This window comes from Leptopilina boulardi, unplaced genomic scaffold (assembly GCF_019393585.1).
Source record: "Leptopilina boulardi isolate dan_hultmark-lab unplaced genomic scaffold, ZJU_Lbou_2.1 LbouV2_325, whole genome shotgun sequence".
Taxonomy (NCBI): domain Eukaryota; kingdom Metazoa; phylum Arthropoda; class Insecta; order Hymenoptera; family Figitidae; genus Leptopilina; species Leptopilina boulardi.
In genome coordinates this window covers 2,241,350-2,737,484 of record NW_026137891.1, presented here as the reverse complement: position 1 = coordinate 2,737,484, position 496,135 = coordinate 2,241,350, and the positions used below count along the sequence as shown (strand labels likewise).

Below are 496,135 nucleotides of genomic sequence, written 5' to 3'. Positions count from 1 at the left end.
ACGCGACTTGATTTGGAAGCAGAGATTCAGACAGATCTTCCAAATTTTTCTGAGATAATTAACATTGACTTATTTGCCTTTGAAAATTGGAAAAATAAAGCAACAGAAGAAATTCCAATATTAAACTCACAAATAGTTGTTGCTGACACAAAAACAAAAAACATTCTTCAACAAAAGCAGTCTGAAAATTCGATGTTAAAAACTGTAGAAGAAATTCCAACATCAAACTCCCAACTAGTTATTACTGACACAAAAGCAATAAATATTCTGCAACAAAAGCAGTCTGAAAAACCGATGTTAAAAACTACAGAAAAAATACAATCTGAATTACCAAAAAAAAGTTGTGTAATAGATAAGAATTTAAAAATATCGAAAATAATAGAACAAAAAATATGTAAAAAAAGGAAACTGCAATTTACAGAACGAAAACCCTCAAAATTTTTCAAAAAATGTCCCAACATTTTGACGACACAAGATGCAGCTATAGCTGCTGCAAAAGTTAATATAAAAGACCCATTATTACTTAATGGTAATAAATTTTCTCAACCCATCAAGATCAATGGGCAAATGTTCATGTTAACAAATTCATGTCCATTTGATTCAATTGCCCAAATTTTACTGACTCTTACAATCGATAGTCCCAAATATCTACTTCACGTTGAAGAGTCGACTAATGAGACTTTAGGGTTTATTTTAGTTTTTTTGGAGCATGGAGCAGTAAACCATGTTTATGGATTACGATGTTTATTATTAAAAGACTTTAACAAAAATTCAAGATGTGAAAATAAATCACTTCTAAAGTTAAAAGATTCTCCATACATGCTTCAAACTGTTGACACTTATTGTAACGTCACAGAAATGTGGGAATTTCTTATGATATCAGAACCGAGTCTTTATATAACATTAGTATATCCATGTGGTAACTGCAAGGTAGAAGGCGAAATCCCTTCTATTTTTGTTAATCACAAAATTATTGAAACTGAAGGATTTCAAAATCTACAAAATGCTATAATTACACAGTTAGAATCAAATCTTGTTCTGTGCAATAGAGATAAGTGCGGATTCAGCATTTCGACGAAAATTATTGTTAATCGTCATCTTTTTATTGAACTAGATATCAGAGAAACAAAAAATATAAAAAAATCATTAACATGCAAAGTGGAAGATTTGCCTTTGCACATAAACTTACATGGCGAAAAATTAAGGTTTGTATTCACCTTATTTAAATAAAATTAATAATTACACCAAAATTAAAATATACTGAGACTCAAATAAAAAAAATTATAATATTTAAATCAATAATTATATTCCATTTTAGATTGGCTGGCGTAATCACTTTCCACGGTAACCATTATATGGCGAGGTGCAGAAGATTAAACGGTCAATGGGAACTGTATAATGACTGCAGTCAAAAAGTTACAGTATGTAACAAAAAAGAAATAATAACACCAGCAGCAGCAATTTACGTTAAGTGCGACTAATAATTTCCAAATTATTAATTGATAATTTAGGTTTAAATTGACAAAAGTATTTTTATACAGTATTATTGTTCCAAAGTTACTGATAGTTAAATTATTAAAGAAGTTAATGATAGTTGAATATCATTGCCAACACGTAACTATGCGTTTCAAATATTTAAATTAAAAAATTTATTCGAAGTGTTAATGTGTTAATTTTAACATCATAAATATATTATTTTTCATTTTTAGTTAATTAACAATTTCATTTTTTAATACCAAACAATGAATAAAATGCAATACCAAACGTCTGTGTCAGTCAGGGATTGTAGAGAAAAAAGAAATTTTGAAAAACGATAATTTCTCTTGCAGCACTCAAAGAAAAAATAATTTTTTTTAATACTTAATTAATTAACAATTTCATTATTTAATACCAAACGATGAAAATGCAATACCAAACGTCTGTGTCAGTCAGGGATTGTAGGGAAAAAAGAAATTTTGAAAAACGATAATTTCTCTTGCAGCACTCAAAGAAAAAAAATTTTTTTTAATAGTTAATTAATTAACAATTTAATTTTTTAATACCAAACGATGAAATTGCAATACCAAACGTCTGTGTCAGTCAGGGATTGTAGGGAAAAAAGAAATTTTGAAAACCGATAATTTCTCTTGCAGCACTCAAAGAAAAAAAATTTTTTTTAATAGTTAATTAATTAACAATTTAATTTTTTAATATCAAACGATGAAATTGCAATACCAAACGTCTGTGTCAGTCAGGGATTGTAGGGAAAAAAGAAATTTTGAAAACCGATAATTTCTCTTGCAGCACTCAAAGAAAAAAAAATTTTTCTCATTTTTAGTTAATTAACAATTTAATTTTTTAATACCAAACGATGAAAATGCAATACCAAACGTCTGTGTCAGTCAGGGATTGTAGGGAAAAAAGAAATTTTGAAAAACGATAATTTCTCTTGCAGCACTCAAAGAAAAAAAAAATTTTTTTAATAGTTAATTAATTAACAATTTAATTTTTTAATACCAAACGATGAAAAAGCAATACCAAACGTCTGTGTCAGTCAGGGATTGTAGGGAAAAAAGAAATTTTGAAAACCGATAATTTCTCTTGCAGCACTCAAAGAAAAAAAAATTTTTCTCATTTTTAGTTAATTAACAATTTAATTTTTTAATACCAAACGATGAAAAAGCAATACCAAACGTCTGTGTCAGTCAGGGATTGTAGGGAAAAAAGAAATTTTGAAAAACGATAATTTCTCTTGCAGAACTCAAAGAAAAAAAAAATTTTTTTAATAGTTAATTAATTAACAATTTCATTTTTTAATACCAAACGATGAAAAAGCAATACCAAACGTCTGTGTCAGTCAGGGATTGTAGGGAAAAAAGAAATTTTGAAAAACGATAATTTCTCTTGCAGCACTCAAAGAAAAAAAAATTTTTCTCATTTTTAGTTAATTAACAATTTAATTTTTTAATACCAAACGATGAAAATGCAATACCAAACGTCTGTGTCAGTCAAGGATTGTAGGGAAAAAAGAAATTTTGAAAAACGATAATTTCTCTTGCAGCACTCAAAGAAAAAAAATTTTTTTTAATAGTTAATTAATTAACAATTTAATTTTTTAATATCAAACGATGAAATTGCAATACCAAACGTCTGTGTCAGTCAGGGATTGTAGGGAAAAAAGAAATTTTGAAAACCGATAATTTCTCTTGCAGCACTCAAAGAAAAAAAAATTTTTCTCATTTTTAGTTAATTAACAATTTAATTTTTTAATACCAAACGATGAAAATGCAATACCAAACGTCTGTGTCAGTCAGGGATTGTAGGGAAAAAAGAAATTTTGAAAACCGATAATTTCTCTTGCAGCACTCAAAGAAAAAAAAATTTTTCTCATTTTTAGTTAATTAACAATTTAATTTTTTAATACCAAACGATGAAAAAGCAATACCAAACGTCTGTGTCAGTCAGGGATTGTAGGGAAAAAAGAAATTTTGAAAAACGATAATTTCTCTTGCAGCACTCAAAGAAAAAAAAAATTTTTTTAATAGTTAATTAATTAACAATTTAATTTTTTAATACCAAACGATGAAAAAGCAATACCAAACGTCTGTGTCAGTCAGGGATTGTAGGGAAAAAAGAAATTTTGAAAAACGATAATTTCTCTTGCAGCACTCAAAGAAAAAAAAATTTTTTTTAATAGTTAATTAATTAACAATTTAATTTTTTAATAACAAACGATGAAATTGCAATACCAAACGTCTGTGTCAGTCAGGGATTTTAGGGAAAAAAGAAATTTTGAAAACCGATAATTTCTCTTGCAGCACTCAAAGAAAAAAAAATTTTTCTCATTTTTAGTTAATTAACAATTTAATTTTTTAATACCAAACGATGAAAATGCAATACCAAACGTCTGTGTCAGTCAGGGATTGTAGGGAAAAAAGAAATTTTGAAAAACGATAATTTCTCTTGCAGCACTCAAAGAAAAAAAATTTTTTTTAATAGTTAATTAATTAACAATTTAATTTTTTAATATCAAACGATGAAATTGCAATACCAAACGTCTGTGTCAGTCAGGGATTGTAGGGAAAAAAGAAATTTTGAAAACCGATAATTTCTCTTGCAGCACTCAAAGAAAAAAAAATTTTTCTCATTTTTAGTTAATTAACAATTTAATTTTTTAATACCAAACGATGAAAATGCAATACCAAACGTCTGTGTCAGTCAGGGATTGTAGGGAAAAAAGAAATTTTGAAAACCGATAATTTCTCTTGCAGCACTCAAAGAAAAAAAAATTTTTCTCATTTTTAGTTAATTAACAATTTAATTTTTTAATACCAAACGATGAAAAAGCAATACCAAACGTCTGTGTCAGTCAGGGATTGTAGGGAAAAAAGAAATTTTGAAAAACGATAATTTCTCTTGCAGCACTCAAAGAAAAAAAAAATTTTTTTAATAGTTAATTAATTAACAATTTAATTTTTTAATACCAAACGATGAAAAAGCAATACCAAACGTCTGTGTCAGTCAGGGATTGTAGGGAAAAAAGAAATTTTGAAAAACGATAATTTCTCTTGCAGCACTCAAAGAAAAAAAAATTTTTTTTAATAGTTAATTAATTAACAATTTAATTTTTTAATAACAAACGATGAAATTGCAATACCAAACGTCTGTGTCAGTCAGGGATTTTAGGGAAAAAAGAAATTTTGAAAACCGATAATTTCTCTTGCAGCACTCAAAGAAAAAAAAATTTTTCTCATTTTTAGTTAATTAACAATTTAATTTTTTAATACCAAACGATGAAAATGCAATACCAAACGTCTGTGTCAGTCAGGGATTGTAGGGAAAAAAGAAATTTTGAAAAACGATAATTTCTCTTGCAGCACTCAAAGAAAAAAAATTTTTTTTAATAGTTAATTAATTAACAATTTAATTTTTTAATATCAAACGATGAAATTGCAATACCAAACGTCTGTGTCAGTCAGGGATTGTAGGGAAAAAAGAAATTTTGAAAACCGATAATTTCTCTTGCAGCACTCAAAGAAAAAAAAATTTTTCTCATTTTTAGTTAATTAACAATTTAATTTTTTAATACCAAACGATGAAAATGCAATACCAAACGTCTGTGTCAGTCAGGGATTGTAGGGAAAAAAGAAATTTTGAAAACCGATAATTTCTCTTGCAGCACTCAAAGAAAAAAAAATTTTTCTCATTTTTAGTTAATTAACAATTTAATTTTTTAATACCAAACGATGAAAAAGCAATACCAAACGTCTGTGTCAGTCAGGGATTGTAGGGAAAAAAGAAATTTTGAAAAACGATAATTTCTCTTGCAGCACTCAAAGAAAAAAAAAATTTTTTTAATAGTTAATTAATTAACAATTTAATTTTTTAATACCAAACGATGAAAAAGCAATACCAAACGTCTGTGTCAGTCAGGGATTGTAGGGAAAAAAGAAATTTTGAAAAACGATAATTTCTCTTGCAGCACTCAAAGAAAAAAAAATTTTTTTTAATAGTTAATTAATTAACAATTTAATTTTTTAATAACAAACGATGAAATTGCAATACCAAACGTCTGTGTCAGTCAGGGATTTTAGGGAAAAAAGAAATTTTGAAAACCGATAATTTCTCTTGCAGCACTCAAAGAAAAAAAAATTTTTCTCATTTTTAGTTAATTAACAATTTAATTTTTTAATACCAAACGATGAAAATGCAATACCAAACGTCTGTGTCAGTCAGGGATTGTAGGGAAAAAAGAAATTTTGAAAAACGATAATTTCTCTTGCAGCACTCAAAGAAAAAAAATTTTTTTTAATAGTTAATTAATTAACAATTTAATTTTTTAATATCAAACGATGAAATTGCAATACCAAACGTCTGTGTCAGTCAGGGATTGTAGGGAAAAAAGAAATTTTGAAAACCGATAATTTCTCTTGCAGCACTCAAAGAAAAAAAAATTTTTCTCATTTTTAGTTAATTAACAATTTAATTTTTTAATACCAAACGATGAAAATGCAATACCAAACGTCTGTGTCAGTCAGGGATTGTAGGGAAAAAAGAAATTTTGAAAACCGATAATTTCTCTTGCAGCACTCAAAGAAAAAAAAATTTTTCTCATTTTTAGTTAATTAACAATTTAATTTTTTAATACCAAACGATGAAAAAGCAATACCAAACGTCTGTGTCAGTCAGGGATTGTAGGGAAAAAAGAAATTTTGAAAAACGATAATTTCTCTTGCAGCACTCAAAGAAAAAAAAATTTTTTTTAATAGTTAATTAATTAACAATTTAATTTTTTAATACCAAACGATGAAAATTCAATACCAAACGTCTGTGTCAGTCAGGGATTGTAGGGAAAAAAGAAATTTTGAAAAACGATAATTTCTCTTGCAGCACTCAAAGAAAAAAAAAATTTTTTTACTAGTTAATTAATTAACAATTTCATTTTTTAATACCAAACGATGAAAAAGCAATACCAAACGTCTATGTCAGTCAGGGATTGTAGGGAAAAAAGAAATTTTGAAAAACGATAATTTCTCTTGCAGCACTCAAAGAAAAAAAATTTTTTTTTAATATTTAATTAATTGACAATTTCATTATTTAATACCAAACGATGAAAAAGCAATACCAAACGTCTGTGTCAGTCAGGGATTGTAGGGAAAAAAGAAATTTTGAAAACCGATAATTTCTCTTGCAGCACTCAAAGAAAAAAATTTTTTTCTCATTTTTAGTTAATTAACAATTTAATTTTTTAATACCAAACGATGAAAATGCAATACCAAACGTCTGTGTCAGTCAGGGATTGTAGGGAAAAAAGAAATTTTGAAAAACGATAATTTCTCTTGCAGCACTCAAAGAAAAAAAAAATTTTTTTAATAGTTAATTAATTAACAATTTAATTTTTTAATACCAAACGATGAAAAAGCAATACCAAACGTCTGTGTCAGTCAGGGATTGTAGGGAAAAAAGAAATTTTGAAAAACGATAATTTCTCTTGCAGCACTCAAAGAAAAAAAAATTTTTTTTAATAGTTAATTAATTAACAATTTAATTTTTTAATACCAAACGATGAAAAAGCAATACCAAACGTCTGTGTCAGTCAGGGATTGTAGGGAAAAAAGAAATTTTGAAAAACGATAATTTCTCTTGCAGCACTTAAAGAAAATATTTTTATTTTTTTAAGAACTTAATGTGACGAATTATACAAAATATTTTTTTTTTATTAAGAGAATTGAATTTATTTAATTTTTATCTTTATACATGTATTTGATTTAACCAAAGTGGTGTTAAACAAATTGTTCTGCATTTAAATTTTGCCGGCAATTCATAATGGCTGACCGTCATGCGCATGCGTAATGTTGAATAGCATGACAGTCCTGTTCATCATTGTACATTTATTTTTATGTTATATTTTAGTTTTTTTTTACTACCAAACATCAGAAAGTAGATACCAATCACTACCAAACAACTACCAAACGTTACCACTTTGAATTATCTTAAAAAATTGTATAGTGTAGTGCTACCGTGAAGTTAGCACTTTGAACTTAAAATTTAAATAACTTTTTTAATATTTACTACCAAACAATTAAAACTGATTACCATACACTACCATACGATTACCAAACGATTTGATATAGTTTAATAATGATTTAATGAGTTTGCGGTGCCAACTTCACGTCGCTTATTAAATTGATTTTTTAATTTTAAACATAGTTTCAAACTATTTCGATTAAAAGGTAACGTAAATATCAACGAAATTATTATAAATATACAGAATATTATATATATATATATATATATATAATGATTAATGTTTTGTTTTTTGTCATAAATTTGTTGTCGGAGAAACTTCGGGCTGTTTGTTGTTGATAACATAACCACAAATTTTGACAGCACATGTTTTGCACATTTTTCATCTAGATTTTAATAAATATATAATATGTTTATTACACGACTAAAGAATAGAAAATGATAAGAAAGAATATTAAAAACATAATGTTGGAACAGAAAAGATTTTTTTATCAAAGGACACGAATAAGGATCAAATGATTGACTGATTTCTGACAATAGCCAAAAAAAAAAAAAAAATGTTTTTATTTCATTATGGAAAATCGTGTTTGGTAAGTTCTATTTTCTTTTGAATAATAAATTAATTTAAATAAATTTCTCAATTAATAGCAGTAATTAATTACCCAATTAAAACTATTTGAAAATTTTAATTATTCTACATTGATAAAAAGTTTCGCGTAAGTAGTAATAACTAATTTCTGTCAGACATTGATCTATACATTTTCAGTAGTATAAATCTTTTAAGTTAGACAGGAAGCGAAAATGAGCCAAAAGTTCTGAACTTTCAAATGAAGGAAATATTTTTTTCAATTTATAAATTATTAAAAATTCTGATGACAATATAAAATAAAACAATAAATTAAACAATTGTTAAATTAATAACTTTTTTTAGATAATTAAAACAAATATTTTGTAATAAAATTAATACTTAAAGAAGTTGCAAAAAAAAATTTCGTTCATTTGAACGTTCAAAACTATTGTCTCATAAGCTAAAGCAAACGATACGAATTAATTTCAAATTAATCTGATTAATAAAAAAAAAAGAAAAAAAAAGAATTCATTATCCAAATAAAAGGGAAATTGTAATTTAGAGAATCTTAAGAATACCTCTCAAGTGAAGAATACTTGTTAAAATAACAGAAGTTAAGAGAACTTATTCAAATGCCCGGAGGGTTGGTTTTATATCTAAAGGGATGGTTTTCCTCCCTTTACATTTTTACTCATTTTTTTTTTTAATTCTTGTTTTATTCGGATTATTTTATTTCACTGCAATAAGTACAAAAAATATCATCCGTTTATAAAAGGAAAATTTCGAGAAGTTTATCTTTACTTTAATTGAAATTTATTTTAATAATTAATGTTAAAACATTCTATAATAAGAATTTTTAAATTTTTAATTTGAAAAATGATCTGATTTTAGATGTTGATTTAAAAAAAAAAGTGGTGTATCGAGTGCGCATGTAGGTTGTTATATATGAATTTATTTGAGGAATGAAAAGTCAATAGGATGTGTCCTTAAGATCCGGATATTGAATTTGAAGCGACAATTGAGAAAGGATTCTATTATCCTGACTCCTGATATCCTTATGGCAGGAGATGGCGCTTCAAAAGACCATTTTCCGTGGGTTTTGGTCACAGTTCCAAGTTTCCACTCTAGATCTCATTCATTCCCATGATAGGGGGTGGTTGAAGGTAAAGCGATCGAAAAGCTAGTTCCAGTTGTAGCGCCGACTCGGCACGGAGTTGTGTAGTTTAAAGGCACACACACTGTATAAAATAGTCGCACATTTTTATTAAAAAAAAATAATAAAATAAATAATAATTAAATTACGTAGTTTCAACTATATATCTATCATATTAAATTGTCAATTCAAAGAAAATATTTAGTGATAATGCCGCGTCAACAAGCCAATTGGAAACAATTCCTCTTCATATTCTATATTTTACTGTTATTTTCATGTAAGTCTCGATCTCCCTTTTTCCGCAGATTATAACATATATATGCAATTTCAGACAGTCTCTCTATAATCTCGCCCACACGTATATACATATATACAGGCACATATATATATACATATAATTTGAATCACTCCCTCTCGTTTCTCGTTTTACGTCCGAAACACCCACATGAGTAACGGAAATGCAGCTAGATGGATTGCAAAGCATAGTTTGTGATACGCTCATATACTCCCACCCCTTTTTCACTTATTGTTACCGAGAAGCTGAATGAAATTCTAGAGTACGTGTTAATAGTGATGAGTAGGGAAATAAAAAAATAAAAAAAAACAATTAAATTCAATTTTATCAAAAATATTTTCATACAGAAAATTTTTTTCCATAGGTTTTAAATTTTATCATAATTTAATTGTACGTTGTAAAAAAAAATTTATTTTATTCAAATAATATTATTCATTATCAATATTAAAATAAAATTCAATAATAGTTGAATTAAATAATTTATATTTGAACTAAATAAACTGTATCAAAGAAAAATTTAATATTTAATTAAATAGTTAATTAAAAATTTTAATTAAGAGAATTTTTTTTAATCAAAAAATTTTGGTAACAATCAATTTTTCATTAATTTAAAAAAGCTTTTATTGATATTTATTTTTATTAAACTATTTTATAAAAAACATTTTTTTAACTTAAAAATATGTCCTCGAAGTACTTGTTTAAATTTTAATAATTATTTTTTATTTTATTTAAATAAATTTATGTCCGAGAACATGTTTTTTAAATAAACAAAGAGAAAAAAAATATGGGTTAAGATATTTTTACTTAAACAATAGATTCATTGTCTGTATTATTGTAGCCGTGAAAGAAAATTTCTCCCTTATAGAACAATAATAGAAAAGCGTGAATTTATTCAGTATACTCTATTTGAAAGTTTCAGGATTTTTTTTATCTTATTCACTAATGTATTATTATTTGACAGTTTAATTGTTTCTATAATAATTTATCCTTTTCAGTGAAACTATAATAAAAAAAAAAAAAAAAAAATGATTTAATTCAAATAATTTCTATTATTTATTCGAATATAGTTTACTTTGAAATATAAATTTTTTTTTGTTGAATTAAATATTAATTTCTTAACAATTAAGTGACTTATTTAAAATTAAATTATTAAATGAAAAAAAATTAATTTTTAAATGAAATAGAATTTTATTTATTTGAAACTTATATTATAGATGGATTAAATATTAATTTCTTTAAAATAAGAAGAGGATGTGAAAAACTTAATTCAAAAAATAAATATTTTATTTTAACTTATTTTTAAAAATATCTTTAATCAATACACTCTCTGTCTCATCATATCGATACAAAATAAAAGGATGATGACAAAGGAATGATAATAATATATTATTATATTTTATGTAAAATAAATATATTTAATCTATAATCATATTATTTTTTTCCATATTTATATTATTTATTATATATAGTTTTTCTAATTGTTTGTTGTTTTATTTTTTGTAATTTATGTGAAACTTCAAATATTGTAATATATTTTCTACCTTTTTAAGATATAAGTCGGCCTATAAAAAAAGATTTTTTTTATAGAGTTATATCAATATTTATGACCAAGTAACACGATTTCTGTAATCGATACATAGTAACGCCTCCGAGCAACAGGGTAGCTCACATCATTTACTGATAAAGGACTCTTCACACCTGTAATTTATTAACAACCCTTGATGGGTTCGTTCACTTTGTCTCATTTTTTTCTTCAATTCTTAATTTAATTCTTAAAACAACAAAATATAACACTTGTACTATAAATAAAATTTTTTTTTTACTTTCATTTACATTTGAAAAGGAAAACTATTATTTTATTCAATGAAATATTCGTTTACATTTATTTTTTTTTAATTTCCTTTTAATAGAAGAAATTAATGAATTTTTTAGTATTTTGTGTCTGAGAATAAAATTATATTTAAAATTTTCAGACATCAAAAAGATTATTTTTTTTTTTTGTACTTTTCAAAAATGTTTTAAAATGAAAATTCTTAGCTAACAAAATATTCTTTGTTAATTTAATAAAAATAAAGGAAATAGATTAAAAATTAATTTAAATAACGTGCAATAAAGTATGGAATAATTTTTTAACATGATTATATATCGTAAGTCTAGACGTGTAGTCTAGATTCATAATTTTTTCTTGCGTGACTTAGTTAATTCTCTCAACATATAATGATGACAGATAAACAGGAAAAAAAATACCACTAATTTATAATATTGATAAAACTGAGTTTTCAAAATATTTAATCATTTAAATTATTTGCCTTTGAAAAACAACTTTTGAATAAATATTTATTTTATTCTATATATTTTGAATATGATAGAAAATAATTTATATTTTCAATTGAAATTAAAAATTCTGAAAAAATATTTGGGTCATATTTTTTTTTCTTAATATTTGAAATCGATGATTTCATTAGAAGAAAAAAAACTGAGAGATTCATCTCTTCACAAGAGTAACTGAATTACGAATGGAAATATTCAATTTATTTTTATTTGAATATTTGATAGCAAATTTAAAAAAATTAATATTTAAATAAATCACGTTTCTATTTTATTTCTATTTTAATTAATGAACTTTTTTTCTTCCTATTTTATTACTTATTAATTTTTACAATTTTCAAAAATATAATATTTAATGTGGAATTTATTAAAATATTTTTCTTTATATTTAAATTGCTCAGAGAAAATTGATTTATTTAAAATCTATAATGTGTCATATGTGTAAATTTTAACAGATGTAAATAAATAATGAATGCAAAATGCACTTAATTTCTATATTAAATTTAATATTTTTCGATTTTGATTTACAGATGCAACTTGTACGCTGCACGTACAGCTTGTTGCGCCGCATTATGTAGAATATCACACTGATGCAACTTTGATCTGTACTCACAATGTCTCTGATGAAAGCAATCTTCGTAAGGTGGAATTTTATAAGGATAATAAAAAAATATTTCAATATATAAGCGATCGAAGTCCACCGTTTAATATTCCGAATAAAAATTCCAATCTTGAGGTACGTTAAATTTTTTTTTTTACTTTTTCCTTTATATTAATTCAAATTTTAAAAATATTTTCAACTTTGATTTTATCTTCTCTTAAATTATATTTTTTGAAATTTAATTTATTTAAAAAATAAAAATTTGACATTTTATTTTTAATTTTTTGTTATATGATCTAAAAATAAAAAAATACTCAACAACTTTTGTAAAACTTAAACAAACAATATTGAAATAACAATTTAGATGAAATGGTAAAAGAATAATATGTCGTTTTAAGTAAACTGAGTTAAAGTTTTATTAAAGTTTCTTTTATTCTCATTTGGAAAAAAGAGTAAGTAGGTCTGTGGAAAATAAAGGGTGACTATTTTTATAACAGTTTCACTAGTTTAGTGAAGTGTAATCTAAACTTTTCTTCGTGACATTTCAGTCCAGGTGTTTCTGATTTAATCAATGCCTATATTAATTGTACATGTGTTCCAGTTTGAAAATCTTTTTAATTTATTTTATTCTGTTAAAATGTAACATGACAAGAGTATTTTAATGAATACTTTATATTTTTAATGGAATTTAAAATTATTATTATTATTGAAAATTAAAAAAAAAACTGTTTTTTTCTACATTGTCAAATATTCAATACATTGATTTTTTAAATAATTTTCGTTTTATCGATTTACACTTTAGCATTCGTCGGATGGCAAGACAATCACATTAAAAAAGGTCACATTCTCGGATAGAGGAATGTATTCCTGCGAAGTTTCTACTTTATCTCCAATTTTTGAAACAGAATCTAAACAAGAGAAATTAGAAGTAATAGGTGAGTGTTTTTTTTCCTGATAATGCAATTATATAGTAATTTAAGTAATGACAAATTTTGTTAATGAAACTAATTAATTTGAATTATAAAAGTTAATCACGATTTACAAAACTAGTGATTCAAAATTTTTAATATCTTTTAGTACCACAAACTGGACCACCAGTAATAACTTTAGATAAGTCAATTTATGTCGTGGGAGAATTTTTAGAAGGAAATTGTTCTTCCTCACCTACAGCTCCAGCCCCTTCTTTAACGTGGTATATCAATGAAAAAAGGGTAATTGCATTAAATATTTGCATTACATTAAATTGCATTTAAATAATGTAAATAATGTAATTTTGTTTTAAATAAAACAAAATTGTCATTAATATTTGTAAATAAAATTTCAGGTACCATATAATGATATAATTATGCATCCACACCAAAAACACAATAATAATTTAATGTCATCCAGTATATATTTGAAGACAAAAATAACCGAATTATTAATTAATGAAAATAATGAATTAGAGATAAACTGTCGTGGTACTATTCCAGAATTCAATCAGTATGGAAAATTTGCCGATGAAAGGTTCGCTACTGAAATCGGTAAGTTAATCCATTTTTATTAAACTATTTATTTAACATTTTTAATTATTATTTTTATTATTTTTTTTTTAATTTTAATTATTAAATTAAATTATTTTTATTTTAATGTTTTAGTGCAAGTAATTCCAGCCCCGACAATTCATTCTTCGTCAAAAAGACTTACTGAAAAACTGTCGTTAATAATAATAACTTCAGTGCTCTGTGCTGTGCAAAAAATGATTCCTCTATAAAGTCAATTGCTCTAGGCTAATTAATGTGTAATTTTAAGCAAAAAAAAAAAAAAAACAAAAAAAAACAAAAAAAAATAAGCAAGGAAGAAAAAAATAAGAAAGGAACAATCATTCATACATTTTTTCCAAAAGCATCAATTTTCAACAAAAAAAAAGAGAAAAAAGGAGAAAAAAAAAGGTGAAAAAAAACAATCGAATCAAAAAAAAGTTTGCAAATTTATTATTGTGTGTCTTCCCTTTTAGTTTCGTCACAACATTTTCGAAACATCAAATCACGACTTTTTCATCCGACGAACAATAAATCATCGAAAAAAATAATATATAAAAGCCAAAATAAAACAAAAAAAAGAGAAAAACAAATTATGAAAGATGGAAAATGATGAATAGACAAAATGAAACATGCAGTTTATTGCCAGATAATATTTTTGGCATATAGAAATTTTGCCTCGATGTCTAGGCGCTATACAAATATTAGAAAAAAGCAAAACTTTAAACGAAGAATAGAAAATTTTATTGTGTCAAAAAAGTTCTACGGATAGTAGAAAAATACAGGGAATAAGAGTAGACTGACTTAAATAAAAAAAAAAACAGCGTGGATTCGAAAAATAAAACTTAATTCTCAACTTGTAAAAAAATGGAGAAAAAATATTTTTAAAATCTACTTTTTTTATTTTTATGAATTTTAAGAATTCAATTTCTTACATATCGACTTTATAATAAAAAAAAATTTAATTTAATTTTTCAAAATGTGGATTTTAAATTTATTTTGCAAATTATATTTATAAAAAAAGCGAAATATTTTATTTAATGAGAAAAATTTATATAATACATCCACCGCTGTTTCCCTGTGAAGACACATTCCGCGATTAAACGAGTCGTTCGATAAGAAAATGATTATTATGCTTCCGAAGATCTATATTAATATTCAATTGAGTTGTGCAGATTTTTAATATACATAATATGCTGTGTATATAATATATATAACATTATTTGCTGTTTACAAGATAAAATGTGTTTATATTGCGTTTAATCGTTAAGTTTTAATAATAAGTGACAAATTACTTATTTTAAATAAAAGATAATAAATTGTTTACAAAATACTCTTCTAATTTTACTTAATTCTTTAGTTAAAATAAAATTACAATATTTTTGCACATTTTTTAATATGTCAATTTATTTTTCTTGATATTTTAAAATTACGCGGTAATAATTAAAATTTCCTTAACTATTGCGCTCATTGGCTACTTATTTTCCGCAAATTTTTAAAAAGAGCTAATGAGCTTTTTCTTTTTTTAAAGGCGGACAAAACTGGAACTATATTTTATATTGGCAACACTGTCAATATTCGACCAACAACAAATAACAAAAACAAAACATGGCTGCGATGTTGAATTTTTAAACAAAAAAAGTCATTTTTCTGCAATAAATAAAGAAGAAAAAATAAATACTAACAGAAAAATGTATCTCGGTGCCAATTTACGAATACGTAAACTCGGTCTTTGTGTAATTGGAGGACTTTTAATTTTAGTTTATCTTTATTCTGTTCGTACGTCAACAAATACAATATCAATGAAAACACTTCTTGCTGGTGCAATAAAAGCAGCAGAAATTGGAGGTTTGGAAATAATTGATGTTCATAATAATAGACGATTGAATATTGAGAGCAAAGGAAAAACAAATGAAGGTAAATTTCTTTCATTGTTAATTATGTATCTTTAAACTGGGATAGAATTTCTTTGACTCAAAATTTGTAAGTTATAATTTATTCATTTTTTATTGTAATTTATTATTTTCTAAAGGTGTAAATGATCCAGTAACAGCAGCTGATTATAAATCACACTGTGCAATGTATAATGCACTTAAAGCAGCATTTCCCAAAATAACAGTTATATCTGAAGAAAAATCGAAAGAATGCGACAAAGTTAATGTTTTTGATTTAACAGATTCATTCAAAAATATTGATGATTGGAAATTTGATGATTTTTTTGTTAATGTAAATGATGTTACCATTTGGATTGATCCTCTAGATGCAACTAAAGAATTTACAGGTTATTTAAAATTATTATATAGCGATTGACTGATATTTCAATAATAAAATACAAATCATAGAAAATTATAATTTTCTATTTTATATTAATATATTATATACTTCTTTTCTATTTTCTAGAAAATTTATTACAATATGTTACAACAATGGTTTGTATATCAATTAAAAAAGAACCAATTATTGGAGTGATACACAAACCTTTTGAATCAAAATCAACATATTGGGCTTGGGTTGATCATGGATCTTCAGATAATTTTAAAATTCATCTGGTAAAAATAATAAAAATCAAAAATTATTTTTATTTTGTTCACTTTATATATATTTAATTTTTAATTTTTAATTTTCAATAAACAGCCAGAAGATAATAAAGTTCCAGTACTGATTGTTTCGAGATCTCATGCTGGAACGATACAAAATGCTTCTAGATTAGCTTTTGGAGACAATGTACAAATTATTTCAGCAGCTGGAGCTGGTATTTTTTTTTTAATTTAATATATAATTATTACAATAATTCTTTATTAATTAACTAATAACTAAAATAATTAATTTATTAATTAATTCGTAGGTTATAAAACTTTGGAAGTTGTCGCTGGTAATGCAACAGCGTACGTTCATATGACTGCAATTAAAAAATGGGATATTTGTGCGTGTTCTGCTATTATCAGGTAAAAATTATTTAGTTTTGAAAAATTACAAAATTTTATTTAAAAATAATTTAATTTATATTTCATTCATTCATTCTTTATTATTAGGACACTAGGTGGAAGAATGACACCTTTAACCAGCTCTGGACGAATTTCATTTGGTGCAAATGATCCAACTGTATTAAATTCCGGTGTATTAGCTACAATGAAAGATCATAATTGGTATTTAGACAAATTTAATAACGTTTAAAGAATTTAATCATATCGATTCAAAAAAAAAATGTATAGAATCACGTTTAGTGAATCGGAAATTTCAAATATTTTGGGGCCCAAATAATTACTGATTTAAGATTTCAATTTCAATTTAGAATGAAAATTCTTGAAATATAAGAGAATCATTAGAAATTGTTCTTCCAATATACTAGTTTCTTTTTTAGACAATTTCTTTTAAATTTCTATGATATAAAGGAACAAATTTTTCTAATCTTTTTATTATATGTAAAGTAAAATTTTTGTCTTTTCTTAAAATATACAAACAAATAATTAGTTATTTTCAGCTAGTCATTAGTGGGCAGTTTTATATTTTATTGATTAAAAAGTTCATTAACAAATATTCATTTGAATGTAGATTATGTACAATTGGATAGATTTTAGATTATTATATCTATAATTTACATGATTTTATAGAATAGAATTTTTATATAATATATATTTATGAAAAAAAATCACATTTAGGAGAATTTAAGATTTCTTTTGACTTCTGTATGAAAAGTTTTTCTTTTAGAAATATATTTTTACTGTGTAAATATAGTTCTTTAAAATCTTTTATAAACAATTTTCAAGGGATAATATATTTATTATTATATGTATATATATATATGTAAAAATATATTTACATAATTAATTCCAGCGCTTCTATAGTGTAATAGGTTGTAAAATATACAAAATTTAAAAGAACTATAATAAATTATCAGAACAGTTTGTTTATTGTCATATTAGTTAAATATTTCTATTATTAACTTTTTAAACATAAAACTATATATTTATATAAATACGTATATATAATTTGTTTTTTACATTTTTCAATATATTTCTACTTTTAATGAGTTTTATATTAAATATTTTATCGCACTCAGATTTAAAATTATCTCTGTCGTCATGTCTAAAATAATATATGTATATGTAATTGATGTTGGTTCTAGGGGAAATATTTATAAGTTTAGTGCTGTATAACCTCAAAATTAAAATATACAAACTGTTTCTTATATTTTTTGTTTACATTTTGTGATATTCAATTTCAATTGTTATTATGAATAATGAATACATTTTTGCCAACTTTATCTAATTTTATTGATTTTGCAAATGTTTATATAGTTGAAATTTCAATAACTGTTTTTACAATTATATTTGCAGTATTTTTTAATTTACGACTTTACAAGCGAGTAAGTTCAAACATTTTTTCTATTTACAAAATAAAGTAACAATTTTTACTATATTTTTCGGAATTTAGTACAATTTTATCGATCATTAAAACTTTTTTTCAAATAGGTTATGAATATTTTGATTTTGCAATAAAGAAAACAAATTTATTATTTTAAAAAACAAAATTAAACTATTAATTTTAATTGTATAGTAATAATTTCTATAATAGTTAAGTAAATATTAATCATTAGCAATAATTATACAATATTAACTATTATGAAATATTTTTTTTATATATAAATAGAAACAAAAAGCGGTTATTAAAATAGAAAAAAATGATGAAATTATTCGTCAAGGTTTACAAGCAAGTTTCAAGCAAGCAAAACAAAAAGTAATGGAACAAAAATTTATTACTTCGCAAAATAAAGATAAAGAAAAAGAGTGAGTAAATAATTAAGAACATAATACATTTAATTTGCGTATATTCAACATGCTTTTTTTTGTTTTTATATAAAATATTTCACAGGAAAGAATCACAAACATTAATGCAGGTCATGAAATTAATTCAGGATCGTCAAGATTTATTTCCAGAATCATCAATGGATGACATAAAACAACAGCTAAACTTATACAGAATTGAGTGAATTCTCTCTCTATATATATATATATTATTATATATTCACCTAATACTTAAAAAACTAATCTTAAATATAAATCGAACGTTTTTATACATTAACTAAAATTTTTCTAAAAAAAAATTTAAATAAAAAATAACAAAACTGAGATCTGTGCATTTCTTGTTTAAACATTTTTTTTTCTTCAATTAATTAAAAAGTTGAGTAAAAAAAGTTTTGTAACATTTTCTGAGTAATATACTCATTCATATTCTTGGATAATTTAATTATATTTGTAATTTATTAATCACTTTTTAATTAATATTAATTAGTAATTTTTTTTTGAGTAAATACATTAGTAATTGAGTAATTATCTATATAACAATGTTATGAAGTATAAAAATAAACAAATTAGTTATACAAACGTAATTAATTCATTTAAATTGAAATTATAGATAAAGAAAAGAAATTTTTTCATTTTCTACAATTTAATGATCAAATGTTTACACTGTGCGTGATACTGAAATATAATTTAAATAAATTAAAAAAGTTTCAGTAATAATTTAATTAAGATACCAAACATGTGATTTATATTATTAATTAAAATAAATTCGAACATTCATCAAATTAATTGCTACTTACAATAATAACTGAAAAGTATTTTCATTTTAAAAAAATCATAAAATGTACATAATTTACAACGAGCAGTGATATAAAAAATGGTTGAAAGATACCGAGATATTTATTTTAACAAGAAATTTTATAGACACTAGAAAAACGGTACAAAATTCCATTATAAGCTTTTTTTACTCCGATTATTTTTTTTTTTACTACCAGCACATTAATTACATCTAAGAAAGTAAGTCATCAAAAAAAAATTTCATTTTAACAACTCGATATCCTTTAACAAATCGCCGATTTTCTCGAAATAAAAGAAAAAGAGAGACACACATCCATTCTTAAAATTTAAAACGACGAAACATTTCTCAATTATTTTCACAACATTTTTTGTGCATTTTTTTTTTTTTTAAATGCAATTTCATATCACTGTTATTTGTATCTATAGTTTAAAAAAAACACTCACAATTTTTTTTTTAAACAAATAACACAGAAAGGAAAATTTCCAAAGTGATTTACATTTTGTTGTCAGTGAATAAAAAATTTTAGATTTTTAAATTAAGAGTAGTGTCATTTTAAAAAAATTGAATTTCTGAGAATAAAATATTTTTTTCGTCTTTTTAAAAGAATAATAATATTAGTTTACCTGTGAAAATTTTTTAAACTTTTTATAGACTAAGCAATCAAAATTTCAATCAATTTTGGAATTAAATTTTCCCATTTAAAAAAAAATTAAACAACTTTGCAATTGACACAATAATTCTTATTGAGGTCTGAGAAAAATAGGGGAAAAATATTGATAAAAAATACGAGTAGGGAAGCAACTTGGCACTAATAATTTATGGACCTTTATATGTGACGTAGAAAAAGTAAATTTTTTGAAATCGTAGACGGTTATTTTTTTTTTTTTTTTTTTTTGTTACCCCCATTGAACACGTTAAACTCGTCTACAATATTTTTCTTTTTTTTTCATTTTTTTTTGTTAACAAATAACGTTATTCGTTTTGAAGACAACAATATTATTTACAATTTTATATAGACCTTGTCAATTCATTTGGTTGGCTATCGATGTAATAACTTACGGAGTATAAAATCCTCCTCGAGATGAAAAATTCCTCTCGTTGATCTAATTATAGATCCGCGAAATCTATTGTTATATACGGTAAAATTACGCGAGCAAAAGAAAAACAAACAAATAAAAATAATACTTTAGAGCAAAAATCTTAGGTGGGGGTTTTTTTTCTGTCGAGTCTACAAAAAAAGTCTCGTTTGCTTTCGTTGAAACGAGTTTTTAAGAAATCATTTTTTTTTTATTTCAGTAAGCTCATTTAAGCGGTTCGTAAATAAGCTTTTTCAGTCTCCTTGAGGATTTGATTCGTAGGCAATCGATTTTTTTTTATTATTCGAACTGTAATCTTGCGCTCAATTATTAATCAAATATAATTACGCGCCTATAATCTCTCTACAATTAAAGCACAATTTCAGCCCCCTGTTTTCTCTTCTAAATTAAATAATAAAATAGAGCAATCTTTGACTGTATTATTTGAGGAATATTCTGGATCATCAAGGAAGCCATAAATATTTAATTGATTTTTGTTCATGGGGCTAAATTTTAATTATTTTTCTTTAATATTTGCCAAAAAAATGGCAAAAAATTTTCTAATTTCATAATTTAAGGCTACATTCTCATGTTTAATAATCAAAATTAAAGGAGTAAAATTTATTTATTGCTAAATTAAAAAAAAAATGAATTTATATTAGTATTTATTTATTTAAATTTCTTTTAGTATTTATATGAGAATGTACCTTTAAGAATTAATATTTTCTTTTTTTTTGCCTAGAGTTAAGTGCCTTGAAACGAAGGCGCTTGAAACTCTCAAAATTTTATTTTTATATTTAGCTTTAATTATGCATACTAAAAATGTTCTAAATATATGAATGTTATATTAATAATATTCTTTGTACGCATGCTGTGTAAATTTTCTAGAAGGTATAACTTCTACGGCATTTAAAAACCTTATATTCATCATCGTCATCTTGATAATTTTCGTGCGCGTTACTCAATAAATGTTACAAAGAAGTATCAGATGGTGGTGTACTGTCGTTGTGACTGACCTGACTAATCGAATGTTGAAGAGCGACAGGTGTCAGCCACTCCTTTCGAAGGCAGCGCTGAAGAAATGGAACACAGGAACTGATATACGCCAAACGATTTACCCAACCAGGAATTTCTTGATCGCACAAAATCTTCAATTTGAAAAATAGATCATTAGAAACAAATTCAAATTTTTTCTTTTTAAAATTAAAATTTAATGTACCTGTGTAAATTGACTGCTGAAATGATTGCAATTTTTATTCATTAAATGATATCGATCACCTCGAAAATCTTTTCCCAATTCAGAGACAATTCTTGGTACATCTTCTTCTGTAAAATCTGTATAACCAATATGCACAGACTGTCTGCAAATTTAATACATTGAAAATATAATTTAAATTTAAAATAAATATAATTCTATTTCTTTTGAACTAATTAAAATACCTGAATCTAAATTGTTCCCCTAATTCAGAAGCATCACGTGGCGAAATTTCGAAAATTCCCGTCATTGGATATGCATGACCACCGTATGCATATTCTATTAAAAATAAAAATAATACACAATTCGTAAGTTTTTATAATAAAAATCAATTCTCACTGATATAAAAATTTCGCAATTTACTCACCTACGCCGTAAATTTCAACACCGGAATGATAAACTCCCAAACCAATAGGAGTCGTGTATTCATTAATCCAGTACTGTAAGAAAAATAAAATAAATTCAATTAGATAATAAAATTTGGTAAATTTGGCAATTATATTTTTTTACAGTAATAATAATATGAAAAAATAATTTTTCTTCTTCTTGAAGAATTCATAAAAAATTAACTCACCATATCATAAACGTTGAGAGTTATCGGTTCACGTGCCATCCTTGGAATAAGTTCTTCACTCTCTTGTGGATAACCCAAACAACTAGGAAACGAGAGATTGCATCCAAGACCTGACGAAAACATCATAGACACTTTGTACTTGAAGCACTCAGCACTATCTATGTATCCAGAACACCTAACAAGCAAAGACTGCCATAATACTATATGCGAATAGAGAGAGATGAGATATGCTAATTGTTAAGAGAAAAAGAATGATATAAAATAGCTTCAATTCATTTCTAAAAACACTATTTTTAAAAACATTAAAAAAAATGTAATATTTCCCAGAATAATAATTCTCATAAGCATACATATAAAGCAACGAAAAACTAGAAATAATTTTTTTTATTTAAATCAAAAATGCAATTTCATGCTCTCAATTTGCAAAATGCAGAAAAATTATTAAATTCTCTTAGTAGTATATCATTAAAAAGCGTTGAATTGTTTCTTCAAAAAAAGAAATCTTTATTAATTTCTTTAGTATAATAACACTTTCAAGATATTCAAATATGATTAATGAAACATTCAAGCAAAAAAAAAGCAATATATTTAAAAAAAAATTTACCTTACGAATTCAAAATTTCTGCATTCCTCTTCAAAATGAAATTTGTATCTGATTTTTTCTTTGTTTCTAATATCCTAAAATTAGTTTTTTTTTCTCAAAACCCCGTAGTGAAGATTCTAACACAATTTCAATAAAATAAAAATAAACAAAAGATAACCTAAAAAGTTTCAAAATTTTCAGAATTTTTTTTAACACTAAATTGTTATTTTAAATAAAATACATCTATATTATCATAATTTTTTAAATGACAACTTTTCCACTTTAACAAAACAATAAGAAACGAAAATAAAAAAAAAATTATCATATAAAGTTGACGTCAATCTTCAAAAAAGATGAATCATACCTTTAAATTGAAAATGAAAAATTAAATCACTTTTTCTCTTATATATACAGTAGAATGTAGTACTATATTTTTAAGTATAAAATTTAATTTACATCAGTTTTGTTTTAATTGAAAATAGAAAGAAATGTCAATGAATGTCAATTTTCCCTTCAAACACGAGTAAAACAACAACGAAGATGAGTCATCGATGGTAAGAAAAAGAAACATTCTTTTTTTTTTTTTTTTTAAAGGGACATTCACATTTTCTCCACTATTTATTTACATCTATCACCTCATTATTTATTTAATATAAAGAATTTTCATCTCGTTTTGTTCAGTCTATTAAAGTGATTTAATTTTTTCTTTTTATACACAAAAATCAATATTTTGACAATTTTTCCAAAATATAGAGGGCGCAATGCACATTGAATTTGTAAAATGACGTAAATTGTAAATTTTAACGAGATAGAAAAGGATGGAGGATAGTTATGTCCTTTTCTCTCTACATAGACATGTGAACATGGCCTTAAAATTTAAGACCTTCCCATCCTTGGTTTGACATTTTGGCGACACTGCTGCCAACCTTGGCTAAATTCGCAGGATCAACTTCCTTATCTTTTATCAGCTCTTTTAACAATAAAAAATTTAACTTATAAAAAAAACACAATGCTGACGCTCTTTGTTCACTGTTCCAGTAATTCACTTTTGTCTTCTGGTCTAATGTGTCGGATCCGTTTATATGAAGAGTTAAACGCTGAATGATTGAAAAAAATGTAAATATAAAAATAAGTTTATTACCCTTTTCTCTGTGTATGTGTTCTTGACATTTATTGCTTTGTGAATCTTGTGAATTATATATTAAAAAAGGGATTTTAAATTCGCTGTTATTAAACTTATCTATTTTGAATCAATTATTAGTTATATTTTCAAAAATCTGTGTTTGTTTTTTTTACTTTATATTATAAGGAGGGTTTGTTGCTGGGCGCTTTTTTTTGCTCTCTCTTTCTCTCACTCTCTCACTTCAATTATATGTCACTTTTTTTTCTAATCGAAGATATAATATCAGATAAAACTAATATTATTTTATAAATATAATATTATTTTATTTTAATAAATTAGTTTAGCTTGTAATTTTATAATTTTAATTAAATACTATTTGTTATTTATATGGAAATTTTGTTTTTTATTTTGAATTATTTTTCAGATGTAAGGAATTTCTTTCAAATGTTGAAAAATTGAATGTAAAAAAAAAATAAATAGTGATTTTAAAGTGTTAATTTACAAAAATGTCGGGAGGAGAAAGAAAAAAGCGAAGTGATCGCGGACATGGATGGGAGGAAGCTGGAGCTGAATTTTATCAGGAAAGTTATCCTGCTGCAATGGAAGCTGATTTACAACAAGCTTTACAGAGAGATCCTTCACATATTGCTACATTGCTTCCTAGTAAAAAATCTCGCGTTGGTGAGTTGATTTATTATTAATTAATAAATAAGAAAATTATTTTAATTAATTAAATTATTTAATTTTATTATTAAATATATAGCAACTACAAAACGAGTTCGACATGAGCCGCGAACAACTTTACGAAGACGTACAAGTACACGTTCACGATGTGCAAGTACTGCGAGACGAATGTCAACAAATGTTCATGATGCTCAAGTATCAATGCTTCCCGATTTATCAGAAAATCTTTCCAATGAGGAACGTACATGGGAAGAAATTATGCAAATTAAAGCGATGCCCGTTTGTATGGCTCAGAAAATGCAGCTCAAGAATCAATTACAGGTATTTTTATATGTTTTAAATATTTCCATTTGTTTGAAAGTTTAAAATAATTCGTTTTTTTTTAAATGGATAAAATAAATTATTTCAAGAGTGCGACAAAATTGCGTCTTCAAGGTTTCGATCAATTAAAATGGCAACGAAGAAAAGCATGGCAACAATTTCGAAGTCGCGTTAAGGAAACATATGCAAAAATTTCACTCTGGAATGGAAGTTTAAAGAAGATTGGCGGTAATTTTGGCATGGGTATTGTTGCTTATTTTTTATTTATAAAATGGTTACTTTTTCTCAATTTATCATTATTTTTGATAATTTTCATATTTCTCATTTTACCAATAATTCTCTTGGAATCGCCATCGTCTGATTATTGCACAACAAATAATACAAATATTATTGAATGTTGCAGTGAATTATATATGAATAATTCCAAGGAATTAAATGTAATCACTGATTTTATGCAGGGAAATAATTTTCTCGAATATACATTATTATTTTATGGTTATTATGCTCATAAATCATATGGAAATATTGATAGTGGATTTTTATATGATTTACCACTTGCTTATATGGGCGTAATGATGGCAATATTTTTTATAAGTTTAATTGCAATTGTTAGATCATCAGCGAGAGAATTTCGTGAGAGAGTCGTTGAGGGTGAGGGACAATTTTATCAGTATTGTAATTTGATATTTGGTGGTTGGGATTATTGTATTAATAATGAAAAAGCAGCGGGAATTAAGCACAAAGCATTGTTTAATGAGATGAAAGTTCTTCTCGAGTCGGAAAGACTTGAAGAAGAAAGGCAAAATCGTACAAAAGAAGAAAAGGTGAAATTATATTTCATACGTCTTTTTGTTAATTCAATTGTTCTTGTTGTTCTTGGCTGTTGTGGAATTTTTATTTATTGGGTAATTGATTTTTCATTTCGTGAAGTTAGCACAAAAATTGCTCACGATTCAAGTGTAACATTTTCATTTAATACACTTGGTCAAATTTTGTTTGAATTTTTACCCTATATTTGTATTGTTGGATTAAATATTATTGTGCCATTTTTGTTTCGTTATCTTGTAACACTTGAGAATTATAGTCCATTGTTTGTCGTACGTGTTACATTATTTCGAACAATATTTTTGAGACTTGCCTCTCTCGCTGTATTACTTTTTAATTTCTATATGAAAATTGTTAGCGAAGTGGAAGAAAATGAATGTACTGATGAGTCGGCAAATCGGCCATTATGCTGGGAAACATTTGTTGGACAACAATTTTTGAAACTTTATCTCACTGATTTTATTACACAAATTTTTTTAACACTTTTCATTAATTTCCCACGTTCATTATTAGCGAGAAATTCGGAAAATAAAATTCTTCGATTTATTGGCGAGCAACAATTTGATTTGCCAAAACAAGTATTGGATGTTGTTTATTCGCAAACAATTTGTTGGCTTGGAGCATTTTTTGTGCCACTTTTGCCATTGGTCGCGGCAATTGGATCATTTTTTATTTTTTATATTAAAAAATTCGCATGTTTAGTGAATAGTACGCCATCGAATCAAGTTTATAGAACGAGTCGATCAAAATCTTTATTTATGTTTGTTCTTTTGATAACTTATATTTTAGCTATTATTCCTATTGGTTATTATGTTGTAAAATTAACTCCATCCAAAGCTTGTGGTCCATTTAAGGGTTTAAAAAATGTATGGTCATTGATGCTTTTGACATTTTCACAATTTCCAAATTGGCTTCAATCATTTTTCTCATTTCTTGGTACTGCCGGTTTTGGTGTACCGGCATTTGTTGTATTGTCATTACTTGTTTATTATTATTTTGCCGTTGCCACAGCCAATAAACATATGGTGACTGTATTAAAAAATCAATTAGTTCTTGAAGGTCACGATAAACAATTTTTGTTAAATAGACTCAGTGCTTTTATTAAGCAACAACAGGAGCAATCGAAATATCATCAGGGCTCTGATTTAGGTACTTTTACATAGGTTTAAATAAAAAATGAACAAAATATTTCATGTTATTTCGATGACAACGATTCGTATTTTTTTTTGCATTTATTAAATTATTAATTAATAAAGCAAATTTTTTTATTTATTTAAATTCAAATAATTTCGATTTTATTTTAATTTATAATTAATGATTACAAAAACAGTATTTTGTTAATTAACTTTTAATGAGAATGATTTAATTAAATTCAATTTAAATTGATTCAAAGTAATTGTTTTATCGTATAAAAATTAATTAAAATACTTGTTATATTGTTTTTAAAGATAATGTTGCGTTTTTTTTCGGAAAATTGATAAAATACACGAATCGTTGTTATCGGTATTCTGTTATTTCCATGAACAGGGTATAATGATTGAGCGATAATTTCTTTTTTTTTAAGACTCTAGTCACTTGTAAGTTCTTTCTAGAAAATTTATAGTCTGATTTGATATATATATACATATACATATATATATGTAGAATTTATTTACACTTTTTATACGACACTTTAAATAGAGATTTAACAACATTTTTTACATTTCTGATCTCCAAGGAAGTCTTTCAGAAAGCCAATAATAAATTTTTTATATAACAATTTTTTTTTAAATAAATATTACCAAAAGTAGATTTTATTACATATTATATAAAATTCAGTAAGGGTTTTTCTTTTTTCTAAAAGTTTATACTATCTACCGATGAAATCTGAATCTTGGGAGTGTTCATATTACGCTCAATATAGCCAAAATCTTTTTTCAACGTATACAATATTTATTGAAAAAAAAAATTAATGGAATGAAAGAATTGTATGTTTTAAATAATATATATGTAGAATTCAACGTGATAAATAATTGCAAACTGATATTTTAATCTAATAATTATAAGTGAATTGTATATAAATTGTGCACTTTTTATATCTGTTTCATTTGTATTTTTTTTTTTTTTTTTTTTTTTTTTTTTAATAATTACGAAACCAACAATGTTTTTAATTTAAGTTAGAAAATCATTGTTAGAACGAGCTTCGCAAAGATATTTTATGAATTCTAGTGCATAGAATTTTACTGAATTAGACAGCTTCACAGGCTATGAAATAATTGTAATTAAGGATTTTTATAATCACGCTTAAAAATTGTATATTGCCAAAACATAATGGAAATAATTTTGGTCAAAGTTAAAAAACAAGACCAACTTCTAAAAAATATGATGACCAATATTAATTATTTGTTTTTTTTACAATTTTCTACGCTCATGTGAATGAAATCAAGTGTTTTAAATTTTCCAAATATATTTTAAAAAACGCCCTTCAAGTAATTATTAATCATAATATTATTATTATTAATCACACTTGTAGGTCTTTTCACAACAGAAAATAATTTTATCTGTGAATAAAATATATATTCCAAAATATAGAACATAAAAAAAGTATTATTTGAGATTCACCAAATTTAGATTAGTTTAAAGTAAATGATCTCAAGTGTTTGTTTAAAACAAATTTTTTGAGAAAAAAAAAATTCTTTAATGATCATTGTTTATTTCTCAAAGAATGGAAATAATTTAAAACAACAGGTATTATCTTTCTTAAGAATACATAATCAGCTAATTATCGAGACTGCATGAAGTATATAATAATATTCATATTTAAATATATAAAAGAAAGTATTAAAATATTTTCTACACTTAATTTAATCGTTAATGTATTTATACTTCAATATTCACCGAATGTATGTATTACATGTATGAATGTGAAAAAATTTAGCGTATTAAAGTATTTATAAGAATCATATATATTTATTGATTTTAATTTCTATTTAAGTCCAAAAAAATTGAGAAAATTATCCTAAAATACTTTTATTTCTTTTATTATTTAAAATAAAAAAATATAACTCTCATTAAAGTAACTATTTTTATTTCAAAATATTTTCCTAATTTTAAATCGCATTCATCTAATTTATTAAAAATTATTTTAAAAAAACTTACATATTATTTCCTTAATTTAAATATAAAAAATATTTTGCTTTTAGCTATGATTTGTCGTCCGATTTTTCTGGAGCATGAAGCTAAAAAAGAGATTAATTTTTTTTTTTATTTAATGAAATGTTTGTAAAATATTAATTTTTTTTTTCATAAAATAAAATTACTTACAGCCTCGGCAATATCAATCCAATCTAAAGCAGCAGCCAAAGCATCATTTTTAGAAGGGATTTTGTCATAATTCCAATAAGTGAATTCAGAGAATTTTCCATTAGAATAAATATTTCTTTCAACGTCTTCAGTGTCGGGTTTTTTGTATTCAAAAAAAGTTATACCAGAATAACCTTTAGGCACTGTGACTTTTTGTCCTTGAAGAAGATATCCCCGAAATGTTGCTTGTAAATCTTATTTGAAAAAAAAATGCTTACAGTCATATTTTTTTTCAAATTTCATTTTATATTTCAAAACTTTATAAAATAAAGTAACGAATTTATAATGATAATGATCTAAAATCTTTTACAATAGAAAAATAAAAAAAAAACAAATAATTATATTGTCAAAAAAAAGAGAGAGAAATAACAATTACATTTACCACCTGTCAACAATTATAACCTCAAAGAAAAAACAACTTACATTCATCATTTTCTTTTCGAATATAAGGTTCAAAATAAGATGAAACTTTAGCAGATTCATCACCATGAATTTTACACGGCATTAAATGTAAAACAGATTCTTTTTCAGGAATTTCTTCCTTGTTAAAATGCATATGAATAGCCATTTTCTTGATATGTTTATATACCGTTAACGCACACTTGCTCAAAAAGGTTATGACATTTTCAAAAATAGTACCCAATGTGCGCATATCTTTCTGCGCACTCTCAGAGTTGGGTATGTTTGACATTAGGGTAGGTTCACATGTGTATTTGGCGTTCTTAAGTTGGCTAGCCTGACAGTCGGGCAGGTCAGGCAGTTGATTAGTCGTGCCGGTCGGTACGTTTTACTAATTATGTTACCTACAATCAGTGCTTTTTTTTGTATTTTTAACGACAGTTGAAACCAATATTGATCGTTGGTAAGTAATTATTTTGGAAAATTCATTTGTATTCTATATTACCAAAAGATGGAGTAACTGTAATGTTATAAAAATTAAAATTTTTTTTAAACTTTATTACAATCTTTCTAAGAAGAAGCAAATTTTTAATTTTACTATAAAATTAGTTACTTTTTAAAACTAATTAATAAAATCTACTGAATATTAATAAGAATTCTCTAATTCTTCATTGATAAATTGATGATTGTATTAAATAATCTTAACAATTTCATTATTTAAACAAAATAAGAAACCTAACCTAATATTTTATTGTGAATTTTTTTTTTTTTAAATGAAAATTTTAAACTGAAAAGTAACGAAAAAATTGAACTGTATAATTAAAAGCTAAGATTAATCTAATTTTAGAAGATAAAGAGGAAAAAAATTTCTTAAAAACAAAGTAAATCAAATTGTATTAAATTTAATTAAATGGATACTAAGAGATGTTTATAATATTTACTGTATACTCATTATGGTTATTTTTTGTGATTTATCAATAGCACAAGATTTTGTATGTGGAAAACGAGAATCGTGCATATGTAAGCGAGAACGAAAATAGCCTTAAACCGCTACAAGTCAAAAATATTCTCTCTCTGGTCCATCTATCCTCGGGAGGCTGCAATGAGTGGCATAAAAATTTCTCTCTGCGTATGAACTTTCACGATCAACTATAATGATGATGATGATGATGATGGTAAGTTTCATTCTTTGATCAAAAGCTAAACGCGTAATTTAATTTTTCAATTTAGAATTATTTCTCTCTGTATTTTATTTCTTTTTAATTTCTTATTGCATAATATATCAAATTTCTTTTATTTAATATATTTATGTTATCACACTCAAATTTTTTTATAGAATTTTTCTATTATTCCTAAAAAATAAATAAAATCGAAACGATATAAAAGAATTTGAATATAATAAAACGACATTTAATTCAAAAAACTTATTTATTTAATTATTTAAATACAATTAGAAATAAATGAAAAAACAAATTTAAATTACAAAAAATAAATATTTAAATTACATTAAAAAATAGAAATTTTTAATAAATAAAGTATTTTTGATTACAAAATTAGAAAATTATTTTTTTAAATAAAACTTTGCTGTTAATATTTTTTTGTCTATATGTGAAAAAAATTGAATTTTTTAATAGCAATTTAATTTCATTGTAAATTATTTATTATTTAAAAAATAAACAAATTCAACTAATTAGATTTAATTAACTAATCTCTTCTCTCTCTTTAGCTGCTTTGGGATACCAATTTGGTAAATCCCATGGTTTATTGATCTCAATCAATCGAGCTAATTAATTTGACAAGCAAAACAAAATTTCTTTGTTTATTACAATAAAATCTAACAAAATTTTTTAACTAGAAAAAAAAATAATAGAAAAATTCTAAAATTTGTAATTATTTTAAATGACAGTAGTAATAATAAATTAATAGAAAAAAAAATTATAATAGTCAGTAATTGATTATTATTAAATTAATTTAACATTATTGATTAAAAAAATGAATAATTTTTTTTCTTTGGAAAATTTTTTATTAAAAAAAAAATATACAAAATTAGTAAAAATAAATAATTCTTAAATAAATACGTTTCCGTATATTTTTTCCGGAAAAATTTCTATTTTTTTTTTTTTTTAAATAAATTTATACATTGTATTCTCGTTTAACTAAATTTAAATTTCTTTCTAAATCCATTAGGCACTTAGAAATTTCGCAGAACAATCTTATATCCCAGAAATGATTTTCTGAAAATTTCTCGAAATTCGTCGCGTGCTTTTTTTGTATAGATATATAAATAATTATACGCATATAGGAATATTTAAGTTCTTTGAACTCGATTTTCGTTTTTATTTCTCACATGATGATAATGATGATGATGATGATGAAGAAAGAAGTTCAATCGCCTGTGAAAAAAATTAAATATTCTTTCTCATATTTCACTTCCTTTATTTTGTCCGCGACAAAACGCGGGCATTTTATTATTTTTTTTTCGCATTATTCCGCATAATATTCACGCGCGGAATCGTTGAACTTTCGCGAGAAAAATTTTTTTTCTCCCTTTCTTTCTCAATTTTCTTTTTCTTTTCTTTTTCTCTATTTTATTTTGCGTTGCACTTCCTGGCGAGTCAGTTCGTGTGAAAGACATGCCGGATTCGTTGGTACTTTTTGGCGAATCATAGTAGCGAGAGAGAGAGAGAGAGAGAGAGCGAAAAATTGGATGTATGCCAGGCCCCGTTATATACACATACACACACACATATACCGAAAGTCACCGAGCTTTCACGACGTTCCGAATATCAAAAGCGGGCGTCGCGACGCCATGCATGCGACGCTCAGTTGTCTCGCGAAACACATCACGGGTGCTGCGAAAAAAAAGCGCCTCTCCCACGCTTTTTGTGTATGTGTGTGCGCGTGTATATTTCAAATAAAAAAAAAAAAAAATGTGTGTATAAAAATGTGCGTATACCACATGAAAAGTAAATTTCATTTTTTTTAGTGTTTTTTGTAAAATAAAAAAAAAATCGTTCCGTGTTTTATAGAAAATAAAATAATAATAAAAAAAAAAAAAACTATGCAAAAATAAGTGAGATTTTTTTACAAATTAAAATTCATTTTATATGAAAAGTGAATTTTATTTAGAATTTTTAATCAAAAGGTGCGTTTATTTACTTGCGAGACAATTGCTGATCACGAGTGCCAGGGAAATTCACTCAAATTTCGCGCTCAAACGATTTTTTTAAATTCATTTTCATCGTGGGATATACATATAAACCTCTAAAGTAATTTTTTTTTGTTTACTTAAAATTGTTGCAAAATTTTTTTTAAAATGCACGAAAAAAAATTCAAAATTTAATTAAATTTTTTTCTATTTATTTTGTTATTTTTTCATTTTTCTTTTTAAATTTCTCATCGAAATGGTATTTTTTATTGTTCGCCAGTACACTATTAAAATAAATAAATTCTAAAACAAGTAAAAAAAATTTATCAATTTATAATATTTCTAGAATAAAAATTAATTAATTCAATAATTATTTAATTATTGTTTAAAAATTCTTATTTTAAGTACGAGTCTTATTTTAAGATAATAATATATTATAATTATTATAATTTATTATATTATTTATTATAATAGTTATTATAATTATTATATATAATAATAATAATAATAATATAATAATAATATTTTTGGATTTAACCAAAAGATTTTTTAAAATTAAAGTATTTAAAATTAAAAAAAATAACTAAAGTTTCTTTGCTTTATGTGAAAAAATTATTAATTTGAGAAAATATTTCTAAATAAAATTTTTTTCTTAAATTAAAAGTCAGTTAATAGTTTATAAATCTTGCTCTAAAAAAAAAAAATTTCTGAATGTCATAAAACAATTTTTTTTAAACCCATAATAGTTTAATTTAAAAACTGAGTCTTTATTTAAGAAAATTTTAAAGAATTTCAGGCAAAATTTTCTTAATATAAGATGCATTGATGAAGCAGAAAATATAAATCATTGGAAAATATTTTTTCCGAATTATACCAAATATTTCTTTCTTGTAGCTTTAATATTTTTTCAAAGTTTTTTAGCTCTTTTTTTTAGTTTAAATTTAGAACCTGTGTCTTAAGAAAATTTTATTAAAACCATTAAAAGTCTTTGTTAATTATTTCTTAATTCTAAATTCTTTGTTAATAATAAATAATAACTAATAAATAATAATAATTCTTTGTTAATAAAAGTCGTAAATTGATAACGTTAGTCTTTATTTAAATAAAAAAATATTTATATAAATTTAATTAAAAATTTTTCTTATAAGACACAAGAAACTTAAATTCAATTAGTCTTCATTTTTCAAAAATTATTTTTATTTAATAAATATTAATTTTTTGATGTAAAATAAATTTATAAAATTTGTATTTAAAAAAAATATTTATAAATTTATTTAAACATTTTTCTTAACTTATGACAAGGGTATCTTAAATTGAGTCTTAATTTAAAAAAAATTTTATTAATATTTAATAAATATTAATTTTTTAATTTAAAATAATTTTAAATTTTAAAAAATTTGAATTTTTTTCAAATTAGTAAATTTTACTCGAAGAAATATAATTTGAAGAGAGTATACATATATATAATAATTGAAACTTGTTATTAAAACGTAAATCGCGCCAATTAGCCGCACTAAACAGTAAAGAATTTGCGAAATTGTTATTTTCTCAAATTTTCAACCAAGCTTTAAGCAATAAATATTCTGGCGGTTAGCGAAACTCTAATTAAAGTGTACTTCATTTTGTGGAACGCGATATTTGATTTAGAAGCGTGGAATTCTATTATCGAAAGTATTAAATTTAATGGAAGCTAGCGCGCGAGTTTTAGTATTATAGTCGATTATTGGATAAAAATTCAATCTGAAAATTAATTGCGCAACTTTTTTTTTTTTTTTATTTAATTTTTATTTATTAAAATAAAACTATTGACAAAATGTTTATTAATTACTTCTCTCGTAAACGTAATTTAAATATAGATTTTTTTTTTACTTTCTCGTATATTTTGCATTTTATATATTAAATTTGTTTTATCGTTTATTTTTCATGACATCTAATTTATTGATTTATTAATTATTATTTCATTCAAATAGTTTCTATTAATATTATTATACCTTCAAAGAAAATGTTAACAATTATTGAAAAATTTTATTATTATTATTTTTAATTAATAAATTATTATTATTATTGTTGTTGTTAAATTATTTGAATTTACAAAATTAATACGTTTCTTTTCTTTTTGCAGAGAAAAATTCCAGTTTCAACGAATTTTTGTGTCATACGAGGGAAGATAAATTTTCTTAACCATTGTTTGTCAAGAGATATTGTTGATACAAATGGATACAGTACCAATTTTAATTTCAATGATTCTATTCTCACGTGAGACGAAATAAAAAAATCAAGAATTATATATAAACATATCCAAGAAACAATTTAAAAAAGGAATTATAACATCTATGGTATCAAAAAAACATTTATCAATTTTCTCAAAAAAATTTAAAATATAAAATATTTTGAATTTTCTCATCAGTGATTAATTGTGAGATTTTTATTTACATTTTTTTTCTATTTTATTATTGATTTTCGATATTTAAAAAAAAAAAGTGAAAGAAAAAGAAAAATCAGTGTTGATTTTTTGAGATTTATACATATATAGAGAGAGAGAGAAAAAGAGAGAGAAAGAGACAAGTAAAATTAAAAATTACGGGGGAAAAAGATAATGGCTGAAGAAACACCACGACGAAAAACAAGATCGGCTTCAATTTGTGCTCCTGGTTTTTCAAGTATAGATAAAATGGTTGATTCAATGCCACCATCAGGTGCTAAGGAAAAGGACAGAGAAAGGGACAGCGGAAGTGGTACACCGGAAGGAAGTACACCTACGAGAAGACGACGACCTGCCACAAGGTCTCAAAGTGCACGAGTCACGGGTGGCGGTAAAAGCATTCGTCGAAGAGCTGCCGCACAAGGTAAATTTTTCATTTTTTTTTTATTTTTTCATATTTTCTTTATTATTTTTATATTTATTTTTATTCAAAATCAATTGAAAGATTATTTTTTTATTTATTAAAATTTATTTATTGCTTCCTCAATAGAGAATGTGGTATTTAATTATATTAAAACAGATTTACAAAATTATTCCTTCACAAATAAGAGGAAATAAAAAAAAAAAAAAATAAGAATTGTTTGCTTTTTTCAAATTTTTTTCGAAATTAATATAAAACAAAATTGGTGATAGAAATTAATTATTATATTCTATTAATAAATAATAAATTTCCGGAAAATGTTGCTTGGTGACACTTATAGTGAACCGTATACATACAAAGTTCGATATTTTATAGTTTTAATCTCAAGAGCGGTGAACTTTAAACGTCAGAGGTGTGTACGAGACGAGCTTTGATATAATCCCAAGTGTGTTACGCATATGGATTAAGTTTGCATATTTACCCTTGAGAAATGCCATTTTCGAAAGCTCGCAAACTTGATTCCCGTCAAATATATATAGCTTTATATAATAATGAATTAAATCACGTGCACACACACAAATTTATTTTTATGTCAATTTATAAATATTAGAAAAAATGATATTTTTTTTTTTTTTTTTAAAGAAATTCCTTAACAAGATCGGGAAAAATACAATGTGGAATATAACTTCTTTTTTATAAAGTTCTAAGTTTATAAAAGAATAGACTAACATTTTCTTCGAATAAATTTATATTGAAAAACTTTTACCGAGAATATTTTCAAATGTAATATATATTAAATTTTAACGATTGTGATTAGATTTTTGTTATTTATTTAATTATTATAGTTTATTATTAGATTATTATTTATAAATAATTATTATTATATTATTATAATTATTTATAATATATTACAAGTTTTATAGGCATTTTTTTTATTATATTTTAATTTGAAATTTAAAAATCTTTTTTATTATAATTATTTTAATTAGAAATAGAAAAATTGGTTTTTATTATTATTAATTTATGAAGTTTTTTTTATTATATTTTAATTTTAAATATCAAATAATTTAAAAAAATTTTCAATATAATTTTTTTTTAAATTTAACTCTATTCTTGTAAAATTATAATATTTTGTTATTCGATACAAGAATAGGCGACTCTTTTTGCCCCTTATAAAAAAAAGTAACTCTCAAAATCAGTAGTTATGGCTCGTTACGCTCAGACAAGCATTGTAGGTTTTATAATATACAAACACAATTTATGCAAATTACAAGAATTTAAAATGTGAAAAAAAATTTAAATAATTTATATTTATTATTATTTATATCAAATCATATAATTCCAAAAAAATAAATAATAATAAAAAATAATAATTATAATTATCTTTAAATGTAATAATAATTATTATCTTATTATTATTATTAACTTTTGATTATTATTGTAAAATAATTATTAATAACAATTTGAAAATTTTATTATATTAAATTATTATCTACTTAAACAAAACATTAAAATTTTGTTTATTAAAAAGTGTATAATTTTGATTATTAAATTTGCAATAAAATTTGTATAACGAAATGACAATTACATTTCAGAACGTATAATAATATATAATTGCAATATATTCTAATATGCAAAATAACATTTGTAAAAAATAGTTTGACATGCATGCGGTTAAACTACATATTACAAAATTGCGAATTTATATCAATTTTGATGAAACAAATTGCAATATTAATAATTCATAAATTAATAAAAATTTTACAGCTGCCGCTCAACATCATCATCATGAACCAACAATGAAATCAGCTCATTGTAGCAGTGAACCAAGGCTAAATGAAAATGACGTTAGTCCAGGTTTTAGAAGAAGGGGCAGTAGACGAGGACAAAGTATGCATCATACTCATCATAGAAAGAGTAATGCATTTCTTGATGTACCCGATGTTTCGGTTCAATTACCTCCGCGAGAAGAAGGCGAGGATGAGGACAGTTACAGGCTTCGAAGTTTTAGTCTCACCAGTAAAGGTAAGATTTTTAAAAAAAAGTAATTAATTCTTTTTTAATTTTACCAGAAATTTCTAATTAGTAAAAATTATTTATTTAAAAAGAAAAAAAAATCATTTTCATAATTAAAAAAAAAAATACTTCTTTTCCTATTTTTTCCTCTGAATAAATTTTTAAATGAAAAATTTTGTGTAGGAAAATCTATTTTCAGTAAAGAAGTATTTTTTTTTATAGTAAAGAATCTTTTGGATTTAGAGAAATTTATTTTTATTTAAAAAAAAAAAAAATTGGCGAAGAAAAGCGCCTTTTATTAGTTAAGAAAAAAAAGGAAAGAAAGAAAATGCGTTAAAATTGGATCGAAAAATCTCAAATGCTAAAAAGGGAAAAGAGTTTAAAGAACTAGAATGTTCCGCCTTATAGCAAGGAACCCAATACAAAGTTAAGTTTCCACTTGAGAGCAAGCGAGCAGACAGTTGGGGTCACAAGTTAACCCCTCGAGGGCAATTTCGCAGGACGGTTCAAATAGACGTAAAGAAAAAAAAATGCTCGTAAGTTAGAGGAGCAGCAAGATTATCTTTGTTTATCTCCAAATACGCTTTTTATATATAAAGTGGCACTTTTTTCCATTTTGCCAAAAAAAAAAAATTTTTTTTGCCTTTATTTGATTTAATTAATTTTTATTATAATTTTATGAGTACTATAATATTATCTATTAATACTATTATAATATTATAATATTATAATATTATAATATTCATATAAAAAAAGTGTAAAAAAATATATATAAAAAAATTTTTGCAAAATGGAAAAATGCCTATTATTGGATTAATAATATTAATATTATTTTATTAATATTGTTATATTAATATTATATATTAAGCAATATAATATTATTCAGTAAATTTTCGTTTTAGAATATAATATATTCATTATATTAAATTTTAATTTTTTTTTATTTTGACAAAATTTTAATGAACAGAGCAAATTCTAAAGTGAATCTAGCCAAAATAATTACATATACTTTGATCTCAAGGAGAGAGAGAGGGAGACGTGAAATCAATTTATTAACGATTAAATGAACTTACTTGTAATTAAAGTTATGTCATAATTATGTAAAGCGTATCATCAAAGCGATCCATCTTATATTATATTAATATTTAGTCCTTTTATTGGCAAAATTTTAGAAAAAAAAAAAATATTCCCCAATTATTTGAAATTAGAGAATTAAATATAATTTCAAGATTTTTATTTCAATGAAATAAATTTTTTTTTATATTTAATGACGTTTTTTCAATTTTTAAGTTTTTTTTAAAATAAATATTTGTCTTTTATAAAACATTTTTTTTTTAATTTAAAAAAAATCAAACTAGACAATATATTAATTTGCATATGTACCATATTCTAATTATTAATTTAATTCACTAAACGTGTCTTTGTTCTTGAGAATGAAGCGCTTTCCATAATTGTGATATTAATTTTATACTTGCCGTGCGAAAGATCATTATAATAATAATTAGTTCATTAAAATGCAATTAATAGTTTTGAATTTTCTAAAACATATGCCGATTTATATATTATTTATAATTTTCTTTCAATTAAAAAAAAAAAAGTTTTTCTTTAAACGTGCTTAAAAAATTTATTTAAAAAATTATTTTTTTAAATTCAAAACATAATAAGCTATAATTAAAAGATAAATTTTCTTTTTAAAATGAAAAATATTTCTTTTTATACAATGCATTTTACATAAATAAATATTCTTTATCTTGAATTTCTTTTTTTTTAAAAAAAAAATTTCTTTTGTCCGGTATTTTTTTTTTTTTTTAAATTCTTGCAAATCCTACGTATACGATGTCATGAAAAAACATGAATCAAAAGAAGCGCTCAGCCCTATCAAAACTCAGTTAAGAAGATTTATGTAACTTACAAAAATGAACAAAGGACGAGGGATAAACTCAAAGATAAAAAGAAAAGAAAAAAAAAGAATAAAATAAAAATGCTGTTCACATTTTTACATCAATTTTTTAAATTGTCATACATGCATATTTTAATGCAATTTATTTTTAAATTCACTAACTCTACAAAAATATATTAATTAATAAACTCAAAATTACTCTCTCAGTATTAATTAATTAATAGATTTCGATTTTTTCTAAGATTTTGATTTATTTGTTTCAATTGTGTTGGTACTTATTACAAAATAATTATTTATTTATTATTATTATTATTATTATTATTATTATATAATTATAGTTTTATTAATAATATAATATTAATTATAATATAATATATTATACTACACTGAAAAAACAATTTATTTGATTCAAATATTCGGTTTATACTTGACTATTATCAAATAAATATTTATTTGTATCAAATACAGTTTATTTAATTTAAATAAAAAATATTTTGATTCAATTAAATATTTATTTAATAATAGTCAAGTTACCGATTATTTGAACCAAATAAATTTTTTTCCACACCCAGAGAAATGATATATTTGTCTCACAGCCTAATAAATATTTGATTCATATAAATTTTTATTTGAATTAAATAAAAAATTTTATTTACGCCAAATAAATAGGCTAGTAGGCTGTGTGATAAATACACGTTTATTTAACTCAAATATATTATACTTGTTTCAAATAAAACATTTCTCTCGGCGCAGTGTATTAATTATATTATTATAATTATTATTGATTAATAATTAATCATTTATTGTATAATTATTTCCTAGATGCAAAATACTTTTTTTTTGTTCGAATTTTTGGCAAAAATTATAAGGCATAGAAAAAGAAAAATTTTTTTTTTTGAAGAAGAAGATAGAATTTTTTTTGTTTAGAAATATGTATTAAATTAATTTTTTCGAGAATAGTAAATAATAAGGGGTTGAAAATTACGTGACATTACACGATTTGTTTCTGAATGTGTACATCTCATACTTGAGAGTGTGTGTGAGCCAGAAATACGTTTGCAAAAGAGAAGGCTTGAGATAAGCAAAAATAGAGTATGTATACCTGTTAGTGGTGCAATGACGTCCGAGTCAACTCCAAAGGAGTTTATCATTGCGCGAGAGTAGTTTTCTCATATGTATATTATAGAGACCAAACTTCTGGATAGTGTATATAAATGAAAGTTGAGAATGAGAATTGTAGAAAAGCGTTAAAGCTGAACCAACAGGGGGATGCTCACATTTCCTGTTATATATGTAAAATGTGTGAAAGTTCTATATGCCTTTTCATTAGCGTTTCGTTAAATGAACATTTAAAATCTGAGAGTTCTATTACTTGAAAGGTCTAACTTTTTTTTTCAACAAAAAAAAAAAAATTTCTGATGCATTTCTCTGATTTTATTTACATTTTTCATAAATCAGATAATGTCTTACTATTCTACGCCCAGAGAAATGATACATTTGTCTTAGAGTCAAATAAATATTTATTTGTTTCAAAATAAATTTTTATTTTATTTACGCTAAATAAAATTTTATTTCTGCTAAATTAAATTTTTTATTTGAAACATATTATTATTTTATTATTTTATTATTTTTTATTTTTTACTATTTTTATTATTTATTATTTTTTATTTAGGAACTATTTTTATTTTTCTATTTATTATTTTTATTATTTATTTATTTATTAAAACATTTTATATTTGATTCCAATAAATTTTATTTGTCCCAAATAAAGGCAAAATAAAAAATTTCTCTGGGTGTAAAAAAAATTAATTTACATGAAAAAAAAAGTAAAAACCGGTTCTGAAATTAAGAATAAATTTTTAGAATCTTTTAGAATATTTTTGGAATGTTTTAGAATATTTTCCTCTTCTCAATTTTTTTTTATGACTAAAAAAAGTCTTACTGAAAAAATTTGATTTGATTCAATTAGTCGGTTATTTTACTATTGTCAAATAAATATTTATTTCTATTAAATAATCAATGAGTCAATTAAATGGTATTTGTTTCAAATACATAAATTATTGGTTTAAATATACAATTTATTCAATTTAAATGAAAATTATTTGATTCAAGAAAATATTTATTTGATTATAGTCAAGTAACCGTTTATTTGAATCAAATAAATATTTTTATTAGTGTAATCCATAAATTTTTTGTCAAAATTAAAATAAATTAAATTTGAAATTTTCATGATTTTTTTATGTTTAATTATTATTAATATAAAATAATTATTAATAACAAATTTACATTTCGTTACATTAAATTATTATCTATTTAAACAAATTCAAAAATTTGTTAATAAAAATTGGAAATTTTTTTATTATTATTATTATTATAAAATAATTATTAATAACAAAATAAAAATTTTATATTAAATTATTATCTAATTAAACAATACTGAAATTTGTTTATAAAAATTAGGAAATTTTGATTATTATTTTTATAAATTATTATTATTATTATTATTCGTGGAAAAATTATTGAAAATTGGAAATTCGCAAATTTTCGCATTATTATATATATGATTCGAAAAATGAGATTCAACCATCGTCTTGTTGAATCAATATATCATATCGAGAGATTCCTTGAATTCTTTCGCCATAGATTATTTTAATGGTAAAAAATAGAGAGAAAAACGTGAAAGAAAAAAAAAGCTATAAAATTGTATGTAGCACGTGTGTGGAATATTGTTCTCGGATTTCCATAATTTTTTTATTTTTTTTTATTTTTTACAGTACTTTTTTCTTTTTCTTTTTCATTTTTTTTTCTTTTCTTCTTTCATATTTTTCGTAGTTTTTCCACTACACGTCATTATTGTGTAGTTGCGGTATGCAGTATATTAAAAAATTGCGTGTACAATATCGTGCGCGTCGTTTTATTCACCGTATCGTAAAAATGTGTGTACAAAAAAAAATCCAATTTCAACATGAAATCTCACGTTTAATTATAAAACAAAAAAAATAAAAAATTGTTCTCGAAATTTATATATATATATATATATAGGAATTTTTTGAAAATTAAAAGCATAAAGTCACATTAATTTTTCATATATAACATCAATAATGGAAAGTTTTGAATTATTTCCTCATATTTTCCAGTGTAAATGCGAAAAATCGAAAAAACATGATTTCAAATTATTAAATTTTCGAATTAAAAAACAGAGGTTTTTAAAAAAGAAAAGAGTTTTTTTTTTTTTAAAAAAAGAATTTTTTTAAATTTAATAAAATTTTGAAATTCTAAATTAATTTGTATTTAAATTCTTCGAATATTTGATTAAATTTTTTTAAATATTATTTTAATATTGATTAGAAAATTGTAGGGTAAAAAAAAAGTTATTGTATGAGAAAAAAAAAGACTTCTTTTTTTAATGGACAAATTTTAATTATCGTTAATAATTTAACGATTAATTATCGTGTGTAATTTAATAAACTTATAAAATTTAATAAGATTATTATTTTTCTTTCACATTGAAAATTGCATTTGTCATCTGCACTAAATATGATAAAAATAATCATTACTGTCCAAAAATTTCCGCTTCGTGTGACAGTTATAGAAAATTAGTGATATTCTGGCAGGTATATATATATATATATATATATATATATAAATACTGGAACGAGAAAACATTAAAGCTTTGTTCGAAAATGTCGGATTTTAATTATATCACATTCTGACACCTGTTTCACGTCACTTTACAAATAGAATTTGCCTCAGCGCGGTATCGGTTTTGTTGAAAACTGCATTCCACTCTTTTGAATTTCGATAAATATATATATAGTTTTATCTAATATTATTACATTCATAACTATGCCAATTCTAATTGCATTCACGTTTATTTTCTTACAATGAAAATTTTCATTTAATAAAATAATCAAAAGAATCTTTCATTTATTTTGTAACTTGAAAATACAAGGTCATCTGAGAATATTCTCTATATCTGCGACGAATTTTTTTATTTATAGAAAAATCTTAAAACAAGATAAAAAAAAGGTATGAAAAATTCATATTTGTTTATTGAAAAGAAAGAAATATTTCAGAATACGGAAAAAAATAGAAAAAAAAAAAATTTAATAGACAAAGAAATAAAAACTAGTTTTAATGGTCAAACAATTTTATGAAGAGCAATAAATCTTGTGGCTATTGATTTTATAAAAAAAATTAATTCTTTTTCACTATTTTAATTTCCATATTCGGTTTATAATTTTTTTTCTGTATAAAAATGGAATAATAATAATAATAGTAATAGTAATCAAAATTTTTCAATTTTATTTTTTTTTCTTTTTTTTCGTAAAAAAAAAAAATTTGCTCGTGGGAAAAAATTATATATGAGTGTGTTTAAGTATTTTGAACAAATAAGGTTTTGAAAAAAGTAATTTTCCTCACTTTATGGAGAATTATAAATATTTGCATTTCAACGTTCAAGTATATAACGATGCTGTTTCTTGCTAATCAAATCTGAATGTGCCCGAGGGCCATTTTCCTTGGCGATGTTTTTAATAAGCTCGTTAATTATTTCTAGGAAAATTACAAAATTTCTCTTTTAACAATTAAAAAATAATTCCGCGCAACATCAAATTGATTGCAATTAGGAAAATCTTTTTTTTTTTTTTTTTTTTTGCATTCAAAAACAGAATTATAATTCGACAATTAAAAAAAAAATTAAAAAAATTTTTAAAAATAAATATAAAATTTAAATAATAAAATAAATTTAGAAAATTGTGACAATTTTTGAGCATTTTTTGGGGTGAAAATTGATAGTTAAAATCGAAATGATTTCTTGCAAACATTGAGAGTGAATAATTAGAAATAGAATTTATTGAATGAGAAAACTTATGTCAAGGTGTTTGACGAGATGGAATTATTATTATTATTATTATTATTATTATTATTATTATTATAGGAATATTCTCACGGAAGGAGGCTTTTCTTGTCTTTAGGTTTAAAATGGGTCACCATGTCTCAAAATAGCGAGGCATGTTTCGGAAACGGACTCCATTGAAATTGAATCTCGCGCATAGTAAGTTTAAATTTCCAATGAATGCCAGAGAGGAATCAGGCCGATTGGATACGTGTCTTTCGTTGTCTGATTTTAGAATTATTATTAAATAACTTTTCACATTATAATATATATATATATATATATATATATATATATATATATATATATTTCATTCTATTTTTAATTTAATTTAAAATATTTACAAAACCTTCAGAAAAAAAAATGAAAGTTTAATACATTTTCTATAATATAGAATTTCGAAAGAAAACTCATTGGAAAATAGAATAAAATAGAATTCCAGTCATATAAATTTGTTATCCAATTTTAATTCTAAAAAAATATTTATCAAAGAAAGTCTAATTTTGATAAAGTTGTTTTCGAATTCAGTATATATTTTTTAATTGCCCTCCGAACGTAGTTAAATTGTGTCAGATAAATATTTGTGAAAGACCGCTTTCTTGAAAAAAAAAAAAAAAAAATCTCTAAATAAATACCGGATGATTTTAAATAGGAAAGAAAAATGATTTTCTGAATTTATTCTTCGAAAAGAAGAAGAGAAAAAAGGAAATTTTTTTTTTCAAAATTGGCGTTTTTTTTTTTAATTTGATGGGAAAATTTTTTTTTGAATTTATAAGAAAATTGAGATAAGGGAAATGTTTCAATATTTTTTTTTTTCTAAATTGGTATAGCTTTTTTTAATAAAATTTTGTTAAGGAAAATTTCAAATATTGACGAAATCTCATTTTCTGGCATCATTGGAATTATAAATCTGACGAATCTTTGGTTATTGTATTCAAAATACTGAAAAGCAATGACTAATAATGTCTGGGAGCTTTGGACTAAATCAATGCAAAGTGAATAATAATGTTATTTCAGTCTCTGCGAGTCACGTTTTCGACTATTTCGAAACTCGATATTTAGTTGCAAATGGTTTTCAAAACTTTCCAAACTAATATTAAAAAATAAAAAATAAAAAAAAAAATTTAATATTTGATGTAACAAAACGTAACAAAATGTAAGAAAATATTAATTAGTTTAATTTAAATTATTCTAAAAACTAAAATTATTTTGATAAAATATATATTCTCTGATACAAAATTCTTCAATTTGCTGAAAGTTTATTATTTTCCAATTTTTACAAATTAAAAAGTTTTTAATAAAAAAAAAAGTAACAAAGAATAAAAAAAATAATATAAAAAATAAATCGAAAAATTCTAATTTTGAAAATGTTAAAAATACAAATAGCAAAAAATCGGGAAGAATAAAAATTGTATAATTGAAGTTTTGCTTTCTCTTTATAAAAGTGTGAATCATTTGAATTTAGAGTCAAGTTGCAAGCACATATAAATTCAAACCACCTGTTACTGAATTCATGAAAATTGGATCACTTGCCAGTTATCCATATTTTTGGCTTGAGTTCTTATTTAACATTTAAAAAATTTTTTTTGATTAAATAACACTGATTTTACATCAGTTAAATTTTTCTTCCATTGCAGATTAAAATTTTTTTTTTATTTATTTCAAGTCAAAGAAAATTTCTATTATAGTATCTCGCATTCGACAGTTTGGAAATTTAATAAATTTTTTAGAAAACTTAAAGAGGCAATTTTCAAAGCAGGGAAAAAAAGTTACGTGACAAAAAAAAAACAATTTGTGGAGGAATTTTTAATTGGAATATTGGAAAACAGTTGTTTTTATTTTATTTTTTTGAGAAGTAAAAGTCGACAAAGTACCATTATTAGTATTTTTCTCTTTCAACTATATGTCTCACTGGACATGGACTCGTTTTTATTTCATTTTTCCCTTTCGATAAAAATATCGAGGTTGCTCCTATACGCGAAGTTGCCTTCAACCGTAAATTCCATAAATAGTATCAAAGTGATCACTGACTATAAGTAGATTTTCAACATGGAGGCTATAGTTTTTCGTATATATATTAACAAAATTGAAAATTATTAATAATTTCTTTTAAAAATTAATTTTCACTTCCAAAAAAAGTTTCAAAATATTGCAAAAAAAAAAAAAATGTAATATTGAAAAATAGTAACAATGTAAAAAAAAGAAAAATCTTCTTTCCCATAAAATTTTTCATTAAAACAATATAGAAAATTTTATATAAGAATAAAAGGGAGAAGAATACGCATTTCTTGAGAGACCATTTTTTTTATTGGTTGTTGTAACTTTTAATCTTCGCGTGAAATGGATAAAATTTATGGCTCATAAGATTCAACAAAAGTGATGCTTAAAAAAAAAAAAAAAAAAAAAAAATTCTCATATAAATGAAACTTGTACTTTTTTTTTTATTGAGTGTTAGATTAATTCGTCATATGTTAAAAAAAAAAAAAAAAAAAAAAAAAAAAAAAAAAGATGAAACAAAGAAAGAAAAAGGCATTGTATTTATTCTCAGTGCGTGTTTCCCTTTTTTGCGCTTCACTTTTCTCACACCCCTTTCTTTGTGTTTTCATTCGAACATTGAACCTTCTCCGCGACGTATTATTCGCTTAGACTGCGAAAGGTCATCACAAGAAAAGTGCGATGCTCCAAAATTGTCACAATTTTTTTCTAAAAAAAAAAATTTATTTCTTTTTTTTGATTTTTTCATTTTCAAAAACCGAATATTTTTTTTTATTATAAAAATTTAATTTATATAAATAAATAATAAAGAGATTTCATAATAAATAAATATTTAAAAAATAAATAAAATTTAATAAATAATACCCGTGTGGAAAAAGCCACGATCTTGCCCTCAAGAGTTCGGGGCCCCCGGCGGGGGCCCATGAGGGCTGATCCATATGGCGAATCCATGAGGGGCACCGTAGGGGCCCCGCATGGATCGCCCTCATGATCGATTAGCAAAATTTTCTAAGTCCAAAAATCAAATATTTTTTTATCACCAAAAAATTAATGTTTATAATGATTCACAACAATGAAAAACGCGTTTTTAATTAAAATATATTTTCACTTTTTTTGAAAATAACACTCACACTTATGGCGAATCCATGAGGGGCACCGTAGGGGCCCCGCATGGATCGCCCTCATGATCGATTAGCAAAATTTTCTAAGTCCAAAAATCAAATATTTTTTTATCACCAAAAAATTAATGTTTATAATGATTCAGAACCACGAAAAACGCGTTTTTAATAAAAATATATTTACACTTTTTTGAAAATTCGCCTGAGATGATTCATGATAATAATCATAAAGCATATAATTAATTATATTTTATAAATTGCATTTGATTGGAAAATATAATTTAATATCTTAACTTTAACTAAATGATGTTAAGCACTTTTCTTTGTTAGGTATTTTTGAAGTTTAAATAGCATCAAGAAGTTAGCATTCGTTTTGAAGTAGCGTACGTAGCGTAGTTGGTAAAGCGTTAGACTCATAGTCCGTAGGTCGTAGGTTCGATTCCCCCCATGCGTTAGATTTATTTATTTCTCAGGTTTGCGTTTAATCATTAATTCTATGTATGAATTAATTGAAAAATGAAAATATCCGTTAATAGTATGCATAAATTAAATATTTTTTAATTTTTTAATTAATTAATTTATTATTACTTTTAATTATATCCGACAGTTAATTAATTAGAACGTTAATTAATAAATTGAATTTGAGTAAGAATTTAATTTAAAATTGAATAATTATTAAATAAATATGTTATTTATTCATAACTTAAGCTTATTTATTATTAATTAACTTTTATTATTAATATTATTGATTAAAAAACATTATGGCAAACTTGAGGGCAAGATGAGGGCAAACGTGAGGGCCCATAAGGGCGCCCGTAGGGGCACCCTCATGGATCGCCCATGCGGGCGCCCTCATCGATGAGCATGTCGTTTCCATGAGGGGCCCCTATGGATCATCCATATGCGGCCCTCATGGCATGAGGGCGATCCATAAGGGCCCCCGCTGGGGGCCCACATCACTTTTCCACACGGGTAGTTTATTAAAAAAACAAAAATGATGCAAAAAAATGTTTGTTTATAAAATTTAAACAACATTTTAAAAAATGTAACTGAATTTGAAGAATAAAAACGAAATTTTTAAGAGATATTCTCATATAAAATGAAATTGAAGCTTGAGTGTACTTAAAATTTGCATGGTCGATCACGAAGAACATATATATATATAAATGGAACTTAGAAGACCTTTTAAGGCGTCCCTTTAAATGTAAATTTCGTTATTCAGTATAAAAATTATTCAACGTAACAAAAAGGAAAAAAAAATCCTAGACTTGAAAGTATTTCCATTTGAATAGACAATTTTTAAAAAAATCTATAATCTATTTTATCACGAAAAAGAAAATATTTACCTGGAACAGCGAAAGTTTTCACTAGAAAGATTTAATTAAAACAATTAAAATAAAAATTTTTTTTTAAAGTTAAAAAAATAATTAAATAAATAATAATAATAATAATAATAATAATAATTTTTATAGATAAAAAATTTTCTATTCTACACTCAGAGAAATGATTTATTTGAACCAAATAAAATATATTTGAGTTAAATAAACGTATATATATTTGTCTCAGAGCTTAGTAATTTATTTATTTGGTGTAAATAAAAATTTTATTTGTCATAAATAAATTTTTCTTTGGCTCAAATAAATTTTATATTTAAATGAATTAAAATATATTTGCAACAAATAAATGAGTTAATAGGCTCGGAGACAAATACCTATACCATTTTTTTTTTTTTTTTTTTAGCGTAGTGAAATAAAATTTCTTTTCATTTATTTAAAAAAAATAAAGAAGTTTTTGTTTGAACCAAATATATGATTTTTTTGTATTAACACAATTTTTTGGTTATTTCAAACAAAATTTGGTTAATTTAAATAAATATTTATTTGATCTAAATACAATGAAAAAAAAATTTATTTGATTCAAATACCGGTGTATTTGGTTATTATCAAATAAATATTTACTTGAATCAAAAATTTCTTATTTGAATTAAATAAATGGTATTTGCTTCAAATACTGAAATATTTGATTTAAAAACTATATATTTGCTTCAAATAAGAAATATTTGATTCAAATAAATATTTATTTGATAATAACCAAATACACCGGTATTTGAATCAAATAAATTTTTTTTTCAGTGTATAAACATTTAGTTTATTTTAGTATATTTTTTTGAATGAGGAAAGAATTTTATTGAACCAAATAAACTTCTGGTTAATTGAACCGAAATTTGTCAATTTTCTATTAATTAATTAGGCGTTAAAATAATTTATTTTATTTATTAATTAATATTTATAATTTATTTATTTATTTATTTATTTATTAAATATTTAGTTAATTAATTTATTTGATTGATTCAATCAAAATTTGGTTCTTTCAAAAAAATATTTTTCTGAGTGATAAATTGACAATATTTGACACAATGAACTTAGAAACAAAAAGTAAAAAAAAAATTCCCAAAATTTTGTGGTTCATTTGTTTTATGTAAATAAATGAAATAAAATATTTGCGAGGAAGAATTTAATTAAAATGTCATTTAAGTGTGATTATATAGAAATAAAAGATGAAACTTTGAAGTTTCGTATAGGATCTGCTTAAGTTAATTATTTGACTCAGTTGACAGTGCTTTGAAAATGTCAGGTTCAGCGAACCTCAAGCTCATTTCCATTCAAATAAAGACGTCGTCGTCGTCGTCGTCGTCGTCGTTGTCAGTGAATCCGTATGCTTTCAACAGGTTATGAAAAGCGCGTGTTATTGGAAAAAGCGTTAAAGGGAAATGTGCTGGAAAAATAGAAGTGGTATATAATTAGACGATTTGGCCATGACATCGAACTACTATAGTAGACATAATGCTTTTAAGCACAATGCCATTCGGCTAATATTGTATATATACACATGTTAGAAAATATCACTAGAGATTGAGAAAAAAAAATTACTTTTGCAGTAGATTTAGTTTTCTTTTTAAAATTTTTTTCTTCTAATAAATTCTTTTCTTTTTTTTTTAAAAAAATTTTTTTGAAAAATAAAATTTCTATTTCTTTACCGAGTTTTCTTTATAAATACAAATAATTTCTATACAAAAAAATATTCCTAAATTGAGAATTAAGATTGAAATTTTTAAATTACAAAAATTCCAATTCATTGAATTTTAATTTGTACAAATTTTTAATTGATAAAATTTTTAAGACGTCGAATTTTCATTTGTCTGAAATTACAAATTGATCGAACAAATAATCGATAGAAAGATTTTGGCGCAATTTTTAAAATTCACCAATCACGATTTTCTTGATAATTTCTCATTGGTGAATTTTAAAAATTGCGCCAAAATCTTTCTGTCAATTATTTGTTCGGTCAATTTGTAATTTCGGACAAATGAAAATTCGGCGTCTTAAAAGTTCTATCAATTAAAAATTCGTACAAATAAAAATTCGGACAAAATTAAAATTCAGTGAATTTGAATTTCTGTCATTTACACTCAGAAAAATGGTATATTTGTCTCCGAGCCTACTAACTCATTTATTTGTTGCAAATATATTTCATTTCACTGAAATAAAAAATTTATTTGAGCCAAAGAAAAATTTATTTCTAACAAATAAAATTTTTATTTACCCCAAATAAATAAGTTAGTAGACTCTGAGACAAATATACGTTTATTTAACTCAAATATATTTTATTTGGTTCAAATAAATCATTTCTCTGGGTGTAAATATTCGAATCACATAAAATTCAATTAAATGAGAATTTTGCTAAATTCAAATTCTTTTAAATAAAAAGTCATGTATTACTCTCTAAATCTGAATTAGTAAAAAAGTTTACTAATTTGAATTAGTGACTCACTTTTTGCTTTGGAATTAGTAAAATTTTACTAATTATTACTAACTTTTACTAAAAATTAGTAAAATTTTACTAATTCCAAAGCAAAAAGAGAGTCACTAATTTAAATTAGTAAACTTTTTTACTAATTCAGATTTAGAGAGTAAAGAAAATGAGTGTAAAATAAAAATTCAATAGCTAAAAATTTTGTTACAATAAAAATTCATATAAAAAGTAAATCTGTGAAATTTTAATTCAAAAATTGAAAATTCGGCTAAAATTATAATTATTTTTAATAAAATAATTCCATGACTTCCTTGTATTTCCTTAGTATAGTGAATTTTCTCCTTTTGTTTGAAAATAAATTTGTGAAATCAGCCGAAAAATATTATTGTTCAATATTTTTAGATTTTTCGACATTCACATTATATAGTGTATATCTTGAAAGCAAATTTTAGAACAGCTTTGATGTACATATATATATTTAAAAGAAGCAATATTTATTTGGATATGGTTTTTTTTTTCACTCTGCAAGGTTTTAAAAGCAATCTCTGATTCTCGAAATTTTAACTGATATTTCAAGTTAAACAAGTTTCGAGTTTGATTTTCGTTGAGTGTAAAAAAAAACTCTATATCTGAAAATATCATATATATATATATAAAAGTGGATAAAAATTTTCCTATATAGAAATTCCTTTCTCATATATCGAATATTTAAAATTTTACAAAATATAAATATAACTTTTTTTTTTTAGGGGATTTTTTTTTTGTGAAACAAAATTTTTTCAAACTGTAATTTGATTAATTAATTTTTGCAGTTAATTAATTTGTTGCAATTAAGATTTTCTCCTGCAAGAGTATTTAAGAGAATTTGTAAATTTTTTTTTCCCCTCTATCAACAAATTAATTGTCAAATTTAAATGAATTTCGAGGTTGGTGGTTAATAATGTCGTTTAATAACGTGATAAGTTCATAAACATAACGACACGAGAGCTGTGCCACGTTAATATCACTAATTACGCAATGTAATTAAAATGTTACGAGGTGCATGTAGCATTTTCATTCTCGTATATATAGAAAGCCTTATATGACAAGTTCACTTCATTACATGGGTCACGCAAAGATGTTTATTTTTTTTTTTTTTTCAATAGTGAGAGAAAATCATAAAAATCAAAAAGTTTGTAAATTCATTTTTTTTCACATGCAAAAAAAAAAAAAATTCTAAAATTAAAATAAAAAATTAGATTCTTTTTTTATGTAATTTTTGTTTTTACAGTTTTTTTTCCCTAAATTTTCCAATAATTAATTAGGTATTAAAACAAAAAAATAAGGAGAAAAAAAAGAAGTTTTCTCTTTTTCTTTTAAACACAGGGAACATGTCTACTATCAGTTGATTAAAGTTTTCCTACCTTTAATTTAATTGAAGACAATCAGGATTTTCATCTCCCTTCCGGGTAATTAATCTTTATCGCGAAATTGGAACGGCTCTCAATGTTTGAAAGCAAAAATAATAAAAAAAAAATTAACCATCGAAAAAGTGTACCTGAAACAGAAAAAAAAGTAATTTGTTAAAAACAATTAGTAAATACAAATTGATTCAAAAAAATATAAAAATAAAAATAATTAAAAACAAGTAAAAACAATAAAAATTTAATAATAATAATAATAATAATAGTAATGTATAATTATGTATATTCAATTATTATGATAAATTCCAATTAAAATGAAACAAAAGGTATTCGTTTCAATAAATGAGAATTAAATTGGCAAAGAAGATTAAAAAATAATATATATCTACGTAAATTCAAAGGATTTATAAATACGAGAGAAGCTAATTAATTTTATATTGAAAAAATTAATATCCTCCGAAAATGCATTATATAGAAAGATGAAGATTTAATATTAGCTTGTAAATATGCGTGCAACAAATTTTAATAAGAGCTAATGGTTTTTTTTTTTTTTTTTTTGTTATCTTAATAATTATTGCTGTGTTAATGCAATTGAAAAAGCTCTCTGATATACTATAAATTTAAATTAAATGAAAATAGATATTTGTAGTCAATGTAATGAAAAAGACAATTTAATACGAGGCGCAAGTAAACCGAGTCAATGTAATCAATGGGTCCGTAAATATCACTGGAGCTAACAATAGTAAGATTAAAAAGACACCTTAGCGCACCTATATATAAAATATTGAAAATTGGATTTTCAAATTAAAAATTCTTTAAATCAAATAAAAATGTAGATTAGACAAATTTTTTCTCAATTTGTGGCAAAAATATATTTCTCATTATCAAATAAATATTTATTGGTTTCAAATAAATATTTACTGGTCTCAAATAAATATTTACTTGTTTCAAATAAATTTTTACTTGTTTCGAATAAATTTTACTATAGGTTTAAACAAAAAAAAAAAAAAAAAAACTTAGGTATTTGCGCTAAATAAAATTTTATTAGTGGGAAATAAATTTTGTTCTATTTAAAACAAATAAACAATTAGGCTTTGAGATAAATAAATTTTTTTATTTAATTCAAATAAATTTTTTATTTTCACCAACTAAACGATTTTATAACAATTATAAATTGAATATTGATATGAAAAAGAAAATAATTAAAATTTTAGTGAAAATCGCAGTAAAAAAAAAAAAAAATTTCTTGTCAATTTTTTTTTTTTTTTTTTTTGCAATATGAAAAAAATTCTTTGGAAGATTGTCCACTTCAATCGATAAAATTGAGTGTGTAACATTTCCAAGTGACCTTATTATGTCAATAAAAGTTTATCTTGGAAAATATTTTGGAATAGAGGATAAATTTGTTTAATCTAAACTATATGGATATGACATAAAAGATTATATAGCCCGAAAAACAATTTCCTATATAACCGAGATTATATATTTATATATATAAACTGAAATCTGTATAATATGGCATATTGTGTTTTAGAATAAACGCATAGCGTGTGCACATTAAATAAAATAGTAAATTATCCATAAAATTGCATACGTGAAACATTTACTATTTTTTATTTTTAAACTTACAAATGCATTTTTAAACAAAAAACAAAAAAAAAATTCTTTTTATATTTAGGTGCTATTTTTTTAAATTATAAGTTTTAATAAAAATTTTGTTTAAAATTTTTATTTATTATGAAACTATAATCGGGCAGTGAGAAAATATTTTAAATTGTTCTCAAATAAAAAGTGAATAAATAAGTTCTCAAAAATTTATTATTTATTAATTTATTTTTATTTTTATTATTATTATTATTATTATTATTATTATTATTATTATTATTATTATTATTATTACCACACTGAAAAAAAAAATTTATTTGGTTCAAATACCGGTGTATTTGGTTATTATCAAATAAATATTTCCTTGAATCAAATAAATGGTATTTGCTTCAAATATTATATATTTGATTCAAATAAGAAGTATTTGATTCAAGTAAATATTTATTTGGTAATAACCAAATACACCGGTATTTGAATCAAATAAATTTTTATTTCAGTGTATTATTACTATTATTATTAATTCAAATTATTATTATTATTTAATTTTAATGTAATAATAATGTATTTAATATATTGTGGATTTAAGAATTAAATTACAATTAAAATTATTCTAAAAAATAAAATTTCTAAAAACATGTCCAGTGGATTTTCATTTTTGTCTATGAAGAAAATTCAACTTGCTAGGTGGCAATCTTGAAATTAAGTTACAACCTCCTTTGACAGGTGACAAGTGTTAACGGCTATGTCAGTTGCTTTCAGTTTTGCATGAAAGCCCAAAATGCAAATTAAATCGTAATAATCAATTTCGATTTTCCGAAGATGACAAGAATTTCTAAATCATCAATCTCAATTTAAAAAAAAAAAAAAAATTATCTAAAAGCACATTCTATTTTATCTATAACATTTTGTCCTCTAATTAGAATAAAATCCAATACCATTAAAACCGATAAATATTCAAATATAATTTTTTTTTTTTTGATTGATAATAATTATAAAAAGCAATAAATAAACAATAAGGATAAATAATATCGAATATAATAATAAATAAGAGTTTAGTAAATAAAAAAAAAAATAATATTTTATTTATTGAAAATTTATTTATTAAAATTTATTTATTAAAATTTATTGAAAAATAACTTTGCAATAAGTATATATTTGTTTCAAATAAATTTTATTTGTGTTAAATTAAATTTTTTATTTTTTAAATAAATTTTATTTATGCTGAATTAAATTTTTTATTTGAAACAAGTAAAAAGTTAGGTTCTGAGGCAAATTGGTATTTGATGCAAATAAATTTTTTTTGTCTCAAATAAATTGCAAATAAAATATTTCTCTGGGTGTTTTATTACTTTGTCGATTGTTTTTTTTTTGTAAATAATTTTTTTTTGCAAAATAAATTTTTTAAAATAATTTTTTGTAATAATTTTTTGCAATAATATTTTGAAAAATTGATTAAAATTCTTATATATGGACAGTATATGAAAACGGCAAATATAATTAGATTCAATTGTTTGATATTTTACGGTACACACCTATTGCAAATTAATAAAACACACCATTGTTTAAAATGTAGCGCAATATATATATATATATATATATATATATATATATATATATATATATATATATATATATATATATATATTTCGAGCATACATATTCTGATAATATTCGGTGTTGTACATTGGTAGCTGGTCCACTCAGCTTTCAAACGCTTCTCATTTAATGGAGCTTAACCGCAATGGAATAATATGCATGTTCACCATTATTATGGAGTAATATTCTAAAATTCAATTTTCAAAAGGATATTTAATGAAAATGACAATGGATTTAAAAAAAAAAACAATTATTCCGTTTCATTACATTATAATTTTTTCCCTAAATAAAAGGAAAACCATAATTTCTATATTTAACATTTCAAAAATAAATAAATAAATAAAAACGCCATATTTTGTATTTTTTTGTGACAAAAAAATTTAAAAAAATTTTAAACATTAATTATACACCCAGAGGAATATTTTATTATTTGAGACAAATAAAATTTTTTTAAATCAAGTAAAAATATATTTGTCAAAGAACCTAATAATTATTTATTTGTTTTAAATAAAAAAAAACAAATTAATTTATCACAAATAAAATTTTAATTAAAGGAAATAAAATTTTATTTATGGGCAATAAAATTTTTATTTAACTCAAATAAAATTTATTTGAAACAAATATTTTTTTGGCTCTGAGACAAATATATATATATATATATATCTTTTCTCTAAGTATATGTTTTTAGTATATTTGTTTCACAGCTTAATAAATATTTATTTGACTCAAATAAATTTTTATATGATTAAAATAAATAGGCTAGTAGTAAGACAACTATACGTTTACTTAACTCAAATAAATTTTTATATGATTAAAATAAAAAATTTTATTAACGCCAAATAAATAGGCTAGTAGTAAGACAACTATACGTTTACTTAACTCAAATATATTATATTTGGTTTAAATAAAACATTTCTCTCGGTGCAGCAAAAATAAAAATAAAAAAAAAGTAAAAATAAATATGAAAAAAAATCATTAGGAAAAAAAACCATTAGCTTTTCAAATAGAAAACAAATTAAGCAAAAAAAAAACATAGTTTCGATTTCACTGACAATGGAGTTCAAGTATTGTTAGGGATCGCCAATTTTCGAGAGCACAAACACTTTGTGGTTTTTAAGGATTCAGGAAGCTTTTAAGAGAAAGAGAGAAAGAGATCGAGTGAGGATCAGAAAAAATGAGAAAAAGAGAGCTAAAAACAAAAAGAAATTCTAATCAACTCGAGTTGCTTTTTAATAAAAAAAAGCTATTGTTTCTCAAGTGCTCATCATAATTATTAAAAAGAATAAAAAAAAAGAAGCCACAAAAATTTAAAAAAAAAATTCCCAAGGCATTCAATTATTTTACTTCACTAATTAAAATTCGAAAATTTAATTTTTATAACAGAATATTTTGTTTAACCTCTAGAGGGCCGGGGTGGCCACTATAATGGCCAGTTCCGGTGTCAGGTTTTTTCTACCTTATATTGACTTCATAAGTAGTCAAATTTTTAGTTTATAACATGGTGATTTTCAATTAAAATACCGGCCCTCTAAAGGTTAAAAAAATTATTATTTTTAATTTATATTTTTTTTTGTAATATTAAATATTTTTTTTTTTTTTTTGATATTAAAATATCAAACGGCTGCGTGGATATAATTAAATCCGATATATATAAAAATTGAAAAAGTTTTGCGTATGTTAAAAACAAGGAACTAATCAAACAGAATATAACTTTTTATTAATTTTTTTTTTGTTTTTTAATTTTTCATTTTTTTTCAACGAAGCAGAATATGTAGGTGAATTAGTTTTCACATTAAACAGTCGTTCGTTCAACTGTCAGAAATTGCCTGTCCATTTCTGTGAAATTAAATCACCCACGTTTCATTAGCTATGTTCTATATACTTGTCAATCTCGTTTTTTTTCTCTCTCTCTCTCTCACTCTCCTCTCCTTTAGACTTGACGTGGGGTCTCGACCATATAGTCTTTTCACACCCGCCTTAACGGACAATCTCATAAAATAGGTGACTCTTATCAAGAAACCGCATGCTATTCTCTTTCGATGTATCACACATATTTTCGACCTCAACAAATTTTTTTTTCTTTTTTTTTTTAGAAACCTTTCTTTCAAAAAATATTTTTCTACTCTTTATTATTACGGGATTATAGCCCTCAAAGGTTTTTTTTTATAGAAATAAATTTTTTTTTTTATAAATTTCAGCATCTTTAAATAATTTTTAAAATAAGATACGATTTTTTAATTTAATAAATATTTTTATTTTGAAAATATTATTTTTATTTCGAGAATATTATTCTTATTTCGAATATATTATTTTTATTTTGCTATGGCAACAGTTAATTTCTAGGGAAACATTTGGTTTCTATGGCAACAGTTACTTTGTCAACATTTGTTTTCCATGGCAAAAGTTACTATGATAACAGTTAGTTCCTATGACAACCGTTACTATGGCATTAGTTAGTTACTATGGTCACAGTTACTATGGTAGGAGTTACTATGAAAACCGTTTATGTAGCAACAGTTGGTTACTATAGCAACATTTCGTTTCTATGGCAACAGTTACTTTGTCAACATTTGTTTTCCATGGCAAAATTTACCATGATAACAGTTAGTTTCTACACGGAGAAAAATGGAAAAACGAATAAAGTAACTTTTACTACTTTAAAAGTAAAATTGGACCTGTCCGAAGTTTCTGCGCATCTCTGGCAACTTTTACTCGAAAAATAGTAAAATTGACTATTTCTGTAGTAAATTTTACTGTTTCCGTAGTAATTTTTACTATTTCTGAAGTAAATTTTACTATTTTTGGAGTAAAAGTTGCCAGAGATGCGCAGAAACTTCGGACAGGTCCAATTTTACTTTTAAAGTAGTGAAAGTTACTTTTTCTTTTTTTCCGTGTATGGCAACAGTTAGTTACTATGGCAACAGTTGGTTCCTATGGCAACAGTTGGTTTCTATGGCAACAGTTGGTTTCTATGGAAACATTTGGTTTCTATGGTAACAGTTACTATGTCCTCAGTTAGTTTCTATGGCAACCGATGGTTTCTATGGCAACAGTTGGTTTCTATAGCAACAGTTACTATGGCAATAGTTGGTTTCTGTGGCAATAGTTACTATGGCAACAGTTGGTTTCTATGAAAATATTTGGTTTCTATGGTAACAGTTACTATGGCAACAGTTAGTTACTATCGCAACAGTTGGTTTCTATGGCGACAGTTGGTTTCTATGTCAACAGTTTGTTTCTATGGAAACATTTGGTTTCTATGGTAACAGTTACTATGGCAATAGTTGGTTACTATGGCAACAGTTAGTTACTATGGCAACAGTTAGTTACTATGGCAACAGTTGGTTTCTATGGAAACATTTGGTTTCAATGGTAACAGTTACTATGGCAACAGTTAGTTACTATGGCAACAGTTGGTTTCTATAGCAACAGTTACTATGGCAATAGTTGGTTTCTGTGGCAATAGTTACTATGGCAACAGTTGGTTTCTATGGAAATATTTGGTTTCTATGGTAACAGTTAGTTACTATGGCAACAGTTGGTTTCTATGGCGACAGTTGGTTTCTATGTCAACAGTTTGTTTCTATGGAAACATTTGGTTTCTATGGTAACAGTTACTATGGCAATAGTTGGTTTCTGTGGCAACAGTTACTATGGCAACAGTTGGTTTCTATGGAAATATTTGGTTTCTATGGTAACAGTTACTATGGCAACAGTTAGTTACTATGGCAACAGTTGGTTTCTATGGCGACAGTTGGTTTTTATGTCAACAGTTTGTTTCTATGAAAACATTTGGTTTCTATGGTAACAGTTACTATGGCAATAGTTGGTTTCTGTGGCAACAGTTGGTTTCTATGGAAATATTTGGTTTCTATGGTAACAGTTACTATGGCAACAGTTAGTTACTATGGCAACAGTTGGTTTCTATGGCGACAGTTGGTTTCTATGGAAACATTTGGTTTCAATGGTAACAGTTATTATGGCAACAGTTAGTTATTATGGCAACAATTAGTTTCTATGGCAACAGTTGGTTTCTATGGAAACATTTGGTTTCTATGGTAACAGTTACTATGTCCTAAGTTAGTTTTTATGGCAACAGTTGGTTTCTATAGCAACAGTTACTATGGCAATAGTTGGTTTCTGTGGCAACAGTTAGTAACTATTGAAACGGTTACTATGGATACGTGTGCTATGAAAACTGTTGCTGAGGATAATGTTTGTGATGTCAACCATACGAGTGTACGACGGACATACGGACAGACGCCAAAGCGAAACTATATGGCTTTCGGGCCTCGGCCAGGAAATCCTAACAATAGTTATTACATGGAAAAAAATTTTTGTCTGTAAGAATTAAAATTATTTTTTAAATTTGTTATAGTGGAAATAGGGGTTAAAAAAATTCAATTCTATAAAAAAAAATTTTGTGTATACAATTTATATAAATTTTTTTTCTTGAATTGTGTGTGTGTGTAACGTCTTTACTAGCATCGATTTGTTTCTATTCATCAGGTGTACATATTCTGGGTGTAGTTGGAGAATAGGTATTATGGATGTTCAAACAATGGTATGAATGGACAGACTGACGGACGGATATCGGTATTCTCAGCCGCTTAACGGAATATATATTCGTTGTTCTCTCTCTCTTTCTCTTTGTCGAATGTCGACAAACTCGCAAATACCTATGTGTGTATATGTATGTATATTTTCAGAAACGTGCGCGCTTCAATCGGATTTTATACACGTTTATATAATTCTCTCTCTCACTCTCTCTTCCATAGGAAGATAGCAAATATTCCAAGTCATTCCATGTTATATAACATTGACATACATATATTCAGAAATTTCTAATTAGTTTGTCTTCAAACTGGAAAGCTTTCTTAGTATTTGCTTTAGAGAGCGTTGAGAAGGGATATTTGCTGATTGCGTCTTCAATTTATTATTGAAGTTTAAATTGCATTTGCGTTAGGGAAAACGCTTTAGAGGTGAGGAAGAAACTGAATAAGTGAATAATATTTTGAAAAAGAAAAGTGAAAGTCAAATAGTTAAAAGAGAAACAAATTTTTTTTTCTATGTCAGCGATGAATTTAGTGAAAAACGAAAATTTTGTTTCTATTGAAAAACGCTGTGTCTGACTAATTAGGATCTTTTCTACTTAGGAGGCTACTTTTATTTGACATCAGTACTTTTTTCTACTGAAAAGCATTGTGTCTGATCAATTAGGAATTTTTCTACTTAAGAGACGAATTTTGTCAATTTCTTTTTTATATTAAAAAGTATTGCGTCTGACTAATTAGGACTTTTTCCAAGAGGCTAATTTTTTTTATTAAAAATTTTTCCAAGTAAAGACACGTGTCTGACTAATTAGTAATTTTTCTACTTAAGATACGAATTTTTGTTTGGTGTATCAATTTTTTCAACGAAACTATTGTGTCTGACTAATGAGCAATTTTTCTACTTAAAATTTACCATTTTTTGACCTATCAACTTCTTTACGGAAATATTGTGTTTGACTAATTAAGGATTTTTCTACTAAAATAGGCACTAATTACTCATGGCGTAGTAATTTTTTAAACCGAAGCATTTTCTGACTAATTAAAATTTTTACTACTTATGTGACATATTTTTTCTGCCGTGAGAATTATTTTTCAACTAAAAAGTATTGTGTCTGACTAATTAAGAATTTTTCTACTCAAACTGAATAGATTTCTATTGAAAAATAGTTTGTCTGACTAATTAGGATTTTTTCTACTTAAATAGATACTAAACTCGTTTGGCTCTGCAATTTTTTGTAACGATGATTTGTGTCTGACTAATTAGGGCTTTTTCTACTTAAGAAGTTAATTTCATTTATCGTAAAAAATGTTTTCTACTGTAAAGCATTCTGTCTCACTAATTAGGAATTTTTCTACTTAAACTACTAATTTTATTTGACATATAGCAACTTTTTCTATATAATAAATCATCGTGTCTTACTAATAAGGATTTTTTTACTTATGGAGGCTATGTTTCTATGACATAAAAATGATTTCTACTGAAAACCATTGTGTCTGACTAAATACGAATTTTTCTACTCAATCAGACTAATACAAATCGAAAGTTTGTCTTCTAAATAAGTAGAAATTTAATTTTCTTTGACACATAAAAACCTTTTCTACTTCGAGATAATACATAAATTTAAAATTTATAAAATTAATATTGTAATATAATATATTTTAAAAATTAATATAATATAATTTATTTTATATCATTATTAAATAATATTATAGAAAAAAAATAATGTTACAATAAAAAAAACTTATGAACCTTGTCTGACTATTGTCAATTTTTTCTACTTGGAAAATAAATTTCCTCCCGTTAAAAATGAAATAGAAAAACAAAATTATATTTGTGTTATAGAACTGTTATTAATTTGTTGTTTATAATCGTGAGATGCACAATAATAATAATAATAATAATAGGTTAACATAATTTGTTTTACAGGTGTAATAAACAGAGGTGACTCATTTAGAAGACGAAGATCGAGGTCAAATTCTCTGGCACCTGCCGATCAAGAAACGGAAGAAAAACCAGTCTCACCTCCCAAGGAGGTCATTTCCTACACTGTTGCAATATTAGGCGCAAGGGGTGTTGGAAAAACAGCCCTTATTAGTCAATTTATGACGAGCGAATGCATTAATGCTTATGATCGACAAAGAGGTGAGTCACATTTTTATTTTTTTCATTTCATTTAATTTATTATTAATTTATTCTTTTATTAATTATATATTAATTATAAAATTAATTATTTATTTTATTAATTATAATTAATTATTAATTTATTAAATATAATTAATTATTGATTCTGTTGATGAATTTTATAATTTATGAAATTATCAATTTAAATTAATTAATAATTATTAATTTTTAAATTCAATAAAATTATTTCAAATAATATTCGTGCCCTTAAAAGAAATAAAAACTCTACATTATAAATTAAATAGAAGTAACATTTTCATATGTTGAAAATGTGTTTTTGATTACACTGAAACATAAAGAGACAGATATAAATTATTGTCTTAAATGGAAAGTTTATCTTGAACGGGTTAACAGGCAAAAAAAAAAAAATATATATAGTAAATATAGTTACGAGTCCCATCTTAAGTCTGTGACAAATTGTTCTCTTTTCTTGACAGAGAAGTATGTTTTCTTTTTTCCTCTTTTTCTCAATGTGTATGTGTGAAAAGAACAATAAAAAGCAAAACGAAAATCGGAAGATAAAATATTTACCAACTAAAGAGATATATATATATATATATATAGTAGGGTTTTTTTTTTTTTGTTTATTTTTATGAAATTTCATTATTTTACCCTCTCAATGATCATAAGGAAACATTTACGCAGAAAAAAAATTCGTGCTAGGGAATAATAATGACTCTCTAATGTTATTTGAGAAATATTTATAAAGAGCAGTTCTTTTTTTTATTTGTGTCATTTATTTACAATTATTTTTTTTTTCTCCTTTTTGGTGTAGCATAATAGAAAATTATTATAGTGGCTTCAAAATATATTAATAAATTAAAATAAAGTAAAATAATAATAAAAAATTTAATAATTATTATAAAAATAATATAATAAATATAATAATAAAAATAATAATAATAATAATAATAATAATAATAATATAAATTAGTATTACTAATAAATAAATATTTACATATAATGAAAAATTGTATTTTCGTTCTAAAAAAATTTATAAAATAAAAAATTAAAAATATTAACAATATTTGATATAATAAATAAAAATTTTCATTTTATGTAATTTTCAAGAATCTGAGTAATTGGAGAGTTGTTAACATATATATGTATTGTACAATATTGCACGTGGGAAAATGGGGGTTCAATCATTGTATAAACATTTGTGGGGCTGGATGAGACAGTCGCCAAGGGGATTGCTAACCAGTATCGTAACAAGTACACAATATATATATATATTGTTTCTGACAAAGTAAAATTATTCACGTGCGCTTGTGGTTTTGTCAAACTCAAAGTCTCAGAACAAAATTGTTATATACGTCACATGTCATTTTGAATTAGCATAAGAACACAAACTACATATATTGAACATGCGAATAGAGGACAGTGGCCCTATAGTAATTTATATATATATATATTTCTTTACGCGTGGCTCTTGGCCAATCATCGCTATTTTAAATCGTATTTTATATTTATATATATATATCTATAACTTTGCGCACAGTTATTGACTTATAATGAAAACAAACATTGTCGAAATCCACCTTCGGAATTTTTTCGGAATTTATTTGTGACATTTTTCTTTTGATTTCATATCGTCGCAATCGATTTTCATAAATAGTTTTTTAATAATAAGTAATAATAAATAATAATACATAATAATAGGTCATTCCACGGGAAATTTTCATTCAAAATTTTTTTTGCCCGAAACATTTTTTTTTTCGAAATCTATATATGAAAAATAAGAAAATATACGTATTTTTTTATATTTAATTCTAAAAAAAAGTTTCGAGTAAAAAATATTTTAAATGAAAATTTCCCATCGAATGCTCCAATAAATAATAATAAATAATAATAAATAATTATAAATATATAAATTATAAATATTTATAATAATAGGTATATAATTATATATATAATTATAAATATATGTATAATAATAATAATTATAATTACAATAATTATATATAATTCTCTAATTAGTTTTAATTTTCTTTTATAATAAAATAAGATTAGGGGACAAGAGGTTTTGGAGCTTAATTTACAGTTTTAAAATGAAGTTCAACATTATTAACCAAATTAACAAAAATCAAAAATTCAAGTGAATTTCTGTTGTGGGAGTCATAAGGAATAAGAAAAAAATTTGTTATGATTTTTAAGTCTGTTTTTTTTCAAATGCGAGACAAAATACTAAAATGAAAAAAAAAATAAAACAATTTCAATTGGTTCAACTATTATATATCTACTACAAATTTTTTTCAAGTATTTTCATCCCTTAATACATTAATATACTTAGGGGAACATTTTTCTTAAAACTTTCTTAGGAACTATGCTGTCCTCATTTACCCCAAATTTTATGAAATTTTCTAAATTTTGGGGTAAATGGTGATAGTCAGTTTTAAAGCTTATCTAAATTTTTTCTCCTGCATAAAATTAATCCTGGGAATGTAAATAACAACTTAAAAAAAAATAAACCTGCAAATATTACAGTTTAAAGGAATGAACTTATGTATTTCGTGAAAAATAGCAATTTTGTTCTGATTTACCCCAACTGACCCTACTTTTACTATTTACTTATATCGGGGAAAATTTTTTTTCATTATGGTTATAATAATCAATAATTAAAAATTATAAAAAAAATTCTATTTGTTACAATTTTTGGAGTAATTGTATTTTTTGTGTTAGTGAGTAAATTTAGTTAATTTCCGGTTTTTAGAGGGTTTGCTCAAGATAGATAAAATTTACGTAATTTCGTATATATATGGTAAAATTTAGATTGAGAACATTAAACTTCTATATATCTGAGAATAATCTCTTCAAATATTGCTAATTACTCTCTCACGTTTAATGAAGCACTTTTTAGTATAACAGTACTTCAAGCTTATATTCTATATTTAATGATCCTCACGCGTTTGATTTAATATTTAACAACATTATCATTATATATAAATGCAGTTTCTCTCTAATGGAACACGTTAAGCCGATTTTTTTTTCATTTTATTAAAAATTCAAAACACAAGTTTAAAATATTTTTCTTTTGTAAATGGGCAATAAAAAAAAAACATTTTTAAAGTCTTATGAATTTTTCTCGATTTTCAATTTCATTATAAATATTAATAATATGGGAAAAAATTTTTAATTCAAAAAATCTGTTAATAACTATTTTTTCTGTTTTTTTAATTAAAATATTTATTTTTTTTATTTAGAAAATTGATATTTATAATTTTTTTTATATTTCTATATATTTTACATATTTATTATATTTATATTTATACACTGACAAAGAAAATTACTTGATCCAAGTAATCGGTTACTTGTCTCTTTTCAAATAAATATTTACTTGATCCAAAGTAATTTTTATTTGATTGTATTGTATTTGAACCAATAATTTTTGTATTTTAAACAAATACCATTGACTTAAATAATAATTATTTAATGCAAATAAATATATTTATGTAATAAAAATAAATATTTATTTAAAAAGAATCAAGTAATCGATTAATTGAATCAAGTAAATTTTTTTGTCAGTGTATAAATTTATTAAAATATAAATGTATAAAAAAAAAAAATATATATATATATATATATATATATATATATATATATATATATATATATATATATATATAAAGTATAAATATATAAAAAAATATAAATATAATATAAATATAAATTAGATAATATTAGATACACTGAAGAAAAAAATTTATTTGGATCAAATAAAAAATATTTGATCCAAATACATCATTTACTTGTCTATTATCCAATAAATATGTATTTGAATCAAATACAAAATATTCAAATAAAATAAATGGAATATTCAAAGCTAATAAATAATTATTTGAATTAATTATGAAAATTATTCCACTCAAATAAATATTTACTAGACATAAGTATTTTATTTTATCGTATTAAATAAATAGTTATTTGAATCAAATACAAAATATTCAAATCAAATAAATGGAATATTCAAAGCTAATAAATAATTATTTAAATCAATTATGAAAATTATTTCATTCAATACTTCTTTTTTTTGATTCAAATAAATATTTATTTGCATTAATAAAATATTTTTCTTGAAACAACAATTATTATTTTATTTGATCCAAATACATAATTTATTTGCATAATAAATGTAAGAATTTTTTGATTCAAATAAATCAAAATTTGAATTGAATAAATAACATATAAAATATAATTAATGATATGCTTTATGATTATTATCATAAATCATCCCAGGTGAATTTTTAAAAAAAGTGTAAATATATTTTTATTAAAAACGCGTATTTCGTTGTTCTGAATTATTGTAAACATTAATTTTTTGTTGATGAAAAAATATTTGACTTTTGGACTTAGAATATTAAATAATTTATATATAAATAAATGAATAGTATCGCAAATAACTCATTATTCTCATTACACTTAAATATTTAATTGGTCAAAATATTTTATTTTCCTTTAATAAAATAGTGTATTAACCATTAAATAACGCATTATTTATATTAAATAATTTAATTAATTAGAATTAATAAATTTATTGTATCAAATACTTTTTATTTGTATCAAAAAAATGAAATATTTGAGTGAAATAAATAAATTCATTTATTTAATTCAATTAATTATTTAATTGAACCAAATACGATTTATTTGGTTCAAATAAATGCGATTCAAATAATTCAAATTACTTGAATGAAATACATATTTTATTGATCCAAATAAAAAGTATTTGAACCAATTAAATATTTTTCAAATAATTTGAAGTATTTGAATCAAATAAATTTTTTTTTCAGTGTAATAATTAATGAAAAATTATTTTAAAAAAACAGAAAAAATAGTTATCAACAAAAATAACGAAAAAAAGAAAATGAAAAATAAATTTTGAAAATTATCCCAGTAAATAGATTTACCCAGTCTAAATAGAATGTACTTGAAGCGTAACTTATGTCCTAATTATTATTGGTTCAAGAATCCTTCATCTGAGAGAAACTTTGTCTCCACTAAAGATTTGCATAAATTTCTAATCTAAACTCTCGCCTCACTCTCTCTCTCTCTCACTCTAAAGGCGCACATTACTTTGAAATAGGAGTACATTTTACCCTTTTTAAATGTTATATATATATATCTCCACGGAGCAAAGGAGAAAGCGAGTCATTTTTATATAATAATTTCACATCAAACATAATTTATTTTTTCCATTTTAAAAAATGTCAGACATTTTTTTTTTTTTTAAAAAAAGAGAGAATTTTTTACGTTTATTTTGCACTATATGCCCTTACATTTTTCACGAACCCACCATATCGGGGCGCGCAAAAGTTTCAAAGGAAACTGGATTTTACTGAATTAAAGCTTTCATAAATGAATCACATCTAACATTTCTTTTTTTTCATTTTTTTTTTCCTTTATAATATTTTTATCGTCTTTAAAATCGTATATGAGTGTTGGAGAAAAATTTTCCTTCAAAGAAACAATTAAATTATTATTTTAATTTTTAATTAAATTAACAAATCATGTTAAATGAGAAAGAAGGATTAAATTAAAATATATGCGAAATTAATATGAAATTAAATTTAAAAAAATTAAACTAACATTAAATCAAAATTCAACTAATATATTTATATGAATATTAATAAAAACAGAATTTGCCATGAAAATTAAACATGAAATTAAAATTTGAAAAATAAAAATTTAATTCTATAGAATGGAATGAAAATAAATAATTAAATTAACGTGAAATTAAAAGTAAATTGAGTTAAAATTGAATAATTTACTTTTTTTAAATAAAAGCATTTTTTTAAATAAATTCTTTTTGCGTAAAATTTTTATTTTATATATTAAAAAAAAATTAATTTTTTTTGCATTAAAAATGAAAAAAAAAAGATTCGAGTGAGGTAATTTTATTATTAGAAATCACCTTCTGCTCTTGATTATAAATGCTATAAATTAAATGAAATGCCCTAGCGAATTTGTGCGTAGCTTTAACGAGACGAGGAAAAACCAGAATCTATTTGCGGTTTTATTAGTTTAGGTCCAATTCAAGACAACAAACTGTCATTGCATCTGCAATATCTCTTCTTTCGATAAAGTCAATTTTTTTTTCCATAAATCCCATTGTTAATATAATTTAATAAACAGTTCAATGTAATTTAATCAAATTAAATTTTAATTTACTTATTAAATAATAATTTAATTATTATTAAATTAGTTATTTATTAACAAATTAAATTATTTGACAAGTTTACATTAAATTAATTAATTGACAAGTAATTAATAATAATAATTATAACAACAATAATAATTATTATTATTATATAATTAAAATAATAATTAGTATAATTAATTTTAATAATAATTAATATTATTATTATAATAATTTAATAATACAAAAATAATTTCATTTTAATTCTTAATTATTTTATTTATTAGTGATAATAAATAATAATGAAATGAATAATAATTTAATAATAGAAAAATAATTACATATTAATTACATAAAATTCTAATAAAAATGATCATAATTTTGCCCTATTTAGTATAGATGGAAAAAAATGCATTGTATTCCTTTCTTTTTTTCATTTATAAATTTTCATGAAATATGTTCTATTTACTTTTCTATTTTGTTCTTCTAACCTTCTGCTTTTTCACTGTCATTGCAACTCCTTAATCTTCCCAAGTGATTCCTACCCAAGTGAAATGCTTTATGTCATTTATTTTCAAAGAAAACAATAACCCGGTCTAGAGAACAATTTCTTATCAGTGACGTTGTCTTGAGTCAATTTTTCTTCATTAAAAGTAAAAAAATGGCATTTAATTGACCTCTTTAAGATTATCAAAAAAAAAAAAAAAAAAAAAAGAAAATTCTCTTTTTCCAAACTACAAATTATTAATTTTTTACTCTACCCGTGTGGAAAAAGCCACGATCTTGCCCTCAAGAGTTCGGGGCCCCCGGCGGGGGCCCATGAGGGCTGATCCATATGGCGAATCCATGAGGGGCACCGTAGGGGCCCCGCATGGATCGCCCTCATGATCGATTAGCAAAATTTTCTAAGTCCAAAAATCAAATATTTTTTTATCACCAAAAAATTAATGTTTATAATGATTCACAACAATGAAAAACGCGTTTTTAATTAAAATATATTTTCACTTTTTTTGAAAATAACACTCACACTTATGGCGAATCCATGAGGGGCACCGTAGGGGCCCCGCATGGATCGCCCTCATGATCGATTAGCAAAATTTTCTAAGTCCAAAAATCAAATATTTTTTTATCACCAAAAAATTAATGTTTATAATGATTCAGAACCACGAAAAACGCGTTTTTAATAAAAATATATTTACACTTTTTTAAAAATAACACTCACACTTATGGCAAAATAGATGAGGGCCACCGTAGGGGCCCGCATGGATCGCCCTCATGATCGATTAGCAAAATTTTCTAAGTCCAAAAGTCAAATATTTTTTCATCAACAAAAAATGAATGTTTCTAATGATTCAAAACAACGAAAAACGCGTTTTTAATAAAAATATATTTACACTTTTTTTGAAAATTCACCTGAGATGATTCATGATAATAATCATAAAGCATATAATTAATTATATTTTATAAATTGCATTTGATTGGAAAATATAATTTAATTTCTTAACTTTAACTAAATGATGTTAAGCACTTTTCTTTGTTAGGTATTTTTGAAGTTTAAATAGCATCAAGAAGTTAGCATTCGTTTTGAAGTAGCGTGCGTAGCGTAGTTGGTAAAGCGTTAGACTCATAGTCCGTAGGTCGTAGGTTCGATTCCCCCCATGCGTTAGATTTATTTATTTCTCAGGTTTGCGTTTAATCATTAATTCTATGTATGAATTAATTGAAAAATGAAAATATCCGTTAATAGTATGCATAAATTACATATTTTTTAATTTTTTAATTAATTAATTTATTATTACTTTTAATTATATCCGACAGTTAATTAATTAGAACGTTAATTAATAAATTCAATTTGAGTAAGAATTTAATTTAAAATTGAATAATTATTAAATAAATATGTTATTTATTCATAACTTAAGCTTATTTATTATTAATAAACTTTTATTATTAATATTATTGATTAAAAAACATTATGGCAAACTTGAGGGCAAGATGAGGGCAAACGTGAGGGCCCATAAGGGCGCCCGTAGGGGCACCCTCATGGATCGCCCATGCGGGCGCCCTCATCGATGAGCATGTCGTTTCCATGAGGGGCCCCTATGGATCATCCATATGCGGCCCTCATGGCATGAGGGCGATCCATAAGGGCCCCCGCTGGGGGCCCACATCACTTTTCCACACGGGTACTTAAATATAAATTAAATTATACTAATTTTCAGTTTTTTTTTCAAAAAATTACAATTTTTAAAAAATTTATTAAAAAAATATTACCCTTATGAAAATTCCCTATAAGAAAATAATGTTAAAGCTGAAATGTTTCCAGTATAATGTTTTTTGTATAATATTTTCGCGATTATAGATAATTTTTTAAAAGAAATTCATTATGAAATTTTTTTTTTAAATAATTATAAAAATATAATTATTAGAGAGTCTGTAATAAAATCATTACAATTTTATAATTATGAAAATGTAATTGTAGAAAATAAAATTTTTAACGTGCAAAAATTAAAATATTATAAAATTAAAATTATAAAAATTTAATTACAGAAATTAATTAATTTTGTATTTTACTGATAACTATACAAAATTAATTAATTTCTGTAATTAAATTTTTATAATTTTAATTTTATAATATTTTAATTTTTGCACGTTAAAAATTTTATTTTCTATAATTACATTTTCATAATTATAAAATTGTAATGATTTCATTACAGAGTCTCTAATAATTATATTTTTATAATTATTTAAAAAAAATTTTTATAATGAATTTCTTATAAAAAATTACCTATAATCGCGAAAATATTATACAAAAAACATTATACTGGAAACATTTCAGCTTTAACATTATTTTCTTATAAGAAATTTTCATTAATACACATATTAATAAAAAAAATTTATTTTTAATTGCAAGCTCAACAAGAAATGGAATTAAGTAAAAAATAATACAACTTCCGGTAATTCTTCTTTTTTTTTCTATGCTTTTTTTCGTTCTTTTTATTTTGACAGTGCAACATATCTCGTTAAATATATTAATGTTATACTATAAAGGATTCAAGTATCCATGCAGCTGTAACTTTTACGAGAAACTTCACTATTTTTTAAAAGCTTATGTAATATATATATAAATATAAAAACTGAGAATATTATTCTCAATGACTTTCATTTTTCTCCACTTGTATATATATATATATACTTATATATGAAAATGTAACATTGTTAAAACTATTATATATTTTCTACGTTATATTCAAGCGAGAAAAATACATTTTAAAAAAAGGAGAAAAATCAAAAGGATATCAATTTATTGCTTACAATGAAAATATAAAGCATTCAAATTACCAGTTGAGATTTTTATGAAAAAAAAAGTTCTAATTCGTTTCTATATAAAGAAGCCACACACATCAAATGTAATATATATATAGCGCAAAAGAAAAAAAAAGTTAATGAGATTTCATTCAGAATTTTTCTTCTTTAAAGAAAGACATTTAACTTTATATAATTTAAAAAATTGTATCAAATAAAATTTTAATTAAGAAAAATTTCACAAGATACCTTTCAAAAATTGCAATAATTTTTTTCTTTTTCAAAATTTTCGCAGAAAAATTCTTTTTTTTTTCTTTTTCAATTATATAGATGTCATTTTTCTTTTTTAACGAGAATTTATTTATTATGAGCATAAAATTTTTTTATATTAATAATTTTTAATAATTAATCATTTTTTTTATGTTCTAGGGATAATAGTAAATTAATTTTGTCACAGAGAAATATTTTATTGTCGTTTATTTGAAACAAATAAAATTTATTTTTTTTACGCCATAATATTAAACGTAAAATTTATTTGAAGATAATAAAAATTTATAATAACTTTTTATTTGTTTTAAATAAAAAAAATTTATTTAGCACATATTAAACTTTATTTAGCGGAAAATCTTTTTATTTAACTGAAATAAAATTTATTTGACTCTAAATATATCTTTTATCTAGGTATTCATTTTACCTATGAACACTAAACATGAAATAAAAATTTATTTTTAATTGTAATAATAATCGTTTACTATTTATCAAATAATTATTTATTTGAACCAAAAATAATTATTTACTTGAACCAAATAATTTGTAATTCAATTAAATAAATTATATTTGAAAAAATAATTTTGAAAAAATACCATTTAATTGACACAAATTAATAATTATTTAATACAAATAAATATTTATTTGATAATATAGTCAAATATTATTTGAGTTAAATAATTTTTTTTCAGTATATTATAATAATCGGATAATCTGATAATAATAATTCAATTTAATCTTGAAAAAAAATCGTCTCAACAATTCATTATAACAATAAAAAAAAAATGTATGTCATGAAATAAGAATAGGATTCTGGTTTGTAGTTATTGAATAAAATTGAATGTGATTTAACTTATAACGACGGAAGATGGGATACAGTCAGGGAAAATAATTTTCTGAGTTCAATAAAAAAAAAAAAAAAAATGTTATTTAATGTTAATATAATTATTATTCTATCAGAAAACAATTACATTTAAACTTTATTTATTTATTAAACTCAAATTAAATTGAGAAATTTAATAGAATTTAGGAAGTTGTATTTTATCTTTTTTTTTTTAAGAATAAACACCCAGAGAAATGATACATTTGTCTCAGATGCTAATAAATATTTACTTGATTTAAATAAATTTTTATTTGATTCAAATAAATTTTTATTTCACTTAAATAAACTTTTATTTGATTTAAATAAAAAATTTTATTTACGCCAAATAAATAGACTAGTAGGCCGTGAGACAAGTATACGTTTATTTAAATCAAATATATTATATTTGGTTCAAATAAAACAATTCTCTGGGTGTACTGTAAAAATTAAAAGTGAATATTTAGAAGAAAAAAAAAATTAAACATGAACCTTACGTTACATATAAACTGTATTCTTAATTAAAATTAAATTCCGTTAATTAAATTTCCATTTTTAAAATTCCCTCTACGAGAGAGTATATATTTACTACGAGGCAAAAAACTCATTAAGGAAAATTTCTATATTTATATATTTGGACCGCAGTGAACGAAAATATAATCGAATCTCATTGAATTTTGTGAGTGTCGAAAAAAAAAATTGCGTTTTTGCTCTTAATTTAAAAAAAGAGATCGAGGCCAAGGAGAATTGAAGTAAAAAAAAAAAAAAAAAAAAAAAAAAAATGAAAAAAAAGAGAAACAAAAACAGCAAAAATCTTGGAATTATCAAGAAGAGCAGCTGGTTTACGTGCGTGCTTAGATTTTACAGTGGAAAATTAAGTAAAACGGAACTTTACTGGGAAAGAATTAAAGTGAAAAGTGCATGAAGACGTGTAGAAATAGATGTGTTTAAATTTGTACCAGGTTGCGCTATAAATGCACATCATAGAAGAGACTCGCGTCTGTTCATCGTCTGCTTTTCTCACACTTCACGCTCCTATATGCTTCTTCTATTTCAAATCCGTCATGTAAACCAAGATTTACTGTCCATCAAAAAATTATTAAAAAAAAAAAAATTATTCTCATTCAATATAAATGTTTCCGGTTTTTCAGATTCTACAATTTTTTTTCTCAAATTAAATTTCAAAGTAGCTTAATATTTTTTAAATATATTTTTTAAATATATTTTTTAAATATATTTTTTAAATACATTTTTAGAATATGTTTTTGAATATATTTTTGAATATTTAATTGTTTTTATTACATTATAAATTTTCCATTTTTTCACCTGTTTAATATTTTTTTGAATATATTTATTATTTTTAGAATATTTTTTTGAATAATTTTTGGATATTTAATTTTTTTTTATTTAGTTATTAAATTTTCCATTTTTTTAACCTTTTTTTTACCTTGAATTGTAATAATAATTTTTGTGTACTATTTACAAAAAAAAAAAAAAAATTCGAATAATTTAAAAAAAAAAATCTTATTTCAAAATATGGGGAAAAAAATAAGATATTGTGCGAACAGATATTAAAAAAATAGCTTGTTATGAGGGAAAAATAGATTTTTGTCAGACGTGCTCTATGTCAGGTTTAACGAAAATAATTCTGCGAATGTTATATGAATGTTTCTATAATGAAATCCTTGACATAATTTCCTAACCCCCCCCCCCTCACATACACACACACACACATATATATATATAACAATGTAAAGAAAAATTTACGGTAAATTTTATTTTAAAACCATGAGAATTTTGTTTTCTCGTATATAGAAAATGATTTACTCTCAAACTAATTAAATAACATCAATTTATGAGTGTTGTGTGGGTAAACATATAAACTCTATATTTTACATGCTACTATATGGTTTTTAGTATAATATATGTTTCTTACAGAGAGAATTTTAAATAACATCCCTTTTTGTGGTGGTAAACATTATTCAAATTTTCTAATCTAGTATTTAAAAACAAAAAGATTTACTTTTAATTTCAAATAAAAAAAAAAAAAAAAAAAGATTTAAAAAAAAATTTTTTTTAAATATTTGAAAAAAGATTTTAAAAAATAATTTAAAAAAAAATTTATAGTAAATTATAAATTATTATTATTAAAAATTACTATTATGTGTAAATTAAATTATTATTATAAACTATAAAATAATTATATATTATTATTTATTTTATTATTAATAATTAATTATTGGGTCAGAATTTCTCAAACGGATCACCTAAAATTCAGAAATTTTTTTTTCAATCAAAAATCATTTCTTTTGACTCCTTACATTGTAAAAATAAGTCCCTGAAATTTTTAGGTTAAAAAAAATTTTTTTGTTAAAGTTATAAACAATTGAAATTTTTTGCAGTCTTATTTTAAAAAATTTTTTTCTCGAGTTCTTGTTCACCAATTAAAAAAAAGGGTTTTTCTCGTCTTAAAATGTAGTTTCTAAATATAATTTTTATTTTGAAAAAATTTCATATTTAATAGATTTTTATATTATTTATTTATAAAATGTTATTAAAAAATAGTGTTCTTGACGTCCTATAGAAAATTAAATTTTTTTTTTTTTTTTTTTTTAATTCCTCACACAATTTTGTGTAAGAAACCGTTGAGAAAAAAAATGAGACTAAAAAAAAAATTTCTGAATTTTATGTGATCCGTTTGAGAAATTCTGACCCTATTATAATAATGTTATTATTATTTTAATTATTTATTATTATGAATTATTATTATAAAATATTATTATTATTAGGTATTTTTATTATTGTTATTAGTAAAAAAAAATTCATTAATTAATTTTCCTGTTCTTAAAATAGATATTCTGCTTTTTTTTAATAAAAAAAAATTGTATTCTTTAATTTTTGAATATTAATAGAGGAAAATGAACAAAGAATTTCTCCCGTGGGATTAATTGCTTCTATTGTTTAATTATCGATTGATTTTCATCAGAAAATCTTTGCGATGCAATTATCAATCTGCTAATTGAAGTGTAATTCAATCCTTCAATATAGAACCGCTGTTATTGCAAATGCGACGCTTCCTCATATGACATTTTGGCACATGTATATATATATATATATATATATATATATATATATATAAACTGACACATGTCAATATTATTTTTGATTGAAGGCCATTCAAAGAGTACAAATCGCCTAATTAATTATTATTATTCCTCCCCCCAATAAATTAAGTGTAAAGATGTATTAATTTACATGCAAGAAATTCTTTTAATCTGCAGTAGTTAAAATAAAATTTAAATAATTTTAAATTGAAAAAAAATTATTTATTACTTTTAATAATTTAATTTTAGTTTTTAATTTTTCTTTTTAATTTTCAAATATATTTTAATAAATTTTTTTAAATCGAAAAAAAAATTCGCATCAATTTAGTGTCATGTTTTTTTTTTTATTATTATTATTTTTGACGAAGATTGATCTTTGGTTTGCGATCATTTTGATCCGATGTCAATTTTGACTTGACATTTAACATCTCCCCCCGGTAGTATAATCGGTTTCGTGATTCGTGTGTCTTTTCTCTCTCTCTCTCGCTCTTTCTCTTAGATTTCTACTTGCATCGTAAACGTGACCCATCAAAGACGCTTTTAGAACAAAGATTACGTCACTTCCGACGTCATGGGTTTTTGTCGCAGAATTTGTTTCAAAGTTGAAATTTAATTTTTTTTTTTAAAACACTTTTTCGAAACTATAGAATAATTTAATTTTTTTCTTCTATTTACAATATTATAATTTTTTATAAGTCCACTCGATTTTTTTCTTAAAAGAAAAATTTTTTTCTATTCACTAAGGAAAAATTTCATTATTTTTCAAAATAATTTTTTTGATTTGTAATTTCAATTTTGGGAAAAAAAAAGAAAATTTTGTTTTTCAATTTAATTTTCTTCGCAATAAATAATTAAATAATTAACTTTCATTTGTTTCAGATATGCCCAGTGAACAATCTGTTTTTGTGATGCTGAACGGAGAGGAGAGCGAATTGAAATTTTTGAATATTACTAACCCAAAGGTGAGATAATAATTAAAAAAAAAAAAATTTCTTTGAAAAAAAAATTATTAAACTAAATTCAAAAAACTCAATTTAAATTAATTTAATTTAAATTTAATTAATTAATTAAAATTAAATCAATTAATTTTAATTAAATAAACAATTTAATTGTTAAAAAATAAGGGGGAAATTGATGGGGAAGAATATATTGTAAAACTTTAAAAAGTCTACAATGAAGAAATAAATTTATCTTACGTTATCTACATCCAGAGAAAAGATATATATACTTTTCTCAGAGACAAATAAGTATTTATTTCTTTCAAATAAATTTTATTTGAGTTGAAAAAAAATTTTATTTACGTTAAATGAAATTTTATTTGTGCTAAATAAATTTTTTTTTCATTTAAAATAAATAACAAATTATTAGGCTCCGAGAAAAATATATTTTTATTTGCTTCAAATTTTGTTGTTCCAAATAAACGCAAATAAATTAAATTCTCTGGGTGTAATTAAATGAAATATATTTAATAAATATATAATTTTTTTAATTATTTTTTTTACTGTATAAAATTTAGTTGATGAATTTTGTATTTTACATTATATAATTTTTTGTATTAATCAAATCAAGTATTAAATATTTACTTGAATTTAATAATTTTTATTTGACTTTAATAAACTATGTATTTAAACCAATAATTTCTGTATTTAAACCAATAATTTCTGTATTTAAACCAAATATTATTTTATTCAAAAAATATTTGGTTCAAGTAAATATTTATTTTATAATAATCTTGAATTAAATAAATTTTTTTCAGTGGAGATAAAAAGGTTTTTTTAATCAAAATTTTTTTTTCAATAACAATTTTAAGTAAAATAATAATAATTTTTCTTTCTTTTTCAGAGTGAATTGGAAAAAATTCCAAAACCTGATGCATTTATAATAATGTATTCGGTGATAGACAAAGCGTCGTTTCAAAGGGCTCAAGAACATTTGGCTCGTCTACATGACCAAGATTTGTTACGAGGTAGACCGGCAATCTTAGTCGGGAACAAAGTTGATTTGGTACGGTCTAAAGTTGTTTCCCCCGAAGGTATGTATTAACAGGATATATATAAGTATTCAACAAAGTTAAACTTTAATTTTAAATTACGTTACAGATATCTTAATTAAATTATACTCTCTCTCACTCACTCTCAGACTAAAAAGTTTCCTACTGTATCACTATATATTAAATTTTAATAACAAGAAACAAACATTTTAGATCCGATAAATCACAGAAAGGCAAAAAATGAGGAAATACTTTTTTTCTCCCTTCTGGAATACAAAAGAGAACCGTTAGAAAATTAAATACTTAAGTTTTAATTAATATTCTTCTTTTTCTCTATATCTATAATTAAGTTTTTCAATTTAATTGGATTTATACTGCGAGGAAACTTAGCATTTTTTTTTCTCCGACACAGAAAATCAAAACATTCAAAGAGAAAAAATATTTCTTGTGCTAAATAAATTTATATAAGCACAGAGAAATTTTTTCACTAACGTTTATTTGAGCCAAATAAAATTTATTTGAATCAAATATAAATTTTTTATTTATTTTAAGTGAAGAAATTTATTTAGCAGAAATAGAATTTTATTTAGAGCAAAAACAAAATTCATTTAGCACAAATGAATATTTATTTTGCACTAAATAAAATTCTATTTGTGCTAAATAAATTTCTTATTGAGCTAAATATTAATTTCTTTTAAAAAAAAATTATTCAGCACAAACAGAAATTTATTTAGCAGAAATAAATATTTAGCGCAAAAAGAAATTTATTTAACACAAATGAATATTTTTTTGCGCTAAATAGAATTATATTTGTGTTAAATAAATTTTTTTTGCGCCAAATGAATATTTATTTTTTCTAAATAAATTTCTATTTGTGTGAGTAATTTTTTTTTGATGAAATAAATATTTATTTCTTTAAAAAAATTTATTCAACACAAATAGTAATTTATTTAACTCAAAGAAATATTCATTTGCACCAAATAAAATTCTACTTGTGCTAAATAAATTTCTTTTTTTAAGAAACAAATATTTATTTACGCCTAAAATTTATGTAGATGGTTAAAAAAATTAACAAGATGGTAAAAAATTTTGAAAAATGAAAATATAAAAAATTAACGACGCAGAAATCTACCTTACCGACTGATGGTAAAACAGTTTTTTGAAAAATTTAAAATACAGTAGGACTCCGGTTATCCGAGCTAATGTGGACCGGAGCTACCTCGGATAAGGCGAAAACTCGGATAATCCGAATTGTTAAATATTTATTACAATTTAACATTATTATTGTTTAAACAATTATTATTTAATACAAAGGGGAAAATAATATTGTAAATATTCCATAATAATTTAAACAATTTGAATTTATTAAAAATAAACTCATATTTATAAAAAACTAAAATTAAAAATAACTCGGATGACGCGGACTAGACTCGGATAATGCAGAATTTCCTACTGGGATACCATCTCGGATAAACGGGGTTTTATTGTATGAAAATTACCGACATAGAAATCTACCTTATCGACTGATGGTAAAAGTTTTTTGAAAAATAAAAATATAAAAAAATTATCGACACAGAAATCTACCTTACCGACCGATGGCAAAACAGTTTTAAAAAAGTTAATTTTGTAAATTTTCATTTTTAAAAAACTGTTTCATCATCAGTCGGTAAGGTAGATTTCTGTGTTGGTAATTTTTATATTTTTATTTTAAAAACTGTTTTACCGTCAGTCGGTAAAGTAAATTTCTGTGTTGGTAATTTTTATATTTCCATTTTAAAAACTGTTTTGCCGTCAGTCGGTAAGGTAGATTTCTACGTCGGTAATTTTTATATTTTCATTTTTCAAATATAGATCTTTTCTCTACTTTATGTGACTTTAAATAAATTTGATTTAATTTTTAAAAAAAATGTTTTTTTTTCAATTTTTTTCAGATGGAAAATGTGTGGCGTGTACATATCGAACGAAATTCATTGAAATTTCAGTGGGAATAAATCATAATGTCGATGATCTCTTGGTGGGAATTTTAAATCAAATTCGATTAAATATTGTCCAAGGACATTTGGATAATAGAACCGTAAATGGAGAAAGCAGTGGACGTTGGTACAAATCTCGTGGAGTTGTTCGTGCCAGCATGAAAGCGAGACAAATGCTCACGTGGCTCTTTGGCAAGGAGGACAGTAAATTTAAAAATTGCGAAAATCTCCACGTTCTATAAATTCAAAATTCATCATATATCAAAAAAAAACCTTCCTCTACGAGAAAGTAAAAAAAAATAAATAATCAAAAACCGATCAATCGTAAATATATCAATTTTAGCCTTTTTCTTGACGATTTTTCAAGTTCTCTTAACTTTTGTAAATTTCTATTAGAATTAATATTATATTTAATATAATTATTATTATTATTGTTATTAATTACTGCAATTATAACTAAATTTCTTTTATTCAAAACCAATAAACAAAATTTTGTTTTCAAAATTCGAAATTTTTTTTTTATTGAAAAAATTTTTTAAAAATTGAAGTTGAGAAAAATTGTGAAATTATCAATAAATAGGTGAACTGACAATTATTATTATTATATCGTAATTTTATATAATTATAAGTAAATATATATATATCAAATCATTGGCGATACATGGAAGGACAAATCAGTTCGGCTTAATGATCGACCGATATTATTTATAAAAAATAAAAATAAAATGTGCCAACCTCTACTTCAAAGAGAGATCAACAATTTAATGTAATGAACGTCGAATCAATTGCGTTCAGAGTTATTGGTTCGTAAAATGTAGACTGACTCAAAGAACACGTGATTGGCTTTAATTATCTAGTTGTTCAAATTCACGTCATATATTTAAAATTATATAACTTTGATTAAAATCGAACAATGATTGTTCGATATGAAATATTTGTTTTAATTATTATTTATATTATTACCGAATTGAATATATCAATAAGCAAATAATAAATATATCGCAATATTGATATTCTAGAAATGAAATTAAAAAAAATGAATTTCAGTTAAAAAAAAAAAATTTCAAATAGATATGATTTTAAAACGACGTTCTTATTGGACCAAAAAAAAAGGAACCAGAACCAATTATGTAAAATACATATATTATAAAATTATACTCTTTAATCAATTTTCTCCCAATTATTATATATACATATAACATTTGGAATTTAGAAAAAAAAATTGTTATCATCGTTAATGCGCAAGGTTCGTCTGTGTTTCTATATATGTACAGAAAAAAAAAATGAATCGATTATTATAAACTTTTTTCATATAAGATATGTATATATTACCTCTGATGTAGAAAATAAGTTTAGTAAATTTATGCATATACGTTTATGATATATGATTAATTGTGTATAATTATATTCTGGTGATAATTTTCATTTACACGATAATATATATATATAAAACAATCGAAAATTATCAAAAGATTTGTCAATTCCATATTCCATTTTGTTGGAATTTTCTGGAATTTCCAAACAAAATACATTCAAACTGATCGATTATAAATTTATTTTCGATTTGTCGAGAAAAAAAAACGTATATAGGTCTTTTTAAGTATAATCGTATAATAAAAATGTCTCTTGACAACCTAAGATTTTTATCAAGTGCCTTTCGAATATTTTTATAAAACTAAGCGAGAATCCGTATATATATATAATCTTATAGGTACTTTTTGTCCTTTAATTAAATATATCAATGATCTTCAGATATAATGTTAACCGTTTTCACAGTTTTGAATTTTTTTTTCCAACAATTCAGAATTTTTAATTTATTAAATTGATTGTTTAAAATTTTTAACTGGAATTATTTAATGTATAAAATCAAAAAAATAAATAAATAAATTTACAAAATTTATTTAAAAATTGTATTTTCGAATTCAAAACTGTCAAGTGGTATATATGAAATGTAGTATAAAACAATAAAAAAAATGGAAAAAAAAATTTTCCATACACGAGGGGTTACCCAGCATCCAATCTTATCAAAGCCTATTTAAGACCCTATTCGTGTGTTTCATATAATACTGTAAAAAAAAAAAATAATAATATATATTCGTTGTATTGTAAACAATGTGGAAAGACAATACTGCCAAATCTTTCGATAATAAAAAAAAAATACAGAAACTCATAACAGCATTTTTTTTAGTTCCCAAAATTATAAAAAAAAATCAAATAATTCAATGAAAAAACTGTCAATTTATTATACTAAAAATACAAAAAAAAAAAGATAATCAACGAACATTTTTGTTTAAAATTACATCCACATCAAAATCAATTGACAAATATTTGAAAATGTACGAATTTTCGAAATTTGTATTTTAAAATAATATGGAAATATAATAATTATTTTGTAATAAGATTTATTTTCAATATATGTATATATAACATATATTGTCAATAGAATTTACGGTTCATTTTTCACAGCAATGCAATGGGTACTTTACATTGAATGCGAAATAAAATAGGAGAGCAAAAATTTTGTGAAAATCGATACTCTTTATTGTGGTTGAAATCTGAATCTTTATTCCTTTATCGGAATTTTTATAAAAGAAAAACAAAGCACTATCATAAAGGTATAAAACTCACCAGGTATTATTTACGAATTGTTGAAAATCCTATTTTTATTTTTTTTAAAAAAAAGTGAGTTTTATAAAATTAAAAGCATTAGTTAACAATTTATCAATATTTTACAAATTAATTTTTATATAAATTTAAAAAAAAATACTTTTTAAATAAATAAAATTTCTAAAGATTAAAAAAAAAATTAAAATTCGTTGACTAATTATTTTTTTTATAATTAATAAAGTATCGAACTTCTAATAATAGCCATTAAATTCTATATTTATATTGTAAAATATAAATTCTTAATTTTGTATTTGTTTTTTTCATTTTAATTTTGTATGTAACTTTGCGTTACTAAATATCGATTGTCTGAGGTCAGATTTTGCCGATTAATGCCCTTCCTTTTAGACTTGCTCTGTACTTATATAAACAATTGCATAGCAACGACTTTTAACCCTCAATGACAGTTCACAGAACCTTTTTTTTAAATAGAGATAAAATTTAAAAAATAAAATATGAAAATAAAAAGTAAAAAAAAAATTTATATTTACCAAATATAATGTATTTTTCTTATGGTAAGTGAGCGTAGTTAATTATTAATCTTTTCATGAAAAATTTTGTTTTACTTTTTTATTAACATAATATAATTTGATTTATATCGCACGAAAAGGTTTTTGATGTTTCATATTTCTGTGATGATAATGACATTTTATGTGTAACCCGATTTTATATAAATTTTCTAAAGCTCTCGTAAAATGATGTTAAATTTATGATTATGAGGTAGCATATAAAAAAACACAAGGAGAACTAAATTTTAATGGCAGGGGAGCAAATTTGTTTTTTTTTTCGTCGTATAAGAGAAAATATTTGCGAATAACAAAAAAGCGTGTAAAAAAATTATTAAATTTAATTATATTTATATTATTATATAATTATTATCCATACCTTTAAAATTCATCAGCTTTCAAAATCACCAGCGTTTGTTTTCCATTTGAAACTGTTTTCACACGCGAAAAAAAATTCGAACACTTCGAAAACAAAAAACGGTAATTTTTTTTTATTTTTACTTTATAAAATAAATTTTTTTAAAATAATTTTTTTTAAATAATTTTTTATAACTTTCATACGAACGCGATTTAAAAAATTCGAACACTCCCGGCACAAAATGATATGAGAAAAAATTTATCAAAAAAAAAAAATTAAAAGCTATTATCTACAAATTTAATTTTTCCTAACACGTGGTCTGAAAATATTCTATTTTCGAACAAATCAAGACACGAATCACAACTGAGTTCAAATAATAATAAATATGCAATAAATTCCAAGTGTTTATGACCTTACAAAGCTTCAGGTAATTACCCTTCGCACCTACCTGAATTTAAATAATATCAATTTTAAAATTCAAATATTTAAAAAAATCCAAATATTTTTTAAAATTCACAAGGTACAATTTTCTTTTTTTTAAAATAATTTCAATTTATTTAATACTTTCTCCCTTTATAATAATTTTTTTTTTTATTAATTCTTTAAAAATAATTTATAACATAGAAATAAATTATTATTTCTAAAAATTGAAACAAAAATTTTTATAAATAAAATTTGTAAATAAAATTCTAAAAATTTATTTAAAAAATAAATAATTTAAATTATTTTTTACAGAAAAAAATTTTCAGAGTATTTATTGAGGTTTTCTTTTTAAAAAAAATGTCTTCTGTTGGAAAACCAACGACCTGTAAAGATGCAATTCGTCGTTGGGAAGAAGAAAATGAACAAGAAGCATCAACAGCTTCAGAAGTTTTTATAAGTTTTCAATGGCCACCCATTGAAAAAATGGACAATTCTTTGGCAACATTATCAAATTGTGAAAAAATTTCACTTTCTACAAATATGATTGAAAAAATTGCAGGTATTAATGTAATTGTCAAATAAATTTTTAATTACGAAAAAATGTTCCTCTACTACAAATATGATTGAAAAAAAATTGCAAGCAACTTCAATATTTTTCAAAGTAAATTTTTAATTACGAATCACATGAAAAAATGTTCCTCTCTACAAAAATATGATTGAAAAATTTACAAGTAGATAATATTTTTCAAAGTAAATTTTTAATTACAATATCATTTTTATTTTTTTATTTTTTTAAATTTTTTATTCAAAAAAATAAAAATAGTCACAAAAATAAATAATCGAAAATAGAAATTAATTTTTTATAAAATTAATTGAACAAAATTTGTAACTTTGTTTTGTGCGAGAAAAAATATTTAACATTCGCGGGATTTAAAAAAGTAATCAAGGAATCGAGGAAAAACTTTATCAGACTTTTAATCATGAACGGTAATTAAACTTACATGAATGTTTGGAAACTAATGAGGAAAGTTTTTCTATTAGGAAGCTTTCAAATTTTAATTTATTAAAAATTCACTGACGAATCGTACAAAATCATATCTTAATAATTTTTCAAAAAAAAATGAAATAAACCAATTTTATTATTTTAAACATGTATTTTTTTAAATGATTTTAATATTTTAAAATATTTATTTTAATAAATTTTAATAATTTTTCTAATTCTAATTATTTATTATAATAAAAATCATTCTATATTATAATAAACATTTTCCTTTTTTCCCCCACAAAATATAGGAATCAGTTCATTAAAAAATTTGAAAATTTTATCATTGGGACGAAATTTAATTAAAGGATTAACTGGAATAGAAGCATTGGGTGAAACATTAGAAGAACTTTGGATATCATATAATTTAATAGAAAAAATGAAGGGCATTCAGGCAATGAAAAATTTACGTGTTTTGTATATATCAAATAATTTGATTCGCGAGTGGAATGAATTTTCAAAAATGGCCGAATTACCAAATCTTCGTGAATTACTTTTTGTTGGAAATCCACTTTGTGAGGGTGCCGAGGTAATTTTTTGATATCTATAAAATTTGTAATTTTTTTCCGTATGATAATTAATAAATTTAATAAATTAAATTAACATAGTAAAAAATTCTATAAAATCGTTTTATTAAAATTATCAAAAAATATAAATAAAATAATTTTCGAAAAATATTTTCTTAGGCGGAGGGATGGCGAATGGAAGTTGCAAGAAGATTGCCAAATTTGGAAAAATTGGATGGTGAGCCAATTATTCGTTCGGATGAGGGTCAAATTCCAAAACTTGATTCGTCACCACAAAATTCAAAACCCTCTGAACCAATTTTTAATCAATAAAAAAAAATATTACATTATCAAAATTTTTTCCATCTTATTTTTTAAATTTATTTTCTATTTATATAGATTATTATTAACAAACAAAAAAGACAATATCCGATACATTTATTATAATTTATTCGTTTCCTGGTACAAGATAGAATATTTTACATATTTTTGGTGGTTGAAAAAGGTTTTTTTTTGTTTTTTGTTTTTTTTGTTTGATTATCATATCGGCACAGAGCACAATAGCAAACACAACATTAGAGTGAATTCGATGCACGAGAAAAATTGTTACATCAACATATTAATAAAGATTTTGAAATAGCAACTTTTTCAATGTAAGAATTTTTTTTTTCTGTTTTTTTTTTTTTTAAGGCAAGTGAGTTGCAGAGAGATCATAATATTTTTTTTTGTGTGAAAAAGCATATAATATAGTATATATACTTTGCACTAAAATAAGTGCAATTATATATTATATTTATACCGATAGATTCTCGTGCACTCGAAAAATTGACTGACTCTTACAGTTATCGTACTGCATTATTATTATTTACTTTATTTTATTTATTTATTTTTTTAATTAAAAAGTCTCCCACGAAAATGGATCCACAATATATTTTTTATTTTATTCCATTCATAAGTCAACTATTTAAAAAATAAAATGAAATGAAAATTATAAAAATAATATTTACGATAATAATAAAAATAAAAATAATATAAATAATAAATAATGTTATAAAAATTTAAAAAGGGGTAACGTTTTTTTTTAAAATTCCTTAATTTATAAATAAAATGTAAAATGAAATGACAAATTATTTTTAATTTTACTAATTTTGTTGTACATAGAAAATCAGTAATTTTTTTTTTTTTTAGAAATACTTTCTTTCTTGGACCCACATTTATCATTTAATTCGAATAAATTGAATATAAATAGTTAAATTATAAAAAATTTAAATAAATTTCGATTAATTTCTATTAAATATATAAAAAAAAAAAATTGTAATTCATAAAAAAAATTATTAATGAAATAAAAGATCTCTTTTCGACAGAAGACTTCCCTGATGGTATACTAAAATAATTTTTCAAAAAAAAAAGAAAACTTGCGTTCGATACAAGCATATTTTATAAGGAAACCAGTTCCGCTTTTTTTGTGCAATTTTTACAAACATTAAATAACTAATTTTTTTTTTTTTTTTTGTTTTTAGTAAAATTCGAACAATAAATATTTGTCATAACATTTGTGTGTGATGTCTGCCTAAAATTCAATAAACTTTAGTAACAATTTTTAACTTGCCACTTTAAATTTGAATCAGTGAAATTCCATTGAGAATCAATGCATCAATTGATTGTCATTGAAAATTTATTTACTGAATGATTTATATAGTGGACGACTATTTTTTTATTTTATCAATAGAATTTCATTTATTCAGAATATAAAGTGTGATTTATATATGTTTTTTTTTCTATACTTTTTTTTTTTATCTGCGACATTATTTTACATATTTGCTGAATGTGCACATTAAAGTGCACATATTTTAATCATCAGTCTTTAGTCAGACCTTTTCATAAATATATAATATTTATATATATATATAGAGCAAAAGAGAAATTTTTATTCTGTAAATTTTGAGAGCCACAGCTTCATTCCTTTACTACAAAAAAAAAATTACTTATTTTATTTTTTAGATTCGTTGGCTTTGTCGTTTTTTATAATCTATTGAAATTTCACGAAGAAACAAATTATAATTCCAGTAGTTCTCAAAATTCAAAGAAAAATTTATTGGCCAAAATTATATTTTTTTTGAGAAATATTTATATATATATATATATAGTATTTAAGATTGTTCCATTAATTGATTGTTTATCTTCGATAAAAACAGATCGAAACGATCGTATCGAAGGCAAGTGCGCGGAGAGGAATAGAATGACAAAAAGGGAGAATTTTGAAAAAGAACAATTTTTTCCCCAATAAAATATGTTTAAAATATCGTTTTTTTGAGATTTGTTTATATCAGCGAAATAGTTTTAAAAAAAAATTTTTTTTTTCCTATTTTTTTTTTTTAACCATTATTACACTGAATTTTAACCCAGGATCTAACATTATTCTTATGTTAAACGACATTTACTACAATTCTTAATAATTAAATTTCTCTTTTTTTAATACTCAAAAATTTATTTTCCTAAAAAATAAATTAGTTTTTTAATGTCATAATCATAAAAACAAAAGATCTAAATTTGTCATAATTTCGACTTAAAAAACAGATTTCTTTTGAATTTTTTTTCTTTCAGAAAAAAAATATGTTTTAGGAGAATAAATTTTTGAGTTTGAAGGATTTTAAGATATGATTGTTTCAAAGACCGTCTAATCAGTCGATAATATTTTGAAAATGATTGTTAAGGTACAAAAGTGATTGAATTTGAAATAGGAATAAAAATTCTAAAACTAAACTTTTCCTCTCAAACGATTTGTCATATTCAGTTATAATATTTATATCATCCGCTAATATAGTTACCATCATAAAAACATTTCATCATTAACCTTTTTAAAAACCGTTTAAGATATACTTATCTATGATTTTTTTTTAAATTTTCTTCTATTAAGTTCTTAATTGTTTTTTTCTGTTTTTTTTTCGAGATCGCGTCATTTCCAGGTGCGTGAGTTTTTTTCTTTTTTTAATAATTTGTAGACATTCATTTTTTTTATCAATAGATACAGCACATCAAATTTTTGCATTTTCATTTCTCATTTTTGGATAGAGATAGAGAGAGAGATAGAGAGAGAGACTGCTTTTCTTCGACATTGACACAAAAATAGTTCTTCACATATTTTCAATTTTTTTTTTTTTAAATTTATATCATATATCTCGACATCGATTGTATTTTATTTCGACACGATTTACACACGAAATAAAATAAGTTTTTTTTTTTTTTTTTTGATGAGGATTTTTTGACTATAGTTCCTTCTTTTTATCTCTTATCTTTTTCTTTTTAGAATAATGTGATTTTTTTTTTGTTCTTAAGTGGCAAATCGTAATTTTTGTTTTTTAACAAAGTCCAATGCTAATTTGTCGCCTGTTCGTGATTCCAAAATTTGTAAAATTGGATGATCTGAAAAAGAAATGATGAAATTTAGTTTTTTTTTCTCTAATTAAATTGAATTATTAAATTATTTTCTTTATTACATTTATTTTTTTGCTGCATAAGAGGTAGCTCCTGATGTTTGAGGCCATGAAAATTATCGATGCTTGCATTAGAATCAGCAACGCCGGGAATACTGCTAAGTCCTAAGAAGGCTTCGCCAGCAAAATCATTTGCTGTCAGTACATCGTGATCCATTACAGTGAATAGGACCATTGAATCTGGACTACGACATTGTTCCACACTCACGGAACTGTGGAGAAAAGAAAATTTATTTTCTTTTTGCAAATTTAAATAAATTAAAAGAAAAATATATAATTTTTTCCTAAAATAAATTTATAAAGTTGAATTAAAAAAAAAAAAAATTTATATTCGAGAGAAAGTGACATTGATTTTGTATTTAAGATATTCATACTTACAATTCGAAACATTCGTCAAAGAGAGGATTTAATGTTTTCTTTTTTACATTTGTTTGTTGTTCGGAACAATGGGCAAAGACTCTTCTTGGCAGCAATTCTATTATTACAAAAGGATCACTGAGTCCATTTGGATCAAGGGGAATCACGTCTCTTGCACTTATCACCTCAACACAAAGTGAATCGTGATTGAAATATGCCCTTACTGTTAATACTCCATATTCAACTGTAAACGTATTCATTTGGTCCTGCGGAAAAAAAAATTTTTTTTGATATTTTTCGTATTTATATTTCTATATTTTTTAATTTTTAATATTTTTTGTTTTTCATATTTTTATAATTTTTAATATTTTTTTTTTTTTTGGATTTATAATTTCATACCTGTAATCGTTGTTGATAATATCTGTCGATTAAAAGAGTTGTGTCCATTTTATGGTATTCAAGTCTTTCCTCGATATTTAAAAATATTTCGCAACGAATTATATCGTAGGTCAAACCCTTTTCGTCCGCATAAAAGAAACTTACCAAATATTCAAGAGCCTCATGAAGTCTTTCATAAAATAATGGCGGTTTATCCTAGGAAAGAAAAATTAATTTTTAAACCATTATTATTTTTTAAAAATTCAAAATCTTTTTTCAAATAAATAAAATCAAAAAAATTATGGAAAATCAAATACTAATAAAAAACTTAAAAATATAAATAAAATAAAAACAAAATAAAAATAAAATACAAATAAAATAAAAATAAAATAGAAATAAAATACAAATAAAATACTTACAAATTAAACAAAAATGAAATGGTCACAAACAATGAAAAAAAATTAGAACACTCACTGATATAAATTAAATAAAAAAAAGGCTGTTGCAATTCAAATAGTTTTGAATAAAACAACTGCAAATAAAAAAAAAAATATAGTGACAAGTAAAATTTAAAAATCCAATGACACGATAGAATTCGAAATTTTGCGTTAAATTTTATAAAGTTTATAAATAAATAAATAAAAAGTTTTGTATTAGTTAAAAATAATTAGAATTAAATAATTTTTGAACTAAGCAGCGTAAACTTATCAATAAGTCAAAATAAGTATTCTCTTTTTGACAAGTTGGAGAAAGCAGAAAAAAAATTGATTTTGAAGTTGTCACTCTATAAATACAAAAAATAGGAAAAAAAGGATATATTATTCAATAAATTAATTTTACTGCTGCACTTCCGTCCATTTGATTGTAAAGCTCGCTCAAGACCACTTCCCAAACGACTTGAAGCACTCTGAAGAAATTGGTTGATAATAAAGACGAGTTAAGAGCCACCAGGTGTACATCTAAGTATTCCACTAGAGGTGCAATCGCTTCAGATGTTGGAAGACTGTCAGGCGACCAAGCCAAATGAAACATTGCCTTCTTCAATGGTGGTCTCATCTTTAATAATTTTGCAAAAAAAAAAAAAAAATTCAGAATATTAAAAAAAATTACAATTATAATAATATTATTATAATTAATAGTTATTAATAATTAATAATTATAATTATAATTATTAATATTACATGAATATTATTAATAAATAAATATAAAAATATTAATTAAACTCGGTAAAATAATAATGGTTTTTTTTTTTATTAATAAACTCTTGGGTAAAGTTTGAATAACTTGCGGAGGGGAAAAAAGTTTAATTCAACAAAGTTTTATGGTATGTAATTGAATTTTCAACTTATTAAATGAAATTGCTTGCCTTTGCCCCAGTTCGTGAGATAATTTGATTAATTAAAATCATCATTTGTCCTAATGTTTGTTCCAAGGGCGAAATCATTGTGTGTCTCCATTGGAGGAAAATTGCTTCGACTGCCTGTCCCTCTAAGGTAGCAAAGAGATCCTCAATATGTAGCATTTCACCCAAATTTTCCATCCATCTTCTCACGTACTCTAATCCATTTACCGCGACACACATCTAAAAATTTTGTTTATTTTTAATTAAAAAAAAAAAAAAAATTATATATATTTTTACCAGAAATTTTAATAAAATATACACGAAAAATAATTATTTAAAAAAATATTTTATAACAAAATATTGAGATAATACTTTTTCCATATAGTCTTACTAAAAATTAAATTCACAATTTTCAAAATTATTAATAATTTAAAAATATTATTTTAAGAAAAAAATGAAAAAATTCTACTTTAATTAATATTTGTTTATATAATATGAATAAAGTTTAGAGAAATAAAATAAAATAAAATAAATTCTACTTTATAAATTTTCTCCATTAATTAGATCAATGTAAATTTAATTTTGTTCCGCAAAAGAGCTTTTGTCTTTCGTAAATCATGAGTTTAGATAACAAAATTTTGTTATCAACATTCTGGTAAAATGACAGCAATGTGACAATTTCGTTTTAATTATATTAAGCTACTTAACTAACAAGCATTAACGAGCTTTGCTAGAAGCAGTAGTAAAGTTTACTATATAAAGCGTATACATTCACTACACTACCTGTGCATTTACCTCGTCAGTCGTTTTATAAGGTCCCTGATCATCGTAATAACCTGAATCAGCTAGTTTTTGATGTGTTAGTTCAGCATAATAACTTCCACAAGTGCAAATTGCCTGCAAAATGTTTAATTAATTATTATTATTATTATTATTATTATTATTTTTATTACATTCCGAGTTTGTAAATAACAAGAAATTTAATATATAAACAAATAGATATAATTAAAATAAAATAAAATAATAATACTGTAAATTTATTAAATAAATAAAAAAATAAATAAAATAAAAATAATTTTACTATTATCAAATAAATATTTATTTGCATTAAATAAATATTTAATTATTATTGAATTAATAATTAAATAATTATAATTACTGAGTGGATTAAATAATATTTGTTTCAAATACATAAATTATTGATTCAAATACAGTTTATTTAATGTTAATAAAAATTATTTGGTTTCAATAACCAATTAATTGATAAATTGAATATAAAAAAATTTATTATTAATATGAAGAATTATAATTGAATTATAATTGAATTAATATTAATTAATTAATAATAATTAAAGATTATGAAGAATTTAATAATAAATATATTAATTGATTTTTCTTGTATGTAATTTTTTTTATATATATATTTTTTTGTATATATATATATATTTGTCACTTACATCGACAACTTTCAAAACAAAACTATACGATCCTGGAATGTCTGGCCACTCGAGTTGATTCCAAAATTCTTTCATCTACAGAAAAAAAATTTATAAGTTAGTATAAAATTTTAGAAAGACAAAAACGATAAATTCATGTAATTTTAGTTTCAGTAGTAAATGTCAATTTCATTTAGACAAATGTTTAATAAATAAATTTAGTGTAAGTAGTAAAAATCAGATGCAGTCAGACCAGGAAGTCAAAGAACCAAAAATATTTTTTCTCTCTTCTGGTTTGACCGTACCGATATTTTTTCTTACCAAACTTATATTTAAAAAAAAATTTCCTTATTATTCTTACAATTTTCAACATTAATAAATAAATCCAACATTAAAAAAAAATTTATTTAAAATTTTAATTAAATAAAATTCTTTTTAGTTCAATTAAAATTTTAATTAAAATTTAAAAAGTTAAAAAAGAATTTTATTTCATTTCTTTGAAAAGCAGGAATCATTGTCTAGTAATTGAGATTGTTTCGAATGAGATGTTTATAGAGAAAAAGAATAACTGGTACGTATCTATAGTTATATATATATATATAAACTGGGAAGTGGTGGTTTAGATTGTTTAAATTGACTCTTGACTTGAAATTACCTGGTCGAAGCACGAAATAGCGTCGATGGCCGATGTGCAATGTTTCACTATATATTCACCAGTACATATTCTATCCAATTCTGATGCTCGTCTCACTCGTTGCATTGCCTTCAACTTTGCTAAATCCAACCACTTATCAACCGCCGGTTTAAACCATTCATAGTACTTGCAAATTGCCAAAGTTTTATGATCAGATTGTGGTAGATATTTCTTCATTCTGAAAACAATTCATTTTATATTTAACTATTTCGCCTTTAATTTAAAAATTTGTATATTATATACAAAAAAAATTTTATTTTCTATTTATATATTTCGTTATATCAGATTTTTATTTATTAATAAATTTTATAAATAAATTATATTTATGAAATTTATATTTAATTATTTATTATTAATAATTCTTAAAAATAATTTTTTTTTATTTAAAATTAGAAATAATTTTAATATTTTTAAAAATTTTATTTATTAATTATTAAGTTTGTGACTAGTTTTTTTTTTTTTTTTATTGTTTTAGTTACTCGTTGACGTGAGTTTATTTTATTTTAAGAAAATTGTATTGTTTAAATTAAATTTTTAAAATTGAATATAAAAATAAAAATTTTAATCGAACAATTATTAATTTTTTTGAAATAAATAAATGTTGGTAAAATTTATTTAAAAATTGTAAAAAATTGTATTGTTTAAATTAAATTTTTAAAATTGAATATAAAAATAGAAATTTTAATCGAACAATTATTAATTTTTTTTTAAATAAATAAAAGTTGGTAAAATTTATTTATTTGATTCTATGGTGAAAAAAATTTTTTCATTAAGAATTATATTGATATAAATTATAATGAAGAAAATTGGCTCACTTCATGAATTCCTGAAGAGCTAAATAAAGTTCAAAGATGGGAGTTCCAATTTCAGCACCAGGGGGTAAAACATAATCTTCTCTATCCTGAGCGTGTATTTGTAGACATGCTGTTGTCACCCTTGCTCCAAGTTCATCATGCATCTATAAAGGATAATTAGAAAATTTAACATCGCAAAATCGAATTTGTTAAATTTCACAATATTTCCACCACTTTTTGTTTATTTTTTTTTTTTTTTTTTTGAAAAAGAAAAAAAGACAAGCAGTCTATAAAGAATAGATTTTAGAAAATAAAGAATTTTCTAAAAAAAAATATACAGGCTATCTTTTTTTTATTATTAAGCTTTTTCTTTCTTTTTTGCAAAAAAATACTCCTTTTTTCGAGTATAATAATTTCATGCAATTAGAAAATAAATCTCAAGCTCTTCTATTCTATTTAAATAATTTAAAACTTTTTTTTAAAAATAAATTACTTCCATTTTCGTTTTTATGTACCAAAAAGGGTAATATTTGGAAAAAAATTAAATATTCGAATTTAAATTGTATATAAAAAAAATTACAATTTTTATAAATCAATTTCTAATTAAATTCGTCAAATTGACATTAAATGTATGTACCTACATTTGATTACAAAATAGAAAAGAAAAACGAAACAAAATGCGAACTGTATATATACATAAAAATTTCTTTTTTTTTCTTTTTTTTTTTTTTTAGGAACAATAAAGCTCGAAAATGAAAGCTCCGAATCTATAGTCCAGTTCTTTTGTTTACCCTTATATGGAAAAGCAAAGTGAGTATTTTTGCATATGCAAAAATATCTCTTCATTTAACATTCTATTGATTATATTATTCAGCAACGTCAAAAAATAAAACTTTTATTTGCAAAATTTATTCAAAATTTTCAATGGATTGCTATATAACGAAAACAATGATTTTGTATATAATTTATATATATATATATAATTCACAAATATCTGAACAAAAGAAAAATGTTTAATGTATAAAAAAATAATTATAATTTTTAAATGGAGAATGAAAATTTACAAATATTATATTGATTTTAAAATATGAAACTATATAAAAATTGTATTCATATAAAATAAAATTTGGCACAAAATATTGGTATGAACAAAAAAAATTTACCTGCAATAACAAAAAGTTTCACTATAATAGCAAAAGTTTTTATTGTTTTAGTTAAATCTTTTACTATTTAAGTGAAATCTTCAGCTGTTCCAGGTAAATTTTTTTCCGTGTATTAGAAAATGGAAGTAATTTGTTGATCTATAAAATAGAAATAGACGCAAATAAAATAAAGAAATATAGAAGGAGCATAGAATTTAATAGTTATGAAAATATTGAAAAAAGCAAATTGATTGGAAAATTATTATTGCGATAGTTATATATATATTATAGAGAGATAGACTAATTTGTGATAAGATAAGATTTACAGCAGTTTTTTTTTCTTTTTTTCGGTGATAAAAGTTGTGTTCTTTTTTTTTATATAACGTTCAAATAGCTATAATAAAATTGCACTTTGTAAAAGTGGTGGAAATTTTTACGGATGAGGCAAACACTAACTAAAAAAAAAAGAAGTGTCAGATAAATAGATTGTGTGCAATAGGGAAAGAAATTTTTATAGAATTTAGATAATCATACATATTTTGGATTTTAAAAGCAGATTCCATTGATAGCATAGCTGCTTATAATAAATCAGTTTTAATTATATTTTATAATTGTTTATAATTATTTTATATTTTTTATATAAATATATTATTATTTTTTTATTTTTCTATTGCAATTATTTTATATTTTATAATTAAAAATATTAGTAAAAATTTGTAAATTAATTTTGATTTTTTTTTATATAGCAAAACTATACTTTAAAAATATTTTTTTTATCAAAATTTTCTTACCATGGAAATATATATATTTTTTTTTGTCTATAAATTTTTCTATTTATTCATATTATTTTATTATTTTCTCTAATTTATTTATTATTTTCTATTAATTTTTTTTATTATTTACTACCATTTATTTATTATTTTTTATTAATTTTAATTTATAAATTTTATTATTTACTATATTATCATTTATTTATTATATTTTCTATTAATTTTTTATTACAATTTTCTAAATTTCTCTTATTCATTAATTTTTTTTTGCAATTTTAAAAAATTTACCTTACTTTTAATCATTTCTGTAACATTTTCCTCACCTTATTATTTTTCCATTATTTTTTTCTCTTATTATTTCATCATTTTCTCTAAAGGTATTTACTTACAATGTATAATATTTCATTATTTTCTAAATTAACTTCAACATATTTTGTTTCGCTTCAATAAAATACTCATTTTTTTTAATTATCATTATTGTTATTTTTTTTTATTTACTCACTAATATTATATATTAATAATAATATATTAATTATTGATATTTACAACCAGTAATTAATATTTATAAATTAATTATTGGTATATAATAAAGTTTATAAAAAAATAATTATAAAAAATCAGTTAAAAAAAATTTACGTTGTTTAACTTTCTTACACTTGTGACCTTTTTACTGTACTTAAAAAAAATTCAATCGAACAATCCATTAAGGTCGATTATTGTGTTACATATATGTGAGTAACGAGAGTAGAAAAAAAAACAAAAGCATTAACGAAGGACAATTTTTTTTTGCTCATCAAAAGAGGACGTCCTTTTTAAAAAAAAAAAAAAATTGTCAAAGTTCAAAAAAAATGTCCATGCGTGATAAAATTGTCAATATAATTTTTCTCTCGTATATAGAAAATGGTGTATATATACATGAAATGAAGTATTCTGTCAGAAAATAAGAAAATAGATTAAAAAATTTTTTTTTTTTTTGTTGCGACCGTCTATTCAATTATTCTTTAAAATGTCCTTCGGGGTACTTTGTAGAATCGGAAACGCAATTGAGGCTTTGCGCAGTTCATGCGATACAAAGTGAATTGCACAGTGTTCATGCTAGTGGCTGTTTAATAGTATAAAAAGTATCGTACGATATAAAAAAAAAAAAATCAGAAATAATACACACTCTCTGTGCTTTATAAATTCATGCAAAAAAAAAATTAATTTATATTAACATTTACAATTGAAAGCAGTATTGTAAATGTATTTGAGGGTATAAATCGTTTTATCAAATTCCTCGAGGCATCTACTATTTTCCGTTTTGAAAAAAAATAAAAGAAAAAGCGATTTTGTTATTAAAATTTTCATTTTTGTTTAATAATTACACTCTTTATACATTTTATATATATTTGATATTTTTTATTATATTAATAAACACTTTTAATATATTTCATTTATATATCAAATATATAAAATAAGAAAAATAAGAAAAAAATATTTTAATATAAAATTTTAATATAAATTTTTATTTCAATATAAAAATATTTATTATTAATATAATAAAATATATTTTATAATAATATATAATTTTTATATTGAAATAAAAATTTATATTAAAATTTTATATTAAAAATATTTTTTTATTTCATTGTTTACTTTATAGAATTTAAAGTGAAGGAAAGAAAAAAAAATTCTCGACATTATTATGAGTGTCAAAAGAAGAAACTTTCAAGATTGCTTTCAATGTATATATAATAAAAAGAAGAAATTCGGCCCATTTTCAGTAAAAAGAGAGAGAGAGAGACTGTTTTAAATTCTGAACCAGTCACATTTGTGAGAGTCAAATAGCTATAAAATGTTTAGGATGAAGAAAGTTTCTTTTTTATATATATATATATATATACAGTTTCCTGTCAACGAAAAATTTGCAGAGCCTCGAGCATTCGCCAAGACTAGATATTACTTGGAAAATCTATGTTTCTTTTTTTCCTGTACTAACAAGGAGTTTGAAAAAGATTCGTCTACGTACACGAATTCATCATACAAAAATAAGAAAAATATTTTTTTTTCAAAATTTTACAAGAAAAGAAATATTTTACATTATGTTTTCTCGAAATTTAAAAGAAGTAAAAAAAATTAATATTTTCTTTTTACAATTGTAAATTAGAAAATTGTAAATAAATAAAACAAAATGTAAAACAAATAAAAAATATTTTTTTCGAATAATTAATAATAAGTATAATAAATTGTAAAAAAAATGTTCGTATATTTTTGAATAATTTGCGTATACGTAGACGATTGTGTATATATATAGAAGATGAGAGAGATACTTTGAGAGAGTATAGATATTATCGATGCAAAAGAGAATTGGCAGGATAAAAAATTTTTGGAATAGAAAAATTGCAATTTTTTTTTTTTTTTTTTTTTTTTTTTTTTTTTTTTTTTTTGGGTCTATCAAAAGTACCTCAGACGTGTTCTCCATGTGTTTCGCCACGTGTTCCGCCAGCTATGAACAAACATAGTCAAGTGTAGAGTGATATCACTATGACCGGAAAGCTATTTATTTATATTTTTTTAAATAATTTAATTTTAATTTATAATTTAAATTTTTCCTGATTTTCTCAGCCTTCAGGTCATTGAGATTTTTTTCTTTGCATTTGTATTCATTTTTATGTTCTGAATCGACATGTTCTGTATATAATTATATATAAAAGACGTCGACCGTATTTATATAAACACTTAAATTTATTAATTAAAATTAAATTTAAATGAAAATTTTATTTAATACCACATATTTTTAATTTAATTTTAAAAACAATTTTTTTTTTTTGTAGAAAAAAAGTACTTAATCTCATTAAGCTATGTAATAAACCGATACCATAAATATTTGCTCCGATAAAAAATTGTTCTAAAAAGGGAAAACCAATTTCTAAACTTTTTTTTTTTTCATTGTTTACATTATTTTGAAATACATATTTGAAAAATTTATATACATTCTTCTAACGCAAAGGAAACAAATTTTTTAAGGTATAATAATTTATTTTTTTAATTTTCATAGTAAAAATATATATCTTTTCCCGAATTTTTTTTTAGATATTTAAATGAGAAAAAAAATATAATCACAATGCGGTATAAAAAAAAAATGAAACAATAAAAGAAAACATTTACACCTCTTTCATTTTAAAATCGGATTTAATTCGCTCTAACAAATTTTTAATAATAAAATCTTCTCCACTCTGTGGAAAAAATTTTATTTTTCAAATAAAATGAACCATCACAGAAAGTTCCAATTTTGCTACTACATTGAATGGCTTTGTATTTTCAAATCCTTTCAAAATTTTTATATGTACACAATGAAATCCCTTTTTACATATATATATATTCCAAAAAATAAAAATTGACAAATATAGATTTAAATAAAATAAAAATTTTTAAGCTATTTTCAAGTTAAATAAAATGTTATTACCTTTTTTTATAAATTCTATTATTGATAAAATGCATTTTCGAGGATTCAGTTTTTTTTTTGAAATTTCAAACAAGTTTTCTGGCTGTAAATATTTATTTAACAAATGACTCTTTGAATTTCAGATTTTATCGAATCTGATTTACACGCGGTTTATGTGTTTTGATAATAATTAATATATATATAATGATTATTTTGTCGATAATTTAAATTAGTGGTTTTTAATAATGACTTAATTGAAATTATCAAATAAATTAATTAAAATCTACTTTCAAAATTTAAATCACATTACAGATAAATAAAAAATGAGTGAAATATTAACAAATTTCTATTTTCGATTATTTTTATAACTGAAATTAATTTCACTAGTAATTATAAATTTTTATTCCTGCTACTATAACTATGAGCTAAATATTTATTTACTTTAAATAAATTTTTATTGGTTCAAATAAAAATTTTATTAGCAGACAAAAAAAATTTATTTTCTTCCAAACTAAATTCTTAATTTTGTTTTCTATTTTTATTTATTTAAAATAATAAATAAAAATAAAAAAAATATTTTAATTAGTTAAATAAAAATAGATAAATAATTTTAAAAATAAAATTTTTTCACATTTTACAATTTTAAATTATATTTTCATTTTTCCTTTGCGTTAGGTATATATAAGTAGAGAAAAAGGCTTTTTAATTTTTTTTTCATATATTTCATATATATAAATGGATTTAATATATATCAAAAAAATGATCGACGTCACAAGTTATAAAGCATAAAAGCCAAACATAGCACACCCAGCTTGATGAGACAGTGATAAAATGTACGCCCAGTGTGTCGTTGCGTGATAAACTGCGAAAATGTTTCGCGTGAGAGTTTCTCTCTTCAAATTATTATTTCTGAATAAAAGTTTACTTACCAGCTTTTCCAACTGTTTATAAACGGCCGAGAAGTAGGGTACTCCGTTCGTGCTGTAATAAATATGCATTTTAGTTCTCCTTAATGCAATTAACTCGCATATAAAAAGCTTTCATGATAAAAAAAAAAAATATAATGTTCACTCTTAATTTCTAAAAAAAATAAAGCCAAAGATATTTTTTTTTCAATTCAAAGTTATAGGATTTTTAACATTGTTATCGAAAAGCTTTTCTTGCATAATAATATAATAAAAAAAGTGTTATTTAATATATTATAATAATAAAAATATTAAATATAATAATATTAATTTGTTTTTACTGTATATTTGAAAAAAAAATTGTCCGTAAATTTATTATATTATTATCGTTATATATAATAAATATTATTAGTAATTATAATAAAAATAATATATAATTACCAATAAATTAAAATCAATAAATAATTAGTTTTTGTTATTATTATTATTATTAATAGCAATAATAGTATTTTAGATTATTTGGGAAAAATTAATAATGAATGAAATGAATTTCCGTGTACAAAAAGCACGTTTAGAAATTCTTTTAATGAATGGATTTTGCAATTAAGTTCAAGTGTCTCTTGATGTCCTCGTGCAAAAATGACGCATGCGTAACGAATTTCAAACATTTGTACATTTCATAAATGTATATTCGAATGAGAGAGTAAAAGAGATCAAAGTACGTCCTTTAAAAAAAAAAACATTTTTTTTTGTTTAAAAAAAAAAACAATGTAAATTACATTATTTTCTGGTTAATTGAAAATTTTTAATTGAAATTCAATTTTTAAAAAAAGTAATTTCAAAATGCTCGATTGTCACTTTATGATTTAATTAAAACAAACTATGAAAAATGAAAAAAAATAATTAACATGTTTTCAAAAGAATTGGAGGGATTTAATTAAATATGTATTACCTAATTGTGAGATTTTTTAAAAAAAAAAAAAAATTTAATTCAAAAATTTTAATTAAACAAAATTTTTTTTAAGTATATTAAATAGTAAATTTTTTTTTATATAGCAGAAAAGCTAATAACATTTTACCTCTAATAAACTCTCAACTTAAGATTTAATGTGAAAATATTGCAGAGAGAACATTAAACCTGTGATTTTAAATCATAAAATGTTAATGAATTTGTAAAGAGTTTTTTTTTTTAAACCAGTGATTATGTGTATCCAAGTACAATGTATAAAATTTTATACGATAATTTTATAAAGACTACATAAAATGTTTTTAAAATTTTATATGTAAATATCATAAATAAAAAAAAAATTCATTAAATGTTCTTAAAAATTATTGTGTAAATAATTATTTAGTAATCTTGTTTTTTTTTTAAAAAAAGAAGACTTGCTATTAAATTAAACTCAGCATCAATTACAAGCGAAGGAAGTTGAATTTAAGATGAAAAAAAGCCGGAAAGAATGAACATTTGATTTAATTTAGTTACGAGTAATTTAATTTGTAAAAGTAGAATGCATTTCAGGAAGAATTCACATCTTTTTTTTTTGCAAATATAGTTGTCTTCATTGAGCTAATAGTTTTAGTTTATTTTTGTATTTTTTTGCAATTAAAACAATTTTTGTTATTTAAAAATATTTTTTCCCACTATTAATAGATAATTTAATTTTTTATTCATTTATAAAAAAAAAAAAATTTCCTCTGTCCTTTAATTCAAATTTTTTTTTTATTTTCTTGAGATGAAAAAAAAAATTAAATTATTTTTTTCTTTTGTAAAAGAAAAGTAAAAATTTTTATTTGAAAATGAAATTGAATTTTCCCGTCACTAAAAAATTATTTGTCAATAAGAAAAAAAAATCGTAGTTTTTTGCGAATAATTTAAAATTTAAATTTCATGCAAAGTGAAGAAATTCAAATTGAAGAAAGGAAAAAAAAACTCACTGTTCAAAAAGGCTATTGTAGTAAATCTGACCCTGTTCAAGATCCACTAATAGAGCAGTCACTAAATTCGTAAAATCCTGCAGCACTCTATCTTGATCCTGATCTGGCTCTTGATCTCGTCCCATTGTCTGTTGCCTCGTATCCTGGTACCTTAAAAAAAAAAAAACAAATTACAAAAAATTTTCTCTATATTCTACAATTTTTAATTAGAAATTTATTTTTAAAAATCGAATTTAATTAATAAGAATTATTTAAGTAAATTATTTTCATGCTATATTCTTAATTATATCACCATTATTATTATTTTATTATTTTATTATTATTATTATTATTATTATTATTTCATTCTTATTCTTATTATTGTTAATTATTATCACTTTGATAATTAAAAGTTTTCAAGTGAAAATTATCAAAATATCAAAGAAAATGAGTTTTTAGCAAAAAAAGAGATTTGTGATTTAATTTTGAACTCATCGTTGCGTAACATTTTGATGAAAATAATCTTAACAGTTCGCGTTATAATCCTGCGGTTGGACTTGATAACTTTTAACTCCTTTTGCAGAAAACAAAGAAGATCGCACACAAAACTTACAAAATGCCCGCTCGCGTACTGCTTTTGAAACTTTGAGTCGAACGAAATAAACTTTTCCCACAAAGTTCTTCTTATGTCTTTTTTTTCAAAACAAAAAAAAAACCTTGTTCTTTCAAAACGAATTCGTTGAGAATTTTTTTTTTTATTTCATCTTATTTAAAGAATCCATCTGATAAGTTAAATATCGTGCGAGTGTTCAAAAAGTCAATAAACATTTTATTTTTTCACCATATTTTCTTTTCATATATATATATATATACACGTACCATTCGAGGGTTCCTTTTCGAAGGGCTGTTATTATCTCCCAACGCATCTCTTTGTTAAATGGACAGCATTTTCTGTAAGCTGACATTATCGACAAAAGACCGAGGCACCTGTTAACAAAAATTGACAATAACTTTTCATGTATTTGTCGATATTTTATATAATTTCGAGAAATGTTATTGGAGAAAAAAAGAAATTTTTTTTTTAAATAAATTTTTTCGTTTATATTAAATAAAATTAAATAAAGTTCTTTGAAAAATTGAAATTAAATTAATTGTAAATTAATTGTAAATTGATTTTAACTAAAAATGGTAAAATTCGAAAAAAAAATGATTTTCACCTTGATTGATAATAATATATCAGAGAGGATATAAAAATAAATGAAAAAGAAATTCAATTTTCTCACACCTCAGAAGATTATCAAGTTTAGAAATTGCTGGCTGATGGAGAGGAGGAAATAGAACTCGATGCTGTCGAACCTTTTTTAATGTCACATCCAAAAATGCATTAAACGAATCTGCCAAATATTGTACTTCTTCTAAAGAAAGTTCATTTGGATGCCACATATTTTCTATATCCTAAAAAAAAAAAAAAATCCTAAATTAATTAAATACATTTTTTTTACTATCAAATTAATAATGTTCCAAAAAATATTTTCAAAAATTCAATAGAAAATCCAAAAAATTATTAAAAATAATAATAATTTAATAATTTTTATTAAAAATAAAAATCTAAAAATAATTATAAAATGTAAAAAAAAATTAAATTTTTGTAACGATTAATAATTATTATTAAATTGTAATTTTCAATTAATGAGAAATTTAATATTTCACTTCAAACCTGAAGAAACCTATAAAGTGTTTTTGGATCAACTGAAGATTGTCTGGCACTGGCAACCCATCTAACAATGGCTTGTTGAAGGTCAGTTATGTCTCCCTGTACCGCATGTTGATGTAGAATTGTCATCGGAATTTGAGATAATTCACCATTAAAGTCTTTCTATAGAGAAAATTACAAATTATATCAATCACGTAATTTACTATTATTAAATTTAATCAAAATCTAATTATAACGTAATTTGAAAATAATATACAATAAAATAATTTAACTTTCGTTTAATAATGTAAATTGATAAATGAATAATTAATAATTGTGTAAATTATTAGATATAAATTAATCTGTATGAATATTAATTATTATAGACAATACTAATTACTGTGTAATATTAATTTTTATATAAATATTACTAATTACAATATAGAATATATAATATTGTAATATTATAAAAATACTAATTACTCTACAATTCGTACTAATATATCTAATATTTATAATGTAATTTGAAAAAAATTTATTTAATTTAAACAATCTACTTGACAACAAATAAATATTTTTAAATAATTATTAAGTTAGATATTTGTAATAAAAAAATTATTGGTTTAAAATTCAAAAAATTATTTGGTCCAATTTTATATATCGGTCAAGTAACTGATTATTTCAATTAAATAAATTCAAAAAAATTAATTTACAGAAAACTGAGCTATGAATAAAAAAAATATAATTAAAAAAAAGGATAAATATTTGTAATTAAGAAAATGAATGTTTTACCCCTAGTTTGTTAATTTCATGATTGAGAAATACAGTATAGAGCCTCTCCTGCTGACGAAGTTCGCCCCAGTTGTCCTCTTCGGAAGTGCCACGATTCTCTCGAGTCGAAAGCCAAAGCTTCAGTTTAATTCGACCCTGAATGTTGCTCCTTTGAGTTCTAGCCTGTAGTTTGTACCAACCTTCCAGTCCTGTGCTTGGTATATCCTTCAACAAGAAAATTTATAACTCAAATATATAATGCTCTTTGATGTGAAAAAGAGAGATGATTTCTTTTATGCCTTCCATTATTTTTTATTACACTGGCTTTCTATATTTTTTAATTATTTCAAAATTTTTCAATATATACATACAATGTGCAATTCAAAAAACATAAAATTAACAAATCAACAAATTAATTTAATTAAGAAATTCATAAATAAAAAAATTAGTAAATTAATTTTTTAATAAATTCATAAATGAATAAATTAATAAATTAATAAATTTGTAAATTAATTTATTAATAAGTTAATAAATTGATAAAAAAAAAAAATTATTTCGAATAATTTAAAAAAATTGAAAAATTTAATTTTTAATTTAAAATCTGTGAGAAAAAAAAGAGAAAACAATCTTACCTGGACAGGAATATTGACGCAGCCAAGAAAATCATCTTGACTTCCTGACCTTGCACTTTGAGCGATTTGCTTGAAGAATCTACCAAGACCTTTGACCCCTCGAACCTCGTTCAATTTGCTGACCGCATCGAGGACCGAGGACTCGTCGTCATGGTCCCTATAACCATGTCTGTCAGGAACACAAAATTTCTCGAAGGAAGTCGCAGTTGAGCCTCTTAGCAGGATTTAAGGATAAACGAAAGACAAAGAACTTTTCAAGAGAATAGAAAGTTCAAAAGAAAAAGAAAAAAAAAACATGCGAATGATTTTTTTTTTATGATGATGAAAAATAAAAGACGTGCCAAAGAAAAAAGATTTTTTTCCAAATTTTTTTTTTGGAAATGAGTATTAATAGTTATAAAGAAATAATATAGAGAATTAAAATATTGTGTATAGAATTTATTTTTTGGCTCTAGATTTGAAATTTATTTTTTTCGAAAAAAAAAGTAAAACAAGCAAGGAAGTGTTCTACTAGGAAAGTATCTTGCATCAAGCATTTGTTTTTTTTAATTTTTTTTGAGAAAAAAAAGTTGCTCACCATATATCTAAATGTATGATATCAGTATTGATGTCATCGATGACGCTGTAATAATATCGATCATCAAATTTTTATCTTCGTTACAGAAAATATTTTCAAAAATTAATAATTAAAAAATTTTCAATACTTTTGTCTGTAAAAAAAAATATTTGATTAAAATAATTCGAACAAAAAAAAAAAAGATTACTTGAACCAAATAATTTTTATTCGAATTAAATTGTATTTGAATCAATAATTTTTTGTATTTAAAACAAATATATTATCTGGCTCAAGTAAATATTTATTTGATAATAAAATAACTGATTATTTCAATCAAATATTTTTTTTCAGTGTAATAGATAAAAAAAAACTAGTTTTGTTCAAAAATATGATAAAAAAAAATTTTCAATTTTATTTTGTCTATAATAGGTAATAAAAAATAAAAAAAGGAACGAAACTAGTTTTTTCGAAAATATGATTCAATTCCTTGTAGGAAATGTTATAAAAAAAAAATTAATAATAAAATAAAAATTGTTATAGATACAAAAAAAAAATAGAAAAAAAGTAGTTTTTTCAAAAAAATATGATTCGAAGTTTCTTTCAGAAAGAGAAGATTATATTTTTATTCAAAAAAATTTTTGTCAAAAATGTATCTGAAATATGAATTTAGTCACAAAAATTAACGGTAAAAATTATTACTCACAAGGGAAATTTTTCTTCCCATCGTGGATTTAAAGTACCATGCTTCACTGAAGTGGCTCGTATGTACTTCGCAGGTACCTCACCACTTATGGATTCTCGATGCTCTCGTCTGCTTGGCTGTTCCTTTCTTTTAAATGACGCAATTCTAAAACTGATAATTAAAAAAAAATTTAATTATCAAAATTTTTCATTACATTTTAAAAATATTTATTTTTAAATTCATTTAGAAATATTTTTATCCAAATAATAGAAATTTCAGAAAAAAAAACTAAAATTTCCAAATTTATTTAAAAATTTTTATTTTCAAATAAAATTTATTTAAAAATTCAAAATTTTAAAGTAAAGACTTTTTTAGAAGAAGAAAAAAAGAATTTTAAGTTTTACTATACTAATAATGCATTTATTTTCAAAAATTATAAGAAAAAAAAAAAAATTACCACAATTGAAAATGTGAACTGGAGGAAATTTTATTTTCCGTAATCAGAAAAAAGGAGAGTTTTATTGCTCTTTTGAAAAACTCATATAACATTCTGACTTTCTAGTTTTTTTATTGTTTTTTTTTGGTTTTACTTTTTTTCTATTTTTTTACTATTAAATAAATTTCTTTTTATCTTCTTTGATAAAAGAAAAAAAAAAATTCTGAATCTATTGGATTGTAAAAAAACGAATTTAAATAAACGAATTGCAAATATATATAGCGTTTTTGTATCTCGACAGGAAGAAAATTATTTCCTTTAGTAAATAACAGGATGTAAATCCAACGACAAAATTTATATTATATTTATAAAAATATAAATCTTTGAAGGTGAAATTAAAGTCAAGATTTTTTTTATATATAAATTCAAATAAATTCAAGAACAGTTAAAAAAATTTTTAATTTTTTTTTCTTTGTATTATTTTTTTTTTGCTTTTTATATCCAGACAAATTAAATTATATTTCTTCTCTATTGAGAATAAAAAAAAAATGTTCATATAATGCAAGAAATTTTTTTTATATACACACACAGAGATATATGAAAATTATTATCTTGATTCTTATTGTTTCTTTTTATATGCCAAAAGGAGCATTGTCGAAAATCTCCGTTTCCGTCGCATTTATTTTAACTCAAAGTGAAACTATTGTGAGCCTTTGAAACACATGTATATATATATATATCAGGATTTAATGGCTTTATACATGGTTTGCGGTTAAATTGCATTAAACGAGGCGCACATCAATATAAAGTTAATTTGATTATAGTAAAAGAATATTAAAAAATTTTAAACCTTAAAAAATCATGAAAATCAAATTATATTATTTTATTAAATTTTGCATAAAATATTTGTCGATTATTTATAATTTAAATAATAATTAACAATTAATAATTTAGAAATTGTGATAATAATAATAAAAATAATAATATTAATAATAATTAATAATTTTTAATACAAATTTGTTATTTGTTTAGTTATTAATAATAGATATAGTAATTTGATTTAATTAAAAAACAATTTAAATTATCATTCAAAATTTGCTGGAAATTATTAAAGTAGAATTTAAAAATAATAAATGAAAAAAAAATTTCACTTCCTTTGTAAAATTAATAAGATCTTTAACGCTTATGGATTTTTAACAAGATGCAAGAAAGAATTTATTACTGCGATTTTCTCTCAACGCGTGTATTCTAAAATAACATTTTTACTTTTTCCATTTTTGGTCATGGAATAATTAAAAAAAAGCACAATATTTATAACTTTCGAAAAAAATGCATTAAATCCTAAAATTTTTTTTTCTTTAATCCAAAAAATAATTACCATAATTTAGATTGTATAAAAAATTTTTAATTCCATTTCTAAAATTTTTAATCCAAATTGACTTTCCTCCGAAAAATAATAATTTTTCTAATTTTTATGGCGTAAAACAAATTTTTATTAATTCCATTTCCAAAATTTTAAATCCAATTTTATAAAAAAAAATAAATTACTACAAATTGAATATTTTTTTTCAAAAATCTGATAAATTTGATTTTTAAAAATTGTTTTATAAAAATAATTTCTATAAATAATTCTCAATAAAAATCATATTTCACAAATGGATTTATCAGATTTGGAAAAATTGCTCCTTGTCAAAAATTTTGTTAATTTTATTTCTATAATTTTTGTATAGAAAATAATTTTTAAAAAAACAATTGCGATTCTAATCAAATCAAATAAATGCAATTATATATTTAAATATTAAAAATGTCAATTATTATTTATAAATGAAAATCTGTCAATAATTTTTTTCTTTTTCTCTCTTTTTTTTTTTTTTTTTTTTTGTCTAATGATAAATCTTGATCTCTTTTGTTTTGCGAAATGAAGTTTGCTTTAGTTTCATATTGGTTCTACCTGGAGTGTTTTCGAAGCTTTTCGTGATGAGAATTTTCGATTTCACAGCCACCATCCGATAAAGCTCGAGTCGTTTGTCTAGGTGAAGGTGGCGCAGTGTGAGGAGAATGACCTGGTAAATTCGTCTGAGGACTCGGTAGTGAGCTGCTGTTTCCCGGTTGAATGCCCAACATACAGTACGGATCACTGTAACCTTGTAAAAATTTACACAATTTACAATTTCTCATTTTATTGACATTTTCATATATATGCATCACTTGTTGAAAAAAATCACTGTTTGTTATATAAATATTGTATAACACTATATATCCTAAAAATATTTTCAACTATTTTATTTATTTATTTATTTGCAATTTATCAGGCAATTTATTTGTAATTTTAGTAATTTTCCACTTAATTGGCGAAAAAATATTTTTATAAATAAGAAAGATTTTTATTTCTAAATTATATGACTTCTCAAAATAATTGCCGAAAAAATATTTTTATCTCAGATTTTTTTGGCTTCAACTTTTGTTTTTTTCCCAAACTTTTTATTAAATAAAAATTGTATTTCCTTGGGGCCAAAAAAATATTTCTTCAGTAGATTTTTGTTAAAAGTATTAAATAAAAAATGAAAAAATATTTTTATCTCAGAAAGAAAAAAGTTTTTTGGCTTCAAATTTTTTTTTTCCAAATTTTTTATTAAATAAAAATATTTCCTTGGGAGTCAAAAAATAATTCTCCAGTAGATTTTTATTTAAAATTATTAAATGAAAAATGAAAATTTCTTAAATTGTTATTTTATTTTTTATTATTTTGATAAAAATTTATTTTTTTATTTTTCATTGAAAACGAAAATGAAACTCAAATGAATTATTCAATATAATAAATTTGGAAAAAAATAATTTTACAAATGTAACTGCGACCATAAAAATATAACGAAAAGTGGGATCATAAATTTTTAAGAGAATTTTTGTCACAGCTATATTGCATAAATAGAGTTTTACAATGGAAATTTATGTTTTTCCGGTGCATTATCTTTCAAAAATGAATTGTACATGTTAAAAGTAACTTCCGTCATGTCGATTGACTCACTGACGTCCAACCATTTAAAAACCAGTTACTCTCTCGAGTTTATAATTTAATTAATCTCAATTCTGTTGTTGAAATCTATATTTGCCGTTTTTTTCCCTTTTGGCCTCGTAGTAACGAATTTTTTTTTTTTTTTTGGAATCCAAGTTGTATTTTTTTTAATTTTTCCAATTTTTTTTAAAACTTTTTTTGTAAACTATTTTTTAAACTTATTTTTTTTCAACTGAATTTTTTCTGGCACTTTATACATATGAGGAAAAGAATTTTTAAAAAATAATTTTCTATTCAATTTTTTAACTCACCATTTGCGTCCTTTGCTTCAAGGCCTTCTGCCTCGACTACTAATACGTTTAGGACAACTATTGGTGGCTAAAGAGAGAAAAAAAATATAAAAATTTCGTTATTTTTTTTTAATTTTATAAAATAAATATATTTATTTATTTAAAAATAAATATTAAAATAAATATATTCTTTTAATAGAAATTATACAAAAAAAAAATACCTTTTCTTCGGATGCAATATTTAAAAATCGTCTATGTTGATCCTGTGGAACACTAAAAGCTTCTTGGGCATATTTATAAAGGTCCTCTTTATATTGGGCATAAGGTCCTGTACTCGCACCAACTCTATTTGCAATTGTGTAAAGAACTTCTCTGTACAATTGTTCCATCTGAAATAATAATTAAAAAAAAATAATTATAATTATTATTTTTAAAAATGAAATAAAATTTAAAAATAAAATACTTTTTCAGTTTTTTTTTTAAATTTTAATAATAATTAAATTTTTTTTTAAAAAACTTGAAAAATTATTTTTAATCAAATAAATACATAAATTAGAAAAAACATTAGCATGTTTACTATGTGGGGATTAATGCGATAAAATGTAAAATAAGAAATAAAAAATGATTAGTAATTAAACTAGAACAACAATTAGGCATGAAAAATTTCCCCTCATATATCAAACAAATATAAAGCGATTAATAAATTTTTATCTAAACAAATATTTATATCAACAATATTTTCAGAAACAAATAAATAATTAGTAGTTAGGTTGTTAATTTGTTTGGATAATTAATTTGTAGTGAGTTGTTTGGTTTGTTTATTTAAAAATCCATTTATTATCATAATTTGCTTTATGAGCTTTCGCCTGCCAACGGTAGGCCTCTTCAGACATATTATCTAAATGTAATTATAAAATTTTTATTTTACATAAAGGAAACAGTGTGTGACTTAGTATTTTATTATATAAAAAGGTAGAATTGATTTTCAGTTAAAAGTAATTTCGTTTGAAATTTGAAAGGTTAACCTCAAAAATATTTATGTATAATTTTTATTATTATCGAAAAATAAACTTACCAAGAGGGTTTCCTCATTAATATTTTTTAATTATCCTTATTTATAAATAAATTATTAATTATCAAGAACATGATTGTTCTTGATAATATTTATAATATTTTAATGGAGATAAGTAAGTGGAAATGAGTTTGTCACATTTTTAAAGGTACAATTAGAGAATTAGAGAATTACTAATATATATTAATCGTTATATGATTAAGAAGGTATCTATATGACCGACTTAAATTGAACGAAAATTTAAATTTGAAAATTTCTTTATTAATCAGTGCTGAGAATCAGGGAGTGATAAATTTCATTTAAATTATTTAAATCAGTGTGTTTATTCACGGAATTTTGAGTTTTAAGAATGTAAAACATTTCTCTGAATTTTCTACGTTTAAGTTTTGTTTCATTACATATAATGCTTGTATCATCGAATTTAAAAATATGATCATTTTCATGTGAATGAATTACAAGGGCGGATTTTGTTTCATTACATATAATGCTTGTATCATCGAATTTAAAAATATGATCATTTTCATGTGAATGAATTACAAGGGCGGATTTTCTATTGTCATACCTGCAATCTCTTTTATGTTCATTTATTCTGTCTTTAATATATCTTTCTGTCTCACCAATGTAGGATGCTCCACATTGGCATGGAATGTGATAAACTACGTGATTTTTGAATAAAAAAGGTGTAGGATCTTTATTTTTTATGAAAATTTTAAAGGGGTCCTTATCATAAGTGAAAACGACTCTAATATTATGTTCATTATATAATTTTTTAAAGGAAGAATGTAACTCATTTACGTAAGGTAAAACTACTAAATTAGAAGAATCAAATGGTATTTTATTAGTATTATTATCATCATTAATAAATAAATTTTCAAAACGTTTATTAATATATTTTGTTAATAAATCCAAGATAATGTTTTCCAAATTTTTTTTTATACAATTCAGTTTTTAATTATTATATACTATGTAGAAATTTCATTTTTAATTATTAAATTAATTATTATTATTTTTATTGAATTTTTTTTTTAAATAAAAAAAGTTATTTAAATACAACTGCGAATATTTTCATTATATTCATTAAACTGTCTATCAATTTATTCTATTAAATACGTACTGGAATAGTTTGAAATAGACGGTTTAGAATTTCTTGTTAAATTCACAAACACAAAAGCCGTAAATTATAGGCATTAAGTTTGTATTAAATTTTTGACATTTTGTCAATACGTCATAAAATATTTGTATAAAATTGAAAATAATTGAAAAAGAAAAAAAATGTAAAATCTCATTTCCATACACAGTCAGAAAAAAAATTTGTTTGAAACAACCAAATTTTGGTTAAATCAACAAAACAAATGCATTGATATACAGTTAACCAAACATTTGGTTGCATAAACCAAACGTTTATTTAGCTCAATCAAATTTTTTCTTTGTTCAAAAAATTTATTAAAACCCTCATAACAAAAGGATATCCCTAGGATATCCATATCAATGGTCGATATCCTAGAATGGTCCCCAGGATATCCCTAGGATATCCAAACCGCCGGTCTGTGGGACATCAACAGGACATCCAAAGGATATCCACAGGACATCCCTAAGACATCCACAAAATATCTATTGGATATTATATCGCAGGATATCCATGGGATATTCTTAGGATATTCACGGCATATTTAATATCTCAACATATATGTTTAAAGGTTAAAATTGTTAAGCTAATATAATAAAAAGAAAAATCTTATGAGCTTCTAATTTATTTTAAATGAAGATTTGAAAAGCATTTTTCAAAGTTTTTAAATAAATAAATAAACTCTAATGAGATATCCAGAAGATATCCTATGGATATCCTCAGATATCCATGGGATATCCAAAGGATATCCAAACCGCCGATTTTTTGGATATCTTGTGTTATTAGGGAATAAACCAAACAGTTATTTAGATCAAATAAATATTTATTTGAATTAAACAAATTTTGTTTGAACTAACCAAAAAATTGGGTAAATATAAAAAAATGGTACATTTGGTTTAAACATATCTTTTTTTTGAGTGCACACTCAAGAAAAAAAATTTGTTTGAAACAATCAAATTTTAATTGAATTAACTCAAATAAATATGTATAAATAATTACAGTTAACCAAACTTTTGTTATTGAATCAACCAAAAAATTTATTTAGATCAATTAAATTCTTTCTTTGTTCGAAATATTTCATAAAAATAAACAAAGTGTTTATTTAGATCAAACAAATATTTATTTGAATCAAATATACATTTATTTAAATCAAATAAATAAGTATTGAATTTATTTATTTGAATCAAACAAATTTTGTTTGAAATAACAAAAAAAAAAAAAAATTGTGTTAATACAAAAAAAAGTATTATATCTGGTTTAATTAATTTTTTTCTCTAAGTGTATTACAAAATTAACATATATTCTCCTCGTGTTCCAATTTTTGAAATTTAATTATAACAATAATATATATTGAGAAATATTGATTTTTATTAAAAAAATATATTTTTCCACTGTCGTAAATATATTATTGATGAATTTTCATACAAAAACACATATACAAAGGAAGGATAATAATTGGAATTATATTCGTCCTAGTGAAGAGTAAACTTAATTTTTGCATGAATTCCCTTGGTGAAAAGTGAGTAACAATAGTCGACTCGAATGGGGCATTTATTATATCACTCGATTTTGCTTCAAAAAATGAAACACGATGTAATAAAGTACACTTAAATAACAGGTGTTGTGTTCGATATTAATCATTCTGTATATTTATTACGAGAGTACTTTTCCATCGTGTATGCGTTAGTTATACTATATTCCCCTTTCCTCTGATATAGTATACATATATACTTGAACCTGCTATTTATATAATCACTAATCGTAATTCCACTATGTCAGTATTCTTGTAAAATATATACATATATACAGTTTCACTTGCGTCAAATTAATCAATAAAATTACCATGCAAATATATATCATCTCCGGAGTCTCTTTATATAATTTTCATCTTCATTTGGTTTGTTTTCAAAAGACAATTATTATAATTATAATAATAATTATTATTATCAATCTTCTTATTATTATTTCTTACATTATTTTTATATTATATTATTTAGATAATAAAAAATTAGAATATAAAAATTAATAATAGTAAAAAAAAACATTTGTCTGACCAAAATAACTTTATCTACTAAAAAAATTTGTTTATATATTTACAAGAAATATTTGTATCTAAATAGCATATAATCTTTTAAAAGAATTTTTTATTTATAAGAAATTATATGGCTGACTAAAATAAACTTTTCTACTTCAGAAATATTTTATTTTTGTCTAACTAAATACGAATTTTTCTACTTAAAACTTTATAAATGAATTTAAAAAAAACCTTTGTCTGACTAAATCGGATTTTTCTACTTAAAAAGAAATTTATATTTAAAAGGAACCTTGTGTCTAACTGAAATAAACTTTTCTACTTTAGAAATCTTTTATTTTTGTCTAACTAAAACGAATTTTTCTAATTAAAATTTTATAAATGAATTTAAAAGAAACTTTTGTCTGACTAAAAATGATTTTTCTACTTAAAAAAGGCATTCATATTTAAAAGGAATCTTGTGTCTGAATAAAACGACTTTTTCTACCAAAAATTTTTTTAAATAGAAAAATATATTTTATTGTCTGACTAAAACGAACATTTCTACTAAACAGTTTTTTTGAAAAACTGAAAAATAATTTTTTTTCTCTGACTAAAACAAACTTTAAAACATTTTTTTTTTATTTATAAGAAACTAAAAGTCTGACTAAAATGAACTTTTCTACTTCAGAAATATTTTATTTTTGTCTGACTAAACCGAATTTTTCTACTTAAAAAATTTATAAATGAATTTAAAAGAAACATTTGTCTGACTATAACGGATTTTTCTACTTAAACAGAAATTTATATTTAAAATTAACCTTGTGTCTGACTAAAATGACTTTTTCTACTTGAAAAATTTCTTTATATATTTATAAGAAATTGTTTGTGTCTGACTAAACAACAGTTTCTACTTACAAATTTTTTGATTTAAAGAAAATAATTTTTTTCATTAAAAAAAAAATTTGGCTGACTAAAACGACCTTTTGTACTAACGAATTTTTTTAATGCCTATAAATTGAAAAATATTTTTTTGTCTGACTAAAACGACCGTTTCTACTTAAGAATTATTTATTGAAAAAAAAACTTTTTGTCTGACTAAAACATACTTTACTACTTAAAACTATTTTTTTAATCATAAGAAACTATATGTCTGACTAAAATGAACTTTTCTACTTCAAAAATATTTGATTTCTGTATGACTAAATCGAAATTTTCTACTTAAAACTTTATAAATAAATTTAAAATAAATTTTATCTAACTAACAAGATCTTTTCTACTTTAAAAGACGGTAATATTCAAAAATAATCTCGTGTCTGACTAAACTGACTTTGTTCTACTAAAAAAAACCCCTTCATATTTACAAGAAACGTTCGTGTCTGACTAAAAAGACAATTTCTACTCAATAATTTTTTTTGTTTAAAAATAAATTTTCTGTCTGACCAAAACGAACTTTTCAACTTAACAAGAGTTTTATTTAATTTATTTACATCATCGTGTATGTTAAAAACGATCAAATAAATATTTTAAACGTATACCAATATTTATCTGCAATATCGAATCGCAATTTAGCAATAAATAATTCAGATTCAGATTCAATATTGAAATTAACCATTGAGGTTAAAGTTTTATTAAAAATTTATCCATGTATATACTTGATGTAACATAATTAATTTTGACCTATAATTATAATATTCATAAAATTATGAATTTCCTACATTTTATGAACATAATACCTATACAGATAAATATCGTTGATTCCAAAAGATATATTACTCGCACAAGAGTAGTTAACAAAATATTCTCTGTATTATCTTTCACATTTCACAATAGAATGGACATAATAAAAAAAAATTTAATTTGATATTAAATCCTTAAAAATATATTCAATTGACAAAATTATGAATATTTAATTAACTTATCAATTTAAAATACATTTTCACATTTACATTTTTTTTAAAATTAAAAATTCAGTACTTTTGTTTAAATAATTAATAAAAAATAAAATTCAATATCTCTCTTTCTTTTTAAGTGACTTTTAATTAACTCAAATCCGTTTAAAATTATTTACAACCAATATTATTATTAAATATTCCCTTTTTTAAATTTCATAAAATGTTTTCAACATTTTTCTTTTGTCAAAAAAAAAATATATATATATATATATATATTTATCAAAATTAAACTATTTTAATAAAATTATTTGCAAAATTAATAAATTCATTATAAATATGTATAGTACATTGAAAAAAAAAATTATTTGATTTAAATAATTCTTGACTATTATCAAATAAATATATTTATTTGTAATAATAAATAATTATTATTTGTGCCAATTTAAAGGTACTATTTGTTTCAAATACAAAAATTATTGGTTCAAATACAATTATAATTTAAATACAAATTATAATTCAAATAAAAATTATTTAGTAGAAATAAAAACTGTTTATAATAAAAATAAATATTTATTTGAATATAAAAAATAATCAAGTAATCGATTATTTGAAACAAATAATTTTTTTTCAGTGTAGTAACATCATTTTTGTATACAGGATGATTTTTATGTTCCGGGCTTTCTATAAATTTTTTTTTTTAATTCTACTTTTGTTGTTAAAAAAACGAAAAAAATGAGATTAAAAAGAATTTTTTAGGGGGTCCAGAACATAAAAATCACCCTGTATAATAAATAATAATAATGTGAGAGAAAGAGAGAGAGAGAGAGAATTTATTTCTTTGAGAGATGAAAATAATAAGTTGAATATACGCTCCGATGAAGATTCTTTGATGAATTAGTAGGTTATTAAAATAAAGAGAGAGATAGAGATAGAAAGAAAGAGAGAAGAATTCAAATTGTATATCAGCCGATTCATTAAGATAGTGTATTTGTTCATTTGGCGAGGTTTGAATGACATCTGTCAGTACAGTTGACCCGATTGTATATGGGCAATGGTGATCAATGTGAGATGATAAGGACGCACCCTACTTAGCTTTTCAATAGGTCGATAACAAAGTTAGCATGATTTATTTCATTCAATCACCTCAATTTGCTTTTCTCTGATATAACTTTAATGGGATTAAAAAGGCTCTTATTTTAATTGAAATGCAACTTTTCCCGTTATTATTTTTTTTTTTGCCTATTTTCTACTTCACACAGTTACGGCGCGGTTTTACTTTTTTTTGCCTTCGTTGAATTGGCAATGAACACGTTATGAAAATTGGAGAAGGAAAAAGTTCTTTCTAAAAGAAAGAAAAAAAAATTCAATTTTAACGCCCCTGGTAACAGTCGATGGTAGTTACAATCGATAGAAATAACAGTCGATAGTAGTTACAATCGATAGTAGTTGTAATCGACATAAATATCAATCGATAGCAGTTATAATGGATAGTAGTTATAATCGATAGTAGCTATAATTGACAGTAATTACAATCGATAGAAATAGCAATCGATAGTAGTTATAATCGATAGTAGTTATAATCGATAGTAGTTATAATCGATAGTAGTTATAATCGATAGTAGTTATAATCGATAGTAGTTATAATTGACAGTAATTACAATCGATAGAAATAGCAATCGATAGAAATAGCAATCGATAGTAGTTATAATCGATAGTAGTTATAATCGATAATAGTTATAATCGATAGTAGTTATAATCGATAGTAGTTATAATCGATAGTAGTTATAATCGATAGTAGTTATAATCGATAGTAGTTATAATCGATAATAGTTATAATCGATAGTAATTACAATCGATAGAAATAGCAATCGATAGTAGTTATAATCGATAGTAGTTATAATCGATAGTAGTTATAATCGATAGTAGTTATAATCGATAGTAGTTATAATCGATAGTAGTTATAATCGATAGTAGTTATAATCGATAGTAGTTATAATCGATAGTAGTTATAATCGATAATAGTTATAATCGATAGTAGCTATAATCGACAGTAATTACAATCGATAGAAATAGCAATCGATAGTAGTTATAATCGATAGTAGTTATAGTCGATAGTAGTTATAATCGATAGTAGTTTCAATCGATAAAAATTATAATCGATAGTAGTTTCAATCGATAAAAATTATAATCGATGGTATGGTATAATCGACCGAACTAGTCGATAGTATTTAAAATCGATATTAGTTATTCAAATCGATTAAAATCGACGATATTTCTTATCAATAAAATAAATAATTTACAAAATAAATATCAGTAGTAAATGTAAAAAAATTGAAATAAATATAAACATTTACCCGCAATGATAACTATATCTTTTTTTTTTTTTTTTTTTAAAAAAAAAGAAGAGAATTGTCTAAACAAATCAAAGAAATGGTAGAAAAATAAATTTTCTGATAAAAATTGTATCTATGATATTTGTTTTGAAAAGATATAAGATTTTCTTCTGCTCACGTGTTTTTCTTCAATCTTCAAACAACGTTTTCTAATAATAATCGAAGTTAGTTTCAGATATAGATATAGATATATATATTTATAAAATATATAGATATTTATAAAAAAAAAAAATCAGAAAATTCCAGAAAAAAAACTTGAAGTTAAAGATAGATCAGCTATTATTGAACGTTTCACATGTATAATTATGTTCAGTTGAAAGGTGAGTTATTTTTAGGAACTGAGATCACGAAAAAAAAGTATATTAAAAACGCAGAGGTTCAATTTTAACTATTAGTTAAATTAAAATTTTTTTTCTAAATTATGAGCTCTCGAGGAACTCTATTATTTTATAAAACATTATTGAATCTAATTTTAGGAAGTAAAATTCTATTCTATTGTTGTTATTATTATTAATTATCAAGTTATAAATAATATAAATGTATTATTTGGTTTTTAATTAAAAATAATAATAATAATAATTTATCATATATGAAATTTTAATGAATTTTCTCACCTCTTTTTGATTCATTCTGTAATTTTGAGACGTGTTCAGGTTAAAATCTCTGGACGGTGGTGGTGCTTCTTCTGCTCTGGCCTCAACCTCTTGAAGAACTATTAACCTTCGATTTTCTTGTTTCCAAGACAAGGCAGTAAAACTCTCGAAGAACGATCCATCTGTTTCTTGAACACTGAAAAAAAAAAAATCCACATCGTTAATAATATAATTAAAAAAAAACAAATAATATTTTATTAATATTATATATAAATAAATATTTTATAGAATATTATAACAAAAATAATTTTAGAAAATAATTTTTAAAAAAACAAAAAACAAATAAATGTCAAAAATTATTTCTCAGTTCTCATTTTCTCATTTATATTTTATAAAAGTGAAATATAATCTGTCTTTCCTGCTTATTTCAATTTTTTTTTATATTACTTTATATTGGGATGAAAGAGATTCGAGTATGAAAAGGTACATCCGACATCTTCGTTAAAATCGATAAGTTGTCAGAAGGGAATGCCTATTAAAGAGACGTCAATGACGTGATCGAAGGAGTATAAGGTCAGATCATTAAAGTTATATAATTTTATTCAATATAAAATACTTAATATATCGATAACAATTTGTTTCTTAATTTTATCAATATTTTCTTTTAAAAAAATAAAATTAATAAAATTAGTACAAATTTTCATTGATTTTTAGTAAAATATTACTATTTGATTCAGTCAAATTTTTTTTTACTAAACTTTCAGTGAAAAATGACTAAAAATTAGTCGCAATTTTCACTAATTTTCAGTACAATAGTACTATTTGATTTAGTAATTAGTAATGTAGTATTTTTTTAGTGCAAAATACTGAAAATTAGTAGAAATTTTCACTAATTTTCAGTAAAATAGTACTATTTAATTTAGTAATTAGTAATTTAGTATTTATATTACTATGATTCAGTCAAATTTTTTTACTAAAGTTTTAGTGAAAAATGACTAAAAATTAGTCGAAATTTTCACTAATTTTCAGTACAATAGTACTATTTGATTTAGTAATTAGTAATTTAGTATTTTAGTAATAAAAAATTTTGTTTTTTTTTTTTACTTAAATTTTAGTGAAAAATACTAAATATTAGTAGAATATTTAGAATATTTGCAATATTTATTTAGAATTTTCACTAATTTTCAGCACAATAATTCTATTTGATTCAATTATTTTTTTTATGAAAGTTTTAGGGAAAAAATGACTAAAAATTAGTTAAACATTTTTACTATGTAAATTAAATTAGAAAAATAACTAAATAAATAAATAAATATAAAATCGAATCCCATTTGGAAGGATTTCAGGAAAAAATTCGGAAATTACTTTCGGAAAATTTTAATTAGCGCTTTTAGGATTTTTTTTCCGGAAAATTTACTCATTAGTATTTTTGGAAATTTTCCGAAAAAAATATCCGGAAATTCTTTCACATTGGAGGGTGCAAATCATTCAAGTAGAAAAAAACTGTTTATTTATTTAAAAAAAAAAATAAATATAAAAGTAAATAAATAAATTGCAAAAATTGAGATAAAATAATTTTGTCTAGACATTAAATAAACTAGAAACAAATGTGTTTTATTTTTTGCTATTGGAAATAAATTTTTTATAATGATATATTAAATATAAATATATATCAGTAATATTTATATGTTGATCCCATTTTTTTTCTACATTTATTGCAATCAATAAATTTTTATGATTCTTTTATAAGGGGAAATACTTCTATTTTGGGGAGAGAATGATGATATATAATAATTTACGTGGACATATTTTCAGTATGATAACCATCACAATGTTAAATTAAAATCTATCGGCGAGTGAAAATTTATGTCTTCAAACTAGTTTCACCAGAGCACATTTTCTAATATAACTAAGACATAATAGAAAATTGATAAAATCGTTTCTTAAAAATTTTTTTTTTTTTAATCAATTTATTTAGAAAATTAATTTATTAATTTATTAAAGTTATCGTCATTTTCTTTGTCCATTGAAAATTTATTACACTTTCTTCATTTATTGATCTGAATTAGTAAATTTTAATTTCGTTAAAATTTTAACTTTTTTTTTGTAATTTATTTTCTTTTCTAGTTTTTTTTTCTACTAAAAATAATTATAAGGAAATAAAATAAATTTTCTATTTCTTCACGTTACTTTATATTTTTTGTAGGTTTTTTTTCCCCTCTTTCTCTTTTTTGCTCATAATTACCAGTAATTAATTTATAAAGATATTTTATTGCGGCAAGTCATTATCTTTTTTTTGGAAAAAAAAAATTTTTTTTTCCAAAAAACTTTTGAAACTAGAAAAGTGTTTTGTCTGCAAATAAAAAATGTTGAATATTCATATTTACGAATTTTATATTTTTAGAAAATATATATGATTGCTTATAGCATTTCTTTTTTTTCTTTTTTTTTTTGGTCGTGAAATCTGAATAAACTTTTTCTTGTCTCAGTAAATATTTTCCAGCTGGAAAATTCAAAGAATGATTGAATAACTTGAAATTGTATTTTTATAGAATAAGTGATGAAAATTCAAGAAAAACTAGGTCACATAAAGTGTGGAAAATAGCTTTTGGAACGGTACTCGTGTCATGGGTGATTATTAATTTTTTTTTCCCCCACCATTAATCCTTATATACTTATATATATTTTTAGCGATTGCTTCTTTTATGCTTTGATAATTTTTTCCTTTTTTAAAAAAAAAATACTTATAGTCTTAAATTGCCTTCACGGAATTAGTGTATATTCTTCTCTCGTTAAAAAAAAATGAAATCCCTTCAAAAAAAAAAAATTTTTTCCCATCCAATGACTTACTTCAAGGTTTAAATTTTATATAAAAAGAATAAATAATGAAGGTTATTGTACGTTGATGTTAAAAAAAAACCATTAAAATGTCTTCAAAAAAAAAAAAAAATTTAACAAAAGAATTTTTTTTTTTTTTTTTTTGGTAGGATAATATTGCACTTATATGAAAAATGATTTGGTTTCTTAATTGTGCAATGTCTTAAAGTCGTTATTTAACAATTAAACCAGTGGCTACAGCAACAGGCTTTTAAAAGCTCGTTCCGCACAAAGAGGGTTATAACTACTACAAGCACAACCAAGTGCTTTTTATTTCGAGGGGTAATATAGGGTGAAAGTACATGCGACAGCTATATTACCTATGATGCTGTTATTCGCCGCAGGAACTAAATTGAAAATGTTGTAGTACGCACTGAGAAGAAATTTCTTCCCTTTAAAAAAAAAAATCTATATATTTAAAAATAACTGAAATTTAAACGAAAAATTTCATTTTAATTTAAATTTTTTTTAGAACAAAAAAAAAGTATTTTCAAATTAAAAATAAATTATTAAAAGTACATAATAATTTAAAACAAACGATGAAGAATAATTCATTGTTTATTTATTTATTATTTATTTCTGAATTAATTTATTTATTTATTTACTCTACGAGAGGAAATACTGTTGTTTTGAAAGATGTATTATCTATATATATTAAATAAAATTAACTAAAAGAAAAATTAATTTAACGTTAAAAAGTATTAATAATATTAGTAATTAATGTATTATTATTATTATTATTATTATTATTATTACTATTATTATTACTTATTTTTATTAACATTATTAATTTAAATTATTTAAAGTTTCTACTAATTTTTAGTCATTTTTTCATTAAAATTTTAGTAAGAAATAATAATAATAAATCAAATAATAATAGTTTACTAAAAATTTTAGTTAAACAAAAAGAAATATACTGAATCAAGTAGTAATATTATACTAAAAATTTCTACTAATTTTTACTATTTTTCACTAAAACTTAAGTATAAAAAAATACTAAATTACTAATTACTAAATCGAATAGTAATATTTAATATTTAATAATTTAATTTTAATATATTTAATATTTAATAATATTAAAAAAAATAACTGAAGCAAATAAGATTATTGTACTAAAAATTTCTACTAATTTTTACTATTTTTCACTAAAACTTAAGTATAAAAAAATACTAAATTACTAATTACTAAATCGAATAGTAATATTGGTAATATTTAATTGGTAATATTTTAAAAATTAGTAATAATTTCTACTAATTTTTAGTCATTTTTCACTAAAACAAAAAAAAAATTGGACTCAATCAAATAGTAATATTTTACTGAAAATTAGTGAAAATTTATTACCTACTAATTTAAATTAATGCAAGAATTTTTAATTAAAAATTATTAATTAAATATTAATATTATTATACATAATTATAATTCATTATGTAATTAAATATTAATTTTCTACTATTATAATGGAACTATTTTCTTAATTGAAATTAATAAAAATTCTGCCACTAATTCAAATCATAGAAATTTTAACGAGTTTTTTTTTTTTTATTAAAATATTGCTATTTGATTTAGAAATATTTTTTTGTTCACCTAAATTTTAGTGAAAATTGACTAGAAATTAGTTTAAATTTAAATTTGTACTATAATATTAATATTTAGTAAAATTTTGAATTAATATATAAATTACAAATTTATACTAATTCAAATTTAGAAAGTAAATCTACAATTTTAAGCACATAATATATATCTAGTGAATAACAAGTTCACATTTTATATATAAATTCACGTATATATGGAGAATACTTGAATTTTCTCGGGAAAATTGAAGTTCCTGAATATTACACATGTCGGGGAATGTTAAAATAAGTCAATTCTTTATGTAATGGTACACTTATATTATTCCGAATTTTCTCGCTTTCGTGGAAAATGTGCATATATGTATGTATATAGAAAGCAGTCATTTGAAACTAGAAGAGGGAATAACTTACGTTTTGATCCTCTTTCAAAAAGAGAACGAGAGAAAGAGAGAAAATATTTCTAGGGCATAAGACAAAATTATTTCTTTTTTCCAAAAAAAAATCTTGGAAGCCAATAGAAAAAAAGGGGGTGGGGAGGGTTTTCATCTTTACTATAGAATTCATGACCTTAAAAATCGTGAATTTATATATCTATAGAAGAGGTCCGAAAAGTGGACTTCAAACGTCTCTTTTTTTTGAAGAAAATAAGGTAACTCTCACTTTATACTAAAGAAGAGGAAGAAGAAAAAGAAGAAGGAGAAGAAGAAGAAGAAGAAGAAAATAGTCTGAAATCCACTTTAAATTTTTCACTGCCTCCTCCGACTTTCATCTCACGTTTTCTTTCGAATTTCTTTATTTAAGTGAACATACCGACACCTATCACGTAACACTTACTATGTTAGAATTTATTTCCATTGCTTTTTTTTTTATAGAGGCGTGAAAGAAATTCTTTTCAGCAGATTTGCAGATAGTAACAATTTTATTAGTTCTCAATTGATTGTTATTGGTGATTAATACACTACGCTGGAAAAAAAAATTTACTTCATTAAAATAATCCATTAGTTTACTGTTTTTAAATAAACATTTACCTTGAATCAAATAAATTTTGTAAATAAATTGTATTTGAATCAATAATTTTTGCATTTGAAACAAATACAACTGAAATAATTAGTGCAAATAAATATTTATTTGATATATTTACTATAAGTTAAAAAATACTGAAGGTAAAAATACTCTAAGTAAAAATACTGTAAGTAAGAATACTGTAAGTAAGAATACTGTAAGTAAAAATATTAAAACTAAAAATACTGAAGGTAAAAATACTAAAAATAAAAAATACCTTATGTAAAAATACTGTAAGTAAAAATATTAAAACTAAAAATACTGAAGGTAAAAATACTAAAAGTAAAAAATACTCTAAGTAAAAATACTGTAAGTAAAAATACTAAAAATATAAATTCTCTTAGTAAAAAATACCTTATGTAAAAATATTGTAGGTAAAAATACTAAAAATAAAAAATACCTTATGTAAAAATACTGTAAGTAAAAATATTAAAACTAAAAATACTGAAGGTAAAAATACTAAAAGTAAAAAATACTCTAAGTAAAAATACTGTAAGTAAAAATACTAAAAATATAAATTCTCTTAGTAAAAAATACCTTATGTAAAAATATTGTAGGTAAAAATACTAAAAATAAAAAATACCTTATGTAAAAATACTGTAAGTAAAAATATTAAAACTAAAAATACTGAAGGTAAAAATACTAAAAGTAAAAAATACTCTAAGTAAAAATACTGTAAGTAAAAATACTAAAAATATAAATTCTCTTAGTAAAAAATACCTTATGTAAAAATATTGTAGGTAAAAATACTAAAAATAAAAAATACCTTATGTAAAAATACTGTAAGTAAAAATATTAAAACTAAAAATACTGAAGGTAAAAATACTAAAAGTAAAAAATACTCTAAGTAAAAATACTGTAAGTAAGAATACTGTAAGTAAAAATACTAAAAATATAAATACTCTTAGTAAAAAATACCTTATGTAAAAATACTGTAGGTAAAAATACTAAAAATAAAAATACTCTAAATAAAAAATACTTTATTTAAAAATACTGTATGTAAAAATACTAAAAATAAAAAATACTATAAATAAAAATATTCTAAGTAAAAAATAACTTATGTAAAATACTGTGAGTAAAAAATAATATAAGTAAAAAAATACTATTAGTAATAGAATAATGAAAATAAAAATACTCTAAGTAAAAAATACCTTAAGTAAAAATACTGTAAGTAAAAAATACTATAAGTTAAAATTCTTTTTATCAGATTTGCAGATAGTAACAATTTTATTAGTTCTCAATTGATTGTTATTGGTGATTAATACACTACGCTGGAGAAAAATAATTTACTTCATTAAAATAATCCGTTAGTTGACTGTTTTTAAATAAACATTTACTTGAATCAAATAAATTTTGTAAATAAATTGTATTTGAATAAATAATAAATTTTGTATTTGAAACAAATACAACTCAAATAAATATTTATTTGATAATGGTCAAGTAACAATTTAAATCAAAAATAATTTTTTTTTATATAAATATAAATAAAAAAAAAATTTATTTTTCATAAAAAAATAGGTATATGGATTTAATTTTTATTTCAGACCTAAACCTATGAGGTAAATTACAAGAATTGTTGGATTCTTTCTCTTTATACATATATAAAGTACTGAATGTCGTTTTGTGAGAAGGTTTTATCGGAAAAGCGGATTCCAATAAAGAAAAATGTGCAAAGTATTATACACAAAGAGTTTGAAACACATTTCCTTGAAAGAGAGCGCGTTCAATATATGTTTTGTCCCCCCCCCAAAAAAAAAAAAGAAAAAATATTTTCGTGTAAATTTGATCCTCTCGCGTAGATACTTGTGTGGCTTGACATAAATTGTAAAGGAAGGGGCTTTAACCAATCCCGCAGTTAACATCCTATTTTCCACGCTTTCGCATTTTACGACATGCTTACACTGCGAACCGTTTATGAGAATTTTAAATGTGTTTTTCTATGATCCCTGACAATTTATGAAAATTATATACGTATATATTAAAAAAAAACTAAATGTGTGTTTTGTTATATATATATATTTCAAAAATAAAATATTTCAAGTATAAAATATAATTGAAACAAAAAATAAAGAAAATAAAAAAAAGTTAAAAAAAAGTTTAAAAAAGTACAAAAAATAGAAAAATAAAAATTTTTCAATTTATAAATATTTCTATATAATTATTAATTACTGTTTTAGTCAGAAATGTGAATTTAAAATTTATATTGTATATATAAAAAAAAAAAAAAATTATAATATTAAGTGGATTTATATAAAGTTTTACTAAAGTTATCGAATTTTTTTTTTCTAACAAGACACAATTTTTTTTTACAAACACCCAAGAGATTTCAAAATTTACCGCAAATATAAAAATACAGTTCAAAAAGTTGGTTTACAATTTAAATTTCCAAAAAGTAAATATAAGCTATCGCGGATAAATAAAATAATATTAAATAATAAGTTACGAATAAATTGAAATTAAATAAAAAAATATTTTATAATGAAAATATTTGTTAATAAAAAAATTTCTAAATAAAAATATTCTCAAATAAAAACATTCGCAAATAAAAATATTTCTAAATAAAAATATTCTCAAATAAAAATATTCCCAAAATAAAAATTATTGTTAATAAAAATATTCCTAAATAAAAATATTCGTAAATTAAAATATTCCTAAATAAAAAATAAAACAAAAAAAAAACCGATATGAAATTTCCAAACAACAATAAATCAAACTCAATTTTCTGATTAATTACCATATAATATTTATCATACGGCGTAATTATCAAAAATTATTTTAATGTGATAAAATATATGACTTTTATTATAAGTTTTCATCACATAAATTATTATATATATATATATATATATATATATATATATATATATATATATATATATATATACGTGCGATAGTATAAATTTAATTTTCACGTATATAGAGTAAATTTATTTGGAAAATAAGGGAGGAAATCGCGAGCGTGATTTATATGAAATAAATACTGAAACATGTTCAGTGTGCTATACTTTCCAATTAACAAATACGTTTCATGCGTAGTAGCAATTGGAAATGATTCCCACCTGCTTTTCTCTCTCTCTCTCTCACTCTCTCCTCCTTCAGAGAATCGATTTTCTACTCTGAGGCGCAGGGATGTGCATTATACATTTATATAGTCTGCGTGTAATGGAGCTTCTAAAACGATTTATCAGCATTAGTTCCATTACTGACCATCAAATTATAATTAACATGTAATTAATTTCTTTTCTTTTGACTTTACTATATTGTTTAAAAAATTTCAAAAATATTATAATAATATTAAGCAGGAAGGTAAAAATACTAAAAGTAACAAATACTCTAAGTAAAAATACTGTAAGTAAAAGAAAATTGTAATGAAAAATTAAAAAATGTAAAAAATATTATTAGTAAAAATAATGAAAATAAAAATACTCTAAGTAAAAAATACCTTATGTAAAAATACTGTAAGTAAAAAATACTGAATGTAAAATACTATAGGTAAAAATATTGAAACTAAAAATACTCCAAGTAAAAAAATACTGAAGGTAAAAATACTAAAAGTAAAAAATACCTTAAGTAAAAATATTAAATATTAAAAAAAAAATAATATAAGTAAAAAAATACTGAAGGTAAAATACTATAGGTAAAAATATTAAAACTAAAAATACTAAAAGTAAAAAATACTCTAAGTAAAAAATAATATAAATAAAAAAATACTAAAGGTAAAAATACTCTTAGTGAAAATACTGTAAGTAAAAATACTAAAAATATAAATACTCTTAGTAAAAAATACCTTATGTAAAAATACTGTAAGTAAAAAATAATATAAGTAAAAAAATACTGAATGTAAAATACTATAGGTAAAAATATTAAAACTAAAAATACTATAAGTAAAAATACTAAAAATATAAATACTCTTAGTAAAAAATACCTTATGTAAAAACACTGTAAGTAAAAAATACTGTAAGTAAAAATACTAAAAATATAAGTACTCTTAGTAAAAAATACCTAATGTAAAAATACTGTAGGTAAAAATACTAAAAATAAAAATACTCTAAGTAAAAAATACTTTATTTAAAAATACTGTAAGTAAAAAAATTGTAAGGAAAAATACTATAAGTAAAAATACTAAAAATATAAATACTCTTATTAAAAAATACCTTATGTAAAAATACTGTAGGTAAAAATACTAAAAATAAAAATACTCTAAGTAAAAAATACTTTATTTAAAAATACTGTAAGTAAAAAAATTGTAAGGAAAAATACTATAAGTAAAAATACTAAAAATATAAATACTCTTAGTAAAAAATACCTTATGTAAAAATACTGTAGGTAAAAATACTATAAATAAAAATACTCTAAGTAAAAAATACCTTATGTAAAAATACTGTGAGTAAAAAATACTATAAGTAAAAAAAATACTAAATGAAACTAATAAAAATAATAATAACAAATAATAAAAAAAAATCAAAGTAATTTATTTTTGCAAATGCAATTAATGGATTTTTTTCAAAAAATTATATAACAGGTGAAATATATTTTCTGATACTGACATAATTTTTTTTTCTATAGTGAAAATTGTTATTATTATAGAACTTCGGTAAATATCTGGATCGTACATCAATTCACAAAAGACGTATAAGTGCTGAGAATAAAAGCCACAGGTCCGCACGATAAAATTAATGGCTTATATAAAAGCATGTAATCGATACAGAAACCGTTAAAAAAAGTTTCTTAAATTCGTCTTTTGACAATATTTTACAAAAAAAAAGTAACTGTGAATTATATTTGACATATGAAATATCGAGTAAATAATATAATTATAAATCATATAATAAATATGAATATAAAAAAAATATTTGGTCAAGATGTTAGTTGTTTTTGGTGAAAATCCACATTTTATTTTTAAATTTCTTAATTAAATGATCTTTCGCCCGTCAACGTCGGGCCTTATCAGATTTAAATACTGAAATTAAATTTTACATTTTTTTGAGTTTTTTTATAAAAATAAAATAATCAATCAAATTAAATTTTATTTTTATAACAAACTCAAAAAAATGTAAAACTTAATTTCTGTATTTAAATCTGATGAGGTCCGACGTTGACGGACGAAAGCTCATTTAATTAAGAAATTTAAAAATAAAATGTGGATTTTTACCAAAAACAATTAACATCTTAACTAAATTATGTAAATCCAAAAAAATTACCATCTATAATAAAAAAATATTCTTAATGCTATAGTAATTATATATTTAATAATATTAATTAATTTAAATTCAAAATTATTGAATAAAAATTTAATTAATTTAAATTCAAAATTATACAATAAAAAAAGTAATTTAGTTAATTTCCGAAATTGAAAGCAAAAAAAAAAAAAAAAAAACAGACGAAACAATTACAATTGAAAGAAAATTGGGATATTCGATGGAAATAAGAATTGAGTTTAAATAAAAATGCATTCAAGAACTTGAGAGATTGAAAACCATTTTCTTTAAAAGATCTCGTTTTTTTGTTTTAAAAAGAGAATCGAAGATGAAATTGAATGAAAATGTTCTTTTTTATTATACAACAGTGTATATAATTTTCCAATTTTAACTTTCTGCAAAAAGTGTAGTATAAAAATTTTTATTTTGACAAACAAAAAAATTATTGCAATTTATTTTTTTAATTATTTCACTTCACTGTAAAAAGAAAGGTATTAATTTAATACCGACTTCAGGTACAAAATTGTCATTTGGTTCTATTTTGATACCTAAAATCGGTACTGTTTTATTAATTTTCGGTACTATTTTAGTACTTTCTTTTTACAGTGTTAATTTTCATGTAAAACAATTTATAACATTTCTAAAAAATAATAAAAAAAAATAATAATAATAAACAATAATGAAAAAATAATAATATAATAATAATAGAAATAATAATGAAATTCTTTATGTACTGTATCTTGTTTATGTTCCGAGTTTCTCCGTTTCCTTTTTGTAATCAGAAACTTCAAGCGAAACGTTTTTCTTTGCTGACAGGATCATTATAGGATTGAGCATGAGGAACTTTGAAATAAATATTTAGTTATATAAAAAACTTTTTATGGACGTTTTAACTGAAAAATATTTTTTTTTTTTCAAAATGCAATTAACAGTTATAAGCTTAATAAAAATTGTTTTTAATTAGCAAAGGAAAAAGTATATACTTTACTAAATTAAAAAAAAAACTATGTCAGTATAAAAAAATATAGAAAAAAATTTTTTTTTTACAAGTTCTTGACCTGTATAGTATATATAGAAAAAAAGTCTTTTTTTAATCAAATGAAAATATTTTATTAAATATTTTATATAAAATTTTTTTTTTGTATAACTGGCGACAACAAATTTATCCAGACAATGAAGATAAGAATAAATTAATTGGTCTTATAATACCAATAATTGTGATTCTGAATCAGAGGAGGAGAATTCTAAAAATAGACATTTCATAAATATAGAAAAAAAATTGTCAAAACTGTATTGCTCCAGACAAAACGGATGGAATAAATATCTCAATAAAAACGAGATCAATTATTTAGATCTCTATAAAAAAAAACGTGAGGTAAAAATAATTATTTTTATTTTAGGACAGTAACTACTAAGTATTGATTAGTAACTATCTTAAAGTATTCAAAAAAAAAATAAACTATAAAATTTCAAGCGAAGAGAATTTATAATTTTTTTTATTACTGAGAAATTTTTTTTTTTAACGTCTGACTAAAAACGGCGTTATCTACTTAAGATTTTTTTATATTTAACAGAAATTTTTACGCCTGATTGAAACGATATTTTTTCTACTTGAGATAATTAGGGGACAATTAGAAAAAATTCTGTCTGACTAAAACGAGAATTTCTACTTAAAAAATATTTCATATTAAACGAAACTTTTGTGTCCGACTAAAATTAACATTTCTCCTTAATATTTATTTATATTCACCTAGAAACCTTGTGTCTGATCAAAATCGCTTTTTCTACTTGTAAAATAAATTTCGTGTCTAACTAAAACGAAATTTTTCTACTTAATATTTTTTTTATTTTTTATATTTATTTATTTTTATTTAAGAAAATTATTTTATATTCACAAGAAACTTTATTGTCTAACTAAAACGATACATTCTACTTTATAGAAATTGTTTAATATTAAATAAAACTTCTGTGTCTGACTAAAACGAGTTTTTCTACTTCACAAGTTTTTTTTAAATTAGCTGAAACTTTGTGTCTGACTAAAACGAGTTTTTCTCCTTAAACAATTTTTTTTAATACACAAAAATTTTGTGTCTGACTAAAATGAAACTTTTTTACTTAATAATTTTTTAAATTCACTAGTAACCTTGTGTCTGATCAAAAGTAGTTATTCTCTACTTGTAAAGAAATTTTTTTTTTTTTGAAATTAAAAAAAAGTGGTCTAAAAATAAGCTTATCTTTTACTTTTTCTTATGTAATTTAAACTTTATTATTTCATTTCAGTGGAATAACTTGCTTTTGGTCAGTTCAGACAAGTAGAATAAATCGGTTTCAAGTCGGACACGTAAGAAATAGAAAACTCAATTATAAGAAGTAATCCACGTTTTTCTTTTGTTTTTTATCCTTCATTTTCTTCGGGAAATTTTTTTTTTACTAAAACCATGAAATATTTCGTATTTTTCTATTTTCCAAGTACATAGATGATATTATTATTATTATTATTATTATCATCATCATTGTATTATTATTATTATGATTATTATTATTATTATTATTATTATTATCATCATCATTGTATTATTATTATTATTATTATTATTATTATTATTAGTTTTGTAATTCTATTACTATATTTTTTAAAAATTTGGTTGAGTGTATTTTGTTGGCACAACAAAAATGTTTCGTTAGATTAACCAATTTTTTTTTGTTAAGACAACAAAAATGTTTATTTAATCAAACCAACAGTTTTTTTGTGAAATTGAAAATTTTATTCTATTCTATTCGTTTTATTTTATCTTTTTTTATTTATTTTATTATCAATTTAACTAAATTATTTGGTTGTCGTAACCAAATTTTGGCTTTGATTATTACGTTTTTCAAACCAAACTTTTTTTCTTATGTTAAGCAAATTATTTTGTTGTAACCAAATTTTGCTTAAAAATTTAAAAATAATATAAGTAAAAAAATACTGCAGGTGAAAATACTCTTAGTAAAATTACTGTAAGTAAAAAATACTGTAAGTAAAAATACTGTAAGTAAAAAATACTCTAAGTAAAAATACTGTAATTAAGAATACTGTAAGTAAAAAATACTGTAAGTAAAAATACTATACGTAAAAATACTAAAAATATAAATACTCTAAGTAAAAAATAATATAAGTAAAAAAATTCTGAAGGTGAAAATACTCTTAGTAAAAATACTGTAAGGCAAAAAATACTGTAAGTAAAAAAATTGTAAGTAAAAATACTAAAAATATAAATACTCTAAGTAAAAAATACCTTATGTAAAAATACTGTAGGTAAAAATACTAAAAATAAAAATACTCTAAGTAAAAAATACTTTATTTAAAAATACTGTAATTAAAAATACTAAAAATAAAAAATACTATAAATAAAAATACTTTAAGTAAAAATTCCTTATGTAAAAATACTGTAAGTAAAAAATACTTAAGGTAAAAATACTAAATAAAACAATTACAATAAAGGAATTACAAAATCTTTTTTTCAGTTACATTCAATTATTTTATTTTTTTTTTTTTTGCAACAAATGTTTGGTAACAATTGTGTTTAAACCAACCAAAATTTGGTTACGACAACCAAAATTGCCTTTGACCAAACGATTTTCCTTCAATTAAAAATTCTTTTTTTCAAGTGTATTCAATTGTTTCTTTTTTTTTTCTTTTTTGCTTCTCAATTTACGTGAGACAATGTTTGCTCGTATCCTTTCATCGTTTAATAACAAGGATGTTTGTTCCTGAGATATCAGTGTAAACGAACAACATCGAGTAACATAGTCAATTTCGCCATGGGTCGATTAAGACACACAAACTTAATCCCACGAGATTGAGGCATGTTTAGGGAAAGCGTCAAGGGGTTGGTGAATCGTTGATGCCATAACTCCCACGAAAACCATGTGATCTCACAGAGTCAAGAGAGAGAGAGAAAGAGAGAGAGAGAGAGAGAGTCACTTTAAGTGGGTGAGACACTGAAAAAGAGCCAGGGCTTCACTATGAGAGGGCTATGAAGATAAAATAGAGGGCGTGGAGAGCTTACTCCATAAGGAAAGATTCACGACACGTCGCGGTCTTTGTTGCAAATTAGGAAAGAGAGAGACAGAGAGAGAGAGAGAGAGAGAAAGATCCAATATTGCTTTGGAAATAGGCCAAGTCCAAACACGATGTTGAGATAGCCAAAGGATAAAAGGATTCAGGTTAATAACCTCCTAAAATGTATTTCTAGATTTTACTTAAAAATTGCCCTCCATTACTTCTCCTCAATTCTTCTATATATCTGATTTATTACTTTCGGATTTTTATCATTTTCCTCTCCTATATTTGTATATATAAAGTAAAAATAACAATTTATGGACTTTTTTGCTCTTTGAAATAATAAAAAAAAAAAAAAAAAAAAAAAAATACTCGCATTTCTTCATATCACATTTCTTCAGAAGTGACATTTATAGAGTATAAGAAATGGAATTCTGAAAATATCTTCCGTCCGGTAATAAACGGAGTTTTTTTTTTTTTTTTTTTTCTAAAGTACGGAATGTTCCAGAAGTTGGTGTATTAAAGACGCGTTGAGATGCGCTTTATTATGTAAATCGTAAAAAAAAATTCCTGATAAATGTTTAATTTAATTATATCTTGTTTTTCTATGTAAAACTGTGATTTTTTCTCGAATCTGAGATTCTGTATAGAAAAAAATTACTAACTGGCAATTAATATAATAAGCATATTTTTTTTGTATAATTTTTCTTAATTATTTATAAAATTAAATTTTATTATATATTATTATAATATAATAATTATTCTATTAATTATTATTTATATTAAAATTTGGCAATGTTCCAGATTTCAAAAAATTAAAACCACGTATGTGTAGCTTTATGCCTGACGTGAACTGACATTTTCCACTCAAAGGCATTTAAATTTTTTATTCTCACGAGAATTTGATAAACTTTCGCAAATAAATTACAAAAAAAAAAAAATGATTAAATAAATAATTTTATTAAATAATTAATTCAATTATTTTATTGTAAATATATTTTTTACAATTTTTTAATTATTCTCAAATTAAAATATTCTCTATCTAAATCTGAATTAGTAAAAATGTTTACTAATTTAAATTAGTGCTCACTTTTTGCTTTAGAATTAATAGTTAAATTTTACTAATTATTAGTAAAAGTTACTTATTTTACTAATTGAGAAGCAAAAAGTGAGACACTAATTCAGATTTAGAGATTAGTAAAAATTTTAACTAATTTGAATTTTTGCTTTTAAATTAGTTGAATATTACTAAACAAAAATTACTGCAAAATATTTACAATACAATTTTTTAATTATAATTTTAAAAATAAATTATTCGCTCTCCAAAATTGAATTAGTAAAAATTTTAACTAATTTGAATCAGTGACTTACTTTCTATATTTGAATCAAAAGTTTACTAATTCGTTAGTAAAATTTTTTTTTTACTATTAATTAGTAAAATATAACTAATTCAAAAGCAAAAACTAGAAAGATTTAAATTAGTTAAAATTTTTACTAATTCAAATATAGGAGAGCGGGGAATTTTTTTTTTTTTTGTAATCGAACAATTATTTGAAATTATTTTATGTAAAATAAAAATAAAATTTATCTCAGTGTGATAAAAATAAAATTTTTTTTCTCCAAACCGATCCTCTTTAAATTTTTCCCCAATATTTATAAAATTCTCAAATTTATTTTTAAATAATTATATATTTAGATCGTAAATGAGTATAAAATCACTTTTTTTTGCTGCAATATTTTTGTTTGTAAAATCATTTTTTTTTTTTCATAAAATTGTTCCAAATAAAAAAAAAATAAAAAGCATGTACAATTCAATTATTTCTCTGAATAATAGATATGAATTTCAGTGTTGGTGAGTTGCTCTCCATTGTATCACTGTTTCTATTATTATCTGCATTCGATATTTTCTGGATTCGAGTATAAAATACATAACCAAGCTGAGAATTTCTCGTTTTATGCGGTATCCAACTAGTGTTTAATTAAAAATGTTCACATTTCTCGCTTTACTTTCTTCAATATTTTTTTTTATTATTTTTTTTTTTCGAAAAAGGAAATTTTTCTTATACAAAACATTTTTTTTTTTTTCATTCGCAATCAGCAAATTTTTAAATTATTTTCTTAAATGAAAATTCCATTTATTTCACGTTGGTAATTTTTAAATATAAATGTGTAGAGAGAAAAAAAAAAAAGAATACGAAAAATGTAAACATTTTTTTTTTCAAACATGATTATTTAATTAATATTATTGACAATTTTATTGTCTATAGATAATTAATTAATTATTTATTTACTCTTCCTTACTATAGATTATTAATTAAATTATTAAAATTAAAAACAATTATTTTTTATCTATTATCTGCTTGAAATTAAATTGCCTATTTAATCGGTATTCTGAATACCTCTAGAAATACCGCAAATGGTTGACCAAATTAATTTCCTAATTAACCAGTTAATCACTGCTTGAAACCATTCAACTACGTTGTATATATATATATTATATTTATTTAGAATCAAAATATAAATACTTTAATACAGATTAATTAACCCTTTTATATTGGATTTTATAAATAAATATAATACACGAATAATAATAATAATAATAATAATAATAATAATAAAATACACGGAAAAAAATCTTTACCTGGAACAGCGATAAGTTTCACTGGAATAGTAATATATTTCACTAAAATAACTAAAATTTTCGCTATTTTAGAGAAACATATCGCTGTTCCAGATAAAGATTTTTTTCCGTGTACCTAATAATAACAATAATAATAATAATTATTATTATAACTAGCAAAATTAAACGCGTGCAAGCGCGACAAATTGAGTATGTAATTGTTTGTTATAAAGAAACGAATCTAAAGTACGCAACGTTTATCAACAAAAACATTGTTTTTTGAAATTTAAATATTACGTCTAAATTACATATATGAGACGCCGGATATTATAACGACACAAAAAATTTCTACAGTCGTATTCCTTGGCCCCTGGTATCTTAAAGATCCATTTTTTAAAATAAATTTTTTCAAATTACTATCTTGTACGAAATTTACTGGCGCATCTTTTTTCTCATCATAAATTTTTTTGTATTTGTAACAGTTTTTGAGAAAAAAGCAAAAACCTAAATTTTTCATAAAATCATTTTTAATTAAAATTTTTACTTTAATTCGTTATAAAATGTAAAGTTCTGAATACTTTTATATACAATTTACAGGAGATATAGTTTAAATTATACTTTAAATGATCCTTAATAATAATTCTTCATTTTTTAATTAGAAAAAAAGTTATTAATTTTTTTATTGCTTAGTGTTAGAATATAGGGCTTTATATTTTTCAAACGCTTTCGTTTATGTAGGAAATTTTCCTTGAAGACTAATTTCCTCTTAAGGGGAGGGACCGGTGAAATTTCAGCCTACTGAAGTTATTATATATTGTTAAAGAGTGTCAATTTTTTTTCTGGCATAATTTAGGATCCAAAATTATTATAAATTATTAAAATTTCAAAAAAAAAATTTTTTAGCCATTTTAGAAAATTTATTTTTTGGAAAAATTAAATTTTTTTAAATTCCATACGATTGATTGTTTAAAATCGTGAAAAAAGCTAAAAAAAAATTCGACAATAAAAAATAATAAAAATTGTGGAAGTAGTTGAATTTTTTCAAAATTACCACTAAAATTGAAAGCAATCAAAATTGATCTTGTTTAGGGGTAATAATTTTTTTCAACATTTTTTTTCAACCAAAAATCTTATTCTACTGAGAAAAACAACAAAAGGTAATTTTTAACAATTTTACAAATATTTTAATTTTTCAAAATTTTCATTTTTTGAAAAAATTGAAATTTTTCAAAATCCATACGCTTGATTGTTTAGAATCATGAAACAAGCGTATAAAAAAATCGGCAGTCAAAAATATTTAAAATTGTGAGAGAAGTTTAAATTTTAAATTTTCGAGAATTTTGAATTTGATTTTAAAAATTATTAACAAATTTATAGTTTTTCAATTTTTCATGATATATTATACATTTAAATAATTAATATTGTCAGAAAAAAAAATTGACCACCCTTAAACAGCTTTAATTTTGATGTGTTAAAATTTCAGCGGTCCCTCCCCTTAATAAAATGTTTATTGATACACAATAAAGATTTCTGTAAATCATATTTAACAAAGGCTGAATATTTATCTAAAAAATGCTTTAAACATTCCGCCTACAATAAATATATGTAATTTAAGCTCAACATACAACTTTAAAAAAAAAAAATTCGCTGATAAACGTTGTGTACTTCATCTTTATGTGAATTGAATTTTTGAATTTGAAATTTTAAAGAAACTAATTCCGAAATTTGGAAACACAATTATACAACTTTGGCAAAAATGAGAATAAGAATTGTCAAAATTTGACACGTCATAACATTATAATTCAAAAAACACGCGTGAAATCAGAAAAGACCAACTTCAAGTTAGGACAGAAGAACAGATCAAGCATTTTATTATTATATATTATAACAAAAATGATCTCGATTAAAAACTCATTACCCTTTTTTTTTGACTAAAAAATTTGCTCCAATTGCGTTTATTATTTTTATGTTACTGTAATCGCATACTACTTAAAAAATTTCAATCTTGTTTGTTGAACACGATTGTAGTTGACTTGGACATGCAATATTCTCAATTCGAATAAAGCTCTACTCCTCATATTCCGCAGGTGGTACACGAGAAATTGGAAAATCTCAACCTACTTATACACATATAACTACAGCAATACACACACATATATGTATAGTATTTTCAATTTTTATTTCCTCCATATTTTCGCATACTTCTTCATATTTTCAGGGATTTTTAACCTTTGAGTATAAAATATCCGCGCATATATATTGTGTATTGCAACTATATATATATATATAGGAAGAGACGTTAAATTTTATGAACTAGAACGTGTGCGGGTCTTCTTCGAAACTTGGAAAAGAAGAATATATATATATATATGTACTTGGCATCGAAATGTAGATACTAGACAACAAGAAGAGAGAGAAAGAGTTCGAGCTTAATGTCCCGAACAATGAATTCTCGATGAAACTCATTCCCTACTCTAAACGACTTTATAGTCTTGTCGCATTTTCTGCTCTTGTTCTGGATTCCTCAATTTTATCAGCCATTTGAGCTTCTGAATCTCTACTACAATTTTACAATTTGCTCTTTTGTAGTTAAAAAAAAAAGAAAGAAAAAAAAATCTTTCCTTTTTTTTTCAAAGAATGCTTCATTTTTTTTTGTATTTGTAATTTTATTCGAAACTTTTGAATTCAAAGTTAAAAAAAAATTAAAAAAAAGATATTTTTTTCATTTTACAAAAATTAAAAAAATAAAATATTAATATTAACTAAATATTTGGAATAATAAGAAAAAAAATAGTACAACCAGAGAAATCATTAATTTGCATTTATTTGAGATAAATAAAATTAATTTTTTATATTTGCTTTAATTTTTAATAAGCATAAGTTTTATTTAGCCGAATTTTTAATAAACAAAATTTTTATTAATCAAAATTTTTATTTAGACGAATTTTTATTAAACAAAACTTTTATTAAGCCAAATTTTTATTAAACAAAAACTTTTATTTAGCCTAATTTTTATTAGACAAAACTTTTATTTAGTCAAATTTTTAATAATCAAACTTATTGAGCAGAATTTTTAATAGACAGAAGTTTTATTTTTAGCCGAATTTTAAATAAACAAAATTCTTATTAAACGAAATTTTTATTTAACTGAATTTTTATTAAACGAAACTTATATTTAGACAAATTTTTATTAAATGAAACTTTTATTTAGCCGAACTTTTTAATAAACAGAAAATTTATCTCAGAATCTAATAATTTTTTATTTTATTTAAATAAAAAAATTTATTTAGCAAAAATTAAATTTTTATTTAAAACTAATAATGGTTTTCCTACGGTTGTATTTTTTCGTATGAATTTAAAAATAAATAAAATTTATTTGAAACAAAATAATTATTTATTTGCTTTAAATATATATTTTTTTTCAAATAAATATTTATATATTTGAAAAGAAAAAAATTATTTGAAACGAATAAAATTTGTTTTCTATTTTCATACAAAAAAAGAAACAAAATGAAATGTGTAAATTTTTTTTTAACCAAAAATTATGTGAATAAAATTTATTTGAAATATATGTAGATGTTATTAGTCAAATGATGCATTTGATGAAAGTGACTTTCAATAAAAGAGGATTATTATTATTTTTTTTTTTTTTTTTGCTTTTTTTCTTTCTATTTTTTTTTTTTTTCTCTTTTTTCTTTATGGCGTCTGACATTTCTCATCTATTCGCATGAAATTGCAGAAAAGAATTGAGATTCCAGCTCTCAGTATTCAGGCGAAAGGCACTTTTCGTCAGACATAAGAAGACGTGAAAAGAGCGGCAGCTCGTTTTTCATACTTTACTCACGATAACTGCGGAAAGAACTCAGACATAACCTTTGTCGGAGTTTCACGACTTGAACTCGTGTAATTGCTTACGTAATGGACGCAAAATTCTATACTATTACGCATTCTATTTTTTTTCACTAAAAATCTTTTTAAACTGAGAAGAAATGAAGATGCCAACAAAAAAAAAAAAAACCTACCTACCAGTAAAAAGTCAAAGTAATTATTTTTTTCTAGTTTTCAAAAATTGTTAATGAAATATTATTATTATTATTATTATTTTTATTATTATTATTATCACTATTATCATTATTATTATTATTATTATTACTATACTATCTACTTCCCTCGTTAAAAAAAATTATTATTATTATTATTATTTAATCCTTTAAAAAAAGGGTCACATTTTTTTTTTACATCAAAGTACATTAAAAAGCGACAGAAAAAGTTGAAAGATGATTGATATTGTATTATTTTTCGTCAAATATTATAAAAGAGAATCGATGACTAGTTGAAGGGAAAAAGTTCAAAGACGAGAAAATATTGAGGGAGAAAAAAATATCGTTCTTTGAATGCTTTTTTTTTTTTTTTTTTTTTTTTTTTAACCGAGACGAAAATGATGAACCTGAGTTTCGTCGAATAAAATGCGGAAGCAAAATTCCTTCATAGAAATTTCATATATCTTTGAAAAAAATGATGAATACATTTTTATATAGATATATCTGACTCACTACTTTTTATATAGTCGAAAAAAAACCACTTTACACACGAGTTTTCATTAATCTGTACGCTGAGAAAAAAAACAAATATATATATATATATATATATCACTACATTTATTTGATGCTTGTTTTATATATATATATATATACTCGTTTAACCAAATTTTTATTAGTCCAATAAAATTTTTTATTGCATCAAACTAGAAAAACTAATTTTTTAAATAAATTAAATTTTTTCTAATATTTATTTATTTAAGACAAGAAAATTTTTTATTTGAAATCAAATAAATTTCAAATAAAATAAATAATAAAAAAATATGTATCGAACTTTTATTTGACATGAATTTTTATATAACAAAATTTTTGTTTACACAATTTTTTTTTTTTTAAAACGATAGCAAATTCTTAACAAGCGTAATTTTTATTTGACCGAAATTTTAAATGTCCAAATAAACATAACCTATAAAAGAATTTCGGCGTAATTTTTAAAATTGACCAATTATCAATTCGTGCAAATTTTAAAACTCGATGAATTGGAATTTCTGTCATTTAAAAATTTATATCACATAAAATTTGATTAAATAAAAATTCTGCTGAATTAAAATTCAGTTAAATTCGTATTATTTTTAATAAAAATATTTTTTTTTCAAAATCAAATAAATTGAAAACATTTATATTTCATTCAAATAAATTATTCTAAATGTTTAGAATTAAAATAAAAAATATTTCTCTTTCCAAAAATAAACATCGATAATCTATGAAAATAATTACGCAATTCCAAATAGTTATTATCATTGATCAGACATTAATTAATATTTTAACAAGAATTTCGGCCACGAGTAATTAATTTCATAATTGCAGATCGATATACCAACACACGGTTAGGTAAAATTGGTAAAAATAGATGGAGAGAAAAAAAAACTAAAGTTGATACAACTATAAAATAACGAATGAAATTTAATCCCACAGCTTTATAATAAAGAATAATATAAAGAAGTAAGGTGGCTGGGAGGGGGGAGGGACTGAAATATCTTTCATCCTCGAGTTGATAAAGTTGAAATTTAAATGGAATTACTTTCTGATTTTCCTCTCTCTCTGGACGAGAAAAAAATAAAAGAAAGAAAGTAAAATAACTTCTGAATAGAAAGATTTTCATTTTAATGTCATTTTAATCTCTCTTGCGCGCATTTGAGAAGCAAAACTATATGGTTAGTTTCGTAGTTGATGGACAATGGCAGGGGTAGTTTGCAGATAGATTTTGAATCATTATATGACAGAGAGCGGGAGATTGTTCGAAACTTTGTCTCACAGAAGGTTGGATGCTGACAAAGTTAACACTGCCAGCATCCTTGTTCTTCCATTTATTGTTGAAGAGTTAGTACAGCTCTGGCAGAGATTATATTTTACATTAATATATATATTCGTCTCAAAACAGATAGAAAAAATTTAATATATTTCTATTCTCAATTTACATTTATTCATCACGGTACATTTAATTTTATTTTAAATATAGTAAACAAAATTTCTCTCAAAAATAAAGAAAAATAACAAAATAGATTTATATTATTTAATCGAATTCCTGTTTAACAGAATTTTTATTTAACTAAACTTTTATTAAGCCAATTATAAATAAATTATAATAAAGACAATTTTTATTTGAATCAATTTTCATTCAACTAAATTCTCATTTTATAAAATATTCAATAGGCAAAACTTTTATTCCACCAATTTTTTTATTAAACAGATAAATTATTAAGCCAAAATAATAATAAACACAATTTTTATATAGCCGAATATTTATTAACAGAATTTTTATTTAGCTAAATTTTAATATTCAATTTCTTTAATTAAAATTATTAGAATATTTATTATAACGAAAAGAAAACAATTTATTTAACTAAATATTTAAGAGAATTTCAATTTAACAGAATTTTTATATTCCCGAATATTTACTAACACAATTTTTATTAAGCCAGATTTTTAAAATAAGCAGAACTGTTAGTTAGCTGAATTTTTTTGAAACGTAACTTTTATTTAGCCAAAATTTTAATATACATATCTTTTATTCAGCGAAATTTTTATTAACAAAATTTTTATCTATACAATTTTTATTTAGACAAATTTTAAACAAACAACTCTTATTTAGCTGAATTTTTTCAAACGAAACTTTTATTTAGTCAAATTTTTAATAAACCGAATTTTCATTAAACGGAACTTTTATGAATTTTTATTAACCTTAATGTTTATTTAGCCGAATTTGAATTAAACAGAACTTTTATATAGCGAACATTTTAAAAAATATAATTTTTTATTAAACGGAGCTTAACAGAGCAGAACTTTTATTTAGCGAAAATTTTAATAAATATTATTTTTTTAAAACGGAACGTTTATTTAGCCGAATTTTTATTAATAAAATTTTTATATTTAGCCAGATTTTGAATATACAGAACTCTTATTTAGCTGAATTTTTATCAAACGTTACTTTTATTTAGTCAAATTTTTAATAAACCGAATTTTCATTAAACGGAACTTTTATGAATTTTTATTAACCCTAATATTTATTTAGCCGAATTTTAATTAAACAGAACTTTTATTTAGCGAACATTTTAAAAAATATAATTTTTATTAAGCGGAGCTTAACGGAGCAGAACTTTTATTTAGCGAAAATTTTAATAAATATTTTTTTTTTATTAAACGTACCGTTTATATAGCCGAATTTTTATTAATAAAATTTTTATATTTAGCCAGATTTTTAATATACAGAACTCTTATTTAGCTGAATTTTTATCAAACGTAACTTTTATTTAGCTAAGTTTTTAATAAATAAAATTTTTATTAAATAAAATTTTTATTAAACTGAACTTTTATATAGATGAATTTTTATTAACCCTAGATTTCATTTAGCCGAATTTTAATTAAACAGAATTTTTATATAGCGAACATTTTAAAAATATATTTTTTATTAAACGGGGCCTATATTAAATTGAATTTTTATTAACACAATTTTTATTTAGCCAGATTTTTAATAAGCAGAACTTTTATTTAGCGAAAATATTAATAAATATTATTTTTTATTAAACGGAACGTTTATTTAGCCGAATTTTTATTAATAAAATTTTTATTCGGACAGATTTTTAATATACAGAACTTTTATTTAGCTGAATTTTTATCAAACGTAACTTTTATTTAGCCATTTTTTTCAATAAGTAGAATTGTTATTAAACTGTACTTTTATATAGATGAATTTTTATTAACCCTAATTTTCATTTAGTCAAATTTTAATTAAAAAGAACATTTATTTAGCCAGAATATTAACTTTCATTGAGCGGAATTTTAATAAATAGAATGTTTATCTTTTTTTTCTATCGTTAAATTTTATTTTTGCATTTTTTTCTCGAATTTTTGCATATTCAATATTTTTTTTGGATTAATTTTAATTTTTATCCATTTGAAAACAGTTACTTTTCGAATTTATATAAAAAAGAGTTTTATAAAAAATTTTTCCATTTTTAAAATGGAACTGTAATAAAAAGCAAAAAAAAAAAAAAAAGAAAAATGACTGAAAACGTATAATTAAGTTGCAATGTTGAAACGTGGTTATCAGCAAGAAAGACGCGTACACACTTTTTGTTCCATTTCTCTCTTTCGTTGAGAATTAGTAATTCTCCTCAAACTCTCTATATTCAATTCATTTACCATAATAATTCTCTAACCTAATTTACATCAGTGATATTAGGAAACGTGTCTCCTTTTGACTTTGCATTTCCAGTAGCTATATAGTTAAATCCCCTTGGGGAAACGATATTTTCTCACTAATTTCAAACATATATATATATATATATATATATATATATATATAAAGGAAAAATTATTATTTTGATAATTTTTACTTTTAGAAAGTATAATATAATGGAAATTATAATATAATTAGAAAAATAAAGAGGACCGAGAATATATTATAATTAAAAACTCCTGTGTTAGTTTAGGTCGAAATAATAATAATAATAATAAACTATTTGACCTAGTTAAGAAACAAAATAATAATAATAATAATAATAATAATAATAATAATAATAATAATAATAATTATTATTATTATTATTATTAATAAAATTGTGATATTGCGATATAATAAAATTAAAATAAGAAGAAAACTAAAAAAAGAAAAAAGGAATTTCGCACATTTAAAGCAGGAAATATAAATTCTAATAACAGAGAAAGTTCTCTAGAAACTCTTCCCTGTTAAATATCCTAGCAAAAGACGATAAAATACACTCAAGCTTAATCAATATTTAACCGTATAGCTTCTTTAATAATTTCCTTAAAGTGTGAAATAGTGATGAGATAGAAACGAGCCAAGTTCATTTTTTAGTTCGAAAACTTCTCTCTCTCTCTCTCTCTCACTCACTCACTCTCATACCCCAAACGAGCAATTTGAATTCATCAAAATCGTTTTCCCATGTTATCCTCTCTACAGTTGCATTTTTAAATCGTTTCACAATATTGAAATTCAAAGAAATTATTTTTCCTTTCCTCGATAAATAAATTTAAATAAAAATTTCTTTCTAAAAACTTTCGCATTTTCATAAATTTTTATAATCCACGATTATAAAGCTGAGATTTTCTTGAAAATAACTTTTAACTTTTATACATATAGTTAAACACCGAGAATAAAAAAATTTCTTTGATATAAAGAAACCAATTTTCTTGACACGTTTTCTTTCATTTAAAATAAAATTTTCTTTGAATGAAAGAAAAGCTTCTTAATTTCAAAAAAAAATTTCTTTGATTCTAAAAAATTTTTTTTTTTTGAATGAAAGAAATTTGTGCATTAAATCAAAGAAATTCTAACCTAGAGTCAAAGAAACATTTATTTGAATTAAATAAAAAATTTCTTTGAAACGAAGATAATATTTTTTTTTTTTTTTGAATCAAAGATAATTTGTTTGAAACAAATAAATTTTCTTTGTAAAAAAAAAAAAATTGTCAAAGAAATTTTTTTTCTAGGTGAAGGGGAAACATTTTTTTTAAAAAAAGTTAATAAGGGAAAAAAGATTGTATAAAATTAAAAAAAGAAAAAACTTACCCGGAAGTTGCCTCGTTGTCAACTTCTGGCCATGATGGTCTTCTACGGCAGAACATTAGTGGAGGTCGATCTGTTGATCCTTTGCTTCGTCTAAAAGAGCCTACACGTCTTGGGGACAATTGACCACCACCTCCACCTGCCGCAGGATGTACCGACAGTCCAGGAACAAATGTCGAGTCGAGAGTTCGTCGACGAGACGATAGAGAACGAGCATGAGGCGGTGTTGTTGTCCCAGGAGGTGGTACAACCTTTTTTTAAAAAAAAAAAAAACAAACAAAAGAACGAACATTAATTTATCTTCAATTGACCAAATATTTTAAATAAAATAAATAATTTATAACTGAAATTCTATATTTAGCATGTATTTTATTAAAACCAAACTTCTATTTAGCCGATTATAAAGAAAATGTTTATTTTTAATTTTCATTTAAAAGAATTTTTATTCAACATACATTTTTATTTGACAAAATTTTTAATAGGCAGAAAATTTAGCTGAATTTTTTTTAAAAAAAGAATTTTTATTTAAATAAAATGTTAATAAAACATAATTTTTATTAAACAAAAATTTTATTAAGCCGAATTATTTTTAACAAAATTTTTATTCAGCCAGATTTTTTAATAAACAGAATATTCATTAAGCCGAATTTTTTTTACCAAATGTATTATCTTTTATTCAGCCAAATTTTTAATACAATTTTTATTAAACAGAAATTTTGTCAAAATTTTAATAAACATAATTTTTATTTAGCCAAATTTTTAATAAAGAGAATTTTTATTTAACTAAAGTCACATTTAATCAAATTTTTATTAAGAAAACTTTTATTTAGCCAAATATTAAATACATAATTTTTATTTGTACTTTTATATAAATTGAATGTTATTCAGTAAAATTTTCTTTTAAACAGAACTTTTAGCCGAATTTTAAATACAATTTTTATTATGTACGAATTTTTGTTCTAAGTAAATTCTCACCTAAGTGAATTTCAACTTTTTTTTTTTATTATTTACAGAAGTTTGTTTAATAAAAAATTGAAAAGACACTTGGAAAATTAATTCTACTCATATTTTCCCAGTTTCTGAGTAAATAAAACGGGGGTTTTTATTACAAAATTATTGTTTTATAAAGTGACAGTGTGAATAATTGTTCTCGTAACATTTTTAACCATTAAAAGTTGCATTTGGATAAAGATTAAAAACTTTCAGAAAGTTAGAAATAACTATCACAAGTTTTTAGTATCTTATTTACATAAATTTTTAATCTTTATTTTAAAAATCTAATTTTCTATAATGGTTAAAAATTTCATGACTGTCCTATTGCAAATTTTTTTTAAATAAAAATAATTTTTATTTCAAACAAAATTTTTTAATTAAAAATAAGAAAATTCTGTTTACAAATATAAAATTTACTCCACAACAATTATTATAAATATTCTTGTAACTTTTATTTAGCCAAAACTTTAATAAATAGTATTATCAATATTCTTTTAACTTTTATTTAGACAAAATTTTAATAAATATAATTTTTATTAAACGGAACTTTTATTTAGCCGAATTTTTATTAACACAATTTTTATTTAGCTAGACTTTTATTAAGCAGAAATTGTATTTAGCCGAATTTTTAATAATCGCAACTTTTATTTAGCCAAATTTTTTAAACACAATTTTTATTTTGCTAGATGTTTAATATACTGAATTTTTATTTAGCCGAATTTTTTAAACACAATTTTTATTTTGCTAGATGTTTAATATACTGAACTTTTATTTAGCCGAATTTTTAAGAAACGCAACTTTTATTCAGCCTAATTTTTAATAAACGGAAATTTATTTTGTCAAAATTTTAATAAAAATTACTTTTATTACATAAAACTTTTATTTAGCCGACTTTTTATTAACACAATTTTTATTTTGCTAGATATATTACATACACAGTACTTTTATTTAGCCGAATTTTTAATGAAAAAGCTTTTTATTTAGTCGAATTTTTAATAAATGGAACTTTTATTTAGCCAGATTTTTAATAGGCAGAACTTTTATTTAGCCAAATTTTTATCCAAATCATCTTTTATTTAGTTAAATTTTTAATCAATTCAGGAGTAATTACACTCAGAGAAATGTTATATTTGTCTCCGAGCCTACTAACTCATTTATTTGTTGCAAATATATATTTTATTTCATTGAAATAAAAAATTTATTTGAGCCAAAGAAAAATTTATTTCTGACAAATAACATTTTTATTTACGCCAAATAAATAAGTTAGTAGGCTCTGTGACAAATATACGTTTATTTAACTCAAATATATTTTATTTGGTTCAAATAAATCATTTCTCTGGATATACATTAAACTACATTAAAATTAAATTAAATAAAAAAATTCAAAATGCTCAAAAAAACAATTATTTTTCGTTCGATGCGAATTTATCTCAGCGTAAAATTATTGACAACGGTTTGTTGGGAGTAAATCTTTTTAAGAGTAATAAAAAAAAAAAAAAAAGAAATAGAGACCTTGTAACTGACCTTAGGAAATCCATGGTGGGTCGTCGTGGTGGAATTAGTTGTCGAGGTAACACTCCCAGTGGACCCACTTCTTCCAGCTCCGGTAGTAGTGGATTCTTCTCGACTAAATGAGAATCTCTTCGTTCCCAAGTTGAGACTTGCGACACTGTCGCTGACGTATTGATGTAGTGAATTAAAAAAACTCATCGTGTATTTTCATTAGTCACACGTTTCTTTTTTTTTTTTTTTTTGCTCTCCTTTTTTTATATTATGTTTTTCCAATTCTCGATAATATACTTATTTTCCAAGAGAACCTTTCTCTCTATTATAAGAAATAAAAAAAAAATAGTAAAGCACACGATTAAAATTTAATAACGTCTATAGAAGAAAATCGACACCTTTCCGCACAAGCAAAAAAAACACTCACACATTTTTCTTCTCTATATATATATATATATATATCACGTATAAAATTAACTCGATTTCTTTTGTACGATATCAGGAAAAAAACAAAAAAAAAAGGTAAAATAAAAAGAAATCGTGGCGGGAATAAAAAAAAGAAGATTGGTTTTTGAGATTGAGAAAAGAAAAATCTCGAAACTTTTTTTTTTGGCAAAAAAAGTAGTAATTGATTATGCTTTCAGATCTCGTTCGTTCGAGGGTTTGTCGATAGGTAGGTAAATGTTTTTAACTCACCCAGGAGACATTGTTCTTTTGATAGTGTCATTTTTTTTTGGATTTCAAAAGCTCTGAAAGATCCCTTTTTTTTTTTGTTAAGAAATTTTCTTATTTCTCGGCATTTTATATGGTCAAGTCATTTTTTTCACATGGGGGAATTTTTCTCACTGTACCACACGTAAAATTGTCATTTTACTTTTGACAATATACTTTTCATCTGGAACAAAAAAAAATGCAAATTTGTTAATTTTTATTAAATCAAACTGTTTTTTTATTATTTAAATTCATAAAAAATTAATTTATACACAAAGAACTTCACTCAGAACTAAATATTTTGTGGCAAATTTTTAATAAAAATGTTCAATTTTAGTATTATTTTAGTAATTTTAGTAATTCAAAAATATAATATTTTATAATATATTTTGTGTTTATTCGAAAGATAAGATCCAATTATCGTTTGTGTGATGAGCTCTCATGAGAATTTCTTGAAAAGATCATATTAAAAAGAAAAAAAAAAAATAATAATAATAAAAGAAAAAAAAATCTCTCTGATACGATGAAGCCGTAATATAAATTGAGACTCGAAAGGCCATGTTCGTGGTTGCTAATACGAACAGGAAGCAAATTAGTTTCCGAACAAATATTTACTGCCGATACAGTAAAGAGGTTGTATATATATATATAGGTCTAGGCTTCGAGGTCTAGCCATATAGACTCAATCGAATGGTCCATGTTTCTTGCTTCGGATTTTCCAGCATCACTCAGAAATTGAATTTATCAATTGGCCTTTATTCCGTTACATTCCTTTGATCTCGAAAATCTCGTGGGAATTGCAATTGATAAGGTTTATCCGCCAAATAATTCAACCCAAAACCACATACACTCCATTTCCCACATTCTCCGTCGGAGTAACATTCAAGTGTGAAATTATTATCCATTTTTTTTTTTTTTTTGTAAATTTCTTATATACAAAAATAAATTGTTCTCAAACGGAAAAAAAATTAATTGTAGCAATTACTACAAAACCAATTTTAGAATAAACAAATTGTAAAAACTGCTGTAAACAAAGGAAATTGTATTTCCAACAGGTTTGGGTAAATCACAAAACAATCTGATTTTTTAGGATTACAGTTACCATAGCAACCGTTGCTAAGGTTTTTGTTCACAAATCCGATTTGTACACTCGAATTTTTAGATTCTATTCATTTAATTTATTTTTAAAATCAATTAATTCATTTCTATATCCGAATTTCGCAAAATAGCAGATTTTCGGGTACACTGAAAAAAGGGTTTGGTATTGATAACCAAACGTTTTGTTGGTATTTAAGCAACAAAAATTTTTTTGCTGTATCAACAAAATTTTGGTTGTCCCAATTAAAATTTGTTTGACACAACTAAAATTAGAAAAAAAGGATTTTTGTTGTCCTAACTAAAGTTTGATTGGGACAACCAAAATTTTGTTGATCCAGGAAAAAAATTTTTAGTTGCTTAAATACCAACAAAACGTTTCATTATCAATACCAAACCCTTTTTTCAGTGTACTCAAAATCTTTCTGTTTTGTGAAATTCGTATATAGAAATTAATTGTTTTTAAAAATATAAAAACTAAATGAATAGAATCTAAAAATTCGAGAAATATAAAAAAAATCACAGAAATGCAATAACGAACATCGAATAGGAAATTGTGAAATACAAAAAGTTTAGTGAGGGAAATGAGAAATGGATGTTACATGATCGATAGTAAAATTTATAATCCATGTATATTCCAATCTCAAAACTATTCATATTCCCGTGTATATTTTCATAACTTGACGGAGAAAAGTAATGAAATTTCCCCCGAGTTTTGAGATTAAAAGTTTTCCACTAAAAAAAAAGGGAAACTCGCTCTCTTGTGTTTGAGACTTTTTTAATCACATTGAGACAACTTCGAAAAATCGTAATCATGACTTCATTCTCATAATATAGAATAAAAATATGATTGCTGCTATGAAGAGAGAGAAAAAAAAGAGGAGAACAAAAGTTGATTAAAGAGATTTGCATATGATATTATAATTTTAGAGACACGAATATCTAAACTAAGATTCTAGTACATAGTTTCAAAGTCCCTTGAAATTGATGTTATATAAAGGTGTGAGTTCCCATTTCTGATCAAAACTTGAGGTGTGGAATAGAATTATCTCTAAAGAAAATTAAAGCATGGTCAACTACATTTCCGTTGCGGTTACTGGAAACGTCGATAATAATTTGATTCATAGAATTGAAGCCACTCAATTATTCTCAGGAGATTTACAATTCCCGGTCAAGTGACATTGTAAATTATATATAATATATATTGAAAATTACTCTTAGAGAAATTTGACCCAGTTAGTAATTCATTATTTGTCTTAATATAGAAAAAGAAACGAAAATTATATAAATCCATACAACCTCAAAAAAAGCTACAAAATAAATGCAATAAATTTCAAAAATTAATTAAAATTTTTAAAAAAGATTTACTATACAATAATACCGGGATTACAAGTAACAAATTTTTTGTCTGAGATACCAAAAATCAACAAAATTCAAACGACATGTCGTAACTGAAACTGGGATTACATCTGCATAAATTACAAAAGAGAATACACAGTTTTTGTTGAGCCCTATCTTTAGATAACACCTGTGGTATTCCGAAGAGTTTTTCTCGAAAATTTTTGGTCCATTGTAGATTGGAGGATAATGATCCTACTCAAAAAGTGCTCCATTTATTTTTAGTAAAGTATTACCTTCTGTATAGTGTTTCTGATAGTTTATGTCGAAAATTAAAAATTTCGAGATTTTTTGGTCCATAGTTGCTCGGATGCTGTTGGTCCTATCAAAAACTGTCCCATAAATTTTTGTAGGGATATTGAGATATTTCATAGGATATTTTTTGTGGTATTCTCGAGAGTATATCTCGAAAATATAAATTTCGAAAATCTTTGTCCACTTTGGTCCATTGAAAGTCGGATGCTGTAGGTCCATTCAAAACATGATTCATACTTTTCTTTGTAGGGAACTCTCTTAGGCTACCTTCTGTTCTATTTCCGAGAGTTTGTGTCAAAAATATAAAATTTCGAAAATTTTTGTTCACTTTGATCAGTTTGATCCATTGTAAGTTGGATGCTGTTGGTCTTTTCAAAAACTGCTTCTTAAATTTTTTGTGAAACTACTATCTTGGGATAACTACTCTCCTGATATTCCTAAGAGTTTATCTCGAAAATTTTTTGTCCACTTTGGTCCATCATAGCTCGGAGGCTGTTTGGTCCTACAATAAAGATCACTACAAATTTTTTGTACGAATATTTGGATATTTCTTGTGGTATTCCCGAGAGTTTATTTAGAAAATATAAAATTTTGAAATTTTTGGTCCATTTTGGTCCATCGTAGTTCGGATGCTGTTGGTCCTTTCGAAAAGTGCCTGATATTTTTTTTGTACGGAACTCTCTTAGGCTACCTCCTGTACTATTCCCAAGAGTTTATCTCGAAAATTTTGGTACATTTTGGTCCATTGTAAGTCGGATGCTGTTGGTCCTTTCGACCTCATACTTTTTTGGTAAGGAACTCTCTTAGGCTACTTTCTGTACTATACTCGAGAATTTATCTCGAAAATTTAAATTATCGAGATTATTTGTCCACTTTGGTCCATTTTAAGTCGGATGCTGTTGGTTCTATCAAAAAGATCCAAATAAATTTTTTCTATAGGAATATTTGTATATTTCTTGCGGTATTCCCGAGAGTTTATTTCGAAAATTTTTGTCCATTTTGGTCCATCGTAGTTCGGATGCTGTTGGTCCTTTTGAAAAGTGTCTCATAAATTTTTCTATGAAACTCTTTTAGACTACTTTTCGTAGAATTTTTCAACGGTTTATTTCGGAAATTTAAAGTATCAAAAACTTTTTTTTCCTCTTTGGTCCATTGTAGATTATAAAATCGGTCTCAAATTTATCAAAAACGAAAACAAATGATCTGAGAATGAATCGCAATTTGTCTAATCAAAATTGGTGTGAAAATCAATAAATTTATTGACAGGAAAGGAATAGGGTTGGATTTTGTATCAGCCCTCGTCCATGTAAATGAATTGGGAATGGTTGTTCTTAATTGAAATCAAAGAAGGGAAATCGTGCGGGACCGAAGTTTCACACAGACAATCGTCACATCCGTGGGAAATTAAGGAGTCGTCTCAAATTGTTTAATTACGATTCCATTCCATTCGAACTTTCGACAACGCCTACTTTCTCTCTCTTACTCTCTCATTCTCTCTCTCTCTCTCTCTCTCTGAACGTTAATTATCGCGACAATTTGACACTATATGGATACAACCATTCGTAAAATATCATAACTTTCTATTCTTATTATTATTATTATTATTATCATAATCGTAGTTTATCATAATTATTATTATTTATATATTTATCAAAACATTCGTCTTTATTTATCTTTAATTACAGTTTATTATTTTACAAACAAATTATTAATTTCAAATATGTCCCGTTAATTATTTCAGTTGAGAGAATATTTCCTACGCGTCTGACTAAAAAGGATTTCTCTACTGGAAATCTAGAAACCATGTTGCCTGACTAACGTGTGTAGAAATTTTCCACGTCCATTAACATGATTTACTACTTATAAGCTTTGTATTTTAATATAATTGTTCTCATTTTCAAAATATAATGTTTAACAAAATTATAACGTATAATATAAATATTAATAAATAAATAAATAAATAAACTAATATATTATAAATTAAAATGATTGAAAAAAATTTTAAAATCTCTAATTTTCTCTTTAAAAATATGTAATTTTGAATTTTTTTTTTTTCTAAAAAGAATTTAAACTGCGTCATTATATATATGAGGGCATTGTTTACAAACTCTCTTTCCGTTTTTGCGCTTAATTTCAGACAAAAAACTGAAGAGTTTATCTAGTTTAAAAATTCTGCATTTAAGCTTTCATCATCGTGTTCCCAGAACAAATGCTTCTTTTTCGTTTTTTTTTTTTTTTTTTTTTTTCAAGAGCTGTTGTTAGAAGGTGGCTGTCGAGTGTTTATAAAGCACTTGAAAATGCTTCACGCTTTTTTCATGTACCAAAAAAAGAGAAAAAAAGAATTCAATTTTACTGCATATAGTGAAAATAATATTGACAAATCAAAATCCAAGAATTTTTATAACAATTACATTTTATTTTATATTTTTTATACTTTTAGAACAAAAAAACATATTTTAATTGTTACTTTATAAATAAAATTGCACTTTATAAATTTAATTGCAATATATAATTATTATTTGCAATAAATATTATTAATTAATTAAATATTTTTAATAATTTTGGTATTAAACAATAGTAATAATAATAATAATAATAATAATAATAATAATAATAATAATAATAAAAATAAAATTAATTAATAATTAAATTATTTATATCCTAGTATTAAATAATACTAATGATAACAATAAGCTTAATTATAATATATAATTATACACTCAGAAATTTGTATTTGTCTCCAAGCCTACTAATTCATTTATTTGTTGCAAATATATTTTATTTAATTTAAATAAAAAATTTATTTGAGCCAAAGAAAAATTTATTTATGACAAATAAAATTTTATAAATAACTTAGTATGCTCTGGGACAAATATACATTTATTTAACTCAAATATATTTTATTTGGTTCAAATAAATCATTTCCCAGGGTGTATTATTATAATTATAAATTATAAATAATTATAATTTATCATTTTATTTACAATTTTTATAATTATAAATAATAATTAATTATAATTTATAATTTTATTTATAATTTATATAATTATAATAATTATATTATTGTGTATATAATTTTATATGTATAATTAATTTAATTAATAGTTAAATTATTCATTGAAATTTAATTTAAAAAATTTTAATTATAAATAGTTATAAATTATAAATTATAAATTAATTATAATTTATAATTTTATTTATAATTTTTATAATTATAATAATTATATTATTGTATATAATTTTATATGTATAATTAAATTTAATTAATAGTTAAATTATTCATTGGAATTTAATTTAAAAATTTTTATCCCGTGTATATTCGCGATATTTTATGTATATTATCTCGAGACAGTGATTTTGTCAGAGTGTGAAATCAGGTGAACAATGAATTCATAATGAAATTGGACATTAACTGGAGATTTCTTGACATATTCGTAAAGCTATTACCCATGAACTTTATATGAATATAATGTCACGCAAAATAGAATTCGCTCAGCATCAGGTGTACCACATCAAATCTCCAACTGGACATATATATGTGTGAATATAACATATGTCGAGATTTCATATACATATATGCATACATTTATACATACACACACATATATATATATATATATATATATATATATATATATATATATATATATATATATATACATGTATGTTTAATATATATGGATAACAGTCAGCTCATTAACGAGCGTACCACTAGATATTATTCGCACTACATCACACTGTAATTTCAACCATATATGCATACCAGATACCACTATATGGATAGCAAATATCCATATATGTGTGTATATATATTAAATATTACATTATACACAAACTGACACGAAATTACTCAATTCAATCTTTATAGATGTATTGGAAAAAAAATATCCAATTACTTTTTATGTATAATTACAGTGAAAAAAAATTTATTTAGTTCAAATAATTTATTTCGCCACACTCAGAGAAATGGTATATTTGTCTCCGAGCTTACTAACTCATTTATTTGTTGCAAATATATTTTATTTTATTGAAATAAAAAATTTATTTGAGGCAAAGAAAAATTTATTTTTGACAAATAAAATTTTTAATTACGCCAAATAAATAAGTTAGTTGGCTCTGAGACAAATATACGTTTATTTAACTCAAATATATTTTATTTGGTTCAAATAAATCATTTCTCTGCGTGCATTAGCAGATAAATATTTCATTGGGGGAAATAATTTTTATTTTAATCAAATAAACTGCACCGAAAAAAAAAATATTCTTGTATTCAGAGGAAACTTCCTCTTACAGAATCCTCTTGAATTTTATTCTTAATACAAGAGTATTACTCTTTAAATGAGTATATTTGCCTTTAATTTCAAGAGGATTGAAACAAAAGGACTATTCTAGAGCATTCCTCTTATATTCAGAATAATCTTTTTAAAATAAAAATAATACTCTTAGAATTTAGAATAATCTTCTATGTTTTAAATATCTTGATAGAGTTGCTACTTACACAATACGTGCATATTTTTGAAGGTAAAAGAAATTTTTTAAAAAATTTAAATAATTTTGAGGTTATGCTATTTAAAATTTTATTTTATTACGATTTTTATTTAAAATTTATTTAAAATAAATTTTCAAATTTAATGAATTATATGTTTCGCGCATAAAAATATTATATATATATATATATTATTATAAAATAGATTATATCTATGACATACAAACTAGATGATTGCATTTTTATTATTTCGGAGTTCTTTTTAAGATGATATTTTCCTCTTAAAATAAGAATATCCTCTTAAATTAAGAGGAATAATTTTACGTACACGCAGAGAAATGATTTATTTGAACCAAATAAAATATATTTGAGTTAAATAAACGTATATTTGTCTCAGAGCCTACTAACTTATTTATTTGGCGTAAATAAAAATGTTATTTGTCAGAAATAAATTTTTCTTTGCCTCAAATAAATTTTTTATTTCAATGAAATAAAATATATTTGCAACAAATAAATGAGTTAGTAGGCTCGGAGACAAATATACCATTTCTCTGAGTGTAGAGGGCAATCCTCTTAAACCTAGAGGACATCCTTTTGCAGAATATACTAGAGGAAAATATGCATTGAAATAAGTGGAATCCTCTTGAAACAAGAGGATTTTTTTTCGGTGTGTATTTGAGTCAATAATTTCTTTATTTAAAGTAAATAATTTTTTACACCCCGAAAAATGTTTTATTTGAACCAAATATAATATATATTTGACTTAAATAAACGTATATTTGTCTTACAGCCTACTAGCCTATTTATTTGGTGTAAATAAATTTTTTTATTATTTAAATCAAATAAATATTTATTAGGCTCTGAGATAAATATATATAATTTTTCTGAGTATATTCTTCAAATAAAAAGAAAATAGGTTTAATAATATTTTTCTATTTCTTTTGAAATACAAAAGAAAAACTGTTTATAATTTAACAAAAATGAAAAAAATTTCCATTTTTCTACTTTGTGAAATCATGTGATTTTACAATTAGGAAATTTGTTACACTGATTGGGAGGATGAAACGAAAATAAAAAAATTGTCTTTGAAAAGACATAAAATAAAATTGCACACATAAAGCCTTTAATCCAAAGTAAATTGATTTTCATGATTAAAAGTCAATTCGAACGAATTGTAAAGAGAAATTAAACACCACAATAATGTAATCTGTTACAAATTCTTTTTTGTTTTTGTAACTCTTTTTGTTTTCTATATAAAAATTCTATAATTAATAATTCTCCAACAAGTAAAAATGTGTTTCAATTTTTTTTTTTTTTTTTTTTTTTTTTTTTTTTTTTGAAAAAATGAATTATTTCTCTCTTCTTTAAATAAATAAAATAAAATAGTAGAATGTGTTTTAATAAAAAAAAGGTGCGATCGAAACCCCCATGCATATTATTATTAAATCTCGTTAGGAAATTTTACACTCACTATAATATTTATTGGCCTAAAAGTATTCTCAAGTTCTCTATATCTATCTCTCTCTATATATATACGAATTTGGAAACCTCGTTTCTCAATTTACAATATTATATTTTATCTCTCGAATGTCAATAAAGATAAATCGATAGTTGCTAGAGAACCTGCGATAGGATATAGAACTTATATTTCATTTTTTAATAACCGCAATTTTTTTCGAAAAAAAAAAATGTAACGGAATTACTTTTCGCAAAAAAAAAAAAAAATTATTTCAACTTGAAAGACGAAGAAAATGTCTTTTATAATTTGTTGTACAACAAAAAAAAAATCCACAGTTGTAAGAAATAAAAAAATTTTTTTTTTCTAAGAAATAATTTTCTTCTTCATAAATGAAAAAATTATTGTTACTATTCACAGAGTATTTATAAAACGTTATATATATATATATTATATGCCTCCTTGGCAACAATATGGGGAAAAGAAACATTTAAAGGGATTCATCAAAAGAAACCTAACTATTTCACAAAGTGGAAAACTACCCAATAGACATTGCCTTCTCTATTGGAGATTGAAACACACATTAAACATCATTTAAACACGTGGAAATTGTGAAATTTGTTTTTCCTGCTGGAAAATTTTTTTCTTATTTAAATTCCAAACAAATTTTTGTCTTTTTTATTGGATATACACCTAAAGAAATATTTTATTTGAAACTAATATAATAATAATAATAATAATAATAATAATAATAATAATAATAATAATAATAATAATAATAATAATAATAATAAATATAATATTAATACATATATATACTATTTATAAACGTATATTTGTCTCAGAGCCTAATAACTTTTTTATTCGCTGTAAATATTTTAATTTTTTTTATTTTTGTCATATAAATTAAATTTATTTGCAATAAATAAATATTTTTTTTTTTTAAATATTTTTTTTTTGTAATATTTATTTTGTTTGTTAATTAATTATTTATTTTTTAATTTCTCAACGCATTATACAAATAAAGTTCATGAAATACCTTCAGGCATTATTAGATATGAAAATCATGTTTTGTATATTTATTAAGAACAATTCCACTCTTTTCCCTGGCCTTGTTTCTAAAAGCGAATTAAATATTCAAAAATGTACGACATTCATTGTATATATGTTAGTTAATTATACTTCCAACGAGAGTTTTGTTATAATTAAACATATATTATACAAACAAATGAAGTAAATGTAAATATTTTACTTAAAATTGTAATTATCAATTTCGAAACTTAAAACCAATGCGCATATTTATAAGTAAATTTTATATGTAATTATACTTGGAATATGATATTACAAAATTGTCATTAGGAAAATTCTCTCATTAATTACTTATGCATTAAAATTAAAAAAATTTTTTTTTTTTTTTGAATAGTATGGAATAAAAAATTACTGCAAATTTTTTATAATATTTTTTTGTTTCCTATAATTAATCCAAATAAATTGATTACAGATATTATTATTATTATTATTATTATTATTATTATTATTATTATTATTATTATTATTATTATTATTATTATTATTATTATTATTATTATTATTATTATTATTATTATTATTATTATTATTATTATTATTATTATTATTATTATTATTATTATTATTATTATTATTATTATTATTATTATTATTATTATTATTATTATTATTATTATTATTATTATTATTATTATTATTATTATTATTATTATTATTATTATTATTATTATTATTATTATTATTATTATTATTATTATTATTATTATTATTATTATTATTATTATTATTATTATTATTATTATTATTATTATTATTATTATTATTATTATTATTATTATTATTATTATTATTATTATTATTATTATTATTATTATTATTATTATTATTATTATTATTATTATTATTATTATTATTATTATTATTATTATTATTATTATTATTATTATTATTATTATTATTATTATTATTATTATTATTATTATTATTATTATTATTATTATTATTATTATTATTATTATTATTATTATTATTATTATTATTATTATTATTATTATTATTATTATTATTATTATTATTATTATTATTATTATTATTATTATTATTATTATTATTATTATTATTATTATTATTATTATTATTATTATTATTATTATTATTATTATTATTATTATTATTATTATTATTATTATTATTATTATTATTATTATTATTATTATTATTATTATTATTATTATTATTATTATTATTATTATTATTATTATTATTATTATTATTATTATTATTATTATTATTATTATTATTATTATTATTATTATTATTATTATTATTATTATTATTATTATTATTATTATTATTATTATTATTATTATTATTATTATTATTATTATTATTATTATTATTATTATTATTATTATTATTATTATTATTATTATTATTATTATTATTATTATTATTATTATTATTATTATTATTATTATTATTATTATTATTATTATTATTATTATTATTATTATTATTATTATTATTATTATTATTATTATTATTATTATTATTATTATTATTATTATTATTATTATTATTATTATTATTATTATTATTATTATTATTATTATTATTATTATTATTATTATTATTATTATTATTATTATTATTATTATTATTATTATTATTATTATTATTATTATTATTATTATTATTATTATTATTATTATTATTATTATTATTATTATTATTATTATTATTATTATTATTATTATTATTATTATTATTATTATTATTATTATTATTATTATTATTATTATTATTATTATTATTATTATTATTATTATTATTATTATTATTATTATTATTATTATTATTATTATTATTATTATTATTATTATTATTATTATTATTATTATTATTATTATTATTATTATTATTATTATTATTATTATTATTATTATTATTATTATTATTATTATTATTATTATTATTATTATTATTATTATTATTATTATTATTATTATTATGTATACTGTATGTTTCCGTTGATAATGACACGTTTAATAAATTGTTAATCAGCACGTCTATCAATACTATTGATTGATATCAATGCAATTAGATTGAATCAACAAAGCTTCTGTCAGGATTAATCAAGATAATACCCCTTTTTTTGATGCGCAATCAGAAAAAAAATATATGAAATTTCAAGAGATAAAAAAAGGTTTCCAATAAAAAAAAAGGACGTTCTTGTTTTTTTTTTTTTTTTTTACAAATCTTTGAAACAACTTTTAATTGATTCCGTCTTTTATTTCTTTAAAATTATTTTTCTATCTCAAAAAAATATTTTCCTATTTTTTATTCTATTTTATTATTATTATTTTTATATATTATTATTATTTATTTATTTCGTTATTATTATTATTTTTTTCAACTCTCTTCCAACGATATTATTCACGAAAAATCTTATCAGCCTATATCAAATATTTTAGTTACACGATTATTTCCTTTTTTTTTTTGCCCTCAATGTTTCCACTCTCAATTTAAAAGCAATGATCATTGATTTTGAGTAAATAAAAAATAAAAAATAAAAAATAAAAAAAAAATCCCCTCCCTAAATATAATTGTATAGAATACAGATTATACAGTTGAATAAAATTGTGACATTTCCACCTGGGAAATTCTGAAGGACGTAACTATCGATTCCACGTTATATATGAGAGACGATGTTTATCTGTGCGAGCTTAAAAAATATGAATTTCATTGTTAGAGAGAGAGAGAGAGTGAAAGAGAAAACTGAGATTAATTTCAATATTTTTCCATCGTCATATTCTCCAAGTTATAAGTTGATGAATAAATATATATATATATATATATATATATATATTATTTAATAAAAAAAAAGAGTTACAGTTATTTTCCCAAGAATCATATAAAAGAGAAACGTATATAATATCACTTTAAAAAAGTCAAGCGGAAAGTGTAATCGAGTGATAAAATGAATTCCTCTCATCATCGAAAGTGTCGATAATATCAAAATGAGAAATGTGAATAATAAGGAAGTATTTTCCAAAGTAGAGAGTTCATCATTCAGAAAAAATTTCAATAAACGATATCGAGGGTATTACAAAATTAAATAAATCAAATGAATTTATAAATTTATCAAAAAAAAATTTGTTCTTTCACGTGATATGATTTTAATATTTCAATATTGTCTTTTTTATTTATTTACTGTAAATTTAATTACTATATATATTTTAATTATTAATTTATAATTACTACTTTAATTACTAATTTACAATTTAATATTATTAATTTATCAAAATTATTTGATTAAATTATTCGGGTACAAGAGTTCCAAAATATTCCAAACTGAAAGTTCCAAAAAAAAAGTTCCAAATTCAAAGGATACAAAATTTATTTTTTCCAAAGTACAAAATTTCCAAAAGTAAATTTTTCCAAAGTAAAATGTTCCAAAATAAAACGTTCCAAAGTAAAATGTTCCAAAATAAAATGTTCCAAAGTAAAATGTTCCAAAGTAAAATGTTCCAAAGTAAAATATTCCAAAATAAAATGTTCCAAAGTAAAATATTCCAAAGTATTTTTTTCCAAAGTAAAATGTTCCAAAATAAAATGTTCCAAAGTAAAATATTCCAAAATAAAATGTTCCAAAGTAAAATGTTCCAAAGTATGTTTGGAAAAAAATACTTTGAAAAAAATACTTAGGAAAAAAATATCCTTTGGGAAAATAATAACTTGGGTCCTTAGAAATTGAAATTTTCATTTTGGTACTTTTATCACCATTATTAATGAAATTATATAATTAACAGAGTAATTAATTAATTGTTAATCAATTTTAAATTTAAAACAAAAAATTTTTTTTATATAAAATAACAAGTATTATAAATTAGAAATTCTTCATCATATTTTCATCTCTTTGAAAATGTTTTTTTTTTATATTTTTCAATTTTCCACTTGTCACTCATTGGATTATTTTAATATTATGAAAAATCTTTGAAAATTTGTAAGATTTTAAATGAAAGATGAGAGAGAGAGAGAACATATCGAGAAGGATAAAGAAAAATGGGGATAAAATCAAGAAATATATATAATATTATAAAGAGGTCACCGCACTTGAAAAGAAATATTTGCGTTCACATGACTGAGCGACAATTTTCATTACAAAAGACAAAAGAAAATTTAATCAATATTTTAAATTATTTTTTTTTCTATTTTTCATTTTTTTTCCAGAACTTTCGGATCTTTTTTGATAAAAGAAAATTTGGAGAAAAAATTTTTAAATAATTCAAATAGAAATCAGTTTAAAAAAAAATAATTTAAATTACTTTTATAATCATTAAACGCAGATACACGTCCTTCGATGAATCGATTACAAGTACTTAACCTTCGATAATATCAAAAGAGTTTGCACCCCCTTTTGATGATATGAATGCTATTGACATACTTTAAATAATAAATAAAAAGTGAAATTCACACTATTCTTTATATATAAAGATAGATATTTTCTAAATGATAATGATCTTTTGTTTTCCAGAGAGTAACCCTTTTCTTTTTTTTTTTGAAAAATATAATACAATTGACAGTGCTTTTCAAGCTATCACAAAACTTCATTATCTCCTCGACTATATATTATATTAAAAAGCCTCTTATAAATATTCCATTCAATTTCAATCTGATATTATCACTTGGAAAATAATTATTACTTTCACAATATTAATTAAATTCAAAAAAACAAGTCATTAGTAATTGTTTAATTAATATTTTAATTTTAATTTTTTTCTTTAGGGGGAAAAATTTTTGACACTTAAAATTAATACTAGTCAATTTTAATTATTTAATTATTAAAAGTACACCAAGAGAAAAAATATATTTGTCAAAAATAAATTTTTAACTTGTTTCAAACAAATTTTATTTGGTTTAAATAATTTTTTTTTTGCGCTAATTATTTTATATGTTCTAAATAAAAATTTATTTGTGCTAAACAAATTTTTTATACAAATAAGTTATTCTGAAAAAAATATATTTTTATTTGAGGCAAATAAATGTTATTATTGTCGCAAATAAATGCAAATGAAAAATTTCTCTGAATGTAATTTCAAAAATAGTAAAATATTAAAAATACTTTTTGTAATAAATCACACCCAGTGAAATTTTTTACCAAATACATAATATATTTCAATCAAATAAACGTATATATGTCTCAGCCGATTTATTTGGCGTAAATAAAAATTCAATTTGCCATAAATATTTGTAACAAATAAATATTTATTTAAATCAAATAAATATTTGCAACAAATAAATGTTTATTTAAATCAAATAAATATTTTATTTATTTATTTTCTCTGGTTGTATAAATTATAAATAAAACCAGTTTAATTTCATTTCAATTATTTTGAAATTTTCATAATTCAAATAATTTTATGGTACAAATAAAAAAAAAAGAATATTTCACAAGGGACTGAAATAAGCATTATTATGAAAGACCATATATATATATATATATGAGAAAGGTATTTTCTTGAAAATTCCAACTTTTTTTTTTACGTCCGTTTGATATCGAAAAAAAAAGCAGAGCTTTACAAGCAATGGTACACAAAGGGGTTTCACGTGTATGAAGTGCGCGTGTCGGAAATCGCCATCTGGAGTGGAAATGTGACCACAGTCAAGGTTGTTGCTATGGCAAAAGCCTTATCATGGGAAATTCTATCTATACAGATACTACTGGTGAAATAATCGCAAACTGATAAAAAAAAAAAAGTTTTCAATTTTTCTATTTAAATTATACACAAAAAATCTTATATTTCTTTTTATTTTAAAGAAATAAATATTTCAACAAAAAAAAGGGATTTTCTCAAATATTTTTATTTTATATCTCGTTTAACCACTATTTCGATCAACTATTTGTGAAAAATTCCAATTATTTGAAAAATGAAATTCGCGTTTCACATAATATTTCAATGTAATAAAATTCATGAAATTGAAGATCCGTACAGCTTTGATGAGAATGAGAAAAGAAGAAAAAAAAATTCGAAATTTCAAATTAAATAAAAATAACTTTTATAATATGGGCAAATACCATTTTATATTGTGTTACGAAAAATATCTAGATATACTTATAGAATTTAATATCGTTCTAATATAATAAAATACCGCAAAAAATTATATTTAAAAATCATATTTAATTGGTCTTTTAAAACAAGAAAAGTTAACAAAAAAAAAAATGATGAATAGAAGATAATATAAAATTTACTCTCTGGATAGAATTTTCTTTCTCTATAACAAGAGAAATAAAATCAAAAACCCAAGGGACTTCCGAATTGTATTTTCACGTAAATAGAACTGTAATAAGTGTATGGGAAGAAAAATATGCAAAAAATAAATATGTCTTGTCAAAATCCATAAAAAAAAAATCGATATCTTATAAATAATAATTTATATTTTTTTGCATTTAAGAAGAAAAAAAAAATTAATGCATAAAATTGTCCATACAAAAAAGAACACGATATTGCTTCTATGAGAAATTTTTTTCATCCTAATATTATACAATAACTTTTTCTATGAAATGAATTACAAACATCAACAAAAACAGATTTATATACCATAGAAATATTTTTCCCACTTTCAATTTACTTCAGTAAAATTTCTGCATTTTTTCCATAACCGGGCGATTCGTTTATTTTTAATTTAACCCGAGCGCCGCGAGTTTTGTCTAAACAAACAACAACTGCGAATTGACATTTTCCACATTCATTTTTATTAATTAGTAAAAAAAAAAAAAACATAACTGTCTCTCTTAATTCTTTTCGTGTAATTTACAGAAAAAAAAAATTGCCCCTATTTTTTTAAAAAAAAGAAGTTTTTAATTAAAAAAAAATTTTTTTTTTATCTTTCAGTTATTAAATTTTGTTTTTTTAATATTTTTGATGAAAAAAAAATATGTCCCGTTTTTGTAAAAAAAAAATATATATTTCGCTATGAGAAAAAAAAATCCACCTTTTAAATTTTTTCAAGCGTAAAATATTTATACACTGGACAATATATTCGAAGTGTTCCGATTAAAATAATTTTTTATTTTTAACGATCGTATATAATTTTACGATCCTTTTTTTTGAATGTTTCTTAACTTTTTAAAATATTCAGTTTTTTATTATTATTATTATTATTTTCAAACATTTTACTGTCAATAACTTGATACTTTTTTTATTATATACTTTGAAATGTAACGTACATAAAAAGCGATATCAAATAAAATATCGAAAATAGAGGAATTTATTATATTTTTATGTTTTACGATATTTGTAATTGTTATACGTTTTTTTTTTTAAAGTATTGGAAATAAAAAAAATTAATTTTCTGCTAAATAATAGAAAATATGTTATTTAATTCCAAAAATACTAAAAAGTATTATTAGGTAAATTAATTTTTTATTCGAAGGAAAAAATTGTCAATTAAATTCTGATTATTATTCGACTTTTCGGATATAATAAATTAATTACTACAGTTACTAATTATTTTTTAAATAAATAAAATTATTTAATAATTGTATAATTAAAAAAAATTAATAAAATTAGTAATTAAAAAAATTAGTAAATTTTTAAATGAAATTTGGTAATTTTTTTTTAATAAAATTGTTAATTTTTTAATTATCGTTTTTTTTAGGAGTAATTTATTAAATATCCCAACTATTTTATATATATGGCGAATTTTTGAAAATTACTTTTGATAACGACAAGTGCTTCTTTACTCTTAAGAGATTTTTACAAAGTTTTATACGCGACGATAGAAAACATCTTTTTAGGAATTCTAGTCATAAGAAAAAGTCGAATAATCTGATTAAGGTTATGGCACACCCTTCTACGCTCTGTCATCTCCTGCCCTCGTTCTCTCGACAAAATACGTGCTCTACTCTTCATGCTTTGGCCGTACACCCGGTTCATCTTTTCTAAAATACTTTTTTTTTTTTTTTTTTTCAAGACAATATCGTCTTATCAACTTATCACTAAGTCCAAAATAATTATCAACGAGTCCTTATCGGCAATGTGAAAAACATTTTTCACTGTCACAATTTCTTGGCGTAATCAAGACGTCAAAAAAAATTTAATTTTACTGTTTTTTAGTAATTACAAAATTAGTGTGTAAAAAAAAATTTATTTCAAATAATCGATTGACAATATCAAATAAATAATTTAATTGAATAATTTTTATTTTAATTAAACAAATTGTATTTGAATCAATAATATTTCTGTGTTTTCTGTATTTTTGAACAAATACAATTTAATTAACGCAAATAATAATTATCAAATAAATATTTATTTGATAATAATTGACAAGTAACTGATTATTTGAATCAAATAATTTTTTTTTCCCAGTGTAGTTAATAATTAAAAAAGTTAATTAAAATAATAAGATTTAATATTACTTAATGAAATCAAAAATAATTAAATTTTTTTTTTATTTAAAAAAAAAGTCTAAAATTCCAAAAAAAAAGTTATGAAACAAAAATGTTTTTCAAATAATTCCGATAAAAAAAACTTGAAATAATCATATTCTTAAATTTACAAATTCAAATCATCAATTTGGGTAATAATTCATAAAAATTTTTCACCATAAAAGTTAAGAATCATTGTAAACTTCATTTCTAGAAACTGTATATGTAAAATATGAGGGAAATTTCCCAAAGGATTCGGAAAAATCTGTTCTTACATATATGTATGTAACTCGTTAAAACTTTCTCAAGGTTTTTTTTTTTGGAACGCAAAAAAGTTTTATATAACTACGTGCAAAAAAGTAAAAAAAAAAAAAGTATAAGAAAATTTTTCTTTTTTTTAGCCAAAAATCTCTTCTAAATTATTTCATCATCAAAAAAAAATCTCTTCTAAATTATTTTATCATCAAAAAAAATCTCTTCTAAATTATTTTATCATCAAAAAAAATCTCTTCTAATTTATTATATCATCAAAAAAAAATCTACTCTAAATTATTTCATCATCAAAAATAAAAAAAAAATTTTTAAGTCGAACGTATTAAAAAAAAAAATATATATATATATATATATATGGAGCAATAAATGTTTCCTGATAGAAATCTAGTCTGATGTATACTTTTTTTTTACCAAACAATAATTACTGCCATAAAGAGAAAGAGAGACTGGATTACGTCGATAATAATTCTGCATGTTGAGTTCAAGTTTTTTTTACCTCTCGTGCGCGACAAAATTGAGATAAACAGAAAGAAAAAGAAAAAAAAAAATTCTGTTATCTTTCATTGTCAAAAGAAATTTATGTACTACAATATAAATTACATTTTGCTTTTGACATTCATCTTTCAGTAATTAAGAAAACGGTTTTTTTTTCCACTTCGTTTGAATAAAACAAAACCCACGTAAAATATTTATGGATGAGAAATTTTTTTTTAAAAAAAGAAATTAATTTTTTTTAATTCTCTAAAAAAATTATTGTTTTTTCTCTAAATTTATTTTTTAATTCTCCAAATAATTAAAATTTTTTTTTTTTAAATTTTCCAAAAAAATAATTTTCTTTTAATTCTCCAAAAATATATTAATTTGCTTTTTTCATAATTTATCAAAAAAAAAAAAAGTTAAAGCCGGTTAAATACGCCTACGCGGGTTTTTAGTTGCGAAGGTATTTACATAAATATATCACACAAAAGGGTCATTTGGTGCGTAGATAATCATGGCAATATACACTACTCGCGTGTTGTTAGACTATTTCGTTTCATATATATATAAAAAAAAAAATCTGATTTAAACTGACGAGATTTCCTGACTTGATGGGTACTTAAATCAATTTAATTGACAACGACCTTAACTCGGTTAAATTTTCCAACAACGTAGTGGCAAATTTGCATATACCAAAACTTACTAAAGTTGCTCATTAAAATTGATCAAAAACAAAACTTTCATAATTTAATTATAAAATAATAATAATAATAATAATAAAAAAAATGTGTTTGTTATATTCAAAATTATTTTACAACAAAACATATTTCCATTTTCAATATTTAATTATTAACATTAATAATTATCAATTAACAGAATAATTAAAAAATTATTAATTAAAGAAATAATTATTTATTTAAATAATAATTAAAAAACTAATTAATATTTGAAAATATTAATTAATATTGAAATAAAATAATTACTCCTTTAAAATCAATAATTATTACATCAAAGCATAATAATGAATATTAAAATAATTCGATTTATTATTCTCATATTATATTGACATATATTCATTGTACGCATACAATAGTAATTTTTTTCCAACCATTTTTCTTAATGTCTGATCAAACAATAATTTTTTTTTTTTTTCTTTATATATATACTGAAATTTGATGACTATTTCACTTAGTGAGAAAATTTAATTCAGAATAATTCTTTTTTCAAACAGAAGATTCCGTTATACCTTTCTTTGTTTAACTTATAATATCGAAATGACAAACGATGTCTGACCAAATATTGATTTCGCTACTGAATTTTTTTTTTCTTTCGCTTTATAATTTTTGTTTGTGTTTTATTAGTAATACCGAGTTTGATAAATGGTAAAATTTTTTTTTTTTTTTAAATGATTACATTAAGGAATATTTTGAGACAATAGGAAATATTATATAATTTTTTTGTTTTTATTTATAAAAAATAAATTGTTTTTATTTTCTAATTCCATTTGGTTATTGAAAAATATTTTTTGAATATAATTTTTTTTTACTGTTGGACTTATAAATAAAATAAAAAATAAATAAATAACAAAAATTGCAAAATATTTTAAAAAACTGTTCTTAAATATATTATTATTATTATTATTATTATTTTTATTTGATCCTCACGCCAATCTAATATTACAACTGAACTGATTATTATTATTATTATTATTATTATTTTTATTTGATCCTCACGCCAATCTAATATTACAACTGAACTGATTATTATTATTATTATTATTATTATTTTTATTTGATCCTCACGCCAATCTAATATTACAACTGAACTGATTATTATTATTATTATTATTATTATTATATTATTGTATTATTATATTATACTAGAGGGGCTACGCCACCCTGCGCGCTTCGCGCGCCAACCCCCCTGTTTTAATCATTTTTTTTTAATTTTCCATTGATCTTATTTTGCCAAATGAACCACCTATTTCAAAGAATTATTATTACAAATTCATTGAAATCTGAATAAATATTATTAAAATTAAAATTATTAAATTTTAATTAATAAATTAATTAAATTAATAATAAATAAATAATTAAATAAATTAAAATCGACATTAAGAAATTATTTTTCAAAATAATTTCAATGAAATTGCCTAAAAACCAATAAATTATTAAAAAGTCTTGAAACGAACATAACCTTTAAATTCAAGTCATTTTTGGCGGGAACTCCACCTCTACTTGCGGCTATATTGAATGTTTTGAAATTTACATAACCTTAAAATTTATGTCATTTTTGGCGGGAAATACAGAGAGAGATGAGGGAAGGGGGAAGGACTTACTGCTTTATTAGGGTCTTAAAACAAATATAACCTCAAAATTTAGGTCATTTTTGGCGGAGGAGGGGAAATGAGAGGAGGGAGGGGGGACTTGCGGCTATATTCAGAGTCTTGAAACGAACATAACCTTAAAATTTAGGCCATTTTGGAGGAGGAGGAGAAATGAGAGGAGAGAGGGGGGGACTTGCGGCTATATTCAGAGCCTTGAAACGAACATAACCTCAAAATTTAGGTCATTTCTGGCGGAGGAGGGTAACGAGAGGAGGGAGGGGGGACGTGCGGCTATATTCAGAGCCTTGAAACGAACATAACCTCAAAATTTAGGAGGGGGGACTCCCCCCCCTCCTAGGTCAAGAATTCTTGAAACAGCGGCGGCGGCGATATCTTTTTGTAATATAGGAAGATTATTATTGGTTTATTTATTATTTTATTATTTATTTAAATAATAATAAATATTCAAAAATGTGTTTTTTTAAAGTGTGACATAAAAGTATTATATAAAAAAATAACAGTGACGTGTGAGGTCTAAATAAATGTTGAAGAGAATTATATTTTTTTAGAAGCGACGATAAAAAACGAGACTGTCAGATTCCATATATATGTATATATGATTTAACGAGTTTTTTTTTCAATAATTCGAGAGAGGGAGAAGAAGAAAAAGGGGGAGAAAAAAAAGAGAGAGAGGGAGAGAGAGAGAGAGAAAGAGAGAGATGGGTGCGTGAAATGGAAAGAATTAACAAGCACCTGGCGGCTTGAAATTGCATGCTATAAAACTAGAGTTTAAAATATCGACCGCAAAGCTAGGACGCATTGGTTAGCCTACTTTCCTTAATTCAGCTGCTTTAATAAGCCGGTGAATCCCAGGAGTCTGTTTCAGAACAAAGGTGCCCGCATATCGTTCATTTCGACACTTTCCTTGTTAGCTCTTGATTATCAAAACCCTTTTGAATAATCTCCCAAGTGTTTCATTATTTTTTTTAAAAAACATTTTCCTTTCATTCTTATCTCGCAAAGCAAGAATTAAATATTATTCTTTATATTTCTATATATATATATATATATATATATATATATATATATAGTTACGAAAATACTGAAAACTTCATTTTTTTTATCGAAATTAATGTTTTCTTTTTGAATTTTTCGTTTTATTATTTTTATAATATTTCCTCTTTCAATTAGTTGTAAAATTTAACTTTTATACAATAATTTTTATTATTCTATAGAAAAGATATATTTAACTTAGAGAGCTAAATAAATATTTGAGTTAAATAAAAATTTTATTTGTGCTAAATAAATTTTTTTTTCTATTTAAAATAAAAAAAATATTATTATATAGGCTATGTGACAAATATATTTTTAGTTGCTTCAAATAATTGCCAAAAAAAATAGTTAATAATTATTTTCTTCTATTTATTTAATTAAACATTGAAAGGGGCGTAAAAATGAATTTTTGAATTTCAGTAGAAAAATCAAGATAGAGTCAAACCGAGATAAAATCAAAGAGAAAGAAAACGAATTTTGTTTCGTTTCACTTTTTTATTACTTTTTGGTTAAATATGTAATTTTATATATATATATATTTAAGGCGAATTTGTTTTGATCCATGAAATTTTCTCTCGTATGGACCTGACATGCATTTCATGAAATATACATATATATATACAAATCCACAGAGATAATACCACCACTGACCAATCAATCTGTTCTAAATCACATCTCATGTATCTGTATATATATACGAATAATGATTTTGATTTAAATCAAATATATATTCTCTCTTTAAATACAATACATGATCAAAGGATATATCATGAAATTTGATTCTTAATTCAATTCTATTTAATTATTTATTATACCAATATTTTCAAAAAATAAAATTGACAATTCCTGTTTATTCAGCATTTAATTTATATCATAAATAAATATATTTATTTATCATATAAATTAAATGCTGATATAAAAAAATAAATGCTATAAAATAAATGATACAAAAAATTAGTTGTTTTTTATTGTTTATAATAAATAAAACCTATAATTTTATGTGTTATTTATTTATATTTATCTTTGAATGATTTTTTTATGAAAAAATTAAAATGTATAAATTAAATTTATTAATTTTTTTAATTTTATAATAAAATAGAATAAAAAGTTTTGAAATTAAGAGAAATTTAGTGCAAAATAATACTTTTTTAAATGAGAGCAAATTTTTTTTTTTCTCCCGAAACCTATAATCTTGAGTACAAATTCTATTTTCTGTCCTTATACTCTCCTCGCGCATCGAATAATGTGAAATTCAATATTGTCCGTCAAGAACGATTTAAAATGAAATTAACTACAGAATTCAATTTTCTCGTTCACATTTTGTAAGAAATCACATAAAGATTTTAATCTCACGTCATACCTACAGATATATACATTATATATAAAGAAAAATCAACTTTTATACAAACTTAAAATCATTTAGCGTTAATTTAAAATATAGTATCAAATTGAATCCAAAAAGTATTAAATTGATACAAAAAAAATATCAAAATATGATACCAACAAATTGATACAAAAATTTTTGTAAATTTATGTAATTTTATTAAATTTCCTAATTTAAATTTATAATTTCTCAATATATTTTATATGGTGTTTCGATTGACGTCTCTCCTCGTTTCCGAAAGATTTCAAGAATGTCAGATACTGTTTAGTAAAATAACATATGTATTAAACACATTGACCGATTCAAAAGAGGAAATTCTATTTGCTAAATATACAACGTGTGTATATAATTTTCTTTATTGAAACGTCAATTGGACATAGTTTATAATAATAGACATAATTCCGCGTCAATATTTATATATTTAGCATAAACATAATATCAATATTATCCGGTTATTATTTTTATTTATTCAGTTAATTAATATATTATACTCTGATTATTATAAAATTAGTGCTGCCTACTATTTTTATTTTATTTTTATACATAATAAAAAAATAAATAAATAATATTCATTTATTTATAGCTGTAGAATTAATGTTATTTATTATTATTATTATTATCATTTATTTATTTGTCGTTGTAAAAATTTTATTTTTATTTATAGTATTTATTTATACTATTATTGTTATTATTAAAATTTGTTGCTAAATTATATAATTAATGTTTATTTTATTATTATTTATTTATTATTATTATTATTTTTTTATTATTTATATTTATTTATTTATCCCTGTAAAAATTTTATTTTTATTTATAGTATTTATTTATATTATTATTGTTATTATTAAAATTTGTAGCTAAATTATATAATTAATGTTTATTATTATTATTTATTTATTATTTATATTTATTTATTTATCCCTGTAAAGATTTTGTTTTTATTTATAGTATTTATTTATATTATTATTGTTATTATTAAAATTTGTAGCTAAATTATATAATGAATGTTTATTATTATTATTTATTTATTATTATTCTTATTTTTTTATTATTTATATTTATTTATTTATCCCTGTAAAGATTTTATTTTTATTTATAGTATTTATTTATATTATTATTGTTATTTTTAAAATTTGTAGCTAAATTATATAATGAATGTTTATTATTATTTATTTATTATTATTATTATTTTTTTATTATTATTTATATTTATTTATTTATCCCTGTAAAAATTTTATTTTTATTTATAATATTATTGTTATTGTTATTGTTATTAAAGTTTGTTGCTAAATTTATGTTTAATTTATAAAAAATTTATAAAAAGATTAAGTATATATATTGAAATCAGATTTTGCAAATCATAAAAATTGTAATTCTTAACATTCTGTGACAATTTCAAGAACGCGACTATTAAAATTATTGCAAAATCGGTTTGCAGTTTTATCGTTTAGCGGATATCGTTACACGTTTAGTAGCTAATAAAGCAAGACTCGCAATATATAGAGATTATATAGTAGCAGCTGTCTATATCAATATAAATCTTTGAAGAACATCTATACACAATATTCAACAAGTAATATTATACCCAAGTGAATAATAAAATATTCATTATTTTGCGGGATATAATATTTCAATGGAATATTTCTATTTTTAATTAAATATTTAAAAAGGGAAATTATTTTTATTAAAAAATAAATTTTTATTATATTAATTAATTATTATATAATTATTTTTTTTGAATAAAATGAAAATAAAGTGGAAAATAATAATTTACAAAAAAAAAAAAAAAATAATAACAAAAAAAAAAAAGTGAAATTTTTTTGTATATTTTTTTTAAATTCTATATACAAAAAAAATAGTTTACAAAATATTCCAAATGTGATTTAAAAATACTTGAACAATGGATTTTCTAAAACGATAGGGAGAAAAACAAAATTATTACGAAATACGGATTGAGAACAAAATTACAATTGGCTTATGTGGGAAAGTCCCTTTTTTTTCTTACGACGACAAAAATTGAAATCGTTGCAAAGAACAGACTCAACATAAGATAAAATATAAAATCTTGCGTCCTTCACGTAATCCCCCCACATCATTTTTTACAGGATTTAAAAAACTTTCACTTTTTTCCTAAAAAAAAAAAAAAAAAAAAAAAAAATTTTTATATCAAACTCGTGAAATAAATTTTAACTCGTTTTTTGAATTATTATTCAATATAAAAGTGACATTAATACAAATTTAAAAAAAAAACCGAGTATTATTTTTTTTCCTATTAAAACTAATGGACACTCAGATTTTTTTTTCTTTAAAAAATAAAGAATTTTATTTTTATTTTTCCAATTTTATAAAATGAGTATTATGTTTAAGGTATAAAGCATCTCTATAAACTTAAACATTTTCTTTTTATATGACTTGTATGGGGGGGGGGGGTTATGGAAAGTGTGTTCTCTTTGTGTAAAGAAAAATAAGAAAAACGATAGAGGAAATATTTTGAATTTCTGACAAGCCTTGTAAACACAAGTGGAATTATTTCATAAGCATTATTTCTTTTTTTTTTTGCAATTATATTTCTTTTTATGCGCATAATTTATATACACACTAAGTACTATTATATTTTTTTTATATATGAATATGCAAACGTTAATTTGTTATTTTCACTATTTTTCTCCGCAGTTTTTTTTTTAAATTAAAATTAATAGCTGAAATTTAAATAAAATTTTTACTTTTTTTAAAAAGTAATTTTACTTTCATAGGTGTTTTTAATTATTTATTGCAATGGGACTTATTAATATAATAGATTTTTTTTTCACTATTTCTAAAATATTTATTTACAGTAATAGAGTGTTTAAGAAGTTTAAATCGTAAATTATTTAAAGTGACACTTGAAAGTAAAATAAAACAAAGTTTTGACAGAGAAAAATATATTTCTTTTTGGTGGCATTATTAATGTCTTATCTCTTCAAGCAACAAGTCTCTTGGGGAATTTTTTTTTTCTTTTCAAGCATCCTTTTTAGATTTCCAAAAAGTAAATATCAAAATTCAACTAATTTTTGGAAAATAGAAAAAAAATTTGCAAAAATTAAATTTTTTTTTTAATTATTTAAAACATAATTTCATTTATAACAATTTGACTAATTTAAATTATTTTCATTTTAATTTATTTCATTTAATAACTTTGCCCAATTAGATAGTGTAATTATAATTTTACATTTTATTACTCTTTTGTCACTAAAAACGAGTAGAAATTATTGATGTAATAAATTGAATGCAATTATAAAGGAAAATTTAAAAGTAGCAAAAAAAGGAACAAAAAAATTATTATTATTATTATTATTATTATTGTAAAAAATTATAAAAAAATTCTATTTGATTTCTCCACTCGTTGCTAAATCGATCCATACTGACATTGTAAAATAAATTATCCAAGAAGGTTACTTTTACACGAAAGGAGAAAAAAAACTGCTACTAATTTTTGCAATAAGTTTAGTGCATGTAAGAAAGAAGTAATTAAAGTAAGAAGCTTATCTTATCAGATTATTACACTCAATGCACTTTTGTTCTCTTTTTTAACTACATTTATTTTCACTGCGCGAACAAAATTTAATTTTTCTTATTTAACTTTTCGCTTTTTGCATTTTAAACAATAATTAATAATATAAATTATAACTCTCTCTCTCTTCGAAACTTTACAATAAATTTTTCTTGTAATTTCATTAACTGCATAAAATGTGCGCATATTTATTTAAAAAAAAAAAATGCACTTTGATCAAGTAAAGTTTGCAAGCTTTGATAAAATTACTTCACGGTATTTAAAATTTTCACAAGGTAACATTTTTTTTTTTTTTTAAATAATTTTTAATATTACTTAAAAACGAAATATTTTTTTCGAACTTAAAATTTATTGTAAAATAATTATTATTAAAAATCGAAGAATATTTTTCTAAATTATAAATATTTTCATCTCTCGCACTTTACAGTTATTTTCCATTACGTCCCATCTCTCTGATGAATACGTCTCTCTTTACATTTTCTATATATAACGTTGTTACATTTTATGAAACAAAAGAAGACGAGGTTGTTCACAATATAGAAATAAATGTGAAACCTAGTTTTAAATTGTTGGCAAATGTAAACTTCAATTACATTTATTTAATAATAATATGTAATACGAGTATATGTTATTTATACTGTATTTAATTTCTAAAAAAAAAAAAGGAAAACCACTAGAAAATGAATAATAATGGAATGACAATGAGAGAAGAAATAAAATGCAGAAAACAAACACTAAAAAAAAAAGTGAAAAACAAAATAAAAAGGAAAACAACGGGAAAAACAAATAAGCATCAAAGGAAAAAAGGAACAAAAAAAATCTAAGTAAAACGCAAAACCATTACAGAGTGAAAATAAAATGGATGAATATAAAGAAAATGACACAAATTGAATAAAAGCAGAAGAAATAAAATAAAACAAAAAGAAAAACAAAACAAAAAAAAAAAATAGTAAAAAAATTTTTTTTTTTAAATTAATTTTCTTGATAAATAAATTTTCTGCTTAATTAATTTCTTTTCTATTTAAAGTAAATAATTTGCAAAAAAAAAAAAATTTTTTAATTTATGAAATAGAAAATTATTTTTTTATCATAGAGAAAAAAAAATTTTTAATTTATGAAATAGAAAATTATTTTTTTATCATAGAGAAAAAAAAATTTTTAATTTATGAAATAGAAAATTATTTTTTTATCATAGAGAAAAAAAAATTTTTAATTTATGAAATAGAAAATTATTTTTTTATCATAGAGAAAAAAAAAATAATAACAAATGTTTTACTAAAACTGGAATAAAACTTTTAACGTGTTGTATATAACTGATTATTGAATTGCGCACACACAATTTGTTAGGAAAGACAAATTTATATAGATAATTATACCTAATGCATATTGTATTTACTTAAATTCTCTATACTTATATATATATGTATATAGAAAAACTTTTAATACTGAACTAGAAATAAGAAGTTTCTTTTTTTTCTATTTATATCTGTCCGACAATTGAATTGTACTACTTTTCACCAGTTTAACTTGTTCTCAACACTAAATACTTTTAGAGTATTTTATTAAGTTACAAAATGAAAATGTTTCAATTACAATTTGATCGACAATTGACTTGTGTACTACTATAATTTTTTATTTTTAGAAAAAAAAAATTCTACCAGCAAAATGTGAGAATATTGGGGTGAAAAAAATTACAGCGATATATAAACGTATGACTGATGATTGACTCATACTACTACCACTGTGTACTACTAACAGGCTGATTAACGATAGACTTGTACTACTTATTTTCGAGAAATTTCTAACTTCCACCCTAAATGATTCTAATCTTACAGAATATAATATATATTATTTATTATTATTTACTATTATTATTTTTATTATTTTTATTATTTACTATTATCATTATTATAATTTATTAATTAATATTATTTATTTTTTTTTTGCATTTTTGAGAGTAAATATCTCCGGGAAAAAAACTTTTACAAATTAAAAAAATTATTATATATATAATAAAATGCAAATTATTTCAAAACTTTTTTTTGTTTTTCTTTATTATGTAATATTGTAAATGACAATTTTATTTAAATGTATTTTGTAATTTTTTTTTTATTCTACATATTTTTCTTTTTCAAAAAATAATAAAAAAAAATTATTATTTCCAAGAGAGAAAAAAAGAAAGTAGAATAAATTACTCTTCCAAAGGAATATTCTCTCTTAGAGAAGAAATAATAATAAATTTTAATAACGCACACACACACCTTATACCAATCAAGGAGAAAAGTATGACAAGGAAAATTTTTATCTATAAGTTTTTATCTCTAAACTTCAAAATTAATGTAAATAATGTGTCAATAGTGTTTAAATAAAACTGAAAAAAAATTTATTTATTTGTAAATTCATAAATATTAAACGGAAAAAAATTTTTTATTTTATTATCAAAATTTATTTCGATAATTCTATTTAATAATTAAATAATAAATGCCATTTTTTAGAATTTTATTATTAAAATAAAAATATTCTTTGCCATGAATAAATTATTATTTCTGTCGCAAATATAATGTGTATTTAAAATAAATTTTTATTTCTAATTAAATGATTTATTTAATATCAAATTGAATGATTTATCATTAATTAAATGATTTATCATTAATTAAATGATTTGTCATTTCAAATTAAGTGATTTATTTTATTTCGAATTAAATGATTTATTTCATTTCAAATTAAATGATTTATGTCATTTCGAATTATTTTGCTGCGGTCATTTCTGTATATAAAATTAATTGACGATTATTTTTAAATGAATGAATTCTGGTATTCCCAATAGTTTGCTCTTAAAAATTTTAATTTATAAATTTAATAAAAAAAAAATCATTGAATTTCAGCGAAAAAAAACTGTACTATCTCTATATGTGAATTAGTAAAAACTTTACTGACTTTCACTTCTAACAATATAGTTGAATCAGTAAAAAAAAAATTGCAATGAAAATCAATCACAAAGAACTGAACTGTCATTTTTTTTCAATAATTACTATTATTTTTTACTATTCTAATTACTAATTAAGCATTACTAGTTGTAATTACTAATTAGTACCTAATTATTATTCTACTTTCCATATAATACAAAGTAAATGACAATTTGAATTATTATTATTATTTTAATATTCTGATTAATTCTAATTACTAATTAACTATTACTAATATTAATTACTAATTACTAATTACTATTTTATTTTTACTATAATTCAAATACAACTGAAATTTTAGTAATTTATTTATTATTATTATTTATTTTTTTTATTATTATTATTATCATTATTTTGATTTTTTAATTTTAATTACTAATGAACTATTATTAATATTAATTACTAATTAGTATCTAATTACTATTGTATTTTCACTGTAATGCAAAATAACTGAAATGTTAATTATTATAATATATAGATATATTTTATATTATTATTTCATTATTATTATTTTTATTGTTATTATTATTATATATTTGTTATTATTTTAAATTATTTTAATCAAGAGCCAAAAATTTTAAACGTTCAAATGAACAAAATATATTTTTTTTTAATCTATAAAGTATTAAAAATTATAATGTCAATGTATAATAAAACAGTAAATTAAACAATTATTAAATTAAATAACTTCTTTTTAGATATTTAAAACAATATTTTGTAATAAAATTCGTACTTAAAGAAGTTGCAAAAAAAATTTTGTTCATTTGAACGTTCAAAATTTTTTGGCTCATTTTTAATAATTGAAAAAAATGACTGAAAATTCACTTATTTTCGAGTGATTTTCTCTTTGAGATTTTACTGATTCGAAATTGTGAAAAGTGGGTGGCGAAATTTTTTACTGATTCAGTTCTAGAAGATAAAAAAATTTCAAAAAAAAAAAATACCTCCTCAATTTTTTGAACATAATAAACGAAAATTTCTTTTTTCAATAGAAAAATAGTTTAAAAAACTAAAATAATTCTAATAGGAGGGGAAAAAAAAAACAGTAAATTAAATATATTTATCAAGTTCATAATTTATATATATATATATCTCTCTTTGGATGAAATTTCACTTAATTCTTTTAAAAGAATATTAAAGAAAGAATATTCTTGTTAGAAAGAATAAAATCTAAATGAAAACTAGACAAGATAACTTGTCCGTCCCTCACTTATCACTGTGCTTGTTCTACATATAAACTTTTATTTCCCTCCCTTGAAAACCCTCTTCTCGCACATCTTATCTTCCCACGACCATTTTCTCCACTTGACAGTTAGAAACTTTACATGTATAATATAACTTGCAACATGTATTTATCATAAAAAGAGGAAATTGCAACATAATGTTGAAAAAAAAAAAGTTTCACTGGAACAGCGATATGTTTCATACTGAAACAGAGAAAGTTTTCCATATACCAGAGAAACATATAGTTGTTTCAAATAAAAAAATTTTTTTTTTTTTTTTTTCAAAAAAAAAGATAAAGAAACTACTTACAGTTGAGAATCAAGTGTACAATGACAATGATGTCACACAAACACATTAAAATAATTGTGAATAATAAACGTGTCCACGCGGCTTTACAAATTCGATTTCCGGCGGGTAAATTGAACTAATTAATTGAATCGCGAAGATAACGTGCGGCCTATGGGGAACATGCACACGATTTGTCGTTTGAGGGTATATATATATATGAAAGGGGTAAGTGAGAGGCTGTGAGATATAATAGAGAATGAGAGAGATAGGAGAGAGGACCACTTGTAGCGCCGGCGGATGACCGGGCGCGTAAACCAGACTGGCGGGTTGGCAAACAGGTGAGAGGGTCGCGTGTCTCACTTCCCTCTCCCTTTTATCATTCTATCTCTCTCTCTCTTAACCAACCTTCCTCTATACTCCCAGAAATCTTCTCCCCCATTTACAAACTCCCGGATAGCCATGGTTTCTCCCTCTCTTCAAACCCTATATATACTCTATATACAGGGGTTGCGTCAAGCGCTTGCGTCGAAAAGCTCGCCATCGATCTATTTCAAGCTTTCTCTCTCTCTCTCTCTCTTTCAACCCTATATATCCTTTTCTCTGTGTGTTGAGGCCAGGCCTAGCCTTCTTCCCTGCTGCCTGTTTCCTTCCTTGCCTGCGAGAGCAAGTGTAACTTGACAAGAGATATACTCTCTCTTCTTCGGGGGCATTTACGCTCTCTCAAGAGCCTGGGATTAAGAACGAAATGAAGGGTCTTGGTACATATATATATATATATATATATATATATGTGTGCTTTCATGGAAAACTTTTGATACAATCTCAACACAATAAAATGTTGTGTCCTACACGTACGAAAGATTAAACGTTATTTTTTTTCCCCCCCCCAAGGATTATTAATGTCGCTGTTTTAAAGCGAATCATATTGAAAGAGGAATAGGAAAAATAAACTATATTTTTCATTATAAAATTGATATTATATGCAAATGAATTGCTGTATATTCGAATATAGGGGGAAAGAGGATAAAAAAGAAAATGTTAGTTTAAGATAAGGTCTGAAAGTAAGACTTAATCTAAACTAAAATTTTTAAAATATTTTAATGCTATTTTTAATTCTAATTAACGAAAAACGGGAGATTTTTTTATTAAAATCTTAATTTAAGAAGCACTGGTCTTAAAATCAGCTACTTTTTCTATATAATTATTTTAAATTCAGTATATAAGGAGTACTAAATTTTAGCATTAAAAAAACTACTAAAAAAAAAATAAAGCTTAACCATTTCGTTAGTAAGGTAACTAATTAAATAGTTATTACAACAAATTAATGAAATCAACTAATAAAATAGTTATGCCAACTAATAAAAATAGTAAAAACTAATTTACTAACTAAAAATGGTCATCTCAAAAATGGTAATCCCAACCTATTTTTTCTTTCAATGTATATTTTATTTTAAGACAGACAAGAAGTCTTATTGTAATACAAAAAAGAAAAATTATTTCTAATACAAAAAGGAAGTCTTATACTAAGACAGAAAAGAATAATTATTCTAATACAAAAAAGAAGATGTATTCTCGTTCTAATACAGAAAAAAGTATGGTTTTAAGACAAGTACTGTCTTATTTTAAGACAGAAAAAAGTATTGTTTTAAGTCAGGAACTAAATCTTATTCTAAGTCAGAAAAAGTCTTATTCTATTAAAGAAAAAAGTATTGTTTTAAGACAGGAACTAACACAGAAAATTAAAAGGCATTAAAATAAGCTGCAACGCTTATTATTTTAATCCAATTTTGCTCATTTTAATACCAAAATGGATTAAAATAAGCAAAATTGGATTAAAATAATAAGCATTGCAGCTTATTTTAATGCCTTTTAATTTTCTGTGAAGTCTTATTTTAAGACAGAAAAGAATTCTTATTCTGAGACAGAAAAAAGTATTGTTTTTAAGAAAGGAAGTAAGTCTTATTTTAAGATAAAAAAGAAGTCTTATTCTAAGACAGAAAATTGTATAATTTTTAGATAGAAAAAAAATTCTCGTTCTAATACAGAAAAAGTATTGTTTTAAGACAAAAACTAAGTCTTATTTTAATACAGAAAAAAGTCTTATTCTATTAGAGAAAAGTTGTAATAAAAAACAGAAGCGGAATCTTATTTTAAGACAGAAAAGACGTATTTTAAAATAGAAGAGGCTTCTTATTTTTATATAGAATAAAGTCTCTTTTTAAACCTGGAACTAAATAGTACTTTAAGTCAGAAAAGAGTTCTTCATCTAATACAGAAAAGAAGTCTTATTCTGAGACAGAAAAAAGTGTTGTTTTAAGAATGGTAGTAAGTCTTATTTTAAGACAGAAAAAAGTATTGTTTTAGGAATGGTAGTAAGTCTTATTTTAAGACAGAAAAAAAGTATTATTCTAAGACAGAAAAATGTATAATTTTTAGATAGAAAAGAATTCTTGTTTTAATACAGAAAAAAGTATTGTTTTAAGACAAGAACTAAGTCTTATTTTAAGACAGAAAAAAAAATCTTATTCCATTACAGAAAAGTCATAATAAAAGAAAAAAGCGAAGTTACTTATTTTACAACAGAAAAGAATAAGTCTTACATTTATAAGAGAAAAAAAGATTTCATTTCTGTACAAAATTGAGATTTTCATTTTACATCATATTCTTGTTTAGTCAACGAAAAATTTTATCTGACTCAATATAAATGAATATTTAGAAAATGTTCTCCTATATATTATAAAATTCCAACGAAAAATTCTCAGACTTTATAATACCTATATCTATAATAAAATATTTCGAAAAATTTCTTCAATCCAAAAAATTCCTATGAAATAAAATTTTGAAATTTTCATTTTCAAAGATTTTCAATAAAATCTTGAGTTTTACCTCAATATATAGAAATTATATTCTTATTAAAAAAAAAAAAAGTTGACAACATTTCCACATTTAAGTGTGCATCATTATTATTTAAAACATAAATTATAGACTTAGTTCACCCTTCATTATTATACAGAATTTCGCAATTAAAGTCAAGAAGTTTAGTTAACGAGATAGGGAAATCGTAATCCCATAAAGTTGTAATTATATGAGTAATAATAATAATAATAATCGTAATATTACTACTTATAATAATAATAATAATAATAATAATAATAATAATAATAATAATAAGGCTAATAAGACCATTAATAAAAATGCTAATAATAGTAGTTATAATAATATTAATAATAATAATATTGTATAATAATAAAAATAATAAAAATAATAATAATACTAAAAATAATATCAATAATGATATAATAGAAACAATAATAATGAATAAAGAAAATTTGTAATTGCAAAAGAAAAAGAAAAATGATCATCATCTATTTAACCTATGTGATAATTAGCCCTCACAATAACTGACAACAAAAATCCATCCCTAATTTTTTAAATTAGTCCCCCTCCAAACTGTGCTTCATTTTCATTATAGGTGTTAAAATAAATCCGCACACGTCTGACTAAATCGAATTTTTCTACTTCAGATGAAAAACTGTATTTATTAACATATACAAAACATTACTAAATTCGATTTTACTATTTTGAATAAAAAAAAAAATTGGACAATATTTATAATTTTTCTATATTTTAGTAAAATATTTTTTTATGTTAAAAAGATTAAATTTACTAAAACTGCACTTAAAAAATATAATAGAGAGAAAAAATAACTTTTAGAAAAGATTATTTTTCTTCACAGCCTACTAGCCTATTTATTTAGCGTAAATAATTTTTTTATTTAATTCAAATAAAAATCTATTTAAATTAAATAAAAATTTATTTAAATCAAATAAATATTTATTAGGCTGTAAGACAAATATATCATTTCTCCGGGTGTATGAAAAAAAACTAAAGTTGTCTCTTTTCATGTGGACGGACACACATTTAGAATTTTTTTTTTTTTTTTATCTAAAAGTAAAATTCATTTAACCTATTCTGCCTTTTACAGAAAAAAAATACTTTGAAAAAAGTGATATTTAATTTAACACTCTTTATATAGTTATATGTATACGAATGAAAGTGAATAACATGTGATAATCAAATTTTTCCCTTACTATCTATGTTTATCAAAATGTTTATATTATTTACAGTTAAAACACAATGAAACAAATTGATTTTGCATTCATTGAAAATACAAAGGAAATTGTGAGATATATGTATTATTTTAATATACTAAAATGAATTAAAATACAATTTAAAAAAACAGATCCATCGCACTCAGAGAAATGGTATATTTGTTTCCGAGCCTACTAACTCATTTATTTGTTGCAAATATATTTTATTTCATTAAAATAAAAAATTTATTTGAGCCAAAGAAAAATTTATTTCTGACAAATAAAATTTTTATTTACGCCAAATAAATAAGTTAGTAGGCTCTGAGACAAATATATCTTTATTTAATTCAAATATATTTTATTTGGTTCAAATAAATCATTTCTCTGGGTGCGGAAATTAAAATAATTCATCAAAAAAGATTAAAATTTTAAACTTTAAAAGAAAATCGAGGGGGAATTTACTCAGGTAGTCAAGTGTACAATCTTTCTGTAATACTTGTGTAATATCGTGTAATACCGTGTAATAATTCGTTATTACGCACTCAGAGAAATGGTATATTTGTCTCCGAGCCTACTAACTCATTTATTTGTTGCTAATATATTTCATTTCATTGAAATAAAAAATTTATTTGAGCCAAAGTAAAATTTATTTCTGACAAATAAAATTTTTATTTACGCCAAATAAATAAGTTAGTAGGCTCTGAGACAAATATACGTTTATTTAACTCAAATATATTTTATTTGGTTCAAATAAATCATTTCTCTGGGTGCGGTGCTGTAATAACGCAAAAAAGTCTGTAATAATGTGTAATACTCTGTAATAACGTGTAATGCTTAGTAATAAGGGTAATATGAGGTGTATTACCGGTAGTCAAGTGTACACGTTTTTAACTAGTAAATTCCCCCTCGAAGAAAATTAATGTAAAAACATTTATTATTTTTACCAAATTGAAAAAATAAAATTAATAAAAAAAAAAATAGATTACTTTAATCTTTAATGGTATATATTAATTTAATCAGCGCAATGCTTTTTAATATCTCATAGTTTGCTGAGTGAGAAAAAAAAAGAAATAAATAATTGACAAATAGAAAAGAAAATAATATTTGACATAAAGAATCTAAGTCCTTGAATGTCACAATTTTTTTTTTCTCCTTATAATCTAGAAAGAAAATCCGAATTCTGAGCGATTTACATATCGATTGTCTTTATGAATAATGTATCGCGTCTTTGATAACTCCATTGTAATTTCAATATACGCAAAATCCAAAATTCAAAAGTGATGAAAAATATACAAAAGATCCATTATTATTATTATTTGTTATTACTATGATAATAATTATTTTTTTTATTATTTTTATTAATATTATTCTTTTTTTTATTATTTTTATTAATATTATTCTTTTTTTTATTATTTTTATTAATATTATTCTTTTTTTTATTATTTTTTAATAAAATGTTAAAGATTTCGTAAAATAATTCCATAGGGAGTATATTCAAGAAGTACAACAAAGGTTTATAAAAAAAGAAAACCCTAAAGAAAATAGATAAAAGAAAATTTCACTATGGTGCTAAACAAATTCTAATAAAAAAAAAAAAAGAAATCCTGACACTGTTCTATGTTTTATTTAATTTGAAAGGACATTAAAATCCTGGAGTTATATACATATATATACTGGAAAAAGAGAGAGAGTGAGAAACAATGTCGTAAAATTTCCACACGCCTTTTAAACACGAACATTACATTGATTCTCGCAACCATTTTTATAATCTAATTGCGACTTTTAAATGAGACTCATAATATATATACTTTCATTAATTTAGCAGTGAAATTTGCACAATTCAAAATTTCTTCAACTATTTAGGTCAAGAGAAGCTCAACCATTAACGTCAATTGTAATTTCTTTGGTCAGAATAGATTCTCCTCACCACTCTTTAATCTCTTTTCCAGGATGTATATATTCTCAAGAAGAAAGATGCGCTCCCTGAACAATTACTTGTCTCACTCGACAATTCTACATTTTCACTATTAGGTATATAGTTATAACTTTTTTTTCCATCGAATTAAAGTCACGAGAAATAAATTTCATTGCTTGTAATGTGCGTTTGAACAAAAAAATTTTGTATTTGATTTTTTTTTTAAATAATAAAATATAAAAAAATCATCTTTTTTTTATTAATAATAAAATATTTAAAAAATCATCTATTTTTTTATTAATAATAATTATATTATATTATTATTATTATTATTATTATTATTATTATTATTATTATTATTATTATTATTATAAACATATTATTATAATAATCATAATTATTATAAAGTTATTATAAATTTGAATTAGTGAGAATTTGTTTACTAATTTAAATTAGTAAAATATTTATACTAATTTTTTAGTCATTTTTCACTTAAAAAACAAAAAAAAAATTACTAAATCAAATAGTAAATAATAACAATAATTTATTTCATTGTATGCCTTTTTCAAAGACCTTTAGAGCTAAATCAAATAGTAATATTTAACTGAAAATTAGTGAAAATTTTTACTAATTTGAATTATAGTGAACGAATTCTCTTTTAATTAAACTTTACATCAAATTATATATAATATTGGTTTTAAAGCCGCAAATAAATATTTATTTGTTTCAAAAAAAATTTTAATTGGTTTAAATAAATTTTATTTGATTTAAATAAAAATTTATTTGCGCTATAATAAAATATTATTTGTGAGAAATTAAATTATTTTTATTTTAAAACAAAAAAAGTTATTAGTCTCTGAGACAAATATATTTTTATCTCATTAAAATAAATTTTATTTGTCTCAACTAAATGCAAAATAAAATATTTCTCTGCACTCAGAAAAAAATTCATTTGAAGCAACCAAATTTTGGTTAAATCAACAAAATAAATGCATTGATATACAGTTAACCAAACATTTGGTTGCATAAACCAAACGTTTATTTAGATCAATCAAATTTTTTTTTTGTTCAAAAAATTTATTAAAATAAACCAAACAGTTATTTAGATCAATTAAATATTTATTTGAATTAAACAAATTTTGTTTGAACTAACCAAAAAATTGGGTAAATATAAAAAATATTACATTTGGTTCAAACATATCTTTTTTCTGAGTGTAAGTATAGTGAGTTTATATATAATTTTATATAATAATAATAATAAAAATATAAACAAAAAACAAATATTTTCTTTTTAATTTTTCCATTTAATTTTATTTATTTAATTTTGAATAATGATAATAATATTAATAATAATTAGAATGATTTCGTGTATATGTTTAATTATGCCACTTATGTTCATCATTTCATCGGTGTATATATAGTTGGTATATATATATAGGATTCGCAATAAAATGTCGGGAATAAATTCTCTACAGCATCCTAACAAAAACGAAGAAATGGGTACAAAGCTGCGGAATTGGAATTGCAGTTCAATTCCTTGAGGAAGGCTCTTAGATGTTATTTCTTTAGTAGATATAGTTTCTTGATATCTTTGCTTTTTCTTTTTTTTTCTTTTATTTATTTTTTTTTGCATTAGAATTTCGAAGATATAACAAAATATGTTGAAAAAAAAATATATATTCTATAACATCATTTTTTTCGATATATATACACCTACACACACATACTATATATCCGTCTTACTTTCAATATTTTCAGCTTTTCTGCGCAAAAGTTCACGGATGAACGGATAAGAGGATTGAGACCTGATAAACTTCATCAAACGAACTTGACCACCTGCGTGGAGATGTAACGCTATTGAATCCACTTTTTTTTTATTATAAAAAAAAGGGGGGAGGAGGGGAAAATCTATTCGAAATGGTACAAAAACTCATTATTGCTGATTATTTTCAAATCCTAAAACCAAAAAAAGAAAAAACGAGAAGAAAAAAATAAAATTAGTTTTATTAAATTTTTTTTTTATTATTATTATTATTTAATTAAGAAATATATTTCCAAAGTTTCGATTATTAAATATTTTACGAAGGTGAATGAAATATTAAGTACTCTTTTTTTGGGGTGAATGTGTTTGATACTATTTGATCATTTAATAAAGAGAAAAAAATATTATAGACAAAAAATATAATATGAAAAAAAAAATTACGAAAATAAAATTTATTAAAAAGTGAAGGAAAATTTTTCTCAAAAGAAAATAAATTAGTTATGGAATATCTTTTTTTCTTTTAACACGTAACTACATCTTACATAAATCTGACCTTTGATTAAAATTTTCTTTAATTAAACCAGAGTAGAAGAAATACTTTATCAAACTTGAGAGCTTCGTTAGCAGCAAATCGTTGATTTATTCTCATTCAAAGATTTATCGTTTCATGTTTTGAATTTCTAATTGACTAATCAAGAATTTAAATAAGCCATCAAAAAAAAATTGCTATATCTGTATAAATTTCCTAACATGAGAATTAATATTAATTGCGAAATAAAACAAAAGGAAACTATTTATCGATTCAAATCATAGAAAATTAAAATTAATTACTTTTTAAATTACCCGTGTGGAAAAGTGATGTGGGCCCCCAGCGGGGGCCCTTATGGATCGCCCTCATGCCATGAGGGCCGCATATGGATGATCCATAGGGGCCCCTCATGGAAACGACATGCTCATCGATGAGGGCGCCCGCATGGGCGATCCATGAGGGTGCCCCTACGGGCGCCCTTATGGGCCCTCACGTTTGCCCTCATCTTGCCCTCAAGTTTGCCATAATGTTTTTTAATCAATAATATTAATAATAAAAGTTAATTAATAATAAATAAGCTTAAGTTATGAATAAATAACATATTTATTTAATAATTATTCAATTTTAAATTAAATTCTTACTCAAATTGAATTTATTAATTAACGTTCTAATTAATTAACTGTCGGATATAATTAAAAGTAATAATAAATAAATTAATTAAAAAATTAAAAAATATGTAATTTATGCATACTATTAACGGATATTTTCATTTTTCAATTAATTCATACATAGAATTAATGATTAAACGCAAACCTGAGAAATAAATAAATCTAACGCATGGGGGGAATCGAACCTACGACCTACGGACTATGAGTCTAACGCTTTACCAACTACGCTACGCACGCTACTTCAAAACGAATGCTAACTTCTTGATGCTATTTAAACTTGAAAAATACCTAACAAAGAAAAGTGCTTAACATCATTTAGTTAAAGTTAAGATATTAAATTATATTTTCCAATCAAATCCAATTTATAAAATATAATTAATTATATGCTTTATGATTATTATCATGAATCATCTCAGGTGAATTTTCAAAAAAAGTGTAAATATATTTTTATTAAAAACACGTTTTTCGTTGTTTTGAATCATTGGAAACATTCATTTTTTGTTGATAAAAAAATATTTGATTTTTGGACTTAGAAAATTTTGCTAATCGATCATGAGGGCGATCCATGCGGGCCCCTACGGTGGCCCTCATCTATTTTGCCATAAGTGTGAGTGTTATTTTCAAAAAAGTGTAAATATATTTTTATTAAAAACACGTTTTTCGTTGTTTTGAATCATTGGAAACATTCATTTTTTGTTGATAAAAAAATATTTGATTTTTGGACTTAGAAAATTTTGCTAATCGATCATGAGGGCGATCCATGCGGGGCCCCTACGGTGCCCCTCATGGATTAGCCATATGGATCAGCCCTCATGGGCCCCCGCCGGGGGCCCCGAACTCTTGAGGGCAAGATCGTGGCTTTTTCCACACGGGTATAATTAATTACTTTTTAAATTATTTTTAATTGATATTTAAAATTATAATAAATTACATAAGTACTTAAAATTTAATAATTACAAAAAAAAGTTATTAACAAAAAAAAGTTTCTATATTCAAAAGACAAAAAAAAATACAAGTAATATAAATTAATTAAATAAAAAAAATTAATTACAAAAAAAAAATTATTTGACCATGAAAAAAATATCCTGTTGACCATAACAACTATATCGAGTGATTTGTCTTTCATAGTAAATTAATTAAACATTTGTTGAAGCATATATATCGATCTTGTTTACAAAAACCCAAAACGCAGGACAGGTAAATTACTTCATTAATTGGATGTTCGGTTCACGGGAATTTACGAAGCAGGAAATGACTGCGACGTATCTAAAAGCGTTTTAATTGACCTTTTGATGAATGTTCTTTATTGCTATTTTATTTTACGTATCAAATATAATCGGAAAAAAGAAAGTTTTTTTTCAACTCAATTACTTTTTGGAAAATTCTAACTTAAAATTATAAATTAGAAATAAATTAATTGCAATTTATTTCTTTAAAATTTTCTCAACTATAGAATATAATAAATTAAGATGCCAAATAATATTCTTTTTTTTTCCTCAAAGAAAAAAGAAAATTCAAAAATAATTTTAAATTACGAAAAAAAAAAAAAAATATGCAAAATGCTAAAAAGGTAATTTTAACAGTATCTCTTTAATTTCAAAAAGTAGGGTAAAAAGTTTTTCGTTGTCACGTCACGTTTTCTCTTTCTAACACCCACCTTTCTGAGGAACAAATCCTCCCTAAGCTAGTAACAGTAGAACTGTCAATTCGAAAGGGCAGGAATTTAGGTCAGAGTCACCGGTACATATTGCTTTTTTTTTTATATAGTCCCTCCCCAACTTTATTAGCATAGTTTGCCCTTTAGAATTAATAATTCGCATATAAATTAAGTTCACTTCATTTTCCAAATTTCTTTTCGCGAAAATTTTTTTCTCTACATTTTTTAAATCTATTTTTTTCAGAAAAAAAAAATTATTAAATTATAACAATATAAACATTTATAAATAATTTTGAGAATAAAATTTCCAGGATATATATATATATATATATACATATTTTTCTACAACACGTGGGTGATGTGAAAATTTAATCAAATAAAAATGTTTATTTTCCCCACACACCGAATTAAGAATATAACAACTAATTATAAAGTGCGCATGGAATTATATAAAACAACTTCTGCAAATATAAATTTATTTTACATCGAAAATGAAGTTATATTAATTAAATTCATCTCATTAAGAAATATATATATATCTTTCTATATTATAAAAAGATTTCGCCGCCACCGCCGCTGTTTCAGAAATTTTGACCTACGACCTACCTAAAATTTGAGGTTATGTTCGTTTATAGACTCTAAATATAGCCGCAAGTTCCCTTCCCTCCCCCACCGGAAATGACCTAAATTTTGAGGTTATGTTCGTTTCAAGGCTCTGAATATAGCCGCAAGTCCCCCCTCCCTCCTCTCATTTCCCCTCCTCCGTCAAAAATGACCTAAATTTTGAGAGTATGTTCGTATCAATACTCTGAATATAGCCGCAAGTCCTCTCCCCTCCCCCGCCAGAAATGACCTAAATTTTGAGGTTATGTTCGTTTCAAGGCTCTGAATATAGCCGCAAGTCCCCTCCCCTCCCCCGCCAGAAATGACCTAAATTTTGAAGTTATGTTCGTTTTAAGACTCTGAATATAGCCGCAAGTCCCCCCTCTCTCCTCTCATTTCCCCTCCGCCGCCAAAAATGACCTAAATTTTGAGGTTATGTTTGTTTTAAGACCCTAATAAAGCAGTAAGTCCTTCCCCCTTCCCTCATCTCTCTCTGTATTTCCCGCCAAAAAGGACATAAATTTTAAGGTTATGTAAATTTCAAGACTGTCAATATAGCCGCAAGTGGGGGTGGAGTTCCCGCCAAAAATGACTTGAATTTAAAGGTTATGTTCGTTTCAAGACTTTTTAATAATTTATTGGTTTTTAGGCAATTTCATTGAAATTATTTTTAAAAATAATTTCTTAATGTCGATTTTAATTTATTTAATTATTTATTTATTATTAATTTAATTAATTTATTAATTGAAATTTAATAATTTTAATTTTAATAATATTTATTCAGATTTCAATGAATTTGTAATAATAATTCTTGGAAATAGGTGGTTTATTTGGAAAAATAAAATCAATGGAAAATTTAAAAAGAAATGATTAAAACAGGGGGTTGGAGGGGATCGGGGCCCCCCTAGTATATATATATATAATTTTCACAACGCGTAAAAAATTCACAAAAATCAAATAAATAATAAGTATTCTTTTTTTTATCCCTCCTGGAAATGATATTCATTTCTAATTAAAAAATTACCAAAAAAAATTAATTTTTCATATTAAAAATTTAGATTTAAATTTTTAAAAAAAGTTACTATTATTTATGAATGTAAAATTTTTTTTTTTTTCTAGGAAAATTTTCACAATTGAGAAATTTTGAGACAAATAAGTGGTCCTTGTGTGGTTATAACACTGTTTATGCAACTGCATGTTTCTGGCACCTCCATTGAAACGTTGATGGGGTCAAAGAGAAACAAAAGAAGAAGAGAAAATCAACCCTCTGGTCCATACAATTACTCTACATGAAAAAAAAAATTTTTTAAAAACTTTTTTTTCACATTATTTAAGTTCTCTATCAATAATATATAGAATCTAGGAAAAAAAAGGAGTGCGAAAAAAAGAACGAGACACCGGAAATTTCGTATTAGATTGAATGAAGGAATTATCTCGCTTTCTCTCTCTTAAAGGCGGTTCAATTTGAGTCATCTTTTATTCCTTTACAAGTTGAAAGGATATTGGATCCTGTGGAGACTGATCAAGTCCAGTCGGAAATATGTTAGATAAGCTAATGTTCTAATGATAAGATCACTTCAGTTTCATATATAAATTTTTTTTTTTACCCGTTCGGGTAATATAAACCAATTTCTTTAAAATCCAGATATTTTTATTTTTATTCTAGTCAATGATCTTTTGATAAAATTTGAAGAAATACAATTTTCACTATTCCGAACCATATACACAACGCGATTTTTATTATCAAAAAAAAAAAAAAAACATTACAAATATCCTCAAAAAACAAAAATCAATAAAATTTTGTAAAAACAAATGGAAAATATCTGAAAACAAATGAAAATAAAATTGTAAAAACAGTGGAAATAGAAAACAAATGAAAATAATTATTTTTAAAAATATATATATGTATAATCGATAAAAACAAATAAAACTAAAGAGTAAATTTAAAAAAAATTAATTTTGATATTAACATTTTTTAAATGAATGGTTTTTTTTTCACAAAATAAACTTGTTTCGAAATTTGAATGAATAAATTGAATGGAAAAATGTAAAAACACACAGGTTTTGAAAATAAAAATGTTCCACGTGTGGTGAAAAGCATTTGCAAATTTGTCTTAATGACGAAATTTGCTCGACCTGACGAATATGAATGTGTAGGTGTATATATATCAAAAAGCAAGAAAGATTAAAAAAAAAAAAAAAAAAACGAATATGAATGAGAATAACCTGCTCCTATTTCTTTTTAACCTCAAAGTAAAATTTAATCCCTTACGATTTAAATGACGACAAAATTCTGTTAAAAAAAAAAAAAAAAAAAAAAAATCGTCTGATTTTAGAAATTCTTTCCTTTTCAATTTTTTTCACAAATACTAAAGTAATAATTCTACATAATAAAAAAGCATTTATTTTTTCATTAGATTTCCTTTATACAAAAAAAATTAAAATTAAAAATTAAAATATATAGTAATAATAAATAATAATATATTAATAATAACAATAAAAATAATAATTATTATTGTTGTATTATTATTATAATAATTATTATTATATTATATTATATTTATTTATTAATATTATATTTTATTAATATTTATATTATCATATTATTATTATCATAATTATTCAATTTGTTATCAAGAATTTTTTATCAAAAAAAAAATTGAAATATGTGGAAAAAAATTTTTTTTTATCGTGAGAAATTAAGAATAAAAAATATTTCCAATACAGAGAGTGAGAGAAAATGAGAATATTGAGATTCTCTTTTCATTTCGAATTGAAAAAAAAAACTAGTTGGTACTTATTTCAATTGTTGTAAATTGTTCAACCAAAATATATAGTCGTCTTTTTTTTGGGGAATGAACGCTTCCCCTGATAAAAAGAAAGATTAAAACGAATATAAAAAAAAAGAAGTTGAGAAAAAACGCTATCGGAACATTCTATCGAAGATCGATGCATTTTAATGCTTCCTATATGTATGGTCAGAAATGTTTTCCTTTTTTTGGAAGAAAATGTAAATGGGGATAAGTTTAAAAACGTTAATATCAGTTATTATACAAAGAGAATTATTTTCCATTTACTTTTCTATATTATTCAAAAAATTTTATCTTATTTTTACTAAAAATTGAAGAAAAAATATTTTAGTAAAAATATAAATATCTAGAAAATAATATACCTGATCTTATTTTTTTACAATTTTGTATTTTATTTTATTTTAATAATATTTATTATTATTATTTAATTATAATAATAAAATTATTATTATTATTTAATTATAATAATAAATATTATTAAAATAAAAAATTATAAAAATATTAAAAAATCCCTGATGATTTAATTTAAATTCTTATGCAACGATAAATAAATTGTTTAATTAATTATATAACAAGAAAATCGTTCAATTTTCTGAGTGAAGTTCTTTGAGTGTATTATTTTTAAGAAAAAAAATCTTTTAAAATTGAAAAATACCTACATGAACACTAAACTCTATCTATTGGAGAAATATTTATTCCCAGTTTCAAATTATCGACTGCAAAGCAGCTTACTATCTTTCCGACCAAAGATCATTTCGACTGTATTAGAATTTTTTTATTTCTGAAATACATTATTATTGATTAATTTTAAAAATTAAAAAAACAAAAAAAATATTTAAAAAAAATTAAATAGACTTATCTTTGTTGTATTGTAAACAAACAACTTATTTCTTATTCACTGAATATGTAATAAATAAATAAAAAAACATCACACGAAAAAATTGCAATTGCCGAAATTAATTAATTAATAATTAATTAATTTCAAAGAAACTAATACAGGACTTTTAAAAATCTATTATGTCACTATTTTTTTAAATTGTCAAAATATACCTATAAATGCCTTAAAAAATCAAAATTGTAAAAAATAATATTAAAATACATTATATAGACAACATATAGAAAAATTAAATAATTTTCTGAAACAATACAAATTATAAAGATTAATTAAAAATATATAAAAAAGTTCATCTCACCACGATGACTGAAAAAATAATTTTATAATTGTTAAACAAAACATGAAATGAAATAAAACATCAATAACAAAATACCAAATAATAAAAATAATTAGAAACAACATAGTGACACAAAAATAAAATACATGCATATAACCTATTATTTCTTTCACGCCCAAAAGAATTCCTAATTTTCCTACCTATAGCTATATTTAATTAAAAGGGTATAAATATTATATATATATACGAACAGTAAAAAAACATTGACAAATATTAGTGATTATATTATTAATAAATTAATAAGAAATAAATTTATTAATTTTTTATTAATAAGAAACATCAAATTTTTGCCAATGTTTGTCACTATGTTGTCAAATTCCTTCCCTGTTTAACAATAATTTTTATAGTAATTATTACTGTAATTATTTTTTATTTGAAATAATTTTTGAAATAAAATTTTATTATAATTTACTCCCGAATAATAATTATTATTTATTTTTGAAAAATATTACTCTAATTAGTAATGATTTTAGTTATTCGCGAATAAAAACAGGGAAGGGTTTTAATAAAAAAAAAAAAGACTCACCGATCGCGGATTCCAACGGAGAGTCACGGCAGCAGCAGCAGCATCCTCTGGTCCTCTTTCCTTTCCTTCAAAATTCTTCAACTGCCTGGAAAATATTCAAAAAATGGTTAAATAAACGGAATAATTTTAATAATGGTGATATAATTAGAAAATATTTTATGAAAATTAATTAACATACAATTAACTGCGACTCAGCTATACAAGATCTCCTCCAGGAGCTGCTCCGCAACAAACTCCTATTTTTTCCAAGAAAACACACACACAAACACTTATTTAAGGAAAACTTTACCTACATCGCGGAAATTACTACTTTATTATTTTTAATTAATCGCAACATTAACACAACTGCTCTAAAACTTTAAAAAAAATATCAGCACACTCTAATAGCAATTTATGAATCCCGAAGTTTGCTAGATTTTGATATCCACATCTTCGATTTAGCAGGATTACGACACAAATTCACTTTTAATATAATTTAATATTTGTAAATTGTTTTAAATATTATGCAAAAAAGCACACAGTTCAGAAAATAACGAACTTTTGCAAAGAAAAACAAATTGGCGGGAATATGAGGCTATCTCGAAACTCAAGGTCATTGTCGTATGTATACTTGAAGACATTAGAAAAAAAGTAAAAAACGCGACATTTTTCAACAAAATATCCCCTGCGCGGGATGATTAAAGCTTATAATGACACGGAAAAATCTTTACTAACAATATAATTATTAGGATTGGCTAAATACTGGCACGATACCCGTTATTGTAGCACTGAGAAAAAACACGGCGACTTTAATCGACACGAATCAATAACTTAGAGCAAAATTATTTATCACTAAGACAAGAAACACTTGGAAAATTAATAAATTACTAGCACAACACTCACTAACTTTAAAATTTACAACAATACTAGACATAATTTCGGAAAACTTGAGAAAAACACATGGATTTAACACCAAACAGCAACTCTGCTTCTCCTTTGATTTGTATCCAATTTTCGCCACTAGGTGACTCTGACATGACTCTGATATAGGCGCGCAGATTTAAATAAAGCCTGAAGTAAATCAATAATTAGATTTATATTTTTCTTATATAATAAAGTAAAAATAAATTTAACTACAAATTTTAATTAAATTAATAACACCTTTTTATTACAAATAGTTTTAACTATTAATCTATTTAAAGAAATGAAGAACAATTTTAAATCTTTCAGATTGACCAGAAGCACGGTCGTATACATATACACCTGTATATACGACCGTGACCAGAAGTGACTGTGATTGGTTCTCGCATAACCTCTCCTAATCTCATTGGTTCAACAATTGGAAGTTTAATATCTCTATGCCAATCAACTCCTAGCGGAGGGATATGAAAATATCCATAAAGCTTTTTCAAAATGGTAGCTACCTTTCTTTGTATACAAGTGCCATGACAGAAAAACATATAGCGCAAGTGTGAGTGCATTGTTAATATCAGTTACAGTGTATCAAAATTGATAAATGGAGCATTGACCTACTATAGAGAACCGGAAAATCTTCTGGTATTCATATTAAATACCGGTTAACTGTTAATATGTTAATTCAATATCAACTTCTCGTAACGTTTGACTATAGAGAAGAAAGGTTTAAGCTACTCGGCAATAGAGCGTTTTAATTAATGCATTAGTGTGTTTTGCTTCCCACCCCATCCATAGAAAACATTACTGCATCTAGTCTAAACATTTGAAACTTGAAATAGAAGGTGAAAGGTGAAATCTATCTTTTCATCACAAGTAAAAGTGTATTGTCAATTGAGTGCCGAATTATTCGTGTTTCAATTCAACATTTGCAAATTATCTATTGAATGACACACCTTTTCGTATACTTTATTCTTTCATCAATTTAATAATCGTTAGTATACGAATTTATTTTAACATGTGCTATTCCTTAAAATTGAAATTTTGTTGTTAAAACATTCCAATAATAAAGTGATTCTTTTATCATTTTTGCCTGATACTTGAACCGTATTGATTATTTTCAAACATATATTTGTGAGATAAATTGTTTTTAAAAAAACAAAAAAATGGATAATACTGGATCAGATGGAACTGGATTTCCCAATAATAGTCATCGTGGAATAGGTCGTGGACGTGGACGTGGTTCAGGTGGAAAAACAGAAAATAAACCCCTGAGAAGACCACAAGATGCTACAGCAGCAGCTCCAGCAACAGGTAAATAAATTTTAATAAATAGTTATTCTTTTGTTTTTCATAAAGTTCCAATCTTCTTTTATATGAATATTTCAGAATCAAAAAATAATTGAGCTCGACAACATGACAGATAGTTAGTAACATAACCTTTAAAATACTTAATTTTATTTTTTCATGTATTTTAAATTGACTAGTGAAATTATAACAAAAAAAAACAAAAATGTTGCACAAAATTAAAAATGTTTATTTTTCACAAAATAACAATTATTTTTACATAATTCCAGAGAGTGCAGTCAACGCCGAAGTTGTGAAAAATTCAAAACTTTCCGCCTCGGCTAAGGAATTTGTTCCTCAAAGTTATAATCCTACATTAGCTACAGGGGTAAGTCTCTTTTAATTAAAGAATACTTTAAAATTATTGACAATTACAGAAATATATGATTTAAATGAAAATTTTTATTTCTTTTTTTAAAACAAGACACAGTCATCATATAGTGCTCGTAATCTACAAGATCGTATACAATTGGCTAGACAGGGTCAATCGACACAATCTAATTATCAACGACGACATCAATCATCATCTGGCGGGCATTATCAACATTCTCAATACTCAGGTCAGCAATCGCATGGACAGCAAATGATGTATCAACAACAATACGAAGATGCTTCTCAATATCAAGGTTACAATTATCAGCATGGAAGTCAAGACTTTGGTTATAAAGATGGAGGTTCTGGTGATTATGTTGATAAACATCAGGTATTTTATTTTTCTCAAGAAATAATTTTAAAGTAATCAATTTCTGTATTAAAGAAGGAAATTTTTTTTTTAGACAACAAGAAGAGAGATTAACCATCAATTAGCGGATTATGAAGGGACGTTACGACATCTTGATCATGTAATGAAAACTTTAACATTGGATCCCGGACGATTTGATGCATTGTTAATTCGTCTTGTGAATAATTTAAAACCATATTTGGATCAACCTAGCCAATCGCAAGAAATTGCTAGTATGATTGTTCAACAGGTATGGTTTATTTAAAAAAAAAAAAAAAAAACTCCACTTTAATAATTTTTTATTAATGATTAATATATGAAAAAATGATTGTTTTAGTCAATCAACGAAACGAACTTTCGATACAGTGGTGCAAGAATTTGTACGAGTCTTGTTGCTGTCACTCCCTCTGAGGTTTCACCTTCTATTTTCAAGAATATGCTATTAACACGGTAAATAATTGAGTAATTATTAATCACTAATATATTTACTAATTTTTTTGTTTTTCGTTTTCAGTTGTCAGGAACAGACAGATATGTTGTCAACTTCTTGGCAACAGGCAAAAAATCATAGTGACATGGAGGAAAAACAATGTCACGGTTTGATATTGTTTCTCGCTGAATTGGTAATTCAAATGGAATCAGTGTTGGCAGTTTCGTTGGGAAAATTATTAGTGCAACTTATATCTGGCGTTTTAATGAATCCAACACCTAATTCTGCCAAGAATATTTGTCAAGCTTTAAAGGTTTTAAAAAATTTGAAAATTTTTTTCTATTTCTATAATCGAAAAAAAAGAAAATTTATAAATATTTTTAATTTCTAGCTGGCTGGACCAACACTTGAAAATGATTCTAGCAGCAAGAAGGAAATGGAATTTGTAATGCAAAAATTAACAAAACTTGTCACTGAAGGTCGTGTTGATTCACACGTGGGACGAATGGTACAAGGTGTTAATAATTTACGAAATGATAATTGGGGCAATTCAGTGAAAAATGAAACTGAAATAAATACTGATACTGCAATTCAACAATCTAATGAGCCTGTTTTTTATGGACCTGATGGAAATATTCTTTCCGCTGAAGAGAGTAAATTTTTACAAGAACTTGCTGAATCAACGCCAGAATTGGAAGAGTATGACACGTACTGTATTTAAATTTTATTTTGGTTTATTCCCTCCCCTTTATATTTATTTTTCACTGTTATTTGAATTTTATCCTAAAAGAAAAGAAACTATTCTTGAATATAACAATTAATTAATTGCAGTGATACTGATCTTGAGAACGAGATGGCAAAATGGGATGACGAGGAAGACGAAATTGCTTCAGCTTATGAAGAATTTTTGAATATAAGTAATAATACATGTCGATAGTTGATTTATCAATCCAGGCCATAAATATTAATTATTGGAGTGAAAATATTTATTTTCTACATAAGTGCAAGCTGAAATTTATTGATTTCTTTAAGAAATGTATTAATCAGAGGGTGTCCATTTTTAGTTATTTTTTTAATTTGAAGAGAATAAAAGGTATGTAGTGCTAAAACAGCAAATTAGATGAAATAAATGCATCAGTCATAAATTATATATATATAGGTATATATATACATTATGGGAAAACAACCGTTGAAAAATAAACCTCCTTTTTTTGTATTTCAATTCATTTTCTTTCAAGATACAATATTCAAATTTGCACTTTTACTTTACATCGATAATAAATATATAATTATAATTCTATAATATTTATATAATTTACAATAATATAGAAAATTGTCTATAATTTAAAATTATATATATATATAAATATTTACGAATTTATTTTTTAAATAATGCTAAGTTATAATTATAAATTGAATATATATATAGTTCGAAATGGAAAAATATTATGATAAAATAAGATCAAAGTTCAAAAATCTCTATTTATACTTTTCTTCATTATCTTCAACTTGCAGAAAATTAGTGACGCAATACTATTCAGTTATTAACGATTATTTATATGGAAAATATACGAAATTTTGTTCTGTAAAAAACAAATTATTAAACATTGTTTTATTATTATATTTATTTTATTACAGTTATTAATTTAAGAAATCAAGTTGTAGGATATTTAACAATCAAAGAAATAAGTGATTTATTTTTCAAATATTTATAATTTATTTTGAAAATTTGAAATATGAATTGCGTGACGATTTTTACATTACTGGCGATTTTTCTTGGATGTAAAAGTTACACATTACGACGTACGTATAATTTTATTATAATTTTTTCAAAATTATCGATATATTGCAAAATAATACAAAAATTGAATATTGTTCTTTTGTTTTAAAGGGGAATGCTTTGAACATCATCATTGTCCAGATTATAAACCGGCTTGTTTTGATTCAATATGTATGAATCTTTGTGAAGATAGCTGTGGAATTAACACCGTTTGCAAATTACGAGAACGAGTCACTCCTGTTTGTTATTGTATGGATGGAATGATTGGAGATCCATTTATCAAATGCTGGAAACGTAAGTTTCTTTTATTTATTTAAATTTGCGTTAAAAAATTTTTTAAATAAATTCAATTTTTAACAATTAAATTATTTATTCCTAAATTAGAAATTGAAATATAAATCTAAATTTAAAATTTGTTTAAAGTATATATTCAATTTCGTTTTGCCAGTTAAGAGATGAAAAATCTCTTTTTTTTTCGGGGACAAAAAAAATTCATGAATGAAAACTTTGACGTCACCCGAGGCATTAGAATAAAATTTAAAAAGCACATTAAACCACTTTAATTACTGATTTGAACTAGATTGGATATTGTTTTTTTTTTGGGGGGGGGAAATCAAAGATAAAGTGAATAGGATACCTTTTTTTTATAATAGTTTTATAGGATTGAGATAATATTTTTTAACGATGCGTATGAGGAATAATTTTGTAGTGGGTGCTTTCGATTAAATCGAATCTTCTTTTAAATTAAATCTACCTTAAACGTGATTCGTTCCATCGCTCTCTCGACCCCTTATGACAGTCGCAAATTCACAAAAATCAGCCCCAGGGTTTTCATCAACGTAATTAAGATAAAAAAGGTCTTTCATTCTTTAAACAACCGCAAAAAAGTCAAACAAAACTCTTAGAACACAAATTCAGAAATGCTCTAAGGCTTCAAGCTCTTGTTTCTCATCTTGATTTAAAAAACTTCAACTTATTCTTCTTGTCTTTTATTTTTTAATTTTCTTTTACTTTTTTTTTTTTTGCTGAGCTTAGAACTTCTTTAATTAGAAGAACAAGTAAGAATGTACCAGACATTAAATTAAAAATCTCTACTAGAGAATTTTTCAAACATTTATTGCTTTAAATAAATCTATTTATAAAAAAAAATCAATAATATTTCAATGAAAATATTTAATTTATACAATAATTTTATTTTCAATGTAATTTTAATTATTAAAAAGAATAAGGAAATTTTTAAAAAAAATTATTTTTGATTGTGAGAAATGTAATTGGAAATCGATAATGAGTGAAATTTATATATAGTCATAATATATGACAATCACACTTGAAAGTTCAATTAGGTGTAATGCAAAAATGAAACTCCAATGTAATGAAGCGTGATCATAATAGTATTGCAGAAATTTCGTGCTTTGTCGTTGGGGATCGATAACGCTAAACCAAAGGGTAATAACATTTTACTCATCTCCCATTCTCCTGTGAGAGAAAATTCTAGACGATACGATATAGAATGATTTGCATCTTATTCATCCCCCTTTATCACCGATTGTGAACAATATTCTAATTTTAAAAATTCATAAATAATTCAATTTTAAATAAATTCAAAAAAAAAATATTCCCAATTTCTTTTTAATAATAGAATTTAATTTTATTTAATAATTTTTCTTCATTTCGACAATTTTTCAAAAATTTCTATTCAATAAGTATTTTTTAATTTCAATAAAAGTATTTGACAAAGATTTTGGAATAAAACTGAAATTTTGTTTTTTCTTTAAAAATTATTAAGAAATAAATTTATTTTTTATTTTGCAATTGAAAAATTTAAGTTCATTTTTTTTTCTTATGCAGAATTATTAGTTTGATCATATGATATAAATGCAAGTTTGGATATATCAATATTTGCAAAAGAGAAAGGGTTCTAGAAGGGCTATAGTTTCTGAGTTTTATCCGAAATGTACATGAAGCTTAGAATACGTAAGCTTTGGATATTTTTCGAAGTTTGCAAAGTTACCTCAAAAGCACAAGGGCGTCGGAAATTCGCGTATATATATATATATATATATATATATATATATATATATATATATATATAGTGAAAGGGAGTTAAATCGCGTAGGTTGACTGGCGCCTCGTCGAGGATTTTCCTTATTTATACAGGGTGATTTCTGCAATCGGGGTCATCTTTAACTGTTATTAATCTTAAAAGACTATATCATCAGCTTTTCCAACCTGATACCATCATTGTTTCTCTTACAATTTCCCTATTGTAAAACCAATACCTTATGCTCTTTTTTTTTTTTAATTTTTACTTTCTATTCAAATTTTTATTTTACTATTAATTAACAATTTTCAAATAAATTTATCAATAATTATAAATTAATAATGATAAATTTACAATTTGTAAATTAATAAATTGTGTTCAATAAATTTATCTAAAACTTGTTTTTTTTATTAATTTTTCATTAATTATATATTATTTTAAAATTTATTTTTGAGCTATTTCTGTTTTGTTTTAGATGAGGATTGGAATAATGAAAATTCAAACCAATGGGGAGAATCATCTCAAGAGTCGATGGAATTGATTTCCGCGATATTATATTCTTAGCCAGGTTGTGTAATGGTAAATTTTGGTCAGGTTAGTTGAAATAATCTCATTTATGTATATTTTAAGATATTTGTTTTTACATCAGTATATGAAATTTGTTGTCATTTGCAACTGATATTGAACATTCAATATTCAATATTCGTTTCTCTTATATATGAAGTAATGTTTTTAATATTTAATATTATCCACAAAGCTTCCATTGAAAATGTGAAAAGCGAATTTCCAATTATACAAATTCTCGCAGAAACTAGATTACATCTTTATATAATATTTTAAACAATAAAAGATTTCGGGAAAATAGTTATGAAATTTGTGTTTTAATAAGAATTATTAATAAAAAAATTGATTAGCTTAGTTATTCAATTTTTGTCTCGCAATTAATCATCATTCAATAAATTCATTTTATAACTCAATTCAATATTTTGGCAATCATATAACAATTCTTCTTAAAATCAATTCATTATTGAAATATTTTATGTAATAAATCTATTACAATTTTATGATTCGATAATTCTATTATAAATTTTGTAGTGAATTTATATTTTCAATGATTTTTGGAACATTTTTACTGTTTTTCTATGGGCAGGTTTAATTTTTTTTTTTAATTTCCATAGAGAAAAGTTCTTGTGTAAATAAAAGAAGACATTTTAATTTTTAATATCAATTTGACAAAAGGCAGTAAGGATTTATATAAAGACAATTTTACTTGATCAAATATAGCAAAAAAAAAAAGAAAGAAAAAAACACTCAAATTAATTAAATGACTATGATATGGACTTCCTTAATTCAAATTGAAATGTAGAATATGAAAAGATGAAATTATCCGGGGAGTAGAGCTTAATATTAAATGTAAAATAGAAAAAAAAAGTTTCTAAACCAAAAATTTATTTATTTATAAAAATAATTTCAATTTAAAAAATTTTGATAAATGTTTTAAATTTAAAACACAAACATTTCTAATTATATTTATATTTATTTATCAAAATAACAATTTAACAAATATTATTTTTCTCAGATTGTTTCTTTTCATAGCCCATTATTAATAAAATTTCCTCAAGATTTTTACCCATTGTTTCTGGCATAACAAACCAAACAATAAATGCTTGTAAAATGCAAAATATAGAAAAAATCCAAAATGCCACATAAATATTACCATTGGCATTAAATGAATGTAATATAAAATTTGATGTTAAACATCCAATGGAAAATGTAATACCACCAGTCATTGCGGCATATTCTTTTAAATGAATTGGAAATATTTCACCAACATAAATAAATGATATTGGATTAATTCCAATATTACATGAAAATGTAAAACATATTAAGCCAACAAGTGGTGCAAATGCAAAAAATTTTACATCAAATTGAAAAAAATATTGAAATAAATAAAAAATTCCCACCATTGCCAAACTTAATGACGATAATAATCCTGATATTAAACATGTTGGTTTTCTACCCCATGTATCAATCAATAACGATGACGTTAGTCCGGAAAAAATTTGTATTCCCGTTAAAATCATTGTTCCATGTTTTGCCGATAATGCCGAGTCACTGTAACTTAAAATTTCCTCAGCAAACGCTTGTATTGCAATATAACCGGATAGACCACTAAATGATGCTGTTATTACAACAATAATAAATGCCTTACGTCCACCTTTATCAATAAATAAATCGCGTAAAATATTTGTTTCAATTTTTTCATTTTCAATTAATGTCTTTTTCATTCTTTCAATATCATCGGCAATTAATTCTCGTCTCGTTACCGATGTTAATTTCATTAAAACTTGTATTGCCTCTTCCTCAAAACCTTTCATTAAATAATAATATGGTGTTTCAGTCATGAAAATTGACATGGCAAATCCAAAAATTGGCATCATTGTCATAACTAAATTCATTGTTTTATGATTGAGTAATGCACCCGATAATGCCATTAGAAATGCACCAATACTTGAGCAAATAATAATAATAGATAAATATGTACCACGAATTTGTTTATCAGCAATTTCACCAATATAAATTGGTATTGCACTGCAAATAGCGCTAAATGCCAATCCAAATGTTAATTTTGCCACACACAATAGTGTATAATTCGTTGCAATATTTGTTAATATCCATGATAATAATTGTAATGTACCAAGTAGAAGAATTGTATTTTTACGTCCCAATTGTTTTGTTATTAATAAATATAAAAATGGACCAAATATTGATGAGAAACTAATAAGATAAAGAAGATAAGAAGCTTTTTCTTGTGTTATAGGAATATGTGAATTTTCACTTTTTAAATATGGTAATGAAGGCGATGTCCACACCATATGTGCGCCACCGTCTATTAAAAAAATGTAGGCTGCAAAAAAAAAAATTCATTTGAAAATCAATATTTTAGTTTCTTTTTCTCTAGGAAACGTAATGTTTTTTTTTTTTTATAAATTAAAACAAGAATAAAAAATACTCACCGCTCAATATTGTAATAAATTGAACAAAATGAGCTTTTTTCTCCCGACGAATTTCTTTAATTGGAACATTTTCAATCTTCTCTAATTCATTATCTTCCCCATGTGAACATGAATTACAAATACTCATTATTTCTTTTTTATTTTAATCGCGATTTTTTGAAATTTTTGGAATTTTTCTGCACGACTTACAAAAAATTTTGAAATTTATTTTTGATATAAAACTTTAATTAAATAATAATATGATAATAATGGGAACATTGCACAAAATTTCACTTTTAAATTTTATTAGAAATTTTTTTTTTTTGTATACTTTTATTTTGTGTGAATCAAAGAGAGTATGTGCTTTTTTTCGTCTTACTAAAGTAAATGACACGTAGAAATAAAACTGTTATCATTTAGGCAAGATTTGTCTTATGTCACAACCTTTGGAGACATTGCTACAAGTATTTATGTTGATATTATTTTCTACCAATCTGCATTTAAATATATATCTTAATTGAAAAAATATAAGATAATTCGCATGTGAATTATGATGACAAAATTTTAGATATTAAAAATTTACTTGCGAAAAAATCAATTAAATTATCAAAATTCCATGATTTCCAAATATTGATTTTTTTTTATTTCCAAATATACTTTTTCCTAATATAATTTATTTTTAGAATTAAATACTAATAATTAATTATTAATTATTAATTTCTACGTAACAAAACATTTTTCCTTTTTGTTTCTCATCTTATTTTTTTCTCTCATCAATTCTAATACTTCTTCGAGTGTTTTTCCCTTTGTTTCAGGTGTAATTACAACAAGTAAAATTGGTCCAATAACACAAGCAGAGGCAAATATCCAAAATGTCGTATAAATTCCAGCAAAATCATTAACAAATGGAATCATCATTTTTGTTAAAAATGATCCCACCGAACCAATAATTGCACAAAACATAATTGCCACACCTTTTACTTTAATTGAAAATAATTCACCGGAATAAACAAATGGTATCGTTGTAATACCAATATTACATGTGAATTGATATAAAATTAAACCAATCAATGGTAGCCAAGTAATTTTAGAAACGTTCATTAACAAAAAATATTTTAAGAAGAAAAATAATCCAACAATTCCTAATGTCAATGCTGTTGTTAATCCCGAAATCAAATAAATTGGTCTTCTTCCTAATTTATCACTAAATCGAGATGAAGGAAATCCAGCAATTATTTGCACTCCAGACATAATCATTGATGCATAAACAGGTCTCAATGTTGATTCACTGTAACTAAAAATTTCTTGTGCATACGCGTGTATTGCAATAATACCCGAAAAAACAAATGTCAATTCAGCAATAATAAAACTTATTAATCCACGTCGACTACCTTTATCACGAAAAACTTGATAAATACTATTTTTTTCACATTTTCTATATTCAATCACAGAATTTTTCATTCTCTCAATATCTTTTATTATCAATTCCCTTTTTTTCACACCCAATAATTTCATTAATGTTTCTATTGCTTCATCATCACGATTTTTCATCAATAAATAATATGGTGTCTCGTGCATTAATGAAAATAAACATAATGATAAAATTGGCACCAATATCATTATTAAATTCATTGTTCTATATGGCAATAAACCAAGAACATTAATAAAAAATGTGCCAATACTCAAAAATAATTTATCCAACGATAATAATGTACCACGATAATTTTTATGTGAAATTTCACCAATATAAACGGGTAACGTTACAAATGGTCCACCTGAACTTAATCCAACGAAAAATCTTGCTATAAATAAATATTGTAAATTTTCGGCAAAATAAACTAATATCCATGATATTAATTGTAAGAGAGCAAAAATTAATAATGTCAATCGTCTTCCAATTCGATTCATAAGAAATGTTGCTGTTATTGTTCCAATTATTCCTGATATATTAATTATTGACACTAGCCATGCACTTGTTGCTTTTGATAGGAAAAATTTGGAATTTTCACTTTTTAAATATGGTAGGGCAGGTGAGGGCCATCCTGATTGTGCTCCCATATCTAACATCATACTATATCCTGTAAGAATATATATATTTTTTTTTAATTTAACTGCGTTTTTTATTTTATTTTTTTTTTATTTGTTGAAATATTTCCAAGAAATTGATTTTTTATTAAATATTTAATAATTTAATAATAGGTAATATTTATTCTACTCTGAATTAGTGACAAATTTTTCTAATTTGTCAGTACAAATTTTTTTTTAATATTAATTAGTTAAATTTTATTAATCTGTTAGTAAAAAAAATTTTGTTGCTAATATTATTTAATTAAATTTTACCAACTTGTTAGTAAATAATTTTTTTCTAATATTAATTAGTTCAATTTAACTAATTTGTTAGTACAAATTTTTATTTAATATTAATTAGTTAAATTTTATTAATCTGTTATTAAAAAAATTTTTTTTGCTAATATTAATTAATTAAATTTTACTAATTTGTTAGTAATTTTTTTTTTAAATATTACTTAGTCAAATTTTACTAATTTGTTAGTAAATAATTATTTTTCTAATATTAATTAGTTAATTTTTACTAATTTGTTAGTAAAAATTTTTTTTTCAATATTAAATAGTTAAGTTTTACTAATTTGTTAATAAAAAAAAATTTTTTGTTTTACTATTATTTAAATTTTACTAATTCAAAGGCAAAAAAATTAATGAATGAATAAAATTATTTTTTTTCATTAATTCAAATATACTATATCCTGTAAGAATATTTTTTTTTCTTTAATTTAACTTCGTTTTTGATTTTATTTTTTTTTAATTTGGTGAAATATTTCCAAGAAATTGAATTTTTATTAAATATTTAATAATTTAATAATAGGTAATATTTATTGTACTCTGAATTAGTGACAAATTTTTCTAATTTTTTAGTAAATATTTTTTTTTAATATTAATTAGTTAAATTTTACCAACTTGTTAGTAAATAATTTTTTTCTAATATTAGTTAATTAAATTTTACCAACTTGTTAGTAAATAATTTTTTTCTAATATTAATTAGTTAAATTTAACTAATTTGTTAGTACAAATTTTTATTTAATATTAATTAATTAAATTTTATTAATCTGTTAGTAAAAAAATATTTTTTGCTAATATTAATTAATTAAATTTTACTAATTTGTTAGTAAATTTTTTTAAAAATATTACTTAGTCAAATTTTACTAATTTGTTAGTAAATAATTATTTTTCTAATATTAATTAGTTAATTTTAACTAATTTGTTAGTAAAAAATTTTTTTAGCAATATTAAATAGTTAAGTTTTACTAATTTGTTAATAGAAAAAATTTTTGTTTTACTATTATTTAAATTTTACTAATTCAAAGGCAAAAAAATTAGTGAATGATAAAAATTATTTTTTTTTCATTAATTCAAATATTTAAAGTGAATATTTTGAAAAATTTGTTTAGTAAATTTTATTTATTTACACAATGTGTGAATTTTGCAAAATTTTGAATTAAAAAATACACGTGTCAAACACAAATATGATCTTATACATTCCTAAAGAAATCTAAGACTTAGGTGAATGTATAAAGAGACAATGTCACATTTTATTATTATCAACTTTTGATAATATGTGACATTTGTTCGTTTACACGTGCACCTAAGACAATCGTACATTCCAATTTTTTATTTATTAACTAAAATTTCTAATGAGGAGAATTTATAATTATTAATAATTATTATTATTAATAATTTAATCAAAATAATTCATAATAATAATTATTATTATTACTATTATTATTATTTAAAAAAAATAAACGTTAGTTTTTATAAAAACAAGAATTACAATAAAAAATCAAAAACAAGTGAATTTAAATGATGAAATATAAAAAAAATTGAAGTAAGATTGAAGCACAAATGAAAATAGAATTGTTTTTCAAATTTGTAAATTAATTTTAATATTTTTATTTTTTTGTTCAAATACTAATTGAATTAAAATTTTGCATTAATTCTACAATAATAATTTAAATTTATTTCGTTTTATTATTGAAAAAAGAAAATTAATCGAAAAAATTTAATTTCTTGAAATTTTTCTGTTAAAAAAATATAATTATAACACTCACCACTGAGAATGGAAAGAAACTGTAAAAAAAACGCTCTTTTTCCCACGGTAAATTCAATTTTTTCATTATTGGCCATATTTTTTTTTATTAATTAAAAATCATTCAAAAATTTTAAATAAAAAAAATTTCCAACAATTATAATTACGTTTGAAATTATACGTCTTGTTTTTCGTAACTAATAATGAATGCAATTGTCTTTTTCTTTCGTTTTTCATATATCACATAAACCATTATACTTCTGGGAAGCCATTTTCAGATAACCTTTCATTAAAGTCGTAAAGATTTAAACAAATGTAAATTTGTGTTGAAATTTACTCGTTTTTTTAAAAATTAAATTATAAACTAAACCAAAATTAATTTAATAATTAATTTACTTAAAAATAATTAATTAAATGTAAGTTAAAAACTTGACATTAAATTTGATTGTTTGAATTGAAAATATTTTTTTAAAATTTTAATTATCTTAAAAATTAATATAAACATTGATATTAATAACTCTAGATTTAAAATTAAATTATATTTATTTTTTTTTCTACAAAACGTATCAAAACATAATCTTTGTACAATATTAATGAGTATAAAAAGAAAACTAATTTTCTAAAATACAAATAATCTTTCCTAAAAAATTTTATAAAATTGCATTTTTTTAATTAAAAATAATAAAAATTCAGTCATTTCTATTCTGAATTCTGAAAATGACTAAATTTACAATAATTTTTTATTTCTTTCTTTTAATTCTAGAGAAGAATTAATAATACTTTTTTTTATAAAATTAAATAAAATTTTTCCCAAAAAAAAAAAAAAAACATTCATGCTTCCAAAAACCACATTCGAAAGTTAAAAAAAATTTTATATACATCATCTTTTGCTCATTAATTCTAAAACTTCCTCCAAATTTTTACCCTTAGTCTCGGGTGTAATGAAAACAATAATAATTGGTCCAATAAAACAGACAATGGAAAATATCCAAAATGTCGTATAAATACCCAATGAATTATTCAACAGGGGTATCATCATTTTTGTAATAAAAAAAGAAATTGCCATAACAATTGACGCGATCATTATAGCAGCGCCTTTTACATTAACTGAAAAAAGTTCACCACTAAAAACATTTGGTAATGTATAAATACCAGCATTATTCATAAACTGATATAAAATTAAGCCAGCCAATGGTAGCCAATTTATAAATTCAACATCAATTATAAGATAATCTTTTAGAAAAAAATATAATGCCACCAATGATAAAAATAATCCTGATGTTATACCAGAAAATAAATAAACCGGTCTTCTACCCCATTTATCAATTAATTGAGCTGATGGTAATCGTGAAAATATTTGTACACTAGCAATTATCATTGCCGCATATTTTGCATCTAATGTTGAGCCACTTTGTTGAAAAATTGATTGAGCATATGTTTGTATCGCAACTAAACCACTAAATGCTAATGTTAAATTTGCCAAAATAATAATAATAAGTGCATTTCGACTACCACGTTCATTTAATAATAGAAAAAAACTATTTACACTTTTATTTTTATTTTCCATTGCATCGCGCATTCTTTTAATGTCAATCATGACATTTTCTGTTTTATATAATTTTACAAGTATTCTAATTGCGTCGGCTTCACGATTTTTCATTAAATAATAATAGGGTGTTTCCAACATAAATGGAAAGAAACATATTGCAATAATTGGCAATGAAATCATTACCAAATTCATTGTTTCATAATTGAGAAATGCACCAAGTAAATTAATGAGAAAATTACCAAGATTCATACAAACGCCACTACAAACAATAAACATACCACGTAAATTTTTTTCAGTTATTTCACCAATATAGGGTGGAAGAAAACTATAGCTACCACCAAAACTAAAGCCAGCAAAAAATCTTGCTGCTAATAAAAAATGATAATTATTGGCAAAATTAATTAATATCCAAGAAATAAGATGTGCTATTGCAAATAGAAAAAGGGTAAATCTACGTCCTATTCGATCCATTAGAAGTGGATTAACCACATAACCAGCGATACCAGCGAGTGATACAATTGAAGCAATCCATGCACCTTGATCATCTGTTATTGGAATTTTGGAAATTTTTTTATTCGTCAAATATGGTAGTGCTGGCGATGACCAAGAAAGTTGTGCACCAACATCTATTAATAAGATGTAACCTGTGGGAAATAATTTTTTTTAGGAATAAATTTTTTTTTTTTTTCTTTTATTTTTTGAGCGAAAAAAAATATTTTGTTCGAACAACCAAAATGAAAACGTTTCTTGTCTATCAATAAAATTAATTCGAATTTTTAATTAATTTTCCATGACCGAATTTTTACAGTAGAATTTTTATTTAGCGCAAATTTTATTCAACAAAATTTATAATTAATTTTTTTTTGGTTTTATTGAACCGAATTTTTATTTAGTGAAAGTTTTATTTAACAAAATTTATAATTTACCAATTTTTTTGATTTTATTAAGCTGAATTTTTACAGTACAATTTTTATTTAGCGGATGTGGAACAAAATTTATAATCAACTTTTTTTGATTTTATTAAACTGATTTTAAACATTAAAATTTTTTATAAAGGAAATTTTATTTGAGAAAATTTATAAACAATTTTTTTGGTTTTATTAAACCAAAATTTCTATAGCAGAATTTTTATTTAAAAAAATTTAAAATTAATCAATTTTTTTGGGTTTATATAACCGAGTTTTTTACAGCAGAATTTTTATTCAAGAAAATTTTTTTTTGGCTTTATTGAACCAAATTTTTACAGTAGAATTTTTATTTAACGGAAATTTTATTCAACAAAATTTATAATTAATTTTTTTTGGTTTTATTGAACCGATTTTTTATTTAGTGAATGTTTTATTTAACAAAATTTATAATTTACCAATTTTTTTGATTTTATTAAGCCGAATTTTTACAGTAGAATTTTTATTTAGCGGAAGCGGAACAAAATTTATAATCAATTTTTTTGGTTTTATTAAATCGATTTTTTCAATTAAAATTTTTATTTAAAGAAAGTTTTATTTAAGAAAATTTATAAACAATTTTTTTTGTTCTATTAAACCGAAATTTCTATAGCAGAATTTTTATTTAACAAAATTTAAAATTTATCAATTTTTGGGTTTATTTAACCGAGTTTTTATATTAAAATATTTATTTAGAGCAAGTTTTATTTAAAAAAAATTTATAATCAATTTTTTTTGGTTTTATTAAAACGAATTTTTACAGTAGAATTTTTATTTAGCATAAGTTTTATTTAACAAAGATTTATAATTAAAACAATTTTTTTTTGGTTTTATTCAACCGAATTTTTTACAGCAGAATTTTTATTCAAGAAAATTTTTTTTTTGGCTTTATTGAACCAAATTTTTACAGTAGAATTTTTATTTAACGGAAATTTTATTCCACAAAATTTATAATTAATTTTTGTTGGTTTTATTGAACCGATTTTTTATTTAGTGAAAGTTTTATTTAACAAAATTTATAATTTACCAATTTTTTTGATTTTATTAAGCCGAATTTTTACAGTAGAATTTTTATTTAGCGGAATTACACGAATATTCTACATTAAAAAAAAAATTTATTTGATTCAAATAATCGATTACTTAAAAAATCAAATAAATATTTACTTGGACCAAATAATTTTTATTTGAATTAAATTGTATTTGAATCAATAATTTCTATATCTGAACCAATAATTTCTGTATTTGAAAAAAATACTATTGACTCAAATAATAATTATTTAATACTAATTATTTGTTATTTAATTAATTTATTTATATTAATATTTATTTAATAATGTATATAATTAATAATAATAATAATTAATAATAAATTTAATAATAATGAAAATTAGTTTAAAAAATTTTATTAGTTAAAATAATTAATTTATATATTAATTTAAATAAAAAATAAAATATTTAATAAATATTCGGTTTAATAAACAATTTATAAAATTAATATTTATTTTAATATTCGATTTCAACTCTATGTGAGGATCGTGAAAAAATGGGACCTAACAAAGTGACAACTCTGCAAAACACGCGAGGTGAAAACAGACCCAGACTGGTTTGTCCTGGTGATGGGGGGGGGGGGCATTGTTTGGTAGGAAAAGAAAAGTACTTATTGGCTCAGGTAAAGAGGCACGTGTAAAAAGATATTCTATATTTAGAAAAAAAAAAAAAAAAAATGTTGATAACCGATTTCATCCTGTTTTAATAAATTTCTTTTTTTTGACTCACAGCTGGTAAAAAAAATTACATAAAAAAAATTATTATATAATAAAACAATGTTTGAGATAATTTAACTCACATACGATTTAATATAATTTTTTTTGTCTTCTTTAATTAATAAGACGTAATTTATTACAAAATCATTTCTATGATCAATAATTTTGTCAATTTTTTTTCTCATATGAGAATAATTTTTATTTAACAAAAACAAATTTAATTTAATTTATCATTTTTTTTTTTATTATTTTTCTCGCAAGTATTAATAAAATTTGATTTAATCACATTTTGGTTGGCCCCAAAAAATTTTTTTTATATCAACTTAATTTTTTCTTATTTCGATTAAAATAAAAAATAAATTTCAATTTTGAATTTGAATTTTATTTAATTTTAATTAAAATTAACTCAATATACGAAATTTTATGAATTAAAAAATCTCACCTGTCAAAATTGAAAGAAATTGACGTAAATAATGTTTTTTTCTTTGTGAATTCCCATTGTCGAAAATTTCATTCATATTTTTATTGGATAAATTTTTTTTTTTTTTTGACAATAAAAATGAAAATTAATTCTCCGTTTTAATATAACATATATATTGTCACTTCAACTTATGGTATAAGAATAATTTGCTTTTCAGTGAAATGGAAAAAAAAATGTCTCTTCAAATTACATTTAGCTTTGACAATGACTTTCAGAGAAATATTCTATCCTTGAAATATTAAATTTCAATGTGACGCACTAATCATAATTTTTCATTTTTGTTTTTATCTTATCTTCTACTAATGACTATATAAATTTATATGCCTTATTAGTTTACGATTATATTAAATATATATATATATATATAAATCTTTACAATTAATATAATTGATATACGAGAATTTTTCATTTTATCTACAACTCCATTTATATAATTACGACCACAATGAAAAATTTATCATAAAATAATTTATTATTCTTTCTTAACTTTTATTATATATTTTCGGTTTATTTTTTTTACATGGAAAAAAAATGGATTATAAAATTTGGGAAAAAAAAAGAATTTAATCTAAATTGTAACATTTATCATATCTTTAATCTAGTTTTTATTATTTTAAAATAAGACAATGTGTATTTAATGGATTATAAAGTTTACAATCCAAATTCTAATTGTATGTTTATTACAATGGTAATGGTTACATTTAATAACGATGATAATGTTTCGAGTAAAGCTATAAAGTATTCTCTAAATAAAATTTGTATTTAAGGAAAAATTTGAACAGTAAAAAAAATTTTTTGTTACCGTTTTTTATATTTTAAAAAAATAATTTTTTAATTTTATTTCTTTTATTTTTTTATCTCCAGTTAAATTTGCGATTTTTTTTTGTTAATAATTTAATTTATTTTTATTTAATTTTAATTTTAATTTAATTTAATTTTGTTTTTATTTTACTTTTATTTGTATTTAATTTAATTTAATTTTTTATTTTTATTTCCTAAAAATTGAAAAAAAAAAATTATTAAATTATTTGATTATTAATTAAAAAACGAAACTGTCAAAGGAAGATAAGGAGTAACAAATTGAGTATTAAATTCTTAACCATTACCAGCGTACTTTGAAAATTATTAGGCAAGTCATGGTATAACTTACCTAAGACTTTCCATCGTAAGGTAGATTAGTTTTCAGCTAGTCATGTACACGATTTTTGTATTTGTATATGTAAATATTACGTATCTTTATCTCTATTATCTAATTTATTAACCGAACAGCAAACTCAGTCAACTACATTGTATATAATTAAATAATAATTATACAGATAAACAAGGAAAAGAATAGATGCAAAAAAAAAAAATTACAAATTTTTTTTCTAAATAATAATTTTGTTTCATCTCATTTATATATCTTTTTTTATACGAAAAAATTTTTTTATATTTTTTACATACTTTTATACTGTAAAAAAATTAATTACTAATTTAATAATAATAATAAAAATAAAAATCCTGAATAAAAATAATAATATTTTGAATGAAAAAAAAAAATTTTTTTTTTCTATCGGCGAAATTCATTTCTAAATAGATAAAGACTTTTATTAATATTTAGCGAAAAAAGTCTTAATGCTTATATAAATTTTTTTTTTTTTTTTTACAAAACTTGTTCGCAATTATATTTTTCTTTCATTTCTGAAAATTTGAAAATTTCAATATTATCTCTCTAAACTGGAAGAAAATTGAAAATTTTCACAATCAAGACTGATTTACATCAAATAGAGAGTACAGTGACTTGTAAAATTATATAACATTATTTAAATGACGTTATTTTGCTTTGAAGTAATAAATTTCCTTTAAACACCAGAAACAGAAATGTACAAGAAATTAATATGAAACTTAAAGTTATCTTGTGTAGGCACATTATTATTTTGTCTCAAATATAAATTTAATCACGTGTAAGGTTTTTGTTTTTTTTTAAATAAAATTATGAATTTATTTATTAGAAAATTGAATTTTACCTATATAAGAAATTGTTATTGGTAATTAATGAAGCCCTATAAAAATCAAAGAACGATATCAAATCATTTTTCTTTTATGATCGCATGTTATATAAGTGTGGTTATATTGAAATTAGCTCTAGAAACAAAAAAAGACTATTATAAAGAACGATCGTTAAATAAAAGTAGTATAAGAATTTTATTTTTCAAAATTATCATTTTCTGAGCAAAATTTTCCAAATATATGAAAATTTTACTTCTTGAATTTTTATTCAAATGTTTTAATATATTATTTATTTTCTATTTTTATCGACAAATTAGAAAATCGTAAATTGTAAATCTGCTTTAATAAATTAAGAAAAGAAATAATATTTAATTAGGTTTTCAATCTTTGTAAATTAATTCTTTTATTAATAACTAGCAAAATTTAAAGTATTTAATTGTTTGTTATAAAGAAATTAAAGATTAATATTATCAATAATAATTTAATTTATTAGAATATTATTACATATTAAATGATAATAATAAAAATTATATGTTTACAGGCCTCGGATTATACTACTTTTATCGACTTATTTTTATAAAATGCGACATTTTTTTTTTACATTTGAAAAAAAATGTAAATAAAATACATTTTTTTAGTATAAAATGTAGATCTTCTTCAGATCTTCTTCAATTCAATTATTTAACAAATTTTGAACTAAAATGATTCTTCACTAAATTAATTATTTTTAATAATTTTCATGAAATACATCACAAATTCAATTATATCAAAATTATTTTTCAATTAAAATTTTTATGAAATTTAACAATTGTTTATAATTTAAAAAGAAAATATATCACAATAAAATTGAATTATTTTTTAAAAATTTCAATTCAAAATAAACATTATTACCCGAAATTTTAATTCAAAATCAATTAAAAATCCAATAATTATCCACAATTTTCAATTTAAAATTTAATTATTTACCAAGTTTTCAATTTAAAATAAAATAAAATTCGATTATTTTCTAAAATTTCTATTCAAAATTAATTATTTAAATTTTCAATCAAAAATGAATTTAAATTAAATTATTAACCAAAATTTCAATTAAAATTCAATTATTTCCCAAAATTTTCAATTCAAAATGAACTGAAATTCAATTATTTTCCAAATTTAAAATCAAATAAAATTTCATTATTCTCAAAAATTTGAATTCAAAATTAATTGAATTTTCAATAATTTGAATTTAAAAGCATCTAAAATTTAATTATTTCTAAAATTTTCCATCGAAATTTTTTTTTTTGAAATTTGATAATTTCAATTATAACTTTAAGGAAATTGAATTATTTTTAACTATTTTGATAATATTGTATGAAAATTCAACTATCTGAAACCATTTTTCAATTAAAAATGATTTTCAAATTATTGTATTTTGTCCGCATTTTCTAATAAATTTTTAATGAAATCATCTAAAATTTTAATTACAAAACACTTAAAGTTTCAATTAATTTCAAAAATCTCAATTTTAAATCTTTGAAAATTCAATTAAATTTAAAAAATATTTTCCCAAAAATTGTTTGATAAATTATTTTTAGTTCTGTAAAATTTAATAATTGTTTGAAAATTAACAATATATCTTTTGAAATTTAATTATTTCTAAAAATTTCCACTTTAACCCTTCGGAAAGGATTATTATTAAAAATAAAGTTTTTTATTTAAAAATCTGTAAAATATTTTTGTTAAAATAAAAAACTAATCCACTTTTTTTTGGAATATAAATCGACTAAAACGACTTTTTTGTGTCTTTAAGTTGATTCGAGGCCTGTGTTTTTATAATTAATATTTAATAGGTATTCGTTGGCCCCTGGTTCCTTAAAAATTAATTTTTAAAAATAAATTTTTTTCAAATTACTATCTTGTACGAAATTTCCTGGCGCATCTTTTTTCTCATCATAAATTTTTTGTATTTGTATACAATTTTTGAATCAATATACAATTTTAAAAAAAATTTCGCTGGTAAACGTTGTGTTCAGTTTCGAGAATTGAATTTTCGAATTTGGAATTTTAAAGAAACTTATTTCGAAATTTGGAAACACAATTATACAACTTTGGCAAAAATGAGAAAAAGAATTTTCAAAATTTGACACCTCATAAGATTACACAGGCACACAAAAAATAAAAAGTTGTTTGGCCGAGTCACTACACTAGTCTATTTTCATGTATTTTTTCACGCTGAATCCGAATCCGAAGTGAGAATTTTCAGATTGGCTTTTATTTTTGAGATAAACTCAAAAAACTGCTCAGAAAGAAAAATAAAATCAAAAAGTTAAAAAAATTTTGAATGTCACTGCGATAGTGTAATTCCATGTATTTTTTGTCGCTGAATCCGAATCCAAAGTCAGAATTGTTAGATTCGCTCAAATTTTTGAGATAATTGCAAAAAAACACAAGTAACGAAAAACTCAAAATACTCAAAATCAGTTTTTTGGAATTATCTTCAAAATTTGAGCCAATCTGTCAATTCTGACTTCGAATTCGGATTTAGCGTGAAAAAATACATGAAAATGCACTATCGTAATGTTCTGGCAAAAACAAATTACTTTGAGCTAAAATCGCCAAAAACTGATAAAAATTCTGAATTAGGGGCACAGATAAATTTTTATGCCGAAACACTACGATAGTGCATTTTCATGTATTTTTTCACGCTGAATCCGAATTCGAAGTCAGAATTGACAGATTGGCTCAAATTTTGAAGATAATTCCAAAAAACTGATTTTGAGTATTTTGAGTTTTTCGTTACTTGTGTTTTTTTGCAATTATCTCAAAAATTTGAGCGAATCTAACAATTCTGACTTTGGATTCGGATTCAGCGACAAAAAATACATGGAATTACACTATTGCAGTGACATTCAAAAATTTTGTAACTTTTTGATTTTATTTTTCTTTCTGAGCAGTTTTTTGAGTTTATCTCAAAAATAAGAGCCAATCTGATAATTCTGACTTCGGATTCGGATTCAGCGTGAAAAAATACATGAAAATAGACTAGTGTAGTGTCTCGGCCAAACAACTTTTTATTTTTTGTGTGCTTGTGTTATTATTCAAAAAAACACGTGAAATCAGAAAAGGCCAACTTCAAGTTAGGACAAAAGGACAGACCAAGCATTTTATTATTATATAATTAAATAAATTCAGTTGAAGAAAACTTTCAAGTTTTCGTATAGTTAATAAATTATTAAATTCGATATAAGAAAAATTAAATTAATTAAATAATCGGATTATCAAAAAATAGGTAAACAATAAAAGAAGACAATCAAAAAATAAATTAATTTAGTAATAATTGTGAGTTTTTTTTTTTTTTTTTTTTTAATTTTCCAATTAATTTAATAACAGAGGAGATAAATGGGAATTACAATATTTTATCGAATATTATTACAATTATTGAATAAATGTATTTTTTTAAATTAATAATTTAAATCAGTAACAAAGGTGATAAATAGAATTACAATTATTCTTTTTTCGAAGATCACTTCAAATATTTTGTTTCAAATTTTTTTTTACCCCTATGAATTTGGAAATGAAAAATAAAATTAAAAAATAAATCATTTCTTTGAATAAAATTAAATAAAAAAAAAAAAAATTTCCTCTATTCGCGAATAGAAACTATATCTGGATTTTTAATTATTTTGGCAAATTTATTATATAATTTTCTTAAAAATACCTCTTTTATCTAATATCTTATCTTACAACGATGAAATAAGTTGAAAATTTTTGAAGTTAATGTTGGAATTTAATAGTTTCCATCCAACGCTGTTAGATTATGTGAAATATGTTATGAAAATATATCTTTATTGCATATAATAATAAGCAAAGGAGGGTTTTTAATTGCACAAGAGAGAAAGAGAGTATTTACATTATATTGCATATTAAAATTTCACAGGGTTGAAACTATTTTCAAATAATTTGCCATTTTTTTTTTTTTTTTTTTTTTTTTTTTTAGAATAAAAAACCTTTTATGGCATAAGGTTTCTATAAGAAAGTCTGTTTTATCATGTAAAGTTGATTTAAAAATATTACTTTCACATTATTACTTTTTCAGCAGAAAAAAAAAATAATTATTAAAAATAGATTATTTTTTTAAAGAATTATAATTTTAAAAAAATATTATAATTTAATTTCCTTTTTTTATATCAAAAATTTCTCTTTGCACTTATATAGGACTTCGCAATGTTTGTTTCATTTTTCTTTACATTGCATATTTCGATTTTGAATTTATCTATTGCGAAGTCACTCGACCTTTTCTATATTTATGGTTGAGAAAGTTTTTCATTCTTTATTTTCCATTTTCTTTCTATTTCAAGACGAATTCAAGAAATCAGTAATATAGTATATATAAGAAATCAACAAAAATTTTCCATCACGCAAAAAAAATATATATATATATATATATAAAAAATAAGTGAAAAAATAAATTGTAATTTCTAATAAAATGTGAGAAAAATTGTTTTTGCAAAAAAATAATAGAACATGAAATGACATCGATTAATTTTTAAAAGAACAATTCTTCTACTATTTCTCCTATAAGACTCTTATGATGATTGAATATAATAATAAATTTAATATCAAAAATTGAATTGTTTTGAAAAATAAAAAAATATTTTCTATTAGTTTTTCTTAATTTATATAAAAACATCAAATCTTCCATCTTTACTTAAAACATTTTTCGATATTGATTCAGTGTTCTTTATTTTAGAAATTTTTTATTTTTAAATAATTCAGTAGGTGTAGTACATATTTATTTATTACAGTAAAAAGGTCCTGTAATAAATTTAAAAAAAAAACTTAATGAAAAATATAATATTTTGTTAATAATAATATTAACAAAAATATTTATTTATTTGAACATATATTGTATTTTTTTTAAATATTAATATTATAATTAATAATAATAATTATTATTATTATAATTATAATAATTTTTATTATGATTATTATTTATATATAAATATAAAAAATGCATTAAATTTGTTTACAATTACATGTTCAATAAAATAAAATTGATTATTGGGAGAAAAGAATTTCTTTTTTTTATATTATAAATAATTTAAAAAAAATTTATAATATACCTTTGGGGGTAAAATATAAATAATAAAATCGCCCGAGGTCAGGATTATTTTTGATAAAATGGAGTTGATTGTCAAAAGTCACATTAATGCCCGGTAATATCCCTCTGGATACAAAATCAAACTCAATCCTGTTAATTGTCGGTCACTTTGGAGATTAATTGATTATTGTAATATTCCATATTTATAATGAAGAATTCATTTCACTATATTTGTCACAATTTCTATGAATATGTGTAAATTCTCAATTATTTTTTCATATTTATTATTTTAAAAAAAAACCGTATTACCAAAAAAGCAAATTATTCAAAATATTATAATTTTCCAAAAAAATATGTTTCTTTTTTTATTTTTTGAAAGAAAAAAAAAAATTTGCGTAGGTGTAATTTTTTATTTTAGTTATTAAATGGAAGAAACAATTTTTGTATATTTTAAATCTATTTGCATATGTGTATAGGATTTTTCATGTTCCTTTTTTTGAAATAATTTTTTATTCAAAATGTAGTTATTGTGAATAAAAAATTATTTCAAAAAAAGGAACATGAAAAGGAACATGAAAAATATATATATATATATATTGGTTTAATTGAATATCAATGTCTATTGGTGTTACTTTTCTTTAATTAGACCATATTTCAGTGAAAGCTGAATTTTATGCACTGACGCCTACGGAACTAGAAATACGTTTTTTTTTTTTTTTTGCTTCTTCAAAGCGAGGAAAATTTTTAAAACTTGGCTTATTCTAATTACATTTATATTTTTTTCTCATTGGCAGAAAATTTCGTTTTCTCCGAAAAAAAATTATACTACTTTTTTTTTATATATGTGAATTTTTTTAATTATATTTAATATAAAAATAAATTAAAATTAATACAAGAATATAAAGTATTAGATTAAAAAAAGTTTATTAGTTTCAATTTTAATATTTGTTTTTTTAATTTCGAAAAAGTATTTTAAAATTAAAAACTGTTATGATCAAATAATTAACCTTTTTTTAAATTAGAAATTATAATTCAAAATAAAGGCCTTTAAATAAGTTACTTTTTTTTAAAATGAAAGAATAAAATTTTACGATTCGCGCACTTTCAATAAATTCTCTCTATAAATTTAAATGTTCTTTGAATTTTATCTCGATTTTGTTTTATATCGAAATAAAAAAAAAAAAAAAAAAAAAAAAAAGAAAAATTATTACATGAGTAAACATTTTAACAATATTCATTTATAATTTAACATACAAAACATAATTGCTTGTTCATTGGAAAAAATTAAATTCCATTTTGAAATTAAAAATTGAGAATGTACCAAAAGAGAAAACTATATTGTTAATGTAAAAAAAAGAATATTATTAAAATGATGTGTGCCAACAAAACAAAAATTTACACGCTTATTTTCTGCCAAAAAAAGAAATCCTACGCGAATTTTTTTTTTAATATTTCTAGTACAATAATTTCAAAATATATACATTCAATATGTTTTTTTTTAATAAAATTTTTTTTCAATTTTACTTGTTTAATAAAAAAATTTGCTAATTTTGAAAAATTGGATTTTATTTTTTTTTCTTATTAATATAATAATTAAATTAAATTAATAATAAATAAAATATTTCAATAAATTATTATAATAAATTATTTTTTATAAAATAATGTTATAAAATAATTTTATAAAATAATTTATTAAAATAATTTATTAAAATAATTTTATGAAATAATTTTATAAAATAATTTATTAAAATAATTTATTGAAATATTTTATTAAAATAATTTTATAAAATAATTTATTAAAATAATTTATTTATGGATACAAAGTCGTCTTTGCATTCTATATTTAAAGTTGCCGTATATTGTTTAAAGCTCCTTTCATGAGAAGTTTAATATTTTATAAAAAGCAGGAAAAACCCGGAAACATGTATTTATACAAAAAATTTTAAAATAATTTTTAATAAATGGAAAAACAAAAATAATCAAAGGCGTCTAGTGAGAAAATAATCGACAAAAGGTATTTTAATTTTTTGCAAAATTAAAAAAAAAAAAAAAATTTACCTCAACTATAATTTTAGTCACTTCAGTTGAAAATTTTGTAATTTTTTTTTCCAAAATAAATTCTTTTACATCTGTACTTTTGCTCCACAGAAAATTAATTTTTTAAAAATTAATTTCCCTATTATTTTTAAAATTCTAAACAATTATTATTAATAATTATTAATATTAAATTAATTAATAATTAATAATAGAATAATTAATTATTAATTAATAGTACCTAATAAATAATTAATTAATAATAATTAATAATTACTAAATTAAGACATAATTATTATAAATAATTATTTATTATTAACAATGTTTATTAATAAAAAAATAATTGAAATTTAAAATTTTCAAAAAAATAGAATTTTTTATGTTTGATTTTATGCAATTCAAAAATCGCGAGTAATAAAAAAGTAAAAAAAAAATTTTTTTTTTTTGAAAATGTTGCATATAAGAAGAGGAAGAAGACGAAGAAGAAGAAGAATTTTTATGATGCGGGTAGTGTGTGGGTGGATTTGTAGTTTTGATGACGTAATAAGAGAAGTACATTTCTGTGCGTGTTGAAGAAGGGGTAGTTTGTTGGTTTGACAAAATCATTCTTTGGCGATATGGTTTTGAAGAAGAAGGGGTTGGTGTATATAAATGTTGGCCGCGCAAGCTCCACCAATCACTCGCCCTCTAACCACCAAACTAAAAGCGCCAGTATCAAATATACTGGATTCTAGAGTGTTACAAAAATCTACCCCACATTGAGACGCAGTAAAAATTCTTTTTGTGTTTCGTGCCTCGTGCTCCGGAAGAAGAAGAGGTTCAAAAAAAAGAGGGAAAAAAAGACGACTTGAAGACATCGAGAATCGCATTCAGAAAAAAAATAGTTTCGTGTGCCCCCCCGAAGACAAGGATATCATTCTTCACTTCCGGTAAATTTTTTTTTTTTCTATTAAATTTTTTTCATTTTTCTAGTTTTAATAAAATTGGAAAACAAAATTTTCTTTTCCATACTCGTCAAAATTTCATTTTTCTATATTAATTAAATAATTAAAAAATATATTAATTTATAATATATTTTTTAAAATAAAAAAATTTTTTTTTTTATTATTTTATAATAAATTAAGATATTTTTTAAAATCATTAAATAATTAAAAAAATATTTTATTAATTTTGCAACATAAATAAAAAATTTAATTTTTAATATTCTCCTAAAGAAAATTTTTAGAAAAACTATTTTTAGTGTTTGTTTACCTAAAAAAAACCCATCTTCTTAGGCTTAATTAATTATAGAATAGAGAAAAAAATAATTAAATATAAATAAAAATTTTCTCTTACCTTAAAAAGATTTTTGCAACAATTTATAAAATTCTTGAAGTATCCGGAAAAAATTCTTTGAATTTTTCTTCATTTTTCTGAAAAAAAAAAATTCACATAAATATTATTCTAATTTTTTGGCAATAAAATTGTTCCGATTTTTTTCAAAAATTTATTATTTTTTGTTAGTGCAAAATAAAGATAATTTAATGATTTGAAAAAAACTGCGTTAAAAGAGAATAATTACAATTATAGTAATTAATTTTTAATTTTAATTTTTAATTAAAATAATAATTAGCAAGATTATTTTAATTCTTTCGATTAATTTTTTTCTGTTAAAATATATAATAATAATAATAAAAAATTATTCTAATTCTAATTAATATATTAGAATGATACCATTAGTATAAATATTATCTAACAATGTGAGTCGAGTTTATGTTATATGAGAGAAATTGTAATAAATTTGATGATAACAAAGAAAATGTTGAAAATTCTAAACGCAGAAGATTGCAAAGATTCTTCCTTAAAAGTCGTAAAAGCTAAAATGTTGACGGTCTAAAACTGTTTTATAGATGCACAAAATTGCGTACTATCAAATGTTCAAGTTTTATTTGCCATTATTAAAAATAATCAAAATTCCACACATTAACAATTAAAAACTCACCAAAATGTTGAAAAAAAAACAATTTTTTTTCCAACGAAAAAACATTTTTTTTTAAACTAGAAAATAATTATTTAATAGAAGAAAATATTTTTTTATCTAGAAAATAAAATTATTTTATAAAAAAAAAAACATTTTTTTTAACTGGAAAATAATTATTTCAAAAAGAATATTAAAAAAAAAATACCATTTCTTGCAAAAAGGTAAAAGAATTTTTTATTATAATTATTACATTAAAAAAAAATTGAATAAATTTAATTGCAGAGAATTAAAATAAAATACTGTGAAATTAAATCTCTAAAAAAAAACAATTTAATTAAGAAAAAAAAATGTTACTGCAAAATTTAATTTACAAAGAAATAAAATTCACACTTTCATTACATGGAAAGTTACAGGAAAAAAAAAACGTACAAAAGTTTGTTTTTTTTTATATGAGAAAAAAAAGAGTTGACAACAATTTTTAAAAATAGGTCAATTGCGATTAGTTTTGTTAAAAGTGGACAAAAATTTCTATTGGTATTTTTCTGTAACAAATTTCGTTTTTTTTTTAATCCAAAAAAAGAATTAATTTTCTTTTTTAAAATATATATATATAAATCGAAAAAGTGAAAATTAAATGTATTTTTTGGAAAAAGCTTTTATTCACAATCACGAAATATTTTAAAATCCCATCGGTAATTTTTTTTTTTTTCATTTACATCGTAGATTTTCTTTTTTTCCCTTGGAAAATTTGATTAAAGTTTTCCTCTATCACCTGTTAAAGTAACGCGTCAGAAAAATAACTTATCTCACAACTTGTTTAATAAATTTCAAAAGGTCAATTTTTAAGTTAGTAAAAAATTTTTTTTTTAGATTTTTAAAATATTTTTAAACATATTTTTTTTTGTGTTTTATAGTTTTTATCGTAAAACTCGATGAGAACTCAAATTGACAAACTTTTCATAACTTATTAAAAGGAAGAAAAATTTAAGTATAAAAGTGAGAAAAAATTTTATATTTCTCTTTCTAATAAAATATATGAATAAAACTTGAATTTATAATTATAATTATTATTTTTATTATTATTGTTATTATAAATTTGAATTTTCTCCATTAGACTTAAGAAATACATAATAAACTATATATGGAAATGGACACATTTTCCGTGTATGCAAACTACGTATATATAGATTAATTATACATATGTACTGGTAATAATTTATTTCAATGTTAATCCTCTTTCCTGAATGTAAAATGCTCAAAGTTAATTACTTAACAAATAAAATGAAAACAGTCATTTTAATGAAATGTGATTGAAATAATTAATTTATTTGCATCCGCAAAGTTTTTAAAATGACTTTATTAAATTTGTAATTTGAAACGTTAATTTTATAATTTTTAATTATTTATTTATTTCATTTATTCAAAAAATCCAACAGTCAAAGACCAGGTACAGGATTATAGTAATTATATAAAAATAATCTAATCTATATAACGAATTGATTATAAAAAAATTTATTATTATTGTTATTATTATTATATTATAATATTATAATATTATTATAATATTATATTATTATTACCTAGAGAAAAAAATATATTTGTCTCAAAGCCAAATAAATTTTTATGCAAATAAAAATTAAATAAAATTTTTATTTTCGCCAAATAAAAAATTAAGTTTTTGAGACGAATATACGTTTATTTAACTCAAATATATTATATTTGTTTTAAAAATAATACTTAAAAAAAATATTCATAAGAATATAATAATAATATATTATTATAAAATAATAACATGAAAAAAAAATTATAATGATATATGATTAAAATAACAGCCTAAAAAAAATTCTAAATATAATAGTTTTTTTACAAAAATATCAACACATACAAAAAGCTTTGAAAATCAAGATAAGAAAAAAACTTTTTCTCACTTAAGATATTCAATGGAAAAAAATATTTTCTGTGTTTTTTTTTTTTTTTAAAGAAATAGTAGATAAATCAAAATATACTTTTTTTTTATTGAGATAAGGAGTATAAAAAGAATAGTGATTTCAATGTCGGATATATATAGTTTTTTGTGTGTGGTTTATAAAGTTTACTTTGTGGGAATAGAATAAATAAATCGTCACAGAAATAATATAAGTGGCACGAATCTCAAGGAACTATATATATAATGGAAATCAAACCGGAAACTTATCACAAATCATAGAAGCATTTTTGCACTCTTTTCCTTGTTAGTGCAAACACTACAATCAAGTCGATTGATCGAAAAACAAAAAAAAAAAAAAAGAAAAGAAAAAAAACACAAAATGTGTAACATATTTTTCCTCAAATTGAGAAATCAATGACACTCTAGAAATGAAACAAATGTAGGTAGGTGGGCAATCACTGTGTAAAAATTTTTCTGATTCAAAGAAAATTGCAAAAAGAAAATAAATAAATAAATGAAGCTCGAAATGAAAAATAATTTCCATAACAAAAATAAAAATTAAATTCAGTGCAAAAAAAAGAAGATATATTTTATATAAAATACACATGGATTAATTTCAAAAACATTTTTTAATATAGAAAAAAAAATTGAAAAAATATTAAAACAAAAAGGAAAATAAATTCAAACAAAAAAAATAACAAAAACTAAATTGAAACAAAAAAAATAACAAAAATTAAATTGAAACAAAAAATTAAAAAAATTAATTAAAACAAAAAATTAATTAAAATGAAAAATTAAAAAAATAAAATTTACAATAAATTAAAGAAAAAAAAATGTTTAAATATTGATTTCATTATATAAAAAATTGTTCCAATTTTCCTCGATTTAATTTTCAGTGTAGGCTTAAAAACGATAGAAAAAAAAAACGAGGTCATTGAACCCTTAAATCTTGGGAAAAATTTATAACAATAAAAAAAAATCGACTTTTAATTTCTTGTATAAAAAAAAGGGGGAAAAACGAAGAAAATAGGGAAAATATAGAGTGCTGAAAAAGACGAGCGATCAGGGGAAACGCAACTTTTTCCATGTAGACATTGAGGCGCCAGAACGTCCCAAATCCGAGCTACATGTTACTATGTGAATTGCTCTATTCCTCTTGCACCATCTTATACTCTTTTCTCTCTCTCTCTCATTTTTACTTTAAGATTCACGTTTCAAATTATTCACTCGAATAATAGTAAAAAAAAAAAAAAAATTTCACATTTATATTTCATCAAAAATTATGCATATATAATTTATGATTTTTCATTCTTTGTTTTTGCTAATAAAATAAAGAAAAATAAAAAAATTTTAATAAAAAAAAATATAAAAAAAATTAATTAATTATAATATTAATTAATATTATTTATTTATTTAGATAACAATCTCCGCCTTATAAAAAATAAAATAAAAGTACAATAAATTATATTAATTTAGTAATCAGTAGTATAAGACGGTTCAGGTCGGACATAACTTATTAATTGAAAAATTATCATTATTTACAGAATCAGTTGTGAACGTTAGTTTTAATCAGATTTAAATTTTTATAAATAATTTTAAAATCAGTAGAACAATACTGTTTTAGTCAGACAGAACGTTTATAAATAATAATAATAATGATAATAATAATAATAATAATAATAATAATATCAAAATCAGTAGTAAATTATTATTTTGGTTAGAAAATTTTTTTACAAATATTAAACTCGAAATAAGTAGTAAATAGCGGTTTTAGTCAGACGTAAATTTTATGAATGACATTAATATCGAAATAAGTAGTACAAGACAGTTTTAGTCAGGCATAAATTATTTATTAATTTATTGAAAAACTATGAATATTTTTCAATTTTTCAGTAGTAAAAGATAGTTTTAGTCAGACTTAATTTATTTAATAAAAAAATGATAATTTTTTCAAAATCAGTAGTAACAAGAAATTGTAGTCAGACACAACTTATTTATTGAAAAATATTTTGAAAATTTTTAAATTAAATTTTCCAGTAGTACAAGTTAGTTTTAGTGAGACAAATAGTTTTTATTAATAAATAATATTAATCTCGAAATCAGTAGTAAAATAAAGTTTTAGTCAGACATAACTTATTTATTGAAAAATATTATGAAATTTTTTTATTTATATTTCCCAGTAGTGAAAGTTAGTTTCAGTCAGATAGACATTTTTTTTATATAAATTATATTTATTTCGAAATCAGTAGTAAAATCAAGTTTTGGTCAGACATAACTTATTTATTGAAAAATATTTTTTATAATTTTTAATTTAATTTCCCAGTGGTAAAAGTTAGTTTCAGTCAGACAGATATTTTTTTATATTAATTTCGAAATCAGTAGTAAAATAAATTTTTGGTCAGACATAACTTTTCTTTTTTAATTAATAATTTTTTCCAAATATTGTTTCAAATTTTTCAGTAGTAGAAAATAGTTTTAGTCAGCCATAACTGATTTATTGGAAAATAATAATTGTATCAAAATCAGTAGTAAAATTTAGTTTTAGTCAGACATACATTTTTTTATAAATTACATGAATTTCGAAATCAGTAGTAAAAGGAAGTTTTAGTCAGACATAACTTATTTATTGAAAAATGTTTTTTATAATTTTTAATTTAATTTCCCAGTGGTAAAAGTTAGTTTTAGTAAGACAGATATTTTTTTTTAATTTCGAAATCAGTAGTAAAATAAAGTTTTGGTCAGACATAACTTATTTTTATTAATTAATAATTTTTTCCAAATATTGTTTCAAATTTTTCAGTAGTAGAAATTAGTTTTAGTCAGTCATAACTAATTTATTTGGAAAAATAATAATTTCATCAAAATCAGTAGTACAAGTTTGTTTTAGTCAGACAATTTTGATAAATGATATTAATCTTGAAATCAGTGATGCATGTCAATTTTAGTCAGACAGAATTTTTACAAATATTAATCTCGAATTAAGTAGTAAATAGCTGGTTTAAGTCAGACATAACTTTTCTATATATTTAATAACTTTTGAAATCAGTAGAAAAAAATAAAATTTTAGTCAGACAGAATACTTAAAAATTCATTTTCATTTAGATGCGCATAATATATAAATTGAATTTAGATCAAACAAAATTATTAAGTAGTACAAATTCAGTTTTAGTCAGACATAATTTATTTGCAGGTACGTATAATTTCTCAAACAAAATCTATAATTCAGTAGTACAAATCAGTTTCAGTAATTATTTTTAATTAATTAATTATTTTTAAACATAAAAATAGATTTTTTTTTATTGATATTACAATAATTTTCAGATCTTATTTTTTTATTATTAATAAATTTTTTAAAAATTTATTTTTCTTAAATAAATTAATCAAAATTCAAAAATTTTTGAGAAAAGCAAAATCTCTTAATAACATAATAAATCTGTTCGATTTGTTTCATATAAATGTGAAGGAGATAAAAATCTTACAACTTTTCACATCGCCATTCAATTCTTGCGATTAAATAAATCGTGTGGGAGTATATTTTTGGAAGATTAAAGAATCTAGTCAAAAGGATATGAATCTCACCCTTTTAACATTATTTTTCCCTTGCTAATTCATTTTCATTTCTTTTATCTTATTCGATAAATATACTACATTTTTTTTTTAGTTTTTAAAATCCGTTTTATTAATAATAATAATAATCATATATATACTTATTAATAATAAAAGTAAAATATATATAAATTACAAATATTGGTTTTTTATATTATTATTATTATTATTATTATTATTTCTTTTTATCTTGATTACTTTTATCTCCAGTTTCCCTTCGACAATATGAGCGACATTCACCATGAGAAATTTAACGACAAAACTTGAACTGTAATTCACTCACGACAATTTCCTTTACATGGCCACTATTATTATTATTATTACCGTTATTGTCGTGCTCATAGATAGTTTTTTAGGCGACTCAATCACATTGAGAATCTGGAAACGAGTCAGGAATTTTAATAAATTGCAAATTCTTCCATTCCCCGCATCGATTGCAAATGATAAAAAAAAATTTATTTAATTCAAATAATCAATTACTTGACAAATTAATATTTATTTAATTATTATTTCCGAGTTAATTTAAATGCTATTTGTCTCAATTATAGAAATTATTGGTTTAAATAAAATTTAATTCAAATGAAAAATTTATTTGAAAATAAATATTATTATAAATATAAATATTATTAAATAAAATAATTTTAATTAAATTAATAACAAATATTAAATTTAATTTAATTAATATTTCAATGGCTTTTGAAGATGTAAAACTGTTTTGTAGCATCAATGAAAATAAATTTTATTCTAATATTAATATATGTAAACTTATTTTAAAAATAATAATAATAAATTATTATTTTAATTAAATTATTTGAAACTAAATATGTGTTTGATAATAAAATAAATATTATTGGAAAGTAAATATTTTTTTTTTTTGATAATAGTCAAGTAACCGATTATTCGAATCAAATAATTTTTTTCAGTATTCACAAAAAGTGATTGTAGGCATTGTTTTTTTGTTTTTTAAATTGCGAAATTATATATGCACTCCTTTTAAAATGATATTCGATTTAAAATTCAATTGAAAAAGTAAATTAGAATGAAAGAATAATTATAGACATATAGAAAAAAAATTCAGTTTTAAAATATATATACATCGCAATTATTTCGGTATGTGTTAATTAATAATAGAAAATGAAATTATCAAACTAAATTTATGAAAATGAAAAAATTAAAACAAAAAACAAATAAATAAACTAGGTCACATACGTCTCTGTATTATATAAAATTGTACGTTGAGAATTTTTCTTATCACACTTATCTTGACCAGAGACCACTCAAATTATATATGTTCAATATCGTTTGTTTCTTGAAAAATATTACATTCATTTGAGAGAAAGTTTCTTTCTTTTTTTTTTTTTTGAAAAATTAAGAGCTGTCACTAAAGGGGCAATATTATATAAGAAGAGCAAGATACAGGGGATGAAAAAAATTCACAAAGTGAGATATATATATATATATATATATATATATATATATAAACTGATAAAGATAAAAGGAACTGGATTCAACCAACTAGAAAAAACATGTTTTTGTGAATTAATCACAAAACATTTGATTTTTATTCCTTTCTTTCTCTCTTTCAAAAACAATAAAAGCGAAATTTTTGGTTGTCAGTAAATTAAATTTTCAATCAATTTGTGTTGAATCAGATTCAAACCGATAGAATGAAAATTATTAGTAAAAAATTAAACGAAAACTGTAACGGTGATTAATGAAATGAAATGAAATTAAATTAAATGAAAATTAAATGAAAATTAGAATAAAAGTATTATTATTATTATTATTATTATTATTAAAAATTATTACTACAAATTATTACTAAAAATTATTAATAAAAATTACTACTAATAATTATTACTAAAAATTATTACTAAAAAATTACTACTAATAATTATTACTAAACATTATTACTAAAAAATTCTTACTAAAAAATTATTACTAAAAATTATTATTGAAAATTACTACTAATAATTATTACTAAAAATTATTACTAAAAATTATTACTAAAAATTCTTACTAAAAAATTCTTACTAAAAAATTCTTACTAAAAATTATTATTGAAAATTACTACTAATAATTATTACTACAAATTATTACTAAAAATTATTATTAAAAATTACTACTTATAATTATTACTAAAAATTATTACTAAAAAATTATTACTAAAAAATTATTACTAAAAAATTATTACTAAAAATGTTTACTAAAAAATTATTACTAAAAATTATTATTGAAAATTATTACTAATAATTATTACTAAAAATTCTTACTAAAAAATTCTTACTAAAAAATTATTATTGAAAATTACTACTAATAATTATTACTACAAATTATTACTAAAAATTATTATTAAAAATTACTACTAATAATTATTACTAAAAATTATTACTAAAAAATTATTACTAAAAAATTATTACTAAAAAATTATTACTAAAAATGTTTACTAAAAAATTATTACTAAAAATTATTATTGAAAATTATTACTAATAATTATTACTAAAAATCCTTACTAAAAATTCATACTAAAAAATTCTTACTAAAAAATTATTATTGAAAATTACTACTAATAATTATTACTACAAATTATTACTAAAAATTATTATTAAAAATTACTACTAAAAATTATTACTAAAAAATTATTACTAAAAATTATTACTAAAAAATTATTATTGAAAATTACTACTAATAATTATTACTAAAAATTATTACTAAAAATTATAACGGTAATTAATAAAATGAAATTAAATAAAAATATAAAAGAAAATTATTATTATTATTATTATTAAAATTGCTAAAAAATTAATACTAAAAAATGAAATAAAAATTATAACGTTAATTAATAAAACGAACTTTTGAATTGATTATAATAAAGTGCTTTGGAATCTTTTTTTTTTCCTTTTTTGTGAAAAAAATTGCTAATTCATTTTCAATTTACATGGATTGAGAAGGAGAAAATGGGGATAAATTGCGAATATTTGGAATAAAAGCCTGAAACTGACAAATCATCGTCAATGAACGTATAATATACTATTCAATCAATCATATAAGAACCTTTTAATTCTATTTTTGAAAAAGAAAATATTAAGTCACGTGTAATGAACTAATTTTTTTTTCTTTTGTATTAAGAATTTTTTTTCGAATTTTTCAAGAAGATATTCAAAAAATTTTTTCTGTATAGAAAATAATAACTTATAATTTTAGTGAAACATTCTCTCTGATTTAATCGACTAATTATATAATCCCCTATTAATAGTTTCGATTCAAATTTCAAACGCTAATTAGTAATTATCAATTATAATTAAAATTTAACATATATTATGTAATGAATCAGTTTATTGCAATTAAATAATTCATATTATATATTTAAAAAAAAAATGCTTTAAAAAAATAATAAAAAATAATAAAAAATAATAAAAAATAATAAAAAAAATAAAAAAAAAATAAAAAAAATAAATAAAGACGAATTGAAAATGAATAAAAAAATAATTGAAAAAGAATTTTAAAAAAAAGTATTTAAAAAAAGAATGAAAAGAAGAATTTAAATAATTAAAAAAATTAAAAAAAGAGTAAAACAAATAATAAAACCAAAAATAAAACAAAAAAATAAAACAAATAAAAAAATTCCAAATGAAAAAAAATTTAATAAAAAAATTGCCAATAGAAATATTATTCACCGATTTTTAAAATTCATGGGCTTTTATAGAAATTAATTGTTGACTATATGGATTTGTTTCCAAAAAGTGAATATAATTTCCTCTCTCTCTCTCTCTATATATATATATATATATGAAGAAAATTTTCCAAGCGTAAAATACTGCGTTCCTTTTACATGAAATTAAACCATATTTCATTTATGGATATTAATTTTTCTATATTGTGAAATATATTTATGAGAATACGGATATTTTGTGATGAATATATATATATATATATCGAGATCCGGTCAAGAAAGAATTTATTAATGGATTAATATATATAGAGCGAGAGAAAGTAGAGAATCTCAGTTTTCTTCAGAGATTTTTCTAATATATCTATATATTGTTCAAGTATGAATTGGCGCCATTGATGTGTGAAAAGAATGACTTTACGGAAACATCGACAAGAATCTTGAAAATATAGCCAAGAATTTTTCTCCTTGAAAGAATAGTTTCATGTTATTTCCTTTTTCTATAAGTTCCAATTGAAAAGTAGAAGCATACTTTAAAAAAAAAATTTACGATAAAATAAAAATTATTGTACATGAATACAATAAACTATTATTATTATTATTATTATTATACTATTATTAATTATTAATTATTAATATTAATAATAATTATTTATTTGAAAAAAAAATTCTTAATTAAATAATTTTTATAAATTTAATAAATTTATTTTAAAAAAACAAGGAAAGAAAAAAAAAGGGTTTAAATCATAAATAGCTAATAAAAAATTTATTTATTTAATAACAAATGGGAGAAATTTAATTTGTTAATTTGTTAATTTTAATATTTTTTATATTCTTTATGAGAATAATTTTAAGGGATGTTTTTTTTTTTTATTTATAGAGACTACAAATGACGCTCTTGAAATGCAAATGGGAAAAGTTGTGGATGTTAATCTGAAATCGAAAAGAAGTTTTTTTTTTGAATTCTTTATCGATTCCAGTGAGAGACATTTTAAAAAGATTTATATTATTAATTGCACATTATTATAGAACCCGAAGCAATTTGTGATAACATTTTTTTTTTTATTTCACCTCTTTTGTAAATATAATTTTTATATTTAATTTAATTTCAATAAATTCTATATTTATTTTTTATTTGTGTGATGTAATTTTTATAATTTCTTCCGTGATAATTTATTAAATAAATAAAAAAATAATTAAATAAATAATTTAAAAAATAAGTAAATAGAAAAATAAATAGAAAAATAAATAGAAAAATAAATAAAAAAACAAATTAAGAAACAAATAAACAAATAATTACTAAAAATTAAAGTAACATAATTTAACAACAATTTGTTCACTTTTTTTTATCTTCAAAAAATTTATTTCCGATTTTGATTAATTTTTTTTAGACTCTTTGTCTTTTATGAAGGAACAGGGGAAAAAAAAGTTACAATATCCTGGAGGCTAAAAATTATCATTATAAAGAATAAGTAAAATTTTTAAGGACTTTTTCTTAGAAACATAAAATAAAAAAAAAATTTAACACTTGGTAATTTTTTACTTCATTGTCTGAATATTTTTTCCTGTTTTTCTTTAACATCTGTTTTAAATTTCAATAAATTTTACAATATACACACTCATTTTTTTTTTTTATCTTAATGTAAAACTATTAATATTAAAATCGTTGAAAAATTTACGTTTTACACTGTCAACATTGCGTTCTTTTTATCTCATCTTAAAAAAGAAAATGATTTTCATTTTATTATCATGAATAATACAAGTGATTGTAAAATGTGTATAGTGTGCGAATAATGTAAAACTTACACGCAGTAGTACCAATTTACGTCATATGAAAAAGTGATGAAAATTTAATGCAAAAAAAAAAGAAATAAAATAAAATATTCATTTAAATTAAATAAAAACAGCTCCAAATTTTTTTTTTATTTTTTCACATTATTTTTTGTTATATTTTTTTATTAGGACATAGTAAACAAAAAAGAAAAATATACAATATCTTAGTAAAAAAAATAAATTTTGTTTTTTCTAATCATTTATTTATATATTTCCGCAAAAAATAAAATAAGTTTTCGATATTATATAATTATATATAAAAGACTTGCGTGATATTTACTAGTTTAGTTAATTTAAAACCCCTCTCTATATAATTAGACAAAATTATTTCTGTAGTTTGTAAAAAAAAAATGCCTTCAGGATATATAAACTATTTTATTTCCTTAACTAGCAAAATTAAACGCGCGCAAGCGCGCCAAATTGAGTATTTAATTGTTTGTTATAAAGAAATTAAAGATTAATATTATCAAAAATAATTTAATTTATTAGAATATTATTACATATTAAATGATAATAATGAAAATTATATGTTTTACAGGCCTCGGATTATACGACTTTTTCCGACTTTTTTCAAAAACACGTCTTTTATCGACTTATTTTAATAAAATGCGACATTTTTTTTACATTTGAAAAAAATGTAAACAAAATACATTTTTTTAGTATATTCTAAAATTTATATCTTCTTCAAATCTTCTTCAATTCAATTATTTAACAAATTTTGAACTAGAATGATTCTTCACTAAATTAATTATTTTTAATAATTTTAATGAAATACATCGCAAATTCAATTGTATCAAAATTATTTTTCAATTAAAATTTTTTTGAAATTTAACAATTGTTTATAATTTTAAAAAAAATATCACAATAAAATTGAATTATTTTTTAAAAATTTCAATTCAAAATAAACTAAAATTCAATTATTACCCGAAATTTTAATTCAAAATCAATTAAAAATCCAATAATTATCCAAAATTTTTGAATTTAAAATTTAATTATTTACCAAGTTTTCAATTTAAAATGAAATAAAATTCGATTATTTTCTAAAATTTCTATTCAAAATTAATTATTTAAATTTTCAATAAAAAATGAACTTAAATTAAATTATTAACCAAAATTTCAATTAAAATTCAATTATTTCCCAAAATTTTCAATTCAAAATGAACTGAAATTCAATTATTTTCCAAATTTAAAATCAAATAAAATTTAATTATTCTCAAAAATTTGAATTCAAAATTAATTGAATTTTCAATAATTTGAAATTAAAAGCATCTAAAATTTAATTATTTCTAAAATTTTCCATCGAAAATTTTTTTTTTTGAAATTTGATAATTTCAATTATAACTTTAAGGAAATTGAATTATTTTTAACTATTTTGATAATATTGTTTGAAAATTCAACTATTTGAAACCATTTTTCAATTAAAAATGATTTTCAAATTATTGTATTTTGTCCGCATTTTCTAATAAATTTTTAGTGAAATCATCTAAAATTTTAATTACAAAACACTTAAGTTTCAATTAATTTCAAAAATCTCAATTTTAAATCTTTGAAAATTCAATTAAATTTAAAAAATGTTTTCCAAAAATTGTTTGATAAATTATTTTTAGTTCTGTAAAATTTAATAATTGTTTGAAAATTAACAATATCTTTTGAAATTTAATTATTTCTAAAAATTTCAACTTTAACCCTTCGAATAGGATTATTATTAAAAAAAAATTTTTTGTTTAAAAATCTGTAAAATATTTTTGTTAAAATAAAAAACAAAACCACTTTTTTTTGGAATGTAAATACCATAAGAAAAAGAGTTTATAAAATATATATGTAGTATATAAATTATTAAATAAATTATTTTTTTTCTCAAATTTTAATTTTGTAATTTTATTTTAATGAAATTAAGTTGAATAAAATTTAATTTTATTATTTTGTTGAATTTTATGAATTTAATAAACTGGAAAAAAAATTAAATTACCAATTTAATGTTTTTTTTCCAATTAATTCTTTTAATTTTGTTCTCTATGCAAAAATCCTTTTTGCGCGCGGTAGAAAATAAAAATGAAAGGAAAGTCTCACATATAACAATATAGAAAAAAAAAATTAAAATATAATAAAAAAATTAAATTATTATGTAAATTTTTGATCAATAAGAATAGAAATCAATGTGTTTTTTTTAAAAAGAATCTGGGTCCTAGACGATTAAAGTCATATCCTGAGACGGTAATTTAGCACGGATTTACAGATAATTGCCCCAAGTTGTGTGGTTTGGCGTTAATGAAATTTTCTCTCGCTTTTCTCTATAATACAAACTATTTTTCTACTTTTCTAACACTTTTTTTTTCTCTATTCTCTTTCTCTAATTTCACACTGATTCTCAGAGAAATCGGGTATAGAAAAAAAAAGAAAAAAAAAACTAATAATTACTTTGCCATTCTCGTTTCCGAACTGAGAACTTCGATATTCATCCCCAACGAAATCACTTCCAAAATGACTCTTTCAATAGCTTATATATACGATGATTAAAACTTCAGAAAGAATTACATTATTTCTCTTTCAGTTAAAAAATAATTTTATTTTTCAACTTTTAGAATTTCTTATTTTTTTTATTAAATATTGAAAATTTATTAATATTGTTTTCGAAATTACTGATATAAATAAAAAAATATAAATTAAAAAAAAATGTAAATTTTTTTTTTAAAGTTAATTTAAATTTAAAATTTAAAGTTTATTATTTAAATTTTTCTTTCTCAATAAAAATTGATTTAAATATAGAAATTATATTTTTGAATAATATATATTTATAATAAATGAAACATTTTCAAGGAAGTTGACAATGTAAATTTAAAAATTAAAAATAATCCATTCATTGGATTAAAGAATATTTCTATATAACAATGAGATTAAAATTAGATGAATAATTTTGAGATAGAAATTGTGTCTGATTTAAGTGTCATTGAATCAAAATATTCTATTGTTTGTTACAAAGAATTATAATTTTTTTCATATAGACGAATTATTCCGTTTTGCGCTTTAAGGGAAACATTATTCAAGTCTATCTGACGTAAAATAACCTTATTCTATTGAAAAAGTAACGCGTGTCACGTGCAGTAGATGAAGATTAAATCGACAATATAGTGAGACAATTTATCATTCCTTTAAAAGTATACAATAATATTGTATTTCAAAATTATTTTACGCATGAACATTTAAAAACAAAAAACAATATTAGATTTGTCTGACGGAAATATTCAACGTCACATTTTCCTGTGGATCAACTCGTCAATAGACAGACAAATCAATTTTATACACTTAAAAAATTTTCAAAGACAATTTTTCAAAAAAAATCTTTTTTTTTATCTATAAATGCGATAAAAAAATTTTTAATATTAATTTATTTTTTTCTATAATAAAAAATATTTTTAACTTTTATAATGAAAAAATTTTTTTAATTTTAATTTTTATAATTAAAATATTTCTATTTTTAATTTTTATAATAAAAAATATTTTTAACTTTTATAATGAAAATATTTTTAATTTTATTTTTTATAATTAAAATATTTCTATTTTTAATTTTTATAATAAAAACTATTTTTAATTTTATTTTTTATAATTAAAATATTTCTATTTTTAATTTTTATAATAAAAACTATTTTTAATTTTAATTTTTATAATAAAAACATTATTTTTTTAATTTTTAGAAAATTTACAAAAATTTTCTTTTCTTATTCGATAATTGTTATATTAATTTTTTTTGCGTATGTCTTGACTAGTAAAAAAAAGTGTTTACATCGATTGTAAAAAATGGCGATGATAAATATATAATGTTATAATTCAATAATGAAATAGTAATTTAATTAAAAAAAAAAAAAAAAAAAAAAAAGAGAGAGAAGGCTCTTTTTCTTTTCTCATGAATATTTATTAAGTTTCAACTGACATGTTTTACCTGTCATATCAGTGGTTCATACTGTAATTATTATCTGCATATTAGATTTCTTTTCCCTATATATATATACATATATAATCTGAAGTAGGTTTTTTTTCGCCCTACCTCTTTTAATTGACTGACAATTTAAAAAACTTTTTTTTAATTAACTTAACGTTATTATATAGAAAAGAAGTTGGTTGTTTGCGCATGTGAGCTTAAAATATAATTTCCTTGAATCGTGTGAAAATTGCCATCCATTTTAATTTAACGACAGTGATAATTAAAATGTATCACGTTATATATATATATATACATAATGGAGAGAAGTTTTATTATTATCATGAATAATTCATTTATATACCTAATATTATATTATATATAATTATATAATATATTATTTATACTTAATAATATAATATTAATAATAATAAAATTAATAAAAATAATAACATATGTTTATTAATGATATTTTTTTATTTTTATTACAATGAATAAAAATTAAATATAATGTTTGTTAATAATAATTCTTCTGATTATTATAATAATTATTTCTTTTATTATTATTTTTATTAATATTTTTATTATTATTTTTATTATAATTATGATAATAATTTTTACTATTTGTTTTATTATTATTTTTTTTCTGACTAAACCTAATTTTTACTACTGACAATTAATTTTCAATATTCTGTCTGACCAAAATTAAATTTTTTCACTGATACTGAATTTAGAAAAACTTTTCTGACTAAAACTCGATTTGCATTACTGACCAAAAATTTATTTACAATATTTTGTCGGACTAAAAGTGGATTTTTCTACTGATTTAAAAGAAAAATTGTAAGAAAAATAATTCTGTCTGACTAAACCCGATTTTTACTACTTAAAATTAATTTAAAATATTTTGTTTGTCTAAAGATGGCTTTTACTACTGACAATCAATTTTCAATATTTTGTCTGACTAAAGATGGTTTTTACTACTGACAATTAATTAAAAATATTTTGTCTGACAAAAGATGGATTTTACTACTAATTTAGAGGACTTTGGCTGGCTAAACCTAATTTTTACTACTGAGAATTACTTTTCAATATTCTGTTTGACCAAAAATAAATTTTTCCACTGATACTGAATTTAGAAAAACTTTTCTGACTAAAACTCGATTTACATTACTGACCAAAAAATTATTTACAATATTTTGTAGGACTAAAAGTGGATTTTACTACTGATTTAAAAGAAAATTTAAAAAAAAAATAATTCTATCTGATTAAACCCGATTTTTACTACTGAAAATTAATTTAAAATATTTTGTTTGACTAAAGGTGGCTTTTACTACTGGCAATCAATTTTCAATATTTTGTCTGACTAAAGATGGTTTTTACTACTGACAATAAATTTAAAATATTTTGTCTGACTAAATACAGATTTTACTACTAATTTAGAGGACTTTGGCAGACTAAACCTAATTTTTACTACTGAGAATTAATTTTCAATTTTATGTCCGACCAATAATAACTTTTTCCACTGATACTGAATTTAGAAAATTTTTTCTGACTAAAACTCCGATTTACATTACTGACCAAAAATTTATTTACAATATTTTGTCAAACTAAAAGTGGATTTTACTACTGATTTCAAAGAAAAATTTTCAGAAAAATAATTCTGTCTGGCTAAACCCGATTTTTACTACTGAAAATTAATTTAAAATATTTTGTTTGACTAAAGATGGCTCTTACTACTGACAATCAATTTTCAATGTTTTGTCTGGTTTTTAATACTGAAAATTAATTTAAAATATTTTGTCTGACTAAATACAGATTTGACTACTAATTTAGAGGATTTTCTCTGACTAAACATGTTTTTTACTACTTACAATTGATTTACAATATTTTGTCGTACCAATAATTACTTTTTCCACTCACAGTGAATATATAGAAAATTCTGTCTGACTAAACCTCGAGTTTTACTACTGAAAATTTATTTACAATACTTTGTCTGACAAAAAATAACTTTTTCTACTGATATTGAATTTAGAAAATTTTGTCCGACTAAACATCGAGTTTTACTACTAAAAATTTATTTACAATAATTTGTCTGACTAAAAATGACTTTTTTCACTGATTTAGAATATTTCAAAAGAAACACAATTTGTCTGACTATTGACAACTTAAACTACTGAAAAACAATAACCCTCCGTTTTCAGTAATAGTTTACGTTATACAAAATGGTATTCTTTTGTCTGTTTTTGTTTATTTAATAGAAAAAAATATTAAGTTTCGAAAAAACAAAACTTTTTTAAAAGCTTTTTTCGCCATTTTTTTTTCTTCACAAATATAAAAATATAATAACAGCTTCAATAACAAATTTTTTGAAAAAGTGAGCAATTAAAAAATAATATTCTGGAGTTGTAAAATAAAATGAAATGTAAGATATTAAAAATATTATATTTAATTATTTATTTAATATGAAGGGGTAAACAATTTGTATGAGCTTATTAAAAAAAAATATTTTTCTACTTTACTCTATATACTTTTTAAAAGGCAAAATTAATCTACAAAAGACAAAAGTGAATCATATAAAATTTAAAAATCTCTTTCCATTATCTAATGTGTGTGTGTTTTTTTTTTTTTTGGAAAAGTGCTCTCTGTTTAGTCGAAACGACTAGACGATGAGAAAATTTTCTGAAAGCTCCCAAAAGCTTCACTTACTATTTGCCCCCACAAAACTTTTATATTTATAACCTCGCTGCTCCTGACCCATAAAACCACGTCTGTCCTTTCTTTTTCTGCCGCAATGTCACAAAGAACAGTATATATATATATATTTTACTACATACTTATTTGTATATTTTTATATACTTCTGATTTTCAACTTTCAAGGTCACAAAATAAATTGAAAGTGTGTGTGAGAAAAAAAATATTTTTTTTTTATTTGCAAAATTATTTTTACCATTGAAAAAAAAAACTAATAGTAAATTCTAATTTACTTTCTCTCGAAAGAGAAATATACAATGTATATAAAATGTGTTATTTTATATATGGAAAATTTATTTTCCATATCCATCATTTTACTGTTTTTTTTTACTGCACGCACATAAAAAGAAGAAATTTACATGGCGCCGATGTTATTAACGCAAAAGTATATGTAAATTCTTCGCCGGCAAGATATTTTGGATATTATAATAAAAAAAAAAAAGTGGATTTAATTCTAGATAAAATTTGGCGAAAAAATTTGTTCGCGATCAACTTTTTAAAATATTTCTTCAAACATGATAAAGAAAAGAAACAATTTTTTGTTTCTCCTACACGAGGAATAAAATATTTTACCTTGAATAGTTAAAGATTTCACTGGAATAGAAAATTCATTTAATTGTTTCAGTTAAATCTTTCACTATTCTAATAAAATCTTTCGCTGTTTCAGATAAAATCTTTCATTGTTTCAGATAAATTTTTTTTCCCCTGTATAGTGAAAATAGTTTTTTTTTCTCTATTTTTTGTATTTTAATTTTTTATTCTATTTATTTCATATTAATGAAAAATTTATGAGACCATTTATTTATTTATTTATTTATTATTTCTCTAATCCAATATGTTCCCTCAAATGAGTTGCCTGAGAAATAGGATATATTAAAATATACAAATAAACTATATAATATAATAGTAACGACTGAATGTCAACTGATTTACATTCAATTATCATTCATATTCTATGATCTCATAAAATATAACGATAAATGAAAAAAAAATTAGCTACAAATAAAAATAGTTGATACTAGTTCCGTCAATAATAGACATTTGAGGTAACATTAAATATATTATATAATGTAAGATTTTGAAAATCAATGTAAAAACCTACAAAAAGGTAATAAAAGGTAATAAAAGGTAATAAAAGGTAATAAAAGGTAATAAAAGGTAATAAAAGGTAATAAAAAATAATAAAAAATAATATAAAATAATAATAATATAATATATATATAATATATATATAATATAATAAATAATTAATAATAATAATAATATATTATATTAATGAAAAATATTTATATTGAGGAAAATTTATATTAAAATTTTTGACAAAAGTTTATAATAAAAAAAAAAAGACTGAATTTACGCATTTGTCAGACCGTGAAAAGAGGGCGGAAACACAATACGATGCAACAGGTGTGAAAACATTTACGATGAGGACTTTATATTATATTCTTAAAGCACAAATTTTTATCGACATTTTATAATTTATTACACAACATATTTTACAAAATATTCCATAATTTTTATATCTAGAAAACGATATTTATACCAAAATAAAATTTTTTTTTAAGCAGTTTAATAAGATTTTTTTGCCTCGAAAATTGTTTTTTCTATATATCTAAAAAAATAATTAAGATAATTTTTTATCGATAGATAACTACTAATACTTAAAAATAAATTTTGCATTTTTTTCCAAACTAATTTTTCTAAATAAGGTTTTTTTTAAATAATTTTTTTGTATAGGTTCTTTTTGAATAATTTGTTTCAATAATTTTTTAAAATAATTTTTACAACAATTTCTTTAAATAATTTTTATAACAATTTTTTAAAATAATTTTTATAACAATTACTTTAAATAATTTTTTTTTAAAATAGTTTTTAAAATAATTTCTTGAAATTAATTTCCATAAGTAATTTTTACAAATAATTTGTTTAAACAATTTTTTTAAATAATTGTTTTTTTATAATTTATATAAAAACAAATTTTTGACATCAAATTATTGAATTTTATTTTGAACGAAAATAATAAATGCCTCGACTTTTGGAACTTTTTAATAACAAAAAGAAAATAATGCTTTGAGTCTTGTAAAATTAGAAGCGTTTATTTAAGATTAAATTTCGTTACACAAAGTTTGACAAAGATTAAGAGAGAGTTATTTGAGGTACAATGACTTGGATCATATTTACTTTTCTGAATAAACTTTGATCCCTATATATATATAATGGAGAAGAAAAAAAGTTTCTTTTACTATACCGGATGTACTGAACGCACGTCCCACATAACCCACCCCAAAATTGTTAATACGAAGAAATGAAATTAGAAGAAACAAAAAGCATATCCCTTCAACAAGAGTTATAACAAGATCAAAAAAAAAAAAAATTCTTATTTTTATTTCATAATAGTCTTTATATTCCCCTCTATATTATACTAATTTTTGTACGTTTTTATTTTTCTGTTTCAGATAAAATGGCATTTCGTGAATGCGTATTTCTTTTCAGTGTTTTAATAACAATCGCCCAAGCACGTGCAATAGTTGTCAATTGCGAGTAAGTTAAATTTTATCAAATTTTTAATTTATTTAATTACTTAATTTTTGAGAGGGAAAATTTTTTTTTTGAATTTGAAACGCTATTTATTAATTTTTATAATAATTCTTACATTTTTTTTTCTTTTTTTATTACCAAAGTTATTTTCTAAATTTTTGGCAAACTTTTTTTTTTTATTCTATCATCTATATTTTTTCTAAATTAGCAAACTTTTTTTTTTTATTTTTTTTATTATCAATTTTATTTTCTAATTTAGCAAACTTTATTTTTATTTTTTTTATAATTAATTTTCTTTTTAAAATTTTTTTTCTATCAAATTTATTTTCTAATACATTTAAAAAAATTTTTTTTTTATAAATTTTCAGAATGTACCCCTTTCACAGTCAATGTCGAGGAGTGCAAACAAAAAGATTTGTCATTGAACCTGGACATAAAAATCAACATGAAATCGAATTCAAAAATTTGAAAACACCATCGTTTAATGACGAGTATAATGGATTGAAAAATTCTCGACTTTGGACGACTTTATTAGATAATGTAAGTGTTAATTTTTACATTAAATAATAATTTTTTTTTTTTATTATCCTTTAAAATTATTAAAAATTAAAAATTATTTTTATTTTTTTAATATTCTTTAAAATTATTAAAAATTAAAAATTATTTTTATTTTTTTATTATTCTTTAAAATTATTAAAAATTTTAACTTATTAGGGTTCCGTACTCGGTTCGGAACCCTATTAATATCGGTTTTTTTGAAATCGTGTACCCCCCCCCTAGCGGCCACATAAATTTATCTGGAGGGCTGAAAATTAGTACACATATGTATTTTCGCGTGTAGATTACAGGAAAATTATAGCGAACTTGATTGGAATTGATTAACATAGCGTTGTCAAGGAAAAACCATGAATTTTTACGAAAAATGCCTAAAAATGACTATGTACCCCCCCCCTAGCGGCCACATCTTTTGACATAAAGAGCTCAAATTTGACACACTTACGTATTTTTACGTGGAAATTACAGGAAAATTATAGCGAACTTGATTCGAATCAATTTACATAGCGTTGTCAAGGAAAAATCAAAAATTTCGAAAAAAATAATTTATTCTCCCTAGCGCACACAATATTCAACCCAGACAGATCATATTTAGTATACAAATGTATTTTTACGGGAAAAATACAGGGGAAAAAAAGCGGTCACGATTAGAGTTGATGATTAACTTTTTATCAAGTTTTTCAAGAAAAAATGACAATTTTAGGAAAAAAATGTATTTTTCCACCAAAAACGAACAAAATTTTATTTAAAGGAAATTAAATTTATATATTTTAACGTATTTTTACGTGTAGATTACAAAAAAAATATAGCGAGCATGATTGGAGTTGATTATCATAGCGTTGTCAAGGAAAAACCATGAATTTTTACGAAAAATACCTAAAAATGAGTATGTACCCCCCCCCTAGCGGCCACATCTTTTGACATAAAGAGCTCAAATTTGACACACTTACGTATTTTTACGTGGAAATTACAGGAAAATTATAGCGAACTTGATTCAGATTAATTTACATAGCGTTGTCAAGGAAAAATCAAAAATTTCGAAAAAAATGATTTATTCTCCCTAGCGCACACAATATTCAATCCAGACTGTTCATACTTGCTGTAAAATTCAATTTTTGCGTGAAAAATACAGGGAAAAAATGTAAGCGCGATTGGAGTTGATGATCAATTTTTATCAAATTTTTGAAGAAAAATGATAAATTTCAGAAAAAAATGTATTTTTCCGCAAAAAACGAAAAAAGTTTTTCTACAGTGATTCAAATTTATGTATTTTGACGTATTTTTACGTGTAGATTACAAAAAAAATATAGCGAGGATGATTGGAGTTGATTTTTCTGGAATTAATAAACAAATTTTATTTTTTAGATAACTTTCGATTTTTCCTTGACAAGCAGCTACTAGCCTTATATCAATATCTTAAGTTTTATCTCTTTTTGACTTAGAAAGATAAAATTTAATATTCAATATATTTTTAAAATGTAAATACAATAAAAATATTGCGAGTTGAAATAAAATTATGTTTCTTATATTTTTTTAGTAAAATATTTTTTAAAAAATAAAATCGGACAAGTGCGAGTTACACTCGCACTGAAATCGAGGGTTCCGTACTCGAAGCGAACTTATTTGGTATAAAAACAAATGTTTAAAAAATATGTGTTGTATGACAACTAATATAAGTGATACGAAGAGGAACAATTTTCTTGAATTTTACAAAATTGTTCCTTTTTGTATCACTTATATTAGTTGTCATACAACACATATTTTTTAAACATTTGTTTTTATACCAAATAAGTTCGCTTCGAGTACGGAACCCTCGATTTCAGTGCGAGTGTAACTCGCACTTGTCCGATTTTTTTTTATTAATTATATAATAATAAAATGCTTGGTCTGTCCTTCTGTCTTAACTTGAAGTTGGCCTTTTCTGATTTCACGTGTTTTTTTGAATAGTAATTTTATGACGTGTCAAATTTTGATAATTCTTTTTCTCATTTTTGCCAAAGTTGTATAATTGTGTTTCCAAATTTCGGAATAAGTTTCTTTAAAATTCCAAATTCGAAAATTCGTTTCCCAACGAAATTTTTTTTAAAGTTGTATATTGATTCAAAAATTGGATGTATACAAATACACAAAATTTATGATGAGAAAAAAGATGCGACAGGAAATTTCGTACAAGATAGTAATTTGAAAAAAATTAATTTTTAAGGTACCAGGGGCCAACGAATACCTATTAAATATTAATTATAAAAACACAGGCCTCGAATCAACTTAAAGACACAAAAAGTCGTTTTAGTCGATTTATATTCCAAAAAAAAGTGGATTTGTTTTTTATTTTAACAAAAATATTTTACAGATTTAAAAAAAAAAAATTTTATTTTTAATAATAATCCTTTTCGAAGGGTTAAAGTTGAAATTTTTAGAAATAATTAAATTTCAAAAGATATTGTTAATTTTCAAACAATTATTAAATTTTACAGAACTAAAAATAATTTATCAAACAATTTTTGAAAAACATTTTTTAAATTTAATTGAATTTTCAAAGATTTAAAATTGAGATTTTTGAAATCAATTGAAACTTTAAGTGTTTTGTAATTAAACTTTTAGATAATTTCACTAAAAATTTATTAGAAAATGCGGACAAAATACAATAATTTGAAAATCATTTTTAATTGAAAAATGGTTTCAGATAGTTGAATTTTCAAAGAATATTATTAAAATAGTTAAAAATAATTGAATTTCCTTAGAGTTATAATTGAAATTATTAAATTTCAAAAAAAAAATTTTCGATGGAAAATTTTGGAAATAATTAAATTTTAGATGCTTTTAAATTCAAATTATTGAAAATTCAATTAATTTTGAATTCAAATTTTTGAGAATAATGAAATTTTATTTGATTTTAAATTTGGAAAATAATTGAATTTCAGTTCATTTTGAATTGAAAATTTTGGGAAATAATTGAATTTTAATTGAAATTTTGGATAATAATTTAATTTAAGTTCATTTTTGATTGAAAATTTGGATAATTAATTTTGAATAGAAATTTTAGAAAATAATTGAATTTTATTTCATTTTAAATTGAAAACTTGGTAAATAATTAAGTTTTAAATTGAAAATTGTGGATAATTATTGGATTGTTAATTGATTTTGAATTAAAATTTCGGGTAATAATGTTTATTTTGAATTGAAATTTTGGAAAAATAATTCAATTTTATTGTGATATTTTTTTTTAAATTATAAATAATTGTTAAATTTCATAAAAATTTTAATTGAAAAATAATTTTGATATAATTGAATTTGTCATGTATTTCATTAAAATTATTAAAAATAATTAATTTAGTGAAGAATCATTTTAGTTCAAAATTTGTTAAATAATTGAATTGAAGAAGATCTGAAGAAGATATAAATTTTATACTAAAAAAATGTATTTTATTTACATTTTTTTTCAAATGTAAAAAAAATGTCGCATTTTATTAAAATAAATCGATCCGAGGCCTGTAAACATATAATTTTCATTATTATCATTTAATATGTAATAATATATTCAAATAAATTTAATTATTATTAATAATATTAATCTTTAATTTCTTTATAACAAATAATGAAATACTCAATTTGGCGCGCGTTTAATTTTGCTAGTTCGTTTATAAAATTATTTTTACAAAATTTTTTTTTCTTTTATAATCAAAAATAAAATAATTTTTATTTATTTTCAGGGTCTAAGCACAGATGATATTTATGACGTTTATGCCTCGTCGAGTGCTTCAACGAGAGGAAATAATAATAATAATAATAAAAAGTTAAACAGGAAAAACAGCATCAAAGACAGGCTAAGGATCAGAAGAATACCAATAAGAGATTTTTTGTCGGATCTCGAGTTTCTCGACAGCGATTATTAAAAAAAAATTTCAAACTAAAAAAAACACATCTAAAAAACAAAAATATATTTCATTCAATGACTTTTCACTCAGCTGCTCGTTCAAAAAATTATCTCTCGACCAGAAAATAAAAACAATTTTCATTTTATCAAGAGAATGACAATGAAAATTAATCTTTCTATAATATATATATAAATAAAATAATAATAATAATAATTCTTCAATATATATATATAAAAGTGAACTGTGAAAGTCTACGAATTTTAACTTGCAAAACATAAAAAAAATTATGTCAACATTTTTCTACTCTATTTCATCAAAAAAAAAAAAATTTTCTCTCGATTCCATAGAAATTTCGAGGTCTTTTTTTTAAATAAAAAAAAAAAGTAGAAAGAAAAAGATTATTTTAAACATCCAAATTTCCAGTATAAAACACGAAATTTTTATGGAATCTTTTATGGTCGAATTTTAAAGATTTTTAATATTTTTAATATTTTTTAAAAATTATTTTAAACTGATAAATATATTTTTTTTTTTGTTATCTTTTATAATGGAAAAATGAAACGCTTCTTGTGAAAGTATTACAGATTGTTGTATAATTCAACGCTTAAATGAGGGAAATTATCTGATCTTAAGATTATTTAAAAAAATTTCTTTAACTATTTATGGTCTTAGTTTATATTGATATGTTTATTTGTAATTAAATTAATATTTTATATTACATACATAATTATTAGAATTTTAAATAAAAGTTAAATTATTTGTAGGAAATTGACAAAAAAAAAAATAATAATAATTTTAAAAAAATTGTCATAACTCTTCTAATGTATAATTTGTAAAAAAAAATATATATACATAATATATTATAAATTTTAATTAATATAGTAATTAATAAATTCTACAAAAAAAAAAAATTATGACAAAATTATGTCGTGCTTGAATTACAGGAAGAAAAAAATCTTTAATTATTTTATAAAAAGAAAAAAGAAAGAATGGATAAAATTTATAATATTTTTAAGAAAGAGAAATATAAAAAAAAGAGCTAGTTGTGATTGTTACAGGAAATATTTTTTTATATATTCAAAAAAAAAAAAAAATGCTGTATAAAATATTACAAAACAAGTTTTTTTTTCTCATTAAATAATTTGCATGTCTCGTGACTGAAAATACAGTATTATTTATAACATCTGATATATTGTCCTTCAATAAATGAAATATTTAAAAAAAAAGCACATTTTATTTATTTACATCCCTAAAGAGTAAAAAAAAAACAGAATTTTAACTATGAGCCTGACTAAACCTGATTTTTACTACTTACAATTAATTTATTTTTTATTTATTAAATATAATTTAATTACCATATATTAAATAATTAATTAATGTAGGTATTTTTAGTATAAAAAAAACGATATGTAATTATGTAAAAAAAAATATATCCATTGTAAAATAAATAAATATCACTAACCTTTAGGATGTAACCGATGTTGTATTTTGGACGGATAAAATCTGTTAGCACACGCGATTTTAAAAATTTCGATCACTCCCGGGAACAAAAAAAAAAAAATTTCTAAGGCAAAAATAATTTAAAACACTTTTGAAATTTTTTCGTTCGCAATTTAAAAAAATTCGAGCACTCCCGAAGTTACATTTTAATTTTGAAAAAATTAAAAAAAAATAACAATTCTAAATAAGAAAGAAAATTAATTTTTTCTTTTACAATTACAAAATTTATGTTCACTTTAATTAGGTCTTAACAGGTCAATACACGAATTGAAACTGAATTATCTTTAAAAGTTTTCCCACCCTATTGTTTATGACCTTGGGATTATTGTTCACTTTGTATAAACATACAGTTTGATATTCAGGTAGAAAGGTAATATAATTCCAAAATCGTTTCAAAACATTTAGAATTCTTCGAAATTATAATATTCATATTTAAATTTAAATATTATTTCACTTATTATTATTTAAAAATTTTTAACTTGTAAGTAAAAGAAACACTATATTTTTTATTTTTAATGTATTTTTAAAAATAAAAATTCGATTTGGGTAATTATTTGGAATTTAAAAATAAAGAAAGCAATTTTTTTTTATATATATATAAGTTTACAATCAATTTTTTAATTGTTCGCAATATAGAAAAACCAATGTACAGATACAGAATTTGTATTATTAACACAAGAAGTCTAGGTAAAAATGTCGATAATGTTGTACAATGAATAAAGAATCAAGTTAAATGAAAAATTGGTACATATTAATGAGTGATTCTTTTTTTTACTATTACTTAGCTGCTTAATGTAGTCGCTTATGTACTTACAGTGATTGAATCGGTAATGTATTTATTTTTTTTTTGTATAGACACAAAAAGTGTATATACTTATAATGGAGATTCTTACAAGCTACGTAATTTTCAATTATTTTTTTTTTATTTATTTATTTATTTTTTTTTTTACTTTGGTTTTAAATTAAGGACTAGCGTGTTGAGCTTCACTCTGCCTCCGTGCATACATACTTTGAAAATGTTCTCTTTTTCTCATTTTCTCAATAATTTTTTTTTTCCTTTCTTTCCTTTTTTTCTCTCTTTCATTTTTTCATTCTTTCTCTCTCGTTAATGAGCAACATACTGATATCCAACAATCATTAAATTTTTTTAAATATTTAGTATAAATTTCAAAAACACAAATTTTTTTTTTATCACTATTATTTTTTCATGAACAATTTTTTTTTTTAAAGTTTTACATTTAGAGTGTACAATTAGCTGAAAAAATGAGCTAATATATTTATAGTTTCTTGAATTTGAGCATTTTCAAATTGAGAAGCTGTTTTTTTTTAAAAAGCTATATCAATATAATTCTGTTTTTGTACACTATTTTTCGAATTAGAGGATTACGATAATCAAAACGACAAAAGAAATTTTTGTTGAATATTGAAAAAAAATTTTCTTATAATGAAACATAAATTTATGTTTTATTTATTAATTATTGTAAATATTATTATAATTTAAATAAATATATAAAATTTTTTATTTATAATTGAAATTATTAATTAAAATATAAATTTATGTTTAATCTTTCTTTTCAGCAAAATATTTGTCAATTATGATAATCGCATGTCTAACAAAAATTGTTTTTTTTTTCATAATTTTTTCTTCTAAATCAAAATGTCAGAATTCTATTATCAAATCGTAGAAACCAAAATATCAGACAACTATTATTTATAGAGAAACTATTTTTAAAAATTTTCAATTTAATTTAACCAGCTTCATTTTGAAATTTGTCAAATGTTCAATTTATTACAAAAATCTTTTTTTTGTCAAGAGAACAAAATTCCATTTTAGAATTTGAAAATAAAGTTCAACACGACTGCTTAGGAAACTTCTAACGTATTTTGAGATCACTATTATAAGAATTCCTTTTTTTTTTGTTTTTTTGCAGGAAAACTTGGGACATACAAAAATATACATTTTCGCAGCAAAATGAAAAATATGTGGTTTTCAACGAATCTCTGTGATTCGCTGCGTCACAATAATTAAAAATACACTTAAGTACATTATTGAGAAATTATTTTTTTCATTTGCAAAATGTAAAACGCATATATTGAGAATCGTACAACATGTGCTCGTTTTATTATTATTATTATTATTTTTTTTTTTTTTTGACATTTGCGATGAAAATTTTTTTTTTTAATCTCATTCAGTAGTGCAAAGACGACAGGCGAAGCACACAGAGTACCGTACCATTTAGATTTGGAATTTGAATTTAGAATTAGAATGTAAAAATACTATTTATATGTACAATTAATGTGCGATTGATCTTTAAATATATATTACATCGATCGAGGAGCTTTTGTTTATTCTTTACAAAATGTGAATATTTTTTTTCATATTCAATAATAGTGATGATTGTTAATTTTTTTCCCCCCTTTTTTTGTCACACGAAGAGAAGTAATTGAATTAGTTTTCGTGTCCTTGTTTTATATTCTTTCTTTATTTTAAAAAGTCTTTACTTTTATTTTTTATTTGTTTGCTTTTATATTTTCTAAATTTGTTATCTTTTGCATTTTTTTTAAAATTTAATTTGTTTCCTTTAGACAATCACAGATGAGGAAAAAATTTAAAAAATAAATACCACAATTACTTGAAGAAAATTGAATCATCACTGTTAGTGAATACTTCAAAAAAAGAAACAAATAATAAAAACAGCGACATGTTTAATAAAGCTCTCGATTTTGTTAAACTCCCCCGCAGCTGATATAATTCGTAATGTAATTTAATTTCATATCTATCTAGAAATTATTTACAATATATACAAAAAATTACGTCAATTAATTCAATGTCATATTCTTAGTGATTGTTTAATTAGGATTGACTATGTCTTAGAATAATCAACGGAATTATGAGTTTATTATATATATTTATAATATATATGTAAAATATGAAATATCGTGCGGCTAGATGGTATGTCCATCTCCAAGGTACTATTTTTTTTTTTTTGGACGAATATCGGTCCTATTTTCTTTTCTCCTTTTTTTTTCTTAACAAGTTTAGCACTTTGATGAGCAAATACTTTGGAGATTACATAATTATCTATTATAATAATTCTTCAGGTAATATTTAAGATTAGATGATTTTTTTGTTTTTTTTTTAATTACAAATATAAAACATGTATATGTAAATAGAATTCTTAATTATGCGCGAACATGTCCTCTAATTGAGCATACGTTTAATTTTAATATCATCAGTCTAAGCCGGTCTCCGCGGCTCCACACGTAACAGCAGATAACAATACACATTTTTTTTTTTTAAGCTTGTTAAACTCTACAGTATAACAAATCATCAGGACAATAATCAAACAACAATGGCATACGCTACGTAAACACGGCTTATCAAATTTTTTTTTTTTTTTAAACATATTTAAGCATGTAACACATTTTTGTGTGTGTAACGATTTTTTTTAAATTATATAGAATTCGATATTTTGTAAAATAATTAATTGTTACAGAAAATTTGTTAAAAAATCACTATTTTTAAAAATGTTTTTAAAAATGTTTTTAAAAAAAAATGATAATGTGTTACCTACTTAAAAAATGTTTTTTTTTTAGAAATAGGCCAAACATATAGAGAATATATATTTTACGTTTTCATTTTTCAAAAATATATTTCAACTACTTAGGCTTTCAACAAACGGAAACACGTTTCATTCTCAATAATTCGAACAATTTCATCAAAAAATTTACACTAAATTCTAAACGTTTTATCAGCACATTCTCAATTATTATTATTATTATTTTTAAATAGGCTACAGCATTTAGTGAGACCCTCATATGATCCATTTGAATTAGTTTGCCGAGTGTGAGAAATATGAATAATTAATAATAATAATTTATTTACAATTTAGTAAAGATCAACAAAAAAAAAAAAATAAATATTCACTGTGAAAAGCTAAAATTTTCGACTTTTTCTCATTATTTGCATTTTTTTTTTTTTAATTTTTGGCTTTGCCAGTGAGCATAAGAAAAAAAACTAAAAATCATCACAACAAAACTTACGAGCTATTGTCTTTTCAAAGATGTAGTGTCGTATAAACAATCACTTTCGAGTCTTTGTTTGTTTGTTTTTTTTTTTTTAATAAAAATGCGTGAAAAAAATTTAATTTTTTCACAAGAATAAATTTGTGCAGAATAAATGCAGATATTTTTAAAGCCTTACTTTTTTTTGGGGGTTGGGAATTATTTTTATAGAAGTAAAAATTTGATATACACTTTGATCCATAAAAGGCAAAAAGTCTATTAGAGATTTAGATCAGTTTTTTTTCCATTATTTTGATAGTAATATTGACTTTAAGAATATCGATTAAAAAATTGAATTTCAGTGCTTGAAATTAAGTCCTATTTTTTTGGGGAGGGAATTTTTAATTCTAATTAACAAAGAAATAACATTTCTAATATTAACAAATTATTTAATTAGATAAACAACTATTAATAGGTTATTACATTTATACAAACTTATAAACTAAAGAAAAAAATAGTATGCAATATCAAGCACTGATAAATTGATTTGAATCAAAAAAAAAAAAAAAGATTCAGAATATAAAAAAGGGAATGATGTTTTTTGTATAAAAATTCAAAAAAAGAAATTTTGATTTCAAAAACTTGAATCAAGGAATGAATTTTTTTTTCGATTCATCAGAATCGTCATTTACAGTTAGTTTTTTTTCCTATACAAAACGAGGATTTTTTTTTTTGTTCTATACAAAATATACATTAATGACACGACAAATTGAGAGTAACGATTTTTGAAATCGTCGCTCACAAAAATTGTGTGTCAAATTACTTAAAATTTATATATATATATATATATATTTAATAATTTTTAATATAGCGAAGGAGGGATCACCACTGACTTAAAAGATAATTACTATAAACAATCTTTTTCTCTTCTTTTTTTTTTTTTTATCTATAGGCGAGTGCACTCTTTTGGGCTGAGTTGAGTATAATTATCAGAGGGACAGGTAGATACTTTCTTCTTCTTATTTGATCTTAATGTGTCCATGTTTCAGACAAGATGACCATCGATATCAGAATATGTTGGTGTCGATGTGAAAGTTGACAATGGGTGCCCGTGGGAATTGACGGGGATGTGGGCCGCACGTGCAAATGTAGCTGGCGGGGGGGGTACCGAAGGCGGTAGTTGCGACTTTATTCCTGCAGTCATAACAGTGACGTCTGGGGGGGGGACTGGCCGCGGAAGTGTTCTGTTTCGATTTAACGTCCCTGTTCCTGTCATCACTGTTGTTAATGGACCCATGTGTCCAATGGATCCTAGGGAAGGATAATAGGCACCCGGACCCGGATCCCCCATTATTGGGCCCGGGCTTGAGTCAACTTCATATCCCATAAAGAGGCCATTGTCCATCTCCACACTGTAGAAGTTTACTTCGGAAGGTGGGGCTGGACTCGGATTCCCTATATAACTCGACTTCGAGGCTGAAATTGCAATTTTTTTAATATTATTAAATTAATTAGTATTAAATAATTATTAAATAATCGAATATTTAAACAAATATTGTAATTCTTAAAATTTTTTAAATTAATAGACAAAAATTTTTTTCTGGTGCTTAAAAGTGCTTGTCGTAATGCTAGATGAAAGACAAAATGCCATTTTTTCTAACAAAACAGACATGCAAGAAAAAATAAAAACCCCACAAGCATTTTTCAGCTCACGTGCCCTCCTTGTTGTGCCAACTTATTCTTTTTCATGCTAATGATATGCTTAGAAAAAAGATTTTTATATACAATATTAAATCCATTGAATCTCCTTGTAAAAATAATTAAATTCTTTTTATCATTGTGCATTATTGAATTTAACAATAAATGAAATTTATGAGGGTAGGGGGACATTAAAAATTGATCAGACTGCGAATGAATGAAAAAAAAAAATGAATGAATAATGATCTGTGTTTTGCATGCTAAATGCCATGCATCAAGTGAATTAATATGAATTATAAAATAGATCATAAACAATCATGCTTCAAATATATTTTAACTATATTTATCAAACTGTTTCTTTGTAGGAAAAATATTTTTACTGACATAAATTCATTCAACAGTCTGTGTTTCGAAATTATTTCAGGAATATTTCTCATTAAAATTTTTAAATCGAAAAAGTAGATTTTTTTTTAGAAATGGAAATTTTTTTAATGAAAATTATTTTTGTTATTTGGTATAGAAAAAGAGGTAATATTATGGCCAACATGAGAAGACACAAAGAGCGATAAACTTGAGAGGTTTTTTGGCACCTATTCTCGAGATGAGTAGCAGTTGTAGATGACGCACCCGAGAGTGTACCGCTTGCTGTTGTTCGTTGTGGCGGTGAATCCATATTCATAACACTAGGAACATGATTGCGACGGCTTAATGTACCTTGATGATGTACCTGCATTTCTAAACTACTTTTTCCATAATCCTGCATACCGGAATCAATCAAATAGGTACTAGCTGCCGTTTTTCGTCCTTCATCCTGTAAATTTCAAAATAAATAAAATTTACTCATTCAAAAATTACTAAATAAAAAAACCCCCCTTACAATTATAGTCCAACCTACTTAGAATGACTGTAAAATACAATTGAAAAATAATAAAATTAAAATTATTTAATTTTTTATTTCAACAGTCACGTAACTAAAAAAATAAATTTAAATAACCAAAAATTCGGATTCAGGATGTGGAGGGGTGAAAAATTTAATAAAAAAAAGACCGGAGGAAATTAGAAAAAAAAGGGAGGAACAGAAAAGGGTTAACAGAACACAAACCTACCCTCCGGAATTATTTGTTACTAAGAACATACTGACTGATCGCACTGACCACATAATCATTAGCGTCGAAATTCACGTCACTCTTCTCATCCGATACTGAACTTAATTCACCGGTTATCGTGTCACCATTCACTGTTGACGGTGCGTACATATCTGCCGTATGCGATTTATTTATTCCTGTAAAAAGAATAAAAAAAAAATTCCAAATTAATACAAAATTCAATTTAAATTATAATCCTTAGAAATTATTATTGACTCAATCAACTAAAATAACATCTTAATTATTCATCGAACGAGAAAATTTCATCAGACTCAGAATTATTATTATTATATCGTCTTTGATGTTTATCGAATTTCCATTCGATTAATTTAATTATTATCTAGCTCAAAATATTAGATTTGAAAAAGAATATTATTTAAAAATTATATATAAATCTTTTTTTTGATTCATTCTTTTCTAAAGTTGAAATAATTAACTATATACTGAATGAATCAATCTATTCAGCCCAGATATTCACTCAACTTCAAATAATTGCTTAATTAATCAATTAACAAACTGAAGCCAGTATTTGTATTGAAAAGGGATCGTTTATAACACTTCTGTCCATCTAAATTCCAAATAATTGTCCTAAAATAATAAATTGATTAATGACTTTTTTTTTGGACAGTTCCTCTATATAAATTATGGAAATCTTCAAACAATTCTCTCTTTACATTGACACTTCTCTTGTTCTAATTAATTAATTAATAAATTACTGTATACAACCTCTGTCCGGGGAAAATGATATCCCGGACAACTCCTCCAACATTGACACAATTCAGTTTAGACTGAGTAATTAGTTACTTAATTAGCTAATTAATGAATTCTCTCTTAACATTATCAAAAAAAAGAGAATTTTAACTTTTTTAATATGAAAATAATTCAAAGTCTGAATGATATATCAATATATATATATATTTGAATTATAATAACTTACGAGTTTTATTTCTCTTTCTGACAATATACCACAACATGACGAAGAGATTAATAATAAAAAAGACGATTGACGTTGCTGCTACTGTATAGATATAATTGAGAGGGATGTCACCTCTTTCCAATAGGACTTCAGGTACATTCTCAGCATTATTTGGCACTATTGAGATATGGAAAAAAGAAAAAAAAAACTAATGTAATGAATAATGATAATTACCGGCACGTTGAGCCTTCTTTTTTGACACTAATGAAGTATAAACAATGGGCGTAGCAATGGCGAGACAAGCAGAGACGGAAACAGCGATGATAATGATGATCATGTAGGAGGAATTAATCTCGCTGACTGTCAACTCAGTGGGTGGTGCTTCACCTGTAACCCAAGCCAATAGCCCCGTCACCCTGGATGTTATTCATGCAATGCGTCACTAATTCGTTAGTTCACTCACTAATCCATTATATATATATATATAGATTAATTTTCCAACAAATTTACCAATATAATTACTTTTCAAACGTATTTGTTAATATTTGCCATTTGCGATTAAATTGCTCGTGTAAAATCATTATTGAATTTTCAATTATTTATTCCAAATGCAAAAAAAAAAATTATTTTGTTTTATTTATACTTTAGAAATGAGTTATTTTTGCTTTTAAAAATTGAAAAATAATTTTATTAAATCGAGACATTAAATCAAGGTATTAAAAACGAAGAAATAATTTACTTTTATTTTCTTATATAGAAGAGTGATTTTTTTTTTTTTTTTTTTTAATTAAACCCAGAAAAATAGATTCTCATTTCACGGCGGAAACTATATAATGAAAAATTGATTATAAAACTTGCGAAATACCCTCTGTAATTTAGCGCTTTATCTAGATGAAGAGTTAATTTGGGATTCGGCGATGATTTAGTATGCGAACGTACGCGTGTAATCATGCAAGACATTGTTTATGATTTCAGGAAGTGTCATTACATGGAAAGATAGGTGATGTTTCTCTCTAATAATAGTGCTACTAATTTCTCAAAAACATATGATTAGTCAAACATTGATTTTTGCACAAAAAAAAAGAGAAAAAAAATCAATTTTTTTGCTTTAATTACTTTTTTTACTCTAAAATATTTCAAAAGAAAAAATAAACTACACAACAAAACATAAAAAAAAATGGTACTTACGAAGTGTTTGAACTTTGACTAGATCCGGCAAGAAATGACTATCGCCTTTTGAATTCATGGCTTTAATACTAAAGACATAATACGTTCCCAATGAAAGACCAGTGATAAGTGCTTTATAATCTCCCGGTGACACATCCAAATAATGATAACGTTCTTCATTGTCGAGTGCTTGACGCCAACGAATTTGATGCGATGTCGGCAATCCACCATCAAAACCTCGTTTCCAAATTAACATAACCGAATCGTGTGTTACATTATAAACTTCCAAATCCGATGGTTGATCTGGCGGTGATGTGACATCTAATTGAATTAATTCTTGATTTTCGCCCATTTTATTACGAGCTAGACATTTATATTTTCCATAATCGTATTGCATGACACGATTCACTGTCAATACCGATTGTGCATAGAGTTCGGATAACTAAAAAAAAAAACGAGAGGAAAGAATAGAAAATATTTCTTTTTTTTTAAAGTCGTATTTAAAATAAGACGATTTAAAAGAAAAACTCACGTTACTTGACGTAAAGCCGTATTTATATTCAGTGAGATTAGGCGAAAGTGCTTTTCCATTGAAATACCATAAAAATTCCGGTAAAGGAGATCCACGTGCTTTACAAAAAAGTTGCGCGTTCACTCCCCTAACGGCGGCTGCTTTTCTTGTCAGTGGCGAGTTCGCCATTTCCGGAATGACTGAAAATATGATAAAATAAAAAATTACATTAAATTAAAAAAAGAATAGAAAAATATGAAATTTTAAATGACTGACAAAATTAAAGACTGGAAAAATTAAGATTATTTTTATTTTTCATTCGTTTGTTTTTATATTATTTTTAATTTATTGATTTCGAATATTCTGTCTGACGATGATAATGAAAAATATAAATTTCATGAATATTTGTTAAATATTTTTTTTTTTTAACGAAAAATAAATTAACCATTTGATTATTCACTCGTGAATAAATTAAAAATGAAAATTTTTCCAATTTTGGAGCATTCACATTTATTGTCGACATAACAAAATAAATATAAAAGAAATGTACATACATATGAGAAATAATAAATTGTAAATGAAACAAAATAAATACAAAAAAAAAAGAACATATAATATAAAATAAACGAACAAAAGAATGAATGAAATGGAAATAATTGCATAAAAATAATTACTTACAATTTGTGATAAATAATATTGGACTTGATGTAACATTTCCAATTCCATTGTTAACGTTACATTGATATTCGCCTACATCATCTCTTCCTGGATTTTCAATATGAAGAAATGACGTCTTATTCACATATGAAAGTGAATATTTCCCAAAGACTTCAATACTCGTTCCAGCTTTGTACCACGTGATATATTCCTCACCCATTGGACTTCCATCAACTTCACAAAAAAGTTTCGCTTCTTTTCCTGGTGGATAAATAACGCCAGATGTTGATGTCCTTGAAATTTTTGCAGGATCTAAAGAAAAACAATGATTATCAAATTTATTTTGAAATTTCAATTTTTATAATATTTTTCTTTTTGAAATTATTTGATTAATTCATTTAGTTAAAACTCACATTGAACTGTTAAATTTAAATGATAAAATGTGGTTCCTTTGTCGTTCATTGCTTCACACACGTAACTACCCGAGTCCAATCGCTCGAGTCTTGTGATATTCAATGTAGGCCCTCGAGCTGTCATTCTTCTTCCTTTATCAGGAAGATGTAATCCATCTCGTGTCCAAGTGTAAGTTACTTTCGTTGGATTTGCTCTTGTTTGCAATGTTATAATATACGGTTCATTTTCCATTCCTATTAATTCACTCGTTTCTGGATTTGTGAAAATTGGCTTATCTAGAAAATAGATATTCAAAAATTAAATATTACTGCTCAAATTCAAAAAAATTAATTATTGTCTAAATCAATGAAATTATTATTTAAATATTGAAGTTATATTTATTTTTTAAGTTATTAATTATGAATTTTTCTGGCATTTTTTTCAATTTTTGTTAAATTAAGATACAAAAAAAAAAAAAAATTACTCACAAAGAATATTTAGTGTAATTGCATCGTGAACAGATCTCTCCATAGCGGCGTTTCTCGCCTGACATGTATAAACATTGCCGTTCATAGATTCCTTAAAGTCTAAAGGTAGTGTGACAATTGAAACATATCCACCGTGAAGACCTGGTTTTGTTGAATTTTCAGTGCCATCGACAGGTATTCCTCCCATCCACCAGGACATTTCAGCCGCAGGATTACTGCTACTTGATTCGCATATTAACTTTCCTGAACCACCGGCTTCAAATAATTTTGGATCTGTTGTTATTTTCACTTTATCCGGAGGAACTGCGACAAAAAAAAAACAAAATCATTATCTATTTTAAAAAAATATCCCTTTTTAAAATTCGATATTTTTTTAAATTTATCCTTATTATATTTAAATTATGTATTAATTTAAAATTAATTTAAAATTAATTTAAAATTAATTTAAAATTAATAATTTCTAATTCATAAAATTAAAAATTAAATTTTTTTTCCCAAAAATTAATTTTTAAACTTACAGAGAACTTTGAGGATTAATTTTTGTGACATGGGAAATTTCGTTGCTGAATTGGTTGCCTCGCATTTAACATGAGCCTTGTTGTCCGAGGCGTTGATTAAGAGAGCAAGTTCATTTGTGACAATGTGTTCGTGATGCCTGACTATATCAGGTACCTAAAATAGATTTATGGTTATAGTTTAATGAGACGAGATTAGACGCAGGAGGGATGAACACAAAATCAATATATGAGGATTCAGGTAAGGTTCTACTGATAAATTATAATTTAATTGAAGCTATATATTGCGGTTATAATTGAAACTAATAACTAAAATTTAATAAGAAGCTTCATAAAATTAATAATAAATTGAAGAACAAAAATTTATTAGAAATAATAAAATATTTAATCTTCATTTAATAAATTAATCATAGAATATAAAAAAATAATAAATATGTAATTAACAAAAATTTCGAATGAAAAAGTAAAAAAATTATTGAAATTACTAAATTACAAACCTTGTAATTTGCATATAAAAATTTGTTTTAAAGTCCAATAAATATTGGTTAGTTCCAATTAGTATGGGAATTTTTACTAAAAAAACAACTTTGAGACAATTAGTAGAAAAGAAATGAATTTACCTCATTACGTACCTTCTGCTCGTTCTTATACCACGTTATTGTTGGCTGTGGATTTCCTGATGTTACTGAACAAGCCAATTTTAAAACATTTCCCGCCTGTATCGTTGTACCTTCTTCATAGCCAGTGATTCGTAAATGTGATGGCGGATCTTTAAAAAAAAACATATTTATTTTTTTAAATTAAAATAAAATTTTTAAAATAAAAAAATATATTTAATGTGTAAATAAAATTAGAGCATAAATAATTGGATTCTAAACAAATTAACAAGATTTCTGAGGGCTAATTTCATTATCTACATGAACTTACAAATCACGTTAATTGTATGTGTTCCCACAATGGTCTCAGTGAGCTTTTGGTTTAGTGCCTGGCAGATTGCAACGACCTTCTGAGCGGCTTTGTTAATGGCAAATGTAACATTAGAACTTGTGATAAAACCACCTTCTGGCGCAATTTCAGTTCTCGACGTCATATTCAAAATAATATGCTTATCTATTGTCCATTTTATTTCTGCAGTTGGATTTGAATTTTCCGTCGTACAAGTTATTACAACTTTTTCATCTGCTTTCGCTTCGGTTGGTCCGGATATTTTCACACCACTGGGAGCAACTGTATGAAACAAAAAGAAAAAGAGAATATTAGCTAAATTAAATTTTTTTTGCAAAATGAGAAAATAATAAAAAAATTATTTGAAAAAGAAGAAAAAAAAAATGTTTGAAAAAGAAAGAAACAGTTTTTTTTGTTTTCGACTTACAAAGAACAGTGAGATCGACGTGAGCTTTCATTGGTTGAACACTCATGATATTTGAGACTTCGCACGTGTATCGTGCTTTGTTGTCCTGTGCTTGAGCCAAAAAAGTTTGTGTATTCTGCGATGTTCGGCCCTCAGTACGGTAAGCCGAATTTATTTGCTCACCGTTTCTAAACCAAACGACCTGTGCGGGTGGATTGCCACCTAGAGACTTGCACACCAATTGAACTTGCTGTCTACGTTGAAGAGTTTCCCCTTCGGTGTAGCCTTCTATCTGAGGTGGTCCGGGAGGATCTGTTGAGAAAGTATATATATATATATATATAGATATAAAAAATAGAAAAAGAGAGAGAAATAACTTTATTTTTCAACTGACACGGACAAACGACCACACCACTCGATTATAAATGAAACTTGAATTTATGAATGACCTGTTCTTTAAAATAAAAACTACAATTTGCCAACTGCAAATATACTTTTCAAATTTTTTTTCCCTATCGACAATTTTTTTTTCCATTTTTAATAGCGGATATATTTTCATTTTATTTTCTTAATTCACATTAAATTAAATAACTAACTTTTTTTGGTTTAGTAATTGAATAATGTTTGTTTAATTATTAAGCTTTTAATGTAAATTCTTGGAATTTAAACTTTTAAGCGAATAAAATTATTTGCTTTCAACTGTATAAAAAAAAACAATGCCTCGAGATATTTTAATTAAAATGAAATTATTGTAAACATCAAGAGAGGTCGTTTTTAATTGATAGGAAGGCTTTTTTAAAATTGTGATAAAAAAAAATCAAAAATTAGAAAAGAATTAAAAATTCAATTTACTGCCACAAATATTTTATTTTGTTTGTCCCACTTTTTCAGTCATTTAAATTTTTTCCCTGACTCGAATAAAAAAATTCAAAGGGATTTTCAATTTTTGTAAAAGTAAGACAATTTTAGAAGCAAAAATTTGAATTGAAAATTGCAAAAATTATAATTTTAGTAGAATTTTTAGAAATTTTGAAATTTTTCTATTATTAAAATTCCCTGATCCGTGACAAAGCTGATTAAATTAAAATTAGAAAAATAAATTTAAAAATTAATGAATCAAAAATTAATAAAAATTCTTTTTCTATTAAAAAAATGGAAACATTACGTTCCGGAAATTTCTATTTAAAACCAAATATAATTTATTTGAAACAAATATTTATTTCCGTCTTCGACAAAAAAAAATGTATTTAATTAATTTATTATTTATATAATTTAAAAATTTATTTATTTTCGAAAAATTGAAAATTAGTAACCAAAAGAATGAATAAAAATAAAATTTCTCAAAACTTACAGAAAACAGATAATTTGACAGTTGCTCTCATTGGTCTATCAATTCCAATAGCAGGATGTCTTGCTTCACAGGTATAACTCATTTCATCATCTTCAGGAGATGGAGTAATAGTCAATGATCCAGATGTGTCAAATTTCATTGGTTTCTTCTTATTACCCTGATCCTTTAATATTTCTTTGTCTGAAAAATCAAAAGTAAAAACGAACATTATTAATAAAAAAAATGGAATTACATTACCATTGTTATTTTTGTAAAAAAAAAACCTCGCAGAAATTGTCGATAAATTTATTTTAATAGACAATAGCTAGAGAGAGAATGTGATATTTTTATGAGAGACGCAAGTAAAATGAGAAATGGTTTCCCGTGTTGCTTCGGGGGGGAAAAAAAACACTGTTCGTCAATTTGTCAACCCTTTCGCGAAATATTACTTCTCTATTAAATTTTTAATTTCGCTCTACCTTTTGCAAGAGAGTATGAGAAACATTTATTTTTTGCTCAATTGTATCTTTTCTCTTGACATTATAAAAAAAATGTAATTATCCACACATGACTTTTAATTTTTCTCTGTTATAATTGTTTCTTTTTTTTATATTCATTAATTTTACTGTTCAATTAAAAAAAGAAAATTTCGTTCTTAAAAAGTTAATTACTAAATTTTTCAAAAAAATTTCTTTTTTTTTTTGAGTTAAAAAAAAATCGAATGTAAAACAATTTGAAGATAAATGTGAAAAATAAAAATGTGTTGTGAATTATTAGTAAAGCTATAAATTTTAAGAGAGAGGAGTGCTTGTAACGTGTTCTGTAAATGGGAAAGTTTAACGTACAACAGAAAACAGTTGTTGGGGACCACTTAAATCTCAGCTAAAAGCCTCCGGGGCAGAAGCTTTTACTGGTTTGTGAGCATTTGTCCTTTCTTTTATATCACGATTTGAGACGAAAATGCTAGGAGCCATCAAACATTGCTAGCTTAAGAATTTTTGCCAAAAACTTTTTCTTGATGGAAAAATATTTTCATTTCTCCACGTGAAAATTTTATTTTATTCTAAATTCATAATACCAAAAATAAATTGAAAGATTGTTAAATATCAAAGTGATAGAAGGAAAAAGTCAATTAAAAATTTTTTTTTCTTCTTTTCATTGAAAATATCAGATTTCAGTGTGGAGCTATTTCTTCAATTCTCTCTTTAAGTTTTTAACTTTCAATAAAATAAATCACTGATAGGTTTTTATGAAGATAATAAAATATCGAAAAGAGACAAAACTGAAAGTTTCTCACAGTGAAAGCTAAGCTGGCAAAAATAGATTGCTCTATTATTTCTCAAAGCCAACTGAAGTAATTTCACGTATATCTAATTTAAAGCCGTAGAGAAAAATCAATAAAAATCCTCCCAAAAAAAAAAATAAAATGGGTATGATGAATAAAAATCCACATATCGCAAAAAAAAAAATGAATAGGGATTCTATTCTATATCCACGATCAATTGGTCGGCACGTAAGTCTGGCTCGGTTCCAGAGTCCAAAATCAACTTTTCCACCTTTTTTTCTCTCTCTCTCTCTCTCGCTATACATTGCAATCGTTGGTCATCTCTTGGGTCGAATTAACTCAAGCCAGTGGAAATCCTCGCCCATTCGTGTTAATGAAACATCAAAAGAAAAAGTATTACTAGTTTTAATCTTTTCTATCGCCACACACTAACGAAGATTTCCAATATCGTGAGTTTATTTTTTATTTTTTTTTTAGAAAAACCACAAGAAGGCAAGCAAAAGGCGTTCATAATCATATCGTCTGGAAAAATTGTTGAAAAATAAAATTAAAAATTAATTTCCAATTTTCATGTATTTTAAATTACTAATTATAATATTATGTAAATAATTTTTTTTTTTTTGATAATTTTTAATTAAATGTTTACAAATATCTTACCATCGGAAACTGGTATTGAATCGATGTTGACATCACCTCCTTTGATTGGAACATTTTCTCGATACCAAATTATGGTAGCAGCTGGTTTAGCCATTCGCACTGCACATTCCATTGTTAATGTATCGCCAGCTTTTATTTCTATTTTATCCAAATGTGGATGACTGATAATTTCAACCGTTTGTGGAGGAGCTGAAAGAAAAAAAAAATTTATTAATATTTATTTTCACTTTAAAAAAAAATTATTTTACTACAATAAATAAATAAATAAATAAATATATAAATAAATAAATAAATAAATAGTGTTAAAAATTTTTTAATAAAATAATAGTTGAAAAAAATAATCCAATAATTAGCAGTAATTAATAATAAATATTAGTAAAAAAAAATTTAATTAGTGTAGAATAACATTAGTAATTAATTAATAATTAATTACATTAATTTATTTATTGTAATAATTAATTAACAATTTATTACAAAAATTTATTTATTACTCTAATTAATTAATTTATTACCAAAATAATTAAATAATAATAATAAATAATTTATAATTTACGATATTATTTAATAAATTATTTTCTTCACTATTGAGTATATTTTAATTCAATTTTTTTTATCGCTTCTGCTTAATTAAATCAAAAAAAAATAAAGTAGGAGTATTTTTTATTAGTACAGTAATTTTCACTCAATATAAATATTTATAAATATAAATAAATAAATATTTATAAATATTCAAGGAATTTTTATACAATAAATATTTTTTGTACAATAATTTTTGTTTATTCTATAAAATTCGATTTTTTTTTATTTTATACAATAAATTTGATTTTTTTTTATTTTATACAATTCGATTTTTTTCTTTTATACAATTCGATTTTTTTTATTTTATACAATTTGATTTTTTTTCATTTTATGCAATTCATTTTCTAGAATAAATAAAATATTTCTAAATTGTAAAAAAAAAATTGCGCAATTAATAATATAAAAATCAAATGTAAAAAAAAGAGAAATGTCAGTAGAAAAAATCAGGTGTGGTCAGACAAGTCTTTGAAGAGACGACTGATATCGATTTCGTGGGCGGCAAGTAGTATAAGGGGATTTTAGTCAGGCATTGCATGAGAAAATTGAAACAGGAAAAGCAAATTCGTGTTTTCTTTTGGGGCCAAAACTAAAACAGATTACCTACAAAGGGAAACTATTTCCCTTTACTGCTTTCAAAAAAAAAAAAAAAAAAATCCACTCCATCCGATTTGAAATTGAATCAGCAGTATTAACTGCATGTGGTCAGACGCTTGTGTAAATGCGTCAAAAAAATGTGAAAAAAAATTTTTTTTTTGCAAAAGAAAACCGTTATTTTTTTATACTTTTTTTAAAAATTGAAATTAAAAAAATTATTTTAATAAATATAAATATAAATAATTTTATTATAATAAATATAACTAATATAAATTATAAAGAATATTTTAATGAAAAATAATTTACTTATCAGATTAAATAAATATTATTGTAATATAAAATAAAAAATAAATATTATATATTACAAATAAATAATATTTATGATTAAACTGAAAAAAAAATTTATTTGATTCAAATAATCGATTACTTGACTATTATTAAATAAATATTTACTTGAATTAAATAATTTTTATTTAAATCGATTAAACGATATTTGTTTTAAAACAAAAAAAAATATTGGTTCAAATAAAGTTTATTTAATTCAATTATTTGGTTTCAAAAATTATTTGCTAAATATTTTATTTGATAATAGTCAAGTAACCGATTATATTTAAATCAAAATAAATTTTTTTCTTTCAGTGTATAATGTTGATTAGTTGAATGTAAAAAAAAAAAATAATTGTATAATCATTATTTTTTTTAAAAAGACCAATAATAAATTTTAATTGTAATTATACAATTTTCTTTAATTATAGAAAAAAAAAAAAATTTTTTAAAGACTTGTTTTGAATGCTGTTGATGTTGCAGATTGTATAATTTCTCCATTATACCTTTTGTAAACGAACGTGTCATTAGACACATTAAACTTGAAAAACATTCATATAATGAAATCCTGTCCATGAGACATGGTTGTAATTGAGATTAATTTACAAAAGCCCTCTTCTATATAGTTACATGGAAAAAAAATAATAAACGCAAATTACAAAAGCGAAACAAGCGTTTTTTTAATAAAAATTTTCTTTTCCAAAATTTTTAGAATAAAAAAATTAAATTATTAAATTAATATTAATATTAATTTTAATGTTACTATTATTATTATTATTTTTTTTCCAAAACAAGTTTAGGAGAGTTTCTTTACGCACATTAGTGTGGGACTTATTATTATTATTATTATTATTAATTATTAAATTAAGTTAATTAATTAAAAAAAAAAAAAATTCGTACTGCTTAGGTATATGGAATATAAAAATGAGGTAAAAATAATTTTTTTATACATTGTGAAAATTTTTTTAATTTAATTATATTTTATCTCGTGAATTGTTATATAAGATTGAATCTCTCAGTTGCCATTTTCTTGTCTTCTGTTTTTAATTTACTCTATTTTTGCATATACTTTCTTTTTGTATTTTTTTATTCTTTTCTCATCGTTTCTCATTCATCGTTAACTTTTCCTTTCTTTTTTTTTTTACAGTTTGTGAAACTTTTACATTTTTCATTGGTGAAGTATTCTGAATATGCATTTAATTACAACATTAAATAAGGAACTTTTCTTTTTTCTTTTAGAGGGGGAAAAAAAAATTGTAGACACAAAGATATTTTTCTTTTGAAGCAAAAAGGGAGATTTGAAATATCTGCCTTGCTAAGAAAAAGAGTGAAATAATTTCGTTTTCTTTTAAGTTCCTTTTTTTTTCTTGATTTTTATGTGTTTTCTTTAAAGCTACTCTTTTTTTTTTTGCCATCCTTTGGAAACGTTTGACTATTTCAAATAAGAAAATGAATAAGAAAAAAAAAAAATAAAAGAGAACTTTTTCTTTCGTCTCGTTGTTTGTTTCAATAGAAAGTCCAGTAAATTAATGGTTTGCCAAGAGGATGTACTTCAGACAAATGATCTTTTCCAATTTTCTCATTTTTCCTTAAGTCATTTTTACTTTTGTCCTTTTTTTTTGGAAAATATAAAGTTAATTAATATTTAATTATTTTCTTACATTTTTCATATATTTTTTTATTATTTATTTATTATTTTTCATATTTTTTTTTTTTGTATTTATTCAACTGAATTTATTTTTAAAAAAAAAAGAATAAATCGTTTGTTTAATGTTTCAAAAAGTGCAACAGGCAGAAAATGGAAAAGATGACATGTGTAGAGACTAATAATAATAATTGTTATTTTCTCGATTAGGTATAAAATGTCGTGGAAATAATTTTATTTCTGGCTTTACGCCAGAACATGACGTGTGTGGTAGTTATAACATTTTTTCATATTTTTTTTTTTTTTTTTTTTTTTTAATGTCAAACATTACACTGGCTACTAAAAAGCCAGAGATAACGAGCAGAAAGCTTAACGCGTAAAATTATTTTATGGTTTTCAGCTACAGCACACTGGATTTTTTTTTATAGTCTAAAAATTTCACTCGATCGGAATAAAAACTATGTTTCATAGAGGATCATGAGTTTTAAAAGAAACTACATAAAATGTAAAAATTCACTTGAGTTAATTGGGCAGTGCGAAAAAAGGGGCAATGGAAAGAGGGAGAGGGTGTGATTATTAATGGATTTTAGTAAAAAAAAAATATTTTTTTTTTTAATTTCAAATTATTGAAAAATGATAAAAATTTATCCTAATATATTTGAAAATTTATAATAAAATTTTTTTCATCAATTTTACAATAATCAATTTTCATTTGATTTGATAATAATAATTTTTGTTAATTAATTTATAAATTTAAATAATAATTATAATTATGTTGATTCAATGAATTATTTAAAGTCATTTGAATTAATTAATAATAATAATAAATATTATTATTAATAAATACGAAAATAATAATAATATTATCCTATATTAAATAATATAAATAAATAATTCTTTGGTTATTATTATTAATTTAATGTTAATATAATAAATAGCATTACAAAAATTTTCTATATAAAATTATTGGTGTATTTCATTTATAATTTATAGGATGAAAATTTTCCAATATAAATCTAGAATTAAAAATATTCGATTTTATTACATTTTGAAGGGTATAAAATTTTTAATAAGAAGTAAATTTTTTATTTTTTTTTATTTTAAATTTTATAGTCAATTTCTTTTTTTTTTAAGAAAAATGTTTCAATTTTTTAATCACAAAAATATTTATTATATTTTTCTTAAAAATGTATTTCATCTTTTAAATGTTGAAATTTTTCTCGATATTTCCAGTTTCATACTATATATATATATGCAATATTTCATGACAAAAGTTTTTGAAAAATCGTCAGGAATTTACAAATAACTTATAAATATTTTCAAGAGGATTCTTCTTACAACTTTATGAAAAAATTCTTTTAGCCTTTTCGTGCAACGAATCTCAATTGCTATCGTCTTTTTTTTTTTTGTCTCAATGATTTATTTTTTATGTTTTATATAAAGAATAAAAATATTAGTAAAACTTGACAAAATCAATGATATAATAATAATTAAAAAAAAATTTATAATGATAAAAAAAATAAAAATTATAAAAATAAAAAAAAAATAATAATAATTATTATTACTATTATTATTATTTTTATGGCTGTTATTATTATTATTATTATTATTATTATTAAAAAAAATTTAATTATTGAGAAATATTATATATAGTTAATAATTACTTACATTAATTACAAATAATATTCGGAATGAAATATAACGCATATATATAACACCTTCATATATAGAGAGAGAATTCGGAATCAAATCCACAAGGATATTCGTTTATATTATATATATATATAAAATACACTATACAATATGAAACCGCAGGCGATTTCAGAATATGCTGAAAATGAGTTTCTTGAATAACCGTTGCATTTTGGGATAACGTGACTACTGGTTTTGGTGAAACTGACATCAGGTTTAAAATGTTTCAGTGAACATAGGAAAATTTAAACTCAAAATGAGAATGAATTTTATTACAACTGCGCGAGTTTATTATAATATATTTCGTGCGGAAAAAAAAAATTATATATGCATTTAATCTATTCAAATTTTTTTTCCCCCTTTTTTTATCACGACAAGAAAATGAAAAGAAAAATTTAATACCTATATTATATTTATAATATTTAAAAAAAAATATTTAATATATTATTAGATATTATATTTATAATAGTTATGAAAAATAATAAATATTATTGAAAAATTAAGAATAATAAATATTATTGAAAAATTAAGAATAATAAATATTAGAAATATTTCAATGCAATTATATATATAGAAAATTAGTTATTACTTTTTTAGGCAATTAAAACAAAAAAAATTTTTTTTTACATTTTTCTTCTTACTAGGAAATATATCAGAAGATTTTCACAAAAATTTTTTGATATTTGATTATACAAGGATTTTCATGATATAATGCCAATACCAAAATTATTCTGCAAATTTGCAACTAATTTTTGTCATTCATTTTCTGAAATGTAAACTGAATACTTTGTAATTAAAAACAAACCATTCGTTCATTGTATATGTAAATATATGTATAGGTATAATTTTAGTCAAATAATCAGGCAACATTTATCATTCCATGAATTGTGTCACAATCTGTTAAAAAAAAAAAAAAAAAAATGCTTGGAATTCAATTATCTAAATATTTATGTACATCTCTTTTTTTAATTAAATTTTCCAGAATGTCAGTTTTTTTGTAATTGATAATAATCACTTTTGTTATAAAATTAAAATTACTTTTTACAATAAAAAAATTATAAATTATTAAATTATTATTTATAAATTATAATTGATACAAAAAAATAAAATTATAATTTATAAAAATCGAAAAAAAAATTTTTTTTTAAAGCAAAAATTAGAATTATTATAACTGTGTTGTAAAAACAATTGAAAGATTTTTAATCCGTTAATGAATTATTGATATGTAATTGTTAATAAAATAATGAAATAATGAAATGATAAAATAATGAAATGATAAAATAATAAAATAATAAAATAATAAAATAATAAAATAATAAAATAATAAAATAATAAAATAAAATAATAACAATAAAAGCAGTATTATGATTCTTCAATGCTGAAAACCAGATTCCATTTATCCCCATTATTATTTTGTAAAGGATTTTTCTTTTCCTTTTTTTTACAAAAAATACGACTATTGATATTTCATTTATGAAACCAGTTTTGCAAAAAAAAAGGAATAAACGTAAATTTAATACAGTTATGAAAAAAATGTTTTAATTTTGTAAATGATCCAATATATACAAATTGAAATTATATATGTATATAAAATAATTCCACTTTATTTCTATAATGGGTGTAAATTATTTTTGCATACTTTGTCAAAATATATATGGGAATGCTTTCAATCTAAAAGCTCTTAAACTTTTAGTTTTATCATTTTTTTGTTTTGTTTTTAAATATATTTAAATAATTTCGAAATATTTTTCACGTATATTTAGTTTGAAAGCCTTCAAATGTCAAAAGCTTTTGAAATATACATATTCCTAGATTTATTTTTACGTTTTAAAAATATATATATTTTTAAAGCTATTTATTGATTTTTAGAGCATATATATATATATATTGTTAAATAATAATTTCAAGTGTATTTCTATTTTAATAGAAAAATTTGTTCATAGTGAAAATACTTGAAAAAAATACAAATTGCAATTAATAATAATTTATAGTATTTATAAAATTATTTATTATTAATTTATTATTAATTTATAATTAATTTACATAATTTTTTATTACTAGATTTTTTTTTTCCGACAAAATTTTATAAATTTCTTTCCTGCAAGCTTAAAAATAAAACTAATTGTGAATAAAAAAGGTAATTATTATTTAAATATTATTTTATTTTTATTATTTTATTATTTATTTTGTTATTATTATATTTTTATATATTATTTATTACATTTTTAATTATTATTATTTTTTATTTATGTATTTATTTATTTTATTTTTATTTTATTATTTTTTGTTATTTCAGTACTTTTTTTGACAAAAAAAAAAAAAATTAACAATTTTTAGTATTTAGTAACTGTAAGTTTTTAAAAATACTTTTTGTACTAAATGCCAAGTCCCGTATATTAAATAAAATAAAATATTCAACTTTGAATTCCGCTGGGAAAAATAAATATATATAATTAACGTTTTTTAAAACAATTTTAATGACCCCATAATATCAAGAAAAAAAAACCATCTCATTGGCACAAAAGGATAGATCGTAAATTTTTTTTTTTTTTAAATAAATATTTGGAAAAATGCACATCGCATACAATTTGAGACCTATTTTGATTTTATTATACACTAGAGTCTCCGAAGAGAGGACAGGAAGAGTCTTGGACCTCTCTACGGAATTCGTCCTTGACGCCGAAAATTGTAAACATTCCAGGGCCGTATATCGTATCACAGAGATGTGTTTTTTTAACAGAATACATTCTATTACATACATAAAACACTGCGCGAGAAAGGAACACTAAAAACAAACGCTCCTGAGTTCACGTTCCTCTTTCTGATCCCGCCCATCTCTTCCCCCCTCACTCCTTACCGCGCCGCGTCACTACTTAGTCCTCTCTTCAGAAGTCCTCTCTTGGGAGACTCCAGTGTATTTGCAAAAGAAATAATGCGGGAAATCGCGATACAAAAAAAAAAATAATATCTTGAATGCCATATATATATAGTATAAATAAGGCCTCCGGAAACGAATCATTGTCGATCATAACCGCAACAGTATATATTTTTATTCTTGTTCTGGATTATGAAAAAAGAGAAATATTGTGGTTGGTCAGAGGGAGAAAAAAGGAGATCACTCACTCACCTGAAGGAAGGAGTGACCGTTTCGTTTTGCGCACAGGAGGAAAAGAAACTCCTTAATGTTTATATATATATATATATTTACTATTCTAAAGGTAGGTGTATCTGTTACGCCTGAGGCTTGGAAAATTTAGTGGTTGCTCGAGAGAACCCTCATAAATCTGCTCAAGGTACTCGCGGAGAAAAGTCAGCGCGCAAACGTACAGCTATATATATATATATATATATAACAAAACGAGTCCGATTTCGTGCTCTTGAACCATAACTTTATGCTTCTGTACCAACATGAAAGTGGCGCTGCCACGTTTGTCATAAAATCATCCTAAACTTTTTTTCAACACCTCATTTCGTTCAGCTTCTCCTTCTTCTTCTTTTCGCAATTTTTTTCCGTGTTTCCGGTTTATTTATTTATTTTGTTTTTTTTATAAGACTGTCTTCATTTACTTTGATTCTTCGAATAGAATGATTATTAATTTTATTTTTTTATTTATTATTATTAGATATTATTTGTTATTATCAATTATTATTAATTACTAAACAGTGGTAGTAATTACTATTAGTTACTATTAACTAGTATTAATTAGTATTAGTAATCACTATTAATTACTATTAAATAGTATTAATTAGTATTAGTATTAATAACTACTAATCACTATTAATTACTTTTAATTTGCATTAATTAGTTTAAATTACTATTAACTAGTTTTGATTACATTTAATTTGTATTAATTACTAAACACTAGTATTAATTACTATTAATCACTATTAATTACTATTAAATAGTATTAATTAGTATTAGTATTAATAACTACTAATCACTATTAATTACTTTTAATTTGCATTAATTAGTTTGAATTACTATTAACTAGTATTGATTAAATTTAATTTGTATTAATTACTATTAACTAGTATTAATTACTATTAGTTACTAATAACTAGTATTAATTAGTATTAGTATTAATAACTACTAATCACTATTAATTACTTTTAATTTGCATTAATTAGTTTAAATTACTATTAACTAGTATTGATTAAATTTAATTTGTATTAATTACTATTAATTAGTATTAATTACTATTAGTTACTAATAACTAGTATTATTTAGTATTAGTATTAATTACTATTAATCACTATTAATTACTATTAAATAGTATTAATTAGTATTAGTATTAATAACTACTAATCACTATTAATTACTTTTAATTTGCATTAATTAGTTTAAATTACTATTAACTAGTATTAATTACATTTAATTTGTATTAATTGCTAAACACTAGTATTAATTACTATTAACTAGTATTGATTACGATTAATTAAAATTAATTTGTATCAATTAGTATTAATTACTATAAGTTACTATAAACAAGTATATATTATTAGACAGAAAAAAATCCCCAACCGCCAGGAATTGAACCCATGACCCTAACATTTGTAATCCGAAAACTTAACCACCAAACCACGCACGCACGCTTACTATTAACTATAGTATTAATTTATATTATTTACTATAAAATACTATTAACTAGTATTAATTACTATTAATTAGTTACTATTAACCAGTATTAATTACTGTTAACTAGTATTAATTAATTTGTATTAATTCACTTTTTAAATGTTAAAAAATCTTTCTGCCAACCAAGATAAATAATTTTATTAACGTTTATTTGAGATAAATAAAATAAAAAATTTAATCATAAAACCGTCAATTTTTCAAAATCTTCGTAAAATTTCGCTATTTAAAAATCCTCCCTCTCTCTCCCTCTCTAAAAGGTTTATTCCACTGTGAATACCTAAATCGATCTTCCCTCGTTTACCCTTTAAATAATATCGTTTTCAGATTCTTGATTCTTGTGCTCTCGGGTAAAAAAAATAGGGGAGTGTAAAAAGAAGAAGAAGAAAAAGAAAAAAAAAGAAGTCCACACAGCATCCGAAAGCAGAGGGTCTTGAGTTATGGTGATTCCCTCCCCCAGGCGCTATTCACGAGAGCCAGCGATTTAAACTTGCGTAAGTAATCGACACATTTTTTTTTTCATGTTTTTTCCGCGAAAAAAAGGGATTGCAATAAAGAAACGCACGTGACACTTGCTTTTTTTCTTTTTTTTTTTTTGTCAAAGAAATGAAAACAAAAATAATTAAATTTATTTTTATGTAGGAATTTTCACTATTTTTGAAAATCAAATAAATTTAAATACTTAATATTTATATATACTGGAAAATCAAAATAAGGGGAACGACCTTTTGAGTGTTCTCCCTCGTCAAGTTTGATATCGTGCGTTGGCCTAATTCGATTAGATATACACAGGTGCATTATCGAATAATCGGTGTGGAAAGCGAATAACTCATGCGTTTCAAACTATGAGATACATCACATGTAATTAAAGACAAATTAAAATCGTAAATTCATATATATATATATATATCTATATTAATATCAATATTGACGTGTATTTATAAAAGTCAATTCTAATATATATGCGGAAATGACTTTATATAGGAAACAATGTTCAACTATTAAACAATGAATTTACACACATATATATATATATATTTATTTTATATATACATCCAGGCAAAATTTTTTATTTTAAACCAATAAAATTTATTTGAATTAAATAAAAATATATTTGTCTCAGATATAAAATTACAAAAACTTCTATTTTTATATTATTTATTATAATTATTTATTATTAATAATTTAAAAAGTTAATTTCCAATCAATGAATATTTTTAAAAAATAAAAATTTATTGTCTATTATAAAAAAATAGCCAAATTTTAATTTTTCAGATAAATTTTGTTTTTATTTTTTTTTCCTCTCCTCGTGGGGGAATTATCTATAAATTTAAACTAAAATATCGCTTCATTTATTATAAAAGTTACAAAATTTTATACACAGGTGGAAATTTACCTTTTTTCTATTTTGATATTTTGCAAAAGTCAATCATTAGTTGGTGGTATTATATATCGCTGGTACCATTAATTAGTGTTACCATAATTCGGTAGTATCGTAAATTGCTGGTACCATAAATTTTTAGCATCAAAAATTACTGATAGCATTCAATGGTGATACCATATTTCGGTTGTACCATAAATCAGTGGTACCACAATTTAAAAGTATTATAAATTGGTGGTACCATAATTCAATGGTACTACACTTTAGTTGTATCATAAATAGGTGGTACCCTGATTCAATGGTACCAAAAATTAGTGGCATCATAATCTGATGGTATTATTAATCAGTGGTACCATAAATCGTTGGTACTATGAATTGGTAGCACCGTAAATCAATGGTACCATAAATCGCTGTTAACATAAATCAGTGGTACCAAAATTTGGTTGTATCATAAATTAGTGGTACCATAATTTAATGATACCGAAAATTAGTGGCAACATAATTTAATGGTACCGAAAATTAGTGGCAACATAATTTAATGGTATTTAAATCAATGGTACCATAAATAGTTGATACTATAAATTGATGGTACCATAATTAAGTGGTACTACACTTTGGTTGTATCATAAATAGGTGGTACCCTGATTCAATGGTACCGTAAATTAGTGGCACCACAATTTGTTTGCATCAACAATTGGTGATACCATAATTCAATAGTACCAAAAATTAATGGCATCATAATCTGATGGTATTATTAATCAGTGGTACCATAAATCGTTGGTACCATAAATTGGTAGCATCGTAAATGAATGGTACTATAAATCGCTGTTAACATGAATCAGTGGTACCAAAATTTGGTTGTATCATAAATTAGTGGTACCATAATTTAATGGTACCGTAAATTAGTGGCAACATAATTTGATGGTATTTTAAATGAATGGTACTATAAATAGTTGGTATTATAATTTGGTGGTACCATAATTAAGTGGTACCGAAAATTAATAGCACCATAATTTGGTGGTATCATAAATCGTTGGTTTTATAAATTGGTGGTACTGTAAATCAGTAGTACCAGAATTAGCGGTATTCAATGGTACCACACTTTTTTATTTTTATTATTATTTATTATTATTTATTATTATTTATTATTGTTTATTATTATTTATTATTATTTATTATGTTTTATTATAATTATTTATTATTAATAATTTAAAAAGTTAATTTTCAATCAATGAATATTTGTAAAAAATAAAAATTTATTCTCTATCATAAAAAATTTCCAATTTTTAATTTTTCAGATAAATTTTGGTTTTATTTTTCCTCTCCTCGTGGGGTGAATTACCTATAAATTTAGACTAAAATATCGCTTCATTTATTATAAAAGCTACAAAATATATACACAGGTGGAAATTTTCCTTTTTTTCTTTTTTGATATTTTGCATAAGTCGATGGTCTATATTTATATATGGAATGGAAAAATTTGCTTGGCTGAAGCTTTTCTCTCTCTCTCTCTCTCTTTCGTTTTTCCCTATTTCCCCGAAATATTGGTACCTTCTGGTCCACTGTCCCGGAAAATGTAAAATAGACATTTGCCACCGAAGCAAGAATGGCATGCCACGCGCGGTTCAAGTCCAATTTCTATCCCCAAAGCCAGAGAAAGAGAGAGAGAGAGAGAGAGAGAGAGAGAGAGAGAGAGAGAGAGAGAGAAAGAGCTATCGTAACGACCTAGTATCCAACAAAGCTCTTCAATAAGGGACTATACTATACTTGCAGTATAGAGAATGTCCTTAGAGGACAGAATCCTTTTTGATAGCCTTCCCCCTCTTTCTTCATTCTTCTCTCTCTTTCTCTATACACATATATATATATATATAGATCCTATACTCTCAGATTCTATTTTTCCCCGGGAAAAAGGAGATTTCTTTTTTTTTTTTTTTTTTCTTTCTTTCTTTTTTACCGTGGAATAGAGAGTCACCAGGGACCTGTTAAATCTCCGCGAAACGCGCTTTTGCTTATGCCCATAAAATTTATGGAGTTACTTTAATTTTCGACATAAAGTGAAATTGCTTGACATCAGTAAACGTTGTCCTTAGTGTACTGAATGGAAAATATAAACTGAGCGAAGAGTTTCTATATTATTCATTTGAAACACGAGGGGCTCGTGTTCTTTTTTTTTTTTATTTTTTAAATTAAAAGCTTCTTTTTATCGAGATTTTTTTGAAATTAGGTTTTTACATTTTATATTGTATTTATTTTTACATTTTATTTATTTATTATTACTATTATATTGTCCTATTATTATTTTTTACATTACCCGATTATTATTATTTTTATATTATTCTATTATTATTATTTAATAGTGTCCTTTTATTATTTTTATATTATAGGTACTATTATTATTATTATTATTATTTTATAGTATCCTAATATTATTTCTATATTATTAGTAGTATTAGTATTATTATCCTACTATTAGTACATTAATAAACACACGTCCTGACAGAAACATTTAAAAATTTCTAACTCTGACGGGAATCGAACCTGGAACCTAACGCACCGAAGTTTAACACGCTAACCACTACGCTACACTAACATGATTATCCCACTATTATTTTTTTATATTATCCTCCTATTATTATTATTATTTGACATTAGTTCAATATAAAAAAAAATTTGATTTAATAAATAATAATTTTTTTATACAAAGGAAAAAAATAAGAGAATAAAAGAAAATAAATATTAAATATTAAATAAAAATTTGTGAATTAAATAAATTTCTTTGTAAAATTTCAAAAAATTTTGTTCATATATTAAATATTGCATACATATGTAACAATGGGTTTAGTGTCGTTTTACAGTATTTACAGTAACAACACGTATATTTTAGGATATTTCATAAATATTATAGAACCAGATCGTTAAAATAAACTATAATATACATACACATACGTTGAAGAATTATTACAGGTCGGCATCTGTTTTGGTATTGGACAATAAAATTATTAACTTTAGTTTTATTACACTTTAGTTCTTTCTCCTCTAAATTTTTATCTCCTCCCCCATCCCTAAAAAAAATTGTTAATTAATCAAAACGGAAAAAAAATTTTTTTTAAACTAAAACAAATATTTTGCAATTTTTTAAACTAAAAACTAATTTTGTTTTTTCTTTTTTAATAAAAAAATAAATAGAAAAAGAAAATAAGGAAAATAAAAAAAAATAATTAAAAAAAAGAAAAAGGAAATAAAGCAAATGAAAAAAATAAAAAAAACAGTTGGGTAACTAAGATTTAAAGGTGAATAACATTTATAAAAGGTAGATAGGAACTTGTGTTACACATGTATGTTTATATACATTATTTAGAGGGATTCCAGAGTTGCCTGGGTAGAGATTGAAATCTCTCTTGAAATTTGCACTGTTTGGCTATTGCGTCCGCGAACATTTCGTGTAGCTGCATAATACTGTTCGTATATTTCTCCCTTTTCTTATCGCGACTAATGTTATCACGCCACCCCGGGACTTAGCCTCGATTTTTTTTCTTCCCCTTCCCCTCTCTTCTCGTCTTATCATCCAGAAGGAAAAAAAAAAAATAAAAAAAAAAAGAGTGCGATTAACGAAAAGAAATTGTCGACTCCACCGACAATTAAGGAAAATTTCCATTTATAAGTGCGGGTATTAGAAAAAACTAGAATATTTACCTCGTAAATTAACCGTATATAGAAATTACAAACTGTGTTTCAATTTTTTTTTCCACTCAAAAATAATGTGTTTTTTTTAAATTGCAATTTTTATTTATTTTTATTTTTAAAAAAATATTTATTATTTCTTATTAGAAAATTTTTTTTTTACTATTTATTATTTAAAAAAATACTATTTATTATTAAAAAATACTATCTATACTAAATAATATTAATTAAGAAAATACTATTTATTATTAAAAAAAATACTAATTGTTATTAAAAAAATTACTATTTATTATTGAAAAAAATACTATTTATAATTAAAAAATACTATCTATACTAAATACTATTAATTAAGAAAATACTATTTATTATTAAAAAAAATACTAATTGTTATTAAAAAAATTACTATTTATTATTGAAAAAAATACTATTTATAATTAAAAAATACTATCTATACTAAATACTATTAATTAAGAAAATACTATTTATTATTAAAAAAAATACTAATTGTTATTAAAAAAATTACTATTTATTATTGAAAAAAATACTATTTATAATTAAAAAATACTATCTATACTAAATACTATTAATTAAGAAAATACTATTTACTATTAAAAAAAATACTAATTGTTATTAAAAAAATTACTATTTATTATTAAAAAAAAAAATGACTACTTTATTTAATATTTTATGTTCATGTTCAAATAAATATTCTCTAATTTATTTTTATTTATAAAACAGAAAAATTCTTTAGAATAATTATATTTAAAAATAATTCTCCATTGAATTTGAAAGAAATATTTCGAAGCTAATTTAAAAATAATATTTACTAGTTATAAATTATTAAAAAAAATATATATTTACATTTTTCAAGATTTCCAAATATAAATATTAAATTATAATAAAATAAATTTACATAAAGCAAATAATTACTAGATTGAATACATTATTAGTAAAGAAAAATATTTTCTTAAAGCCACTTTTCTTTTTCTTTTCCTCCTTTTTTTTTGTTCGTAAATATAAATTTGTTTGCCAAGGGATATCACACTGTGTTTATAATTATTATTATAACCAGAAAAAAAGGATTCTTCCCCTTTATTACATTAATATTATTTTACCAGAAAAAAAAAGAAGGATTCCTCCCTTTATTTTTACAATGAAAATCAGAATATTTGGAATTCTGAGATTGAAAGATCGGAAGCCGATGGCTTATTAGAGGGATTCCTTTTTATGAAAGAATTTATCAATATGCGGATAATAGAAAAATAATAATAATAATAATAAAAAAAAAACGAGATGGCATCTTTAAAATAAAAACAAATTCTTTTGTTAAGTTTTTTTTCTTCTATCACTAATCCCATTTTGACATTTGGAATTTTTCTGTTCATTAGAGTTTCGTTAATTAAAAAAAAAAAACCAAGAAGAGACATTTCAAATAAAAAAATATTTTAGCAAATATTTATTATTTATAATATTTCCTTTTGAGTAATTTAATTTTTTATCGTTCATTAAATTGAATAATTAAAACCATTGTATATTTAAATAATAATAATAAACTAATAAAATAATAATTGAATAACAATAAAATAGTTTACTAAATAAATAAATAAAAAATAATAAAAATTAAATCACCTAAATAATAATATAAAACTAAAAATACTAATAAATTAATTAATTATTAATAACTGAATTTTTTATAGTAATAAATAATTTTGTTTTTTTTTCATAGTATATTTAAATAATAATAAATTGGTAATTTAATATTAATAAAATAATAATTGAATGACAATAAATTAATATAATATAATTAAAAAATAATATTAATTAATATTAATTAATTAATTAATACAATTAATTACGTGATAATTATTAAAAAAATATTGAATTAAATATTAATAATTCAGATACTAAAAATCTCGGATTAATTAAATCTATACAAAATTTATGTTTAAACTAACAGTAATTAAAAATGAGGGATTTTTTGGAAAAAAAAAATTTGCCACATTCCTCGATGAAACTTAAATTGTTCGATTATTTGACTGAAACAATTGTTTCCTGATTAAATTTCAAGGGTACTTTAGTTATCTAACAGAGAATCACGTTCATCGTAACAATAAAATTATGGCAGAGGCACTGAAGCCATTTTAACGCTGTTTGTCCCTTTGCATTTCGCTGAAAGGTTGTCTCGTTAATTGGTTTCTCCGGGGAGATTCGCCTCAACGATGGAAGTAAACGAATTACGTACTCTTGGTTAGGATGGAAGAGCTTTTAGTGTATTGAATAGAAGAAAATATTTCAAACAAATCACCCTATTTATCAGTTTCTATCACTATGATGACTCCCCATATATATCTTACAACTTTTTTTTTCTTTTTTTTTTTGCAAATCACTTTATCATTCATTTCATGGATTAACTTTTTTGGAAATTTTTTTTGTCGATTTTTAATTTTTATATTATTTTTCTACAGGAAAAAAAATTATTTTCTTTTGAAAAAATATATATTTTTTGTTTTATATCAGAGAGAGAGAAAGATGACTTTTTTTTCGTCTCTAGGATTAGAGGGGATTTAATCCAACGACTTTTTACTTAAATTTAACCTTTCGTAAAGTCAGAAGGATGTTTTTAATCTTCTTTAATCAAAGCTTCTTGCTTTTAGGGATTTTTTAATCTGTATCAAAGAATAACAACCGGGTCAAGTTGAACATTAAACTGAAAACGAGTTCTAGAAACGAAATTCAAAGTTACATTTTCTAAAAGTCTTTTCAAAAACAAAAGTTTGTTTTCATCTAAGGTATATAACACACTCGCGGAATAAATGAGTGTTTGTTACTTTTCAAAAGAATCATTTTCCTTTTTATACTTTATATACTAAAATTTATCTTTGAATTAAATAAATTGTTTCGCGAATTCAACAATTTTTTTTTATTAAAAATAAATTTTAAACAATATATTTTATATAAAATATAATATAATAAGTATAATAATAAATATATTAAAAAACAAAAATATTTTACAGATTTTTAAATAAAAATTTTTTTTTTAATAATAATCCTTTTCGAAGGGTTAAAGTTGAAATTTTTAGAAATAATTAAATTTCAAAAGATATTGTTAATTTTCAAACAATTATTAAATTTTACAGAACTAAAAATAATTTATCAAACAATTTTTGGAAAACATTTTTTAAATTTAATTGAATTTTCGCAAAGATTTAAAATTGAGATTTTTGAAATTAATTGAAACTTTAAGTGTTTTGTAATTAAAATTTTAGATGATTTCACTAAAAATTTATTAGAAAATGCGGACAAAATACAATAATTTGAAAATCATTTTTAATTGAAAAATGGTTTCAGATAGTTGAAATTTCAAACAATATTATCAAAATAGTTAAAAATAATTCAATTTCCTTAAGAGCATTTGAACCTTCGTGACGTCACAAATCATGGCGCATGACACGCAAACTTCTCAGGTATGTGAAAAGCACAATTTTGAATATTTTTTAAAAAAACCTTTTGGAAAATATTCAGAATAACACAGACTCTGTCTGTTATGTGCGAAAAATTCAAAATTTTGCGTTTAAAACGTTTTTTAAACAATGCCTACATATAAGCAATTCGTGTATTTTTCCTTACTTGTGACAACCAACTTAAACATTGTTTAAAACACGTTTTATACGCAAAATTTTGAATTTTTCGCACATAACATACATAGTCTATGTTTCTCTGAACATTTTCCAAAAGGTTTTTTTAGAAAATATTCAAAATTGTGTTTTTCACATACCTGAGAAGTTTGCGTGTCATGCGCCATGATTTGTGACCTTAACATTGTTTAAAAACTTTTTTAACGCAAAATTTTGAATTTTCCGCACATAACAGACAGAGTCTATGTTATTCTGAACATTTTCCAAAAGGTTTTTTTAAAAAATATTCAAAATTGTGCTTTTCACATACCTGAGAAGTTTGCGTGTCATGCGCCATGATTTGTGACGTCACGAAGGTTCAAATGCTCTTAAAGTTATAATTGAAATTATTAAATTTCAACAAAACAATTTTCGATGGAAAATTTTAGAAATAATTAAATTTTAGAATGCTTTTAAATTTAAATTATTGAAAATTCAATTAATTTTGAATTCAAATTTTTGAGAATAATGAAATTTTATTTGATTTTAAATTGAAAATTTTTGGGAAATAATTGAATTTTAATTGAAATTTTGGATAATAATTTAATTTAAGTTCATTTTTGATTGAAAATTTGGATAATTAATTTTGAATAGAAATTTTAGAAAATAATTGAATTTTATTTCATTTTAAATTGAAAACTTGATAAATAATTAAATTTTAAATTGAAAATTTTGGATAAATATTGAAGTTTTAATTAATTTTGAATTAAAATTTCGGGTAATAATGTTTATTTTGAATTGAAATTTTTAAAAAATAATTCAATTTTATTGTGATATTTTTTTTAAATTATAAACAATTGTTAAATTTCATAAAAATTTTAATTGAAAAAGTAATTTTGATATAATTGAATTTGTGATGTATTTCATTAAAATTATTAAAAATAATTAATTTAGTGAAGAATCATTTTAGTTCAAAATTTGTTAAATAATTGAATTGAAGAAGATCTGAAGAAGATCTACATTTTATACTAAAAAAATGTATTTTATTTACATTTTTTTCAAATGTAAAAAAATGTCGCATTTTATTTTGCTAGTATAATAATAAAACAATAGAATATTGTTCAAACAATAATAAATTATTTTTATAAAATTTATCTTATAATTGTTTTATCTTCATAGTTTATAAAAAAAATCAAAATTTCTTTTTCAAAAAATAATCTAATAATTTTTTTTTTTATTTATTTATTTTAATCAGTATTTTATTCTTTTTAGGATCTTAATTTGAAATAAATATTTTTAAGTTTATGGCCTTAGGTCCGTAAGTGTAAAAAAATTTTAAAAAAAGTTTGAAACTTTTAGATGTATAAAAATTTAGTCTTTATTTTTTTTTTCTCTAATGCATTTTCGTTGTGAACGCAGCTCATCAGGACTATACAAGAAATTTATAAAATTATTATTAGAAAAAAACATTTTTTAGAATTAATATATGCTAAATTGTATAGATTTTCTTACCGCATTATGAAGCGATTAAAAATATTATTTAATAGAAGGTAAGAAAATTATTTTAGAAATAATTATTTTATTTTTATTTAATTCATTATTTTTTCTGCGCGCACTTATTAATTTTCCCTCTAATTTATTTAACAAAAATATATTTATTCTCATTATTATTTTTAGTTCAAAAGAATCTTAAAATCTCTCTATCTCTTAAGTGAAAATTGCTTTATTTTCTCCTGAGAATAATTAGAAGCTTTGAAACGTGGATATTTATATAAAAGTGTTTGTTTTCATCGGCAAAAAAAAGGGATTTTACTCCGCAATATTGAAAGCCAAAAGGTTAAAAAGATAGCAAAAATTGTAACTTTACAACTCGTAATCGTCACTTTCAGTCAATGGCATGCTCTAAGAATCTAAGAGAGCTGTTTTCTCTCCCTTTTCTATATCTCTACTGCTCATTCAAGATCCTTTGGAATCAACGAGCACCCTCTTTTGCTCTCTTCGTTATATTGAGTGAAATTGAATGCTACTACGTTAAAGAGATCTTGAATCTTTTTTTCTTTTCTTTATTCTTTCTTTCAATTCTTGTGAAATTACACCATAAAACTAAGTGAAATCGCCAACTGAATTGAACGAAAAATTAGACATTCAAAAACTAAAGTTTCATATATCAGACGAGAGAGTCAATCGAAAAAAAAAAATGAAAATTTGTCGATAAAAATAAAATTTTATTCACAAATATATTAAATTTTCTCCTTTTATTTGTATTAAATAAATAAAATTGTTCCCTTTTTTAAAATTAAAAAAAGAAATTTAAATAAAAGAACCAATATAATTCCAATAATAAATTATTATTACTAATATTATTATAATTATTATTATAATTAATTTAATTATTATAATTATTATTATTATTATAATTATAGTCATAATTATTATTTATTTATCACTTTGCGGATAAAGTTGTTTTGTACAAAGAAAGAAATTAGATAATAATTGATTACAATAATAGGTAATTAATTATTATTTGAATCAAATATTAATTTAATATCAGAAATGTAATAATTAAATTTTTATTGAATTCATTTCTAGAACGAAATTAGTAATTTTTTTGTGTGTGCGTTGAAATTGTAAAGTTTTTTCATTTTTTTTTTTTATTTTTTTTCATGAAACACTGACGCGGTGTTATAACCTGGCATTTAATTTTTATTATCAACCATTATTTTAATCGATTTTCACTATAATAGGTTTACAACTGTCGTTGCAATCCGATGAAAAATTTTCCAACACTATATAGAAAATCTGTTGTAAAAAGTTATTCCAAGGGCTTACGATTACCAGCGCATTCTAAGCTATATATTGTATACATATATAGGAGGCAACATAGGTGTAAAACCATGGAATAAATATTATGAGAAAATTTTTCATTTATAACGCAAACAGTTTACACGTAAAAGTTGTATATAACATTTTCTTTCTTCTTTTTTTTTTGTTAATTTAATTTCAAATATTTTAGAAGCAAAATTCAATGTTTATAGTTTTAGGAATAGAGTAAAAATAAATATTTTTTTTTATTTTTATAATATAATAATTAAAATAAAAAAAAATATATTTTTTATTTTATGGTATAAATATAAAATGAGACAAAATAATATAATAATAATAAAATTAAACATTTTTTTTAATTATTATATTTTTTTTGGTACATTTAGTTAATGAGAGTAACAATTAGACCATAAATCAGAGTTATCAGAATTCGGTACTATCATTAATTGGTGGTACTATATATCGTTGGTACCATTAATTAGTAGTACCATAATTCGGTGGTACCATAAACGAGTGGTACCACAATTTGGCGGTATAAAAAATTGATGGTACCATAATTAAATGGTACTGTAAATTATTGGTACCATAATTTGGTTGTATCATAAATTGGAGGTACCATAAGTCGCTAGTGCCATAAATTAGTGGTACCATAAACTGGTAGTACCGTAAATCAGTGGTACCACAATTTGGCTGTATACAAAATTGGTGGTACTGTAATTCAATTGTACCATGTATTAGTGGCACCACATTTTGATGGTAACATAAATCTGTAGCACCGTAAATCAATGGTACCATAAATCGGTAGCACCGTAAGTCAGTGGTACCATAAATCGTTGTAACCGTTAATTAACTGTGGTACCACAATTTGGTAGAATCATAAATTGGTGGTTCCATAATTCAATGGTACCGAAAATTAGTGGCACCATAATTTGGCGGCATTATAAATCAGTTGTACTATATATTTATGGTACCACAATTTGGCGGTATCATAAATTGGTGGTACCATAATTAAATGGTACCGTAAGTCAGTGGTACCACAATTTGGTGCTAACCATGATTCGGTGGTACCATAAATCGGTGGTACCACAATTTGATGGTACCATAAATCAGTGATACCAGAATTTGGTGGTACCATAAATCAGTGATATCACAATTTGGTGATACCATAAATCAGTGGTACCATAAATCGTTTTAACCATTAATTAACCGTGGTACCACAATTTGGTAGAATCATAAATTGGTGGTTCTATAATTCAATGGTACCGAAAGTAGTGGCACCATAATTTGGCGGTATTATAAATCAGTTGTACTATAAATTGGTGGTACTACAATTTGGTGGTATCATAAATTGGTGGTAGCATATTTAAATGGTACCGTAAGTCAGTGGTACCATAAATCAGTGATATCACAATTCGGTGGTACCATAAATCAGTGGTGCCATAAATTGGTGATACCATAAACCGCTGGTACCAGAAATCAGTTGTACCGTAAATCAATGGTAATAATTAATTGTATATCATTAATTATTAGAAACTATAATTATTGTACCAATAATTAGTGTACCATAAACTTTCAAGTACCATCAAATGATGGTACCATGATAATTACCATTATAATTTTAACTATTTAATTAGTGTTAGAATTTAAAAATTAGAAAATTAAAAAATTAATTATTAAAAGAAATTAAATTAAAAAAATTATAAAATAAAATTATTAGAATAAAATTGAGGAAAAAATTAATGAAAATTCAAAAAATTTTTTAAAATTTTCTTTTTGTAAATTCACTAGAGAGAAATTGGTGTAATTGTAACATAATTTTGTCATTGAAACTTGAGGCAATCAAGGTAAGGCACACTCATAGTTCAAAGAAGAGATTTTCCTTTAAGAATAGAGAGAAAGAGAGACAGTGAGAGAGAGAGAGAGAGATAGCGAGGGAAATTATCATGAGTCGTGAAATTATCGGATTTAACTTGACACGTACAATGTCTGCAGTCAAGCTATACGCATTCCCTTGAGAAAACGGAGAATATAGGGAATTCCACGCCTCTTCTCTGTCTCTCTGGTCCTTAACAAAGCCTCATTCCTGAAACGTCTAGATATTTCATTCGAGAAACCATCGTGGAATGTCGGCAAAGTTGTAACTTACGACCATGCAATTTATACTATTAGCTAAGTTTGTAGCTTTTCAGAAATGACGACAGATTTCTAATATAAACTAACAAAAAAAATTGTCAATTTAAAAAAAAAAATAAATTAAATAAAATTAGTTTTTTTTATTTTTATGAATTTTTCTTTAAATTAAAAAATTCTTTTTTTTTAGGTATTTTTTTTTCTTTTATTGAAAGAATTCTTTCATTGAATTTTCTTCTTGACTTAAAAGTAAATTTTTCTTTTTCTTTTTTTATTGAAACTGATTTCTCATACTTTTATCATTATTCTTATTAATCATTAATTTTACTTATATTCGAAAAGCCGATTTTAAAAGGAAGAATAATAAATGATTTTTCTAGACGTAAAAATTCTCCTTTTATATGTGAAAGAAAATGTATTTTCAAGGCACGAAGGGCGCGACATGTTTGGTCTCTTTCTAGATGAGAATCCCAGGGAGGCTGATCACGTCGCAAAAGAAACGGGATTCGCATGGGCAACGCTTTTCTGCCTTATAGAATGCCTGGGTGAATCTCCCTCTCTCTTACTCCCTTTATCTTGTCGGTGTCGACAGTTGGAATCGACCTACTGAATAGTTTGACCTTTGGAGTAAAATAAATATGTCAGAGGATTTGCACTTTCAAAAATTCTCCCTTTTTGAAAAATCGAATCTAATTTTTAATTTTTTATTAATTTTCTCCATTTTTTATATATATATGTATAATGAATATAATTAATATTTTTTGTCTATATATATATTCTAATGAAACTTATTTTAAATTCATTCGCAATATCATTCATTTTTTATACATGAAGAAAAATGAATTTCAGTTCCTCGCCGGCTCTCCTCTATCTTTTAACTTTCTTTTTCTTCTTCATACTTCTTCTGACATCATTTCAGCCAAATGTATCTTAAATAAGAAATTTTCTTCCTTCAACTCTAATTTATTCAGTTATAATAAAAAATATACACACTTGGCGTATGAATGTACTTTCTTGTATTTTCCAGCAACGAAACATTTTTCGCAATTTTTCATTCGCAGCAATGTCTCCGAAAAAAAATTCTATTTCAAAAATATTTCGTTCTTTTTTTTTGAGATAAAAAAAAATCGAAAAATATATATTTTTCAGCGCCTTTAATTCCTTTATTTAAAGAAAATAATTACTATTATTAAAATTATTAAAAACAATGACTCCGAAAAAAATTTTATTTCAAAAATATTTATATTTTCGTTTTTTTGGAATAAAAATATTTTGAAAGTTTCAATGAGTGGTAAATTGAAGATGCCACAAATTTCTCGTACCACAAATCAGAGGTATCACAATTTGGTACTACCATAAATGGATATAAACTATTTATCTATTAACTTAACTCTCTATTAACTATTTATCTCTGGTATACCATAAATCAGTGGTACCACAATTTGGTGGTATTATAAATCGGTAAACAATGGTATCATAATTTATTGGAATTTTAAATTGTCGGTATGATAATTTAATGGTTCCGTAATTAAGTGGTACCAAAAATTGATTGTACTTCGATTTGGTGGCACCATAATTTGGTGGTATTACAAATAAGTGGTACCATAAATCAGTAGTACCACAACTTGGGTGTACCATCGATTGGTGGTACCATAATTCAATGGTATCATAAGTTAGTGACACCAGAATTTAGTGGTACCATAAATCGTTAATACCAGAAAACAGAGGTTCCACAATTTGGTGGTTTTTTTAAAAATCGGTGGTACTAAAATTTGGTATTATCATACATTGATGGTACCAAAAATCACTTGTACTATTAATCAGTGGTACCACAATTTGGTGGTACCATAAATCGCTGGTACCATAATTTGTCGGAATCTTAAATTGGCGATACCATTATTCAATGGTTTCGTAATTAAGTGGTACTAAAATTTGGTGGTACCATAAATTGATTGTACTTCGATATAGTAGCACCATAATTTGGTGGTATTATAAATCAGTGGTACCATAAATCAGTGGTACCATAAATCAGTGGTACCACAATTTGTGTGTACCATCGATTGGTGGTACCATAATTCAATGGTATCATAAGTTAGTGGCATCAGAATTTGGTGGTACCATAAATAGTTAATACCAGAAAACAGTGGTACCACAATTTGGTGTTATTATAAATCGGTGGTACCAAAATTTGGTTTTATGATAAATTGATGGTTCCAAAAATCACTTGTACTATTAATCAGTGTTATCATTAATTACTGCTACTATATATAGCTGGGATACCATATATTAATAGTACCATAATTCTATGGTATCCTATTTTGCTGGTACCATAAATTTAAAGTATTTGAAATGACTGGAACTGACATTTACTGCTAATAGTAAAATTAAAATTTAATAATTATGTCTGACCTAAACTGCCTTTTACTACTGGTAAAAAAAAATTACAAAAAATTACTCTTTTATTTGAAAAAAAAATGTTTTTACAAAAAAAAAGAAAACATTTTCGTTGAAAACTAACAAAATTTTGTTAAAACCCAGCTTTAAAAAAAGTTGTTTCAAAAAAGTCGAATGAATCTCGAGTTTATTATTGGATTTAAAACACTTTTAGCGAGTTCTGTTTTTTTTTTTTTTTTGTTTGCTGATATCAACAACACTATTTTGTGAGTGATTAAAAAAAAGTTGTAAAGGCAGAAAACAGGCTTTGAATTTCCAAACATAGAGATGCTTTTTGGACTTTAGTATCGAAAAGTTAAACGTCCATAATAGTTGCGTGTAATATGATCAGTTTACACATTCTGCAAACTAAAAATTTTTCTACTGTATAAATATATATGTAAAAGTTACACATCAATAGTTTTACAAATTAGAAAATAAATAAAAAAACCCCTATTTGTATAGAAATTTAGTTTTTTTAAAAAATTTTACTTATATTTATTTATTTTTAAGTAAAAATAAAAAAAAATTGAATTAGATTTATTTCTATTTTAAAAAATAAAAACGTGAATTGAAATGACTATACACGCTGTGTATTAATAAATTTAGTTGGTTAGAATGTAATAAATTTTACATCAGCAATTTAATGAGCCGTGGGGAGTAATTTTTGTCGCGACAACGCGACTTCTTTGTCGCCGGAGACTTCCGTATTCACGTTTCCAGTGACGTTGAAAAAAAAAAAAAAAATTCCAAATTGCCGTCGACTAACCCTTCCCGCCATAGTCAATAGTCTTGTACTTCCGGAAATTCGAATGTAAGTGAGTTTTGCCGACCAAATGGGGAATGGACCGTACCTCAATTTCCCAACTCTCTCCCTTTCTCTTTCTTTCTCTCTTTTCTCTCTTTCACTATGATTCAACTCAACCCCGATTTTTGGCTGCTTATCAATTTAAAATAAAAAAAAAAAAATTCAGATACGTTGGACTTGAGTCAAATTGTCGTAAACTTTAAAAACTGTATAACTTTTCATCACGAGGGAGGGGAGAAGTGAATTTTTTTTGTCTCATTTTCATGGCGTATTTCCTCTATTTTAGTCCAGAAAATAAAAATCACCGGGTATAAAAAGAAAAGAGAAATAAATACGTTTTGTTTAATAAATAAAGTCGAAATTAAATTAATTAATATAAAACAAATTTTATTGTTTAATTTTTACTTCTATTTTGAAGGAAAAAGCAATTTAAAGTCATGTGCAAAAAAAAGAAGGAAAAATTCAGAAATAAAAGAAATCAATTAAAATGAATTTAAATAGAGAACGAAGGAATGAGAAAAGGAAAAAAATAAACAATCAATTAAATTTGTAATCGAAGACATCGTTGATTAATTTTTCTTTTAATTATTTTCTTTTTCAATATAGAAATAAGGAAAAAAAATATAACAAGAAAATGTTTTTCAAATTATTTTTTTTCAACATAGAAATAAAAAAAAACTGACAAAATAAATCAATGTGAAATTAAAATTTTTTTTTTAAATTATCTGAATATATAATTGAAATAGATTCTTTTTCAACTTCTCACATTTAGGGAATGTTATAATAGGAAAATAGTTTTGTAAAAGTTCATTTCATATTTCTTCATATATATATATATATATATAATAGACTCGAAACTTTGGGGCGAATATTTCTCGAAAGCGGACATTAAATTCAAGTGAGGTTGTGTGAGTTGAGAATAGGAAAATTTTGAAATATTCCCTTTCGAAACTCGTGCTTATGATCGAATAGAAGATTGACGCTGTCTATATATGTATGAAGTGAGTGAGAGAGAGAGAGAGAGAAAGAGGAAAACTTGCTGAGTGGGCAAAAGGTATAGGGTGTACAATGAAATGCACATGTCGTGTCAGTCGACGTTTCTATTTAGTAGGAAGCGATACACACGTATTTCGTTTACATCACCAGTCATGAATTTTGTACTATCTATAAATTTAACTTCTCACAACCCACTAGAATATCAACCAACTCAAACTAGATTTTCTCTTCTATATATATATATATATTCCATACACAAAGATATAGAAATTTTCCTATATTCGAAAATTTACATAAAACCGTCAAAATTCATTGTGAAGAATATATATTTGTTTGTTTTAAGAGGAAGAAAAAAATGGTATGTCATACCATAATTCGGCAGTATCATAAATTAATGGTACCATAAATTTGTAGCACCAGAAATTACTGATAGCATCCAATAGTGGTACCATAATTCGGTTGTACCATAAATCAGTGGTACCACAATTTGGCGATATTACAAATTGGTGATACTATAATTCAATGGTACTACACTTTGGTTGTATCATAAATTGGTGGTACCCTGATTCAATGGTACCGTAAATTAGTGGCACCACAATTTGGTTGTATCAACAATTGGTGGTACCATACTTCAATGGTACCAAAAATTAGTGGCATCATAATCTGATGGTATTGTTAATCAGTGGTACCATATATCGTTGGTATCATGAATTGGTAGCACCGTAAATCAATGGTACCATAAATCACTGTTAACAAAAATCAGTGGTACCAAAATTTGGTTGTATCATAAATTGGTGGTACCCTGATTCAATAGTACCGTAAATTAGTGGCACCACAATTTTTCGGTACCATAAATTGCTGGTACCATAAATCAGTGGTACCACAATTTGGCGGTATTAAAAATTAGTAGTACCATAATTTAATGGTACCGTATATTAGTGACACCACATTTTGGTGGTACCATAAATCGATAGTACAGTAAATCAGTGGTACCAAAATTTGGTTGTATCATAAATTGATCGTACTATAATTTAATGGTACCGAAAATTAGTGGCACCATAATTTGGTGATATTATAAGTCAGTGGTACTATAAATCGTCGGTACCACAATTTAGCGGTATCATAAATGGGTGGTACCATAATTCAATGGTACCGAAAATTGGTGACACCATAATTTGCTGGTTTTTTTAAATAAGTGGTACCATAAATTGGTGGCACCATAATTAAGTGGTACCGAAAATTAACAGCACCATAATTTGGTGATATTACTAATGAGTGGTACCATAAATCGTTGGTTCCATAAATTGGTGGTACCATAATTCATTGCGAAGAATATATTTTCGTTTTTTTTGAGGAGAAGAAAAAATGGTATGTCATACTAATAAAAAACCAAGAATTTACTATTTAATAATAATTAATAATTGTTTAATAATATTTGAGAATAATAATAAAACTAGAAGAATTTGGAACAATTTTGTCTGACTGAAACCGCGTTTTACTACTGCACAAAAAATTATATATTCTGTCTGACTTGAATTGTCTTCTACTACTGATAAAAATAAAAATTTAAAAAAGAATAAGTAAAAGATTATAAAACCCAGTCTGAATGAAAATTTGCTTTTACTACTATAATTAAAATTATAACTATTTTTATACGATTCCGTCTGACTTAATCGGCCTTTTACTTCTGATTCTGAAATTACGAGATTTTACTATTTTACTACCTACTAATATCAAGAATATGATAATAAAAATAAAAAAATTTTCCACTATCAAAAATATAATTCCAAGAATAAAAAAACAATTTTTGTCTGACTAACACAGACTTGTACTACTTTCCAAAATTATAATATAAAATTTGGTCTGACTTAAACTTTTTTTTACTACTTACAATTATATTATAACTATTTTCACAATTATGTCTGTCTTAATCGTATTTTAACTAATTTAAACAAAGGAATTGTCTAAAAAGAACTGTATTTTATTACTGGAAATTAAAAAATTTAATTAATTAACTTAATTAAAATTAAAAAATAATAAAAACTTAAAAAAAATTAAAAATCCTGCCTGCATTCAATAAAAAAAATTATAACCATTCGTATAATTCTGTCTGACTATATTTTGACATTAACTACTGACATTAAAATTATAACAATTTAAACAATTCCGTCTGAACATATCTGACTTTTACTACTGACAATTAAAGTTATAACAATTAAAGCAATACCGTCTGACTTTAACTGACTTTTACTACTAATACTAAAATTAGAAGAATGTCTCACTAAAGCATTCTTTCGTTATACTAATATCAGTAAAATTTAAATTGTTTAAACACACAAAAAGTATTTTATTCCACTTACTCGGAAATCATAAAAGTTTAAAACTATTTGTCTGACTAAAAATATCTATGACTACTGAATTGTCGACAAATTACATACAATCAAACACTTTATTGAATAAATACAATTTTAATACATAACATTAATTTTTAGACCAAAAAAAAATTTATTTCATTATTATTATAAATTGCCGGTACCATAAATTGGTAGTAACGGAAGTTACTGATAGCATGAAATTATGATACGATAATTCGGCTGTATCATAAATTGTTGTTACCGTAAATTAGTGGTACCATAATTTTGTTGTAACATAAATTGGTGGTACCATAATTCAATGGTACCGAAAATTAGTGACACCATAATTTGGTAATATTATAAATCGGTAGCACCGTAAATCAGTGGTACCGTAAAACGCTGTTAACATAAATCAGTGGTACCGAAAATTAGTGGCACCATAATTTGGTGGTATTATAAATCAGAGGTACCATAAACTGATGGTACCGTAATTCAATGGTACCGAAAATTAGTGGCACCATAATTTGGTGGTATTATAAATCAATGGTACCATAATTTGTCGGAATCTTAAATTGTCGGTACGATAATTCAATGGTTCCGTAATTAAGTGGTACCAAAATTTGTTGGTACCATATATTGATTGTACCTCAATTTGGTAACACCATAATTTGGAGGTATTATAAATCAGTAGTATAATAAATCAGTGGTACTACAATTTGGGTGTACCATCGATTGGTGGCAGCATAATTCAATGGTATCATAAGTCAGTGGCACCGGAATTTGTTGGTACCATAAATCGTTAATACCAGAAAACAGTGGTTCCACAATTTGGTGTTTTTTTTAAATCGGTGGTACTAAAATTTGGTATTATCATACATTGATGATAACAAAAATCACTTGTACCATTAATCAGTGGTACCACAATTTGGTTGTATCATAAATTGATCGTACTATAATTTAATCGTAGCGAAAATTAGTGGCACCATAATTTGGTGGTATTATTAATCAACAGTACCATAAATCATTGGTTCCATAAATTGATGGTACCATAAATCAGTGGTACCACAATTTGTCGGTATCAAAAATTGGTGTTACCATAATTCATTGGTACCGTATATTAGTGGCACCACATTTTGGTGGTACCATAAATCGATAGTGCAGTAAATCAGTGGTACCACAATTTGGTTGTATCATAAATTGATCGTACTATAATTTAATGGTACCGAAAATTAGTGGCACCATAATTTGGTGATATTATAAGTCAGTGGTACCATAAATCGCTGGTACCATAAATTAAAGGTACCACAATTTAGTGATATTATAAATCGATGGTACAATGAGTAAGTGGTACCAAAATTTAACGGTATCATAAATTAGTGATACTATAAATCAAGGGTACCACAATTTGGTATCATTATAAATTGGTGGTACCAAAAATCGCTTGTACCGTTAATAATAATAATAATATTATTAATAAGAGGAAAAAATGTATTTTATTTTATATTAAATAGTAATAATTTCATATCCATCGGCTATTTTTGTTGCCTATAAAAAAATGTATTAAAAAATTTGAAAAATTTTAACATTTTGAAATGAAGAAGATTTTTTTTCCTTTTCTCTTCAATAATGGGGCAATTATTGTCTCTGTGTGTGTGTGTGTCTGAAGGATATTGTTATAGAGGATGTGTGGGATTATATAGGATGGACGCGCATGGCCATTTTGGGGTCCATTTATGTAAACACGATATCAACATTCTAAGCTTGTGAGCGCGTGACCCTTTTAATGCCAATGTAGAAAGGTGTCTACCTATAAGAGGGAATGTATATATATATATATATAGATATATATATAAAATGGAAGCTTGGCAACAAACCCTATGGCGCTCTATTTCTCGTCGTTATATAGAAAGAGCTTCGCCTATAATACTTCGAAGGGGGTAAGGGAATGAACGTTTCTACGCGCGTAAACGTGAGCTCATAAAATAAGCCAACTGCGTCTCTTCTACTTAAAACCATTAACAAAAGGCCTTCTTTTTTTTTTTTTTTTCTTTCTTTCTTTCTCTTCTTCTCCTTTAAAACCGTATATACGGATTTCCGATACTCGCGCGCGCAAATTTACAACTCATTTATTTATTAAATTGCTTCTTTGCAGAATATAATTCGCAGGCGAAAATTAAATAGAAAATAGAAGGGAAAAAACAAAAAATAGAAGAAGATGAAAAATGACAAAAAAAAATTAGAATTATAAATATAGAAAATATAAAGAAAAACATTATGTAAAAAAAAAGAAAAAGCAAAAAAAACATTGTTAGTAGTAGAAAAAAACAAAAAGTTGAAAAAATTATTAAATATTAATTAATTATAGTAATTATTAAATTATTTTTCAAAATTATTGTTCAATGAAGATTTAGTAAAAAAAAGACTATTTTTAATAATAATTTAAGAAAAGAAAAATATGGTAAATTTTTCCTTTTTATCACTAAACTATATTAGAAAGAAAAGAAATTGAGACAAAACAGACGAAAACGAATAGCAAACTATTTTGTGAGTGTGTGTGTGCAGTAAATTTGAAACTTACGGAAATAGAGAAACAGGCAAACATCGATTACCGACAAAGCTCCACATTCACTGAGAGTATCGTGTTACTAACTCTCAATGCCTGTGGCAAAGAAAACTTAATCAAAATTGATACTGGCAAGTATATATTTTTCTTTTTTTTTTTAAATTATTTTTTTTTAAATTTCAAGATAATTTACACTAAATATACATTGAAAAAAAATTATTTGATTCAAGTAATCGTTTACTTCATTAGAATCAAATAATATATTTACTTAAATCAAAGAATTATTATTAAAATGAAATAAATTTTGTTCAGTGTAAAATTTATTTATTTATTTACTTAATAGTAAATAATAAAATAATACTCAAATCGAATAATAGTTTACATGATCAATACCGTCTAGACATTTTTCTTTTTCCTTTTTTTTTTAAATATAGAAAATAAAAAGATTAATATACTAAACGTCAATATTGTACTGCCGTAGAAGTGCAGTTCATCATTGTATATAAGAAAAGTATAACAAAACTAAAGTACAAAGCTCAAAGAAAGATTGCCAAAAGAGGAAACTTTATACTTTAAAAGTAAAAAAAAAAAAATAAAAAAAAATAAAAAATAAAATAAAAAATAAAAGGGAGAGAAAAATCGAACTTTGACTTTTTCCTGCCTTTTATACGTCAGAAGTTTTTCACACTCTCAACTTGATCTTAACTCTTCAGCTTTTGTAAAAGTTCGTGTTATAAATTTTACCCGAACATTAAAAGTCCTTTATTTTTGCATCAGACATGCGCTCTTTTTTTTTACCCTCCCCTTCTATATATACATGAAAATCCGTGAAAAATATATTTATCTCACAATATTTATTTGATTCAAATTAATTTTCTATTTAATTTAAATTTTAAATAAAAAATAATAAACAATTCACACAAAAATTTGGTATATCTATTTATTATTTTCTAAATTGAAAAAAATTATATTTATATTAATTATAAAAAATATTTGTTAAAATAAACCGATATTTTTATTTTATTTGTACTAAAGTTTGAAATTTGATTTACTTTCCCCCCCCCCATTTTTTTACAATAAGTAGGATGAAACTTTTTTCTTTTTATCGAAATTCAAATATTTGTATTTTATGTGTATAAAAAAATTTACAGTGGCATTATTTCATATTTACATGCTATTTAGTTTTTTTTATCCATATAAAGATAAGTGACTGAAAATTTTTTTTTTTCTTATATATATATATATATATGTGACTATAAAAATTTAAAAGCCAGAGTTTCCTCATTGGTAATATAGGGACGATCAATTTTTTCCGGGTGAAGTAAAAAAAAAATAGAGTGGGTAAACGATTTTGCAGTATCTATCATCTGCCTGGTCGATTTTTCCGTAAACTTCTGCGAACACGGCAACTGTATCTACGCGCTTGATCTTCAATGCCGTAAATCATGGAAAGAGGATTTTTCCCTCGTTCGATTAAAGCTCACCGAGACACGCTCACTTCCGCCTCAACATACATGTTTATAGATAGACTGAAGAAAAATTTATTTAATTCAAATAATCGATTACTTGACTATTATCAAATAAAGAATTATTTTTTATTTAATATTTGATAATTATTTTTTATTTAATATTTAATAATTATTTTTTATTTAATATTTAATAATTATGATTTTAGGTCAATTAAATGGTTTTTGAATAAAATAATTTTTTTCAGTTATCAGCTGTTAATCAGGGAATGAAAAAAATTTTTTTTTTTTTGCTCGAAATACAAAACGTTTGCATATAATAATTCTTTGAATTAACATGTCATTTTAAATTCATATTTAGAGAATTTTCCAACATTGTACGAACAATATGTAAGAAATTAATATACTAATTTCTTTTCTTTCTTTTTTCTTCATTCGTCTCACAAGAATTTTACATAATATACCATTGTACAAGAAAATACTGCAGTTATTACGGATTTGAATTAAAAGTGCAATATTATGTAAATATTTTATTTGAATATTAATTATTTTGTTATGTCAGAAATGTAAAAAAAAAAGTTGATGTTTTAATTTAATTTAAGATTATTTATTTATTTTCAGTAATAAACAACTAAAATTAATGTTTAGTTAAAATACTATAAAACAAAGTTCATTTATTTATTATTTACTAATAAACAATTAAATTTAATTTTTAAATTATACTAAAAACAAATTTCTTTCTTTAATTTTTTAGTAAAAGACAATTTAATTTTTAGTTAAAATATTAGAAAAAAAGTTTATTTATTTATTTTTTGTTACTAGACAAATTAATTTTTAGTTAAAATATTAGAAAAAAAGTTTATTTATTTTTTGTTACTAGACAAATTAATTTTTAGTTAAAATACTAAAAGAAAGTTTATTTATTTTTTAGTAATAAACAACTGAAATTAATTTTTAGTTAAAATACTGAGAGAATGTTCATTTATTTTTTTTTAATAATAAACGACTGAAATTAATTTTCAGTTTAATAAGGTACTAAAAAAAATTTATTTCTTTGATTTTTTAGTAAAAGACAAATTAATTTTTAGTTAAAATACTAAAAAAGAAGTTTATTTATTAATTTTTTTTAATAATTGGCGAGTTAAAAATAATTTTTAATTAAAATACTAAGAAAAAGTCCATTTATTTATTTTTTACTAATAAACAACTAAATTTAATTTTTAAATTACTAAAAACAAATTTCTTTCTTTAATTTTTTAGTAAAAGACAATTTAATTTTTAGTTAAAATATTAGAAAAAAAGTTTATTAATTTATTTTTTGTTACTAGACAAATTAATTTTTAGTTAAAATTCCAAATAAACATTTATTTATTTATTTTTTAATAATAGACAACTAAAGTAGATTATTAGTTAAAATACTAAAAATAAGTTTATTTACTTATTATTTTAGTAATAAACAACTAAAATTAATTTTTATTTAAAATACTAAAAAACAGATTATTTATTTATTTTTTAGTAATAAACAACTGAAATTAAATTTTAGTTAAAATACTAAGATAAAGTTCATTTATTTTTTTTTAGTAATAAACGATTGAAATTAATTTTCAGTTTAATTAGGTACTAAAAAAAATTTATTTCTTTGATTTTTTAGTAAAACACAAATTAATTTTTAGCAAAAATACTAAAAAAGAAGTTTATTTATTAATTTTTTTTTAATAATTGGCGAGTTAAAAATAATTTTTAATTAAAATACTAAAAAAAGTTCATTTATTTATTTTTTACTAATAAACAACTAAATTTAATTTTTAAATTACTAAAACCAAATTTCTTTCTTTAATTCTTTAGCAAAAGACAATTTAATTTTTAGTTAAAATATTAGAAAAAAAGTTTATTTATTTATTTTTTGTTACTAGACAAATTAATTTTTAGTGAAAATTCTAAATAAACATTTATTTATTTATTTTTTAATAATAGACAACTAAAATAGATTTTTAGTTAAAATACTAAAAAAAAGTTTATTTATTTATTTTTTAGTAATAGACAACTAAAATAGATTTTTAGTTAAAATACTAAAAATAAGTTTATTTACCCGTGTGGAAAAGTGATGTGGGCCCCCAGCGGGGGCCCTTATGGATCGCCCTCATGCCATGAGGGCCGCATATGGATGATCCATAGGGGCCCCTCATGGAAACGACATGCTCATCGATGAGGGCGCCCGCATGGGCGATCCATGAGGGTGCCCCTACGGGCGCCCTTATGGGCCCTCACGTTTGCCCTCATCTTGCCCTCAAGTTTGCCATAATGTTTTTTAATCAATAATATTAATAATAAAAGTTAATTAATAATAAATAAGCTTAAGTTATGAATAAATAACATATTTATTTAATAATTATTCAATTTTAAATTAAATTCTTACTCAAATTGAATTTATTAATTAACGTTCTAATTAATTAACTGTCGGATATAATTAAAAGTAATAATAAATTAATTAATTAAAAAATTAAAAAATATGTAATTTATGCATACTATTAACGGATATTTTCATTTTTCAATTAATTCATACATAGAATTAATGATTAAACGCAAACCTGAGAAATAAATAAATCTAACGCATGGGGGGAATCGAACCTACGACCTACGGACTATGAGTCTAACGCTTTACCAACTACGCTACGCACGCTACTTCAAAACGAATGCTAACTTCTTGATGCTATTTAAACTTGAAAAATACCTAACAAAGAAAAGTGCTTAACATCATTTAGTTAAAGTTAAGATATTAAATTATATTTTCCAATCAAATGCAATTTATAAAATATAATTAATTATATGCTTTATGATTATTATCATGAATCATCTCAGGTGAATTTTCAAAAAAGTGTAAATATATTTTTATTAAAAACGCGTTTTTCGTTGTTCTGAATCATTATAAACATTAATTTTTTGGTGATGAAAAAATATTTGAATTTTGGACTTAGAAAATTTTGCTAATCGATCATGAGGGCGATCCATGCGGGCCCCTACGGTGGCCCTCATCTATTTTGCCATAAGTGTGAGTGTTATTTTCAAAAAAGTGTAAATATATTTTTATTAAAAACGCGTTTTTCGTTGTTCTGAATCATTATAAACATTAATTTTTTGGTGATGAAAAAATATTTGAATTTTGGACTTAGAAAATTTTGCTAATCGATCATGAGGGCGATCCATGCGGGGCCCCTACGGTGCCCCTCATGGATTCGCCATATGGATCAGCCCTCATGGGCCCCCGCCGGGGGCCCCGAACTCTTGAGGGCAAGATCGTGGCTTTTTCCACACGGGTACTTATTATTTTAGTAATAAACAACTAAAATTAAATTTTAGTTAAAATACTAAAAGAAAGTTTATTTATTTATTTTTTAGTAATAAACAACTGAAATTAATTTTGAGTTAAAATACTAAGATAAAGTTCATTTATTTTTTTTTTTTAGTAATAAACGACTGAAATTAATTTTCAGTTTAATTAGGTACTAAAAAAAATGTATTTCTTTGATTTTTTAGTAAAACACAAATTAATTTTTAGCAAAAATACTAAAAAAGAAGTTTATTTATTTATTATTTAGTAAAAGACAATTAAAATTTATTTTTAGTCAAAGAACCAAAAAAAAAAAATGTTTATTTATTTATTTTTTACTAATACAAATTAATTTTTAGTTTAAATTCTAAAAAGAAAATTTATTTTTCTAGTAACACACAAGTTAAATTAATTTTCAGTTAAAATACTAAAAAAAGAAACTATTTCAGTTTATTATCGATTAAAATTTCAAATTAGAAATCCCAAGTAATTATTCTAACAAAAGTTGAAATAAAATGAATTTTTGTTGTTTGATATTTTTTTTCTTTTTTTTAATCACATATAGTGAAGTTTCAATAAAAGTACGGAAAAATTTCCATTTCGTGAGTAAAATTAAAGGACGCGCACTATTGCGTCATATGGTTTACATGAGGGGGGGGGGGAGGAGGTGAGTTTCACGATTTTCCGTATGTGTCATGACGCTGGGAATTTAATCCTTCGAATGGATGAACTTTACGAGTATAGTGTGTAATCGTTAATCCCGAGTAAAGTATCCGCAAACTCAGTAAACTTCTTGTTCCAGATTGAAACTAAACTTGCCCTAAATTTAATGGACTTTTTTTTTTTTCTTTATTTATAGCAAGCAAGAAAAAAAAAGTGTTCAAGTTCTTATTATATAAATTCCTCTGTGTTAGAAGTTTAGTCAACGTCAATATATATTTATATAGGTATTCCAGAGAGAAACGCAAAGAAATTTTAATCACTTTGTAGTACTTGGAAAACAAATTGGTTAATTAACAAAAATTCTTTTACCCCTTTTTTTTTTGCAAGTAAAGAAATTCGTTTATCAGACTATTTTAGGATAATTACTGAAAAAAATATTAATTAAACATTTTAAATTTCATTTTCCTTTTTTTGGCAAAAAAAAAAAATCGATTACTAAAATTATCAACAAAAAGTTTTATTTGAAAATTTTTTTAATTACAACTTGAAATTTAATTAAATTTTTTTTTTTTTGCTATAAAATAGGAAATTAATTTTCAAATTGGGAAATTCTTTATAATCAATAGGATATAATTTTAATTTATTATGAAACATAATATGTTTCTAACATTCCGTTAAAATTTAATCTCTTATTGAATTAATAAAATTATTTCACTGTATTTGCAAAATTCCTTTGAAATTAAATCTTTTATTGGAATTAATAAAATGTTTTTTATTGTAAGTTTATTTTTCTGAATTATATAAGGGATTTAATTCAATCATTTTTATATTATAACTCTTTATTTTTTTTGTAAGAAATATTTCAAATTTTTACTTTATTTTTTATAAATAAAAAATTTTTTTTAAATTTTATGGAAATTAACTAATTTCCAATTTGGTAGGAAATTTTTTTTCCATCCAATATTGACATGTAAAAATCAGAAATCTAAAATGAATATCATTAACGCGATAACAAGTTTTCTCGTGCGACATATAAAAAAAAAAATTTAAAAAGGAAAATTTATTAGCCGTCGTCCAATCAGTGTTCGAAAAAAAAATCATTGAAGACAAGTTTTCCATTGAACTTTTAAAAAGACTCTCGCTATATACTATATTGTAGTTTGTTGCTCGAATATTACTTCCATTACAATCACCTGCACTACCCACGCGTTTCAAAGACAAACGAGACTTAAATTGCTTCCCCCCTCCCTTCACTGTTTGTTCACTGAACAAAGTTCCACTTGGATGAATTTCATTGTTTATTTCAGTCCAATAAAAAAAAAATCGCCTCTGGAACAACAAATTATTTTTCGTTTCAACTTACATAAAAAAAAAAGAAGGAAAATTTTCTCAATTTCAATGAATTAAAAAAAAGTTATTAGTTTTGGAATTAAATTCTCTTTTTCCCACATTAAGAAAAAAAGGTTAAAATATTTTTTTTATTATAATAAAAATTATTATAAAAAAATTATTTCTTTCAGTTTTTCTTTTTTTGGAAGAGAAAAATTTATTTTTCCAAAGATAAAATATTATTATAAAATTCTAGGAGAAGAATTTAAAATTATTTAAAGACGCTATTAAAAGTCAAAGAGAGGGGCGTTTTTCTTATCCTTTTTTTTTTTTTACTCCTATAACGGCATCGCGCAACTCATTAGTTACGTGTTCAATCATCCAAGTAAACGAGTGAAATCAAATATAATTTGATTGCGCGCACGATAAGATAATCTTCCAACATAATTTTCTAATTGGAATTGCATTTTGTGTGAAAATATAACCAATTTTTTTTTCTTTTTTTCATCCCATTTTTTTTCCATTTCGATTTTTTCGAAAAAAAAAAAAATACTGGTGAAAAAACATTACGACCAGTTTCCGCACCGGTGGTTTTACATTGGTTTTGTGTATATATATATGTGGCTATAGAAACTCTAAAAACCATGAATCCGGATATTGGGTAGTGTGAGGAAACTATACAATAGTTCGCATTGTCATCTTCCACAAATTTTCTGCACACTGAGACGAGAGTGAGAGAGGAAGAGAGAAAGAGTTCGACTATATATATTTATCATTCGGATTTTATATGTACAGTCGATTTTTTTTCCGCGAAAAAATCATTTTTCTTTCTATTCAGAAAATCGCAAAAAAAAATTTTACAAAAATTTAGGGATTGGATTTTTTTTTTTTTTTTAATAAATTTCATTATTTGAAAAGTGAATTTCAATTTGTGGAGAGAAAAAAATTAGAAAGTAATTTATAAATAAAAATTCTATTTATAAATTAGTTGAGAAAAATATATTAAAATTTTATTTTAGCAAAAAAATTTATTTATAAATTAGTTACGAAAAACGTAATAATTTTATTTTAACGAAAATTCATTCCTATGAATTATTTATAAATTAAGACCCTCAAAAAAAAAAAAAAAAAAACTGATTTCATAGAAATAATAATAATAATAATTTTATTTTAGCAAAAATTTAGTTATAAACTATTTTTAAGAGAAAATTAATAAGAATTTTTATTGCAACGAAAATTTATTTCTAAACTATAGAAAAAAAAAATTATAATAATTATTATTTTAGCGAAAAATTATTTATAAATTATTTGAGGTCCTAAAAAAAAACCTGATAAAATATTATTTAGAAATTATAATAATTTTATTTAAGCGAAAATTTAATTTATAAACTATTAATTAATGAATAAATAAAATAAAATTTATAAATAAGTTTATTTTTACTTTAACGTCAAAATATTTCTAAACTATTTATACAAAAAAAAAAAGTTATACCAATTTTATTGCAGCGAAAACAGTTTATAACGAGATTGAAAAATAAATGCGTGCAGCAAACACTCGTTTCAATTGAAAACAGGAACAAACAACTTTTAAAAATTACATGACGTGAACAATTTTGTAATAATATTCTCTCGTGCGACGTTTTTTTTTTTTTTACGATAGACATTTATAAGTCGCGCCAGTAAAATTACAGATATGCGTAAGAAAAGTTTTTGCCATTTTTTTTTTTTTCGTAAGAAGTTCTCTATAATATAAATTCTACGCACGCGTACACAAGATGACACGTTATTTTGCGCACAGCAACTTTATATTTATCTCCTCCTCTTTTTTTTTTTTTTTTTTTTTTTTTTTTGACATGAGCAGCGTACTCGTAAATAGCTCGAAATATCTAGTATCAACTTGTCATCCCCCTCCGATATAAAAGGCTCGACAAAAGCAGTGGTTGGCTTTTTAAAAATCATCTCGCGTAAACCCCTCGAGCGTGAATTGGCGAGCTCAAAAAAAAAAAAAAAAAAAAGAAAGAAAAAAAATGAAATTCCCTGCGAAAGGTGAAACTCATTAACACTCGTGTGATATGTGATCTGTATTTGCCTTTTCTCTCTCTCTCTCTTTCAAAAAAAAGAAAAAATGGATTTTTTGTTTTTTTGTTAGTACAATTCTTTTTAATTCTCTTCTTTTATTCGTAAAGTTTTTTTTTTATCCGACTGCATGCATAGAAAGTATATTTTTGTATTTTTCTAACTATCAATAGAAACACAGTTCGTTAAATAAAAATATTGTCAAATATAGTGAAACGTGAAATTTAAATGTATGCCAATTAACGATACCAATAATTCACAAACAATGTCATACTTTTTTTTTTTGTATAACAATATTAAATTCTTTTTAAATTTGAATTTTTTTCATGAATTTAATTAATTTAATGAAAGTTGTATTATCGTGAAAGGGAATTTTTATTTTAAAAAGGTTTAGAATCGCATATATGTAAATGGGATTTTAATTACAAAAAGGTAATTAATTGAAAAAATTTGATATAACAAAAATTAAATTATTAAAATATTGTTTTTAACTTATGGGAATTTATATTTGATATCTGTACAACGAAATTAGCAAAAATATTTTTTTTCACTAATTAATTATAATTAAAAATGAAATTATAATTGAAAAATAATTTATTATAATATTATTTTATATAATATTTATAATAAAAATATTTATAGATATTATAATAATTTTATTTTAGCGATAATTTATTTATAAACTATTCATTAATGAATAAATGAAATGAAATTTAAAAAAAAAATTATTTTTACTTTAACGTCAAAATATATTTCTAAACTCTATTTTTATAGAAAAAATTATAAGAATTTTATTTTTTAACGAAAATTTATTTCCAAACTATTTATAGAAATTATATTAATTTTATTATAGCGAAAATTTGTTTATAAACTATTTATAGGGAAAATTATAATAATTTTTTTTTGTTTATAGAGAAAAAAAATATAAGAATTTCTTTTTTAACGATAATTTAATTGTAAACTATATTTATTGAAATTAATAATATTTTATTTTTGCAAAAATTTGTTTTTAAATTATTTATAGAAAAAATTATAAAGAATTTTATTTTAACGAAAATTTATTTGCAAACTATTTATAGAAATTATATTAATTTTATTTTAGCGAAAATTTGTTTATAAACCGTATAGAGAAAAAAATGTAAGAATTTTTGTTTTAACGATAATTTAATTGTAAACTATATTTATAGAAATTAATATTTTATTTTACCAAAAATTTGTTTTTAAATTATTTATAGAAAAAATTATAAGAATTTAATTTTAATGAAAATTTATTTGTAAACTATTTACAAAAATTATATTAATTTTATTTTAGCGAAAATTTGTTAATAAACTATTTACAGGAAAAATTATAATAATTTTTTTATATTATATTTATTATTATTATATAATAATAAATAAAAATAATATTTATTATTATTATATAATAATAAATAAAAATAATATTTATTATTATTATATAATAATAAATAAAAATAATATTTATTATTTTATATTAATATAAAAAAAATATTTTCTCCAAATATAAAAATGTTAAATTAATTAAAAAAATTAAATATGAAACTCTTATTAATTTTTTTTTTTTTTGGGGGGGGGGGGGAATTCACATTCTCGCAAAGATAAAACGAATTAAAAATCTATTAATTAAAAATCCATCTTTTTTTTTTAAGGAATTTTTTTTTTTGTCTCACCCTATCGCTATCGAATACCGTCTGTTGGGACAAAGCAGGTCGTGATGCCTTCAGAATAAGAGATTGAATACCCCTATTGTAAAGGTGAATGATTTAACGGGATTCACAAAAAAAGTGTATACACCAGTAATTAAGGTTTTTTTTTTTGAGGGACACTAGAGATGACGGTAACAAAAGATCATCAGAGACATTAGTGAAAAAAAAAACCTTCGTTTTTGCTCTCAAAACAAAAGTTTGTTTTCTATCAACTATACTATATCTATCAATTATATAAGTTTCCATCATTTTTTTGAGATGAAAAATAAAAAAGAGTACGTTCTTTAAAAAAAAAATATAAAGAATAATATTTTTTTCTGCGGTATTGTTTTCTTTTTAATCAAGAAAAAAAAAATATATATATATATAATGTCGCTTTGGGAGCATATATGTTGGTCGTGAAGAATTTCCAAGAGTCCCTCTCGTTTCTATTATTGCACATACAATTTCTTTTTCCTCTCCAAAAAATACTGCGAAAATAAACAAGAGTCGAAGGTTCGTATATTATATGTACTTGAAGAAAAATATTTCTTATATTTTTTTTTATATAAATAAATAATTTATATTTCAATTATATATTTGATTTTAAGAATTTCTTCCACTAATTTGAAAAATGAAATTACAAAAAAAAAAACGTTTTTGAAATTCCACAATTCGAGATATTTCTAGGAAAGTTAATCAAATCTTTCCATATTCAATTCTGCAAAAAAATATTTTCGCCACGCATATGGAATTTCATTTTAATTTCTGTTTCGACACATACGAGAGAAATGAAGAGAGAAAAATATTTTTATTTCCCCCATATATGAGAATTTATGATATTTTTGCAATAACTAAATTATTCATTTTTGTGAAGCAATTTTTTGTTTGTTAAATTGTTAAGAAAATCTTATTTCAAAAAAAAAAAGAAAAAATTATTTGACGACTTTTTTTTTAATTTTGCTTTTCAATTAGTAAAATTTAAATATGAAAATTTTTTTTACTATTGAATCAGTAAAATTTAATAGTAAAACAATTTTACAATTGAATTAGTAAAATTAAACTAATTAATAGTAATTAATAGTAATTAATATTTATAATAATTAGTAACAAATAATAAGTAAATATTAATTAAATTTAATAAATAAATAAATAAATAAATTATTAGGTAATCCTTAATTAGAATTTTTCATTTGTTTATAATAATTATAAACAAATAATTTGTAAATATTTATTTATTTATTTATTTTTACACGGGCAGTGCCCTTTATATTTAAATATTTTAAATATTAATTAAATTTAATAAATAAATAAATTAATTATTAGGAAATCCTTAATCAGAACGTTTCCAATTGTTTATAGTAAATATAAACAATTAATTTTTAATTATTATTTAAATTTAATAAATAAATAAATTATTAATTATTACCAATTTTTTAATTAGAATTTTTACAATTGTTTACAATAATTATAAACAATAAATTAATAATTATTATTTAAATTTCATTAATTTGATAAATTAATTATTATGAATTCTGTTATTAATTAATTAATTAATTAATTAATTAATTAATTAATTGAATAATAATTAGAAATTTCTTAAAAAAATTTTAGAAATTCGTTAATTAATTTATAGTGATAATTATTCTCTTTCGATTTAATGTAAGGTTAAAAAAAAATTTTTGATTGGTGAGTCTCCTTAGTCGTATAAGTGTTGAAAATACTTTTCTTTTGTTCCCCCTTTTTGCCCCTTAAACTGTTCTAATTAAATGAATTTAATTAAGGACTTACAGATAACGTTGAGATGCGCGTTGGCCCGAATTGCTTTTGCTCTGAGAAATGGTCCCACTTGACACTGATATTCTCCATCGTCACTTAAAGATGCATTTGTTATCTTCAAATTGTAAATTCCAGCAGTTGGTTCACCAACTAGCCTTAACCTTGGATAACCGACAATTTCACCATCTAAACAATTAATCATTATATATATATATATATATATTACGTAACGTATAATATGTAGAATGTAATCCATTAAAATATGTTTTAAAATTTCAAAAAGTTATAATTTTTTTTCTAAATTAAATTTTTAATTACAATTAGTTTAAATAACAAATAAAAATATTTTGAATTTTTTTTCATCCTTTTTCTTGTAAATTTACTGTTATTTTTTTATTTTTCTTTTTGATTTTTATTAGGTAATTTTGTAAGTTCTCTTTTTGTGAAATTTTTTCAGTAGTAAAAGTCAGTTTCAGTCAGACAAGGCGATTAAAAAATTTCGACTTTTTTTGTAAGTTTTTTAGGTAATTTTTTAATTCCCTCTTTGTGAATTTTTAGTAGTAAAAGTCAGTTTTAGTCAGACAAGAAGTGGAATAAATATTGTAGCTTTGAAATTAGTAGCAAATGACAGTTTCAGACAGACATTTTAATTTTTTGTCATGTAAATTGTATTTTTGTTTTTTTAATTTAATTTTTTGTCTCTCAGTATAATAAAAGTTAATTTTTAGTCAGACAAATATTTTTAATTCTTCGTTAAAATATATATTTTTTTTAAAATAAAATTTTGCTTTTATTAAAGTAGTAAAAGTCAGTTTTAGTCAGATAATATTTACGAAATTGTCTTAATTTTTGTACCAGTAATAAAAGATAGCTTTTCAGTCAGACAAAATGTAATCAATATTATTTTTATATTTGCATTAAAAGAGGATTTTTCCAATTTTTTTTTATTAGTAGTGAATGTCAATTTGAATCAGACAAAATTTAACAAAATATGAAAATTAATAAATAAGTAGCAAAATACATTTTTAGTCAGACTTAATAAATTCTTGTGAATTTGTCATCAGTAGTAAAAGTCAGTTTAAGTCAGAAAAGACGTTTAAAAAATATTTTATTTTGAGAATCAGTAACAAAAGACAGTTTTAGTCAGACTTTTTAAATTCTTATAAAATTCTTATGAAATAATTTGCATAATTCTAATAATTTTAATAATTTTAAAAATTTTCTAAAAGTAAATTATAATATTGATTAATTATAAAATTATTGATTTTTCAATTTAAAAATTCTTCTAATTTCCACAGAAAATTAAAAGGGCATTAAAATTAATTTGGTATTTAATTGGTATTAAAATAATCAAAATTGGATGAAAATAATAAGCGTTACAGCTTATTTTAATGCCCTTTTAATTTTCTGTGTCCGTTTCAATAGAAAAAACAATTTTTAGTCAGACAAAACAAATTTTAATTCTTTATTATTATATATTTTTTATTATTTAATTCCTTAAATTATTGTTAAAACAACTAATTAAATAAATCGATTTTTTGTAAGATTTGTTATAAAATTTGAAAAATACGGTTTTTTTCCTTTCTATACTTAGTAAATTGCAGGAGAAAATATTTTGAGGTTAATTCCATTAATGTAATGCCTGATGATTACATTAGTGAAAATCCGAGAGGAAATTCAACTGGAATTATATTATTACTTAGGAGGAAATGTGCTCAAATATATATATATACTCACTTTGTTGAACGACAAATGCGAATCCATCTTTGGTCCACTGAACGATTCCAACTCTGTTATCAACCGTACAATTTAAAAGCACATCACCACCTTCTGATACTGAACTATTTGCCGGTCTCACTCGAAACGATTGCACTGCGCCTGTAACATTAAAAATACATTATTAGAATATTTTCTCTAAAAAAAATACCTAAATTAAAAAAAAAAAATTCTAAAAACCGAAATTAAAAACAAAATTGAAAATCATAACAGAAAATTCAATTAAAATTATAATTTTTTTTTGTCTTTATAAAAGTTATCCATTAAATGGTTTTTGAGAAAGCTTCATTGAATTCCAATAAAGCTATCTATGTTGGAAAATCGAACAACTCATTTAAAATTGACTTAAATGTTACCAGAAGCTCTATATATATATAGATCTGTGACCAACTCTTGTTTTCCTTCAGGTTTTCTTTTTCTCTTTTTTTTTTAAAAAAAAAAAAAAAAAAGCACTACTATTGACATTCTATTCAGTGATGTCCTCCCGTTTACTCAATGGGAAATAAAATACTGCCCTTAAATTCGAGGAAAGACCCGATAAATTGATCTTCACTTCTTTACTTACCTTTTATCGGTCAACTAAGCTTAAACTTAAGTATAAATAATTTCTTATAAACTCTTTTTTTCCATTTTATCTCGACCATTCTCCTTTGTTCACAATTTTCTTTTTTTCTCTCTCTCTCTATATATATTCTCGTAAAAAGCTTCAAGATAAATATTTTACAAGATGAAATATTTTCTTTATAAATAAAAAATTTGTTTTTTAAATTTTATATATTTATTTTTGAATTTTTAATTAATTTTCAATTCTAAATTAATATTTTATTTTAAAATTAATTTTCAATTCTAAATTAATATTTAATTTTAAAATTAATTTTCAATTCTACACTCTAAATCTGAATCAGTCATATTTCACTGATTAGCAGTAGAAATCTACTAATTGCTATAGCGAGAATTAAACAACTGATATAATTAGTAGAAATTTACTGATTCAATTAGTAATAATATCAATTACTGATTGAATCAGTAATATAAATATATGGCGGCGGCACTGATTTAATAGTTAATTTTAAAGGTTATGTTATATACAAATTACTGATTTACATAAGTTATTTTCTATTGCTTGTATATTCACTAATTATATTAGTAAATTTCAAAAAATAATTGAAACTTCAGTTAAAATGAAAAGTACTGATTGAATTAGTAAAATTTCTACTTATTCAGATTTAGAGAGTAAATTAATATTTAATTTTAAAATTAATTTGCAATTCTAAATTAATATTTAATTTTAAAATTAATTTGCAATTCTAAATTAATACTTAATTTTAAATAAATTAAAGCTTAAAAGCCAAATAAAAAAAGTTATTTTTAATTACATAAAGAAATTTGAAATTTTCTCGTATGGGAACAAAAAAAAAAATTATTAAATTTCCTATTTGTGGAAGAAATTAGAAAAAAGAAGAGACAATATAAAGACAGTTTTGGCCGAGAATCGTTGAAATGAAGTCACGAAGTACTCAAGTTTAAATATCAAAGTAGAAAGAGAGAGAGAGAGAGAGAGAGAGAGAGGGGGGGGGGGCTTGTTACACTCACGTTCTTGAGAAACGTCTTGCGGGATTAAGTCAACTTGCTGCAAAATTCCCCAGGATAGTTTTGGTATGACACGTGACACTGGTGCCACGTGTACTTTTCGCTTTAAGACCCTTAGGGATGTTGAAAACGCAAATGATAAGCTGTACGTGAAAACTACTTCAAGATTTTGCCTCTTCTATTTATAAAGTTCAAACATTTTATCCAATATATAGTTTTTTTTTTTTAAATGGTATTACAAAGTAATATTTTTTTCACTCTTCAATTATTTTTTTTTTCACAATCGTAAATATATTTTTAATTTTTAAAGAAATACAAAATTCATATTTCAATTTATTAGTTTTTATTATAAATTATTTATATTTATATATATTTAATTAATTATATAAAATTAATTAATTTATATTATAAATTGTAAATATTGTAAACTAGTTATTCAATTATTTTTCATACCCCAATTATGTAAATATATATTTAAATTTATAGTTTATAATAAAAAATTATAAAAATTAAATTTAAATTTTGTTTTATAAATTATAAATATAAATATATTTACAAGAGTATGAAAATAAATAGGATAACTATAGTATTAAAAAAATATATTTATATTTATAATTATTTATATATATATATATATATATATATAATAATTTATATAAATGAATTATAATTACATTTATAGAATTAATTAATAATTATATTATCTAATTTTTATAAAATTATGTTTGTAAACTAAAGAAATATTTGAAAGTTAGTAGTAATAATTATCATGTCACAGTGGCTGCGTGGTAAGTTAAATGTGTTACGGTCACGCCAACCAGGTTTCGATTCCCCATGCGAGCGAAAATTTTATTTCTCGAATTTAACTATCGTTTGCATGTATTTATAATAATTACTTCTAAATAGAAAAATAAATAAATAAATAATTATTATTATTATTAAAAAATAAAAAAAAAAAATTACGTAACATTGTCGCTTTATGAATTTCATGAGACACTGAAATTTGCTTCTTATTTCGATAAATTTACATTTTCGGTGTAAGTTTAGTTTCAAGGCGCAAAGTATACCGAGAGCAAGAGAGAAAATGAGAGAGAGAGAGAGAGAGAGAGGAGTGGACGTTAGCGTAATTTGCGTAAAGATCAGTACTGCGCAGCGTTTGCAATTTCGTAAAGCTCCGTATCAAGATACATTTCACGAGACATGGCTTTAGGCAGTCTAAAGTTTCTCCATTTTGTAGTGAATTGGTGCACGTAATTCGATGCATACGCCAATGCACCTTTCCATTTCGCGTACTATCCTATGACTTTGCCTCATCGATTATCGAAATATGCTCAATTTAACCCAAGAGATATCAAAAGCGACAATTACATATTGCTTTGATTTTAATTCAAATATAATTATTGTTTAAAAAAAATCTATACCATATAAAAATAAATAAAAGAAAAATAGCGAATTTTTCACAATACACTGGACCATAAATATATATAAAAGGCAGTCGACTGGAATTAGGAAATCTAATGAAGCAAAATATATAAAATACAAGGAGAAAGAGAGAGAGAGAGGGGGGGGAGAGAATATGTGAAGGGTATTTGTTTTTCACATTTGTAGAAACGAAGAGGTAGAAAGAACAAGGTGTATTCAAATTCTCAAAGGAAAAGAAAACTAACCAGGAAAACTCTCCTTTTCCTCTTTTTTCTCTTCTCTTCGCTATTTCACGCTGACAAAAGATGAGGTCGTAGAGTAGAGAAAAAGAAGAGAAAGAGAGAAATAAAAGAAAAAAATTCTTCTGCTATTTATGTTGCATGTTGGTTCTCGAATATTCATTTCGTCGAGCAAAGAACTCTTGAAAGTGCTCGCTTAAAGTATTCTGCACTCGACTTGCACCTTGACACTACTTTTCCTTGATTTTTAAATTTACTTCCTCATATCCCGTTCACTACTTTCATTTTTTTTCTTCTTTTTCAAAATACGCATATTTTCTTTTTAAATAAGCTTCTTCTTTTATCTTGATTCGATAAAATCGTTCCCACATGAAAAAAAAACAATATTTAAAAAAACATAATTTAAAAACCGCAACGAATTAAAAAAAAAACGTAACAAAAAAACATAATTAAAACACATAATTCCCACTTGGAAAGATTCCCCGGAAAGTGCCCCCTGGAGGTTCTATCAGAATTCCGCCGGAACTTCCAACGTAATTCCGTCGGAATTCCATCGGAGTTCTAAAGAATTTCCGATGGGATTCCGACGGAATTAGAACTCTAAAATTTTTGAAAAATATTAATCGGAATTCCGTCAGAATTCCCCCTGGAGGTTCTATCAGAATTCCGCCGGAACTTCCAACGTAATTCCAACGTCGGAATTCCATCGGAGTTCCCAAGAATTTCCGATGGGATTCCGACGGAATTAGGACTCTAAAATTTTTGAAAAATATTAATCGGAATTCCGTCAGAATTTCGCTGGAACTCCGTCGGAATCCAATCGGAAATTCTTTGGAACTCCGATGGAATTCCGACGGAATTACGTTGGAAGTTCCGGCGGAATTCTGATAGAACCTCCAGGGGGCACTTTCCGGGGAATCTTTCCAAGTGGGTGAAGAAATATCATAAAAAAAAAAATACAAAAACAAAAGAAAAACATAATAAGCTAACAAACTGAAAATAATAATAATAATTAAAAAACTATATATAAAAAAACAGCTTTATTAAATTTTCTGTTTAATTTAATTAAAAAAAGTTAATTTTTGGAAAATCGTTTGAAAAATTTCCGACGGCAAATTTTTCTTATAAAACCATTTCTTTATATAGAAAAAAAATCCTTTGATAAATTTGACAATGATACGCTCTGATTATAGGGCAATAAATCTCGTCGTGGTTCATAATATAATTGAAGTAGACGACTTAAAAAGGGGCAAAAGTTCAAAGTGTTAACAGAGCATATAAATCCTGCGTAAATTCAAACACACACACACATATATATATATGTATATATACACACATATTTTTATGTAAAGAAGTAAATGTATGAGCGTAACACGCCTTGAGTTGTACGCTGTTTTTAAATTTGCAATGTTAAGAGCTATATACAGCTTATATAAAGTACAAGAGAAAAAGCCTTTTTGAAAAAGGAGAGTACATTATTTCTTACACCCCTAAGAGCTAAAATGATAGTTCAAAAAAAAAAAAAAAAAAACTTTCTTATAACGTTCCTAAAATAGAACATATTTATAAAAAGTTCTACAATAAAAAAAAAAGTTCTATAAAATTTAAAAAAAAATTATAAAATGAAGAAATAAAGTTTTAGAATATAAAAAAGAGTTTCTAAAATAAAAAAATAAAGTTCTAAAATTAAAAAAAAGTTTTAAAATGAAGAAATAAAGTTTTAAAATAAAAAAATTAAATTCTAAAGTGAAGAAAAAAAGTTCTAAAATGAAGAAATAAAGTTCAAAAAATTTAAAAAAATTCTAAAACGAAGAAAAAAAGTTCTAAAATTTAAAAAAATATTATAAAATGAAGAAATAAAGTTTTAGAATATCAAAAAAAGTTTCTAAAATAAAAAAATAAAGTTATAAAATGAAAAAAAAATTTAAATGAAGAAACAAAGTTTGATAATAAAAAAATAAAGTTCTACGGTGAAGAAAAAAATTCTAAAATGAAGAAATTAAGTTCTAAAATAAAAAATAAATTTCTAAAATAAAAAAATAAAGTTCTAAAAATTAAAAAAGGCTAAAATAAAGAAATAAAGGTTTAAAATAAAAAAAAATAAAGTTCTAAAATAAAAAATAAGTTTCTAAAATAAAAAAATAAAGTTCTAAAAATTAAAAAAAGGCTAAAATAAAGAAATAAAGCTTTAAAATAAAAAAATAAAGTTCTAAAGTGAAGAAAAAAAGTTCTAAAATGAAGAAATAAAGTTCTAAAATAAAAAATAAAGTTCTAAAATTTAAAAAAAATTATAAAATGAAGAAAAAAAGTTAAAGAATATAAAAAAAAGTTTCTAAAATAAAAAAATAAACTTCTAAAATTAAAAAAAAGTTTTAAAATGAAAAAATAAAGTTTTAAAATAAAAAAATTAAATTCTAAAGTGAAGAAAAAAAGTTCTAAAATGAAGAAATAAAGTTCAAAAAATTTAAAAAAGTTCTAAAACGAAGAAAAAAAGTTCTAAAATTTAAAAAAAAAATTATAAAATGAAGAAATAAAGTTTTAGAATATAAAAAAAAGTTTCTAAAATAAAAAAATAAAGTTATAAAATGAAAAAAAAATTTAAATGAAGAAACAAAGTTTGATAATAAAAAAATAAAGTTCTAAAATAAAAAATAAATTTCTAAAATAAAAAAATAAAGTTCTAAAAATTAAAAAAGGCTAAAATAAAGAAATAAAGCTTTAAAATAAAAAAATAAAGTTCTAAAAATTAAAAAAAAGGCTAAAATAAAGAAATAAAGCTTTAAAATAAAAAAATAAAGTTCTAAAGTGAAGAAAAAAAGTTATAAAATGAAGAAATAAAGTTCTAAAATTTAAAAAAAAGTTATAAAAATAAAAAAAAATTTCTAAAATAAAAGAATAAAGTTTTAAAATAAAGAACTGAATTTTAAAATGATGAAATAAAGTTCTAAACTTTAAACACCGTTCTATTATATTGAAAAAAGTTGTAAAATGAAGAAATAGAAAAAATAAAGTTCTAAAATCAAGTAATAAAGTTTTTAAAATGAAGAAATAGAATTCTAAAATTATAAAAAATGTTTAAATAAAGAAATAACATTCTAAAATAAAATAATAAAGTTCTAAAATTAAAAAAAGGTGTAATATGAAGAGATAAAGTTTTAAAATTTTTAAAAGAACCTAAAATAAAAAAGAAAAGTTATAAAATAGAAAAAAATTTCTGAAATAAAAGAAAAATAATTATTATGTCTATGAAAATAAATTTTTTTGTAACTTTATTTGTTGACGATGATAAATTTTCTTATCAGCAAAATATATATATATATATATATATATATCCAAAGCCATTTTTGAATTTCAAATTTATGGTGATGTTATATATAAGTATTTTCATCAAAAAGCTTTGAGTAAAATGAGAGCAAAAGAGATATATAGAGGGAGATCCATATGAAGAAGAGAATTAATCAGAATAACAAGCCAACTTGTAGTGGTCGCTTCCTTTAATTATGAAAGTGGCGAATTATCAAAGAGCATCTCAACTACAGAAAAGCTGCTAGACCGGTTGATGATGCTGATAAATATATAAGAAAATAAAAAAGAATTTTTTTTTTTTTTCCCTCAAACACTCTTCCTCTCAATGAGATGTCATCTCTTTCTAAAAGTTATATTGCACACTCATTCATCTTCATTAGTGCGATAAGTTTTTGTACATAAATTCTCTTCAACATAATAATTGAAAATAATTTCTCCATTATTTCAAATATGAATGAATTTTTAAAAAATAATAAAACAATTTATTACAAATTATCACAAATAAATTATATCGAAATTCAAAAAATTAGCCAAATTCAAAAATTATATATACAATTATAAAAGTTGTATACAAATTTTAATGTAGCAAAAAAAAATTGTATTTTAGAAAAGCGAATTAAAAAAAAAAAAAAAATTCAAAATAAATCACTCGACAAAAAAAAAAGGGAATTTAATTAATGTCAGCCCTTAATCGCATCATCTTAGAGGAGAAGAAATTTTTGCTACATTACTCTTGATTACATCAAAGAAAAAAAAAAAGTCACTCTTCTCTCGCCACTGACGACTGGAAATTACATTTCTACATTACGTGTTCTAAGAGATCATGATATATAAAAAATCACGAGACCAAAATATTTTCCAACGGTTCTTTTTAAATATAGGCAATTATTTAATTAGTTTTTATAACAAAGAGGTGAGAAAAAAAATGCAAGAGCACTCATGCGTTAAATTCTTTTTTTCTCTATAAATAAAAGATTTATTAATGAGACCGGAAGTTATATACACAGTGGGTCTGGGAATCCGGTTATGGCACACAAGAAAAATATGGTCTGTACCAATATCTTCAATTCACGAAGAAAAATACTTATCTGATCTTTTATATATATATATATATATGCCGAAAAGACCTTTTATATGTTCAAAATTCTCATTTGGACTTTGGGGTCGAATTCTTCTTTCTTCAGTGGTAGAAGTAGTATAAGCCACAATCGTATGAAAAGAGGTTTGTTGATAAAAACTTTTATAAGTAATTTTCTCAGTTTCATGATCTTCAATTCTCTGGCATCGAAAGCTCTAAAAAGGCCTTCGGGGTAAAGAAAGAAAAAGAGAGAGGGGGGTTGCTTTCTCCCAGAACCGCGATCACCAGTTCGATTATCGATAATAGTTGATAAAAAAAAAAAAAAAAGTAAATTAGTTCATCACGAACTTGAACGAATTTGAAACTTCTTTCTTTTCACTTGAATCTTTCCAAGAAACGTACAGAAAGAGAGGAGAGCAAAACTTTTATATATGTGTGGGGAGAGAGGCGCATCTAGAAAGTTAGAACTGAGTCTGCTTTTGAGCTTTAAAGAACTGATAAGATGATGTCAGCTGATTGGAATTAAGTTTTGAAATGTCTTTCTTGCTTCGCCTTCTTTCCCCCCCCACCCACCTCAGCAATGTTAGCTAAGTTTTTTCATTTAAAAAATGGAATGTTAAAATGCACTTTCATCGCACAAAGCGAAGATAATTTTCATATTTATATGAGAGAGATGAACAAAATATCCCATGTGGAAATTGGAGGACACAAAAATGAGTCAGAGATGAAGGAAAAAAGAATTTTATATATTTAAAGTAACGATTTATTGTAAATTATTATTCACTTTCGATTAATAACTAAAGTTACTAAAAGTTAAAAAAAATTAAAGTTCAAGTTACTAAATTCTCATTGTAAAAAACTAAAATTACTAAACTTCAAGTTACTAAAGTCTCAAGTTGAGAAAAGTAAATTTACTCCCGGTTGAAGGAACTAAAATTTTTAAGTTGATAAAGATTAAAGTTACCAAAGGCTTAAGTTGATCCTGACTTAAGTTACTAGAAATTTATCTTTCTATTGACAAAAGTTACCAGAAACTTAAGATGTTAAAAACTAAAATTACTAGAAACTTAAGTTGTTAAAAACTAAAATTGCTGGAAACTTAAGTTGCTATTGACTAATGTTACTAGAAACTTAAGTAGCTATTGACTAAAGTTAGTAAAAACTTAAGTCGCTATTGACTAAAGTTACCAGAAACTTAAGTTGCTATTGACTAATGTTACTAGAAACTTAAGATGCTATTAACTAAAGTTACCAGAAACTTAAGTTTTTACAAACTAAAATTACTAGAAACTTAAGTTGCTATTAACTAAAGTTACTAGTAACTTAACTTGCTATTGACTAAAGTTACTATAGGTTAATGGTGATAAGAACTTAAGTTGCTATTGACTAAATTTACTAGAAACTTAATTTGCTATTGACTAAAGTTACTAAACACTTAAGTTGCTGAAAACTAAAGTGACTACGGGTAAAAGTTAGCAAAGATTAATGTTGATAAGGGCTTAAATTTCTGTTGACTAAAGTTACCAGAAACTTAAGTTGCTATTGACTAAAGTTACCAGAAACTTAAGTTGCTATTGATTAAAGTTACCAGAAACTTAAGTTGTTTTTGACTAAAGTTACTAGAAACTTAAGTTGCTATTGCCTAAAGTTACCGTAAACTTAAGTTGTTAAAAACTAAATTTACGAGAAACATAAGTTGCTATTAACTAAAGTTACTAGAAAGTTAAGTTGCTATTGACTAAAGTTACTACGGGTAAACGTTACCAAAGATTAATGTTGATAAGGGCTTAAGTTGCTGTTGACTAAAGTTCTTAGAAACTTAAGTTGCTATTGACTAAAGTTACTAGAAACTTAAGTTGTTATTGACTAAAGTTACTAGAAACTTAAGTTGCTAAAAACTATAGTTACTACGGGTAAAAGTTACCAAAGATTAATGTTGATAAAAGCTTAAGTTGCTATTGACTAAAGTTACAAGAAACTTAATTTACTATTGACTAAAGTTACTAAACACTTAAGTTTCTAAAAACTAAAGCTACTACGGGTAAAAGTTACCAAATATTAATGTTGATAAGGACTTAAGTTGCTATTGACTTAATTTACTAGAAACTTAAATTACTAAAAACTGTAAAGTTACTACGGGTAAAAGTTACCAAAGATTAATATTGATAAGGCTTAAGTTGCTACAAACTAAAGTTACTTTTGATTAAGTTACTAGAAACTTAGGTTACTAAAAACTAAATTTACTAAAGATAAATGTTGCTATAAACTAAAATTACTATCAATTTAAGGTAATAAAAACCTAAATTGCTGTAAACGAAAGTTACTAACGGTTGAAGGTACTAAAAAGCTTAAGTTACTAAAAGTTGCTGAAAGTTGAATTAGTTACTAAGAGTTACTAAAAAACTAAAGTTACTAAAAATAAACGTTGCTATAAACTAAAGTTGCTTTTGTATTAAGTTACACGAAATTGAAGTTGCTAATAACTAAAATTACTAAAAGTTTAAGTCACTAAAGGTTGAAGTTGATAAATATCAGTTACCAAAGACCTAATTTTAAAAAAAAAGTTACCAAAGACTCGAGTGGCTAAAAACAAAAATTACTAAAGTTTGAAGTTACTAAAGGGCTAATTTGCTAAAAACCAAAGTTCCTTTAGATTAAAGTTTGCTAAATACCAAAAGTTACTAAAGTACGGAAAAAAAAAATTATAAATTAAATTATAAACTTATAAAAAAAAATTAAACATATAAATTGAAAAGAAAATTTAATATTTATAAATTAAATAAAAAGGGAGAGATTTCAATTAAAAAAAAAAAGGAAAAAAAAATTCGTTCTCAAACAAAAGAAATTAAAGCTAGTTAGAGTTTTGAAACTACGGCTTTGTTCGCGTTGCCTTTAGGTTTAGATTGTGCGGTCCCTGATGACGAAAACTCAGTGGTAAGAAGGTAAAGACGCGTGACTGGATTATGATATACGCGCGCATAGTTGAATGGGAGTTTGAATAAACTTGGCGCGCTCTCACTAACGACCAAAGCTGCCAGGTGAATATTATGATCTCAAGTCTCTCTCTCACTCTCTCTCTCTCCTGTGTCTTTTCGTCTATATCTCTCGCCTTCACTCTCTCTCGAACAACTCAAACACGAAAAGTGCCTTTTGAGGCCTAATTACTCTCTCGCCCCTCTAAAGTGAATGCACTAATTATCCCCCTCCGTCCCAAAAAAAAAATTGTCTACGAGGTTTTTTTTTAATTCTCAAGAAAATTATTATTATTATTATTAATATATTTTTTAGTATAAAAATTAATTATTTTTCTTTGAAATTTATTTTTCATAAGATAAAATGGAAAAAATAAGACTAATTTACTAAAGAAACATAATATAATAAATTTAGAATTAAATTTTCTCCATATTTTCCTCGGGTATTATGCTTTGTTTATACAGTTGGTAACTCGGAGAATTTAACCGCACGGTGCATATATATACACACAGACACCTTATTAGAATCGCAATGTGAAAAAGCTTATATGCAAAAAAAAAAAAAGAAAAAAAAGAAGAAACATTTATTATGTATGTTATATAACTTTTTTTTTGTATTCACTTGATCATAAATTTTTAAACGAATATTTAATTACTCTCGCGCTATATAAATAGAAATTTATTTTCTATAAAAATTTTTAATTATTCATTTATTAAAATAATTTATAAACATATTTTTTTTAAAAAAATGTTCTATTGTTTTTATTTACTCTCTATTTTATATTATTGTAAATTTAATAATTTTTAAATAATTAAATAATGATAATAATACCTAATTATAATAATAATAATTATTATTATAATAATAATAATAATTATAATAATAATAATAATAATAACAATATTAATAATAATAGTAATACCGAATAATAATAATATAAATTTGAAAAGAGAATAGAATAAAAAATAAAAATTGAAAGAAATTTTGTTTTTTTATTTCAAATAAAATAAGAAAATATGAGGGCTGTTGCAGTTAGGAAAATAGAAATGAGAGGAAAAAAAAGTTCATCTTGTCATCACGCGATGCTGTCAAGTAACAAGTTTCTGATATATTTATGCGCTATTTTAAAAGAAATCCTCGTATGATTTTTTTTTCTTTCATTTTTCTTTTTTTTTTTTTTTGCTTTCTTGATCCTAGTCACGATAAAGAGGTTTTTGGCCCTTATGATCTTGAGAAACCGCAAGGACTCCATGGAGCTCTAGATGTGGATTTAAGTTTATCTCGCGTCAAAAGAAAAATACGATTTCCAAACTATATATATATATATATATATATATATATATATCCATTCGAAAGGATCTGAAAGGAACCGATACTTTTATCCGTTATACTTCAATTTTATAAATTTCTTCTTTTATTTTTTTATATTTAATGCTCCTCTATTTTTTATATTAGAAATTTATATTATGAAAAAAGAAAAAACTTTACATTCAATTCTTGAATTAACTTTTTCAGTATAGGAAAATTTTTTTTTAATAAAAATTTATTAAATAAAAAATTTTTTAAATATTTTACTAAATAAAAATTTTTTATTAGTGATAATTTTTCAATTCGTTTTGCGTTTTACAAAATGAATATAAAAATTATGAAGTGAGAATTAAAAAATAAAAAAATTTTTTAAATAAAAATTAAAAAAAAATTTATTCTTTTGAAACAATTAATTTCTCCATTCATTTTGCGTTATATATAAAATGAATATAAAAATAAAGTGAGAATTACAAAATAAAAGTAACAATTAAAAAATGATAAGAGAATTATAAAAATTATAAATTTGAATAATACAATAAAAGAAAAGTATAATTCGTCGATAATAATGAAATTTCAATATAAAGGCGAACTACTATAGCCTTTGGAGTTCTTTTTTTTTTTTTTAACGTTACATTTCAGGCTTTAATAAAAAAAAATCCTTTTATGTGTGTGCTTTTTTTTTTTTTTATTTTAGATGAACACTTTTATATTCATTTTAGTTAACGTATTCTCAAAAGGCCAACTTTCAATAGCTCACAGGCGATATAAATATATATACCTATACCTATATAAAAATTCTGAAACTATTCGCGATTTTTCTCAAGTGACTATACTCTATAACAGAAAGCGTAAATTAATTTTCTTTTTTTTTTTTTTTTTGCCAGCAGTAAATATTTGAATAGAGAGAATGATGTATAATAAGCCAATTTTAATTGAGAAAAAATATAATTTTATACTCATCAAGGACTTCTTTCATTATTCCCGATCAGGGACCTGCCCGAATCATTCGTGTCGTTTCCGTTTCTGTTGTGTACACAACACATTTATACATTAACTAATGTGTTGTGTCCTGACACGAAACATTTCCCTATTGACTAATGTGTTGAGTCCTGACACGACACATTTTCTCATCGAATAATGTTTCGTGTCCTGACACGACACATTTCTACATTGATTATCGTTTCGTGTTTGGACACGACACATTTTCTCGTCAAATAATGTTTCGTGTCCAGACCCGACACTTTTGAAATAAATAAATGTTTTCGTGTCAGAACACGACACATTTTCTCATCGAATATCGTTTCGTGTTTGTATCTGACACTTTTGATATAAAGAAATGTTTTCGTGTTAAATAACGTTTCGTGTTTAAACACGAGACATAATTCTTTCTTAATGTTTTATGTTTAGTCACTGAAAGGAGAAAGTTATACGCAAACGCGATTTTTGACAAAAATTACTTAATATTATTTAATTTATAACAAAAGAAGATGGCGGTCAATCAGAGTAGCGGATCTAATATGGCGTAACAAGTAAATTTGTTCATGAGAATATTTTACAATGAGAAAGTGGGTTATATCCGGACACGAAAACATTTAAAAATTTTAATAGTGTCGTGTCCGATCCTGACACGAAAACATTTAATTTTTTCAAAAGTGTCCGGTCAGGACACGAAAACATTTAATTATTTTAAAAGTGGCGTGTCTGGACACGAATACATTTAATTTTATCAAAAGTGTCCGGTCAGGACACGAAAACATTTAATTATTCTAAAAGTGTCGTGTCCGGACACGAAAACATTTTAAAATTTCAAAAGTGTCGTGTCCGGACACGAAAACATTTAATTTTTTTAAAAGTGTCCGGTCAGGACACGAAAACATTATAAATTATTAAATGTGTTTGTGATTGAACACGATACTACACAAAATTGATTTGGCGTTTTGTTTCGTTTCCGTGTCAGTCCCTGTTCCCGATTATATAATCGTAAATGAATTTTAAATCATTATTAATTACATTTTTGCAAATATAAAAGGAGCAGTTTTTTAGATTCTTGATTTTTGAAAATAATAACATTTTTATAAAAAAAAAAATAAGTGAATAAAAATGAAAAATAAAAAAAGTAAAAAATAAAAATAAATAAAAAAAATTTTATATAAAGACCAAAAGTAATAATTTGAAAAATGTATTTTTGTAATTGTAATTTTTAAATTATAATTTTTATTGTCTCTTATTTGGAAATGTATGCTTCGTTGAACATTTTACGTTTGTAAAACACATGAGAGATTTTTATCTTTTGCCCATAGAAAGCTCGATGCTAACTCAGCAGATAATCGTAACGTTTAAATATAACACACAAGCAATTAAAGACGTCCTGCAGTGAGTTCAAATCAGTCACGCAAAGATCTTGTTCAAACAGAACTGGATAATAATAATAATATTAATAGCCCTTATCGTATACACGGAAAATTTAATTTCACTTTTATTAATCTACTTTTTTTTGTGTAAACATTATTTATGGACAATATATATTTTTTTCTCTCTTTTTATTGCGGTAATTTGCAATTTATTGCGGTAATTTGCAATTTATTGCAAAACTTAAAAAGTGTAAAATGAAGAAATTTTATTTTATTTAGAATTTTTTATCTAGCAAAAAAAATCAAGTAAATATATAATAAAAAATTCACTTCTTTAAAATCTAAAAGTAAAAAAAAATGGGAAAAAAACAATAGAACATGTATTCCTGAAATCGTATATATGAGAAATAAATTGCTCAGCTTTGACGAACTAAAATAAGGAAAAAAGGAAAAAGCAAAAGAAGATGAACGTAAAGGAAAATTTTAGCTGGAGGCTTTCGAGAGACATTTCTGATTGCTTTCTGTGTATATATATGGATGATGACAACAGAAACTTAAAAAATACTTCATTTGACACTGAGAAAAATAAAAAGACTTAAAAAATGTATATATATATATTTCAAAAATATATTTCTTTTATATATGAATTTTTTAATGGAGCATAATTATCCTATAAAAATCATTAGTTATTTTTATTTTTAATAATTTTATTTCTTTTTCAAGAATTTTTTATTTAATGAATTTTTTATTTAGTAGAATATTTATTTGGCAAAATTTTGATTTTATAAAATTTCTCTTTATTTTTATTTAAAACAATTCTAATTTGACCGAATTTAAATTTACTGATATTCAATCGAATTTAATGTGATTAGAATTTTTAAATGACAAAATTTCCAATTAAAAAAAAAAAAAAATAAAAATTTTGCTACATTCAATTAAATTAGAATTTTTGAAATAAAATGTTAGTAAAGAGAAATTCTGTAAAATAAAAATTCTATCAAATAAAAAATACCTAAAAATTCTGTTAATTAAAAAATGGTAAAAAAAAAATTTTTAAATCTAATTCCAAAATTAAAAAGTAAAAAGTAATTGAATAAAATTTTTTAAAATGAAAATTCTTACTATGGGGTGAGTGGGGGGTGGGGGGTTTATGGGATATTTTTTTATGGAAAAAAAATAATAATGAACAAAACATAACCTCTTGATGGTGTCGTTGGCTTCTTCACCGTCATTCATCTGAGGGAAGACTTAAACAAGTGACCAATGTGATTTATGTGAGAAGTCGTGATCCTGATAATTACGTTACTTTATATGTATATATATATATAGTGCACACCTTTATTCCTACACCGTTATGCACCACTGCCCTGATTTATTACGTTAATGGCCCACTTTACTATTTCGGAAGTTGAAAACTTTCACGAATACCCACGAGGTTAAAGTGGATCTTTCAGGAGCTGCTAACTACACTTTTTGCCAATATAAAACTGTCAACACTTTTTTTTTTTCTTTTTTTTCTTGTTACGTGCACTAATCGACGATATTAATTTTTAATTAGAAAACTTTTCTTAGCTTTATATAAATTACATATATATATAGAAGCCGGTGATTTTTTTTTTTAAATTTTCTTGAAGCGAATAGAAAACATATTTTTGTGAAATTTTTTTGATAGAAAATAATTCTATTCAAAAAAAAAACTTCTGATTAATTATTATTTTATATTAATTAATTTTGTATTAATTAATTCTATGTTAATTATTTAATTCTAAATTAATTAACTCTGTATTAATTAATTCTATATTAATTAATTCTATGTTAATTATTTAATTCTCTATACAAATGTGGAAGCTAATTACAAATTTTGTAATACAAATTACAATTTTAAAAAATATTTTAATTAAAAAAATTTTTTTTTCTACTCTCTAAATCTAAATTAATAAAAATGTTTACTAATGTGAATTAGTGACTCTCTTTTTGCTTCTGAATTAGTAAAATTTTACTAATTATTTGTAACTTTTACTAATAATAAAATTTTACTAATAATAATAATTTACTAATAATAACTTTTACTAATAATAAAAATTAGTGAAAATTAGTTTTTCTTTACTAATTCAGAAGCAAAAAGTGAGTCACTAATTTTTATTATTAGTAAAAGTTATTATTAGTAAATTATTATTATTAGTAAATTATTATTATTAGTAAAATTTTATTATTAGTAAAAGTACTAATAGTAGTAGTAGTAACTTTTACTAATAATTAGTAAAATTTTACTAATTCAGAAGCAAAAAGTGAGTCACTAATTTTTATTATTAGTAAAAGTTATTATTAGTAAATTATTATTATTAGTAAAATTTTATTATTAGTAAAAGTACTAATAGTAGTAGTAGTAACTTTTACTAATAATTAGTAAAATTTTAATAATAATTAGTAAAATTTTACTAATTCAGAAGCAAAAAGTGAGTCACTAACACAGTTTTTCTAAAAGTCTCAAATTGAGACCAAAAATTGCATCAAATCTTTGCAACGTTTTGATGCACATAAGTTATATCAAAAAGAGATCGTTTTGTGTATCATTTTTAGAAATGATACACGAAACGGTCTCATTTTTTGATGCAAAAAATTTAATCAATTTATATCAATCATGGCCGAATTGAATCGACTCAAAATTAAACGAATTTTTTTCAGATATTTTGGTAATAGTACAATTGCGGAGACCATTTCACTATTTAATTTGAAAATGAAAATAACAGAAAATCAAAGAGAATGTGCAATTCGATAATTAAAAAGTGACAGCTTATAAACATAACCTAAAATGCATGAGAAAAAATTTGTCGATAAAATCAATATAGCCGAGCTTTTTAGAAGGTAGATGGCAGTTTTGCTTTTTATAAAAACGATTCAGAAAAAATTTAAAGAAAGAAAATAGATGAGTGCTGCCATCTACCTTCTAAAAAGCTCGGCTATATTGATTTTATCGACAAATTTTTTCTCATGCATTTTAGGTTATGTTTATAAGCTGTCACTTTTTAATTATCGAATTGCACATTGTCTTTGATTTTCTGTTATTTTCATTTTCAAATTAAATAGTGAAATGGTCTCCGCAATTGTACTATTACCAAAATATCTGAAAAAAATTCGTTTAATTTTGAGTCGATTCAATTCGGCCATGATTGATATAAATTGATTAAATTTTTTGCATCAAAAAATGAGACCGTTTCGTGTATCATTTCTAAAAATGATACACAAAACGATCTCTTTTTGATATAACTTATGTGCATCAAAACGTTGCAATAGAAAAAGAGACAACCAAGTTTACTGTGAATTTTTATTATTAGTAAAAGTTATTATTAGTAAATTATTATTATAAATAAGTAAAATTTTACTAATTCAGAAGCAAAGAGTGAGTCACTAATTCAAATTAGTAAACATTTTTACTAATTCAGATTTAGAGAGTAAATTACAATTACTATTTTTGAAAATTTTTAAATTAGGAAAAGTTATATCAAAAAAAAAAATATCGAGAATGAATCCTTATTTCTGTTGCATTAAATCTCCATAAGGTCGATCGATCTTTAAATGCAAATTTTTGCGAACTCGATGCATGCATACCATTGACATTGACTACTTTAAAAGAACATTCAAAGTGTAGTTTCTCTTTGAATTTCAAAAAACCTCAGCTTTTATATCTGTTTTTTTTTCTTTGAAACTAATACAAAAAAAAATTTTTATTTAATTAAAACAAACGAAAGACATGAAAAATTTCAAAAATTATTTCTAGTATAGTTTTAATTAATTATTTAATTAAATAATTTTTTTATTTTTTAAATAATAACCCTTTCCAATTATTGAAAAAAAACTTAGTTTTAAATTTCCAAAAAAAGCCTCGATAAATATAACTTTCGTGTCAAAAAAAAAAAAAAAAATTCGAAAATTCACAAAAGGGGTTGAAACATAAATAAAACTTTTCGTTATTTATCATTTGGTTTAATAAAAAAAAAAAAAACAGAATGTCAATGTAGATTATTGAGAATCGCTAGGGAGCTTTTTACATCAGTTTTGCCCGACGTGCAATAAAGTTTCACAAAAATAATCCGCTTAAATCCAAACTCGGTCTGCCAATCACAACAAAATTTTAACGATAGAAATATTATTTCTTTGAATAATTAATCATTTTATAAAATGTGTGTAAAACTATTTTTGAATATTTTAAACTCTCTCTATTCACTTTAAGAATTAAAAATATTTTTTTGTTTCTATTTCAAAAAAAAAGGTTTCAAATGGTTAATTGAAACTTTTCTATATATATATATATATATATATATATATATATATATATATATATATATAATACATATCAAATATTGATTTCTCTCAACCATTTTAAATCTAATTTCACTTTTTTCCAATTACATATACCTCTCTCGATCCAATTAATTTTTCTTTTAAACAGAATTTCCTTTGCGAGAAAAATTGTTTGGAATGAAAAGAAAATTGATAGGAAAAAAAAGAGATTCATAAAATAGAAGAATGAAAATCATCAAAATGATACTGAAGTTCATGTATGTATATATATATATATATATATATATATACAGTATGAGAATTGATCAAGCATGAAATTCGTGTTTGCTCAACTGTAAAATTCGGATTTTATTGATTCGCCATGAAGGGGTTAAATATCTTATATATATATGTGATTTACTTTTTTGTTTTATTATTTAGAAAACAAATAAACAAAATTAACTTTTCTTCTAGACTGAAACAAAAATTTATTTAATTCAAATAAAAATTATTTGGTTCAAGTAAATATTTATTTCACAACAATTATATTATTTGAGTCAATTAAATTGTATATTTGTTTCAAATACAGAAATAATTGGTTCAAATATTTAATTGAAATAATTATTTGGTTCAAGTAAATATTTATTTGCTATTACTAAAGTAACCGATTATTTGAATGAAATAATTTTTTTTTCCATGTATAAAAGAAAATAATAGACGTCCTTTGAAATTTGATTGACAATTTAATTTAAAGTTCACTTGTCTCTATACTACTTTTTTTTTAAAAAAAAAAAACACTATTTTATTCGACAGTCGTACCGGAAATTGATGTTTTAGAAGAAAAAGTGAAGGTAAGTTATCTTTGAAATTGGAAGAAGCTCTCGACCACGATCGTATGTTCCTTGGGTATATAAGAAGGACTATAGTCCTCTCTCTCTCTCCCTTTCCCGATGGAGGAAAACTTGGCTGACTGCAAATGAGAAAGCTTCTTTCATAACTATATGAATTCTAGGGGGAAAAAAAAATAAAAAGAAGATTTTCTATCCCGCAAAAGCTAAAGTACTTTCCCAAAGATATGATTAATTCCTCATTCACGAACAATCTCTCTTTCTCTCTCTTTCTCTCTTTTATCATTTTCCTTTTTTTCAAATCGCGAATAAGATGAATTCGTGAAATTTTCATTTTCTCCGCGCATAGCTAGTGGAAAAAATTAAATCTTTTACGTTTCAAATCATTATATTTAACTATGGGGGGAGGGAAGCTCATTATCCTCTACTTTAGGAGAAGAATTATCTCCTGGCAAAAAAAAAAAAAAAAAAAACTTAAAAAGATAGCAAAAATTCTTGTCACATTTTCGTACAAAGAATTTTTGTGCAGAAAAATTAATTAAAAAATTTTTTATCTTACGCGAGTCTAATTGTTACCTTTTTAAACTATAAAAAAACGATATATATATTTTTTATATAAAGAGCATCGCGGGCAAAATCTTGAGAAAAATATAAAAAAAAAAATCTTTTCAGTGATCGTAAAAAAATTTTGTTTAAAGAAACTTATAAACGTTTATAAAAACGCACTAAAAAGTAAATAGAGATTTTTAAAAATCTAACTAATTAGACACTGAGTAGAAAAAATTTTTATTTAAAAAAATCCACATTTTACGAAAAACAACAATTTTAACTGCCATTTGATGATTTTATATGATTTTCTAATATAATTTAACTGGGAAAATTTAGTGGGATATGTTTCAAAAACCGGAAGTCGCGTGTAAGAAAGTTGTTTTTAACTTTCATACAATCCATTGGGACGACGTTTCCGTTAACGCCCTTGGATCAGTTACAATAATTTGCGCCACTCGAGGTATGATAATAGTATATATAAACTCTTGGATAACGTTATTATCGAAGAGGCGTTCCTATGTCACATCAATATTGAGTATTTGTGAATTACGCAACTATATATATACTTTTAAATATACACATCTGGTCTTCTTCGATTTATATATGTACACAGAAGGCATGTATTTAAACTATTTTTTTCAAAAATCCCATATTTCTAATTGGTAACGGTAATTTCCAGTGTGAATTATATCCTACTTTCTCAACGTCAAACATTTTTGCAAGTTTAGAAAGAAGAAGAAAAAGTTAAAAAAAAAACTGCAAAAACATTATTTGTAAATGTTAGAAAAAAATTAGTAAAAATAATTTTTTTATAAGTAGCGCAACTAAAGTTAAGGTTATTAAAAATTAAGCCTGCAAAAATAAAGCCTAAAACATTAAGCCTACTAAAAATTAAAAATATTCAAAAATAAACCTGTTAAAAATTAAACAGACATAAGTTATAACTACTAAAAAAATTAAGCCTAATAATTATTAAGCCTATTGAAAAATAAGGCCAAAAATTAAGTCTAATAAAATTAAACCTACTTAAAATTATACCTACTAAAAATCAAGCCTACGAAAAATTAAGCCCACCAAAAATTAAGCCTAATAAAAATTAAGCCTACTTAGAATTATACATACTAAAAAATTAAGCCTACTTAGAATTATACCTACTAAAAATCAAGCCTACTAAATATTAAGCCTACTAAAAATGAAGCCTACTTAGAATTATACATACTAAAAAATTAGGCCTACTTAGAATTATACCTACTAAAAATCAAGCATACTAAAAATTAAGCCTACTAAAAATTAAGCCTACCAAAAATGAAGTCTACTAAAAATCAAGCCTACTTCATATTATACCTACTAAAAATCAAGCCTACGAAAAATTAAGCTCACCAAAAATTAAGCCTAATAAAAATAAAGCCTACTTAGAATTATACATACTAAAAAATTAAGCCTACTTAGAATTATACCTACTAAAAATCAAGCCTACTAAAAATTAAGCCTACCAAAAATGAAGTCTACTAAAAATCAAGCCTACTAAAAATTAAGCCTACCAAAAATGAAGTCTACTAAAAATCAAGCCTACTAAAAAATTAAGCCTACTTAGAATAATACCTACCTTAGGTAGGGTTAAATTAGGGTTAAATTACACCTACTAAAAATTAAGCCTACTAAAAATTAAGCCTAATAAAAATTATGCCTACTTAAAATTATATCTACTAAAAAATTAAGCCTACTTAGAAGTATACCTACTAAAAATCAAGCCTACTAAAAATTAAGCCTACCAAAAATTAAGTCGACTAAAAATTAAGCCTACTTAAAACTATACCTACTTAGAATTATACCTACCTTAGGTAGGGTTAAATTAAGGTTAAATTATACCTACTAAAAATTAAGCCTACCAAAAATGAAGTCTACTAAAAATCAAGCCTACTAAAAAATTAAGCCTACTTACAAGTGTACCTACTAAAAAATTAAGCGTACTTAGAATTATACCTACTAAAAATCAATCCTACTAAAAATTAAGCCTTCAAAAAATTTAGCGTACTTAGAATTATACCTACTTTAAGTAGGGTTAAATTAAGGTTAAATTATACCTACTAAAAATTAAGCCTACTAAAAATCAAGCCTACTAAAAATTAAGCCCACCAAAAATTAAGCCTACTTAAAATTATACCTACTAAAAAATTAAGCCTACTAATCATTAAACCTACTAAAAAATAAATCTACCAAAAATTAAGCCTACTTAAAATTATACCTACTAGAAAAATGAAGCCTACCAGAAATTAAACCTATTAAAAATTAAACCTACTAAAAATTAATGCTACTGAAAATAAAAACTACTAAAATTAGGCATGCAAATTATGAACTCTACTAACAATTAAGCCTGTTAAAAATTAAACCTCCTAAAAATTGAGCCTACTGAAAATAAAAATTACTTAAATTTGGTCCTGCTAAATATGAAGCCTACTTAAAAAATAAGCCTACTGAAACTAAAAATCTACTAAAATTTAGGCATGTTTAGAATTAACCCTACTAACAATTAAGCCTACTAAAAATTAAACGTATTAAAAAATAAATCTGAAAAAAATGAGGTCTGCTAAAAATTAAGCCTACTAAAAATTAAATCAACTAAAAAATAAAGCTACTAAAAATTAAGCCTACTCATTATAGAAACTACTAAAATTTAGGCGTGTTTTAAAACTAATTCTATTAATATTGAAGCTTATTAAAAATTAAACCCAATAAAAATGAAACCTACTAAAATTAAAAATTACTAAATATTAAACCAATTGATAATGAAACCAATGGAAAATGAAACCAACAAATTAAATCTATTTTAACAATTAACAATAAAATTACACAAGATTTTGAACTTATTTCTAAAAGTTAAAATTATATTTCCAATATATAGTTTATATATTTTTTTTTTGATTTTGATAAGAGAATCATCGATATATATATATATAGAACCGAATAACTTTTTAGTACCTTTGGGAGAGAAAAGTTTCCAATTTGTCAACGAGTTTTTGAACTTATGTCGCTGATGATAAAGTGATTGCTTTCCACTTTTGCCTGCTCTTTTTCTGTCTTTCCCGTTTCAAAAAGAGTATATACACGACGATGTGCACAAACTTTTCAAAAGAAATTATTTTTCCCGAAATATATCGTTCGTTTTTTTTGTTGTTGTTGTTTTTTTTTTTTTTGTAATTATTGCATTTTAAATTGAAGTAATTTTTTAAATTACAAATAAAAAATTAAAATATATTCAAATAAAAAATTATAATTATAATAATATAAAATAAAAATACATATAAATATTTCGAGAAAATTATTTAATTTATGATCATAATTTTTTATAATTTGAAAATAATCGTTAAATTTTTTTTTTTCTGAATCTAGGGGGAAATTTAAATTTAAATAAAAAAAAATTCAATTTATAAATTAGCATAAATGGATAAAATTTATATGAAAAAAAAAAGAAGAAGAAAGAAGCTGTTAGCGGTTAAAAGTTGAGAGATAAGATAAGAAAAAGGACTGAAAATACTTTTCATTAGGGAGTGAGAATTTTATATTCTTGTTAGTTTTACTAAGAGGGTACTTCACTCTTGTCCTCTACAAGTTTTTCGCCTTTTCACGGTTCGTTCTCTTTTCTTTCGCGCAATAAAAGCAAAGAAATAGCTATACCATGTCCATTGGAAGTTTTGTTTAAGTCTCAAACGTGTTCTGAATTTTTCTAGGTTGCGACGTAAATTTCTTAAATAGAAGTTTACTTTTCAACTGCCAGGAGAAAAGTTGGCAAAACTTTCTGGACAGTTTTTCGGGCGCGGGGTGTCTGTTTCACTTGAAACATAAGTTTAACAAGTGTAACGTAAGTCAATTTCAAAAACTTGTCTTTTTAAATTATTTTAATATTTCAAAAAAAAGAAGAAAAGAAAGTTCCTTTATTTTAAATTCACATTAAAAATTTATAACGTTTTTTAAATTATACTTTTTTAATATAATTAAAATTTTTTTTTTTTGTGAAATAATTTTGAAACTAAATATATAATTTTGGTAAACTTGTTTTTAAATTAAAAATAATGAGAAAAATTATACCTCTAATGGTCTTTAATTTTATGGGACAGATTTGAAAATTACTTGTTTCCTGCTAAAATTTCAAATGTCTTTTGTGGGACTTTTTTTTCAACACAAGGTGTTAAATGCAAATTTTTTTTTTTTAAATTAAGTGTCTTCTTCCCACTCACAATGAGCTATTCTTTCCTTCCTCGACTTTGTAACAAACCTTCATCTCATGATCTTGAGAAAAAATAACAAATTTTCTAAAAAGATTTTTTTTTTAAATTTAAAAAATATTTTTTAAAAATAAATATAATTTTTTAACTTTTACATAATACATGTAATAAGAAATATTTTTAAAAGGATTTAAAAATAAAAATAGTTTTTAAAGAGAAATAATTAATTTTCAAACTTTTTTAATTTAATGAAGTACTTTATTTAAAGTAAGATGAATTTATTTTACAAGAATTCGATTTAATTGAATGTAAACAACATTTAAATAAAGTAAAAGTACGAGAGATGAAAGAAACTATTTCTCAAAGTGATTTAAAAAAAACATGTCATGGAAAATTGGAAATTACGTCAAGAGTTCTACTTTCATCGGAAATACTCCAAAAAATTGATGCTACAACTGTAAGGAAACATCATCTCAGAAAACTTACAGGAAACTCTCCCTCTCTCTCTCTCTCTTTGAAAAGTATGTATAAATATTTATACATGTAATCATAAAAACGAAATATTTTCAAAATACACAAAATAAATTTATTATTTTATATTTATTTTTCCCTAAAAAAGAAAAATTTACTTTCAATTAATATCTATTTCACGATCATTTAGTATTCATTTTTCCCTAAAAAAATTCCATAAAAAAAATTTAATTATTTGTTTATTTTCAATTAATATTTGTATATTTTTTTTAAATTCTTTTACAAATCACATAATTCTCCTACATTCTTTTTCAAAAAAATTTTTTTTTTTTATTGCACACGTTTTCAATATAAAATAAATTTTTTTCATCAGAATAATGGTTCTTTCATCAGATATGTATAAGAAATTTCCTGCGCTAACATTAAAAAAGGGAAAAAAAAAAAAAAAAAAAAAAAATAGTGTCACACACAAAAACTTGGAAATGTGTGGAGGATTACATTTTTTTGAAACATGAATAAAATTTAAAAAAAGATCCAAAAGACTTAAGCCAACAAAGAGTCGAGCACGGGATTATGATTTGAAAGCTTAACGCGTATTTTAAAAATTAAAAAAAATAAATTTTCCTTTATTTTCAAATTTAAATAATAGTTATGATTCTACGATTTTTTTTTCAGGGACAAATAATAGGGATTAAAAAAAAATTCCTTTTAATATTAAATTTCACATATTTTTATTTTATAAAACGAAATTAACTTTTTAAATATTATGAAAGAAAAAAAAGGTGAAAAACATTTTCAGTTCATTTGTAAACGAATTAATAAAAAAATGAATTTTAATTAAAGTAGATAAAGATATATTTTTTTAAAAATTATTTATTATTAAATTGAACAGTAGTTAATATGAAAAAGGAGTTTTTTTTTTTAAATATTACGTGTTTTGCGAATTAAAAGTTGAACTTTGTTATTAAAAAGCTTTTAACGCACTGTTAAAAAAATAAATGAAAACTCAATCAACTTTTCAATCCCAGGTGTAATTGAGTTTTAAATGTAGGGTTTAATTGAAAATTATAAAATTATTGTAAAGTTGAAATTTATGTAAATATTTTTTTTTTTTTTAACAAAAGTCAGTTTAAAAAAATAATTATCACTCTAAATTTTAATTAGTGAAAAAGGAGCTACATTAGTAACAATTTTTTTTACTAATTTTTAGTAAAAATTACTATTTGTTTTAGTATTAAATTTTTTACTGAAGCTTTAGTAAAAGTTTACTTTTACATAACCTACAAATAAATTTAACTAATAATTAGTTATTTTTTAACTAAATTATTAGTTACTGAATCAGTGACTGATTTTTTACTGATTAAAATTTAAAGAGCTTATTGTCATTATTATAAAATAATTCGATTGTTATAAAACAATTATAATTTTCAATTAATAAAATATTAATAATAAAAAAAAAATCCATTGATTGAAAGAAAGAATAATTTATAATAATAAATTATTAATTTAATTTTATTAATTAATTTTTTCTATTATTATTAATTTCTCACTTCGTATTTTTCCAGACTTATTTGAATAAAAAGATGAATATAAAATGAGAATGAAGCTAAATTTACAGTAATACAAAAAGTGATAATACAGTTATTAATAGTATATATACACTAAATGATTTATTTGTTTTAAAGAAACCAATTTTTTTGACTCTCGTTTTTTCTTCATTCAATATAAAATTTTCTTTGAAACAAAAAAAAAAAGTTTCTTAGTTTCAAAGAAAATTTCTTTTGATTCAAAAAAATTTTTATTTGCTCTCTAAATCTGAATTAGTAAAAAAGTTTACTAATTTGAATTAGTGACTCACTTTTTGCTTCTCAATTAGTAAAATTTTACTAATTATTAGTAACTTTTACTAATAATTAGTAACTTTTACTAATAATTAGTCATTTTTACTAATAATTAGTAACTTTTACTAATAATTAGTAACTTTCACTAATAATTAGTAACTCTTACTAATAATTAGTAACTTTTACTAATAATTAGTAACTTTTACTAATAATTAGTAACTTTCACTAATAATTAGTAACTTTTACTAATAATTAGTAACTCTTACTAATAATTAGTAACTTTTACTAATAATTACTAACTTTTACTAATAATTAGTAACTTTTACTAATAATTAGTAACTTTCACTAATAATTAGTAACTTTTACTAATAATTAGTAACTTTTACTAATAATTAGTAACTTTTACTAATAATTAGTAAAATTTAAATAATTCTAAAGCAAAAAGTGAGCCACTAATTTAAATTAGTAAACATTTTACTAATTCAGATTTAGAGAGTGAATAAAAGGCATTAAATCAAAGAAATTCTAACATTCATATAGGATCAAATTTTATTTGAATCAAATAAAAAATTTCTTTGAAACGAAGAAAATTTTTTTGTAATTAAAGATAATTTGTTTTGAAACAAATAAATATTGTATATCAAAGAAAAATTAGTGTTAAAGAAAATTAAATAAAAATTTTTTTTCCAGTTAAATTTTGTCAAAGAAATTGATTTCTTAAAATCAAAGAAATCTTTTTTTTTGTCTGTAAAGCCGTTAATAAAAATTGATCGTAAATTTAAAAATGAGGAAAGGGGAGGTTTTGTCAGTTTGAAAAGTTTTTTTTTTGACGCGTTTTGGTGAAAAAGGAAAAGGAAAAAAAAAATATATATGTACATAAGGAATATAGAGGTTGAAAGTCGCCTTCGTTTGCGCGTTAAGTAGATGAGTGGCAAGATAAGGGTCTTATGGTCTTATGGTATAGAAGGAGAAGGCGAGGAACGTTCGTGGGAGAATCCCACACGGGGCACACACTGGAACCAACTTCCCTTCTATGTCCTCTCACCCCTGAAATCTTTAAAGGCCAAGGCATATTCAAGACTTTGCCAAAGGCAAACTGACTTTATATACTCTGTCTCTCTCTCTCTCCCTCACTCACTCACTCAACACTCTAAACTCTAAAGTCTGCTAATAAGACAAAGCCAATCTCAAGAGTTACTTGCCACGTTGGCAAATTACTAGGTTGATTATAATACCATTGAATAATTTCTGCTTTCGTCGTCCTCGCTATTCTCTTTATTTTCAATGGACTTCCTATGAATAGTTATCAAAAGATGTACAAAAGCTTTTATAAATCATATGCAAACTTTTGCACAGAAATTCAGTTATAAACCAAAAGAGACCTCGTTTCATTGGGGCAAATTCAATTTGTATAATCGTGTTTTTGAAAAACAAACTTCACTCTATCTAAATAATAGAATAATAATAATAAAAATAAAACAGTTAATTTAAAAGTAAATACTCAGAAAAACGATTTCTTTGATTCAAAGAAATTCAATTTTTTTTTTTGACAAATTTTTTCTTGAATTCAAAGAAAATTTATTTGTTTCAAAGAAAAAAATATCTTTGATTGCAAAAAAAAAAAAATTATCTTCGTTTCAAAGAAATTTTTTCTTTAATTCAAATAAATGCTTCTTTAACCCTATGTATCAATGTTAGAATTTATTTGATTTAATGCACAAATTTTTTTTATTTAAAGAAAATTTCTTTGAAACTAAGAAGCTTTTTTTGTTTCAAAGAAAATTTTATTTTGAATGAAAGAAATTATCAAATAAATATTTATTTGTATCAAATAATTATTATTTGAGATGGTATTTTTTTCAAATATAGAAAAATTATTTTATGAAATTTACAATAATATTAAAATTTGATATAAAGTTTTTGATTCATTATTATACTAGAAAATACTTTTATGAAATTTGAAATACTTTTATGAAATTTGAAATACTTTTATGAAATTTGAAATACTTTTATGAAATTTGGAATACTTTTATGAAATTTGAAATACTTTTATAAAATTTAAAATTTATAAAATTTGAAATACTTTTATGAAATTTGGAATACTTTTATGAAATTTGAAATACTTTTATGAAATTTGAAATACTTTTATGAAATTTGAAATACTTTTATAAAATTTAAAATTTATAAAATTTGAAATACTTTTATGAAATTTGAAATACTTTTATGAAATTTGAAATACTTTTATAAAATTTAAAATTTATAAAATTTGAAATACTTTTATGAAATTTGGAATACTTTTATGAAATTTGAAATACTTTTATGAAATTTGAAATACTTTTATGAAATTTGAAATACTTTTATAAAATTTAAAATTTATAAAATTTGAAATACTTTTATGAAATTTGAAATACTTTTATAAAATTTAAAATACTTTGATAAAATTTGAAATACTTTTATGAAATTTGAAATACTTTTATAAAATTTGAAATACTTTTATGAAATTTGGAATACTTTTATGAAATTTGAAATACTTTTATAAAATTTGAAATACTTTTATAAAATTTGAAATACTTTTATAAATTTTGAAATACTTTAATAAAATTTGATATTTATTCTCCCTTTGTGTATATAGAAAATATTTTTTTTTCTGAAATCCTTTTCAAAGAATCTGTCTCTATTCTAATTTTGATATCAATTGTCCCCTAATGGAAATTAAATAGGAAAATACAATTTTCTTAATTAACTGCTGTGTATGTGTATATATATATATATATATATATATATATATATATATATATATTTAGCGTTTTCTGCTTCATAAAACTTAGTTTTAGTAACAAGTGGCATACATAACATAACCTCAATACATGTACCTCTAATATTTGCACTAATGGCAATTGCTAGGGTAATCCGCACTCCAACCGCACTGAACGTTAGTGCTAATTAATCCCATGTTTTTGCCAGGGTGATTCTCACATGGGAACTCTAGTTTCTATATACGGGGAAAATGACTGAAATTTACTATACATATATATATATATATATATATATAGCTTTGTGTACAATTCACTATACCAAATTCACTTTACCACAGATATTCGATTATTATTTTAATGTAGTTTATTCACTTTTATTATTATTATTATTTTATATTATTACGTAAAACAAAAATTAATTTTTTTCCAAATCAAATCGTCATCAATTATAAATTATTAAATAATAATAATAATAATAATAATAATTATTATTATTATTTTATTCTAAACAAAAAAATAGATTTCCATTTATGAATTTTTTTATTTTTTCAGCTTTGCAAATTTCAGTTACAAAAGAAAGAGAGAGAGAGAGCAACGTTGAAAGCTTTTTAAATTCAATTATCCGTAAAAAGCGAAATTTGAGGGAAAATTATAAACGATTTATTCGCGGATTCATTCAATTAAATTGAAAACTCGCAGATAAGATCTGTTATATAATGTTACATGAAGAGATGAAATATCAGTTAGTCGATGTATATATAGAATAATGAAATATAATAACTGATTCAATGTGAAATCAAATTCCATTAACAGAAAAAAGATTATCCATATATAATTATTAAAATCAGCGAAATTATGTGAGAGTGAATTTTTTTTCAGGGCAAATACTAAAAAAAAAAAAGAGGAAGAAAATACGAGCTTATTGAAAATTTTTTTTCTTTATGCTTTACTAATATTTTTAAATATAGTTAAGCTATAGTTAATTACTAATAAGTAAAAATACTAATAATTGAAATTACTAATAAATAATTAAAAGTATTAACAAATAAAATTACTAATATTCAGAAGTACCAACAATTAAATGTACTAAAAATTAAAATTACTAATAATTAAAATTACTAATAATAATTAAAATACCAACAATTAAATGTACTAAAAATTAAAATTACTAATAATTAAAATTACTAATAATAATTAAAATACCAAAAATTAAACGAACTATTAATTAAAGGTATTAAAAATTAAAGGTACTAATAATTACAAGTACTAACAAAAAAATTACTAATAATTAAAAATAGTAACAATTAAACGTACTAATAATTACAAGTGCTAACAATAAAAATTATTAATAATAAAAAATACTAATAATAAAAAATACTAATAATGGAAAATACTAATAATGCACTGAGAAAAAAGGTTTGAGCTGACAACCAAATATTTCATTCAATATATGTGCAACTAAAATTTTTTGGTTGACACAACTAAACTTTAGTTGACAACAACCAAAGTTTGTTTCAGACGACTAAATAAGAAAATGAAAAAGAATTTGGTAGTCTCAACCAAACTTTGGTTGATGTCAACTAAAGTTTAGTTGTGTCAACCAAAAAATTTTAGTTGCATATATATTAAATGAAATATTTGGTTGTAAGTTCAAACCTTTTTTCTCAGTGTGGAAAATACTGAAACTTTAAACTACTAAAAATCACAATAAAAAAATACCAATAATCGAAACTGATTGTTGAAATTACTAATTTGAAATTAATAAATACCAAAGAAAATTATTATCAATTAAAACTGCCAATTATTCAAAAATAAAAATTGTACACTGAGAAAAATATTTAGTCAGAGCAACCAAAATTTGGTTGGGCCAACAAAAAAATTTTGTTGGTATTTAAGCAACCAAACTATTTGTTTGAGTCAACCAAAAAATTTGGTTAGGACAACAAACGATCATTTGGTTTTTTAGCCTAAACTATTTTGTTGTGTCAACCAAATTATTTTGTTGTCATAACCAAATTTTGGTTGGAATTTAAAAATGTTCAACCAAATAATTTTGTTGGCCTAACCAAATGTTTTGTTGAGATAACTCTACGACTTTGTTTCAGCCAACCAAAATTTGGTTACAAGAACCAAAATTGCCTAACCAAATAATTTTGTAGCAAAGACTAAAATTTTTTTTCTCAGTGTAACTAATAACAATTTTAGAATTAATGAAAAAAAACTATTAATTGAAATTAAATTACATTTTAGTATATAATAAATAATTATATAATAAATAATAATAATAATATAATAAATTCATATATATTAATTCATATATCATGCGAAAATAACTTTTCATGATTAAAACTCAACCTGCGAGTGACCGGACACTTTTCTTTTTTTTCTCTTTTTTTGGGGGGAGGGGAGGGAAGAAAAGACGATTTCTTTGAAGAATAGAAAATAAACGGACCGCTGAATTCCGCGGCTGGTTATTACCGAACAAAAGGGGAACAGTTGGCGTGCTGAAAAGTGTAATAAAAAGACAAATAGAAATGGTGAGCTTAAGGTATCATATTCTCGACAAAGCAAAGATCAGAGGAGGCAAAGAGCAAAGGCCAGGGACTATACATATATATATATATAAACGCGCGCGGACTCTCTTTTTTATTGTCTGTATGTATGTGTATGTATGTCGTTTGCAGGACTACCAACATTAAAGTTTCACACGTTCAAAAAAAAAAAAAAAAAAATTCAGTTCATGTAGAACTTGATACTTCCTCTCTAAATAAACGAAAATGACTAAAAATTACTCTTCTTGCGTTTAAAATTTTTATTTTCCTTCTAAATAAAAAAAAAAAAGATTTTTTTTTTCCTCAACAGTTTTGCAGAAATCAGCTTTAATATATAGAAAAAAAACTGTCTATATATATACATTGTACATGGCAGTGTTATTGAATTCGAGAATAAATTCTATAAATCATTTCAAATGTGGCCCAACGTACGGGCATATCTGCTATAAATTATTACTGCATTTCCATTGACTGCACTCGAGTGCGAACCGATACGCCACATTTATCTTAAATATTTATTTTCATTCGGATTTTTTATATTTATTTTATTTATTTATATTTTTGAACCAATGGTTTATCTTCATCAAAAAAATTGAATGAGTCGATTTTTGCCTTTATTATAATTGGCGTGAAAGTTGAATTTTTTTTTATTTCAAAGACAAGGCTAAAATTATTCCAAAAAAAATTATTATTAATATTAATATGTTTATGAAATTTTTTTTTTTAAATTAAATCCAAACTTTTATTCGCATTTTTTTACTATTATATTTATAAATTTAAAAAAAAATTTCGGACAGGAATATTAACTTAATTTGAAAATGTTAATGAGAGATAGATGATCAAACAATTTCTTAACGAACCCCCCCCCCCCCACCCCTACTGCCCCCTCTCAAGAGACGTGGTCTAATTTGAATAATGCTCACACGCCAGTGAGTGTAGGGCGCAATCTGAAGAGAATTAGTTCTTAATTAATCCGCACTGACAATCTACAACTATAGTTCCGGTGTCGTTATCGATAAGGGTCGCGCGAGAATTTGCTGGAAAAACATTCCGATATATATTATATATATATGTAGAAAATAATTGCGTTTGTAATTATAATTTTAAATTCCAATTAAAGCACAAATCACGCAAAAATAAAAAAAAAAAATTTTTTTTTCTTCTTCCCACAGTGTTGAGGGTTATCGACAATCTTTGACTTTTTTTTCTTAGTATTTAATTTTGAAGTATAATTTTATTATTTAATTTTAGGTATAATGGTATTATTTAATTTTAGGTTTATTATTTAATTTTAGGTTTAATATTTAATTTTAGGTTTAATATTTAATTTTAGGTTTAATATTTAATTTTCGGTTTAATATTTAATTTTTGGCTTAATAGATATTTAATTTTAGGTTTAATATTTAATTTTCGGCTTAATAGATATTTAATTTTACGTTTAATGTTGTAATTAAATTATAATTATACACACGGAAAAAAAATTTATCTGGAACAGCGATATATTTCTCTAGAATAGCGAAAATTTTCCCTGTTTTAGTCAAACATATCGCTATTTCAGTGGAACCCACTTGGAAAGATTCCCCGGAAAGTGCCCCTGGAGGTTCTATCAGAATTCCGCCGGAACTTCCAACGTAATTCCGTCGGAATTCCATCGGAGTTCCAAAGAATTTCCGATGGGATTCCAACGGAGTTCCGACGGAATTCCGATTATTTTTTTTTAATTTTTAGAGTCCTAATTCCGTCGGAATCCCATCGGAAATTCTTTGGAATTCCGACGGAATCACGTTGGAAGTTCCGGCGGAATTCCGATTATTTTTTTTTAATTTTTAGAGTCCTAATTCCGTCGGAATCCCATCGTAAATTCATTGGAACTCCGATGGAAGTCCGACGGAATTACGTTGAAAGTTCCGGCGGAATTCCGATTATTTTTTTCAAAATTTTTAGAGTCCTAATTCTGTCGGAATCCCATCGTAAATTCATTGGAACTCCGATGGAATTCCGACGGAATTACGTTGGAAGTTCCGGCGGAATTCTGATAGAACCTCTAGGGGGCACTTTTCGGGGAATCTTTCCAAGTGGGAACATATTGCTGTTTCAGTGAAACTTATCGCTGTTTCAGGTGAAGATTGTTTTTCCAGTGATAGTTTTATTATTTCAAATTTTAGATACAATTTTCTTATTTAATTTTAGATATAATTTATTAGTTCGCATTATAAAAAATTATCATTTGGTAATTTTTAAGGGGAATTTTTAGTTCAATTGTATGTGAATGAAAAATAAGTCTTCGAATTGTCGTGTTCCATACACATACATAGAAACGATGGACGAATGTTTTATCACTCTTCTATTGGCTGGAGAGTGACTTTCAATTCCAGTTGGCCATTGGCACGTTTCCAAAATCTACCGCGCTTGGATTAAACTGGCAGAGACCAGAGACTAACTGACATATATCTTTCACTTCGTTTCAACGAATTTTCCTTTTTTTTTTTTTTTTTTTTGACTTTCCTTCTTTCTTTTTTTTTCTCTCTAACTCGTGCTTGTTTTCACGAATTGGAGGATAAAAATTTTTAATTGAGAATAATTTGATTGAACGTAGAAGATTCATCAAGAAAATTACTAATTTTGCATGGTTTACACCAGATATCGATTTTCATATATATAGAATAATTTTCTATGGCTTAACTTTTCTACATGATGAAAAAAAAAATATTTTTTCTTCTATTTTTGATTTACTTAAAATATTGATAAAAAACACCTATTTTAAAATTCAATGAAATTTATTCTTGAATTCAAAAAAAAAAAATATTTCTTTAAAATTGAAAAATAGGAAAATTTACGAACGAATGATTTTTTTGGGTTAAAATAAAATAAGATAAAGCGTGACTTGAAATCTTCTCATATCGAAGAAAGCGGAGGTGCACATTCATGAAAACGAAAAGTGAATTACGGAAAAGTGAATTATAGACGATCAAACATTTTCTCTTTGTACATTCCTGTACCTTTGGGAAATCATATTTTTCAATACTTGAACTGTCCTTTTCAAATTTTTCAATTCTTGTGTCTAACATACATATATATATATATAAGTTTAAAGGTACAATTTTTCCAGATAAATATTTTTTTTCCAAAAAAAATATATTACACTATTAATATAAATCAAAATAAAATGTGAAATCAATTAGTAAATTTTCTAATTTTTATTGTAACAAAAGGAACTAAAAAAAAGTTTTTCATTTCTATGCCATTTTTGCCAATTTTCAACTAATTATTTGTTATTTTATAAATATAAACTTAATTATTTATAATTTTCTATTTATTTAAATATTTATAATTTCAATTATTTATAATTTTATATTTATAAGTTCAGTTATTTGTAATTTTTATATTTATAAATTCAATTATTTGTAATTTTTCTATTTATAAATTTAATTATTTGTAATTTTATATTTATAAATTTAAATAGTTATAATTTGTTATTTATAAATTTAAATATTTTTAATTTCAATTATTTCGAATTTTATAAAATTTAATTACTCATAATTGAATAAGTAAAATTTTCTACTTATTTTTTAATCGAAAATAAATTATATTTGCACAGATCTTTAGTTTTAGTGTAATAAAATTTCTAGAATCGATGGGAATCGAACCACTGACCCTAAGTTCCGTTCACTATGCCAAGCGCCCTAACGACTGCGGCTATCGTCAACTATTGAACCTTTCTTGAAAAAATAACTAAATTGGCGCCAAAAATACATATTTTCGAATTCGAATACAATAATTCATTAAAAAAAAAAACATTTTCTCGTCAACAATAAAAAGTTTCACATTATTTTCATATTAACAAGACTTTTTTTCAAATTACGACATTCTGTGGTATAACTTTTCTTGCAAGTCAATTATTCTAAATTAGATTTTCCTTTTCGTTCGAGAAGAATATATTTTCTTTTTGCTTTGTATTATTTTTTTGTCTACTATTTCAATTAGAGAAATCACGTCTCTCTCTCAGTGTCTTCTATTATATTATAGAGAGTAAAACAATGTCATTTTCGATTTAGTAGGATATATTGTTAATACCGTGAGTACTTGAGGTAAACATAAGTCTCTGTGCGGTTAGCCGCAACTGCAGTCATTATCGATGATATTCGTTTCTTGTCTGTTTCCAAGTGATGGGCTTTGTGCCAATTCCGAAGCGTTACATAGTTGCTAACCAACGGAATGATTCGAGTTCCAAGAGGAGGGGGAAGGGGGTTTATAAGGGGGCAAATACCGAACAACGCCCTCTCTCTCTCTCTCTCTTTCCCTCTCGCTCTGTGTCTAGCCAGTCGCCAGACTTCCTACGCCAGACCGAAAATCGAAACCAAGGGTGGACAAACTTGAGAGAGAGAGAGAGAGAGAAAGAGAGGGTTTGTTCACATGAAGCCAAAGTTCCTCAAAGCTCTAATACAAAACTGAATTCGAGGCATGTTTCCAAACTGTTAATTTTGCAAGCTTTCCGCGATGCGATTTCGTGGGAATATCACTTTTTCAAAAATTAATTATTTGTTTTTTTAAAAAAAATACAAAAAAAATTTATTATTTACATTTGAAAAATATTTCAATTCTTATTTTTTTCCCACTTTTTTTTTTTGATAAAAAAGAACAAAGGAAAAAAAGGGACGCAGTTTTTAAACTTATTAGAATTTTCATAGAATTTCATTCCATAGAATTTTTACTCTCTAAATCTGAATTAGTAAAAATGTTCACTAATTCCAATTAGTAACTCACTTTTTGCTTCTCAATTAGTAAAATTTTATTAATTATTAGTAACTTTTAACTAATTCTAAAGCAAAAAGTGAGTCACTAATTTAAATTAGTAAACATTTTTACTAATTCAGATTTAGAGAGTATTAAGCCGAATTTTATTTAATCGAATTATTATTTTGGAGAATTTCCATTAAACCGATTTTTTATATTATCAAAATTTTTATAAAAAGCGAATTTCTAATTGATTGAATTTTCATTTGTCCAAAATTGCAAATGTCCGTTTTGGCGCGATTTTCAAAACTCCCAAATCACAATACTAAGGATAATTTTTGATTGATTGATTTTGAAAATCGCGCCACAATCTTTCTGTCGACTGTTTATTTCGATTAATTTCAATTTCGGACAAATAAAAAATTCTATCAATGAGAAATTCTGGGTAGCGATTATATGTATTTTGATTTAACTTTGACGTCAAAGTCATTTTCATTTTGACTTCGTAGTCAAATGTCATTTTTCGTAGTTTTACGTAAAATGATTGTTTTGATTTGTCAAATTGTAATATCCACAATTTATTTAGGAATTAAATTATAAAAAAGTAAAGTAAATAATTTTAAACAGTTAAAAAAGTGGTATAATTAAGGAATTTTTAATAGATTAATAATAATTAGGTTAAAATTATTTAATAAAAAATTATTTCATCTGTCAACGGTAAGTATTTTTTAATGTTGAAACCAGGGATATGTTATAATTGTTTTGAATAATGCCTTACTTTCATTTTTATAAATGTAGTCAGAATAAAATAAACTAAAATATCAAAAACTAAAGAAGAAATTATGTCGTTTAAAAGATAATTCAAAACATAAAAAAATTACTTACATTTGACCGATGAAATATTTTTTTTCTAAAATAATTTTAACTTAAATTAGTTTCCTACTGTTTTGAGCAAATTGACATTTTGTATATAATTTATTGATGTAATTTAAAATAGAAAATGCTCAACATAAATTATTATTAAAAACACTCAATTTTTTGGCATAATGTAATTGCAATTAATTCCTAAACATAAATTCAGTAAGGAGACTGTTATTTATATTTGTGTAAATAAAAATTAACGATTAATTTTATTTAAACTGTAATTAATTATATATATAAATAGTAATATTTAAATAATTCTTTCAATTTTTCCTCTTAACATATGTGAATGAATAAATAAATAAAATAATATTAATGTTTTAATTATATTTCATAAATTAAAGTTTTTTTAACCTCTTACTTTTACTTAGTTTGTTAAAGTTATAAAAGTTTTTTTTAAAAATCCTTGTAATGCTGTCTTGATCTTTTTAAAATTACTTACTTCACTTTTTCATCATTTAATTCCTAAATAAAGTTTTTATTCTTAAATTTTTAATAAAGGGAAAAAAGTAATTATACTTCAAAATTGTGGTTATTACAATTTGACAAATCAAAACAATCATTTTACGTAAAACTATGTAAAATGACATTTGACTACGTAGTCAAAAGGAAAATGACTTTGACGTCAAAGGTAAATCAAAATACATAATTGCTACCCTGTTAAATATTTCGATTAATTATATAAATTCGGTGGTATATGAAAAATCGTTTATGTGAAAATTCTATCAAATAATAATTCCAATAAATGAAAATTTATCTAAAAGAATAATAAAATGAAAATTCTAAGTAACGAAACTCTAACTAATATAAAAATCAATTAAAATGGCTATTATGTTAAATTGAAAATTTGGAGAAAATAAATTTTGTTCATAATTTGTTGTTTAATAAAAACTACAAAAAATAATTTTCAGGCAAAAAATTATAGAATTTTTCAATAATAATAATAATAATAATAAAATGGAACATACTCACGAATAGAAAAAAAATGGTAAATTGCGTAATGTATCACTCACCGGCAACTGAAACAAATAAAAACAAAAGGACAATGCTATTAGTAAAGTTGTTTTAACTAAATATCAAGTGGAGATAAATTAGCATATAACAAGGGTAGATTTTCATTTTCACTGCATTTTCAAATGCATTCTATATATATATGTTTTCACACCGCATGTGTATAGTTACAATTACCCCAGTTTTCAAAGTTACATGCGAGCAAAAGTAAGTCTAACGCAAAAGGATACATAACTTTGAAAACTGCAATACTTTACTCCTAATAATATATGTAATACCTGACTTGCATTCATGAAATCACAGAGCGTGCGAAAACTACATGGGCCCAGTGTGAAGGAAAGACAAAACTCCCCTAAATTTGTTTAAATTACAATTCTTCTTTGTTATAAAAATTATTTTCAACAAAAAATTGTAGAAAAAAAAAACATAATTATTTTAGATTAATTATAATTTTTTAATAACTCTAAATACAATTTGGTACAAGTGAAAAAACTTAATAATAATAATAATAATAATTATTATTATTATTTAATTAATTATTAATTATCCAAAATTAAATTGTTATTTACTTATTGCTTACTTAAATTACTAATTATCCAAAATGTATTTACAACATTATCGTCTACTCTCTAAATCTGAATTAGTAAAAATGTTTACTAATTTAAATTAGTGACTCACTTTTTGCTTTATAATTAGTTAAATTTTACTAATTGTTAGTTAAAGTTACTAATAATTAGTAAAATTTTAATAATTGAGAAGCAAAAAGTGAGTCACTAATTCAAATTAGTAAACTTTTTTACTAATTCCGATTTAGAGAGTAATTAAATCCAGTTAGAATCCTTACCAATTTATATTTAAAAAAAAAAATTAATTATTATTAATAATAATTATTTGTAAGAATAATAATTAATTAACAATTATTAATTAATAATTAAATATTATCTTGATTAAAATAATTAATAGCAAATAATTATATTTATTTGAAATTTATTTAATTTAAATTATATATTTAATTCAAATAAAGAAAAGAACTCTTCGTAATTTTTTTTTTTTTTTTAAATGCCTTTTTCCTAATGACCTTCCAAAGTTCATACTCCCAGGAGCGAATATCATCGTTAATTGAAACTCTACACCTAATGATGGCAATAAGTCTATATAACGGTAAAGAATATTGATTTTTATGAGCCTACTTTCGCAGGGGATGTTAAAATAAATTTCCTTTCCAATTAATTAGCACAATGTAGTCATAAATTAATGCATGTGCAAACAGAGTACGCACGTAATCGAAATATCTATATGTGTGTGTGTAAAATGAAGATTCATACTGACTTTTTTTACATTAATTATGAATCTAATTAATTATTACTATATATATACTCTTTTTTAAGCTCTTTTAGCTGCGAAATATTTTTTTTTCGCTTTCACCATTTTTCTAAATTAAACATCTTTCTCATTTATCGATTTAACATTTATCTTGCAATTTGCAACATTTACTGATTTATAGTGAAAAAAACAATAATAATAATTTTTGCTGATACAACAATAATGCAAAAGTATAATGAAAATATTTCCCCCCAGGAAACAGTAATTAGAGAAATTTAATTCCGAATCTGAAAATTTTTTTTAAAAACCATTTTTTTAGGGTAATACAAAATATATTTTCATGATTAAAAGATTTGAATATGTTTCTTTCTTTGGAGTTTTTCTTTTCTATTTTTCCAAAAAAAAAATAAAAAAGTTTAAAAAAATGAATGGAGAATGTAACACTTATTCGAAATTGAAATACACGTCCAACAGGTATAAAGGCATTGATTCTCAGTCTGAACAAGTTTGAAAAACAAAGAACTAAAAAACAGTGATCCTCGTTGAGTAGCAATGGTAATTTCTTTCAATGGAAAAAAAAAACGAAGAGTAGAGTGCGCGCGGGAAACGAGCGAAAATGAAAAAAAAAAAGGATAAATTGTCAAGTATTCTTGTTTACTGGCAAACATGCGTCTGTAGTTTGATTTAAAACACATAAATATACACAGACATAGGAAAATCGTGAAGTAAATTTTACTTAATAAGAAAAAAAGGAGGGAAAAATTTATACCAATTTTGACGTTTTTTTATATATATAGGTATATAAATCATTTTTCCCCCATATTTTAGAAATGAACCAAAAAGGATTGTTTTTTAAAATAAGGGACGATTTTAATGTGAATTTTTTATTTCAATTAAATTTAAATTATTAAATTTTTTTTTTTAATAAATAATGTAAATAAATTGCAAATTTATATTTTATTATATTTTTATATTTATATTATACAATATAAATTTATTATTATTATTAATATTATATTTATATTATAATAAAAAATTATTAAAAAATATTAAATAAATATAAATATATAATATACAAATATAATAAGAATATAATAAAAATATAATATAAATATAATATTGTTTATTGTAAATTAATATTTTACAAAATACGACAAATTTACACAGCACGTTACATCGAATTAATAATAATAATAATAGGAACTGTTATAGTTGAACGATTACTATTATTATTATAAATTTAAGATAAGACTGGATTGGAAGTAACTTTGATGCCAATTAGCTGAAGTATTAATTGTCTCTTCTAATTTATTGAAGTATCAAAGTCAAAAGTTTACCAAGTTGGTATAACTTTAGCTTTACTAAAATCCCTAATTTACAAATTTTACCTAATTTCGTCAATTTCTTATAAATTTATTTATATCATCTCAATATCACTTAAATACAGTGGAAAAAAATTTATTTAATTCAAATTATTCGATTATACTTGATTATAATCAAATAAATGGTTAGATTAACTATTTATATTGGTTGGCATAACTATTTTATTAGTTGGTTTAACTAATTAATTTGTTGAAATAACTATTTAATTAGTTACCATACCAACTAAATGGTTAGACTGACTAACTAAATGGTAACAGTAACTAATATAAATTAGCAAAAATACTCTCACTAATAAAATGGTAATCGCAACCAATCGTTTATTGATTTATAATTTATTATTGTTTATTAAGAATATTATTTAAATTTTGTTAACAATTATTTTGCAATCACTTATTAACTAATAATTTTTTTATTAGTTAAATTATTTATTAAATTCTAATTTATTATTATTGTATATAAATAAATCAAAAAAAAAATTGAAAAATTTACACATTATTTTAGAGTTTAGATACCTAAAATATTAATATAAATTCTAATTTATTATTATTACAATTATTTTATTAATTTAATAATAATAATAATAATAATAAAAATTCGCAATTGTTCTGGCGAGGATCGATTGAATTTTGAATATTCTGTAAAATCAGTCTGCACGCGTTAAAATACAATAAAACCGTTTGAATAGGTTTTCACTTGTTCCCATCATGCATGAAGGCAATTAAACCAACGAAGACGAGTGGAAGGGCAAAAAACGCGTTGAATCGCAGGAAGTGAGCGAATGGACTCCAAAGATATCCAAAGAAGAGATGCGAATGTGCCAACTTGGAATATATATCTATATATATACACTTACTCTACATCTAGGGTGTTTGCATGTATATATAAAAGAGCGTGGGATAACTTAGCGATTGTTCCATAGTAACGGAAATGACGCTGCTTCTAATAATTCCTTTACCACGAAGAAGAAGAGAAGAAGAAGAATCGACCGCGTCTTTTGAGAGGAAACAATATAAATGAAATCGTCTTTTATAAACATATATTCGATGAAATCTACTCTCTTTGCTTTTGCACAATTTATAACATTTGAAGCTGATTTCGTAGGGATTGAATCGCTTACCAAATCAACCCCCCCCCCATCCCCTCTCCTTTTTCTCTCAAATTATGCTAAATGTGAATCTTACCCTTTGCGGATAATAGTAGAGAAATTCACACAGTGACTTTCGAAAACTATATCAAGAGAGAAATTGGATGTCTATGGTATTTGGAGAGAGGAACAACGAGAGAGGAATAGCAATCGATTTTGACATATACTTCGATATATATAGCATTCTCTCTCTATCTCTCTCTATCTCTTACTTTACTCTCTTGTGTCTGGCTTTTGAATATCTAAGTACTGATTTCAGTGAGACGAAATGAATTCCTTGAGAGATCAATTTTATTAGAAAGCTTTCTTCATCTTTTATTCCCAACGATTTAATCACTCCCAATGGAATGCTGCTAATTATAATATTCCTTTTAGATATAAAAAAGAGAATAGAGCATTATCGAGAATCTTGAGGATGGTAAAATTCTTTTATTTTGCTGAGGGAGAAAATATTGATACATTTTTTTTTATTTATTTATTTATAAGAAATGTAATTTAGACATAAAGTGGAAAATTACGGTTGTGAAATTATTTTTCATTTAGCTTCTGTAAAAATTTCTACTGAATATTAGTCATATTTCACGTCTGAAAATCAGTAAAACTGTTAATAATCTGTTTTATCAGTGACTTGACTGTTTTATTAGCAAACGGTAAAACAGTTTTGACTGTTTTATCAGTAATCGGTAAAACAGTATTGACTGTTTTATCAATAATCGGTAAAACAGTTTTGACTGTTTTATCAGTAATCGGTAAAAGAGTTTTGACTGTTTTATCAGTAATCGGTAAAACAGTTTTGACTGTTTTATCAGTAATCGGTAAAACAGTTTTGATTGTTTTATCAGTAATCGGTAAAACAGTTTTAATTGTTTTATCAGTAATCGGTAAAACAGTTTTGACTGTTTTTATCAGTAATCGGTAAAACAGTTTTGACTGTTTTATCAATAATCGGTAAAACAGGTTAAGCTATATTATCTCAATCGGTAAAACAGGATTTGACTATTTTATCAGAAGTCGTATGTTAGTCGTATGAAACGTACGAAATAATACTGGAAATTAGTATGGACCATATTAATATTTAGTATTATTTGTTTACAAACTAGTAATCCTACGAATAAATAATACAAAAACAATGTTGTCCCTATTTTGAAATAAATAATATTAATTTTTGGAAATAAAATGTCTTTCAGTGATACTGCTTTATCAACAAATTGGTCAAACAGATTATGCTATTTTTCACAGAAAATTAAAAGGCATTAAAATAAGCTGAAACGCTTATTATTTTAATCCAATTTTGCTTATTTTAATACCAAAATGGATTAAAATAAGCAAAATTGGATTAAAATAATAAGCGTTGCAGCTTATTTTAATTTTCTGTGTTATCAACAATCGATAAAACAGATTTTGCCTCTTGTAACAGCAATTAGTAAAACAGATTTCGGTTTTTTTTTATCAACAAACGGTAAAACAGTTTTTTCTAACTCAATGATAAATGTTTTATACTTCCGAACGAAATGAATCTTTAATATAGACAAATTTAACAAAAGAAATTATCGAACACAGATGTAAAGGGATAAAATGTATATAAATATATGATGATGAGAGAAAAGGAAGTGACAAAATCGCAACGAACGATGACGCAGAATAAGTCGAGCATGAAATCATTTATCTTCGGGATATAAGCATGAAAGGAATGATAGTGTCTTTTCTTTTAACATTAGATTTCACCTTTTCTCGCTCACTACCTCTCCCATCTTTTTTTTTCCTCCCCCCCTCAGGCTGGAAGAAAATTTTTCTTCAAGGGGTTGGGAATAGCAAAACACGTATTTTGCCCTCTGCGCAATTTGTGCATTTTATCTTTTTTTTTCTCTCTCTCTCTATTCTTTATTTTTTTTTCTCTTTTCTTCTTTGTCTGTCCGCCTGTTTGTCTCTGTCGCTTCCTTTGGAGAGAGACAATTCTCTTTTTTTTTTGTCTTTCATTTTTTTATTTTCCCCTAGAGGAACGTATACCTTATTGTAACTTATCTCAGTTACCGGTGGAAAAGTTGACGTCACTTTCAGAGAAGGGTGACTCCAACAAAGAGGTCAGAAGTTGTTTCTCGGAATAACCGAAAATTGCTCCTTGTCTCGCGATACCACAAAATGGGACATATATATATATATAATATATATATATATATATATATATATATATATATATATATATATATATATGTGGCGTGTATTGCTATGTACCTAAAGGTGTATCTACATTTGTATCGTTATATCCTGGGCGCAATCATCAGGGTGGTAAACAATTGCACCCTGTCCTGAGAGTTACACATATATATATATATATATATGTATATACAAGGAGTGGTATCATAACCCTAGTGTAGTTGGTTTCAAGTGCCAGTAACTATATATACAGAAACGTGTTCGTGTTCTAACCAATTATGAAACACACATTCACAATCGTTGCCTTTCACCGACATTGTTTAATTGAGATAGAGGGTAGAACTCTTGTTTTGGTTCTGCGCCGAGTGAGAGAGAGTGAGAGAGAGAGGAGAGGGAGAGACTCGAATGTGAATTGTTTTAATGAACTGACGATATACACTGCATAAATTTACAAAAGTGATATATATTTTCGAATTCGTGAATTGAATTTGAAAATTTATTTCCTTTAAAGAAATATATGATTGCTTTCTATAAATTTAAAATCATTTTCTATTGTTAATTTGTTTATTTTATGTTAATAATTCTGTTCTGATTTATAATTTACACACTGAGAGATAGAGAATGATATTTTTGGTTCAAATATATTATTAATGTTTAATTCAATAACATTGATTTACATTTGTTTCAAACACATATTTTCATTGATTTAACGTGAATAATATATTCAAAAACATAAATTCTAATTTATTAATTAATTATTAATTTATTAATTTATTATTAATTAATTCTAAATTGTAATAATAAATTATAAGTAAATAAATAATTGTACTAATAATAAATTATAATTAATTAAAAAATAGTACAGTGGCAAGAATTTTTTTTTTTTTTTTTTGTATGAAAAAATAGAAATATGTAAACATAGAAAATCGAAAAAAAAGAAAATTTGGTGTATAAAAAGATTCTCAACTTACACACGAATCGAGGAACAAGAACAAAGGCACACCACTAATGGGTATCAGCTATATATATATATATATATGTGTATTCCTAGAGTCTGGAGGACTTTATATATCCTTTAAAAAGCAAAGGATGGAGGATCCTGAATATCGGTTTTGCTTGAGGGTACACTACCGGCAAATATCTCTCAGCATATTGCGGACAACCATTTTCAACTTGGAAACAAAACTTTCGCAAATTTATCCCTTCAGGAAATTGCGTGGGAAAATCCAACTTTCTATCCAATTAATTCAATCGTGAATATAGTTTGAGAATTAAGAAATTGGTAACACGAATCGATTATAATCTATAAAGCGTTTAATCAACAATCCCTTTTTATAATAAACGAAAATATTATTTTACAGAAATAAAATAATTTCAATATTAATTAAAAAAATAAATTAATACTCACAAATAAATGAACATTAATTATTATTAATTAATTAATAAATTAATACTCACAAATAAATGAACATTAATTATTATTAATTAATTAATTAACATTAATTAATATGAATTTATTTATTAATTAACGTTCCAATACGTGAGAAATACTAGAAATAAATAAATTAATAAAATTTAAAAAAAAACATTATTATTTTAAATAATAAATAATAAATTCCCGAAATGAAAAAGAGGAAATAATAACAATAAACTTTGTACTACTTTTTGTATATACATAAAATTAATATATGGAAAATTCATTTCGAATAAAATACAAAATTCGATATTGGAAAATTTAAAACGAAACTGTGATTAATAAACAATTTGTCACACACATTATAAAAGTGGACAATGATGTTGAAATATTGAGTTTTTTTTTTTTTTTGAAAAGCTCATTTAACAAAAACCACACTAAATGGAAATTTAGTTAAAACTCCATTTCAAGAGTGATTTGAATAATATTTTATTTAAAAAAAAAAAAAAATATTATAATATTCGCAATTTGTATTTTAAGTAAATAAATTATTTTTCTTTTTTATTTCAATGTGATAAATTCAACAAATTGATTAAAAAATTATTATATGGCGCATAAATTTTTGAAGATATTGACTGAAAATCTCAAGAATTTTGCAACGGAATAGGAAAGTTTTAAGTGAAGCAGAAACTTGATGGCAAAACTTGTGAAATTACGAAGAGTTTACATATATTTGAACAATACATGGCACTCTAAGTTTCAAGAAGAGAAAGAGAGATAGAGAGAGAGAGAGAGAGCTGATCCAACAATTTCCACCAGATTTTCACTGAATTGTAAAGTTATTAACATCACTCCAACTCGAAGAATTATTAAAATAATAAATTAAAGCTATTTCACGCAACTATATAACTGATTATCATGACTAAGTGGATTTTCATTTTTAAAACAACAGTTTTTATCTTTCGAGAACCGCACAAAAAAAAAATTTAATTCATTCAAATAAACGTTTAATTTACTATTTTTCAAATAAATATTTATTTATAGTTATTAAATAATTATTACTCAGAGAAATTTTTTAATTTTTTTTTTAAATTCAAATATAAATTATTTAACACAAATTTAAAAAAACTGTTTTACCATCAGTCGGCAAGGTAAATTTCTATGTAGATAATTTTTTATATTTTCATTCTTCGAAAAAAACCTGTTTTACCATCTGTCGGTAAGGTAGATTTCTATGTCGGTAATGTTTTAAATTTTTATTTTTAAAAAAAAATTCTTTACCATCAATCAGACTTATATAGGGAAATTCAAGGGACCGGAATAAAATCCGATATAAGCGGGAATCCGAAACTGTTTTACCATCAGTCGGCAAGGTAAATTTCTATGTAGATAATTTTTTATATTTTCATTCTTCGAAAAAAAAACCCTGTTTTATCATCTGTCGGTAAGGTAGATTTTTATGTCGGTAATTTTTTATATTTTAATTTTAAAAAAAATTCTTTACCATCAATCAGACTTATATAGGGAAATTCAAGGGACCGGAATAAAATCCGATATAAGCGGGAATCCGAAAATGTTTTACCATCAGTCGGCAAGGTAAATTTCTATGTAGATAATTTTTTATATTTTCATTCTTCGAAAAAAAAACTGTTTTACCATCTGTCGGTAAGGTAGATTTCTATGTCGGTAATTTTTTTAAATTTAATTTTTATAAAAAAATTCTTTACCATCAATCAGACTTATATAGGTAAATTCAAGGAACCGGAATAAAATCCGATATAAGCGGGAATCTGTATAATGCGGGTCCGATATAAGTGGGTTTCACTGTAATTAAATATTTAAATAATTATTTGAAAATAGTCAACTATAACCGATTAGGTGAACCAAATAAATTTTTTCTTCAGTTCATTTTTTTATTTCTTTTTTTTTTTTTTATTTTTTTATACCTATTTTTCCATAAACCATTTTTTTCAATATTTTTTTGAGATTTATTTGAATTTAAGAAATACAGAGCTATTTGATGAATAGGTAATTTTCCACATATATATATATAAACTGATGTAATACAGAGGAAATAAAAAGAAAACAACTTTCCATTTCCGAGACTCTTAAAAAATTGATATATCTTTTTTGAGAACGAGAGAGAGAGAGAAAAGGAAAGAAAATTTTCAAAAGAAAGTGATTTCATTATTGAGCGCCTTTACCGATAAATCTTGAGTTGACTTTTCCGCAGTGCGATGGTGTGGAGCTTTTTTCGATTGGTAGAAGCTTTCAACACTCCATCCAATATTCTTTCGCGCATTTTCACAAGTCCAAGACTCAAATGGAGATTCTAGCAAGAAGGGGGTTAGAATTGCATTTTCACGAACGTTATTTTATTCAAAAAAAAAAGGAAAAATTTCCAGAGAAGATGAAATCTTATTATACAACCACAAATTTTCTTTTTCACTTTTTTTTCTAACTTCATAAAGTCTGTTGGAAGTTGAACTTGAAAATTCATAGCACTTCCGTATATTCAATGAAGTGAAATGAGGGCAAAATAAAAGATAGAGGGCTTCATGGTCACCGGAAGTGGTTCTTTTTTTCTGCATTCTCTTCAATGTAAGGTATCGGACAAGTATCAGGTGTATTATTGCCCTCTTGTTGAATGTCTGCCCTCGGGATATCGACGATTTAAAGCAAAAAAAATTCCTCGAAATACAGAATCAAAAAAAATCTATTTTAAATAATTTAAAAAAAGAACAAAAAAAAGTTGTTGTTAATAAATTATTTAAATTAAAAAATAAATAAAAATTGCAAAATTAATTTTTAAATAAAAAAAATAATTTTTTTATTATAGTCTCTATAATTTATTAACTCATGTTTATGAAGATAATTATATATTTTGTTTGAACAATCTTCATTAACAACTTGGTTTTAATGTTTGTTTTAATAAAATTTCCTCTATAGCCAATGAGGTGGTTTTTGATTATTATCATACGTGTATTATTTTTGTTTATTTAGTCGTTTGAGGCGCATGAGAAGCAGAGGGAGAGAGAGAGAGAGAGACTCAAGTGAAAATACGAGGGAATAATGGCTGATCGTTAAAGCTCGGATTTGCAGAATGATTCATAATGCAGTGATGTTAAACATATTACTCGAGTTATAGTCTGATATAAATCACGAACCAACGTACCTAAATGCACCTGCTTTTCTAGCGCCCGCATCACCGTCAGACTGATTCCTATCGTCACGTTACAATAGCATTTCCACTTCAGTTATTAGTTTTGAGACAAGTTTAGAGTCTGAGAAACGTCCCGGATACTCCTTCGAGATATATATATACATGTATATAATATTATAACTTTTAATCCAAATGAATTTAAAAAAAATTATTTTTCGTCTATTAGAAAAAAAATAATAATAATATTAGCGATTATAAAAATAATATCAATAAAAATAATAATAACAGTAATAATAATAATTTAGAACTTGGTCTGGCTATAAACTTCTTTTACTACTGATACCAAAAAATACAGGAACTTGCAATGAAGAAAAATTCGGAATGTCTGACTACAACTTACTTTTACTACTGGGAAATAGAATTCAAGAATTTAAAAAATCTCACTCTGACTAATCTATCATTTTTCCACTAATAATAAACCTACATTGAAAAAAAAATTTATTTGATTCAAATACTCGATTACTTGACTATTATTCAAATAAATATTTATTTGTATCAAATAATTATCAATTGAGTCAATTAAATGGTATTTGTTTCAAATAGAAAAATTATTGGTTCAAATACAATTTATTTAATTCAAATAAAAATTATTTGGTTTAAATAAATATTTATTTGATAATACACAAGTAATTGAGTATTTGAATCAAATAAATTTTTTTTTCAGTGTATAAGAATTACAGTTTTTCTGAGGTTATCAAATTGAGACCATTAAAGTGTATTAAATTGTTGATAATGCAACGTTTTGATGCTGTTTATAATCTCAAATTGAGAGCCTCAGAAAACTGTGATTTCTAACATTTTCTGACTAAAACTTGTTTTAGACAGAAAAAAATTACAAAAATTTGAAATCTTTACAAAACATTACTGAAATTTTTTTTTACAGCATTCTGTCTGACTAAAACTAATTTTTACTACTGACAGAAAAAATAACAAAAATTTGAAATCTTTACTGAAATTTTTTTTTTAATTTACAGCATTCTGTCTGACTAAAACTGATTTTTACTACTGAAAACCTACAAGAATTTTTAATTTGTCCTACCAAAACGAGCTTTTACTACTAATAACAAAAAGAAGAAGAATTTGAAATGTCTGACTACAATTAACTTTTTCTACTGGCACAGAATGAAAAATTTCCAAAAGTTGAAAAAGTTGTCTGACTAAAGCTTATTTTTACTACTGATAACAAATTTTAGAATTTTTATGTTTGGTCTGACTAAAACTGACTTTTTCTACTAATATATTAGAAAAAAATTGAAAAAATTCTGACTGATTTTATTACCAGAAGTACTGAAAAGAAAAACCTGGTCTGAATATAAACTTCGTTTACTAGTGAAACAAAAATAAAGAGATAATGGAATGTCTGACCGTAACTTACTTATACTACTGATAGAAAAATTACAAGTCTGACTAAACTATATTTTTCGCTGACAAATCGAAAAGAATATAAAACGCAGTCTGACTATGACTTACTTCGACTACTGATACAAAAGTTTAAAAATAATAATAATGGCTGACTATAACTTAGTTTGACTACTGATACCAAAAAAATTAATTAAGAGTGTCTGACTGTAACATACTTCTACTACTGTTATATAAACTTTAAGTATTTTAAAAATCTCAGTCATTCATTTTTCCACTGAACCTATGTATGAAAAATTTAAATATTGTCTAACTCAAATTGGCTTTTACTACTAATATCAAAAATAAAACTTTAAAACTTTGTCAAACTAAGTATTATTGATAATACTAAAAAATAAAGTTTACAGCGTTTTGTCTGATTAAAACTGGTTTTTACTACTGATACAGAAATTTAAAAAATCCATAAAAGAAATTCATCCCAAAAAAATAATAATTAAAAATTATATACAAATCCAAAGGATAATTAATTCGAAAATAAGTAGTTATTATAAATAATAAAAACTATTAACTAATAAATAATAATAGTATATAATAATATATTATTATTTAATAATTATTTATTATATTATAATAGTTATTGTACTATATTATATTGTTATAATAATTATTATAATCTATTACACTATAATAATTTTTTATTATTATATTATTTAAATAATTATTTATTTTAATTGATATAAAAATTTCGATATTAAAATAAATAAAATTAATTACAACAAAAGATATATATATATACGTGAATAGGGTAAATTTTTTTAATTACGCCAATTATTTATATGTTGGTAGTGAATAAAACATGAAAATAATTTTATAAACGTAATTTAAATTTTATGTATCATTGGATAGAATAACATGCTGTACCGATTTGCGAGTTTCTGTTTCCCTATAACCAAATTAACAAGAGTATATTGCTTTATATGTGGCATCTCTGCTCACAGCAATACAATATATATATATACATATACATTGCACAAACATTATTTATCTACTTCGTGTGAGTTCTGAATGTGGGTAACTTTATAATAATATGAACTGATATTACACAACAGCTGGTAAGGTGTAAACTGCAAGATACAATACAGTTCATAAATAAATGTTCATTAATTAAAATTTCAATAAATTTTGTAAAATTTTAAAAATTTTACTAAATAAAAATTCCTTCATTAAATAATTAAAATATAATAATATTATTATAAATCAATAAAAATTAAATTAAAAATAGAAAAAAATGGAAAATTCCATGTAATTAGAAAAAAAACGAAAAATTCTTTAGGGAGAAAAAAAAGTAGAGGAAAAAATAACAAGATAATTAGTGGGAATATTTTGTGTGTTGGAATCTGCAATTAATGGAGTCGATATACGCACGTGTTGAACATTAATGAATGTGTCGGAGCGCGAGCAAGGATAACAGGATATTGTGTGGGGGATGATAACGGCTTTCGTCACCAGGCTTTGTGTTCGGAACGATCAGATCAATGAACTTTAGTTTTGCCACACTTCATATAAATGATCGTTAAGCACTTACTCTCTCTCTCTCTCTCTCTCTCTCTCTCTCTCTCTCTCTCTCTCTCTACATATATATATGGCGCACTATAAGCGCAGATTTAACTCAAGCACCTCAGTGGAGTAACAAAATTTTAAGAGCACACCATAAATGTAAAATACCCCTGAGAATCTCATCTTAAATTTTAAGCCCACAAAACTTTTTGTGTCCAATTAACATTTCTACTATTTGTAAAAAAAAAACAAATCGAAAAAAAAATTTATAGCAATGTACAAAACATTTTTTATAGGTTACCGAGATTTTACTGTAATTTTTACATTATTTTATAATAATATATTTATTTTATAATTGTATTATAAATCAATATAAAATAAAACAAAAATCAGTAAGAGAAGCAGGCGCAAAGCGCCTTTATCAAGGGTTTCGTGTCTTTTAAAAATTCAGATCTTTCTTTCCTTTGTTTTAAAATTTAGGTCAAAAATTAGTTTGGATATACATAAAAAATAGTTTTCCATGGCAACGGTTGCTATGGTAAAAGTTGGTATGAAATTGGTTTTGCTATGGACCTATGGAAACGGTTGCCATGGTAACGGTTACTGTAAATACGGTTACAATGGAAACGGTTGCTATGGAAAAGTTACTATAGTTACAGTTACTATTGAAACGGTTACTATGGAAACGGTTGCTATGGAAAAGTTACTATAGATACAGTTACTATTGAAACGGTTACTATGGATACGGTTACTATGGTAACGGTTACTGTAGATACAGTTACTATGGAAATGGTTACTATGGAAACGGTTACTGTAGATACGGTTACTGTAGATACGGTTACTGTAGATACGGTTACTGTAGATACGGTTACTGTAGATACGGTTACTGTAGATACGGTTACTGTAGATACGGTTACTGTAGATACGGTTACTGTAGATACGGTTACTGTAGATACGGTTACTGTAGATACGGTTACTGTAGATACGGTTACTGTAGATACGGTTACTGTAGATACGGTTACTGTAGATACTGTTACTGTAGATACAGTTACTATGGAAATTGTTACTATGGAAACGGTTACTGTAGATATGGTTACTGTAGATACGGTTACTGTAGATACGGTTGCAATGGAAAAGTTACTACAGATATAGTTACTATGGATACAGTTACTATGGTAACGGTTACTGTAGATAAGGTTACTATGGAAACGGTTGCTATGGAAAAGTTACTATGGATACAGTTACTATTGAAACGGTTACTATGATAACGGTTACTGTAGATACAGTTACTATGGAAATGGTTACTATGGAAACGGTTACTGTAGATACGGTTACTGTAGATACGGTTGCTATGGAAAAGTTACTATAGATATAGTTACTATGGATACAGTTACTATGGTAACAGTTACTGTAGATACAGTTACTATGGAAATGGTTACTATGGAAACGGTTACTGTAGATACGGTTACTATGGAAACTGTTGCTATGAAACAGTTACTATAGATATGGTTACTATGGAATCGGTTGCTATAGAAACTGTTGTCATGGAAACCCTAAAAAAGAGTTTTATATATATTTCATAATTGCATTTATTAAAATATTTGGTACAAATAAAAAAAATATATATAACAATTATAAAAAAAGCAAATTGATGTGGAAATAATAATTTTTTGTTGATAAATATTTTTTTTTTTTCATTTTTCAATAAAGTGACGGCAATTAAAAGAGTTTTATTATTTCAATATAAAAAGTTATACAAAATTAATGAGTTTAAAAAACAAAAATTTTTAGGTCAATTTTTGGGAAGGAATAAATACCCATTTCAAATCGACTAATTAATAGTAATATGCAGTTAATACTGTTAAAAGCTAGTTGAAAATTTATGAACGAGCAAAAGATTAAAAAAGTATATATATATATAGAGAGAGAGATGAAAGCATATATCTATTAAAATTTTGCTTTAAGGTAGTTATACGCCATTGAATATAAACAGAGTGCATATGAGTGTGTATATGTATATATATATATATGTATATTTAAGCGAATCCATTAATGTCCTATATCACCCGCCGTAGCTTGAAGCCTCTTATGAAAAGCGTTCTTGTTTGGTTCCGGAGCAGATGCTGAGTTTTCGACTCACAAATTTACTATACCTGGCCTCTCTAAATCTGAATTAGTGAAAAGTCATCCTCTAATTTAAATTAGTTAAAAAGTTATACTAATTTTCATATATAATTATTTGCAAAATATATACTAAAACTAGTAAAACATATAATTATTAATTAAATTTTTTAAAATTACATTAAATTAAAAAAAATTACTAATTAAATTATAATGAAAAATTGTTAATTTGTCAACAAAGATTTTACTAAATGTTAGTTATTTTTAACTACATAATTCAGATTTAGAGAGTACAGTGAATTTTATTTATTTTTTTTTTTTAAATTTATTTATGCAATTTTTAAAAAATTTTTAATAAACATTAATATTTATGGTTAAAAATGTTTAAAGAAATTTTTTTTTAATAAAATAGAATCCGCGCACAAGTTTGAAAAATACTGGTAAGTGACACAGTACTGACATGTTTTACGGTTCCATTGGTTCGAGTCACACGTACCTTACTTTTTCACCGGATATTGTATATATAAATATACAGCTGGTGTTTCTCGAATGTCAAGAACATAAATGTATTGCCAAATTGAAACTGAAGACGGTTTCAAGTACAATTTCAGTCTTCAATTGACAATTTTTTTATATTTATTTATTTCTAATTTACGAACAATGATTTTTTTTCTCAAAAATTTTATGTAATAAAAAATATATTTCTCTCTTTTTTTATAATTCTTTTTTAAAGAAAACTTTGCTATTTTCATTTAAAAAAAAAAATACTATTCTACATTTTTTAACTTAAATTAGTAATTAAATTTGTTAGCGTAAAAATTACTATATAATTCCAATTTGAATCCCACTTGGAAAGATTCCCCGGAAAGTGCCCCCTGGAGGTTCTATCAGAATTCCGCCGGAACTTCCGACGGAGTTCCGACGGAATTAGGACTCTAAAATTTTTGAAAAAAATTAATCGGAATTCCGTCGGAATCCCATTGGAAATTCTTTGAAACTCCGATGGAATTCCGCCGGAACTTCCAACGTAATTCCGTCGGAATTCCATCGGAGTTCCAAAAAATTTTCGATGGGATTCCGACGGAGTTCCGACGGAATTAGGACTCTAAAATTTTTGAAAAAAATTAATCGGAATTCCGTCGGAATCCCATTGGAAATTCTTTGGAACTCCGATGGAATTCCGACGGAATTACGTTGGAAGTTCCGGCGGAATTCTGATAGAACCTCCAGGGGGCACTTTCCGAGGAATCTTTCCAAGTGGGAAGAGAATTTTCATTTGTATAATAGCAATTTTTCTTTTTTTTTTATACAAAATTTTATTATTAAAAAAAATTTAATAAATTTTCTCCCTTATTATATCGATTTTTATGACATCCGACAATATAACAAAAGGTGAGAGAGCAGGTGCAATGTCAGTGGGAACTCATTTGGAAGGTGAGACGACCCAGTTTTCTTTCTTACACTCACTCTCTCTCTCTCTCTCTCTCTCTCTTTACCTCTCTTTGACGACACTTTTGCATCACACGTAAATGAAACTAGACGTAGACAAAACCGTTCCGGAACATATTCTCTCTTCTATATAAGATATATAACACGTTAAAGGAGGTCCCAATTTGCGAGCTTTTAATTAAAGGAAATGTACTAATCTCAACGACCTACTTTTCCCCCTACTTTTGATTTAACTTTAAACTCTAACTTGTTATAATTAGCAACTTCTTATCGAGAATATAGTGTATTTTAATAACTGCAATATATATATACGAGGATTAAAATTTTTGAATGAATTTCCAAGATGTAAAATTTGTAAGTCAAATTTGAATTATATTGTGTCTTATAGAGAGTAAAAGTTTCTTTGGACTTTATAAAATATTATAATTAATATCAGGAGATGAAGTTTAATTTGTTTACAAAGAAATTTAAAACCGATGTGAATAGTTTTTGATCTTACAATTCCAGTCATCGAACCGAAGAGAAATAATTATTTGCACTTGGGATATAAAAAAAAATAGAAGAAGAAGAAGCAGAAAGAAGAAGAAGTTTTTGCATCATTCTCGTTTTCTCTAAAAGTCCATCTTGTGCAGTGAGCCAGTTAACCACACTCGTTTAATTTAAGAGAGAACTAACTTGTCGAAATGAATACTTTTGCAACGCTTACTTGACTAACCATTATCATTCAACTTTATTGCCATTAATTATCTATTTATAGAAAAATTCATTGTAATTTTATCAATGAAAAATTTTATAGGTAATTATTATTTATAGGAATTGAAAAAAATGCCTTTATTTTAATTATAACTTTATGGAAAGATAATTAAAATTTTATGTTATTAAAAATTGAAAAAAAAATTTTTATTTTTATTCGTAACAATTATATTGATAAAATTCTTTCAAGTAGTAAATATTTATTTTACTATTTTTATTTTATCGAAAGTATTTTTTATTACTATTTTTATTTTACGGAAAGTATTTTTTTTACTATTGTTATTTTACCGAAACTATTTTTTTTACTATTTTTATTTTACCGAAAGTATTTTTTTTACTATTTTTATTTTACCGAAAGTATTTTTTTTACTATTTTTATTTTACCGAAAGTATTTTTTTAAATATTTTTATTTTACCACAAATATTTATTCTACTATTTTTATAGTATTTTTACTATTTTTATTTTGCCACAAATATTTTTGTTTACTATTTTTATTCTACCGCAAATATTTATTTCACTATTATTATGGTACCTACTTTTACCATTTTTATTTTACTGTAAATATTTTTTTTACTATTTTTATATTACCTCAAATATTTATGTTACATATTATTTTTATAGTACTTTTACTATTGTTTTCTGTAAATATTTTTTTACTATTTTTATTTTCTCACAAATATTTATTGTACTATTTTTATAGTACTTTTACTAATTTTATTTTACTGAAAATATTTATTTTACTATTTTTATAGTGCTTTTACTATTTTTATTTTACCACAAATATTTATTCTACTATTTTTATAGTATTTTTACTATTTTTATTTTGCCACAAATATTTTTGTTTACTATTTTTATTCTACCGCAAATATTTATTTCACTATTGTTATAGTACCTACTTTTACCATTTTTATTTTACTGTAAATATTTTCATTACTATTTTTAATGTACTTTTACTATTTTTATTGTACGTTTACTATTTTTATTTTACTGTAAATATTTTTTTTACTATTTTTATTTTACCTCAAATATTTATTTTACTATTTTTATAGTACTTTTATTAATTTTATTTTACTGCAAATATTTATTTTACCATTTTTGTAGTACTTTTACTATTTATTTTTTATTTTACCTGTATTTTAATTCTAACATTATAAAAGGACAATTAAAATTCGTCGTTATTAAAAAGCAGAAAATTTTTACTCGAACAGTTAGTGAGAAAAAAAATTCATTTAATGAATTTCATTTAATTAAATTATTAATTTATGGGTAATTTTTTTTTTTAACCAAATTTTTAGAGGCAATTGAACAGTGTGTAATAAAATTTTGTTTTACACACTATTTTTTCTTTCTTTCTTTTTTTTTTTTTTTTTGCTATAGTAGATTAAAATAACTCTCGAACCAAAATAGAAATGGAAATTGCATTTGACATTGTTTCGTTAATAGCAAATGTGTTTTAAATTACTTCAACAAGAGCTTGTCCTCATAAACAATGGGATGAAATTTCGAAACTGTGCCACGATTGCAACTGATTCGAAATAATTGAATATTGAACTTGCATTTGATTATATATATATATATACACTTTATATGGAAATATATGAATATTATTTTTTCGAGAAGAATTTTTTTTTTATAAATCTCGAAATTTCAAATAGTGCAAAAATTATTGAATTTTATAATAATATTACGCAATATTTCAAGGATAAATCAGGATATATAGCCTGCAATGCAGATTCAATTTGTCACAACTGTTTCTAGTTTCTACTTTCTACGGTTATTCACATATTGCCCTATAATTAGTTGACGTTTTCAGAACTCTGACGCATATTGATTAATTTTTTTTTATTGCAAAATTTTTTGCGAATTCATTTCATTAACAAAAAATAGAATATTTTTTTTTGCGATAAAAAAAATAGAATATATTTTTATGAAAAAAATAATAAAATATATATTAATACATATTAATATTAAATACAATTCAAAATAAAGGTGGAAAATCATTTTTCATTGGGAAAATATATATTAAAAGGGTGTCCAAACGCAAGTATCTCTCTCTCTCTCTTTCTCGCAATAAGCAAACTAACCACACAACGAGCCAGAGATTTTTATTTTCCACCGGAGATTAAAAGTAAAAAAAAAACCGCTGTTTTCATCAAGACTAAAAATGCGGTTTAATTGCTAACCCAATTACCAGCGTCTGTTGCACTTTAAAATGAACTTTTTTTCCATTCCCTTAAATGACAATTAGAAACAATTTTTTATAGAAAAAAAAAAGAAATTAACTAAATTATAATAAAAAAATCAATTTCCGCTAATAGAATTTTTTTTTTAATTCTATAATAATTATAATATAATATTTAATAATATAATAATGTATTGTAATTAACTGAAACTGCTGTTCAATATTTGCTATTTAATAACGTGTTGTATTTAATAATGTAAATTTATATTTAAATAAATTTAATAAAAGGAAACAAGAATTTTACCAAAGAAAAAATTTTAATATTGTAAATTGTAGAATATTATAAATTAAAAAAAATCGAAACAAGAAATAATTTAGAAATAAAATTTTGTTATGTTAATTAAATTTTTCGGAAATTTCTAAAAAAAAAAATTTTAATAAAATTTTATTAAAATTCCTTTCAAAAAAAAATATCGGGGAAAAAAAAGAAGGAGAAAAAAAATAGTTGACGCTTTTCATATAAAAAGAATTGAGAATGAAACGGTTCCTATATTATTAGAATTTTTTTTTTCTCTTTTTTTTTTTTGTATTTTGCATAAAAGACTTGACTTTTAATTCGCATGAAAAATCTGACACCTCTAAAAATAGCGTTCGCGCGCGGGCATTCATCTCAGGCCGCATAAACAAACGAAGCTCGACGAGCTTGTGGACGCGTCAGTTACCGGACGGTTTTATTTGTCACGCTAATTAATTTCATCCCCTAAAGGCTCAATTCACATTTTAATACTTATACAGTATGAATTCTTTAAAGCCCTCTTTCTCTCTCTCTCTCTCTCTCTTCACCAAACCATACAAACTAAAATGCAAGACCAACATTTCTAACGATGCATATGCAACTGACACATACTCGCAATTAGTCAAGTATATAATATATAATTATATATATATATATAAAATCACCATTGTATTTTTTTTATTTTTATACTATAATTAATAAAAATTCTGCGATACAAAGAAATTATTTTTTTGTCATCAAAAAAAAAATTTTGTACTTTTTTTCATTGAGACAAATGTATATTTTTTTATAATATTAATAATATATATTTTATAAATAATATATAATAAAATAATATTATAAAATATATACATATATCTTCCTATATTACAAAAAGATATCGCCGCCTCCGCCGCCGCTGTTTCAAGAATTCTTGACCTAGGAGGGGGGAGTCCCCCCTCCTAAATTTTGAAATTATGTTCGTTTCAAGGCTCTGAATATAGCCGCAAGTCCCCCCTCCTTCCTCTTATTTCCCCTCCTGCTCCAAAATGGCCTAAATTTTAAGGTTATGTTCGTTTCAAGACTCTGAATATAGCCGCAAGTCCCCTCCCCCGCCAGAAATGACCTAAATTTTGAGGTTATGTTCGTTTCAAGGCTCTGAATATAGCCGCAAGTCCCCCCTCCCTCCTCCGCCAAAATGGCCTAAATTTTAAGGTTATGTTCGTTTCAAGACTCTGAATATAGCCGCAAGTCCCCTCCCCCGCCAAAAATGACCTAAATTTTGAGGTTATGTTCGTTTCAAGGCTCTGAATATAGCCGCAAGTCCCCCCTCCCTCCTCTCATTTTCCCTCCTCCGCCAAAAATGACCTAAACTTTGAGGTTATGTTTGTTTTAAGACCCTAATAAAGCAGTAAGTCCTTCCCCCTTCCCTCATCTCTCTCTGTATTTCCCGCCAAAAATGACATAAATTTTAAGGTTATGTAAATTTCAAGACTTTCAATATAGCCGCAAGTGGAGATGGAGTTCCCGCCAAAAATGACTTGAATTTAAAGGTTATGTTCGTTTCAAGACTTTTTAATAATTTATTGGTTTTTAGGCAATTTCATTGAAAATATTTTCAAAAATAATTTCTTGATGCCGATTTTAATTTATTTATTTATTTATTTATTATTAATTTAATTAATTTATTAATTAAACTTTTTTAATTTTAATTTTAATAATATTTATTCAGATTTCAATGAATTTGTAATAATAATTCTTTGAAATAGGTGGTTCATTTGGAAAAATAAGATCAATGGAAAATTAAAAAAAAATGATTAAAACAGGGGGGCGTAGCCCCTCTAGTATATATATATATATATATATATATTATATTTATATACATATATATAATATAATATATATAAATATATTTTATATATATATGTTTATATTATAAAATATTAATAATATTAATAAAATAAATATTTGTTTCTAGTACAAATAAAAATTTTATTGGGAGCAAATAAAATAGGTGACATATTTTTAATTTTATTATTTATTTTTCATTATTCACCAAATTAAATTGCAAAATTTGCAAAAAAAATAATGTATAAACAATTAATTTTGGTGTAAAATTGTGAAAAAGGGGAAAGTTCAAATTAAATTCAATGTTGGAAAAGTATTTAAAAAAATAAAAACCACGATATTCATCTGTAGTCAAATAAAAATATTTTATGAATGATAAAAACAAATTTTTTTTGTATTTATTTTAAGAAGTGAAAAAAAAACAAGATAAAAACTCGATGAATAAATATAAATATATACTTTTAAAAATGCATGTTACAGCATATATATGGAGAGAGAGAATTACATGTAAAGAAACAACAAAACAGATAATCGATGTTGTCAGCGCTTCAACTTTGGCGAACTTTTTACCCCCTGATAAACGGTTTGCACTTTAATTGCAACTGCAAATTATACGAAAGTGGTACAATATTTTAATGCCCTTTTTCCATTTATCTAATGTCGGAGGATTTTATTGTAAATTCAAAAAAAAAAAAGAAAAAATAAATTATTCGTTCAATCGTTTTTAATGTTTACTTATAAGATTTTATATATATATATTCCTGAATTATATACGAAATGGAATGAATTTTCTGGTAAGCTCTCTCATCTTGTGGGAGATGATGAGAGAGAGAGAGAGAATACTCAGAGAATATAGAATCTCCTGAATTCTATTCTACACGCTTCTCTCAATCTAACTTGCATGTGAGGCATGAACTTTGTTCTTAAGTTTGCTAAACTAAACGTTTACATAAATTACAGAAGAGATTAATATTTGAAAGAAAGAAAAAATTATTTTTACTCTAATATTTGAATATTTTAAAAAAAAACATTTTCTATTTTTCGAATTTTTTTTTTTCGTAATTAAAATATTTTAATGTAAATATTAAATTTAAGCAATTGGAAAAAAAATATAAAATTACTTTTACTATATACTTACAAAGTAAAATCTAAACTATTTGTTTCTGCGAATCTCTGGCAAATTTTGCTTTGGAAATAGAAAAAAATTACTTCTGAAATCACAGAAAATTAAAAGGTATTAAAAAAAGGTGCAACGCTTACTATTTTAATTCAATTTTGCTTATTTTAATTCCAAAATGGATTAAAATAAGCAAAATTGGATTAAAATAATAAGCATTGCAGCTTATTTTAATGCCTTTTAATTTTCTGTGATAGTAAAGTTTACTATGAAAATAGTAAATTTTTACTATATTTCTGGAGCAAAAGTTGACAGAAATTTGGAGAAATTTTTCAGACAGTTGGTATTTACTTTGCTAAAAGTAAAAATTATTTTATTTTTTGTTTTCTATGTAATAGCAAACTCATTTTTCTCCGTGTAATAAAAATTAGACGAAAAAAAAATCTTTATCTAGAACAGCGATAAGTTTCTCTGGAATAGTGATATATTTCTTTAGAATATCGAATACTTTCTCTATTTTAGTGAAACGTATCGCTGTTTTAGGTAAAGATTTTTTTTGCGTGTATAATAAAAAAAAATACAAAAATTATAAAATTTAAGAAATAACACAGAATAACAATAAAAAACTTACTCATTAACGAAGAAAAAAAAACATATTCCAAGACCCACTCACCTGTAACAGAAAAATAGAGAAAAATTAATTTTTTACCTAATATTTGTATACAAAATAAATAATAAATATAATAAAAAAAAAAGTTACAGAAAATTACTGTAAGTAATATATTTTAAGTTAATAATTAAAAAAATAAATAAATAAAATAATAAATATAATAAATAATAATAAAATAAATAATAAAAAAAAACTGTTTAAAATGTATAGCATTTAAAATTCCTGGAAGCTTTTTTTTTTATTTTATATATATGAAGAAACGAAATTTACATCAGCCTGATATGAAAGTCAAGTGTTTGATTTTGCAAAAATTCTTTGACACAGAGAAAGAGAGAACGGGAGTATTGATGGAAATCAGTTTCGATTCGTTTGTAAAACTTTGTGAAAAGGATAGTGCTTCACTTGGAATAGAGATTGATATTTATCCCTTTTTTTTTTTGGCTTCGAAACGTGAATTTTCACAGTTCTACTTCAGATGGCTGTGAATTAATGATAAGTTTGGTAAAGTGCACTTTGGCGCCCATATCACACGAATTTCTAAAAAAAAAATAAATAAAAGACAAAATTTCCCTTTTCCTTTATCTCAATATATAAAAAATTGATTTATCTCGTATACTCATTTTCAAAAACATTGAAAAAAATTTATTTCATTCAAATAATCGGTTATTTTATTAAATAAATATTTACAAGAATGAAATAATTTTTGACTCAACTAAATGGTATTTTAAATATACGTAAATAATTTTATTTAATTCAAATAAAAATTATTCGGTGTAATATTTATTTGATAAGTCAAGTAATTGAGTATTTGAAATATTTTTTTTCACGTAAATTTTTTATATATGTATATTTTTATACTATATATATATTTTTTGTATTCTAAAAGAAAAATAATTACCTAGTGAAAAATACAATTTATAAAAAAAAAACGAGTGGAAGAAAAGAAAATACTTTTTTTTTAAAGATAGTGAATAAAGGATGCTTTCGTAGTAGAACTGGCCGTTTGATGTCATTCATCAACGTCCAATCGGCGCAGCCCGAAGAAGACATTGAAAAGTGCTTTGATCACTTTGAATTACCTTCGGGAATTCTACTTTCAGGTTTAATTATACAATGAATTGAGTTAATTATCAAATAACTTGTTAGTTACATATTGTAAAACTAACCTTTCTCTTTTCAATTATTATTATTATTTGATAATTAAAAATCATAATTAAAAAATTTCCACTTAGAATAACTTGATTAAAAAAATTCACAGTTTTTGTAAATATTTTCTCAATCATTTTTTTCGTTCAAAATGTTTATTGTTGAAAAATTATTTATTTACCTTTTCTTCGTTTTTGAATATATTGCAAAAAAAAAAATTGCAAACATTTTTTTAAAATAAAAATATTAAATAAAAAATTTTACACAATATTGTTCGTATACACTCAGAGAAAAAAAAATATTTGTCTCAGCACCAACTAAACTTTTTTGTTTGAAATAAATTTTATTTGATTTAAATAAAATTTTATTTGTCTCAAATATTATGTTTTATTCTTTTATTTATGTCGAATAAAATTTTTATTTAAAACAAATAAAAAAAGTCTAGTTTCTACTGAGACAAATATACGTTTTTATTTAACTGAAATAAAATATATTTGGTTTAAATATAATTTTTCTCTGTGCGTGTATTGAATTTGCTTTGGCAATAATTTTTTTTTCTAATAAATCGATTTTAGTTTTAAAAACTATAAGATAAAATAATTTTTTTGTTACAATAGTACTCTCTAAATCTGAATTAGTAAAAATGTTTACTAATTTAAATTAGTGTCACACTTTTTACTGTAGAATTAGTTAAATTTTACTAATTGTTAGTAAAAGTTACTAATAATTAGTAAAATTTTACGAATTGTTAGTAAAAGTTACTAATAATTAGTAAAATTTTACTAATTGTTAGTAAAAGTTACTAATAATTAGTAAAATTTTACTAATTAAGAAGCAAAAAGTGAGTCACTAATTCAAATTAGTTAAAATTTTTACTAATTCAGATTTAGAGAGTAAAATGTAGTAAACTAAACATTTTATACAGAGAAATTTTTTTGAAACATCACAAGTTACGGAAGTAAAAATTTTTGGAAGGAAGTGAGATTTTTTAAAAGAACACATTGTTGGATTCACGTTCGTTGTCGTCGACGAGTTTCCGTTGATTAACGTCTCTTGTGAAAAGGGTCATGTCTATGTTCTTTCTGACAAGAAGTGAAAAAAGAAAACTAGTTTTCTGTCACTTGACGGAAGTTTTCGAACGAAATATCGAAAGTGGACTGAAAGAATGAGAAATGAAAGAAAAGGAGTTTTGCAAAAAAAAAAAAAAAAAAAAAAAAAATAGAAAAGGAAAGAAAAAAAAAAGTCCACAAAATAACCCGTGATATCGGCCATTATGAGACCAAGTCTGAAAAATTAACTTTCCAAAAGGACTTGCGCGCGCTTGAGAAAAGTAGAAATAAAGTAGAGAAAAACGAAAAGAATGAATGAAAAAGAAGTATAATTAAGAGAGGGGAAAAAAAGGAAATTAAACTGTGAAACAAGCCGGGAAAAGAGACTATATACAACTGCAAAAAAAAAAAAAAAATGAAACAACGAGAAGAAGAAATTAAACGCAAAGCAATAAAAAAAAGAAGAATAAAAAAAATGATGGAAAAGATATCAAAAGGGAAAATTTGGATTAAAAAAAGAATTTTTCTTCTTTGATGAAAAAAATTAAAATATTTTATTAAAATAAAATTATTTTAATTTTTTGTTAACTATTTATTATTTAATATTTTATTTATTTATAATATTTTCAATTTATTAAATAAAATACAAAAAATATTATATTAAACAAAATATTTATTTTTTCCTATTTTCAGAACTTTTTTTTTATTTTTTCAATAGTTTCAAAAAAAAGAAAGAAATTGTTGAATATCACAACAGGAGAAAAAAAGAAGTGACGAACCATTTAGGAAAAAAAAAAGAAGAAGAAGGAAAGAAGAGAGGAGAATATGTACCTACAGGGGAAAAATTCGTAAATTTTATTTTCGCTCAAGGCTCTAAAATGGAAGTTATTTTTCAAATTTATCGCCTATCCATATTTCTTGGCAAATCTCAGGGATTTGGTAGTGCTCGCACGTAGTGACGAGTAAGTGAGTGCGCTTGCACCGAGACGCCCTTACTTTAGTTTTCGAGAAAGAGAGAGAGAGAAAAAAAAAATAAAAAGTCGCTCAGGGAAAAGAGAAAAAGAACCAGAACTAAAGGGCAAGTGTACACGAGAGAGAAAAAAAATTCGTATATATATCCAAGAAACAAATTGTTCAAGTAACACACACACACTCTCTCTCTCTCTCTCTCCAAGTAAAGAATACGCGATGTCCTCTTAAAGGTATATAAGATCTGCACCTTTATCTCTATATCTGTCGGTCCTTTTTTTAAAAAAAAAAGACAACAAATTTACGTTTCTTATAAAAACAAAAAATTTACTTCTATATAGGAAAAATAGTCAACTACTGACAATTTATTACAGTTTACTTACACCCTTGAGAGTAGTTTTGTAAAATGTAACATTTTTTTTCCAACGAAAAAAAAAAATACAAATTGTTACTTCAATTTTTATTTAATTTTTTAATATTTCCAAAAAAGAAAAAACGTTTAAAACAATTCTTTTGCACAAAAAATATTTTTTCTTCTCGTTAAAAAAAGCAAAATAAATAAATAAAATTAAAATGAATTTTTTGCTCAATGGAATATGAGAATAATGATTGATTACATATATTTGAAAAAAAAAGATTTCGTTTTTCCTTTCTCTATTTTTTTTTTTATTTTTTGCTTTTTTTTTTTTATTTTTGGTCGATATAGGATTCTTTACTCTATATTCATTATTCCTCAAGGCATTCATTAAAATTTTCTTCTTACGTACACCCCCGAGGGTAAAGGTAATTTTACCTCTGACCTGCTTAAGCAAACGCCAGAACGCGTCAAAGTAAAGCGACTATTTCCCTTATCTTAATTGACTTCGAAATTTTCATCTGAAAATTTTCCCCGAGACTTTCAATTGCTAAATAGTAAATAGCTTTTAAAATGCAGACAATGCCTATGTTTATTTTACTCTGGGTTCAAAAAAAAAAAAAAAAAAAAAGTGATTTTAAAACTACCCTTTGCTGCTTTTATATTGCATTTGAAGTTGGTTTTTTTTTTTTCGAAAAAGAAAATTTTTTTTTTCTACAAAAGAATTTTTTTTAAAACCTTTTTTTTCATTTTGAAAATATTGAAAAATTTATTAAACAACAATTGGAGTTTTTTTTCTGTTAAAAAAAAAAATTCCCCATAGAACTCATGATTAAAAATTATAATTTTAGAGAAATTTTATTTTTTTTTTAGATTTTTCATTTTTCTACTCTCTAAATCTGAATTAATAAAAAAGGTTTACTAATTTGAATTAGTGACTTACTTTCCCCACTTGTAATGATTCCCCAGAAAGTGCCCACTGGAGGTTCTATCAGAATTCCGCCGGAACTTCCAACGTAATTCCATCGGAAATCCATCAGAGTTCCAAAGAATTTCCAATGGGATTCCGACGGAGTTCCAACAGAATTCTGACGGAATTCCGACGGAATTAGGACTAAAAATTTTGAAAAAAATTAATCGGAATTCCGTCGGAATCTCATAGGAAATTCATTGGAACTCCGATGGAATTCCGACGGAATTACGTTGGAAGTTCCGGCGGAATTCTGATAAATTCTATCGAAGTTCCAAAGAATTTCCGATGTGATTCCGACGGAATTCCGATTAATTTTTTCAAAATTTTTAAAGTCATAATTCCGTCGGAACTCCGTCGGAATCCCATCGGAAATTCTTTGGAACTCTGATGGAATTCCGACGGAATTAGGACTAAAAATTTTGAAAAAAAATTAATCGGAATTCCGTCGGAATCTCATAGGAAATTCATTGGAACTCCGATGGAATTCCGACGGAATTACGTTGGAAGTTCCGGCGGAATTCTGATAAATTCTATCAAAGTTCCAAAGAATTTCCGATGTGATTCCGACGGAATTCCGATTAATTTTTTCAAAATTTTTAAAGTCCTAATTCCGTCGGAACTCCGTCGGAATCCCATCGGAAATTCTTTGGAACTCTGATGGAATTCCGACGGAATTACGTTGGAAGTTCCGGCGGAATTCTGATAAATTATATCGAAGTTCCAAAGAATTTCCGATGTGATTCCGACGGAATTCCGATTAATTTTTTCAAAATTTTTAGACTCCTAATTCCGTCGGAATTCCGTCAGAATTCTGTCGGAACTCCGTCGGAAGTTCCGGCGGAATTCTGATAGAACCTCCGGGGGGCACTTTCCAGGGAATATTTCCAAGTTGGTTTTGCTTCGGAATTAGTAAAATTTTTACTAATTATTACTAACTTCTACTAACAATTAGTAAAATTTAACTAATTCTAAAACAAAAAAGTAAGTCACAAATTTAAATTAGTAAACATTTTTACTAATTCAGATTTAGAGAGTAATTAATATTTTTTTTCAGAGTTTCTTTTTAGACAAATTTTTAGGTATACCGAATTTTTATTTGTCCGAAATTGCAATTGTCCGAACACATAATCGAATTATTATTATTGTTACTAATATTATTATTATTATTATTGTAGAATAATAATTTGAATAATAATAATTATATCATTATTTTTTAAAATATTTTTTAAAATAATAAATATTATAATATAAATAATAAAAATAATAAAAATAATAATAATAATAAAAATAATAAAAAAATAAAAATAATAATAATAATAATAATAATAATAATAATATCAAACTCGACGAAAGAAAATTGAAAAAAAAATCGATAAGCAATAAATTTACGATGTAAATCATTGATAACAAATTACAATCGAGAATATTGAATAAATAAATTGTCGCACATTTATAATGATTACATACTTGTATATATATATATATATCTCACGGTGTTAAGGTTGGAAAATATGGAGTGTATCCTGAATAATGTACAACTTAGCGTCTATGTTCTGATATGCATAAGTACATAATTTGACCCTATGCAAACAGGAAAGTTTCTTGAACCAGGAAATTTCATTTGCATTTCTTTTTTTTCTCTCTTTCTCTTTCTATAAAAGAGAGAATATAAACGTTATACAAGGGGGTCGTGGGGGGAAGTTGAAAATTAAAAAAATCGTAATTTAACAAAATTATTGAAAAATTGGCGTTTTTTTTTTAAATTGATAAATTTTTTTAAATATTTAAATAATAAAAATAAATTAAAGAAAAATTAGATTTCAGAGTTGATTATTAAGGGGGAAATGTGACAAGTGATGCATGAAAAGGTGTGGAGAAGTCAATTTTCTTCAATACACCTTCTTAACTAGTAAGGTCTTTCTGCTTTCTTGAACAATTAAGATATAGTGGATGCCTCCGAGACTATATTACGCTTACTAATGGCAACATACTGCTCCTATAATGTAATTAATGTTTGTAATTAATGCATGTAAACACACGCGCCCAGGTCTAATACAACACCGCAAAAGTTACTGGTGTCTTAGGAAACTTTTGAATAAACTTCACTTTTTTTTTTTTTTTTTGCTCTATTTCGAATATTAATTTTCTTCTTTTTTATTTTCTATTTCTTTTTTTTGTGTTATTGAAATTCTGAAAGTTCAAATAAACGAAAAATTTTTACTACTTCTTTAACTTTAAATTTTATTCTAAAAAAAATTTTTAATCCAAAAATATAAATTAATAATTTATTAAATTAATGTAGGTACTATTTTTTTTAATTTTTCAATGTTTTCTCTATTTAAAAATAAATTAATAATTTATTAATTTTTTAATTTTTCAATGTTTTCTCTATTTAAAAATAAATTAATAATTTATTATTTTTTTAATCTTTCAATGTTTTCTCTATTTAAAAATAAATTAATAATTTATAATTTTTTTAATTTTTCAATGTTTTCTCTATTCAAAAATAAATTAATAATTTATTATTTTTTTAATTTTCATTTTTTTCTGTATCGAGAATTATTTATTTATTTATTTATTTATTTACGGGACTTCAAAATTAAAGTACCCTTTGAATACAAATTGTATAATATAGATGTATAACGCTGTATAATACATGTATTATGTTAATAATTCATTACTTTTTTAATTTTTCATTTCTTTTTGTATCGAAAAATAAATTAATAATTTATGTCCTTATTTTTATTTTTCATTTCTTTTTCTGTTAGCAAAAATAATTTACACTGAAAAAAAAATTTATTTGATTCAAATAATTACTTGACTATTATCAAATATAAATATTTATTAGAACCAAATAATTTTTATTTCAATTACATTATTTGGAGCAATAATTTTTTGGATATTTAAAACAAATAGCACTCAAATAATAATTATTTAATATAAATAAATATTTATTTAATAATAGCCAACTGATTATTTGAATGAAATAAATATTTTTTTTAAGTGTAATAATTTATTGAATATTTATTTATTTTTCTTATTTAACAAATTGACGTAGTGTAATGTACTTTTTATTTTTAATTGTAGGAATTTTCAAAAAAATTTAAAAACCAAAATAATGATTTTATTCATTTGAATTTTTGGAACTTTAGTCACATTTTTTTATCCAATTTTTAAAATTGTTTACTTAAAACATAATAACCAATAAAAATTTTCAAATAAAATAAATTTTCTTTCAAATTTTTATACACTGAAAAAAAGTATCATTGATTGAAGAAAATCATTTACTTGTCCTTATTTGATCAACTAATTTTTTAATTCAAGAAAATTAACTAAAAAAATTGAAGAAAAATGAAAAATTAAATGATGAAGAAAATATTTAATCAAATACGGACAAGTAAATGGATTTTTTTGATTCAATTCTATTTTTTTCCAGTGTACTTATTATTATTAATTTTTTTCCCCCATTTATTTGTTTCCCATTTTTTCATTTCAGAATTTTTTTTTTACAACAAAAATCAACATAAAAAACAAATGAAATTTCCTGGTTTTATATTTTTAATCTAAAAAATACAAGAAAAAAAACTTATGAAAAAATTCAATTGTAAATAATACGAAATTTTATACATCAAATAAATATTTCAACATTAACAATATAGTTTCCCTGTAAAAAACAAAAAAAAAAAATTTTTTCGTACCTAGAAAGAAATAAAACAAAATATTGAAAAAAAAATTTTTTTCCCGTACCTCCAAAAGGAAATAAAAAGAAATATTGAAAAAATATCAAATACAAAATTTAAAAAAAAAGAAATTTTCAAATCCGAATTTTTCACAAATAGAAAACAGGATAATAAAGTGAAGCTGAAAATCAATTTCAATCGTGCACCTTTTTCTTTTTTTTTTTTTATAATCTTGTAAGCTCGCAAGGTAACAATCATAAATCGTTGCCTATATACAAAACTCAACGACTTTCTGTTAGACATTGATGGAAAACAGAAAAATTGTTTTTTTTCCCCCAAAGAGCAATATTAATAGCAACTAGACAGTATTTTTTTTTTTTTTTTTTTTTTGACGAGAGCGCTTTTATGGATATTTAAAAATGGATTGATCTTTAAAAATAACAGGAACCATTTAGTTGAATCCGTTTTGGTTCAACAGAGAGAGAGATAGAGAGAGAGAGAGTTCAATAAAATATAGGAAACAGGCATGGTCGTTCGAAAACGTAAGCGATTCGTTTTCCGAGCCAAATTGCTACACGGAGACTGATTCTATATAACAGGGTAAAAAGGCAATAGTGCGGTTCGATAATTGTGCATGAACGTAATGTCGATAGAAACGAAGTGACGTAATTGCGAATGCATTTGTGTTCATCTCCAATTCCACGTTTTATCTAGCATTCTCTCTCTCTATATATATATATACAAAATACTTGTCGCATATTTTGTATATATATATTCACCTATACATATATACAAGAGAGCACGTTTTCTCTATATAAATATATAGGCTAGATGTAATTATTTGAACGGCACACACACACACACGCCATTGAAAAAAAAAAAAGGAGAGGATTGTTTCGACATTAATGAATTCGACGTTCGCTCCGGAATCGTTCGATAGTTAAACGCACACGGACAGCTTGCTGTTTGACGATTAAAAGATTATTCTCAGTTGTTTAATTTCACGTATTCCCGGGCGTTAGAAGGAAAGAGGATATATTTATTTTTTCCAATTCAAAAATTATTTTTTTTTTTCAAATATTTTAACAATATTTTTTCATAGTTTTCAACAAATGATTAAATTTTTATATTTATTTTTCTTTTTCATTTAAGAAGATAGAGATCCCTAACATGACCTCAAGGGAAGCATAATTATCCCATAAAAATTATTTCAAACTAGCAAAATAAAACGCGCGACAGTGACTATTACGTTGTTTGTTCTAAAAAAAATTAAAAGAAACCAATTCCGAAATTTGAAAACACAATTATACAACTTTGTTAAAAATGATATTTTAGATAGTATGTTTTCCTGGAAAATGAAAAAATTCCTTACAAATTCAAATAAAATTAAGCAGCATGTCTCTATTATTTTTTGTCTTGTAAAACAACACTTATTACCTTCAAAAAAACCTACCAATTGAACCTAAATTGCAATAGAATACGAATAATCAATTTTTTTTCCTTTTTTTTGATAGAATGTTTTCCTGGAAAATGAAAAAATCCTTTACAAAGTCAAATAAAATTAAACAGTATATTCCTATTATTTTTTCACCTTAAAACAACACCTATTACCTTCAAAAAAACCTACCAATTGAACCTAAATTGCAGTAGACTAAGAGTAATCAATTTTATTACATTTTTTTGAATAGAATGTTTTCCTGGAAAATGAAAAAATCCCTTATAAACTTAAAAGAAATCAAACAGTATGTCATACTTAATTTTTTTTCTTGTAAAAAAATGTATATTACACCGAAAAAACGGTATTCTAGTTTTAAGGGGTTAGGGGTAGTCAGAGGCACGAAAAAATGAGAATTTTCAGTATTTTTTTTTGCTATTAAATAATTTTATTTTACAAAAGTAGTAATATGGTATTATTAAACAATGTTTTGACTTGAAGTCACGAAAATTTAAAAAAAAAAAAATTTTTATTTCCGAAGTTACAGCTGTTTGTGTTAACCCAGTTCCAAAAAAAGGTCCTTGCGGTGACAATCATAAGTCCTTGGAGATTAATCAGAAATCAATCGGATAAAAAAAATTAGTTTTATAAATAAATAATCCTGGGCCTGATCGAAGGATTTTTTTTTTTTTCAAAAATTAACAAAATGGCGGCCTCAGGAAATTTTTGTCTAGATTTTTGGGAAAAAATCAACATTTAATTGGTCTTAAAAAATCGAAATTTTTCAAAAAAAAAAAATCCTTCGATCAGGCCCGAGTTTATTATGTATTCTAAAAGCTGTATAAATTTCATTAAAATCGACTGAGCGGTTTTCGAGTTATAGTTGTCACCAGTTCAAAAAACATAGTTTTGAGAAAAACGCGTTTAGTTTCACACTAGATTTACGTACAAAAAAACGAATTATTAAATTACTTACACCGAGTCATCTATTCCTGGGCCATATTAATTTAGGTACTACTACATATACCCAAGTCTAAGTTCATCGATGACAATAGAACCCTAAAAGCCGATTTCTTGCAGCTGACACTAGCTGCAAGCGCTCGCGAGCGCTTTAAAAGGCCCGAGCTCTCTTTGTTATTTGTCGAATAACTTAAAAACGAATTATCGGATTAACTTGAAATTTTCAGAGATTATTTTTAAGATATTTTACTTAACGAAAATGCAAAAAAAAAAAATTTGATTTTTTGAAAATTCTGACTACCCCTAACCCCTTAAGATTATTATTTTCTTAAAAAAATATTCTTAAAAATATTCTAGTTTTAAGAATGTTATATTCTTACATAAATATTCTTAATAATATTCTTAAGCAGATTCTAACTTTAAGAATATTTTCTATGTACTAAATCTTCTTCTTCTTAAAACAAGAATATGCGCTAGAATTGACGTGCTGCTAGCTGGAAGAAGTTACCGCCTGGCTGCGGAAAAACTCGCTAGATGAGTTAATTTTTAATAATTTAATAATAAAGTTTAAAAATTTATAAAAAAAATATTATTGCGTTTCTTAATCTTATCTACGTAATTTAAGTTTTTGTGATCCCAAATTGAAAAAAATGTTCAACAATTGGTTAACATTGTCTTTAAGTATTAAAATTGTGTTCTTTTTTGAAAACTTTAATAAAAGTAAAATTTTTAAAATAAAAATGCTGTACTTTTTCTTTATTTGAAATTATGTATATTTTGGTTTAAAATTAAGTATTTACTATTCTTAAATTAAGTTTATAGTATTCTTAAAACTGCTAAAAGTATATTTCTTGATACAAGAAGAAAATATACTTATTTTAAGATTATATTCTAAAAAAGTGATTCTAAGAAAATATTCTTAATATAAGAAGATTCTATTCTTAATTTAAGAATATATTCGTGGCGCCTATTTAAGTCTCGCATATTCTTCAAATAAGTTGAAAATTTTTAAAATTAGAATATCGTTTTTTCGGTGTGTTGCGTTGTTTGTTCTAAAAAAAAATTAAAAGTAACCAATTCCGAAATTTGGAAACACAATTATACAACTTTGGCAAAAATGAGAAAAAGAATTTTCAAAATGTGACACAAATTTGACACGTCATAACATTACAATTCAAAAAACACGTGAAATCAGTTAAGACCAACTTCAAGTTAGGACAGAAGGACAGACCAAGCATTTTATATAATTTTCATTTTAAAAAATTTTATTAATAATTATTTTTTTAGACGAATTTTCAAATTTGGCAGAATTTCTTTTTTAAAAAATTTTTAATTATCAAAATTCTTATATGTATTGAATTATTAGCAAAATTCTTAAAACACCGAATTTTTATTTATACGAAATTGCAAATCGCCAAACAATTGATTTTGGCGCGAAGTTTAAAAATCATTTGGAAATTTTTTTTTTTTTTTGAATGAATAAAGAAATTAAATATATATTTTTGAATTTAACAAATTGTTTAATTCTTTTTAAATTCTTCTTTTTTTATGAAAATCGTACGAAGAACAAATGAAAAGAAACAAAAGAGAGGGGAAAAAAAATTGAGAAGAAGGTTTGAGGGAGCAAAAACCGAATTGAGTGACAAGTTCGATTGATCTAAAAACAAATGTTGGCGTTCATTTTTTTTTTATTTTTTTTTTTTTTATTTTTAACTAAATTCATCCAATTTATTCATCTCAACGCCGGCAAAAGTAGGACGAATCCACACGTCAACCATTATTATCACTCTCAGCGTTCTCGATCTCCTCTGTGCGTTGTCATGCCCGAAATTAGTTGAATTTATATGTGCGCACTGCTGGCGAAAAATTGACTTTCACATATAGAGAAAAAAAAATGAAAGAGAGAGAGAGAGAGAGGGGGGGGATAGTAGTATGATATGAGTGTAAAAACGAAATAGGATGTATGCATACCAAATATTTTATGACATTTTAGTGCGCTTACTTAAATTTCCATTAACTTGCAAATTTTTCCTCTTACGAAATGCAGCATCTTTCTAAAAAAAAATTTTTTTTTTTCCCTTTTTTTTGTATAGTCAATAGAAAAGGCTGTTCATATAAAAACCGATAAATTTATATTTCTTTAATAAACTTAATTGTAAGAAAATTTTTGTATTCTCTAAATTTAAATTAGTAAGTACTTGTTTACTAATTCACATTAATAGAAATCACTAATTTTTAGTTAAATATTACTATTTTATTTAGTAGTATTTTATTTACTAAACTTTAAGTAAAAAATAGCTAAAAATTAAAAATATTTACTAATTTTTAGTATAAAATATTACAATTTAATTCAGTAATGTTTTTTTTACTAAAGTTTTTTTGAAAATTGTCTAAAAAATTAGTAGAAATTAATAATTTTTTAATCAAATATTACTATTTTATTTAGTAGTATTTTATTTACTAAACTTTTAGTGAAAAATGGCTTAAAATTGTAAATATTTACTAATTTTTAGTATAAAATATTACAATTTAATTCAGTAATTTTTTTTACTAAAGTTTTTTTGAAAATTGTCTAAAAAATTAGTAGAAATTAATAATTTTGTAACCAAATATTACTATTTTATTTAGTAGTATTTTATTTACAAAAACTTTTAGTAAAAAATAGCTAAAATTTAAAAATATTTACTAATTTTTAGTATAAAATATTACTATTTCACTCAATAATTTTATTTTACTACAGTTTTAGTCGAAAATAACTAAAAATTAGAAATTTTTAATAAATATTTTTTTTCATAACTGAAAAATGAAAAAAAAAATTTCAACAAAAATAAATTTTTTTTAAAAAACCTAATTTTAAATATATATTTTTTTTTCCAGAAATGAAATAACAATTTTACGATTATGAGGACGAAAATTATCTTCTACGAAGGAAAAATCAATACTTGACAGTATATATGTACATAAAAAAAAGGGGGAATAAAATAAAAGGGAGAATGAAGGGAAATTTTCATATACATAAGAAGGGAAAAATGCAGGAAGTAAAAGAATAGAAATAAAGCATGTTTCTTCAAAATAAAAGAAATTGCGAGTAGTATATAAATTCAGCATCAAGTAAATTACACTTAAACTAATTAACTGGAAGTAAAAAAAAATTTAATCAAATAGAAAGTGTAAGCTACAAGTCAAAGTATTTTCCTTCTTTTTTTTAAAAAGAATAAAAATTTATTTCAGAACAACTAAATAAATATTAAAATAAACTAAAGGTTTATTTAAATTAAATATATATTTATTTGAATCAAATTTTGTTTTAAATTACATTTAGACAAAAATTTGTTTGAAACAACTTAATTTTGGTTGAATCAACCAAATAAATACTGTAAAGTTAACCAAACTTTTGTTTGAATCAACCAAACATATAATTTGGCTCAAATTTTTTCTTTGGAAAATTTATTAAAATAAACAAAACGTTTATTTATATCAAATAAATATTTAAATCAAAACTAATTTTGTTTGAAATAATCAAAAAATTCCGTTAGTACAAAAAATGATATATTTAATTCAAATAAAATTTTTCTCTCTATGTAATTTTAATTTATTTTATTTTAACAAATTTTAACAAAATAAACAAAAAAATAGTGATAATATAAAAAAATCATATATTTGATTCAAACAAAATTTTTTTCTATATATATATATATATATGGAAATAAAAGTAAAAAAAAACCGATTTTAACAATTTCCTCCAAAATAGTGCAATTTTTTTTTCAATTTTTCAACAAAGTTCTTTTTGTAAAATATCCTCTGTGATTGTAAAAGCAATACCTGCTTTAATCGAATACTTCCGAGAGTATTTTCTACTGTTTTTATTTTTTTCTTTTTTTTTTTTTTTTTTGTACAATGTTTGAGCGCGAGGTTGATTTTCCAAACTCGTATACTTTACTCGAGCGAGAAATATATATAGGTTGAGGAAATAAATTGTGAATGCGCGGAAAAAAAGCACATATGTCGACAATCACAAACTTTAAATAAATAATAATGACAAATCTTTATTAACACCAATAAATTATTAAAAAAAAAAAAAATTGATAAATATATACACTCAGAAAAAAATTTATTTGAAACAAACAAAATTTTGATTAAATCAACAAAATATATTGCTAACCAAACATTTGATTGAATCAACCAAAAATTTATTTTTGCTTAAATTTTTTTCTTCGTTCAAAAAATTAATTTAAAATTTTAGTTCCGAGTTATATTTATTTGAATTAAACAAATTTTGTTAACAAAAAAAATTTAATACAAAAAAAAATGGTTTAAACAAAAATTTGTCAAATACAAAATTTCGCTAAATTGGATAATATATATAAAACAAGAAAATGTTATCTTTTGTGTGGAACAATTGTTTATGGGCTAATTTTAAAATTAGGTTAATGTACATCTATATATAGTCTGACTCCTCATATCGAGCGTAATCATCTTCCGGAGAGGAAAAATTGCTTAAAAGCCTCTCACTGTTAACTAGATTAAGTCGTTCTTTTCCCGATATAGAGGCGGTATACTTAATTCTTTTATTTGAAGCAAGGAACGAAAAGCGGAGGAACAGAGAAAAGAGTTTGGGGTTTGTTTCATATAGCAAGCAAGACAAGTGCATTTTCTACTTTTACTGACTATTAAATAAATTCACCTTCTTTTTTTTCCTGTGGGATCACTTTATGGCTTATAATGTTTATATTTTACGAAACATGTACGCCACTTTTCCTAATATGTATATGTATATACATATAGACTTTTTATCATTTTCTATACACATTCAAGATAATATCATTATCATAATCTCGAGCATTTATAAAAAAAAAAAAAAATTTAGCAAAGAAAGTTTATTTTTAAATCTGAAAATACGAAACAAAAAAATTATACCACTAAACAAAATTTAATTGATTCAAATAATACGTTTGTTACCTATTATAAAAGTACAATAAAAAAATAAATATTTTCTTGGACCAATTAAATATTTACTTGAACCAAATAAACATTTATTTGAACTAAACATTTATGAACTAAATCATTTTTATTTAAATTAAATAAGTTGTATTTGAACCAATAAAAACTTATAAATTTATTCAGGGTGTCTACTAAAAATCTGAATTAAAATTCCAGGACTTTTCAGGACAAATTTCTCATTTTTCCAGGACATTAAATTGGATGACTTTAAAGAATAAAAAAATTTTTAGTTTAACTATTGTTTTCAGAAATTATTAAAAAATTAATTAATTACTTAAGTAAATTTTCATTTTACTTATTTAATGAATTTTTTTTAACTTGATTGACAAAATTAGAAATTTTTGAAAATTTAAAAGCAAAATATAAAAAATTCAAGGACAAAAATTAAAATTCCAGGACTTTCAAGGACATTCCAGGACATTTTTTCAAATTCCAGGACATTTCCAGTACTTCCAGGACTTCCAGGACTAGTAGACACCCTGTTATTATAAATAGTAAAAGTTGGTTAATCAGTAGTAAAAGACATTTTCAGTCAGACAAAATTATTCAAATTTGATTTCAGTAGCAAAAGTAGCGTTAAATCAGACTTTAGTTTTTTTAGTTCTTGTTATTTTTTAATCAGTAGTTAAAGTCACATTTAGTCAGACAAATTTTAAAAAAAAATTTACTTATAAATACAATTTAAAAATTTTTTCAGTAGTAAATGTAAAGTTAAACCAGATTAATTTATCAATTTATTGACTGCCAGTAATTGAAGACATATTTAGTCAGATAAAAATATAAATTATTTAAGCTTGTCAGTAGCAAAAGTAAAGTTAGACGATTTTTATTCTTTTTATTTTTATACTCAGTAGTAATAGTCTGTTGTAGTCAAAGTTTCAAATTTTAGTAAATTTGTAAATAAATAAATTTTTGTATTAGTAGAAAAATAACGTCTTAGTCAGACTGAAAATTTTTAAATTTAAAGCTACCCACTTGGAAAGATTCCACGAAAAGTGCCCCCTGGAGGTTCTCTCAGAATTCCGCCGGAACTTCCACCGTAATTCCGTCGGAATTCCATCGGAGTTCCGACGGAATTCCGATTAATTTTTTTTTTCAAAATTTTTAGAGTCCTAATTCCGTTGGAATTCCGTCGGAATCCCATCGGAAATTTTTTGGAACTCCGATGGAATTTCGACGGAATTACGTTGGAAGTTCCGGCGGAATTCTGATAGAACCTCCAGAGGGCACTTTCCGGGGAATCTTTCCAAGTATATAAGTAGTAACAACCATTATTAGTCAGACAAGAATTTTTTATAAGTTTTTCTATTAGTAATAATTAGAGTGAATTGTTTCAAATTCTTGTCATTTTGCTATTAGTAGTAAAAGTAAAATTTATTCATACTGAATTTTTCTAATTATTCCTCATCAGTAGTAAAAGACGGCTAAGGTTAGACAAAATTTTAAATTCCTGTCGGCTTGTAAACAGTAGTAAAAGTAAAGTTTAGTCATACTGGACATTTCAAATTCCTCATCTAATTTTAAAGATTTGTTTGAAATTTTTATATAAGTAGAAAAATCTGTTTTAGTCAGACAAAAATTGTACATTTTTTACAAGTAGTTGAAGTAATGTTTAGTCAGACACGGTTTTTTAATATTTATTTAATTTGCATATTTGAAATAAATAAATATATAAATAAATAAATTAGTAGTATAAATAAGTTATAGTCCGACTAATCGATTAAAACTTCTTTTTTATAAGTAGTATAACTAAATTTTAGTCAGACTTAACTTTTTTAACGTTTTAATAATTTTTACCTAAGTAGAATAATCAGTTTTAGTCAGACAAAAATGCCAGATTTTTGTCAAGTTTAGTCAGCCTCGACTTTTTAAATTTTGTCTAATTTGCATAATGAAATAAATAAATATTAGTAGTGCAAATAAGTTATAGTCAGACTAATCGATTAAAAATCCTTTTTTATAAGTAGTAAAATTAATGTTTAGTCATACTGAACATTTTAAGTTTTAGTAAATTTTACCTAAGTAGAAAAATCACTTTTAGTAAAAAATCCTAGATTCTTTTTACTAGTAGTTAAAGCAAAGTTTAGTCAGCCTCGACTTTTTAAAATTTACCTAATTTGCCTATCAGTAGTAAAAATAAGTTTTAATCAGACAAATCGAATTCATTTATTCTAACTGCTCTCTAAATCTGAATTAGTAAAAATATTCACTAATTTGAATTAGTGACTTACTTTTTGCTTCTGAATTAGTAAAATTTTACTAATTCTTAGTAAAATTTTACTAATTCTTAGTAAAATTTTACTAATTATTACTAACTTTTACTAACAATTAGTAAAATTTAACTAATTATAAAGCAAAAAGTGAGTCACTAATTCAAATTAGTAAACATTTTTACTAATTCAGATTTAGAGAGTGGTAAAATTAAATTTCAGTCAGTTCATTTTTTTTATTTTACTACTAAAAAAAAATTTTTAGTTAAAAATTTCAATAATTTTTACTTTTTTAGAAAAAATTAAATTAGAAATAAGAATAAATTGTTATTAGAATGAAAAAATATTAAACATATGTTATTATTTGCCTCTGATTAATTTATTTTTAACAATTAGGTCTCAGCACTTAATTCCAATATATTCTATAAAGGGTTATGAAAAGTAGTTTGAGACTTGAGGCATTGATTTGAGTCCGCATGAGGGAAGCATTTACAATATTGGCCACGCCTCTCTATTCCCCTAAATTTATGCTGAAACTGATAGGGGTGAATGGGCTAATCTATACCACCTTGTAAATTGTAGCACTTCTCCTATTTCACGCGATACTAATCGCACCCACTTGAGTACATATATACATATATATGCCCTCAGACATTGTGTTTCTGAATCTTGTGTAAGCTTTTGTGTGTGTATATGAGTTTCAATACCAAATATAATTCAAAATACAATAACTAGGTCCAAGAGAATAAAAAAAAAAAAAAGAAGAAAAATTTCTATATTATTAAAATATATATGAAACGATAAGAAATAATTAGATATTATAAATTGCAATATCTAAAGAATTTTTCAAAAGAATTTTTTTTAAATAAAAAATTATTTTATATACGAGAGATAATATGCAAATAATAATAGAAAATGTATATATATAATAATAAAGGATTACGCAAGAAGTAATATGAAATACATATATAAAAATGAAAAATAGAAAACTCGTCAGAGTTTTGTTGTTGAAGGATTCCTTTCTTTATTGTGTTTATGTTTTGCTTACTGAACCTCTTCGCTTGAAAAAAAAAAAAAATTTTTTTTCGTTTTTTTTTTTGCCTATTGTGAAAAAGAACAATGGAAGGAACGAATTTTTCAGTGTTGTATATATATATATATAGAATACTCCCTAAGCCGAGTGAATTTATTTCTTTTTTTTTCGATAAAATTATCGCATGAGAACTTCAAATATCATTTCTCGTTATATATTTGAATTGTCTATTTTTATTTTATCAAAAATAGTGTTTTTTTTCGTCTTATTATGTTTATTGTTTGAAAATAAATATAAATTTTGGAATAATTATTTTCTTTGTATCAAAATGATTTACTCATATAGAGAGAAGAGGGAAATGATAGAGAAAAATAATTATAAAATTATCAGTTTTTTCTTTCTTGACAGAAAGGCGCTAACAAAAAAAAATATGATTATAATAATATTAAAATAATATTTTATAAATTTTATTTGATTTAATCAGAAAAATGATGTATTTGTCACAGAGACAAATAATTATTTGTTTCAATTAAATTTTATTTGCGATAAATAAAATTTTATTTATGACAAATAATAATATTTATTTACGCCAAATAAATGGGCCCTAAGACAAATATATATACGTTTATTTAAATCAAATATATATTATATTTGGTGCAAATAAATTATTTCTCTGGATATTGAAATAAATTTATTAGTTAGTACTAATCGAGGTACTAATTTTATTTGTATTCAAATAAATTTTATTTGCATTAAAATAAATTTTATTTGTATTCAAAAAATATTGATATTCTGGTTCGAATAAATTTAATTTGATATTCAAATAAATATATTTATATTTGGTTCGAATAATAATTTATCTCTTTTAGTAAAATTCAATTTCCTCACAAGTTAGGAAAGTTCTAAATTCCTTCGTTTGTCTCCCACTAAATATTTAACTGTTTTCTGAAAAAACTTTACAGCGATTTGTTTTTCCTGTATAGACAGAAAAATTTCTATTTACACTTTTTATATTTTTTTTATTCACAGAAATTTATTTTTCCAAAGTAAAAAATTTACAAAACCCACAGTGAAAAAAAATTTATTTAATTAAATTAATCGGTTTTTTACTATTATCAAATAAATATTTACATGATTTAAGTAAATATTTATTTAATAATAGTCAATAGTAACCGATCGGTTTTTGCTTATGAATTAGAAAAATTCTACTAACTATTAGTAATTTTTACTAACAATTAGTAAAATTTAACTAATTCTAAAGCAAAAAGTTAGTCACTAATTTCAATTAGTAAACATTTTTACTAATTCAGATTTAGAGAGTATATTAGGAAAAATGTTTATTAGGAATATACAATTAGGAAAAATGTTTGGTACGAGAAAATATTCTTCGAATGCTTGTTAGCGCTATGAAAAAAAAAAAAATTTAAATTAATTCCACCTAGATTAATTTTTTATTCAAACCAAATATAAATAAAAATTTACTTAAAGCAAATATTCATTTACCACTGAGACAAATATATATCTATATTTTTTTTACTTAAATAAAATTAAACGTGAAAAAAGTACCGAAACTTAATGAAAATTCACTTCTGTTTTTCGTTTACATGATTAAATTTTAAAAAAAATACAGAATCAATTTTTTATTTTTGTATTGTAACAAAAAGTAAACTATATTTGAGTTGAAGGCTATGAGGAAAAATGTGAATTGTATACAATTAGGGAGAAAAAGAAATATAATTGTATATTAATTTATCAAAATTGTTCATTTGTGGTATAGTTTTGTAAAATAAAATAGAAAAAGGAAATGAGACAGGATATACGAAATTCCATTGTGAATTCGAGGTGGGAAATCGTCGTAGAGGTGCTGTTAGCTGATCGGCATTTTAGGGGTTGAAAAGGAACTAGGCTATCATAGAAGAGAATAGGGGATGAATTGGAATAGAGAGAAGTTCCTCTCTCTCTCTCCTCCCTGGATGCAGAGGGCTTTACTTTCTCTTTGAGAATGCTGCTACTGCTGCTGCTGCTGCTGTTGGCGTTGGTTTCCACTGTTGGAAGCAGAGCCGAGGTGTATTGATCGGTGGAAACGGGCAGACGACCGCGTCTCTTGTCTCTTTTCCTCTTCATCTCTACCACTTTCTCTCTATCTCTCTATCTCTCTATCTCTCCTTTTCCCTTGCACACACTGCAAATTCCACGATTCACGCCTACTTAGCTACGTCGCAACGAATGAACGCGACAGACTATAACCTTCAATGAGTATTTGTGTAAGCTCACATGTAATGGTATTTCACATGTGTATTTATAATAATTTCTATTTTCGTCTAAATTAACAGTATTTTCCAAATTTAAACATTAATTCCAAATTTTTTGTCTTTCAATTTGAATTTTCAATTTGAATTTTCAATTTAAAAATTTTGAATTTAAAAATTGATTGCGCAGAAAATTATAAGATATTAAAATAAGCTTATTATTTTAATCAAATTTTGCTTATTTTATAATACCAAAATGGATTAAAACACCGTCCGACACAATTTTTGACCCACAAAAAAATTTAACATTTTCGGAAACTAGGACCCAAAAAAAATACATCTGGCCGTTTTGCTAGATCAAGTCGTTTGTGGTTTTTAGGGGTGAAAACAACCCCTAAATGAAAAGTGACAAGATATCTTTTAAAAATTATTAATATTTTATAAAACTTGGTATCTGCCACCCAGAGAAATGATTTATTTGAACCAAATAAAATATATTTGAGTTAAATAAACGTATATTTGTCTCAGAGCCTACTAACTTATTTATTTGGCGTAAATAAAAATTTTATTTGTCAGAAATAAATTTTTCTTTGGCTCAAATAAATTTTTTATTTCAAATGAAATAAAATATATTTGCAACAAATAAATGAGTTAGTAGACTCGGAGACAAATATACCATTTTTCTGAGTGCGAGTATTTTTTTTGGGTCCTAGTTTCCGAAAATGTTGGATTTTTTGTGGGTCAAAAAAAAAAGTTGAATTTTGTCGGACGGTGAAATAAGCAAAATTGGATTAAAATAAGAAGCGTTGCAGCTTATTTTAATGCCTTTTAATTTTCTCTGTGTTCCATAGAAAATCATTTTCATTTTCGAAAATTTTATTATAGATATTATTATTTTATAGGTTAAATTTTTATTTTTCAAATTGGCATTTGAGAGAATTTCTTTTTAAAATATTAAATAAAAAAAAAATTCCAAATTAAAATTCAGTAAAATTAGAATTTTTCTAAATAAAAAATTGAATAAAGAGAAATAATATATGTGAAATAAAAATTCTCTCAAATGGAAAATACGACATCTAAAAAAATCGTTATCTAAAAATTCTCCAAAAAAAGTAGTTTAAAAATAAATTCTACTAAATGCTAATTTGAAAAATAAAATAACAAAATAATTCTAGTTCTCAATGAGAATGTAAAAATAGTTTAATTTCCTCAATTTAAAAATAGAAATATCAAAAAAAAAAAAAGATCCAATAAATAAAAAATTACAATTTTATTCTCCTCAATGAATAATAGAATGAGAGCTTCGAATACGTGACTGTGTATTTACGAAAAGGATAAATAAATTGATCAACATATTTATGTAACACACAGAAAGAGCAAAAAAAAAAAAAATTTCTAAGAACGTCAGTAGAATAAAAATAAATTCGTGCAAAAGGGAGGCAAAAAGGTTTCCTTACAAGTATAACTCAGACTTGTAATTGAATATAGACAATAGGCCTTTGATCATCAAAATTAACAAAACTTGCCTCTGGGCAAAGAAATTTTCAGCTTTAAATTATATTAATCATAATTAAAACAAAGCATCTCACAAAGCTTCTTAAGAGTATTTTACTTTTATAAGTAAAAAATTGATTATATTTTATTAATTAAATTTTATATGAGCTCTTTTACTAAATTTGTAATCGCGCCAATAGAAAATAACAAGTCTATTCCCAAAAAGACAAGCAAATAAAATGAGAATTTATTTTAATATACATAAGAAAACTTTTTGACTCATATAGAAAAACTCTTCAAGCTCGTCAAATAAAACCAAAGGTCAAACATATATATCTATATATATATACTCAACTTTTATCTTATCTGGAAAACAATATATCAAGCTATCTTGATTTATCGAGAGTTGACAAAACTAAACTTCTCTTTCTATTGTCAATGATCCATCAATCTTCAAAATTCAGCCAATAAAAAAGGGCAATTTCAAAAATTGTCGAAAATTGTTTTTCAATTCTCGTTAAAAAAAATAAAAAACTGTTACTTTTTAAAAAAATGTTTTTTGAAATACCATCAATAAGAATACGATATTATTTTTTTTCGAAAACAATTACTAAACTATCACAATGAAAAAAAATTATTTGATTCAAATAATCGGTTACTTGACAATTATTTATTAAAAAAAAAATAAAGAAATAAAAATAAATAAATGCATTAAAGTGTATTTGAAATAAATATCTTTTAATTGACTCGAATAAATAATTGTTTGATAAAAATAAATCTTTGAAATAATTTTTATTTAAATCAATTAAACTTTTTTTTAATTAATAATTTTTGTATTTAAAATAAATACACTTTTCATTAACTAAAATAAATAATTTATTAATTTAAATAAATAATTATTAGATACAAATTAAAAATTATTTGGACTAAATATAATTTTTATTTGACTCAAATAAATAATTATTTGTTATACAAAGTAAAAAATTTTTTGTTACAAATAACAATTACTTGATACAAATAAATAATTATTTGTTATAAATAAATTTATTTGGACTAAATATAATTTTTATATGACTCAAATAAATAATTATTTGATATACAAAGTAAAAAATTTTTTGTTACAAATAACAATTACTTGATACAAATAAATAATTATTTGTTATAAATAAATTTATTTGGATCAAATAATTTTTATTTGATTCAATTAAACTGCAGTTGAATCAATTTAACTGTATTTTAATAAATAATAATTTCTGTATTTAAAATAAATACACTTTTCATTAACTAAAATAAATAATTAATTAATTTAAATAAATAATTATTTGATACAAATAAGAAATATTTGGACTAAATACAATTTTTATTTGAATCAATTAAACTATTTTATAAACAAAAATTTCTGTATTTAAAGTAAAAATAATTATTTACATAAATAATTTGGACTACGGGAACTAATTTTGTAAATAAATAAAATCCCTTTTAATTGACTTAAATAAATAACTATTTAATATAAATAAATATATTCGGACCAAATATTGGACCAAATTTTATTTAAATCAATTAAACAGTATTTGAATCAATAATAATTTCTCTATTTAAAATAATTATTTGGTACAAAAAAAATTTTTAAACGAAATAATTTTTATTTGAATCAATAATTTCTGTATTAAAAAAAAATTAATTAACTCAAATAAATAATTATTTGTTAAAAATAAATAATTATTTGTTATACAAATAAATATTTATTTATACCAAATATAATAATTATTTGTTACAAATAATTATTTATTTAATAATAAAGTAAACGATTATTTGAATTAAATAAATTTTTTATTCAATTTTATATATTTACAAAAAATTAATAATTTTTTTTTTTCCAAAACTAAACTATATTATTAGTACTCTCTTTTTATTGAGTACATTTTGTGAATACAAAATGAAGAAAAACGTTTTTTGATTAATTGAAGGCCTATTAGAAGTTTCTAAGTGCTTTAACTTTTCAGAAGTATTGATTTGGTGACACGTGTTTGAGAATGAGTAAAGGGGAGCAATAAAGAGAGGGTGTAAATGTAAGCAGCTACTTAAGTTTCGAATTATAGTATAGAAGGGGAACTTTCCCTCATGTATACAAGTGACATCGATGATCTCGAGCCAGGTGGTCACCGTATGACTGAGATTTAAAAATAAATACGTGGTAACCTCTTAAAAAAAAAAAAAAATCTCTCGTCTCTGTGGGGGGGTTAGGGTGCCATGAAAATGACAAGACCTCCACATAAACCTCATAAATATATAAGACAAGCACCCAATTTTACTCAAAATGAAATTCTTTCATTTTTATTCCCCCACCCCCCTCTTTTTTTTATCGTCACTATAAACTTCCAAATGTACAAGACCTAATTTTCTCTAAGAAGAAAAATATTTTTTCAAAAGGAATTTTTTTTACCAAAAAATTCTTTTCTTTCTCAAAAAAATGTATTTTTTCAATTTCTAAACATTCTTTTCCTGAAAAAAATTTCATAATCATTTCTTTTTTTATTTTTATAATCATTTTTTTTTTTTAAATTTTTAAAGAAGAAATGTTTGAAAAACAATATATAAAAGAAGAAAGTTTCAAATTTAATTTTCCATACGAGCTTCACTGATGGGAGCCAAAGGCGCATAAAAAAACGGAAGCTGCGCCAGATCAAAAAAATCGAATGTGGTAAAAGTTAAATCTCACTCTCTTTTTTTTTCTCACTCAAGTTACTTTCGAAGCGAGGGAAAAAAAAATTTTATGGGGCTAAAAAGATTTTCAAAGTTTAATAAGAGGCAAATTGAAGGATGACCGTTAACCTAGTCTTGCCAGAGAGAGAGAGAGAAAAAAGAAAAAAAAATTACTAATAAGAAAATGTTTTTAAAAGGTATTCGCTGCTAATTATTATATGTAATGAAATTAAAAAACTCTTTACATCTATTTTAAAATTTTTTTTTCACAGTTAATTTTCAACTTTTCCACTTATAAAAAATCTTTTACAATATATCTAAGCGTGAAACGGATAAAAAAAAAATTGTCAAAATTGCACCTGAGGGAATTTAAAAATTTATTTTCCAAAAAAAAAAAAAAAGTGTGTTTCTTTTTTGAGAAAAAGCTTTGTGAAAATTCTTGGTTGTTGAAATTAAACGAAAATAATGAGGACGTGTCTCATTTTCTTCTCCCTCAAGAAATTCGACATTTATACCCCCCAGTCTCTATCTCTCTCTATCTCTATCTCTCTCTTTCTCTTTTCTCTCGTGAAGTGTTGGCAAGTTTCTGGGGAAACGAGGATCAAACATAATCTTCTAAACTTTGCAGATATCCCCGAGTGGAGAACAAGAAGCCTTTGGCTTGGATCATGTTCGTGGTAAAGTTCAGCGGTTTAGTACCAGCCTCAGAGAAATTACAGCGATCTCTATTTTATTTCTCTTTTTGCGCGCTGCCAACGAAGCAAAGTGTTCTTTTAAAGGTAAAAATTTCCCGTTTCGTTTCGTTTCGTTTCATATATATATATATAGGTACATAAGAAATAATCTTGAGAGAAACTCCCAATGTACTTATATATATATATATTTCTGATTTCATTTCATTGCAACTTGTAATTTTTTTCATTCATCATTTCAGTATTCAATGATTTCTTATACTTTTTATTTTGTATAATGATCTTCGGTAAATTTTAGAATTTATAATGTTATAATTATTATATTAATACTGAAAAAAGAATTTATTTAATTCAAATAATTATTTATTTGTAATAAAAAATTATTTACTTGTACCAAAAAATTATTTACTTGTACCAAAGAATTATTTACTTGTACCAAAGAATTATTTACTTGTACCAAAAAAATTACTTGTAACAAAAAATTATTTACTTGTATCAAATAATTATTTATTTTAAATACAAAAATTTTAAATATTAAATATTATTTTCAAAATGTTTAATTGATTCAAGTAACAATTATTTGGTCGAAATATTTATTTGTATCAAATAATTATCATTTGTAATAAATAATTACTATTTGTAACAAGCAATTATTTAATTGTATCAAAAATTTATTTATTTGAGTCAATTAAAAGTGATTTATTTCAAATAAAAAATCTATATTGATTTAAATAAAAATTATTTGTTTCAAATAATTATTTTTAGCAATTAATTACTATTTGTAACAAATAATTATTTGAGTCAATTAAAAAGTATTTATTTTAAATACAGAAAATATTTTTGATTTAACTACAGTTTAATTGAATCAAATAAAAATTATTTGGTCCAAATAAATTTATTTGTAACAAATATTTATTTGTGTCAAATAATTATTTATTTGTAACAAATATTTATTTGTGTCAAATAATTATTTATTTATAACAAATAATTATTTATTTGTAATAAATAATTATTATTTGTAACAAAAAAATTTTTACTTTACAGAAAATTATAAGGTATTAAAATAAGCTGCAACGCTTATTATTTTAATCCAATTTTACTTATTTTAATACCAAAATGGATTAAAATATGCAAAATTATATTAAAATAATAAGCGTTGCAGCTTATTTTAATGCCTTTTAATTTTCTGTGTTTGCATCAAATAATTATTTATTTGAGTCAATAAAAACGTTTTTTAATACAAGAATTTTTAATACAAAAATCGAGACAAAAATTAATGATTCAAATACTATTAAATTTTGATCCAATTAAAAATTATTTAGTCCAAATAAATTTTTTGTGTACAATAAATAAAATTTATTTAACATTAGCTAAATAATCGAAAAATAAATTTTTTTCTCAGTGTAATTCTAATGCAAGAAACTAAAATTTAATTCATCAAATTAAATTAATTAATTCATCACTTACATAAAAATAGCCAACAGTCAAGATCCTTTATTTTCGCTTACCTAAAAAAGAAAAAGAAAATACATATTAATTTACATAAAACAAAAAAAAATTAAAATCAAACAATTTCTTTATCTTAAGAAAAAAAAAATATTTACTCAAAAACTGTTTAAAACAAATAAAATTTCATTGTCAATATAAATTTTTTATTATAATTAAATCAAACAATTTTTTCCAATAAAAAGGCATGCTTAAGAAAAAAAAAAATTCTGCGTGTTTTTCGTCGAGATAAAATTTCAATTTCCACGATATAATCTTTGATTTAGGAATAAGATCCGTGAAATAAATTAAAAAAAAAAAAAAAAAAAAAAAAACTCGAGGACATTAGATAAACGCGACTGATAGGTTTTATAAGAATTCAAAGTAAACTAGGGAAAAAAAGAAGAAGAAGTTTGTTATATAGAATAGCGTGTCTGATTCGTTTTTGTCACGCTAAAGTGGATCCGTGATCGGAAACCGTCCGTGTCTTTTTATATTGCTCGAATGGACCCCTGAAGCTAAGTAAAAGAATGTTCGAAATTCCGCAGATGAATACACGTGGTTTCAAACTTACTTCCTAATATTGACAACTTAACAAAGATAACAAACAAAAATAAAAAACAATTTTTTTTTAATAAAAAAAGAAAATAAAAACTAATTTTTTTTTAATAAAATAAGAAAATAATAAACAATTTTTTTTTAATAAAAAATTAAAATAAAAAAAAGAAAATAAAAAAAGAAAATGGAAAAAGAAAATGGAAAAAGAAAAAAAAATAGAAAAATAAAAAAGTAAAATATAAGTAAGTATCAAAATAGAGGGCAATTTTCTCTCCAGCGGAGCAAAAAAAATTATCAAAGCAGTAGCAGTAGCCATATAGAAATGATGTATCCGATAACACTGTTAAAACACGGTTTTCAAATCCTTCGCTTCCATATATATATACATACATGAAATTTTGCCTCCAGGCAAATGTGAAATCTCGATTGCCTCAGCATATCGATAATCAAGCGTACGCGCTGATTTTTCAAACATTATATATATACGCGGTGCAGTCAGAGCTTTTCATTTCATCACAACTGATTTTATAGATTGATTGGAAACTAATAGCAAGTTCATTTACATATTGATTCAAAATCATACACTATTTTTTTTTTTTTTTTTTTTTGTCTTCACTATTTTTTTCCCCCCTTAGAAACACAGATTCATTAAATCTCAAATAATTCCTAAAAGGATTTCTTTTTTTATTTAAAAAAACAAAAATCAGATAAAAGGTTTTGTTGCTATTAAAAGAACAAACAAATATGGTTTTACTAAAAAAAAAAAATTACAATATAAAACATTTTTACAATGAAAATTGATATATTTTTAATAAAATATCTTCTTTAATCACTGAATTTAATAAAAAACCATGTCGATTCTTTTTTTAGATATTTTGCTTTTATCTAAAAGTGTAAATAAAAAAAAGAAGTATAGAGAATTTCAACGTGATAATAAAATTTCAATAAAAAATTCAACTGGAAGAGCTAAAAGATTTATACTAAAATAATTAATTCACTATAACTCTCTATATACTAGGGAGTATAAAAAAAAAAAAAATTCCGTTACTAAAAATAAATATTGAACTGCAAAAAAATAAATATTAAAAATATTTAAAAATAAAATATTTATAAAAAAATAAATTTCTACAATAAAAAATAGTTTTTATAAATTAAAAATAAAAAATATTTAATGATAAAAAAAAATTTCATTTGGTCAGAATTTATATTTTTTGTGTGTTAAAAAAAAAAATTCAATAAACAAGGATAGATAAAATGTATTAATAACGGCAAGTTGAATGCTTTGCTAAACTCGAGTTTAGTAGACAGAAAACGTCACGCATACAGTTACTGCTAGGTTGAACTTGACAGGCAACTGTCAAATTGTGCCACACATTTTGCAAGCTAAAATGATTATACCTTGCGCCGCACAATTTCTACGCAAGTAGCTCTGACAACAATGCACAGTTGAGTAGCATTAGGGTAAATTATATATAAATGCTCTTAATAAATCTCTTCTCTTTTAGTATAAAAGTAAAAAAAAAATATATAAATATTCCTTTAAAGGAAAAATTGAAAATTATTTCATAATTTAGAATCCAATATTTTTTTATTTATTTATAAATATTTATTAATTAATTAATTAATTCAATTTTTAAAAATTTCTATTTATTTTAGAAGAGAACTCAAAAAAGTGAAACGATTTTTTTCAAAAATTAAATGAAATTTATTCTTTGAAGGTTTATAGTACTTAATTACATCTAACAATTTAATGAGGAAACGTTAACAGATATATATATATATATATAATATTCTGTCGATCGTCCTTTGACGAATGTGGGTTGTTATTTGTATTATATGTCTCTCTGCTAATTACAGTAAATTGCTAATGTACTCAAAAATACTACGTTTACATATATATGGCACATTAATATACCGATAATATATTCAGCTTTCGAGAAACTAGTCATGAATTAAATAAAAAAAATAAAATTAATCAGGTTAAATTTTTAATTTAATTAAAAGTAGATATTTTGAATTCCTAACGATTTAAAAGAAAATAAACTGTTTTACCGAGTGATGATAAAACAGACTCAACTGTCAAATCTGTTTTATCATTTATCGGTAAAACAGACTATGAAATCTGTTTTATCATTAATCGATAAAACAGACTATAAAATCTGTTTTATTAGCACTAAGTGAACTAGATCTATTGAATTTGTTTTATCATCGAATGGTAAAACAGATATATCAAATCCGTTATCGACAGGCGGTGAAACAAATCTGTTTTATCAACACTAGGTAAACAAGGTTTATCAAATCTGTTTTATAATCCCTAGAACTAGAACCAGCAAATCTGTTTTATCGCCGTGCGGAAAAACAGATCTGTTAGATCTGTTTTATTCTCAGTCGGTAAAACAGATCTGTTAAATCTGTTTTATCCTCAGTAGGTAAAAGAGATCTATTAAATCTGTTTTATCATCGAATAGTAAAACAGATATATTAAATCCGTTATCAACAGGTGGTGAAACAAATCTAACAAATCTGTTTTATCGCCATGCGGTAAAGCAGATCTGTTAAATCTGTTTTATCCTCAGTAGGTAAAAGAGATCTATTAAATCTGTTTTATCATCGAATAGTAAAACAGAACTAGGTTTATCAAATCTGTTTTATAGTCCCTAGAACTAGAAACAGCAAATCTGTTTTATCGCCGTGCGGTAAAACCGATCTGTTAAATCTGTTTTATCCTCAATCGGTAAAAGAGATCTATTAAATCTGTTTTATTCTCAGTCGGTAAAACAGATATACTAAATCTGTTTTATCCTCAGTTGGTAAAAGAGATCTGTTAAATCTGTTTTATTCTCAGTCGGTAAAACAGATCTATTAATCTGTTTTATCCTCAGTCGGTAAAACAAATCTATTAATCTGTTTTATCCTCAGTCGGTAAAAAGGTTTCACCTGGTTAAACCCTGCAAATAATTCTATTTGTTTCCAACATGAATTACAACTGAATTTCAATAGAAATAAATATTCTCATTATAATTAATTATTTTATGTATGAAATTTTGAATTTCTATTTTTTTGTCAAAGTTTTTTCGCATTTAATGAGATTTTCGTCACTTCGTATGTATATCTATATATAAAACGCAGTAACGTCAGCGCTATATATATATATATATATATAAATATATGACTGTAGTATGGAGTTTATGGGACTTTGCACACGTTTTGTCTCGACACGATTTATATTATTAATGTGACCGCTATGAGAATCGTTAATGGCACAGAAATTTCCTGCTTTTCGGGACCTGAGAATCGTGATGGGAATGAGAACACTGGTAGTTACTATAACCAGTTTCTCACATTTTGATCTTGGCGCGGTCGCACTTTCTGAAATGGCTTGATCAAATATTTATCGAACGTACACCTTCGAGGCTGTTACATCGAGGAAGAAAGTCGTTACCCAAGTCGACGTAACTACTGTCTGCACGTAACAGACAAAATAGTGGACAATAACGTTACAAAAAAAAAAATAGGAAAAAAATAACAGAAAAAGAAAACCCTTGAATTTTTACTTTATTTTCAACTGTGTGTAATTCACTCCGACTATTTTGTAGGAAACTTTTTCTAAAACTTTTTTCTATCTAAACAAATTTTTTGAAACAAATTTTTTCTAAATATATTTTTCCGAGACTTTTTTTGGGAAAATAATTTTAATTTTGATATTTTCAAAATAAACTTTGTTGTTTCAAAAAAAAATAGTTTTCAAGAAATAATTAGAGAAAAATTAAAAGCCAATTGATTTCGAATTTTTTTTTTAAAGTGAAATTTTCATAAGATAAATGTAGACGATAATATTTATAGCGTAAAATGTGTGTAAAAGTAATAAAAATAAATATTAACGACCGACATTAACATAAATTGTACATTTATCCTTTATACAAGAGGAGTAACAAGAAGTAAGTAGAAATGGTAAGCGTTTGGTCGGACAGCATATTAATCACCGAGCTTTAGATTCTAAATGGACGTTTAAATCTGCTACAAAATGTATTGAATAATGATTTTTAAAATACTTTTTTTTTTTTATTTTTTCTCCTATCCTTGAAATTAATTTTTAATTACATCAAATTTTTTTTCCAAATAAAAAAATTATCCACGGTAATTATATATTGACACAAATTTTAAATCGAAATAAAAAATAGAAAATAATTATTAACAAAAATTAAAAAAAAGAAAGTTTTCGTCAGATACTATTTTTTAAAAATAAAAGTTACCTTTAAAATTTGTTAAACATTAAACTTGATTTTTCTCTGATATAGTTTTCAATTTTTCCTTCTTATATGGAGACTTTGCTCTTTTATATATATATATATATATATATAATAGAAAAGGTCAAAAGTGCACAATTGCAATGGTAGAGTAACACTTTAATCCAAGAGTAACATATATAGATATATATTACTCCCAAGTCCCTGAGGCATGTTCGAGATAGCGACAAGAACGTTGTTTAAAAAGATCTGCCAGATATAATAGGAAAAGAAGCTATATGTGAAGTTTCAACTTAAAAGTGGAAAAATCCATTGAATTGAAGTCGATAAAACAATAACGGTCGCGAAAACTTTTTCCTAGATCACCAACTAATGGACTTATTGGTCTTACGTATCATCGTGTCAACTTTCACAATAACTTTTTATGACTTCCATAATATAATTACGATTTGATAACAAAAGACGAGAATTGTAAGATTAAAAAATACACTGAAAAATAAATTTTATACTTCACTATTATCAAAAAAAAAAATGATAATAATAACTAATAATTTTTATCTACATAAGTCAATTAAGTGAAATAAATATTTATTTCTTAATAAGCAAGTAATTTCTTTGAATTAAGTAAATTCTTCTTCAGTGTATTTCTTGTATTACTAATTAAATGGGAAAGATAACTTGATATATATAAATAAAACTAGGTTTATAATAATAATTTCATGTGAGCCAAGATGATTAAAAGACGCGAAATTAGATAGTTTGTCTTGATATTGTTAAATGAAGTATATATGTGACAAAAAAAGAGGCTAATAAAGCAACGAAATATAATTATATTACAACGCGTCTGGAAATGTAGATGTATCGTGGAAAGAAAATTAACTGAATTACGTGGAACGAATAATTACTGATGCCGTTGCGTGTTTTTATTAAAGTTGTATATAAATACAAGCCAAAGAGAAAGAAAGAGATAGAGAGAGTACATTAGCGAAAACTTGGCAGACTATATAGTCAGAGATTTTTGCTCTCTCTCTCTCTTCCCCTTTTATGCGACGTGCGGCATCTGTATGTGGCATATCCATAGCCGCATTCTTATACAAACCAATTTTCAAGTCTTCAATTATTATTCGAGTCTTTAGGAAATAATTCAATTAACGGATTTTAATTACACACTCGCATTTTATAAAAAAGAAAAATAATTTCTTATTATAAATTTTTCTCTAAAGATGTGATTAATTATATAAAAATGTTTATATTATTTCTATATTTTTGAGTCTACTAAATAATTTATTTCATTTAAATGAATATTTGAGACAAAGAATAATTTATTTATCACAAATAAAATTTTTATTTACGCCAAATAAATAATTTATAATTGGCTCTGAGACAAACTGATTTTAATTTTACAAAAGTAAAAATAAACTTTTAATCAATGAAACATAAAACATAACCTATAATTCATTTGTTTTTTAAGGTCCCTTTCTTTAGTGCGCGTCACATTTATTTGCACCTAATAAAATATATTTGAGTTAAATAAATGTAATTAATTTATTTAACTCAAATATATTTTATTAGGTGCAAATAAATGTGATGCGCACTAAAGAAAGGGACCTTAAAAGTAAAAATGAATTATAGGTTATGTTTTATGTTTCATTGATTAAAAGTTTATTTTTACTTTTGTAAAATTAAAATCAGTCTCAATATTAAAAAAAAAATAAATAATTTTTTATTGAATTGAATTATTATAATTGATAATTTGCAGATAAATTTAGTTTTGAAATATGTACATTAATTTTCCTAGGCAGACATATATATATTGTGTAGAAGAGAGTCAATTCAACAGTGTAATTATAACTTAACAAGGTATTATAATTCTTATGCTTGTTGGGTTATATATAAGGTAGAAGACAAATGTCTGATTACCTTTCCCTGTAAAATGCATCTATAAACTACTCATGGCATCAGGTGCTATGATAATTAGTCATTGACACGCAAACCTTTTTATTCTATTTTTTTTGTTTTCATTTTTTCTCAGAATTATTCAAGAGATATTTATTGTTAATTTAATTTTAACTCCTTTGTAATAATTTTTACTATTTTTATATATAAACAATTAAATTAACACACCATTTGGAATGTAATTTATACATTTATAATATTTATATATATTTATATATTTTTATATTTTTATATTTATGTATTTATGTATTTATTTCTTTATAAATTTTTTCCAAAAATATTACTTTAAATAAATAAAAATGATTTTTTTAAAATTAAAATCCCTTTCAGGCTGTAAATGATTTGAAAAATAAATAAACTTCGATATGTACATTAATTTTTTAATGTAATTATATACAAATATTTAATCACTACCTCCTGTACACTTTGGAAAACTAAATAAAAATAATAAACAAACATAGATATTAATTGGAAAACGAGCAAAAATGTATTCTCGTAAAATTGAAAAAGAAAAGATCAGCAAAAACATAAAAAAAAATAAAATAAAATTAGAAACTAAAATCTTTTTAATTACCGAGACTTTCTATATATTTTATTTACATTTCATTCACATCAATTTATTTATATTTTTGTATTTTATTTATATTTTTATTAGAAATAAAAAAAATTATATCCATTTCCAGAAGTAAATTGAATTTTAATTAAACAAATGGTTAAAAAGAAATTAAAAAAAAAACTCTTGTTTAATTACAAAAAATTCTATAAATTGGTTTGTTGTTTCACTTTTTCTTTCTTTTGGAACAGGCAGAAAAAGTTTTTAAACTCTATTTTTTTTAAATTCAAATATAAATAGTTTGAAATATAAAAAAAATAGTTTTCCAAAAAAAGAATGTATAAATGACGATTTTTCTAAATATTTACGACACATGAATAAGTTCTAAAAATCATTAGGCATTTTAAAGAATTTCATGAGAATTTTATTTTTTAGACAAATTTTCATTTTTCGAATTAGTATTTAACAAAATTTCTTTTTTCGCCATTGACATGAAAAAGTGTCTTTTTTGTACCTGTTTTGGGCAGATAAAGTAGCACTTTTTAAGGCAGTTTGGGCCAACTGCCTAAAAAAGACTTTTTTATAACAATTTTTACTTCACAAAATTTTTAGCCACCAAATTTTTGTTTGGCAGAATTTTTATTAGTCATTTTCTTTACATTGACCTTTTATTTAATTCTGCCAAACAAAAATTCGGTAGCTAAAAATTTTATTAAATACAATATCTTATAAATAAGAAAATGTGTTAAATTTTAATTTAAAGATTGCAAATTCGTACAAAAAAATAATTATATTTCTAATAAAATTGGTATAAAATTTTTTATAAATAAATAATAAATAAAATAAATTATAAATAAATTTTAATTTTTATTGAAAAATTCATGATCCCCTTATTCAAAAATATATATATTTTTTTATTCAGAAACTACTTTTATCGCACAGTCAACTATAAATTAAAACGCTAAATCGCTGCTGCTGTTGCTATATAGCCAAGAAAAAAGAAAGTCAATCGCAATTAAAAAAAAAAGCACAAGCGACAGGATTGAGAAGTTGAAAAAAAAGCTCAATCGGATTTTTTCTCTCCTCTCTCTCTCTCTCTCTCTTTAAGTCTCTGTTCGAAATCAAAGCTCGGAAATCTCCAACAGCTTAAATCCTCAATCGAATGCGACATTTCCGGTCGATCAGTTGATGTCGAAGAAATTCGACGACGTGCTTATCATGCCGGTTGCACGGGTGAATCCTGACATTTCGCCCTTTTCTCTAAGATAGGAATCATGACCTGTCTGAATGGCAAAGCACAGAGAAACGTCACTGAGGTATCTTTCCACCGATCACAGAGAGAAAGAGAATTACGTGCATGTACAACGTGTCACTGATTCCGATTTATACAAAAGATTTTTGTACTCTGTGTGTACTTCAATTTTAAACCACAGCATCACAAAAATTGCGCAGCAATATATCTACAAAGCATTTATACAGTGGTTAAAAAAAAAAAAAAAAATTTTGTGATTGCAACAAAATCGTTTGGTCAATTTTGGTTCTTGTAACCAAATTTTGATTGGCTGAAACAAATTCGTAGTTATCTCAACATTTAATTCAATTATTTGTGTTGAACATTTTTAAATTCCAACCAAAATTTGGTTATAAAAAAATAATTTGGTTAGCACAACAAATTAGTTTGGTCTAAAAATCCAAATGATTTGTTGTCCTAACGAAAAATTTTGTTGCTCTAACTAAACATTTTTCTCAGTGTATGCACCAATCAAAACTCTCAAGATCAAATAATTTTTAAAAGAAAGAATTTGTTTAGCTTCATTTCAAGAAATAAGGAAATCGTATACATGATTCTTGGAAAAAAAGGTATTTGTGCAAGTATAGTTGCACACCTGAGGGAAGCACCTTTTTCGTTCCAAAGATAAAAGCATGTATGTTATCCACAGTTCTCTTTTTCACGTCACTGCGCTTGTGTCTTTCTTTTTATGATGAGAACTTAGCATTTCTGCTGAACAAGGGTGTGTTGCAGAAAAGCTATATATATGCTTTCTCTCTTCCGACAATATATCCGAGTGATGCATCTCAGAATGCATACGTTTCTTGTTTGCGAGATGCGCATAGGAAATCATCCCTGAGATGAGAATTCTCACAAAGGGCTTTCGGTGTATATAATCACTGCTTTATAATAATTCAAGTTGAATTTATCTCAAAATTTGTCACAAATATTCGCTTCACGAATTGCTGAGGCTCATTTTGTTTTATTAGAAACTAGCAATTGGAAACCTTAAAAACAAAGATTTTCGAATTTTTAAAATGACCTTTTGGTAATTGAATTGACCAACAGCATCCGAGCTATGGATTGAAGTGGAGATAAATTTTTATTAATTTTTGAGATAAACTTTCGGGAACAGCAGAAGAGTTACCAGAAACTATAAAAAAATATTTCAGGCACTTTTTAATAGGACCAACAGCATCCGGATTACAATCCGAACCAAAGAGGACAAAAATTTTTGCTTTAATTTTCGAGGTAAACTCTCGGGAACAGTAGGAGAGTTATTTCAAGATAGGGCTCTACAATAAATGTATGCGGCAATTTTTGAACAGCATCCAACCTACAATGGACCAAAATTCCCGAAATTTGAAATTTTAGAAATATTATCTCAGGAACAGCCCATTAGGTATCTCAAGACAGTGTTCTACAAAAACAATATATGGCGTAGATTTTTGAGTGAACAAACAGCTTCCAAACTATAATGGACCAAAGTGGAAAAACATTTTTGAAATTTTCAATTTTCGTGATCAACTCTCGGGAATACCACAGGAGTTATTTCAAGACAGTGCTCTACAAAAAAATATATCAGGCACTTTTGGATAGGACCAATAGCATCCAAGCTAGAATGGACCAAAAAATTTCGAAATTTTTAATTTTCGAGATAAACTCTCAGGATTACCACAGGAGTTATCTCAAGACAATGCTCTACAAAAAAAAACAAAAAAGGCACTTTTTGATAGAACCAACAGCATCCAAGCTAGAATGGACCAGTTTCCGAAATTTGAAATTTGAGAAAAATCAACTCGGAAACAGCCCTTTAGATATCCCACGATAGTACTCTACAAAAAATATTTTGGGCACTTTTTGATAGATCCAACAGCATCCGAGCTACAATGGACCAAAGATGGACAAAAAATGGCAAAAATTTAAAATTTTCGAGATAAAGTCTCGGGAATAGGAGGAGAGTTATCTCAAGACAGTGCTCTACTAAATAAAGATCCAAAAACACTTTTTGAATGGACCAACAGCATCCAAACTACAATGGACCAAAAATTTTCTAAACTTTTAATTTTCGAGATAAAGTAAAGGAATAGCTGGAGATATTATTTGTATAGCACTATTCTAAGACAGTGTTCGCCAAAAATCCGCACTTTTTGGTAGAACCAACAGCATCCGTGCTACAATGGACCAAATTTTTGAAATTTTAAATTTTCGAGATAAACTCTCGGGAATTGCAGAAGAATTATCACAAGCCAGTACCCTACAAAAAAATATCTAGAACACTTTTTAAAAGGACCAACAGCATCTGAGCTACAATGGACCAAACTAGACAAATATAAAAATTTCAGTTTCTCGAGATAAATCTCGATCGATTAACAGGAAAATTAGCCCAAAATAGTATTTAAGAAGATGTTTGATACACTTTTCGAAAGGACCAACAGCATCCGAGCTACAATGGACCAAACTAGACAAATATCGAAATTTCAGCTTCTCGAGATAAATCTCGATCGATTAACAGGAGAATTAGCCCAAAATAGTATTTAAAACAAATGTTTGAGACACTTTTCGAAAGGACCAACAGCATCCGAGCTACAATGGACCAAAATGTATAATACGGAAAAAAATACCATGTAAAATGCATATTCTATTGTGAAATTCTAAAGAACATATAAAAAAAGAAATAAAAAGCAAACAAAAGAACATTTTATTAGATAATCAAAGTGATCAGTTCGTTGATAGTCTGGGCATTTAATTTTCGTCTAACAAGAAGCATCTTCCCGCGTGTAAGAAAAGTCTCCATGGACAGTGACTTATGACCTCGTAATCTCTTAAGTAGCGAACTACGAGAGCTGTAACTTTACTCTACTCGTCTCTTCCCCTTTTATAGAACCGCACTTGGCAATGCATTATTCTCCGAGTTTTATTTGAATTTGGAGAACAGGAAACTCAACGTTGTGTATATATATATATATACTTTGATAAACATCTAGAAAATTCTCTAATTAAAAATGAGAAGAGGGGAGATGCAAATTTGCAAAAAAAAAAAATATACAAGATTTTCAATAATTAATGTAGCTTTTTTTATATCTATTTTCCGTCACATATTAAAAAAAAAAAGATTGTTGACGTGAAATTATTTTCCAAAATGACGTTAATTTCATTACAAACATATTTGAGTTAATGCTTTTAAAACTATATGACATTTGTATATCATATCGAAGTGAATTTCCTCAGGCAAAATTCACATGGATTTTCACATGAAATTCCTGCATATATATTCTGTTTGGAAAGCGTATGCTCATGTCTCATGTCAATCAATTTTAATCAGCTTGAAGGGTTCAATCCACATAATTTAATATTCCAAAGTTTCAAGTTTCAATTATTGTAATTCAATAATAATTTTGTTCTTTCATTATTCTTTTCCTAAAAAAAAAAAAAAAAGAAATCAATGCTGAAAAATTTTGTAAGTTTTATCCAAAAAAAAAGTTGAACCTCGTATGAAAGGTAAATGAATTTTTCCCTGGGAAAATGAAAGAATCACGAAATTGAATTTTAGGAAAAGGTCGATTTTTGTATTTTTTTTTGTTTGTTTTATACATAGGAAACTCTAACAATCCCAAAGTAAATTCGCATTCTCAGCAAGAATCACTCGAATCGAATCACAGCCACATAAAAATCGACCGAGACAAAATAACAAGAAAAAAAAACGATGGAGGAAAAGAAGAAGAAGGGGGAGGGGGGAAAAAAAGAGCAATTCTCTAAATTTGGCAACTCGGTCTGCGGAAACGGTAAACAATAAACCTAAATCCACGCTGATTGTGAGCCGTTGGACTGTAACGCAAACTTTATATATATACCATTGAAGTAACTTCCACACACAAACAGTTTGTAGTGACCAAGGTTGCTTACCCACATCCGTCTCTCTCCCCCTTTTCGATCCGTGTCAATATCAATTTACAAAGCTTTTGTCGCGCTTTCGTTCATTTCAAGGAAGCACCTCCTTGTGTATTCAAAAGAAAAAGAGAGATGATGAATCAAATATATTTTTTTTCCCTCAATATATATATATATATAAATATATGCGCCTTATAAACGTTGGTATGGATTTACGCTTGAGTGGACACTCTCTACAAACTTCCCCTTCGACACGAGTCGTTCCGTTCGACTGGACCTCACAAAATAGGGAGTATATTCAAAAAAAGAGGCTATAGGAACGAGATTTAACTGATGCTGCGAAAAAAAACAAAGATTAAAGACTACTAAATTCATTTTAACGATGTGAATCAACATTTTTGAACAATCAAAATATTATACCTACACTGAAAAAAAATATTTATTTGATTCAAATAATCGATTACTATTGTCAAATAAATATATTTACTTGAGGCAAGTAATTTTTGAAACCACACATATTTGAATTAAATAAACTGTATTTGAGCCAATAATTTCTGTATTCGAAACAAATACTATTTAATTAATTTAACCAAATAATTATTTGGTTCAAGTAAATATTTATTTTATAATAGTTAATTAATTTATTTGGTTCAAGTAAATATTTATTTTATAATAGTTAATTAATTTATTTGGTTCAAGTAAATATTTATTTTATAATAGTTAATTAATTTATTTGGTTCAAGTAAATATTTATTTTATAATAGTTAATTAATTTATTTGGTTCAAGTAAATATTTATTTGATAATAGTAAACCTTTGAATCAAAAAAATTTTTTTTCAGTGTATTTATAATGATTAATTAAAATTTTTCTTTCAATTCTATTAGAAGTAATTTTTTATAAAAGAATTTTTCATTTTTCTAATTAGCATTTTACAGAATCTCTTTTTATATACGAATTTTTGCAATAACAAAATTTTTAGCTATCGAATATTTGTTTGGCAGAATTTTTATTTTTTTTAGTCATTTAATTTAACAGAATTCTCATTACAATAATTGAATTTTATGTGATCCATGCGAATTGAACGAAACAAAATCATTATAGAATTTCAATAATAATATAAAATTCATTATTAAATTATTTTCCAAATAAAAACTACATTGAAAAACAAATTGATTTCATTCAAATAAATGTTTACTTGACTATTATCAAATAAATAGTTCCTTGAGCCAAATAATTTTTGAATGATATTTGTTCCAAATATAGAAATTATTAATTCAAATACAGTTTATTTAATACAATTGTATTTGGTTTCAAAATTTATTTGCTTCCAGTAAATATTTATTTAATATTAGTCAACAACTAACAGATTATTTTCCACTTGGAAAGATTCCCCGGAAAGTGCTCTCTGGAGGTTCTATCGGAATTCCTCCGGAACTTCCAACGTAATTCCGTCGGAATTCCATCGGAGTTCCAAAGAATTTCCGATTGGATTCCGACGGAGTTCCAGCGGAATTATGACGGAATTCAGATTAATATTTTTTAAAATTTTTAGAGTCCTAATTCCGCCGGAATTCCGTCGGAATCCTATCGGAAATTCTTTGGAACTCCGATGGAATTACGTTAGAAGTTCCGGCGGAATTCTGACGGAATTCCGATTAATATTTTTCAAAATTTTTAGAGTCCTAATTCCGTCAGAATTCCGTCAGAATCCCATCGGAAATTCTTTGGAACTCCGATGGAATTCCGTTGGAAGTTCCGGCGGAATTCTGATAGAATCTCCAGGGGGCACTTTCCGGGGAATCTTTCCAAGTGGGTTTTGAATAAAAATAAATTTTTGTTTTTTTCACTGATACTAATTTGCCAAATAAAAAAACAAAGTGACAGAAAATATAGAGAAAAAAAAATCCATTAATTATTCAACATCTTTAAAGATTTATATTCTATTTTGAATATATTGCAACTTTGTACTTGTTTTGTCATTAAAGAGTCATCTTATAAAGGATAATAAATTTCATCTCTCCTTTTTCCACATGAAGATTCGTAAAATGCTCTTTGTCACTGTCATTGTCAGAGGTTGCTTTTGCATATTACGCGTTGGTAATAAACGGAAGCTTTTCGTAATTGAAATTCCCGTATAATAATGAGAGTAATATAATATAAAACAAAAATTGAGTGTACATGTGATATAATAAAAGAAGAAAATAAAAGGAGGCGGGGGGGAACGGATAAAATCTCACACAAAACTGACTTTTCTTTATGCATAAATAATACATGGATGGTATTTCTGTTGGGACATCAGGTGCACGTGTGATTACACATATAGTAAAATAACGGTTATCAGAAATGACATGCGAGAAAAGCATCTCTTATAAGGAAAGAACGTGGCAACGAAGAAGATTCGTATATCAACCGGATCTAAAGCAATTTCTACTCGTCTTTCTATATTTAGTAGATGTTTTCTTACCATAAAGTAAAAATAACAAAAAATAAATTTAAAAAAAATTAACACATTCTGAGAATTTTAATCAACTCAACTTTTTTTTAAGGAACATTTTCAAAAGATAAATTACCATAAAAAATATAAATAATTTTGTTAGTTTTTAAATTTAATTTAATAAAAATAAAATAAATTAATGAATAAAAATAATAATAATAATAATAAAAATAATAATAATAAAAATAATAATACTAATAAATAATAATAATAATACTAATAAATAAATAAAAATTCGATTGTTTAGAGTTTGAATTTAATATTTCCGACGTATATTCGAAATATAAGGGAAAATAAAAAAAAGGAAATTTTAAAAATTAATATAATACAAAAATAGAGAGATGAATTTAAAAGTTAATAAGTTAATATGGATTTGAGAGCGTATATATATATATATATAATATTGAATAGATCTCTCATGGCAACAAGAACAAATTTGTTGATGGAGACTATTCGAGAGACAGTAATCGAAATGCCAATAATGTCCGCGATGATGCCTGAGGGAAGAGAGAAGCTATATACATATATAATATAGTTAAAAGTACGTTTTGTGTGTATAAACATTTTATCAAATATAAAATAGCAAAAAAAAAAAACTATTTTCAAAGGAATATTTAATTCTAATTTTATTTTCGCAAAAATAATTATAATTTTCTCTGGAGCAACGATATATATTTCTCTAGAATAGCAAAAATTTTACCTGTTTTAGTGAAACATATCATTGTTCTAGGGTAGCGATTATGTATTTTGATTTACCTTTGACGTCAAAGTCATTTTCATTTTGATTTCGTAGTCAAATGTAATTTTACATAGTTTTACGTAAAATGATTGTTTTGATTTGTCAAATTGTAATAACCACAATTTTGAAGTATAATTACTTTTTTCCTGTTGGAAATATTAAAGTATGACTGTACACAAACCGAAATGTGACGTTGTGTACGAATTTTAATTATAAGCGATTTTGAATAGACGAGAGTTTAGTACTCGACACACGAGCAACGTGACCAGACATAAATTCGAATTGAATTGTATAGTGATTAATCAAAATAATTTTATAAATCATGTGGAGTGATTTCTTTTCTTTAATATAATTTTTATTGTAAATTAAATGTAAAACTATCAAATTTTATCAACGAATATCATTTTTAATAAAGCTATATCTTTGTAATAATTGAAAGTGTCGTTATTGAATATACATCTCACAGCCGCGTAATTAAGAATTCTCAATATTAGGCTTGATTGCGTTGTTAAAACATTTGGTCCTTCGAATCGGATTGCTCAGACATTAAAGTGTAAGTGTCGAGTGCTCAGACTTAGACCCAATTTTCAATTTTGAAAATTGGAATTTGACTGTGAAAGAAAAGTGTACCATTATCTACGTACATACTACTCAACTTGTGGATCCTATGGATAAACTACTGGAATGTGGTGGATACCTTTTTCTTTGATAATTCTATTTGGGTCTCATCTTCGAGAGGAGTGAGAAATCTACACCGTTGAACTCTGCGAAATTCATTAAAATTGTTAGAATCGAGGCCGCTTTCGAAGGCGGAAATCACGACGAATTTGGTATTGTTTGACTCATCACTGTAAGCAAGTATACTTCTATTGTTATTGTTTTGATCGTTCGATTGTATCATTCTCATTATTACTAATTACTATTTAATTATAATGGATAAAACTGACATTAATGTTGCTCGACAGAACCGCACAAATTGTAAGTCAAAACTCACAAAATTTAATACTTTTTTAGAAAATTGTAATGCTGATTTGAGTGTCGTTTCTGTCGAGGAAGTCAAGGGTCGATTGAAAAAAATTGAAGATCTATGGAATGAGTTTGATGAAGCGCAATTAGTATTAGAAATAAAACTCCCAGGCCCGACTAGGGAGACAGATAGAACTGAATTTGAAAATAGTTATTTTAAATATACTGCTGAAGCAAATGAAATTATTAAAAACATAATTGCTCAAACGTCAGGCACGGGACAAAACGAAACAATACGACAACAAACAATTGCGTTACAATTAGAAACAGAAAACGAATTAATTCGACAACGAACGATTGCAGCACAATTAGAGGTAGAATTGAACACTCAACGAAACAATGAACTAATACATATGAGGGCTTTGGCGGCTTCGCGAGCTTTAAGTATAGAAACATCTAATGTAGAAACACCGATAATTAGAAATAGTTTTCCGTTGCCCAGACTCGATCTCCCCACTTTCTCGGGCGGTTACGAAGAGTGGCTCGGGTTTAGGGACTTATTTACTGCAATTATTCACGACGATAAAAATATTCCTAAAGTTCAGAAATTGCGGTATTTAAAGTCATATTTAAAAGACAATGCAGCACGCGTAATCGAGAACATAGAGATTTCTGAAGCAAGCTATGATGTTGCCTGGAATTTACTAGAAGAGAGATTTGATAATAAGCGTTTGATAATTAACAATCATATGATGGCTATACTTGAATTGTCATCACCAAGTAAAGAATCTGCCACGTGTTTACGAGACTTACTTGATAAAATTTTGACACACGTGCGCGCGCTTAAAATGTTGAATCAACCCACAGACACTTGGGATACGCCCCTAATTTGTATTATCACATCAAAGCTTGACAAAGAATCTAGACGGGAGTGGGAACGATCGAGGAAGGGCACCGAGATGTCTACGTTTAAGGAATTAACTGATTTTTTGCAAGAGCGCTGTCAAATGCTAGAGACACTGAATTCTGGAATCAACGATCAAAATAAACAGAAAACAAATAATAAATTTCAAACTAATTCGGAAAAAAGAACAATTGGTAAATCTTTTTTAAACACAAATAATAAAATGGTTTGTTCAATTTGTAAAGATAATCATTCAGTTCATAATTGCTCGGAATTTTCAAAGTTGAACGTTGAGGAAAGAATTCAGATGACGAAAAAGAAAGGGCTGTGCTATAACTGCTTGGGAGCGAACCATATGATTGAAAAGTGTGTCTCGCGAAATTGTAGCATATGTCATAAGCGTCATCACACGTTATTACATCGGGAATTTTCAAAAAATTCGGGATCCGAATTATGTGGTGAATCGAGAGAAAAGAATATAGTAAAGAGTAATCATGTTACTGATTCCTCGATGGTTCTTTTATCTACAGCTATCGTGAACGTGGTTGACGCGAATGGCAAACGACATATTTGTAGAGTTCTTTTAGATAGTGGCTCTCAGCCAAATTTAATGACTGAAGAATTCGCGAATAAATTGAATCTTAAAAAACATCGGTTGAATTCTGCGATTGAGGTTCTGAGCGACAAAAAAATAAATAGTGTTAATTGGGTGGAGACAATGCTTGAGTCTAATGAATCATCTTATGCATCCAAACTTTCCTTTTTGGTCCTTCCAAAAATAACTAGTGAAATTCCATCTATTCCAATAGACAAAAATCAATTTAGTATTCCCTCTCACATCAGGTTAGCTGATCCGAATTTCCATAGGCCTGCGATGGTGGACATTCTACTTGGAGCAGAACTCTTCTATGATCTACTAGGACAAAACAAGATATCTCTTGCGGTACCACATGTCACTCTTCAAGATTCAAGACTGGGGTGGATCGTGACGGGAAAATTGAACAACAATTCGAATCAGCCGAGATTGAAATGCAACCTGGTACGGGATCCACTGACGATTCAACTGGAAAAATTTTGGAATATCGAGGAAGGAGTCAAAACAATCTATCTAACAAAGGAGGAATCTGATTGTGAAAAGCATTTCTCTGAAAATGTGCAACGTGATCATACAGGAAGATACATCGTTCGTCTAGCATTCAACAAAAAAATAGAGCAATTAGGCGATTCATACGATGTAGCCAGACGAAGATTCTTCATGTTAGAGAGAAGATTTGCAAGGGACGAGAAATTGAAAAAAGACTACCAGACTTTCATGCAGCAATACGAGGACCTTGGCCATATGGAACCATCATCCAGCGGTCCAGAGGAAGGTTATTATATACCACATCATGCCGTGATCAAAGAAGCCAGTACGACTACCAAACTTAGGGTAGTCTTCGATGGATCATCAAAGACTGATACTGGAATTTCGCTTAATGAAACTTTACTGGTAGGTCCAACAATCCAGACTAATCTGTTCGCGCTCCTGATGCGATTCCGTCAACATCCAGTCGGACTCAGCGCGGACATCGAGAAAATGTACAGACAATTCTGGATTCATCCTGACGACAGAAAGTTTCAAAAGATCCTATGGCGAAAAAATCAAGATTCACCAATCAAGACCTACCAATTAAAAACAGTGACCTACGGAACTTCGGCAGCACCATTCTTGGCCATTCGATGCCTGAAAGAGTTGGCCAAAGATGAAGGTGCGAACTATCCAGAAGCAGCTAGGACTCTCGAGGAGGACTTCTATGTTGATGATGCATTGACTGGATCCAACACTGTTGAAGAGGCTCAGCAACTACAAGGAGACTTGATACAGTTGACTCAGAGAGGAGGACTTCATCTATGTAAATGGAGATCGAATAAACTGGAACTCATTGAAAATTCATCCGATCCTGTGGATTCAGACCTAAGATTGGACCTGGAGACATCTTCCAAGACACTAGGAGTGATGTGGAATACGAAACTGGACACATTATACTTCAAGGTCACTGCTGATCAAGAAAAAAAAATTATTTCGAAACGGAGTATGCTTTCGAAAATCGCAAAAGTTTATGATCCTTGTGGCCTCATCGCTCCAGTAATTACATCCGCGAAGATCAAGATGCAAGAACTCTGGAAAACCGGAACTTCGTGGGATGATCCAGTACCACCTGAAATCCTGGAAGAATTTGAATTGTATCAAGGTCAACTGCACCTAATCAATGAGTGGAGTTTGGAAAGAGCAGTCAGATTATATCAATCAGCTGATCTTCAGCTTCATGGATTCGCAGATGCAAGCGAAAAAGCCTACGGGGCTTGCATTTATGTCAGGACAACTAACGACGATCAACATAGAAGCGTCTTATTGTGTGCAAGGTCACGGGTCGCACCGCTCAAGGTCGTGACATTGCCAAGGTTAGAGCTTTGCGCTTCAGTTCTGTTGACGAAACTCCTGAATACCGTGAAGGATTCACTGCGATGCAAAATAGACAAAATCAGACTATGGTCAGACTCGATGATTGTTTTGAGTTGGATAAAATCCTCACCGCATCAATTCAACACCTTCGTGGCTAATCGGGTCGCGGAGATTCAAGAGTCGACTAATGCAAGCATGTGGGGACATGTCAGATCAGAGGACAACCCAGCTGACGTAATATCCAGGGGTCAGATGCCGAGGGACTTTATAACTAACGCGATGTGGAAGAGTGGCCCGGAGTGGTTACAATCATCGGAGGAAAACTGGCCAAATCATGGAATTACCTGCAAAGAGCTTCCTGAAAGAAAGAAAAATAAAGTTATGATAGTGACGGACAAATCAGCGAGACTAAATTTATGGAGCAGGTATTCATCACTGAGTAAACTAATCAATGTTGTGGCCTATTGTCTTCGCTTTCTTCGCAAAACAAAAGGACAAAATCAATTTCCTGAACAGTTGACACCGGACGAAATAAGCGAGGCTTATAATAGAATCATATTCCTCATTCAACGGCAGGAGTTTCCAGACGAGATCCGACAACTGGAAAAGGGTGAAGAACTTACGAAGAGGTCCAAACTACGAAAACTCAAGCCAATCATCCATGAAGAATTGCTGAAGGTGGGAGGAAGAATAAAAAAATCCCTAATATCCTCTGATAAAAAACAACCTATCCTTCTTCCAAAAACGCATCCCGTTACAGACCTAATTATTCGCGATACTCATGAAAAGAATATGCATTCGGGCGTCAACGGTACTTTGTACGCGTTGAGAGAAAAATTTTGGATAATTGATGGTAGAGTATCAATTCGTAGAATTTTGAACTTGTGTGTGAAATGCTTTCGAGTAAGACCAAAAGAGGTATCGTATGCAATGGCAGATCTCCCCAGAGTAAGAGTTACACCTGCTCGACCATTTGAAAACTGCGGAGTAGATTACTGCGGCCCTTTCTTCGTAAAAGAAAAACAATTCCGAAATAGAAATAAGGTGAAAGTATATGCGGCTGTGTTCGTTTGCATGAGTACGAAGGCGATTCACGTGGAACTGGTGGGGGACTTGTCTACCGAAAAGTTCTTGGGGTGTTTGAAGAGATTTTTCGCGAGAAGGGGAAAATCAAAACGAATGTACTCGGATAATGGAACGAACTTTGTCGGAGCGAAAAACGAGCTTGACGAGCTTTACGGTCTCCTTAACGCGGAAAATCATAATCGAGAAGTAGCAAGAACGTTGGCTAATCAGAATATCGAGTGGCATTTTTCACCACCTCGGACTCCCCACTTCGGTGGAATTTGGGAGGCGGCCGTAAAGTCCCTCAAGACTCACTTGCGCAGGACGATTGGCGAGATTCTCTTTACTTACGAGGAACTTTATACGTATATGTGTGAAGTAGAAGCGATTTTAAACTCGAGACCTCTAACACCTATTTCGAATGATCCGAACGATATGGATGCATTGACACCGAGTCATTTTTTAATCGGGTCATCGATGATGACAATTCCGTCTCTAGATTTTTCTCAGACTCCGACAAACAGATTGTCTAGTTGGCAGCTTGTCCAAAAGTTGAAAAGTGACCTGTGGAAACGTTGGAATCGAGAATATTTAAACGAACTAAATGTACGATCTAAGTGGCACACAGGTTCAGCTGATATAATAAAATTGGGGACTTTAGTTGTTTTGAGAGACGATAACCTCCCTCCTTTACGTTGGAGTCTGGGCAGAGTCATCGAGTTATTACCGGGTGATGACGGGATTATTCGAGTAGTTAGAATAAAGACACAAAGTGGAACTTGTATCCGAGGAGTAAAGAAAGTTTCGCCACTTCCAGTAGAATGATTATAAGATTGAACGTGCCCGTTCAAGGGGGGCAAAATGTTGGAAATATTAAAGTATGACTGTACACAAACCGAAATGTGACGTTGTGTACGAATTTTAATTATAAGCGATTTTGAATAGACGAGAGTTTAGTACTCGACACACGAGCAACGTGACCAGACATAAATTCGAATTGAATTGTATAGTGATTAATCAAAATAATTTTATAAATCATGTGGAGTGATTTCTTTTCTTTAATATAATTTTTATTGTAAATTAAATGTAAAACTATCAAATTTTATCAACGAATATCATTTTTAATAAAGCTATATCTTTGTAATAATTGAAAGTGTCGTTATTGAATATACATCTCACAGCCGCGTAATTAAGAATTCTCAATATTAGGCTTGATTGCGTTGTTAAAACATTTCCCTTTATTAAAAATTTAAGAATAAAAACTTTATTTAGGAATTAAATGATGAAAAAGTGAAGTAAGTAATTTTAAAAAGATCAAGACAGCATTACAAGGATTTTTAAAAAAACTTCTATAACTTTAACAAACAAAGTAAAAATAAGAGGTTAAAAAAACTTTAATTTATGAAATATAATTAAAATATTAATATTATTTTATTTATTCATTCACATATGTTAAGAGGAAAAATTGAAAGAATTATTTAAATATTACTATTTATATATAATTAATTACAGTTTAAATAAAATTAATCGTTAATTTTTATTTACACAAATATAAATAACAGTCTCGTTACTGAATTTATGTTTAGGAATTAATTGCAATTACATTATGCCAAAAAATTGAGTATTTTAAATAATAATTTATGTTGAGCATTTTCTATTTTAAATTACATCAATAAATTATATACAAAAATGTCAATTTGCTCAAAACAGTAGGAAACTAATTTAAGTTAAAATTATTTTAGGAAAAAAATATTTCATCGGTCAAATGTAAGTAATTTTTTATGTTTTGAATTATTTTTTAAACGACATAATTTCTTCTTTAGTTTTTGATATTTTAGTTTATTTTATTCTGACTACATTTATAAAAATGAAAGTAAGGCATTATTCAAAACAATTATAACTTATCCCTGGTTTCAACATTAAAAAATACTTACCGTTGACAGATGAAATAATTTATTAAATAATTTTAACCTAATTATTAATCTTTTAAAAATTCCTTAATTATACCGCTTTTTTAACTGTTTAAAATTACTTACTTTACTTTTTTATAATTTAATTCCTAAATAAATTGTGGATATTACAATTTGACAAATCAAAACAATCATTTTATGTAAAACTACGAAAAATGACATTTGACTACGAAGTCAAAATGAAAATGACTTTGACGTCAAAGTTAAATCAAAATACATAATCGCTACCTAGGTGAAGATATTTTTTTGCGTGTACTTTAGCAAAAATAAAAGAAAAATTACATTGTAAATTGTAATTATTATTTTTTTTTTTTTTTGCAAAAAACCACTTAATTCATTTGTTTCTTGATCGCATAGAGAGATTTTTTTTTCCACTATAGTACCTATCCACAAACAACAATACGAAACTAATACACCTGTGGCTACCTGCGGTTATTCTATATTCTACCCTCTATATATATATATATATATTGACTTCGACAAATTGAAATCGTTATCTCCAGCTTCAACCTCTGTGGAATCAAAATAACAGTTGACTAACTTAAATCCCCGAGTTATAAATATTTGTTTTTTTTTCCAATCGTTCGAATTTTCGAAAAACTATTTTTCAAATCGAGAACAAAAAAATTGAAGAAAAATAATACTATAGAAAATAAATAATAGAAAAACTTATTCAAAAAGAAACGAAATTTTGTTTTTCCTGAATCGAAAAACAATAATAGCAATACAATAATACACGAATGTGTAATGTGCAACAATACACCTGTTGCTTAACATATAGCCATCATAGGTTAAGCGAAGATCATCTCTCTCTCTTTGAACACAAACCAACTAGATTCCTAATCCAATTTGTCAAAGTTCATGATTACATCAATTTTGCCTCTAATAATTAAATATTAAAATTAAAAAAATATTTTTGACAAAATGACAAACAAAAGCTCGAGAGATAACAACTGAGAAAACTGTCAACTATTATAAAAAAAAAATAACACCTAAAGTTCAGAGACTGAAATTTCCCCACATTGAAGTGCGATAGAACAATGCTTATACATCATACTGATAAATTTTTAACGGATAGGAATCTATACTGGTCTGCAATTTTTTTTTTTTTTTTTTATTGAATGCCGTGCGCGCGAACACCATTGGAAATACATAAAGGAAATAGGTATATATATACGAAATGGGAACAAAGCCAGAAAACATCTCTGCAAATACATCTTTTTTTTTTCTTCTTTTTTTGCAAAAAAAAAAAAAAAGAAAAAAAAAAGGTTGTGTACCTATATGCCATATTCATAGACAAATACGGTACCCCCTTCGGTGAATGGAAATTATGTGATTGTAAATCGACATATGTTCGTGATCTGTATACATGAACATAGTGCGGCAAACAATGGTGTAAAAAAAAATTGGTCCATCATTTTTTTTATTGCATTTCGAATTCTAGGATTTTTTTTTAATAATTTGAAATCAATTTAAATTTTCTTTAACTTTAAAATCATTTTCTGAATTTATACGAAAGTAAATAAAGGGCATTCCCTTTGGATTTGAATAGAGAAATTATAATATTATAAAGAAATGTTGTTACTCACGTAATGCGTCTGAATTTTAGATGTTGTAAGGAAACTCACCTGCAAAAAAACAAAAAATTTAATTATTTAAATTTTGCATTATAGTTCAGTGAATTTTACTGATAATTCAATATTGACGATTCTATTATCTGAATTATTTTTCACTTGACATGATTCTGTCATTTGAATTATTAATTTGATTTTGTTACTTTAATTATTAATTTGATGATTTAATTATTTGAATAATTATTCATTTGATGATTTAATTATTTAAATTATTATTCAATTAAATAAATAAATAATTTTAAAAAAATTACATAAATAATTAAGAAAAAATAACTAAAAAAAATATATATAAAAAATTAAGTAAATACAAAATCAAAAAGTTGGTTTTCAATTCTGTTGCATTTATATAAATATCCACTGTGCCATTTTTTTTCCGTGAATTTGAAATATTTGCTAAATTTTCTATGAAACAATCAACGCGTGATTTAGAAAATTTCAAAAATTCGAATCATCACTTTACACGTTTATAATTATAGATAAAACAATTTCGATTTAAAAAATATTTGAACAATGTGTGAAAGCGAGAAAATGAAATACTTTATTCAATTATTTAAACGATTGCGATTTTCGAATATTTTGAAAAGTATTTATGTAACTTAGCAAAACCTAAAAATACAACCTAAAAATGAATTTAACTAATAATAATAATTTATTTTTCACTAAAAAATTAGAAATATTACTAATCAGTGACTTGACTTTTTTTTTGCTATCAAATTATAGTAATATTTTTATGGAAATTATCAATGTTTTTAATTCATTGAAAATTTATATAATGAAATAACAATTATCACACTATAAAGTTTTTGATGTGTCAGTAACAATTCTTAGTTACCGTTTCTTAATGAAATTTACGCCAAACGCAGTAATTCGTTGCTTTGGAACTCGATAGATTGCTGCTACGAGTATAAGACCCGAGTTTCGAAGCAATTTTAGTTCTCGAGCAAAACCGATATCTTATAGTGTATCCAAGTCGAAAGGAGTTAGTGTGTGAGCAACAGAGAGAGAGGAGATTTTTAGATTTGTTTTACTTTTCGGTGAAATATACCGACGCTCACGAATTACAGACAAAACTTGGATTTCGTTTATATATATATATATATATATTCTTCCATTCGTTGAAAACTTTTATTCCGCTAAACACCTGGCGCGAGCACTACTGCCACGTTCGAAGATAAGTCTGATGACTCAGACATCCGGTCTTGGCAAATTATATACTTTATTAAAAATCTCGTCTCTCTCTCTCTCTGACTTTTAAGATTCGGTGAGTCACCTTTTTTTCATATACAAGGTCAATAAAAACTGACCAGATAAATCTAAATTAGAAATGAAAAAAATCTTTTCAAAATAACAGCAAAAATGGCGTAATTTTAATTTCTGCTCTAGTTTTTTGTAAAAATAATACAAAATTGGGGTTTTTTAATTTCTGCTCTATTTTTACTTTAAAAAAAGGCAGAAATTAAAATAGTGCAGTTTCTGCCATATTTTTACGGAAAATAGAGCAAAAATTTTAATTTCTGCCCTACTTTTACTAAAAATTTAAGCAGAAATTAAAATGGCTCGGTTTTTGTTATATTTCTACGAAAAACTAGAGGAAAAATTAAAACGGCGCCATTTTAATTTCTGACATATTATTACGGAAAATAGAGAGAAAATGGCGCTATTGTAATTTCTCCCTTATTTTTGCTAAAAATTGAAGCAGAAATTAAAATAACGCGATTTTTGCTCTATTTTTACAAAAAAATAAAGAAAAAACGGAACAATTTTAATTTCTGCTCTAGTTTTTTTTGTAAAAATAGTGTTAAAACGTCACTATTTTAGTTTCTGTCCTATTTTTACTAAATACTAAAACGGTTTTTTTTAATTTCTGCTGTATTTTTACAGAAAATAGAGGAAAAAAGGCGTTAACTTAGTTTCTCCTCTATTCTTACGGAAAAATAGAGCAAAAATGGCGGAATTTTAATTTCTGCTCTAGTTTTTTTTAAAAATAGTGCAAAAAAGTCGATATTTTAATTTCTGCCCTACTTTTACTAAATACTAAAACAAAAATTAAAATGGCGCGGTTTTTGCCATATTTTTACGAAAAATAGAGCAAAAACAATGCAATTTTAATTTCTGCTCTACTCTTACGGAAAAATAGAGCAAAAACGGCGCTTTTTTAATTTCTGCTGTATTTTTACGGAAAATAGAGGAAAAAAGGCGCTAATTAAGTTTCTCCTCTACTCTTACTGAAAAATAGAGCAAAAATGACGGAATTTTAATTTCTGCTCTAGTTTTTGTTTTAAAAATAGTACAAAAAAGTCGATATTTTAATTTCTGCCCTATTTTTACTAAGTCTTAAGCAAAAATTAAAATGGCGCGGTTTTTGCCATATTTTTACGAAAAAATAGAGAAAAAATGGCGTCACTTTAATTTCTGCTTTAGTCTTCCAAAAAAAAGCGCAAAAATGGTGCAATTTTAATTTTTGTTCTTTTTTTTGTAAAAAAAGTCCAAAAACGGTGCTATTTCAATTTTTGCCCTATTTCTACTAAAAACTAAAACAGAAATTAAAATAACGCGGCTTTTGCTCTATTCTTACGGAAAAATAAAGATAAAACGGAAGAGTTTTAATTTCTGCTCTAGTTTTTTTGTAAAAATAGTGTAAAAATGTCACTATTTTAGTTTCTGTCCTATTTTTACTAAATACTAAAACAAAAATTAAAATGGCGGAATTTTAATTTCTGCTCTAGTTTTTTGTAAAAATAATGCAAAATTGGGGTTTTTTAATTTCTGCTCTATTTTTACTTTAAAAAAAGGCAGAAATTAAAATAGCGCAGTTTCTGCCATATTTTTACGAAAAATTGAGCAAAAATGGTGCAATTTTAATTTTTGCGCTTTTTTTGTAAAAATAGTCTAAAAACGGTGCTATTTCAATTTCTGCCCTATTTCTACTAAAAACTAAAACAGAAATTAAAATTACTCGGTTTTTTCAATATTTCTACGAAAAAACTAGAACAAAACTTTAAATCGCAGCATTTTCGCTCCAATTTTTTTTTATAATTTGTTTCAAAATTCCAAAAATTTCAGCAAATACAAAAAACAATATTTCATAAAACGAAGTCAAAAAGTAGTAAACAAATTCATTTTGAACGTTTAGAAAAAAAATTGACAAATTTCCGTCTAATAAAAAAAAAAGAAGAATCGTTTATATAAGATTTTATTCAGGTCACATGGGGGCCACACGTTTATTAACGCCCCCTCAAAAAAAACAGTGTTTGCTTTAGTCCTTTTTTCTCCTCTCAAGCCTAGATGAAAAAAAAAATCCTTTCTCCATCGGGAAGTGAAATAAATTTTAAAAAATTTCATTTTGTAAAAAGTTTTTTGCCTCTGGCCTTTATAAAAAAGAGAGAGAGAGAAAGAGGGGAAAAAAGAAATTAAATTTTTTTTTTTTTCAACACAGATTAAACTTTCTGCATACAAAAAGTGAATTTGCAGTTCTGTGAAGATTATTAATTTTGCTGATGCTTTTGGGATATATACAATGGGAAATAAAGCGAGACATTTTGTTGATCTAGGTTATGGTATATGCAGAGCGTGCGGCTCAATTTCCTTGTCGTTGAACAATTCAACATTTAATTTCGGGCGCGGTCGAAAGAATATAGTATGGAACAAGAGAAAGAGAGAGAGAGAGAGAGAAAAAAAAAACAAACTATATACGGTTTTGGACTACTTAAGATGTAGATTGCCTACTTCTAGGCGGTTTCAAACTGCAAACACTATTCGCCTTCTGTGTCCCACTTTGTCGCCCCCTTTCGTCTAGGAATTTTGTGTAAATAAGCCGACAGTCAACTATTTCTATCGTCCTTTAGGGAATCCTTTGTGTCACCCAAGAAGAGCATGCAAGCGAATTTTCGCACTTTGAACCAGGTCAACTTTCTTTTTCTATTTTTTTTTTCTTTTTCTTTTTCTTCTTCTTCTTCGTTTTCTGAAACGAAAAGCTATCGATTCAACTTCTGGAGAGAATGATGCAATTTAGGAGCGAACGAGAGAAACAGAGAGAGAGAAAGGGAAAAATAAGATTGACACTTGTTTTCCGATACTGTTTTTTATCGAGACAAACTATGTTATGTGCAGACTTTATTTCTATTTATACGATCCATACTGAAAAGTAAAGTTACGTTATTCTTAACTTTTGGTTTTCTTTCACGAAAACACTTAAAAGAGTAATGCAATTTGTTCAAAAAAAAGTCAAATGAGTTGGGCGTAAAAACATTTTTTTTATATTGAGCAAGGATTTTCTGTTTCACTGAATTTTTCTTCAATTTTTTTTTATATGTTCATTCAATAATCATTCTTCTATTTTGTTTATTGCATAAAAAATAAAAATTAATTAGAATTAAATGGTGAATTTCGAAAAGGGCTCAACTCGAAAAAGCGTAAGTGTCATTTTCGCATAACAATTGATAGTGAAAATGACTCTTAGCCTTTTTAGAGTTGAGCCGTTTTCGAAATTCACCATTCAATTTAATTATTATTTTATTTACTTAAATCTGAATTAGTAAACATTTTAACAGAATTAATTAATCACTCTTCGTTTTTGAATTAGTAAAATTTAACTACAAAAACCAAACTGTCACTAATTCAAATTAGCTGAAATTTTTACTAATTCTTTACAGAGTAGATATAATTAATTTTAGCCTTCATTTTTTAAATTAACCTTTAACAGAATTTTTTTTTAAACAAATTTTTGCTTTATAGAATTTTTAGGTAATTTTTATTTAACTAAATTTTTAATTCACAGAATTTCGTTTTACCCAACTTTTTATTTAAAAAAAATTCAAAGAAAACCGAATTTCAATTTAGCATAATTCTCATTTAACCGAATTTTCATTTAATCTAATTCTTATTTGACCGAAATTACAAATGTCCAAACAAACATAACCTACGAAAAAATTTTAGCGCGATTTTTAAAATTTACCAATCACGATTTTCTTGATAATTTCTGATTGGTGAATTTTGAAAATAGCGCCGAAATCTTTTTGTTGATTATGTTTATTCAGACATTTGCAATTTCGGTCAAATGAAAATTCGACTTTTTAAGAATTCTATCAAATAAAAATTTTTGCAAATAAAAATTTGGACAAATTTAAAGTCGATGAATTGAAAAATTCTATAATTTACAAATTATTTTCCAATAAACAAAAAAATTCTGTTAAGTAAAAATTCGTTTAACGAATTTAAAGTTATAAAAAAGTAGGCTAAAGTAATTTAAAAGATTTTAAAGCGATGTAAAATTAGGCTTCAGTGAATTAGTTAAATATTACTAACACTCAGAGAAAATATTTCTTTGATTTAAAGAAACCAGTTTCTTTTCTTTGATTTAAAATAACAGTTTCTTTGATACAAAAAAAGCTTCTTAGTTTCAAAGAAAATTTCTTTGATTTAAAAAAAATTTTTTTCAATGAAAGAAATTTGTGCATTAAATAAAAAAAAATTTTAACATTGATATAGGGTCAAAGAAACATTTATTTGAATTAAATAACAAATTTCTTTAAAACGACGATAATTTTGTTTGAATTAAAGATAATTTATTTGAAACGAATAAATTTTCTTTGAATCAAACAAAAATTTGTCAAAGAAATTGATTTCTTTGAATCAAAGAAATCTTTTTTTCTCGGTAAATACTAAATTAGTGAATTATTTCAAAATCAAATTCCATTACAATTTTTGTTTCAATAACAATTATTATTAATATCAATAAATAAAGAATGAAATAATTTTGCAGTATAAATTGGTCAATTAAAACAGAATATCCAAGTTTACATCGAAAACTGGTAAACAAAGTTGTACATTCCGTAACGGAGAATTTCGTTTGAGAATCGGTTAGCAGAAGCGAATGATTCTTAAGTAAATTCAAAGCTTGCACAACAGTTTGTAAACTTGAATCCGATTTGAATATACCTTAGCTATTGGGAGAAAATAGGAGAATATTGCAACACGATTTTATTTGGTATTGTATATAAACGGAAGAAAGTGATATAACAATCAATATATGAATTGAACTTTATATATAGGAAAACAAATGTCAAGTAGTATGAATACGTCTATAGTCAGACACGCGAGAGGCAATTGTAGAAACGTTATGTTATACATATATATATAGAGAGAGAGAGAGGTAATGCAACAACTGTTTGAAAGGATGGACTCGAGAGTACGTCGATAATTGCTGTTAAATATTTTATTGCCACTCGGAGCTTAAGCTTTCTATTAAAAATGTACGATTCAATTAACTGGTAATGAAACTTATCTCAAACTGAAAATTACATTTTTCTTCGATCTCTTTAAAGCTAATATAGTTTTAATTAACTTTCTATTACCGAAAACACCCGCATATTCTTTTTTTAAAAAATATTCTCAAATTTAAATAATTAATAATTTAATTGGTAAATAAAAATAATTTTTTTTTTATTTGAATGATACAAATTTAGTAACAACAATTAATTTTTTTTTCTTTTTTACTCTTGCATTTTACTTTCTATTCTTTTATCGCATAAATGTAAAATTCGCATCATTTTCTCACAATAAGCAAATATATTCTGTTTTAGAAAAATTCCAAGTAAAAATAATAATAAATTTCTAGTGAAAATGGTCGATAAAAGGGTTCACTTTCTGATTCAACATAATTCCTCGCTAATTTTCATTGTAAAAAAAAAAAAAAAAAAAATTGTGTACATAAGTTTCAAAAGCTTATTCCGAATACGGAAAGTTAAATATTTAAAAAGAAGGGAATGAATTTCCGTAAGAAAAATGATACCATATTCACACGGTATAGTATAATAATTTATTAAGATCTCGATTTGGAAGACTTACGAGATGTTTTTGATTGCTCATCAAAGCCTGATCGTTTGCATCCGCTTGACGAATATGGAAAGCAAAGTGTGTACAAACGGATGCTTCGTTTCCGTTTGCCATTTTAATTTTTCTCACATTTAAATGTGTGTGTGGGTCATTGATCTTCATTTCTTACAAACAATTGAAACCGAAAAATTATGATCATCTTCCTCTCACTTTTTTTTACTTTCCGTTTTAAAGAGTAGGCGAAATGATAACAGAAAAAAATTCCACTTTGATTTCCCCTCACTTATTTAATTTTATAATTCAAAGTGAACTGCGAAATTAAATTAAAATCAACTGAAATTAATTTAAAATCAACTAAAATTAATTTAAAATCAACTGAAATTAAATTAAAATCAATTGAAATTAATTTAAAATCAATTAAAATTAATTTAAAATGAATTTAAAGTGAAAGTGCAATTTCAGTATATGTGAATTTAAAGTGAGTTTAAATTAAAGTTAGGTGACATCAAAGTTGAGTAAATTCCAAGTTAAGTGAATTCAAAATAAAGTGAAATTAAAGTAATGTGAATTGAAAGTGATTTGTAAAATTTACTTCACTTGGAAATCACTTTATTTTAATAATATTTCACTTTAATTTCACTTTACTTTTCAACTTTAAAGTGAAGTGGAATTAAGGTAAAGTGAATTTCCTGTGGTGAAAACTAAAATAAAGTGATTTTAAAGTGACATAAAATTAGGGTAAAGTGATTTTAAAGCGATGTAAAGTAATTTCAAAGTGATTTCAAGTGATTATAGTGTAAAATAAAGTATAAAGTGATGTAAAATTAAGCTACGGTGAATTTAGGTAATGTAAAGTGTAAAGTGAAATTAAAGTGATGTAAAATTAAGCTACAGTGAATTTAGGTAATGTAAAGTGATTTTAAAGTGATGCAACATTAAATTAAAGTGAATTTTAAGCGAAGAAATTTGTTTTTAAAGTAAATTGAAGTCTAAAGTGATATTAAATTGAGGTAGTGAATTTAAAGTGATATAAAGTTAGGTTAAAGTGAAGTTAAAGTGATTTTAGTCATGTAAAATTGAGGTAAAATAAATATAAAGTAAACCAAAGTAAATTTAAAGTAATTTAAGTGATTCTGAACCGATGTAAAACTGGGGTAGTGATGTAAAAGTAGGTTTAAGAGAATTTAAAGTGATATTAAGTGATATTAAGTAATATAACATTAGACTTAAGTGAATTTAAAGCAATGTAAAGTGATTTTAAACTAAATTAAAGTATAAAGTGATGTAGAATTTAGGTAAAGTGAATTTAAAGTGATATAAAGTGATTTTAAAGTAAAGTAAAGTCTTATATAATTAAGATAAAGTGATTTTAAAGTGATTTTAATGTACAGTAAAGTGTTAAGTGATGTAAAATCCAGTTAATGTAAATTTAAATTGATGTAAAGTGGTTTTACAGTGGATTTGAAGTATAAAGTGATGTAAAATACAAATTAAGTGATTTGAAGTGATTTTAATGTAAAGTAAAGTATAAAGTGACGTAAAATTTATTTAAAGTGATGTAAAGTGATCTTAAAGTAAAGTGATATATAATTGAAGTAAAATGATTTTTAAGTGATTCTAATGTAAAGTAAAGTGTAAAGTGATGTAAAATTGACATATAAGTAAATTTAAAGCCATGTAAAGTAATTTTAAAGTGATGTAAAATTAACCTAAAATAATTTTAAAATAAAATCAAGTTACAGAATAGAATTCCAATAGTTAAGAAAGAAAAACACTGCAATTAAAATGATTTTACACAGTTCAACGAAACTTTTAATAATTTAAACGCTTTTGTAATATTTATTAAAATTTCCTTTAATTTTTTTTTCTAAACAGATTAAATGAAATAAAATTTTTAAAAAAATGATTACGTACTTAATCTAATAATTCCTAGAAATTCTAAATCTCCACAAGTAAATACGTCGATCAGAGAGAGCAATTTCCTCGGTTTCAGAAGAAGACATTGCATTTGAAAATAAGAAGAAACGGAAAGGAGTAATTACAACATATATATATATATATATACTACACGTAAAAGGGGCAATTATACAAGAGAGCAAATGGACTCGAGTGTGTAAAAGTCGTCGGTAAAATTTCCGCATACGAGTTTTATAGAAAAAAAAAAAATAAATAAAAAAAATGCTGGACAGCAGGTGGTGAATGGGGGATGGGTCCGCTACTGTATTCGCAATGCAATATAGTATAGAGTTTATTATTATATACCAAACAATAGCCGCATGCGGGCAAGTACACATTATGAGAGAGCACTTAGTCTCTATCCCGCCAAGTTATTCCCGATTAAGGACCACGAATGACATGCCTTGACTATCACCAAATTTCTCTCTAATTTAATGTTACATCGCGGTTATCGATAATCAATATATAACATACTGATGACTGAAGCCTCCACCCCTCTCTCTCTCTCGCATTCTCATTTCAAACATAGTAGGAAAGATATAACGTTATCAATAGGCCATCACTTAGTTAGTTAAAGTCAAATAGAGATCAGTGAACTGCTAACCAAATTTCACCATATCAAAACTTTGTCAAACTTTCCTTTTTGCAAACGTTAACCAATCTCCACGTTTATTTAAATAGAAAAGCAAATTTATGTCCACGAAAATTTAATTCAAATTCTAATTTAATATTTATTAAAACAAAAATTTAATTATATTTTTTACAAATTTAAAAAAAATAAAAGTGCAGATAATTATTGTTATTAGTCTTTTTTTTTTTTTGAAAAAAGAAAAGTTCATACTTGAACTTTGATTTTCAACCGGAGCAAAACTTCCGTTTCATGTCAATGTTATAAAAAAAAAAAAAAAAAAAAAAAAAGTTGTGAAGTGTTTAGATAAAAAAGAATATGGCGAATTATTTCTGTTGCTGTTTTGCTTCAGACAATAGAAGATTACATAGAACGTGATGTTCTCTTCCTGGTTCATTTTTCTGCACGTAAAGTTGACACGCTTGCAGAGTGTATATGTATAAGTTTTAACTCACGTTTTTTCAACGAGAAAGACTATGCTATAAATGGCATGGTGAAGTTTAGTTTCTTTTCTTGCATTTGCTGCACGTCTGATTTACCAAGCAATAAGGAAATCAAATTAAAAACTTCCTACGGAACACACATATATTGCCCACATTCATTTATATATGATTATTATAAAAGCAAACAAAACGTTTCGTTATTCAAAGGAAAATAAATTTATATTGTTACCCATCACAATTTCAGTATTTATATATAATTAATGAGAAAAATTATATCTTTAGCTCATGCTATTAAAATACAAGGTTTAATAAAATTCATTAATTATATGTAGCAAAATAATTATTATAAATACAATCCAATTTTTTATTTAAAAGAATTCAAATTTAACCAAATACGAATTTTAAACTATCAAAATGTCTAATTCACCGAATCTTGATTTGTTCGAATTTTTATTTACACGAACTTTTATTTGATAGAATTAAAATTAGATTAAATTAACCGTTACCATAGCAACAGTTTCCATAGTAACCGTTTCCACAGTTCCCGTTCCATAGCAACCGTTTCCATAGTAACCGTATCTATAGTAACTTTTCCATAGCAACCGTTTCAATAGCAACAATTTTTATAGCAACCGTTTCCATGACAACCGTTACTATAGCAATCGTTACCATAGTAATCGTTACCATAATAACCGTTTCCATAGTAACCGTTTCCATAGCAACTGTTTCCATAGCAACTGTTTCTATAGCAACCGTTTCCATGACAACCGTTACTATAGCAACAGTTGCTATAGCAATCGTTACCATAGTAATCGTTACTATAGTAACCGTTTCCATAGTAACCGTTCCATAGCAACTGTTTCCATAGTAACCGTTCCATAGTAACAGTTTCTATAGTAACCGCTTCCATAGTAACCGTTTCCATAGTAATCGTTACTATAGTAATCGTTACTATAGTAATCGTTACTATAGTAACCGTTTCCATAGTAACCGTTCCATAGCAACTGTTTCCATAGTAATCGTTACTATAGTAACCGTTTCCATAGTAACCGTTTCCATAGTAACAGTTACTATAGTATCCGTTTCCATAGTAACAGTTTCTATAGTAACTGTTTCCATAGTAACCGTTTCCATAGTAACCGTATCTATAGTAACCGTATCTATAGTAACAGTATCTATAGTAACAGTTTCCATAGCAACCGTTTCCATGACAACCGTTACCATAGCAACAGTTGCTATAGCAATCGTTACCATAGTAATAGTTACCATAGTAATCGTTTCCATAGTAATCGTTTCCATAGTAACCGTTCTATAGCAACCGTTTTTATAGTAACAGTTTTTTAAGTAACCGTTTCCATGATAACCGTTACCATAGTAACAGTTGCTATAGTAATCGTTACCACAGTAACCGTTTCCATGAAAACCGTTTCTATAGCAACCGTTGCTGAGAAATATGTTTTTCTTAGTACCCTTGAAATTATATTAAATAAGAATTCTAAAAAAATTAAAAATTCAGTTAAATTAGAATTCTTTTAAATAAAAAATTTTCTAAAGACTTTATTTACTGTAAAATAATAAAGTAATAAAAAGCATTGCAGATTTAATAAATACCATAAAAGATTAAAATAATCCAATTTTTTCGTAAAAAATTTTCTTCTCATTTTGTTACATTTTCTGAGTTAATTTTTTTAAAAATTAAACAATGAATGGTTTATTTTATTCTACAATGGATTAAAGCATTTTGCACATTATTTTAATCAACTTTTATAGTATTAAGATAATACTCGATAATTTACTGTGTTATTATTTTGAATGAAATAATTTAAATTTATATTTGAATAAATCCATGATAAAAGACGGTTCTAAGTATAAAGGAGAAAAATTTTAAAGAAATAATCATAAAAGAAAAATAAAACCAATATCCGATAAATCAAACAGTGTTATGCTTATTATATATTTGTCTGGATGACAATAATACTGAAATTTTTATTATTATATCAAAATTGCATCAAATCCCTTTTTAGTATAAAAAAAAAAAAAAAAAAAAAAATTGTAAATATTGAAAATATCCTGAAATGAATTGAATATCATTCTACCAGTTTTATAGTGTTTGATTAACAACCTCTTTTTCCATTTTATATTCACGCACGAATCCTTTTCATTTGAATTGATGGATTTTTCCTATCCTCTTTTTTTTAACCATAGCTTTTAAAGCAGTATATAGTATATCTTTACGATTGGAGGGAGAGAGAAAAATGGGTAATGGGTTGGATTTAAATGGACAGGAATGTTTAGAGTGAAATTGAGTGAATGGAGGTTTGCAAGTTTCTGAGGTAAAATCAGTGTTTCCCTTCATTCGAAAATTTGTTGTACAAAACGAAGGAAAAAAAAAAAAAAAAAGAAGAAAGTGCACGAGTGAAAGAAATTAATTATCAAATGTTACTAATGCATTTTTGCAATTGAAAAGAAAAATGTCATTTATTTTTGTTCTGTATAAGATTTATATAAATCTTTTTTTTTCATTAATAATATTCATTTTTTAAATATTAATCTTTTTCTTTAAAATTTTTTTCTCTCTAAAATTAGAACTTTTTCAAATTGGAATACTCTCTTTTTAAATGGGCATTCAAAGACACTATTTTTTTTACAAAGAAGTTCTTTAAAAATTAAAACATTTTTTACAAAAAAAAAATGTCATTCGTTGAAAATAGACTGTAAATTCAGATCTTCGTTTGAAAATGAGAATATTATAAACAGTCTTTTCTTTATAAATACGCAATAAAACTTCATTTAAAATTAAGACCTTTTGATATAAAATAAAAATTTTTTATAAAAAGTAGTTGCAATTAGACTTTTGTTTAAATATTCTATTTATTAAAAAAGGATATTACTTTTCGTAAACAAAAGAGTATTTTTAAATATTAATATTTTTACAATGTATTTTTTATTTTTTCTTCTTTTTTTTTTTAGAAAAGTTACATTGTTGCTACTGTTATAACCTTTAAAAATTTATGTTTCTATTTTGATATTTATGTTTTCTCTTCATGCAACTCCTGTATTTCTACACCGACGGAACACTTTAGCTACGGAAAAAGAAGCAGGCGAAAGAGAGAAAGGAAGAGAAAGGTCATGGAGCAAACGAGGGAGAAAGAAAGAAAAAGAGAAAAAAAAGAGAGAGAAAAAGAGGAAGTTGAAGAGGTCGATACTGTTGAAGAAGGCGAATCTAGATTCTATTGAAACGTGAGAGAAAGAATATGTGAGGGCTAAATTGATTTCAATTGTATCGTCCATAATGAAGAAAAGTAATTACGTTCCTGGCAATCCGTCTTCAATATTTATAATTATCAATTAATTTCCGCAAATCTTTTTTTAATACATAATTAAACATAAATCCAAGCGTACATGAAGAAATAAATAAACAAAATAACAAAAAAAATAATCAATAATAACTAAAATTAACAAAAAAATAAAATAAAAAAAGCAATTTTTTTTACTTTTGAGTTATCAATTTTTCAAAGTACTTACATAATTAAACAATCAGTTCTGAATTTTGCTTACCTGAAACAAAAGAAAATATTTAATTAATTTACCATGAAAAAAAACAATTTTTTTTTTGAAAAGCAAACAAAAACGATTATAAATTCTTTTCTCTGTTTAACAAAATATTTGAAATACTAAAATTTGTTTCTTTTTTTTCCAAAGTAGTAAAAAATACAAATAGGAAAATTAATTTTCAGCTATAGATGTATTAATAAATATAAATACATATATTATCATCAAAGAAAGAGGATTATAACAACATTTCTCTCTAATTAGGAAAAAAAAAATCCACTGAATAAAAGTTATGAACTCTCAAGACAATTATAATAAAATTCAGATCATTTAAAGTTATATACATTCGTCTTTTTTTCATAAAAAAAAAAACCTCTCTTCTATTTAATTCTTTCTTTTCAATAATATCACACTAGAAATAAGTTTTTCCACTTCAGAGAACAACTTTATCCGCGTTCGATAAAGTTTTACGATCAAAAACTTCCCCATGAAAGTTTACTATATATAGATATATATATATTTGAACTTTCACAATTAATCTATCCTGAACAATTTTTTTTTCCCGCAGAGAGGATCTCATTACAGATTCAGGTGTTCGATAAACCGTTAAACACAAATGATAATGGACAATTACAAGTACGCCTCGATAGAATCGTGGTCTCTCTCTTTCTCTCTCTCTCTCTCTCTCTCGTAAAATGAGCGTAAAACAATCGTGATAATGAGATTTGATAACCATCGTTTATAATCTATCGCTAAATTGTGAATAATTTCCCAGAGAAAAAATTTGCGATCCATTTTTGTTGCAATTTTTAGTTGGGTATCAAGTTAGCGACAAACTTCATGTTAGTACTTACAAAACCTGAAACCAATAAATTTTGTTTTGTCGCTACAACAAATCTGTATTAGTTACAATCTGTTAGTTAAAAGTTACATTAGTTCAAATCTGTTAGTTAAAATCCGTAGTAGTTCAAATCTGTATTAGTTAAAATCTGTAGTAGTTAAAATCTGTAATAGTTAAAATCTGCATTAGTTAAAAGTTGCATTAGTTTAAATCTGTAAGTTAAAATCTGTTTTATTTTCTCTGTATTAGTTAAAATCTGTAGTAGTTAAATTCCGTATTAGTTAAAAGTTGCATTAGTTCAAATCTGTATTAGTTAAAATCTGTTAGTTAAAATCTGTAGTAGTTAAAATTGCATTAGTTCAAATCTGCATTAGTTAAAAGTTGCATTAGTTTAAATCTGTTAGTTAAAATCCGTAGTAGTTAAAATCTGTAGTAGTTATAATCTTTATTAGTTACAATCTGTATTATTAAAATCTGTTAGTTAAATTCTGTATTAGTTATAACTGCAATACTTGAAACCTGTATTAATTAGTTACAATCTGAATTAGTGTCATAATCTGTATTAGTTAAAATCTGTTAGTTAAAATCTGTAGTAGTTAAAAGTGCATTAGTTCAAATCTGCATTAGTTAAAAGTTGCATTAGTTTAAATCTGTAAGTTAAAATCTGTTTTATTTACTCTGTATTAGTTAAAATCTGTAGTAGTTAAATTCCGTATTAGTTAAAAGTTGCATTAGTTAAAATCTGTTAGTTAAAATCCGTAGTAGTTAAAATCTGTAGTAGTTATAATCTTTATTAGTTACTATCTGTATTATTAAAATCTGTTAGTTAAATTCTGTATCAGTTATAATCTGTAATAGCTGAAACCTGTATTAATTAGTTACAATCTGAATTAGTGTCATAAATCTATATTAGTTAAAATCTGTAATAGTTAAAACCTGTATTAGTTTTAATCTGTATTAGTACAGCTTTGTTTGGAACGACAAAACAAAATCTATTGGTTTTAGTAAGTACAACAATACATTTTTCTCCGTGAGGAAAATTCAAATTGTTGCGCAATTTTTGGGTCTATAAATTTTTAATTTTTGATGCATTTCAAATATACACTACTTAAAAATTGATACCAGATTTTTTTTCTCTGAATTCAGGAATGTTATATAAGAATTATTAAAACCTGGTGAATTTTCGCCCAGAGTTCGAGGACGACCCAGGATATCTCGCCATCAGCACACAAGAGAAAAAGAAAAAAAAGCAGAGAGAAAGGTATGCCTATAGTTGAAGAAAGAAAGAGAGGAGAACAAGAAAACTGGAATATTCATGGCGATTTGAGCAAATCGTTGGCTGGTGTGAGCCTGGCTGCGCATTCCAGATACGAACTTGTGTTGGTTGTACGTACAGAGAGAAAGAGAGAGAGAGAGAAAAGTAGTGGGGGTCCGAGCCACGCTTATGCCGAGGAGAAAAACAAAACGAAGAAAAAAAAAGTTGAACGCGGAACGACGAGCTTGCATAAAAGAGAGAAGGAGATAGAAAGAAAAAAAAGAGAAAAAGAGAGAAACATATCTCCAATCAAGGAGGCTTTATGGTCTCTTTTTGGCCTACCGGACACTGTGGGAAAAGATCCCGAATACTCTCTCTCCCTCCTTCTCGACCTGCTTTTATTTTATATATATATATATATATATATATATATATATATATATATATATATATATATATACAGGTCGACACAATGACCGTGACAGGTTTGGCGAGTGTAATTACTGATTAAGAACCAATTCCACCGTTTGCCCTCTCTAAGAAATTGATCCCCAACACTCTCTTGATCAGTTTTACGCGAGGTGATGAAATACCATCACGTATTCAGAAAGTCGTTAGGCAAAAGAATGCACTATTTGCGAAAAACAATTTTCAAACGGAATTTTCAAAAAGAGAAAAAGTGTGAAACTTCATAAAATATATACCAAGATGACAGGTTATCATGTTAAAATCACGGAACTCTTTAATTATAAACTTTGCGCAAACACTCGCATGAAAAATGTCTTAGAAGAAAAAGAAGAAGCATTTCCGAGACTAGTATGTTATTATGTTTAAACTAACATAAAAATACATATTTTTTTACATTGCACTATATGTATATGTAAAAAATCTAATTGATCAAAGGAGAATTCAAAATCATTATAGATAATCCCTGATTTGTTTATTTATCAATTGGGATATAAATTGAATTTTAAAATAGTATTATTTATAGAGAGCGAGAGAGGAGCAGTTAATTACATTAAATTAACTAATACAAGTGAGCAAGCAAAATTGTGTGACTGAATGTTTGACTGAAGGTCGATTAATGGTACATCGAACCCGTTAAAACTTGGGTCGAGTTAGCAACCGAAACAGTTTTACCTCACTCTCTGCTTGTTGATCCCCACCAGTGTGTGTGTATATATATTTTGCTATCCTATTTGTGACTAAAATACACAAGTCACTAATTAACCACCAAATTTACAATAAACCTCATTACAGATCATGAAAATAATTGATCTCTCTACCCCAAAAACCTCTTTATATATTTCTCGTCAATCAAAATCTATTTCACTCTATTTTCCCAAATAATTAATTTTATCATTAAATTATATAGGAATTTGAATTGGAAATTTCATTTTTTCATTTACAAAAATTAATATATTCACTTTACATCTGTATTAGTTTTGAAGTAACCGTTTCGTCTACGCGGAGAAAAATGAATTGTACTTTCTAAATCTGTAACTAACCAATTTTGTTTGGTCACTACAGCAAATCTGTATTAGTTAAAATCTGTTAGTTAAAATCTGCATTAATTCCAATCTGTATTAGTTAAAATCTGTTGGTTAAAATCTGCATTAATTCCAATCTGTATTAGTTAAAATCTGTTGGTTAAAATCTGCATTAATTCCAATCTGTATTAGTTAAAATCTGTTGGTTAAAATCTGCATTAATTCCAATCTGTATTAGTTAAAATCTGTTGGTTAAAATCTGCATTAATTCCAATCTGTATTAGTTAAAATCTGTTAGTTAAAATCTGTTAATTAAAACCTGCATTAATTCCAATCTGTATTAGTTAAAATCTGCATTAATTCCAATCTGTATCAGTTAAAATCTGTATCAATTTAAATTTGTATCAGTTAAAATCTGTATCAGTTAAAATCTGTATCAGTTAAAATCTGTATCAGTTAAAATCTGTATCAGTTAAAATCTGTATCAGTTAAAATCTGTATTAGCCTCTTTTTATCTGATATTTATTTCCTCTCCGTACTACATTAATTTTTAAAATCAAAAGTCTCTTTCAGTAGTGCATGTAAAGGTTTATTTCATTCAGAAACGATCAAATGAGAGAGTAAAGGATTTAATGGACTAAACTCGATATGAAAATGTCAAAGAAAATACACACAGAAAAGAGAGAGAGAGAGGGGGGGGAGGGAGAAGGTAATCCTTGAAGTACTCTCGAACTTGTTGTGAAAATAAAGAGGAAGTAAAAAGAGGAAAAGGACGTGTTCTCGATCCTCAATGCTTAGAGGCATTCGTGGAAGGTAATCCGCAAGAATACGCTCGCTCGGTTCGTTGAGAATAATGGAAGAACCACACCTAAAGAAAAATAAAAATTAAAAAAAAAAAAAGACTGCCCACAAGGATATGGCTTAATAGACGATAAGCGCGCTCGGTCAACCAAAGTTCCATGAGGTTTGTGTCGACGATAATGAGATACTCAGTCATACATTACCTATTGCTATATATACATATACACAAGAGAAGATGATTTTACAAACTTAAATCTACTAAATTACATCCTGAGTACAAAAAAATAATAATAAAGAAAATCACTGAAACAAAATATATAGAAAAAAATATCGGATATTGAAGTTTTTATAAACATATTTTGTGATACGTAATAATTTTTAGGATGAGAAAAAAAATATAATTTAAAATCTCTATAAAGATTTCAAAAAATAAGTAGCTAAAATGATTCATTTGCTATACATTATTGGGAAAGTGACAGCTAATTAAGATTTTTATGAGCAAAGATTAAGCAAGAGGAAGTTTTATAAAAAAAAAAATATTTCATTCGGCTTAGAAAAGATGATTAAAAAAAAAGAGTTTAAGATATGGTAGGCAAACACCAACTTCTTTCCCACGTTTAAAAGTCCTTGTCCGTTTCTAATCGACGAAATCTTAAGAAACGTTGCGTGACGATCTATCATGTTCTCGCTAAAACTAATTTCTGATTTTTTAAATATATATATATAAACCAACACAATCATTAGAATTTTTATAAGATATTATTGTTACTACAAATAATTTTCACAACGGAAATGATTAAATTTTTAATTTCTATTTTAGAATATTCAGAATGCAATTCATTATATCAATTTTTTTTTTGTTTTCAAATTTATTTCTTAATGCATTGATAATCCTAATAAAATTAAAATAAATTTTTCACTGGCTTTTTTCATATATGAGCCCAAAAGTTAGATTTCAAATTTTGTGATGGACATAAAGTGAAAAATAAATTTTTTTTTTATATATAAATTATAATATAAAACCAACGACTTAAAACGAAGTGTATATATATACGCTACAAATGGCTTCTTGCACCTTAAAACGCGGAAATGTGCATCTTCCTCCTATTTGCTATATCTATCGTTTATCTACGCTATCATTCTCTATTATACTATAAAAAAAGGTTTTTAAACGCGCGCGCGCGCGACATAAAGTTCAAAGTAACAAAAAAAATCGAGAGAAAAAATTTACAGCGCATTTCAAAATATTTCAAATATTCTTGAAAGCTATACTCCTATATATATAATTCTTTATACTTTTTTATTATTATTTTTATTATTATTATTATTATTATTATTATTATTATTATTATTGTTTATTATTGTTATTTTTAATTATTATTTTTATTATTATTATTATTGTTATTTTTAATTATTATTTTTAAATAATAAATAATATAACTATTGCAGAACAATTAAGAAACAAATTTTACAATGAAAAAAAGCAAACATTTTTCCATTATTACGGAAAACTATTATTTTTCGAATAATCATTTTTTTTTTTATAAAAAGGACAAAAAAAACTGGAGTTGGAAATAGTATAGTAGGTCACATGAAACCCTAGATACATACCCTTCTTTATTAAATTTGCGTTAGTTATTGAAACAATAAAGTGTGTATGTATATATATACTGTGAGGATGATGCAGCTTTTATTTTATTCATTACGGGATATGTGATCTCACTTAATTACGAAAACATGAAAAGTTTATTAACATTGTTAATAAATGCAATATGTTATTTCATTACATCTTAACATATATATTATTTACTATAGGATTTTAATATTAATAAAAATAATAAAAATAATTAAAAAAAAAAAATAATAATAATAATAATAATAAAAACATAAATAACATTAAAAAAAAATTATTTGATTCAATCAAAATAAAATTCATTATTTAACCAGAATAAAATTTATTTAAAACAATTAAATATTTAGAATAGCTTTGGGAAAAATTTTTATCGTCACATAAAGAAAATAAAAAAAAAAAATATAAAAAGTTTTTGAATATAACGTTTATATATAAATATATGTCTGGGTTATTAAAATATTTCACATAAATAATATATAATCCGTTTGAAAAAAAAATGAATAGAAAGAAAAAGCTAATTTTATACGAGTTTTTTTTTTAAATATTAATTCCAAAGATCCATATTACGTGTATCATAAATAAATGGCCTGCTAGATTTATCCGCAACTTTCTACTCGATTTCATCTTCCATCTTGTCAGATGGGTCAAACATATACTGTTCATTCATCCCACACGGATTATATGACGAGATAATACGCAATTACGTGTCGGCACAACTTGCTTACCTGGCTTGGTTTCATTCATTCACAAAATCGTTTGATGTTAAAAAGAGAGATATTGCTTTGAGCAAAATATGCGCTTTTTAAATCGTTGACTTCCTTATTTTTGCAGTTTATAAAAAAAAAAAAAAAAAACTACGCGAGTATTCAACTTTTTACAGATATTTTTCAATATTTATACGCAAATATTCGAAAAAAATTTTTAGAAAATTTTTTTTAATTTAAATATTAATAGTGAAAAATAAATTCTTTGTGGCTAAACTGTTTTTTATAGAATTTACAAAAAAAAAAAGAAAATTACGTGTAGACGTTTTTTTTAAGTGAAACTAACAACTTTTTAGTGCATTTAAACACTTTGAGTGCTGAGACTCGTAATAAGACATTTAATTATTGAGATTGAAAAAGACATCTCTCGCTATGCGTAAATAACCGGTTCTAAATCCCCCAATGGCGAATGATAAGCTCTCTGCGCGTTTTCCTTAACGATTCTCGAAATTAAATGAACGAGATGAAATTTATATATATTTACGTTCGGTCGAGATTTTAACAGTCTTTCAACTTTTTTTTTTTTTTTTTTTTCATTTCTGTTGATTTAAAAAAAAACATCCAATTTGCAAATTTAATGATATAACATTCCAATGCAAATACACATATATGTATACAAGAAAAGAAAAAGAATCATTTTCTTTGAATTGCACAGAAGCTCATTAAACCGCTTTGATCTATCCACACTCGAAAAAAAAGAAACAACCATAAATATCAATTTATAATATGTAAAAAAAAATATTTTTTTTATAGTATTTTTTAAATAAAAAAAAATATTTTTTCTTTAAATCGAAAAGAATTATTTTATATTATTATCTATGCGGGGAAAAAATAAGAAAAGCACAGATATTTTTCTAGAATTCAATATAGAGAGAAGCCTTCAACTTTTGATTAACCAAAAGAAGATTTATTACCAAAGTTTCGTTAGAAATTTCCGAGTAAACTGCACTTAATTACACGATTCAGGAAAACTCGAGTTTGAAAATAATAATTGAAAGCCGTATGTACGTATATAGACCTCGAATTATTTGTATATTCATTAATTCCAAAGTGAAATTCAAAACTTTATATATGTATATAACTTTCCCAAAGTCCAAAAGTATTTTCTATAGGTACGTTTTTGCATCACACAAAAAAATTATTTTTTAAAATTATTTTTATCAAATTATCGTCAGGATGTCTACAATAATAATTAACCTGAAACAATTTCTCTGATATTTCCAAGTTTTTCAGAAATTCTAAATTTTTTTTCCGATTTTTAAGTTACAAAAAATGCGTCCACAGAAATGTTTTATTTGAAACAAATATATTATATTTGAATTAAATAAACGAATATTTATCTCAGAGTCAAACAAATTTTATTTACACTCTCTAAATCTGAATTAGTAAAAATGTTTACTAATTTGAATTAGTGACTCACTTTTTGCTTCTGAATTAGTAAAATTGTACTAATTATTAGTAACTTTTACTAACAATTAGTAAAATTTAACTAATTCTAAAGCAAAAAAGTTAGTCACTAATTTCAATTAGTAAACATTTTTACTAATTCAGATTCAGAGAGCGCACCAAATAAATAGGCTAGTAGGCTGTGAGACAAATATACGTTTATTTAACTCAAATATATTATATTTGGTTCAAATAAAACATTATACTCTGTGTGTTTCCTTTCTCAGCGTGTGCAGTGCTTAATTTTTTTTTTATTTAAAGAACAAATAAATTTTTATTTTGGTAACATTTATAAATAAGAATTTATTGTAATTTTTAAAAATAATTAGTTTAAAAAAATAGACTTTTCTATAAAAAAAAAAAAACTGCAAATAGGAAACGCGAATTACCGTTTGCGCTATTAATTTATAACACACGTTAGTTAGCGCAGTTGGTTAAAACGTTAGGTTATAAGTCCGTAGGTCCAGTCGTAGGTTCGAATCCCGTCGTGTGTTAGATAATTTATTTCATAAGTTCACGTTAATTCTAAGGTGCCTGTATTAAATATTAATTTAAAAAAAAAATTGTGAACATTAAAAATATTTTTCAATGATATTCAAAAGGACGAAAAAAATTCCATGACATTTTCCGCTTTTCCAAGTGTTATAAACACCCTGATCATAAAAATAAAAATTAAACATATTTTAAGAAAACCTAACGAATAATACAATTGTTCAAATTAAATAAATGTTACAGCCCCAGGTGAAAAAATTAACGTTACTAATGTTACTGACATTACTAATGTTACTAACGTTAGTACCTATAAAAAAAAATTAAGAGTTTCTAAAATATATTTTCACAGAAACTTTGCCACTACATTCCCATTACCACTTTCACTTCCACTTAAACTTTTTATAATTTTCATTCCCATTTCCACTTATTCTTTTTCTTATTCTCATTCGTACTTCCATTCTCACTTCTACTCTTTCTAATTCTCATTCCCACTTTTTCTAATTTTCATTCCCATTTCCACTTTTTTATATTCATTGCCACTTCCACTTTTTCTAATTTTTATTCTCATTCCTATTTCCACTTCCAGGTTTTTATATTCATTGCCACTACCACTTTTTCTAATTCTCATTCACACTTTCACTTCCACTTGTTCCAATTTTCATTCCCATTTCATCTTTTACTTTTTTATTTTCATTACAACTTTTTTATATTTTCACTCCCACTTCTATTCCTAATTTTTTAAATTTTCATTATCACTTTCACTTTTTCTAATTTCCATCCATGGTAATTAAAAATAGTGAAAATGGTTGTGTAAATGGAAATTAGAAAGAGTTTTAGTCGAAATGGCAACAGCTAATGAAAATTAGAAGTGGAAAAAATGGGAGTAGAAGTGGGAATAGAAATTAGAAAAAGTGGAAGTGGCAATGAAAATAAAAAAGTGAAAGTGGAAGTGAAAGTGGAAATGAGAATTAGAAAGAGTTGAAGTGGGAATGGAAGTGCGAATGAGAATTAGAAAAAGTGAAAGTGGAAACGGTAATGAAAATAAAAAAGTGGAAGTGATAATAGAAATAAAAATTATAAAAAGTGCGGGTAAGAACATTAAATACTTCCTGGTGGTCAATTTTCGACAAGTTTCTGCAAAAATACAATTTAGAAACATTTTCTTAATTTTTTTATATGTACTAACGTTAGTAACATTAGTAACGTTAGTAATATTAGTAACGTTAGTAATGTTAATTTTTCTACCTGGGAGTGATATATAATTTTGAACACGTTCGATTTATATGTAAATAATTTCATATTGGCATGATGGGGCTTTAAATTTTCAACATAGTCGTACTTAGAGGTGACCGCCTACGATGCTATATTGTGTTTGAGTCAGAGCACGTATAGATGTCTGCGTGAGACTGAAATACGATCTGCAATCAAAACTTGCATGTACCTTTGCAGAGAGAGAGAGAGAGAGAAAGAGAGTGAGAGAGCTTGTTTCACAATGCATGGAAAATATTACAACCCTTCTTAGAAATGTAAAAATATCTCCACATTTTTACAATTTTCTATACCTTTTTACATGACATTTTCTAAAACGATGAATTTCACACCTTATATACATGCGCGCAACTAAGTTGAAAAAGCGTCAAAAAGATATGTCATTTCAAGATGAAAAATGTAAGAAGGCAAGAGCTCTTTATTTCTACCTTATTTTTTTTAGATTAAAAAAAAAAAAAGAAAAAAACCAAAAAAAAAACTTGCAAGAAAATTATCTTGAATTTAAAAGTTATATTAAACTTTTTATATAGTTTTTTTCTTCTTTTTTTTCCAAGGGAAAAATTTCTAAAGAGATAATTTATTCTAGTATATAATATATACGTAAACATATATGTATTAACTTTTTGACATTTTGATATAAAATTATTTTTAATAAAAATGTGATATGCATTTTTATAGATTTTTATAAAAATTGAGAGAGAAAATTCTATAATAAGGAAATATTTTTCCATATACGTATTATTATTAATAATAAAAAGAAATTTAAAAGAATTTCAGTATTAAAAAAAGCAATTAGAATTTGGTGAGTTTGAAAATTTTTCATATAAAGGACATATCAATATTGTTTGGATGGAATGTACCCTTCAATAACAGATTCAGTGGCATATTAATTGTTAAATTAATGCACGAAATCGGTTGCATTGAGCGTGCATGTTATATATATGTGCCCATCTCACTGGAAATGTTCTTCAAACATCCGGGATTTTGTGCATATACATATATGATCCGACACAGACCACATGTAGTACAACAACCCCTTATCAGCAATTTCGAGTGTATTTGTCTCTCCCAGAAGGGTCGTAATTTTATTGAAAGGCGAGTGTTAAACTTTAGCATAACATATACGGCTCTACAATTACAGCCTGTGAATTTATAGATATACTGCGGAAACATCTAGATTTTCTAATCTCATATATATATATATACATACAGTAAATAAAAATAACTTAATTTTGAATAATAATTTCGTTACATATTTGTTAACAAAACAAAATTATAGAAATATTTTCAAAAAAACAAAATTATCTAACCTTATTATAATCCGTAAAGATGACAACCGATTTATATAGGATTTTAGACACAAATGCGTTTTAAAACTCATTCGAACACTCCCAAAAGCACGATTAAATTATTATAACAAAATATTTTTTTAAAGATTTAAAAAGATCGCGGTTTTAAGAATTTGGAACAATCCCGGAACAAAAGAAAAAAATTACTAAAATGACACCAATTAAAAATTTAACACTATTTTTTCGTTCGCGAATTAGAGCACTCGCGAAACTGTTTGAATTATAAGAAATAAAATACTTTTTCTGAAAATTTAAGCGATCGCGGTTTTAAGAATTTAAAACTCCCGGAACAGATGAAAAAATTAATAAAAATGATAAGAACAAAAAGTTTAACACTATATCACGTTACTGTTGAGCACGTCTAAACAGGTCAATACCCGAATTGAAACTGAATTATCTTTGGCAATTTTCCCAACCTATTGTTTATGACCTTCGACTTAGCTTTTGTACTTCAATATGTAAACATTATACAGCTTTATTCGGGGTAATAAAATTTCAAAATCGAGTCGACACAATTTAAACACTTCTAAATAATTTAATATTTGAATTTTCAATTCTGCAAATTGTAAACACAGAGGTAAACACAGAAAATGGAAATAAATTAATATTTGAAATTATGCTTTTTGGAAAAAAAAGAAAGATTTTGATTCTGTAACAAAATTAAAGTAGAATCTAACTTTATAATTTTGTTGGATTAAGGAAACGAAGGTATAGATTTTATTTTAGATCCGGCTCCAGTAAACAAAATTATAGCTTTCTAAAGGCTTTCTGCGATCAAAATAAAAGTTAATTCAAAATTTTCAATGAAACAAAATTCTGATACTGATTTTAGTTTTTTTGATTCGGTTTATGAAACTTAAATATCGAAATACAAACTAAAACAAGATTCAATTTTGAATCAGATATCTGAAGCCTAACTAAACACAGGTAATTTTTTATTCTGATGACAGAATCAAAATTACACAAGCTTCAATTTTGATTTAGATATCCAAATCGAAGTTCTAATTCCGTTTATGAAACCTATTCAGATATCAAAGTACAAACTAAACAAGATTAAATTTTTATTCAGATATCTGAAGCCTGGCTAAACAAAGGTGATTTTTGATTTTGATGGCGGCATCAAAACTGAATAGGCTTAATTTTTGATTCTGATCTCCGAATCAAAGCTAAAAACGCTTCAATTTTAGATTCTGATAAGGGAATTAAAGCTATAAACTTAATTTTTAATTCTGATGACAGAATCAAAACCGAATAATCCTAATTTTTATTCTGATCTCCAAATCAAAGCTAAAAAATCCTCCAAATTTTGATTCTCATCTCCGAATTAAAGCTAAAAATGCTTCAAATTTAGATTCTGATCTCCGAATCAAAGCTAAAAACGCTTCAAATTTTGATTCTGTATCGGAATTAAAACAATAAGCTTAATTTTTGATTCTGATGACAGAATCAAAAACCGAATAATCATAATTTTTTATTCTGATATCCGACTCAAAAATTAAGCTTATAGTTTTAATTTCGCCATCAGATTCAAAATTTTGAAGCGTTTTTAGCTTTGTTTCGGAGATCAGAATCATAATTTGGAGCGTTTTTAGCTTTGATTCGGAGATCAGAATCAAAATTTTGAAGCGTTTTTAGCTTTGTTTCGGAGATCAGAATCATAATTTGGAGCGTTTTTAGCTTTGATTCGGAGATCAGAATCAAAATTTTGAAGCGTTTTTAGCTTTGTTTCGGAGATCAGAATCATAATTTGGAGCGTTTTTAGCTTTGATTCGGAGATCAGAATCAAAATTTTGAAGCGTTTTTAGCTTTGTTTCGGAGATCAGAATCATAATTTGGAGAGTTTTTAGCTTTGATTCGGAGATCAGAATTAAAATTTTGAAGCGTTTTTAGCTTTGTTTCGGAGATCAGAATCATAATTTGGAGCGTTTTTAGCTTTGATTCGGAGATCAGAATCAAAAATCAGAATTATTCGGTTTCTATTCTGTCATAAGAATCAAAAATTAAGCTTATAGTTTTGATTCCGTGATTAGAATCAAAATTTGAAGCTTTTTTATCTTTGATTAATAAAAACGGTTAAATACCATTTTTACCACTATTACAAAACTAAATTCCCAACAAATTTTACATGTCTTTTATCTAATCCTAACCAAAAAAAACATTTCCAATTTCGACCCATCTTAAAATTCACAGTACAAAAAATGTAAATAGCCTCAATATTCGAAATTAAGGAGTTTATATGCATCAGACAGAGATAAAGCGGAAGACACACTGTTGTTCAGTGTAAGATTGGCTTCTGCGAGGATGATAGCCGCAGGCATTATGGACAAGTTCTCTCTTCTGTGTAATGGATCCATGGGTGAGGTGGGTTGATGGTTAAAAGGGAAAAGGGGTTTGCAACGAGTGAGGTGAGATGACCAGAGCTTGGGAGTACGTGAGGAGCGTGTGTAAAGTCCCTATGGTGGGGGAAAAAGAGTTAAAAGTAGAAAAAGGGGGGGGGAGATGGCGAGAGAATAATGGAGGGGAGGATGAGAGACATAACGGATGACGATCAAGGAACCAGCAAACTGCTACAACATTTGCAGGTGCATCATACTGGTCGCTCGATGTTCGCGTGGCGAAAGACAAGGACAGATAGAACATAATGACCTCGCGAGCAAAGAGTGTCGACCGCCAGCATAAGAAAACCGGTTAACCCACACTCACACAACCCACACTTCTCTCTCTATCTTTACTTCTCTCTCTTTCTTTCTCATTTCTCTACCCCTTCTTCTCTTCTTTGCTCTCATTCATGGTCCATTCGATTCCCATCCCCTCCATCCATTTTCCTTGATTCTTTCATTCTCTGTCCATTCGCACATCTCTCTCTCTCTCTCACTCTCTTTTTCTAGGTTGTCTTTTGGCTTTTATTTCAGAAAAAAAAACATTTCGGATTTTTATGTTCTCCTTTTCATGCTATTTTTCGCCATTTTCCTCTTAGCTTCTTGTTTGTTCTTAATGGTGATTTTCAAACGCGACACGCAACAAAAACTTGTTCATCGTAGCGGTTTTATCTTTAATTTAGCGCCCCTTTTTTTCCCCCCCTAGAAACTTAATGATGTTGTTTATAATATTTTATATGGAAACCTGATTTTTAACTTTCGAATAGTAATTTAAATCTCCTTTTACAGACAAAACATATAATATTTCCTGAAATATTCTCTACATATTTGTAAAACTTGAATCGTACAATCAATAATTAAAAAACAAAAACCGTATCTAAAACTGCAATTCCCTTTTTAATCCTTTATTTCTGAAAAAAAGAAACCCTCGGTTTATCTAATATCTCTTCGTTAATTAGATGAGTTTTAACGATTTTTCCCAAGCACGGATTTAATCCCATAAGTAAACAAGAAAATCCTGTTGACGTTAGTCTAATCTTTTTATTAATATATATATATATATATACGCTTTCATGAAATCAGTTGACGGTGTTCAAAATCTTTTGCATTTGCATATTTACGAAAACAATTTTTTTAGCTTACGAATGCATTTTTTCAATATTTAAGTATTATAGTTATAGTTAATATTATAGTTTTTTTTTCTATTTTCGACCGTTGATGATTTTGCTTGTAATCATAATATCTATAATGTCAACACAAAAGAAAATAAGTTTTGTGTTTACTTTAAAATTAGATTGCATATTCACTTCCTTATAACAGTAGCTAACATACATCATGTTCTATAATGGAGGGATTAAATTGCACTTAATTTTACATTCCTCCTCAGTCATTATGTAAATTGGAAATTGCCCGCTTAAAGCATCAATATCTGTGTGTACTTTACTATAATAGCGAAAATTGCTTACCGAACCCTATTCAAGTTAACTTGCCAACTTCAATTTTAGTTGATTTCCTGTCAGTCAGGCTTTGACATATTTTAAAGGTGCACATAGCGAAAATTATTCCCTTCTATTTTTTTTTAAAATCATCAAAATTACGGAGAGAATATAATCATCACATAGAGAAATATTTTATTTTCAGTTAATCGGAGACAAATAAAAATTTATTTGAATTAATTAAAACTATATTTGTCTCAAAGCCTACACGGAAAGAAAATTTCTTGTTTTATCTACAAACTGCAATTGTAGTCTCCACAAAACAGCAGATTTTGGAAAATACACAAATCGGATTTGTGAACAAATCAAAATTTTTTAAGGCACGCCAAATTAAATTTGTATGAAGCAAATAAATATTTATTTGGCTCTAAATATATAATTTCTCTAGGTGTACCAATGAATGATAAGAATTTCTATTTATTTAATAAAATTAATTTTTAGCAATTGAAAATATTAAAAATATAAAAAAAGTAAAAATTATTATATTTTTTTATTATTTATATAAAAATATAAAATTTCAAAAAATAAAATCTTCCAATTGAAATCGAAAAAAGAGAGAAAAAAAATAATATACACGCGTGTCAATTTGATTGCATGACGGACGCATCCATTTCAGATCACAAATTAGCGAGACGTGAAAATATTTTTACACACTTTTCTATATATAAATCAGGTTCTATATAACAGATTTGTCATGCTATACACAAGAAGTTCATAAAATGTTCCAATCACTTGTTTTTTTTTTTTTTTTTACAACTATGTTGAAATTACAGTCTTGGCAATAGCAAATTACACATAAAATTGCATTGATGTGTAAGGAATGAAGTTTCAATCATTGCAATTTTGTATGGATTTTTTTTAATTCTTACTATTAACTGCAAAAATAATAATTGAAATTGACAATTATAAAAACCAAAACTTCGAAATTTATCCAAATTTTTCATTTCCTTTTGCCAAAAATCAATTTCCAAAAAAAAAAATTAATTTAAATTTTGATATATAGGAAAATTCAAACAGGCGTAAAATAATTAATGATTTTCGTTAATCCATTTACGTGATTGTGCATTATGCATTTGAAATAATGAGTGTTTTGAGTAATGTATGCAATTATATAACGAACAATGGAACGTCGAAGTGCAGCTTATTTCAATAACATAAAATGTATTCATTGACAAATGCAATGAACCAAAGAAATAATATTCAGTTTCATTCAACTGCAATTTACATTGGCACATGATAATGTGCATAAATTTAAATACATATATATATATATATATATATATATATATATTCACGTGAGACAAAAAATTTTCATTTTTCAAGATTTATACTAAAAGCATAAAACGCAGCATACATTATTATTTTAACGTTATTATAATTGTGAAGAAAATTTTCCAAAAAATTGTATGTAAAAAATTACGGTATTATTTTTCAATTAAAGAACGAAAGATTTTTAAAAAAAATTCATGTATAATCTAAATAAATATTGTTCAGTATTTTTCGATTAAAGGACAAAAAAACAATATTCTGGAAAAATACGGGACTTCTGAAAAATCAAGTAGAATTTTCATTTAATAGAATTTTATTAGATTATATAATTTTCATTGAGCCGAATTTTATTTGTTCGAATTATTATTTTGCCAGAATTTTCATAATACCTTTTTTCTATATTAGAGAATTTTTATATAACCAAAAAATTCTTTTCACAGAATTTTTATTTAATCGAATTATCATACGGAGAAAAATGGAAAAAGGAATAAAATAACTTTTACTATACTCTAAAAGTAAAACCTGAAATTTCCGGAGTTTCTGCGCAATTCTGGTAATTTTTGTTACTCCGATAATTGAAAAATTTACTATTTCCGAAATAATTTTTTACTATTTCAGAAGTAAATATTACTATTTTTGGTACACGGAGAAAAAGAAAAAGTAATTTTTACTACTTTCAGAGTAAAACTGGACCAACTCGAAGTTTCTGCGCATCTCTGCCAATTTTTACTCCAAAAATAGTAAAATTTATTATTTCTGTAGTAAATTTTACTGTTTCCGTAGTAAGTTTTACTATTTCTAGAATAAATTTTACTATTTTTGGAGTAAAAATTGCCAGAGATGCGCAGAAACTTCGAGTTGGTCCAGTTTTACTCTGAAAGTAGTAAAAGTTACTTTATAAAAGAAATCTTTTTTCTCCGTGTAGTAAAAATTACCAGAAACTCCGGATATTAAAATAATAATTCGAACAAATAAAATTCAACCTATTGAAAATTAGAAATGAAATTTTATTAAAAGAAAATTTTAACAATTGATTTTTAAAACCTCTTATGATGCGTTCCAAAAATAATTTTAAGATAAAAAAAAAATTAGCAGTCACTTTTGTGAACTATGAATGTAAATTTGGAAAATGGAATAATATTTTCTAAAGTCAGGAGGGTTTTCTTTTTCTTTTTTTTTATATATGGAAAAAAAGCAAAGCATCTGCATGACGCAATATCTCTCTCCTTCCGCTTGACGTGATAAGGTAGAAAGGAAATACGAATGTGGTAGAATTTTTCTCGCGCGTTGGGGGCGATAGAAGAAGTGAAATGAAATCGAGATGATGCATTCCCAGGAATTCGAGATGCGTCCAATGCATTACTCGTGACTCTGGATCTTTATACCTTATATATTCCCTTGGTTTACTGTGTCCGCCTGTCTATATATACCCCCGAACCTCATAGGTGCCGTGAATGGATTGTGTAACTGAGAATGGAAGATCGAGAGATTCTCACAACGATCGATTCGGCAAATGTGTGTATGTGTGTGAGAGAGAGTGAGAGAGAGAGAAAGAGAGAGATCGGTTTGCATCGAGTAAACGAGTTTTGAATTCTCTTTCTCAGTAACTGGAACCAAAACCGCAATATACCCTTTATAGATCAATCGAATAACCCACAAACGTCACCACAAGTTTCATATCAAAGGAAATCGCTAATACTCCCTTTAATTAGGTCCTATATTTCATATCCTCTTTTTCACAAATGCTCAGAGCTTTGATATTAATAAAAAAAAAAGAACAAAAAAAATATGAATTTTTTTTTCCATATATCGTAAAAATAAAATAAAAAACAACATCGTTATATATTTTTTCACTGCAATTGAATTTTATAAAAATCACTCTTTTGAAATAAAAATTCGATGAATTGGAATTTCTGTCATTAAAAAAAAAAAATTCGAATCACATAAAATTCCGATTGAATGAGAATTCTGCTAAATTAAAATTTGACTAAAAATTCTTTTCAATAAAAAGTCATTTAAATTAAATGACAAAAAAAATTCGGTAGCTAAAAATTTTATTAAAAATTCGTATAAAAAGAAATTCTATTAATGCTGATTGGAAAATGAAAATTTGTCTAAAAAATAATTTCTCATAAAATTCTTAAATAAAAATTCTATTAATGATTTTTATATTTTTCTTTATCTAAATCGTAGATCATAAACGTTGTGAACTTCACTGAAGTAATAAAAATAAAAAAAAATTAATATCAATAAAATTTATAGATTAATTAAATATTAATAAGAAGAAATTTATAAAAGTTGAAACTTGTTCGTCTGATAAGTATTTAAATTGAAGAAAAATAAATGAAAAATCAAAAAAAAAAAAATACAAAATACATGAGCTCGTAACTAATTTAACTATAATTGACTTTAATTAGTCACCGACTAAATAAGGAATTTTAAAGTAGATGATGAGATATATATATATATATGTAGTTAATGTTTCCCAGTGTGTCAATCGAAGTTGAAACTTAGCATACACTTAGCCAATTAATATATGTATAATGTATATACATATCGTACATGTAATTTCAAGTCACCAGTGTCGAGTCCCAGATTGCTTTACTAGCTAATGAATTCAGTTTGCACGAATCAAGTTTGCGAATAGGACAGGAAGTCATTTACTAATTAATATATATATATATATATATATACATACACTCACTATCCTCTATCTCTAAATAAACTAAATAATACATAATATGGTCATCAACATTAATATTACAGTTTAATCAATCATGCTAAAAACATTTCGTCACTATCAACATTGCGTCATTCATCTCATCTCAATCATTATAAATAATAAAAATATTTGCTTTTGTAATAATAATAATAATTGTTATTGATTACAAAAAAACAAACAAAATAATAATTATTATACGTATTATTATTATTTTTTTATTATTATTATTATTATTATTATTATTATTATTATTACTATTATTATTATATAATATAATAATAATATTACAATAATAATATTATTATTATTAATACACTGAGAAAAATATGCTTTAGAATCAATAATTTTTATACCTTTGGCAGAAATGCTGTTGATTTAATAGCATATTTTTCTCAGTATACTAATAAAATTAGTATTTAAAAAAAATTAAATTAAGCCAAGAGTAACTACTAGAAATAAATTATATGATTCAAATAAACCATCAGTTGACTATAATCGTATTATCAAATAAATATTTACCAGTATTAAATAAATTTTACTTTAGTCAACTAAATGTTATTTATTTCAAATAGAAAAATTATTGGTACAAAAATTATTGGTACAAAAGTTACTGGTACAAAAATTAATGGTACAAAAATTACTGGTACAAAAATTAATGGTACAAAAATTACTGGTACAAAAATTACTGGTACAAAAATTATTGGTACAAAAGTTACTGGTACAAAAATTAATGGTACAAAAATTACTGGTACAAACATTATAGAGTAAAAAAATTTGTGGCGCAAAAATTATTGATACAAAAGTTATTGGTACAATAATTACTGGTACATAAATTATTGGTAATTACTGTTACATAAACTATTGATTCAAATACAATTTATTTAATTGAAATAAAAGTTATTTTGGTACATGTAAATATTTATTTGACAAAAGTCATTATTTGAATCAAATAATTTTTTTTTATATAGCGTACAATAAGAAAAAAAAAACTTACGAGAAGCAATTGAATTGATTCAAAATTCAATAATAATTTCAAATTTCATCAATTCTGAAATATATTTCACGCTGTCATGCATATCAAAATTCAAATAATGAATTTATTTTGAGAGAAGAAAACGAATTTTTTTTTTCACGCAATATATGAAAATTCCCGTGAAAGAATGAATAAAGCTATATTCCTATATGGATTCTTCTGTAAATTGTGTTGTCAGAAAATCTACATTCACTTTTCCTATATATATATATACGCAAACTTGAAATATAGAAGATAAATATGAATTCAAAGTATAGTTACAGTTAAAAATAACCTTGTGCTCTCATACATCACTTATTTTCATGTAGGAAAAACGTCAAATGCCAAACAATCACTAGATGACTTGTATACACGAATATATAGATCGAATAAAAAAATATATATAGGTATATATTTGTTTTTTTTTTATATATCAGCTTTTGAGTTAGCAAAACCCTATCCTCATTCTCTCGATAAAGTGTCGTCCAGGAAAAACTTGGCACGATGTGTGAAAAATCAAACGAACCGGGGACAATCCTATCTCTGTGGCCTCAGACGGTTATTATCGGATTTTCATAAAGCCGGTTAAAAACGAGGTTCTTTCTGGCTCGTAAAAACGTTGCACCTGACACCTTTCCCGTGTGTGTATGTGTGAAAAATGAATGATTGTTTTGTCTTTGAGTCAAAAAAAAGAGATAGATAAAAAGGACAAAATTTTCATCCAATTCGATTTATTTACCAAATGCTCTTGACCGTTCGACACTCACTATATATAGTGGATCCGTTTTTCTTTCGGACTTACCGGGCTAAATCTTTTAGTACTTGTTTTATAGTCTCCGACTAAGCTTCTCTTACTGGTAAACTCGATGGGGAAAAATTCACCTCTGGCTTTTTCTTTTTTAACAAGAAAAAAAAAAATTAGCCGGACATCATTTTATGTACCACATGTACAAAATCCTTATAAATTCCATGAAAATTTTTCAAAATCCCATATTAAATATTTTATAAAAAAAAAAAAAAAATTATTTATACCAAATAAAAATATTTAGAAATAGAATTTTTTTTTTCGTAAAAACAAAAATTTGTGATCGCTTCAAGAAAATCGAGTCAGATGAGTGAAGTTTGTAACTACGGCAAGAGGCTCATTATGAAGTCAATCATCGTCAGCTGGAAAACGCTGTGTGATGATGATGAGAGAGCAGCCCCTCGGGGATGCGAAACGAGTGCCAAGTGTGTAAGGAAATTACAAAAGCTCGCGACCAGTGATTTTAACAGCAACTAATGCACTTCAGAGAGAGGCGATTATCAAACCGACTTGAAGGATTTAATGCTCATCGAGAGAATAAATACGCGTCTTTATTAACTTCAAGAACACACATATACACATATATATACAATAAAGATTTAGTGAAACGATCCACTTCCCGCGCGTTCAATGGAAATGTTTCTTCTATATACACATCAACCAGTTTTATTCAAGGTCAGATATATACTATATACTTGAATGCAACCAATTTATAACGACCGGAAATAAATCCCAACATAATCGATATATAATTTCATATTTCAAAAAATTTATACAATTTATAAATATGGTATTGCTTTTAAATTCTTTAGGAAATAAAATTAATGTTATTTTTATTTACTCACGTTAAGAGGTTGCGTGGATATGGATTAGAAATATTTTTTTACCTGTAACATAAAAAAAAAAAATTACGATTATAAATATATTCATTTAATTTAAGGCAATAATTAAAAAAAATATTATAACTACGAGTGTAATAAATATAAATATAATAAATACAAGTAAAATAATTATAAATGTAATAATTATATAAATATAATAACTACAAGCATGACAATTATAAATATAATGATTATAAAAATAATAATTACAAGTGTAATAATTATAAATATAATAACTACAAGTATTATAATTACAAGTGTAATAATTATAAATATAATTATTACCAGTGTAATAATTATAAATGTAATAATTACAAGTATAATAATTACAAATATAATAATTATAAATATAAAAATTACAAGTGTAATAATTATGATTATAATAACTACAAGAATTATAATTATAAATGTAATAATTACAAGTATAATAATTATAAATATAATAACTACAAGTATTATAATTACAAGTATAATAATTTACAAATATAATAATTACAAATATAAAAATTACAAGTGTAATAATTATAAATATAATAATTACCAGTGTAATAATTATAAATGTAATAATTATAAATGTAATAATTACAAGTATAATAATTACAAATATAATAATTATAAATATAATAACTAAAAGTATGTACACGCAAAAAAATCTTTACCTGGATCAGCGATAAGTTTCACTAAAACAGTGAAAGATTTCGCTATTCTAGAGAAATATATCACTGTTCCAGGTAAAGATTTTTTTGCGTGTAATAATTTACAAATAAAATAATTATAAATGTTATAATTATAAATACAAAAAAATATATAATAATTGACGGTATGATAATTATAAATATAATTTTTAAATATAATTTTTAAATGTAATTTTTAAATGTAATTTTTAAATATACACTCTAAATCTGAATCAGTGAAAATTTCACTGAATTGAAATCAGTGGCTCAGTTTTCTTTAATTTACCAGTGGAATTTCACTGAGAATCAGTGGTTTTTACTGATTCCCAGTGAAATTTCACTGGTGAATTAAAGAAAACTGAGCCACTGATTTCAATTCAGTGAAATTTTCACTGATTCAGATTTAGAGTGTACAATAATTATAAATAGAATAATTATGAATATAACAATTTACAAATATGTTAATAAAAATAATATCCATTTAACACTGATTAAATAGACTAAATATTTCCAAAGTTTTTATACCATGGTCAATTAATGTGATAAAAAGAGATTTATACTTCTATGAGAAGAATGGTGTATAGATGTTAAAGTGGATAATGGAGCAAAATGGAATTTATAATTACTGTAAAATGAAGTGTAGTTAAGGTGATTTTTTTTTAATTTCAAAAAAAAAAAATTGAAGTATTGTTCCGTATATATCTAGACAAAAAAAAAATATGTGCTCACAGGTAACCATGAATATGCTAAATTTAGCCATAAAATATTGTTATTTACGGTCCTGCTATACACCAGAGTACGGTTGAAAGCACAATAAATTACACGTTAACGTGTTTTCATGGTTCTTTCATTGTGTTCATACTTTTCTCTAAGCAAATTTTCATTCGTGTGGATCTTTATATTATTTACATGTTGTCTGTCTTTATACCACGCGCTTGAAAATTATTGCCATGCTAAAAATGTCTCAGAATTGCTCTACAATTTCAAGAAAGTTATTTCTTCATTTTTCAAAAAAAAAAAAAGAAATAAGACGCATTTCCCTCGCCTCTGATACAATAAATTTTTTATATTTAATAAATTAAAGTAGTAATTATTTATTTATAATTATATTATTTATAATTATTATATTTATTATTATTAATAATAATAAAGTGAATTATATTTTCAGCGTAGAAATAAATTTAGATAAAATAAAATAAAAAGAAATAATAAGAGAGAACTATTTCAAATATTTACACATTTTCAGTTTTGTACCGAAATTAGAATACATATATGGGAAAATGGGTCAAATTTTACATGAATTTATAAAACATATGGAGAATGAAAATCGAGATGAAAATAGAATCGAGAAAAAATAGAAAGATATAGAAAAAATAAAAATATTGTAAGAAAAGAATTTTATTTTTTTCCAAAATTTAGAATTTTAAAATTTTGATTTTAAAAAACAATTGTTAGAAAATTTCTCTGAATATATATATATATATATATATTAGACATACGATGCTAATAAATACTGGCATATATAGCACAGATGTTTCTTGGCAGGAGACGAGATTGCCGGTTTATATATATTATATATTTTTGCTGCCCGGGATTGTCACACAAGGGAGAGAGAACCTTTTAGAGGGGAACTCATGCCGCGTGGTCACACGTGCGTTTGAGTCGTCGGCTTGCATGCACCGCGCACCATATCAGAAAATCAACTCTCTCTCTCTTTCTCTTATATTCCCTTCAAGAATATATAGTAGTCGTGAATGTTGGTGACAAGTGCAGCACAGCTCGAGATTCTCTTTGCCAGTTTTATATATACAACCAGTTTCGCGGACCGTGCTTAGCAAACAAAATTACGAGCCTAGTTTTATAAGGCGCGCCACACAATATAAACCTTGAAACTTGTCACCCCTCATTTCTCAGGTGTTTCACACCTTTTCTCTCTTTCTCTCTCTCCCGAGAAATACTAAATTACTCCATTTAAGTGCTTGATAATTAACTTGATTAGGGGGGGAAACTATTTAAATGAAAAAAAAACAAACTATTTTTATCCGATCTTAAATAAGATTAGAATTTTAAATTAAGTTGATTAATTATAACTAATTAATAATTAATTAATATTAATCAAAAAAATTTATATAGTCGGTAATATAAATAAAAAATATTTATCTGTGACAGCTATATATGTTTTACTGGAATAGCGAAAACTTTTGCTGTTTTAGTGTAACATATATCGTTGTTCCAGTGAAACCGCTGTTTCAGATAAAGTAGTTTTTTTCGTATGGCAAATTTTATTTGATTTAAATAAAAATTTGACTTATGATAAAAAAAAATTTTTTTTATTTACTTCGAATAAAAAAATTATTAGACTCTGAGACAAATGTTTATTTAATTCAACTATATTATATATCTGTTTCAAAGAAAACGTTTCTCTAGCTGTAGTCAAGTAACCGAGTATTTGAATCAAATTTTTTTTCACTGCATTAATTAAAAAAAATAATATTAATGCATTTTTGAATTTTAAAAGTAGCTATTAATTTTTTTAACTCTTATTATGTATAACTTTTTCCACCCCTTTGGAATGGTTTTTTTTTAAACCACTAATTAATTAAATTTATGTTTATGTACTTAATTAGTTTTATTATTATGCCTTTGGAGATTATTTTTTGAGGAATATAACTGCGAAAAAAAACTGCCATTTTACCATATGCGCTCTTGTCAGACCTACTTATTATTATGATTATTAACACATGTATATATATGTTGGGCGAAATTAATTATAAAACTAAATGTTGTACGAAAAAAAAAACATATGCTGCATTTTGAAAAATTCAACTTCTTTCTTTTTATATTAATAGTCACAAAAGTTCACGAGATCATGTCTTTTGAAAAATTAAAACTCAATTTTACAAAAAAATACTCACCATCTGTTCTGTTTTTTATTCCATTTTGGTTTCAACAAGACACTGAAAAAATTTATTTGATTCAAATAATCGATTACTTAACTATAAAATAAATATTTAATTGAACAAAAAAAGCTTTTTTGAATTAAATAAACTACACGGAAAAAAATATTTACCTAGAACAGCGAAACGTTTCACAACAATAGCAAAGTTTTACTTGTTTCAGTTAAATATTTCGCTATTCTAATGAAACCTTTTATCTGTTTCAGGTAAATATTTTTTTTTGTTTGAACCACTAATAATTATTAAATAAATAATTATTTAATTATCATTCACAAAAAAAATTTTACATACGCCAAAAATTTTGTTTTCTTCAAAAGTCCGATTTGTGTATTTCCCAAAATCTGATGTTTTGTGGAGACTACAACTGATCCCCCAAAAAAATGTTGTCCTTATTTTGTATTTTGACAACGATTCATAGTTTTCTCTGTGACAAATAACCGATTATTTGAATCATATAAATTTTTTTTTTCACATTTATTTCAGATAAAAAAACAAAAGATTAATAAAATTTAATTAACCTAATTAATTAATTTCAATGAAGAACTAAAAAAGCTATTTGTCCTTATAAAGATGCCTTGCTTCGTCAACAGTTGATCGTTAATAATGTTTTATATATAAAATTATAAAGTGCGGATAAATAGATGATTCTAGGAATGACTAAGCAAAATATTTTTCACCTCAGTTCAATCACTTTAGTAGATAGAAAGTTTCCACTTTTTATGATAATAATAATAATAGAGGAGTTTTTTTTAGTGGCATATAATCCATTAAGGTATATATAAGGTTCACGACATCCTCAGGTGAATTACACGTGACTTTGTAGTCGTGGGAGGCTGTCAAGCAGTTTCACGCACCTATATGGCTTGCTCTCTCTCTCTCTCTCTGGTCAGACAAGTTTTAAGTTTTAGCGACAGGAAATCTCGAATGTCTCTCTTGTGGACGCAAGAGTGGATAATTCTCAAGAATTGGTACGCCTTCTAGGGTTGCCCTCTCTCGATTTGTAGGAAGCAAAAAATAACTCACGATATCCATCATATGTGTTGGCAACACACAAAGTGGGCGTCATTTTTTTTTTTTCTATTTTTTTCAATAACTTTCCAAGTTCATTGACCTTTTTTTTCACAGTAGCAAAAAACACAAACATTTTTTTGGTTCATAAAAAAAACAATTCATCTAGAGCAGCAAAAGGTCTCATTATATTTTTATCAAATTTCTCCTTCCTAGAATCAGTTAATGGGTTAATTCAATGTCATTTAATTGACGAGATGATAATTTAATCAAATTCATATACCGTTTTTGTGATTCACGATTCTTTGAATTAAAAAAAAACGCCTACAAGAGTGGAAAATATTGGTGAATTGAAGAATAAATTTTGAAAAAAATGAAAGAATTTATAAAAGTAATGGTAGTCGCGTCTTAAGTGAGACTTAAGACTCCTAATTCACTTGGATAATGAGATATTATAGACATGATGGTGTATAATATCGTCATGCGGATGAAATTGGGCGGCACTTAGATTCATAGCACCAATTGACATTTCCAGTTAACCCTGCTTTGTCTCAGTTACTATGTTTGATCACGCAGCTCCCTCTCAATTCGGCATTCAGGAGGACCAAGAGAAACACTGTTACTGTAGTTGCCCTTTGACACCGACAAACCATATCATACATTATGTAGTTCACAATTAGGCAGTTACTTCGTTTATCGCTTTATGCCCAGTTAAACTTCTAAAACCATTCTACAACTTTATGCTTTTACATCTAAAAAATATATTAATAGATAAAGTTTATAATAGATGAAGAAAGGTAGAAAATGAATGATGATGAAGAAGAAGAAATTACAAGAATTTAAAACACTATTAATATAATATAATTGGAAACAAGTCTACAATTACATCATCAATGCGGTTAAAAGCTTTTTCCACTAATGCCGTAGCATATTTCTTAATGAAGTCAAAGCAACTCGAGAATTCTCCACAGCAATGTTAAGGTGCTGTGGCGAGAAACTTTTAAATAGTTTTATACTTTAAAGACAGATTTGTGACCGCTGAAGAAAATAACCTCTCGTCGTTTTATTCCATTTTAGCTTGATTCTGCTTTATCTGTTCCGAGAGGGAAAGTTTGTCGATGTAACAAAAAACTTTTAAACGATTCACATTTATTTAAACATATTCTTTTGGGAAAATATATTCAAAGTTGTATATGTACCGAAGTAAATTCTGAATATCGAAAAATCAACAGGAATTTAAATTCCCAAATACTTTTCATTTGCAAAAATTAATATTATACTGAACCTGAAACGAAAATTTTGTTTGTTTCCTACAACAAATCTGTAATAGTTGGCATTTGTTGCTATACTAATTACAGATTTTAACTAACAGATTTTAACTAACAGATTTTAACTAACAGATTTTAACTAACAGATTTTAACTAACAGATTTTAACTAATAGATTTTAACTAATACAGATTGGAATTAATGCAGATTTTAACCAACAGATTTTAACTAATACAGATTGGAATTAATACAGATTTTAACTAATACAGATTGGAATTAATGCAGATTTTAACCAACAGATTTTAATTATAATACAGATTGGAATTAATGCAGATTTTAACTAATACAGATTTTAACCATTACGGATTTGAACTGTTGCAGATTTTAACTATTACAGATTTGAACTGTTACAGATTTAAACTATTACAGATTTGAATTATTACAGATTTAAAATAATACAGTTTTGTTGTAGCGGCCAAACAAAATTGTAGTTACAGCTTTAGGAAGTACAAGAATTAATTTCTCTCCGTATACTAATTTCTAACCAAATAATACCAAAAATTATTATACAATTTTTACACTGTACAACAAAAGGTATTAATTTAATACCAACTTTAGGTACTAAATTATCATTTGTTTCTATTTTAATACCTAAAATCGCTACTATTTTAGTACTTTCTTTTTATAGTGTTGGTATTATTTGGTTACAAAACTAGTTTCGTACGATTAAATAGTACAAAAACAAAAATGTCCCAATTTTGAAAAACAATACATTTTTAAAAAGAAATATCTTTCTATTAATTACCGATGGTAAAAAACACTATTTGTATATTTCAATATCGTATTTTCTATTACAGTTTTAATTCTGCAATATTTTATATCAAATTGTTTTTATGAATTTTGATACTCTTTGTATATTAAATTCGAAGTGCAGCTCTCTATATATATATCTCTCTTTGAATACTGTATTCTTCTATTATAAAAGACGCCGTTTTCATATTGACTGTACCCTGCTTCGTTTGTATATTATTATTTCTTGAATTTGAAATTTATGAGAATGCATTTTATTTTGCTTTCTTTTCGTAATTAATATCCTCATTACTAACTTCCAGAGCAATACAATCTTTTTTCTTCTTTTTCTTCTACTTCTTTGCTTTTATATAGCTTTTTTCTGTACATTTTATATCATAAGACTCTTTTCCTCCTTGCGCGAGCGTTACCTCTCCTTATTGCTGAGATTGCAATTTCTATGAGATTTATCTTATCTTAGAATTACTGGGATTCGTTGACATAATGCATTAGAGAAATTGCCGGATTGTAAAATTGCTGACTCACAAGGTTCGTTAGAAACAAGAAAGGATATGACACTTGGCACGTGTCTAAGAAGCTAACAATAAGACTACAACCAGAAAACTAGACAGATGAAATAGATTGTTGCTCTTGATATTGCTATCACTGATTCACATCATTTTCATCATATTAGACATAATGAAACCTATTTTTCAAATAGTTTTCTATTTTTCAGTTTAAAAAAAATGGCACAAAAATACCACACACGATGTGATTTTATACAAAGTAGAAAGAAGAGAGTTTTTGAATTTTTAATCTGTTGTTTGAAAATGATACACCAAGTATTTATATAAACCATCAGGAGAGGAAGTACAGCTGAACTGTGGTGAAAAAACATTTTACTATGGACCGCATGTTGGTCGGTGTGTGCATTAGACAAGGCCCCACGAGGTTTCTAAGTTGGCCACATGCTGGGCTCTCTCGAGGGAAGTTCTCTGGTTCCAACATGTATATATATATATATACACAACATACACCGAAGGACATGCGAGAGAGGTTTATGTTGGCCATTCCAAGATTCCTTATGATCGTGAGTCCCTCAGTTGCAAAAAGTGCAAAATCTCCGTCATTTGGTCGACTTATGACAACAATAAATTATAACTGCTTCTGGAGGACGTACATTTAAAAATATCATTTTGATTGATGTCATTTTGGTATATGTATGAAGGAACTTCATTTTAAAAGAAACTTTGTTGCAAAAAGAACTTGTCATTCCACAAGTGTATCTGTTTTTTTTTATGTTTTAACTAAGTTTTGTTGTATTTTTATCTTTTTGTTTCAAAAATTAATATAAGGAATTTCAAAATGGGTGTAAATAATAGCAAAAATTATTATGGACCTTATTAATTTTTGGTATATGTTATAGAAAGCAATATGCGGAGAAAAATGAATTGTAGTCATACTAAATCTGGAACTAAAATTTTGTTTGGTCGCTACGACAAATCTGTATTATTAGTTCAAATTTGTAATAGTTCGAATCTGTATTTGTTCAAATCTATATTATTTCAAATCTGTAATAGTTCAAATCTGTAATAGTTTAAATCTGTAACAGTTGAAATCTGTAATAGTTAAAATCTGTTAGTTAAAATCTGTTAGTTAAAATCTGCAATAGTTAAAATCTGTAATAGTTAAAATCTGCAACAGTTCAAATCCGTAATGGTTAAAATCTGTAATAGTTAAAATCTGTAACTTATATAGCAACAAATTACTTAGTAATACTAACAATATATTCGTTGGTATAACAATAAAAATTTGTTGTAAGAAACATTAAAATTTTCTTCTAACAACTGGAATAGTAGTAAAAAATATGTTGTTAGTGGAAAAATTTGTAGCGACCAAACAAAATTTTAGTTCCAGATTCTGATAAGTACCCTATTTCGATTAATTTTCGAAATATCTGTAAGCGTACATCTTTTTATAATTGTGGTACAAAAATTTTGTTTATAAATTGCATCTACAAAAATTGGTTTGATAACTTGTACCACACGGTAAAAATAAAAAACAATACAAAGTACAATTTTTTGTCAACCGCGAGTTTGAAAGTACACGTCCGCAAAAGGGTCAGCAAGTGCGAAATATAATTACAGTGTATGTGTATGTGTGTGTGTTATTTAGAGAGGAAGGCTTATACAAAAAATTAAATCAGGCAATTAATATTGAACAAACGGAATCAAAGGGTCGCCACTCTGTAACGAGGAGGAGATAATCGAGTTTTGTCATGCGATAGTGTCGAGTACATTTTTTCACTAGAGAGAGAGAAAGAGAGAGAAATATAGAAGCTAATTCAGGGCACTTTTAATAATGGGAGGTTTAATAAAAGACCAGAGAGGAGAGAAAAGATTCATTCTCATCTAGCCACTAACCGTCCAACGTCGGGGAAATCGAGCGCCACTCTCGGGTGGTAGTAGAGAGAAAACGGGCGAGGTGTTTATTCAGAGGGTGCTTTTGCTGGGGAGAGAATAAAGAAGAAAAAAAAAAAAAAAAGAGTTCCGACCCGGGGTCACGCTATACGTAAGACGTACGCCACGGGGCAGAGAGAAAATAAAGAGAAAAAGAGAAAGAAAAAAGAAGTAGGAAATAGAGAAATGAAAAAGAAGACAGACCTCGAAGAAATCGAATAATATTTAAATGACAACAAAGTGGACAGACACATTTTGAATTGTTTGAATGCAAATAGTTTTATCGGCAAAGACACCAAACTACTTTATATATCTTATATTTTTCTCAATATAGAATTTATGCGGGATTTTTATCTCATGGGAGAAAAATCTATCAATTTTGAAAATAAAAACTTAACTGAAATTTTTTGCAAAAGGGCACAAAATGCATATTCAAATATAGTTATTTTTAATACAAAAACTAATGAAACAAAATCCGAGAAAAAAAAAGATTCGGAATTCATTTTCATACTAAATTCTCTTCCATCTTTATATATACATATACCCTGGGAAAAATAAATCAGGTTAAGTTGATATGGGAGATCGAGAATTCATTCCCTTCGTTTCAAGAAGTTTGCAAGATCTGCATTATTTTTTTCTCTCCCAATAAGATGCGCGCACAGACGTGTAAAATGGGGGTACAAAAAACCCCTTTTGGAGTCGTGTTAACAAAAGTAAATATATGCCGAATAATAAAAAGAAAAAGTCAAATTACTCAAGAAAATGTCAATAAAAGAATACCCGCATGAATCGAGATTCACATAATATATGAGGGTCTTTGCAAAAAAAGAAAAAGAAAATAAAGTTTATAGAACATTATTTTTTGCAAATTAATGTTAATTTGAAAAATTTCATTAAATATGAGGAAAAAAAAATGCTTTTTTAGACAAGGTGAAAACGATGAAATTTTTCAAGTCTCTGTTGTACGATTTTTAAGACATATTGCATTTTCAGAGAGTTCTGAAACAGCTTCTATATCGCAATGTCATTCCCTCTCTCTCTCTCTCTCTCTCTCTCTCTCTCTCTTTACTCCTCTCTCAGTGCAGATTAAGCTTTATTAAATTCTTTATCTTCATGGCTATTACGCTCTCTGCCCTGAGAGATAAGACAAACTATCACCTGGATCAGCTCTCAAGATGAAATAAGTGAGGCAATAATTCAGATGTATAGTGTATAGTAGTAACAATTTTAGAGACAATCTAAAAGTATATATATAAGTGTGAAATATAAATCGTAATTTCTTTCATTCTGTACAGATTATTTAAAATTTTGCTATTACTCAAACGAATTTATATATCTTTATATCGAAAGATACAAAACGCTTAATAAATAATAATTTATCTGATAATTTTAAATAGTTCCTCATTGCTTCATACAGAAAACTAAAATAAAAAATATTCTTTAGATTAAGAATACAATTGCTTCATTATTTCCAGAATGACGCAAGATTTAAAAAAAAGAAGAATATAAAAACCACTTTTAAGTATATATTCATATTCCAAGGCTAATCCATGGAACAATGAATATCGGATTCCATCAATGGACACCACCCACATAAAACCAAAATTTTTTTATTTTTGATATTTGCATTATAATCTGTCTTCGTAAAAGAAATATATATTTCTTTCCTATTTTCAAAAAAACATATATATATATTTAATAAAATATAGTATAGGCATTTCATTTGGGAATAAATATTTATATTTTCAGCAAAGATAAATTCCATCTTGCGTGCTGAAATCTCTTATTTGATTTCCACACAACGTATTTTTCGTTCTTTTCTTTTCTTTTTTTTGTCCGCCTCTTTTCTTCTCCACTGGTCACGTTTCACCTATTTTCTATTCGATCCAAAGTCAAAGCGACTTTCATCCTATCACGAAAGCTTTTTCATATATCCATATATTCATGGACCATAACTTCTTCAAGGAATTGTTGTTTTTTCTCTTTTTGTTCTTTCGATGTAGTATTATAAGCGATTATTCCCTCGATTTTGCGTCAATTCCAAAATTAAACTTCTGTATATTAAAAGTTATATGTCTTCCGAATCAACTTTATATATATGTCTGAATTAAACTTGTTTTAAAAGTTATATTATATTCGAAAAGAACTTATTTTTCTATAATGAAAACTTTCTTATAATATTAGAAGTTTTATAACATATATTCAATTTATATATAGTTATATAATATATATGTTAAACTTATGTATATATTTTTCCGATCCACGATTTTCTGATTTGTCATAAATTAACAACTAATTCCCTCCTTAATATACTTGAAGAAAGCGTACAAAGCTTTCCTAAGGAATTTTCACAACAGCTTTTCCAACGAGAAGTTCATTAGCATAAAATTAACATAAACCCCCCTCCAGTCTTGAAAGTCTCGCGTCTGCACTTGAGGTAAATCAGTTGAAAATTAGAAATTTCCTAATACTTCAAACACATTTTAAACCTAATATTCTCATAATTTTTACTATATATACTTTTTCTTCTTTTAATCTTTCTCTAATTCTTTTTTTTTTAAATGCCGAAAATATTGATTTTTAACTCTATTAAACCTTTTTATATTCCCTTTATCCCGAAGTTTTAAACAAAAATTCCATTAAAATTAGAAGAAAAAAACCTGTTTGCTATTTTCGACATACGAGATGAAAGAGATTCAATCAATGAATATATAATTAATATTCAACTCAATCAAATCAAATTGTCATGAATTTTTATATAATTTACAAATGAAGATAACCGTTAATTGTTAAATTTTATTTAAAACCATTTTTTTTTTAAATCAAATAAATTTTTCTATTTAAACAAAACGTTTCTTTGACCCTCAATGCGAAATTCATATATTTTCCTCGAGTTAAAAATAATTTTATATTTGATATTTATTTTCTTTCCGTGTGGGTATTTTGGAAATTAATCATCACACATTATAATAATCACTCTTTGATAAAGAGAATTGAAAATAATAAAATAGTTCCCCAATTGAGAGAATTATGTGAAGAAGAAATAATTGGATCAAAGAGAATCTCACAGTCATATATGAATATATAAATAAAAATATGCGTGGACCTTTCTCTGAAAAGAGATGTATATATAATAATTTTGGGTGAAGAAATCCATTCATTTTCGATGTGGTCACAACATGCGTACCAGTTCTCACGAGCTTGCGAAATATATACCGGGTGCCTTGTAAAACAAATTTTGCCTGATTTTTTTTCAACTGGAATGCAAATTCCCCATTAAATTTTACAAATTTTAAAATGATATTTGTTAACTTTCTCTTTTCGAGACAATTATATAATTTACGCCTAACTAAATAATAATAATAATCTAATAACTAAATAGATTGCAAAATAAATTTTTTATGATAGAAAACATTAAAATAGTAAAACACCCGGTATATATATCTAGCACGCGATGATCATATATGAAATATCTTATCACCGGATGACATCCCTTGAAACAAGTAACATCCTGCGCGAAGTGAGTGCAAACAGGTAAATCCATCAAGTATCCTTGAGATTGGTTTGCGGGAATAGCTAAGAAAAGCTTCGCGAGAGTGTCTAGACACAAAGAAAGCAGGCGAAGGAGTTTTAGTATTGGTAAAAATTCAAACGCCGCTTCCACCAACATCAACAAGATATATAACCACTACCAAGAAAAAGGCAAAGAAGCGCGGCTACAATCGAGAGAATGAGAAAAAGGAGAGAGAGAGAGGGCAGCAAAGTCCACGCGTGGCCTCGGCGTCGTTTCCTGCCCTGATTGGATGTTGGCTCGTGGCCGGCGCTCGCCATTCACCGGAAACTCGGCAGCATCTCGTGCACGCCAGAGTCACTTCAACTCCTCTATTTCTATAGTTCTTCGGTTCCCTCTCTTGCTTTTATTTTCCTCTCCCTCCATACTGAACTTGACTCATTCTCTCCCTCTATCTCTCTCGGTCCAGAGACCAGCGACCGGTACACCTTTACCTCTTTCCGTTCTCCCGGGACTTCAGGGTCTTGTGAAACCTGTCGGACCTGTTTTCTGTCGAGACCAAGTTCTGCGCGGCCACTATATACTGAAACAGCAGCATCCAACCTGCCAAAGAGACCAAAGCAGATGAGTCCTTTTCACTCAACATATATCCGGTCATGGCACAAAATTATTCCCTATCGATTTTATCCGCATATTATTTTAGAAAATACAAATTTTTTATAATCATTAAATTATTTTGTATTTAATAAAACAGTAGAATAATGATATTTTATGTTGATATTATAATTGACTAATTAATTTTATTAGTTTTACTGAAAAGCGTTACGCATGTAACGCGTAACACTTTGGTAGTACCTTTTTATAATAGCGAAGAATCCATAACAACCTTTACTAAACCAAGAAATAGCAACCATTTTAAGGCAAAATAAAAAATCATTAGCAACCGTTTTAAGGAAAAGAAGTCCTTAGCAACCGTTTCAAGGCGAAAAAAGTCCTTTAGCAACCATTTCTAGGCCAAAAAATACCCTTAGCAACCACTGCTAGGACAAAAAATTTCCTTAGCAACCATTTCTAGGACAAAAAATACTCTCAGCAACCACTGTTAGACCAAAAAATACCCTTAGCAACCGTTGCTAGGCAAAAAATACTCTCAGCAACCACTGCTAGGCCAAAAAATATCCTTAGCAACCACTGCTAGGCCAAAAAATAACCTTTGCAACCATTTTAGGACAAAAAATACCCTCCGCAACCACTGCTAGGCCAAAGAATACCCTTAGCAACCACTGAGATGAAAAAATGTCCTAAGCAACCACTGCTAGGACAAAAAATATCCTTAGCAACCACTTAGATGAAAAAAAGTCCTAAGCAACCACTGCTAGGACAAAAAATATCCTTAGCAACAATTTCTAGAACAAAAAATACTCTCAGCAACCATTTCTAGGCCAAAAAATAACCTTAGCAACCACTGCTAGGCCAAAAAATAACCTTAGAAACCATTTTTAGGCCAAAAAATAACCTTAGCAACCACTGCTAGGTCAAAAAATATCCTTAGCAACCATTTCTAGGCCAAAAAATAACCTTAGCAACCACTGCTAGGCCAAAAAATAACCTTTGCAACCATTTTAGGACAAAAAATACCCTCCGCAACCACTGCTAGGCCAAAGAATACCCTTAGCAATCACTTAGATGAAAAAATGTCCTAAGCAACCACTGCTAGGACAAAAAATATCCTTAGCAACAATTTCTAGAACAAAAAATACTCTCAGGAACCACTTCTAGGCCAAAAAATAACCTTAGCAACCATTTTTAGGACAAAAAATACCCTCCGCAACCACTGCTAGGCCAAAGAATACCCTTAGCAACCACTTAGATGAAAAAATGTCCTTAACAACCGTTGCTAGGTTAAAAAAATGTCCTTGCCAACCGTTGCCAGGCAAAAAAATGTGTTTACCAACTGTTGCTAATTGAAATTTATTTTTTTTACGAAAAAGCGTTACACGTAACCTTTTTGATGACCTTTTTGTAATAGGATATAGAAGAGAATAATGTTACAATATAATATATATATATACCATATCCTTTCGCGGTATACTCAATTTATTATACTCGAGAAAAGTTTGTCGCTTCAGCCGCGTTTAAAAAGTGCAGATTTAACTTCTAGTATACTAGAGTACATTATTATCGAGGAAATTTGTAAAATGTCGTCTTCCCTATGTGAAAATTTTCCTTTAGCTCTATACACGCAATTATATATATACAAAAGAGAAAACTCTCACAGACGATGATTCGCAAAGTAATTAAACTAATTTTAAAAAATACACATTCCACTTAGAAAGGGTCCGAGTAAGCGCGCGCTCTTATATACTTCAAATATATACTTAAAGCAGTTGAAGGAAATTCACATTATATTTAGCGAGAGAATAAGTAAACAAAAAATTAGTGCAATTACATTCAATATTGACTGTAATGAAAGAAATTTTAATTTTTTTTAAAAATATTTAACTAACTTGATATTAAATATCAAAAAAATTTTATTTATTTTTCAGAAAAAAGATTTTTGCAATTTATTTTTATTAAATAATAAAAAATTACGATATTCGAAAAAATGTACGTTAGGAAAAAGAAAATATTAATACAAAATGAAAAATTAAAAAAAAAAAAAATTTTCAAAATCATTGCACAGATTTTAATTCCCTAAAAGTTAATCCGAAATAATGAGGGAAAATATTTTGTAACTTGAAACACTTAAATCGAAAAATCACCAAGAAATATATTTTTTTTTCTCACGAATGTCATTTAAGGGACCAAATCCTTTTTAAGAATTCGTATACATACTATAAGAATGACAAGAGGGAGTTTTGACCAATTTTTCATCTTCAGAAAATTGTATATTTATCTCGTGTCAATAAAGATTTGTCACATTTTTATGAAGGGGAAAGAGATGATTATCAAACAAATGGAAACTTAAAAACTTTTTCACGTTATTCATCTCATATCTCTGAAGTACTCCAAAAAAAAAGAATAAATTTCGTTATATTTTTAGATTAAACGATATACGGCTGTCGAAAAAAAAAATATATAAACCATATGATTCTATATAACCGTAAATTTCATTTATCAATACAAAATTTTATTTATATCAAGAAACGAAATTTATTCAAATGGATAAAATTTCATGAAAGTTAATTATAAAAAATATACTAACACTAAATTTAGGAAATCACTATTATTTTAAAATAGAGATGCAAAAAAATTTATTCTGGAATTATTATTATTATTATTATTATTATTATTATTATTATTATTATTATTATTATTATTATTATTATTATTATTATTTTCAAATATATATACTATTTTCGTTTTAGGATTGATAGAGATTGAACCTGTCTTTTTGGAGATAATTTACTCGATCCAAACATATAATGTGCGTTTCAGATTATAATACCCCCCAGGAACAAAAGTTTATTATTCCCTACCACTTTTCGACACAATTCGATACTTCGATAATATCACTTCAGGTCCAGTGAACTCAGCCTTGAAACAGCACTCATTACTACATTTGGGTCGGTATATCGATCGCGAATAAATTGGTTTTGCAGTCCACTTCTTCTGGCTGAATTATATGCAGTGAACCGTGCGTCTAAGTCGAGCTGACACATAAAACTCAATTTCGATGAGGGAGAGAGAGAGATTATATATATATAAAGATGACATTAAAAACTCAATTTTCGTGAGGAATGATATCTTCACTTTTCCAATTGTAGATCGTCGTTGCCCACAATTGTGACGAAGCACAGAGGAGAGACTCCTGTTGCAGCATCGCGCGCGCGGGAAGGAATCCAATCTATCCGAGCAGTGCGATCCAGTGGGCGTGATAATTAATCATGCCGCCTGACATTCTCGATGGCGAAGGCATTCTATCGCAAGAGAATCGTGAATTGATCGTGACATCGTCTCGCCAATGTTTCATTCAAATAACAAAATTAAATCGCGTTCGATAATAGGAGAATAGTTTGATTATTCTCTTTGAACGAATAAATAATTGAGCCTCTCTTCTTCTTTGAAAAATCCACCCCTTTTTGCCCTTACCGAATCCTTTTTTCAATTTAAATTTTCAAAGATTCACTAAAAGCGACATTTTATAACTTTACCGCGCTCCTTCTCGTCTAGAACCTCATTAACTTTATTAAAATTTCATTTCAATAGACTTATCATTTCATATTAAAGGATTCGCGTCTAAAACCACTTACTTTTATCATCTCATTTTGAACACATTAAGTTAATTTTCTGAATTTTCATTTTCATTTTTCCTACTTTCTCGAAAAGAGAATATAAATTATAATTTGAGTAAAAAATGTAAATTTTGTAAACGACACTAAATAAATATTAATATGAATAATTCTGATTAAAATTCGCTTGAAAATATGACCTACTATTGCAAAAGAAATAATGTGTATATTCATATACACAAAATGGGCAACAGGTGGAATAGGATTCCTGGAGCCGCGCCCTGATCAATACTTAATTGCGCGACCCCATACGAATTTTCGGTCACGTATGTGACCTTCATATATATACATATATATATCAGAAAGCAAACTCGAAAAATCTTTTGCCAACTTCGCCAACATCAATAAAACTCCTCTCAACAACTTTTCCATTCGATGAGTGTGTATCGAAAAACAATAAAAGTTCAAATCAATTTTTATCTGTCTTGATAAAAAACACACACATACTTCTATTTCAATGCTAATGTCTACTCTATTTGTCCCAACTTTTCAGTAGGTACAAAATGCAGAAACTATATTTGAAAAACATCTACACCACACTTTATTCTTGTCCTAGATTTTTCAAAAATTATTCTTCTTTTAATACCAATTTTTCCCATAAGAAAAAAAAAATTTTTTTCTTAAAATTTCCAATAAAATGTATTTTCTCAACCTCTAGTTTAAATATTGCAATTTAACAATGAATACAGGGGAAAATAATAATTAATAACAGTATATATATATATAAACGAAATGCTATAATTGTTCAACATTTGTTATTGTACCCGAGGGTAAAATTATATAGTTCCGGGAATAAAATATAATTGAGGAAATTCTAAAGCATTTACCAAATAATACCATTTTGGACAAATTATATATCGTTATATATATATATCAAATTTTATGAATTCAAAACAAGAAGCTAAATATTAAGTGGACAATTCAGGGGATATTAAATAATTTAATTTGTATTAAATTATAATTATAATTTTAATAATTAAATGGATAATTTAATTATTAAATACTTTAATTATTAAATACTTTAATTAATAAATACTTTAATTATTAAATAATTTAAAAACCCCTAATATTTAATTTAAAATACATAAAATTAATTTAAAAAATTCAATTAATTTTGATAAAATTAAAGTTCACTAAAATCAGATTCAAAAACAAATATATAAGGAAACAATTAAACAAAGTGAAATGTTGTTAATTCCTCTGAACAAACTACAAATGATTTGAATTTTCGAAATACCAATGAACAATAAACGCAACCCTAAACAATACTTTAACCACAAAACGTTTGATGTCGATTGAACAGAAACTCACAATATAATTTGATGTCTCCTTCCCCACTATAGCTTAACACACGTACGTCATTTGCACGAGTACATAACGAGGTCATTAAGTCGTAGCGTAATTTAAACGTCATCTGAATCGTCCTAATTCCGCAGCGGTCGAATATATATATATATATATATAATATATATATAGTGCGTTGTTGTACCCAAAATTTACACTAGTTCAAACAGGTATATAAATCAGGTCATCAGGACCAATCAAAATTTGTAATCAATATTCAATTGCTCCTTATTTAATTACAATAACCAATATCATAAACACATTTCGGTATTATGAAATTGAATTATCAATTGTTTTATGCAAAGTAGATTAATTATATAGATGTTTCATCGCGGTCTCTATATTGATTTTTGCATTGATTAATGGAAAATATATTATGGAGAAAATTAATTATTTTTGGGAATTATAACTGAGATAAACGATCCTTATAAGTTGTAGAAAACATTAAAAGCAATCATTTAAATAAACTATTTTAATACCACAAACAATAAAAAGCATGTCAAATCTGAATTTTCCTATAAATATATTCTTTCTACAAATAAAGTTTAATAAACTTGCTATACTAAGTGAAGTAATGACAGTTAATTTCTTCCTGTAATTACATATATGTGACTGGTTTGTCCTTGCCTCTTCTTTCTTTATTTCTTTATTTTATAATATGACATGTTTCCGAACTAGTTATGTAATATGTAAATTATCGTCCAACTAGTTATAAATCATAATCTAATGGGCAGAAAATAAAACCAAATGCTGCACATCTCAATAAATATTCTTTGACATTTTAGTACTGGAATTTATAAACGATCAAAATAAATAACCGTTGGTAATAAATTCCAAAAAAAAAAGAAAAATTCTACTTTATATATTGGCATATATAACAATTATTTATAATATACCATAAACAAAAAAACATCTAGTTTCAATATTATTAATCAAGAACCCTAAAAACCACTACAGATTCTATAATAATATTAATAAAGTCGTTAACGTCTTTAAAAAAAATCGTGAATTTCAAAACGTTGGAAATAGTAAAAATATAAATAATTATAGAAAAATATAAAACTATTAGAAAATTGCTTTAAAAAAATGGTCCAGTGTACTGTTATATATCCTCTGTTCACAACATGTATGCCGAATCATCATATCATTAATATGTAATTTGATCTAACCACATGGGAAATCGTTATCGTTGATTAGTTCATCAAAAGCAAAGGACCTACAGCATTATACAACATTAGTTCAAGTTAGTAAATACACTTTCCTGAAAGTGGATACAATATAATAGCGAACAACTCGAATAGAACAGAAATTTTGACATCGGATCCCTTTCCTATACAATCATTATATGTATATAACACACGTTAAATAACTGTCAACTTTTATCCAAACCAAATTCTGTTTTGTATTGTATTATACAATAAAAATTTATTTCATTCAAATAATCTGTTACTTGAGTATTAGCAAATAAATATAATACCAAAATAATTTTTATATCAGAACCAAGAATCAGAAGCATTTTGAATCCGAATCTGTTCACAGATTTTTAAAGGTAAGAATAGTATATATACTTTCAGATGCTGACGTGTTGGGTTAATTCTGAGGCTAGATTCCAATTTAGCACAAAAAATTAAAAGACATTAAAATAAGCTGCAACGCTTATTATTATAATCCAATTTTGCTTATTTTAATACCAAAATGGATTAAAATAATAAGCGTTGCAGCTTATTTTAATACCTTATAATTTTCTGTGAGACTGTCAAAATTTTTCGGAATAGTAGTCTAATTTTCGGTTCTGAAATAGGCCAAAAATTCTGCCAGCCTATGTATAATTATTAAAAACAACTAAACATTTATTCGATAATATAGTAACCTATTACAAATTTGAATCAACTAAATTTTTGTCAGTCTAAAAAATACAAACGGGAATACCAAATAATTATATTCTCTTATCATTATAATGATTTTAATACTCAAAATCATCTAAATTCAAAAGCACCTGAGAATATTCCTGAATTCCTAAAATCAGCGTCTAAGAATCAAAGCGCGTATAATCAATTTTAGCGAAAATTTGGTTGAATGCATAGAGAGCAAACGGAAAATGCAATTTACGATGCTGTATACAACGTTGTACACATCGTGTGGCTGTTGGCGAAACGCACTTATTCCACAAAGTTGTCCTCCACAACATATATATATATATATATACACATACGGTATATCTCTATATCTGGTTTTGACTCGAATTTCGACCATATTTCAGAGAGCAGTAGGAATGAGCAGGAGTCAGCTGCATGCAAATCTCAAGTCGCGCCAAGTTCCCTTTGTGACAAAGAACAACGCCACCTATACACACACACACATATATATAATACCAAAACGTACTATGTGTGTACATGTATAGACCACTAGTTTTCATTTCCAGCATCTCTGGCGCCATGGCTTTAATGCTTTCTCTTCTCTTTTGCTTCGGTTTGCGTCGATCATCACCATCAGACCACAAAAAAAATTAATCCCCCTCTATATACATATATTTCTCCAATATATATATATATATATAGATCATTCTAATGTAAAAATTCTCCAAGAATTTTTCCTTTACATGCTTTTTGCATTTTACTCTATATACTTCAGTAAACATCGCGAATGCTATGAGAAAAAAAGTCTTATATAACAAATACCTGATCCTTTTATATTATATGTCGGTTTTCTTCCACAAAATTAAACAGTTTTTCACTGAATGAAATTCAAATCTTCTATTTCATTATAATTTTTCCATTAATTTTTTTTCGAGAAACTTATTTTTAATTTATCCATTGTACAGAATTCTGAAGATTTTGCAAATAATTCCAAACATGAAAATGCTATTATAATACTACCATTGTTATGTAAAACCAAAACGAAATTTTGCTTATTTATTGATTTTAATAACTATTTCTATTTCTATAACAGAAATATATTTTCTTAGAAAAGGAAATGAAACAATTATGGAAATTTTATACGAATATAAGAAATTAAAAATCTTAAGAATTTGAATGATTGTGATCAGCTTAATGATTCTGAAAAAATAGAATTTCATAATAAGAGTTAATTAATCCTTTTGAATCGAGATTTTCGATATGAGTCATAAAATCTCTTTTCAGGTAGAGATGTTAGGGAAAAACAATTCTGTTGGTAATTTCCTAATCCACTGTCACTATAACAACATGAATCACACATGAAGTTGATGGAATAGTACCGTCTTTCTTATACTGGGTTTTTTGATTAAAAAAAAATTACTCACATGAAATAATTAGATTTTCAGCGAGCTATTAATGAGCTAAACGTAATTTCAGTGTATGTGTGGAATCTAAAGCCTCTGCCACGTTTAATTATTTCCAACTTATTGGCGTTAACGGTTCTATAAAGGAAGAAGAAATCAAGGCATTGCTCTCTACTGCATCATAAATGTCTAACAGAATGTCTAAGATTATAGAAAATGCAATGGAAAAACCGGTTTAACATGCTTCTATCATCAAATTATAATCCACAATGTTTTCCTATTGAGATACAAAAGTAAATGATGATATTACTTTACAATTACATAAAAATCATAAATAAATTCCCCAAAAAAAAAAATTCATAAAACAACGAAATGGAAATGAAATTGATATTTGAGAAGACTAAATATCGAAGTCACGTAATTTTAGAACGTACTTGGTATCAGAGGAACGCCCTCATACGCCCCTTGGAGTAACCCGGTCGCCATTACATGCAGCAATATTGCACACGGCTGGCTGCTGTACCGAAACGCCACTTATGCAGCGATATTGCTCTCTCCACCTTTTTCATTACACATTTTCTCTGCACCCCCTTTTTTCTTCTTCCACTTTCTCTCTATACCAGTCATACCGATTTTGTTTCCCTCTTGAAAAAAATATAACGGGGGCGGGGGGGTTTAGTAAATATTTAACCCCCGAAGCTTGTGTCAATCTCTTTTACGTGATACTATCTTTCCATGCAGTATTAATTTCCACAATCTGATATTTCAAACGATTATTGTTGGGGGAAAAAAAAATTCCTCCTCGAGCTAAAATGTAACTAATAATCTCGGGATCAAATGAAAGTCTCTGTAGTTCTTTTGAATGAATATATATATATCAAAGTATTATTGACAATGCAGCTAATTAAAATCATGTCTGATTTTCAAAAAAAAAAATTCTGGTTTTATAAACTGCATTATTAAGTAAAGATTTAGTTCATTAAATATATGCGCGCAAAAGTATCTTTTTATGAACCGATGATGTTTTCAATTGCAAATATATAGTTAGAAACATTTTATGCAAGTCGTTGTCGTCTTTTCTCAAGACTGCAAATAAGCGGTCGCGATCAATTCCCCCGCCGTTTACGATATAACATAGTGTATATATAGGTATAGTTTAATATACTATATATACATTGCGCACTTGCCGGAACAACCTGTTTCAGCTTCTGTCCTTAAATTCCACTCCATGGTTGTTAGTCACATACCAGATGTTCTGGGTGCAAGAATTGGAACTGCTTTAATAAATCATCACCGTTATTGGATGTACCCAGCAGATGAAAATTACTTTTCTCCTCGTTTCACATTATAAGAACGCTCGCGGCTTAATCAATCATTTCTCGCGCTTCTCTCTCTCTCTCTCTCTCTCTCTCCCTCTTTCGAAAGCATTTCTTTAAAAAAGATCATTGTTATCGAAGAATGCAACCCGCAAAGACAGTCTCTCACGACGTTTCAATTGAATATAAAGTATTTTCCAACCACAATTCAACGAGAATTCGATTACAGAGAGTCTCAAGTCTAGGTGTTTTATTGGATTTAAAGTGAAATGTTAACAGTGTTACAAACTGTCAGATGTTACAAAATACTCTGCGATCATTGTATATACACTTTAAAAATTTATAATTTTCTAAAAAAAACAAATATTAAATTTTTCAAATTTCAAAAAAGTTTAGACTTATTCGCGCCTCTTTACATTTATTCTATATTGTAGGAAATATATTAAACTTTGTTAATTAAAGTTTAAATTCTCCAGTTATTCGTGTTTGCATTTGCAATAATATATATGAATTATTTCGAAATGTATAGTACGTGCGTATATTCTATTTCATGTACATCTGGATTTAATTTCGCACTGCATAACAGGAATTTAATATATCTATTTCAACAATTATAATTATGCTTATTTACTTCATTCTCATCAAATAATTGTGCATAATCATTTCGTCTCCGTAAAATAATTCTCCATATTTAATTTCAATTCTACACAGAAAAAAGCTGCTGTTATTTTTGTTGCGGATAATTTTCTCCAAAACCCATAAGATTTATAATCCAGATTAAGGGTAAAATAACACTTTGTTTTTCCTTTGTAAATAGGCCCTAAAAAATGGTAATAATTACAATCTTAGAATTGTACCATTTACAATATGAAATTGTACCAAATGCAGTCGAGAATTGTACCATTTACAATATAGAATTGTACCATCTGCAATATGAAATTGTACCAAGTGCAATCTTTAGATTAAGATTTCGATTTTAATATATATAAAAGATTTCTGTTTCACAATTAAAAATAAATTTCTTTAAAATTAAATTTGTAAAATTTTTACAAAAGTCAAATATTACTTCAGCTGAATTGTAAGAATGTAATTTTTCATTTTTCAAATGGGTCTCCCTGGTCCTATGTCTCAGGAGAAGTTTATATATAGTACACGCGCCTAGAAAAGATATGATAAGTATCTTTTTAAAGAGAATAAAAGAAGAACAGAAGCCGAAAAAAAGTCGTGTCTTTTGCACAAGAAAGATATTTTTTCGTTCTATAAAGACACACTAACGCTTTTGTTTGTTTTCTTCCCTCCCTCTATTTTTTTTTCTATTCATCAAAAACTATATGCTTCGTTGTTTCACATTTACTGCTCGCTACCGAGAAAATTAAGGAAACAAAACAATTCTTTTCAAAATTGATTTTTTTTCCATCCTAAAAAACCATGCATTATATTTTCAAAAATTTAGAAAATAAAAATAATTTTAATAACAGGTTGATTAAATTTTGACCAACTTCGGAACCAACAGTCACTATATCCGAAGCTGAACTTAGAATTTTGAGGAAAACTGACATGATGGATATCAATATATTCGGATTAAGCACATCAAAATTTTTCGAAAGTCTGATTTTGGGTTCTTAGGCCAAAATTTTACCGAGTAATAAAATATCACAAGTTTTTGCACATAATTTCGAAAACAAAAAAGAATCCACTTCTTTAAAGAAAACAATACAAGAACGAACAAAGTTGAACCAATTAAAAATAATGACCACTCTTACACTATTGTCCTTAAATATTGTTGTTACTTAAACATTAGCCATTAACAATAGAAGAAAAACTACATGAAAAGAAAAATGTCGAGAGAGATGAGTAAAAAAAAAAAAAAACTTACGAACATTTTGTTCTTGATAAATATTTACAAAACAGAACAAATCCTCCCTCATTTAAACTAATGATCTGTCTAAGTTTTTGATCATCAATCTAATAGCATATCAAATAAAATATTGTTGTTTATGTAACAAAAATAAAATAGCATATTAATTAAAATATTGCCAACAAAAATACACAGAAACAACTGATTTATAACTAAAATCACAAACATTGTTCATCTTATTGTAATACCTGTTTTAAGTTTTTTTGAATTTAGTCTATTTAGGAGGTAAAATTTGTCCTCACAATTGGTGTAATGAAGGTTCTAATATAATTTCGGGCGAAAAGAAGAAGGTTAACCTAATTGCAACAAAACATTTTAATCAGCAGATTTAGACCCTTCTAAATTTACCCGCAACAAAAATAACACTTTATCTGTGATAAAAATTTCTTAATATATATCTAAGAAATATTATGGAACTACACAATATTGATCGAAAGATGGAAAACTTGAGCGAAGCTATATATGGAAGCTCAATGAGATTTTTATTTTGAATTTATAATCAAGATCGGAATCGTGTCGTTAGCAGGCGCATTCCACTAAGGGTCGCGCGCGCGTTTTGAATGGATCTCCTCCAAGAAATTGTGGGGAGTGGCGCATAATTAAAGCAGTAGTTGAATATACCTTAGGTGCTTGGATACACGATTCCTATACACAGCATTCACTTCCACGCGCCTGTTCATCTATATCGGAAGCTCAAATAGACATTCCCGTGGGCCGTGTGCAAGATTAACGGCACGAACGCCGGTTACTGATAGTTGAGAGGCAAACTTGTGTGCAGACTATAACCATATACATACTGCAACTTATATATATATATATATATATATATATATACAACTAAAACCACATCTATATTAAGGAATATCCTAGAAGACGAGATAGAGATATATATATGTCCTTAGGACCAAAACCCCCTCCAAAATTCACCGAAACTCTCTTTGGATTATACGTGACCTGCACATATCTCTCCCTCTTCTAAAATCACCCTCCCGTAACGTCATGCTTATCGAACTATTCGCTGATCCAGTCAGAAGGTTCGCACATTGAGCAATAGTCCCATTTATGGGGTTCAATGCTATCGGTGAAATCGAAATTGAATTGATCGACCTTGATACGAGTAGTTTCCACCTAGAGAATGAATCACTCTGTTCGACTAAAATCTATATATAATACAAGCGAAAATTTATGATTTCGTGCAAGAAAAAATTTAGCTATAGCTATAATTTCTAATTAAATGCATTAAAATATAAAAACATCCCCTTAAAGAAATAATGTTAACCAAATAATATGGAATATATATGTATTAAAATATTGTAATTGGATCCAATGATAATCTAATATTCAACGTTGAATTTATTTTCAGAATTGCATATATGGAGAAATGAAACTGGAATAAGCCAGGAAGTACAATGAAAATTTCAACTGTTATATCAATTATTCAGAATGTGTTTTGCAACAAAATTCACACCCAATCATTTTCAGCATATATAAATTTCGTCTCTATTACCCACAAAGGAATCGCATCTTTTTTTTTCGAGAGTGTATATAAAAAAAGGAATTTTCCTAAAAGAATTTAAAAAAATCATAATATTATATATCTAAGAATAGAATAATCAAACAATTTATTTTCTTTTGCCGCGTTAATTAAGAGATTTTCTGCGCGACATTAATGCAGAAGAACCCGATAAGTCTACACACACTGCGCGCGTGGAATATGCGCCTTTCTTGCTCGCAGAGTTTTCTCTCTTAATTAAAGAAGGCGGTGTGCTTTTGTGAGTTGTTTCACTTGAATGCAAAGTTTGTGTGAGTTTTTATTTTATCGTATACGCACTATGTCCATTTTAACGTCCACACACTTTTGTTCAAGAGACTCCTATCCATAAACAAAGAGCAGTACACACACCGAGAGTAAAATTGGAGTCAAGCAACTCTAACTTGGCCAAGAGTAAAGCTCAAGCTTTAGTCTGCACTTTCGAGTATAACTTCCGACGTGGAAAGTTGGCGGAGAGAGAGAGAGAGAGAGCACCCTGTAGCTACATAGTCCAGTTTGTCCTCCTAAAGTTAACACCACAAGCACGCACGTGAAATTTGATTTTGCACATTGGACTGCGTTAACGTTACGTAACGATGTCTATTTCAACTCTCTGATTCACTACATTTCTCTTCAGTTTGTCGGCGTAATGCAATATTCCCATATGTATATGTATATATAAACCCTCAGAGAATACAATTTTCAAAATGTAAAAACGTTTTCAAAACTCGGACATATTTTTTGTTATAGAAAAATAAAGAAACAAAAACCAATTTTTAATTAACAAAATTAAAAACAAGTCTTCTCCAGAAAATCGTGATTCTAATTAACAAAAGTTTTAAAACACAAAAATAAAATTTTCTCTTCACGGCATTGATCGTGTCAAAAATCAAGATAAAAGAAAAAAGCTCAAGGGAGAATAATGACCGAAAGATTAATAATTTAAAGAAGAAAAAAAAGTTTGCACATCTAAAATTATCCTCTAATTTGGAAAAGTTAAAAGAAGTTTTTTTTTTCTTATCTGGAACGAACATGAAAGGCCAAAAGTTAGAAATCTATAAGAGAGTTTAGGGAATCTGGTCCGCAGGTGTTCCACGTTTTCAAAGTTATTCTTTCTTTGGCCAAAGGCTCTTTGAAACTTAGTTTACAACACTTTCTTTACCTAACTCAGTAGAATATCCTTCTGGTACTTTTCTTTCTTCTGGCAAAATCAATAAACTAAAATGAGATTGTTCCACTCGATTCTTTTGTTACTTCAATTTTGTTTCAACAATTTAAAATCAAATTTTTTTTTTACAACAACTCATCGTCTAGAACAGATCCACTAAAACTCGCAAATGAGAAACGATATAAATGTCAATGAACAATAATAATCAATTATTCCTGGTTACGCGCAAGAAACTCGTCTTATAAAGCCATTTAATTGATTTCAATTTAATAGCAATATTCAAGCAGAGCTTATATAAATTGGTGATCATTAATTTAGTCTATTTAACTGATAATAACACTTTCCAGTATGCGTCTTATCTGCTTTTTTTAATTAGCGTTCATCATCCAAAACCCATCACATTCCAATATCATTTTTTTTTTCTACACTCATTGGAAATCATGCTCTTTATCTATAAATTTATTCTCCCAAGAATAAGAAAAAATTTCTCCGATATAGCAATGCACCAGCTGCGCGGAAAACTCGCATGTGCAAAATCGGAACTGCGCGTCGAAACTTATATATTTAATAAAAACGAATTTTTAAATTAGAAACTCAATATTAATCTCCACGAAATGCTGGAGAACTTTAATTAAACTTCTAAATGGTCAAAATGAATTATTTCTTGAAAAATTTACATTTCAAAATGTTTAGTATTTGGACAAAGAAATCTTTAAATCTTACCCATATAATTAAGTCATCAAATGCAAACTGTAACGTGGTACTGACCTGAAAAAAAAGAAAAAAATAAATTACAATAATTTTTAATTTACACAATCTTTTTCAAATTTAAAATTTGATTTCATATTTTTAAATATATAACAAAATTATTTCACAGCTTTAAAAATCTTTTCAGAATTTTTTCTTTGCAAAGAGGGGGTAAAAAAAAAGAAGCATATATAAAAGGATTTGCCGTTATAAGCGAACTGAAAGAGTTATATAACGGGAAGCGTACTTTTGTGGAAATATTAATTCGTGAAAAACATTTCTAAGAGTTTCCCCAGCGACTCATTTATATTTTACCGTGTGCGTTGCTGCTGATGTTATATACATACACACATACACCAGGGATGAGGAGAAGAGCGTGACGACGCCTTTCGTCAAAAACCGCAAATGCACTGGGCTTCACACCGGAAACTTTATTACTCCTGCTCGAGATGATACGACGGTGACGCCTAACAGACGTCATATAATCAAGCTTCGTATATATGCACTCTATATCGCGTTATGCTCGCTCTCAAAACTTCGCGCCAGCTTGATTCAATATATCTGGACAGAGAGTGGTTTCTATATATATATATATATATATATAAACTAAATGAAACTGCTAATCAATCGAATCCTCTGGATTTATTCTACCATATCCTTCTTCATTTATCAAAACTTTCATATATATATGATAAATTAATTTAAATCCACAAAACTGATCACCTTTCTGCTATAAATTCATCTAAATTTCAAAATTAGGTAAATTTTTTTAAATACGAAAATTTACTATATGGAAAATTTTTGGTTAAAACTATTGTTTGGAAGCATTTATATAATATTACTTTGGCAATGACGAGAGATAAAGGGGCATCATCTTAAGTGGACATCTACACATGCCGCTAGAGTCCTTAAAGAAGCGCGATGAGCCAGGTGCAAGACAGGTGGAAAGATTCACCTGCCTGCAAGCTGCTTTAAGTTATCGTGGCTCGTGCCCGATTCGCCATCTGGATCGGGAAGTGAAAAAGAATCGTGTATTATAAGGTGTTTTGCGAAACTGACGACCAAAAATATACGACCCTCTTCTGACTCACTCAGCCCCAAGGCAATCAGAATTGTGGTCAAATTGCTTAAAGTTCTTTTCAGAATTTTTCATAAATCATATATGTTCCTCTTCTTTCTAATTTTATACCCTATTATTTAATCTGTAACAAATCTGTTACAAATTTTCTACAATTGTAGAAAAAATTAGCTAACATCTGTAAATTCTAACTAATTAGCTAACAAGCGGTTATCTGTAACAAATGTTCTACAAAAGATTAGCTATAATATTCGAAAAAAAATTAATGATATCTATATATAAGAAATAATCATTGAGGAATTTAAAAAAAAATTCTTGAACACAATACATCGAGAATTCAAAAAGATGTTATGACTCGGGAGTTTCTTTATATAAAAGAAACTGCAGAGGTGTTATATACGATTCACATCAGTATAGTGTGAAGTAGAAAATAAAACGAGACGTGTGAGGTATCCTCAACGGAAACGAGCAACTCGATCTACGGATGTCGTCGAGCAGTCACAAAGAAAGGGTTATGGTGACAAGATGGCGCCACAATGATTTTATATCTTCCGTAAGGACAAATGTGCTAAATCCACAAGACGTGCTTCAGGACTCCGTAACTTGATTTATTGCGTTCATATATATATATACTATATTTGAAACAGAAAAAATCGAAATTATTCCACGTACCAAAAAACTGTTTATTACAAAGCACCCAATCGACTGGAACTTTATACATTAAAAATGTA

At 24.2% G+C, this 496,135-nt stretch overlaps 16 protein-coding genes across 31 annotated transcripts; 9 read left to right on the top strand and 7 right to left on the bottom strand.

Annotated features, from left to right (window-relative positions):
* Positions 1-9,223: 9,223 nt before the first annotated feature.
* LOC127284546 (junctional adhesion molecule 2A-like) lies at positions 9,224-14,691 on the top strand. Its single transcript, XM_051310024.1, has 6 exons — positions 9,224-9,504; positions 12,381-12,586; positions 13,254-13,386; positions 13,529-13,662; positions 13,776-13,974; positions 14,089-14,691. Exons 1-6 carry the CDS (start codon positions 9,438-9,440, stop codon positions 14,202-14,204), a joined length of 855 nt encoding a protein of 284 aa, XP_051165981.1. The 5' UTR covers positions 9,224-9,437; the 3' UTR covers positions 14,205-14,691.
* Positions 14,692-15,535: 844 nt separating this feature from the next.
* On the top strand, positions 15,536-18,759 carry LOC127284543 (putative inositol monophosphatase 3). Its single transcript, XM_051310020.1, has 7 exons — positions 15,536-15,888; positions 16,004-16,252; positions 16,372-16,520; positions 16,606-16,723; positions 16,817-16,916; positions 17,004-18,337; positions 18,622-18,759. Exons 1-6 carry the CDS (start codon positions 15,663-15,665, stop codon positions 17,143-17,145), a joined length of 984 nt encoding a protein of 327 aa, XP_051165977.1. The 5' UTR covers positions 15,536-15,662; the 3' UTR covers positions 17,146-18,337; positions 18,622-18,759.
* Positions 18,760-19,509: 750 nt separating this feature from the next.
* Positions 19,510-23,792, bottom strand: LOC127284548 (deubiquitinase DESI2). Of its 7 annotated transcripts, none has more exons than XM_051310028.1 (7): positions 23,425-23,791; positions 23,082-23,238; positions 22,478-22,652; positions 22,271-22,343; positions 22,089-22,182; positions 21,868-22,009; positions 19,510-21,796 (listed from the first exon to the last, which is right to left on the bottom strand). In XM_051310028.1, exons 3-7 carry the CDS (start codon positions 22,601-22,603, stop codon positions 21,620-21,622), a joined length of 612 nt encoding a protein of 203 aa, XP_051165985.1. In that variant the 5' UTR covers positions 22,604-22,652; positions 23,082-23,238; positions 23,425-23,791; the 3' UTR covers positions 19,510-21,619. The 7 variants fall into 7 exon arrangements, with proteins under 7 accessions (XP_051165985.1, XP_051165986.1, XP_051165990.1 ...); XM_051310029.1 differs by having other exon boundaries at positions 23,082-23,197; XM_051310033.1 differs by having other exon boundaries at positions 22,478-22,587; positions 23,082-23,197.
* Positions 23,793-23,970: 178 nt separating this feature from the next.
* LOC127284542 (transmembrane channel-like protein 7) lies at positions 23,971-28,136 on the top strand. Its single transcript, XM_051310019.1, has 4 exons — positions 23,971-24,176; positions 24,608-24,864; positions 24,947-25,188; positions 25,278-28,136. Exons 2-4 carry the CDS (start codon positions 24,690-24,692, stop codon positions 27,174-27,176), a joined length of 2,316 nt encoding a protein of 771 aa, XP_051165976.1. The 5' UTR covers positions 23,971-24,176; positions 24,608-24,689; the 3' UTR covers positions 27,177-28,136.
* Positions 28,137-29,058: 922 nt separating this feature from the next.
* On the bottom strand, positions 29,059-29,987 carry LOC127284549 (ribonuclease H2 subunit C). The gene is made up of 3 exons (XM_051310035.1): positions 29,779-29,987; positions 29,317-29,549; positions 29,059-29,231 (listed from the first exon to the last, which is right to left on the bottom strand). The coding sequence occupies exons 1-3, from the start codon at positions 29,921-29,923 to the stop codon at positions 29,196-29,198; spliced, it is 414 nt and encodes a 137-aa protein (XP_051165992.1). The 5' UTR covers positions 29,924-29,987; the 3' UTR covers positions 29,059-29,195.
* A 114-nt stretch (positions 29,988-30,101) lies between these two features.
* On the top strand, positions 30,102-82,635 carry LOC127284544 (GTP-binding protein RAD). 3 transcript variants are annotated; one of them, XM_051310022.1, is made up of 8 exons: positions 30,102-30,217; positions 30,736-30,929; positions 35,025-35,748; positions 37,513-37,770; positions 62,569-62,784; positions 77,369-77,451; positions 78,332-78,521; positions 80,411-82,635. In XM_051310022.1, exons 3-8 carry the CDS (start codon positions 35,499-35,501, stop codon positions 80,692-80,694), a joined length of 1,281 nt encoding a protein of 426 aa, XP_051165979.1. In that variant the 5' UTR covers positions 30,102-30,217; positions 30,736-30,929; positions 35,025-35,498; the 3' UTR covers positions 80,695-82,635. The 3 variants fall into 3 exon arrangements, with proteins under 3 accessions (XP_051165979.1, XP_051165980.1, XP_051165978.1); XM_051310023.1 differs by lacking the exons at positions 30,102-30,217; positions 30,736-30,929 and adding an exon at positions 32,555-32,899; XM_051310021.1 differs by lacking the exons at positions 30,102-30,217; positions 30,736-30,929 and adding an exon at positions 32,555-33,023.
* Positions 82,636-83,272: 637 nt separating this feature from the next.
* LOC127284547 (dynein axonemal light chain 1-like) lies at positions 83,273-86,293 on the top strand. 2 transcript variants are annotated; one of them, XM_051310027.1, is made up of 5 exons: positions 83,273-83,631; positions 84,018-84,407; positions 84,716-84,962; positions 85,697-85,974; positions 86,132-86,293. In XM_051310027.1, the coding sequence occupies exons 3-5, from the start codon at positions 84,761-84,763 to the stop codon at positions 86,282-86,284; spliced, it is 633 nt and encodes a 210-aa protein (XP_051165984.1). In that variant the 5' UTR covers positions 83,273-83,631; positions 84,018-84,407; positions 84,716-84,760; the 3' UTR covers positions 86,285-86,293. The 2 variants fall into 2 exon arrangements, with proteins under 2 accessions (XP_051165984.1, XP_051165982.1); XM_051310025.1 differs by lacking the exon at positions 84,018-84,407.
* A 91-nt stretch (positions 86,294-86,384) lies between these two features.
* LOC127284541 (BAI1-associated protein 3) lies at positions 86,385-182,003 on the bottom strand. Of its 4 annotated transcripts, none has more exons than XM_051310015.1 (28): positions 181,681-182,003; positions 149,954-150,152; positions 149,279-149,579; positions 146,765-147,012; positions 119,786-119,960; positions 110,896-111,063; positions 110,696-110,762; positions 109,323-109,515; positions 106,957-107,106; positions 106,275-106,319; positions 105,698-105,854; positions 105,087-105,290; positions 104,319-104,477; positions 103,887-104,056; positions 103,481-103,588; positions 102,623-102,772; positions 100,712-100,763; positions 98,802-98,843; positions 94,468-94,610; positions 93,614-93,830; positions 92,980-93,054; positions 92,306-92,419; positions 91,547-91,762; positions 91,021-91,236; positions 90,202-90,396; positions 89,824-90,068; positions 89,449-89,657; positions 86,385-89,374 (listed from the first exon to the last, which is right to left on the bottom strand). In XM_051310015.1, the coding sequence occupies exons 3-28, from the start codon at positions 149,462-149,464 to the stop codon at positions 89,283-89,285; spliced, it is 3,996 nt and encodes a 1,331-aa protein (XP_051165972.1). In that variant the 5' UTR covers positions 149,465-149,579; positions 149,954-150,152; positions 181,681-182,003; the 3' UTR covers positions 86,385-89,282. The 4 variants fall into 4 exon arrangements, with proteins under 4 accessions (XP_051165972.1, XP_051165973.1, XP_051165974.1 ...); XM_051310016.1 differs by having other exon boundaries at positions 92,318-92,419; positions 181,681-182,002; XM_051310017.1 differs by lacking the exon at positions 98,802-98,843.
* A 16,851-nt stretch (positions 182,004-198,854) lies between these two features.
* LOC127284451 (polyadenylate-binding protein-interacting protein 1) lies at positions 198,855-201,991 on the top strand. 2 transcript variants are annotated; one of them, XM_051309890.1, is made up of 8 exons: positions 198,855-199,657; positions 199,921-200,018; positions 200,115-200,393; positions 200,467-200,661; positions 200,749-200,861; positions 200,926-201,154; positions 201,233-201,540; positions 201,673-201,991. In XM_051309890.1, exons 1-8 carry the CDS (start codon positions 199,510-199,512, stop codon positions 201,776-201,778), a joined length of 1,476 nt encoding a protein of 491 aa, XP_051165847.1. In that variant the 5' UTR covers positions 198,855-199,509; the 3' UTR covers positions 201,779-201,991. The 2 variants fall into 2 exon arrangements, with proteins under 2 accessions (XP_051165847.1, XP_051165846.1); XM_051309889.1 differs by having other exon boundaries at positions 198,857-199,657; positions 201,233-201,549.
* A 198-nt stretch (positions 201,992-202,189) lies between these two features.
* On the top strand, positions 202,190-213,749 carry LOC127284455 (uncharacterized). Of its 3 annotated transcripts, none has more exons than XM_051309897.1 (4): positions 202,190-202,644; positions 202,733-202,915; positions 205,138-205,256; positions 213,603-213,749. In XM_051309897.1, the coding sequence occupies exons 1-3, from the start codon at positions 202,578-202,580 to the stop codon at positions 205,224-205,226; spliced, it is 339 nt and encodes a 112-aa protein (XP_051165854.1). In that variant the 5' UTR covers positions 202,190-202,577; the 3' UTR covers positions 205,227-205,256; positions 213,603-213,749. The 3 variants fall into 3 exon arrangements, with proteins under 3 accessions (XP_051165854.1, XP_051165851.1, XP_051165852.1); XM_051309895.1 differs by lacking the exon at positions 213,603-213,749 and adding an exon at positions 208,474-208,622 and having other exon boundaries at positions 202,356-202,644; XM_051309894.1 differs by lacking the exon at positions 213,603-213,749 and having other exon boundaries at positions 202,353-202,644; positions 205,138-205,535.
* On the bottom strand, positions 206,180-208,037 carry LOC127284452 (facilitated trehalose transporter Tret1-like). Its single transcript, XM_051309891.1, has 2 exons — positions 207,680-208,037; positions 206,180-207,570 (listed from the first exon to the last, which is right to left on the bottom strand). Exons 1-2 carry the CDS (start codon positions 207,804-207,806, stop codon positions 206,219-206,221), a joined length of 1,479 nt encoding a protein of 492 aa, XP_051165848.1. The 5' UTR covers positions 207,807-208,037; the 3' UTR covers positions 206,180-206,218.
* LOC127284453 (facilitated trehalose transporter Tret1-like) lies at positions 207,947-211,953 on the bottom strand. Its single transcript, XM_051309892.1, has 2 exons — positions 211,780-211,953; positions 207,947-209,736 (listed from the first exon to the last, which is right to left on the bottom strand). The coding sequence occupies exons 1-2, from the start codon at positions 211,853-211,855 to the stop codon at positions 208,379-208,381; spliced, it is 1,434 nt and encodes a 477-aa protein (XP_051165849.1). The 5' UTR covers positions 211,856-211,953; the 3' UTR covers positions 207,947-208,378.
* On the bottom strand, positions 212,282-216,733 carry LOC127284454 (facilitated trehalose transporter Tret1-2 homolog). The gene is made up of 2 exons (XM_051309893.1): positions 216,456-216,733; positions 212,282-213,950 (listed from the first exon to the last, which is right to left on the bottom strand). The coding sequence occupies exons 1-2, from the start codon at positions 216,529-216,531 to the stop codon at positions 212,638-212,640; spliced, it is 1,389 nt and encodes a 462-aa protein (XP_051165850.1). The 5' UTR covers positions 216,532-216,733; the 3' UTR covers positions 212,282-212,637.
* A 9,364-nt stretch (positions 216,734-226,097) lies between these two features.
* Positions 226,098-252,417, top strand: LOC127284823 (uncharacterized). The gene is made up of 4 exons (XM_051310523.1): positions 226,098-226,526; positions 247,717-247,801; positions 248,167-248,338; positions 252,064-252,417. Exons 2-4 carry the CDS (start codon positions 247,722-247,724, stop codon positions 252,244-252,246), a joined length of 435 nt encoding a protein of 144 aa, XP_051166480.1. The 5' UTR covers positions 226,098-226,526; positions 247,717-247,721; the 3' UTR covers positions 252,247-252,417.
* A 1,909-nt stretch (positions 252,418-254,326) lies between these two features.
* On the bottom strand, positions 254,327-399,580 carry LOC127284529 (nephrin-like). The gene is made up of 18 exons (XM_051310002.1): positions 399,446-399,580; positions 316,181-316,331; positions 314,456-314,629; positions 269,847-270,035; positions 267,926-268,105; positions 266,596-266,886; positions 266,151-266,450; positions 265,856-265,992; positions 265,227-265,380; positions 264,709-265,011; positions 264,241-264,516; positions 263,849-264,139; positions 263,192-263,370; positions 262,681-263,101; positions 261,514-261,669; positions 260,586-260,713; positions 260,059-260,242; positions 254,327-259,209 (listed from the first exon to the last, which is right to left on the bottom strand). The coding sequence occupies exons 1-18, from the start codon at positions 399,578-399,580 to the stop codon at positions 258,779-258,781; spliced, it is 4,080 nt and encodes a 1,359-aa protein (XP_051165959.1). The 3' UTR covers positions 254,327-258,778.
* Positions 399,581-417,069: 17,489 nt separating this feature from the next.
* On the top strand, positions 417,070-427,991 carry LOC127284527 (uncharacterized). Its single transcript, XM_051310001.1, has 3 exons — positions 417,070-417,196; positions 422,803-423,534; positions 423,904-427,991. Exons 1-3 carry the CDS (start codon positions 417,070-417,072, stop codon positions 427,989-427,991), a joined length of 4,947 nt encoding a protein of 1,648 aa, XP_051165958.1.
* Positions 427,992-496,135: the final 68,144 nt, after the last annotated feature.

What these genes read in the sequence shown, in the direction of transcription:
- LOC127284546 (XM_051310024.1), top strand. Translation starts at nt 9,438, where the DNA reads ATGCCGCGTCAACAAGCCAATTGGAAACAATTCCTCTTCATATTCTAT. An exon ending in ATAAAAATTCCAATCTTGAG is followed by an intron (nt 12,587 to 13,253) that starts GTACGTTAAATT and finishes TTTACACTTTAG; the next exon opens with CATTCGTCGGATGGCAAGAC. An exon ending in AAGGTTCGCTACTGAAATCG is followed by an intron (nt 13,975 to 14,088) that starts GTAAGTTAATCC and finishes TTAATGTTTTAG; the next exon opens with TGCAAGTAATTCCAGCCCCG.
- LOC127284543 (XM_051310020.1), top strand. Translation starts at nt 15,663, where the DNA reads ATGTATCTCGGTGCCAATTTACGAATACGTAAACTCGGTCTTTGTGTA. An exon ending in TATTTCAGCAGCTGGAGCTG is followed by an intron (nt 16,724 to 16,816) that starts GTATTTTTTTTT and finishes ATTAATTCGTAG; the next exon opens with GTTATAAAACTTTGGAAGTT. An exon ending in GCGTGTTCTGCTATTATCAG is followed by an intron (nt 16,917 to 17,003) that starts GTAAAAATTATT and finishes CTTTATTATTAG; the next exon opens with GACACTAGGTGGAAGAATGA.
- LOC127284548 (XM_051310031.1), bottom strand. Translation starts at nt 22,603, where the DNA reads ATGATGTTTTCGTCAGGTCTTGGATGCAATCTCTCGTTTCCTAGTTGT. An exon ending in TGTTGAAATTTACGGCGTAG is followed by an intron (nt 22,183 to 22,270) that starts GTGAGTAAATTG and finishes TATTTTTAATAG; the next exon opens with AATATGCATACGGTGGTCAT. An exon ending in GGGGAACAATTTAGATTCAG is followed by an intron (nt 22,010 to 22,088) that starts GTATTTTAATTA and finishes TTAAATTTGCAG; the next exon opens with ACAGTCTGTGCATATTGGTT.
- LOC127284542 (XM_051310019.1), top strand. Translation starts at nt 24,690, where the DNA reads ATGTCGGGAGGAGAAAGAAAAAAGCGAAGTGATCGCGGACATGGATGG. An exon ending in TAGTAAAAAATCTCGCGTTG is followed by an intron (nt 24,865 to 24,946) that starts GTGAGTTGATTT and finishes TTAAATATATAG; the next exon opens with CAACTACAAAACGAGTTCGA. An exon ending in AGCTCAAGAATCAATTACAG is followed by an intron (nt 25,189 to 25,277) that starts GTATTTTTATAT and finishes AATTATTTCAAG; the next exon opens with AGTGCGACAAAATTGCGTCT.
- LOC127284549 (XM_051310035.1), bottom strand. Translation starts at nt 29,923, where the DNA reads ATGGCTATTCATATGCATTTTAACAAGGAAGAAATTCCTGAAAAAGAA. An exon ending in TCGAAAAGAAAATGATGAAT is followed by an intron (nt 29,550 to 29,778) that starts GTAAGTTGTTTT and finishes TTTTCAAATAAG; the next exon opens with ATTTACAAGCAACATTTCGG. An exon ending in GGATTGATATTGCCGAGGCT is followed by an intron (nt 29,232 to 29,316) that starts GTAAGTAATTTT and finishes TCTCTTTTTTAG; the next exon opens with CTTCATGCTCCAGAAAAATC.
- LOC127284544 (XM_051310022.1), top strand. Translation starts at nt 35,499, where the DNA reads ATGGCTGAAGAAACACCACGACGAAAAACAAGATCGGCTTCAATTTGT. An exon ending in TTTTAGTCTCACCAGTAAAG is followed by an intron (nt 37,771 to 62,568) that starts GTAAGATTTTTA and finishes TTTGTTTTACAG; the next exon opens with GTGTAATAAACAGAGGTGAC. An exon ending in TAAAGTTGTTTCCCCCGAAG is followed by an intron (nt 78,522 to 80,410) that starts GTATGTATTAAC and finishes AATTTTTTTCAG; the next exon opens with ATGGAAAATGTGTGGCGTGT.
- LOC127284547 (XM_051310025.1), top strand. An exon ending in TATGATTGAAAAAATTGCAG is followed by an intron (nt 84,963 to 85,696) that starts GTATTAATGTAA and finishes CACAAAATATAG; the next exon opens with GAATCAGTTCATTAAAAAAT. An exon ending in CACTTTGTGAGGGTGCCGAG is followed by an intron (nt 85,975 to 86,131) that starts GTAATTTTTTGA and finishes ATATTTTCTTAG; the next exon opens with GCGGAGGGATGGCGAATGGA.
- LOC127284541 (XM_051310015.1), bottom strand. Translation starts at nt 149,464, where the DNA reads ATGAGTTTTTTTAATTCACTACATCAATACGTCAGCGACAGTGTCGCA. An exon ending in TGAAGCAAAGGACGCAAATG is followed by an intron (nt 109,516 to 110,695) that starts GTGAGTTAAAAA and finishes AATTTTTACAAG; the next exon opens with GTTACAGTGATCCGTACTGT. An exon ending in ATTATCAACAACGATTACAG is followed by an intron (nt 90,069 to 90,201) that starts GTATGAAATTAT and finishes TTTTTTCCGCAG; the next exon opens with GACCAAATGAATACGTTTAC.
- LOC127284451 (XM_051309889.1), top strand. Translation starts at nt 199,510, where the DNA reads ATGGATAATACTGGATCAGATGGAACTGGATTTCCCAATAATAGTCAT. An exon ending in AGCAGCAGCTCCAGCAACAG is followed by an intron (nt 199,658 to 199,920) that starts GTAAATAAATTT and finishes ACATAATTCCAG; the next exon opens with AGAGTGCAGTCAACGCCGAA. An exon ending in GAATTGGAAGAGTATGACAC is followed by an intron (nt 201,550 to 201,672) that starts GTACTGTATTTA and finishes AATTAATTGCAG; the next exon opens with TGATACTGATCTTGAGAACG.
- LOC127284455 (XM_051309897.1), top strand. Translation starts at nt 202,578, where the DNA reads ATGAATTGCGTGACGATTTTTACATTACTGGCGATTTTTCTTGGATGT. An exon ending in TAAAAGTTACACATTACGAC is followed by an intron (nt 202,645 to 202,732) that starts GTACGTATAATT and finishes TTTGTTTTAAAG; the next exon opens with GGGAATGCTTTGAACATCAT. An exon ending in ATTTATCAAATGCTGGAAAC is followed by an intron (nt 202,916 to 205,137) that starts GTAAGTTTCTTT and finishes GTTTTGTTTTAG; the next exon opens with ATGAGGATTGGAATAATGAA.
- LOC127284452 (XM_051309891.1), bottom strand. Translation starts at nt 207,806, where the DNA reads ATGAGTATTTGTAATTCATGTTCACATGGGGAAGATAATGAATTAGAG. An exon ending in ATTTATTACAATATTGAGCG is followed by an intron (nt 207,571 to 207,679) that starts GTGAGTATTTTT and finishes TTTTTTTTGCAG; the next exon opens with CCTACATTTTTTTAATAGAC.
- LOC127284453 (XM_051309892.1), bottom strand. Translation starts at nt 211,855, where the DNA reads ATGGCCAATAATGAAAAAATTGAATTTACCGTGGGAAAAAGAGCGTTT. An exon ending in GTTTCTTTCCATTCTCAGTG is followed by an intron (nt 209,737 to 211,779) that starts GTGAGTGTTATA and finishes ATATTCTTACAG; the next exon opens with GATATAGTATGATGTTAGAT.
- LOC127284454 (XM_051309893.1), bottom strand. Translation starts at nt 216,531, where the DNA reads ATGAATGAAATTTTCGACAATGGGAATTCACAAAGAAAAAAACATTAT. An exon ending in ATTTCTTTCAATTTTGACAG is followed by an intron (nt 213,951 to 216,455) that starts GTGAGATTTTTT and finishes TATTTCCCACAG; the next exon opens with GTTACATCTTATTAATAGAT.
- LOC127284823 (XM_051310523.1), top strand. Translation starts at nt 247,722, where the DNA reads ATGGCATTTCGTGAATGCGTATTTCTTTTCAGTGTTTTAATAACAATC. An exon ending in GCAATAGTTGTCAATTGCGA is followed by an intron (nt 247,802 to 248,166) that starts GTAAGTTAAATT and finishes ATAAATTTTCAG; the next exon opens with AATGTACCCCTTTCACAGTC. An exon ending in GGACGACTTTATTAGATAAT is followed by an intron (nt 248,339 to 252,063) that starts GTAAGTGTTAAT and finishes ATTTATTTTCAG; the next exon opens with GGTCTAAGCACAGATGATAT.
- LOC127284529 (XM_051310002.1), bottom strand. Translation starts at nt 399,580, where the DNA reads ATGAAGAGGAAAAGAGACAAGAGACGCGGTCGTCTGCCCGTTTCCACC. An exon ending in CGTCGATCTCACTGTTCTTT is followed by an intron (nt 266,451 to 266,595) that starts GTAAGTCGAAAA and finishes TGTTTCATACAG; the next exon opens with TTGCTCCCAGTGGTGTGAAA. An exon ending in ACGGCTTTACGTCAAGTAAC is followed by an intron (nt 263,102 to 263,191) that starts GTGAGTTTTTCT and finishes TTTTTTTTTTAG; the next exon opens with TTATCCGAACTCTATGCACA.
- LOC127284527 (XM_051310001.1), top strand. Translation starts at nt 417,070, where the DNA reads ATGTTTGATACACTTTTCGAAAGGACCAACAGCATCCGAGCTACAATG. An exon ending in AGGAGAATTAGCCCAAAATA is followed by an intron (nt 417,197 to 422,802) that starts GTATTTAAAACA and finishes ATACTTTTTTAG; the next exon opens with AAAATTGTAATGCTGATTTG. An exon ending in ACTTGAATTGTCATCACCAA is followed by an intron (nt 423,535 to 423,903) that starts GTAAAGAATCTG and finishes CAATTTGTAAAG; the next exon opens with ATAATCATTCAGTTCATAAT.